At 45.1% G+C, this 576,716-nt stretch overlaps 1 protein-coding gene across 4 annotated transcripts; it reads left to right on the top strand.

Moving 5' to 3' along the window:
• Positions 1 to 196,278: 196,278 nt before the first annotated feature.
• On the top strand, positions 196,279 to 467,985 carry LOC147711698 (mannose-binding protein-like). 4 transcript variants are annotated; one of them, XM_086922417.1, is made up of 6 exons: positions 196,304 to 196,403; positions 272,600 to 272,664; positions 323,692 to 323,911; positions 363,636 to 363,770; positions 432,138 to 432,221; positions 462,559 to 467,985. In XM_086922417.1, the coding sequence occupies exons 3-6, from the start codon at positions 323,713 to 323,715 to the stop codon at positions 462,948 to 462,950; spliced, it is 810 nt and encodes a 269-aa protein (XP_086778543.1). In that variant the 5' UTR covers positions 196,304 to 196,403; positions 272,600 to 272,664; positions 323,692 to 323,712; the 3' UTR covers positions 462,951 to 467,985. The 4 variants fall into 4 exon arrangements, with proteins under 4 accessions (XP_086778544.1, XP_086778541.1, XP_086778543.1 ...); XM_086922415.1 differs by lacking the exon at positions 272,600 to 272,664 and having other exon boundaries at positions 196,280 to 196,403; XM_086922416.1 differs by lacking the exons at positions 196,304 to 196,403; positions 272,600 to 272,664 and adding an exon at positions 253,251 to 253,388.
• The last annotated feature ends 108,731 nt before the right edge of the window (positions 467,986 to 576,716 follow it).

The raw sequence follows: 576,716 nt of genomic DNA, 5'->3' as shown, positions 1-576,716 counted from the left end.
GACTGGGTTTGGAAGTGAGTTAAAATTACCTATCTAGTGAGCGACAATGATTTATTCTTGCTCCTAATAAGTATGATTAAAAACGGGGTGGAACACTAGGGGTCCTAATTACAATGGGTTAGGTGTACCTAGTAATTCCTCTTTCTCCCCCTTCCTTTTGAGTATGTTCCAGTATCCTCCCAGGAATAAAATGGGACTTGATTTATGTCCACTCTTCTCTCTTTCATATTTCAAATGGTTTCCTCCATGATGTACATGAAGCATTTCACTTCTCTTACGTATAGCCATCACGGCAAAACCACACAATGTTTTATGAAAAGAGTTTCCACATACCCCTTGAACTCTTCCTTGGAAGGACAGCCCAATATATATTTTAATACCTTCATGTGAGCCACATATGGCTGGCATCCTCTCTGTTTTACAAGAACTGTCTCTTCCGATGTTAACCTGGCCAGTCCTTGGGAGACCAAGTGATTTCATTTCCGAAATCACGTGGTAGGAGACCTCCACTTGGTGTGTTGTCCTCTTTATTAATGTTGTAAGTGTTGCAATTCAGCAACCTCTAGGTAGAAGCCCCTTTTCCAGCCACAGACACTTGTGTTTGAGGTTCGATTGGTTTGAATGTCTGTTTTGGCAGAGGTGCGGTAGTGAGTCAACTCCAGAATGCTTTCCCATCAATTTCCTTACAAAGCCAGACTTCACTAGCTGAATCATCCTGGGTAGTGGTATGAACTCTATCACTGAAAGGGTTGCTTCAGCCGAGGCACCTTCATTGGCCAATCTCATGTTATTTTGTCCCTTCAGCTTCTCCTGCAGTTGATGCCCTGGGAGTTGGGACAGATGTGTGGAAGGTTCCTGCCATGAAACATGAACTCACTTCAAACATGTATATATGTGGCAGGATTATCCACTTACTGAGCCATGTGAAAGGGTGCTGTAATTTTAAGACTTTTGGTATTCACAGAAGGCATTTAGGAGTCCTAAAGTTAGGAGTCCTAACTTCTGTGAATACCGAAATGAGTAAGTTCATTCTGTGAATACCAAAAGTAGTAAGTGCATTCTGTGAATGCCAAAAGTAGTAAATTCATTCTGTGAATACCAAAAGTAGTAAGTGCAATCTGTGAATACCAAAACAGTAGTGAGTTTAGGATTGAGTCTAAAGTTCATTCTGTGAATCGGGCCCAGAGACACTAATTAAAAATTGGGATATTTCTCTGCTTGCTTCTCACAGCTGCTGAGACAGGTCTCTATCGGGCTCTTCATTATTGCCCACAGGATGAAAAAAAATCTTACCTTTGCAGCAATATCACCCTTCACTGCCTTCAAAGAGACCTGTTATAGTTCTTTCACAGTCTCATCATTCCAGAACTGAATATTTTTCAATGTTACGTACAACAAGCCAAAGTTGTTGCTTATTTATCTTATGCAGCTAATAACTGGCAAAGCTAATAGTCCTGGCTTGGTATGTCTAATGTTACATGTTGTATTATTTATCTGAATACAATAACAGAAGCAGCAAATTTTTCAGGCGGGACACTATAGTAAGCATAGATTTTTTAGCTTATGTGTTATAAGCAATGCCCTAATTACATTGGCGACGTGCCTTTGAGAGACCCCCAGTTTTGTCATCCCACTTAAAGCCTGGGTACTTCTGCCATGTCACCTGGTCTTTGTATAGCGCTGTATGGTACTTCAGTGCGCTGCCCTGTTTGGGAGCGCTGAGAGGGAACAGGGTGCATGGGTGGTTGAAGTGAGTCTAGGGGGAATCGTCGGGTGTTGTGCACAAGTGGTGATGTGGTCAAGTTACTGCAGCCTCCAAGTATTTCTACTACATTTGAAGGCCCTATGTGACGTAGAAGCGGTGAGATGACTGCGGGTGCAGTTGTCTCATGGCACATGTTTGGGTGAGATACACAGGGTCAGAGGTGAGCTCTGCTTGCTGTGACCTACAACACTTCAGTGCTGTACTACCCTTCTCTGCACTACTCAGACCACCTACCTAGGAGGAAGCTGGGCGCTGGACGGTTCTACCAGACAACCAGAAATGCTGGCTTGTAATTGGACAGTAACAGCCCCCTGAAGAAAAGCAATCCCCAAAATGCACTCGGGGAAATGTTTTTGAGCACAATGATGTTATAGGTTTTATCACAGCAAAGAATGGATGCATACACAGTGCATAGAGGTATTTTTAACGCTGCTCAATAGGAGACACTTATGTTGGACAGCCGCATGCACAGAGCAGACATCACCAGTAACATACTGCATCTATTTTAGAATTAGCCCTGTACCTGAGAAATGCCACAGTCCCTGTCCACCCGCCTTCATCTCAGAAGCAGAGACAGGCCTATAGTCACAGCCCATCCCACACCTCAGAGGCACAGACAGGCCTTTTCTCATCCCTCCCCTCATCTCAGAGACACAGACAGGTCTACCTTCTCAGCCCTTCCCGCATCACAGAGCGTTTTGTCTCCCTTTCTCTTCCTTCTTCCCCTTTTCAACTTCTGGCATGGGGTAAGCTTTTTAGCCGTTTTAGCAAGCTACTTGTTTGGAGACCATTCTTGGCATTGTTAAAGCAAAAACTCAACTTCCTATAATGCACATGCTGTTAACGTAAAAATCCATTGCTGTCAGTGTCACATATCTGATATGAGGTCTGCAATTCTTCATCTGTGTCTGTGGAGGCAGCTGTCATTGTAGTCCCTTTTCTATGTCAATGACAGCTGTCAAATAGTCCTACTTTTATGTCAACGGTTTTTGCAAACTGTAGTCCTTCTTCTATGTCTATGAACTGTCCTTTTTAAGGGCTCGGCCTACGTCCCACAAAGTGGGCATGGCTTGAGTCCTTTTCTGAGGGCTTCGAAAATTGTACCTACAGAATTCCTGAAAGCTCGTGATTTTTGCTGGTTTTTGTTGCCAGCTGCATGGCAATTGACCCTCGCATGCGTGTGTTTTTACAAGAGAGCACGCAATAGGCCATCGGCATTAGAGTTGCTCCGCCTAGTGCATATTCCGTGCGGACACGCGCATCAGAAGGGCATATTTCGTCAATTATCGAGGCTGTCAGGGCCTGCGGTAATTGAAGACAGATGCTGGGCGCACGTTTCTTTTTTTTTAAATCCATTTCACAGAGCTCTCCCTGCCAGCGCCTCTTGTCTGTGTCTACGCTTTCCCCATCGCGTGCAGCTCTCTACTCCCCCCCCTTCTGTTCTGGTGCCCTCGGTACATCTAAGGCTATCTCAAGACAATATTTTCATTTCAGTATTACTCTCTGAATATGCAGTCTCACTGCTAACTGTAAGTGATGTACTCGAATGAGCCCAGGGCTCAAATGTAAGGCTTACAATGCACATGTGGTGAGTCTGCTAATATTGCAGAACGCATTTGAACCCGCTAGAGTCATATACAATCCATGGAAGCTCCTTCCTGATCACCTTCTAATTTGAGTGAATCCCGCAACAATTTCTAAGCACCGCCAAAAGGTGAAATTTAGCTACGAGAAACTCGCCTACATATACATATACATCTCACACACACATGCACAGCTGTAAGCAGGTATATGTGAGTATTTAAGAGCCCCCACAGAAAATAGAACTGTGTCTCCAATCGAAATTAAGGGTGACATGTTCCCTCGCATCCCTTCTGCTGTAACGCCCTCTTATTCCCATGGTTAGCAAATATACTGGCATAGATTACTCACAGAAACACGAACACAGTGTGGAATGTGCATTGTGTGCAGTGATACCAGGGCCCTGGTACAATGCATGCACACAGTCCTCTCCCCTCCATCCCTCTCCCATCCACCCCTCTTCCGTCCCGCCATGCTGCCGTTACCTCCACTCCGTCCTCCGGTTCTGGAACCAGGTCTTGACCTGTGTGTCCGTCATTTTTAGGGTCTTGGCAAGCGCCTCCCTCTCGGCCGAGGCCATGTACTTCTGCCGGTGGAAGCGCTTATCCAGCTTGCAGATCTGCAGCCGAGTGAAGGCTTCTTCTTCGGAGGGGTCCTGTTCTGATAGGGGTGACCTATACGGCGTGTTACAGTGAAGGGTGAGAGGGCCACTGGATGGGAGACAGACGGCAAAAGCAAGCAGGCGAGAGATTAGCAGGGTTCACAGAGCAGGCCAGAGACAGACAGTGCCCGGGGGCTGGGCTCAGGGGGTGAACAGCACAAAAGCAGCAGGTATTAGCAGACTGAACAGTCCGATAGGGTCTTTTGGGGGTACCCTGGCTGAACGTGTTCTTCTGGCTGGTGTCGGCTAGAGTCTGTCACATGTCAGGCGCTACCCATGGGAAGAGCCTGATGTTCATGACGTGACCGGCTCTTTTGCATCCTACCGGCCTTTCTACCTGCACTCACCCCAATTTATGTAAGAGGAACCCCACCTCTCTCCCTAAAACGTACACACACAAGTACATACACACAAACAGAAGGTTCATGTCCTACAGGTCTATTAAACCGTGGTGCTGTCTCTCTTGTTGTGTACCCGGGAGTGCACCTCTCTCGCCGCCATTGACGCCCCTGTCTGCCGTGAATGTGCTCTCTGTTTGGGGGGTGCCTTTCTCTGTGCATTGCCCGTGTGCAAACGGTGTGATAACGTGTCTCCCTCCCTCGTGCTGGTGCGTGTCCAACCTGTTCCCGTGTGTAAGTAGTCCCAGTGCTTGAAAACACATATTTGATGAGTGATTTGTTTGGAAGTTTGTGGCCTGCCTGAGGTATGTATGCAGAGTGAGTGAGCACAATACCACGCTCATTGCAGAGAAGCGTCACTAACCGTGAGATACTGCTGGTACCTGTAGCGGGGCTCTGTGTGCTGAGTGCGAGAGTGACAGTGAGTGCAGAGCGAGTGCGAGAGTGACAGTGAGTGCAGAGTGAGTGCGAGAGTGACAGGGAGTGCAGAGTGAGTGCGAGAGTGACAGTGAGTGCAGAGTGAGTGCCAGAGTGACAGTGAGTGCAGAGTGACAGTGAGTGCAGAGTGAGTGCAGAGTGACAGTGAGTGCAGAGTGAGTGCGAGAGTGACTGTGAGTAAAAAGTGAGTGGAGAGTGACTGTGAGTGCAGAGTGAGTGCAAGAGTGACTGTGAGTGCAGAGTGAGTGTGAGAGTGACTGTGAGTGCAGAGTGAGTGTGAGAGTGACTGTGAGTGCAGAGTGAGTGCGAGAGTGACAGTGAGTGCAGAGTGAGTGCAGAGTGAGTGCAAGAGTGACTGTGAGTGCAGAGTGAGTGAGAGAGTGACTGAGTGCCAGAGTGACAGTGAGTGCAGAGTGCGTGCCAGAGTGACAGTGAGCGCAGTGACAGTGAGTGCAGAGTGAGTGCAGATTGACAGTGAGTGCAGAGTGAGTGCAGATTGACAGTGAGTGCAGAGTGAGTGCAGAGTGACAGTGAGTGCAGAGTGAGTGTGAGAGTGACTGTGAGTGCCGAGTGAGTGCAGAGTGAATGCCAGAGTGACTGTGAGTGCAGAGTGAGTGCAGAGTGACTGTGAGTGCAGAGTGAGTGCCAGAGTGACTGTGAGTGCAGAGTAAGTGCAGAGTGAGTGCAGAGTGAGTGCGAGAGTGACTGTGAGTGCAGAGTGAGTGCGAGAGTGACTGTGAGTGCAGAGTGAGTGCAGAGTGAGTGCGAGAGTGACTGTGAGTACAGTGTGAGTGCAGAGTGAGACCGAGAGTGTCTGTGAGTGCAAGAGTGACTGTGAGTGCAGGAGTGACTGTGAGTGCAGAGTGAGTTTGAGAGTGACTGTGAGTGCAGAGTGAGTGCAGAGTGAGTGCGAGAGTGACTGTGAGTGCAGAGTGAGTGCGAGAGTGACTGTGAGTGCAAGAGTGACTGTGAGTGCAGAATTAGTGCGAGAGTGACTGTGAGTGCAGAGTGAGTGCAAGAGTGACTGTGAGTGCAGAGTGAGTGCCAGAGTGACTGTGAGTGCAGAGTGAGAGTGAGTGCAGAGAGAGCAGGGTATGCTTGTGTGCTTACACGTGCACTGACACACTGGAGCTAAAACAAAGAACAGCTGAACACATGTCTTGGGAGCTTCATGGAGGCAGCCGGCCCTCTGTGAGGGGAGCAGCAAGGAGGGGACGCCCCAACCAAGCAAGCGCAACTACTCACAACCTACTGTACGATCACAACACAGGCCAAAGGGCAGAGCTAGGTCTTTTCACATTACGTAGGGTGAGCAGTGTGTGAGCGTGCAGGGTTAACAGTGTGTGAGCGTGCAGGCTGAGCAGTGCGTGAGCATGCAGGATGAACAGTGTGTGAGTATGCAGGGTGAGCAGTGTGTGAGCGTGCAGGGTTAACAGTGTGTGAGTGTGTAGGGTGAGCATTGTATAGTGTGTAGGGTGAGCATTGTGAGTGTGTAGGGTGAGCAGTGTGTGAGTGTGTAGAGTGAGAAGTGTGTGAGTGTGCAGGGTCAGCAGTGTGTGAGTGTGCAGGGTGAGCAGTGTGTGCAGGGTGAGCAGTGTGAGAGTGTGCGGTGAACAGTGTGTGTGTAGGGTGAGCAGTGTGTGTGAGTGTGTGTAGGGTGAGCAGTGTGTATGTGTGTAGGGTGAGCAGTGTGAGAGTGTGCGGTGAACAGTGTGTGTGTGTAGGGTGAGCAGTGTGTGTGTGTAGGGTGAGCAGTGTGTGTGTGTAGGGTGAGCAGTGTGTGTGTAGGGTGAGCAGTGTGTGTGTGTAGGGTGAGCAGTGTGTGTGTAGGGTGAGCAGTGTGTGTGTAGGGTGAGCAGTATGTGTGTGTAGGGTGAACAGTGTGTTAGTGTGTAGGGTGAGCAGTGTGTGAGTGTGTAGGGTGTGCAGTGTGTGAGTGTGCAGGGTGAACATTGGGTGAGTGTGTAGGGTGAACAGTGTGTGAGTGTGCAGGGTACGAAAACTCAAACTAAGTCCACCACACACACACACAGATAAGACCACACACATAAGATCACACACATAAGATCGTGTTGTACGCTGACGACACTCAACTCCTGTTCACCTGCAACAGGGGACAGGACTTCGACGGGGCATCTATTCGGGGCTGCCTTGGGGCTGTGTTCGACTGGTTTAGTCAGCACAGCCTCAAGTGCAACTCCGACAAATCCGAGGTACTCTTCTTCGGCTGCCCCGCCGACCCCAAATGGAAAGAGTGGTGGCCGGCAGCCATGTTCCCTCCCACAGGTGACTCAAAGGCTGCAAAAAACCTGGGCATTCAGGTCGATAACAGTCTCTCCTTCAGGGCTGAGGTGTCGGGCCTAGCCGGCAAATGCTTTGCCATCCTGAAGATGCTGAGAAAGTTCCTGCTGCTTCTTTCTTTGGAACACAGAAAGATCACTGTCCAGGCCCTGATTGGCTCTAGGCTGGACTACTCTAACATCCTTTACCTTGGACTGCCTGACTACCTCCTGTCGCGTCTTCAGGTGGTGCAGAACTCGGCGGCCCACGCCATTTTTGGCCTCCCCAGGAGAGCAAAGGCCAGTGAGCTTCTCAAAACTCTCCACTGGCTTCCCATGAAGAAGCGGATCACCTTTAAGGCCCTGACCATCGCTTTTAATGCTCTTCATGGCACAGGTGCACGCTACCTCCAGAAATGGGTCAGCTTCTACTCTCCATCCAGATCCTTGCGCTCTTCAACCCAGGCCAAGGCAGTCACTCCCTTGATCCGTCGTGCTCGCTGTGGTGGGCGCTCTTTTAAACATCTCGCCCCTCGGCTGTGGAATGATCTTCCTCTCTCTCTCAGATCCAGCCCCAATCTTTTGGCTTTCAGGAAAGACTTGAAAACCTTCCTTTTCCTGCAATAACACCGCCTTGCTGAGCTATGCCCCCTTCATTTCGTCCGTCTTTCTCCACTCTGGACCTATTGAGGCTCCGACAGCGCCAGGACACTCCTCGGGGTAGCCGTGCGCTATAGAAGCACCCATGGGCGTCCGCAGGGAGGGGCAAGGAGGGGCACTTGCCCCCTCCTGGATCACCCAGCCATCCGTACTTGTGCCGTGGTGCAGGTGCCATTCTTTTTTATAATGCTGTTCCTGCTTTTGCCTTAACACTAGAATGGATGGATTTTTTAATTTGTGAGCCGGCCTCTTCATTATATATTTTAAGCTAGCAGCACTCTTATTATGACATCATGAGGAGTGCTGCAGCTGCGCCACCTATCTTACGCTGTAAAGAACCATGCATAGGGTCAAGGACAGCCCCCCACAGTGGTGTTTGTCTGCAGGCCCTGCTTGATGAGCGGGAAAACAGCTGCTGATCGGCAAGATAAGAGAAGGTTCGGGTCTGCCTGCTCCTACAGCTTGAAGTAAGTCATAACCCCCTCCTGTTTTCTGTCTCTGTCTAGCTCCTCACTTGCTGAAAACCGTGACTCGTCTCCAAGAACTGCCTCTTACCCTTTCTTTCTACTCCTTTGCTTCATTTGTTCCCCAGTGAAATCGATCTAAAAAGGAAGTAATCGTTTTTGCTGGGAATGTCTTTTTCTGACATTTTCTAATCCAAAGTGCAGCCGCGAATGCATGTTAGCAATAGCATGATCTATCTGCACCCAATACACAAGACACTTTTTTTATGAAAATACCTGCCCGCTGGACACCTATATAGGGATTCCGCTTTGAAAAGGTACTCTCACAGCAGAGATATGCTATGTATGTGGCATTCACACCAGCTTCATAGAATGCTCAGTACAGCACTCTCTCCTTTACACCATACAATATGTAAATATTTTGCTTGAAGGGCACTTAGGTGAATCTTTTTGATCTGACTATGTGAGTGCTTTAACCGGAGTTCTCGGAACAAGCGGCACTTGCATTGTAAAAGGATGGAGTCTGGCTCTGAATGCGCCTTGGTCCCAAGCAGAGCAGCACCACAGCGGCAAGGTGCACTTGGGGACATGTGGAGGCTTCGGAGGCAACGTGCCTAGGCGTCCCCATGGTCAAGGGAGACTGGCGACCTAGCACCCTAGCTTTCACCCACACCCCCTGGTGGTAGGGACTCCAGTAATGCGTATTTTAAGGCGTGGGGCGGACGGGCCTTTCGAGGCTGGGGCGTGGTGCACTGAGGGGGTGGGTACCTAACCTCGGCTCTCGTCCGTTGAGGCTGTGTGTGAGGGCCAGACCCGCCAGAGGGAAGAGGCACCCAGAAAGAGCCCTACTCTGAGCTCCAGTCAGCTACTGCCCTTGTACTGAGAGGGACAGACACCTGTGTGAGGAACGCTTCCACCTCAGCGGGCAGGAGGCCCGGAAGGTGTGTGCTCTGAGCTCCTACCATAGTCCTGAACCAGAGGGTCTGGAGGGGGTTGGGGTTGGGTAAGGGGAGGAACATGCCCTTTGCACCCCATAGATGGTGTAGTGTGTGGGACAGGCATTCCAATCTCAGAGGACAGGAGGCCAGGATGAGGCCTGCTCAGAGGAGCTTCAGCAACAAACAGACCTGGACACGAGGGGGTGGCGGGGATAGGGGGCACCTGCCCCTAGCACCCTTAGGAAATGCTGCGTGTGAGGCCTGGACCAACCTGAGAACAGGAAAAGCAAGGAAAGGACCAACCAAAAGTACTAACTATAACGATGTGCACAAACAGGGCCTTGCAGCCAAAGGTGTGTGGTAGAAAAGTTCACCCCCTATTATGGAGCAGTCACCGGCCAATTAAGGGCACAGGGCCAGCCCCTGCCCCACCTGACACCAACAGTGCCCCGTGGAGAACAAACAAATATACCACACTGTCTGGGGAAGTTTGAACGCATTCAGGTATGTCAGGACATAATACGTAATAGGCAGCCACCACTATCACGTCCTGGTCGGATCCATCCATCTGCCAATAACCACCACCTGCCTGTCTTCCTCTAAGCTCCCATCCACCTGTCTGCCTTTACCCTCCCATCCACCTGCCTCCTCTAAGCTCCCATCCACCTGCCTCTACAACCTACTATCCACCTGCCTGTCTCCCATCCACCTGCATGCATCTAACCTCCCATCCACCCGCCTGGGTCTAAGCTCCCATCCTGCTGCCTCCTCTAAGCTCCCACCCACCTGCCTCTAACCTGGTATCCACCTGTTTGTCTCCCATTCACCTGCCTCTTCTAACCTCCCACCCACTTGCCTGCCTTTGACATACTATCCACCTGCCTGCCTGTAAGCTCCCATCCACCTGCCTGTCTCCTATCCACCCTTTTACTATTTCTACACCACTCTCGACTCTGATGACCAACTCACTGTTATTTTGTTTTTATTTATTGTATTTATTTAAATGTGCCCTGCATACACAAGACTGTGCATGGACTGTTTATTAGGTGCGATGCGCTAAAGCCTCAGCCTCTTTGTATAAGATTATTGTTATGTTATGTATAGGGAATTTATTGAGCGCACGTACACCAAAGGTCTCTTGGCGCTGAATTGGAAGCTACCCCAGAAGCAGTCTCTGTGGCTCTTTGCACACACCCAGATGGACACGAGTGCACGTGGTGTACATATTACAGAGAAAATCTATAGGTGAATAATACTTGTGTATCTCAGCAGTGCCATCGAGGTAGCCTGTCTGCCACGTGAACAGGAATGTCCTAGGAAGTGCAGAGAGCTTGGAAAACAGCAAGAGGGGCATTCAGAGCTACATGGCTCCTCCTGCGCCCCAGTGTTTCTTGTTTCCCACATGGCACACATCATGGCGTCAGAGGATGGTGATGACCTTAACATTTTGCCCCCCCCCTGGAAAAAATTCTGCGGACGCCCATGGAAGCACCCCCTTTAACATTAACATAAGACACCACACATAAGACCCCACACATAAGACCCCACACACTCACCACCACACACTCAGTGCAAACTTACACACACTCACCACCACACACTCACCACCACACACAACCACACATGCAACCACACACGCAAGCACACACACACACACAACCACACCGTCAGTGCAAACTTTCAACAGACACAGACACCATAAGTCATCTGTACAGGCTTCCACCAGGCACACACTACCAGACGTCAGTGCACGCTTTCACCAGGCACACACACCACCAGCCGTCAGTGCACGCTTTCACCAGGCACACACACCACCAGCCGCCAGTGCACGCTTTCACCAGGCACACACACCTCCAGCCGGCAGTGCACGCTTCCACCAGGCACACACACCACCAGCGTTCAGTGCACACATCAATTGTTAATGCATCCACAATTAACTATTGTAGCAATCGCAGTATGGTGCACTTTACTTTTAAACATATTCATCTAAAGCGCAGCATGCAACTATTGCCACAATTCCAATCAACCCACATAATTCCACTACACACCACATGCATACACTCAATAACACATGGCTAAAAGACATTGCCATTTACAATGCCATTAGCTCTAACGCAAATACATCCGAGACCTATTGCATTTCCAATGCTTGTTTTTTGGAGTATCTGGTCACCGTATTTTTTGGGTCTGTGCTGATTCTGTCAGCCACAAATATTTTCTTTAAATAACTCAAGGATTGGCTTTAATAATTCAATACAACACTGTTTTAATGGCGTGACTCCACTGCCCCTTTTAACACCTACTTTAGACAATAATGGTGCTGTGTTTTTGTGTGGCATATTTCAATACGTCATCAATGAAGGGTTCAGTATGTCACCTGCAATAATATTGTATTGTTTACATGCACTTACCACTACATCGTACAGGCAGCTTATAACTTTCAGTACTTACTCCTCAAAACAAGCATGGATATATTCAAAAATGGAAAATGTATAGTAATTTTATAATGTAGGTGATGTAATGGGCGCAATAATATTGCATGTCGATAGTAATGACCTTGATATACCATCATGCAGCCATTATCAACTGCTGTAGCAGTGGGCAACATTCCTGATAGTATTGTTCTGTTTTTCTTTCAGCTCAAATATGCAACAAACGTGACACATGCATTGCAAGTGCTCTTGGCTGCGTCATTGGTGGTATGAGGGGGCAGTTTTACAATAACTGGCACATCCCCAGGGATGCGCCAGTTATTGTGCGCCACAGCTCCGCCACCCATGGTGCGCCGCATTTACAATGCGGTGCACCATGGGGCAAAAATGGCACAGATGCATGACGCATCTGTGCCGTAAAGGCGGCGCATTGCTGGAGTTGCGTTGCAAGCACGACCCAGCTCCAGCAATGCTCTGGGGGGCCCTATCTGTCCAATGCAGCGTCAAGCCTTACGCCTGCTTCAAGCAGGCTCAGGGTTTTGATGCAGCATTGGCCTAAAAGTGACTGAGTGAAATCTTGTAGATTCCACTCAGCCACTTTTAGGAGGCGTTCCTGCGCAGGTACGCCCCCCCTGCGCCGGAGCGCCTCCTTATGGCTAAGCATGGGCTGAAAATTCATTCCGCTCGCGTAATTTGCGGATTTTCCGCGATTTTGCAATCCGCGAATCTCGCGAAATCGCGGTAAAATCCGGGAGTCAGCGGGGACACATTTTCAGCCAAGTACTTACAGGGTTACAGCAGCAGGTGCAAAAGTTGAAGCCATTTTTTTGTAACCTTTTACGAAAGGGTTAACAAGAAATTAACTTCAACTTGGGCACCTGCTGCTGTAAGCCTGTAAGTGTTTCCTGGCGCCTCGTTGCCTACTAGCAACTATTCTCTGATCCTGCTCTGACCCTTGAAGCAGGGTCAGAGAATAGTTACAAGTAGGCAATGAGGTGCCTGTCACGAAAATTAAACCTCAACAGGAAGCACTGACAGATATAAAAACAAGCATTTGCAATGCAATAGGTCTCGCATTAGGAAAGTTTGAGCTATTGGTCTTGTAAATTACAATTTTTTTTATTTATGTGTTGGTTTTGAAAATAGCTAAATTATTAGCTTTGTCATTTACAATGCCAATAGTTATAACTTTCGCAAATGTGACACCTATAGCATTTGTAATGCAACATGTTTTGTATTTACGTGACTTAGATGTATTGATATTACAATTAACAATTTCTTTTAATTTTTTTGAATAATTAATACTTAAATAAAAGTGATTTTAATTTATAATGGCAATAGCTTAAACTTTTGTAAATAACTTTTGTGAAGATTATGTTCAGTGTATTTTATTGTGACGAAAATCCAAGAACAGAAGTGAAATATTAACATCTTTTTGTGACATTTGTAATAAAGCTTGAAACATTGAGAGAACATATTTGAACCAGTTATTGTTGAATGGTTGCGCAGATTGATGCTAGGGTGGCACTGAGTGGTGCTGTGGTGGTGCTGAGTGGTTCTGTGGTGGTGCTGAGTGATAATGGGATGGTGCTGAGTGATGATGGGGTGGTGCTCAGTGGTGCTGTGGTGGTGCTGAGTGATGCTGTGGTGGTGCTGAGTGATACTGTGGTGGTGCTGAGTGGTACTGTGGTGGTGCTGAGTGATGCTGTGGTGGTGCTGAGTGATGCTGTGGTGGCACTGAGTGGTGCTGTGGTGGTGCTGAGTGATGCTGTGGTGGTGCTGAGTGATGCTGTGGTGGTGCTGAGTGATGCTGTGGTGGTGCTGAGTGATGCTGTGGTGGTGCTGAGTGGTGCTGTGGTGGTGCTGAGTGATAATGTGGTGAAGCTGAGTGGTGCTGTGGTGTGGTGGTGCTAAGTGATAATGTGGTGGCGCTGAGTGATAATGTGGTGGTGCTGAGTGATGCTGGGGTAGCGCTGAGTGATGATGTGGTGATGCAGAGGGCAGAAAGGCACAAAAAGCAGTCTAACAAAGGGCAGAAGGGCAGAAAAACAAGGGAAAAACGAGTCAAAAGAGGCGCAAGAGGCTTGTAAATCTGCCCCATAGTGCATTGTGTTTGTACCTGTGTTACAGGCACACATGGTCACTGGAGACACATCTTCTGGCCCTTTACGCAGCTGCAGTGTAGTAAAAGCACTATACATTTACCCAATGAGGGAGTACTTACTGGATTAGCCAGTAAAAAGTACTCCAGGGCACATCGCAAAAAAAATCCACGATTTTGTGGGAAAATTCGCGAATTCGCAGATATTTTTGCGATTTCACGGAACGCAAATTCGCAAATTTCGCCCATGCTTACTTATGGCGCAGGGCTTTACAGTGTGATGCATCTCCCAGATGCGTCACGTTGTTAATACCCCGCACCATGGCGCATCTTTTGCGCCGCCGCTGCGTCACAAAAGTGACGCAACAGCATCACAAAAGAGGCGCAAGGGGCTTGTAAATCTGCCCCCTGAAATTGAGTTCCACGTATGACAAGGAACAAGCGAGCTCCATCAATGCCTGTTATACCATCGGTTATTGCTGTTACGTGTCACTTCCACTTAATGGTTTCATTAGGATGACATATTTCCATCCATATTGTAGCATGTAGGGCAGTTTCAGCGTCATTGTTACTCTTATGAGTGACTACGGATATGTGTCCGTTAACTTTCTCAATAATGCATGACTCTTCTAGGACTGATTTTTAGAACCCTCTCTATCATGTAATGAGAAAAGGAACACAGCTTTATCATTACGGTGCAGCATGTCATCCTTGTTGAGTATGCAGCTCATGCCGTGAGGAGCATCTACCTCATACTAGCAGTGTAAAGTGCCAGAAATGAGCAGTTATAAGTGCTTCAGCTAAGCAGTATGGCAGTTCCTTGTGCAGTTACAAATATGTTAGCAGCCACTTCTGTCACTTCATAGGGCACCTGCATTTCAAGGACGCCATCAAGTGTTCTAAGAAGGTTCTTTCCGCAAAATCATATCCTGTGTAAGGGTGGTTTTGGAAGTGGTTTCGGGTTTAACCAGCTGTAAGTTCTTTGATGACAAACCGTTGACAGATGCTTAACTGCTACTCAGTGACGTCAATTCTAGTCCTTGAATGCTTGCCAAGTCCTTAAGCCACGTTAACAGCGCCATTTTAAATTACAATGCCTGCGTAAACACCAGGGGCCTCATTTATGAGGCTGTGCGTCACTTTTACGCCGCAGGTGCGTCACTTTTTGTGACGCACCAGTGGCGTAAAAAATGCACCTTGTTGCGCCATATTTACAAAGTGACGCATCTAGGTAGATGAGTCACTTTGTAAACCCCAGCGCCACATTATACCTGTGCCAGGTATAATGTATGCAAGTGAGGGCGATAGACAGATAGAGTGAGGGCGATAAATAGATAGAGTGAGGGCGATAGATAGATAGAGTGAGAGCGATAGATAGAGTGAGGGCGATAGATATATAGAGTGTGGGCGATAGATAGATAGAGTGAGGTCGATAGATTGATAGAGTGAGGGCGATAGATAGAGTGAGGGCGATAGATAGAGTGAGGGCGATAGATAGAGTGAGGGCGATGGATCGATAGAGTGAGGGCGATAGATAGATAGAGTGAGGGCAATAGATAGATGTGTGTGGTTGTGTGTGTGGTTGTGTGTGTGTGAGTGTGTGGTTGTGTGTGGTTGTGTGTGTGGTTGGGTGTGGTCGTGTGTGTGGTTGGGTGTGGTTGTGTGTGTGTATGGTTGTGTGGGTGTGGTTGTATGTGTGGCTGTGTGTGGTTGTGATTGTGTGTGTGGTTGGGTGTGGTTGTGTGTGTGTGTGGCTGGGTGTGTGGTTGTGGTTGTGTGTGTGGTTGTGTTTGTGGTTGAGTCTGTAGTTGAGTGTGTGGTTGTGTGTGGTTGTGTGTGTGGTTGTGTGTGGGGTGATGTGTGTTTGTGTGTGGGGTTGTGTGTGTGGCTGTGTGTGTGTGGTTGTGTGTATGGTTGTGTGTGTGTGGTTGTGTGTGAGATTGTGTGTGTGGTATGGTTGTGTGTTTGTGTGTGTCTGGTTGTATGTGTGTGGTTGTATGTGTGTGTGCGTGGTTGTATGTATTTGTGTGTGCGGTTACAGAAGGATGTATGTGGAAGAGAGCAGCAGATCAGCACAGCAGAAGAGAACAGGGAGTTAAACAAGCAATTACCGAGGATCAACTGAAAACAGAAGCACTATTTAAACAAAGACACAACTTTTTCCCCCATGTAGAGTTATTATATTGGGGGCTGGGGAAATTCACAGATCCTTCCTTTTGCTCCTCCCTCTCATCCATGGCCAAGCTGCGAGCCTCAAAGTGACGAAGGTGGGTGTTGAGCAGAACTGGCCACAAACGGAATTGAGCTAGCGCCTTTGTGTGCTGCAGCCTGCAGAGGCAGAGGTTGTGAGGTCTGCCCAATTATTGAAAATGACCCCCCCAAAAAATGCAAACACTCTAAAGATGACACTGCGTCCAGTGAAGAAAAAAAATAAGCTCTCACGTCATAGTTCGGCCGAAAGTCTTATCAGACACACTTTATATTCCTCATACGTTTCCCTACACTAGTCTCTTTCGTCAGAGGGACTCCCAGCATTCAGGCTGGATTATTCATCCAACACAATACTAATAAATCAAAAGGCAATGCAGGACTAAAATTGCAAGCTTGCTTGGGTGGGAATTGTGATCTATAAATAATAAGTACCCATTGCTGGTGTAAAGGTCAACAGGAGTATGTTGTGTTCGATATTTAATGCTTTATGAAGCATTAAGGCAATACATGCAAAGGACCCTGATAAAATATCAATGTAAAATAAAATTGCACATTTTGAACAGCAATGATGTTGAAACACAAAAATAAATGCACTTCCTATTAGTAGGACAAAATATATTAGGCATGCTTAAAATCGATAAAAAATAACTACTTGTCATCATAAAGTGAATAAAATAATTGACAAAGTAAATGACAACCTTCAAATTTAGCGCATTATAAACTTGGAACAGATGTGAACTCCAATAGGTTACGGTGCAGTGCCAAACTCACAGACAGCTTTGTGGAGCAGGGGTGGGGTGTACTGGCGGGTCTGGCCATGTAATACAATGGGCCTGCGGATAACACGTTCGCGGGGCGCGCACTTCGCCAATGTCACCGGCCGTCCCCACGGTGATTGCCTGCAGGATGTAAGGCACTCTGCTCGCTCTATCTGTACGAGGCCTGGGACAGACCGAGCGGGATCCGTGTAAGGGACCATGGAAGGAGCGTAACGGGAAGGGAGCTCTGAACAACCACAACTCTACCACTAGAAGCAGCCCGTGGAGATGTTAGGTTTGGTCGGCATCAGACAAAATTGGCAACTAGTTATACAATGAGAAATGCAAAGAAGCGGACAGAAAAGCAACCACGTAAAAAAAAATAATCCTGGTGTTTTTAACGGTGCTTGCTGCAGAAAGTTTGGCAGATTCCTTGTTCTCATTACAAACGTAATTATTGTCGACTAAACGTGTGGCGTTGCTTTAACTGGCCTCGAAGGTTAAATGGCTGAGGCGGCACTTCCTGAATTTGGATCTGTGACACGCACACATAAACCCAAGTGCCTCACGTGTGAAAGAAAAAAAAGTCTGAATCATGCCTCTTCATAGTTAAACATGGTGCTTAGATGTAACTGCTGGCGCTGCAAAAACTGGGCGAGAAGGGAGGGGTGAATGCTATTAGGAAGGGAGGGGGTGGCAAAGCAGCTGGGGTGTCATGGAGGGAGGCAAAAGGGAATGTATGCGCCATGAAACTACGGAAAGCCGTTGCAAAGCGCTGGTAGCTGATGGGTAGGGTCGAGTGCACCAAACTAAAGGGGAGAAATTGTAAAAGGGATGAGAAAGTGAAAAGTGAACTGGGTAGAGGTAAACAAAAGAATAAGAGCAAGGCATAAGAGCAAGTACGCACAACAGGAAAAGAACATGAAAGAGACACGGCCTCGCGGCCGTGAAAGTGAAAGCACAGCCGTGAGACCTGCTCTGTAGTGGGGGAGGGGCAGGGGCCGTTATGAGACGGATTCCTCTGAAGTCTTACGAGGCGGCAGATTGTGTTTAATGTGGATTCCTCTGAAGTCTTAAGAGGCGGCAGATGGTGTTTAATGTGCACGCGGGTCTCGCGGACCTTTGGAATGCTGGGTGAAGCTGAAGGAGTCGATTAGTAAAAGGAAGTCTTTTGTGAGCAAATGAACTTTGTCCAAGTGAATGCTGAAGTCACCAGCTAATATATATATATATATATATCTCATAGATGTACACCACGGCTGTGAAATGCTGACAGGAAGGTAGTACAGTGTTTGACGATTGAGGGAGAACGGCGGGAAATGAAAACAAGTCGGGTGGGGGTGCGGGGAAGCAGGGGAGTGAGTGAGTGGGAGGAAAGCACTGGCGAAGCGTCGCGCTTCAAGAGCCTGGTGGGGGGGGGGCGGGGGAGCGAGTGAGTGGGAGGGAAAAAGAGCATATGGGGATGGGTTGTGAGTGAGGCCCAGCACGTGCTGGCGAAGCGTCACGCTTCAATAGATCACATGAACTGCTTGGAATCCGCTTGTTCAAAGAGTTTGTTTCAACTTCTATAGATCCCGACGACTGCAATGTGCAAGCGCATTGGCAGAGGTCGAGGCCTAAAAAATAAAGTTGCAGGCCTTTTCTATCTATGCGCTCAGGATATGTAGCAACAGCCCGATATCCATCAGGACTGCCCCACTGCTTCTCCAATTTGGCAAAGAAGTGAAAACGCACCTCTTTAAAGAAAACTACATCACAATGCAATAACTGTCTTTTATTACTTGTTGACCTTATGCTTGTCTTTGATCCTTTGATACTGCTACCTTTTGGCTAGTTTTACACCATAGAAATACCACGTACATGTATACATATGTTTGCATAGGAAAACAGTTCAGTTTGTGTGGCATTCACATTTTTATGTTCGTTCATAATTGCCTTTTCTTTGTGATCATTCTTTAGCTCTACCAACCTTTGTGTGGTGATGCAGAAAAAGCATAGCATTTTGTAGGACAGGCCGTTAGTGAGGGCTGTGAATGGCGGACCCTGCTTTGGCTTTTTTGCCTTTTATTCTGGTCATTTTGTGTCTTCCATATTAAAGAATTAGAAAGAGATACATATATGTTGTTGTAAAAGGAAAAAAGCTAAAGTAGTCAAGGAAATTGTTAAACCCTCACCTTTTCAAAATGAATATAACACTGGGGAAATAGATAGGCAGGATGGCTGATTGATAATCAGGTTGTCAAATAACTCCAAGATAAAGAGAGTAGGAAACTAAGGACTTTAATGAGATTTCAAAGCACCTATATACTACAGAATTAATAGACCCGCTTCTACAAATGTTATTAAACTGCATGGTGCTGAAATGGAGAGACGGGTGTCTTCCCAGGAATTGAAAAGAGCTAGCCAGAGTACTATTAATGGGGAAACCACTGTTTTAGATTACCTTTCCCTCGAATCTTGATAATTGTTTTTTTCAGACTCATTGACTATGTACAAATTTTATTGAACAATGGGCATATTTACAACTAAAGTGGTGAAGTGCGGCGTTAAGCCAATAAGGCTAACGCAGCGCTCTGTCACTTTAGAAATGCAGAACTGCACCGTATTTATAATACGGTGCAGCCCTGAGTTTCTCCATGCACTGGCGCTAAATGTAGCTGCCTAGCACCCACACATGCACCCTTGCACCGTAGTGCAAGGGTGCCTGCATTGGGGGAATGATTATTTATGTGCAGGAAGGTGTCCCTTCCTGCACATAAACAATCATAAATGGCGATTTGTAACTTCTACACCCACTCACGCCCACACATCACCTCAGGGTTATGTGACGTAAAAACAACAAAACAATGCGTATATTTAATATGAATGACTTCGCACAATGTAGATTATCCCCCGATCTTCCACATCACTTTCCGGAACTATAGGTTTAAACACAAAACAACCCGTGTAAATTTACAGCTCAGATCAGCACTTCCGGGTCAAGACTTCTCTTCCGGTTTAAAATGGGAAGAGGTCCGCAAACACGCAGTTCGTGGAAACGGTAGAAGAAACGAGAGACTTTGAGGAATACGCTAGGGATTCAACCCCTAATATGTAAGTGACTTAATTTCCGCATTTTAGCCCCCGTTTGCTAAAATTACAGTACGCTGCATGAAATACTAGTTGTCGGACTGTCATCTCCCCACGCATACACCCGCATGGTGTCTTGTTAATGAAGCCGTGCTACTAATGCATCCCTTTAAAAAAGCCTGCCAAGCTGATTTCTCCATATCGGAGTATGCGGCACCGTATTACCTTCTGTCGGACTACCACCCCTGGCGCACACATTCACTGGGTGTGCTCTCAAGAAACTGCGCGAATTCTGCATGTTTTAAGAAAACCTGCCTAGCCCGTGTCCACATACCGAAGGGCTCAAACCCCTTAGGTTTGAACAATTTTTTGCTGATGCAATTTAAATTGGTTTTCCCTTGGGCTCCATGATGTCATAAACTAGACTTTATATGCAACAAACCTACCTAACTACTCACTGCTTAAACATCTGCCCTAACTCCTCTACGAACACGCACTAGAAATTAAGGGACCTCTTTTCCCTAACCAATATCCTTTCACACGACTCACTAGACCTAAATCGATGACCCGGAGCTAACTTGATTAATTACGATTCATCTAATTCTATCATGTGATAATTTTGAGATATAGGTCGGAATATCTGGGCTCAAATGGTGTGAACCATAATATGGAAACAGTGATATTTACGTGAATAGACAGCGGTATACTACATCGCATCCTTCGATTCAGTTTGTTATTAGACAAAGAAACAGGCAAAAGTATGTTCTTAATGACCACAGTAAAAACGGCTTTTTATAATATAACAATTCTTTTCCAAAAATTGAAAATGTTGAATCAGACTGTCATTAGACTTAGAAACAGGCAAAAGTATGTTCTAAATGACTACAGTAAAAATTTATTTTTATAATATGACAATTCTTTTCTAAAAATTGAAAATGTTGTGTCAACAGATTTACAAACCGGATCAAATGTTGAAAAATACTGTGTATATAATGAGGAAGTTTACAGAACACATAACATTGTAAATAGGTATGAAACAGATAATGTTAAACTTTTCTTCTTTTCACGCCCTCTAATCTCTCTATTTTGGTAAAATATCCTAACCCTCTCTATAACTAGACTTGTGGTGGCATTTGCTTACTCATGATCACTTAGATCCTACCTAACCTCTAATTAATCTAAACTGTAAATCTCAAGAGTTCTGTATCTAACTTGCACAAAACCCGTGGTGGCGTAACTCTCAGTGTCTGACGCTTTTCGTCAGCATGCACACACCCGGTCTTAAAACCCACATAAGGGACCTCTCCTATCCGGTGATCACACACCACACTTTACACCAATGAATTTGCACTCTATACTACTTCTTTTTTGTACTCTTGCACGGTCTTTGGGGTCACAGGCACTCTCTTCTCAATTACGAACACTTACAATTTTTATTGTGATCTATTACAGCCTTGAAAAAGCCCTGGCTCAATTCGCCACAGGGGCGAAACACGTGTCAGCTGTCTACGTTTTTATCCACACAAATAAAGAGCAATTTTTCTATAAAGCACGGACTCTTTTGATACTATTCATACAAAAAAGGATTGAGCCTAAGGACACCAAGATGTAACGTCTAACACACTCATCATCCCTTTCAAATACCTTACTGTCTGAAAACTCAAGAGGTCCAGAGTTTTCTTGAGTGTGTTATCAATATCAAAAACCTGTGAAAACTAATGTGGACTTGGATTCCTTTGTGGACCACCTCCCTTCTGTAGGTAACTTCTATGTGTGCTGCTTGCGCAGCATGGATGTATGACGTTACAACACATACATTCACAATGCATACCATTACAACAGAAGTTTTACAACGCAGGATCCATTACAATGCATGCCATTACAACACATGCCATTACAACGTAAGTATGGGTAAGTATTTTTTTGTGTAAGTGTTGGATAGTGTAGGGGTTAAAATTACTATTCTAACTCCAGGGGGGCGTAACAGTAGGGAAAGTGTTGGATGGTGTAGGGGTTCAAATTAAATTAAGTAATTACCCATACTTACGTTGTAATGGGATGCGTTGTAATGGCATGCGTTGTAATGGATCCTGCATTGTAATAGTTTCGTTGTAATGGTAGTGCGTTTTGAAAGTTGCGTTGTTAAGGATGTTTCCCACGCAGCATACTTAGAAGTTGCAGCTCATCATTTTTAAAATGACTGTTTATGTGCAGGAAGGGACACTTTCCTGCACATAAACAATCATACATGGTGGGTTGCTGTTTCCAAGTGTGCTGGACAATGCAGCACACATAGAAACAGCAAAAACAAGGAGAAAAAAGCATTTCTCCCCATTTCGCCTGTTTAAGACCAGGTTTTCTATGGTCTTAATTTTTGCCCTGCCCCATATTTACGCCACCCTTGTAAATATGGGGCAGCGTCAAAATCAATGGGTGTTTCAGCGGAACATCCACCACAACACCCATTGCCCGCCCCTTTCACGATAAGTATAGCGCGAAAGGGTACATTATTCACAAGGCGGCGTTAAGCCATGTTAAGTGGCATAACGCCTACTTGTGAATAAGGTACAGCCCCTATCGCCACAGGAACATCAGTAAAGTGACGTTCCTGTGGTGATAGGGGCTTGTAAATATGCCCCAATATTTTTCTTACAACGGAGGCCTTCTTATCATGGACTGAAACCACAGTATTTGTATTTTGAAGAGACGCTAAAGACCATATAAAAGCTGAAACATATAGATGTTCATTAGTGCTTAATGCAGATATCAAACTTTATTTGAAGGTATTGATTAACCACATCATCCAAGTAGCCCTCCTGGTGGTACATTTGGATCAACTGGGCTCTGCACACTGAGAAATATGTCCCTTCAAATCCATCAGTTAATTACAACAATTAGTTGACACAGAGGAATTCCAGGGTGTGATTGTAAAACAACCAAAGTATGGTGATAGTCAGGCCCGGACTGGCCGTAGCGGGACCGGGTGGGGGCTGGTTGTGGGTCCCTGGGCGCCGTTTTTGTTCCAGGGCCGTTTTTGCAAAATCGGCTCTGGAACAAAATCGCCCGAAAACCTGCCCTGGCAAAGCGCCGGGGGGTGGAGGGGGGGGGGGGGGGGGGGTTGGTCGGCCGAGCACTTTGCCAGGGCCAGTTTTGGTTCCCAGTCCTGCCCAGGTGATAGTTAAGGACTGTCTGGAACATGATAGGTGGAGGTCAGTCAAATGGTTGACACATATTCAGGACACTTTTGTCAAGCTAAGTAGGCCTGCCCTGTTTGAACTGCCATCTATTATTCTCAAAGCTGATATCTCCTGGACCCAGGATCATTTTTTACTATGGAGGAAAACCGAGAGGGAGGGTACTGAGTTGGAGAAACCCTTAGTCCGAGCGCATGCACTGATTGTAACAGGTCCTGACATTGAACCTTATTTTCTCAGTAATTTTAATCTCCATCAATTACAAGATTTAGGCTCAGCCAGTTCAAAATATTGTTGGTATTTTCTAAGCCTGGTATGTGGAGAATAAAGCTGATTACTTGTGCTTGTGAAAAATTTTCTCCCCAGGATCTTTTGTATTTTGCTTTTTTTGTGTGGATTTTAGAATATGACTCATTACAACTCGTACTAATACCACGCGTGCCATTACAACACAGGTATTATTGTGCGTTGTCAATTACAACAACCTACCATTACATGGCATACTTTTACCACAAAAATGCCTTTACTATGCAAGCCATTACAACGCGAAGGCATGTGAGGTAAAGGTATACTCATGTTAAAAGTATGAAAGGTAAATTACACTACCCTGCCCTACCCTAAACCCTAATTTAGTACCCCTGCACAGCCCTTCCCTAACCCCCATTCCTCTCCCTACCCTAAAACACTACCCTGCACTGTCCTCCAACACTACCCTGAACCCTAAAAGACTACTCCATGCACGACCCTCCCCTGACCCCTAGTCCTCTCCCTACCCTAAAACAATACCCTGCACGACCACCCAGATACTACCATAAACCCTAAAACACTAACCCCTGCACAACCCTCCGCAACCCCAGTCCTCTCCCTAACCTTAAACACTACCCTGCACCTCCCCAACACTACACTAAACCCTAAAACACTACCCCCTGCATGAACCCCCCCGACCTCCAGTCCTCTCCCTACACTTATACACTACCCTTCATGACCCCTGACGCTGCCCTAGACCCTAAAACACTACCCTGCACTACACACACACCCCACCCGATCCCCCTTTACCCTAAAAAAGTAACCGCAACCCCAGGCCCAACCCCCTTACCTCTCTCTCCTTGTGGTTCCTCTCTCCCCCTGGTTCCTGCTTCACGTCGGCTCTGAGGAGCGGTGCACGTCGTTGTGAGGAAATGGAACAGCCTCTGTTTCCTCACAACAAGGTGAATCGCCATTTTTAAAAAAATCAGATGCGTTGTAAAAGCGCATGAGATGTAAAAAAAAAAGCATGGTGATGGCTACCCGTTGTTAAATTGCATGCGTTGTAAAGCTTACGATGTAATGGCATGCCGGGAAACAGCCGCGTTGTAATGGCTGTTTGCCGGATTTTATGATAGCCCTCGAAGATAGTTTTTATTGCACTTGCTGAAACCGTTGCACTTTGTTCAGGTGAAGCCCACCTAATGTACTTACAGCTTTATACACAACGTACACTGTTGCTCTCTTTCTTGCCTCAACATTGAGGATTAAAAAGACTTTTGATGAAGGGCATGAAAATCTTACCTGAAAGTCTTACGCTCTTTTGGGGGAGTTGGCATTATACATAATGCATTTTATCATGTTTCATCATTTTTGATTATTTGATTATGCTTTAATTATCCTATATATTCATTTATTTGCCCAATTGTGGACAATATGCTTACCTAATGTGTTATTAACTGGGAATAAATGTGGTTTCCTCTTAATCTAGGATCGTTGTTTGCACAGTTTTATTTCTGGGTCGTCAACGGAGGTATAGTTTTAGATATCACTTTTCCAACAATTATTATATCTCCCCATTATGTGCGCCAGGTCTTTCACAGGCTTTTAATGATGCCAAATGATTATTGTTCAGACAAAGTAGTCTAGTTTGTGGATCTGGATGCAATGTGTTTTTATTGATTGTCGTACGTATTTATGCTTTATGTACTTTTATGGTCTTGTTTAAACAAATAAAGCTATTTTTGATTGATTAATGTATCGATTGATTGATTGACTGACTATTGTATTAGATGAATAAAGTCTTTTGATTGGGAGAAAGAGGGCTTTCTCTGAGCATGTCCAGCAAATGTGGATTTTGGACCTAATTTTGTGAATGGACTTTGGGATCTTTACCATTTTCCCCAGGCACAGATATTACTCAATCATTCGCTCTCAACGTTCTTTAGAAGAACATGCGGAATGAGCATAGATTGTATCAGTCTTGCACCCTTTCATTATGCTGGCTGTGATGTATGCTTATTTTAATGCGGCCATTGTTATTTATATGTAGTTATGAATGTTCTGTGACTTTAAATAATCGCACGTGCAGGATTGGCGTCTTTGTCACTGCAAATTTCAGACAAAGAGGCATCGAACTTTCCTCAGGGTTGTGATTTTACGCTTCTAGAGCAAAAGGCCTATGTTGAGGTGATGCTCTTCCACTTTAGGCGAATGTTAAAGACACACTTGAGCCTACATTACGAGTCCCTCCCAACCCTTGCAGCTGCACGTGGGAACAGTCCCCCAACCCCAGGACAAAGAGCAGCCAGCCAGTCCTGTTCCTTATAAACCCACACCACCACTCCACCATGTACCAGTTGTCCAAAGACACCCCAGAGCAGGCGAAAATGTATGTGACTTCTCCCCTGAATAGGGAAAAATGCAAAGTAAAAGACCCTGGGGCAGATTTATGATAACTGGCGCATCCCCAGGGATGCGCCAGTTATCGTGCGCCGCAGCTCCGCCACCCATGGTGCGCCGCATTTACAATGCGGCGCACCATGGGGCAAAAACGGCACAGATGCGTCACGCATCTGTGCCGTTAAAGTGGCGCATTGCTGGAGTTGTGTCGCAAGTGCGACGCAGCTCCAGCAAGGCTCGGGGGTGCCCTATCTGACCAATGCTGCGTCAAGCCTTACGCCTGCTTCAAGCAGGCGCAGGGTTTTGACGCAGCATTGGCCTAAAAGTGACTGAGTGAAATCTTATAGATTTCACTCAGCCACTTTTGCGAGGCGCACCTGCCCCGGAACGCCCACCCTGCGCCGGAACGCCCACATGTGGCGCAGGGCTTTACAACGTGACGCATCTGCCTAGATGCGTCACGTTGTAAATGGGTCGCAGGGATGCGCCACGTTTACGCCGCCGTTGCGTGACGCAAACGTGGCGCAAGTCCAACATAAATCTGCCCCCCTGTATTTCAGGGTTTGTGTTGTTATTCCCCAATTCAGAGAGAAAACGCAGAATAACCAGAATTTGGTGATGTGATGCCGGCTGGCTAGATACAAAGGTTCCAGCCTCCCATATCCCTTTATCAAATTCCGGCTGGCATGAAGCAGCACACATAGAAGTGACAGAATTGCATTTTAGGACTGTTTGTGTGCAGGAAGGGACACCTTCTTACACATAAACAATCCTCCCCTGCACGCAGACACTCTTGCACTCTGGTGTAAGAGTGCCTGCGTTGGCGCTAAGTTCCTAAACTTAGCGCCATTGCAGGGGGGAATGCAAGGCTGCACTACATTCTTGTAAATATGGTGCAGGCTTGCGTTTTAGAAGTGGCGGATGTTTCGTTAAGCCAAGGAGGCCAATGGCACGCTCCACCACTTCCTTGTACATATCCCCCCTAGTTTTCCATTCCTGCAGATTTTTACAGCTAGCTGCTGACAGAAATCATGTATTTCTTTGTCTGTATTTTTTTAAATAAGGATAAGCATGGAAAATAGGTCTATTTTTGAGTTATTCTAAATGATATCCAGATTGACAGGTAGCGGAGCTACAGAATAAATGAGATTTCATAATTGAGCTTAAACAGCTGCAGATGTGTGAATGTGTGCACGGTACAATGCTCAAAGTTTCTTAAGAGTCTATTGATGTGTCTTAAAGGGACATTTACACCATTAAAATCCATTACACTTCCAAGCGTGAGGAACATTTACGGATTAAATAAAAGAAAAAATACATTGGAGTAGTTTCTATTTTTCACAAAACCAAACATAAGCATTGGTAAGCACAAACAAAACGAGCAATAAATACACATTAGTAATACATAGATGTCATAAAACAAGAAATACAATTCCTGGAGTCTAACTATAAATTACAATTATAATTACAATTACAGTATGTAAAGCTCATTTACCATTCTGTTTTTACCTGTCAAAACCCACAGTATCTAAAGCAGTAATTGTTATGTTAATTTACGCATGCTGCTGGTATGCAGTAACATTTGCAGCAGGACACATTGTGCCGTTGACTGTGTATACCATTATTATGAATAAGGCTCCCTGCTTTCCGTTTTTACAGATTTTTTTACACATAAAGACAGACAGAAAACATTTTGTTTTCTTGTCTGTATTTATTTTTAAATGTGGATAAAAACGGAAATTGGGTGGCTTTTCGAGTACTTCTAAATACTCTCTGCCATGACTGCCAGGTCAATAGCTGTGTCGATTGATAGGTAAGGGGGCTAAAATAAAAGGAATTTTAGTAAAGAGGCTTTAACAGCAGTAGATATGCACAAGGTTTAAACTGAAATTTGCATATTTTCTTATAAGTGCATTGATTTTTCTTCTGTGGGTGTTTACAGCATTGAAACCTGGTAGGCATTCAAGCATGAGTGCATATTTACTAGTTAAATAAATGTGGAAATATACTCATTTCAGCTTCATTTTTTCATAAAACCCAAAATAAATATGGATACATACAGATAAAATTAGAAAAACATAGATATGGATAAATACAGACAGAAATGTAAAAAAAACATAAAACCGGGAGCCCTAATTATAAATGGGCTGCATAGGTTCTTCCTGGGTTGTGTTGTGTGGCTTGAACCTCCTGCAGCTATGTCATACCAACATAATGGGGAGGAATGCGCCAATGTTACAGAGGGAGCAGAACTGGTTCAGGGAAAGCAATAAGAAAAAGGCACCTAGTAGCCCTGCTACTTTCTAAATGAATCAAAGGAAAGGGGTGGTTGGGCCCAGTGGGAAAGAGGGTAGGTTGGGCCACAATATAATGTGAAATCAGAAATTTTACCTAAACCTCAATTATAAATTCAAACAATAAATGTCAACTAAAGGATAAACACAACTTTATTAGTTTACCCTGACAATGATTTATGTCATTTGTTTTTTACTCAGTTATCGAATTGTTTTTTAACACAGAACAAAGATAGTTATCAACTTCATGTATTGCCATATATTTTGAAAAAAACAATCATGAATATTTACAATATAAAACACAGTGGAAACACATATAAATGTGCATACAACAATAATGTGCTCGTGATTGTGCTAAGACATGGAACAATTTGATCACAAACTTGAGAAAATCACAATGATAAGTACACAGCAAGAGGCGCAAAATGCTTCTCAGAATAGCGCCCCAATTCCTGAAACAGTATAAATCTTTACAATTCAGGAAGAAATGCCCATTCCTGCATCAATAACAATAACAATGAATGTTACTAGAGGGAGAAATGCCGACGCGTTTCGAATCCCGCTAACTGATTCACAGGATTCTCATCAGGGCAGTGTGAGTCAGGTCCATGGGTACTATTTACAAAAAAGAGAGAAGGAGTGTTTTATCAAAACCGGGGGTCCTCAATCCAAACCAAAATTTTTTAAAATCTATGCATCACAAGGATGCGGCATACCTTGTATGTTTCTTGCCCAAGGATGCGCTTGCTTTGTGGTGTTGTGTATGCTGTGGGTTTCAGCTGAAACAGAGTGGACACTGTGTCAGACATCATTCCCAAAGGGACAAGGTGTTACTCACTTAAGTTCGTCTGCGAGCTGTAGGAAGGTTTTACCTTAACTTCACGTGCTCCGGCGGCGTGTCTGCCGTGTCCCGGATAGATTGTTTCCTTTCCCACTGTATTACATCCCTGAAAAATCATTATGTATCGTAAATAAGGATTTTGTGTGTCCGCTGCCCTAATGAGGCTGGTGTATGGAAAGAAATCTACGACTTACTCGTTTTGGAATCTGCAAGCGCGGAAAATAATCTCGCTCCGATGTCCAGGGTTTCTTTCTGTATGAATTAAAAAAGGCGGGGGAGAATCACTCAGCTGGTCTGTTTGTTCAAAAACTAAATGAAACAGACCCTGCTATGTTGCCAAAGCTTACCGTTATACTGCACGTTTGTCCCAACTCGTCAGTTTCACTGCAACACTGCACTCACGGATTGTAGGTGTCCGCGGCAGTGCCGGCTGATTATTAAATGTATTATGTGATTATTTGTGGCCAATCAGGAACTGCGTGGCCGCGAAATCATTCTGGTGCTTTCTGGGATTTGTAGTGCTGTGAACAGGCCCGTGTTTCTCACGCCCTATTAATTTCACTAAGACAGTTGAGGCCCTTATTGACGCTGTCAAATTTCAAAATAAGGTATGCCTCTTTCCGCAATAACATGGTGTCCACATTAGGCTGATGTTTAGAATCAATCCAGACCAATGTTGTCCATTTAAAATCGGTTTCACTGTGTTTGTTATTCACAAAATGTTCAACCATTGGTGCGGACAGTATCTTTTTCTTTATTCGCGAACGATGTTGGGTAATCCTTACATTAATGGATTGACTTGTCTTGCCAATGTACACCCTGTTGCACGGACAAACCACAGCATACACCACATTTTTGGTCTTACAATTTGTGAATGCATCGTGTTTCCATTTGACTCCATCATGGATAAAAACATTACCTTCAATTGTTGTAGAACAAGACACGCAATTGCCACATTTATGATGCCCACATATCGGTTTCAAATTCCACTGTGCTATGAGGTCACTTTTTTGTTTCGGAATGTAGCTGTCTGCTTTTATTAGCTGTTGCCCTATGCTAATATTCTTCCGCATGGCGAAGATTGGTTTTTGTAAGGGGTACTCTAGCGTTTCCAATAAATGCCAGTTTTTTAAGATGATGCGTTTGAATTGATTAGTGTGTTGGCTGAAAGTTGTTACGCACACCAATTTGTCTAATTCCCTTTTCTCTTTCACCTGAAGGAGAGTCTCTCTCGGGGTGAATCCGGCCCTATTTTTGGAATGTTTAAGTAACTTTTTTGGATAACCCCGTTTCGCCATTTCACTGCAGAATGTTGTTGCATGTGACTCGAAATCTGAAACATTTGTGCAATTTCGTCTTATCCTTAACAGTTGCCCGTAAGGCAAGTTCTCTTTCAAGCACTGTGGATGTGAGCTAGTATAATGAAGAATGGTATTTTTGTCCGTTTCTTTTTTGTGCAAGGTGGTTGTCAGCTTTGTATCACAGATGCCTACTGTGACGTCAAGAAAGGTCATTTTATTTTTACTGGATTCCAGCGTGAATTTTATGTCAGGATGCCTAGAGTTTAGCCATACGTGGAATTGATCGAGTTCCATCTGGCTCCCCTGCCACAGGAGCCAGACGTCGTCGATGTATCTCAGCCATTGATTTATGTGACCTGAGAAAGGGTTATCGTTGTGTATTAATCTTTCCTCATATTGTGCCATGTACAGCACTGCCAGCTCAGGCGCATAAGGGCAGCCCATGGCCGTCCCTTTAATTTGAATAAAAAAATTGTTTTCAAACTTGAAATAATTGCCCGTAAAGTGATTTCAGCCAAAGATACAATGAATAAAGTGGGTACCCTGTGGGGCCTCTCCCGCTGTTCAAGGTATAGTTCTATCACCTCAAGTGCCTCATCTTGAGGGATTTGGGTATAGAGAGAGGCGACATCTAGCGTCACCATCAGTTGAGTTTGTTCATCAAATGTAAGCCCCTCAGTTTTGGTAATAAAATCCGTCGTGTCCCTGAGGTATGATTTCACCTGTAGTATGAACGGTTTTAGGAAGAAATCAATGTATTTGGAGACTGGCTCCAACACGGAATCGCACCCAGACACGATGGGTCTGCCTGGCGGTGCCTTTTCATTTTTATGTATTTTTGGCAAAAAATAAAGAACTGGCGTTCTTGGGGATTTCTTATTGAGATATTCAAACTCTTTTGGACCTAAATAGCCTTCATCCAGTCCTGTCTTAGAAATTCTAGCAATTTTGTCTTGAATTGCATGCACGGGGTCCTCTTTTGAGGGTCTATACCTCTCTCGGTTGGTCACATGTAATTGACCTTCAGCAAGGTACATGGACCGGGGCCATAATACTACAGCCCCGCCCTTGTCAGCTTGTTTTATTAAAAATGGATGTGTCTGATTTAATATCACTGATCCCTTTATTTTGGCCTTTGCTGATGTTTTTTTTCACAAAACTTTTGGTCTTTTCAAGTTTGGTGAGAGAGGATAAGACCGCTTGCTCAAAAGCAATGATTTGTTTCGGAATGTTTTAAGTCGGAGTGAACCTTGATTTAACTCTAAGTCCAGTAATCTCCTGACTTGACGTCACTTCGGCATCCGCGAAGAAAGTTTTCAACCTTATCTTGCGACAAAAATCGAATGCCTCCAATTTAAGTTTCGTAAAATCGTTTTTTTTGTTAGGGACAAACTTAAGGCCCAGGCTCAAGAGCCTTTCTTCATCTTTCGATAGTTGTTTTGTGGAAAGGTTTACTATAGTCGACATATCTGGTTCTTGTAGAATTTGTTGCGAGTTCGCATCTCCCATGGCTGCTTGAAACGGACTCTCGATTGTCCGCCCCTGGCTAAAAAAGAAGATGCCGCTGGTGCACCTCGTCTTTTGGAATTATTTTGCCTGGAATCTGGGGAAGAGTCGGATGAGGTTGTGTCGGAGAATGTTATAAACCTGTTTCTTGATCTACCCTGGAATGTATTCAGAGCCCCCCGGGATTCTCCCGAAGTGTAAAAATCTTCTTTGAGAAAAGGATACACCTGTTCTAATCTAAATGAATTGGAGTCTCTATCAAATTGAGCTGATTTCACATTTAGGGTGTTGTCTTTGAAAAGCGCAATTTCTTTTTCAATCTTGTCTAATAACAACTTTGCTTCAGTGGTAGTCTGATTGTCGTTAATGGTTTTGATCAGGTCCTCTATTTCTTTTTCTTCCTGACTGCATATACGTTGTGCTGTCTCTATAGTGTGCACCATTAAATCTCTGCTGCACTTGGTATTGATTTGACTGAAACCTTTTTTATAGTCTGTATCCTCTGTGAAGATAACCGGAATGTTCTTGACCTGGAGGCCCCATGGAATAGTCCCTGCTTTTAGATGTTTAAGTAAGAAGTGGCCGTGGAGTTCAGTTCGAATATGTTTTTTCTGGAGACGGGTTAATTTGTCTGCCTCATTTTGCTGTTTATTTATTTATTTATTTAGTCACTTGTAGAGCGCGAACAGCTACCCCCAACGGGGGTGTCCCGGCGCTGACAGCGTGAGTGGTCCTAGAGGGTCAAACAGGAGGTTCCAACCAGCTAGATCTGGGAGAAAAACCAGGTTTTAAGTTTCCTGCGAAAAGCAACCTCAGATGTAAGGAGTCTGAGTTCTACTGGGAGGGCATTCCACAGTCTGGAAGTGGCTACAGCAAATGCCCTACCGCCTGTGCGAGATAGACGAAAACGTGTGCAGAACATAAGCCCAAGATGGTTGGATCTAAGATGCCTTGTAGCTATAGATCGTCTGATTCGGAGCCTTAGGTATGCAGGACCACGACCATTGAGGGCTCTGAAAGCAAGGACCAAGGCCTTGAACTGGATACGGAATCTCACAGGTAGCCAATGGAGTTTGGCCAGATGGGGTGAGATCGAGTGGCGGTATGGGATATTGCAGATCAGCCGGGCCGCAGAATTCTGCACTAATTGCAGTTGATTAATGAGATATGCCGGGGCGCCCACATATAGACTGTTAGAATAGTCCAGATGAGATGTGATTAAAGCGTGTACTACAGCTCTGCGGGAATCAAGAGGTAAGAAAGGAATGATTTTTTTTATCATTCGGAGTTTTCCGAAGCAAGCAGATGACACCTTATTAATTTGGGACTTGCAAGACAGTGCTGTGTCAAATTGAAAACCCAGGTTGCGGGCGGCTAGCACCGGCACAGGGGGGGATTGAGTTGAGATGGCCACCAGATATTGGAGGGGATGGGAGATTTTTGATTAAAAAATAGCACCTCAGTCTTGTCAGTGTTCAATTTTAAGTTGTTGATGGACATCCATGAGGCGATGTTAACCAGACAGTGGCGGAAGTCTGCCATGGAGCTGTCAGAGTGATCCCTGAAAGAAAACACAAGCTGAGTGTCATCAGCATAAAAGATCACTCTGACGCCCCATGCCTCGACTAACTCCGCTAAAGGCCTCAGGTACACATTAAATAAGAGAGGACTGAGGGCAGATCCCTGTGGAACCCCCCATCTCAATGGTTTTTTAGATGAAACAAAGGGTTGAGGGACACATGTTGAGATCTGTTTGACAAAAAAGATTTCCCCAAGCCAGGGGAGTTCCACCAACACCTACCTCCTGTAAGCGAATCAGTAGAGTGTCGTGCGAGATGGTATCAAATGCCGCGGATAGGTCGAGGAGGACCAACATGGCCTCCTCGCCCCTATCCACACACTCGCGGATAGATTCAGACACTTCCAACAAAGCTGATTCTGTGCTAAAATCAGGCCTAAATCCTGACTGAGTGTCATGAAGGAGGTGATTGGTTTCTAGATATTCCGAGAGCTGCTCCTGAACCGCTTTCTCCAACACTTTTGCGGGCTTGGGGAGCAATGAAATGGGGCGGTAGTTGTTGAAGCAAGATGGGGCAGCCCCAGTTTTTTTTAGGATGGGTATCAGTAGTGCCTGTTTCCATAGAGAGGGGAAAAGACCAGACTCCAATGAAGAATTCCAAATATCTAGAAGGGGCTTAATCAATAGAGGTGCTAAGTCACTCAGGACATGAGCTGGGGCAGGGTCCAAAGGAGAGCCAGATTTACATTTCAAGTATAGAGATAGAGCATGGTCTTCCGTTAGTGGCCTGAATGAGGTAAATACTTCCGCACAGTTGACGGGCTGGGCTGGCATTACAGCGAAAGAAATAAGCTGGATGTTTACTGTGATCTTGTTTATTTTCTCATAGAAAAAGTCGGAGAGTCCTTCACTGAGTGATTGGCTTGGGGTGATAGGGGAGGCCATTGCAGAAGGATTAGCAAAATCCTTGACAATATTAAAAAGGGCCTTAGTAGAGTTTTCTGCTCTTTGAATTTTATCTGCAAAGTACTCTTTCATAGTCAGTCGTTTCAGTTTGTGGAATTCTTTTAGCGCAGATCTGTAGCGGGCTTTGGCTGCTGGGTCATAACCCCGGCGCCAACTTCGCTCCAGTTTCTTACAATTACTTCTGTTTTCTCGCAGGGACTTTGTAAACCAAGGGGCCGAAGGTTTGGATCTTAAAGAAGAAAGTTTTTTCAAAGGGGCAATCTGCTCGATAGCTTCAAGAAGGTTATTATTAAATGAGGCTACACGATCATTAAGATCGTTAACTGGAGAGGCAAAAGTGATGTTAAATCCCTGTTCCAAGGCAGGGTAGGTAACTTTGTGCCAATTTCTACCCTTGTCTCTGCAAATAGTTTCTATCCTAGATGACTTGAACATAGACAGGTCAAACGGGATTAGGTGATGGTCAGTCCATGTTAAGGGCACAGACAGAAGGACTTTAGGGCCAGGAAGATTAGTAAAAATCAGATCGAGGGTGTGGCCAGCAGAATGGGTCGGGCCGCTCACCTTTTGAGATAGGTTCAAACTGTTTAGCTGAGGTACTGAGGGTAATGGAAGAAAATGGAGAGGACTCTATGAGATTTTGAATATGGCTTTCCGTGAAGGACAGCGTATCTTTATCTGCCATGCTAGGCAGGAGAAAGGTCTCCTGCGAAGGAATTAATCTTGCTGATAACAAGGAGGACACGTATGTGTCGATCCCTATCCACTCGGGTTAGTACCCGCTCATTAAATCAAAGGAAAGGGGTGGTTGGGCCCAGTGGGAAAGAGGGTAGGTTGGGCCACAATATAATGTGAAATCAGAAATGTGACCTAAACCTCAATTATAAATTCAAACAATAAATGTCAACTAAAGGATAAACACAACTTTATTAGTTTACCCTGACAATGATTTATGTCATTTGTTTTTTACTCAGTTATTGAATTGTTTTTTAACACAGAACAAAGATAGTTATCAACTTCATGTATTGCCATATATTTTGAAAAAAACAATCATGAATATTTACAATAGAAAAGACAGTGGAAAACATATAAATGTGCATACAACAATAATGTACTCGTGATTGTGCTAAGACATGGAGCAATTTGATCACAAACTTGAGAAAATCACAATGATAAATACACAGCAAGAGGCGCAAAATGCTTCTCAGAATAGCGCCCCAATTCCTGAAACAGTATAAATCTTTACAATTCAGGAAGAAATGCCCATTCCTGCATCAATAACAATAACAATGAATGTTACTAGAGGGAGAAATACCGACGCGTTTCGAATCCCGCTAACTGATTCACAGGATTCTCATCAGGGCAGTGTGAGTCAGGTTCATGGGTACTATTTACAAAAAAGAGAGAAGGAGTGTTATATGGTCTGGATTGATTCTAAACATCAGCCTAATGTGGACACCATGTTATTGCGGAAAGAGGCATACCTTATTTTGAAATTTGACAGCGTCAATAAGGGCCTCAACTGTCTTAGTGAAATTATTAGGGCGTGAGAACCACGGGCCTGTTCACAGCACTACAAAGCTGCAACGATGTACCGATGTCGTTTAGAAACTGGATTCCACTTTGTCCATCTAATTTGGTTCACTATTGTCCTGATTCATCGAATGGAATGTGGTCCATCCAATAAACCTTTTGCCCTGATGAAGTTCCTATAAAAGGGAACAAAACGCGTTGGCTGTTGTCCTGTGTTTTTATGCAATGAAGAATAAAAGAATTTGAAAAGACCATATTGGTTGATTTGTGACTTCATCCCTGGTGCTGCCTCCACCCTTTCTTAAAATTGTGTCTCTGGAATTCCAGTGGGACCTAACTGCAGCAGGTCTCGGAGGCGATTGGCACAGGACTTGATTACCTAGTGGACATTAAGATTGAAGGGGCCCGATTCACAGAATGAATTTAAGACTCAATCCTAAGCTTACTACTGTTTTGGTATTCACAGATTGCACTTACTACTTTTGGCATTCACAGAATGCACTTACTACTTTTGGTATTCACAGAATGAATTTACTCATTTCGGTATTCACAGAAGTTAGGACTACTATCTTTAGGACGCCTAAATGCCTTCTGTGAATACCGAAAGTCTTAAAATTAGGATTTTTCTCAATTTAGTAGTAGTAAAGTTATGAGTCCTAACTTTCAGGCCCGAAGTACTTAACATATAGTCAGCTGCAGAATAAATTGTATTTTTTTTTTACATATGACTATTTCCCTACAAAAGGAATGGGCGGGCATATTTGGGTCAACTTCTCAGGAAGGCCAGGTTCCCTTGTCACACCATGAACGTACTGGAATATTTTCAGAGTGTCCTTTAAGAGCCATTTGCTTCTAGTAAATGTATGTCGAAAATTCAGTGATAAAATTCAATATTCAACCACATTTTTTTCAAAATGTTTCTCACTTCTCGACGTCTGGCTCACTCTCTGGGATTCAGGGCAAATATGACGCCGCAGCACTTTCAAATATAGCCGGCTTCTTCCCCAGGTGAGCATACGGGGCAGGGAAAGGGAGGGCAGCAGTGTGTGGGTTGCTGACGGGGCAGGGGCAGATATCTGGCAATGAATTGTTCATTGTCGAATCTTAAAATTTAAAAAGTGCACACATTTGACGAACAGATAATCCTGTCGCATTCCAGTCCTACCTGCTATTTTGCCCCATTTGTATTCAGATTTGGGTCACGTGGCCCATGCCCCCAAAAATGTTGTGGACCTGTAACCCACAATGACAGGCTCAGGTTTATTAATGGTGATAACGCTTGAAGAGAACACATTCTATATGTTCAAAATGAATACACATTGATAAATATGTCAGCAGCACCACCTAGTGTCTAAAGGCTAAAAGGAGCTGCAAGCGCTGCAGGTCCATTAGGCTTCACCTAAATAGAAAATCATGTGTGAGAAAATTAGCAGGATTCTGAAATCTTTCAATGCCCGGCATCTTGTGCGAGGAAAGAGTGTCTGTCAACTGCTCACCCAAGCTCAGAACCTACTCGCAAAGGAACTTATCACAGTAATTTTGCATGCGTCTTGAAGATAAATTTGAGCTAAATATCCAGGTCTGATTTTCAAAAAAGATCTCTACGGTTGTGTCTTAGGCTTTGTGTGCCTCATAAATGTATGGGAATACAGTGTCCACATAAACTTTCTATTTATAATTGTGCCACTTTTTAGTATCCATCCATTCAGATGAGGACTCGAAGCCACTATACGGAATTATAGACTCCTTCCTTTGAGCGGATTCCCACAAAAATATAAGCAGTTTACGTAAGGTAGGGCATACACGTGTGAGTGCTTCCTGACGAACCCTTTCACTTATTTATTCTTTGTCCTTCATTTAGTACTAACAGTGCTTTAAATGGGAAAAAATAGGTGCAGGTACTCATTAAAACAAGCTAGAGGTGTGGCAAGTGGGCAGAGCTAGGGGCGGGGCTAAGGGCAAAATATGATGGTACATAATGGCTTCTGTACCAGTTGCAGCACATATCAAAACACATGAAATCGGTTTATGTAAACGAAACAGGTTGACTCATTACTTAAACAAAAGCCAAACAGGAGATGTTAACATTTCCTTGTTTTGTAATATTTGCTGTTTATCAATGCCCTAATGTTATTTATTGTTGTTTGGCATAATACTATATATTATCAAGCGCGCACACACAGAAAGAAACAAACAGACATGTACACAAAAGCATTCCACACATTCCCTTTAATATATCTCCTGAGAGTGTTCTGATACTCTCCCTCTTTCTTACTCAAAAACAGGCAAGCAAACAGACATAAGCAAACATTCACGCTTAAGTCCATTAATGATTTCAGAACTCAGCAAATAAGTTTGCGATATATAAAACTCTCCCCTTAAAATATCTGGCATTTTTATCTGAAAAAGCGGAAAATCCTAGCTTCACCTGTCAACTCACTTTACATTCATTCCCCCCTCCTTCTTCTATGTTGGTCTCGTCTTTTTCCCAACCAAATGCCTCAACAATTCTCAAGGGAGCTAATTCCTGGAGTGTTCCAGCATTCCCTGCTGTGCATTGCCCTATGGGCAGGGCTAAATTCACACCCATTGTCCCAGTACCCTGGTCAGTCCCTGTTATCTTGTAAATGCAGCGATTAGTGTTTGCGGGCACTCAAAGGGAAGCAGCCCCTATGCTAAACATAAAGATGAAAAGAAAAACGTCTTTGATGAAGGTCGAGGATTGTATTGCACTGCCACATGCTTTAGTAGGGCCAATGCAATACACTAAATGGGAGTGGATGACTTTCTGGCAGCTCCAGCCCATTTCACTCACCTAATGGAGAGTTGGGGGGGGGGCGAAATCACTTTCAGCCGAAATGTCTTTGCACAACTGATCAACAGTGCAGGGTCTGTCTAGACCCTGTCCTGTTAATCACAGCGTGATGTAAGCCCTCTCAACACCCTGACGTCAAGTGGAGTGTTCAGCAGCGACTGCCCTGAGCTGGAGCAGATGCCTAACGTGCGCCTGCCGTGCCAGCTGATCAGGGTACTGGTACTCTCTCTGGCTAAAGAGAAGCGCCGGTACTGACAGCAAGAAAATTCGGAAGTGCCGGTACTCAGTATCGGTAAGTACCGGCCCATTTAAAGTACTGAGTATCAAACAAATATCTTTCATTCTGTTTCATGTGTATTGTGTTTTTTCTTGGGACTACCAAGTAATGCTGGATTCGAATCATAGACTTGTTTTAGTCTATAAGTGTTAGATTTGTTGATCTTGAAATAATTCCATCTGAAGCATTTTTTGTGTTGTATCGATTTTTCTCCCGGGCACTTAGTAAAGACTGCGTAAATGCTCCTGTAGGCACTTTTGGTGTAAGTTCCGGGATTTTGTACCTTGTGGCTATCTTCTGGGTTATATCAATTGTGACACCTATGATGAGACAGGTTGCGTTTTCTCATAACTAGTTTGCCAACCAGTTATGGGTGACAGTGACTAGGTCTCCCTTCAATAAAGTGGTTGCAGTTTTGTTTATTTATCAGTAATTAACATTCAGAAGGCTACAATAGTTGATTCACGGATTCTGCCATCCGAGATCAGTTTTCCTTAATGTGCATGTAAACGGCTACATCTGTCAAAATATCTCAATTTTCACTTGGGTCAGGTTAAAGTTATAGGGGTATATTCACAAGAACGCGTGATAACTACTGCAAGAGTAGCGTAACGCAACTTTCAACATCGCAGCCTATTGCGGGAAAACAACTCTGTGACAATGTGGAATTCGCTACACGGTGTTAGCATGCAATAGTCTGCCGAAACTGCAGCCAATGTCAGCGATACTACCACCTCAATGGAGGCAAAAACACAAAGCACAACACCAAAAAACCTGCGATGGGTCAAAGCGCGATGAGGAATTCAGCGATAAGCAGGGCCAGGCCTGCAACACACACCTGGCAGGTGGGAAAAATCACCATTCAAGTAGAAGAAACACCCAAACACAAACTGACCAAGACCCATGTACCATGGAGGCATCCGGAGCAGGCGCAGAGGATGAGCGCAACCCCTTGGGGGCGGAGAAGGGCAAGGACAGGAAGAAGAGGAAGACGAAGTTCAGTCCGCAGGCAAACAGGATCATAGTCACGGAGGAGATGGAACACCATCAACAACTGTTCGTCAACTCCAACATGTCATTGGGCACCAAAAAAGGGATATGGCGGGACATAGTGGACAAGGTGAATGCCGTCGGGGAGCACAAGAGGACAATGGACGAGGTAAAGAGGCGATGGAATGACATCAAGCGGCGGACCAAGGAGAAACTCTCCGCCAACCAGAGGGCAGCAACGAAGACTGGAGGTGGGGGCCCAGCACCACAGCTCGAGCTGAATGACATGAAGGAGTTGGTGTCGACAGTCATCAGTGTGGAGACTGTGGCCGGAGTTGGGGGGAGAGGACACTGCTCGACATGACACAACACAACCACAACAGGGTGAGTAGCTACCAGGTACTGTGGGGACGGGTGGAGATGGGCACAATGGCACACATGCACAAACAAGCAGAGCTCAGTGCACACCCACAATGACTCTGGGTCCTCACCCAGATCCACAAACTGTCACAATGTACAATGTCATGCTGTCTGAATTTCAACATGTACCATGCGGCTACATACATGCTGACACATTGCAATACCCCATCTCCCCTTCACATCGCAGGGGCACCATCAACACCTCCTGCAGAGCAGTCCCAGCCACTCTTCACTGATGATGAGGAGGACAACACCAGCATCAACACCCAAACCATCCAAGACATCATAGACCTCATCCGCCACTCACCTCCAGGATCAGGTCAGGCCAGCTACATCAAGGTACTCTGTGGCGATGTTTTTTGCGGCTGCTATCGCGTGAAAACTGGTGCTGGTGGCTGTTTGCACCAGCTTGTGAATGGGGGTACATTTTTTACGACTTTAGCTGCGATAAAGTACAGTTCATTCGGTGATAGCTCCTTGTGAATATGCCCGTAGTGTCCAAGGGGAGTACCAGGAGAGCACAGACATGCACAGTGGTGACTGGATGCTGGCTACCACATTGCTTTCCTTCCATTGTGCTTTCAAAGGTTTGTCAGCTATTAGGTAAGGTGGTCTGTCCTTGGTGCATAAACACAAAGACAGGGCTTTAAGTGGGATGAAAAAACTGGGGGGATCACTCAAAGGGGCGTGGCTAAAAACACATCAACTAAAAATCTGTAAGCAACAAAACTGAGGGCAGAGGCTGATAAGTACCGCACCCAACACGTGAATAGTGTCCCTGAGTAGCTAATGGTGCACAAAGCCAGTACTTCCCTCTGTACTCCCCGCAATGTAGGAACTAAGTCCTATCAACTTTAAAAGACAAAAATGGTTTCAGCACTCGATACAATGGTGTCAAGATTTCTTGTTACAATCAATACTCAAAGAGTTCAAGTAATTCAGCACATGAGGAAAAAAATATCCAAGTCCAGAGTATATTTTTCTTGTTCCAATGTTCTCTTTATTTTTCACAAACAGATTCTTCCTTCACAAATTCCTTCATCATAGCCAAAAAATGTCTTCCTCCGTAGGCTCCCTGTGTCACTCCTCTGGGTGGTTCCTTGATGTCCCAGAGATTCTACGTGCTCTAGGCACTGTGTCAATTGAAGTTGTGATTGTCATACCATTTTTTAGATTATGGTTCGGTCTCCCCTTGGAGCCCACTGTGTATCGCGCTATTTACGAACGTTCTATTGATTAGGTATTGTGTCTAGTCTCAGAGAGAGTGTTATATTAATAAATACATATTTTTATATAAACACTGTGTGGTTCTCCTTTCATTTAGTCTTTTAGGAGGTGATATTCTGGTAAAACAAGGTGCTTTACATTCCTTAAAGATTACGCCTGAACGCTGCTCTCCATAGCTACCACTAGGATAGCTTTCAATAAGGTTATCTTTGCCCTCATACATCATAAGGATCATGTGGACTGGTACAAGGTGCCCGCTTTAATTAGTGGACAGCATATACTAGCCCACCTTCTCACACTTTCTAGTAATTGAATCTCATTCAGAGGGCTAAGTTGGTTACTGACCCAAACATTTTTTACCATCTATTCTAAATGGCCCCTACATTTTACTGTAGATTTAACTAAATTAAGAACAAACAAAACAGAATCTTTGTGCAGCAACTGTAGATACATAAGAGCTGGATGGGCTTGCCTGAATTTTACCCTCCTTAAAATCGTGACTATAACATTTTTCCGGGCAATCACGTAAAACCTACAAAATAATAAAAAATTGAGCAAATCCTGTGGAGACACGCCGTCGCAGCCCCAGGCTGCTAAGATCTGTCCTCTGCTGCTCCCCCTAGGGAAAGCCAACAGGAGGTGGAAAAGACCCACGAAACCTACTCTCCCCAATCTTTCAAAGCTAGCCTTTATATAACTAATCCAGGGTATACGGTGTGAGTGATCAAGAGCCATACACTCTTTCAATATCGATTGGGTCCATGGCAATTCATAATTTCGCCACATTTTCAGCCAAAATGTTAAAGGATGGAGAGGCAAAGTATCACTCAAATACGGGACCCCCAGTTCTTCGTGCACCACCATATTCAAGGTTCTGATGGGCACACCCAGTAAACACTTCAGAATGTGTTCTCAACCACTTTCGATTCTTCCATGGATACATGCCCTCATATTTCGCGCCATAAGAACTAGTCGCAACACACTTGACCTGATATATCTTTATTAGTGCAGCTATCGGTCTCTTGTCTAGTTTTGTAGCAAAGTTAAACATTACCGTATTCGCCCGCACTAAGTCACCCTTTTTTCTCTGTTTTAGTGGGTCCCAGTTCAGTTGTTCATCCTATGTGACTCCCAAGTACGAGAAGACATCAGTATAGGGAACCTGTGCGGAGCCTACCCTACATTGGAAAGGATTTTATTTGCGAGGGCCCACCTACATCACATAGGATTTTGAGTCATTTATAGATAGATCCTGATCCCTCATGACATCAGCAAAGGACTCAAGCATAATTTGTAACCCCGTGGTGATCCTGGATATAAGGACTGCATTGTCTGCATGTAATAAAACCGACAAACCGCGACGGCCTACCTGCGGGTAGTCAACCTTGTGGCGTGTAGTACATTATCTAAATCATTAATATACAAATTAAACAGAAAGGGGGGCAAAATACAGCCCTTGGGCTTGATCACTGAACCACTGTGGGTAAAATGTGCGTTACTGAGATGATACTGTATCAAGCAAGTTTCAGGTAAAATAGTAGTAAGTGTACAATGGTAGTCAATGCACCTGCTCCAGAGAAATGTGTGCTACCCCAGGTCACAGGTTTGAAGCAACATAGAATAGTTCAGAGGTGTAATATGTGTTCTTCAAATACTAGTGTCAAATGTGTAGGTCACAGATGTGTGTTTTATATAAAATAGCTTAGTGGGCTATTGATCTTGTTGCTGAGGTCCATGTGTTATGTGCATATCACAAGTTAGTACCACAGTAAACTGTTCCATGTAACCTGAAGGTATCAGTTGAAGTCAGTGCAGGTGTTAAATCAATATTATTTTTTTAAAGCTTTATAAAATAGTTTTTTGCCAAGCAGAAATGACATGTTGATTGTATTTAGGGACCACCTGATGTGCTAAGCGTTAGGCTCCAGTTGCGCATGATGTCAGTCCCATCCTCAGCCAAGTAGCAGACAACGCAGCCAAAAGGAATTTATAAGCTGAAAAATGATATATCTGTGTTTGCCACCCCCTACAGTACCCTACTCGTCACAGACAAGAATCATGCTGTGAATGTGTGCTGGCACACTAGGTGGTCCTGGTGTCAGCACACTGAACTGGAACACAGTTGGGAACATTCTCTAGAACCTGAACACGGATCATATTTTCAAACGCTTTATACTGGGTTTGCATCACTTTTCTAGGGGAAATATGATGCAAAGTGTTCAGGTGAGATTTATTATCCAACACAAATCCAGAGTCTCTTTGGATAGTAACTCAAAGTAAAACAAAGCTGAGCAATGTGGTGCCTTGCATTACTCTGCATCAAAGGGGCATTCCATGGGGTGCACGGCTGTTCCCATACAACCTTCGATCTACAATGAATTGTAGATAAGGAAACTCCTTCGCCTTCTCGAGGCTGGCGAAATGAGAGAAAATATTTTTGTTTCCACTTGTTTTCCCACTTTGTATGTGTGCTGTATTGCACAACTCTCATGTGAAGTGCGAAACACCAGAAACATAGTTTTTGTTCTGTAAGGGACCCCGTCCAATACCATAATCAGATAATGCAGAGCCCTATAATGATGTGGCCTCTCTGCTGGCATATGACAGCCAAAAGTGGCCAGTGCAGGGACAGCGCCACATCTTAGTAGTTATTTATCTTTCCTGCTCTCTCCATTTCACACAACCCAGCACAATAGTTGAACTTGCTGCTTCGTGTTGCACCATTTCCACATAAATCTTGTCCTGGATTCTCGATCTGGCTGAAGAATAGTAATTCAATTTGGAATCTGTCTGGATCCTACTCTTTGATGTTGCAGCCTATTTTTCCAACATTCCCACTAATAAACATGTATTTTGAAACTTAAACTCTGGCCACTGTTCAAAGACCATCATGATCGGATGTTAGGTGCACCTAAAAGCAGGATTGACTGACATGGGGGCGGGGCAAAATAGCCTTATCTTTGTGCAGGGCTGTAAGTGGGCCGGTTCTGATGGTGCTCAGAACCAACAGTTCTTAATAGAAGATGCTGAGACTTGTCCCTTTTGGGCTCTCCATTTTTGCACTCACCCTCTGGATGAAAGATAATCTTAACTCTGCAAAAGCACCACCCTTCACTGCCTTTGATATAACTTTAAAGAGACTCGTTATAGTTCTCATCATTTCAGAACGGAAGCATTTTCAAAATTGTATACAACAAAGCCATAGTTGTGGCTTATTTATTTTATGCAACTAACAACCATTGACAAAGCCAATAGTCCTGGCTTGTGGTAGGTATAATGTTACTTGTTGTATCATATATCTGGATGCAATGACAAAAGCAGCAAAATTCCAGTCGAGCACAGATTTTTAGTTTTAAAAGACAAAAATGTTTTCAGCACTCTATACAATGGTGTTAAGATTTCTTGTTACAATCAATAATCAAAGAGTTCAAGTAATTCAGCACATGAGGAACAAAGTATCCAAGTCCAGAGTATATTTTTCTTGTTCCAATGTTCTCTTTATTTTTCACAAACAGATTCTTCCTTCACAAATTCATTCATCATAGCCAACGCGTTTCTCCTCTTGAGAGACTTCTTCAGGGCTATTAAGAAAACATACAAATATATGGGTTTAAAATGATGGAGCCTAACCCTATTGACAACAATAAATTCACACAATCAAATATATTTACATAGTTAAATCCTATTATCCATTGTATGCACAAATTAATGCCTTTCAAACAGTTACACCCTAATATAGTGACAGAATCAGGGAGTACATTTTTTCAGCTAACATCAAAAGCGGGTATCAAATTGTATTTTAAAGTTGTGATGTCCACTAAAAATGGGTATCGTTGTTGACATCCTCTAACCCCTTCCCATTTGCAATTGCATTACTACCTACTTGAAGTAGGTGGTAATTTGTAATTATGGTTGCAAAATATTCATACATGCCTCATGAGTCGCTCTTAGGAAGGGAACGCCCCTTCCTAATAGTGAGTTGCAAAACCTATTTTGCGAGGTGCTAATTGATTACTGAGTAAAACCGTCGTACATTTGGCCCCAAGTATTTTACAAGTGTCCATGAATGGTTTCATTGCTTTTTAAGACTATTTTGTGAGAATTCCGTGTTTTTTTTTATATTTCTTTGGTTGATTATTAGACAGTTTTGTGTTTATGAGTAAATTTAGCAGTTAGTCAAGGTGCATATGCAATTACGCAAGCTGAACAGCACAAGTAATACCTTCGCTTAGTTCCACTTGATCAGTTTCTTTCAGTCATACATTTAGTATGTCATCACTCTTTCACTTTGGTAATTGGCTAAAGGGAGCAGGGGTACTGGAGCTCTGAGGTCCAGTTTGAAAAGAATATTAAACTTATATTGCATTCCTGTTAAGGTGAGTCTTTTATTCTGCAGCTGTACTCTGGGGCCTTTTCAGTCTGTACTGTTTGTAACTGTTAGACCAGTCAGCTATAGGGTGTGCTTCCCCCAAACATTTTACCTTTGCTCCTCCTGTTTGGCTGGATTCGTTTTTGTTGGTCTTAGAATGCTGCACACTTCTTTATCACTGCCAACCAGTGCTAAAGTGCTTTTGCTCTCTCAAACATGGGAACATTGGCTTACACCCAATTGGCACATCTAATTTACTTCTAAGTCCCTAGTAAAGATGTACTACCTGCACCCTCGCCCTGTAAATTAAATGCTACTAGTGTGCCTTCAGCAAGTATTGTGGCACTCACTTAAGTAGTATTTTTTAAAGTTTAAAAATGCTCTATTGAAGAGAATCACATAATAGAAATTGTTATATTTGGATCTAAGCATATAAAAATACTTACAGATGGCAAAAAGATTATTGAATTGATCACAAAGTACAGCCATGCTACCAAGTACATATATATTACTATAATAAATTATACCAGACAATCAGCATTATGAGAATTTTGAAGAATAAAATAATGAAAAAAAGAAAGAAAAAGATGAGAACAAAGGAGGAAAAAAGAGAGACATGGTAGAAATTAGGAGCATACATTTATGAATGTAATGATATGATGATTATACATATAGCAACCTAGTGCACCTTCAGAAAGAATTTTAGGGGTTCAAAAGTAGTGGTAGCCGACGAGGTAACAACTTGTCTAGATAGGAAGTATGTGCGGTGTATCCATTCCATAGCATGTCTTGCTTAATCTGCATGCGTGTGTTTGTAGTGTTAGCTCTATCCAGTCTATGATGATGATATATCATATTCCACCGTCAGACCAAAAAATGTTGGTTGTGTCCTTCCGGTTAAACGTCATGATTTGCAATGCAAAGCAATACGTCAAAAATGTTCCAACCATAATTTGAAAGTGCCATATAGAAGATGAACCACATAAAAATCTGTAATTTATCAAAAGGTATGTACCAAAACAAATGTCAGTTATCTTATCCCAAACTTGGAACCAAAGTACACTCATTATGGGGGTATTCAAAAACATGAAGAAAGTCACCACCAGTTTCCTTAAGCCAAGACCAACATTTATTATCATTGGAAAATTTTAACCTGTAAAGAGACATACCAGTATATAAAAGTCTGGTGTAAAATAAAATCTGTGTTGTAGATATGCAGAGAGAAGACCTGTTGAAAGTAATTTTCCCATTGCAATTCAACACTAGACTTTGGCCTATCAGCCGGGTACTATATATTTAGGATGTTATATATGAAGGATGCAATTACTTCAGAGGAAAAGTTAAGGGTAGAAAAAGAGGTTTGAGCATTGGATTTTAAAAGTGGGGGGATGAAAAAAATGTAGAAGAGTTGTCTTGAGGTGTTCATATTTGGAAGCATAATGGGAATACATTTCGGATTTGTATTGAATGTTGAACGACAAGGAGTGTGCCTTTGGAAAATAACTGATCTATGATTATCATCCCTTTGTGTATCCAATCTTTTCAAGAGAGGACCTTGTTATTTAGTTTCATATGTTTGTCATACCAAATAGAGAAAAACTCAAGATTTTCTAAATCAGAGCTGGAGCAAGTTAGGGTGTAACTCTGGAAACAGTGAGTGAGTATCGGCGAGTTAAATGAGTTAGGAGGGTACGCATTGCAAACCAAGTCTTGAACAGAGTGATGAGAGAGAGTTCCAATTTGTGCCAAAGGGTAGGTTTGAGCTAGGAATCCTTTGAAAGGGAGGTCAAAGTCTGTTTAAGCATAAAGGCAGAATTATACTTCTTAAGGTTTGGAAAACGAATCCCACCATTATCTTTAGGCTGTTGTAACTTCGCTTAAGAAACATGTGTTTTCCTCTTTTTCCATAAAACTGTATCAGTAAACTATGAAGAGATGTAAAAGTGTATGTGGGCGAGTAAGCATGGATAATAGAAATGTATTTTTGGCAGCATCATCACTTTGATAGTGGCTAGCCTACCCCTCCAAATCGAAAATAGGGGAGACTATTGGACAGACGAACTTGATAAATTGGTCTTAACTGTGTTGAGGTTAATCAGAATAATATCTCTGACCGAACTGGAAAATAAAATACCTAAGCATTTGATGTTATTAGAATTTCAAGTAAAGTCAGTATCATTAAACATAGATTGTAAGCAATATTTATTCAGCAACATAACTTTTGATGTGTCTATTTTGAATTTGTATCTTGAGACAACAGAGTGTTCATTTAAGAGCTGGAAACATTCTGGAATGGTGCGTTGAGGACTAGAGAAAAAAAGCTTTATATCATCTGTGTATGCAGTGAACTTAACCTCCATCTCTTTTTGTTTATAACCGGAAAATGGAGGGATCAGTGGATTTTTTCCCAAAAAGGCTCTAGAGTTAAAATTAATAAAAGAGGAGAAAGTGGGCATCCCTGTCGAGTGCCTCTATGCCAGCGAAAATATTGTGACTTCTTATCATTAACAAAAAAAGAATTGGAGGTGCATAGTAAAGTAAGTGGATATATTTAAGGATGTAGGGGCTGAAACAGTACTATTTTCATACTTCAAACTTGGAATTCCAAATGTTGTGAAAGGCTTTTTCAGCACACAATGTTATGGCAGCGTTGGGGTGATAGATTTGGAGGCCAAGCGCACAATGTTTAGAAGGATTTAGAGATATCTGAAATGTATATTCCCTTCACAAATCCTGACTCCCCTTTACCAATTAGATTTGGATTATTTGTTTTTTGCACACAGCAAGTACTTAGGCAAAGATCTTACAGTCGGTATTTATGAAGGTACTAGACCTGTAATTTCCACATAAGGACACATCCTTGTACTTTTTTAAGTCAAGTCAAGTCAATAAAGCTTTATTTCGGCAGTTTTCAACCATAAAAGCATAGTACACAACACAATATAAAATCTAAAATTTTAAACTGTTGATTCAAAAGATTATATAAAGCTTTACATAAGACCAGATTAAAAATATAAATAAAGTCAAGATACAAATATAATATATTACAAAGTGTTAAAAATTAGAATTAAAAAGTAGGGAGGGCGGTGAACACCAGATTGCAAGATTATTTACTAGTAAGAGATGCTTATCATGCCTTAGGGTTCACCTAGCTTGGGAGACTTTCTGTAGCCTTAATCCTAGCTCTGCGAGTGCACCACATTGAGAACAAAAACCTTGAGGTGGCAAATGCTATCAGTGGAGTGGAATCAATTTCAATATCCTATAAACTACAAGGTAGTTCCTGAAACCCAAATCAATACATAATTGCCGAATCCACCTTACTCTGGATTTTTTATAAAGGGGGCAGAATAACACAACATGGAGGTCCGACTCTTCCTTTTCAATGCAGCCTGGACAACCCAGAGGAGTGGTAGAAATACCTCTCCATTTATTTGTTAGAGCCCTTAATTGCAAGTGTTCCGTGCCTGAATTGCAGGTAAAGTTTCTTTGCCATGAGGGGCTGGATGTTGTCCAGAGTCTGTTGAAATTTATAAGTGTATTTGACCTCCAGAAAACTATTAGTTAGGACACCCAGTCGACTGTTCTCTATTAGACACGCCAAATTGTGTTGGTTTAGTGCCAGGGAGAGTGATTTCTGAGGACATGAATCCTCTGGAGAGTTCCAAAGATTGGGCCTCCCAATTTTAATGCAAAGATGTCTAATGTGCTGGAGCCATGGTAACTTCCCCGCACCCGAAATGGACAGGACGTTCTTTAGTTCCTCCCTGTAGGTAGCCAGTTCGGGGGTGCTCCAGAGTCGTCGCCAGAAGAGGAGAGGATGATTTGCAATTATATCCTTTATGGGATCAACTCCCAGATCTAACCTCAGGGGGATAAGTGGTGTGCCCTTCGGGAGCCCCAAAAGACATCTAAAGAAATTGTTCTCAGTCAGTGAATTCTCGATGCAGTGGCCCCACAGTTCGACCCCGTAAAGGGCTCCCTCCCTGGCTTGAGTCTTGTAAATTTCCACCGGGGGGGCCCACCATTTTCAAACTGCACTTGTTATGGACCTTAAGAATACCACCGGAAGATTGTATCAATTTGAGGTTTGCTTTAGTTATTTGCGGCCCCCAATCCATTTGATCATTGATACTGACCCCCAGTAATTTAAAAGTGGACGTTCTCTCCAAAGCTGACCCATTCATTTGTGGATGAGGACAATTGAGAGTCTTTGCATGAAAGACCATATATTTGGTCTTAGCGAGATTAATCTCTAGATTTCTATCTTTGCAAAAATTACAAAACTCGGTCAAAGTCCATTGCAATCTCATAGGGGACTTGGATAATAAAAGCGTATCATCGGCAAATATAAGTGCAGGAATCTTGCAGTTAGCCAGCCGGGGGGAGTCCAAATCTTTTGTGGCCAATAAATCAGCAATTGAGCCATTAAGGAAGAGAGAAAAAAGTGTTGGGGCCAGGACACAGCCCTGCCTGACCCCCTTTTCCACCGGGAAGGGGGCTGTTAATTCCCCTCTTTTCCCAAAGCGTACCCTTGCAAATGTTTCTTTGTGCAGGCGTTCGTTCTGGTCGCATAGATATGGTGGCACACCCATGGCTCTCATTATGGCCAGAGCTTGACCCACCGGACCATGTCGAACGCAGATCTTAGATTGACAAAAGTAAGGTACAAACTACCCCCTTCCATTGTGACAGTCTTTCAGCAAACCATTTGCAGTCTGAATACCTGGTTGATGGTAGAAACCTTCGACCGGAATCCTGCTTGTAATGGTGTGAAGATCTGATGTTCCTCCATCCAAGACTGCAGTCTTGTCAATAAAAAACAGGCATATAGTTTCTGGGAGACATCTATTAAGCTGATTGGGTGGTAATTCACCGGGTCTAAGGGAGAGTCCTTTTTAAATATTGGGATGATTTCTGTTCCCAGCAAGGTTGGAGGTAGCATCATGCCCTGAAGGTGGGCATTAAAGAATACCCGTAGATAAGGCGCCCAAACCTTGCGTTCGCTAGAATACAAGTCGCCGGGGATTTTATCCAGGCCGGGGGCCTTTGCTGGCTGTAAAGAGTCCAGAGCCACCCCCACTTCTTGCATAGTACATGGTGGGATGTTATTATCTATACTGCTGGAGTCGGGAGTAACACTAGGGATCGCAGGAGCATCAAGCGTGTCTGGGGCGATATCTTTGATGTCTATAGAGTATACAAAAAGTTCTTAGATCACGGGCAAATTTAATGTTCTCCCATCTGTTCACCTCCCATTCCCACTTCACCTCAGCTATAAATTTCTTATAATGGGCCCTAGCAGCTCTTATGCTCAAGGGAGTTCACTTTTTGATTTTCACTAGTAGGGCACGTTTGGCTAAGCCACAAGATTTGTTGTGCCATTGATTTTTACTATGAGAACGTGCCTTAGAGTCAGAGATAGTATAAAAGAAACCCGCTAGTTTACCGCATAATTCTTGATGGATATTCTGAAAAAAGAAGAGGTAAATCTGTCTAGAACTATCATATGGTATGGTAAAAGCATTCTCTGGAAGGGGAATGGCAAGATTGGATAGTGCAGCAACCTTGTCCTCTGCCTGTACAAATTTGATCCTCTCACCCTTCGCCCTCCATTAGCAACAATTAAGTTAGAGTGGGGGACTAACTCCTCAGAGAGATGTTTTTTACTATGTCCCAAGATAGATTTCAGTTCCAGAACCAATGGGTTATGGTCACTGTCAGGCCTCTGGCTTACCCAGAAGTTTTTTATACAACTCAAAAATTCAACACTAACCATGATGTAATATATGGTGGAGCTGCTTCCAGGCCTGTTGTAAGTGATGTTCCCAGGAGTATCAGAGGGAATCTACCATAGCCTGCTCTGAGTGAGTGGAAGACTGTAGGCTTGTAAAGTTGCACCCCTAGGGGGTCAAGCCACGAGCAGGGTACATATTGCATTCTGGAATGGTCCATACCGAATCTTCATCATGGGTAATAGAATCAATGCCAGGCAATAGTCCATAATGGGAATTGAAATCCCCCTGTAACTTTATATACAGAGGTGGAAAGGGAAAAGAGTAGGGTGTCAAGCAGGGACAGAGTATTTGAAGACTGCGTAATTGGTGTAGGGGGAAAGAACACATTCATGAGGGCTACCTTAGGACCATCCACAAAAGTTAAAAGGAGACACAGAATGTCTGGAGATTGGGTGTCAATCAATTTCGCAGAGCAACTTAAATGGGTACCCACCCAAATGCAAAGACCCCCAAACGGTCTCCCCCTAAAGCCCTGGGAAGCGGGGTTTACAAATGAGGTGAATCCCGCTCTATAGGGGGTTGTTAAAGCCCAAGTTTCCTGGAATATTCACAGGTCGAACGTGTCTATGTATCCCCCCAATCGGTAATGCCTAGATTTGAACTGATTCCTGCGATGTTCCAGGATATGATCCTAATATTAGGGCGCTCAACTACCGTGGTGTTAGGTGCAGAAGCGAAACTCCGAGCTGGCTCTGCTCCGGTAGGAGAATGCCCATCGGTTTCGATATTATCGGGGGGTGATTGCAGAGCATGAGAAGAACTAGATACCTCCCTCCCAATATGTCTATCCTCACTACGAGTCACCTCTGAACAGGTGCCGTGGGAGTTTGGGAGCAACTCTGTGTATGTTGCTAAAGGAGGTTGGAGTCAATCCACCAGTTCCAGGGAGCTAAATCTTTTATTAACAGGGACACCAAAGTTCCCAGCAAACACACGAGATGGGAGTTGTTAGTCCCTATAACCCCTGGGTATACTAGTTTGCCTTATCATGTGATCAGTTCTTCCCATAGAGGTCATCACATCCGGTTTGTAAAAGTAGCTTATTGGAAGTGACTGTATAGTACCAGCTGTGTTCCCACACCCCCAATCGAGTATATGGTTAACCACGCCTTGGTCCCTAAAGTTAAATACTACACAATCCTCCAATATATCTTTGAAGCTCGACCCGACCCAACTAACCCTGCGAGCAAACAATATTTCTCCCTGCTCGGGCCGTTAAATGGTCTATTCTTGTTCAACCAGAAAATTGTCTTATTTTTTAATTCAGGATAGGATTCTGAACGATCAGGTTTTAGGTTCAAGACCCTGGCTAGAACAACTACATAGGGAGATGCCGCTGGGGGCAAATTCAGACAGGGTAGATGGCTATTGGTGTCATTGTATGGTTTAATATTAGCACCAGTAGGTTCTAGTGTCAGTTGTTCATGCCTTTGTCTTTCACCCTGGGTGTTGTTTGGGGGGTTTACAGCATTAGCCTCCTGTATGCATTCTTTATGGGTGCTAGCCGTTGTTTTGAACTTTGGGGTGAAGGGCAATACAAGAGGAAGCCTCGGTGCAGGAGCACCTGTAGGAGGTGTGTTGGGTACTGAGGGCAAACTCTTCTCTTGGTTAGTAGAGTCTATATTAGTGGTATTCCTTTCCATTACTGCTGCACCGATACTCCCACCCACAGAACGTCCCTTAGTGTTTAGCATGGAAACTACTTTGTCAGTCCGACTTAACACAGTTTTAAACTGTGATTTATTAAAATTCTCTAAGTGCGTTTGTAAATCTGCCAGCAGATGGCACGCCCATTCTGGTGGGGTTTGTGGGTACTGTACTGAATCGATACCCTCGTGAGCTCCCCCACTTTCCTCAGTAGTAGCTGTTTGCACTTTCTTAGTTATCTTGCCTCTCTTCACTTTTGTTTGTCTCAAACTAGATTTTTTGTTATTTTTTGGGGGGCCAATAGCATGTTCGGGCGTTAGTGTTAAGATATCCAGTGGTAGGGGTTGCGCACATGATATCTCTGCAGCAGAAGATTCAGGCACTGTAGTGCAGATATTTGAAATGTGAGAGACCTCTAACCCTTGGTTCACCGGATCAGATACCATCAAGGGGGTAAGCGACAGGCGCCTCTCTGTGCTTTCGATAGCACTAGATACAGCACCAATGGCTTGTTAAAGCATTTTGTCAATCGCAGTGGGTTTGGTGACCAAGCCAGGTAAGTTAGATTTCAGCCTTGTCATGGGTCAAGCATTTAGAGGTGAAGATTTACCCATTGTTAGCAAAAGGCTGTACTACTACTAAAACTGGTAAACTCTGGCATATAAGATGAGCAACATAAAAAGCAATACCACTTGAATAAAGTATTGGAGACCAACAGTAACCGCTGTATCCCACAGTAAATAGTAGAATAAGCAGAAATATAATCTGTACAGAGTCAAGTGGAGGGGCCCAGTCCAGTCTGTCCCAGCCACGGACAGGCAAAGACAGGCCCGCCCTTGGTCCCGGGCTTAGTCCCGGCTTCGTCCTGCGCCGCGTCCCACGCCGTGGAAAAAGGGAAGTGGCTTTCAGGAACGGTGTCAGCGCCTCCCCCTGACTCACAGCAGGTGTGTGGGCTGTGATGCACCCTGGGGGCTGTAGTCCAAACCCCGGTTATAGTCGGTATGGCGGGCGTTTCTCTGGCGGCAGGCAGCCCTCCTCATCTCCACCCAGCATGCTCTCTCCCCCTTACAGGTCTCCTCGCAGGTTTGGCAAAAAAGGACTCAGTAAGCACTCCCCTTGTCCATTTTGGAAAGCAAAAAAACGTAGCTTTACGAACTGTGCCAGATGCCCTTTCTAGAAAGTAGAGTGAGAGAGAGAGAACTATTGAATCCAGATAAATAGTTTGGAATTAAAATGTGTGAAAATTGGGAATAAAACTGAACTGAAAACCTGTCTGGGCCCGGAGCTTCATCATTCTGAAGTTTGTTGAGCACTAGAATAATTTCCTTCACAGAGATTTCAGTATTTAGGGAAGAAAGATCTATCATGTGATGAGCCTTTTTAAGGATGGAATGAAAAAAAGCATCCATAGCTTTCTTGATGGGGGAAGACACTTGACTGTATAACTGAGTATAATATTCTATAAATTATTTCAGAACTTTAGAATCACAACAATGTCTGGTTCCATACTTATTTGTTTTTACATTATTAAACAACTGACTTTATTATGGCCTCTAAAATATTTATCATTAATTTTTAGTAAAGTGTCACACACACTGGCTAGGGATTGCATATTAAAGTATAGTTTTTCCAATTGAGATGAAGTGTTTTCTTGATTAGAGGAGAAGAAGTCATGTTCAAGGGTTTTATTTGTTTTAATTTTTTAGCAGGTCTAAAGAATCTTTGAAGGCTCACCTTTTTTTGGTTGCAACATAGTCTACGATAAAGCCTCTGGCGCTTTAAATGCATCCCAGGTTAAATTTATTTGAGTCTCAGAAGGGAGTCTGATATAGAAAAATTAATTAGAAAAAACTTCATATTGCTCAGCAACGTTCTTATCATGCAGTTCAGTGTTACTAAATATCCATCTGTTAGAGCGTGGAGTTTCGGATAATAGATCTAAGTCGACTACAACAGTGACATGATCCGAAATACAGATAGATTCAATGTCAGCATGTAATATAGATTAAAAAACATTTTGTATGAGAAATATGTAGTTTGTTCTAGATTTGGAGTGGTGTACAAGGGAATAGAAGATACATTTTAATTCATTGGGTTCAAAGGCTCTCAAGGCATCTATCAACCTTCTTAAAAAATAGATTTTTTTTAAAAGCTTTTTGCGTTTTGCTGGGTATAAATTTGGTTTGAGAACATTGATCAATTAAAGGATCCATTAGCTGATTACAGTCTCCCCCTACGATGAGGTTCTCTATTGGGCTAGACAATAATAGCATGGAGAAATGCTCCCAAAGTTTTGGGTCAACTTTGGTGGAGCCATAAATATTATATAGAAAGTTGAATGTCATTTATCTTAATATTGAAAATAACCGATCTGCCCTCATGGTCTTTAACTTCATGTTCAATCTGGAAATGTAAAGATTTATGAATGAGGATTACAACACACATTTTGTTATTAACAGAAGGAGAACCAAAAGCCTGCTTAACACAATGTCTTCTTTTAGAGACAATGTTCTGTTCTTTAAGATGGGTTTATTGTAGTAAATACATTTGTCACTCACTGTTAGACCTGACATCATTGGCTTGAGTCTCTCCTCCATTTTTTCTGTTTTGCCTCTACTGTTTTACGATGTTTTGCTGGTATATGCTTTGGGCGCCGTGTCACTGCTGATCAGTGCCATAGCGCAAGTGCTCCCTATGTTAAATTGATGTATCTATTGTATCCATGTTTGGCTTATTTGGTTTACTATCAGTCCCTCGTCTAGTGCACCCAGAGTGCCGGGGCTTGTAAACGCAAATGCCGCTTGTGGGCTTGCAGCACGTGTTGTGCCACCCACAGGAGCGGCCTCGTAAAAGAATGTCTACGGGTCGGTCATTGCGAGACCCACGTGCAGCCTCGTGCTGTCACGCCGGCGGCGCAAGTATACCTACTTGCCAGCCCTCCAACCTTCCCTTGGCTTCATGTTAGTCGCCCCTATGGTAGGCCTTCGGGCAGGGTGCATTGTAAGTCCGAGGTAGGACACGCCTGACCAAGTTGGCATGTCCTGATAGTGAATTACCGCCATCTTGGTCCTTCACTATTGCGAGGTAGCCTGCTCTCCATTGATTAGAATGGGCCGCCGGGATTATTAGTACTATGATCCTCGCTGGCTCGGAGAGCATGGTGCAATGTCGAGTTTGGTATCCCTGAACTCGGGGTTTAATTACGCATCCGTTGGTGTGGATGGTTTTTGGACTCTGGGTTCGAAAATAGCACTTTTAGAAGGTGTCTATTTTTTTGTCTAACCATATCTGGTTTCTGCTGGTTTTGCGTGTGTGTGACAGGAGCTGGGTGGCTCCCCAGGTCTGGATGAGTCAGTGTGAGATGAGTGGGACAGTTACGTTGAGAGTAGGGGGAGAGTAGTTGTTGATAGCCTGCCTTGCCTGATACAATGCCGGCTCCACCTCCAGCCAAGCGGCTGATGGCTCTGTGCCTGCCATGGACGATCCTAGCCCCACCTCCTGCCAGGTGGCCGATAGCTCTGCTCCTGCCAGTGTCAATGCTGGCTCCACCTCCTGCTGGGCGTCTGAGGACCCAGCCCTGCTCAGTGAATAGGCCAGGTGCTTCTGCCTGGCTCCACCCACAACGGACCCAGGATGTTGGGAAACCCCCGGCATGGACAAAGGGATCAAAGACGAAAAGGGGTATAAAAGTAGGACCCCTGAACCAAGAATTTAGATCACTTCTGACAAGGAACCCTGTAACCAAGGACAAGAGGCCTGCTGATCTAAGGACTGCCTACCCCTTCTGCCAGTGTGCTGTTGTTGGGGGAATCCTGCAGTGCTTCTTTATTTTTGCCAAGGAACCAGAAAAGAGGAACTGTGTGTGTACTCTCACGCTTGCTAAGAAAATCTCCAAGGACTGGAAGAGTGCCAGTCTCCTGCTGAAGTCACAGGGCTAAAGGACTTCATCTGCTTAAAGTGCTATTTTGCTGGAACCGTGAATCCAGCACCTCTGAAAGAATCAGCAATCACGACAACCGAACGCTAGGCCCAACCGACGCCAGCAGCAACGCCAGTGAGTGGGAGTACGGCTCTAGCTCCAGAGGACCTCGTGTCTGCACCGCTGCTGATCGCATCACCTGTGTGCCCTTCGACGCCGTGAGCGCTGCTCACTCTGTGCAACCGCATCATCAACGACGACGCCTGCTGAGGCCGGATCGACACCGAAGACGCGTCGCCGGATTGCTCGACGCCGCTGATCATCGTGTGCTTCATTTTCCTAAGGTACTGTGTTGTTGGGGGTCCGTGTGACTCCAGGCTTGACGTAGCGCTCCTCGCGGTCGACGCCGAACCTTTGGATTAACTTTGCCTTAACGTCGTGTAGCCCCCGTGCGGGTTACCCTGTTGCTAAGAACTGCATTGCCAAGAAGAAGATTTGCTTTGATACTAAAAACTTTGTGCTAAAGAAGAAACTACCTTTGAACTATCCTTTTTTTCCTTCCCAACGTATTTATTCCGATTGTGTACAGTTTGTCGTTATTTTGGTCTTGTGCTAAGCCTTATATAAAAATTCTTATTTTTATAATACTACTGTGTCGTGTCCATTTGTAGTGCATTCACGGTATTACTGTATGTGGTCATAGTTGCTTAACGCACAGCCTCTGAGATAAGCCTGTTCTGCTCTGCCAAGCTACCAAGGGGGTGAGCAGGGGTTATCAAAGGGTGTGATCCCCTTGCCCTGACTAGAAAAGGAGTGTCCCTATTTGTCAGAAGTGTATACCTCTGCCAACTAGAGACAGCCGGTTCTAACATTGGTGGGTCAGCGGTGAGGATTTTGGACTTTGCACTTATGACCCATGTACAGTGATTCGTGTGCGCTACATAGTGAAAGCAGACCATAACGCAGTCACAATATAATTGGGGAGGATCCTATTTTTGTTCTCCGCTTTCTTGAAACTTGATTTTTTGAACACTGCCAGTTTTAACCATGAGTGACAACGGAGTCACTGCCCCTGCTATCGTTGTTGTGGAGGAGTTCGAGAGGAGCAAGCTTAAGAAATACAAGAAAGATGAGCTGAAACACTTTTGCGACCAGTTTAAAGTTCCTACCACAGGCCTCTCAAGAAAAGATGATTTTTATAAAGCATTGCAGGCCTGGTGGGAGTCCAGAAATCCCTCTGATGTGGTGGTGGTACCCACAGAGGAAGGGGATGAGAAGGTGCCAGTGAATGGACCTGTGCCCTCTCCCGGAAGCAGTGTTTCCTCCAAAGGTCTTTCCCCTGAAGAAAGAGAAGAAAGGGCGAAAGAGCGAGCTTACAACATGGAGATGGCAAGGCTAAAGATAAATGGGCAGTTGGAGTTAGAAAATGCAAGAGGTAGAAGGGAAGCTGATTTGGAGATCAAAAAGCTAGAGTTTGAACGAGAGAAGTTAGCTTTGGAGCGTGAAGCCAGGTTGAGGGAGCTGGATATCCAAGCTAAAAAGTTAGAATTGAATCCCTCTGGTGGCAGCATTCCATCCGAGCCTGCAGAAAGTAAGTTTTACTTCCCGAAAGATGTGATCAAAGATTACAATAGGAATGAAGATATTGGTCAATGGTTTAAAGCATATGAGTTAGCATTGTTGGCCCACCGGGTCCCTGAGAAGGATTGGGGAGCGGGGTTGTGGGGTCGCTTTGTGAATGAGGGAAGAGATACCCTGTTAGACATGCCTGTTGCGGATCGGATGTCGTATGCTCATATGAAAGATGCTTTAATGTTGCGGTATGGCTTAACCCCCGAGAAGTACAGACAAGCTTTTAGAGAATGTAAGAAGTTGCCTGGTACGACGTGGGTTGAATATGTGTCTTATTTTTGCAGAGCCATGGATGGTTGGGTAAAGGGCAGCAAAGTGGAAAGTTATGAAGCTCTTTATGATTTGTTTGCTTGGGAGCACTTGTCTAATAACTGTTTTCCAGAGCTGCGCCAGCACCTGATTGATAGCAAGATATCTAACCCTAGAAAACTTGCTGAGGAGGCGGACCGCTGGGTCAGTACCAGGGTCCACAAGGGTCCAGTGGGAGACTCAGCCAAAGGTGGGCAGGGTCCCCAGCAGAAGAGTGGGGGGGACAAGGGAAAACAGAAGGAGTCTCAAAAAGGGCCCCAAAGTAATCCCCAAGGGAACCAAGGGAAAGATTCCCAGCCTCCCCCTGAGAAGAAGCCAGGGGCCCCGACGGGTAAACCTGTTCATAGGGGCCCCCTAACCTGCTACGGTTGTGGGCAGGTGGGACACCGGTTTTATGACCCCCAGTGTCCCAAAAAGGATTCGAATGCACCGCCGCGTGCACCCCCCGTCAGTTGGCGAGTGTAGCCCTGGGAGGGGAGAAGATGGTTGTCCATGGTGGGAGGGGTCCCGCAGAAATGTCCCATGTCTCGCTAGGAGACATGCAAATGGTCCCTCCACCCCCTCTGCCTAGTAACACTAGTAAATATAGGCAGTGGGTGACCATTAATGGCCATAGAGTGGAAGCTCTCAGAGACACCGGAGCGAGTGTGACAGCTGTCAAGTGTCACTTGGTGTCTAGAGAGCAGGTGGTTCCCCACGCATTCTACCCCGTGATAGCTGCCGACAACTCCGAGAAAGAGTGTGAGGTGGCTCAGGTTTCGTTTGAATGGGGGGGAGTTTCAGGTACTCTTCAGGTTGCTGTGAGGCCCGCCATGCCTGTCGATTGTCTCCTGGGCAATGATTTGGAAGACTCCCCTTGGGCTAAGGTGGAGAGGGAGGCGCACTTGAAAATGTTGGGCGTGCCAGAGTGGGTGTGTGCAACCACTCGATCCATGACAGCGAGTAAGGGTGTTGATGGGGTCCCGGAGCCTGAAAGTACGGCCCAGGACCCAGCTGTGAAGAGAAGAGGCAGGAGGCGCGGGAAACCGGCCCCCGTAGTTCCCGTGGTCCAGAAGGAGGTAGACCCCGAGGGGGATGCCCTGGAGCCCACAGGGGAACAAATTGCCGAACTGGGAGATCTGCCCGAGCTGACCCATTGGCAGCAGGATGGTGGTCCCTCCAGGGAGGAATTCTGTGCGGAACAGAAAGTGTGCCCTTCTCTTGTGGGCATGAGGCAGCAGGCCTCAGCCCAATCCTCAGGTGATCAGTCAGGGTCACATTTTGTGTACTGGGAGAACGACCTCCTGTATAGCGAGCCTAAGGCTGCTGATCCTGGGTCAGCCCGTGTGCTGGTGGTACCCCAGCGCTTCAGAGCCTTCCTACTGGGTTTGGCTCATGACGTTCCGTTAGCTGGACATCTGGGGCAGGACAAGACCTATGACAGGCTTGTCACCCATTTTTATTGGCCTCAGATGCGAAGGGATGTAGACATCCACTGCAAGACTTGTCACACTTGCCAGGCAAGTGGGAAAAGCGGGAGGAAGCAGAAGGCTCCCCTCCAACCTTTTCCAGTGGTCAGTACCCCCTTTGACCGGGTGGGTATTGACATTGTTGGGCCCCTGGACCCCAAGACAGCCCTGGGCAACAGGTTCATCCTGGTCTTGGTGGACCATGCCACGAGGTACCCGGAAGCCATCCCTCTCAGAACAGTGATGGCCCCCGTGGTGGGACGGGCACTGATGGGTGTTTTCTCCCGGATGGGGTTCCCCAGAGAGGTGGTGTCGGACCGAGGCACCAACTTCATTTCGAACTATATGAAGTCTCTATGGAAGGAGTGTGGGGTAACCTACAAGTTCACCACTCCTTACCATCCTCAAGGAAATGGGCTGGTTGAGAGATTCAACCGGACCCTGAAAGGCATGATTATGGGTCTTGAAGAACCAATGAGGCGGAAATGGGAAGTCCTCTTGCCATGCCTGTTGTTTGCTTACCGTGAGGTACCGCAGAAGTCTCTAGGGTTCAGCCCCTTTGAGCTCTTATACGGTCACCCGGTAAGAGGGCCTTTGAGTCTGGTCAAGGAAGGCTGGGAGCAATCTCCCAGGAAACCTCCCCAGGATGTATACAGCTACATGCTGGCCTTTCGGAACCAGACTCGGCGCTTCAGAGAACTTGCTCAGGCAAATCTGGAGGCCAGCCAGGAGGAGATGAAGCGTTGGTACGACCGGAATGCCACTCTGGTAGAGCTTCAGCCTGGTCAGGAAGTGTGGGTCATGTCCCCTGTGGAACCTTGTGCGCTCAAGGACAGGTGGACTGGACCGTTTAAGGTTGTGGAGAAGAAGAGCGATGTCACCTACCTGGTGGACTTGAAATCTCCCAGGAACCCCTTGCGGGTCCTGCATATCAACCGCTTGAAGCCCCACTTAGAAAGGTCCGAAGTGGGCATGCTCCTAGCTACAGATGATGGAACGGAGGAGGAGAGTGAGCCTCTTCCTGACCTCCTGTGTGCTAAAGAGCAAGATGGGTCGGTGGATGGTGTGGTCCTCTCTGACACACTGACCCTTGAGCAGAAACAGGATTGTCGCCAACTGTTGGGACAATTCCCGGATCTGTTTTCCTTGGTTCCGGGTGTCACGCATTGGTGTGTCCATGACGTTGACACCGGAGACAGCCCTCCTGTGAAGCACAAGGCTTACAGGGTGACTGACAAGGTCAGAGCGTACCTTAAGGAGGAGGTCTCCAAGATGTTCGCGTTAGGGGTGATTGAGTCCTCTAGCAGTCCTTGGGCCAGCCCAGTGGTCTTGGTCCCGAAGGCTGCAGCGCCAGGTGCTTCACCGGAACTCCGGTTCTGCGTGGATTACCGAGGGCTCAATTCGGTCACGAAGACTGACGCGCACCCCATCCCCAGAGCTGATGAGCTCATCGATCGGTTGGGGGCTGCCCGATACCTTAGTACGTTTGATTTAACGTCTGGGTACTGGCAGATCGCCTTGACTGATGGGGCAAAGGAGAGGTCAGCATTCTCCACACCAGATGGGCTATACCAGTTCCGGGTGATGCCCTTTGGGATGAAGAATGCCCCTGCCACCTTCCAGAGGTTGGTCAACCAGGTCTTGGCTGGACTGGAGGATTTCAGTGCCGCCTACCTGGACGACATCGCAGTGTTCAGCGCCAGCTGGGAGGAACACTTGCGCCACCTCCAGGAAGTGTTGTTGGCCCTGCGCGGAGCAGGCCTCACAATCAAAGCCAGTAAGTGCCAGATTGGGCAGGGTTCGGTGGTGTACTTGGGGCACCAAGTAGGGAGCGGTAAGGTTGCCCCCCTGCAACCCAAGATTGATACCATCCTGGCTTGGGCGCCGCCCAAAACCCAAACTCAGGTGAGAGCCTTCCTAGGACTCACGGGTTACTACAGGAGGTTTGTCAAGGATTACGGTAACATCGTGCACCCCTTGACGTCGCTGACTTCCAGGAAGCAGCCACGAAACGTGATCTGGACTGATGCCTGTCAAACGGCCTTTGACACCCTGAAAACTGCAATGTGCACAGCACCTATACTCCAGGCACCCGACTTTTCGAAATAATTCATTGTTCAGACGGACGCTTCAGAGCATGGCGTGGGGGCTGTTCTAGCTCAGGTGAATGAAGAGGGCCGAGACTTGCCTGTAGCCTTCATCAGTAGGAGGTTACTTCCCAGGGAAACGAGGTGGAGTGCGATAGAGAGAGAAGCATTTGCTGTGGTCTGGGCGCTGAAGAAGCTAAGACCCTACCTGTTTGGGACTCACTTCCGGGTTCAGACAGACCACAGGCCCCTCAGATGGTTGATGCAGATGAGGGGTGAGAATCCGAAACTGTTGAGGTGGTCCATTTCTCTCCAGGGGATGGACTTTACGGTGGAACACCGCCCTGGTACAGATCACGCCAATGCTGATGGTCTGTCCAGATTTTTCCGCCTTAGTGAAGAGAACTCCCTAGGTCAAGGGTAGTTCTCCCCACATTTCAGCTGGAGGGGACACGTGTTAGACCTGACATCATTGGCTTGAGTCTCTCCTCCATTTTTTCTGTTTTGCCTCTACTGTTTTACGATGTTTTGCTGGTATATGCTTTGGGCGCCGTGTCACTGCTGATCAGTGCCATAGCGCAAGTGCTCTCTATGTTAAATTGATGTATCTATTGTATCCATGTTTGGCTTATTTGGTTTACTATCAGTCCCTCGTCTAGTGCACCCAGAGTGCCGGGGCTTGTAAACGCAAATGCCGCTTGTGGGCTTGCAGCACGTGTTGTGCCACCCACAGGAGCGGCCTCGTAAAAGAATGTCTACGGGTCGGTCATTGCGAGACCCACGTGCAGCTTCGTGCTGTCACGCCGGCCGCGCAAGTATACCTACTTTCCAGCCCTCCAAACCTTCCCTTGGCTTCATGTTAGTCGCCCCTATGGTAGGCCTTCGGGCAGGGTGCATTGTAAGTCCGAGGTAGGACACGCCTGACCAAGTTGGCATGTCCTGATAGTGAATTACCGCCATCTTGGTCCTTCACTATTGCGAGGTAGCCTGCTCTCCATTGATTAGAATGGGCCGCCGGGATTATTAGTACTATGATCCTCGCTGGCTCGGAGAGCATGGTGCAATGTCGAGTTTGGTATCCCTGAACTCGGGGTTTAATTACGCATCCGTTGGTGTGGATGGTTTTTGGACTCTGGGTTCGAAAATAGCACTTTTAGAAGGTGTCTATTTTTTTGTCTAACCATATCTGGTTTCTGCTGGTTTTGTGTGTGTGTGACAGGAGCTGGGTGGCTCCCCAGGTCTGGATGAGTCAGTGTGAGATGAGTGGGACAGTTACGTTGAGAGTAGGGGGAGAGTAGTTGTTGATAGCCTGCCTTGCCTGATACAATGCCGGCTCCACCTCCTGCCAAGCGGCTGATGGCTCTGTGCCTGCCATGGACGATCCTAGCCCCACCTCCTGCCAGGTGGCCGATAGCTCTGCTCCTGCCAGTGTCAATGCTGGCTCCACCTCCTGCTGGGCGTCTGAGGACCCAGCCCTGCACAGTGAATAGGCCAGGTGCTTCTGCCTGGCTCAACCCACAACGGACCCAGGATGTTGGGAAACCCCCGGCATGGACAAAGGGATCAAAGACGAAAAGGGGTATAAAAGTAGGACCCCTGAACCAAGAATTTAGATCACTTCTGACAAGGAACCCTGTAACCAAGGACAAGAGGCCTGCTGATCTAAGGACTGCCTACCCCTTCTGCCAGTGTGCTGTTGTTGGGGGAATCCTGCAGTGCTTCTTTATTTTTGCCAAGGAACAAGGAGAGAGGAACTGTGTGTGTACTCTCACGCTTGCTAAGAAAATCTCCAAGGACTGGAAGAGTGCCAGTCTCCTGCTGAAGTCACAGGGCTAAAGGACTTCATCTGCTTAAAGTGCTATTTTGCTGGAACCGTGAATCCAGCACCTCTGAAAGAATCAGCAATCACGACAACCGAACGCTAGGCCCAACCGACGCCAGCAGCAACACCAGTGAGTGGGAGTACGGCTCTAGCTCCAGAGGACCTCGTGTCTGCACCGCTGCTGATCGCATCACCTGTGTGCCCTTCGACGCCGTGAGCGCTGCTCACTCTGTGCAACCGCATCATCAACGACGACGCCTGCTGAGGCCGGATCGACACCGAAGACGCGATGCCGGTTTGCTCGACGCCGCTGATCATCGTGTGCTTCATTTTCCTAAGGTACTGTGTTGTTGGGGGTCCGTGTGACTCCAGGCTTGACGTAGCGCTCCTCGCGGTCGACGCCGAACCTTTGGATTAACTTTGCCTTAACGTCGTGTAGCCCCCGTGCGGGTTACCCTGTTGCTAAGAACTGCATTGCCAAGAAGAAGATTTGCTTTGATACTAAAAACTTTGTGCTAAAGAAGAAACTACCTTTGAACTATCCTTTTTTTCCTTCCCAACGTATTTATTCCGATTGTGTACAGTTTGTCGTTATTTTGGTCTTGTGCTAAGCCTTATATAAAAATTCTTATTTTTATAATACTACTGTGTCGTGTCCATTTGTAGTGCATTCACGGTATTACTGTATGTGGTCATAGTTGCTTAACGCACAGCCTCTGAGATAAGCCTGTTCTGCTCTATCAAGCTACCAAGGGGGTGAGCAGGGGTTATCAAAGGGTGTGATCCCCTTGCCCTGACTAGAAAAGGAGTGTCCCTATTTGTCAGAAGTGTATACCTCTGCCAACTAGAGACAGCCGGTTCTAACATTGGTGGGTCAGCGGTGAGGATTTTGGACTTTGCACTTATGACCCATGTACAGTGATTCGTGTGCGCTACATAGTGAAAGCAGACCATAACGCAGTCACAATATAATTGGGGAGGATCCTATTTTTGTTCTCCGCTTTCTTGAAACTTGATTTTTTGAACACTGCCAGTTTTAACCATGAGTGACAACGGAGTCACTGCCCCTGCTATCGTTGTTGTGGAGGAGTTCGAGAGGAGCAAGCTTAAGAAATACAAGAAAGATGAGCTGAAACACTTTTGCGACCAGTTTAAAGTTCCTACCACAGGCCTCTCAAGAAAAGATGATTTTTATAAAGCATTGCAGGCCTGGTGGGAGTCCAGAAATCCCTCTGATGTGGTGGTGGTACCCACAGAGGAAGGGGATGAGAAGGTGCCAGTGAATGGACCTGTGCCCTCTCCCGGAAGCAGTGTTTCCTCCAAAGGTCTTTCCCCTGAAGAAAGAGAAGAAAGGGCGAAAGAGCGAGCTTACAACATGGAGATGGCAAGGCTAAAGATAAATGGGCAGTTGGAGTTAGAAAATGCAAGAGGTAGAAGGGAAGCTGATTTGGAGATCAAAAAGCTAGAGTTTGAACGAGAGAAGTTAGCTTTGGAGCGTGAAGCCAGGTTGAGGGAGCTGGATATCCAAGCTAAAAAGTTAGAATTGAATCCCTCTGGTGGCAGCATTCCATCCGAGCCTGCAGAAAGTAAGTTTTACTTCCCGAAAGATGTGATCAAAGATTACAATAGGAATGAAGATATTGGTCAATGGTTTAAAGCATATGAGTTAGCATTGTTGGCCCACCGGGTCCCTGAGAAGGATTGGGGAGCGGGGTTGTGGGGTCGCTTTGTGAATGAGGGAAGAGATACCCTGTTAGACATGCCTGTTGCGGATCGGATGTCGTATGCTCATATGAAAGATGCTTTAATGTTGCGGTATGGCTTAACCCCCGAGAAGTACAGACAAGCTTTTAGAGAATGTAAGAAGTTGCCTGGTACGACGTGGGTTGAATATGTGTCTTATTTTTGCAGAGCCATGGATGGTTGGGTAAAGGGCAGCAAAGTGGAAAGTTATGAAGCTCTTTATGATTTGTTTGCTTGGGAGCACTTGTCTAATAACTGTTTTCCAGAGCTGCGCCAGCACCTGATTGATAGCAAGATATCTAACCCTAGAAAACTTGCTGAGGAGGCGGACCGCTGGGTCAGTACCAGGGTCCACAAGGGTCCAGTGGGAGACTCAGCCAAAGGTGGGCAGGGTCCCCAGCAGAAGAGTGGGGGGGACAAGGGAAAACAGAAGGAGTCTCAAAAAGGGCCCCAAAGTAATCCCCAAGGGAACCAAGGGAAAGATTCCCAGCCTCCCCCTGAGAAGAAGCCAGGGGCCCCGACGGGTAAACCTGTTCATAGGGGCCCCCTAACCTGCTACGGTTGTGGGCAGGTGGGACACCGGTTTTATGACCCCCAGTGTCCCAAAAAGGATTCGAATGCACCGCCGCGTGCACCCCCCGTCAGTTGGCGAGTGTAGCCCTGGGAGGGGAGAAGATGGTTGTCCATGGTGGGAGGGGTCCCGCAGAAATGTCCCATGTCTCGCTAGGAGACATGCAAATGGTCCCTCCACCCCCTCTGCCTAGTAACACTAGTAAATATAGGCAGTGGGTGACCATTAATGGCCATAGAGTGGAAGCTCTCAGAGACACCGGAGCGAGTGTGACAGCTGTCAAGTGTCACTTGGTGTCTAGAGAGCAGGTGGTTCCCCACGCATTCTACCCCGTGATAGCTGCCGACAACTCCGAGAAAGAGTGTGAGGTGGCTCAGGTTTCGTTTGAATGGGGGGGAGTTTCAGGTACTCTTCAGGTTGCTGTGAGGCCCGCCATGCCTGTCGATTGTCTCCTGGGCAATGATTTGGAAGACTCCCCTTGGGCTAAGGTGGAGAGGGAGGCGCACTTGAAAATGTTGGGCGTGCCAGAGTGGGTGTGTGCAACCACTCGATCCATGACAGTGAGTAAGGGTGTTGATGGGGTCCCGGAGCCTGAAAGTACGGCCCAGGACCCAGCTGTGAAGAGAAGAGGCAGGAGGCGCGGGAAACCGGCCCCCGTAGTTCCCGTGGTCCAGAAGGAGGTAGACCCCGAGGGGGATGCCCTGGAGCCCACAGGGGAACAAATTGCCGAACTGGGAGATCTGCCCGAGCTGACCCATTGGCAGCAGGATGGTGGTCCCTCCAGGGAGGAATTCTGTGCGGAACAGAAAGTGTGCCCTTCTCTTGTGGGCATGAGGCAGCAGGCCTCAGCCCAATCCTCAGGTGATCAGTCAGGGTCACATTTTGTGTACTGGGAGAACGACCTCCTGTATAGCGAGCCTAAGGCTGCTGAGCCTGGGTCAGCCCGTGTGCTGGTGGTACCCCAGCGCTTCAGAGCCTTCCTACTGGGTTTGGCTCATGACGTTCCGTTAGCTGGACATCTGGGGCAGGACAAGACCTATGACAGGCTTGTCACCCATTTTTATTGGCCTCAGATGCGAAGGGATGTAGACATCCACTGCAAGACTTGTCACACTTGCCAGGCAAGTGGGAAAAGCGGAAGGAAGCAGAAGGCTCCCCTCCAACCTTTTCCAGTGGTCAGTACCCCCTTTGACCGGGTGGGTATTGACATTGTTGGGCCCCTGGACCCCAAGACAGCCCTGGGCAACAGGTTCATCCTGGTCTTGGTGGACCATGCCACGAGGTACCCGGAAGCCATCCCTCTCAGAACAGTGATGGCCCCCGTGGTGGGACGGGCACTGATGGGTGTTTTCTCCCGGATGGGGTTCCCCAGAGAGGTGGTGTCGGACCGAGGCACCAACTTCATTTCGAACTATATGAAGTCTCTATGGAAGGAGTGTGGGGTAACCTACAAGTTCACCACTCCTTACCATCCTCAAGGAAACGGGCTGGTTGAGAGATTCAACCGGACCCTGAAAGGCATGATTATGGGTCTTGAAGAACCAATGAGGCGGAAATGGGAAGTCCTCTTGCCATGCCTGTTGTTTGCTTACCGTGAGGTACCGCAGAAGTCTCTAGGGTTCAGCCCCTTTGAGCTCTTATACGGTCACCCGGTAAGAGGGCCTTTGAGTCTGGTCAAGGAAGGCTGGGAGCAATCTCCCAGGAAACCTCCCCAGGATGTATACAGCTACATGCTGGCCTTTCGGAACCAGACTCGGCGCTTCAGAGAACTTGCTCAGGCAAATCTGGAGGCCAGCCAGGAGGAGATGAAGCGTTGGTACGACCGGAATGCCACTCTGGTAGAGCTTCAGCCTGGTCAGGAAGTGTGGGTCATGTCCCCTGTGGAACCTTGTGCGCTCAAGGACAGGTGGACTGGACCGTTTAAGGTTGTGGAGAAGAAGAGCGATGTCACCTACCTGGTGGACTTGAAATCTCCCAGGAACCCCTTGCGGGTCCTGCATATCAACCGCTTGAAGCCCCACTTAGAAAGGTCCGAAGTGGGCATGCTCCTAGCTACAGATGATGGAACGGAGGAGGAGAGTGAGCCTCTTCCTGACCTCCTGTGTGCTAAAGAGCAAGATGGGTCGGTGGATGGTGTGGTCCTCTCTGACACACTGACCCTTGAGCAGAAACAGGATTGTCGCCAACTGTTGGGACAATTCCCGGATCTGTTTTCCTTGGTTCCGGGTGTCACGCATTGGTGTGTCCATGACGTTGACACCGGAGACAGCCCTCCTGTGAAGCACAAGGCTTACAGGGTGACTGACAAGGTCAGAGCGTACCTTAAGGAGGAGGTCTCCAAGATGTTCGCGTTAGGGGTGATTGAGTCCTCTAGCAGTCCTTGGGCCAGCCCAGTGGTCTTGGTCCCGAAGGCTGCAGCGCCAGGTGCTTCACCGGAACTCCGGTTCTGCGTGGATTACCGAGGGCTCAATTCGGTCACGAAGACTGACGCGCACCCCATCCCCAGAGCTGATGAGCTCATCGATCGGTTGGGGGCTGCCCGATACCTTAGTACGTTTGATTTAACGTCTGGGTACTGGCAGATCGCCTTGACTGATGGGGCAAAGGAGAGGTCAGCATTCTCCACACCAGATGGGCTATACCAGTTCCGGGTGATGCCCTTTGGGATGAAGAATGCCCCTGCCACCTTCCAGAGGTTGGTCAACCAGGTCTTGGCTGGACTGGAGGATTTCAGTGCCGCCTACCTGGACGACATCGCAGTGTTCAGCGCCAGCTGGGAGGAACACTTGCGCCACCTCCAGGAAGTGTTGTTGGCCCTGCGCGGAGCAGGCCTCACAATCAAAGCCAGTAAGTGCCAGATTGGGCAGGGTTCGGTGGTGTACTTGGGGCACCAAGTAGGGAGCGGTAAGGTTGCCCCCCTGCAACCCAAGATTGATACCATCCTGGCTTGGGCGCCGCCCAAAACCCAAACTCAGGTGAGAGCCTTCCTAGGACTCACGGGTTACTACAGGAGGTTTGTCAAGGATTACGGTAACATCGTGCACCCCTTGACGTCGCTGACTTCCAGGAAGCAGCCACGAAACGTGATCTGGACTGATGCCTGTCAAACGGCCTTTGACACCCTGAAAACTGCAATGTGCACAGCACCTATACTCCAGGCACCCGACTTTTCGAAATAATTCATTGTTCAGACGGACGCTTCAGAGCATGGCGTGGGGGCTGTTCTAGCTCAGGTGAATGAAGAGGGCCGAGACTTGCCTGTAGCCTTCATCAGTAGGAGGTTACTTCCCAGGGAAACGAGGTGGAGTGCGATAGAGAGAGAAGCATTTGCTGTGGTCTGGGCGCTGAAGAAGCTAAGACCCTACCTGTTTGGGACTCACTTCCGGGTTCAGACAGACCACAGGCCCCTCAGATGGTTGATGCAGATGAGGGGTGAGAATCCGAAACTGTTGAGGTGGTCCATTTCTCTCCAGGGGATGGACTTTACGGTGGAACACCGCCCTGGTACAGATCACGCCAATGCTGATGGTCTGTCCAGATTTTTCCGCCTTAGTGAAGAGAACTCCCTAGGTCAAGGGTAGTTCTCCCCACATTTCAGCTGGAGGGGACACGTGTTAGACCTGACATCATTGGCTTGAGTCTCTCCTCCATTTTTTCTGTTTTGCCTCTACTGTTTTACGATGTTTTGCTGGTATATGCTTTGGGCGCCGTGTCACTGCTGATCAGTGCCATAGCGCAAGTGCTCTCTATGTTAAATTGATGTATCTATTGTATCCATGTTTGGCTTATTTGGTTTACTATCAGTCCCTCGTCTAGTGCAGCCAGAGTGCCGGGGCTTGTAAACGCAAATGCCGCTTGTGGGCTTGCAGCACGTGTTGTGCCACCCACAGGAGCGGCCTCGTAAAAGAATGTCTACGGGTCGGTCATTGCGAGACCCACGTGCAGCTTCGTGCTGTCACGCCGGCCGCGCAAGTATACCTACTTGCCAGCCCTCCAAACCTTCCCTTGGCTTCATGTTAGTCGCCCCTATGGTAGGCCTTCGGGCAGGGTGCATTGTAAGTCCGAGGTAGGACACGCCTGACCAAGTTGGCATGTCCTGATAGTGAATTACCGCCATCTTGGTCCTTCACTATTGCGAGGTAGCCTGCTCTCCATTGATTAGAATGGGCCGCCGGGATTATTAGTACTATGATCCTCGCTGGCTCGGAGAGCATGGTGCAATGTCGAGTTTGGTATCCCTGAACTCGGGGTTTAATTACGCATCCGTTGGTGTGGATGGTTTTTGGACTCTGGGTTCGAAAATAGCACTTTTAGAAGGTGTCTATTTTTTTGTCTAACCATATCTGGTTTCTGCTGGTTTTGTGTGTGTGTGACAGGAGCTGGGTGGCTCCCCAGGTCTGGATGAGTCAGTGTGAGATGAGTGGGACAGTTACGTTGAGAGTAGGGGGAGAGTAGTTGTTGATAGCCTGCCTTGCCTGATACAATGCCGGCTCCACCTCCTGCCAAGCGGCTGATGGCTCTGTGCCTGCCATGGACGATCCTAGCCCCACCTCCTGCCAGGTGGCCGATAGCTCTGCTCCTGCCAGTGTCAATGCTGGCTCCACCTCCTGCTGGGCGTCTGAGGACCCAGCCCTGCACAGTGAATAGGCCAGGTGCTTCTGCCTGGCTCCACCCACAACGGACCCAGGATGTTGGGAAACCCCCGGCATGGACAAAGGGATCAAAGACGAAAAGGGGTATAAAAGTAGGACCCCTGAACCAAGAATTTAGATCACTTCTGACAAGGAACCCTGTAACCAAGGACAAGAGGCCTGCTGATCTAAGGACTGCCTACCCCTTCTGCCAGTGTGCTGTTGTTGGGGGAATCCTGCAGTGCTTCTTTATTTTTGCCAAGGAACAAGGAGAGAGGAACTGTGTGTGTACTCTCACGCTTGCTAAGAAAATCTCCAAGGACTGGAAGAGTGCCAGTCTCCTGCTGAAGTCACAGGGCTAAAGGACTTCATCTGCTTAAAGTGCTATTTTGCTGGAACCGTGAATCCAGCACCTCTGAAAGAATCAGCAATCACGACAACCGAACGCTAGGCCCAACCGACGCCAGCAGCAACGCCAGTGAGTGGGAGTACGGCTCTAGCTCCAGAGGACCTCGTGTCTGCACCGCTGCTGATCGCATCACCTGTGTGCCCTTCGACGCCGTGAGCGCTGCTCACTCTGTGCAACCGCATCATCAACGACGACGCCTGCTGAGGCCGGATCGACACCGAAGACGCGATGCCGGTTTGCTCGACGCCGCTGATCATCGTGTGCTTCATTTTCCTAAGGTACTGTGTTGTTGGGGGTCCGTGTGACTCCAGGCTTGACGTAGCGCTCCTCGCGGTCGACGCCGAACCTTTGGATTAACTTTGCCTTAACGTCGTGTAGCCCCCGTGCGGGTTACCCTGTTGCTAAGAACTGCATTGCCAAGAAGAAGATTTGCTTTGATACTAAAAACTTTGTGCTAAAGAAGAAACTACCTTTGAACTATCCTTTTTTTCCTTCCCAACGTATTTATTCCGATTGTGTACAGTTTGTCGTTATTTTGGTCTTGTGCTAAGCCTTATATAAAAATTCTTATTTTTATAATACTACTGTGTCGTGTCCATTTGTAGTGCATTCACGGTATTACTGTATGTGGTCATAGTTGCTTAACGCACAGCCTCTGAGATAAGCCTGTTCTGCTCTGCCAAGCTACCAAGGGGGTGAGCAGGGGTTATCAAAGGGTGTGATCCCCTTGCCCTGACTAAAAAAGGAGTGTCCCTATTTTTCAGAAGTGTATACCTCTGCCAACTAGAGACAGCCGGTTCTAACACTCACTTTATCCTCGGTAAGTAGGTATGTACTCATCATTTTTAATTGGGTTATGTAAACATTTAACATTCCATGAAAAACATGCAAATTACTCTTTTGAGATGGGTATGGATGAAAATATACAATAAGAGCTTGGATGAACCTAAATTGAGGAGAATGGGAACCTCAAGGAAATGCATGAGGTATGTACAAATACAGCAGCAATTATATAGGGCTGCATATTGACATAGAAATTGTGGGAACATATGGGGAAACACTAGGCGAAGGAAAAGATTATAGAAAAAGTGAGGAAAAAAGAAGAGAAAGAAAGCTAAGGTAACTCCCATTTAACAGTGGCGAGGAAATGTCAAAAATCCTTGAGGCTACAACCATAGGTGTTAGTGGTAAAACAAAGGGGTACAATAAGTGTAAGGGGGTGAAGCATAAAATCAGAGGCCAACTAAGAGCAGACCCCCGAAGAATAGAAACAGAGAAGTAGTAGGAGAGTGCCTTAGGAAGAAGGTAGCAGGCGGGGAGGAGGAAAAGAATACTAAGTGGGGACTTGCCAACATGTACATGACATTCTACTAGTGATTAAAGAGGGGAAAAAAACAAAAGAACACTTCCACCCAAAGGTACTGTATTTGTTATTATAAACCTGTGAAGAACAAGAAAAGATTTAAGGAACTGAAAACCTGTCATGAAGCGTTTTCTTAACAGAGAGTTTAAGGTTCAAATGTTGCCAAGATCCATCCCTTCATCCTTGTGAACAAGGATAAACTGTTACAAATCAGCAGGATTCTCGGAGGTGGCTGTTTTGTCTTTATAGGTGACTTTGAAGAGACAGGGGTGAATAAGGCTGTATCAAGCATTCATGGATTTGAAAGTCAGATGTAAATCCCAAAAATCTTTCCTTCTGGTGGCTGGCCATCTGGCTATGTCTTGACTAAAGACTATCTTGTGACCTGACCATAAGCATTTGTTTGCTTTGTGTTGGGTTGAGAGGGCCTTCATAAGATAAAAGCAATGTAGAAAAAAGATAAGAATCCACTTTGGTCTGGCAGAAGTGAGCCTTTTGAATATTAAGTTCAGAGGTTTCGTTCAAGCCGACTATTTTAGGAATGTTAAATTTAAGGATCTTAATGATATAAGACCTTTCTGTTCCCTCTGGAACACCACAGATTCACAAATTGTTGCACCAGTTGCACTCTGTCTATTTTGTCAAATAGAACAAATTCTTTAGACAAATAGAACACTTTGGCCATGACATCTTGAGCATCGTTAACTCACTGTTCAACTTTTGTATAAGCCAGGTATCCAGATGAGACCATATCTCTTAAAGTCTGTTAGGAGCTGCACTAATCTCCACCATGACTGGCTTTCTGATCTTAAGTTCATCTATGATATCTTCCATTGTTAAAAGTAAAGGTGATTTTATAGAAGTAATACCCTTTTTGACTCTCTTGTTAACATTTCCAGTAGGTTCATTACGTGTATTGGTAATGGGGATAGGAGAAGCAAAGGGATTCGAAGAAGATGGGTCTAGAGGAATCCATTCTGGTAGGTGAACCAATAATTGTTTGTCAAAGTAGAATGTCACCAGTAAAGACTCCAATTGTATAATCTAAAGTAGTGATGTAATGGTGGGAAGAAACTGGAATGGAGAAATAAGCAGCCACTAGAAATTAGGAAGAGGAGATGAGCTATGGTAATGGGAGACCAGTAAAAGCAAATACCTTGACCTGACAATATGGTGTGTTCAGGTAAATTAACTGGCATTTCCAAACCAATCAAAGAATATGAACCAGGCAAGATTAAGGCTCAACATAAGTCCATTCCCCAGGGAAAGAAGCAATGCTTGAAGAAATATCCATGTTTTGGGGTGGAAGTCCAACTATTTGTGAAGCACTGAGATGAACGGAGTGGGGAAGACAGAAAATGGCAGCTGTGCCACATTTTGCAGGGTGCATTGGTCAGTAAAAGTTTATAAAAGACCAGGAGCAGGCCTAAAAACTCACCCAATTGCTCCTCATCGAGAGAGGGGTAGGTCTGCTCCTCCACCTCAGAAATGCTCCTAGTAGTTAGAAGAGTTGCGGTCAGGTGGCCATCTTGCATCGCTCCTGCATGCGCCTCCCCTTAAGTAGTCTTTTAAACATGTCTAAGGCCTGCCATTGCAGCCTATGTGTGCATATTTAAACTGCCAGTTTGACCTCGCAAAATAAGCCTTTTAGCAAGCCTAAACCTTCCTTTTTAATACATGTAAGGCATCCCAGAGCAGGCATTAACCTGCCCACAGGGCAGATTGCATTATATTTAAAAAGCTGGATATGTACTTTTAGGTTTTACATATCCTGGAAGTTAAAAAACTCCTAAGTTCGTTTTTCACTACTCCAAGGCCTACCTCTCCCATAGGATAACATTGAGTTACCTTATTCCATTAAATATGTTTTAACTTTTTATTGAGAGCCAAGAAGTCAAGTTTGGTGTCTGATACATTTTAATTCAAAACCCTCTTTAATGGTCAAGTTGAAATTTAAGACATATTTCTGAAAATGTCCCATTTAGAAAGTTGTTGCAGCAAACACAACATGGACGGAATGCTGACAATGCAAACTTTCTCCCCGAGTCAAAAGATCTGAGTTAAATCCATCGTTCTTTTGCCCACTGCACCACCCCAGTTTCGACCCAGCCATATGCAAATCAGTCTTGACCCTGTGCCCCATGGGACCAGCCCAGACCGAACTGCCAGGCCAGGTCCTCCCTGGACCGGAAACAAGCATTCTGGGACCGGTTTCAAGGTATGTCACCCTTCTTCAGCCAGGCTAACTTGAACCCAGTGGCACAGTGAGCAAGGGACACACGTCTGGGCATACCCATCCCACTTAAGGCGAAAAGTGCTACAGCAAATAAATGATGGACTGAATGCTGACAATGCAAAAGATCTGGGTTAAAGCTATTGTTCTTTTGCCCTCTACGCCACACGCATTTGTACTACAGCATTGACTGCCCATGGTGACCTGAAATGTGAATCTCCAGCAATAACTGTCCAAGATACACAACAGGATCTTTGGTCTTCAGCCATGACCATTTGCAGGTCTCTTCCTGGTCTTTGCAGCCTACTTTACCTGTATCTGGAGTCTGTGCACCAGGTCTTCAAAGGAAATTCTTTCAGGTGGATTAACCTGGTCCCTGTATCTGTGTCAAGACTCTCTGCTTTTCGATCTCCTCAGGAACGGATGACCAGTCTCTAAAACCCCTCCACTACCATGCATGACAAAAATTTGAATGTCTGTCATGAACACCAGCAGGGGAGAAAGGGGAAGTGGAAAAGATAAGAGAGACTGCCCAGTGGCTTAGCAGGGGCGGCAAACTCAGAATTTATTGCCAGCACCACCCGCTCTTCAGCGGGCTGCAGGCGGCAGAGGCAGGGACCGCCACGGGCAGCAGAGTACCTAGCTAGGCCACTGAGACTGCCTCAATCATCTAGTGCTTCTGTCACAATTCTACTGTTCTGACACCTATAAAAAAACAAAAACAATTATTTGTTACCTAGTAAATCTTCCTATTGATTGTCTTTACTTTGCTGACCTATATGTATTACCTGACTTGCATTGAGGGATGCTACTCTCTAAGGAATCATAGTTAGGTAACTACTTCTTGTGAATCAAAGAAATTGAGTTGGAAGGAGGATTCAAATTTTTAATAGTTTCTTTTCAATAAGTTGTGACATTGTGCATTGCTTAAATTGATTATTTTGTCTTGCGACTTTAACTGTTAAATAGTCTTTTGTCTCTTTATATTGTCTCTTGTCCTATCTGTATTTTCTTTAGTCTCTCACTGTTCCTTTTGTTGTTTGAATATTTGCTCTACTAAAACTGCAAGCTTTCTTTTTCTTGTATTCCATAGTTTGCTGTAGCTTTAGCTAGTTTTACTCTGTCTCCTTTAGAGATCTATACCTTAAACTTCTGTTGATTTTAAAATACTTTATATACCTTGAGTAAATTCTTTCATTTAAAAACTGACACCAAATGTCTTGTGTGCTGTCTAATTAGAAAACTCCAAAGTACATTAAATGGAACAGTCTTACTTGATGATGAGAGAACCCTTCTCTTCACTGAAGGTTCACTCGTGCTGAAATCGACTCTCCTTTACTTCAATTACTTCTCTTGAAGAACCGCTGCCTTAGGGGCCCGGTGGCGCAGGGTACGCCTGAATCTTCGAGTCCTTCCTGCCTTGCTAAACAGAGACACGGGGCACTCTGTCTGGGTACATCAAACAGATTTATTAGCTGCAGCTAGTACAGTTGTCTATGAAGTACGCAAGGGTATATTCATAAGAGACTGCCCCTTTACTCCGTGGCGTACGAGTTTATATACATTTGTCATACACAATAGACAATCCAAAATACAGACATGATTAACCAAGGCAAAGGTTTAAAAACAAAGTATCAAGTGACTTCAAACAGACCCGGTTGTTGGCTGTATTTGTCGCTCCTCCTGTCGAGTTAATCAGCGTACACAATACAATCCGACATGCCGGTGGCAAAACACGTTTATATACTCCAAGAGGACAGTCGTGAAATAAGAGAATGCACAAGAGGAATAGCGATGGCCAGCAGGTGAGATAAAGCCAGGAAAGAATGGTGTGAACCAACAGATAGTTAAGACAGGGATTTGTCAAACCAGACATAGATTAGTGTACTCGGCCAGGCCCTGACACTTGGCTAACAAACAGGGGCAAGGATAGGTTACCTAACACGTGAATGAAAAAGACGGCAAAAACATCTCGTTTGCATCGTTGCCTGAGTGAGGGCAACACAAAATGGCAGCATGTCACAAAATGGCTGCTAGATACAAACGAGTCGAAAATTGCAGAACCTCAGACCCTCCTTTTGCCATTACTCAGGCAATACACCAAACCCATGTTAATATGAGTCGGAATCAACATCAATGGTCATAAAGTCAGCAAGTTGTTGCTGTACCATAATTCTAAAGTTCTCTGATTTTGGGGACGTAGGCTTTGAGACACACATGGTGGCAAGTAATCTACAAATAGCTGGACCACACTGTATGCACAGGCAGCAAGAGAAAATTATGGCCAATATTGCTCCAATGAATGTCAGTGTCTTCCATCCCCAAGTGGATAATAATCCCCAAAACCATCCCATAAAAGACCAATCTCCTTCGTCCGAATGAATCGACTCGGAAATGGTATGTAATTTGGAGATGGCCTGGTATACTGTTGGAGCGTCATCAGGAATGTAAATACAGCAACTGGACCTGATCAATTTACAGACTCCTCCTCGGTCTGCAAGGATGACGTCTAGTGCAATTCTATTCTGCAACGTCATAAGACAATCGGCCTGAAGTTCTGCCGTGATGTTATTCAAAGCACCCACGGTGACATCAATGGTGGTTTCAACCACACGAGTCAACTGCCTAATATGCCGACTGTTCATCATAGGACCCCAAAAGGGAAGGAATCCTTTGAGGAAATCACCTCCCTCCTGTCCTGCTGTATCTTTGGCATCAATTATCCCTCTGCCATATCTGTTTCTGTGGTGGCCTGAGGGAGCAGTGTATGTAGGGGGGAACCAAGAAGGCTATATAGCAAGTTCCCGAAAAATCAGATGGGAGCCAAGTGTAGGCTCTATCATCACAGACAAAATGCGTGCCCCGAGACAGGACCAATGGAGGGAAATTCTGAGAAATGAAAATGTACGTATAGGAACAATTCTGTTTGGTATCAGTCTTCTTACTGTTAATTTGAAGGCAAAAATTACCTTGATTGGGTACGGTCCACACCGGGGGAGACCTTTCCTGTTTGGTTTTTACACTAAGGCTAGAAATATAATGAGTAACATTCCACCCTTCATAGGCTCGCTTCTCATCGGGGGGATATCTTGCTTTTCGCCACAATCTTAGCCATCGCCACTATTCCCTTTATAAAGGTGCTATGGCTAAAGTCCATGCCACCCCCAAACGAACCAACAGGATATCTGAGCCGATTATGGTAGGCGGCCGAGAACATATCCAGATATGCCCAGGCTGAACCTTTATAAGAAAAAGGGAGGACTAAATAGGGTATTCCTTTATGTGTGTTATGAGGCATAAGTCCACACATCCAGCAATCAGTCATATTGACAACTAACTGGTGTTGGTGTAATAATTGGACAAACAAATTATTCAGGTATTCAGTTCAACGTGTCTCTTCTTGTGGAGGAAGAGTATGTATCTGATGTTGAGAGACAGAAAAGCGGGAAGGCACAGAGGTAGAATTAGACACATCTTTTAACTGTAGTGAATGAACAACCCAACCTACACATGCCAGTATAATATAAAAGAGCATAAACACACATAAAAGCACACCAAATCGACTATGTAACAATTTGCAGTATTTCTGCTTCATTTCTTCCTTCCTATTTTCCCTATTCGTTGTACCATCCATCTTTTCTAAAAAAAAAAGGTTGTCGTTCACGGCAATTTTCCTCAATCACTTGGCTATATAACTGTAAATCCTGGAGGCACTAGCCACTTATCAGGTCACAGTCAAGACTACTACTGTGACACTGCGACGGAGACAGATGGTACGTAAACTAGAAAAATTCACTAATCAAAAAGAGGTAAAAAAAAAGAATGTCTTTGATCATAGAGGAAAAAATTCAAATGTCTTTAGCAGCTCTAGGTCTTAGGTTGTATCGTCTCTTGTCCGGCACAGTCTGCTCCTGAAACAACGCTTCCGGGTTTGTAGTGTCTATTCGAAGATGTGGTGGGATAGCTCTTTGCAAAATATCATCATCTTCTTTTTCAGACTGGGTTCTGTGCACCCGTGTATTACTAAAAGGCACGAACCGGGGAATCTCTTCTCGTTCATACTCCCCTATGCCCTTGCGAACCCACTGGTTGAAAGGCAAGGGCAAGGGTACCTTTTTGCAGTGCACGCCGTGAACCCAGTTCTTCTTTCCCTCGACTTTCACTGCCGTGCGTGTCATCAGCAGAACCTGGCGTGGAGCTGACCAGCGTGGCTCCAAGTTCCTTGTCCGTTGAAAATTCTTCACGCAGACCCAGTCACCTGGTTGAATCGAATGACCTGGGTCTGTAGAGGCTTCTGTTAGAGAATTTTGGACCTGTTGATAAAGAACACGCAATTTAGCAGTCAAATCATGCAGGTAATCGATCAACAATGGGTATGGGATGTCTGAATATTTTTTCGGTCGAGGGACTCCCCATACGTTAGCTGGGCGTCCAAATACTACCTCGTATGGGCTCAGTCCCACACGAGAATGTACAGTAGTTCTGGTAGAAAAAAGAGCCAAGGGCAAAGTGTCAGGCCATGCAAGACACGTGCTGGCTTGAATTTTGGCCAATTTAAGCTTGAGAGTGCCATTGTAGCACTCTACCAAACCTGCTGACTGAGGATGGTTTGCCGCATTAAATTTCTGCCTGATACCAAGACCAGCACACACTTTCTGCATAATTTGACGCAAAAAGTCACTTCCATTGTCACTCCAGACAATTCGCCCAAACCAAACCTCGGGAAAAACTCTTTAAGCAATATTTTGGCAGTTGATAAAGCAGTATTGTCCTTCAAGGGGTAGGCCTCTATCCATTTGGAAAAGGCGCAAACCACCACCAGAACATACTTAAGGTTACGACATCGTTCCATAGGGATATAGTCAATTTGGAGCACTTCAAAAGGATATGTTGGGGGAGCAAAATTACCTGCCGGGGTTTGAGTTCCATTTCCTGGATTAGGCATTAGACACACAATGCAGTGTTTCACTACATTCTCCGCACACTTCGGTATTCCTTCATTCTGCCACACCGGAGCCAAAAGCTTGCATATACCTTTCGCACTAATATGGGCGGGACCATGGGCCATGGTCACCACAGGCAGAACATACGCATCCGGTAACAGACATCGTTGGTGTTCCGACAGTTCCGTCCAACAACCTGTCGCGTCCAACATTCCCGTACTTACTTTCCACTTACTCAACTCTTTCTCTGTAGCCTCTCCTTGAATCGTTCTCATACTTTCAATTGTGTCCTCACACATCCCAACTTCTCCGACCCAGTTTGCAGGGCCTGCAACATACATGCGACCAGTGACGTCTCTAGCTGTAGTTTTTGCTGTCTCGTCCGCAAACTCATTCCCGCGACCAACATCATCCATAATTTTCTTGTGTGCGCTGCATTTTATGATTGCTATCTGTGTGGGCAAAGCAAGTGACTCAAGGAGATCAGTTACTAACGGGCCATGCTGAATTTTTGTGTCATGAGAGGTAAAGAACCCTCTCTCCTTCCACAAGCGGCCAAAACTGTGTGCCGCGCCAAATGCGTATTGGCTATCAGTATCCACATTCACTCTTTTTCCTTTTGACAACACACATGCTCTAGTCAAAGCTATCAGCTCTGCTGCTTGAGCTGAATTATGTCCGATACGCGCTGTCTCAACAACCGTATGCAAAGTCGTAACAGCATACGGTGCAGTCGTATCTCCATTCGGAAGCCTAAAGCATGAGCCATCCACCCACAAAGTACCATCAGGATTCGCTAGCGAGTGCCTCTTAAATCTATTCTACCTTTCGTCTCTTCCTCTGTATGAAGAAAACAGTCATGCTGTTCTTGAGTACCGTTCTCATCTGGGAGTGGTAACAATGTGGCAGGATTCAACGTATTGCATCTTTTAATATGCACATGTCTTGCCAATAGAGTCAACTCGTATCCAGACAGCCGAGCACTCGTAAGATGCTGCGTTTTCATTCGGTTTAGCAAAGTATCCACTGCATGTGGTACCATGACAGTGAGTGTGGTGTCCAACACCACTCCAGCCGATTGTCGGATAGAAATCGCTGCTGCTGCTGTAGCTCTAAGGCAGCTGGTCAAAGCTTTAGCTACTGGATCTAAAGTAGCCAAGAAATAGGCACATGGCCGCTGTTTGTCTCTGAAGTGTTGTGTCAGGACTGACAATGCACAACCTTCTCTCTCATGGACGTAGAGCATGAAAGGCTTACTATAGTCTGGAGTACCCAATACAGGCACCGAACACAGAGCCGTGCGTAAATCAATAAAACTCATTTGACAACCGTCAGACCAAGGGAATGGATGAGGTGTATCTTTCATAGTGAGTGCTAACAAGGGTTTGGCCAATAGGGAAAAATTTGGAATCCATTGCCTACAATATGAGGTAATGCCCAGAAAGGCACGCACATCTCTCTGTGTGGATGGCACAGACATTTGTGCAATGGCTTGGATACGTTCTGGGGTCAATCGCCGTCCCTCCTTCGACAAGAGATGACCTAAATAGGTAACTTCTTGGTGGGCATACTGTAACTTAGAAGGCAAAACCTTATGATTGAGATCAGACAAATGATGCAACAATGCAACCGTCACATCCTTGCAAACATCCTCAGAATCAGTCGCAACCAGGAAATCATCCACATATTGAATAAGTGTAGCACCAGAAGGCAAAGGAAATATATCAAGCTGAGATTTAAGAGCCTGACTGTAGATGGAAGGACTTTCACAATAACCTTGGGGCGCTCTTTTAAATCGAAAACTTCGTCCTCCTAGGGAGAAGCCAAAAATGTCTCTACTTTCCTCAGCAATAGGAATGCTGAAGAAAGCATTTTTCAGATCGATCACAGAGAACCAAGCTGCTGATGCAGGTATCATTGTTAACAAGGCTGTGATATCCGAGACAACAGGGAACTGGGGTACAACAATTTTATTGACTTCTCGCAGGTCAATCACAAATCTATAAACAGGGGGCTGAGAAGGATCAGTTCTTTTAAGAATTGGAAGGACAGGACTGTTACACACATTCCCTCCCGTTTCTTTAACCACACCCTTCTGAACCAAGTCATAAATAATAGCCAGAAGCGCTCTCTCGCCATCATTGGATATTTTATATTGGGGAATGCGTGGCAATTTAACGTTAGGTTTGAGTGTAACAACATAAGGTGGGATCTCAAGACAGCCAACATCATTCGGACCCATAGCCCAAAGTGATGCTGGGAGAGAAAGCAATTCAGGTGGAAACTGATCCTTGGAAAAGTATATTGTGGATGCTAATTTCTCCCCTAACGTCAAATGAACCCCAGAAGGGGAGCAATATAACATCGCATGCAAACGTTTCAACAGATCCAGACCCAACAAATTTTCACCACAACCAGTTGTTAAAATGAGTGAAGCGTCCAAATCATAAGGACCAATCGAAATAGGCAGAGGGGAAGAAACCGGATTGCGAACTGGGGCACCAGAAAATCCTACAGATGTATTCATTACGTCAGACAAAGGTGCGCCAGGGAGTTTAGAATGAATGATAGAACTTCTCATCGCACCAGTTTCCAAAAGAAATTGCTCTGAAACACCCATTGCGTTGACGGTAACATAAGGCCCATTCTGATCTACTGGAATCAATACAACTCCCTCTCTTTGTCCATGGCTGTCCTATTCAGTATGAAAAACTGCGTTCCCGTTTTCAACATAACAATCATCGTTATAATACTGTGCAGACTGTGCATTCTCCTGGTCAAAATAATTCACAGTGTTCAGAGGAGGACGCTGCCCTTGAGGCACCACGCCTCGTCCTCTACCTCTAGGTGCTGACTGAAAACCACCACGACCACATGGAGCAGATATCCCATTATTACGTTGTAGCAGAACCGGACAACTGTTGTTAAAATGCCCCTCTACCTTACAGTCAGCACACTGGTTAGGACCTAACATCGCTCGTGGAACAAAAGACTCAGGTTTCTGGAACACCCTCTGAAACTGTGGGGGTTGAGGGAACTGCTGCTGAGCAGAACGCGGAGGATATGCCTGCTGTAAAAGAACCTTTGTCTTTAAATCTTTAATTTTCTTCTCTTGCTTGTCTTTCTCTTTTTTCTCTCTATTTTCATAATATTGTGCAGTAGCTAAGATCTGGGCAGCCGAAGAAACTGCCCATGCGCTCTCAGAACTCTTCAATTTAAGTGATAAGTCAGGAAGCAGATTAAATACAAACTTGTCCACAAACAATCGCTGTCCACCCTCCGTACTCATATCCTGACCACTATGATCAATAAATGTTTCCTCGAAACGAGTGAAAAAGTCAGAGACACTCTCGTCTTTCTTTTGCTTACATGCAGCTAGCTTATCCCAATTGACTCGTACCGCTGGCATCATTGTTTTCATCAATTGAATAATGCTACCAGGGAGTTCCGCAATCAAAGCGCCAGGCTTGGCACCACCCACTTGTGCAGCGTCGGCAGCACGTATAGCATTCCAATCGCCACCTAACTCTACGGCATGGTCCTCTTTACGAATCTGTGCCCACAGTGCTTGTGGGACTACATTTCCCATCAACATATCAATATCGGCTAAATTCATAATGCAAGCCTCAACAGTCAGGGACAACTCTTTATAATAACCGGCGGGATTCTTACGGGGGTTCGGTATAGACTGTTTAAGGGCTAAAACTTTGGATCTTTTCCACGGATCATGTACCCATATACGCTGAAAATGGGCAGGTATAGGATGAGCGCCACCCACTGCTTCCCTCCAAACTAGAGGAACTTCATGCATTGGGTAATGTTTCAATTCTTGCTCGACGACAGAGTCTGACTCAGGGAATCTCTGGGAGGAAAACAAAGTCCTAAAAGAGACAAGAGTCCCTATAGCACTTTCCACCTGAGGACCCACAATAATACCCTTATCAAATTTACTCTGAACGTCCAACAAACTCTGGGGAGGCAAACCCAGCTTCATATCTTCCCAACCTTTGACAAGAATATCGCACATCACATTAAAAATATATCGTTGTGTGGGCTCACTCCATTGAAGAAAGGTATCCAAAATATCCTGCACACTATACTGGGGACCCTTCTCAATCCACCTACGAGCAAGGGAGTTCAACACTCTCTGTTCTTCCGACATTGGAAGCTGACTACGAGATTGTCGTCGTAAGAAAGCAGGGGACACAATCAGGGAGCCAAAAAGAGGAGACAAGAAACCTGTAACAGTGTCTGTAATCCTTTTACGCACTGTAGGGGAACCAGGCAAACGAACAGGAGATGAAATGTCTAACGATGTAGAGGGGGAGTCAATAGATGAAAAAGAAGCTGTAGGCACCGGAGAAGGGGGTACAGAAGAAGCAGGCAAAAAAGAAATAGGTGGCAAATGGGGTGGAAGCGGGAATACAGGAAGAGGCATATTCGGGGGAATTGGAACAGGTGGAGGAGCAGCAACTGGTTGGGCAGGAAGCTGAGCAGATTGTTGCACAATAACGGGCTGAGCACGCTGTAATGGAGGCGCATTAGCACCTTGTGCATAGGGTGGAGGTAAACTCAATAAATGAGGCATGGGAGTCACCGAGAAGATCAGGGGACTCTTGGACGAGGGGCAAACGGTTGCTCTTGTCTTACTTGATCTAAGCGCGGCCTTCGACACCATCTCACACAACAGACTGCTTACTAGGCTGAGTGATGATGGTGTCGGAGGGAAAGCGCTGGACTGGATCGCGTCCTACTTGAGCAACCGGACGTTTCAGATCTCGTCCTCGCAAGCTCAGTCAGACACCTTTTTCTCACCCCATGGCGTGCCTCAGGGCTTAATTTTTAGTCCGCTATTTTTTAATCTGTTTCTCCGCCCTCTCGGCGATTTAGCAGAGCGAGTAGGTCTAGAACTTATGACATATGCGGATTATTCGCAGATTATTTTTTCTCTTACCAACTCAAAGCCTTCATCTCCCTCTGCGCTGAAATTAGGTCTTCACGAAGTCTTCAGCTGGATGTCAACGAACCAGCTGAAGCTCAACGGGGAGAAGACGGAGATTCTTCTCCTAGGTAAAAAGAGAGATCTGTGGCAGGATACCCATTGGCCGCCATCCTTGGGTGCTTTTCCCAGCCCGGCTACCCAGGTCAGAAACTTAGGGATATGCATCGATGATTCTTTATCGATGAAACAGCAGGTCAATAAAGTAGCTGGTACGTGCTTCACTATCCTCAAATGGCTGCGGAAGATCATCTGGATGCTGCCTGTGGATACCCAGAAGACCGTAGTCAATGCACTGATTACATCTAGGCTTGACTACGGTAACATCTTATATCTGGGTTCCAATTTAGCTGTGATTAGGCGGATTCAACTTGTCCAGAACTCCGCAGCCAGGCTGCTATGTAAGATCCCTAGGACAGCAAGGATCTCGAAGCACCTTAAGGACCTGCACTGGCTTAGAGTTGAGAACCGGGTTCGGTTCAAAGCGTTGACCTACATGTTTAAGATCAAGGCAGGGACCGCACCAAAGTACCTGCAAAAACTGGTCAGGCCCTACATTCCTGCACGCAACCTCCGTTCTTTAAATGGAGCAAACTTTGTGGTTCCTAGATTTAAACTGGCCCGTGTGGGGGGAAAGTCCTTTTCCCATCTGGGACCAGTCCTTTGGAAGTCCCTTCCCTTAGCCTTGCGTAAGGAGGAAAATCTCGCCAGTTTTAAGAAAGACGTTAAAACTTGGCTCTTTAATAAATAATTGCGGTCTTTGACCGGGTTGCTTTCTGTGTTTTCGGCCTCCCAGTCCTGGCGCCGGGAAACCCTTTGTGGGTATCTGCGCACATTATAAGTGCAAAAAATAAATAAATAAATAAATGAAGGGGTCTTCCTCTAAATCCCTACTTTTATCAGGAGGAGAAGTTGGTAGTACCGGATAACACCTATCTATTGCCATACCATGTTGTCTATCTGAGACTTCCAATGTCTGACCAATCTCATTATCTTTAAACTGTCTGGCAGCCTGTAGAATTGTCATACTTTGCACTTTCTTATCTCGCTTTGCTTGTTTCATTTCTCTCTGTTTGGCTTCCTTACGCCAAAGGTGGAAAGAGTCAAACATTGCCGGCCGGGCTTTTCATTTGAACAATATTGTTTCCAAGTTATATAATATAGCGGGGTCAAAACTACCATTTTGTGGCCACTGCAGAACACCATCCTTTTTGGTGTATCGGACCCATGTCTCGTTAAAGGTAATGGGACCAATGCCATGTTTCGAATAGAGCTCATAAGTAGGAGTTCCAACTGGAGGAATCGGAGAAGAATCCTCTAGCCGGGAGTCCCTAGAACAACCTAAACAGCAAAGACGTCGGAACTTACTCAGACCAGGCATCGTTATTTCTCTGGACTGCTCACAAACCACAAGGGGATAAAATCAGTTAAAACAGCACAAACGTACTCACCCCTTGGCTTCGGATATTGCAGTAGCCAAATAGAAACCGCAAAAACAAAACAAAATCGTGGGAGCGACCCACCGTATATTTAACTAAGGATCTTCGTTCTCCAACGGAGGCCCGTCTATTGTCTCGCAATACCAATCGTCACCAAAGGGCCAAGGCAGGGCAGCAGTCAGGGCAGCAGTCGTCAGCAGCCGTCGGCAAAAAGGGGAAGCCGCGCTGTAAAGACCTTCGGTCCACTTATGACATGCAGGGGTCAATCGTGTGGTGCGCTTCCTCCAGAATTTCTTACGGGGCTCCTCACGATCCTCAGGATAAAACTGCTCCAGCTGAAGCCGCCCCACGCTGGGCGTCAATTGAAGAACCGCTGCCTTAGGGGCCCAGCGGCGCAGGGTATGCCTGAATCTTCGAGTCCTTCCTGCCTTGCTAAACAGAGACACGGGACACTCCGTCTGGGTATGTCGAACAGAGTTATTAGCTGCAGCTAGTACAGTTGTCTATGAAGTACACAAGGGTATATTCATAAGAGACTGCCCCTTTACTCCGTGGCGTACGAGTTTATATACATTTGTCATACACAATAGACAATCCAAAATACAGAAATGATTAACCAAGGCAAAGGTTTAAAAACAAAGAATGAAGTGACTTCAAACAGACCCGGTTGTTGGCTGTATTTGTCGCTCCTCCTGTCGAGTTAATCAACGTACACAATACATTCCGACATGCCGGTGGCAAAACACGTTTATGTACTCCAAGAGGACAGTCGTGAAATAAGAGAATGCACAAGAGGAATAGCGAAGGCCAGCAGGTGAGATAAAGCCAGGAAAGAATGGTGTGAACCAACAGATAGTTAAGACAGGGATTTGTCAAACCAGACATAGATTAGTGTACTCGGCCAGACCCTGACACTTGGCTAACAAACAGGGGCAAGGATAGGTTACCTAACACGTGAATGAAAAAGACGGCAAAAACATCTTGTTTGCATCGTTGCCTTAGTGAGGGCAACGCAAAATGACGGCATGTCACAAAATGGCTGCTAGATACAAACAAGTTGAAAATTGCAGAACCTCACTCTGCATTGTTATTAGAGGAAATACAAGGCTAAAATATCCAAAAACAAAATTATTTCTTCTTGAAACTGCTAACTGAAGGAGCGCGATAGGCATGCACTACTAACCAGCAGCATATTACAGTTCAAGTGTGACACGCATTGCCTGCGCATGCGCATTAGAGTCTCTCCTCACCTCGCAGCAAGAACAACTAGACCGTAAACCTGGCCACAGCAAAACAATGGCCGAATCAGAATGTCTTCCTTGCACCTGAGTTAAGCACTGCAAGATTACCTTGAGCATTCAGGATCTCTTTTCCTGCAACGTGGATATTTCTTAAACACAAGACCCCTTAATCCAAAAGGAAGCTTTTTAAGAAACAACCTGTCACAGGATAAAGGATTCCTGACAGAACCCCCTTTCAAAAATGGTCCCTCCAATCTAGGTTTTTGCTGGATAATCTTTATGAAAAGCTTGCACTAATTTAGGGGTAAAGAACAATTGATGCACAGAATGTAGAACAATGTAATACATTCACCCTAAGCCATTGTTGTTTTGCTCCCCATGCCATTCCAGTTTGAACCCAGCCATATGCAAATCAGTCTTGACCCTGAGCCCAATGGGTACAGTCCAGCCCGAACTTTCAGGCCAGGTCATCCCTGCACTGGAAACAAGCATCCTAGGACCTGTTTTGGGATTTCACCCCTCATCAGCCAGGATAGCTTGATCCCAGTGGCATGGAGAGCACGGGACCCTTGTCTGGGCATACCCGTCCCACTCGTGTGAGAAATGTAAAAAGAACAATTGATGGACAGAATGCAGAACAATATCATACATTCACCCTAGTACAGAGATCTGGGACTAAATCCATAGCTGTTTTTTTTTGGGGGGGGGGATCCCGGGCACACTGTGCCACTCAATTCAAGCTAGCCTGGCTGAAGAGGGGTGCTGCCCCAAAATCAGTCCCAAGATAATTGTTTCTGGTCTGGACCTGGCCTGGCAATTCGGTCTGAACGTTTACTATGAGGCACAGGGTCAAGACTGATTTGTGTATGGCTGGGTCTGAACTGGGGTGGCATGGTGAGCAAAACATAGAAGGATTTAACCCGGTTCCATTGACTCAGGGAGAGTGTTTAAGTTGCTCAGCATTGCGTCCATCATTTATGTGTCTTTTGTTTTCTCTCCCTAAGTGCACCTGGTATGCCCAGACGTGGGTCCAATGCTCACCGTGCCACTGTATTCAAGCTAGCCTGGCTGAAGAGTGGTGATGCCCTGAGGTTTCACTTTAAAAGTAGCTGTGGACCTTTCTTTAGATGTGGCTCATCTAAAGAAAGGGGCAAGGCCTTCTTTAACACAAAAGCACAGCATGGGGTGCTTCTAAACAAAAAAAGTGAATAAATAGAAAAAACATGCAGTCGCGTTCCCGCCACAAACAAACCAAAGGTGCTATAAAAGATAAAATAAAGCATTAGGAGAGAGCGTGTCTTGCCTGCAACAGCAGACAGGTGAAAACCATTTAATGAAATAGTGTTCGGAGGCTGTAATTAAAGCCTACCGAGTAACACCACACGTAAGAGTGCCAGTCCTTATGGGAGGTTATAAGATGAGACAAGACTTTACTAAGGAGGGACTACTAAACCGATTGACCAATGAAAAGCCACAGTTTACAAAGGACAATGGCACAAGCCAATGAAAAATATGGGCGGAGAGTGGGCGGAGCTTCAAGTCCATACCTAAATTCGTCATGCCTCGACGAGTAGCACATGCACTGCCCAGGCTCGACCTAAAAAGGAAACTATCAAGTTTCTTTTTGTCTTTTTAAATGCATTCCGTTTCCCGTTGAGGAAAATGGACTGTGTTTAAAAAAAAAAAAGATTGCTTTATTTTAAAGCAACCACAGACATGGTGATCTGCTGACCTCAACAGGCCATTATCCCTTTGATAGCTGTAATTTCTAATGGGTCGTAAATAGTGACCTAACTCATTAATATTCATGAGGTAGGTTTACTCACTAACTAAAGTCAACAGAGTTTCATACATTAGAAATAGCGATTTTCTAAGTGTGAGTCACAGGGACTCACTATTTCAAAATCGCTATTCCTAATAATTGTATATCTGGCTCTAAGCGTGTATCCAGAGGGTCACTGATTGAATCCTGTGTGCAGCAATGAGAATTAGTGGCGTGTATTTATAGTGCTACGGGAGAAAAACTTGTAGGAGAAAGCTCTGTGAATATGTACATCATTAGTGTAAACAGTGGGGCAGAGTTACAAGTTACTAAGGCAGCGTGGTGCCGCAAGTCATTTTCCTGCACCCCAATGCATTAGTTTTGAAGCACAGGGCTGCAACATATTTACAACTAAATGTTGCATCTCTGTGCTTCCCCCTGCGCTGACGCACACACTGCTGCCATGAGCCGGTGCCGACACCCTTGCACCATGGTGCAAGGAGGCCTGAGTTGGGGGGAGATGGTTTTTGTGCAGGAAGGGGCACCTTCCTGCACAAAAACAATAAATTGAGGCGATTTCCTCTTCCAATGCTTGCTGTAGAATGCAGCACGTATTAAAAGAGGAAAAAACTCCGGAGAAATTAAAACATTTTTACTCGTTGCACCGTGCATTCTGACACATTTCCAGCTCTTCGATTGCTCGTCAATCTGGAAATGCATCTGTGGACATGGGTGTTGTGTGGGAACACCCATGTCAGGCCCCTAACAGGCAAAGTGTTGCGTGTAAAGGGCCGATATTTACAAGCACAGATGAAGCCACGCAGGGTGGATTTACGTCTGATTGTAAATATCAGGCAGCAGGTTGCGCTGCCGGTGCGTCACGCAAAGTGATGCACTGGCGGCGCAAGGAACTTCTAAATCTGCCCCAAGGTATTATTCACAGTATAAAACAGGCAGTAAGGAGTATAACATAAGCTGCTGCATTTGGAGGCATGCGGGCTGGATGTTAGCGACAATCTGAGTGAAACACATTGATTTACACATTCGTATAATTTATTGTCTTGCTCTGACACCCTGCATTGGGATGAGTAGGGCCATAAAAGAAATTAAATAAAGGTGAAAGAAAGGTATTCATTGGGAGCGCCAACAAAAATTGTTGCACACGCTAAAGCTGGCCTGCACATCTGTATCTATCTAGTTGCTGCATATTTATCTTTAGTCTATGAGTGCCAGTTTCGCTAGGCCACAACTTTTTCATGTACTTCTAGAACAATTAGGCTCTAGCGATTATTTATGTGTTTTTTTCCTTCTACAATTTAGGCACTGGAAGGCTCGTTGGAAAGTAACGGAAAAAACAATTTTCTCCTCAGGTTTTACACCAAAGTTCCAGGTAATCTTTGCCTTTTGTGCTTCTAGTGCGGGGTATGTGTATTCCTAATTGATTAATTATTTGCTTGCCCTTATCTCTGGCATTCGCAAGCTTGGGATTCAGGTGTCTGCTTCTTGAAGAATAATGCTAAGCCATCAAAAAAAAACGCCAGTTTCAGCCGGCAATAAATGGTGAAAAAGTGCCACCCAGTGGTCAAGTAACAAACTGCAATAATTTTTTTATTTGATATATGCTTCCCTTTTAAAATGGTATCAAGTTTTAACATTTTCTATTCTGCGAAATAGAAATAAAGTAAGGCACATGGGGAAGATGTGCTTTTCTGCTTCTCGTGTTAAACTATACAGTTTATATCTTTATATACATATTTAAAGGACTATTAATGAACTACGGAGACATATTTCAACTGGCAAATACACCGACAACATTGCAGAATATTTTAAATTATCAAAAAGATGAATAATTAGATTTTGCATCAAAGATCTATGCTGCTGCATGTCTGCTTGTAATGATGCCAACCCACAGCTATCCCTACCATAAGTACTCGTGTTACTGCATAAGAGCATCTGTTCAACGGCACCTCGTTTGGATTACAGGAGTGCCCAATCAATGCAGCTGACTTTTGCATCCTCTTTTCTCACTTCCCCGGTGTAAAACCTTACCTAATGCTTGTGTCCCCCCTTCTGTAATACCAATGACATGGTGTTGTCTTGGGAAGATATGAAGCCTTCATGTTGCGGTGAAGCAGACTGTCTATTCTAATCAGTTGCAATTATACTGCTTCTGCGGTATACTTCTTTCCAAACAGACACTAATGCAAATATGAAGCCACTCGTTTCATAAACTTTTATTCGGTAACAAATCATGTAACCATAAAAAGTACAGGAATAAAATATTGTAGTACTTATTAAAACTCAATGCATGGTACATTAAAAACAGTAGGAATACATTACAAGCATTTGCAATGCAATAGGTCTCGCATTAGGAAAGTTTGAGCTATTGGTATTGTAAATGACACATTTTTTATTTATGTGTTGGTTTTGAAAATAACGAAATTAATAGCTTTGTCATTTACAATGCCAATAGTTATAACTTTCCCAAATGGGACACCTATAGCATTTGTAATGCAAAATGTAAACACCAAGATAAGAAGTTTTAAGATTGCTCTCTTCCTAACGGGCAGCCAGTGCAGGGACTGCAGCAGGGGACGGGACTGGGTACGTCTTGGCTTATTCAGAGCCATTCTTGCAGCAGTATTTTGCAATATCTGGAGCCTAGAGAAAAGTTCTTCATGGAACGTTTTGTTTTGCACCATATACCTATGTATCTACAATAGGGTGTTTACGCTATCATTGACTAGCTTTGAACTTTATGTTATTTACCTTGTACCTATGTATCTAAGACACTTACCTTGTAAAGCGCTCTGATACCCGCAAGGGTCTTGTTCGCGCTATATAAAACTTTCAAAATAAATAAATAAGCTATTGCCCAGAGTTGGACTCCATGATTGGAATAGGCACCCAGGCGAGAATTATCAGGTCCGTGGAATTTTGAGCCCAACATCCGCCGAGGTGGGGAATTGAACCCTGGTCCCGGGCTAGACCTCTGCATCAGGGTCTGCCGCTATAATCATTAAGCCACACTTCTCCGCAACATCCCATTGACTCCGTGACCCAATAGAATGCCTGTAAGGATAGACACTGCGTCCAATGTCTCTCAGTCCTTTCCCGGTTGCCAGGTTTTTCAGCATCTTTGGATTGGACCAATTGAAGCCAGTTATTATGAAAGTGACAAACTCATGAGTTAGTGGGCGCAGTGGTAATCTCCTTTACTTAATGGATCTCACCTACTTCGAAATGACACATGTCTCTTTACAGTGAGCTGCCACTTTCATCTTCATTTAAACTGATGGTAACACTGGTTGATGGAGACAAAGAGCAGTGGAGAGGGCGGGGTCTGGGGAGATCTATACAGGCGTTTGCAAGTTATTAACAGGCGCGACAGAGGTACTTTACACCTCTGATGACAGCTGGCCTGTTGCTCACCTTTTTTTGGGCGACAGCGAGGAGCAAATAAACGGAAGATCAGCCGATTTTTATTTTTTTAAGTCACTGTTTTAATTTTCGTGGTGACTTTTGTAAAAATAGCAATATCCAGGGGGGTCTGTAAATTGAGCTGGCGAACCACGAATTTGGTTGACAGGGTACACATAACTTTTATCCTGTCCACCAAACTCTAAATAACTCCCATTTTCTTGTGTCGCAGTGGTTAACTTCAGAGGCAGGAGACATCAGGTTATATTAATCTCAGCTTCCCCACTTTACCCAAAAATGTTTGATCCAGGACAAATCACCTTTAAATCAGTGCCTTCAGTCCCAATCTGTATAAACTTGAGAATATTTATAAACATCCAAACTAAGTGCTACATATAGTGTGTTTTAAGTGTATTTGTATCACGCATTCACCCTTTGCACTGGTCCCAAATCACTTTCCGATACCCTGGCGCTGTTGAAGTGGTTGGGTTTACAGTGTTGCATTTAAAAGCCTAGGGTGCAGCTATCAATAGTGCAGCAGGTACAGTGGCACCACAGCTTTGGACTGTAAGATACTCTCTTCATCAGGGTGATGGCTGTCTTTTACCACACAGCAATGGGTAGATGAGGCATTATTCTTGCATGGCTTGAGGGCCCAAAGTCCCACTGTATGGTTCCCCTTATTTACACACTTTATTTTTTGCAGTATTTTACAGCATGAACTCGCCCTTATGTATTGGAGCGCTTTACTTGAGCACCAGTTACATTACACAACAAGGACACATTCATTTTTTGGTAGGCCAGGAAAGATTAAGTGATGTTGAGCCGACCCGAGACTCTAACCTGGTTCCCCAGCTCCAAAGTCAGCAGCTCTGACCGTTATGCCACCGCCACATTAATGAACATGTATAAGTAGCTATGAAACCTAAAGAGTCGGTAAACTTCACAGGGTAAAACTTTAAATCTGCTTTTTGCTGTCAGTCAGGCTCCAACACTTCAAATTACTGTAAACGCTAGCCACTGTGTTTGGACAATAAAAGGCATGCCTTGGGCGAGGGGAGTGATGCACATTTTCCAAAACAAATAATTGAGTTTAGCTTTTTTTTTTTAAGTATTTTATAGGAAGTTTCCATTGATTTAAGCAAACAAACGCAAGCACATAAAAGGCAGAATGCACGTGACTTCCTCCCCCCCCTTCTTTCTTGTCCCTGGCCAGAGAGCACCCGACAGTCTCGCTAAGAGGCTACAGGAAATGAAAACAAAGAGGGGTTGACATGGTTACGGGGTGATAACGAGGGAAGACATGGCAGAGGCACTTGATGTACAGCCGGGTCACCAAAGGTTGGCTCCGGAGTCAGAGTCCTGCTAATTTCCCGACCTAAGGCGCGCTTCACTAACCGAGCCTCGAGACACAGCGTCTGTGTCCAGCAGAGAGAGAGCTCGTTATCCACGCAGGGAGCGAAAGATACAGATCTTAATAATTGTTGGGGCCAGTTCAGGTTTTTAATAGAAAAAAAAACTCGTCTTTGTTTGGAATGGCAATTTATGTCTCCCCTCAGAACCATGAATATAAAAAAAGTATCCATCCAGCCCTGTTAAAAACAAGACTTACCAGCTAAACCAAAAACAAGTAACGTTCAGATGTGTAATCAACTGACGGGCTAACCTTTGCATCGCCTACATCTTAAATAATGGCAGTTTTAAATTTAGCAGAGACTCCTGACCCCTCAATGGCGGAAGGGAAGAGCAATCACTGAGGAGCGAGCAGGAGAGGCTGAGGGACCAGTGAGACAATTTATCATCAAACCCGGAACCTCGCTGCCAACTTATCAAAGTGCCCACTGGATGCATATGATTGGTCCCGAGCATCTGTCTATCCGCTGTTCCCAACATTAGCGCAGACATCAGAATCAGTGGACTATCAAATGCAATTACAGCGCGCGAGACAGACAATAACGATTGATAGCGCCTACTCTTCCTATCGCACACGGCGCTAGTGGGGGGTTGAAGCTCTGCCTTGAGCCGCCCCCGTTAAACAATGATTGAAAATATGCATTTGTCCTGGTAAAACACTGCAGCCCGCACCACTTCAATTGCTGAACACATTATAAAATTAAATGAAAAGCGAACTGCCAGGAGCAGCAGTTATTGCGTAGTAGGGATGAATATTTACTTTACGGTGTTAGCAGCGCGCACAGAGTCCGGCGTCTATTCCCTGTTGTCGCCTTTGCGGGTCACAGTGAGTAGGAGCGGTGAAAGTGATTGCGAGCGATCGCTGAGCGAGATGCCGTGAGCGGCGAGGCCGCCCTGCTGCTGCGGTCGTCCTCGTGGTAGGCGCCCACGTGGGACGTGCTCGTGGTACCTTGGCGGGGCTTGCTGGTCAGCTTCCCAGAGAGACAGGAGATTGGGAAACGCGCGCGCGGCCGGCGCCGATCACCTTCCAGAGCGTGCGCGTGACATCTCCTATCTCCTGGGAAGCAGACCCAGCAACAATAGTATCGCGCCTGCGCGATGGCATATGGCTTCGCCATATGCATCGCAGGCGCGAGACCTAAAAAACCATATTTTAAAAACAGTTCATTGGGATACAAGACAAATGTAATAAAATACTTCAGTGATTACAACGAATTTTTAAACATAATTTTAAGAAGCAGGCTACGCATTTGGCAGAATATTGAGAGTCCATGAACTGCAAAGCTAAATAAGCAGGCCGACAAGTTCTCAATCCCAGTTTCCGAAGTAAAGGAATGATCCAGCGCTTGCGAGGAATCTCATAATATCTGCAAAACAGTATTACATGAATTGATGATTGAGATGATATACCATCGCAAGGGCATTTCATGAGGGTATGCGACCAGTCCTTTGCTGTTGGAAAAGTAACTAGGCGAAAAAAGGAATCAAAGCGAAACCTAGTCAAAACGTACTTTTCGTGGTTAGTTAGGTGGTATGATAAATATGGCTGAATTCCCAGAACAGTCTGGACAGACAGAATCTGTACATTTGAAGTTTTCATGACTTTCTGTGTTAGGCGTAGATCTCTCAGATGGATTAAACACAGTTTTTTCAGATCTTTCCTGGTAATATCTACTAGTGAGGAAGGGTCTGAGAAATAAGATGTACGATTCAAGTCTTTAAGGAAGTTAGAGACGTAAAAAAGCCAGGGGATTTTATTCCAATTTGCCAAGGACAAGCAGTCAGTTATCAAAGAACGGGTATGAAGACACACAGGGGCATATTATCAAGAGATTTATCTCCGCTTTTTTGGCTTTAAAAGCCAAGAAAGCGGAGATAAAATTATCTCCCTATCAGCAACAGGGTGCTAACACGCAAATTCGCATGTTAGCACCCTTTTTCTCTACGCTTCCCCTTGCATCTCTAATGAGATGCAAAGGGGGCGTTCCAGAGAAAAATAATAGGAGAAATGTTGTTAAGCGACATTTCTCCTATTATCAAGGAATTCGCTAACCCTGTTAGTGATAAAAAAAGCTGCGCTAACCGCGGTTAGCACTGCTTTGTTTACACCTGGTATTTTCCTGACTTAGCCATGATATCCTTTGGAAGGTGGATATCATGGCTAAGTTAGTGAGCCCCTATCATCAAGCTAACGCCAAACTTTGAGAGATTATCGTTGGTTTTCCAGTGATAATCTCTCAATTGGCAGTTAGCGTGAGGATATTTATCACTTCTGAGATAAACCTTACTAATAGCAAGTTATCTCTGCGCTAATTTCGGGCGATGCTTAGCGTTAAGAAATTCATTGCTAAGCATCGTTAGCGATAAATATTGCTTAGCGTTGGTAATATGCCCCTCATTTATTGGCTGCTGGGGTTAAACAATGTGAACTTTTATTTTTCATAATTGTTTTGCATAATGTTGATCTGTAAAATGAGTTTGTGTATACAATGTTGTTGTCATGTCAAATGACTTGTTGCACATACCAATGTGATTGGAATTTCTCAATATAATTAACTGTCGATCGATACAATTATATTTAGTGGTTTATTTACCAAAATAGTTGCAAGTGTTTTTGAAAAAGCACAAATTGACAATATTTTAAAATACAGATTCTTGATAGGATAAGATTCACAAATTTCCCCTTGCTTTCTCATGCTTTTGTTTAGTGCTTGCTCATTTATTGACACAGAGACTGTGGGTGACCCATATTTGGCTGATAGAACTATGGGGGGGGTGTCTTCAAGCTTTTGTACCCCACATAAAAGGACACCTAACGGTTGCGGGGAAAACATGGCGGCCGCAGGCTAGCACAGCTTGCACGCCTAGATTCGGCTCCTCAGACTCTCACCCCACTCTGCCCAGCGAGACTATGCCGCGGGACGGCGTTTTCAGACGGACTATAACCTAGAGGAATTGGTTCGTTAGGCGGCGGTTACAACCTGAAAAACTAAGAAACTGGGCTGAAGTAAAGTACAAACTAAAATAATCCATGTAGGCATATTCGGAGTAAAAGCCTTTTTTGTAACTCAGTGCGAACTAACCTCCGGTCTTGATCGATGTGCCTGCCTGCTGCGACCCACCCTCTCCCCACCGCGTTCCTGCCTCGGTGGAGACAAGCAGCCGTGAAGCTTCGGCGTGGCCGCACTGCGGCTGCCCGGGTGCTCCGAGGAGCCGTGGTCGCAGAACGGAGGAGGGGGGGCTTTGCTGAAGACCACGTCGCAGCAGTGAATCCGGGTAAGTCAACCAGCGACTTCCACGTAGCAGCAGGCTCGAATGTGAGCAGGGGTACTCCAGTGCGCTCAAAGGACACGGTAGACTTCCGGGCAACAGATTGCAAAGCGGTCAGAGACTCCGGCGGGGGAACCGACTCTGAAGGGAAGAGTAAGCCCGTGTCCCTAAGGAGTACTAGGAGTGGGATTAAGAGTTCAGAGAAAGGGCACAGAGGATCAAAAAAAAAGACAGCTTCAGGGGTGCCCCACAAGTGTTCCTAGGGAGGTGGTTAAAGACTTTAAGCAGAAGGGGACAAAAAGTCAACCCCCAAAGAGATCCAGCGGCATTACCCCTTCTCTACGCACATTTTTCAAAGTGCTGCCCCAAGGCCTTGATATTACATCGGAGATGGTGACTGCTGTGGCAGGGAGCTCAAAGACACAGACAGCTTCAACATCAGTAATTGCACCAACATCTATACCTATACCCAAGTTTGATACCGGGTCGAAGGAGATAGCAGCTCCTGTAGTACTACCACTCCCAATAGCCATCCCTGTACCTGGTATATTAGCTAAAACAGTTACTGGGTTAGTGGGGTCCCCTGCACTTGTCAATGAAACAGAGGTCACAGCTGTTAGTAACCAGCAATCTCATGAAGGATCCCAAGGGTCCCAAAGGGGGGTTGCACTTAATAAAGTAGCAGCGCCGGACGGAGGTGGGGGCGATTTGGAGGACCCAGGAGTTGGGAATACAATGGAGGCTTTGGTAAAGTCAATAACTGCAATGAGGGAGGAAATCCGTGCTGATTTTGCAGTTTCTAAGATGAATCAGAACGAAATCAGAGCATCCTGTGAGATGTTGGATCAAAAAGTGGAAGGCTTACGCGCAAGGACAGAGGTTTTGGAATGTTCTGTGGGATCACTGACATCCAATCTTGAGATAGCTAGATCTAAAATCCAAGCGCTGCAAAAGGATGGTGAAAATATGCAAGAGCGAGTTGAAAGCTTGGAAAATTATTCCCGGAGAAATAATTTGCGACTCTTAAAGATCCCGGAAGGAAAAGAGGGCACAAACCTTAAAAGCTTTGTGATTAAGATCCTAAAAGACTTTCTTAATTTGGAGGAGTCAGCTGATGAGCTAGATAATAAGATCCAGCGAATTCACCGTGATCCATTCCGTCTAAAGCCAGGGAGAGATAAACCCAGAAAGGTTTTGATTAACTTCCTAGCGTTCTCACTTAAAGATAAGATCTTGAACCTTGTACTGAAAGCCAGAACACTACAGGGCCCGGACTTCTCTTTTGAGGTGTGATCAGACCTATCAAAGACCACTCTTGATAGGCAATGGGAGTTGGGGCAGCGCATGGAAAAATTCAGAGCTGTAGGCGCCATTGTTCAGATGAGGTTCCCAGCCTTTTTGCGTATTATGTACAATAATAAAATGCATAATATCCGTTCACCCTCAGAAGCAGATGAGTTACTAGAATCTATTAGAGACCATGCCCAGGCTCAGAGTAAAGGATAGCGGGTTATGTGGGTCTGAACAGGTTAACCGCCACTATAAAATTATGCCTGGTCTATATTAGTTCAGGTATGGACTTTATAGCCCTGAATCGAAATGGGTAAAAATCATGGTAGGAAGGAAAAAAAAAAAAGGGGGGAGTATGTAAGAGATATAAAAAGTACATACTACATAGTGTATGAGGGCTACACCTGCAAGTACTAAAAATATAAAAATAAAGTCTTTCTCTATTTCTCCTAATTTACTTCAGCACAAGAGAGGGTGTGGGGGAAACACAAGTTAAATTAAAATCTAACAATGTATGTATGTGTGCGTGTATGTATATATATATATATATATATATATATGTATATATATATATATGCACATATATTTATGAATTTGTGTATAACCAAAGGTGCAGGTAAAGAGGAGTGGTATTAATAATAATAGCAAGAATAATCTACTCGCTGCATTCCCTGCACCTTATAAGGGTCCTCTGACATCACAATTCAAGTTCCCTCTTAACATCCATACTGGTTTGGAGTCTGTCGACAGACCATACTAGCAGGGTGGAGGTGAGGTTGGAGAGCTGTTGTGGGTGTAAATCTGGCCATCCACCAGGTCAGAGTAAGTAGGGGAGGGTTTTCCCGGGGAGGGTGGGAGCAGGGGGGAGGGGGAAAAAAGCAAAAAATCCTCATAAGTCTGCCTCTTATTTTGCAGAATGTTTATCTCTGACATCTGTCAAACATCAAAAGTGTAAATGGCAAATCTTAGGATTCCCGCAGGAGTTGTTGGGAAAGGTTGATGTGAGGGGGGTAGTGGCGCTACCATGACAGCCCTCCACTATATGTCCTGGAATGTCAATGGTCTGCGAGTGAGAAGAAGGCGGGAGCGCATAATGCAGTATTTGAGGGACTCCCCTGCGCAGATCATTGCCATTCAAGAGTCACATCTTCTTAAAACAGAGGCAGTGGAGATACTCAAAAAGCAGAAATGGGTTGATAAATTCTGCTCTACTGATCATAATGCCAATATTAGGGGGGTTATATTTATTTTTAAAAAAGCTGCGACATGGTGCGAGGAGCCGGGAATCATGGCATGGCATGGCATCCTGACTCGCGGCCCGCCGAGCCTATGCACGAGAGGCGGGAACGATCGGGGGCCTGGGGGAGTCATGGGACACCTTTCCCGCAGGAACCAGCCACCGTATCAACAACCACCCTTTCTCCCCTAGTCAAGTAAACACCATCAAGTTACCCCGTGCATTGCCTTCAACCCAGGTGAACTGTGGGTGATGTAGTCAGGACTCCAAGACTACAGAAGGCGTGCATAAAAACAACAAGGGGCGGAGCTCCCCGACCATTGAGGGAGCAGGAGGAGACATTCTGTGTGGAGAGGTTATGGCGGTACCTGTGTGGAGGCATCTGACGAGGCGAAGGGTCGCCGAAATGCATAATGCCCAGTGTCCACAATAAAGGCTCTCCAAAGGATTCCCCCGTGTGGCCTCTCACTTCTTCGTAGTGAAGATGTGTTTTCGTTTGTTTTACACGCTGGCCAGTAGCGTGTGCTGAGGCTCCGTTCCATTGAAGAGGCCGGAGCATTGCTGGCAACAACTGTGTACTTTACCAAGGTTTTGGTAGCTCCGGCCAGCCTCGGACTGCAGAAGCTCGGAATTGGGCGGTCTGACAAGAAGCAGCTCGACATGGTGCGAGGAGCCGGGAATCATGGCATCCTGACTCGCGGCCCGCCGAGCCTATGCACGAGAGGCGGGAACGATCGGGGGCCTGGGGGAGTCATGGGACACCTTTCCCGCAGGAACCAGCCACCGTATCAACAACCACCCTTTCTCCCCTAGTCAAGTAAACACCATCAAGTTACCCCGTGCATTGCCTTCAACCCAGGTGAACTGTGGGTGATGTAGTCAGGACTCCAAGACTACAGAAGGCGTGCATAAAAACAACAAGGGGCGGAGCTCCCCGACCATTGAGGGAGCAGGAGGAGACATTCTGTGTGGAGAGGTTATGGCGGTACCTGTGTGGAGGCATCTGACGAGGCGAAGGGTCGCCGAAATGCATAATGCCCAGTGTCCACAATAAAGGCTCTCCAAAGGATTCCCCCGTGTGGCCTCTCACTTCTTCGTAGTGAAGATGTGTTTTCGTATATATATATATATGCACATATATTTATGAATTTGTGTATAACCAAAGGTGCAGGTAAAGAGGAGTGGTATTAATAATAATAGCAAGAATAATCTACTCGCTGCATTCCCTGCACCTTATAAGGGTCCTCTGACATCACAATTCAAGTTCCCTCTTAACATCCATACTGGTTTGGAGTCTGTCGACAGACCATACTAGCAGGGTGGAGGTGAGGTTGGAGAGCTGTTGTGGGTGTAAATCTGGCCATCCACCAGGTCAGAGTAAGTAGGGGAGGGTTTTCCCGGGGAGGGTGGGAGCAGGGGGGAGGGGGAAAAAAGCAAAAAATCCTCATAAGTCTGCCTCTTATTTTGCAGAATGTTTATCTCTGACATCTGTCAAACATCAAAAGTGTAAATGGCAAATCTTAGGATTCCCGCAGGAGTTGTTGGGAAAGGTTGATGTGAGGGGGGTAGTGGCGCTACCATGACAGCCCTCCACTATATGTCCTGGAATGTCAATGGTCTGCGAGTGAGAAGAAGGCGGGAGCGCATAATGCAGTATTTGAGGGACTCCCCTGCGCAGATCATTGCCATTCAAGAGTCACATCTTCTTAAAACAGAGGCAGTGGAGATACTCAAAAAGCAGAAATGGGTTGATAAATTCTGCTCTACTGATCATAATGCCAATATTAGGGGGGTTATATTTATTTTTAAAAAAGCTGCTAAAGCCCAAATCTTGGAGTCTATAGGGGACCACACAGGGAGATGGCTGATATTGAGAGTTCAGCTGGTGGGTCAATGATACACCTTGGTGGGCTATTATGGCCCAAACTCAGATGATCAATCGCATATGGACGCCGTCAGAAATCACCTTCTACTTTTTCAGGATCCGGTGATTTGGATGGGCGATTTTAATATTGTGCTGAATCCTAAGTTAGATAAATCAGCAAATTCGAGGGCCTGTAGTTCGCCAAAGTCTAGGCGAACTCTTATAGCAATCATGACTCAGCTAGGCCTGGCGGACCCATGGCGGGAAAGAGCAGGCAGTAATTTGGGGGTTTCCTATCGGAATAGTCGTTTCAAGCATTCATCCAGAATCGACTAGGCTCTGTTTACTTACAACTTGAAAGACACTTTAATAGCGATAGATTATCTCCCATCTTACCTGTCAGGCAATTCGGCTCTTGTTTTCTCACTTAGAACCGACAGTAGGAGGGAACACCCATCTTGGTCTTTTGACCGGACACTCCTACTTGAGGAAGGTGAAGTGAACTTCTTGGCCACAGAAACAACTGCTTTTTTAAAAATTAATCTCGAGTCCTCCTCTCCAGCAGTGGTCTGGGAGGCCTTTAAGGCCTTTATAAGGCGGTGCATCACAAGTAGGTCCTCATATCGGAGTAAAAAATATAAAGATATGATAGCTAGTTTGGAACAGGAAATGAAGGGCATTGAGTTCAATCTAGGTCAGTCTTTAGGTTCTCCTGAGGAGCAGTCAAAATTGGCTGAGTTAAAGCTCCAACTAGAAAATATCCTACAAGAGAGGGTTAATAAAAGATGGAAAGCAAGCAAGATCTCCCATTTCGAGTTTGGAGAGGCCGCGGGTAGAGTATTGGCGTGGAAAATTAAATCTGACCAAGCTCTGAAACAAATCAGAGAAATCAAGGTGGAAGGGGAGGCGGCACCAAGGACATCTAGTCAGGAGATAGGTAAAGCCTTTTATGAATTCTTTGAGGCAATCTACATGAAAGAGTTACCAGATGACCAGATGGTACGGAATACGTGGCTGGAAGGAATATTGCTCCCAACCTTATCAACAATACAGAGTAACAGTTTAGAGAATGCAATAATGGAAGTAGAAGTAAAGGAAGCAATACGACAGGTAAAAAAAGGGAAAGCATCTGGCCCAGATGGTCTTCCTGGGGAGATTTATAAAGTCTTGGGGGAGAATATCATCCAAGTATTGACAACTCTTTATAAGGGTATCCTCAGGGAAGGAAAGCTACCGCCAAAATCATGGGGTGAGGCCACAATTGTTCTCATACCCAAACCAGGGAAGGATGTATCAGATTGTGGGTCTTACAGACCAATATCTTTGCTGAACAGCGACTATAAGATCTTTGCCGCCATACTTTCAGCAAGACTGGGTAATGTAATAGGCACCATTATTCATCATGACCAGAAAGGTTTTATTAAGGGGCGCCATCTTTCAGACCTCACACATGACCTGGTAGGGGCCATAGATATTGCCTCAGCTTTTTCCCTTCCGCTGGCCACCTTAACTCTTGACGCAGCTAAGGCCTTCGATAGGGTCAACTGGCCCTATCTAAATGATGTGTTAAAAAGGTTTAACTTCGGGGAGGGCTTTCGTAGAACTATAGCCTTGCTTTATGGAGCCCCTTCGGCTAGGCTGCTGATTAATGGGATCTTGACAGAACCCTTTAAGATTACTAGAGGTACGAGGCAGGGCTGTCCGCTCTCTCCCCTCCTATTTAATTTATATATTGAGCCGTTTGCCCAGGTTTTGCGAGCAGACGAAAATATACCATCATTTAAGTTTAAGGAGTGGGAGAGGGGGACAGCATTATATGCCGATGATATCTTAATCTTTACCTCGGATCCGGTATTGTCCTTCCCTGCTGTGATTCAAAAGGCCGTAGAGTTTGGCAAGATCTTGGGCTATAATATCAATTCAAGTAAGACCGAGGTCATGGTGTGGAATATTCCGGACCCACGGTTAGGCATAAACACTACCACCTCTATGCGTTATCTCGGGATCCGAATCACCCAAGACATCGGATCCATTGCCCAAACTAACTCAGATCGAGTCTCCAGGGAATGTAAGGGCCTATTGAAATCTTGGACTCACTTGCCACTCTCTATAATGGGTAGGGTCAACCTAATAAAAATGTCTATCCTTCCTAAGTTTATATTCATTTTTGGCGCCATTCCTTTGGGGTTTGATGTGAAGATGATGGATAAATGTCAGCGAGTGCTTAACTCCTTTATTTGGAATTATAAATCGACTAGAATCGCGTGGAAGAAGTTGAGGAGGAGAATGGAGAAGGGGGGTCTCGCCCTACTGGACTTAGTGTATTACGCATGGGCCTTTCAGTTGTCATACTCCAGGTTGTTACTAAAGACACCATCTAGTCTCCTGGAGGGGACACTGTATAAAGCTATGTTAACCGGAGCAAATCTACCAGCGGATGGATTTCTATATAAATTTGGGAGCCAGAAATATTTCAAGAAAATAAGGCTAACAATTATACAGTCATGGGCTAAGGTCTGGCTAGCCATTAGAAAAAGATTGGGGCTGTCTTACTACTCCAATTTTGCTCCCATATGGGACTCCCCGGGTTTACCGGAGTGCCTAAGGGACAGCTTATCTTCTCCATTAGAGGAGGCTGGGATTGCTACATGGGGAGAGCTATTGGTGGCGGATCAATACTTCCTTGGGATCAACTACATGAGCGTATAGGTCCAGCATTCTCTAGATTTAAATTCATCCAGTTGGAAAGCTGGGGGAGAGCCCAGCGGTGCAAAGATGTACTATTCGGGAAATCAAGCTCCCTGGAGCAGCTGCTATTAGAAAGACCTAGGGGTGGTAAGGAGGTGGCCTTCTGGCATTGGCAGCTTCTGGAGGAAACCGATGGGGATTTCACCCTTCCCGATGAATTGTGGGAAGAGACAACTGGCTTTCAGTATGAGGAGATATGGTTAAGATCTTTTGCGCTCCTCTATAAAGTGGTGAAGCCATCATGGCTGAGGCGTAACCATCTGTTCACAGCACATCGGACATATATAACACCGCTGAGACTTTCCAAATTTCTCCCAGACAAGAACTGTAATAAATGCAATTTACCAGACGCTTCAGATATTCACATGTTCATGGAATGCCCCAACATCGGCCAGTTCTGGGAGGAAGTGGTGCCTACCTTAAATTCCATTTTGAATACATCATTAGTAATTTCATTGCCACTTATCATCTTTGGATTAGAGGACAGTATTTCTGGTAAAGCGAGATCTTTTCTGTTCTATGCCATTTTGTTGGCTAGAAGGCAGATTTGCATACGGTGGGTGGAAAAAACTGCTCCAATATATTCGGACTGGCTCACGTCTTTATACAAAACATCAAAGGTGGACATGGCTAGAGCTTGCAATAATCCTAACTTGGCCTTTTGGGATCTGTTGATACAGTGGAGATAGTGTTCCGGGTTTTTTTTTTTTCCCGGGTCATATGATTATGCCACCAACACTCCTTGGACCGGGTCTGGCCTCGATACGGTTTTTGGTCCTTCAGGTTGAGATATACCTAGATGGAGTCAGCGTAAGATCTTAAAATCCCCTCTTCTTCTTGGGACTTCTCTGCCACCAGTAAAACATTCCGGTACCAGAGATGGGTATCACATTTTTGGTTCCCTCTCTTGGTCGGGGACACGTAAGGTGGTTGGCATTTCCTAAGTAAGGGGTAAGGCAAATGAGGACAAAAAAAAAAAAGGACTCCTAACTTCAAAGACAGCTAAGACAATATTCTCTAGAGAGTTTGTTCCAGAGTCCACGTTGATAATGTAATGTGGGCACGCACGAGGTCTTCACATCACATTCCCCATATGGTAATGTTTTGCAGTACAGCTGAGTAAATTAGCAACAAATATGTTTTCGTGGTTGTGCACCAACTAGCATCTGCACCACTAGCAATATCCCTTTTAAGATCAGGAATCATACTTGCTGATATTGATACATGGTTCGACAAAGGTCAGATCGACCTATATTGGCTATGGTTGACTGAATAAAAAAAAGATTATCAAAAATAGCCTACTCTGGAAATTGCTTGCATTTCTCATAATGCTGTTCTATATGGCTGACTTGCAGATGAACTCTAGAATTTGGTCTAATAGATCAATCACTCAATCAGAGTTGGTAAAGCACCGCTACTCACCAGTGAATATATGATTTTTCCACGATTACAAGTTCCACGCATGGCATTACCACGTGAATTTTACATCGCAAGTGGCTTTACCACGCTGGAATTTACAACGAAGGATTATACCACGCGTAGAAACGTCTTACCTGCACATCTTTCTCCAGCAGCCCTTACTTCCATCCACCATGGAAACAAGCGTCAAAACACGTCTTCCAAAATAAAAAAAGGACTGCTTTTTTGACGTACACTGCACGTCTTTGGGGGAGGCTCTTTCCTTTTACTTCATAAATACTAAAGAGCGTTTTTTTTTATTTATGTAACTCGCTCCATAATTGTTGTTATTTTTGGGGGGGAGACCACCCAGCCCCCCAGCCCCCCCCCCCCAACCCTCCCCCTGCACGACTGGACGGAATACCACGTCTCCCCCCAACCCATGCTGAACGTACTTGCGTGGTAAAGACGGTCGTGGAAGGCACCCACGTTGAAAAAACGTTTGCGTGGTAAGTGTACCGTGGTAAACGTTATGCGTGGGGATGCCTTCGTAGTAAATGATGTTTCCCCTCACCAGTGTGGGTCTCAAGGCACTAGGTCAGAGCTACAACGCAATTTTATGTAAAATAGAAGCAGCATGTATTAGATCCATACAAATTATTAAAAGTGGGGTACTCTTATGCAGCCTTTGAAGCCATTTTATGATAGAATATTTGTTACTGACCTTGCTAGAGCAAATATTGTGACACAAAACATTGGCACTATATGTGACTGCACTAAATGTTTAGCATTGTACACTCTCGGATTTGATATGGTTTCTCTTTCTCTGAATCTTACAGAAAATCTCTTTAGAGCACCACCTCATGTGAAAGTTAAACCAAACGAGTCTGCTTCAACCTCAACTTTAAAGTCATCTTGAGATGGTTCAATTCAAGGACTAGATCCAAAAAGACCTGATCAAGGAAGATGTCTAATATGGGCTAAGGACAATATATTTTGTAAATAACCATTTAACTTTCAGTACAAAAGCCCATTTTTTTTCAGAAGGAGCAATAGTCTCATTAGGGTCTTTAAGATAATAGCTCAATCATGGGCAAATAAAATAGTGATGACTAAATCCTCACGCAAGCATGGTGCTACTGCCAGATCAAAATACATAATGCCTGTCAGATTATTAAGTAAGTAAATCTGGCATTGACTGTCTCCACTTTGAACAATAATGTAATTGTGACTTTAACACGAGTGCCCTAACTTACCAAGGCATAAATCTCTGAGCAGAGGGATCTCATTGCATCTCGGTGGCTGGCAGCACTCCCATACTCCAACACTTCCCTTTACCTGAGTCAGAAAACACTGAAAAAAGGCAAATTTTAGGTCCACAGTAGAACAAATAAGGGTGATTTTCTAAGGGACACACATTAAGGGCCCGATGTAGGTAAATCCCATTTACCGATTTTGAAATACCGAATTTTACCGATTCGGTATTTCAAAATCGGTAAATGGGATGTAGGTCCCAACATCTGGATTCATTACCGAATCCTTAACAATTCTTTAATTACCGATTCGGTAAATACCGAATCGGTAATGCCCATTCATTCCTATGGGCTTTGAAGCCCATAGGAATGATTAGGCATTACCGATTCGGTATTTACCGAATCGGTAATTAAAGAATTCACAAGGGTGCAGGGGGTGTCACTTTGACACCCTCTAGCACCCCCAAAACGGGCATGTGTGCAATGTGGCACACAGACATGCCCTAAGGGCACGTCTGTCTGTCACATGACACATGTGTACATGCACAGATGTGCATGTACACAGGAATCGGTATTTTACCATGGATTTGTATTCCATGGTAAAATACCGATTCTGTAGGCCATGTGCCAATAGAAAATTGGCTACCCACATAGCATTTTCGGTAATTTTACCGATTCGGTAATTATTACCGAATCGGTACTTATTACCGATTCGGTAATAATAACGATTCGGTAAAATTACCGAATATGTGCACCTACATCTCCCTAGCCCTTTACCGAACAGAAACGGCCGAAAATCGGTATTTTCGGCCGATTCCGATCGGTAAAGGGCTACCTACATCTGGCCCTTAGAGATCAGCACACTGAGTCATGAGACTTGGTCAGTACTGACTTTAGCCTAGAAAACCCTCTAAAACAAACATACAATAAGAATTAGAGGCATTCATTCTTCGAGTTTAAATAATGATTACTTTTCATATATATATTTTTTTAGAATCCATCACCCATATTGGGCGGTGATCTGACAGGTCATTCATTGCGTGCTCACTTTTTATATGAATTGGAACTAATCTCCTATATTCTATCCTTTATTTATGTATTTTTGAATACTTAAGATGGGCATTTATGTAGTAGTGACAGTGTGAGTTAATATTGCAGAAACACAACAGATATATGTTTTAAAAAATCTTTAGCAACATACATTTGAATCTGAGAGGCTGTGGCCTAAAGCAACATGAGGAGAAAGGCATGGAGAAGATGTGGGATAGATAACATAACTTTTATAAGGGACACAAATTTAGATATAAGCGCACCTAGTCAGAGAACTTGGTCAATCTTTACTTCAGCCTTGAGGTCCGTCTGAGATAGACATATAATAATAATAAACTGCATCCATTCCTCTAGTCAGGATAATGTTATGTTATGTTAAAATTACGTATAAAGCGCATGAAAACCCATGGGTGTCTTGGTGCTAGCTGAATTTAAGCATCTCACCTGCCACAATAAATTTGGTTAATATTTTGGGGGATTTATTTGTGCATTTTTTTCCTCTCAAGTTGGTATCAAATTTAAATTTGCGACAACATGTTATCATGCTTAAACTAGATATAGTGGGTCACTAAGATCCTGGAAGGAGGCAGGCTATCAAAAGGCGGATTTTCAGTTGACTGGCATAAGAGTGGCCTATTGCTGGTGAAAGTGCTCTTACTGAGACAGCGGAAGTACATCCAACAGAAATGAATGATGAGTGGGAGCCATGTTTTTGGCCCACTCTGATTTTACTATTTGTTTTTCACAAACACACTTCCAGACCTGCCAACTCACAAGGTGTGACTGTGTGTCACACGTTTTTATCTCTAGTGACATGGTCACCCCCTGAGGAGCCAAAATCACACATGCAAGCGGAGCTGGAAACCCCAGAAAAGGTTTGATGTCTAGTTTCTCTTTGGGGGTTGTAAGCAGCGAAGTCCATTAAGAGGTGTGACAACACCACGGCTCAAGTCGGGGTACCATGCGGGTGGACGGCGACCCCCACTTATTTTTCTGGGTTTTTACCGGGTGGACACCGTCCCCCCTGCCCAAAAGATGGAGTGGGTATCCGAATCTGCACCTGCGCGTGCGCTCAGCACTCATCAAACTTCACTTCCTATTGTTGAGAGAGGGCGAACAGAGCTCTTTAAGTTGTTTCACGTTGATGGAGCCGTTCAGTATGACAGACGGACGCTCGTGGCTTTATATTAGAAAAGGTCAGTATGTATACAGGCATTTCAGACGGAGACCAGCAAATTTACTGTGGACAATAAATACACACCGAAAAAGTGCAGCTTTAATTTACCTGCTCCTTTGAATGTCAATACGGTGACAAATTCCAACGTAAACATTCTGCTTTGCCCTTTGAACCTGCCCCCATCGCGTTGTGACCTTTGTTAATTAGAGGGAACTAGATTTTGTGACGTCACTTCCTGTCATGATGATACTTCCGGTGACACCACCTAACTTGGAGCGACCCCCACTTCTTTTTTTAGGTCTCGCAGACATCTTTTGTTGGCGTGTTAGAAGGAATCTCAAGCACGAGCGTCGCTGTCTCAGATTCCTCCTCGGGGGCGCGCACGGCACCACACACGCATGCGCATACACAGACACACAAGCGCCCATGCATGCACCCATACATACAGAGAACCCACCCCCGCCGTCGCATACACACACGCGCGCACACACACACTGCATACACACACTGCATACACACACGCTCCCCCCCCTCCCTTCACGGCGCTGTGCCCATCTCCTGCCTCGCAAGCACCACACACGCATGCGCATTCACAGAGACACACAAGCGCCCATGCACGCACCCATACATACAGAGAACACATCCCCGCCGTCGCACACACACACACACACACTGCATATACACACGCATACACAGAGACACACACACAAGCACGCACGCACCCATACATACAGAGAACACACCCCCGCCGTCGCATACACACAAGCGCACCAAGACCCCCGCCAGCCATCCGGTCATTCTGGGCAACAGGCGGGTGCCGCGCTGAGACGCAGTCACGCAAATCTTCCGGCGGGCACTGGAGCGCAGGGTAGACTCCCGTCTGCTTCCTGTATTTCTCTGGCCCCGCCCCCGTCCCAGCAAAGATTGCCTGGCTTCCTGTTGAAGCCGGGCTGCGGCGTTTCATTATTTTTCTTCTCAACGGCAAAAATATTAATCTGAAAGCATGGCGACACAAAGGAAGTTTAAAAGCCTAATCTTGAGGGTTCTCGTTTTACAAGACATGCCTTTTTCCCATGGGTGAAAAGATTATTTTAAACAAAAACAAGAAGCACATTTTGGATTCAACCTGTAGATGGTATGATATGCACAGCGTATGAATCTAGATGACATACATGCTGCAGAAACAAGGTGATTTAAGAAAGCCATAGTGGCTGCCTTATTGTGCACAGAATGTGCTTTAGGAAACAGAAACTGTGCACGTAACGTCTCTATTGCTTCACAAGAAGGAAGTGGTTGCTCTCTGTCTCAATTCACAGCTACCACCCGGACAAGATTTTGTGATGTCACGAGCAGTTGCACAACTTGGGCACGCACACATTGAGACTTTTCCCCTTAACAGGGGAAGCCGGTACCAGGTTCGAGTCTCCCCGCCCCCTAACCATCTTGTTATTAAATGTGGGCCATTGATTCTGGGCCTTTTGGTTTAGTTAATCCTCGGTATTATGAGACACTTTGGTCTCTTCTAATTTCTCTCTCTCTGTATAAATACGTTTATATACATCTACGTAGCACGGTTCTTTTAGCTCACCAGCGGATACATACATAAACTTACATGTATGCAGTTCCATAATTTTAAATGTTCCAGTTTCTGCTGCAGCCCCCCCCCCCGCCCCTAACGAGCGCATTATGCAACACAGACACACAGACCAATTCAGCCTTCCATCCTTCTAATGATGGTAAATTGATTCTTATTAAATTGGGTGATTTTTACACCTGTTATTTACAGCGCTTACAGAACGAAGTAGGGTTTTGTGAAGCGCTATATGAAAGCAAATATATAACAATTCATATATAATGAACTATGAACCCTGGGCATCCCGCTGTGTTTTTCTTGTCTGCATGTTCCTGCGGTCACCATTGTGCTGCTGTAATCGTCTAGATTAGGACTCTGGCTTTGCCTAGTTTGGCAAAATGTTAAAACAAGCGCCTTGTCTGTGTGTCTGATTGTGGCGCTGCAACCGGGTGAGTCAGACTTTATAGGAAAGCTGCCATTTCCGGTATTGCAAGACACGATAATGGTCACCTTTGTTATTACCCAAAAATAAAAGGCTACTTTTTACAGTTAAAGATAATCTTAACGGGTTCTTCTTCTTTTCAAAGTATATATTTTTTGTTCTCCTAAAAAACATGGTAACGCGCGCCCTCCTGTGTCCATATAGGTTGCGTCTTTCCTGTCTCCCCTTTCATGTATTCTTCTTTTCTGCCATGCTGCCACTACCGTCTCTCTTATCATTGCCTACTCTCCTATCGTTGGCTGTCTCTAACGTGGAACACACACTTTTCATGCTTCTGAGGTCAATAACATAAGCCCCGTTGCATTGACACACACTGCCCTCACACACACAAGTTACTGTCACACACACAATGCTCTCAGACACACAGGCTGCTCACACACACAGGCACTGTTCACACACAGACACTGTTCACACACACAGGCACTGCTCACACACACACAGATGCTGCTCATACACACAGGCACTTCACACACACACCGGCACTGCGCACACACCGGCACTGCGCACACACACAGCCAAGTCAATATTTCTTGGATTTAGTGGTACACACATCCTCGTTTTCCACCTACTCAAATATACAAATTACCATGCTCGTCGGAAAACGTCTGTTTTGCTGTGCATCAATATGAGAACGCTGGTGTTTGTTTAATTTAGTGACTGGCGACTGTTTATGCATAATTTTGTGCTTCATATAGTTCCCAAGGAGTTGTGGTTCCCTTTGTGCTGTCGTCGTTGGAGTGACGGGATCTGACTATCTTGGAAATTGCTTTTGTGTGGCACGCAGGACACACCGAAGCATCAACCCATTGCCTGTTCCGAAACAATAGATCTCTGCGCCTGCTACTGTTACGTTAGGCGCATTCTTGAACCAACCACTTGAAATTCTTTTTTTTATTGAATGTCATTCTTCAGGAAGTGACATAAAATCGTTAAAGTGCTGCTTGATTTATAAACTGTACTCCTCCGGTCTTTGGGCCTGCCCTCTGAGGAAGGTCAGCCCTGTAGAATGACAGTGTGTACATTATTAAGGGACAACACACGGCCCATGAGCTTCTGCAATCGCTTAACTAGGTTCTTGTCCTGTAGCCCAAAATCAGGCAACGCTAATAGGTTTGCGTTTTTAATTATTCATCTGGGAGGAAATAAATAAATAACAAAAGCCCTCTGCTTGCATGCTACTTTCGCGGCTCCTTTGACGTGCGTCCATTTGCCACCAGCCACTTAGCCATTTTGTGTGCGCGCGCCGCCTCTGCTGCCAGGCTTCAGCACACCAGGCTGCACACCCCCTCACCCCCAGTCACTTTATCCGTGCCCACTTCACACGCGCTCTGCAGGTCATAAACAGGACCATTTGCTCCACTCCCAGCGCTGCATGACTGCCTTCAAAGCAAGCTTATAACACGAGCTGCCCTCAGACGTTCCAAGACACACACTTTTCATGCTTCTGAGGTCGATAACATGAGCCCCGTTGCATTGACACACACTGCCCTCACACACACAAGTTACTGTCACACACACAATGCTCTCAGACACACAGGCTGCTCACACACACAGGCACAGTTCACACGCAAGCACTGTTCACACACAGGCACTGTTCACACACACACAGACACTGCTCACACACACAGACGCTGCTCACACACACAGGCACTTCACACACACACCGGCACTTCACACACATACCGGCACTGCGCACACACACCGGCACTGCGCGCACACACACAGCCAAGGGTGCCAGGGAAAACGTATAAATAGGGATGGTTTTAAAAGAAATTTGCACTTGTTGTGCCTCTCTGCCCTCTGCATCACCACATCATCACTCAGCGCTACCCCAGCATCACTCAGCACCACCACATTATCACTCAGCACCACCACATTATCACTCAGCACCACTGCATTATCACTCAGCACCACCACATTATCACTCAGCACCACCACAGCACCACCACAGCACCACTCAGCAGCACAACATCACTTAATCCTTTACGACGAGGATGTTACCCCGCGCTACCATTACGACGCGTCTCTTACAACGCAAGTCGTAACCACAACTTGCGCTGGAGGGCGCTCAAGGACAAGGAATAGTTAATTTACTATTCCAGCACCTTCCCTACTATCCACGGGGACTGGTGTTGGAATAGTAAATTAAACTATTCCTAAGTCCGCACCCTACAGTGCAAGTCGTGGTAACGACTTGCGTTGTAAAGCACGTGTTGTAACGGTACGTGTGGTAATAGCCCACGTCGTACCGTCATACATCCCCACAGCACCACTCAGCACCACCACATTATCACTCAGCACCACCACATTATCACTCAGCACCACCACATTATCACTCAGCACCACCACATTATCACACAGCACTACTCAGCACCACCACATTATCACTCAGCACCACCACATTATCACTCAGCACCACCACATTATCACTCAGCAGCACAACATCACTCAGCACCACCACAGGACCACTCAGCACCACCCCAGCATCACTCAGCACCATCCCAGTATCGCTCAGCACCACCACAGCACCACTCAGCACCACCACAGCACCACTCAGCACCACTCAGCACCAACACAGCATCACTCAGCGCCACCCCAGCATCAATCTGCGCAACCATTCAACAACAATTGGTTCAAATATGTTCTCTCAATGGTTCAAGCTTTATTACAAATGTCACAAAAAGATGTTAATATTTCACTTCTGTTCTTGGATTTTCGTCACAATAAAATACACTGAACATAATCTTCACAAAAGTTATTTACAAACGTTTAAGGTATTGCCATTATAAATTACAATCACTTTTATTTAAGTATTATTTAAAAAAATTAAAAGCCATTGTTATTTGTAATATCAATACATCTAAGTCACGTAAATACAACATATGTTGCATTACAAATGCTATAGGTGTCACATTTGCGAAAGTTATAACTATTGGCATTGTAAATGACAAAGCTATTAATTTAGCTATTTTCAAAACCAACACATAAATAAAAAAATTGTCATTTACAAGACCAATAGCTCAAACTTTCCTAATGCGAGACCTATTGCATTGCAAATGCTTGTTAGGACTTGTGCCCTGGACAACACCCCTGGACATCTTCTACAGCCCCAGCAACCACTGTGTATTTTGTTTTATTTGAAGACAAAGGAGGTCGATGGGTGCAGGGCACTGGGGTAGACGGGACTCAAAGGTAGTTCTCAGCAAAAAGCCCTCCCCACCCTTCTCACACAACACATTTTATTTTCAAGTAGTCAGTTCTGCAAACCCAATTCGAGAGTTTGTGTGTGAACACCAAAACAACAGTGCAGCCTTGGTTGCCTGTTATGCATTTTCTCATTTAATGCTTCATTTACTGAGTCATTTTTGCGAAACTTTCATTTTGCTAAATAGGACTTTGCAACCACAAAAAGGATAATCACAATCTACAGCAGATAAATTATGAGGCAGAAATACAAGTTGTGTGTGAAATGTGGCCTCATAAGCCAAGACAATCAAAGAGCAGGGGACCAAACTCCTTTTGGTGCAGTCTTATTATGACTATCGGGTTTGCACTTGCAGTTGCTCTAGATCAAGGTCTAGTCCAAATCCCACTCAAGCTCACCTTCAACCAGCCATTAAAGGGGTCCCACCCGAGGGAAAGGCTCTCTAAGTAAAAGTATAAGAAGGATCACAAAAGGAAATCCACGGCTTATTGATGTTGAACCTGCTCTAGTGGTTAATCGTTCAGCTGCTGATACTTCACCCCGACCCTGGCATCTCATACCAGTCAACAACAGGAGTAAAAGAGACCCGGGAAAGGTTAAAATATTTATTTTAACAACATGCTCTAAGATGCAGTATCTTTGCTAAGATAAGCAGACATATGATTAGAAATAGTATGATCAGCATTGTTACAATTCCATAAAAAACAAAGAGAGAAATCATATTACAATGATCGTGAAAATAGGTCCTATAGCACCTAGTAAATCACCCTCCCTAGCTAGGAACTGTGGGGCATATTAGCAAGACAGGCGATTCGAAATTATCGCCGCTTTTGCAGCCGTTTTCGGCCGAAAAGCGGTGATAATTTCATCGCCCTATCAGCAAAGACGCGCTATTGCATGGTCTGCTGATTTTGCGCCCTTGTCAACAACGCCCAGCTCTGCATCTCTAATGAGATGCAAAGTGGGCGTTCCAGGGCAAAATAATAGGAGAAATGTCGCTGAGCGACATTTCTCCTATTATCAAGCTGCTCGCTAATAAGCAGAGCGTTAGGAAAAGAAGCTCTAACCACAGTTAACGCTACTTTCCTAATGCCTGCTTGTGACCTGTACTTACTATGAGAAAAAGGGGGCCCCTACAATGTATACAGTTAGCTACTCGTAGGGAAGGTAAACTATGTAGAGAAAGAAAGTGTAGCAAACTCTAAGGGCGTAGATAATCCCTAGAACATAATCCAGACAGAATAATAGACCCTCCAATACATTCAAATAACTGTGTGCTGAAACAGTAATTTATACAAAAATTCTTCAATTTATTTATTTTGTTTTTAGTATATTTTGTTTGTTATTTTTATCCTTTGTATCAATTTCATTTACTTGTTTAGTTCATTGTCCACATTTAAAAAGAACCTTGGTGTATAATACAAAATATTCAAACATAAGCAAAGATTTGATTATTTACAACTGAAGACATACAAAGACAATAAGTGAGAACAGAAAAAATTACATGACCACAATTACAAAAGCAAATTAACCCAGTGATATACGAGATATTCAGTCGTTGGAACAATTGATGAAGGCAATGCGGTTGAATGGAACTACGCGCGTTTCGGCCCAAGGCCTTCGTCAGGTGACCGTCATTCGTATATTATAAATAAATAGAAAGGGTGATATAACCTAAACAAACAAAACAAAAAGGATATAGATGTATCAACAGCTCAGACACACATATTCATTTCAACTATTTACAGTGCAATCTCTGTTTCTGTATTTTTAGGGTCTATGACAGTTTCAATACAGATGTATATATGTACAATGTTATCATCTTGGTGCAACCACCTAATTCCAATTAATGCCAGACCATCTAGTTTTTTGCTTTACGGATGCATAGATATCTATTTGATGATTCTTGTTCCATATTGGCTAATTTAAAGACCGTCACTTAAAATATATCCCTTTTTGTTACATTTCTAAATGTGATAGTTTTACTAAAAGGTTTTCTGACCAACAGTTCCATATTAGACACTAAATTTTCAGAAGGAAAGGAATCCAGAAACAGAATAGATGTAGACACAGATAAAAAACCTTATACACTCACCCTAAAGATACCTTTACTAATGAAAAAGGGGAATATAGCCATTTTTACTTACACAACAATGGACAAGTTGACGAATTAACACTTTGTTTTCTATGGCGACAGTTTTAGTTTCATTCGTATTGAGTCAATTATGCTGAAAAATAAGTAAGCACCCATTTTTAGATATTGATATCCAACCATATACCTTTAGTCTTAGTCTTAACTACTCTACAATTAAGATGTACCTTATTTGTTCCTGCAAAAAGACTTTCTACGCACTGAGTCACGTGTAGATTATAATGAGTCTAGTTAATTGGTGATAGAGGCGAATCCTTAGGATCTTTATTCCAATGGGCTGATTCTAAATTAAATGAGAGCAACAAGAATTACTATTTATGTAAATTGAGATTTTGTTCATGCTATATAGATTTTACTACATTTAGGTCCATTGCGAATTATATGTTATTTATGCCGCAAAAACTCACAAATTTCACACCAAAGGGAGATCCTAACAGTGTATGTCTTAATTACCTCACACACATCGCAATTCTAGCCTTATGGGAACACTTTACAGGGGATAAATGCCTACCTCAGATGTCCGATGATAAATATTTGTAAAATATTTTCATGGCAACCTGCAGAAAATGTCAAAGCTTTTGGTCACTTTCCTTGTAGTCAATCTGCACTAAAGAGATATAAAAACGACACTATTGTACTAGGCATGATACCATTGCAACTCGCCTCTTTAATAGGGTCTCTTAGGGTCATTACCTTAGTGTAGTGACGCTGGCACATGTACGGGCTGAGAATAATAGATTATGCAGCCACTGTTAAAGAAAATAGAGAACATGACCACTATTATAATGGGCGTAACCATGATAAGGATAACTTATCTACATTTAAGAATCTAGTTTGACCAACGCGATGTCGCTTGGGTGTTAGACACGTACCTTTGTCTTGTGACTCTCGTGCGTTCAGACGGGGGTTCTGATCGGTTGATTCTTCTGAAGTCCGCGATCTAGACGGACTGAGCGGTTTTCGGCTTTTTATTTAAGAAAACGCGCGCTCGTTTGCTTGCACTACGTACTATACGGCTGTGGCCAATTGCTGAAGGCGCGGCTCGATGACGTTTAACAAACGAGTCACGAGTCACAATAATCCGCATCGAGGTCGAAAACAGACTTATTGCCGAATGAGAGCTATTATGGTTAGGACTACCGGAGCAACTAAAAGAAAGACTTTAGTTTGTAGTTTGATAATAGTCTTACAGAGCGCAATATATTTTGTCTAAATTTATATGCAGTTACTATTTAAAGACCACATATTATAGCTGACAATTCAAATGGAAAGGATTTGTTCATATCCAGACGATAGTTAATGTCTGGATGAAGTGGCATATGTACTCTATCTACCAATGTAGTACATGGTTAAGATTAAGTACATCTCTTTTATTTAAGCACATACTCAGATAATATCATTAAAGGATTGCTTGCTGCCATGGAATTTCAGAATTAAGACCTGATTTAAAAGTGTCCAAAGTGAATATCCAAAACACTTCTCGTTTACGACGGATTTTGTCTGTGTTAATGCCTGCTTTAGCCACAATTTTTTCTAAAATTATCCACTGGATGTCTTCAGGTTTGTGATCCTTATCCAGATAGTGCGATACTAAAGGGGCAGTTAATTTTCGTGTATGAATCGCTGATTTATGTTCCGTGATTCTAGTACTTGCAGAACGCGATGATTCACCCACATAGCCTTTATTACATGGACAAATTAGAAGGTAAACAATGTTAGTAGTCTTGCAATTCGTCATGGTTAATAGGGGAATAGCTATGTTATTGAACGAAAATTCTGCAGTTTCAATAGTTAGTGGACAAATTTTACAAGTTCCACACCTATGGTTTCCAATCACTGGGGCCCCAGTGATGATATCTCTTTGGCTCAAGGCCTTCTGAGTTGGCATCCTTGATCTGACAACTATGTCCTTGATATTTTTGTTTTTCTTATATGCGAAAAGAGGTTTATTTATAATTTCATTTCCGCTTTTGTTGACATTAAGGATATGCCAATTTGCATACAGGATTTGTTGGATTTGTTTATTTAACATAGAGTGCCTAGTTACGAATACTAAACTGGCATCTCTTTTTTTGTTAGTGCCTGTAAGGAGATGTTGACGGTCATAATACCTAGCTCTTTTGAAAGAGTCACGTATTAGTCTGTGGGGATAGCCGCGTTCCAGAAACTTCTCCTTCATTATAGTAGCCTTCTGGTCATAGTCAGTCAGCCTAGTACAATTCCTCCTCAGTCTAAGAAATTGGCTGAAGGGAATGCTGTCTTTCTGAGACGAGGGATGGAAACTATTATAATGAAGGAGAGTATTACGTGCTGTTGGTTTAGTAAAAAGGTCCATAATCAGCTTTCCTTCATCATGTTTGATATTCAAATCCAAGAATTCAATTTCTGTGTTACTCTTTTTCTCTGTAAATTTTAAATTGGGGTCACAAACATTCAACCAAGATACAAATTCTTCTAGGACATCCTCATTATCGTCCCAAACGAAAATAATATCATCGATAAAACGTGACCAATAAAAAATTGATTCAAAGAAAGGCGCAACCTCATTAAAGACAAATTTCTCCTCAAAGAGAGCCACATAGATATTGGCAATCGTTGGTGCACACGAAGCACCCATGCTGACTCCTCTAATTTGCTTGTACAATTGCCCCGCAAATTCAAAAATGTTATTGTCCAGAATAATTCGGAGGCAGTCCAGGATGAATGACATATTGCAGTCAATGTTAAAGGACTCAATAAACCACTTAGTGGCTTCCATTGCCCCTATACAGGGAATGTTGGAATAAAGGCTCTCTACGTCCAGTGTTACCATCCACTGACGGTGAGCATTGAACGAGGTGCCTTCAAATTGAGTGATTACATTCCTAGTATCTTTAATGTGTCCTGGTATTTTCTCTATGTGTGGACGTAAGATAGCATCTATGTACTTTGAGATGGGTTCTGTCACACTCCCGATGGTTGTAACTATAGGACGTAGGGGGGGATCTTGTTCATTTTTATGGACTTTAGGAATCCCATATATACTGGCCATTTTTGGGTTTCCTATATTCATGTAGTCATGCTCTTTTTGACAAATATCTCCATTACTTAAGGCTTTAGAGATTAGTCTGGTAATTTTATTTTTAATGATACCTGTTGGATCTTTAGTGATTTTAGAATAGTATTTAGTATCATTAAGCATGTTTACCATTTTTTCAATATAGTTTGTGGTATCAAAAATGGCTATACCCCCTCCCTTATCACAACTTTTCACGATTGTTTGAGTTGATTCTTTCAGTTGTAACAAAGCATTGTGTTCATCAATAGAGATATTATACGGGGTATGTGGTATATATTTGGTGATGTTTTGCAATTTAGAGGTGACAATTTTTTCAAAAATTCCTATTTCTGGATCAACTTGATCCAGAGACGGGGTAAAAGTCGATTTAGGTGACAAACCAGATCTGTTGGGTTCTGGTAACTCATTTTCTTGGTGGGAGAAAAAGTTTTTTAATCGTATTTTACGAAAAAAACTTATCATGTCATTGAATAGTTCGAACTTATTCAAGCCAGAGTGGGGGACAAACGAAAGACCTCTCGAGAGTACTGCAAGGGTCGCTGAGTCGGTGTTATGGCTACCCAGATTGAAAATAGGTATTGTATTCATTGTCTCCAATACCTTGCATTTCTCGTTTCTAGATATCTCTCTGTATTCTGTTGATTGTCCTGGAATTGGGGCTGATAAGGACCTTGCGGTTGATATGCTTGATTCGATGGATATTGCTCTTGTGGTGGGTATTGTTGATTGTATTGATATTGTTGTGGTTGCCGATATTGGGGTTGATAGTTCGTTCTCCAATTTTTTCTCGGTTGGCGTCTCCCTAAAAAAGGTCTATACCCTTGATTGGATCTGAAACGATTGCCCCTCGGTTGATACGGTGGCATACTAGAGTTACTTCCTGAATCCGAGGAGTTGGAAAAAGTGGAATACTTTTTAGATCTTGGATCTGAAGGAGTATTATATTCTAGGTCATTATCGCTAACCTGGGCGTAGAAGTTATCGGCCAGGTATGGATATGCTTTTTCCATACTGAAAAAATGTAGATCTTTCTGATATTTATCCATTTTGCGCTTAAACAGATAGTCACTATATGAATTGAGGTCCATCTCCACATCTTCTAACTTTTTTTTAATGTCAGTGATTATTGTAGAGCTTTTGATTTTGTCTTCAAGTTCCGCAATCTCTTTGGCTAATTCATCTAGAACCTCTCTGACCGTTTCTACTATAAGCATCATGTGGTCCCTTGAACATCTATTAGAGATGAGGGACCAACGTTCAAGAAAGTGTTTTAAATGAATAAATAGACCCGGGATGTTCTTTACCTGGAGACCCTGCGGAATAACTCCTGCTTTTAAGTAGTCTAGAATAAATTTTCCATGTAACTCAGTTCTTTTACTTTTCTTTTTAAGGGCTAATAATTTTAGCAGATCTTCACATTTCTCATTATTTGATGTGTGTCTGGTTTCAAAACTAACCGAAGAACCTACCATGGAGGCAAATTCTTCGTCACTAAAGCCATGTGATTTGAGTGTGGCCATAATAGATACGATAACTGAATTTAGTATCGGTAGAACGATGAAATGACAAAGGATGAAAGAGACAACAACAAGATAAAGAAAAGGAAATACAAATATATAAAGAACGGAACTGCTGGCTAAATTACCCCAGAAGACCATCAAAATATATATGGATAAGTAAATTATACACAGATCTGGCAAAAAGAGATTAAAGTAAACACTGTGTTCTAATGATTCACATGACAAAAAATACTTATATACTATAGCAAATTAAAGAAATAATATAAAGGACAAAACCCCTCATGGACAGGCCATGAGTATAAATTCTATGAGAAAAAGGGGGCCCCTACAATGTATACAGTTAGCTACTCGTAGGGAAGGTAAACTATGTAGAGAAAGAAAGTGTAGCAAACTCTAAGGGCGTAGATAATCCCTAGAACATAATCCAGACAGAATAATAGACCCTCCAATACATTCAAATAACTGTGTGCTGAAACAGTAATTTATACAAAAATTCTTCAATTTATTTATTTTGTTTTTAGTATATTTTGTTTGTTATTTTTATCCTTTGTATCAATTTCATTTACTTGTTTAGTTCATTGTCCACATTTAAAAAGAACCTTGGTGTATAATACAAAATATTCAAACATAAGCAAAGATTTGATTATTTACAACTGAAGACATACAAAGACAATAAGTGAGAACAGAAAAAATTACATGACCACAATTACAAAAGCAAATTAACCCAGTGATATACGAGATATTCAGTCGTTGGAACAATTGATGAAGGCAATGCGGTTGAATGGAACTACGCGCGTTTCGGCCCAAGGCCTTCGTCAGGTGACCGTCATTCGTATATTATAAATAAATAGAAAGGGTGATATAACCTAAACAAACAAAACAAAAAGGATATAGATGTATCAACAGCTCAGACACACATATTCATTTCAACTATTTACAGTGCAATCTCTGTTTCTGTATTTTTAGGGTCTATGACAGTTTCAATACAGATGTATATATGTACAATGTTATCATCTTGGTGCAACCACCTAATTCCAATTAATGCCAGACCATCTAGTTTTTTGCTTTACAGATGCATAGATATCTATTTGATGATTCTTGTTCCATATTGGCTAATTTAAAGACCGTCACTTAAAATATATCCCTTTTTGTTACATTTCTAAATGTGATAGTTTTACTAAAAGGTTTTCTGACCAACAGTTCCATATTAGACACTAAATTTTCAGAAGGAAAGGAATCCAGAAACAGAATAGATGTAGACACAGATAAAAAACCTTATACACTCACCCTAAAGATACCTTTACTAATGAAAAAGGGGAATATAGCCATTTTTACTTACACAACAATGGACAAGTTGACGAATTAACACTTTGTTTTCTATGGCGACAGTTTTAGTTTCATTCGTATCGAGTCAATTATGCTGAAAAATAAGTAAGCACCCATTTTTAGATATTGATATCCAACCATATACCTTTAGTCTTAGTCTTAACTACTCTACAATTAAGATGTACCTTATTTGTTCCTGCAAAAAGACTTTCTACGCACTGAGTCACGTGTAGATTATAATGAGTCTAGTTAATTGGTGATAGAGGCGAATCCTTAGGATCTTTATTCCAATGGGCTGATTCTAAATTAAATGAGAGCAACAAGAATTACTATTTATGTAAATTGAGATTTTGTTCATGCTATATAGATTTTACTACATTTAGGTCCATTGCGAATTATATGTTATTTATGCCGCAAAAACTCACAAATTTCACACCAAAGGGAGATCCTAACAGTGTATGTCTTAATTACCTCACACACATCGCAATTCTAGCCTTATGGGAACACTTTACAGGGGATAAATGCCTACCTCAGATGTCCGATGATAAATATTTGTAAAATATTTTCATGGCAACCCGCAGAAAATGTCAAAGCTTTTGGTCACTTTCCTTGTAGTCAATCTGCACTAAAGAGATATAAAAACGACACTATTGTACTAGGCATGATACCATTGCAACTCGCCTCTTTAATAGGGTCTCTTAGGGTCATTACCTTAGTGTAGTGACGCTGGCACATGTACGGGCTGAGAATAATAGATTATGCAGCCACTGTTAAAGAAAATAGAGAACATAACCACTATTATAATGGGCGTAACCATGATAAGGATAACTTATCTACATTTAAGAATCTAGTTTGACCAACGCGATGTCGCTTGGGTGTTAGACACGTACCTTTGTCTTGTGACTCTCGTGCGTTCAGACGGGGGTTCTGATCGGTTGATTCTTCTGAAGTCCGCGATCTAGACGGACTGAGCGGTTTTCGGCTTTTTATTTAAGAAAACGCGCGCTCGTTTGCTTGCACTACGTACTATACGGCTGTGGCCAATTGCTGAAGGCGCGGCTCGATGACGTTTAACAAACGAGTCACGAGTCACAATAATCCGCATCGAGGTCGAAAACAGACTTATTGCCGAATGAGAGCTATTATGGTTAGGACTACCGGAGCAACTAAAAGAAAGACTTTAGTTTGTAGTTTGATAATAGTCTTACAGAGCGCAATATATTTTGTCTAAATTTATATGCAGTTACTATTTAAAGACCACATATTATAGCTGACAATTCAAATGGAAAGGATTTGTTCATATCCAGACGATAGTTAATGTCTGGATGAAGTGGCATATGTACTCTATCTACCAATGTAGTACATGGTTAAGATTAAGTACATCTCTTTTATTTAAGCACATACTCAGATAATATCATTAAAGGATTGCTTGCTGCCATGGAATTTCAGAATTAAGACCTGATTTAAAAGTGTCCAAAGTGAATATCCAAAACACTTCTCGTTTACGACGGATTTTGTCTGTGTTAATGCCTGCTTTAGCCACAATTTTTTCTAAAATTATCCACTGGATGTCTTCAGGTTTGTGATCCTTATCCAGATAGTGCGATACTAAAGGGGCAGTTAATTTTCGTGTACGAATCGCTGATTTATGTTCCGTGATTCTAGTACTTGCAGAACGCGATGATTCACCCACATAGCCTTTATTACATGGACAAATTAGAAGGTAAACAATGTTAGTAGTATGTGACCTGTACTTAGCCATGTAATACAATGGGAGGTGGATTACATGGCTAAAATTGTCCTGCCCTATCAGCAAGGTTATCGCCAATTTCAATGGAATATCGCTGGAAAACCAGCGATATTCCATTGAAAACAGCGATAATCCCCGCTATCGCTGGGATTTTTATCTCCATGGCGTTCAGAGTTGTTAATACAACGCTAACATGGAGATTATCGCCAGCGATAGCGGGCAATAGAATTCCTCACACTAGCAGCGGTCAGCGATAATTATCGCTGCCGCTCGCTAATATGCCCCTATGTTTTATAAATTATAGGTCTCGTAGCCTTGTACAGGGGACCCCACACCTCTAGAATCAGCAGGAATGGATGACTTCAGGATCTGGAAAATCTCTCTGTCTCTCTCGAAAAATTGAATTCTTCCAAGTGCCTCAAATCATGCTTACAGTGTGATATTAAAGTGCCAAAATCACGTTGGCTGCAGCTGCATTTATGTTATGTCTAAAAATGTGAGCTGATCAGCCCGAACAACAGCTACCTTGTTATGATGACCTTGGAGGCTTTAGAACTCAGTGTGCAGACTAGAGTGACAATGTAAGTCTAGGCATTCTGAAAACAAGCCATTCTCATGTGAAGCATTTCACGCAGCCTAATTTACAACAACAGTTATATGCAGTGTTGTGTGCAAAAGTGGCAAAAAGGTAAAATGGCGTTTAAACAATTAATAAGCCTATGCTAACTTAACAACTCTAGCAGGTCGCGGTGTGAGCAGCAGGTCGATGGTGGCGTCAGCAGGCATCATCTGTGAGACCAGGGTTGCAGTGTGGCCTTGCAGCGGTGTGCTCTGCGGTGCCTTCAGGTCATGGTGTCGGCAGCGGCGTCGAAGATGACATCAGGCTTGAAGTCTTTGATGTTCCTGAGACTTTGTGAACAGGAGGAAAGCTCTACCTCAAGCCCTTGGAGATACTCAGCACAAGTAGAGAAAGTTCAGTCCAGTCCGTTCACTGCCCAAGGCAAAAGCAGCAGCTTCAGGCCAACCCATCAAAGCAACAACACAGCAAAGGGGCAGTAATTCTCCTGGCAGCTCTTCCAGCTCTTCTTGGCAGGTTCCTTAATTGAAGCGAGTTCTGAAGTAATCTAAAGTCTTGGGGTCTGTGCCCCAATATTTATACCATCAAATCCTTTGTCCTCTGAAGGCAGAGGGGCCTGGACCTTGTTCAAACCAGTTCAGTGTTCATTCTGCCAGGGTGCACCTTCTTCCTTTGTCAGTTTGGGCCAGGGTCCTCAGACACACCACAGGAGGTGGAGCCAGCATTGTAGAAGGTGAGCTCAGCCCTATTCAGACCTAGGCACTACTCCTCTCACCCATCTAGGTGTAGATGTGCCTATTCAGCCCAGCTGACTCACCCTGTCTCCCCCAGTCCCTGTCACTCACAAACCAGACAGCTAATACACAAGCTAGCAGAGGCAGGCTGGATGGTTATGTCAGAAAATACCTACTTTCTAAAAGTGGTATTTTCAAACACAGAATGTTAAAACCAACTTCACTAAAAGAGGTATTTTATCATTCTGAGTTCAGGCATACTAAACTTGAATTTGTACCATGTTCCCTGAGTCAGTTAGGATCATAGGATGTAATGACCAAACTGACAATTCTGGCCTTTGGGTACCAGGTAGCCTTGCAACAGTGAAAAACTGAGTAGGCTGTGTAGGAGAGTAGGATCTGCTTTCCTATGGTCACCCCACTTTTTGCTTTTTGCTTCACTGGTTTTCGACTTAATGTGGCTGTGGGCCTGCTAATCAGACCCACAGCCCAGCTGCTCTCTCTCTAAATTCACTACAATGTACTTTAGGTGCATTACCAATTGGATACTGGGTCACCTTATGAGCCCATGTACAGTGTACCATAGGTACCCAGGGCATAGGTGCATCCAAGGCCTACCAGGGGCTGCAGCATGTATTAAGCCGCCCCTGGCTGGCCACTCACATTGACACAACTGGCTGATCACTCAGCTGGGGCAAGGTCGTGTAATCACCCCTTGCTTAGATATAGTATTCCTATATCTAACCTTATATCTAGACACATATACCTATAAGTCACTCCTATGGCAGGCCTTAACAATCCTGGAGGCAGAGTGCTTGGTTTTAAGTGAGATGGTGCTCTAGCATGAGCTGAGCCTGTCTGCAGCTTTCGGAACCATGTCCTTATCGCTGTTCTAGGATATTGCCAAACCATATACTCTTAAGTGCATTATGAATCTCGAAGTTAAATGCTAACTCTGGTTTGGCTTTATCAAAACATGTCGAGTAAGGTGTCATATGTTTAGGAATACTACCCCCTCGCCAGTTCTGGCAACGGGGGTAGCATTCCACCCTTCTAGAGGGAGAAGACATGTTGTTCCTGCTAATCCCGGTTAAAGTTAACCAGAGCCTCAGCATCACAAAATGGATGCTGCTGCCACAGACACAAGTCTGACCTCCTGCTGCTGGGAGTCCTTCCAGCGAGGGAGGCTTGGACAATAGGTTTCCTGCCTTAGGAGGTGCTAGCACCACCCCAGACAGGCTTTTGTGTATTGGGGCAGGGAGGGCTGAAAGAAATGAGACACTGCCTGGGGCACACAAGGTGTCCCATGCATAGTCCAGTTCAAACCGGTGCTGGGGCCATCCAGCCCCAGCTCTGGTGCGAAACTGGACAAAGGCAAAAGGGTGTAACCACCCCCTTCCCTGGTCCCACCCATAGGAGGGGCCTAGCAGGTAATCCAGCTCCTAGATTTGGTATATAGGTAGGAGCTGAGTCCCAAGACTTTAGATTATCCTGACTGAAACTCTGAAACAAAACTCTGGACCTTCAACGATCTACTTTGCAAGAAGACGACTGAAGAATCTCCCTTGTGGTCAAGGAGTGACCACCCTGCACAAGCAGGCACCATCCAGCGATCAACGGCTTGCTTTGTCGACACTCCCGCCGGAGCCCGAGCATAGAGCCTGACAAGAACCAGACTTCCAGACATCCAACAGCCCAATCCACAGTCCCAGCAGAGCTGAGACCCATGGAGGCGACGAGAGATGTGGGACTGGCCATCTTGAAAAGTCTGCGACTTGCTAATTGTGCAGTCCCCGAGGCACCCTCGAAGCTATGCATTGGGGATTGAGAAGCCCTAACCCCGAGCATCATCTGCACCGAAGATCAGCCCTGCACAGTCCACGAGTTCTGCGTGGGGCCCTTCTTCATTTTCCTGCTTGACGCGTATGCCCGGTCACTTACCTGTTGGCTAGTGGCCACCTTGGCAACAAACCTTTGAATTTACACCACTGGTCTGGTTGCTCCATACTGGCCCATGCTTCCCTCAAAAGAAGCAGTCCCTCAGACCTTGCTGGTCTGAGTAGGAAGCAAACTTTGATTCCTGCGTGGTCTGCCTTTGCCAAGGCTTGTTGACTCCAATCCGGAAGCCGACACTGCTGAAAGTGAGAGCCTTTGTGGGACAGTCCATGCCTGACTGCTGGCTGTCGTCGACACCTCCTGGTCCACGTGGCTGCAGAGACAAGCATCACAACATCACCTGATTGCTTCGCAACATCGCCTGGTTCCTTCCTGGTCACTGACTAGTGACCTAGACTTTGTCCCCTCTGCTTTCAGGTCCTCTTCATCTTCTATTCACCCTTGGATTCACCCGGACACTTCTCTCCTGGTCGCCTGCAGCATCTTTCTTCAAGGCTCCATAGGATTGGACGACGAAACCTGACACACTTTGACACCTATGCACCCGCTTCCTGTGGTTGAGGTAACGCGAGTACTTTGGTGCTCCTGTGGGTATTGACTATCCAACTGCCTAGGTTTCAAGTAACTTTCACCGAGTCCCGTCAGAAGTGCCCTAAAAGAACTAGTTTCCATCTTTTACGTTCCCATTCATTCTGTATGGTAACTCGCGTGTGTGTTTAGACACTGCACACGCATCCCATGGGTCTCCTGCTTCCTAACTCTTGGTAGTACAGCGTAGCCCCAGCGATTCCCTAGGCCCTAGGCCTATTCACTTTCTGTGTAGTGGTCCTTATACCACAATTTTAGTATATGGTTTAGCGTGCCCCTAGGGCCCTACTGTATTTTGTGCAAATTATTGTGTTCTAATTAAATATCTTGTATAGTGCTTGTGCCTCTGACCTCATAAAGAGTTCAGAGGGTTTGTCTAGAAATAAATAACATATATATTTGATATATATCCTGGGTGGTGTCTTTTCATTTGGTAATAAAGGGGTTACATATGGTAAAACAGCTGGCTTCACATGCCCTCTTGAGTTCAGCCTAAGACTGCTTTGTCCATGCTACCACTAGGATAGCTGGTCTATAAGGTTGACTTTACAACCATCACCATAAGGGTTGTTTGGACTGGTGCAAGGTACTCGCTAGAATATTGAACATCATATACCAGGCCAGTTTCTCACATTGGTGTGCAGCGGTTGGGATTTCAGCTTGCTGTTGTTTTACCAATTGTAATCTTTGCAATATCCTTTGAAAGATCACACAGGTACCTATAGGTACATATAAAACAAGATTAGAATACTTAAGTTCTACTGAACTTAGTTGTTGTAGAGCAAAGTGCCTAGCACACCCTGACTACAACTCCTAGAGAGGTTTAGTAGGAAAACACTTAGTGTAGGTAGGTGCATACACCCACACCTCACTAGAGCAATGTTTGGCACAGGAGAGTCCAGTGGACTTACACCTGTGAAGAGTGACCCTCCCAGGGCACCATCCAAATTTGCTATCCTCAGTTTTAAGGAACTGAGACACTTGTGTACCACAAGAAAGCTGAAACAAGGGGCTTACCCTACTCTTCAGCAACTCCTAGAACTCTTAGAGGAATCTGAAGTTCTTAAAGCCTCTAGCTCAGGCCCTACAGGGAATGCAGATGAGGTCCTACCCTCAAAAGATGATACCATAGACCCCACTGTCATAGAAGATGATGAGGATGGGGTGGAGGAAGAGTCTGGGGAAGAGGTAGACAGCCAGGTACCAGTCAGAAGACTTAGCCAGGCTAACCTAAGCCACTTTGGGGCTGAGAATGGGACAGCCCCATTCAGGCCTTCAAGTGGGATTAATCAGAGGTACAGGAGAGAAAGATCTCTTTCAGGAGATTCTCATCACTCCAGTGCTTCTAGGGGTTCTCAGAGGGGAATGACTTCTCCTCAGAGAAGAGAACACCAGGCTAGGATGAGCGAAGTCAATCTCAGAATTGAGAGAGAGCAACTTGCCCTAGCCAAGGAAAAACTTGCTTTTGAGAGAGAAAGGAAGTTAGGTGGGCTAGAGCCCACTGGTGGCAGCAATATCCCTAAGGATAAAGACAGGTCCTATGAAAATAGAAACCTGAGTAAGATTGTGCCCCCCTACATAATTGGGGATGACATCCACAAATGGATAACTGCTTTGGAGAGGGCCTGCAAAGTACAGCAGGTACCCCAAAGTCAGTGGGCAGCAATCTTGTGGCTCTCCTTTTCAGAAAAAGGTAGAGAGAAGCTCCTCACAGTTAGTGATGAGGATGCTAACAACTACACTGTCCTGAAGAGTGCTCTGATTGATGGGTTTGGCTTAACCACTGAACAGTACAGGTTGATGTCCAGATGCACCCAGAAGACACAGACTCAGGACTGGACTGATTTTGTTGATTGTGCCACTAAGGCTCTGGAAGGCTGGTTGTTGGGAAGTAAAGTTAAGGACTATACAGGATTGTATATTTGATCATGAGAGAGCAAACACTTAACAATTATCAGAACAAGTTGTTGCATCAACACCTGATTGACTTAGATCTGACCTCTCCCCAAGAATTGGGAAAGAGGGCAGATAAGTGGGTCAGAACCATGGTTAAGCAGAAAAACCAGGTCCAAGGTGGTGATCAGAAAAAGGCAGACCAGAAGGGGGGAGATCAGAAACAAAAAGACCAGAAGTCTTCTACCGAGCCCAAAAAGTCCAATGAGGGGGGTCCCAAACTTCCAAGAAGAAGAAGAAAGATGGCCAAAGAAAACCTTGGGTAATGTATGTAAATCGACTAGCAACTGGACCAGGGACTGCACCAAGAAAGATTCAGCCCCTACCACTGCTGCCCCTAAGGCAACTGCACCCCCTAGTTCAGCTGGCAGTGGTAGTTCTCAACCCAAGGCTATAGTAGGGTTAACCCTCGGAACTGAGATAGATTCTGGCCTAGTCAGAATACCAACTCAGGCTGTTCTTGTCTGTGATGTGGACATGGCTATGTCCTCTACTGTGAGTCCCAGTACTCTGGGCAAGTTTAGACAGACACCTTTGATAAATAATAAAGTGGCTCAAGCATACAGGGACACATGTGCCAGTGTCACCATGGTGACACCTATCTTTGTGGACCCTGGACAGATTGTACTGGGTGATAATTACCTGATGACCAATGCTAGCAATGTCACCACTACACATAGTGTGGCAATTGTTATTTTTTCCTGGGGAGGGGTAACTGGCCTCAAAAGTGTTGTGGTAATTGCAGATCTCCCCGTTGAATGTCTGTTGGGCAATGACCTTGAATCCTCACAATCGTCTGAAGTGAAGTATAGGACTCATTCTGAGATGTTAGGTATATCATCACATGTCCTTGCTGTGTCCAGGTCACTGGCCAAAAAGTGCCTCACTGAACAGGCCTTGGATCCTGAAACTATGGACCAAGTGCCTCCCAAGAGAAAGAGCAGTAGGGTAAAGGCAGTGCCTTCCCCCCTGCCTACAAGTAAACACCAGCCTTCACAGGAAGCTGATTTTGAGACCTCTGAGGGAACTGTCCCAGAAGAGCTTGAACCTGACCAGGTTGAGTTTCTCGGGACAGTGGGACCTTCAAGGGCAGACTTGAGGCAGGCACAGTTAGACTGTTCCTCTCTCGAACCCCTCAGACAGCAAGCTGCTTCTGAGGCTGCTGGGAATGCTACAGGTACCCACAAAGTCAAAATAGAGAACAGAGAGGCAACAATATAGAATACAGTGCATGAATCAGGTTGTTTTCCAAAAGGTGTTCATATATGTTCACAAAAACAGTAGTGGTCCTTCAAGTTATTCTTTAAATATTTTTATTGCAGTCTTCAAACAAAATCTTGACAGAGATGACAGCCAACGCGTTTTGCCCAGATTGGGCTTCCTCAGGGCAAAAGGGTATTTGAACGCCAACAGCACTTCAGTGCGATACCACACGGATGGCGGACCTGATTCTTAGGTGCCGAATTAAAGCTGTCTATAAGTAGTGAGGTCCACACACTTTCTATTTAAAAATGGATGCCAGTATGCATTGAACAAGAACACGGTCCTGACGCAAAAATTTGCTTTCAAATGAATTTTCCTCCAATACCTATGGTGGTCAGGTCTCAGTGAGTAATGCATTAATTTCCGGGTGGATACTATGATAGGCATCCCTGGATGTGACAAGTTATAATGCAGAGCGCAATGAAGTCATCCAGCACCCGGTTCCGTTTCTTCGTTAGGGTCGGTCTTGCTAAGAAACCCCAGACAGGCTTTTGTGTATTGGAGCAGGGAGGGCTGAAAGAAATGAGACACTGCCTGGGGCACACAAGGTGTCCCATGCATAGTCCAGTTCAAACCGGTGCTGGGGCCATCCAGCCCCAGCTCTGGTGCGAAACTGGACAAAGGGAAAAGGGTGTAACCACCCCCTTCCCTGGTCCCACCCATAGGAGGGGCCTAGCAGGTAATCCAGCTCCTAGATTTGGTATATAGGTAGGAGCTGAGTCCCAAGACTTTAGATTATCCTGACTGAAACTCTGAAACAAAACTCTGGACCTTCAACGATCTACTTTGCAAGAAGACGACTGAAGAATCTCCCTTGTGGTCAAGGAGTGACCACCCTGCACAAGCAGGCACCATCCAGCGATCAACGGCTTGCTTTGTCGACACTCCCGCCGGAGCCCGAGCATAGAGCCTGACAAGAACCAGACTTCCAGACATCCAACAGCCCAATCCACAGTCCCAGCAGAGCTGAGACCCATGGAGGCGACGAGAGATGTGGGACTGGCCATCTTGAAAAGTCTGCGACTTGCTAATTGTGCAGTCCCCGAGGCACCCTCGAAGCTATGCATTGGGGATTGAGAAGCCCTAACCCCGAGCATCATCTGCACCGAAGATCAGCCCTGCACAGTCCACGAGTTCTGCGTGGGGCCCTTCTTCATTTTCCTGCTTGACGCGTATGCCCGGTCACTTACCTGTTGGCTAGTGGCCACCTTGGCAACAAACCTTTGAATTTACACCACTGGTCTGGTTGCTCCATACTGGCCCATGCTTCCCTCAAAAGAAGCAGTCCCTCAGACCTTGCTGGTCTGAGTAGGAAGCAAACTTTGATTCCTGCGTGGTCTGCCTTTGCCAAGGCTTGTTGACTCCAATCCGGAAGCCGACACTGCTGAAAGTGAGAGCCTTTGTGGGACAGTCCATGCCTGACTGCTGGCTGTCGTCGACACCTCCTGGTCCACGTGGCTGCAGAGACAAGCATCACAACATCACCTGATTGCTTCGCAACATCGCCTGGTTCCTTCCTGGTCACTGACTAGTGACCTAGACTTTGTCCCCTCTGCTTTCAGGTCCTCTTCATCTTCTATTCACCCTTGGATTCACCCGGACACTTCTCTCCTGGTCGCCTGCAGCATCTTTCTTCAAGGCTCCATAGGATTGGACGACGAAACCTGACACACTTTGACACCTATGCACCCGCTTCCTGTGGTTGAGGTAACGCGAGTACTTTGGTGCTCCTGTGGGTATTGACTATCCAACTGCCTAGGTTTCAAGTAACTTTCACCGAGTCCCGTCAGAAGTGCCCTAAAAGAACTAGTTTCCATCTTTTACGTTCCCATTCATTCTGTATGGTAACTCGCGTGTGTGTTTAGACACTGCACACGCATCCCATGGGTCTCCTGCTTCCTAACTCTTGGTAGTACAGCGTAGCCCCAGCGATTCCCTAGGCCCTAGGCCTATTCACTTTCTGTGTAGTGGTCCTTATACCACAATTTTAGTATATGGTTTAGCGTGCCCCTAGGGCCCTACTGTATTTTGTGCAAATTATTGTGTTCTAATTAAATATCTTGTATAGTGCTTGTGCCTCTGACCTCATAAAGAGTTCAGAGGGTTTGTCTAGAAATAAATAACATATATATTTGATATATATCCTGGGTGGTGTCTTTTCATTTGGTAATAAAGGGGTTACATATGGTAAAACAGCTGGCTTCACATGCCCTCTTGAGTTCAGCCTAAGACTGCTTTGTCCATGCTACCACTAGGATAGCTGGTCTATAAGGTTGACTTTACAACCATCACCATAAGGGTTGTTTGGACTGGTGCAAGGTACTCGCTAGAATATTGAACATCATATACCAGGCCAATTTCTCACATTGGTGTGCAGCGGTTGGGATTTCAGCTTGCTGTTGTTTTACCAATTGTAATCTTTGCAATATCCTTTGAAAGATCACACAGGTACCTATAGGTACATATAAAACAAGATTAGAATACTTAAGTTCTACTGAACTTAGTTGTTGTAGAGCAAAGTGCCTAGCACACCCTGACTACAACTCCTAGAGAGGTTTAGTAGGAAAACACTTAGTGTAGGTAGGTGCATACACCCACACCTCACTAGAGCAATGTTTGGCACAGGAGAGTCCAGTGGACTTACACCTGTGAAGAGTGACCCTCCCAGGGCACCATCCAAATTTGCTATCCTCAGTTTTAAGGAACTGAGACACTTGTGTACCACAAGAAAGCTGAAACAAGGGGCTTACCCTACTCTTCAGCAACTCCTAGAACTCTTAGAGGAATCTGAAGTTCTTAAAGCCTCTAGCTCAGGCCCTACAGGGAATGCAGATGAGGTCCTACCCTCAAAAGATGATACCATAGACCCCACTGTCATAGAAGATGATGAGGATGGGGTGGAGGAAGAGTCTGGGGAAGAGGTAGACAGCCAGGTACCAGTCAGAAGACTTAGCCAGGCTAACCTAAGCCACTTTGGGGCTGAGAATGGGACAGCCCCATTCAGGCCTTCAAGTGGGATTAATCAGAGGTACAGGAGAGAAAGATCTCTTTCAGGAGATTCTCATCACTCCAGTGCTTCTAGGGGTTCTCAGAGGGGAATGACTTCTCCTCAGAGAAGAGAACACCAGGCTAGGATGAGCGAAGTCAATCTCAGAATTGAGAGAGAGCAACTTGCCCTAGCCAAGGAAAAACTTGCTTTTGAGAGAGAAAGGAAGTTAGGTGGGCTAGAGCCCACTGGTGGCAGCAATATCCCTAAGGATAAAGACAGGTCCTATGAAAATAGAAACCTGAGTAAGATTGTGCCCCCCTACATAATTGGGGATGACATCCACAAATGGATAACTGCTTTGGAGAGGGCCTGCAAAGTACAGCAGGTACCCCAAAGTCAGTGGGCAGCAATCTTGTGGCTCTCCTTTTCAGAAAAAGGTAGAGAGAAGCTCCTCACAGTTAGTGATGAGGATGCTAACAACTACACTGTCCTGAAGAGTGCTCTGATTGATGGGTTTGGCTTAACCACTGAACAGTACAGGTTGATGTCCAGATGCACCCAGAAGACACAGACTCAGGACTGGACTGATTTTGTTGATTGTGCCACTAAGGCTCTGGAAGGCTGGTTGTTGGGAAGTAAAGTTAAGGACTATACAGGATTGTATATTTGATCATGAGAGAGCAAACACTTAACAATTATCAGAACAAGTTGTTGCATCAACACCTGATTGACTTAGATCTGACCTCTCCCCAAGAATTGGGAAAGAGGGCAGATAAGTGGGTCAGAACCATGGTTAAGCAGAAAAACCAGGTCCAAGGTGGTGATCAGAAAAAGGCAGACCAGAAGGGGGGAGATCAGAAACAAAAAGACCAGAAGTCTTCTACCGAGCCCAAAAAGTCCAATGAGGGGGGTCCCAAACTTCCAAGAAGAAGAAGAAAGATGGCCAAAGAAAACCTTGGGTAATGTATGTAAATCGACTAGCAACTGGACCAGGGACTGCACCAAGAAAGATTCAGCCCCTACCACTGCTGCCCCTAAGGCAACTGCACCCCCTAGTTCAGCTGGCAGTGGTAGTTCTCAACCCAAGGCTATAGTAGGGTTAACCCTCGGAACTGAGATAGATTCTGGCCTAGTCAGAATACCAACTCAGGCTGTTCTTGTCTGTGATGTGGACATGGCTATGTCCTCTACTGTGAGTCCCAGTACTCTGGGCAAGTTTAGACAGACACCTTTGATAAATAATAAAGTGGCTCAAGCATACAGGGACACATGTGCCAGTGTCACCATGGTGACACCTATCTTTGTGGACCCTGGACAGATTGTACTGGGTGATAATTACCTGATGACCAATGCTAGCAATGTCACCACTACACATAGTGTGGCAATTGTTATTTTTTCCTGGGGAGGGGTAACTGGCCTCAAAAGTGTTGTGGTAATTGCAGATCTCCCCGTTGAATGTCTGTTGGGCAATGACCTTGAATCCTCACAATCGTCTGAAGTGGAGTATAGGACTCATTCTGAGATGTTAGGAATATCATCACATGTCCTTGCTGTGTCCAGGTCACTGGCCAAAAAGTGCCTCACTGAACAGGCCTTGGATCCTGAAACTATGGACCAAGTGCCTCCCAAGAGAAAGAGCAGTAGGGTAAAGGCAGTGCCTTCCCCCCTGCCTACAAGTAAACACCAGCCTTCACAGGAAGCTGATTTTGAGACCTCTGAGGGAACTGTCCCAGAAGAGCTTGAACCTGACCAGGTTGAGTTTCTCGGGACAGTGGGACCTTCAAGGGCAGACTTGAGGCAGGCACAGTTAGACTGTTCCTCTCTCGAACCCCTCAGACAGCAAGCTGCTTCTGAGGCTGCTGGGAATGCTACAGGTACCCACAAAGTCAAAATAGAGAACAGAGAGGCAACAATATAGAATACAGTGCATGAATCAGGTTGTTTTCCAAAAGGTGTTCATATATGTTCACAAAAACAGTAGTGGTCCTTCAAGTTATTCTTTAAATATTTTTATTGCAGTCTTCAAACAAAATCTTGACAGAGATGACAGCCAACGCGTTTTGCCCAGATTGGGCTTCCTCAGGGCAAAAGGGTATTTGAACGCCAACAGCACTTCAGTGCGATACCACACGGATGGCGGACCTGATTCTTAGGTGCCGAATTAAAGCTGTCTATAAGTAGTGAGGTCCACACACTTTCTATTTAAAAATGGATGCCAGTATGCATTGAACAAGAACACGGTCCTGACGCAAAAATTTGCTTTCAAATGAATTTTCCTCCAATACCTATGGTGGTCAGGTCTCAGTGAGTAATGCATTAATTTCCGGGTGGATACTATGATAGGCATCCCTGGATGTGACAAGTTATAATGCAGAGCGCAATGAAGTCATCCAGCACCCGGTTCCGTTTCTTCGTTAGGGTCGGTCTTGCTAAGAAACCCCAGACAGGCTTTTGTGTATTGGAGCAGGGAGGGCTGAAAGAAATGAGACACTGCCTGGGGCACACAAGGTGTCCCATGCATAGTCCAGTTCAAACCGGTGCTGGGGCCATCCAGCCCCAGCTCTGGTGCGAAACTGGACAAAGGGAAAAGGGTGTAACCACCCCCTTCCCTGGTCCCACCCATAGGAGGGGCCTAGCAGGTAATCCAGCTCCTAGATTTGGTATATAGGTAGGAGCTGAGTCCCAAGACTTTAGATTATCCTGACTGAAACTCTGAAACAAAACTCTGGACCTTCAACGATCTACTTTGAAAGAAGACGACTGAAGAATCTCCCTTGTGGTCAAGGAGTGACCACCCTGCACAAGCAGGCACCATCCAGCGATCAACGGCTTGCTTTGTCGACACTCCCGCCGGAGCCCGAGCATAGAGCCTGACAAGAACCAGACTTCCAGACATCCAACAGCCCAATCCACAGTCCCAGCAGAGCTGAGACCCATGGAGGCGACGAGAGATGTGGGACTGGCCATCTTGAAAAGTCTGCGACTTGCTAATTGTGCAGTCCCCGAGGCACCCTCGAAGCTATGCATTGGGGATTGAGAAGCCCTAACCCCGAGCATCATCTGCACCGAAGATCAGCCCTGCACACTCCACGAGTTCTGCGTGGGGCCCTTCTTCATTTTCCTGCTTGACGCGTCTGCCCGGTCACTTGCCTGTTGGCTAGTGGCCACCTTGGCAACAAACCTTTGAATTTACACCACTGGTCTGGTTGCTCCACACTGGCCCATGCTTCCCTCAAAAGAAGCAGTCCCTCAGACCTTGCTGGTCTGAGAATGAAGCAAACTTTGATTCCTGCGTGGTCTGCCTTTGCCAAGGCTTGTTGACTCCAATCCGGAAGCCGACACTGCTGAAAGTGAGAGCCTTTGTGGGACAGTCCATGCCTGACTGCTGGCTGTCGTCGACGCCTCCTGGTCCACGTGGCTGCAGAGACAAGCATCACAACATCACCTGATTGCTTCGCAACATCGCCTGGTTCCTTCCTGGTCACTGACTAGTGACCTAGACTTTGTCCCCTCTGCTTTCAGGTCCTCTTCATCTTCTATTCACCCTTGGATTCACCCGGACACTTCTCTCCTGGTCGCCTGCAGCATCTTTCTTCAAGGCTCCATAGGATTGGACGACGAAACCTGACACACTTTGACACCTATGCACCCGCTTCCTGTGGTTGAGGTAACGCGAGTACTTTGGTGCTCCTGTGGGTATTAACTATCCAACTGCCTAGGTTTCAAGTAACTTTCACCGAGTCCCATCAGAAGTGCCCTAAAAGAACTAGTTTCCATCTTTTACGTTCCCATTCATTCTGTATGGTAACTCGCGTGTGTATTTAGACACTGCACACGCATCCCATGGGTCTCCTGCTTCCTAACTCTTGGTAGTACAGCGTAGCCCCAGCGATTCCCTAGGCCCTAGGCCTATTCACTTTCTGTGTAGTGGTCCTTATACCACAATTTTAGTATATGGTTTAGCGTGCCCCTAGGGCCCTACTGTATTTTGTGCAAATTATTGTGTTCTAATTAAATATCTTGTATAGTGCTTGTGCCTCTGACCTCATAAAGAGTTCAGAGGGTTTGTCTAGAAATAAATAACATATATATTTGATATATATCCTGGGTGGTGTCTTTTCATTTGGTAATAAAGGGGTTACATATGGTAAAACAGCTGGCTTCACATGCCCTCTTGAGTTCAGCCTAAGACTGCTTTGTCCATGCTACCACTAGGATAGCTGGTCTATAAGGTTGACTTTACAACCATCACCATAAGGGTTGTTTGGACTGGTGCAAGGTACTCGCTAGAATATTGAACATCATATACCAGGCCAATTTCTCACATTGGTGTGCAGCGGTTGGGATTTCAGCTTGCTGTTGTTTTACCAATTGTAATCTTTGCAATATCCTTTGAAAGATCACACAGGTACCTATAGGTACATATAAAACAAGATTAGAATACTTAAGTTCTACTGAACTTAGTTGTTGTAGAGCAAAGTGCCTAGCACACCCTGACTACAACTCCTAGAGAGGTTTAGTAGGAAAACACTTAGTGTAGGTAGGTGCATACACCCACACCTCACTAGAGCAATGTCTGGAACAGGAGAGTCCAGTGGACTTACACCTGTGAAGAGTGACCCTCCCAGGGCACCATCCAAATTTGCTATCCTCAGTTTTAAGGAACTGAGACACTTGTGTACCACAAGAAAGCTGAAACAAGGGGCTTACCCTACTCTTCAGCAACTCCTAGAACTCTTAGAGGAATCTGAAGTTCTTAAAGCCTCTAGCTCAGGCCCTACAGGGAATGCAGATGAGGTCCTACCCTCAAAAGATGATACCATAGACCCCACTGTCATAGAAGATGATGAGGATGGGGTGGAGGAAAAGTCTGGGGAAGAGGTAGACAGCCAGGTACCAGTCAGAAGACTTAGCCAGGCTAACCTAAGCCACTTTGGGGCTGAGAATGGGACAGCCCCATTCAGGCCTTCAAGTGGGATTAATCAGAGGTACAGAAGAGAAAGATCTCTCTCAGGAGATTCTCATCACTCCAGTGCTTCTAGGGGTTCTCAGAGGGGAATGACTTCTCCTCAGAGAAGAGAACACCAGGCTAGGATGAGCGAAGTCAATCTCAGAATTGAGAGAGAGCAACTTGCCCTAGCCAAGGAAAAACTTGCTTTTGAGAGAGAAAGGAAGTTAGGTGGGCTAGAGCCCACTGGTGGCAGCAATATCCCTAAGGATAAAGACAGGTCCTATGAAAATAGAAACCTGAGTAAGATTGTGCCCCCCTACATAATTGGGGATGACATCCACAAATGGATAACTGCTTTGGAGAGGGCCTGCAAAGTACAGCAGGTACCCCAAAGTCAGTGGGCAGCAATCTTGTGGCTCTCCTTTTCAGAAAAAGGTAGAGAGAAGCTCCTCACAGTTAGTGATGAGGATGCTAACAACTACACTGTCCTGAAGAGTGCTCTGATTGATGGGTTTGGCTTAACCACTGAACAGTACAGGTTGATGTCCAGATGCACCCAGAAGACACAGACTCAGGACTGGACTGATTTTGTTGATTGTGCCACTAAGGCTCTGGAAGGCTGGTTGTTGGGAAGTAAAGTTAAGGACTATACAGGATTGTATATTTGATCATGAGAGAGCAAACACTTAACAATTATCAGAACAAGTTGTTGCATCAACACCTGATTGACTTAGATCTGACCTCTCCCCAAGAATTGGGAAAGAGGGCAGATAAGTGGGTCAGAACCATGGTTAAGCAGAAAAACCAGGTCCAAGGTGGTGATCAGAAAAAGGCAGACCAGGAGGGGGGAGATCAGAAACAAAAAGACCAGAAGTCTTCTACCGAGCCCAAAAAGTCCAATGAGGGGGGTCCCAAACTTCCAAGAAGAAGAAGAAAGATGGCCAAAGAAAACCTTGGGTAATGTATGTAAATCGACTAGCAACTGGACCAGTGACTGCACCAAGAAAGATTCAGCCCCTACCACTGCTGCCCCTAAGGCAACTGCACCCCCTAGTTCAGCTGGCATTGGTAGTTCTCAACCCAAGGCTATAGTAGGGTTAACCCTCGGAACTGAGATAGATTCTGGCCTAGTCAGAATACCAACTCAGGCTGTTCTTGTCTGTGATGTGGACATGGCTATGTCCTCTACTGTGAGTCCCAGTACTCTGGGCAAGTTTAGACAGACACCTTTGATAAATAATAAAGTGGCTCAAGCATACAGGGACACATGTGCCAGTGTCACCATGGTGACACCTATCTTTGTGGACTCTGGACAGATTGTACTGGGTGATAATTACCTGATGACCAATGCTAGCAATGTCACCACTACACATAGTGTGGCAATTGTTATTTTTTCCTGGGGAGGGGTAACTGGCCTCAAAAGTGTTGTGGTAATTGCAGATCTCCCCGTTGAATGTCTGTTGGGCAATGACCTTGAATCCTCACAATCGTCTGAAGTGGAGTATAGGACTCATTCTGAGATGTTAGGAATATCATCACATGTCCTTGCTGTGTCCAGGTCACTGGCCAAAAAGTGCCTCACTGAACAGGCCTTGGATCCTGAAACTATGGACTAAGTGCCTCCCAAGAGAAAGAGCAGTAGGGTAAAGGCAGTGCCTTCCCCCCTGCCTACAAGTGAACACCAGCCTTCACAGGAAGCTGATTTTGAGACCTCTGAGGGAACTGTCCCAGAAGAGCTTGAACCTGACCAGGTTGAGTTTCTCGGGACAGTGGGACCTTCAAGGGCAGACTTGAGGCAGGCACAGTTAGACTGTTCCTCTCTCGAACCCCTCAGACAGCAAGCTGCTTCTGAGGCTGCTGGGAATGCTACAGGTACCCACAAAGTCAAAATAGAGAACAGAGAGGCAACAATATAGAATACAGTGCATGAATCAAGTTGTTTTCCAAAAGGTGTTCATATATGTTCACAAAAACAGTAGTGGTCCTTCAAGTTATTCTTTAAATATTTTTATTGCAGTCTTCAAACAAAATCTTGACAGAGATGACAGCCAACGCGTTTTGCCCAGATTGGGCTTCCTCAGGGCAAAAGGGTATTTGAACGCCAACAGCACTTCAGTGCGATGCCACACGGATGGCGGACCTGATTCTTAGGTGCCGAATTAAAGCTGTCTATAAGTAGTGAGGTCCACACACTTTCTATTTAAAAATGGATGCCAGTATGCATTGAACAAGAACACGGTCCTGACGCAAAAATTTGCTTTCAAATGAATTTTCCTCCAATACCTATGGTGGTCAGGTCTCAGTGAGTAATGCATTAATTTCCGGGTGGATACTATGATAGGCATCCCTGGATGTGACAAGTTATAATGCAGAGCGCAATGAAGTCATCCAGCACCCGGTTCCGTTTCTTCGTTAGGGTCGGTCTTGCTAAGAAACCCCAGACAGGCTTTTGTGTATTGGAGCAGGGAGGGCTGAAAGTAATGAGACACTGCCTGGGGCACACAAGGTGTCCCATGCATAGTCCAGTTCAAACCGGTGCTGGGGCACTCCAGCCCCAGCTCTGGCGCGAAACTGGACAAAGGAAAAGGGGTGTAACCACCCCCTTCCCTGGTCCCACCCATAGGAGGGACCTAGCAGGTAATCCAGCCCCTAGATTTGGTATACAGGTAGGAGTTGAGTCCCAAGACTTTAGATTATCCTGACTGAAACTCTGAAATGAAACCCTGGACCTTCGACGATCTACTTTGCAAGAAGACTGAAGAATCTCCCTTGTGGTCAAGGAGTGACCCCCCTGCACAAGCAGGCACCATACAGCGATCAACGGATTGCTTTGTCGACGATCCCGCCAGAGCCCAAGCACAGAGCCTGACAAGAACTAGACTTCCAGACATCCAACAGCCCGATACACAATCCCAGCAGAGCTGAGACCCGTGGAGGTGACGAGAGACGTGGGACCGGCCATCTTGAAAAGTCTGTGACTTGCTAATTGTGCAGCCCCTGAGGCATCCTTGAAGCTGTGCATTGGGGATTGAGAAGCCCCAGCCCTGATCATCATCTGCACCGAAGATCAGCCCTGCATACTCCACGAGTTCTGCGTGGGGCCCTTCTGCATTTTCCTGCTTGATGCGTCTGCCCGGTCACTTGCCCGTTGGCTAGTGGCCACCTTGGCGACAAACCTTTGAATTTACACTGCTGGTCTTGTTGCTCTAGACTGGCCCTTGCTTCCCTCAAAATAAGCAGCCCCTCAGACCTTGCTGGTCCACATGGCTGCAGAGACAAGCTTCACAACATCACCTGATTGCTTCGCGACATCGCCTGGTTTCTTCCTGGTTCCTTCCTGGTCACTGGCAAGTGACCCAGACTCTGTCCCCTCTGCTTTCAGGTCCTTTTCATCTTCGATCCCCCCTTGGATCCACCCGGACACTTCTCTCCTGGTCGCCTGCAGCATCTTTCTTCAAGGCTCAATAGGTTTAGACGACGAAAACTGACACACTTTGACACCTATGCACCCGCTTCCTGTGGGTGAGGTAACGTGAGTACTTCGGTGCTCCTGTGGGTATTGACTATCCAACTGCCTAAGTTTCAAGTAACTTTCACCGAGTCCAGTCAGAAGTGCCCTAAAAGAACTAGGGCCCGATGTAGGTAGCCCTTTACCGATCGGAATCGGCCGAAAATACCGATTTTCGGCCGTTTCCGATCGGTAAAGGGCTATCGAGATGTAGGGGCACATTTTCGTTATCATTACCGAATCGGTAAATTTACTGAATCGGTAATATTTACCGATTCGGTAATGATAACGATTCGGTAAAATTACCGAAAATGCAATGTAGGTAGCCAATGTTCCATCAGCACATGGCTTTCAGAATCAGTATTTTACCATGGAATACAAATCCATGGTAAAATACCGATTCCTGTGTACATGCACATCTGTGCATGTACACATGCGCCATGTGACAGACAGACGTGCCCTTAGGGCATGTCTGTGTGCCACATTGCACACATGCCCGTTTGGGGGTGCTAGAGGGTGTCAAAGTGACACCCCCTGCACCCTTGCCAAATTCGGTATTTACCGAATCGGTAAATACCGATTCGGTATTTGACTTTAATCCTATGGGCTTCAAAGGCCCATAGGATTCAATAGCAAATACCGATTCGGTATTTACCGAATCGGTAAATACCGAATTTGTAAGGAATTGGTAACGATTCCAGATGTTGGGACCTACATCCCATTTACCGATTTTGAAATACCGAATCGGTAAAATTCGGTATTTCAAAATCGGTAAATGGGATTTACCTACATCGGGCCCTTTGTTTCCATCTTTTACTTTCCCATTCATTCTCTATGGTAAATCGCGTGTGTGTTTAGACACCGCACACGCATCCCGTGGGTCTCCTGCTTCCTAACTCTTGGTAGTACAGCATAGCCCCAGCGATTCCCTAGGCCCTAGGCCTATTCACTTTCCGTATAGTGGTCCTTATACCACTATTTTAGTATATGGTTTAGCGTGCCCCTAGGGCCCTACTGTATGTTGTGCAAATTATTGTGTCCTAATTAAATATCTTGTATTGTGCTTGTGCCTCTGACCTCATAAATAGTTCAGAGGGTTTGTCTAGAAATAAATAACATATATATTTTATATATCCTGTATGGTGTCCTTTCATTTGGTATCAAAGGGGTTACATATGGTAAAACAGCTGGCTTCACATGCCCTCTTGAGTTTAGCCTAAGACTGCTTTGTCCATGCTACCACTAGGATAGCTGGTCTATAAGGTTGACTTTACAACCATCACCATAAGGGTTGTTTGGACTTGTGCAAGATGCTCACTAGAATAGTGAACATCATATACTAGGCCAACTTCTCACAGGCTGTAATTCACTATTAGGACTTGGCCCACACACACCAGGGCATGTCGTACCTTTTACATACAATGCACCCTGCCCATGGGGTACCTTGGGCCTACTTTAGTGGTGACTCACATGTCGAAAAGGGAAGGTTTAGCTACTTGCAAGTGTGTGCACTTGCCAAATCGACATGGCAGCCCCAGGCTGCGCACAGGCTCCGCGATGGCAGGCCAGAGTTACACTTTACGGGCTGTTTACGTGGGTGGCACAATCTAGCGCTGCAGCCCACCAACAGCATTTGATTTGTAGGCCCCGGCACCCGCAGTGCACTTTACTAGGGACTGACACATAAATCAAATATGCCAATCACGGAAACACCAATCCATAACACATTTTATACAGGAGCACTTGCAATTTACCACTGGACAGCAGTGAGAAAAGTGCACAGAATCATTATACCAGCAAAAACAGAGTCAAAACTGGGAGGTCGGAAAGCAAAATGTCACGGGAAACACGTAAAAAGATTCCAAGTCTAACAGAAACTTTCACCTCTCCACTGGGACAGATGTTGGACACCTCTGAGGATGATAGAAGGGTGTGTCCTTTGTGGTCTACAACCAAGGAAGTCACATCATTTAAGGCTGAGCTTCATACGGTCACAGTGTTTCATGAGCTGCGCTTGCCTGTGGGGTGGAACATGGCTAACATCCTCCCAGAAAATTGACAGTAGGGTTCTTCTGCTGTTGAACTATTGCTCCCCATCAACAAAATGTTGCAGGCCCTCTTTTTGGTTCCATTTAAAAAACAAGTTATGCCTCTGTCCTGCACTCAACCACCATTTCCCCTTCCATTGTTCAGCCCTAAGGGAATTCTAGAAGTCTCAGACCTCTCTGGAGAATTTTGTCACCCAGGCTGTGTCTTCATCTAAACAGAACCCAGACTCTTTTCCCTCAACTCCTGTGCACAAGGAGTCAAAGCAGATGGAGACAATGCTGAAGAATGTACCCTTGCAGGTTATTCCATGAATGGAACTTGTCTCCTGGTCCCTTACCACCTATGATCCGTGAGAGGCGGAGCATATTGTCATTCCTAACCTTCAAATAATTATTTTTAATCTACTCATAATGGAGCAGGTGCAGTCCATTGGAGGGAGAGTGTCCATTTATTTACCCTGCTGCCAATCTATCACCAATGACCATTGGGTCATTCCCATTTTTGAGTAACACTCACTCTTCATCTTCAATTGTGTAAACATCGGTTGTTAGTTAAGGGGTGTGTGAACCCTGCTGTAAGACAGCAGGACATACCTCAAGCAACGGGGTTGGTGAACAGTCCTTTTGTAGCATCTAAAGTTTCAGGAGTGTGCTATAGTAAAGAGTGGGTCTGATGATCCCATTTTTACACCTGGTGCCCACTTTGAAGTGTAAGAAACATCTGGAATCTTTTCCATACAGAAGTGCCCGGAATATCCTACCTTCCTGCCATGGTTCCTGTCTGCCTGCATGCACGATTGGCTAGTGTGAAGTCCTTTGTTGTGAACTGAGGCAGTGTCTATGAAGTGTGAAATAATGTAAGAAGGAGTGTATGCAGAGACAATGGTGTTTCCAAAAGGTAGCTTATTCTACAGTATTAGCAGCAGGGCACAGAACACAAAAAGAAAGGACTAAATATAAAGAAGAGCAGGATAACACACACCTTCCTCCTCTAAGGAGACAATAAGATATGATAGTACAAATAAGATGGAAATCCTCAGCATAAAAAACAAACAAATAAAGAGAAAGGAAATACAGAGAGAAACAGCAATCATCACTCCTCTTCTGTTTCAGTTGTGGCCTTTTCTCCACTGTAGGTCCTTCTACGCTCGTCACCAGTGAAATAATGTAAGAATGAGGGTAGAAAGAGATGATGGTGAATCCAAAAGGTAGTTTATTCTTCAGTATAACACAGGAGTATTCAGTTACAGGAATAGTAGGTTTTCAGGTGGTAGAAGTAGCCCCTCCGGGAACAGCATCCCAGCTGCTCAGCCCACACACTCCAACTGACATTTCACTTAACCAGACACACAGGAACATTCTATGACATCACTCGCACTATGGATGAGCAGCAGGGCAGAGAATACAAAGGAAGGACTAAATATCAAGCAGAGAAGGATACCCCAAAAAGCAAGTGTGATAGTTGACAGCCCCACTCCTCCCATCAATTGAGGATTGCCCATCCTGGCAAAACCCAATCCCTTTACCCTGTTTTTGTCTGGGAGGAACACTAAGACCAACTGCCAACAACGCCTAGTCATGGGACCCAGGAAGCAGGCTGCAGGCACCAAATGGCTTAATATCTAACCTTTCCATTAAAGAGTTTTTTACATCACATATCCTTAGACATGAAGAATGAAGTTTCCACCCGCTTCCAAACAAAGGTTATCAATTATTAGATGTAATAAGGTTATCCAATGTTATCCCATGGGAGAGGTAAGCCTCACAGTAGTAAACATTACTTTTTTTTTTTTTTACTACCAGGACATGTAAAACTTAAACGTGTATGTCCAACTTCTTAAATACAATGTACCCTGTCCTATGCAAGTTTGCTGCCTACCTTAATGGTGACTTATATGTAATAAAAAAGAGAATTTAGGCCACCAAAGGGTCTTATTTGGCAAGTCAAATTGTCAGTTTACATCTACATACAGGTTGTAATGTCAGACCTGGGACATGTTCTAAGGGGCTACTTATGTCTGAAGAACAATAAGTGCTGCAGGCCCACTAGTAACATTTAATTTACCAGCCCTGGTCATATAGTATACCACGTTACCGGTGACTTATAAGTACATCAAATACACCAATCAGCTGTAAGCCATTTTCACCAGAATTAAGGGCATCAGAACAAGGGCTTTAGCACAGGTTAGCATTAGTAAAGTACACCAAATCAAAACAAAAGGCCAATAAAAACGAATCCAGTAAACAAGAGGGTAGAATGCAAAACATTTGGGGGTGACCCTGTACACAGGGCCGAGTTCATCATGACCCCCTCCAGCCAAAAGCCAGGAGTGACTATTCCATATCTTGCTGGGCTTTCTTGTTTAGGTGACACAAGATGGACATATGCCCTCTACTGCAGTGGCCCTTACCGATTCTATTCCCTGAACTCAGTTGTATCCATGTGTCTACACTCTCCTGAGCTACCGAACTGACCCCTGGGGAACCCTTCTCCTTATCTGTGAACCACAACTGTAAAGCACCTAACCTTTATTTGCTCCTAGATACATCCCAGTAGGCAAACAGTACCACAATTGACAACAAAGTGATGTGGTCCTTTCCACCCCATGGATCAGACTTCTATTCCCAACCCAAGGAAATCTCTCCCCATAAAGACAGCAACCAACAGAGGCCATTTACAGCTGCCAATGGCAAGAGCCAGGCCCAGGCCATCCAGGATCCTCTAAGGTTTCTCGGAGTGGGGGGCAACAGCTCATGGCGTTAGACACTCTTCTTCCACTCTCCTTCCCACCAGCCTAGAGGTGATATCTGGAGACTAGTTCTTCACCACAAGGTCTGTACCCTGGAGTCAGGGATGAGTCTTTCCTCCCCTTACCCCTTACCCTTCCATCTGGGCCTCTGTACTCTCCTGTGGGAGTAGTACCTCCATACACCTGAGACTCCAGAGTGCCCTAGGTGGCTTCCCTGCCGAGCTCATCTAACAGTGTTGGTAATTCATCACACAGAATACAGCGAATGGGCATCTAGTGTGTGATTTCTTAGGACAGACAGAGTCCCCTTATTGTATCCAAATTGGACCTACTCAAAGCAGTGTGGTTGGAAATGGGGTGCCCTGGGTCACTGCCCACCTGAAACTCTGCTCCTATTCTTAGAAGGGGCATGGGATCCCTTTCCTTTGACTCTATTTTGGTACCTATCTGAGTCCATGTAGACCTCCCACTCACTCTGTCGGAGGGACCCTGAACTACCCCCGCGTCAACACCAGGTACTTTCTCAGGCACACAGATACAATTCAAGAGGTCTGCCTCCTTTTCAACCTCCCTTGGATCAGTGAGCCTGTATGCAGTCAAGTGTTGGCATAGCTCTGGAAAACAATGAAAAAACTTGTGCTCTCTGGCAACCAAATTTTACAGCCCCTATAAGCGTTTACCTCATTACCCTTCTCTCAACCATCCACTGCCTTAGAAAAGAAGCTCATGAAATCCATCCAGAACTGTTGGGATAACGTCTGGCTGTCCCTAAATATCTGCCTGTACTTTTTATGTGTGAGACAATTCTCTTCAGAAGTGTTCCCCTCTAGGATGCAGAATTAAAAGGAATCAAATTTGATGTCAATTTACTGTCTGGGAGTTTTGTGTTACATAAATCACTGTATGGCATTGCACAAAGAGAAGTACTAAATCCCACAACTGAGCACCAATGCGAGAAATTGGGTTGTTGGCTGAGGGGGGTGTGAGGCCTTCTCAGGCAACTGTCGCAATCCTTCTCAGGGTAAACCACAAAAGTCTCTAAATTAACCTGTGCATTACGGTATCTTTGTACAAAAGCAGTCAGGCTTAACTTAGAAGCAACGTGTAAAGTATTTATGCAGCACACAAACAGTAATAAAGTAAAAATATAACACAGGGAAAATACCACACCAATTTAGAATAATAGAATAAAATGTACTAAATTGATACCAAAATCCAATCAGTACAACCAGAGATATGCAATCTCAAATATTTAATACAATTTAGTGCCTAAATGCATAAAGTTCCACTCGCAGTCATCAGGTCGCGCAAGACTGGGTGAAAGTTACATTTTCGGGCAAACAGTGAAGGAGTTTGTGTCGGATACAGGAACCACATTGGTACGGCTGGTAAAGTTATCTTCTAAAGTCCAGAGCTTGCAACACTATCCCCAACTGGCAGTGGATGAGGAAGGGGGTAGGGTTGCAGGGAGGGGGGCGGTAGAGTTGTTGTTAATTCTAACTTTATGTTTCACTTTTTCTTGATATTATTGGTGCCAAATGTTTATCTCCGGGTTCTGCGTAACCCACATGCTGTGCCTATTTCGCATATCACATTGCTATATTGGCAGCCGATTCAATAAAAAGATTTAAAACTAAAGTCCAGACCTAAGAGTTTTGTTTGAGGGGTAGGATACTGCAAGGAGAGGAAGAGCATTGCGGATGGTTATCTCTACTGCGTAAAAAGCAGGCCGGGCATCATGGATCGTCACCGCTGTAGCACGAAGATCCTGCTGGGCATCCCAGGCTGTCATTGCTGGAGCTTCTTATTGGCGGCCACCACAGGCTGACGATGCTGAAGTGTGAAGTGCAGATCTGGAGTTGCCAGTTGACGCTGGAAGTTGTTGTAGTATGAAGAGTCTGTTTCACTGGAGCTTCACATTGGCAGATGCCATAGACAACAAACTTTGTGCACAGACGAGGCTGTTCTTGGCCATGAAGAGCCCAAAATCTCAGGAGTTCTCATTTTCTTCCAGGAGAAGTTCAGCTGATGCCACACCAAGGGTCCAGGACCTGCGAGGTACCTCTTGGGGATCAGGAACTCACTGAAGCAGAAGCCAGCAGGGTTCAGGCAGGTCTATTCGCAGGTTCAGGCATATCAAGTGCAACAGGCCAGCTGGGCTGTTGCAGCAAGGATTCTGGAGCTTGTTGCATCCCTATAGCTCAGAATAGGAAGCCAGCTAACTACCCCTTGGAGACATTCAGGTAGGCTGGAATTAAGAGGGCAAGGTCTATTCTTCCTTCTCAGACAGCAGGGCAGGCCTAAATCATCAGGGTAGTCCTTCTGTAGTATCCACAGGTCTATGAGTGTACTGAAGAGTGTGTCTGTAGGTCCCATTTTTTAACCTGGTGCACATTTTGAAGCGGAAGAAACTTCTGGAGTCTTTCCCATACAGAAGTATCTGGAATTTCCTGCCACCTTGCCTTGGACCCAGTCTGTCTGCAGGCACAATAGGATAGTGTGAGATCCTTTGTGAGTGAGCTGAGGCAGTGTCTTTGAAGTGCAAGTGTGACAGGTGATAGCTCCACCCATCTCATCAAGCCAGGGAGGTCTTTCCTGCCAATACCGAGTCTCTCTATGCTGTGGCTATCTGGGAGGAATACACAATGGCCAACGGCCAAATACACCTAGCTATGTGACCCAGGACACATGCTACAGGCACCAAATGGTTAGCACAAGAAAATGCCAAGTTTTAAGAGTCATTTTCAGAATTGTGACTTAAAATCTGACTTTTCCATTAAAAAGGAGTTTAAATTACAACAATTCCTTAGATATCAAATATGACATTTCCACCTGCTCTTAAACAGAAATGTTCACTTTAGTTCATGTTCAAAAACTATATTTGATTTTAAATAAAAGCATGAAAGTAAATTAGCAAAATACATCTTCCGTAAATCTATAAAATAGCATTCCCGCAATCATAATAAAGTGCATATAAAATATACTAGCACAAACAAATTAGCAGTTCAAAAGTGCTAAATACATTTGGTTGGATTTTTTTTGTAACATCGTTTTTATTGCAGTACCAAAATAATTGCACAGACATCATATTGATAAATAGCCGAGTAAGATAGCAGTAAGGCACATAATCAATTCGCTCCCCCTAACATGTTATCTGTGTCTCCAGGTAGAAGACTGCGCAACAAATATACTGAGTCCATTCCCTGCTTCATTGTCCAATGTCCATAGCCATAAACACAGGAAGATGTGGACTGCTTTTAAGTTTTCGCCCCTCCCCCACCCCCTATCAACCACCCCCCACAACTCCCCACACTCCCGAACACCCCCCCCCCCGTGGCAGCGCTATAGTAGAATCCTAGAGAAAAATAAGGTCTGGTGTGTGCAAGGAGGAGTTAAACATTCGCTAAAGGTGTGCTCCTAGGTGCGCTAGTGGGGTCAGCCACTTCAGAGTCCGCATCCTCTCCTTCCTCCTCATCATTATCATCCCGGAGTGCCTGTACCATCATTTCCCATGCTGTTGTCCTCTCATTGGTCCTCCTAGCCATCTGGTATCGTAAAGTGCTTTCGCAGGCAGCCCACCTCAGACATTCACCATACCTGTCAGGTTTCACCAAAGGCGCCTACCTAACCAGTAAACTACATCTCCCAGAATTCCAGAGAGGGGGCGGGGCACTATATAGGCAGGGCGGACCCTCTGCACTTTGTTTGTGATTTTGTGCAACAACAGGGTTTGTTAGAGACTTGAGAGGAGTGCTGTGTTGGTTTCCTCTCTCTGGAAATCCCAGAGAAGCTTGGTTCCTGTTTTCCTAGTTTGTAACAACTCGAAGGGATCAAGACTAGCGCTTGGGCTTTAAGCATTTTTGGATTTTCCTGTAGCGCGTGGAATGCGCCTTCTGTCTGTTTGTTTTTCTCTTGGAGTTTCCGGTACCTGCAACGAGTAGGCGTCTTGAGGAAATTCCGAGCGGGGTGATTGAAGGACCGGGACTACGCGGATACTGTACCGTGAGTTTATTAACAGCGTGTGACTTCAACGCGTTGTTATGCCAGAGCTGAAGCGTTCTGCATAGGCGGCATTCGAGTAACCGGCATCGGGATTTGAAAGCGCCTAAGCATTTTGCAGTCGGATTGATTGTCTCGTTTGTGGAGTAAAGTGAGTACGGAGTATAGCGGTTGCAATCTACTGCGTGCTACCGTTACGAAGTGAGTCACTAGTGTCTCCATAAGTAAGTGCCAAAGCGGAAGGTAGTGGGGGGAGATCCTACACCTTTCCGTATTTGGAGTGGAGCAATCAAAGTATACTGTATTGTGGAGTTGAGAGCGGAAGACGGTAGTAGGATGCTACGTCTTACCGTGTCCTTAAAGGATTGAATTTGGTACCTTAGTACATAAGTGAACTAGCTTCTCATAAGAAGAAGATTGTTTTGGATTTCACAAAGGTTATGGGATATGCACTTGTATAATTTCTGAGCACAGTTCAACACAAGGCAGGGTAGGTTCAACCCCACTAGAAAGTATAGTATTTTGGGTTCTGTGGAATATATGACAGTAACCGGTGTTTGTGTTCCTTAGGGACTAGTGTGACAGTTAACACTATTCAAGACACAGGGAGGAGGTGGAGCGCTCTTCTTTTGTAAAGGTGAATATCTATGCATACTTAGTGAGAATGAAATGAGAGTAGGATTTCCTGGTTACTAATTATAACCTGTATGCCTGTTCTCTTGTCTTTCAGCTATCCCTTCCCTGCAGCCCCTTTCCGTCCCCTCCTTGTTTTGTTTCCTGTTTTCCCTCGCCCTATCACTCGAACACGCTGTGTTGTTAGTACGGGCGTGTTGGTGAGATCGGGAGGTGGAGTTATATGTGCAACAATTGGATCTGGCAGCGTGGAGTCTGACAGAATCACGAACCCACAAATTGCATTCTGCCGGGTCCGATTGGGGTACATATGGCCACCTTAGATGATGTGTTGAGGGCTCTGGTGTTGGTTCAACAAGAACTGGCAGCGTCCAAGGCGGAGGCTGTGCTTCTTAAAGATAGGGTGGAACAATTATCAAAGAATCCTTTTTCTTCAGGCCCATCTCAGATTCAGGTTACTGTTCCTCCCCCTATTCCTTTAGCTACCCCAGAAAGATATGGGGGGGGCCCTCGTAAAACACAAGCTTTCATGACTCAAATCATGCTCCATTTTTCCTGTAAACCAGCCTCCTTCCCTACGAATCATTCCAGGGTGGCGTTTGCTATCTCTTATCTGGTGGGGGACGCAGCCAATTGGGCAGTCCCTCTGGTGAAAAGAGATGATGCCATGTTATCCAACTGGACTGCGTTCAGGGACGAATTTGAGAAAGTCTTTGACAGGAGGGCCACCAATTTCAGCGCTGATAAGGAGTTATTGTCCCTGCGTCAGGGTAGAAGTGACTTGATTACTTATCTAACCACCTTCAATCGGTTAATAGCTGAAACAGATTTGCCAGAAGGCAAGAGAATGTCTTTGTTTTATCAGGGACTGAGGGATGAGTTGAAGGACGCGGTAGCGCATATCGATCCTCAACCCACTACCTGTATAGATATGGTGAACCTGGTATTGAGATTGGATGGGAGGCAGACAGAGCGGAGCGGGGATCGGAGAAAATGGGATAGGGGCTATGCCCGTAATGTGGGTTTTCCTTCTAGGGCTTTGGGATCTGCAGAAGCAGGTGCGGAGCCGATGGAAATAGGAGCTATACGACCTCCGTTGTCCAAAACCGAAAGAGAAAGCAGAAGGGTACAAGGTCTTTGTATGTATTGTGGGAAGAAGGGTCACTATGTAAGAGAGTGCCCTTCTAAGCCCAAGACGAATAATACATGGAATAAGAACCAAAGAGTGGCTGTTTCAAAACTGCTAGAGAGGGGGACGAAGGGATGGCATCTCCGCCTAAAATGGAGGAGAACCCCGATTGGAAACTAACCTCATTGTCTTCCTCGGGGATAGGAGAAACAGAATCCCATCTGGTCCTGGTTATGACCTTGGAGTGTGAGAACAAATCCCATCAAGTAATGGTCATGTTGGACTCTGGGGCCACCGGTAATTTTATAGACAACGGGTTGGTGGCTCGTTTTATGATACCTAGGGTGCCTCGATGCAATCCAGAGGAGGTTTTGGCCGTAGATGGACAGCCCATTAAATCTGGTCTTATAACGGAGAAAACTGCTGAAGTGGAGTTGTCTTTTGAAGTGTCAGAGGGAAGGCATGTGGAAATGGTGGAGTTGAATATAATAGATGCTCCACAATATGAGATAATTCTGGGGATGCCTTGGTGCACCTTCCATAACCCTTCCATTGATTGGAAATCACGCACTGTCCATTTTTCTTCAGGTTTTTGCAAGGAACATCTGGTGCCTTATGTATCTTCTCCAGTAGCAGTGTTAGCCTTGCAGTTCATGGTGGCTACTGCCGCCGAGAAGGAGGTGACCCTTCCTGAACAATACTTAGCCTTTCAGGATGTTTTTAGCGAAAGCAAAGCGGAAAAACTCCCACCTCACAGACCATATGATTGTAGGATTGATCTGGTTGACGGGGCAGTGATTCCTACATGTCGTGTATATGCCTTGTCTGTTCCTGAAACGGTGCACCTGAAGGAGTACATTGATCATTATGAACATATAGGATTCATAAGACCGTCTCGTTCCCCAGCTGCCTCTCCCCTTTTCTTTATAGCAAAAGCGAACGGTGATCTGAGGGCATGTGTGGACTACCGCGTTTTGAATAAAAACACCATTCGTAACCGGTACCCTCTCCCCCTCATTACCGTGTTGATTGATCAAGTGAGGGAGGCTGTGATCTATACTCACTTGGACTTGCGAGGAGCCTATCACTTGGTCAGGGTAAGAGAGGGGGATGAGTGGAAAACGGCATTCAAGACGCGGTATGGCCTCTATGAATATCTAGTCATGCCATTCGGGCTATGTAATGCCCCGGCGGCATTTCAGTTTCTAATCAACGATGTACTGAAAGAATTCATTGACTTATTCGTTGTTGTGTACATCGATGACATTCTGGTGTATTCTATGGATGAAAGCTGTCATGTGGAGCAGGTCAGCAAGGTACTGATGAAGCTGCGAGAACATAGCCTCTTCGTGAAACTCAGTAAATGTGAGTTTAGTGTGTACAGTGTGGAATTCCTGGGGGTGATGATCAGTCCTTTGGGGTTGCAGATGTCCGAGCGTAAGGTTGAGGCAGTGAGAGATTGGCCAGTACGAAGAATGTGAGGGAAGTCCAGAGTTTTCTGGGCTTCGCGAATTACTACGCTTCATATTGCATTTCTCATTACTGGCAGTGCCCATTACAAAACTTCTGAGAAAAGGGGTGCCGTTCGAGTGGACATCTGCGGCAGGGGAGGCTTTCCAGACTCTTAAGTCTTCTTTTATTACTGCCCCAGTGCTGTCACATCCCAATCTAGAACATCCTTTTGTGGTAGAGGCGGATGCTTCGGATGAAGCGATTGGGGCGGTGTTGTCACAGAGGGATGTAAGTACAGGGCAGTTGCACCCAGTGGCCTTCCTGTCAAAGAAATTGAGTTTGGCTGAACTCAATTATACTATAGCAGAAAAGGAATTGCTTTCAATAAAGCGGGCTTTTCAGGAATGGAGACAATATCCATGGGGGGCCCTACATACCATTACAGTGTACACTGACCATAGGAATCTGCAATTTATGTCTTCTGCTAGACATCTGACATCTAGGCAGATGAGATGGACCCTCTTTTTTGCAGAGTATAACTTTGTGGTCACTTTCCGCCCGGGGTCCGAGAATAGGAAGGCCGATGCCTTATCTAGACAGACCATACCAGTGGAATGTGTGGAAGAGAAACAGGCAATCATTCCTACAGGGAAGGTTCTGTGTGTGGTGAGAGCTGAGTCCTTTTTGGATGAGGTGAGAAAACATCAGTACCCGGGTGGATGGGGGTCATGGGCTCATGGCAGATTGGATAGTAAAGTGAGAAACGGTTTGCCATTCTTTCAGGGGAAGTTGTTTTTGCCCTCGATTCCATTGCAGAAGAAGGCTTTTGGCTGGTGTCATGAGGGGGAACTGGTGGGACATCCTGGTATACATAAAACCCTCGATACGGTCAAAAGGCATTTCTGGTGGTCTACCTTGACCAAGGATGTTTCTGAGTGGGTGGCGCGTTGTGATGTTTGTGCTAGAGCCAAGGGTATAACCACCAAGAAAGCCGGGAAACTCATACCCTGCCTACCCCCAGTCAACCTTGGCAACATATTAGTCTGGATTTTGTGTCGGGTCTTCCAATGGATAGGGGTTTTTCAGCAGTATTGGTAGTGGTAGATAGTCTCACCAAAATGGGACATTTCATCCCTTGTAAGAACCTTCCGAATGCCAGCCAAACCGCACAACTGTTAGCCAGTAATGTGGTCAGGTTGCACGGTATCCCTAGGGTTATTGTGTCTGATCGAGGACCGCAGTTCATTGCGCGCTTCTGGCGCATGTGGTGTCGTGCCCTGAATATAGAGTCCAATCTGTCCACCAGTTTTCACCCACAGACAGACGGGCAGACAGAACGTTTGAACCAGACGTTAAATAAATACTTGAGATGCTTATCTAAAGAAGCTCATGAGTCTTGGGTGGATCTGGTATGGATGGCGGAACTAGCCTATAACAACGCATGGCATAGTTCGACGGGGATGTCACCCTTCAAGGCTAATTTTGGTTTTGATGCTAATACCTTGCCAGTTGACATACCCGCTGATCTCTGTGACCAGCCTACGGTTAAAGAAAGGATCTTGATGTTGAGGAGGGTACACAAGGGTGTGCAAGTACATTTGAAAAGGGCAAAGGAGGTATACAAAAAGTGGGAAGACCGTCACAGGATGGAGAGTCGTCAGTATGTGGTGGGTGATAAGGTCTGGTTGTCTACCAAGAACATCAGGTTTAAGCTGCGTAGCGTGTTCCACCCAAGATACATCGGTCCCTACCCCATAGTGAAACAGGTGAACCCAGTAACTTACAAGTTGAAATTGCCAGGGTCAATGCGCATACACCCAGTGTTCCATGTTCAATTGCTGAAACCTGCGCTTACGTCACGCAGAGCAGCCCCTCCACCCGTGCTATGTGATGGGGGTTTGGAGTACGAGGTGAAGAGTATAAGGGACTCCAAGTGGTGCCGGGGAGTGCTGAAATATCTGGTGTCATGGTAGGGGTACACCGCGGAAGATGATTCTTGGGAGCCAAGCTCGGATGTGCATGCTCCTGCTGCGGTGCGTTCTTTCCACAGGAGGTTCCCAGCTAAACCAGGCCCTAGAAGGCGCTAGGGACGGGGACATACTGTCAGGTTTCACCAAAGGCGCCTACCTAACCAGTAAACTACATCTCCCAGAATTCCAGAGAGGGGGCGGGGCACTATATAGGCAGGGCGGACCCTCTGCACTTTGTTCGTGATTTTGTGCAACAACAGGGTTTGTTAGAGACTTGAGAGGAGTGCTGTGTTGGTTTCCTCTCTCTGGAAATCCCAGAGAAGCTTGGTTCCTGTTTTCCTAGTTTGTAACAACTCGAAGGGATCAAGACTAGCGCTTGGGCTTTAAGCGTTTTTGGATTTTCCTGTAGCGCGTGGAATGCGCTTTCTGTCTGTTTGTTTTTCTCTTGGAGTTTCCGGTACCTGCAACGAGTAGGCGTCTTGAGGAAATTCCGAGCGGTGATTGAAGGACCGGGACTACGCGGATACTGTACCGTGAGTTTATTAACAGCGCGTGACTTCAACGCGTTGTTATGCCAGAGCTGAAGCGTTCTGCATAGGCGGCATTCGAGTAACCGGCATCGGGATTTGAAAGCGCCTAAGCATTTTGCAGTCGGATTGATTGTCTCGTTTGTGGAGTAAAGTGAGTACGGAGTATAGCGGTTGCAATCTACTGCGTGCTACCGTTACGAAGTGAGTCACTAGTGTCTCCATAAGTAAGTGCCAAAGCGGAAGGTAGTGGGGGGAGATCCTACACCTTTCCGTATTTGGAGTGGAGCAATCAAAGTATACTGTATTGTGGAGTTGAGAGCGGAAGACGGTAGTAGGATGCTACGTCTTACCGTGTCCTTAAAGGATTGAATTTGGTACCTTAGTACATAAGTGAACTAGCTTCTCATAAGAAGAAGATTGTTTTGGATTTCACAAAGGTTATGGGATATGCACTTGTATAATTTCTGAGCACAGTTCAACACAAGGCAGGGTAGGTTCAACCCCACTAGAAAGTATAGTATTTTGGGTTCTGTGGAATATATGACAGTAACCGGTGTTTGTGTTCCTTAGGGACTAGTGTGACAGTTAACACTATTCAAGACACAGGGAGGAGGTGGAGCGCTCTTCTTTTGTAAAGGTGAATATCTATGCATACTTAGTGAGAATGAAATGAGAGTAGGATTTCCTGGTTACTAATTATAACCTGTATGCCTGTTCTCTTGTCTTTCAGCTATCCCTTCCCTGCAGCCCCTTTCCGTCCCCTCCTTGTTTTGTTTCCTGTTTTCCCTCGCCCTATCACTCGAACACGCTGTGTTGTTAGTACGGGCGTGTTGGTGAGATCGGGAGGTGGAGTTATATGTGCAGCAATTCGATCTGGCAGCGTGGAGTCTGACAATACCAGGGCTTATATGTGGGCCCTACTTTCGATTTCCAATTCCTGGTGATTTCCCTCTTCGCCAATATCAGCCCCATATCTATTAATCTGCTGGTAGTCTTATTCCTGGATGTGTGCGGAAACCAGTGCAACACCCCCACTGCTTTGGTGTACTGTATCTCCCTATCCGTGGCGTTATTTAAGGCCCTCCCAACCTCCTGCCAGTATTCCTCCAAGGTAGGGCAGTCCCACAGCATGTGTCCCAGATCCGCCCCCAGTGTGTTGCACCTAGGACAGGCCGCTTGTTCCACTCCAAAGTACTGCCGTAGTTTCCCCGGTGTGAGGTATGCCCGATGAATAATATAAAAGTGTATGAGTTGGAATCTAGCGTTCCTTGTGCTCTTCCGCGCCCTCCGCAATAGTTGACCCCAAGTGGCGTCAGGAATCTCCATTTGGAGGTCCAGTTCCCACTTCGCTTTTAGAGCTGTGAGCGGCTGCAAGGCCTCCCGCAACATTCCGGAATACAGACAGGTTACCGCCTTAAAGGTTCCGGCCGCCATCATCGCATATTGGCATGCCATGGAGGTCGCAGGTTCCTGCAAGCCCTCTCCCCAGTGGTCCTGCATGGCGCCCGTTATCGCCGCATGTAATAAATAATCACCACGTGGGAGGTCAAACCGCTCCTGTAGCTCCTGAAATGGAAGCAATGCACCGTCTTCATACAAATCGCCCAGCATCTGTACCCCAGCCTCCTCCCAACCTAGCAGTCATGACCAGTCTCCACCATGAGGCAGGGCTGTGACCATTCCCAGCGGGATCTCCGGAGCACACATGCGGCGGATTCCCGCTTGTTTACGCGCCCGGTTCCAGCAAAGTCGGAACGTCTGCCTTTCCACCGTCAGATCCCTAAGCAATAATTTCTGGTGCAGCGTGATATACGCCAGCACATGCCGCGGAGTGCCCTCATCTCTAGAATGCTCCGGGCCTCGATACACCCTCGCGACCTCCTGTGTGAAAGTCTGCAGTTGAGCCGCCAGGTAATAGCATTCGAAATCAGGCACCGCCATGCCTCCCTCATCTTTGGGTCGCAAGAGGGTATCCAGTGCTATTCGCCGCCGACCTGTGCCCCATAAAAATGCTATGACCAGCGATCTCAGGCGCCGAAAAACTGAGCCCGGCACCCATATCAGGAGAGTTCTAAAGTAATATAGTAGCCTAGGCAGCGCCACCATCTTAAGCAAGGAGACCCGACCCGCCAATGAGAGTGGCAGAGTAGCCCAAAAATCGATACACCTTTTCAAGGCATTAATACAACGAGTTATATTCCCATCCAGCATATCTGCTGGGGTGTGGTACACATAAACGCCGAGGTAGTGCAAGCAGTGAGGTTCCCATCGGAGTTCCTGCGCCGTGAGAGGGCATGGCTCTCCCCGTCTCAGCGGGTACAGACAAGATTTGGGCCAATTGACCTTTAGGCCTGACATCCGCCCGAATAGTTCCAGCAAACGTCTCGCCCCCAGCAACTCATCCTCCGCATCGGCCAAGAACATCAACAAGTCGTCCGCATACGAGATGACATGCGGCCTGGCCCTGTGGGCCAACCCCTTATAGTAGCGGCCGGACCTGGCCTCCGCTGCAAAAGGCTCCATTGCCAACGCAAACAAAAGGGGGGAAAGGGAGCACCCCTGCCTAGTGCCGCGTCGTACCGGATATTGATTCGAGATCAGTGAACCCACTCTAACTCTAGCCGTGGCTTCTGTATATAGGACTTTGGTCCAGTTGATATAGCCCTCCCCTAGTCCGAAACGCCTCATCACTTCATACAGATATTCCCATTCAAGACTATCGAAGGCTTTCTCGATATCTATGGAGAGCACGAATGGAGTAGTCCCCTCTGATAACCGAGCCCCCAACAGTCTAGTCAGCCTACGAATATTGTGGGTAGTATTTCGCGTCGGGATGAAGCCACACTGATCTTTATGAATCAAGCCTGTCATGTGAGTCAGCAATCTATTCGCCAGGATTTTGCTCAGTATCTTGTAATCCGTCGTAAGCATAGATAATGGACGGTAAGATGAGAGGGCATCACTCGCTCTACCAGGTGTTAGCAGCGGGATCATAAGGGCCTCGCACATTGATCGCGGAAGTCTACCTCGCGACTGCGCTTCATTGTAGACCAGTTGCAGTTGTGGGGCCAGGTACTCCAAGTACTTGCTATAAAACTCTATCGGCAGACCGTCCAGCCCTGGGGTTTTATTCCTGGCCATCTGTTTTACTGCACTCCCTATCTCTCCGACCGTTATAGGCCGACCCAACTCCTCTGCTTCCGATTTCTCTAACTGTGGCAGCTGCAACCCTCCAAGGAAGGCTTCCAATTCTTCCGCCCCGCCCGTCAACGCGCTCTCATACAGACCCTCATAATATGCTCTGAACCTATCCAGGATCCCGGCTTGGGGGTGGCAAAGCCCGTCCCCCTCCTCCTGAACCGCCATGATTGGAGCACCCCGCCTGATCGGGTTGGCAAGCCACGCCAGCATCGACCCTGCCTTATCGACCTCCGCATGCGCTCTCGTCAGATATACCTTGTGGTCGAAGCTACGCAACCTCTCTAACTCCACCGCTAGCGCTTCTCTGGCGCCACTGACCCCCTCTTGGAGCTCAGGGTGATTCGGGCGCTCTCTCTCCTTCTCCCTCAACCGCCGCTCCGCGCTTTCAAGATAATCCAACAAAGTCTTACGAGCACCAGCAGCGCTCCCGATACAGTGTCCCCTGATCACCACCTTAAACGCATCCCACTCCACAGCCCTAGTGGAGGCGGAGCCACTATTCTCCTCAAAATAACGTGCCACTCGCTCCCCCAAGGCCTCCCTAAAAAGCAAATCATCCAATGTATTAGGTTGCAGCCGCCATGTCGGGACACAGTTGGTTTCCACCATCCAGTTCAGGGACAACAACAGAGGGTTGTGGTCCGACAGCGTGCGGGCCAGATATTCCGCGCTTCCCACTGCTGAGAGCATATGCGAAGAGCACAGAAACACATCCAACCTAACATGCAGGTCATGTAAAGTAGAATGAAAGGAGTAATCCCTAGTGGTAGGGTGCAGTGCCCTCCAGGCGTCCCCCAGGTCCCAGCTCTCCTGCCATTCTAGTCGGCGTTTCGCCACCCTGTGTACTGGGGAGGCGTGCAATGGGGGATGGGATCTATCCAAATCAGTATCCACCACCGAATTAAAATCTCCTCCCATGACCATCGGCCCTGCCAAATAACTCGCCAGTTTACCTGAAAGTGTTGTCAGGAAAGCAATCAAATCCACATTCGGAGCATACACACTACAAAGAGACACTATCCGGCCCCTAAGTCTCCCCTCCACAGCCACAAATCTACCCTCTGGATCTACTACTGTTTTAGTAACCTGGAAGGGAACCCCCGCCCTTATCCAAATCAATGCCCCCCTCGCAAAGGCCGAATACGTTGTATTAAAGAGCTGCCTCCTCCACCTCCTCTGTAGCGCTACTCCCTCCTGCTTGGTGAGGTGCGTCTCTTGAAGAAAGGCTATATGCACACCCCTACATTTCAGATACGCATGGACCTTGTGTCTACGCACCATGGTATGGAGACCCCGCACATTCAAGGTCACACATTTCAAAGCCCCCGTGTTAGCCATATCCCCCTGCACCCACAGCCAGAACAATAACAGCCATCAACCATGCGCTTGTGCCAACATAATGCTGCCCCCCCCCTCCCACTCCAAACCAACGAACCCCCCAAACCAACCTGAGCATCCCCAACTACTTCCGGTTCCCACCCCCCCAGGACAGGCCCCCCCGCAATTGGAAGTGAACCCATCCAAAAATGTCTCAACCAAATTACCCCTCAAAGAAAGGCACTAGTACTCGCAGTCTCCACTGCGATGACCGTCAGGGCCAGTAGGGCGCGGGCCGTTGCCGAGAGAGTACGTCAAAACAAATCAGTCCCGCATATCCCGCCCCATGATCCCCCCATGAAAGACTCACGAAGTCCCATACAGTAGTAAACAGTGTACACGGGCACAGCGCCCCAGTGTCTGACCATCAGGTCGCTCCTCCAATCCACCATTTCATGCCTCGAGTATCTCCCCAGACGTTTGAGGCGTGACGATGGGGCCCTTGGCTCCTCCGAATTCCGAGAGTCCCGTCTCTGATCCCGTGCCCTGCTCCTCCGAGTCCGTACCCTTCCCGGACTGGCTCCTTGCCGTGCCAGAGAGGTCCACCACCGCCTGTAGGGCTGCCTTCCTCTCCGTTTCCGTTTGTGACACCAATGGTTTCCCAGTTCTCCGCCGATTCTTGCGAATACGTTGCGACTTCCTGCTCGGCTGTTTCTCTGTAGCCTCTTCCTCCCTGACCCTAGCACCGTCCGTACCAGCCTTGTACGTGTCCCACCAGGCCCAAGCGTCCGCCAAGGTAGTAAAGAAAAGCGACTTGTCGTCCACCACCACTCTCAACTTCGCTGGGAAGAGAAGGGAGTATTTTATGCCCTCCCCACGGAGCTCACGCTTGAGCGACAGGAAATTGGCCCTGAGTCTTTGGGTCTCAAAAGTGTAGTCCGGGAACAGGGTGACTCTGTGATTGTCAACTTGAAAGGGTCCTGCTTCCCTCGCCCTCTGTAGTAGCCAGTCTTGATCTCTGTAGTGTAGTAGCTTAATCACCACCGGGCGAGGCGGCAGGCCAGGGGCCGGAGGTCGGGCTGGAACCCTGTGGGCCCGTTCTAAGGAAAAGAAAGGAGATAGTCCCTCTGGCGCCACCTCAGTGCGTAGCCAATTATCGAGGTAGCCCACCATGTCATCGCCCTCAATTTTTTCCGGAAGGCCTACGAGGCGAACATTGTTGCGCCTACTCCTATTTTCCGCATCCTCGGCCCTCCTCTCCAACACCTTCAGCCTGTCCAAAGCATCCGCCATCTGTGCTTTCACCGCTGCATGGCCCGGGACCAACTCCTGAATAGATATCTCCATATCCTTAACTCTGTCTTTGAGCTTGTCATGGTCCGCTTTCAGGAGACCTAAGCCCGTCGCCACCTGGGCGATGTCCTGTTGCAGGGCGTCTTTCGTGGTCGTGATGGCGTCTAGGATACGGTCTTGCATACGCTGGAGAGCAGATTGGTCTCGATCCGCTCCATCCATCGTTTCTGATTCAGCCGCACCGTCCCCCTTCCCTTACGGTTTCACCATCCTGGCTGCAGTGGGTACTGGTTCTTAGGATCCCCTTTGTTCTCCTCGCTGTCTCCGCACTGCAGGGCCTCGCCACCGGATAGCGATAGGATCTGGGATCTAAGACACCTGAAGAGCTCTGGGCGCTGTTCCGATCGCACCCGTGGGGTCCGTTCCCGGAAGTCCCCTGCCACAGCGGGGTCTCGAGATGCCAGTCTGTGCGCGGAGAGTCGGGATCGTCGTCACAGAGCCGCCGCCATTTTGGGGCCCGCTCAAAAAAAAAAAAAAAAAAAATCAGCTTATGGTCGTGTGTCCCCGTAGCTCGTCACCAAAGGAAGGAGAGGCCACATTTGTCGATAAGATCAGGGGAGGTCCTCCGGTCTGGTAACCACCGCCAGTACTGGATCAACAGGAGAATCAGGCCTCAAACCACCTCCGTCGACTGCGACTATTGTGCAGGCATCAGGACGCCATCTTAGATCGATGGCAGCTCCTCCAATGCCTTTATTCGAGGTCGATTTTCAGGACGAGGAACAGCTCCAGGTCGTCCACTCTGAGCGCCGCTGCCTCCGTGATGCCTTTAAATCACGGATTTTCCAAATTTCATTGGAATTCGCGTGGATAATCAGGATGATATCTGGGATCGGGCGCGGAGCTCCGGGCTCACGCAGCCTACCTCCTCGGCATCCAAGCCACACCCCGTCTAAATACATTTGGTTGGATGAGGCAAATCCCTCTATCAGCAACAATTAAAAGGTCAAAAACCACTTCGCGTCCACAATAAATCTAGATATAGCTTAACATCTAATTAATAGAAAAGACAAGTATAATGCATTAAGCCATACGGAATAATTAGATAAAACACCAAAGAAAAATTAAAATAACCAATTATTCTTCCATAGATTTACATGCTCTTGCCACAGTTTTGAGGAAAGAACTGACTCTAAAACACTCCTCAACATTATCTAAGAGTAGCAATATTCTGCTCTGCCTGAATGCTAAAGGTTTTAAAACGGGTTTCCAGAAAAATGTCAAATGTAATAGGAACTGGGAGGAAGCATCATCACATTGACAGACTGGCAGACTACTACTATACACACTGGACCCTAAAAAGAAACACCGTAATCGCTAAACTCAGGGCTTTAAGTGGGATGAAAAAAACTGGGGGGTCTCTCAGAGGGGCATGGCCAGTGTAATTAGGGGGCGTGGCTTTAAAACACTTACGCTAAAAATCATCTGTTTAGCATAGTGTGCCGCCCGACTTGTATTTTGCTGTTTCTGTCATTGCACCCAGATATATGATACAACAAGTAACATCAGTAACATCATACCTACAGCAAGTCACGACTGTTGGTTTTGTCAATCGTTATTAGTTGCATAAGATAAATAAGCTGCAACTATGGCTTGTGACATATAATATTGAAAAAGCTTCCAATTAAAGCCCTGGTGACCCTACCACAATGTTGCTGCTCTTGCGTTTCAGAAAGAGAAGAGAAATACAGAAAGAAAATGACTCTTTAAAGGATTTCTCTTCCCCCACAACGCTCACCTGGCATGACGTCATGCCTAACTTCTCCACTAGTGAGAAGTGAGCAGTGTGGGCAGCGCACATCGATGTGCTTGTTATCACGAAAAGGGGTCTCTATCGGGCAGTTTTGTTCCCTGGAACTTTTTCCAGGCCTGCAGTCTGGAAAACAACAGACCGCCTATGCCAGGGCTCAAAACAGAGCCCGATAGAGACCCGTTTCGAGGCCCCCTTTAAAAAACTACTAGTGCTCAGACCCCTTGAGACCCGGCCCACTTAAAGCCCTGGCTAACTGTTCCTGCCCTAAAGCAAACTTGAAGGGACCTTTATGACAAAGTTAAAGAGAGATGTGAATAAAGAACCATAACACTAATCTCCGAGATAAATATAATCCTTAACTGAACTCTTGTCCAATTCTTCCTTTAACCTTTCCGATCGGCTAAGCTCCAGAAAACTAAGCTTGGCCAGCTTTTTATCTTTTGCAGAAAGAGACAGCAGCATTTAAAAAAAAAGAATATCCTAGCCTAATTAAAGAATCCTTCACGTAACCAAGCCATGGTATCCTCAGCCCATGCCCACATGATAAATTGTCCGTTAATATATCCCTATTCAGCCCTGCCTCTTGGGAGGTCCAAATAGATACCCAAAGCGTCAAAGGTGTAAGACACACTAAATCTAAAACAAACTGCAGTGACAACTCTGTGTGCAAAATAAGGCATGAGCTGGCTGATAGAACAGAAAGAAGTTGTCTGCAGACAATATTTTACTCATACTAGAGTGAAGAAGAATTAAAATAACCCCAAACACCAGGCTAGATCCTTGACTTACACCCTGAAAGAGTAAAAAATAGACCAGTAAGCTTCCCTGAATAGGCCTAACAGACCCTGGCAACCAAATTAGCATGAAGGGTGTGGAGAAAACTGACTAGTGAAACCTCTACCACACAGATCTAGCAAAAGTAACCACAACTTGTTGTGTTTACACACTCAAAGGCAGTGAACAGGTCCGTAAAGGCTAGGTACAGTGGACAGCCCTTGGCAATATGATACTTGTCCACAATGAGCTGCAAATTCAAACACTGCTCCACAGTACCCAAACCCGACTGGAAGCCATATTGACAGGGGTTAAGGATATTATTTTTCTAGACCGAAGTTTACGTCACCTAAATTTGACCCTGCCTAAGATCTTCACTGTGGTATCTAACAGAGAAATTGGCCAATAACAACTAGGGGCATTAGGGTCACCTTTAGTAAAAGTCAGTACAATCAAAATAATATTAAACATGTTCGTGAGCAAAGGACCCCAATTTTCCGGTTTATACTTAGCCCCCTTGTCGCGGGGCTAATTCCCCCATGGCGCTGAGAGGAGGGGGCGCGCGCAGCGCCACGGTGCTTGTGATGAGCTCAGCTCGTCACGCTGCACTGTGGCGCTGTGCTCAAGACAAGCTGAGCTCATCATGACCACGCCCTTTTCCGTGGAGCGCTCAGCACAGTAGGGGAATTAGCGCTGCGTCTGAGCGCGCGGTGGTCATGACGAGCTCAGCTAATCATGAGCACAGCGCCACCGTGCCTCATGACGAGCTGAGCTCGTTATGAGCACACAAGGTGTTAATCAAATTGATAGGTATGCCATACGGGTCCCGGTGCCTTATCCAAGGGACTTTGTTTGATAGCCATGGTAACTTCAGTTAAAGTAAGTGACAAACATGCAGCACCCTCCAGTCTACTCATAAATATTTGGGTTAAACTCCTCTCCACCTCCGCCCGATGGATAGACTGAAAGTGGGGAAACCACTCGTATACATGCAATTCTATAGTGTAACATCTTTAATGAGGCAGCTCTCTATCGAAATCTGTTCACCGTATTCCAGATGATTTTCCTATTCTTATTAACCTCTGCGTACCCCAGCATTTCCCAATCTGCCCTGAGCAGTTCATTTGTTATTTTTTTGTTTGCTTTGATAAAACGTATGTGACATAATAATCTCAGCCTGGAACCTGAAGGGGGATTACCAAAAGGGCAACGGCTGATGAGTGAATCTCAATGTTTTGTCCACGCTACCCTCTTTAATGTCCTTCTCCAAATTGTAGATCTGGACACCGAAGTATTTAAAGGTGTCGTGGCATCAGCGAAGACAGGATCCCATTGTGCCAATCCTATTCGGTTCAGGGGTTAGGGCCATAGATAACAGACAGGATTTGGGCAAATTTACTTTTAGTCCTGAAATGTCCCCAAATTCATCTAGCAGGAGCATAAACTCCAGTAGGGAGGACTTCACTTGCCGCAGAAAACCCAGAGCATTATCTGCATATAGTGAGATAATGTGGTGCATGCCCAATTTCAGTATCCCGCACTGGGGGGGCTTGTTGTCGCAAGTGACAGGCCAGGGGCTCCACCACCATGACAAAGATCACCAGTGACAGAGGACATCCTTTCCTAGTGCCCCTATGAATTATGAAAGTGTCCGATATCACCTGACCTGTCCAAACTCACGCCGTCATGCTATCATATAAAGTGCGGCTCCACCCTAGGTCCCACCGCCCGAACACCATGGGGCAGATTTATGTCGAACTTGTGGCACTTTTGCGCAGCCGTTGCGTCACTTCTGTGACGCAGCGGCAGCGTAAACCCTGCGCCACGTTGCGACATACTTACATCGTGACGCATCTATGGAGATGCGTCACGGTGTAAGGTCCTGCAGCACATGAAACCTGCGACAGGTTTCATGTGGGCGTTTCCATGCAGGGGGGCGTTCCGTCGCAGAAACGCCCCTGACAAGTGACTCCGTGAAATCTACAAGATTTCACTGAGTCACTTTCCCAACGCTGATGCGTCAAAACACTGCGCCTGCTTGAAGCAGGCGTAAGGCTTGACGCACCACGTTGGAGATAGGGCAAGTTGGAATAGTGCTGGAGTTGCTTGCCGCACGCAACACAACTTCAGCACTGCGCCAACTTCACGCCCTAGATGCGACACGCATCTGTTTATTCCTACGCCATGGTGCGCCGCATTGTAAATGCGGCGCATCATGGGTGGCGCAAGGATAAACTTGCGTGCCATATCTTTCCTGGCGCATCTCTGCCGATTTGCAGAGATGCGTCAGGCAACATAAATCTGCCCCCATGTATTCAAGGGTCAGCGGCAGAATGTCCCAGCTCAAGGTGTTGAATGTTTTTTCAATGTCTAGGGACACCGCTACCCAGCTAGAGGCTTCGGATGGGGTTTCCTTGATTAGACATAGAAACCGAAGGATGTAGAGGAAGGAGCTAAGTCCTGGTGTGAATCCTGATTGATCTTCATTTACAAAGGTGCCGATTATGAGGAGCAATCTTTTTGCCAATATATCATCATGGCTTAATAACTTTTGTGTGCCATTTAATTTCTTTGAGAATACCCTGGAGTGTGGTGTCCCTGTGCTGGCCTATCTCTTTCAGGGTACCATACCACGTAAAAGTACCCCATTAGAAGTATGTCATCTTCCGCAAACCCCTCCATGGTGTCCAATAGGTTGGAATGAAAAGTATCCTGCCAAGTACTTGAGGCGTATGCTATCACTATTGCTATTCTTTTTTCTGTCTAGCTGTCCCTCACCCAATAGAAATTTACCTTATTTGTTCTTCTTGACATTGATATGCACAAACAGCAGTACCCTGTGTAGGAACAAGCCCGGTTGAATTTGAGGAATAATATGCCTGGGGATATTGTTTGTAACTAACTCTGGCTTCCTCTAATCTTATCAGGTGGGTTTCCTGAATGGCTACAATGCCCAGTTTTCCCTCCCATATATACTCTACAAGTCCATTTGCCTTATTCGGGGAGTCCAGTCTCCTAGCATTTAATGGTATTACCTTAACTATTGTGCATATATCGCAAGCAAGATATTTGGGGCATTTCCTTTGTTGTGTACAATTTCTGCCCTGCTCAGCAGAGAGATTCACTCTCCTGTTTAACCAGTGCATGAGAGTAAAAATGATTAGGTACAGTGAGGGTCTTTTGTTCCCTCCTCCCCCAGTCACCCCTTTCCAAACCATCCTGAAACATTAAATTCAATTAAACATCATGCTCATTCTTACAGGGCCAAGGAAAACTTTCAAAACATGACTTTTTGCAATTTGCACCACTGAGTGGGGTTAACTGTGGTCTTTCTGTCAAGCAGGGTCCACCTCTCACTTGCCTATTTAGTAGTTATCATTTGGTGTGTGAAAGATCACTTGATTATGCACGGAGGCTTAGTAAATTGAACTCAGGCACACACAAACTGTGATACACAAATCAAGCGAAAAATCAGAAAACCAGAGAAGTAGTCAGTATATGCCAATACCTGAGAAAATCTTCTTAATATGAGAGCTGGGGTGGCACCCTCTTGGCAACACACCACCAGATATGTTGAATTCTCAGCAGCAAGTGCACCTCACCTTCAGATCTCTAATTGTCCCTCCTTTCTGTGCCTAGCCTGGTTTCACAAAACCTTGATCTCTTTGTGGTCAGTGGATTCTCCAACACATCCTCTCAGGGAGGCCACTTCCATCAGTGCTCTTCTCAGAATTTAGACCCTCCCTTCGTTTGGCATCCATTGATAGTCCTTGAAGTTGTGGGGCCACCGCTCTGATGAATGCTTGGTATGATTTCTTTCTAAAATTCGAACACAATGGTAAAGGGAACACCTATCAAAAGAGTATCTTATCTTATATTAAGTTGTCTGTGATGGACTTCAATTGTGGCGTTATAAGAGCACAGAGTTATAAGAGCAATGTCTTGGGGGGGCGTGGCTTAGCGCCCGGCGGAGTCGGAAGCGTCTATGTGAGCGCTCCGCGAACGCCGGGGCGAACCAGCGGCAAACGGACCTGTTTCTTTACAGCGACGCCACTATTCGACTTCGGAAAGGTCCGGGAATGCTTTGAGGACCTGTTTTCCTGCCCTGGTCGACCGTTTCCTGGGATTTTGCTGCTCTATCTCACACGCAGTGTCATGACGGCCGCGGCCGCCATTTTGTTTCATTTCCAGCGCGTTTATTGAGCGGCGCTCCTCCTCACCACACAACGACTGAACAGGCATGCTCTTCTTCTGCTCATTTAAGGTTGGCCAAATATTCCTTATATGATGCCTGCATTAACTATGATATTGTGACTCTTTCTACTGGATGTTTCTACTTCTGCTGCATGATGCTCTCATATTTCCCACCTCAGCGGCCATTTTGTACTCTATGTTTCTACATGAGGGCTTTATAACTTGACCAGCTCGACATTTCCCTGCGCCCTTGTATGGTTATTTGGCACTCCTATGTCTTTTTGAGGTGTTTTTTATCTATATTCTACCATTGCTCCTACGTGCTCTTGCAGACTCCATTCTCCTTACACCCATTTGTTGGTGTTTACACAGACGAAATGCCCCAAGTGCTATTTTCCTTCTACGAGGGTGCCCAACGTCTTATGGATAGAGGCAAAACAGGTTGTGCTCCTAGGAATCCACGTCGCATCTTCATTAAGAACTCTAAAGTATTTTCTGCGCTGGCTCATTTGGAAGCCTCTCAGGCGTCTGCTGACCATATGTCGCAATCCAGTGCGGATCATCAGGTGCAACCCTCAGGGAAGGTCACAACGAAACGACTTAAAAAGGATCCTCCATCACCGTCGGGCTCCTCCTCAGCTGTATCCATGGAGTTGTTGTTGGAGGAGATATGGGCCCTTCGTCCCTTGATGGAAGAAACCAATACCAAGCTACAGGTTTTAACCGATAACTGGTTGCAGTTAGATGCAAGAGTCACGACAGTAGAGCACAGTGCCTCTTCTCTCCAGGAGTCATCCTCCAGAGTTGCGCATATGCAGTCGCAGATTTCCTCTCTCCAGAGGCAGGTTGAGGAGCTTGAAAACCGAAATCGGCGCAACAATCTGCACATTTACGGCCTGGTGGAGAATTGTGAGGGGAGTGACCCTATTGCTTTCTTCAAATCCTTCCTTCCTAAGCACCTCCACTTACCAGAAGGCACCATGCTCAACATCCAGCGGGCACATAAGCTTGGTCGCGCCTCTTCACCTGCTTCTGCTTCTTCGAGACCACGGGGCGTCATCATGTACTTCCTGGAGTATACTGATCTTCTTAAAGTCCTCTCAGCAGCTAGAGCTTCTCCTCGCCTGACATGGTCAGGATCCACGCTGTTCTTTGCGCAGGACTATGCAAGAGCCACAGCCAATCGTCACAAAGCTTTTTGGATATGAGGCCAGAACTTCGTTCCATCGGCGCCAGATATGGCCTTTTTCATCCTTGCCTCTTCAGAGTCACTTATGACAACAAGACAACGACTTATGAGGATCCTGTTCGCCTTCCGAGCTTTCTAAACTCTTGTCAAACGGCTGACATGGACTCATCCAGCTCCTCATCTGCTTTCCCTCCATGACTTTCTTGAGCTGCTATTGCTCTTTATTTGGCTCACTTAGTTCATGTTGATTTGGTCATGCATGTTATATCAGTTTTTTCCTCCCTCTACAGTTTCTCTATTTATTGTTCTCTTATATTTATATAATTGATTCATACGTTATTTCGTTGTTGTTGGTATTATATTTTCGTGGTTCATTCTCTTGATGTTTTTCTTTCCTGATGTTTTCACAGAATCTACATTCCGCTGCGTGATGTTCCCCCGGTTTGATGATTCGCTCACATTGGATGTCTTGCCTTCTCCAGTTGGTTCTACCCCCCCAGTTTCTCGTTTGTTCTCCTTTTTGATTATCCTTCCCTGGTTTCATCCCTCGTAAGTACGTTCTCCTTCCTCCCTTTAATGTTTGCTTTCTCCTTTTTCCCCCTTATTCTTGCTTCTTTCTCAATTTCAATTTTGTTCACAGGTGTCCCCTCTCCTTTTCTTTCATCAATCTTTTCTGTTCCTTCTTTCTTCGTGTCTTTTTATCTGTCATTTATTGCTTTTCTTCCCTCTGTTTATCTAATTGGGTGATTTTTTCAGGATTTTGTTCTATCCTCTCCATTTTTTACAGATTTTTGTCTCAGGTGTCTTGGGTCTTTACTGTTCTATTTCCTAGCATCTGCCTTTCTATCATGGCTTCTTATCTTCTCCTTTGTTTTTATCTTCCTTCTCTCCTTTCTTCGCTATTCTCCTCCCTTTCTCTATTTCTTTTCTTCCTCTTTTTTCGCATTTATGATCATATTTTTCTCTTTTACTTACCTTTTCTCATGGGTTCCCCTTCTTATGCTGTTACTGTTCTCTTTTTTCTTCAATTTTATGTATTATGTCCTTGAAAATAATTGCGTGGAATGTTAAGGGCATCAACTCTACAATTAGGAGGCATCGAATTTTGTCACACTTGGGTAGGTTAAATGTAGATATTGCGTTTTTACAAGAAACTCATTTATCTGATGTAGAATCGGCTAAGCTCAAAAGAGGTTGGGTGGGTGAGGCTTATTATTCCCAGGGTGATGGCAAGCGGAATGGAGTAGCCATATTATGTCGTAAAACCTTATCTCATTCCCTAATAGCTCAGGAATCAGATGCTGAAGGTAGATGGCTATATGTTAAACTGTCTTTAAAGGGTGTTCCAATTTCCCTCCTCAATGTCTATGCTCCCACTGGTGGCGATCGTGCTTTTTGGCATAACTTTTCCCAGTACATCACCAGATTTGCTGACGATAATTTTATCTTAGCAGGTAACTGTAATCAACCCCTTGATCCCTTTATTGACCGAAACTCTAAGTCTCCCTATGTTCCAAATAAACCTCACAAGCTCTTTACTCAAGCTATCTCTCAACACAAACTCATTGACGCCTGGCGTTTATGTAATCCGACAACAAAATAATTTACTTTCTATTCCCCATGCCACCATTCCCAGTCCTGGATTGATTATATTTTTGTTACTCATAATATTGCCCAAACTCTTACCAATGCTGAAATTGGTCCAATTTTGCTTTCAGATCATGCTCCTACCATAGTTCATATTGATATATTCCCTAAACCTGTCGGACCAAAAAGATGGCGCTTTAATAATGCTCTTTTGTAGGATCCCAAATTCACTGCTTCCTTTACTGAATTCTTTAATGTTTTTTTTTGCTCAATGACACTCCCTCCATCCCCAAATCTACAATATGGGATGCCTTTAAGGCTTCGGCTAAAGATTTTATAATTGGATATGTTGCAAAGAAACGAAGAATTGCCCGCAAATTTATAGGGGATATTCTCCATGATATCAAGAAATTGGAACACGCCTACTTTACTTCTCATTCACAAGATAATCTAACAGCCCTCGTTAATGCCAAAATGAAATTTAACAAAAAATCAACAGAAGATGCTTCCCTTTATTTATTGAAATCCAGTGCAAAATTCTATGATGGCAGGAATAAGGCAGGGAAAATCTTAGCTAACTATTTGAAAATTAAACACAATAAATTGAATATTGAATCCATTTATGATGCTCAATCTAATCTTCAACATAAAAATGCAGACATACTCACTGATTTTTCCTCTTTTTACAAAACTTTGTACTCCTCTGAAACTCAACCCTCTACCCAATCTCTATATCATTTCTTTTCTGCCATACATAAACCTGACAATTTCCCTCTTGACCTCTCTCCTTTAGAATTAGACATTTCCCAGCATGAATTACTTTTAGCACTCCAGACTCTAAAAAAAGACAAAGCCCCTGGACCAGATGGTCTTACTGTTGAGTTTTTCATACATTTTTCAAAACACCTCATCCCAAAACTACACTCTTTATTGGATTCCTTTCTTACCTTAGGTGCCTCTTCAGGTTCTTTTTCCGACGCCCATATCTGCCTCATACCAAAGGAGGGGAAAGATGCACAATACTGTAAGAACTATAGGCCCATTTCCCTGGTCAATATTGACTACAAGGTATTTGCCAAATCACTTGAAGCACGTCTCGACCTCTTACTCCCAGATCTCTTAGGTGAGGAACAATCAGGCTTCGTCAAGGGCCGATTTATCACAGATAATACTAGACTTTTGTTTAATGTTTTATCAAAATCCCATAAATTACCAGACCCCCTTGCAGCTATTGCCCTAGATGCTGAGAAAGCTTTTGATAGGGTTGAGTGGACCTATTTGTTTCATACCCTCAATTGGTTTGGTTTCGGCCCTAAATTGATCTCTTTTGTTTCTTTATTGTACTCCAATCCCCGTGCAGCGGTTTGCGCCAATGGTCTAGTCTCCTCTTTTTTGATTTGGGGAGAGGTGTGCGTCAAGGCTGTCCCCTATCCCCTTTTCTTTTTAACCTGGCCTTAGAACCTTTTTTATCCAAACTCCGTCAAAACCCTAACATTCATGGCTTTCACGCTTTAGATTCTCAAATTAAGCTTGCTGCATATGCAGACGACATTTTACTTTTTATTTCCAACCCAACTGAATCCATTCCTGCTTTTCTTGCTGAGGTACAAGATTATTCCCGGATATCTGGTTACAAGCTTAATAATGACAAGTGTGAGATTCTGCCCTTGACGAAGTTCACATTCAAGCCTGATTTTAGTGCCTCCAAATTTACATGGAGCTCCTCACACATTAAATATCTTGGCCTTTATATTACCCCTTCTATTTCTGACACGGTCTCCCTCTGTTTGAATAAATGCATTCAAAAACTATCAGACTTAACATCTAGGTGGCATCCCCTTTACTTATCATGGTGGGGCCGCCTTGATACAATTAAAATGATGCTGTCTCCCATAGTCCTCTACACTATTTCCAATATTCCCGTCTCCATTCCTTCTAAATTTTTCAAGAGAATCAACTCACTTTTGGCGTCTTTTCTCTGGAGCAACAAAAAACCTAGAATGTCCCTTGCACTACTTATTCGTCCCAAATCTGAGGGCGGAGTCAACTTTCCAGATTTTCCAGCTTACCATAAGGCATTTTTGTTGCGACAGGCTTCCCTCTGGTTGCAGGATCCGACTTCCCCTTGCCCTCTATGGGCTAAACTTGAACATCTCTATCTTTCCCCCTTCTCCCTCGCTGAGTATCTTTCTTTTTTACGCAAACCCTCCTCTATTCCTACTCCCATTCACAAATTCACTGTTATATTGCTTCATTCTTCCTCTCCTGATCCACCCATGACTATTGCTGAGTTTCTTGCTTCCACTATTTGGCATAACACTTCCCTTCTGATACGTGGTAGGCCCTTTTACTGGAAATCCTGGCGATGTAGAGGGCTAATCTGGGTTTCCCAACTGTTCTCACACTCATCTTTCATACCCTTCTCTACTCTTCGTACCACCTATGGCTTACCTGTTTCTTTTACCCACAAATATCTTCTTCTTAAAGAGGCTACAATGATAATTTACACACGTCTCTTGCATGCACCTTCCCCTACTTCTTTTCCTACCCATGCCACATTACTCCATTCTTACCTGCGTACCACTCCCAAAGCTTCCTTCATTCATTTCAGCGCCAGGACGCCGACTGGTATCAGTGCGCTCTATAAGTGTAAAAAATAAATAAATAAATAAATACATTTACAAATACCTCCACACTAAAGACTCTATTAGATCCAAATCTAAGGTGGAGGAATGCTGGGAACAAGATTTTGGTACATCATGGCCCATCCCTTTTTGGGATAAAATTTGGAATATGATTTGCAAGTCTTCTAGAGCAGCAACCTTGACACAAACCCTGTTTTTCACTTACAATAGGCTTCTTTTCACGCCATTTGATCTTCATAAGCGCTTTTCTACCACTCCACACACTGGTTGGTCTTGTTCTTCTCCGCAGGCGACTTTGTTTCATATGCTATTCTTATGTAAATCTGTTCATGATTTCTGGTTGCAGGTTTGGGCCCAAATTAATGTAATATTTCATACTTGCATTCCTTTCTCTTATACTAATATTTTTTTAGGAAGCCTTTCTCCTTGCTGGGAGGATGTTGATCTTAACACTCGGATTATTGATCTATTATTAGCTGTTGCGTTTCAGCAAATTACAGTAAACTGGAAGAATTTTACTAACATTTCTTTTAAAGCATGGTGGTATAACATTTGCCATAATCATAGACTGGATACTGCTTTGTTTTTCCTGCCCATATGGCAGCAAAATGCACAGACTTATGGCTTCCTGTTACACTTTATCTTGATGTATGTGTTAAACGTTTGTTTCCTCCACAGCCTTCACAACAAGAAGTTCTCAAGCCTCCTTGAATGCCCCCGCATTCCGTTTCTTTTACATCATCAATTGTATGTATTTCCTTTTATATAATTTTGTCACTATTACTGTGGTTTTTATTCTCTTTAGTTTTGACACCTATGACTAGCTCACATTATGTTTATGACTGTATTATGCCCACTGCTTATTGAATTGCTTGTATGTTCTATTTTTCACTGTACTTTGTATTGACACCTTGTCCCTCTCATCTTCCCCTGAAATAAAATTCTTTCTGAACTTAAAAAATAAGAGCAATGTCTTGAAATAAGTGAAAGCTGGAGCCTTTGTAAAATGGTCTTTCACTGGACCATACTTGGCATACCTGTCTTGCTCTGAAAGTCATGAAACTTTGTCAGTGTGTCTCTTGGCTGTTGTCCCCCTCCAGAGCATCTTTGCTCCGATCCACGTGCTCTGTCCATTTATAAGTGAGCTTGTTCACCTCCCAATAATTGGATTACGAGTTATTTTAAGAAGGTGCATGCATCCTCTGCATCTTCTTGTAGGCACTGTACTCTGATGTTCTACTTTCCTATGTGGTGTTTCCTCATCCTTTATTCTAGAGCTATCAGTTAAGTTTGCAGACATGTGAGGCACACTCACGTTGAGTTTTTCTTTATTTCCAACTGCTATATTTTAGATTCCACCTCGACAACTCTGGTGCACACTGAATCTACCTCTTGTCTGAGCATCGCAATTTTCTTTTTTTCTTTTAAACTCTTTTCATTAAACATGCTCCTCACGTACTACAACAACTGAAAGTACAGAGCTGGTGCCTGAATATAACATAGTATCATGAATACACCTGGAGGACACCATGCTGCCCTCACATGGTACAGTGGATCAATACAAACAGTGGAATAAGGCATTACAGGATTTAACAGTTGTACACTTCCTGATCACACTTTTGAGTGGCGAGTCAGTCTCCAAACTTCCAGCTAAGATTGTTTTGTGATGTTCACCCCTGTATTTCTGCCATGGGTGCCCCACACCTTCTCCCACTTCTTAGGGCAACCTCTGCTCCAGTAGACTACCTACTCTGCCGGATGACACCAACCTTTTCTCACTTCTGAATTGATAGCAGGTATGAGGCCCCCCACCGCCTTGCAATGTTGCGTTTAACCACCCACCGTGGCCAGTGGCAACCACAATTTACTATGTATGAACCAGACCTCCTCCCCCTGGATCAGCAGGAGCAGCCACTTCGCACCCATCGGCACATCGACTGAGAGGGCCTCTGACATCACTGCGGTCACTCCCCGCCAGAACTCCTGTATGATCGGACATTCCCATAGAATATGATAGAAAGAAGCTATTTTCTACCCCAAGTTATAGTGAAGATTCACTTGCTCTTTAGCAAAGTCTACATTTATTTTCTTCTGGCAATTCAGTGTTAAAGGCTTGCAGGCTGGGCATTAGGTCTGTTTTTGTTTGTGCCATTGTGTGAGTTGAGGTTCAGGACAAGTAATGACAGTCGTTGCTTATTTTTGGGCAGGTTATCTTTCTTATGTCACCTTTTCTTAAAAGAAAATGGGGATTTTGGTCTGCATGTGCTTCTTCGGAAGCATGGACTAAGCTAGCTTTCAAGAAGCAACCTATTTTGTCCCTACAATTTCTCTACTATTTTGCAAAGTACATTCCTTTTCACTTGAATTCAGTATGATGGTCCATTCACACCAGTGAGGGACCCATCCATTGTCGTGAAAGTAGACATTTTTTTGGAAAAGCGATATCCATTTTTTGGAGTGTGCTCCACCCCACTTCTAACCCTGAAACTGCTCTAAGTACCACTTTCAATTTTTTTCATGGGAATTTTTGGCAAGAACAAATAAGAGGGAAAAGTCTGTATGACTCGAGTTGCAGTTTTTAGCCTATGATTAGGGTTTTGAGAGGTTGGCCAGATGACAAAGCTTTACTCAGGGTAGAGAGGAGTCATATCCCATCGTCATCGTCCCCATGCAAACCAACGCACCGTCTTTCACCTTCAGAGTCATCTTCAAACGGAGTGAGCCATGCTGTCTTGCACCCGGTATTTCTAGACTCTACACTGTGTAGGTGTTGGGCCGAGCAGTCAGAAACCTAAATCCCCGATTATGACTCTCCATGGAACTACATTCATGGCTCACTAGACAGACAGCCTATGGTCGCCATCTTGAATTTGCACCAAAGCTCAATCTGCACTACTTACCATTTCTTTCTACTTTCCCCTCAGTGCTCCGCTCACTCTCAGACTCTGCAATCTTCTAAATTGTATTGGACAGACTCTGCACCATTTTCACACTGCAAAATACAGCAATGTCCAAAAGGCCCTGTTTGTGACTCAGATCAATGTGGCTCTCTTACTCAAGGCCAACTCATGTTTAGTAAGCATGAACATATTTATAGTTTTAGCACATGGGATCAACGGCACACATGGCATGCTTTCCAATAGATTGGAACTTGATTAAACAAGAGGTGAAGGAAAATAATTAGCTTGGAACACACAGGGCTTAAGTGCACAATGGTAAAATCACACACTCCACTGAAAATACATTTACCATGAATGCCCATGCATTCACAAGTAAAAGAATGTTTTGTTTGGTAAGCATTGTTATAAGCGCAATAAAGTCTGTGTAGAGGATTAGGTCAGAATTTGTGGGTATGTGATCACAGGTCTTTCAGAGTGTTTATTCGTCTTCAATCTGTAAGCTGCAAGTCAATTATTATTTGCTGTTTTGTATTAAAGCATTGTTTATAAAAAGAGCTTCCTGTGAAGCAGAAAATTGAGAGAGACCGGCAGCGTGCCTGTGGGTGAGGAAGGTATGTCTCCCTGTCGCAATAGTAAATAGCTGTCTTTGCATTGCCAAGAGGAGTCTGTGTCTTTCTTTATTTTAAAAGTTTTAGTCACCCCGCAACACAAATTCGCAAAAATTTAAATGACAAAGCAAGCTTACCTTCAGTGCTATCTTGAGGGCAATGAGCCCCTCTAGGGCCCAGGATGATATTGTACTATAGTTTTGCTTTGTGGTTAGTCGAGTGGAAGTGAACTCTTGTCTCCAGAGCAGAGGCTGTTTATCGGGCTGCATCACACAAGTTCATCAACAAAACTGAGCTCTGTTTGCCAGTGGTGGCCTGTTACTTTCCTTGCAAACAGACAACTGTGGATTGGCAGTTAAGTGGGTAATGCTCTCAGCAGCAGCAACACTTCAGAGTCTTTGCCAGACATGATCCAAGTTTGATTTGGGGAGAGTGGCATCCAGCAGGGCTTCCATTCATGGATCATCTCTTCTTTTGTGTTCTGTAGACCATTCTTAGATGCTGAGAAAACATTGAACAATGTACAGCCTGGGAAGCGCAGTACTCGTTCTCCTCTTTTGTCAGCCTTAGCCAATCAGAGGTGATGAGATCTTCAATTCTTGGGTGCCCTTCTAATATTTGGGGGAAAGGTCTAGGCATAATCACTTCATGCATAGGTCATGCAGCCCTTCCAGCCCTCCTGAGATAAGTTTCAGCTGCCGCGGGCCGATAAACAATTCACCAGAATGGGAACTGATTTTTCAAAGGACGCTTGAGATTATTGAGTAAAAGGGGGCATTGAGGTACACTCTGGCAGTGTTAGAGCCTGCTGTTTCAAAGTCCTGCTGTTCCTTTGGCAAGCACAGTGCATCAATTCCAAGTATAAATGACTACCCAACACATCTGACTAAAGCTGATCTTTGATGGGGATTGGGTGGTGTGTGACTGCAGGTCTATCCGTTCAACTTCATGAAACACACTTCCTACATGAGACATGAGTGGTTGACAATCTCAAAAGCTGCAAGGAAACTACTGACAAGATGGCTAAAGTTCCGAGTTCCAAGTGCTAGGCCAGAATTGGATTCTGGAACATACTAAGTACATATGTCACAGGAAATCTGGCTTCTTTAACATCTGAGATGAGGTGCTACAACCTACACATTGTAGGGTCAGTGCAAGTAGGTGAACTGAAACTAGCAGAATGAAAATCACTACAGGAAAGACAGTTCTGTACAGAGGAATAGACATTGATCAACATCACAAAGGAGTAGCTATCTTCTTCAGTAAGGGAACAGAGATACACCTAATTGAGTGGAAGCTAATCAAAAGTAGACTCATGACAACCAGGTTAAAAGGTAAACACATCAGCATTACCATTGTCCAGTAAAACAGTGAATGACAATGATCTGGTCTTAGGAGGGGCTCTCTTTCCCCGCTCTGATATTCACAAACTAACTTGGTGCTCACCCAAGGCAGACACAAACCCCAGACTGATAACAGGATGCTCACTGCAAGATGTCAAAGTGAGGAGGGGAACAAAAGCCAGGAGTGATCACTATTTAGGGGCACTTAAAAATTAATAAACTGCAATGTTTTGACATATTAGGTACTCTCAGGGTCTCCCCTAAGTGTTCGAAGGGTGAGGGGTCAGGTATTTGTAAGGAGGGTCCATATAAAACAGTTTTTATATGCCCTGGCGTAAGTGAAATTACACATTTCTCCTCCCACATTGCAGTAAGGTGCTTCCCAAAATCGACGTTTGTGCTAGGATCACTTCAAAGTGAGGAGCTGCAATATGTTTGCATATTTGGAACCCTTCAGGTCTCCCCTAGGTGATTCAGGGGTGGGTGGTCCTTTAGATATAGTCAGGATCCTTACAAAAGATGTTTTATCACCTGGTGTTAGAGAAATTGCCCAGTTAATTTTACCCATTGCAGAACTAAACCACATAGGTTAACATGGCAAGAAGTTATTAACTAATAATTCACACCAGGAGAATTATTAAAATATAATTTAAGAACTTACTAGAATGGTATTGATAATTCCAACAATATGCTGTTGTTGAATTTATCCTGAAATGTACAAACATGAAGTTAAAAGACCTTCTTTTCTGAAAACCCACGTTCAGCCTTCCAGTGGTCTGGCGGTCTTAGAAAATTATTCCCATGTTTAACCCTTGGTAGCTTGGGTGCTAGCAGGCAAGCTTAACTTCAAATAAAGTGTATATCCCTAGGCAATATCCAGATTGATACAAGTGATAGATCTTTGTCTAAGAAAGTGCTTTTCGAATTGCAATATACAATATTAAAAAACAATTCTAAATCATATATTTTTTTAATTCTCCTTGCCACAAGGAAGGTTGTTATTAATCAGAACTGTATTTTTTTAAACAAATTGAAAATTGTCTTTTTCTCTGCCATAAAGAAAATTTCTATGATTTAGAATTGTTTTTTAGAATTGTAATAGGATTCTTACAAATGTGTACATGATATGAAAAGATTGATATGTGCCAGGACTTTTTAATCTTGTTTATACTTTAATAAAATATGTTTTTAAGTTCATACAACTAACTAGTATTGATTATTACACTTCAGTTGTTTTTTCAGTATATTGCAATTCGCAAAGCACTTTATTAGACAAAGATCTATGACTTGTATGAATCTGGAAATTGCCTAGGGATATACACTTTACTTGATTAGTTCCCTAGCCTAGGAATTGTGATGTCAATCTGACAAGGGGTCCTTGTTATTTTCTAATAAGCTTATCTTCAAAGACAGGAATGTAATACATTACAAACACCAATTCTGTAAATAACTAAGACACATCCCACAATAAAAATCCAACACCAATTTTTAAAAATAGGAAATATTTTTATCTTTAAAATGAGATTGATGTAGTGGAAACCGCATTTTAATTGTAGGGGCGCATTATAATCACACATGTAGAGCGTATCTGCATATAATCCGTTGTCGTGTTAATATAAAGTGTTAGGATCATGAAATGTAATAATGTGAAACATGATGTGTATAGGCCATTGAATGGTAACATACAGAATTAACTTGAAAAAGTAAATGTAACTAGCAGAAATCATTAACGTGAAGAACTTGTGTTGTGCAACTGACAATCATTCATTAAATGTGTTTATTTATTTGACATTTTCACTTGTGATTTAAAATATTAATTGAGCTTGCCTTATTTCCCATGCAAATTTGTTAAGATCATATGCCATTTTCTTATGTTAGCTGAACTTGTAGACCTGAAATGCAATTTCCCCTGAAGCTCTCGCTTTAGAATGGATTTTGTTCTTTGTCACTTTTTGTGTTGCAGGTGGAAGAAGTGCTCTTGTTAGCTAGAATATTGTCTTCGTTTTATTAGCCAGGCAAGGAGAAAAGGAGATACTTCGTAAGCTCAAGCCGATAATGGAAAATGTTCTGCTTTCACACCGGAGAAGGCCTGGGACTCAAGGTCAACATAATGTAGTTCAGGAACACCGCTATCCCATGGAAAATTATCTTTGCGATCGTGTTCAGATTTAGTAGGTGAGAGATCCCCCATTTATCTCTATCCAAAGCAAGATATGCACTCTTTTATATCAGTTTGTGGAATCTTACCATTCCAGATTAAATGCTCTATGTGTCTCTGTATTTTATTTATTTTGCGTGGAGGAGGCTGCAAGAGCACCGTGTGCATCACATGCAAGATTTTAGGTCACAATGTGATCTTGACTGCTTCCATGCAGCCCAACAAAGAAAGCGCCCTCATTTGCCAGCTCAGTAGGTCACTATGTGTGGTTTCCAGGAGGGCATTATTCTGAGGTTCTGAGAGGCAGTTTGCTGTGTGGTGGAACAAAGCATAATACGAAGCTAGTGACTTTAGTGATGTGTCCAGGCTAGGGGGAAGAGGTTTTGTAGTGTGTTTCGCATATAGTGTGTCGCACATATCCTCTGGAATGTTAATATTCATGAATTTTGACTTTTTCATGTTCACCCTAAACCCAGAATTTTGGCCAAATAAATTTAATGTTTGTAGTAGAGCTAAAACTGATTGAGTTCAGTGAGTCAGACAGCAGCATACACAATATCTGCATATAAATCCAGTGCATGCTCTTGATTTCACATTTGTATTTCCTTAAAATGGGTGTTCACTCAAATACTCACCATTGGTAGCTCCATGTATAAGGTGAAAAGTGAAAAGTAGTAGATGCAATTGTCAACTCTGCCTTGTACCTTTGTGTACCCCAAAGGAGCTTGACATTAATTCTGACATTTGCTACAGGGTCAGAAAAAGCATTCAACACTCAAGCTTTTAATTTAGGTTGAGGCCAAATTTATTCAGGACTACTAACATAAAGGGCCAATGGACCTTGTCAAAGTCCTCCTCAATGTTGACGGAAAGAACTAATGTGGTTATTGATGTCTCTACAGTTTAGTTCTAGCAATTATGTGTATTATTTGCTTAGTGTTATCACTACACCCCCTTGAGGATGAAGATTGTTTGGTCCGGGTCCATTAGTTCCTGCATATAAGGCGTCTTGCTAGAATACCTGTAAGATCTTTGCATCAATGTAGAACAATGATATAGGCCGATATGATGCCCAGTGTCTAGGGTCCTTGCCACATTAATGGATCATGGGTATTATCGCCTCAGCTTAGATGGCAAGAGCACATCAGAGGAGGTTAATGTTGAATTGTATAGACCTGATTTAACTGCTGTGATGAGTTCAGTCGAGTATAAATCTCTGTAGAATTTTCTGCATACTTCTCCCATCTTTTCTATGTGTAATTTTAAAGGGAAATCTTTCAGTGGGCTCGCATGAGTGTCGGCGGCCCGGCTTCAAAATGCCACGCAGAGGAATTTTTTTTAAACATGTAAAGACATTTTTACACAATCAATCAATCAATCAATCAAGCATCTGTATAGCACGCTCCTCACTCGGAGGGTCTCAAGGCGCTTGGGGGAGGGGGGTCTCTACTGTTCGAACAGCCAGGTCTTGAGTTTCTTTCTGAAGGAGAGGTGGTCTTGGGTCAGGCGGAGGTGGATGGGGATGGAGTTCCACGACTTGGCGGCAAGGTAGGAGAAGGATCTTCCACCAGTTGTGGCTCTTCGGATGCGGGAAACGGCGCCGAGGGCGGAGTTGGTCGATCGTAGCTGGCGGGTGGGAGTGTAGAAGGTCATGCGGTCGTTGAGGTATCCGGGGCCTTGGTTGTGGAGAGCTTTGTGTGCGTGAGTGAAGAGTCGGAACGTGATTCTCTTGCTGACGGGGAGCCAGTGCAGGTCTCTCAGGTGTCCGGCGATGTGGCTGTGTCGGGGGATGTCCAGGATGAGTCGTTCTGGATGCACTTGAGTCTTTTCTGAAGTTTGGCTGTGGTTCCGGCGTAGAGGGAGTTGCCGTAGTCCAGTCGGCTGGTGACGAGGGCCTGGGTGACCGTCTTCCTGGTTTCGGTTGGGATCCACCGGAAGATCTTGCGTAGCATGCGTAGGATGTTGAAGCATGACGAGGAGACAGCGTTGACTTGTCTGATGAACGAGAGGGAGGAGTCCAGGATGAAGCCCAGGTTGCTTGCGTGGTCCGTTGGTTTGGGTGCGCTGCCCAGGGCAGGGGGCCACCAGGAGTCGTCCCAGGTGGAGGGTGATGGTCCCAGGATGAGGACTTCCATCTTATCTGAGTTCAGTTTCAGGCGGCTGTTCATAATCCACTCGGCTACATCTTTCATCCCTTCGTGTACGTTGGTTCTGGCGGTTGCAGGGTCGTTGGTGAGGGAGAGGATCAGCTGGGTGTCGTCGGCGTAGGAGATGATGTTGAGGTTGTGTTGGCGTGCGATGGCCGCGAGGGGGCTCATGTAGATGTTGAACAGCGTGGGACTGAGTGATGATGCTTGTGGTACGCCGCAGATGACTTCGGTGGCCTCGGATCTGAACGGGGGGAGGCGGACTCTCTGGGTTCTTCCGGCGAGGAAGGAGATGATCCACTCCAGTGCCTTCTCCTGGATTCCGACGTTGTTCAGGCGCTGCACTAGGGTGCGGTGGCAGACCGTGTCGAACGCTGCGGAGAGGTCCAGGAGGATGAGGGCCGCTGTTTCCCCGTTGTCGAGCAGGGCTCGGATGTCGTCGGTGGCTGCGATGAGGGCGGTCTTGGTGCTGTGGTTGGCCCGGAAGCCGGACTGCGAGTGCTCTAGGGATCCATTCGTCCCGAGGAAGGCGGTCAGCTGTCTGTTAACGGTCTTTTCGGTGACTGTGGCAGGAAAAGGAAGGAGCGAGATGGGGCGGTAGTTTTTGAGGTCGTGGGGTCCGCTGATGGTTTCTTCAGTAGGGCGCTGAGTTCGGCGTGCTTTCAGCTCTCTGGGAAGGTGGCGGTGTCGAAGGAGGTGTTGATGATGTCCCGGAGGTGGGGTGCGATGACGGAGTCGGCCTTGTTGAAGACTTGGTGAGGGCAGGGGTCGGTTGGTGATCCGGAGTGGATGGAGTTCATCGTGCGGATGGTGTCTTCGGTGTTGACCGGGGTCCAGGCGCGGAGGGTGGTGGGGGGGGGGGGGCGTTGGTACGGTCGTAGGGTGCGTCGGCTGTGTGCTGTGTATGTCTGTGATCTTGCTGTGGAAGAACGAGGCGAGCGAGTTGCAGAGGTCTTGCGAGGGAGTGATGTCGTTGTTTCCGGCGCTTGGGTTCGAGAGCTCTTTGACGATGTTGAAGAGTTCCTTGCTGTTGTGGGCGTTGTTGTCCAGTCGTTCCTTGAATGCGGTTTTCTTGGTGGTGTGGATCAGCTGGTGGTGTTTTTGGGTGGCGTGCTTGAGGGTGGTCATGTTGTCTGTAGCCCGGTCTCTGCGCCAGGCTTTTTCGAGGGCCCGGCAGTTCTTCTTGGAGCTCTTGAGTTCGTCGGTGAACCAGGATGCTTTCTTGCTGCCGGGTATGACGGGGGGTCTTCAGTGGAGCGAGGTCATCTGCGCAGTTGGTGATCCACCTTGTGAGGTTGTTGGAGGCTTGGTTGGGGTTCAGTGAGCTGGCGGGAGGGTTCTGGCTCAGGGATGTGGTGAGTTGGTCAGTGGTGATCTTGTTTCAGCTTCTGCGGGGAACCTGTTGCGGATGGCGGTGAGTGGTGGTCCTACTGAAGCTGAAGTGGACGCAGCTGTGGTCTGTCCAGTGGAGTCCGGTGGTGTGACTGAAGGAGATGTCCTTGCTGGAGGAGAAGACGGGGTCAAGCGTGTGGGCGGCGTAGTGGATGGGGGTGGTCACCAGTTGCTTGAGTCCGAGGTTGGTGAGGTTGTCCAGCAGGGTGGTGGTGTTGCGGTCGTTGTTGTTCTCTAGGTGGAAGTTGAGGTCCCCAAGGAGGATGTAGTCAGCGGAGGGGAGGGCGTGTGGGCTGATGAAGTCGGCGACGTCTTTGCTGAATTGTGTGCGTGGTCCCGGGGGTCTGTAGATGAGGGTGCCTCTAAGGGTGGTCTTGGGGTCAGTGTGTATCTGGAAGTGCAGGTGTTCGGCGGTTGTGATGGTGTCGTCGGAGTTGGTCGTGATTCGGATGGTGTTCTTGTGGACGATGGCGATGCCTCCTCCGGTCTGGTTGATGTGGTCCCTTCGGGTGATCTTGTATCCGTTCGGGATGGCGATGGCGATGTCGGGCGCTGAAGAACCGTTAAGAGTGAGCAAGGCTCACTTCCTTGAATCTCTTTAAGGCGGTGCATGAGCCAGCACAAAGCAATGCACTGTGAAGAGCTGTGGTAGTTCAGTATCGAGAGAAGCTTCGCCCACTCACCGCCCTTATTTTTCATTGGCTTGTGTGTTTGTCCTTTGTAAATGCTGGTTTCTGATTCATTATGAGGCTTCTGAGTACCTCCTTGGTAGGGCCATGTCGTTATTTGCATCTGCCGATAGCTACTGGCCCCTATACTTAGTTGTTCTTTATTACATACAGTTTATGGACTTTTTTAGTACATTTGAACAGTTCTTACACATGCAACCCTGTTTGCAGATTGCGATCTTATTCTCAAAGGCTTTGTGCATGTCTTTGTTTTAGTGGCTTCGTATGGGCTGTTCTCTTTTTTGTGTTACAGTCTTTTTCTTTTTGTAAGTGAAAGCATCTGTTTAATTAGTTCTTTATATATGTTTGTGTGTATGTTTTTGTGTTTTTTAGTTGTTCTGCTTAGCGAGTGTGTTTTAAACTTCATGTTTTATTTATTGCATACCTTTGTGTTCAGTGGCTTCATGCGTCCTTTATTTTGTTTCACTGTGCATCGTTGTGTAAGCACCGTTTTTTTAAATATTTGTTTTCATATGTGCATGTGTGTTTTAAACTTTCTGCTTTGCTCACTGCCTGTGTTTGTTACACTGTTTACTGTCATGTATGTGAGAGCATCCATTTAGCTGTTTATTTCTTTGTTCTTTTGTTTCCGTGTTTTAGTTGCTTTGTATGCGAGTGTGCTTTTAATAGCTTTGTGCGCATACAATTGGGTCCATTCCATTGCCAAAGCAACTCCACCCTTCTGGCTTTTTAGGAAAATGTATAATGTCGAGTCCGGCTATGGGCTGTGTTTGAGTTTTTTATTCGTACTATTTTAAATATGAAAGTCTAATTTTAGGATCACTGCTGTAACATAAAAACATGTATTTACACCATAATTTACAAAACTTCGCTGTATAATTTAGTTCTCCAAGCATAGTAACCATGACAATGGAAAGGTCTACAGATTGGTTTGGTCCTGTCATTATGATGAATAAACCTATATTTCAGAGGTTAAAGTGAAATGTGTCCTAAGACTCTGCGGAGCAGGGTTGGTGGCCCAAAGCACGTTTTGCACAGCACTAGCCATGGCTTAGTCCCTGTGCTCAATTGTTGAGTATGGTACAGGCTAAGAAATTCCCAGAAATTCACTGAGAAGAACCAAGAGTAAAGTCAATTTATAATTAGTTTTATTTATAAAACCTTAATTTATGTTTAAAAAACACAATGAATTTTACTTTTTTTTTTAAAACAGTTAGCTCAGAAAAAAAAGACAGAAATTAACAAGTTATGCTTAGTGTCAAAATTCATAATTTTCTCAACAGCCATGGAAAACATAACTCGCACACCAAATACAATGCTTGTGCCCGTAAAAATATAAAACCAATAAGTAACAGCTCATAAAAGTACCACAGCAGTACATAATAGTGCAAATACACTTTATGTTATTGTTCTCTCATTCGTAGTGTTGTTGCTAATGTGATAAATAATCTCACCTTTACTATTCATTATATGGGCATATTATCAAGGGGGTTTATCTCCGCTTTTTTGGCTTTAAAAGCCAAGAAAGCGGAGATAAAATTATCTCCCTATTACCTAGCTGTCGCTAACACCAGTTAGCGACAGCTAGTAGGAGATAGCGACCAACTTGGGCCCCACTTTGCATGTCAGTGATATTTATCACTAATGACATGCAAAGTGGGCGTGCCAAGATGTTAGTGACTGAAAACAGTCGCTAACATCGCTATCTCCCATTACCAACTTTTGGAGATATTCCCACTAAGCGCGAATATCTCCAAAAGCTAACACCTGCCCTGAGCAGTTCTTAGCCATGTTATTCAATGGGAGGTGGATAACATGGCTAAGAGCATTAGCTCGGTAATGCATGAATATCGCTGACTTTTCAGCGATATTCATGCATTGCGGCCGATTTTTATCGCATTTGCGATAAACCTTGGTAATACTAAGGTTTATTTGCGGTAAAAATCACCGCAGCTTAGCGGTAAATTTTTGTCTCTAACCAAGCAATAGCGATAATTATCGCTATTGCTTGGTAATATGCCCCTATATCTTTTGTAATTGTATCTGTCATAGGAGCATTCGATTTGGTTTGCGAGTTATAGTTTCTGTAGCTGTTATGAGAATAATGGATCCCAGAGCTAATCATAACTTGCAAATTTCTATTATTTTTCTGTTTTAATTTGTGCACACATCTTATACATATACACATACCTGTACATCCACACCAACGCGTGCACATATATATTTGTGTGTGTGTACATGTGTAAATATATCAATAATTTCTTTGCAGATTCACTTAATGGATGTAAATGTATATACAATCCAAAGGAATCACTGAAAAACACACGTACTTACACACACTCTTTCTTTGTGAATGAAGTCCATCATTTTTCTGATTGATTGAATGCACAGATTACAGGTGCAGACATCTGCTGATGGGAATATTTAATCTAGTGTGTGTGTAAAATGTAATTCCTTCTACATTCCCAAAATAATCAATAAGGTCCTTATTTAGATGTTGGCAGGCAGGGTACTCCAAAACAGTCGTGACTAAATTACCCCTACAATCTTAGGGATATCACTGAAATATACGGTTAGTAGCTCTTTTGTCTTTCTTTCTTTTTTATGATTGCCCATTAGATTAGAATATATCTCTTTTAACTCATAGTATCATTGAATAAACAAATGTTAGTACCAAATATTGTAACTCTATGCTGTACCTTAGATGTTGCTATCAGCAAAACATACCACCGGCTGAATAATCATCCCCGCCACCCCCTCCCCTGCCGCCTTCCAATATGTATTTTAATCACTTGTCTGTCCAAGGTACGCTTTTATAATATGGATTATGTTTTGCCCCAAAAGCAGTCTTTACCCTTTCAGCATCCTGGAAAATGCACAATGCAGTGTGTGGTTAGTGGTAGAGGAGAGAATATTACTAAACTACAAAACTTCAAAAGCATTGTGGCAATTTTATAGTTGTCTGAAAATAAAGTACTTTTAATAAACCTCCTTATAGCAAAAAAAGGCTCTCCAATATATTCATGTTGCTAACAGCAACAGCTATTATCTATATATATGTATTTGCAATGTTGTGATCTTAAAAACGCAGTCCATCCCAAAAAACAATTGATTAGTTTTATATTATAGATCTACTGAACTTAGTACTCAACTTTTTTTTTTGTGGATTCGGATTGTTTTGAGTGGCTTCGTACCGGCCTTTCCTTTTATTTGTCACAGTGTTTATCGTCGTGTAAGTGTAAGTGTAAGTAAAAGAACCCGTTTATTTATTTACTTATATTTGTTTGTGCCTGTGTGTTTTTATGTTTTAAACTATTATGTGTTTTACTTATTGCGTGCCTTTACATTTACTGGCGTACTTTTTTAAAAAAATGAACTACTTCTATAAAACTGCCTCTTTGTAGCAAAAAACAGCCCCTACCGTTTACAAGCTACTTGTAGTACTACAGCGCTATACAAAATTACACATATCTTCACTTTGCTAACGGCAGTTAGCAAATAAATGCAACTTATTTTAATGTTGCTGTCAGCAAAACCGACCTCTTGCTGCATAACTTGGTCACATTCCTGTAACTTCTGAGTAAATGCACAATGCTCAATGTGGTTATTGTAGCTGTTATTGTAAGCTTATTATTTATAGCGATATCCTTTTTATAGGCTGTTTGTAGCACTGCAGAGCTCTAATAAAGTAAGCATATATTCATTTTGTTGCATAGTAAAAATATGCAAATATAAGTAACTTCTTCTAAAAGTATAGCGCTTACAAGCTAAAATTAGTTCAATCTCGAACTGAGAAAAAGGCTAAGAAATGCTTTATCACATAGCCAGTGTTTTGTTTAATGCTAGTTAAATAAGCAATAAATATGTTTTCAGTTTTTGTCTTTATGGTTGAAAGTAAAAAATGACAACAATACCAGGGGCCTCATCAGGATGGCAGGCGGACTTTGCCCGCCCGCCATCCTTTCGGTAGTAGGGACCGCCCTCCATAAGGGCGGGGGTCCCGTCGGCAGCATTAGGATGCGCCCGCCACAGTGGCGGGCGCATCCCACATTCCTACCATGATGCCGCCACGGAAAGGCATCCACAATTGCCCATCATAATATGGCTGGCGGTGTCTGATAGACACCGCCACCATATTATTCCTTTTCCGCCCTGGCCGCAAGGAAACCGGGGTGGAAAAGCGGCGGACGGTCTTCCCGTCCGCCGAGGTCCAACCCCACCATACTAATATGGCGGGGGTAAACAAATGCGGATGTCAGGCGGATTGCTCCCGCCAGGTTGGTGGTAGCCACCGCCAGCCTAGTGGGGGCAATCTGCCCGACATCTTAATGGGCCCTCAAGTGTTACTTTGAACTTGCATTAAACATTTGACAACCGAGTCTCCGGTCTCAGTTGGGAGATTTTTAGGTCGAGCCAGGGCCGGACTGGGAACCAATACCGGCCCTGGTAAAGTGCTTGGCCGCCCCCCCTCTAGACCCCCGGGGGGTTGGGGGTGCCGCCGAGCTCTTTGCCAGAACCGGTTTTCAGGCAATTTTGTTACAGGGCCGATTTTGCAGCTATACTGAAAAAATGGACCTGTAACAAAAACGGCTCCCAAGGGCCCCAAACCGGCCCCCTACCCTTGTGGCGCACCGGGGGATTGCCTGGTGCCCGCTACGGCCAGTCCAGCCCTGGGTCGAGCCAGGGCTGCACGTCCTGCTCTGCGAAGCATGCTATATTTGAGTATAGACTTGAAGCCCCACCCACTTTCCACCCATATTTGCCATTGGCTTGTGTCAATGCCCTTCATAAATGCTGGCTTATTATTCATTAATAGACTTATTCGTCCCTCCTTAGTACCGCCTTGCCTTCATTTGTAACCTCTCATGAGGACTGGCTCTTTTACTTCTGTTGTTGCACGGTATGTCTTATTTAGTCTGTAAGCACTATTTTATTTAATGAGTTTCTCCTACTGCAGGCACGACATGCTTTTCTGCGACATTCAGCACGCCATGCGCGCTTTAACTTTCCAAGCAGCCCAGGTCAATGGCGGCCGCTTACTTGAAATGAAATAGGTCGCACATTAACAAGAGTTTGAGCTATTGCGTTGTAAATGACAAAGGGGCATATTCACAAGAACGTGTGCTAAACACCATTAAAAAATGCTAACGCACCTTTACACATCTCAGCCGATCACTGGAATATATCCCTGTGTTAACGTAGAATTCACAACAAGGTGGTAGCCTGCGATAGTCTGCCGAAACCGCGGCCAATGTCTACGATACAACCACCTCGACGGCGATAAAAACACAGACCTCAACTCGAAAAAACATGCGATGGGCCAAAGCACGATGAGGAAATCAGCGATAAGTAGCACCAGACCTGCAACACACACATTAGAAAAAGCACTGAGAGGCAACATATAAATTTCAAAGCACAAATGCACAGAACATAAATCAATCCTGACTGTTCAATGATGTCAAAAGTGATCCTTTAATGGATTCGTAGACCACTCGTGGCGTGAGATGATGGACCAATACAGCCAACAAGTTTCGCCCTAGATGGGGTTTCCTCAGGGCAATTGTCAGAACGCTCCAATCCTATAATGGTCACCGAAGTCCCAAGATCACTATATTAAAATACTCTAAATTCGTATGGCCTTATTCCATTAATACAAGTATCCACAAGGAAAGCACTTTCAATTAATCTTCCACTTTGATCGAGATCCCACAGTCGCTTAAATCATGGCGCAAACTGTTCAATATGCATAATGCATTCCATATTTTCAAAATTCTTCTGTTCACTCAGATAGGTGACAGTCCTAGGGCTAGCACCGATCCAGAAAGCGAAAGACCAAGGAGAAACTTGCAGCCAACCAGAAGGCAGCAATGGAGACTGGAGGTGGGAGCCCAGCTGGATGACATGGAGGTGGGAGCCCCGTGATGGATGACATGGAGGAGCTGGTGTCAACAGTCATCAGTGTGGAGACTGTGGCTGGAGTTGAGGGAACAGACACTGCTCGACAGGACATAACACAACCACAACAAGGTGAGTGACCACCAGGTACTGGGGGGATGGGTGGAGGGAGCCACAATGGCACACATGCACAATCCAGCAGTGCACACCCACAATGACTTTGGGCCATGCCCATGATCAACACAATGTCACAATGTACAATGCCATGCTGTCTGAATATCAACATGTACCATGCAGCTACATACATGTGGACACATTATAATACACCATCTCCCCATCACATTGCAGGGGCACCATCAACACCCCCTGCAGAGCAGTCCAGCCACTCTACACTGATGATGAGAAGGACAATGCCATTGACAGCCAAGCCCTCCAACACATCATGAACATCATCCGCAACTCACCTCCAGCATCATGGCAGACCAGCTGCATCGACTACCCAAAGCACCCAGCAGGAGGCACCCACAGCCCCGGCAGTCTCCCAAGACGCCCAGGAACTACACATGGCCTTCCAATGCCATGTGCTGGAGGGCCAGAGGGTGACAGCTGAGCAGGTGAGGGTGGGGTTCTAACTCAAAGCTACCAAACTGGACGTCATCCATGGGTGTCTAGGTCCATCAGGGACCAGCGCTAGTCCCTAACGGACACCCACGGCCCACTCCATGGTCTCCAATGAGCTCTGACTGACATCGCTGGAGTCATGACCTGGAGAGAAGGACACCTGTCCGCTCAGACTGGCTCCAGCTGTTCCAGTCATGAGCTGGCACACATGCAAAGACTCATGGAGGACATGGTGTGGATGGAGGCAGAAAGGATGGCAGCCACCGCTGCACATCAGTGAAATGAAGCTGGGATCCACCATGCCCTGCAGATTTTCATCATGGCATTGCTGCCACAAGGTGTGGCGCTGATGAATGCTGCTGCCCCCACACCATCCACATCTCAGCCCCCTGGTGTGTCAGTGCCTCACAGTGCGGCAGGCGTATCCACTCCAGCACCTGATATGCCACCGCCACACAGTGCGGCCAACAATCCTCCTCTGGCCCCTGATGTGTCAGAGGAACACAGTGCCACAGCCTGTACTGCAACAACCACAGGTGAGGCAGAGCACACATACGACAATGAGGACGTGGATGGGATTGTCGTCAGAAGGAGGCACTAGCATTCATTTCTGTCACCTGTCCTTTTTCTGCTTAGTGCCGCACATGGCCTCATGACCTCCCACTGACCCCGAATACACTCCGCTGCACTCACCTTGGACCACAACATGGACTGCCATATCCTGTTTTATGACCAATGACACGGCGACCAGACTGCGGACTGTACCCTTCCTCTGCCGCACTACCTGTCATTCTCGGATGGACTCCAAAGGCTCATATTGGGTGCTTTGCTTGGCATGGCCCTGTACCGCTCCAGCTGCAAACTCCACTGGATGTGCAATAAATATTCAGTAATGCACTGCTGTGTCGTGTCTTTCATCATTCCTGCATGTATGTGTGGATGGAAGTAGGGACAGTGATTTCCCTTACGTCAATGGCGCTCATCTAGTGGGATGCCAGTCACATTGCCTATTGAGTCCTGGGTGCCGTGGACAGTACAACGGGGACACATGCATGAGTCACTTCCTGGTCCGGACATGGACTGACCACGCCCAGAGCCCCTGAGTCATTGTTTGCAAGCCCTGCCCTGGTCTGGCAAATGCCAGGCCAGACCACTCCAGCTGACGCTCCGAGGGGGGGCCCACATAGCCACCTGTCACAGGCATACTCGCTGGTGGTGTGCAGGTCACTGGTCTAGTTGTCAGCATGTCACGGCCACTCCCTGAGGGTAGGTCTGCACACACACCATACCAATCCGGCACAGGCATCACAGGCCATGTGACCCCACAAATATAAGGGGCCGACAACGTCACATTCCCCTCTACCGGTGGTGACTGGATGACAGATGCTCCACAGTGCTCAATCATAAAGGGCCCATTATTTGCTGCACACAGGGTTGGTGGCACCGAGGGCCTTGCAGCCAGCATGGACCTACCACCACATGGCGCTGACTGGTGTCACACAGGGTTAGTGGCACCCCAGTCCTTGCGGACGACACAGGCCTACCACCATGTGGGGCTGACTGGCGTCGCACAGGGTTAGTGGCACTCGATACCTAGCGGCCGACACGGGCCTACCACCATGTGGCACTGAATGACGTCACACAGGGTTAGTGGCACCCGAGGCCTTGCAGCCAACACTGGCCTACCACCACGTGGCGCTGACTGGCTTGGCACAGGGTTAGTGGCACACGTAACTGCTGAGCAGGTGTGCAGCCTGCGATGATGATGTGTGCACTGATGTGGTCTCCGCCATTGATGACTCAGGACTCAGCGTCATGTGTAGGACCTGATGGGCCGCGGGCGGGCCTACATGATGTGGACCATGCCACATCACGGGCCTGGAGCTCGGAGGGCCACGCGGTATGCCTACTGATGGGTACACCGGTGGCAGCAGGTAAGCAGTGGGGCCTGTGTGCACAGTTGCAACAGTGTCTCGCTCTCTCTCCCTTCCCTCTCTCTCTCTCTCACTCTCTCTCCCTTCCTTTCTTTCCCTCTCTTGCTCTCTCTGGCTCAACTTCCTTCTCTGTTTCTCTGTGTCTCGCTCTTTTGATGTGTGCATGGCACACGTCCTGATTTTGTAATTTCATTTCCACGCTGTGTCATTGAGATTGTCCCTGGCAGACCCAACAGGAGTCTTCCGCATTACTGTTTTGTGATGTGTTTCAATAAAGTTTTTGGTTGTTACTTCAGTGCTGTGTGACTGTTTCTCGATCCTCTGGCCAGACAAGTGTGTATTAATGTTGGCACTGTGTTTTATCGTGTGTTTGTTGTGGCTCTTGTGTCGTGCACGATATGTGAATGTCCGGAGGTGGTCCGGGGGGATGAGGGGGGGGCTGGGGTCGTTGCGGTGGGTGTTGTTGCCCTCATGGGCATCGGCGTTGCATGATCATTGTCTCCATGGCATCTGTGGGTCTTCAGGTGTGGCTTCGAAATTATGCATTGGCCAATTATTTCAGTAAAGTGAAATGTCCAGGAATTAAGCCAAGCACGCATTTCCTGAATTCCCACAGTTGCGTGCACTTGTTCCAAGTTCTGCCATTGTTTCATTTTTGAGATTTCTATCTTTAGACAGCAATTAGTACAATCAGGGGATTCAGAAGGATGACAATTTCCTTTTTGGCACACCTCCATCTTTCGCTTGCCACATTTGTGTGTCTGCAGTCATTGTGGCAGTCGTTGGTCAAGGCATGAAGAAAAAGCTGTGCCACCTCTGAGGTCGTCGCTCCAGGGTTCCTGCTGTGTGAAGACTGACGCTAATACGACAAAAAAATTGCAAGTATCTCTGAACTAAAGCAAATTTTGGAAATGTTGAGATCTTACGATTGCCTTTTATGCTTTCTAAAAATGGATAATGCAGCTCCAGTTATTCTGCGTGGCCCTATTTTCCTTTACTGAATCTGGGGTGTTTGACCTGGTCATTCTGTCTGTGCCCTGCTGGTTGTTCCCAGCCTGCAGCTCCTGTTTCTTTATACACACACTCCTTGAGGCATGGGTAAAGTGAGGAAGGCCTAAGGGCCCCCACCTTCCTCGAGGCACCCTGGTAAAGTGAGAGAAGCAGTCGAAATTTCTGCTATAAGAGCCTCGTTTATAAAAAAATACAGCTTTTAAAAAAAATTGAGAACCTAGCATGCTTTTGAGAAACGTAGAACCACATTTACTGAGGGTTTGCGCTGGGGCAAAGTGTCACAGAGCGAGGTTATTTACATTTTTTCACAAACGTTATTTGCTGTACACCGCTTTGTGCCACTATTTATCAAGGGAACCTTATTTGGGCGTAACATGGACAGATGAGCGCAAAGACCCATCGCTTTTGAAGCTCATCCCGATCTACTAAAATAGCCAATCCGGCCTTAGAGTTAAAAACAGATAATGCTCCCTTGAAGAAGGCGCTAAAATGGAGACATTATTCTAATTTCGTCAAGCATTTTACACATTGCATGTGTGCTACACAGTACAGCACAATTACAATGTCTGGAAGCATTTGTCTAGGAGTAGTATTTTTTACTGGCAGGGTGAGGTTCTAGTACAAAGCATATGCCAGACAGCCCACCTCTGCAACATGGTGCAAAGGTCGTGCGTGGTGCTAGCGATCCTGTTTGAGTTCCAGACAGTACAGGAGTAGTGGTCAGTTTTCCTGAATAAATATGGTTCTGCAATGGTTTATCTCTGTTGCGCAAATCAGTGAAAACACTTGCTATGCTGCTTTGTGGCAAAAAAGAAATCGGTGCCTTACTGACCCATTCTTTGCCGGGCTAGCCTTAACCCTCTCTCCCTCAAATGGTCGATGGTAATTACATTAAAAAATATTCTTTCTATGTAATTAATTTCGCCATACTTTACATCAATTCTTCTACCTTAACCCTCTCTTTTAACCTCTCTCTATCTACTTCTCTCTATATATATTTGTATTTTCTCTCAGCTCTTTCTTCCTCACCTTTGTCTATCTCATCTCTCTTTTAATATACCCATTATACCTCGCTCCATTTCATCTCTCTCTACCTCTCTATCATGGCCTTGCTACTCTCTCTATCTCTGTCTGTGACTACATATCTATCTATCACTCTTGATCCCCTCTCTCAACTCACTCTCTACCTCATCCCTCTTTATTCTTTAGTGCTCTCTTTCCATCTGAAGTCTCTGTATCTCTACTCCTTAATCTTCACTTCTTACATAACTTCAGTCCAGATGTACTATTTACTGGCTGCACAATGCTGGCAATCTCCAACCAGTATTTCTGCGTCCAGTAAGGAATTTTAAGAACTGACTGATGTACTAATAGGTCGGTTCTTAAATGTCGTAATCATAGCAGGTTGGAATCTCACCTACCTCATAAATACTAATGAAGTAGGTCACACTTTGTAACTCACTATGATTGGAGGCCATCACAGGGATAGTGGTCTACTGAGGTCAGCAGCCCACTTTGCCTGTGATTGATTTTTAAATATTGGAAGTGGCAGGGTGCACAACGAAGAGGTAGATTAGTTAGTCAATGGGAGGCTTCTGAATTCTGGGTGCACTCATAGGGTGGTGTTATCCGTCTGAAACACCTTAAGATATCACTGTGGTTGTGTATGCGGGGCCCCGCAAATACATCCCCTGGTGAGGCACACCAATATGGATCACACAAAAGTGCTTCTGTTTTCGGTTATAAATCTTTGTTTATTTCATTTCCATTGTTATATACGTATGGTCCCTTTAAGGATGATTGACTTCGATATTAAACAGCATATCAGAAGACGACAAATGTTGTAACCCGTTAACATTTAAACATTGACCTCCAATGCATTTCGGGCTTAGGTGCCCTTGGTCACGGAGAGCTGAGGAGGAAGCAGAGAAAAGCGACAGTGAGGGAATGTATCGCTATTGGAGAGGTCGGGGGGGTCTATTAAAGTGCTATGGTGTGTGGGCTAATGAAATAAGTGCGCGGAGCTACGGTGCAGGGTGGGGTGTGTGATGGGAATGTTACCGCCGGTGGAACAAACAAAATATAAGTATCTAAACCTTAGTTTCTCAAAGTCTTACTTCAAAGTTACGCGTGGCGTCCTGAGACGTTCTCAGTCAGTCATCCATCCGTGTAGTGTGGGGTGAATACTGCGTGCATAGACATATAAACAGATAAACAAAGGTAAACAAAGGTAAAAAGGTGTGAGTGAAACTGAAATAAGGAGGAAGCCTCACCTTCCTCCTTATTTCACCCCACACTACACGGTGTCCCTGTAGTTTTCACCACTTCAATATGGCCCCCGTTACATTCGGGCGCTAGTCCGTCATCTCTGTCCATGTAATTATTAAGCAGGTTGTCTCACACGCGTTTGAGACAGCGAATGGATGACTGACTGAGAACGTCTCAGGACGCCACGCGTAACTTTGAAGTAAGACTTTGAGAAACTAAGGTTTAGATACTTATATTTTGTTTGTTCCACCGGCGGTAACATTCCCATCACACACCCCACCCTGCACCGTAGCTCCGCGCACTTATTTCATTAGCCCACACACCATAGCACTTTAATAGACCCCCCCGACCTCTCCAATAGCGATACATTCCCTCACTGTCGCTTTTCTCTGCTTCCTCCTCAGCTCTCCGTGACCAAGGGCACCTAAGCCCGAAATGCATTGGAGGTCAATGTTTAAATGTTAACGGGTTACAACATTTGTCGTCTTCTGATATGCTGTTTAATATCGAAGTCAATCATCCTTAAAGGGACCATACGTATATAACAATGGAAATGAAATAAACAAAGATTTATAACCGAAAACAGAAGCACTTTTGTGTGATCCATATTGGTGTGCCTCACCAGGGGATGTATTTGCGGGGCCCCGCATACACAACCACAGTGATTTTTAAATATGCAAACCTTTAAAAAATGCAGCCTATTCCCTTTAAGGAAATGGGACTGGATTGAAAAAGAAAAGTTTACTCTTTTGTTTTTTTAAGAGTTGACTGTGGTTCCATGGAGCTCTGCCTACTGTTTAACAACACTGTTGTACAAGATGACATAGTTAGTGTTAAAAAAATCTAGCTGTCCTTATTCTTGTCTTGTCGCCCTTGACTTAGTTTTGGGTTCTTCTGCTCTGGGTGACAATCTTGTCGACCTTGATCATAGAATTAACCCACCCGGCAACTTCAACATACAGTTCAAATATACTACACCTCGAGACCTGTTTGCACCAATGGCCCTGCTTCACCTCTCAGTATCAAAGATTGACTTGGAGAAGAACTCCAGGGTAACCTAAAGGAGACCCATTTATTGTCATCCAGTGCAAGTGCACTTCCCCAGGAGAGGTCGGTGCAGAGTCAGACCTGCTTCTTAATTTACACTCCATAAATATGCCTAATGCACCTACCCACATTCAGTTAACGCTAGCTTGATGGGGAAGGAAGGCACGTAAAATATGAAGTCACACCAGAATGTTGTTTGCGAGGAAGGTTTCTCTTTGATTTCTGGTTGGAGTCAAATAAAACCTCATAGAGCAAGAATGTACTACTATATTAGAAATTATGATGTTTCTTTATTTCATGATACCTGGGCACTGGACAAATTTCCATGAATGGATTTGTTTCATACATTGTGGAAGCTTTACCACCAAGAAATTCAGGGTGGGCGGTGAGGGGTCTACTGATATTGGTAAAGACAGACATGTTGTGTACCTATAAATTGCTGAATGTAGACCCACCTGATTTAATGCAGGTTTTGCTTGATTTACAAACGGGACTGAAATCGGTGTTATTAAATATATATGCTGGGTCTATGCTTTCAACTAATGAATCACTGATTATATCTCTTTTAGACAATTTTATTGTATAGTTCCAGCAGAATGCTAAAGTTATTGTAGCTGGTAATTGTAACTGTTCATTTGAACCCTCTCATTCTTTCAGTATGATAACAGAAAAGAAGGATGAGCAATGGGGTATTCCTTGCCTTGAGGGTAACTTTTATCACAGCCTCTCCAATTTTGCTCTATAAATTGCATCAGTGGCAGTGCGGCAAAGTCAGAGATCATGTAATAGGAGAACCCGCTCTGACCAAATGAGAGTAGCTACATTCAAGAGGGGAACCTCTACTAGCCTGATTGACTACATTCTTCTGGGGGTCAGTCTCTGGCCACTACTTTATGGCATGGTGGTTATACCGCAGACAGAGAGCGACCATAATCCCCTGATTGTTACACTTGTAGGGATTGATCTTTCGAGATCGCTATCCACCCTGCTTACTGTGGTTCCTGTACCTGTTATGGCCAACAAATATAGAAGAGTTTCTTGGCCTAGGGTTTTGGCTAATGAGGACATTCATGCTGAGATATATCAGTGGTGCATACATTTTTATCTAAATATGAGAATTCCTCGGAGGAGGCCATACTAATCCTAGACATTCACAGTAGTCTTTTAATTGTTTTTTAGTGGTAACATATAACCCCCTCCCTAAGACCCAAGATGGTATTTGCCAGAATAGAAGCAGGCCAGGGAAGCGCTGAGAAGAGTTGTTAGGGACCATAATCGACTCGAGATTAGCACAGGCCGACGGGATTACAAGTGTGCAATTGATCTTGCAAAAAGGAAGTGGGTGGATGCTAATTGGCAGGACATGCTCCAGGCCCTTAAATTGAATGATGGCTGGACATGTTGGCATTTTATTGCAAATGGGAGAACTCAAAGCTTTAAACACAATAGGAATAATATCCCACCAGAAAGATGGGAGCAATATTTCGCAAAACTATACTCTCAGGCTCAATCTATAAAACAGCCCCATAATGTGGTTGAGGAGTGTCTTGAGGGCAATGTCATCAGCTGGGAAATGGTAAGACCTGTGAGATATCTTTCAGTATAGAAGATACCCTCTCTGCTATTAATAGTCTTAAGGTGCTAAAGGCCGCCAGTCCTGAACGCATTCCTGGTAACCTATATAAATAAGAACCTGGGCTGTGGGCTACATATGTGAATATCCTTTATAACGTAATAGCAAGGGATGTATGATGTTATGACGCGTACTTTGACAACGCGTACCGTTACAATGATACTTTTACAACGCAAGTCGTTACAACGACTTGCGTTGGGGGGGGCGCTGGATAGTAAATAGTTTTATTTACTATTCCAACTCCAGTCCCGGTGGACTCTAGGGAAGGAGTTGGATAGTCAATTAAACTATTTACTATCCTGAGCGCCCCCCGCGCAAGTCATTGTAACGACTTGCGTTGTAAAAGTAGCGTGGTAACAGTACCGCGTTGTTAAAGTTTCGTCGTAAAGGATGTTTCCCAATAGCAAGTGGTGGGGAGATCCAGGACACCTGGAGGGGGCAGAAATAATCCTATTATTCAAAAAGGGAGATGCCCACTGTCCATCTAACTATCGGCCAATTAGCCAAGTAGATAACCTTCAAAAAATATTTGGAAGATAGATTTTAAATAGATTACAAGAGTGGATGGATGATCTGAGTATTTTAACTCCCTTTCAGGCAGAATTTCGTGATAAAGTTAGCACTTTAGATCAGGTTTTCAAATTTGCCCTCCTTTACTGGAGATATATCCTGCTGGGTAACCAGAAACTCTATGTGGCATTTGTGGGCTTGCGTGCTGCATTCAATTTGAGACACAGGGAGAGTCTTTGGAGAAGACTAGTAGACATGGAAGTTCCAGGGGGGTTAATTGGATTACTAGCCAGGTTTCATGAAAAAAATTACGCACAAGTCAGGTTTGGTGACGGAAATGGGTTGAAAACACGCATCCCAGTCGCAAAAGTGGTTTGACAGGGGTGTGTTCTGGCTCCCACCTTGTTCACCTTTTATATAAAAGATGTGGCTAAGGAACTGACAAAGTGTGTTACTGATTCTCCTACACTCAATAGGGTTAAAACACAATACTCCTGTTTGCCGATGATTCATTAATAATCTCCAAGTCCCCAATAGGGATTCAAATTCTGCTAAATAAATTTTTTGAGTTCTGCAATCAGAGGGGTTTCAAATTGAATGCTGCAAAAAACAAATGTATGGTCCTTGGTAATAGTGTCAAGAAGAGCTGTTCAGTAATGGGTGGGAACAACCGTTTGATAAGGATTTTTAGTTTTGATTATTTGGGGGTGATATTGTCGGAAAAAGTTAGGTGGTTCACCAAGTAAATAAAGGACCTCCTATGATATGTCATAGGTCTAAGGCCATTTTACGTTTCCAGAAGAATGCACACTCGCGTTTCTTTTCCCCTGCTTTGGAAGCCTATTGAGAATGGCTCAAAGCGCTGCATTGTATGCCGCGAAGTCTGGAGCTACAGTGACATGAAGAGGCTTGCAGCAATTAATTTGTTTGATCATTGCTCTCGGTTCCCGTAAGTTCCTCTTTGATCCCACTTTATATTCACACAGGGATGAAAAGAGCATCTTATGTGGTGCATTTAAAGCCGCTACTATTCTGTATCTGTATCAGGATTAACCCAGAATTTGCGGATTGCAGAGATTGCTTGAGTGATGTAAAGAATATGGATCATGCTTTGGAGATACCCTGGTTAAGCTATGTAAGAACTGATGTAGAAATTGGATCCGACAGAGTGTGGGATTCGCCCGAATAACTGTGTAAGACTGGCAAGCAGATCTTGAAATCATCTGATTGGTCACTAGTGTGGCAAGAAAAAACATTAGGGGCACTACGGGCCATCCTACCTAGCCGTTACTGGAATTTAAACCTACTCCTGTTTTTGAAAGTTACATGGACAATGTAACATGACCATTGGCCAAGAGCTTGTGGATCAGATTTATAACAGGCAGTTTTCCCCTTTGATCATTAATCAAAAACCGGAATAATATTTTCTCGCCTGACTCATGTTCAGATTGTGGCATGAATTCTGAGACTCTTAACCATATTATGTTTGTATGTCCTGAATACAGTGGTGTGTGTGGAAAACGGTTGCGCCCGATCTGCTTGCCTTGGAGATATCACACCTTAGAGAGGCAAAACTAATGTTGACGACTGACACATCTGGCCTGGTTGTCTTTTCCGTGAGCCGTTTTTTGTTAAATATCTGGTTAAAGCGAGAGAAGCTTCTGAAATTATTGTAAATTGATAATTTTAGTGCATGGGTTGTCCTGTGGAAACCATTTTAATCATATATATCCTAGGTAAATTGTGCTTCATATAGTTATAACCAGTTGGCCAGTCCAAATTTAAAGCACTTTTTTCAATATTGTATTTTGTAAATTATCATGAATGTTCTATATATTTTCGAAAACTAGGATTAGTTTTAATTAATACAATTTAGAGATGTAGCGCTAAGACAATTAATTTGCGGTACTATCTTGATATTCTGACAGAAACAGCTGTAATGGAACAGCACTGCACTTGGTCTGCTTTATGATTAGATTTTAATGTTCATATGGATGCCACTCACATTAAAATATAATAGGCAACCACAATGGTTTTTTAAAACCACTCCCTCTTTCTATTCATGGGCCTCCACTTAGTTTAGAAGTGCATCCCTGTCGTCAGGTGTATGCCCGCCCTCCATCAAACCAATTTTTTGGAGGACGAGGACTGGCCAATGATGAAGCATGACACCAGGTTTACGGAAAAAATCAGCATTTCTACCACCCACTGAACTATCCCATGTCACATACAAGTGTGTGAACAGACAGTCCTAAAAGAAATGGACGTAATCAACCACCAGAAAACTAAGGGCTTCCAGAACCTTACTAAAGGCGTAAGGAATGCATTACAGAACCTCAAAACTTACTCTGAACTTGTCATTAAACCGATGGATACAGGGGACGTAATTGTCTTGATGCACCAAACAATGTATTGTGATGAGTTCAAGTGACTCCTACCTGATACCATCAGCTATGACATACACCAAAGTGACCCTCTGGACCATCTCTCATTGAGAATTAGAAACATGATAGGCGAAGCCCTCAACAACATGTGGATAACTAAAAATGAAGCAGAATTCCTCTACAATGAGAACCAAGGACAACAAGGTTTTACACCTTACCCAAGATATATAAACAAAGGATGCCACCACCAGGAAGACCTATAGTCTCAGGCATCAGCTCTATTTTAGAGCCCCTGTCGCAATTTAGCAAATTGTCTATGAGTCCAATTGTTCGAAAATCTCCCTCGTACCTAATGGATACCAAGGATGTCCTGTGCCTAGTACGAGACATGGAGACCAACATAGAGGAGGACCTGTTTATCATAATGGATATAGAGGCGCTGTACACTGGCATCCCTCAGAGACGCACACTGGATGTAGTAGAGAGGATTCTACTGGAGATGGATTGGGAGTTCATCACCCCACAACACTTCATTTTGGAGTGTGCAGAATTGGCCTTGACCGAAACTATTTTGAATTTGAGGACACAATCTACTATTAGATCAAAGGCATATCGATGGGCAGCACATTTGCCCCCAGCATGGCATGCCTCTATGTGCAACAGTTCTAAGAGGACCATATCTAAAGCGAGAACAACCCATATGCACAAAATCTGAAAGTATGGAAGGGTTATATCGACAATCGTGCTCATTGTTTGGCATGGGAGTGAAGAGACATCAACAGCCTTTGTCCAATGGATCAACACGAAAAATCAACATCTGAGATTTTACCGATACCATCAATAAGAACCATGCTCCATTCTTGGACCTAGAGATTACCGTGACCACCGGAGGCGTAAGTACCAGAGTACATCACAAAAATGCAGATAAAAACAGCCTGTTACCCTATGAGAGCTACCACCCAAGATAATTACGGTAGAATTTCCCAGTTGGACGATTCCTTCGAGTTTGTAGGAATTGTTCCTAAATAGAGACATACAATGAACAAGCTGAGCACCTTGAACAAAAGCTGCTGGATCGCCATTACCTGATAAAAATGGTTTGAAATGCTAAGAAGAAGGCCAGAAATAACAATTGTCTCATTGTGTTGGAGAACAATCCCAAGGAAAAGACTGACAGAGTGGCGTGTGTTACAACATACACGCCAGCATCAAACAGTATACAGAACATCATTAGAAAAAACTGGCACATTCTCAATGGTGCCAAAAAACAATGGGAACCGCCTCTCTTTGCATTTAAAAGAAACAGGAGCCTTCGAGATGAGCTGGTACATGTTAAAACTCCCACTCTGGAAATAGAGACACAACCAACACTGTGGAACACACAAAAACTAACAGAACATTTCCCATGTGGCGGCTGCGTTGCTTGCCCCCTGACCACCACCACAAAAGAAGTGAACACACGAACCACAAACCTCTGGAAACTCAGCAATTTCAGCAACTGCAATACAGAAAATGTAGCTCACCTGTCCGTGCAGTTTAATGTATATAGGAATTACCACCCGCAAAATAAAGATACGCATCAATGAACATCAAAGCACAATTTGATGCAAGAAGACTTACAAGACATTTCCTCAAGCAGAATCACAAGGACACTGATTTGAAATGGGTAGTCCTAGAGGTAATGAAAAAAGGAAGAACAGATCTGACTAAACCCCTCCATACTAGAGAACAACAGTGGGTTTGCTGCTTACGATCCTGGGAAAATGGTCTCAATGACGAAATCCCATGGTTACATCTGAACCAATGACGCACCTTTGCTTACATACCATGAAAGTAATTGAACTGTGCATTTAGCACCAAGCTACATATACTTTTACCACTCCTTCATTGCTCCCTGCTCTCATGGAACCTAACCTGCAATGAGCTATGCGTGCATAGGGTATCACTCCACCACTTTAACAATGTGCAGTCTGCTAGTAAAAATATAATCAAACCCTGTGCACCCTTTCAGCACAAAGGGACAGTGACTTACTCAAGCTCCCTATCACACGATAGAAACCTTCTGGACTACTTCTTAGCCCGCGCATTAACAGCAAGCATACGAGGGCTTAGGCACACCCATCTGTCTACATGAGGCAGCTTGATTCCATGCGACGCGACCTAACTCTGTACTAAAGAATAATGCGCATGCGCATGTACCTTAGCACACGAGCACCAAGGCACGCCCTTGTATTTACATTGTGCAGCATGCAGCCCTTGTGTATGATCGCACTCCCGCATGCTGCACCAGAGAGTCTTATCTTTAAGCGCCCACCAAAGCCAGGCAGTTACAGTGGCGCGCTCTATTGGGACACCGGTTCCCCTCACAATCATTTAAGGGGGGACCCGGGGAGAGCCGTGCGCGAGCCGGTCTCTCCCCGGGTAGGTTCGCGCAGGTCAATGGCCACAGCAGGTGGGGTGTTGATTAGTGAGGGCCAGGTGGGGGAATTAGGGCCAGCGCAGGGCAAGGGAGCATTGCGCACTAGGGAGGCGGGCGGCGAGGTTCGTTTTTGTGCGGGCCCCTGTTTGTTTTCCTACCTGATGACGGATGCTGAGGAAGTGCGGAGGGCGGTCTGGGTCCTTTGCTAGGCGGGGCACGAAGATTTGTTGTGGCCTGGAGTCCCGGTGGGGCTTGCTTGCCCCGTTCGTAAGGCAGCTGGGGGAGTCGCGAGGGCAGTGTCTGCCTGCCTTTTCACTCCGGCTAAGATCGAGGACGACGGCGAGGCGGCAATGCCAGAGGCAGAGCCTCCGGAGAGGCGGTTCACGCGGATCAGCTGCCAGCCCCCTCCGGAGTGTCGGGCCCCCTGCAGCAGCTATGTCCTGCCCCTCGTGGGGCTGCTGGCTTGCGTGGGGTGTCCGGTGGGAGGCGGGGGCACTCCGGGGGAGGCCCCTGAAACAGGGGAGTGGTGTTTTTCTCTATCAAGGCCCTTAAGCCTGCCTTGAATGTTAGAGGTAGGCGGGGGCAGAGTTTGCTGCACAGAGGCTCGTCCTGTGAGCCCAGGTTGACAGTGCAGAGCTCCCCCCACATGCTCTTCACGTGAGTGGGGTTGCGCAGGGGCCTCCAAGGGGGGATGTTGGTTCCCCTTTGCTTCCCGTTGTTTTTCCCAGCCTTCTGGGGGTGTGCATCTCGTTGGGGACTCCTCGGCTGCCCACATTAACCCCCCCCTGTGTCCTTCCCCAAGCCTAGGGGGGCGCCCCTTGATTTCTCTGACCGGTGGCATGGGACTTGGGCGGCTGACGTTGGGTGTGGTTGGGCGTTGGTGGGGATTTGGAGGTGGCTCCTCTGGGTGCGGATGGGGGTTAGGCACTTCGGTGACGGCGCGGTATGGTCTGAGCGGCCGTAGGCGTATGGCTCCTACTACCGCATTTCTTCCTGTTTCAATACTGAGTGGTTTGCGGGCTGCCCCAACGGCGGTTTCTGGGGAGGGGAAAGCGGAAGGGGTTTTTGGAGCGGATTCCTCTTTTCAGCGGCAGGGCGCAGTGCGCAGTGATGGTATCCAATGGGAGTCTTATGATGGAGGTGTGGGAGATGGGGAGATTCCTGGTGGAAGTGGAAATTATGTTGAGGATGATGTCTTGCATTTGGATATTGATGATGATGATTGGGAGGAGGGAGAGGTACGTGATGGGGAGGTTGGTAATGTTGCACCGGTTTGGACACACCTTTTTTCCCTTGTAACACACGTATGCTTCCTCTCACATTTTGTTTGCCTTTGATACTTGCACAGGTGCCCTCATTGCCTACGTTACATTTATGCTGGTGCCTGGTTGTCTAGCTTATATTGCAGTATTAAACCTCTACTTGTTCTTGGTTTTCCTTTGTAACCTGCACATTTGTCACTTTTTCCTCTGGGCGCTTTTGCTACCCATGTCTTTTGTTTTCTCACAATTGTCGCTTTTACCTCATGTTACTTAATGTCGGCATTTGTAATCTGTTCACATGTAATGTTCTCCTCATGTATCAGTCTGTCCTTTTTGGGGAGAGCTCTGGCGCCTTCGAGTGGGGTTTGCGCATTCTGAAAACACATGAATGGCTGACTAACTATATACATATATACCTTTTTTTGCATGAGTTGCAGGGGGGATGCACAGATGGAACTTGTGAGGGTGCAGGCTGTAGGGTCGCACAATGAGGAGGCTGGTGCTTATAGTTATCTCTGTATACCTGGGATGGGATACGCATGGGTATACTCTACGTGTTACTTAGGAATTGTAGAGTACAGAGGGCTAATGCATATACTAGTGATTAGAGTTATCTCTATATACATAGGGAGTGGATACGAATGGATATACTCTAAGCGTCACATCGGCATGGTTCTGGGTACAATGGCCCCTCCTCATGCCCCTGTTTCTCCGGTGTGTAGTGGGGCTGGCCAGGTTTTCGCTACGTCTCTCCAATTAATTGGCAGGGCTTATGTGTGAACCCCTCTCCCAGCAGGTTCAGCCTGGGGCCCTTGGTTCACTTGTTTCCTCGGTCGGTTTGTTTGTGGGGCATGGGGGTGTGTTGCCGAGCTATGCTCCTTTTCCTTTGGGAAGCAAGGTGGTTGGGCCTGACTCTATGCATGCTGCGGTGTCCTTGTCCGGGAGCCTGCTCCAGGTGGCGATTCATGCGTGGTTGTTTCCACTGCTGCGGCCAGTGTTTGTGGGTATATCAGTACGGTGCAGTCTGGCTTGAGCGGCTACAACGGCAAGGTTACAGCTACAGTGCGTCGGTCCTCGGCTGATAGGACACAGTTACGGGATGCGCAGGAGGCGTTTCAGTCTGAGGTGGAGGGCACTGGAAGGGGATCTGGAGCGGATTTCTCTTCTGGAATGTGAGGCGCAGTGCGCAGCGACGTTATCCAATGGCATTCTAACGTTGGTGGACTTGGTGATGGCAAGTTGCCTTGGGGCTGTGGGGTTTATGTTGGACATGATGATGACCTTATTTTGGATGTCTCTAATGACAACAGGGAGGTGGGTGAATTACGAATTGAGGATGTTGCACATGTTCAATTCACAAATGAGGGGGGTGGGTTGGGGCAATCTATTTCTCTCAGTATTTTGCAGGAGTGCTGTGTGACCATGCAAAAGTTCAAGTCTCATCCTCAATCAAGTCACGTCAAGGGGACCCTGAGTTGTTTCAACAGAGAATGTCGCAGTGTCGAAAGGTAAGGAAGGCTGGTGGTCTGTTTGGCAACAAGGGGAGAGTCTCCCAGTTTCGTTCTAGATCTATTGGTATTGGGGATGAGGTTGTTGGGGAGCAAGTTGCTCTTCAAACGCTGCTTGTGGGGCAAGCTGATGTGAATAATAAGTTTGGAGGGGACGATGCCGCCATTTCACGTGAGCGGACAGGGGACTATGTTGCGGGCTGCCCTAACGTCTTTTTTTGGGGAGGGGAGAGCGGAAGAGGTTTCTGGAGCGGATTCCTCTTTTCAGGAACAGGGTGCAGTGCACAGTGATGGTATCCAATGGGAGTATTACAATGGAGGTCAATCCCATGTCGTTAGTTTTTTGCAGGAGTCTGGTGCGGACCACGCAAAAGTGAGAGTTCCGTCTTCAACAAAGCCATGCCAAGGGGATTTCTGCGGTGTCTCGACAAAGTTGGTGCAGTTGCCTAAAGGTCAAGAAGGGTGGTGGTCTGTGTGGCAACAAGGGGAGAGTCTCCCCGTCAAACGTACTCGTTCTCTTGGTGTTGGGGATGGGGATGTTGGTGAGAAAGTTGCTCTTACCAAGCTGTCTGAGCGGCATGCTGCTGTGAAGTAAGTCACAAGGGGTGATACCGCCGTTCGAGCGGGGCGGACAGGGGATGATGCTCACACAATGCCTTCAAGTGAAGGGGACCAGTCTGTTCGCAAAAAGTTGCCTTACTCTGGAATTGCTATGCCGTTAGGTTCACACTTATTGGAGAAACCTACGTCTGGGATTTGGAGTAACGAGTTTGTTGATGTTTTTAAGTTGCCATCTCTGGCAAATTGGCGGGGGTCTCTTTTTATGGGCTGCTGCGGTGGGGAAGAGATCCGGTAGGAGGGGGTGTTGGTCAAGGTTTTGAATGGTCTGGGTAGGCTGCAGTCTGTTTCCAGGTGTTTGCGCCAGCCGGTCACTTTGGATTGCTCCAACAAATGTTGTCTCAATTAAAGGGTTTGCTGTTATGATGAGTTTGAGTATTTCAAATTTAGGTTGTGTTTTGTGTGGTTGTTTTTTCGGGGGGCCTTTCGGGCCTTTGAGATTTTGGGCTTGCGCACTAGGGTGGGCATGACCTGTGAGGAAGTGGTTCTTGAACCAGATAGGTTGCGCATCTGTTTGCGTGCTTCCAAAACGTACCAGCTGGGTAGAGGTAAGTGGGTTTTCTTGTTAGGAGTGGTGTTGTGGCTTTTTGCCCAGTGTGTGAGTGGGAGTGTTTTTGAAGTCTTGTGCTTTTTCGTCTGGTGCGATCTTATGTGACGCTGATGGCAGTCCCGTTACAGTTGTTCAGTTATTGGCTGTGTTACGGAAGGTATTGTTAGCTCTGGGATTGGAGCTTTCACAATTTGGTACCCATTCCTTTTGGATTGGGGTGACGACTGAGGCTGCCCGGCAGGGGTGGGACTGGTCTCAGATCCGGAGAATTGGGAGGTGGAGGTCTGGGTGTTGCGAGCAATATGTGAGAAAGTAGCACATCTTTGCTTCGTTAACATTTCTTTTTCTACTAGGTCCCTGGCTCAGGCTGGCTGGCTTAAACCAGAGGGTTTGGATTATTGGACACTCCTTCGTGTCGTGGGCCACAGTGGCTGCAGAAGGACAGCTTTGTGGGCGATCTTTAGGTCTTAACAGTTTAACACATGAGTTTGTTGGCATGGTATTGGAGGAATGGGTTGGAGGGGTTTGTTTCCTTTGCTGGCTACTCTTGGTTTTAAGGGTAGGGGCCCGCCTGACCTGCTAGTCATTCTTTTGGGCGAGAACGACCTGGTCTCTTTATCTGGCTTACCTTTGATTAAAACATGGCACATGGATCTGGAGGTAATCAGAGAGGCATGGGCGAGCAACATGGTGATCTGGACAGAATTCGTGCCTCGACTTCACTGGACTGGTGCAAGGAACGATTCTGCGATGGACAAAGCACGGAAGAAGCTGAACCGTTCTATGAGACTGTTTTGCAATGATTTCTGTATTTATGCTTTGGCTCACCCTTATTTTGCAGGTTTCGGAATGGCAACTATTTCGTGAGGATGGTGCCCACCTTTCTCGCATGGGTCCCTCATTTTGTCTTTTAGAGTTACGCGATTTAATTGCAAAAGTTCTTGATTTTCAATTGTGGTGCTCTCAGAGTTCAGTTTCACTGTTTGAGTGGGGCAGGAAAACTCTAAAGGTTTTCCTGGGTGGCGGATTTTAGTGGGGGGTGGGCAGCCTGGAGCGGGTTGGTCCATCCTCAATAGGCAGTTGTGGGAAAGGAAGGGGTATACATAAGAGTTAGGGGCTTCTGGTTTGGTTAGGGTTAACTTGGTGGGGGGTTTATCAGTGGGTAGGAATGATCTGTTAGGCTGAGAGCAATTTGAATTAGTAATTAAATAAATAAATAAAGAAGTGGTTTGATGTGTTGTTTATAACCTGTCTTAATAAAGTGGCCTTTCTTGCTGACTAAGAAGTTGTGGACAGTGACTTTATTGCGCAAGGGGGGACCCGGGGAGAGCCGTGCGCGAGCCGGTCTCTCCCCGGGTAGGTTCATGCAGGTCAATGGCCACGGCAGGTGGGGTGTTGATTAGTGAGGGCCAGGTGGGGGAATTAGTGCCGGCACAGGGCAAGGGAGCATTGCGCACTAGGGAGACGGGCGGCGAGGTTCGTTTTTGTCCCACCCACCCTTCCCCTTTTTTCTTTAGGCCTTTTTTGTTTTTCCAGTACTTACGTGCTGGTTTAGTTGGGTTTTTTATTTTGCCACTTTAAGACAAGTTGTTTTTTCTTTTTGGGCAGATTTAAGTGTGGGGTGGGCAGCCCGGAGCGGGTTGGTCCATCCTCAATAGGCAGTTGTAGGAAAGGAAGGGGTATACATAAGAGTTAGGGGCTTCTGCTTTGGTTAGGGTTAACTTGGTGGGGGGTTTATCAGTGGGCAGGAATGATCTGTTAGGCTGAGAGCAGTTTGAATTAGTAATTAAATAAATAAATAAAGAAGTGGTTTGATGTGTTGTTTATAACCTGTCTTAATAAAGTGGCCTTTCTTGCTGACTAAGAAGTTGTGGACAGTGACTTTATTGCGCGAGTGGCGCCACGTAGTAGGTCAGGAAGCGATTTTGCAAAACTAACCATGGCACGCTTGGGACAACGGAAACCACGAACTGTTACCCAATTATCCAATTACTCATTATTACTATCGCCTGCCTACAACAAGATCTATAAATATTTCGTCATGCTGTTTTCACATTTGCCTGCGAGGGGAAGGAGAGGCAACATCTAGGGACTATTATAGAAGATGCACCCTGAGACAGTAAGAGAGTGACTGGGTGGTAGAAACACCATGTATGCGTGTATACATTTGGTTGTGTGCTGTTTCATGGATCTTAAAACTTTGAGGTCTGTGTTAAAGTCATTTTACTTGCTTATCCTACCTTTTGTTTCCTCCTTCCTTACATCTTAGGAACAGGGATATTTCCCTCACTTCCTGTGGGGTGTAGTTTCACCTGCCCCGTGGTAAGAGTTCTGGACGAATTTAGAGTGTGCACAAAGAAATTTTACATGTGTCACACCCTTAGCCACAGACCGAATGTTGTGTAAGTGGTTTTTACGAAACATTTGTCTGAATGACTTAGGTTTTTGTTTTTCCAATATTTCTTTTTCAGGCTTAAAGGAGCCAGAACACGGATATATTGTGTGTACAGTGACATTCGTCACCCCACAAAGTGGTATTTACTCTTTAAAGTAGGGTAAGAATGGAGCCCTTACAAATTAGGGCCTGATGAATGCCATGGACTCAACTGGGCCATAAGGAAGAAACATGTCGACCATCACATATATGATGTGTAAGGACATTTATCCCCTAAAACAACGTCCACTTGTTTTTAATGCCATATGGCTGCTACTCACATTAACATTTAATAGGCAACCATAATGTTTTTTTTAAACCACTCACTCTTTCCATTCACAGGTCCCCATTTAGTTACAAGTGCATCCCTGTCGTCAAGTGTATTCCCGCCCTCCATCAAACCATGTTTTTAGAGGGCGAGGACTGGCCAATGATGAAGAATGACACCAAGTGTTGTGTGACACCAGTCCGTAACTTTTAGTGAGATGTCCCCACTTTTCTAACACTGTAAAAGCCTTGGTCAATGAACTATGAGCTGCCCATATGTGGTAAACATTTGATATTGGAGGCTGCTGTAGGAGAGTAGGATCTGCTTACTATGGTTACCCACACTTTTTGCTGGTGTGTCACTGTTTTTTTACTTTAGTCTGGCTGGGGCCCTGCTAACCAGGACCCCAGCCTAGCCGCTTCCTCTCTAAAATGATTGCATGTACTTTAGGTACATTCCAGTTTGGTTACTGGGGTACCCTTGTGAGTCCCTAGTATATGATACCTTAAGTACCAAGGGCATATGTACCCCAGAGACCGACCAGGAGCTGCAGCATGTATTAAGCCACCCCTGGGAATCCTTCCAAAATGACACCACAGGACTGCTACTGCAGCCTGAGTAAGGTGGTGCATGCACCCCTTACTAAGATATAGGTTACGTATATCTACCCTTAATCAGTGTCACATATAAACCAGTCACTCCTATGGCAGGCCTTATCAATCCTGAAAGCAGGGTGTCACTTTGACACCCTGCTGCACCCCTGATTAGTGCTTGTGTGCACATGTGGCACACATACATGCCCTAAGGGCATTTATGTCTGTCACATGGCACAGGTGTAAATGCACATATTTGCATTTACATAGGAATTCATTATTTACCACCAACTAATAGTTGGTGGTAAATAATGAATCCTTAAAGCCCAGAAGCACTGTTTACAGTGCTTCCTACATCTCATTTACCGATTCGGTAAATACCGAATCAGTAAATACCGATTTGCTATTTACCGAATCGGTAAAAAAGCCTCCAACATTGGAAAAGGCTATTACCGGTCAGGAGCGGCCAATTCGACCGTTACCGACCGGTAAAAGCCTACCTACATCTAGCTCCTTCTCTCATGAGTGACTTGATTAGTTGAAGCAACAATTGTCTTTGCTTCTTTATGATATGCTGCTTGCTATTTTTCATTAAACATTAGTTGAACTTTAACTTCCATATGTATTGAGTTTTAAGTTTAATATCTGTCTCACCAATCCTCCTCTGACCTATATCTCATTTCTCTTTCTACCATACATCTCTCTCATTATCTTAACTATCTATACATCACTACTATTTCTCTCTCTCTCTCTCTCTTTCACTCTCTCTCACTACCTAACCTCTCTATTAACTAAATTACAACACCTGAAGGCATGCCTCCGAGACTTTTGGGAATCACATAGAATATATATGCCTAATAAAGATGTAAAGATACGTGCCACATTGTGCTCTAATATATATGAGGAATACAGTGGAGAGACACAATGTGAGACATTGGGCCGATTCCGATTCGGGAAAAAGCACTCCGAATAGCTGTACGGAGTCTTTTTACCATACTAATCGTACCCTGCAACGTCCCCGTATGTACGACGTAGTACGATTCTCACCCAATGCTGCTCCCTGTATGAATCGTACCAGAAACCGTACGACTCGAATTCCTGTACGACTCGCCGCCGGAACACGCAGCAAGTGACGTTTGTACGGTTCGAAGCAGGTTTTCCCGACCCAGCAAGTACGATTCGTCCCGCCGACCCTCCGTACGACTCTTTTCCTACAGGAGCTGAAAACCGTCGGAAAAGCAGAGTACGCCTCAAAACAGGTACGGAACGGACCCCCTGGGTACGGTGTGTACACCCCATGATCGCAGGGTGTACGGTGCGTACACCATGATCACAAGGTGCACGGTGCGTACACCCTGCGATCATGGGGTACGGTGCGTACACCCCATGATCGCAGGGGTACGCATCGTACCCCTGAGATCATGGGGTGTAGGCACCATACTGTGCGTATGTAAATGTGTGACCCTCCATACGAATCGCACTTACCTGACGTATACCGTACGAATCGCGTCTCCATTCCACAGTCCGGATCGTACTCGTCGGGTCGTTCTGGATGTGTACGAATCGTACGGTCCACTGTGAGGGTACGAGTCATACCGAATCTCCGGTTCAATTCGTATGGGTCACAACGATTCGGACTGAAACTGTCCGTACGAATCGAACTACTCGATTCGAACGGACGTGTACGATTCGTACGGAGAGGGCTCCGGATACGATTCGGACGGACGCTTTTTTTCCCGAATCGGAATTGACCCCTCGGTGTGGATAACGCTGTAAAGTGGCCACTATACATGTAATATGCGAGGTGTCATAAATGTAATGGCTGAGATATCTTTTTGACAATTAAACAATTTTTTTTTTTAACTCTCAATTTAGGTCACCAGTAGTTCACTAGCTCACCTCTTTCTCTAGCTCTGCCAATGTGCCCTTTCCTTTGCCTCTCTAATTATCTTACTACTTTCTGGCTACCATTGTTTCAGTTACCTCTAACCCACTTTCTCAACTCCTCTGCCTCTCTCTATCTTTCTCTCGCTCTCTCTCTCTCACACACAAACAAACAAATATCACTCTTTGAACCTCGTTCACCATTTCGGTTCACCCCTCCACCTCAAATATCGCGCTCGATTTCTTTCTTTATAGATCTTTGTACCTCAACATCTCTTTCTCTTTTCCTATCTCACAACTATCTACCATTGTATAATCCTCATCTTTTTACTCTTTACGTCACAGATGTCTCTTAGAGTCCTGTTTTCATCTACAGCTCATTTCTCTTTCAACCATCCACCCCTCTTTCTACCGTTCTATCTTCCCCACCACTCTCTGTATACTCTCTAAATAGCATGCTTTTCTACACCTCTTCCAATTTTGTTCTCTTGAACTTTCATCACTCTGTATTTCATAAAGTCTCTCATTCTATTTTTACCTCTAACTGCCTTTGTCTCTCTCTAATTCATTCAGTTTTCTGCATTAACTCTCACGCTACCTCATTACATGACGTATTAAATCCCTTTGCCTCTATCCACATTCCCTTCTCCTTATATTTATTTTCCTCTCCCTTTTTACCACACTCTACACCATAGCTATTTCTACACCTCTCTCTCTACCTACATCTTGTTCTTTCAACCTCTCTTTATCCTTATTTCTGGCTACACTTCCTGGTTGAAGTGCTGCCAATGAGATCTCATTGTGAGATCTGTCAGATCCAGAGAGGATAAGCCTCCCAAGATATCTATAATTCTCTTTTTTTTCTTTAATAACTGCAAAGCTATTACATGGATTCACACCAAATTACAAAAAGAGATCTTTCTGGACCAAGATCTAGCTTTTTGCCAAATTTGGTGTAATTGCTTTAAGCAGTTCGTGTTGTACGCATGTTTATAATCCCTATGGAAAATTGTTCTAAGCCGGCATGCCCCCATGAAATGAGTGAGATGAAGGAGACGAGGAGAGGGCATATGTGGAGGTGAAGGGTCAGTGCTGGGAGCTGGGACTCTCATGGTGGAGACTTTGATCTTCCACGACAAGTCCCATCCTCATCCTAGGAATGCCACCCTTATTTGGAGCTGGGCACCGCAATAAAGGCACTGGCTGAGCGGTGGGGTCATGGGACCTTAACACTGCTTGCCATATTTAATCACACCATACACATGAATTAAAGTAAACTCCAGTGCTGTTGTTTCCGTAAGTATTCCAATTGGAGATAAAACTATGAGACTCTGTGAGCAGTGCTTACTATTGCATTGGAATGACCAGGGCAGAGGGTCTCTTGAGGATCACGAGATGGTTTATTTGATAGTAGTCTATGGATATGTATGTAAGGCGGCACTGTTCTTTTTTTTCCTCATTTATGCGATGGTTAAGGTTAAGGTAGACACAATCCCTAATCGTGATTTATTTCAAGGGAATGGAGACCGCCCTGTATTTGTACCCAGGTTTGGATCATGTCTTAAAACCCTCAATTCTTTTGATTAATCAGTCACAGAAGCACCATGCTGATTTTCCGAATTTGAAAGTTCGCATTGGGTATAGTCATTGGACATTCCTCCCTACCCTACCTCATATTTTTGTCCCAAAGTTCCCAGTACGTTGTTCTATTTCCCTTTCCTCATAAACTATCCAGTATCCTGACCTTTCTTCCGGAGCAAATCCATTCCAATGCTACAGGGTGAGTGGTAAGAATCCAGTTTACACATATCTCGCACCTGGCTAATAAAATTAGAGTAAATATTAAAGATTTTTGTTTTTTACTTAATACAGTGGTAGACTTGTTACTATTCAAAATGCCAAAAATAATAATAAGTGGGCTTACCTCAATATCCGTTTCTAAAACTTTTACAATACTCTTACCCACTTCTTCCCAATAAGTTTCAAGTTGAGGACACTGGTAAAACATATGGATGTCGTTTGCCTTTGGTTCCCCACAATTTGGGCATTTTCTTACCACTCAGTTATTCATTTTGGATAATTTTTCCGGTGTCCAATATGACCTATGCAAAGTAAAAAAATGATTTCTCCTAAGAGGTGCAGAAACTATAGTTTGCCATAAAAAAAAGTGCAGGACACTTGCCAAAGATGTTGCAAGTCGTGTGCTGGAAAGACCTTCTTCCATACTTTGTCTGGGGTTGTGAATTTGTCATCTCCTATTTGTATCAGGTGCCAATACCACTTAGATATTTCCTTTCTCAATGAGTCACGTTGTATTTTATTATCTAGTTTTTCTGTGATTTCTAAGATTTTTTTCTTGATCCTTTGACCAGCTCAGCAACTGTTAGTTTTTAAACCTGGATATTTTCCTAGGTGTTCCTTCAAGCAGTGAGTTCCAACTTTTTAGCGTGCCAGAATCCGACAGTTGTCCCCTTCTTGTTATTCCTGCTTCCCTCAGCGAAATTGCTAAATAGTCTTTTAGGCACTCAGGGGTTCCTGGATACCTCCATATAGGTGCTAACCAGCAATAGTACGGAATCCTCCATATTTTTCTTAAATCATACAATGTTTTATATGCTGAGTTAAGTACTTTAAATTTAATTTGTTTAAAGTATTTAGGGTATCCGAACTTATATAGACAGAAGTCTTCCTCTGTTACAGCTTTCCAATAAGAAAAGTAATCGACATGAGGTCTAAAGAGAATTCTTATGTGGTTAAATTGAAATGCCCTATAATAAGAAAGCAAGTCTGGGCTTGCTATGCCCCCTCAATATTTCCTCTGGCAAAGTTTTCTCCATGCTATTCTCACCCCTATGGAGGCCCAGATAAAGCAATTGATTTCACTTTGGATCTTTTTTAGCCATGGGGTCTTGAATTCCAACGGTATAGCATTAAACAGAAACAGAAACTTTGTTAGGATGGACACTTTTATTACATTGGATTGCCCCAAAAAGGAAAGGGATAAACAGCTGCATGATTTTAGTAACTTCCTCATTTCCTTAATTTTTAAGTTCAGATTTACTTGAGCAATTTCCTCGATATTTCCCAGGACCACTATTCCCAAGTACTTAATTCTGTTTTTTTGTTTCTGCTATTGCTGTTTCTAAGTTCCAATACATTATTTCTGTTTTCCGAATATTTACTTGATAACCTGAAATTTCTCCAAAATCTGCTAACAACTTTGTAATAGTGGAGAGGGACTTACTTAGATCACTAGTGTAAACCATTAAATCGTCGGCATTATGAGCCACTTTATTAACCCAGCCTTTAAATTGAAAAGGGATGATTTCCTGAGATCTCCTTATCATATTTGCTAAAGGTTCAATGTATAAATTAAAAAAGATGGGGAGACAGGGGGCAGCCCTGTCTCGTCCATCTTTTTTAAGTTCAAGAAAAAATTTATTTGATATTAAAAAGGAAACAACAAGGTGTCAACACAGGATACAGTAAAAGTATAAAGCATTAAAAAACTGTGATAAATAAAGCAAGCATAATATTGCAAATAATAGCAAAATCTGGACATGAAGATTAAAAGAAAGAAAAAAGAGAAGGAATAATAAACATTAATCAAAAAGCATGAAAGTACTTGAAAGAAATTTAAAAGCAATACAATGGAGAAAAGAAAAATGGAATGCATTGAGCAATTAAGGAGGTTTAAGGACTTCTTGTTGTGAAGGCAGTAGATCAGACTTGCGAGCAGCACAAGTATCCAAATAAAGCGTGATAGGAAACCATAAATCCATACGTTTTGTAGCCATGTTAGCCGGGAAAACAAAGGCAGTATGGAGTCTGTGATTGTGGCAGACGTTAAACCACCACGCCTTAAAAGAAATTTTAGAAAAGTCTTTCCAGTTTACCGTTATATGCTGGAATGCAGCGGCCAACAGCAAGTCAATAATTTGAGGTTTCAGTTCAACATTATCCCAACAGGGGGAAAGGCTTCCTAAGAAAATGTTAACATTAGAAAAAGGAATACATGTATGATAAATTACATTAATTTGAGCCCAGACCTGTAACCAAAAGTCATGAACAGAGGTACATGAGAATAACATGTGAAACAATGTTGCCTGCGGAGATGAGCAAGACCAGCATGTATGAGAGGTATTCGGAAAGCGTTTATGAAGGTCAAAGGGTGTATAGAGAAGTCTGTTATAAATGAAAAACAAGGACTGCGTCAAAGTGGCTGCCCTCGATGATTTGCGGATTTTGTTCCATATCTTATCCCATACTGAGACTGGCCAGGAGGTGGAGAGATCATGTTCCCAGCATTCCTCTACTTTGGATTTAGGCCTAATAGAATCAGTGGTATGAAGATATTTATAAATGGAAGAGGCCTTAGGGGTAGTACGTAAAAAAGAATGAAACAAAGTGGTGGGATTAGGAGTAATTGGAGAGGAGGGTAGCCGAGACAGTCGAGTGTAGACTGCCATAGCAGCCTCTCTAAGCAGGTGGTAGTAACGGGAGAAGGAGGCAGGTAAACCATAAAGGGAACGGAGAGTAGCAAAAGGTAAGAAAGAGGATTGAGAAAAGAGTTGAGAGATCCATAGCAACCCCTTGTGATGCCACGTCTTCCAAAAGAAGGGTTTATTGCGAATAAGGAGGGTGGTATTATGCCAAATAGTAGAGGAGAGAAAGTCAGCAAGTGCTGAGGGGGGAGGGTGAGAGGAAGAAAAGAGCAGTTTAGCAGTGAATTTGTGAATGGGGGTAGATATGGAGGAGGGTTTGCGTGAGAAAGAGAGATATTCAGAAAAAGAGAAGGGGGAGAGAAGAAGGCGTTCAAATTTAGTCCAAAGAGGACAGGGATCACTGGGATCTTGCAACCAGAAGGAAGCTTGTCGTAACAGAAACGCCCTAAGGTAAGCAGGAAAATCTGGGAAATTAAGTCCGCCCTCCGCCTTAGGACGAATCAGTCGAGCAAGGGACATTCTGGATTTTTTCTTATTCCAAAGAAAGGATGTCAAAATAGAGTTGATCTTTTAAATAAATTTAGAGGGAATGGACCCTGGAATATTAGAAATGGTATAGAGGACTATGGTAGATAACATCATTTTAATAGTATCAAGACGTCCCCACCAGGATAAATAAAGGGGGTGCCACTTGGAGGTTAAATCCACTAATTTTTGAGTGCATTTAGCTAAACAGAGGGAGACAGTGTCTGGAATAGAAGAGGTAATATATAGGCCAAGGTATTTAATATGGGAGGATTTCCATGTAAAGTGTGAGGCGGCAAAGTCAGGTTTAAATGTGAATTTTGTCAGGGGTAGGATCTCACATTTATCATTGTTAAGTTTATAACCCGATATTTGAGAATAATCATGCACTTCAGCAAGGAAAGCGGGAATCGAATCAGTGGGATTAGAATATAAAAAGAAGGATGTCGTCTGCATAGGCAGCTAACTTAACCTGGGAACCTGAAATTTGAAAGCCCTGTATATTAGGATTCTGACGGAGTTTGGAGAGGAAGGGTTCTAAGGCTAAATTAAATAGAAAAGGAGATAAGGGGCATCCTTGACGGACACCTCTTTTCAGGTCAAAAAAGGAGGAGACTTGACCATTGGCACAGACTGCTGCACGCGGGTTAGAATAAAGTAAGGAAATCAAGGAGATACATTTAGGACCAAAGCCAAACCATTAAAGCATATGGAATAGATAAGTCCATTCAACCCTATCAAGCGCCTTCTCAGCGTCTAGGGCGATAGCTGCGAGAGAATGAGGTGAGTGACGGGACTGAGTTAAAACATTAAATAATAGTCTGGTGTTGTCAGTGATGAAACGACCCTTGACGAAGCATGACTGTTCCTCACCCAAAAGATCCAGGAGAAGAAGGTCAAGACGTGCCGGAAGAGACTTTGTAAATATTTTGTAATCGATGTTAACCAAAGAAATTGGTCTATACTTTTTACAGTATTGAATATCTTTCCCCTCCTTGGGTATCAGACAGATGTGTGCGTCAGAGAAGGAACCTGAGGAGGCACCCAAAGTAAGGAAAGCATCAATAAGGGAGTGCAATTTTGGAATGAGGAGTTTCGAAAAATGCAGGAAAAATTCAACAGTAAAGCCATCCGGTCCAGGGGCCTTATCCTTTTGGAGACTCTGAAGTGCTGTGAGTAATTCCTGTTGGGAAATGCTAAGCTCCAGGTGAGAGAGATCAATTGGAAAATGAGATGGCTTCTGTATGGTGGAGAAAAAACAATCCAAAGACTGAGAGGAGGGCTGGGTTTCGGAGGTATATAAGGTGTTGTAAAAGGCAGAAAATTCAGCAAGAATATCTGCATCTTTATGTTTGAGAACAGAGTGTGTGTCATAAATTGATTCAATATTTAATTTGTTATGCTTTACTTTCAAGTAATTAGCTAAAATTTTCCCAGCCTTATTTTTGCCTCCATAAAACTTTGCACTCGATTTCAGTAAATATAAAGACGCGTCTTCCGTAGACTTCTTGTTGAATTTCATTTTAGCATTAAACAGGGCTGTTAAACTGTCTTGCGAACGGGAAGTGAAATAAGAATGCTCCAGTTTCTTAATATCAAGGAGAAGATCCGTTGTGAATTTACGGGCAGTTCTCCGCTTCTTTGCCACAAAGCCAATTATAAAATCTCCTGCCGCAGCCTTAAAGGCATCCCAAATGGTGTGCTTGGGAATGGATGGAGTATCATTAAGCAAGAAAAATTCATCTGAGAATGCAGTGAAAGAAGCGGTGAACTTGGGGTCCAGAAGAAGAGCGTTATTGAAGCTCCAACGTTTGGGTCCAACTGATTTAGGAATAATGTCAAGCTGAGCTAAGGTGAGGGCATGATCCGAAAGTAGAATCGGACCAATCTCTGCATGAGTAAGGGTTTGGGCAATGTTGTGGGTAACAAAAATGTAATCAATTCGGGATTGGGAATGGTGACAGGGAGAGTAAAAGGTGAATTCCCGCGTCTCTGGATTGCACAACCGCCAGGCATCAGTGAGCTTATGTTGAGAAATAGCCTGGGAGAAAAGTTTATGGGATTTGTTAGGAATAAAGTGGGCCTTAGAGTGTCTGTCCAAAAAGGGCTCAAGAGGTTGATTACAATCTCCCGCTAGGATAAAATTATCGTCAATAAATCTGGAGATATGATGAGAGAAAGTATGCCAGAAGGTAGGATCACCAGCAGTAGGGGCATAGATATTCAAAAGTGAAATTGGAACATTTTTAATAGACAGTATAACGTATGCCCAGCGACCAATATCGTCTGATTCCTGAGCGAGCAATGAATGTGATAAATTCTTGTGACATAAAATAGCTACTCCATTACGTTTACCATCCCCCTGAGAATAATAAACATCACCCACCCAACCTCTTTTCAGTTTAACAGATTCTTCAGCAGACAAATGGGTTTCTTGCAAAAAAGCAACATCAACATTTAAACGAGCCAAATGCGATAAAACTCTCTGCCGTTTGATGGGAGAATTTATGCCCTTAACATTCCAAGTAACTATTTTTAACAACATATTAGAAGAGATGAAGAGAAAATATCAATTGAGAAAAAAGCAGAATAAGAGTCCAGAAAAGAAAGAAAGCAGAAAAGATAGAAGAGTGTTAGAGAATCAAAAAGAGGGAATAAAATATGAAATCTAGAGCTGATAATAAGAGAGAGCAAGAAAGGCAGCAGAAAGAATATTGGAAATGCAAGAAAGAATAAATAAAAAGGAAGTAAGAGATCGAAAAACCAGGCCAAGGATGAGTAAAAAGTAGCAATCAGAAGAACGGGTGAGAAAAGGATAGAGAAGAAGAAAAGGAAAGAGCATAAATAGAGAATGCAAATATAAAAGAAAAAAGTGATGGTGAAAGCCAGTTGAGTAAGAAAATAAAGTGGAAGAATACAAGTGATAAAAAAATAGAAATGATGAAGGCAAAAACAAGAAAATTGATGGTAACAAGAGAAAAAAGACACCTTGGAACAGAGGAGAGCCAGGTTAAAAACCAAGGTTAAGGATATGAGGGGAGGGGAGGAAGGAAAACATACTTACGAAGGATGAAACTTGGGAGGGATGGTCAAAAGGGAGGAGAGACAAGGAGAAAAAACTGAGGGGGGAACGCCAACTGGAGGAGGCAGGACAACCGATGTAAACGAACCGTCAAACCGAAGGGGAGACATACAGTGAACTGTAAAACCTGTAGGGGAGAAGAGAGAGTATTAGAAATAACATGAGGAAAAGAAGACAATGGGAAATGCTATAATAAGAACAAAACATGAAACAGAAACGTAAAAACAGAAGAGCAACATATGGAACCATGTGAGATCAGATAGAAGCGAGAAGGGTTACATATATAAGGGGTATATCAGAAAAACAAACACGAGCAAAGATGACGTCGGCACTGGATGTGCTGATACATTAATCCACGACAAGTTATGAGAGTCATGGAGGAAAAGCTGATGAGGAGCTGGAAAGATCCATATCCGGCGTTTGACATGAGTTTGTAAAGCTCCGGAGACGAACAGGATCCTCGTAGGTCGTCGTTTTGTTATTATAGGTGACTCTGAAAAGACAAGGATGGAAAAGGCCATATCTAGCGCCACTACAGCGAAGCTCCGGTCGCATATCCAGGAAAGCTTTGCGACGGCTGGCTGTAGCTTTGGCGCAATCCTGCGCGAAGAAGAGGGTAGATCCTGATCACGTGAGGCGAGGGGAATCATGGGCTGCTGAGAGGACCTTAAGAAGATCTGTGTATTCCAGGAAGTACATGATGACACCTCTTGGTTTTGGAGAAGCAGAAGCAGAGGAAGATATACGACCAAGCCTGTGCACTCGTTGAATATTGAGCGCGGTACCTTCAGGTAGGTGTAGAAGCTTAGGCAGAAAAGATTTGAAGAAAGCAACAGGGTAATTCCCCTCACAATTCTCCGCCACGCCGTAGATTCGAAGGTTGTTGAATTGATTACGTTTTTTAAGCTACTCAACTTGCTTCTGGAGAGAGGAGATCTGCGACTGCATGTGCGTCACCTTGGAGGATGATTCCTGGAGGGAAGAAATGGTGTGTTCCACAGTCGTCACTCTTGTATCCATCTGTGTCCAATTATCGGTTAGGATCTGCAGCTTGGAATTAGTTTCCTCCATGAAAGGTCGGAGAGCGCATATCTCCTCCAACAGTAGCTCCATAGATACCGCTGAGGTAGAGCCCGTCGGTGATGGAGGATCCTTTTTAAGACGTTTTGTTGTAGTTTTTCCTGGAGGTTGGACAGGGCGCTCTGCACTGGACTGCGACATTTGGATAGCAATTGCCTGGGAGGCTTCCAAGCGTGCCAATGCAGAGAAGACTTTCGAGTTTTTGATGAAGACACGCCGTGGAGTTTTGGAAACACGACCAATTGTACCCTTTTCCATATGATAGGAACCACCACTGAATAGGAAGCAAAGGAAAAATCCAGCAACCTGGATACAGCGTGCCTCAAATGCAAATAGTAGTGTCCATGTGCCACAAACAGTCACAAAAGAAAGTTCATATTCCTAGGTCAAAAGGCCATTATGTGAAAAAAAGACAAAGCGCAGGATGAGCATTATGGCGAAAGAGAAAAAGGTGACAAATTTTAGAGAACCGGAAGTCCAATAGGAGAAGCACAGTATTTAGTTAGGTGAGAAATGATTGAGGTGAATGCCCATTGAAGCAAATTCGCAATTGGCGCAAAAAACTGAAAAAGCGAGTTAATGCCCAAACCAAAGAAGTGCAGAAGAGGTATGTTAGGCCTGTCAGTGAGGAGACATAGATTCCTTCCGTAGGTGAGCTATATGAGGAGAAAGCTCACTAAATGCAAAATGGCCGCCAAAATTGCATTATTTATAAAAAAGCTCGTGGGAGCAAGAAAAAGCAAATCAAGGGCATTCAAAGAAGAGGGAGAACGAAATTAGCTCACCATGAGCAAATTTGGAGGCGCAGGGCATCCCATGAAGGCAGCAGGCTCGGGAAGAGATAGCGCGTCAGACGCGCGATTGGTAAACAAAATGGCAGTCGCGGCCGTCAGGGAGCCGCGGCCGCACAGCAACTCGCCGAAAAAGAGGGGAAAATGCCGAAATGCGCTCTGAAAGCAGCGCTAGCACACGTCCCTCATGTTCCGGTGTAAGAGTCTTCTCCCGGAGTGCAGCTGGAAAAGGAGAAGATAGACGAATCTCCCATTCGGTGCTGAGCGCTCACATCAGAGCCGCCGTCCGCGCTGGCCGCTAAGCCACGCCCCCCTCTCGTCCATCTTTTAATCTGGATTTCTTTTGATAAGCTTCTATTTATAAGTATTTAAGCTACTGGAGCTGTGTATATATTCCTAATTGCCCTTAAAAAGTTTCTTCCTAAACCATAGTGTTTTATAGCTTCCTGCAAAAATGACCAATTCACATGATCGAACGCTTTAGCAGCGTCAAAGGTGAAAACTGCTATTGGTATCTTTTCTTGAATAGCAATGTCAATAGTCCCAATAAGTTGGTGAGTAAGGCTGTGTAATTGTCTCCCTCTTATAAAACCTTTTTGATTAATGTGTATGAGTTTGCCTGTAATATTCCCTACCCGTGTAGACAGTATTTGCGTAAAATTTTTATAATCGCTGTTTAGGAGGGATATTGGTCTGTATGACTTGCATCTAAGCGGATCCTTTCCTGGTTTCAAAATTAAGCTAATGGTGGCATCCTTCCAAGATTTAGGAGTGTAAGACCTTCCAAGTATATGTTATTTAAAAGGTCCACTAGTCTAGGAATTAATGTGTCTTTTAAAGCTACATATACCTCGCTTGGAATGGCATCTGGGCCTGCTGCTTTCCCTTTTTTTGACTTTTTTACCAGGTTTAGTATTTCTTTGATGGTGATTTCCGCGTTTAATGATTCACTAAACTCAACCCCTACATTTGGAACAATTGCTTCTCCCAAGTAGGAATCTACTACATGACCTGAGGGAACTAGGTCTTCCTCATATAAAGATTGGAAAAACTCTTCAAAGGCTTCTTCTATTTCTGTCCTGCTCGCTACCTTTCCACCTGCCAAGTCACTGTATATTGCCATAATTTTATTTCAGTTGGCGTCCGTTATAATTTTCCATGCTTAGAGTTTCCCACTATTTTCCCCATATTCATAATGTGACAGTTAGCTGGCTTCCCATCTTTTCCTTACCCTTCCCTCCAGATCGTTTAATAAGTCATATTTCTTTTTGGAGATTTCCTTTTTTGCTCTTTATCATTCTGTTTCAGAAGTTACTGTTTCATAGATCCTATGTTGGTCTTGTATGTCTGACTCTAATTGGTTTATTGTATGCCTGGTTTCCTTGTTTCTTTTTGCTGCTAAGCCGATTAAAGTTCCCCTGACAACCCCTTTATAGGCGTGCCACACTACTTGCGTTGAAACTTCTCCGTTAGCATTAATATTAAAATATTCCTCTGTTATAACCTTAACTTCTCAATAACTTATTCATCCAGCAGGAGTGTGCAGTCTAAAGTCCATCTAGCCTTGCCCTGTGAATAGCTTTGATTCAGTTCTATTAGAAGTAAGGAGTGGTCAGATAAGTGAGCTGGTACATGTTGTACTTTTGTTATATGTTTACTTAGTAATTTATCTATAAAAAAAAGTCAATTATTGACGCATGACCGTATTTTAGTTTTTGTAGGTGAATCTGTTGTGTTGCTCTCCTTTGGTCTTACAAATATCTACTAGACCCGGATCCGCTTTGAATCTATTCATCCATTCCCTCATTTTAGGAAGATTGAACACTCTCCCTTGCAGATGTCTTTCATTTATTGGATCTAATAATAAATTAAAATCTCCACCCAGAATAATTGAGATGGATATATTAATTAACTGGGTGTATAAAGACTGTAGGGGAGCTGGGTCGTCCACATTTGGACTGTAATATCCAACTATAAAGAAAAGGTTTTGCTCTAGTTTAATCTTAGCAGCTGCCCACCTACTTTTCGAATCAGAATGCTCTTCTAGAATATTTATCTTTGAAGGCTTTTTAACAATTATTGCCGCTCCTTTAATACAGCATATCTGGTTTGTGCATACGTAATTTTCAACACATTTTTCATGTTTTATAATTTGGGGCCACTCCGATTTTAAGAGATGAGATTCCTGTAAGATTATAATGTCACATTTTATTAATTTAACAAAAAATATCGTCTTCTCCTTACTCTCAGCCCGTTTACATTCCGAGTTATAATTTTAATTTTACCCTCAGAGGCTGTCATCTATATTTCTACTCTCTTTTCTACTCTCTTCCTCCCCCATTTCAAATGGTATTGAGTGTGTGGTGCATATTTCGGGACCTTGGCTTCCCTGTGTCTTGCATATCGAACAATTATTATTTTTGTTTAAAAATTTCCGAAAATGCTCCCCACCAAATAAACCATAAACTTGTGCTCAACAAAAAATAAAAAAGACTCACACCCATCACCCTCCCCTGGAGAACCCTCCCTACTATCATTGGACAATTGGACAATTTTAGTTGCCCTATTTGAGCTCCATCTTCATGAGGCATTATGTTAACTGTATCTGGCCCTTATTTTTTTCTTTAATTTGTTCAAGTAGTGTCTCAACTTCTTTCGGTTCTCTGATATTGTATGTTTTGTTATCCCACATAATCCTCAGTGGAGCAGGGAACTTCATCTGGACTGTGGCTCCTAGTGATCTCAATTTGTGCATGTAGTTCCCAGGTGCCCACTGTCTGCCTAGTGTGGCTTTAGATACATCTGACCAAATTTTAAAGTTATAGTCACCCCAGGAAAAAGAACCTACTTTTAAAGCCGTACTTAATATGTTTTCTTTTAGGGTATAGGTTTTGAAGTTTACAAGTATTTTCCAAGCATTTTTCCTTAATGCATTCCGTCTGAAGGGATCTCTATGCGCTCTTTGAATATCATCGTCCAACGTTTTCTCTTCTAATTCTGGAAAGCATTCCTTCAACAGGGTTACCACAATATTTTTTATATTCTGTTCTTCTAAACCTTCTGGAAAGTTTAATATACGTATATTATTTCTCCTTGAGTTGTTTTCTAGGGTTTCGATCTGATCCCTAAGCTCTTTTTTGCTAATTCTGATATCGCTCAGACAGGTTTCTACATCTTCCCTAGTTTGCTCTACTATGTTTTCTATTTCTGATTCCCAGTCTATTAGGGCATTAACTTTTGACTCCAATGCCTCACAGGATGCTTGTATTTTTTGCTGTTTTTTTACGACTTGGCAAAACCCAGTTTCATTTCCTTCATTAGTGAGGCTATCCATCCGCCAATCTCACCCTGCAGGGGTGGCTCCAAGTCTCCTCCATGATAATTGGAAGGAGTATCATGTTGAGCATTTTTTCCTAACAGCCAGCCTTCTTCAACATCTGAAGTACTTTCCTCTATGCTGTCCTTTGACATCAAAACTTGGAAGTGGTTTGGATACTCAGCTTATCCAACATTAGAAGGAGATGTTGTTTATTGCATTTTTTGGAATCCACTATTTCAATTCTCTTCCTTTGTGATATGTTCTTAATTACAGGTTTTTCTTGTACCTTGAAGAAGGTACGGAGAGATGATGTTATTTTTAAATTGGCTCCCTTCTTAGATTGTTCCCTTTCAGCCACTTTGATAGCTCTGGTTGATACAACTGCTGCAGCTCCACTTTTTGTTTTTCCGCCTTTGTTTCTTATTAATATATTTTATTTTATCTTGGTTTGAGGTGGGTAGCTGTACTCCCCCCGTCCTAATATGGCCTGTTACTTCTAAGAGGTCTGAAACCAAGCGTCTATTTCATAAGCCGTAACTTATTTCTTGGATACGAGTTTTAGTGGCTTGTTTACTTGCCGTCGGATCTACAGCATGTTCTTTTCTAGAGTCAAGAGCTAAAACTTGTGCCGAAACTGGTGTGTGAGTGAATTGTGGTAAATCTTCCTGCAGGGGATTAATTGTAAGATTTACGATTGCTAGCCGCACGCTTTGCCCCTTCCCCGCCTCTTTGCCGAATTCATACACACAGTACCTCTGTTCTTTTCCTTTTTCTTTTCCTTTTTCGTTGCTTTCTTTTTTACAGTTAACTCCCAAACTTTCGTTGTAAGGAAAAGAGCTGCTAGGTGAGCCTCTAAAACTGGTTTTGATTAACCCTCTCCGGCGTACTTGCAGTCTGAGCACTGCTTCTGCCCAAATGCCTCCTCTCCCCTCGATCTCCTTCGGAGTGCAAGAGCGTCGCTTTGCTCCGAGACCTGCCTCCGCCTCTGATCCGATGTAGCACGGCTGCCGTTCCTGCAGCGTCAGAGCCTCTCGCTTGTTGGCTTCTTTACAAAGGAGGTTTGTGCGCTAAAAACCAGGAGGCAGATGTATGTCGGACTTGCGCCACGTTTAGGCCGATGTTGCGTCACGCAACGGCGGCGTAAACGTGGCGCATCCCTGCGACCCATTTACAACGAGACCCATCTAGGCAGATGTGTCACGTTGTAAAGCCCTGCGCCACATGTGGGCGTTCCGGCGCAGGGTGGGCGTTCCGGGGCAGGTGCGCCTCGCAAAAGTGCCCGCGGGAAATCTACAAGATTGCACGCAGGCACTTTTAGGCCAATGCTGCGTCAAAACCCTGCGCCTGCTTGAAGCAGGCGTAAGGCTTGTCGCAGCATTGGACAGATAGGGCCCCCCAGAGCATTGCTGGAGCTGCTTCGCGCTTGTGTTCCATAACCTTCAGGACTCTTACTTTTGTGTTTATGTGCCTCATTCGGTGGAGCTCCCGACCGATCTACCTAGCTGGCCACCATATTCTCCTCTTAAGGCTGCACTGTTGTTTTAAAGCAGTTTCAAAAGTGGCCTTGAGTGCCCAACCTAAGCAAATGTAACAAGTCCTGCAATTTATGGCTTGTGTTTATTTTAAGACTTTTCAGACTTCTTCAGTACAGTGGAGGACTCGAATTACATTCCAGTTCAGTTTTTTATGTGTGCTAGTAAGATGCAAAGTGGTATTTTGCAACATAAGTGGACACTTCTGATCACAGGAATGGTGCTCAGTGGCACTGGTTGGACGTTCTTTAACAGTAAGTTCATTTAAGAGTATCAATTATGTTGTTATCGATACTGAGAAGCTATGGTAATGTTTAAATGTTTTACGTCTTCACACATGTTTATCATTTCGCTGCAAATAGCAATATGTTGTCTATGTCTATTGCTTTTGATATTTAAACGGCACACCAACATGGCGTACTTTAGATTGACAAAGGCAGTAGCACTGACGAAACGTGTCTTTTTTTGTTCTAATGTCCGTGGTGACCTGATCCATTAAACAGGTTATGTTCCTATGACTTCGAGCGCCAGCTTCCATTCTCGAAATGGAGTTTGGGGAGGTATTTGGATACATTTAGCACCAGCCGGTGGCACTGTTTTCCGAGCACCACCAGTGATTTGGCAGCACCCCTGCAACCTTTTTTCTGAAATATGTTTCTCCATTTGAAGAGAAAGCCCGCGCTTAGTTTTTTGGGGCATTTCCATTTTATAGTACTAGTAAACAGGTACGCCTTTAAGGTGTTCTCACAGCCTTTATCAACCGGAAGTGCAACTCTAAGTTTCACATTTAAATGCTTTCCACAGCAATTGCCATTTGCACACACATGAAAAAGTTACTTTCGTTCTCGTGATTTTTCCAACAATTAAATATCTCATTAATATCATTTGGCAACAGCGTTTAGGGAAGCAAAATTAAAGCTGAAACCATTAGTTCTTTCTCTACAGTTCTTGCAATGTAATGCCAGCCATTGTTATATGTTGGTAACGTGATCACTGCATTTTCCTTGCGATTCCTTTGATAACATCACAGTTTGTTTTATGTAGCATTCTCAAATAGCTGGCATTCTTTCAAGATGTATTTCTTTCAGTTTTTCTCAGTTTTATAAATGTCCAGGTAAGTATCCAGTCTTTCCATACTGCCTGCTGCCAACCATAAGTGTAATCTTCAACATTGGAAACATTTTCAGTGCCTGACTCCGATCAATCTAATAATACAAAGGTACGGGTCTTATGCAGAGCACAATTCTCTGCCAAGGGTAGGCCTTCGACTACCAGCACCAAACTCACGTTGCTACTTTCTTTCATCCACTTTCTGTTAGTCTGACTAGATTCAAGCTAGCCTGGCTGATGAGGGGTGATCCCCCAAAACCGGTACCAGGATACTTGTTTCCAGACCAGGAAGGGCCTGATTTGGCAATTTGGGATGGACTGTTCATGAACATGCCTCTGAATCTTCTCCCTACTTCAAAGGCACAACTGGGTATAAATATGGGACCTCAAATACCAACTCTTCAGTACACTTGTGGACCGGTGGATACTCTTCCAGGAAAAAGGACTGTGATGCTGCTGAAAGGACTGACACACTAAAGGACTACTGCTCTGACGGACTGCTGCTCAGCTGTGCTGACTTGCTGCCTGCTGCCCTCTTGCCTTTGTGAGAAGGACTGAACACACAACTGTAAACCAAGGACCCCTTATTGACTCCAAGTGCTAGTTGGCTGCCCACCTGATTAGAAGCCTCAGGGACACAGCAGGATTTCAACAACCTAGAATCCAGCACCACAGACTATGCCATATGTGAGTCCTGCCCTCCCACCTTAGTCCTGGACCCTTGGAGGTGGGCCTGAAGGTGATCTGCCAAGTCCAGCTATGGTCCCAATCGGACCTGAAGTGAATCAACGTAAAGTGAAGTGAAGTCAGCAAAGCCTTGCTGCACAGCTGCCAGCCTCATCTGAATTGACACAGAGTGGCACAAAGCCTCGTTGCACAGCTACCAGCCTTATCAGAATTGACAAAGAGTGACTCAAAGCCTTGCTGCACATCTGCCAGCTCATCTGAATCAACACGCAAGCGCCACAAAGTCTCGCAAAGCAATGCTGTGCAGAAAGTGAAAAAGGTTTCAAGTACTTTGTTTTGCGGACTAATGTGTCAAACTGGGTCGCTGTAGCTGACCCCGCTCTATCGCAGTCGGCCTGAACTTGTTAATTTGTCCCGGTCTGGCACTACCAGATATCAACCATTTGCGCTTTTACGCTTTGTGCTTTTTGACGATATTGTCACTGTAATCTTTAAACCTGCATATCTCCCGTTCTACTTATTGGATTTTTGTCATTTTAGCCTTGCTTTATTTATAAAAAAATGACTTTATTTTTCTAACGTTTTGATGTGTTGCACATAAACGCTTTACACAATGCCTCTAAGTTAAGCCTGACAGCTCTGTGCCACACTACAAGAGGGTTGAGCACAGGTTATTTTAGCTTTGGCTTGTGCCGCATCCTGACAAGGATTGTGGTTGCTGCTTGATCAGGGCTCACACCCCAGTCAATCAACAACCCATTTTTTTACTTTAAACATAGACAACGAATCTGCATTTTTAAAAATTATTATTGCTGCTTGGTTATCTGGCCCTGCAGCTCTTGTTAATTTTGAGGATGCAAATGTTTCTTTTATAATTACAACACAAAGCAGAGAAAAAATTCTCCATCTCTACCATAAAGCATGCTTGAACAGTCACCACATAACCATTTGAATATATCTTCTCTTTTTTTTGTTTTTAATCTTTATTCACAGCTGTATTACTCAAAATTGTACATCACATTTATTATGTCAATCCACCAGCTGGTGTTTTGTATTTTCGCCACGTGCATATCCCCTTATCATGTTACAGTGAGACTTTTGGGGGATGGTAACAGTACTATTAACACAATTCTTTCTGCTAGGCCCCGAAGCATCTGCATCGTGAGAACATACATTAAAGCGTCCAAACTTTCCATAACCCACCCTCCACCCCCCCCCCCACTTGCTGTCTTGAACTTCCCATCCCCTGGCGGTTCAACCATTCCAACCATCTAGATGTGAATTGGGCTATTCCGGCTACTGTAGGCGTCAGAGTGTGCTACATCTTGGGGTGATATTGGTTATGTCGTGAGAGTATCTGTGGTGCATCGTCCCTCTCTCACTGCCGTTATTGTGACCTCTCCTGACTAGTCTCCTGGTCCGGTACCAGCTGCCTGGGTTAGGTCCTCGCTCTCCAGTGTGATGAACATAGTCTCCCATTCTTGGGATATGGGGAATCTTCGGAGACCACGTGTTTCCTCCCTCCTAAGTGTTGTCCCCTCTGCCCTCCCCCACTTGAGCACTTCTGCCTGTCATACGTGTATCCCGGGTGGTCTAGGGGACTTCCATCTCATTGTTATCGGCCAACAGCAATGCCAGGTCTAGGAGTTTCACTTGGGCTTTCAGTGTCTTAGGTCGTCTACGCAGCCCCAGCAGACAGTACAACGCCTCCTCCGGCACTGGCAGGGTCGTGACCATTCGCAGTGTTCGGCATATCCCTACCCAATACTCTCGAAGTCGCGGGCATAGCCACTACATATGAAGGAACCCAGCTTGCTCCTCACTGCATCGCGGGTATTCGTGGGGAGAGTCCGGAGACATTTTATGTATTCGCATAGGGGTCAGGTATGCCCTGCGTAGGACCATCCCCTGAATAAATCTGAACCGGACCTTACGTGAAACCCGTCTAGGGTGTTCTAAAATCGTGGCCCAATCCTTCTCCTTCAGCTCCTGTCCTGTGTCCTGCGCCCAAGTGTGCATCAGCGGGGTGAGTGAGACTGCAGCGTGTGTCCTGACCCCTGTATACAGCCATCTGACCAGGTGTCCTCCCGATCCCATGAGATACAGTAGGTGTACTAGTTCGTGCTGTGGATGTTGTAGGCGTTGAGGTGCCCATCGGTGTTGTATGTAGTGTGTGACTGCGGCATGCAGGAGGTACAATCTAGGGGGGGCACCAGTGGCTTGTAAGAAGGCCTCGTGAGGAAGAAGGTGATCATCGCCGAAAAAGTCTCCTACACTTTCCACACCCGCCTCCCTCCGAGGTCCAAGCGTCCTGTCCGTGAGCCTGCCCTGTGGCGTCGGGATACCTAACAGGGGAGTGTTAGCCGCGTACGCCTTAACCGAGGACGCGTATGTCAGAGCTTTCCGCCAGCATGTTAAAGCTATACGGAGGAGAGGATGGCAATCCGCAGGTATGCGGCTCTTCGGGAGCAACAGAAGATGTAGTTCTCCCCGTCTCAGTCTGTCATCCGTGTAGCCTATTTCGTGTAGGTTCCGTCCCGCAGTCCAGTAGGAGAGCCATTGAAGTTGGCTGGTGTAATAATAGCTCCTGAAGTCTGGGGCCCCCATTCCACCGGCTCTGGTCCCCAGTTGTAGTTTACGAAGCCCTATCCGTCGTCTCCCCGCCCCCCAAATCAGAGTGGTTAGGAGCGAATTGAGAGTGTCAAAGATAGACTGTGGCAAAAGGACCAGGAGGTTAACAAAGAAGTAAAGCATACGAGGGAGCATTACCATTTTAGAGATCGCGATTCTGCCCATGACCGATAATGGTAACATCGTCCAGAACCCCACTGAGGCACGGAGAAGATACATAGCTTTTTTGACATTCCCCTCTATCTGGTCCTCCTGCTGTCTGTAAACCTGGATCCCCAAGTATTTAAACATGGTGGGAGCTACCGGGATGAGGTGGGCCCCAAAGGGTATGGAACCAGGGTTCGGAGTGTCCCGGAAGTAGAAACCGCTTGACTTCTCCGGATTTATGGCCAGTCCCGAGATTGCAGAGAACCTCTCGAAGGTCTCATATATGGCGGCGCGGTCAGTCTCAAGGTCACGGAAAAACAGCAGTATATCATCCGCGTAGATCGATATCAGGTGTTGGTCACCTCCGCTAGGGATGCCACTCCGTGCCATCCTGGTCCTCAGGGCTATGGCCAGGGGTTCTAGGGCCAGCACGAAAAGCAGCGGGGACAGGGGACATCCCTGTCTAGTGCCTCAATGGATCACGTATGCGTCAGAGATATGTCGCCCCATGCATGCCCGTGTAGTCGGAGCGGTATAAAGTAATCTGATCCATGCTAAAAGGGAGGCAGTGAGCCCAAACTTCTCCAGACTTTGGAACATATACGACCAGGTCAGGGAGTCGAAAGCCTGTTTGAGGTCCAAGGCTATACAACCCGCTCTAGGGAGGGTCGGTGGAATGGACGCCATGAGCGCATGTAAGCGACGTGTGTTCATTGAGGTGCTTCTACCTGGAAGAAATCCACATTGGTCTCTATGGATCAGGTTAGGGAGGTGTGTCTGCAGTCTCAGAGCTATCGCTTTGCTGAGTATTTTATATTCCGTGGAGAGCATTGATAACGGCCTATAATTTACCATGTCCGGACTATCCCTCCCGGGTTTAGGAAGAGAAACAACCAATGCCTGCATCATGGAGTCAGGCAAACGACCTTCCACCAATGCCGTTCGGTATACGTTCTCGAGGACAGGTACTAGGGTATCTTGAATATATCTTCTCTAAATGTTTTACCAAGATTTCCTCAGCAACCATGCGAACCATCCTTTTTGATTTACTTCCTGTACCTTAATTCACTAATTGCCAAATGTACATTTGTTGATTCAACCACATTAATCACTCAATTCCAGCAATTATCATAATATAGCCCCTTTTTCTTGTTTATTATGCCATTATATTCTGCTTTTAGAGTTTTGAGGAGATGTTCTGCCTTTCAATAATTTCGGTTCTTCATTAATCTTCTTTGATATTTTAAATGCTCTCGATCTCCATCGAACCAGGTCCTCCTCTTACTTAAATTGGTCATAATTTTTACTTGTAGCATTCCAGTCTTTAATTTTACTTCTTAGCGTTCCATCAACTACCTAACTTTATATACTTATGAATTTAGAAAATTAACGTTTACTTCAGATCCTTGAATAATTTCTTGATTTTGTTGAAAATTTGTCAATAGTAGTAAATGCTTTTTAGTAATCCAGGTCTTAAGTCTTTTAGAAAAATCTTTTTTTGAAGGGAGTACCGGTTCCCTTGGATATGAACTCTCTAGCTTTAGAGACAAATGAAGCAGACTACGGTCACTCCCTCCCGTTGTAAGATTTTAAAGTTCTCTGTAAGGGTGAAATACCAAGAATGCACAAATAAATAATCTACCAGACAGTGCTGATTTCCATCAATAAAAGTTTCTTTGGCTGTGCCATCAGAGGAGATTCACCATTCACACTAAACAGTATTACAATACTTGATGAATATTTAGAAAAGAACCGAGGGAAAGCTTCAAAGAAGAGACCTCGTTGGACTAAATATTCACACAAATGTGGTACACTTACATAAATAATTCTTGGAATTAAAGAATCATCATTTGAATCATTTTTTCTATAAATTAATCAGGACTGCCAAGATCCAATTGCCGTTAGAATTTATCTCTGAGAAATTGCAATCCACCCTAGTTGGAAATAAAAGGTCTTCAGACTGGAATGGGTAGTCAACCCGGCTGATTCGATCACCTACCAATGCTGCAGATCCCTCTCCCTCCCCTGAGACACATATAGACAAGCCCCACCGACCGATAGCTGGACAGCACGCCGTCCACATTTACCGCTCGCCCCCGCCGCGCTTCCCCCCCTCCCTTTTTCTTTTTCAGGAGGTATTCCCTCCTACGGTTACCAGTTCAGTTCAAGTCAGCGGTTCCAAATCCGACTCATTTACACAAAAGTTGACGCTTGCACACATTATGCAGGGTAGTATACTGATGGAGGGGAAGCATTTCCACCTGACCCCATCATCATACCACCCAAGGAATCAGGCACACTCAGACGCGGCATCATGCGACGAGATAGCCCAGTGGCAGATTCAGGGGACATGATGTACAACTGTCGTATTTGGAAGAATGGAGCCAGTCAGCTGATATTGAACCATGATTGTGATTGTTGAGTAACATTTACGTATATACTGATTCATATGTGACCTGTTTAATGTCCCACATGGAAATTTCGAAAATGTAAAACCTTAATAAAAAGATTTAAGCAAAAAAATAAAAGGTCTTCAGACCAACTGAAGGTCAAACTGAACTTTCTGTAGAAGTATAAAAATGAACTTGCAAAAATATATATATGTTCCATGAGAGTACTAGTAATCTGTGCAAAGATCTTAGATCCTGTTCTACTGCACACAAAATGCTAAATTATTCTTCAAATTAACTAACTGATTTCAAAAACATGAATTTTTATCTTCTGCAATGCTGGTTTTCCATCGTTTATACTCAACTTTTAGTATAGTCACCATTAGCATGCCTTCATTTATATGATCACATTTTCAAAAGACCTGTTAATTTGACTGCATGTGTGAAAAAAATCGGACCTTGGCTTATTCTCAGTCCTGCATTATTTTGCAAAAATGCATTAACTAGAGGGACTGACTGGGCAATTTCATTGCATTTCATCCTTGGCCATTAGAAGGGTTCTCTTCACTACCTCGGAGAAAAGCAGGATCTTGGCAAATTCTCTTCATAATTTAATAATGCAACCTCCACCTATTTTAACCATTTGTGGAGAAAGTTTTAATTGTTGGGAAATTAGAAAGAGCCTGGAATAGCAGTGACAGATTTAACAGGTTTAATTTTTGATTTATTTTCCAGCATCACAAGGTGCCAACATGAACCCAAAGATTCTCATGAACAAATTTCCTAACGTGCCTTGGGGTATTAGTCTGCCAGGCGGCACTGGCAACATGAGATGACAATGAATGCATTTAAAATACTCATTAGCTGATGTTTGAAGAAAAATAGTTTAATTTCCAAAATACATTTAAGGCTGATACTGACAGATCAATCATGCAGCGCTGTGGAGACTTATCACTAATACTATTGCTTTGATACCAAGGGCGCTGCAGCTATGGCTGTTATGTATTACCCATGTAGAGAATTTCTACATTGACAAAGGTTTTTTTTAACTTTACTGCTGGCAACCATGCCTGATGAAATCATGTGATCACAGCTCGTAATCCTACATATGGTGACCACGTATATAATCTCGCCCGGATGCCATCACCATTCCAACACTGATAACATTAGTAGCTTTGGATGATTTTCATTGAACATAAGTAGATCTTATTACAGAAAAGTTTGGAGCCCCCTGAGCTAGATGTTTTGTCCTTGTTACCCTACAGAAATGCTAGCAATATCACCAATGGTAAAGCTACAGTACTATGCAGCAACACCATTCCCCGGTGCACACAAAGGGGAATGAGAACTTTTCCACAACTCCTTCCCCACACCCCGAACCCCAAGTTTGAATGGTGCCCAGACTTTTCTCATCAATTCAGAGCAGGAAAATCCACAGCGAGATAGGCATGATCCTCTTCATGAGGGAACGGCGTGTGAGTGGTATGTCGATAAGAGAGAACCTTCAATTAGTAAGAAAAGTGGGAAATCACTGATTTCAGGTGTGGGATTCTAATTAGTTTAATGGAAGAAAAGACTCCAACTCTCGGAATGCATTAAGCTAAAAGGACAGGACTAGAAACACTATTAAGAATGACCTGGAGGGAGTTAGTCAGTCTACACAAAAGCCTTTTGGCTCCATTCTTGTCGTGGCACACTGCTGTGGGAGCTGATTTGAACATTTTGCAAGGCTGATTTCGGGATTTCAGTCCGGCCCTGCCAAAAAGGCACAAATCACATGCGACACTGGTATGCTTTGTGCCGTTCCCAGCATGCGGCATGCAACAGGGTAGGGTTGTACAGGGGAATGGAGCATTGCGAGGTTATAGAGCCCCATCCTACACCTTTCTCTCTGAAGGGGCAGGGTGTATCATGCTCTATTCTGCAAATTTCTAGTTTTTTTCCAAAACACAAATGTGTGCACAAGTAGCAGTGGCGGCTCCTCCGCTAAGTCGGGGGACCATTGCCCCACTGCCTTTTTGCAGTGAAAGCTAGAGAAAATAAAACGATAATAGCTCTTGTTATCATTTTATTTTATTTTACTAACGCCCACAGCTTTGCATGAGGGGCAGGGGAGGAGGGGTTGCACCCTCCTAAATTGCGCAACGACTGCTTGGACGGACCGCCCAAAACAGGCTTGCGCACTTTGCATGTTCTGCACGCAGGCTGCATCGCAGCCTATGTGGAGAACGTACCCAGGCCTCCAGTCAGCGTCTGAGCCCTGAAAAACGGCGCTCAGACCAATCACAGCCTGCTTAGGCAGTGTTGTAATTGGCTGACTGGGAGCCTGGGTGTGCTTCCTGTGGCGGACTCTTAGCGAGGGAGGACTACAGAGGAGAGGCGGGCGAGGAAGCTGCGAAAAGGTAAGTTTTTATTTTAATTTCTTCTTTGCCGCTTCTGCTGCATCCTCCCTCCTCCTGCATCCTCCCACCCTCCAACGCCCGCCCCCCTACCTCCGATCAGTGCCAGCAGCACCTGACAAGTAGATACATTTTCTCACACACTACCTTTGTTTATGAGTAGAAGCATGCACAAAACCATTTTTTTATGCCAATAGGTTCACATCCATGTTCGAAAAACTACGTTTTTTTGAACCACCCCATGTTTTCGTTTACACAGTAGATTTCGAGTGAACATTGTTTGAAATGAAAAGCATTAATGCAGCATGGAATTTAGAAACAAAATCTAGTGTAACTATATTGTAATGCTATGTTATTTCATTTGATAGAGCGTAACAATCGCTGAAGTTTCTTTGTGTGGGCACAGAAAGAGAGTAGGATACGGGCCCATGAGTGGAGAACTAAAGGTACACTATTATGAATAACAAAGGCCGGATTTAGAGTTTGGCGGATGGGTTATTCCAACACAAATGGAACGGATATCCTGCTTGCCTCATTATAAGTTCAATACTTCCTATGCCATTTGTGTTAAGGTTGACGGGATATCCATCAAGTTTGTCACAGAATAACCTGTCCGCCAAACTCTAAATCAGGGCCAACATTCTTTAACCTTTTCCTGGATTCATCAGAGTGTATTCCAGGATGCAGCTGCAGCCACAGATAACTTTCAGCTGCCAGTTCTGGGCATTTTTAATTTAAATCTTAGGAATGGCAGCTGAAGATAGATTTGCCCATCTAAGGGCACGTCCTTGCGTATACCACTTAAACTTGGGTCCTTATTTATGAGGCCTTGCGTCAGTTTTGCGCCGCCGGTGCGTCACTTTTTGTGACGCACCAGCGGTGTACAAAATGCGCCTTATTGCGCCATATTTAAAAAGTGACGCATCTAGGTAGATGCGTCACTTTTTAAACCCCTGCGCCACATTATACCTGCGTCAGGTATAATGCATGCAAAGGGGGCGTTCCCCCGCAAAAAGCCTCCTAATAGTGACGCAGTGAAATCTATGAGATTTCACTGCGTCACTTTTAGGACGCTGTTGCGTCAAAATCTTGCGCCTGCCTCACAGCAGGCGTAAGACTGACACAGGCCCTTTCACATGGGGCTTTCCCCATGTGAAAGGACGCATTGCTGGAGTTGCGTCACTTTTGTGACACACTCCAGCAATGCGTCACTTTTGCGCTTACAGATGCGTCAGAAATGCTGACGTATCTGTAAGTCCTTGCGACATGATGCGTCATACATTAAATATGACGCATCATTGGTGTCGCAAGGAGTGCGCAGTGAAAAGTGACGCATCGCTGTTTTCACGCAGCGATGCGTCACTTTTCATAAATGAGGCCCCTGGTGGCTAGTAAGCTGGGAGACTTTTTTGGAGATTACTATAAGAATGATCACCACAGCTTCAAAGAGGATCTTTGTGCACACAGGCAATCAACGTGACTCAGATAGCTTGGGTGAAAAATGATAACTTTTGTGCTGGCCTGTTAATAGTCTGGCTGGTGTGTTCTGAATTATCTCCATTGGCTCAATGTTGTTGCAACCTCCTGGTAAACTCTAGTATTAAGATCTAAGAATGATTGAATTAGGACATTTACATGTGGGGTGGGAATCCTTAAAAAGGATAATGTGTCTTAGAAGTTATACATCATAAAGACATACTCTGCTGAGTTTAAGAACTGTGGGCCTGATTTACGAAAGAATTGCGTTGCCTGTGTGCAAGGTGATGCAAGGGCATCACAAGCCTTAAGAGAGATTTACTGTGCCTCGCAGAGCCACCTTGCATGGTTCTGCGTAGTATACTAAATCTGAAGTAACGCAAAGCAGAGCAAGTCACAGACTTGTGCTACTCTGCCCTATAAAGGCTTCCATAGGTGGAGCGTGAATGTTGCCACAGATACACCAATGGAATTGAGCTAATACCGAGATTTACGACCAGTAGTACTCCTGGGAATGAGTCAAAAAGAAATGCCATCCCAGTGGAAGTGAAACAAGGAGATATAACTTTATTTTGCCTTCTTTTCATGTTGTGCTGCATTGTTCAGCACACATAGAAAGAGGAAAAAAAACCTCTAAAGATTTTTTTTCTGCAGGAAAGTGTCCCTTTCTGCCCAAAAACGATCCTGTCTGCATTTCAAGCACCATTGCACCATTGGTGAAAGGGCATCTGCATTAACGCTAGGATGCACTGTATGTGCCAACACAGGAGAGAGCAGAAATTCACAATATCTTAGTACATATGGCACATTCTGGACCTCTCCCAATATGACCCTGCGCAGCATTTTGTCTTGCTGCGTTGCGGTGTGTCACTTCTTCGTATATCTGGCCGTGTCTTTGAGGATAAATGATGGTCAACGTAGCCCAAGATTTTCTTCAAACATAGCAGTTCGTTGCTGTTGATGTGCATGGCCAGCCTTTCATTCCTTCATCTTGCAAGGTGTTTGTTCTGCTCTCTAGGGTGTCTCCTCAACATATCTGTGCAAAGTAATTTGCTTTGCCGCACATGAAGCATGAATTTCCATTGGGGGGCATTTTCACAGCTGGTTGGTTTTACACCACTTATCCACAGGGTCATCGGTCTAATTCAGCTGGTGTTTAAGGTTTGTTGCTGTTGTCTGTGTATCTGCCTGTGCCTAATATGCAATTGATTGCTTTGGTTTTTAACACAGCACATTTTAAAAGTGGTGACCTAATTTGGTGTGTGAGTGAGAGAAGCAAGTGAACCTAAACTGAAAACGGTGGGTGTTGGGGGGGTTGTGTTTTACCTACAGGAAACGTTTAGAAAATGTGTTATTCCATTGGTAGATTTTACAACATACACTTACTTTAAATGGGATCCAAATGGGGCATTTTACAGCACTCGTGATGATGACCTGACTTCGGGGACAGGTGCCAACTCCTGGTCAAGTCAGGAAGGGGGAGGCCACTGGAGACTAGCCAGATCAGGCCTCTGGAGTCACAGCAAGGCACGAAAGTTGCATAGACCCTCGGGCACCAGCTGCACTTCTGGGCGTCGTGCAGCGTTTTAGGCAGAAAGTTATACACACTGTGGGCCTCATTCGGATGCCGGACGGACCTGCGTCCGTTCCCCACCCCGAGGTGGAGGGACCGTCCGCAGGGTCAGCGGCGGTCCCTCCGTTGCAATTTGGATGTGACCGCCACCCTGGCCGTCACGTCCCGCATATTCAACCTTGCGGCGGGTGCTGCTTGAAGCAGCACCCGCCGCAAAGTTAAAAATGCATGATTTGCATTTACATGCACAAAGCGGCAGGCACCGCACGGTGCCTGCCGCTTTGTGCATGTAAATGCAGGTGGGTACCATAGGTACCCCCCAAGTGCACCCCACCCCCCCTTCACCCTGGGGGCCCGCAAGGGCCCCCCAGAAGCAAAGTTCCACATGCTTTTCCACGGCGGTAAAGCAGTGGCAGTGAGGTTACTGTCTATAAATACCACAGACCAAAATGGGCCCCTCTTCACTGCTGCATAACTAAATACTTATAAGGTCTCAAAAGGGAAATCTATTGGCTATGCCAATACTTGTTAATAGTATCGTTCTTTCTTGTTGTTTCTATCCAAGTTTGAATACTCAGTAAATGAGCTCTTGAGTTCTTTATTTTGTGAAAAGGTTTAACAAATGCCAAGTGCCTTTCTGTCTTCTGCTTGCACAGCCCTGCTCCAGTTTGTTCTGTGATTGGGAGGTGTTTGATGGAAGGCAAAATATATATTTGTAGTTTGCAGACGATCATGTTCACTAATAAGGCAAGGGGGTGGAGGGAGGGCTTACACTGGTTGCAATTTGCATTTACTTACTCTTAATTAAGGCTTAAAAGAAGAGCCCTGCATTTTGGTCTGTCGTAAAAGCACGGCCCAGAGAGTTATTCTTGATTTCTGAATACTTGTGGTCCTGAATGGAGCCACTAAGATCAAAGATGATACTGAGATGCTTATAGCAATTTACAGCTCTGATTTTCCCTTTGATTGTGTGCCAGGAATCTTGCTTTTGAATTGTCCTGCCAATTTTCAATATCTTTGTTTTGTCTTGATTTATTTCCAGCTTGTTTTTAGCACATATATAGCCAATAAACACAGAAGTCTAAGGAGGACAATAGGTGTTTTACTCATGAGAACTGTGTCGTCTGCATGTCATAATGTGGACAACTGGCACAGACATAGCAAACCTGGCAAAATCCCCAAAACTTCTGATGATACTCACCTACTAGCCCATGAAAGCAAGCTTCTTTCAAATCTACTGTGATCAGGAGTGCATATTCACAAATAAAGGGAATTATATTTTGGAGAAGACCCATCTTGAAAGGTATCCATTTGATCTCCTTCTTAAGAATATTAATTCTATACAACTTCCAGAATCCCTTCCCCTCCTACTCCTGCAGTACTGGAGCTGCTGCTTTTTCCGAAATCAGTGCATGGATTGCAGCCAACATTGCATTCTTCATGACTGGATTCTTGGGGCAATATTCCAAAAATTCTTTATTTCGGCCATATAGGCCATAAAAGATGCAATAAAAATACAATACATACATTTAAAATACAGAATTAAATACATATAAAAAAGTCTCTGCTGGACCAGCGAGGAATAGAGGGTGCAGGACAGTACCAATTCAGAGGGACATTTTCTTTCTGATTAACCATGCTGCCATTAAGAATTTAGATACGGCAAACACAATGTGGCCCAGAGTGCTGGTTTTCATAACCCTGTATGCCTGTAGATACTTCCTGAACCCCAGGTTTCTGCAGAGCGGTGCTATCCAGTGTTTCCTGCGTCTATGTTAAGCATGGCATACAAACATTATATGGAGGTCATCTTCCTCATGGGCGTTGCAACATGGGCACAGTTTGTCACCCCCTTTGAACCATTTACAAGTAAATGTTTTAGTAGGGAGTGTGCCGAACCTCCATTGCACGAACAATTTCCTCGCCAGAACAGGAAAGATAAAATCCATGAAAGGTTCAAAGGCATAAGAATTTTTGGATTCCATAAAACGTGCCGTCAGGGTGCTACTAATGTGAGCATTTTCCATAAGAGACAGGTTCTTATTCTTGTACATTTGGGTCAGGGTTTTGCGGGTAATCCTTTGGCAACCTTGAGCTGGATCGTCCCATAGGTCTGGCAAGTTCATACTGAGCAATTCATTCTTGATGAAAGCGAGCCAGGGGATTTTACTGTTGCCGTTCAAGCTCATTACGTGAATAAGGTCCTGTCTGTAGTGGTGCAGTTCGTCAGTGGACCATAGCCGGTGCCAGAACTTCACAGGCTTTGACACAAGATCTTCAGCAATAGAGGGAAGACCCATGTCTAGTCTTAAGGGCAGAAGTGGTGTGCCTTGCGGGAGACCAAGTAGGCGTCTTAGAAAACTGTTTTCCACTCCTGCCAAATCTTTCCCTGCTTTATGGCCCCATAACTCACTGCCATACATGGCTGCTGCCTTGGCTTGAGGCATATATGTTTCCAGGGCCGGGCTTAAAGGCTTAAAGGTGGAATTGTTTGCCACCTTCAGAATTGCACCCGATAGCTGGGACAGTTTTACCCTTGATCTAGCTATCTGGCAGTCCCATGAGAGCTTTTCCTGGAGTGTTACCCCCAAATATATAAAGGTCGACACCCTCTCAAGGCTAACGGTTCCCAAGGTGGGGTTGGGTCTGGTTTTGATGGGAGGATTGAAAATCATGAACTTGGTCTTTTCTGTGTTCACCTCCAACCCGTGTTGGCGACAGAAAAGGCCAAATCCGTTCACGATCCTCTGAATCCCCATGGGGGATTTGGAAAGCAGGAGGGTATCATCAGCAAACATTATTGCCGGGACCCTCCTGCCTGCCAGGAGTGGGGCATCATTGTCCTTGACGTTATCTAGATGCAGTATAACGCTGTTAATGAAAAGACAGAACAGGGTCGGTGCCAAGACGCAGCCCTGCCTGACTCCTCGATGGACCGGAAACCTGGACGAGAGCTTGCCATCCCTCCCACACCTCACTTGTGCATAGTTGTTCTCATGCAGCCTGATTATAATGCTGAGTAATTGAGGGGGTACTCCTAGCTTTTCCAAAACCTCCCACAATTTCCTTCGTGGGACTAGATCGAAGGCTGACCTCAGATCCATGAAGACCATGTACAGCCTTCCCCCCTCTAACGTCACCGTCTTCCAATAGAGGAGGAGGAGGCGGAAGATCTGGTCCATGGTGGACGTGTTCTTTCTGAAGCCAGCCTGGAGGGGGCTCATGATGTCGTTATCCTCCACCCAATCCAGCAGATGGTTAAGAATGAGGCGCGCAAAGAGCTTTTGGGGTACATCTATTAGGCTAATCGGCCTATAGTTGGCCGGGAGCAGAGGAGACCCCTTCTTGTGAATCGGTACAATCTCTGCCCCCAGCCAAGAGCCTGGGATCGCCATACCTCCTAGAATGGCATTAAAAAGAATAAGGAGGTACGGACCCCAAATATCCGGATGATGCCTAAAAAGATCCCCCGGTAACTTATCCAGCCCCGGCGCCTTCCCCCACGTTAAGTGCTCCAGAGCAGACTCCACCTCCCCTAAAGAAAGTTCCAGGGCCGAGTCCGGGGTGCTTGTGGGCACTGGCAAGACTCCGTCTGGCCAAGTATTAGTGTCTTGATAGAGTGCCCCAAAGTGAGCCTCCCAAAGCGAGGGGGCGATGTTAGGTTCAATTGCTGTTTTGAGTTCCCCCATCCCATTATTTACCAAGGCCCAGAATTTCCTAGAGTCTCTGGCTTTTAGGGCTTCATGGAGGTCGTGCCAGTGGTTCCAATCCCACTCGGCCTTTGCATTAGCCATTACTGCTTTGTACTCCATCCTAAGGTCTCGAACCTTGTCCTTACTTGACCCCTCCTTGATTGTGGCAATGAGCTCAGATTTAACTGCCCTGCAGGAGGAAGTGTACCAAGTGGGGGCACGGGTCTTTTTCTTTCGGGTTGGTACCACTGGATGGAACACCTCTGCCAGATCCCTCACTAATTCCTGGTGAATGCTACCAAGTTTCTCATTATATTCTGGGGTTCTTGGTTCATTTAAAAGCGCATCCACCTCCTTGAACCTAGGGAGTGCCAGACCGTATAACTTATTAATGGCATCTTCTGAGCTGAAGAGCTTTCCCCATTTGACCCAACGCCTATTTGTTGTGCGGAGCATATCCCCCTGATCCTCTCCGCCAGTTTCGGCGGGTAGGCCCGCTAGGGGCAGGGGATGCTGGATGTTTAAACAGAGGGCATTGTGGTCGCTGTCTGACCTATGTATCACCCTAAAGTCGAGGACTTTTGGCCACAGTGTGATGTCTAGCATTATATAATCTAGCCTCGACTCATGGCCCTTTCTGTTGAAAGTGCACACTGAGGGGGTATCGGAAGGAGTACGACCATTACAAGCCCTCAGTGCGAAGTTCAAGGTGAGGGACGTGAGTTGTACTGCTAGAGGGGACCAGGCTTTGGGGTAGGGCGAGGACGAGGGTGGGACCCCCCAGTAGTCATCCTCAGCAGTGAGGGCATCCTCCAGTAGACCTTCCAAGGGTTCAAAGTGACAATTAAAGTCTCCTCCCACACTACCTTGTAGTCTCCTGGCAGTTGGCCCAGGAAGGAGGACAGTTCGTTTAGGGTGGGTGACTCGTTTGGCGCGGCAACTGGTCGCGAGTAGACATTGACAATGGCCCACGGTGGTTTGCCAGGCCATGTGAGCAGCACACACTGGATGTCCTGCGAAGACGTATGCATCTTTTCCGCCTGGCACCCAATGTGACTTGCTATCCAGATTGCCAAGCCTCCTGACGGCCTCCCCCTCCCACTCCATTTAGCAGGGATTTCAAATATTTCGAACCCTCTCCTGGTTTGAGGTTCCCTCGCCCATGTCTCCTGGAAGAGGAGGATATCGCTAGCACCTAACAGGAGATCCCACTCCGGTGTGCCTTCCTTATTTGCAATCCCTGCCACATTCCAGGAGAGAACTCTCAGCCCTGGATCTTGTGGTGGTGTGCCTGGGCCTCCAGTGGAAGGTGGTACGGTGGCTGTGGGGGGGTTAGAGTCTTGCGGGACATTGTTAGGAACCGGGGTAATGGATAATACATCCACCTCCACTGGTTGTAGACTATGACCAATCCCAGTATTAAATGATGGCCCTAGTTGGCCCGGAATGTCATCCAGGGTACCCATTCGTTCTTTGACGGTATCCTGTGGGCCACAATCAATTACAGGGACAGTACTCAATCCCCCCCTACTTAGGACCCCACCAACTAGCTTTTCAGGGCTGAGTGGAATCTCCCCCGTTTGTGGTCAGTCCACTTGATCTAGACAGGAAAATCTATTGTGATGTATGATATTGGCCGGAACAGGAGGTAAGTAATGCTTTGGTCTGTAACGTGAGCCATCTACAGCAAAGCCTACTCTAGTCCACCCCTGCTCCCTCCCCACCTCCGTGTTACAAACATTTGGGTAGAAGTGTGAGAGAGGTACTAATTCGATGGTGGACTTATCAGGCCCTACAAGCCAGTTGCAAATATAGGTGGCGACATGTGGGCTTTTCGAAGCTGACAATGATACAATCCCCTGCCCTGTTCTTTGGGGTAAAACCAATCCATGGGATCCTCCTGACCATCAAAACCTCACCTTTCAAGTTCGGGGGAAGAGGCCTGTTAATATTAAGCCAACTTATGACCTTGTTGCGTAAAGAGTCCTGTGGCTCCCTTGTGTCACCGGTGAGCTCAGGCACTCCCACCATGATTGCCGTGTACGGTACTGCTTCTGGAGGCAGGTTGACCACCCTACGCCTATCATGGGGGCTAGTGGTATGGCCAGGAGAACCGTTGGTAGAGTTCTCATCTCCCATCGGTTGAGACTCTGGGGGTGGCTTAGATCTCCTGGGAGCAGGAACAGGGGGCCTTGGCGTTAGAGATGGCAATAGGTGCGTTTGGGGGGCAGGCGCACCGTTTTTGCTGCGCGAGTCCAAATTTGAAACCTTGGTGGTCAATGCAGAAGACGACGGTCTGTTCCCAGACGTCTCCCGGGGAGCTGTTGGAGCATTTGGAGCCAACCCAGGGCTGTTCCTTTTATGAATATTTTCTATGGCCAAGAGTCTAGCCTCTATGGCATCCAGTTTGTCAGAGAGAGGGTTCAGCAAGTTCTTGACAATGTCTGTAAATGAGCTAATTAGCATGTCTGTGCTATTAGGGGTTGCCCCGCCAAATATGAATGGACCCGGCTGCAGTGGTAAGGCCGTAGTTAATGAAGGACCTATATGATCCGACCTAGACCCTGGTGAAGTAACCTCAGGGGAGGCCGAGATGTCTGTACTAACATCCAGATTTAGCTCGGTTGTATCAACTTTGGCTCTCTTTGCCCTCTTTAGTTTCCTCGACCTTTTCCTTTTTGGTGGTTGTTCCACTCCACTATTTGCAGGCTCTGTGAGGAGAGCAACCTGGCTCACTTCCTGCGACTCTGATCCCATGTTGACCACATTAGAAGAGGGGTCAGTGATCCCAGATGGCCGTGGGGAGTCTCTATCCCTCTGAGAGTTTGATGGAGTTCTTAGCTGCTGCAGGACCGACTCAATGGTCTGATCGATACTGTCCATTAGTGACATATGGGTGGCGTCCAGTAGTATAGGGGTACTATCATCAATAGAAGAGTCCGCGGGATCCAATGTCACGTTTTCAGAGCCCATCTCCAGGTGAGTGTCCAGCACAGACTGGCATTTATTGGCTAGAGCACTGGCCTTAGGGAAAAAAAATTCCAGTGTGCTTGAACACTGTTGTGCAGTTTTACTCCGTGAGACCCTGGACGCCATAATGCAGTTGTACAGGTAAGGGCCGTAGGACAGGGAACGTCAGAGGGGTGGCCCGGTCCAGTCTCTACCGACCTCTAACGGCCTAAAACGGCCCTCTCTTTGCCCGGTCTTCGCCCCGGGCTGCGCCCCGCGCGCGTCCCGCGATGCGCGTGACCAGGGGCTCTTATGAATGGCAGGGGAGCGTGTCACTGGGAGGGGGCGCGGCGTGGGCGGGAAGAGGAACCAGCTGGCGATGTTTAGCAGGAATGCTGGTCCTCGCAGTCCCGCTCGCCGTGCCTCTCACCTCCTCTGCGGCCAACCTCCAGGGACACAGTCACTCCGTCCAAGGGTCCAGGGCAAGGTAGGAACTTGTAAAGCTACTCCTGTAGCGTGCTGCAAAATTCCTGGCAGAAGAGTCTCTCTCGAGCGGCCCCCGCGAAGCGGGGGCCGCGAGAGGTGAAGTACGCTCAGGCGGGGGGCGTGGCACTGGGAGGGTCGTGGCGCGGGCGGGAAGAGGAACCAGCTGGCGATGTTTAGCAGGAATGTTGGTCCTCGCAGTCCCGCTCGCCGTGCCTCTCACCTCCTCTGCGGCCAACCTCCAGGGACACAGTCACTCCGCCCAAGGGTCCAGGGCAAGGTAGGAACTTGTAAAGCTACTCCTGTAGCGTGCTGCAAAATTCCCGGCAGAAGAGTCTCTCTCGAGCGGCACCCCTTGGGGCAATAAGTATTCAAGGTCCAGTCTCCAGAGGTATTGAGAACAAGTCTATTCGATACCTTCTATGATTGTCCTCGAGACCCATGTATTGGAAGCAGATATTTCCCAGGGTATTATGAATATTGTAACCAGCCCCTCCAAGGAAAATTCACATCCTCTGCATAGTCAAGAGCACTGTGTTTTTTGTAGGTGAAAGAGGTTTTGCTTCTGCTCTGAGTGATTCCAGTAGTTCTTGTTTCTCTGTTTCTTGAAATATTCGAATTGTTGTTATGGAGACCTTCTAGTAAGCTACAGTATGGAAAAGAAAGCTTCAAATACAAATGTAAACATCAAACACAGGATCCTACATACTGAGTAAATGACAAGGGAGCACTTCTTTTCTTTAAAAAGTTGATGTCATTTTTCCTCCAGGTCACTTCCAAATAATCTCATTCCTTCAAAAGAAGTTCATAAGGCAGCTGACTTCTGAGCAAATAAGTACGCCATTCTTTCAAAAACAAGTTTTAACTTGCACCAATAGCGGTATTCTCCACCAAAGCTGATGCTCGAACTACATCAAATGATGTAACAGAGAGAATTTCCATCTGCCTTTCCATGGATTCCAACACAGCAGAGAATGTATATCACTCCTTCACTGCCTTGATTAAATCATTGAAATAAGAAATTAATGTCTGACTAGTTTTGCTAGTTTGGTCCTTGAGAATTATTTCTTCCATCAAAGAAGTGTGGGAAGTTTAGCTGCCTACCAAGGAGTCAAACAACACAGATTATAAGATGTATTTTCCATGGCTTCAAATGAATATAATGTTACATATATCGGGTCCTCCTATTTAGGCATAATTATACCCATAACAAAGTGAGAAATAGGTAGCCCTGGAGAAGGGGAACATAGACTTTGGTCAAAAAGGTTGACACATATTTTGATGCACTCATGTTAAAATTTCTAAAATAATAGTATGGATTTGCCTTCATTTGTAGCACCCATAGGGAGGTGGAGCTTTAGTTTTACTTCCTATTCTTTCTCGGGTCTGTGGTGGTGATCACCTCAAAAGTAAAGACTGGAATGAGAACTAGGGATGTAGGAATAATAGGTTTTGCCCCCGTGCTCAGCAAAGGACAGTTGGGTTGAGAGGAATGAAGAGTTACAGAGGTTCTGAACACTGAAGAGGTTGGTCGCAAGAAAACAGGTCCAGCGAGAGAAGCTCCGGCTGGGCCACTGCACCAGATGTCAAAGATACATGAAAATTGCCTCGCTAAGCTTTGTGTAAAGCGCCTTTTGATTGCTAAGGAAATCCTGTTGTTCACAATGTTCTCGCATTAAAAAGGCTTCTTCAAGGCACACCAAAGGGATTTGTTATGTCAAGCTTTTGTTTATGCAATCTCTGGTTTAGGTTTCATTGTGTTAAAATGTTCTGATCGAGGTGCATAACTCAAGAGAGAATAGGGGAAGAATAAAGAACATACCAGTAAGTAAATATTAACCCCCGACACACTCGGTACTGACACGGATGTACGTTGTTACAACGCATGCTTTTACCACGCATGCCTTTACAACGCAGGTTTTTCAACGCAAGTCGTTACAATGACTTGCGTTGGGGGGTGCTGGATAGTGAATAGTTTAAATTACTATTCCAACTCCAGTCCCCGTGGATAGTAGAGAAGGTGTTGGATAGTAAATTAAACTATTGCCTATCCTAGAGCGCCCCCCAGCGCAAGTCGTTGTAATGACTTGCGTTGAAAAACCTGCGTTGTAAAGGTACTGCGTGGTAAAAGTTGCGTCGTAAATGATGTTTCCCTACTGACACGCCACACACAAGGGCCTCTATTGCTCCCACAGAGAGCAGCAGGATGAATATTTTGCACTTTACCCACAAATTGGTGCTACTTTTACCAGAGGTAAAGAAATGTAGGGGCTTATTTACAAACCCATTGCGCCGCTGGTGCGTCACTTTTTTTGACTCACCGGCGCGCAGTGTGCCTGCCCATATTTACATGGCCACGTAAAGTCACCCTGAGTGGCTTTTCATGCCCATGTAAATATGACCTCCTTTCACACATTACTCTGAGTGAAAAGGGTGTTCCATGGGTGTTGGGGAGGTGCAATGGGAGAAATACCTTTATTTCTCCTAGTTTTTCCTTTTTCTATGTGTGCTGAATTCTACTGCCCACACAGAAAGAGGAAAACCCCTGTTGTGATCGTTTTTTGTGCAGGGAGGTGTCCCTTCCTGAACAAAAACCATCACCCCTACAACACAGACACCTTTGCACCATGGCGCACGGGTGCCTGCTTTGGAGCATGGCAGCCTATTGTGCAACAGCGCATGGGAAAAGGGTAGGATTGCGCCGTATCTAGTAGATACGGCACATTCCTGCCCTTTTCTATTGATGTATGGCAACGCAGCAGGAAAGGTTGCTGCGCTGCCGCACATCAAAATGTTGTAAATGAGGCCCTCAGTTCCCGAGACATAAAGTGATGCCAAGCCAAGAAATAAAAGGCTAATATTGCACACACTCATTATTGGATGTTCAAAGACAATTCAGCATCTCCAGGCCGTCAGCCAGTCTCTGCCTGCAGACCTGTTAGAGATAAAAGTACATTCCATGTATTTTTTTCTGAGTCTTAACATTCTTGCACGGCAAGGACATGATTTAAGTTTTTGCCTCCAGTCTGGAGGAGGTGGAGAGGAGAGGCACACAAGTAAGGGCAATCAGCAAATATGTGTTATATATGAAGAATCCTGTCAGAAAACTGGAGGCTGTGACCAGAGGCAATATTTCCTGGACACATGAGGCGTGCAGACTGAGGTCAGTGTTGCTAGATTTGCCTCAAAGGCTTTTAAAAAAAATATGACTTTGTGCTTTTTTTGTATTTGACTATAACTGTGTGATTATGTTTGAGGATGGGTTCTGATTCAGTGGTTAACCAGCAGGCCTGAAGCTGGCTGGGCTGCGTTGGGCTGAGCTGAGCTACACCGGTTTCAGGCAGCCTTAGTAGCTAGCACTCAATGATATATTATCCATGTTGCAGGCTTTTAATCAGGAGACTGTTTCGAATCCACGTTGTCCCATTTGAACAAATTGTGGGATCCTGGGCAACGTACACTGTCTTTTTATTCCTTACGTCCCAGGGTCTTTAATTTGAGTGCCTTGGGGCAATTCAATGTGATTTTTGAAAGACTATGCCCTTAGAGTGAGCACATTACAGCCAAGCAGCAAGCATTTGACTGTGACACAGGAACATGTTCAAAAAGAAAGTTGTCAGTACACAGGGAAATTTTTTCAGATGCTTAGATATTCCATTCATGTGCCTTACCACTTTTGCTTTCATAGTGGTTTATAATAGTAGAGAGATGAGGTAAAGTTTCTGCTACACATTGATGTTAACATAGAAATGAAGGCATGTTTTTCAGCTTTTTATCAGTTATTACAGACTTATTCATCAAGAATGAGATCACATTTTTGTGAGTTTGCATAGTAGCTCTTATTCTGTAAGATTGCCTTGGGAATATAGTTGCACATTTATTTTTGCATATTTGGCGGTCCTGTTGCACATTTGGTTTTGCAAAGTTGTTATTGTGCATTTGTTTGTTGACAAGGTAAGTGGGTAACTGCCAAGTTGACATAAGTAATACTTCACAATAAATATACTTTCTCCTGCATATATCCACTCCTTCCCATTAGTTTTTGTAGTGTCTTGCAAGCTAGCAATGACAGAATCCTTTGGCTCCTCAGTCCTGATGGACTCCACAGAGGTGTGACGTAAGTGTTAGAGGGAAATGCAGTGAAGAGTGATTTAGAATGTTGAGTTTGTAGACATGTAATACTAAGCTCTGTGTGTGGCTTAGTCATTTGCGGGTATCTGGGCTGAGGTAGATGCTACAAATGGCAACGAGATAGGGGATAAGTAACCAGCGGCTCGACAGTGCTCTCACAGAGAATTTGCCATGGTGCAAGCAAACTGCTAGTGTATGACACAAGGGATAAAGTTAAAGTACAGAATCAAAACTTAATGCATGTGGAGTCAAAGCAGCTGCTGTGATGCAGTTGAAGACAACAAAAGTATCACATGGAATCTACACATCGCTGGTCGAGAACCTGCTGGTCAGGCCAATCAATCAATCAATCAATCATAGACATTTATAGAGCGCTCTACTTACCCGGAGGGTCTCAAGGCGCTAGGGGGGGGGGGGGGGGGGTGCTGCTACTGCCCGAACAGCCAGGTCTTGAGCTTCTTCCTGAAGGCGAGGTGGTCTTGGGTCAGGCGCAGGTCGGTCGGGAGGGAGTTCCAGGTCTTGGCGGCCAGGTAGGAGAAGGACCTTCCTCCTGTTGTCGTTCTTCGGATGCGAGGGACGGCGGCGAAGGCGTGACTGGCTGATCGGAGGTGTCATTTGGGAGCGTAGAAGTTGATGGGGTTGTTGAGGTAGCTCGGGCCTTGATCGTGTAGGGCTTTGTGTGCGTGGGTGAGGAGACGGAAGGTGATTCTCTTGTTGACCGGGAGCCAGTGCAGGTCTCTTAGGTGTCCGGAGATGTGGCTGTGTCGTGGGATTTCGAGGATGAGTCTGGCTGAGGCGTTCTGGATCCGTTGGAGTCTCTTCTGGAGCTTGGTGGTGGTTCCGGCGTAGAGGGCGTTGCCGTAGTCCAGTCGGCTGGTGACGAGGGCCTGGGTGACAGTCTTCCTGGTCTCGGTGGGGATCCACCGGAAGATTTTCCGTAGCATGCGCAGGATGTTGAAGCACGACGAGGAGACTGCGTTGACTTGCTTGGTCATGGAGAGGGAGGAGTCCAGGATGAAGCCCAGGTTGCATGCGTGGTCTGTCGGTTTGGGTGCAGTTCCCAGGGCGGGGGGCCACCAGGAGTCGTCCCAGGCGGAGGGCGAGGATCCCAGGATGAGGACTTCCGTCTTGTCCGAGTTCAGCTTCAGGCGGCTGGTCGACATCCACTCGGCTACTTCTTTCATTCTCTCGTGAAGGTTGGCTCTGGTGGCGGCGGGGTCGTTGGTAAGGGAGAGGATCAGCTGGGTATCGTCGGCATAGGAGATGATGTTCAGGTTGTGTTGGCGTGCGATGGTCGCGAGGGGGCTCATGTAGACGTTGAAGAGGGTTGGGCTCAGCGAGGATCCTTGGGGTACGCCGCAGATGACTTCGGTGGCCTTTGATTTGTACGGTGGTAGGCGGACTCTCTGGGTTCTTCCGTCGAGGAAGGAGATGATCCTTTCCAGTGCCTTCTCCTGGATTCCGACGTTGTAGAGGCGCTGCACTAGGGTAAATGTAAATGTAAATGTACATGTATTTATATAGCGCAAACCGCCCACATCGCAGGCATCTAAGCGCTTGCTTAGGGAACCCGTCCTGGTATTCCCCTGTGAGATAACCCCGGCAGGGTATCCACAAGGTGAAAGCCAGGCATCCCGCCGCGAGGGGCCGTTGTGGAGATTAAGCAAGCTATTGCCCAGAGTCGCAGAGTGTGAACCCGTGAGTCGAGTAGGCACCGGAGCGAGAATTATCGAGTCCGTGGAATTATTGAGCCCAAGCCCCGTCGAGGCGGGGAATTGAACCCTGGTCCAGGGCCGATCTCAGCTTCCGGGTCTGCCGCCTCTAACCCCTAAGCCACACTTCTCCACTTGTGCGGTGGCAGGCGGTGTCGAAGGCCGCGGAGAGGTCTAGGAGGATGAGGGCCACTGTTTCTCCGTTATCCATCAGGGTTCGGATGTCATCGGTGGCAGCGATGAGGGCGGTCTCGGTGCTGTGGTTGGCTCGGAAGCCAGACTGTGAGGGGTCGAGGGATCCGTTCGTCTCGAGGAAGGCGGCCAGTTGCTTGTTGACGGTCTTCTCGATGACTTTGGCTGGAAACGGGAGGAGCGAGATGGGGCGGTAATTCTTGAGTTCGGTGGGGTCCGCTGTTGGTTTCTTGAGTAGAGCGCTGAGTTCGGCGTGCTTCCAGCTCTCAGGGAAGGTGGTGGTGTCAAATGAGGTGTTGATGATGTCCCGCAGGTGGGGTGCGAAGACTGCGTCTGCCTTGTTGAAGACGTGGTGAGGGCAAGGGTCGGTCGGAGATCCGGAGTGGATGGAGTTCATCATGCGGACGGTGTCTTCGGTGCTGATAGGAGTCCAGGCGCGGAGGGTGGTGGTGGGGGGCGGTGGTTCGGTTGAGTCGGACGTGGCGTTCGTTGGTTGGGTGTTGAAGCTGTTGTGTATGTCCGCGATCTTGTTGTGGAAGTAGGAGGCGAGGGAGTTGCAGAGTTCTTGCGATGGGGTGATGTAGTTGTTTCCGGCGTTGGGGTTGGAGAGCTCTTTCACGATGTTGAAGAGTTCCTTGCTGTTGTGTGCGTTGTTGTCCAGTCGGTCCTTGAATGCAGTTTTCTTGGTGTCGCGGATCAGCTGGTGGTGCTTCCGGGTGGCAAGCTTGAGGGTGGTCATGTTGTCCGGTGTTGGCTCCCTTCTCCAGGCTTTCTCGAGGGCTCGGCAGTTCTTCTTGGAGCTCTTGATTTCGTCGGTGAACCATGGGGCCTTCTTGCTGCCGGGTCTGCTGGGCGGGGTCTTCAGTGGGGCGAGTTCGTCCGCGCAGTTGCTGATCCACTTCGTGAGGTTGTCGGCGGCCTGGCTGGGGTTCGCTGAGCTGGCGGGAGGGTGCTGGCTCAGGGAAGCGGCGAGCTGGTCGACTGTGATCTTGCTCCAGTTTCTGCGGCGACCTGTTGCTGGTGGTGGTGGATCGTCGTTCTTCTGAAGGTGAAGTGGACGCAGCTGTGGTCCGTCCAGTGGAGTCCTGTGGCGTGGCTGAAGGCGATGTCTTTGCTGGATGAGAATACGGCGTCGAGTGTGTGTCCGGCGAGGTGGGTGGGGGTGGTCACCAGCTGCTTGAGTCCGAGGTTGGCGAGGTTGTTGAGCAGGGTGGTGTGCCATACATAAAGGTACCAAGCTACCATGCAGGATAAAGTTATACATTTTAAGGAATGGCAATGCTGATAGTGGAGGCAACCAGGTGTTTAAGAAAGCAGTCATTGATAATCAGAAATTACAAAATATTGCTGAGAACAGAAGCATTTCAAGGCGAAGATAAACTTGCTATCATAAAGTGCACATTAACGTTCAGAAAGAAGAACAACTAAGTCAACAAAACCATTAAACACAATCATCGTACTGCTACACTCAGTGAAGTGGCTCAAAGAGGTGTGCCCTAGGTTGTGCTAACGAGTCGTCCAAATTTGAAGGAGCCAGCCTCAATAATCTGCCAAGTGGGTCTCAGCACAACTTAACTTGTCTTTGAAGAATAAAGAGTCAAGAGCGACTCTTGGAATAGTGAAATTTTTCAGATGACAGGGAAGAAAGTCTTGTTTCAAGCTATTATTAAAGATGACCAGAGACCAGCAGGTTTAAAGGCCTCACCGTTGAGTTACCTAAATCAAGTAAAGTGATTTACCATCGGTGACATTAAGTTATGCACTGGTCTACAATGCTACTGCTTTCCTGAAACCACCACCAAAGTTTGATACCACTGAAAAACAATAATTGGTGATAGATGGATCGTCTGGATAAAGACATTTGAAGATTTCAGTGATGCCTTTGAACAGACTGATTAAAAAAAAAGATTATCAAGTACCTCAGAAATCTTGCTGGACATTGAAGCTGCTTGCTGGAGAGATGGTCATTCTGAGATGCCATCACACAGGAGTTCATCCGGATCTTGATACGATTACACCTGAATCGCTTGCAACATATGGTGGCAAGAATAAAGTGGCATGGCAAATGCTTGGTATAGTGGGTAAGTGAGAAGAGAAGCCAGAAAAAAACTCTCTCTCCCCTCTCCCATATGCTAGGGAGACATTTAGTTATGCAGACCATTAGGCCATCAACAAATACCCCGATTTGAGTGCAAAGGATCCACATAAGAGAGGAAAGATTGTCCCTTGCATTAACGCATTCAGATATTCATCCAGTCCAGGACTTTGGACCCTAAGCCAGGGGTGTATTTCCCCTACGTGCATATCTCATTTTATATATCCATTGTGACTTTGGCATCCCCGTGAATGCTAAAGGGAAGATGCATGCAGATATTAGTATAAGTCAAATTTAAATTATTGGTGTCTTGATGATGATAATGTGGCATTCCTGAAGAAGGCATTTCACACTGAAACACGTGTTGAGAAGATACCAAATACAAGCTAAATTATTGGTGAAAAACAAAAAGTAAAGATTGGTTGTTGTGGGAATGATGCGAAGATAGCTAATATAAGCCCTATCTATGTGAGAAATGAAAAAGAATGATTAGTAAATATTGTTAGAATTGTTTTCAATTCACGATCAAAACATTGAAGATTATTTCAGTATGAAAGAAATTATGTGACACTTGACAATAGAGAAGACCTAGTAGGAGATGAATGTTGGTGTATAAGATTGGTTTTATGACTTGAATGTAGGTGTGTTAGAGTATGAATGTTGGTATGTACGGAAATTCGAATAATATTTTAACTTAAAGATTTCATTGCTTTGAGACCTGTAATATTGATGTTTGGGACATTTTGCCTGTTCAATTAGAAGGAATGACATTACCTTGAACTTTTACTGATGCACAATAAAAATATGTATGTGAATAATGAGACATATTCTCTGGGCCATGCATTTCTATGTATAGACAATATGTATGTATGAACTGATGTTTAAGTTTTGAGGGTGCCTGGGTATTTCCTTGCTATTTATAGTCTTTTTACCTGCCCTAGGAACTGAATCGATGCAGGGTGTCCCTTTTTGTTTATTTGATGGGGTAAAAGAAGTCATAAGGAAGATCCCACAAACGGACGAAGAAATCACATACCGTCAGATTAAAGAAACTTTGAATTGCAAGTTCAATCCAATGTCCAATGTAGATTATGAAAAATATATTTTCAGTCAAGAATGACATAAAATTTGTGAAACCATCGATGAATTTGTGGAGAGACAACATACTCATCAAACAATGTCAGTTCAATTAAGCTAATGAAGAAAAAGCAATACGTCTTAAAGTTATTGATGGATGCTTATCATATTTATTCAGACGAAGAATGCTGAGATAAACTCGTAGGCTGTTGAAATGAATGCAAAGGTGTCCAGAATGAATCAGTCATGAGTGTGAAAAGCAAACCAAAGTCTGAAGGACAAAAGGTGATGTCTATATTTAAAAAGAAATTGTGCTTTAGATGTGAATTTTCATTTCCACATGAAGGTAAATGTCCCACCACTGGACAAAGGACAAATATGTAACAGCTGTGGAAATTAGTACACAGTTTGTAGACCAAAGGAAAAGGCAAGTGTGCCATAGTGCAAAGACAAAATGGCAGCTGAATTGTTCCAGAAGCAACGGTCCACGTGCACCTTCAAGGCCAAGCAGTGACATGAGCTGAGGAAAATCAACACTGAAAGAATTTGATTGTCTTCTAAATCATCATCAAACAGTACTTCTATATCAGTATCAACTGAAAGTGAAGAAGATGATTGGGCCACATCCAGGTCCACATATTGCTGATATGATAGTGCAATTAAATGCTGCAAAGGTCTTCTTTCACCTTGATTTGATGTAAAGGATATCATCAGTTGGAACACGAAGAAAGTTGCAGGTACATTACAACCTTTTCTACAATGTTGGTCTGTTGCAATACAAAAGACTACATTTTGGTCTGTCATCAGCTGTAGAACTTTTACAAGGCATCATTTGATGTATCATACAGCCTTCCAAGAATGCGCTTAATTATGTGACAGACTTATTTTCAGAGCTAAACAAAAAGAGCATGACAAAGCTATCATACAAGTGTGTTGATGCAGGTTTGACTTTGAATGCGGATAAATGTGAATTCCACAACACAGAGTTAAAATTCATTTTTCATATCTTTTCGAATGGGGCTATGTCACCTGGTCCTGTTAAAGTACATGTGCTCTCAAATGCTAATCCCCCACACGATGTGTCTAAGATGTGTTCCTTTATTGGCATACTCAGCTACTGTTCCAGATATGTACAAGACTTTGCCACCATAAGTACTTGAGGGATTTGACACAAAAATGTTTTATTTCATTGAAAACGAAAGTTTAGCCGTGGTATGGACTTGAGAACATTTCTATGTATTCCTTTAAGCAAAGTCTTTTTTACTGGTAACTGATCATAAAGCTTTGATAACTATATTTGGCAATCCAAAGGCCAAGATGCCTTCTCGCATTGAACGATGGGGACTACAACTACAAGAGTGCATTTATAACATTGTGCAACATCCAGGGAAGGATCAGAACAGGTCTGACTATTTTAACAGTGTGCTTGTAGAAGGTCAGATACTCCACATGAGACGGCTGAATGATTGAAGTGGCCCATGAAGGACATCATAGAATTGTTACCATAAAACTATCTCTCCAAGACTGAGTCTGGCTTCCGTTTCTCGATGAGTTGGTTGAGAAGGAGTTAAAGGCTGTTCATCTGTGCAGCTGTCTTTCTAGTAAACTTAATCAACACACCTTAAACATGTCAGTCCTCCCGAAGCATGCCTGGGAGAGAGTGGCCATTCACTTTTTCAGTACACTTGATAATGGACATCACCTGATGGTGATTGTGGGCGAATACTAACTATTTCCTGCAATTGAGGATCTCTCATCTACACTCAAGACCGAATCATTGAGACACTAGATAGCATCTTTGTGACATGGGATGTTCTAGCAGGCGTGAAATCTGATACTGGCCTGCCATTAAACAATTGTGAGTTTAAAGATATCTTAGGGCATCTGAATATAAAGTATCAGAAGAGCACACCTCTGTGGCTGCAGACCAATGGACTTATTGAGCGCTTTATGAGTATGCTAAAGAAAGCAGTGCAGCGTGCTACTCTTGAGAAGCTCACTTAAAAAACTGTGTTCATTTCTACCTTACAAGCTTATCGGTCCACATCTCCCTTGACCACAGGTAAAAGTCATGCAACACTGATGTTCAGGAGAGCAATGACAACCAAGATACCTCAGTGATCCAATCAGAGAGACAAAAACAAGAGCACAACCCATGAGAGTGACTTTGTTCATAAACTAAAGATGATATTTTCACTGACCCCCGCATTGCCGAAATAATTGGTCGTCCCGGAGTGGGGTTGACTTGTTTATGGATTTTCGTAATAAGGTATAAATATGGGGTAATTGGGAACTCAATATGTAAAAACAGATATTCCTGATTGGATATTAACCCTTGTCTCTTATAATGCAACAGGGATTTCTTTAGGGACTCCTTAGCTTTTTTTAAATCTGACATCTTTGCCATTTGTTAACATGAAGAATCATTTAATTGTCTTTTGGCTTCCATCACATACTCCTTTCTTGGTCAAATAACAATATTCCCCCCTTATCTGATTGGCAAACAATAATTTCATGATTGGTTTTGAGCTTCGACATAAGGTTTCTATACATAATCTCATGGTGTTTTAGACTCTTTTTTGTCCCACATACCTTGCGGTAAAGTTTCTTGAGATCCTCCGTGATCCTTTCGTGAAATATGTCCACTGCATCTTTCAGCATCAATGGTATAAAGGTTGACTTCCCTTTGAAAGGACTCTTGCTCGCACTGGGATGAATAGGAATGATGTTGGCCAATTTCTCTTGTAAGGATGTTGTATCTTCCACCTCTATTGTGTTGTTGCCATCATTAGTGGAGAAGTCTGGCTCAATGGTTAGAGCGATTTAGAAAAGGGGGTGGTGATGAACAGAGTGTCTGAGTTAAACAGACCACTCTTACCCAGTCCAAAGATCAGGGCTTGATCCATCACCGTTATTTATCTCACTGCCCCATCCCAGCTCAGAACCTGGCTATATGCAAATCAGTCTGTCCCTGGCCCAGTGCATCATGGGAACAGGGCAGACTAAACTACCAAGCCAATTCTTCACCAGAAAGGAGACAAGCTACCGGGGACCGGTTTCTGGCATTTCAGCCTTCTTCGGCCCGGCTTGCTTGAATCCTGATGGAGCAGTGAGAAAGGGACTCATGTCTGAGTATACCCTGCCACACCTATAGTGGCCAAAATCGATTTAGAAAAGGGGGTGGTGATGAACAGTGTCTGAGTTAAACAGACCACTCTTACCCAGTCCAAAGATCAGGGCTTGATCCATCACCGTTGTTTATCTCACTGCCCCATCCCAGCTCAGAACCTGGCTATATGCAAATCAGTCTGTCCCTGGCCCAGTGCATCATGGGAACAGGGCAGACTAAACTACCAAGCCAATTCTTCACCAGGAAGGAGACAAGCTACCGGGGACCGGTTTCTGGCATTTCAGCCTTCTTCGGCCCGGCTTGCTTGAATCCTGATGGAGCAGTGAGAAAGGGACTCATGTCTGAGTATACCCTGCCACACCTATAGTGGCCAAAATCGATTTAGAAAAGGGGGTGGTGATGAACAGAGTGTCTGAGTTAAACAGACCACTCTTACCCAGTCCAAAGATCAGGGCTTGATCCATCACCGTTGTTTATCTCACTGCCCCATCCCAGCTCAGAACCTGGCTATATGCAAATCAGTCTGTCCCTGGCCCAGTGCATCATGGGAACAGGGCAGACTAAACTACCAAGCCAATTCTTCACCAGGAAGGAGACAAGCTACCGGGGACCGGTTTCTGGCATTTCAGCCTTCTTCGGCCCGGCTTGCTTGAATCCTGATGGAGCAGTGAGAAAGGGACTCATGTCTGAGTATACCCTGCCACACCTATAGTGGCCAAAAACGATTTAGAAAAGGGGGTGGTGATGAACAGAGTGTCTGAGTTAAACAGACCACTCTTACCCAGTCCAAAGATCAGAGCTTGATCCATCACCGTTATTTATCTCACTGCCCCATCCCAGCTCAGAACCTGGCTATATGCAAATCAGTCTGTCCCTGGCCCAGTGCATCATGGGAACAGGGCAGACTAAACTACCAAGCCAATTAAAAAACGGTGTTGGATCTAGCCCTGATCTCTTGACTGGGTGAGAGCTTTCTGCTTAATTCAGAGACTCTGTCCCTCACCACCCCTTGTTGTAAATATTTTGTCCACCCTAAGCGTGGAAGGGTATTCTCAGATGTGAGACCCTTGCTCATTGCACCATCAGGATTCAAGCAAACCGGGCCAAAGACGGCTGTAATGCCAGAAACCGGTCCCCGGGAGCTTGTTTCCTTCCCAGTGTAAGAATTGGCTTTTGTAGTTTGGTTTGCCCTGTTCCCATCATGCACTGGGACAGGAACAGACTAATTTGCATACAGCCAGGTTCTGAAACTGGGATGGTGCAGTGAGCTAAAAAACGGTGTTGGATCTAGCCCTGATCTCTTGACTGGGTGAGAGCTTTCTGCTTAATTCAGAGACTCTGTCCCTCACCACCCCTTGTTGTAAATATTTTGTCCACCCTAAGCGTGGAAGGGTATTCTCAGATGTGAGACCCTTGCTCATTGCACCATCAGGATTCAAGCAAACCGGCCGAAGACGGCTGTAATGCCAGAAACCGGTCCCCGGGAGCTTGTTTCCTTCCCAGTGTAAGAATTGGCTTTTGTAGTTTGGTTTGCCCTGTTCCCATCATGCACTGGGACAGGAACAGACTAATTTGCATACAGCCAGGTTCTGAAACTGGGATGGTGCAGTGAGCTAAAAAACGGTGTTGGATCTAGCCCTGATCTCTTGACTGGGTGAAAGCTTTCTGCTTAATTCGGAGACTCTGTCCCTCACCACCCCTTGTTGTAAATATTTTGTCCACCCTAAGCGTGGAAGGGTATTCTCAGATGTGAGACCCTTGCTCATTGCACCATCAGGATTCAAGCAAACCGGGCCGAAGACGGCTGTAATGCCAGAAACCGGTCCCCGGGAGCTTGTTTCCTTCCCAGTGTAAGAATTGGCTTTTGTAGTTTGGTTTGCCCTGTTCCCATCATGCACTGGGACAGGAACAGACTAATTTGCATACAGCCAGGTTCTGAAACTGGGATGGTGCAGTGAGCTAAAAAACGGTGTTGGATCTAGCCCTGATCTCTTGACTGGGTGAGAGCTTTCTGCTTAATTCAGAGACTCTGTCCCTCACCACCCCTTGTTGTAAACAATGGTTAGAGCGGCAGACCCTGATGCAGAGGTCTGGGCCGGGACCAGGGTTCAATTCCCGCCTTGGCTGGTCTCGGCGGATCTTGGGCTCATAATTCCTCGGACCTGATTTCTCGCCTTGGTGCCTATTCTAATCATGGGTCCCACGCTGCAACTCTGGGCAATAGCTTGCTTGGTCTCCACAACGGCCCCCAACAGCGTTAGGGATGCATGGTTGCACCCTGGGGATGCCCAGGAGTAGACATTTCACGGGGAAAAACCAGGAAGGGTTCCCTGGCGGTATGAGTACAGCGTCAGGACACTCTGGGGTATCAGTGTGCTTTACAAGTATGTCTACATTTACATTTACATTACCTAAATCATGCAAATCCACCAACGGAGCTGCATCCAATGCTAATAAATTGCTAACACAAGCAGAAGACGCTGTTGTACTTGAAGACGATTGCATCAGGTCCTTATTGCCTTTGATGGTGAAAACTTTTTTCAATTTTAACTTTCTAATGTAGGTCAATACATCCACTCTGGTCTTGCTGTAGTTAAATTACTTTCAGAACAGAATGACAGCCCTAGTGCCAGCAATTGCTTTTCCGCCTTAGTCAAGGTTGTTTTCGAAAGATTGATGATGATGTTCTCCTCTAACGCTTTTGCCATTGCATTCTCTTGCTTTTTGGCACCTCATACATATGTGGGTTACAAACTGGGGGCAGGGCCGGACTGACCGTAGGGGGCATCGGGCATTTCCCCCCGGAGGCTGGAAGGGTGGGGGGTGGTTTTAGAGTGGTGGGGGCCAGGTTTGTTACTGGGGGCTGGTTTCACAGCAGTGCTGCAATATCTGCCCCCAGTAACAAGAGCAGCATTGCTGGGGTCTGGTTAAGTTAAGCATCACTGCATCACACTTGTACCCTCGCCCGAGCCAACACCCCCTTACCCAGGCCAGTCTGATGCTTTGTATTCTCAGTTTGGCCCTGACTAGCGGTCCTCAGTAGGTAGTTAGACTTAGTGGTATGTTTCCATAGGAAAAGCATTTTTTGACTTGCCTGTAACCTTGTTATCGTTTGACCAATCTTCATAAAATGTCCCCCAAAAAAGAAAATCTTATTTTCCATTTGATGCAGAACCTTATCAAATGGTGTCTACCAAGGGATATATTGTGACTGCCCAGAGCCCTGGGACGTAAATTACCAGAGTCTCTTCTCACTTTTGGCATTTAACACCTTGTTCATCGGAATTACATGTTGAGGTGTATGTGGAAGCTCCTCTTACCATGCCTAGTGTTTTCATAAAGGTAGGTGCCTCGTAGGGGAGTGAGGTTAAGTCCTTTCAAACTTCTGTTTGGCCATCTTGTGCAAGGACCTCTCACTCTTGTTAAGAGGTGGGAGAAAACTCCCAAGAAAGCCCCAGATTGTAATTAGCTACATGCCAGGACTCAGAAAAAGACCTTCTGGTAAGAGGCCACTGAGAATATAAAAGGCCAGTAAGGAGGTGACACACTGGTGAAAACAGTAAGCCATGTTTTCACACTGCCCAAAACATGTGGGTGATGGAGCCTGTGACGCCGAGTACCTTGAACAACCTACTTGGTGGGCCCAAGACATTTAGGACCCCTTTAAAGTTTGAGAGGTCTAAAGTCACAATGTTCTTTGTGACAGATGTTGAGGAGGAGTTGTAAAGTGAATCCCTCTCAGACCTCCTGTCTTCCAAGGGGCACAATGGGTGCCTGGAAGGAGGTATCTCTCCACAATGTAGGTATCACACCTATTTAAAGGCAGGCTCTAGCTCACGCTGGTATTTCCTGTATTTTCTGTCGTCGATCGTGACCCGGATACGACTACTGAACTAGCAAGCCTCCACAAACAGATTCGTTCTTCATTAGCAGGTATGTGCCATTGCCCCCTTGCGCCAGCTGTTTTTTTTTTTTTAAATATTTTTTTATTTTATTTTCACCTGGTATAAGATTACAAAACATTCGACAAAATTGTCATTCAAACAATAAATGCCAAATTAAACATAAATTGATCATTCTTCTCATTTTGTAGAAGATAACTTAAACATCTGTTATGTGCCTCATACTGAGTGATCTGTATTTTTTATACAATCCTCTTTTATCGTTCCAGTTCTGGCGCGTTTATCCTTATTGCCAGTAACGTAGGAACCGGCAGAAAAACATCCCCTAAAAAGAAGTGCATATACTTTGAGGTACGTCACGATTTATTAACCAGCATCGTCTCGGTTTACATGTATAGCACTAATGACGTATTATAACATCATTAGCATGATTATTTACGCTACTGTGTTTGCTCTTTCCTGGCGCCTCTCTGTCGGCCCCCTCCGGATCTGGTACCTCCTCGAGGGCCTCAGCGTCTCCTCCCACTTCTTCGCTCGCCATTCTCAGATTGCTACTCTGCGTGACCTCGTGGCTGGGTGTCGGTTCAGCACATGGTGTGTTAGTTGCAGTTTCAGTTCTGTCGATACTCCGCAGATGGCCGGATTCGGTGGGTGCTGAATGAAAGTGTTTGAAATGAGACACGTTGCGAGTTACTGTTTCTCGGCCTCGGACCACAGTGAGACGGGTGCCTTTCACTCCAATCACTCGCCACGGCCCCTTCTCATAGTTGAGCCTGAACTTGCCACTTGTTGTCCTGTTGCGAAGAAGCACCACATCTCCTTGTTTGAACCGGGGCACTGCCGCTCTTCTTTTCTGGCTGATCTTGGCGAACATGGTCTTTCTTTTCTTTGTGATGACCTCCTCATTCGTCTCCTCGGGTGACCATTGGGGATGATGAGGAATGGAATCAGTCACCACTCGTCCCATGAGGAGATGGGCCGGGGCTACCCCCGTGGTGGAGTGCGGGGTCTGGCGGTAACTGCGGAGAAAAGTGAAGATGGCCATCTCCACTGACTGACCTTTATCATTGGCAATACGGATGACTTTGTTCAGGGTTCTCATAAACCTCTCCGCCTCTCCATTGGCTTGAGGCCACTTGGGTGTTATGCGTCGGTGGCGTGTTCCGGGAGAGGATAGATAGGTAGCCAGGTCCTGCCCTTGGAATGGGGGGCCATTGTCCGTTCGGCGCTCCCTCATGGCTCCGTGAGTGCCAACAATCTTCTCTATCTTTGGTATCACACAGTCCGCACTTGTGCTTGCCACAATCTCTACCTCCGGGTATTTCGAGTGGTCATCTATCATCACCAGCGTGTGCCTTCCATCCGGGAGACTGCCAAAGTCCATACTGACCCGCTCCCACGGTCTTTGGGGTCGGGGCTCCACGATGATCGGAGCTTCCCGAGGAGCATCCCCCGTGACTTGACAGGCAGCGCACGACCTCACCATGTTCTCCACCATGTCATCCATGAGGGGGAACCATACTTTTGTTCGCAGCCGGGCTTTGGTCTTGACCATCCCCTGGTGGCCCACGTGTGCTAATTGTATCACCTGACCCGTAAGGGCTGTGGGTATTACCAGGCGATGCCCTCGCAACAGACATCCCGCATCGTCCTCATTGAGTTCTTCCCTGACATGGTACAGGCTCTCCATGATCCTTTGAGCCTCTGGGGTGAGCGCCTTCCAACTCTCCTTGGCTTTGTGCCAATTCATCGTTCGGAGGATTTCCTTGGCCCTCTGAATGCAAGCATCCTGTGCTGTGGCATTCACAACGTCCTCCAGGGAGAGGGGACGCGGGCATGACCGCGCGACTACCCATTTCACATATGCTTCCGTCTCTTCAGCCTCATCCATTTCCTCTGGAGTGGCTGGCCTGGGATGGCGCGATAGATAGTCTGCCGGGTTCTTCGCTCCAGGCTGATACTCGATGTTGCAGTTATATTCCTGCAGTTGCAGCATCCACTTTTCAATTCGCGGGGGTGGCTTTGATGAAGTCCCTGAGAATAGGGCCACAAGCGGTTTATGGTCAGTTACCACTGTGAACGGCTTGCCGTAGACATATAGGTGGAAGTGCCGGCACCCCCAGTGTATTGCAATTGCTTCCTTCTCAATTTGTGAGTATCTCTGTTCTGTATCAGTGAGAGATCTACTGGCAAAAGCGACTGGGGTCCAGTCTATCTCATCCCTCGGCCTTTGCATTAGAACGGCACCCAACCCCGCCGGTCCGGCATCCACTGCTATGAGGGTGGTATTTCGGGGATCGAAGAACGCCAGCGTGGTGTTGCTGGAGAGGGAGGCCTTGATGTCTTGGAAGGCTTTCTCCTGCTCCGGTCCCCAGGCCCACGGGGTGGAGTCTTTTGTGAGATCACGCAGTGGAAGGGTTAGGCTGGCCAGATCTTTGATGAAGCGGCCACAATAGTTTACCATGCCAAGAAAACTCCTGACTTCTGTGACTGTCATGGGTGGTGGTGCATCTTTAATGTCCTTTACTTTGTCGGGATCTGGGTGGACACCATCGGCCGAGAAAACATATCCGAAGAACCCTATTTTGGTTCGCAAGAATTCGCACTTTTCCCGATAAAGTGTGAGCCCGGCATTTCGGAGCTTGCGAAACACTTGCGACAATCGGTGATTGTGTTCTGTGATGGTGCGAGCATGCACTATTATGTCATCACTGACATTTATCACACCAGGTATGTCAGCGATCAGTTCCTGAATGACGTTTTGGAACACTTCCGCCGCACTGGAGACCCCAAAACTGAGCCTGGTGTACCTGCGAAGTCCAATGTGGGTGGAAAAAGTGGTAATGTTTCTTGATTCTTTGTCTAACACCAGCTGATGGTATCCCGCTCGTAAATCTAGCTTTGAGAACCAGCAGGCCCCAGCCATTTCCCCAATGAGATCATCAATTGTGGGGGTGATGTGACGCTCCCGCTTGATGGCGGCATTGGGAAGGCGCATATCCACGCAGATCCGGACCGCCCCCGGCTGTTTCGGTTTCCGTGTGACTACAATGGGCGAGACCCAGGGGGTGGGGCCGGAGACCTTCTCGATAATGCCAGCCGCTTCCAGTTTGTGTAGTTCTTCTTCCACTAGCGGCCGAAGGTGGAATGCAATGCGACGGTGCCGCAGGGCAACTGGCTGCACAGTGGGATCTACGTGTAGATGTATCTCCCGGCCCTTGAAACATCCAATGCCCTCAAATAGGTCCGGAAAGTCCATGAGTAGTTGTTGTACTGATTCTTCGTGGACTCCAAAGGCGAATGTAACCACTCCCAGGTCTTCAGCTATCCTGCAGCTCAGTAGCATGCCTTGTCCTTCTTCCGACACAAAGATGTTTGCTCTGATGATTTTGTCCCCATGGCGGACTGCCGCTCGAAACTTTCCCCGGATTCTGAGGGGAATGTCTTGTCCATAGGCAAAAACGGTGATGGGAGTGGGGCTGAGGGGCGGAGGTGTGGCCATGTTTCTGTAGAGTGAAGCGCTCATGAGATTTATGGACGCTCCCGTGTCCACTACCGCCATTATGTCCTGGTCCGCCACTTGGATGGAACACTGAGGCAGGGTCCTTGTGCGACGAGTGGCGTGCCGATCATGTGCACTTTGTGCACGGACCGCTCCTCCTCTTCGTCATCATCCATATCACTATGGCTTGGGTCTCCTTCCACAATGGTCTGTACGGCTTGGCGGGGTTTGCGGAACCTCTTTGATCGGCATACTTTCTCGAAGTGGTTCATCTTGCCGCATACGGAACATCGTTTGCCCCTTGCTGGACATTCCGGTGCCGGGTGGCGCGGACCTCCGCACTACCCGCATGATTGTCCGGATGCCCCACCCTGGGTGGGTGCTGTTCTTTTGTGCCACTTGGAGGGTGTCTGGATTTGCAGCTTGTTGACCGGTTCCACCTTCACCGTAGCCTGCAATGCGGCTTCCATGTGTGCCGCCCTGGCTTTGGAGAGCTCCTTCGTGCGGCCGAGAGTGAGGATATCGGCCAGTGGTTTCCCCGACTCTTCTAGTATCCTTTCTCTCAGTTTGGCAGAGGCGCAGCCCTGTATAATTTGTCCCCTGATTTCCTCCGTTATGTCTTGGAACCCACACGTCAGTGCCAGCTTCTGGAGTCTGGTGTGGTATGCGTCCAGTGATTCCTCCGGCAGTTGTCGTGCTTGTCGGAATACAAAACGTTTGTAATCTTGATTCGCCATGGGTTCAAAATGTGCATTGAGGGCGGTAATCAGTGTGTGGTGAGTCTTGGGGGTTGCCTCTGTGAGGGTCCGAGCAATGGAGTGAATGTCTTTGCCACCGAGGTGAAGCACCATGGCGCGCTTTTGCTCCTTGTGGACTTTAGTGGCTTCGAAGAAGACTAGGAACCTGTCCACCCATTCCTTCCATTTCGGGGCGAGAGTCGAGGGCGCACCCTCCACCACAACGGTTCAATGGGCGGAATGGTAGCCATCGCCCAGGACGCGCTTGATCAGGCCTTCGACCGGCCGGGGCGGCACCAGAGCCGGTGCGCGAATGAGTGGGTTGAAGATTTTCTCTGTGCGCGGGGGTGTTGGCACCCGCAATCAGGTCGGGCCTTGGCCGTGGAGGGCGCCTCAGCGAGTCCGGGAGAGCGCGTGCGACCGGCGCTCTTGCCACGGGCGAGATGGGCCAGCGGCGGGACAAGCAGGTGCCGCGCCCACCCGAGCTGCCAGACGACACCGGGCGCCTCCCTGATCGTCGGGCCAGGCGGGCCGAAGCGCACTTCAGGCACGCGCTGGATAGGGATTCCCTGTGGGAGAAGTTCGGCGCACGGCCACTCGTGCCACGATGCGCTGCAGGCCGACGCTGGACAGCACGGCTCACCTGCGATTCCCCAGGGGTGGACGTCTTCTCTCCAGGTGCACTGTGCGGGGGCGTGTGAGAAAGCAAGGCACGAGCACCACGAGCCACAGGCAAGGCTCGCAGCCGCCTCACAACAAGGTGGGCACTCACACACCCCGAACGAGGAGTCGGCAACCACCCTCGTCGCCAATTGTTGTGTCCTGATGTGGGGGAGTGACTGCCCTAGGGATAGCAATCTGGGACCTAGACTCCGGGGCATCTGAGGCTAACTAGGCCTGACACGTGGCCCTAGAAATAACTGAGTCGGACACTGGGAATAACTTGGTGGCTCGGTCTGCGCGCATTAGAATGCCTACGTGCGTGCGAGACCTCTCTTTATTATAGGGAGTCACATGACTTCAACGCTGCACGCTCCTTGCGTCAGGGGCGTGCCTCCAGGAACATAACAACGGTCAATGTGAATCAGAGCCAACCTATTACTTATGCCGGTTCGGAACAGTGGAGTCTAAGCACATTAGTTTCACAATCACGGTATGTTATGTGACTCAGTGAACAGCTGATTACTCTTTCAACAAGCCGCATTTAGATAAGATCTGTCTAACACGGGCCTTTGTTTTATTTCCATAGTAATCCCTCTCTTAAAAATGCAGAACAGGAGAGCGTGTCCTTTATTTACCTTACATCCTTCGCTATCAAAGTTTTATTCTGAGCATATTTTTCTCTAAGGTACGGAATCCTTTTTTCATAGTATTGCCCATTAGAAATGTAATCATAATCTAAATCCTTAATCTTATCTCTGCCATCTGTTTACCCTTGCCCTTTAGAGTTCTCAAAATCCAAACAGAATATTCTGTTCGTATTTCCGAACCACTGATGCTGAATTATTAACACGCATCAATTGAAAACATCGTGTAAGTCTGTTATTGCTGTTTATCTAGATATGCTTTTCAGCAGCAATGTGATCTCTCTTACTCCTGTAAGAAATGCGGAACATTGCAAGCAGTATTAAATATGTCTGTCAAATGAATTAGTCTTAGAAACAAGTTAGGAAACTTTAGCATCTGCTCTATTTCTGCAGTGGATTAATCACCGTCCCGGGCGTCATCACCCTACGTTATTGCAAGTTTTATTAAAAACGTCGGTCAAACGAATTAGTTTTAGAAATAAGTTAGGAAACTTTAGCATTTGCTCTATTTTCGCAGTGAATTAATCACCGTCCCCTGCGTTATCACTCTACGTTACTTTAACCTAATAGCAGCTTTTTTATTTTTTAGAGCTTTTCCTTTATCACGAGAAGTCGTGTCTACAATACAAATTGTGTGCACGTACAAGTTTGCATGTAAGTATATCTGTACTTGTATGTTATTATTGGAAATTATAGATAAGCTGTTAGATCCTTATACTGTACGTAGTAGCTACTTCAGTCTGCTGAGGAGCAATCATGACTATAAAGATGAATTTGTACCAGATATATATTAGCACAAATAACCCACAGAATATATTGAGACAAATGAAGAGTGACTAGTGCACTCTCCCTACATTCTTTCACCATTTTTAACAAACCTCTTTGCATCCTCTTTTATCTGACTATTATTATATGCTTACTGTTAGCCTAGTATTGATGTCTTATTTTGACAGTTATTCTTTGCGATATATTCTTTTTCAAATGAGCACCGAAGTCTGCATTAATCACACCTCTGCCATATTGGTGGTTACTTGCTTATCCCGTAGGGCCTCCCTAAACCTTTCTCCCACTTCCGTTTAGGTTGCTTTGACAGTTAATATGAGATGTTATATTATGATGTTTGCTTAGATCAATGTATTGACTGACACTATAAAGACATTGTCTATTTTTCAATTGATTGTATTGTGTGGATTAGTAATTATGTGTTTTTACCTAGGAACCTGAGAGTTTTGTTTGTCTTGAAGAAGGCGCTGGTCGCCGAAACGCGCGTCGATTACATACCTATTTATGTTTGACTCAGGAATTAACATTATGCTTTTATGAAATTGTGATTGTTGTGGATTATCTCTTGTTTTGTATTTTATTTAATTGCTCATATGTATTGCATGTTTTTACATGCTTTCTTTTAAAAAACATTATTGTTATTGTGGTTTTTTAATGAATTTTGTCCTAATAAAAGAAACTGTCTTTTGCTACGGAAGTGGGTTGTTGTGTCCTATCACTATTACGTGGGCAAGTCCTGTCTATTACCGCCTGGGTTGATACCTACACAGTGCTTTTCCCCTGACCTAGGGGTTACTATCATATCGATTACAGGGAACCCTTGTTTACTACAGGTATCTCTCCACTAACCTGACCTTAGAGCAACACAGGAACTGTCACCACTTGTTGGGGGAGATCACCTTTTTACTCTTGATTACTCCAGGACTCACTGATTAGTGTACCCATGACACAAACACGGGGGCTGGCATGAATGCAAGAATACAATCTACAGTCTTTCTGACACAGTGAGAGCTAGCATCGAAGATATGGTATCCAAGATGCTGGAGTTGAGGGTGATTGAGCCCTTCTGTCGTCCCTGGTTTAGTCCAGTGGTACTGGTACCTAAGGCTGCCCTATGTGCACCACCCTAGAACTCAGGTTTTCTGTGAAAAACAGGGGCGTCAATTAAATCACCAAGACTGCTAGTCACCTCAGTACATTTGACTTGACGTCAGGTTATTGGCAGATTGCCTTAACTCAGAGAGCCAAGGAGAGGTTGGTAACCTCCACCCCAAAGCGCCACTTTTGTTACAGAGGTATGCCCTTTGTACCGAAGATTGCCCCTGTCCCCATCCAGAGATTGGTCAACCAGGTACTGGCTGGGATAGAAAATGTCAGTAAGTTTTCAAGCTCCATCTGGAACTAACACTTGCACCACTTCCAGGAAGTGCTTCAGGCCCTGCAACATACATGCCTGACTATCAAGGCCAGCAAGTGTCAGATAGGATAGGGATCTATGATGTACTTGGGCCACCAATCGGTGGAGCCAAGGTTCAGCCTAAGATTTAGACCATCATGGCTTGGGAACCTCCCAAGCTCCAGACCCAGGAGAGAGCTTTCTTAAAACTCACTGAGTACTGCAGGAGATTCGTTAAGGGGTATGGTACCATTCATGCATTCTTAACAAAGCTGACTTGCAAGAAGCAACCCAAATAGACAACAGAAGTGTGCCAGAAAGCTTTGGATAGTCTGAAGAAAGCCATGTGCACTGCACCAGTGCTCAAGGACCTGACCTCTCTAAAGAGTTCCAAGTACAGATGAATGCTTCAAAGCATGGTCTTGGGGCTGTCTTGTCACAGTTAAATGAGGAGTGCTTAGACTAAACTGTAGCAGGCTACGTCCTAGGAACAGAGGTGGAGTGCAATAGAGAGGGACGCATTCGCAGTGGTCTACACACTGGAGAAGTTGAGGCCATACTTATTGTTTCAGAGTCACTTACAGGTTGAGACAGACCACAGACTCCTTAGACGGCTGTGAATAGGCACGGTGAGAATACAAAACAGTTGAGGTGGTCCATCTCCATACAGGGAAGGAACTTCACGCTGGAGATCAGAGCTAAGGACTTCTCACTCCACCCGCTCAGAGGTTTCCTGATCTTGGTCAACAACCACCGAGACCTCTCTCTCCAGCACCCTGCCATCATCGAGCTCTGTTTCAGATTCAGTTTGCAGCTTGCCCCGCATATGGCTCGACGACCATCACTTTTTCTCCAGAAAAAGTTCTAAGTCAGAAGGTAAACTTTACGCCCGGAGAAACCTGGTCACTGTATCCAATTAACCTTAACTTATGACTTTGACCCAGTCTTGCACGTCCCGATCCTGCAGTTAGTGCTTTTTGCTTTTGCCACTATTTTTAACACAAATTTGAAAAACTCATCTCAACTGTTTACTTATTGGATTTTTGTCCTTTGGTGTAATTTTATTTATTTAAATATCCTCTATTTTTGCTAGATTGGTTTGGGAGTTTTCTTGAGTGGTGTTTGCACTTTATTACTGTTTGAGTACTACATTAATGCTTTACATATTGATTCTAAGTTAAGCTCGGCTGCTCTGTTAGGCACAGGTTTAATTAGTGACTTTTGTAATTCACAGGATTGTCCTTCACTTAAAAATGTCTGTTCCCTCCTACCCTTTTGTGCTATAGTGGGGTCAAATGTCAGGATAGTTTCTCGCACTGTTGGAGGGTGCAATGTTTGGGGGTTCAGCAGCCTAATGAGTTTGACCAATGTAGTGTAAATAGAAAAGAAAAAGTATATAGCTCAGACACTTCAGAAATATTGCAATCTATTATCAATCAATCTGAGATGTCTTGGTAGTTTGATATTTTCAGACACCGTTTTTGTAATCATAATTTAAGAACAGAGGCGGCACTTTAGACTAAATAGAGTATTATTACATATCTCTAAACTCACACTCATTTGAAGAGTATCACAATCCCTGGGCTTAGCTTCACCCTTGAAGCAAGCAAAATGCCTGATTTAGACTTCAGCAGGGTCACCAACCATGAATACTTTCCTCATTTATTTATTTTACGGGTTTGTAGAGCGCTGGAATAAACTCCCAAGGGAGTATCTCCGCGCTATCTGACTGCTGAACCTGCAGGAGATCGAATTCCCTGGCTCCAATCTAGTTCTTAAACTGTGTGGTTAGACCTGAAACAAGAACGTCTTCAGCTTTTTCCTGAAGGCCAGATGGTTTTCAAGCTGCCTAAGCTGGAGAGGGAGACCATTCCATATCCTCGGTCCCCTCACAGACAGAGCCTTACCCCCTTGCCTTACCCGCTTGATCCTAGGAATCGTGAGAAGCATTTGGTCACTGGACCGTAGAGCACGAGAAGGAACATACGGCACAAACTTGTCTGCCAGATAGGAGGGACCCAAACCATGAAGTCCTTTGTGGACCGTACAACAGATCTTAAAAACAACTCTCTGACGGATGGAAAGCCAATGAAGCCTGGCAAGTAGAGGTTTTGAGGGTGTTCTCGGAGGGGCATTTAGAACCAACCTGGCTGCGGTGTTCTGCACAACCTGTAACCTATCCAGATTCTCCTCATTAGCTGACAGCAAGAGACCATTGCAATAGTCAAGACGGCTGATAATCAACGCCTGGACCAGGGTCTTTCTGATGGTGTCTGGAAGCAATGGAAAAACTCTGTGCAGCAATCCAATGGTCTGAAAGCAAGATCCAACAGTGTTGGTAACATGCTGCTTCAAGCTGAGTTCTTGTTCCAGACGTACCCCTAGGTTCTTGACTATCTGCTTAGGCTCGGGGACTGGGCCTAGATCTAAAGGCCACCAGTCAGGAGCCCAGCAGATCTTAGCCTCACCGAAAAGCATAACCTCTGTCTTTGAAACATTGCACTGCAACATATTCAAAGACATCCACTGGGAAACTGCTCTCATCCCCTCAGAGAAAGAATGTAATACGTCTGGAGTAAGATGGTCAAAGGGAAAGAGCAGCTGGGTATCGTCAGCATATGACACTGGGCAAAAACCAAAGGCTCTCAGGATATTAGCCAGGGGGGCCACATAGATGTTGAATAATGTAGGGCTCAAACAGGAGCCCTGTGGCACCCCCTTAGTAATCCTGGTCTTCTCGGAACGGAAATCGCCCATGGTGACACATTGGGTCCGATCCGAAAGAAAGCTCTTTAGCCAAGCCAGTGCCATGCCCCCTAGTCCACTCCCAGTCAGACGCTCGACCAAAATCTCATGTGAGATGGTATCAAAAGCTGCCGATAAATCTAGCAGCACCAGGACAGCTGAAGTTCCTTTGTCCTGGAGCATGCGTAGATCATCGGTAATCGACAGTAATGCTGTTTCCGTGCTGTATTTTGGTCTAAAGCCCGACTGAGATGGATCTAGGGCACCAGTCTGTTCCAGGTGATTGGACAAGTGCTTATTGACGTGCTTTTCTATGAGCTTTCCCATGAATGGTAAAAGGGAAATGGGTCTCAGATTGGTCATGTCAGTCCATGCAGTGGCGGTGTTCTTGCGAATAGGTCGCACTTGGGCTCTCTTCCACTCCAGTGGGACACAGCCTGTGTCCAAGGAGAGGTTGACCAAACTTTGTATTTCTGGTGCTAATTTGCTCCTCACTGAAACCATCACTCTCGGTGGAAGCTGGTCCATAGGACTCCCACTCTTTATAGTTGTAATGAGTCCCTCCACTTCAGCCAAGATGATGTTAGAAAAGTTCGACAGAGTGGAAGCGATGATCTTTTTACTCGCTGGGACAACAGTGGGAAGAGTAACATGTCCAATGGAAGCACTGGAGGCATGAATCTTCTCATAGATGGTTTCAATCTTGTTCATAAAGAAGCAAGAAATATCATTACAAAGTTGTTGAGATGAAGTGTCAACACTCTCACATGCTGCTGGCTTCAGGAAGGAGTTCAGTATTTGGTAAAGCATCCTCGGCGCATTTCCTACCGCCTCTAACTGTGAGGTAATATGATGTTTACGAGCTGTTCGAATAGCTTTGTGATTTTAATGCCCTCTGATACTCCAATTTATCTGACTCCAGATGAGATCTACGCCAGGTTTTCTCTAATTTTCTTGTTCTACGCTTCATAGATCTCAGGTCCTCTGAAAACCACACCTCCTGATTTTTCGTCGGGCGGGTCTTAAAGGTTTTCATAGGAGCTATGTGCTCAATGGCAATGGTTACTGCCTTTTCATATCTCTCTAGCGTTGCATCAATGTTATTGGTTGTGGCATAATCTTGGATAAAGAAGGCGTCCCTAAAAGATTCATTGGTTATCTTGTGCCATTGTCTCCCAAAACTGTACTCAGCTCCAATGAGTCCAATGAGATCACACTCCAAAACCACTTGAACTCTAACCCCCATGGAGACTCAAAAGGGTGAACAATATATTGTGGCGTTTTATAAATCAGGAGAAGAGGCAGTTTAGGTGCTTGTTACATGTAAACTCTCCCTGATTTAGCCAAAAAAATCTGATTAAATTATAACCACCAAGGGTAAAAAAAATGGCAGGGAAGCTTTTCTTGGGAATATGTCCTTTGTGGTCATTTTTTTTACTGAACCTGTTTTAAAGTTCACATAGAAATGCAAGTAGGGGAAAAAAGATATAGGAAGACCGTTACTTGCTTAATATATTGGTATGGCATGCTTGTGCCACAAACTATCGAGCATAGGAATCTTATGGTATCATTTTGTCATAGACAAGATTCGAGAAACAACATATCGAAAGGTAGGTGCATACAAGGGATGTATGAATTTGCATCTCTTCAGTCCACGTCTACACATTTTGTTAATTTTTCCGTAAAAATGGTCTCTTTCATGTATGTATTGTACAACAGCAGCTTGGCATGCAAAAGTAAGGCCCGAGGAAAAAATTACTCCCACCTGTAGGTGGAAGGAGCAGGACGTGTACTGTTTGAAAGGCTAGGTAGAAGAGGTGAAGGACAGAGGTGAGTAAAATGAGAAAATAGATCTAAGAGGAAGACATTGAAAGAGAAGTCCCGAGGATTTAAAAGGCAATGGGAAAACCAAAGTGGGAAGAAAACGAGGAAGAATAACATAGAGGAGGGAAACAGGAAAACGAGTTGGCAGAGGGAAGGGAGTGTTGAGCAAAACAATTGAGAAAACATGCAAAAGGAGGTTAACAGCTGTGTGGACAAGAATAACTGATGAGAGAAATCAAAAACAGAACATGTTATAGGTCAGGGAAAGGACAAGATAGGATGGATGGAACAAGAAGGGTAAAGAAGACAAAGGTATGAGAGCATGGAAAGAAAATGAGGATGATGAAAAAAACTTGATTTTATAGCATGCCTGCTACCACAGTTTTACTGGTTCAAGCACTCTAAATAATAAATGTAGCTATCCTCATATTAATGGTTCTCAATCATCAATATCAGGCGATTGAGGGACTAAATTAGCCATGCCAGAACGTGCATTTAGCAGTTTCAGGCTCTATATAAGAGATTTTATATGGGGAAATCCAAGCTATAAAGTAAATGAGTGCTTCAAGACCCAAAGGTAAACTGAGAGTGAACGGGTTACTTTAAGGTGGTAAAAGGGATGTTAGGGAAGAATGAGTGGAGAGGAAGGCTTAGATTCATTACAGCACAAAGAAGGCCGTAGCGGATCAGGAAAAGCAGAGGTAGTCTCACCTTAAGTTTTTCTGCATGCTGGGCAAGATTCACCATTTTCCAACTACATTATTTTATGGAGCTGCATAGCTACACTACAGTTCAGTGGGTTAATGAGTGCTACTCAGCAACGGAAGGCACCAAAGGATACTGCCTATGATGCCTCCACTTCAAATGGCCACATGGAGAAAAATAGATAAGATCAAATGGTATGTGTGGTAAGGAAGCTAGAGTTATATCTTCTTTAGTAACTTTAGTAACTTTCTTGATATGTTATTAATGTCGCTCTCACTGAAGGCATTTAAAAAAATAAAAACAGCAGTGGGGTCACTTCTTGTTATGCTACCTGGATCAGACATCGTGTGACATCACTTCCAGTGATGTTGTCAAAGGACCTGGGATATAACTTCGGCTCTCAATTTGGGTATTAGAGAATTGACAACCATGGCTACTCAGTCTGCAGATGGAGCCTGTTGGACCTGTCAGCCTTAAGGTGGTCTTCTCCTACCTTTTTGCCCTTGTGCCTTCCATTTTCACTGTACCTTTTTGTTGGACTTAGGACTCTGGGCACCTCACCACTGCTAAACAGTGCTGAGGTACAGGTGCTCTCCCCTAAAACCTTGTGACGCTGGCATATCTGCACTAAGCCCCTGCTACTGCAGGAAGGCTTAACCCCCCATAGGCTAACATGGGGAACCCCCCTTATGGGATAACTTCTGACTTTGACCTAATAAGTCTATCATGTTTGGTCTTGATGGACTCGGGGAATCCTTTCCAATGATATATGGGGTTTGGGCACTACTACGCTAGGGATCCCACTTTTAGAAAGTGGACCTATTCCTGCCTACACTTAGATTGGGCACTGTCGACTCCCCCTCCCCTCTGCATACTTATAGCCTGCCTGGGTTGGGAGGTGGGAGTGGTGATTCACATCTTTTTCCCTGGGATGGGCTGTGATGGGCTGCCCACTGTAGCCTTAACTGCCCTGTCTCTCGTCAATGTGACAGCTAGGTCATGGAAGGCAGGGAACATACAAGAACTCCCTGGAGTCTTCCAGAAGCCCCTGCCCCCAGACCCTTCCAGAGACTTCTACCATTTTCTAGCCCCTATACTGTAAGTAAGCATGGGCGGAAAATCCGTTTCGCTCGCGGATTTTGCGGATTTTCGGTAAATTCGCAATCCGCGAGATTCGCGAATCTCCCGCAAAATCCGCAAATCCGCGAGCAGCGGATTTTGCTCGCACTGTTCGCACTGTTCGCGTGAGTTCGCGCCCCGCGAATAAGTGCAAAATTGCAGAAATACGATCTTAGCAAAACTGAAAGTAACTACTTACCAGGTTCAAAAGTTCAGGCTCATCATTAGTAGCCATTTCCTGTAGTGCTTCCTGAGGGGCCCCTCCAGAGTTCAGTTGCCAGTTGAAACTATTATGTGACCCTGCTCTGAACCTCAGAATAGTTACACATATGCCACAAAGGTCCTGAATTACAGCTAAGGGAGACAAGCAGGAGCCAGGCTGGAAGTTCAAATCCATTAATCAGCCCCTAATGCATTATTGTCAGTTGGGGCAGGGCAGGTGTTGTAACTAATTTTGCAACAATGAAAGCACTTAGCAAGTGCAAAAGATCACTAATCAGGAAGCACTAAGGAAGCAGGTGCCAGCTAAAAAAATATTCTGTGACACATTAATCAGCCCCAAATTAATTCAGGTCACTTGAGGCAGGGAAGGTGTGCTTGCGTTGCCACAATAATGTACACTGACTGGACAACCAGAGGGTGCTGTGATGAAACAGAGGGTGGCATGGGTGGGCCAGAGGGTGGCATGAGTAGTCAGAGAGTGGCAGTGGTGACAGAGAGTGGCAGTGATGAAGAAGAGTGTCCCAAACAGGCTGGACACGTAGAAACAACAAGTTCGCGAAACTTGCGACCCGACAGGTAAGTTCGCAATTTGCGACATTGTAAAAAACCCTCGCAAACTGGCAGAAACCCGCGCAAACACAAAAAAAAAATCCGCAAATTTGCGAGAATTCGCGGATTTTGCGGATTGCGAGTTCGCAAATCCGCAAAATTCGCGAACGCGAGATTCGCAAAATTCGCCCATGCTTAACTGTAAGATATATAAGGGAGGGTCCTGGCCTCACTGCTTGGTTACACTGCTGGACCATGACGACACCCTGCTGGAGTGAGGACTGCTGCGCGGGAGGATTGCCATTCGGAAAGAGGCTGACTGCTCCAGGGAACTGCTGCCCCCCAACCTGCTGAGCGACCCTACTGCCTGCTGATCCTGCCCTGCTATGGAGAACTGGGAATAACATCACCAGAGAGTCTCCACCATACCCTGACTGCCCCCCTGATTGCTGGGGGTACATAAGGGCAGCACAAAACCATGAGAACTGCCACTTTGGGATTACCACGTTTCTAAAACTGCCCCCGTGGTGCTGAAACCACAACGCTTTCTTAAGGGCTGTCTCTGCAACACGGAGTGAATGGAACTGCGCCTCCCTTAAAGACCTGCCTTGCGTAATGAGGACCCGGCGATCAAAATCACCACCAAACGGTGTGAGAGAGGCTGCGCCCAACTCGGGGCTCCAACTGGTACTATAAGCCTTTTCCCCCCCTGAAATTGCTGCCGCCGACCCGGGACTGTACTACGCTGTGCAGTTGTTTGTAGCGCTGTGAAGGAATGCGCTGATGCACCTCAGAATCACTGCAGCCGGCCCGGGACCTGAAATCAAAGTGACAAGCGCTGTGAGGGGAGAGCGCTATGAGGGGAAGCGCTGATCAGCTGGAGTCACCGCCCGGGAGCCTCGGGAGAATTGTGAGGATCTCTCTGTGACATCAGATGCCACGCGGTGCTGGGATTGGAGCCAGTGTGGGGCGTTGCCTAGCAACTTGAGGGCTCGCCGCGGGAACACCAAGGAAGTCGTGTAAGGGTGCGCCCGGTCTCCCCGCGCCATGCCGAGACCGGGATGAAGCTCTGCCCCCAGGGAAGCCTCGAGCAAGTGCGCCAATCCCAGGTAACGAACAGCGTGTGAAGTTAAGCTGCCGTGTGGGGAATGTTGGTGGGAGTGGATTGTAGGCTCCGGGGATGGCCCTCTGTCTTAGCGAGTGCCAGGGACTGCCTCAAGTAAGTAGCGGGCCACCAGGGACAGCTTCAATGTACTAGCGGGCTGCCGGAGGCTGGGGGTGACTTGTGCTGGTGGACCCCCGCTTCCTCAGATAGCAAGCTGCGGCACCGGGTCCCACTGAGACCACATATGTTTCCCAACACAATCAGGGCCAGGAATAACAGACTTGCCGCTAACCCCCGATCGGTGCATGTAACCTAACCACACCCCGCCATACCGCATTACCCCAGTGGGAACCCAGACCATTTTCAACACAGTTTCACCCTGAATATCCAGTACTGTTCCACCAAAGTGACCCCTGTTCATACAAACTGGGATTGGTGCTTCATCTCCGCCGCTTGAGGAACTGCCTTAATCTGAATACAAAGGGCTGCTCTCCCAAAGTGGTACAGACTCACAAAGACTACGCACAGAGCATAATCTACTGCACTCGAAGAACTGTCTTGCCTTAATGTTTTCCCACTGGCAAGACAAACCCTACTAGAAGCTCTATAACAACCATCCCAAAAGACATTATGACTGCAAACCTTTGATTATCTATATGTGGAGTCTGACTGTTTTTGAAGCTTGCATAATTTTCTTCTCTTGAGATAAAGATACTTTTGTTTTTATATTAACCTAGTGTAGTGTCCTTTTGTCCATGCATGTACTGTGTACTTTTGGCGTGTGTTGCACAAATACTTTACACATTTCCTCTGAGGTTAAGTCTTCCTGCTTTGCGCCAAGCTACCCTGTCAGAAGCGGTGGTCCCTATTGGACTAGGGTACATACCCTGGCCAACTAGAAACCCCTGGTTCTAACATTGGTGGCAGCAGTGGGATAGGACTTGTGCTTATGTAACACCACGCAGTGACTTAGTGTACACCACAACCCTACACCTGACACCACAGAATTTTTGTCTACCCTCTCCAATTGGCATTTAATTTTTTTTTAATCCTCCCTGACTGGCTGCTCTTTTTCAAAGTCCTTTTGCCTACGTTCCATTTGATGTTTTCTACAAACATCTGAGGCCCTACCTAGCAAGATGGAATTCGAGCGGGCCGACCTGGAAACTTACTAGGTGGCGCAACTCAAAGAATTCCGTGAGGAGAAAAGGGTGGCCTTCAATCGAAGCGCCAAGAAGGCGGAGCTTCAGAAAGCCTCGAAAGCATGGGTGGCACCCCACCCAAAAGGAGATGGGGATGGGCAGGGACCAGAGCACGACGCCGGAGGAAATCCTGACTTACTGCACTTGGTGGAAAATGGTAATTTGCTACCAGGTACAAGGGTACCTTCCAAGGCAGGCAGTTGCGTGTCAGTAAGGACCCTGCCCTCAGAGGAATTGGAGGACAGGAGAGAGGAGAGACACCTCAAATTGGAGCTTGCCAAGCTGGAAAAAGAAAGGTGGGCCATGGAGCAGGATCACAAAGAAAAGCGACTGGCTATGAAGATGGAGCAGGATTGCGAAGAATAGCGACTGGCTTTGCGAGAAAAAGAACTGCCCATGAGCTCAGCCTGAAGGAACTGGAAATCTGGGTCCTAGAAGTAGGGGCCAACAACAACAAAAATGGTGGCAGCATACCTACGGAAGCTTCACGTGAGTCCAGGGTCTTTATGCCCAAAGATGTGATGGCCAGTTTTAAGGTGGGGGATAATATTGATAAGTGGCTAGCAGCTTATGAGGTGCCCCTAAGAGCCCATGGGGTCCCAGAGAGTCACTGGGGGAGTGGTCTGTACAAGTACATACCTCCAGAAGTTAGGGACACACTCCTTAGCCTAGAAAAGGAAGACCAGACCAACTATTCTGTTATGAAAGTAGTATTGCTCAAAAGGTTTGGTCTTACCCCTGAGAGATATAGGCAGAGGTTTAGGAATAGCCATAAACTTCCCACACAGAACTGGGTAGATTTCCTGGACTACGCTAGTAAAGCTTTGGAGGGCTGGGTGCGGGGCAGCAATGTGCATGACTATGAAGGGTTTTATGACTTGTTCTTGACAGTGCACCTTCTAGAGAAATGTTTTCCAGAGCTGCGCCAACACCTGGTTGACCACAAGTTGACCAATCCTAGGAAGCTTTCGGAGGAGGCGGACACCTGGGTCAGTACCAGGCTGTCCAACAAGGATTCTGGGGGGGATTCCCAAAGGGGTGATCAGGGTTCCCCCCAGAAGAAAGAGGGGGGAGATAAAAAGAAAGAGTTCTCCAAAGGCCCCCAAAACAATTCACAAGGGAAAGGGTCTGGGTCCCAACTAAATGCCCACTTATCCGGACAAAGGTCAGCAACCCAGAATTGTCCGGTGCTATGAGTGTGGTGAGATTGGACACTATAAGGGGGATCCCGAGTGTCACAAGAGAGCACCACCTCCCACTGGAGGTAAAAACCCCGGGGTGGCTAGTGTAGCGCTTGGGGAGGAGCTGTCCCTTGATAATGGGAGTGAGGGGGCAGGGCTTGTCCTAGTGTCTCTGGGAGACAGTGAGATGGTTCCTAAGGTCCATGTGCCATCCAATACTACTAAGTATAGGCAGTGAGTCACCCTCAATGGTCATGGGGTGGAGGTCCTGAGGGACACAGGTGCCAGCATGACTATGGTGAGGAGTCAGGGAGGGTCACTATCCTGTAGCACGGGTTCCATTTGAGTGGGGAGGGGTTTCAGGCCTGCTAAGAGTTGTTGTGAGCCCTGCCATGCCAGTGGACTGTCTGTTAGGGAATTACCTTGAGCGCACTGCCTGGAAGGAGGTAGAGCTCAAAGCGCATCTGGAGATGCTGGGGTTACAGGAGTGGATATGTGCTACCACACAGTCCATGGCTGCCTGGAAAGGGAGTCAAGCACGCTGGAGCCTGGAACAAGGGCCCAACCAGCTGCTAAAAAGAAAGAAGCCCAGGGGCATGGGAAGTCCGCCCCGGGGCGGTCACCCCGTGAGATGGATGGGGCACCTGAGTAGGTCGCAACAGAGTCCAAGGAAGGGGACGTTGCTCCCTTGGGGGACCTACCGACCCCTGCAGAGTAGCAGATGGAAGGAGGGCCCACCAGGGAGGAGTATTGCCGGGCACAGAAGGAGTGCCCCACCCTTGAGGGCATGAGGCGACAGGCCGAAGCCCAAGCAGCAGGCAATGCCTCCGTGAAGTATCATATTTACTGGGAGGATGGGCTCCTTTACAGTGAGCTTAAGGCTCCTGTGCATGGGTCATCAAGGGCCTTAGTGGTCCCCCAGTGCTACAGGGCCTTTCTTTTGGAATTGGCTCATGAGATCCCGTTGGCAGGACACTTGGGCCAAGACAAGACCTTTGCTAGGCTTGTATCACATTTTTATTGGCCACAGATGAGGATCTCTTCAGATATATTCTACAGGACCTGTCTGACCTGCCAAGCTAGTGGGAAAACACGGGCTAAGCTGAAGGCTCTCTAGAACCACTACCTGTTGTTCGCACCCCCTTTGAGAGGATGGGCATCGACATTGTTGGGCCTATGGATCTACCAACTTCTTCTGGTCACAGGTTTATCCTGGTTCTGGTGGACCACGCCACCCGGTACCCAGAGGCTATTCCTCTGAGAACCATCACTGCCCCTGCAGTGGCCTGGGCCCTGATGGGGATTTTTACCAGAGTGGGTTTCCCCAAAGAGGTGGTGTCCGACAGGGGCACACATGTTATGTCTGCCTACATGCAAGCCACGTGGAACGAGTGTGGGGTTACTTATAAGTTCTCCGCCCCTTACCACCCACAGACCAATGGTCTTGTGGAGAGATTTAACAAGACCCTAGAGGGCATGATCAGGAGTCTGCCTGAGGGCCTAAGGAAAAAGTGGGACATACTTTTTCCCTGTTTATTGTTTTCCTACAGGGAGGTATCGCAGAAGGGGGTGGACTTCAGCCCCTTCGAGCTTTTGTATGGTCACCCTGGTAGGGGACCTCTCAGTTTAGTGAAGGATGGGTGGGAGAAGCCTTCAAGGAGGCTTCACCAAGATGTAGTGAGCTACATGCTGGCCTTCCGCAGCCAAATGGTTAAATTGTGGACGCAAGCTTCTGACAACTTAGAGGCCAGTCAGGCGGTGATGAAGGAATGGTACGACCAGAACTCTCTCCCTGTGGAGCTAGAGCCTGGAGAGCTTAGTGCCCTCCAGGATCGCTGGACAGGTCCTTATGAGATATTTGAGAAGAAGGGTAAGGCCACTTACCTGGTGGACCTTAAGACCCCCAGGCAGCCCCACAGGGTACTACATGCCAACCGCCTCATACACCACCATGAGAGGTCTGAGCTCACCTTACTGATGGTGACTGATGGGGCAGAGGAAGAGGAAAGTGAACCTCTCCCGGACCTCTTTGCTTCCAGGGAGACGGACGGATCGGTGGAGGGAGTTGTCCTCTCCCCATCCTTGAGTCCTGAGCAACAGAGGGACTGCCGCCAGGTCCTGGGGTAGTTCTCTTCAGTATTTTCCCTTATCCCTAGGATTACCCACCTGTGTACCCATGATGTGGACACAGAATACAGCCTCCCTGTCAAGTCCAAGTCTTACAGGCTGTCAGATGAGGTGAAGGCCAGCATCCAGAGTGAAGTCACTAAGATACTGGAGTTGGGGGTGATAGAGCCCTCCAATAGCCCTTGGTCCAGTCCGGTGGTTCTGGCACCAAAAGCTGCCCAACCGGGCACCACACCGGAACTTAGGTTCTGTGTGGATTACAGAGGACTGAACTATTTGACCAGGACTGATGCTCATCCTATCCCTAGGGTGGATGAGCTCATTGACCAGCTGGGGCTGCCGATACCTGAATACCTTTGACCTCACGTCAGGGTAATGGCAGATCGCCCTAACAGTTGGAGCCAAGGAAAGGTCCACCTTTTCCACTCCAGAGGGCCACAACCAGTTTAGAGTGATGCCCTTTGGAATGAACAACTCTCCTGCCACCTTCCAGCGGCTGGTGTACCGGGTCCTCTCCGGTTTAGAGGCCTTCTCTGCTGCTTACTTGGACGACATAGCTGTCTTCAGTAGCAGCTGGAAGGACCATCTGGGTGACCTCCAGGAAGTGCTTCAGGCCCTGCAGCAGGCAGACCTGACTATCAAAGCCAGCAAATGCCAGATAGGGCAGGGGTCGATAGTCTACCTAGGACACTTGGTGGGCGGGGACAAGGTGCAACCCCTACAGGCCAAGATAGAAACCATCCTGGCCTGCAGGCCCCAAAACAAAGACTGAGGGAAGAGCATTCCTGGGACTCACAGGATACTACTGCAGATTTGTCAAGGGTTATGGCACTATTGTGGCCCCCTTGACTGTGTTAACCTCTAAGAAACACTGTAGGAAAGTGATTTGGACAGAGGCTTGCCAAAAAGCTTTTGACTCTCTAAAGCAGGCCATGTGCACAGCTCCTGTGCTAAGGGCCCCTGACTTCTCCAAAGAGTTCATTGTCCAAACGGACACCTCAGAGCATGGCATAGGGGCAGTACTTTCGCAACTCAATGAGGAGGGCCTGGACCACCCAGTGGCTTTCATCTCCAGGAGGCTACTCCCCCTGGAAGAGCGGTGGAGTGATATAGAGAGAGAAGCCTTTGCGGTGGTCTGGGCTGTGAAGAAGCTGAGGCCATACTTGTTTGGCTCCCACTTCCTGATCCAGACTGACCACCGGCCCCTCAGGTGGCTCATGCAAATGAGGGTCGAAAATCCCAAATTGTTGAGGTGGTCCATTTCCCTACAGGGGATGGACTTCAGGGTGGAACACAGACCCGGAGTAGACCACGCCAATGCTGACGGTCTCTCTAGGTTTTTCCGCCTTAGTGATGAGAACTCCCTAGAGGGTGGGTAGTTCTCCCCACTTTCAGCTGGGGGGACACATGTGGGACCTGTTAGCCTTAAGGTGGTCTTCCCCTACCTTTTTGCCCTTGTGCCTCCCATTTTCACTGTACCTTTTTGTTGGACTTAGGACTCTAGGCACCTCACCACTGCTAAACAGTGCTGGGGTGCAGGTGCTCTCCCCTAAAACCTTGTGACGCTGGCAAATCAGCCCCAAGCCCCTGCTACTGCAGTAAGGCTTAACCCCCCATAGGCTAACATGAAGAATCCCCTTATGGGATAACTTCTGACTGGGACCTAATAAGTCTATCATGTTTTGTCTTGTTGGACTCGGGCGGGGAACCCTTTCCAATGATATATGGGGTTTTGGCACTACTACGCTAGGGATCCCACTTTTAGAAAGTGGACCTTTTCCTGCCTACACTTAGATTGATGCAAAAACAACAATTGATGGACAGAATGCAGAACAATGTCATACACTCACCCCAGTACAGAGATCTGGGCCTAAATCCATCGTTTTTTTGCACTCCACACCACCCCACTTCAGACATGGCCATATGCAAATCAGCCTTGACCCTGTGCCTCATGGGAACAGTCCAGCCCGAACTGCCAAGCCATGTCTTTCCTGGACCGGAATCAAGCATCCTAGGACCAGTTTCTGGCTATCAGCCGTCTTCAGCCAGGATAGCTTGACTCCAGTGGTGTGGAGAGCATGGGACTCACGTCTGAACATACCCATCCCACTCGGGGTGACAAATGCAAAAACAATTGATGGACAGAATGCAGAACAATGTCATACACTCACCCCAGTACAGAGATCTGGGCCTAAATCCATCGTTTTTTTGCACTCCACACCACCCCAGTTCAGACATGGCCATATGCAAATCAACCTTAACCCTGTGCCTCATGGGAACTGTCCAGCCCAAACTGCCAAGCCATGTCTTTCCTGGACCGGAATCAAGCATCCTAGGACCGGTTTCTGGCTATCAGCCGTCTTCAGCCAGGTTAGCTTGACTCCAGTGGTGTGGAGAGCATGGGACTCTGTCCATCAACTGTGGTTTTTGCAATTTACACTTAGATTGGGCACTGTAGACTCCCCCCTCCCCTCTACATACTGATAGCCTGCCTGGGTTGGGAGGTGGGAGTGGTGATTCACACCTTCTTCCCTTGGATGGGTTGTGATGGGCTGCCCACTGTAGACTTAACGGCCCTGTCTCTCGTCAATGTGACAGCCAGGTAAGGGAAGGCAGGGAACATACCAGAACTGCCTGGAATCTTCCAGAAGCGCCTGCCCCCAGAACCTTACAGAGACTTCTACCACTTTCAAGCCCATAGACTGTAAGATATATAAGGGAGTGTCCTGGCCTCACTTCTTGGTTACACTGCTGGACCACGACGACACCCTGCTGGAGTGAGGACTGCTGCGCAGGAGGATCGCCATTGGGAAGGAGGCTGACTGCTCCAAGGAACTGCTCCCCTCCAACCTGCTGACCTGCCCTACTGTCAGCTGATCCTGCCCTGCTAGGGAGAACTGGAAATAACATCACCAGAGTGTCTCCACCATACCCTGACTGCCCGCCGTGATTGCTGGGGGTACAAAAGGGCAGCACAAAACCATGAGAACTGCCTCTTTGGGATTACCACGTTTCTAAAACTGCCTCTGTGGCACTGAAACCACAACGCTTTCTTAAGGGCTGCCTCTGCAACACAGAGTGACTGGAACTGCACCTCCCTTAAAGACCTGCCTTGCGGGCGTGGCCAAGATGGTGTCGGAGTAAGACGTGCTTTCGAGTCGCTCCGGCGCCCGACCTGCTAAGCATTGTACAGCATCGCCTTCAGGGCGCCACCCGGCTCTGAAACGGTCGCAGGGGCCAGCGGCATCGAGCGGAGTGGTCCGGTGTTCCCGGCGAGTCCCAGAGTGACCGTACAACGCCACTAGGTGCACTTCGTCATTGGGCCTGCTGCGCACCGGCCTTGCGTGGGAGAGAAGCCGCCTTGGAGTGCAGTGACTCGGCGCCGGCTGGGCGTGGCATCGCGGAGTGGCGATCGCCCTCTGCCTCCCCTCGCCGTCGAGGTCCCTCCTCTACGCCGGGACACTGGTTTGATAGTGAGCTCCTTGCTGTAAGGGACTGGGAGGCTCGGCAGATGGCCGACCACGTGGAGGGTGAGCTCCGGATCTTTGGCGGAGCCGTGCGATCTGATTGCGGATACTTCTGGACAGCGCGGCGGCGCCCTCGGCGACCACTGCTGGGTCGGAGGGTCCTCCTCGTCCCTGTGTGTACCGTGCCGCCTGGTGTGGACCCGTGCCCTGCACTACCTGCGACTCGGAGTTGTTGGCCTTGCGCGGAGCACCCAGGCCTGGACATTGGTTGGATTCAGAGGCCTGCTCTGCCCTGCGGACTAATTGCCCGGCCCACATTGTCCGGTGATAGTGGACTAAGTTGTGCCCTGGCGGTATCGAGTGGCTGCGTTTGTGGCCCGGCTGTGTGAGACGGGGACTCCGGGCTTGCTGCCGTCATTGTGGATCGCTGGCGGGAAGCTCCCACGCCGCCATCTTAATCGGGCGGCTGCTGCCCGTGACGCAGGTACTTCTGAGCGGCCTACCTCCCCGGTAGCCTTGATTCCACGGCTCCGCCGCGATGTCGAACTTGCCGCGCAAGGGGAGGACGGTGAAGGACGGAGCTTCTAAAACATCGCAGCCGCCATCTTCCCCCGGAGCTAGTGGTTCGTCTAGACAATCGGACGAGGAGGCGCCCGCCACCAAGGCGTTCATGATGGAGCTCTTTGCCTCTATCAAGGAGGATATCTCCGAGCTTCGCGCTCAGCTGGCATCGGACCTACGGGAGGTCCGGAGGGATGTGGACGGAATTGGTGAAATGGTGGCCACCTTGGAAGATCATGACTTAAGTATGGCGAATGACGTTCACCAATTGCAACAAGATGTTCTTCGCCTTACTGACCGGAACCTGAACCTGCAAGCATACGCCGAGGACCTGGAAAACCGCTCCAGAAGAAACAACATCCGTATCAGAGCGGTCCCTTGGAAAGGGGAGGCTGGAGACTTGAGAGAATATGTGCAGGCCCTATTCCTACAAGTGTTGGATGATGAAGACGTTCAGGAGATCAAGTTGAATAGGGTGCACAGAGTTGGCCTGCCTAGGCGAGGAGGTGCCCCCCCCCCCCGGACATCCTCGCGTGTGTACATGACTTCCAAATAAAGGAACGCATCCTCCGGGAGGCTAGGGCCATCACCGCCTTGCAATTTCGTGGCCATCGGCCGCAGCTGTTCCAGGACCTGGCGGCGTCCACGCTTCAAAAGAGGAGAGAATTCCGGCCAGTGACTGCTTTTCTGAGGGAGCGTGGCATCTCCTACTCCTGGGGACACCCCTTCCGTATTATATTTCGGTGGCAGAACAGACTGGCACAGATTCGCTCCCTGAAGGCCGCGAGGGAGCTGCTGGGGCTGGAGGATGACCCTTCTTCTCAAACGGCACAGTCCTCGCCATCGCGGCGACGGCGTCGCTCTTCATCATGGCACCGGGTTGGCTCTTCCCTGGACCGGTTGCGTCCGGACCACTCTGTTAGCCTGCAGGAGAGAGGATCAGCGGTGGCCTCGGCCACGCTTGCAGATACTCAGCAGAGCTCTGGAGCGGCATGATCCCTGACTTCCTCGATGGTCGGGCGCCGGAGGGTCTCTGTCCCTACGGCCCTGGGGTACTATGGTACTTTTGGAGAAGACACCCCGGGCCTTGGCCCTGGGGGCCCCCGAACTGGTGCCCCCACCCCGATTACAGTCTGATGTGGACCTTGTGACCTGTGGCCCATCGGATTTGTTGAATGCTTGGTTCAGGTTACGGGCCTTGTGCTCTGTTTTTTTGGTTCTCGGGTTGTTGCAGGAGGGTGGGACAGTTGGAGCTCTGAGTGTGGGTACGGTGGCAGGGCAGTTGGGGTTGGGGTTGGGGGGAAGGGGTGGTGTGGTGGCGACCGTGTGTGATGGATGCGTGATGTTGGTGACTTCAGTGCTATTTACCCTTGTGTTTTTTCCTTTGCTCTATGATGATGCTCCTTCGGCTCTTGTGCTCTATAGAGGAGAGACCTTTCTGGGATGCTGGGGGGGAGTGCGTGTGGTCCCTCCTGTGCGGTTGTGGCTAGGGATTTTTCCTTGGTTCCTTATGAGTAGTTATCCTCGATATGATTGGGATCCGGTGTGCGACGGGGATCTAAGGGTGGAGTATGGATGTCTGGGCGCGTACATAGCGTGGAGTTTTAGATCCCCATTATGCCTGTTAGTATAGGCACCTGGAACGTGAAGGGCCTCAATTCACCGCAGAAGCGGCAGAAACTTTGGAAGTACATTTCGGACCACCACCTGGATGTGGTTGCTCTTCAGGAAACCCACCTGGCTAGGAGGGACGAACTGAGACTTCGCCATAGGCAGTTCCCCCTTATCTACAGGGCATCCGCGCCCACAAAGCATAGAGGGGTGGCCCTCCTCTTCCGGGCTTCCCTCCACTTTCAGCCCCTTGGGGTGAGTGTTGATAAGGAGGGTCGTTGGCTAATGGTGAAGGGGACACTGTATGGTCGCTTGTGTACCTTTGTCGTGGTGTATGCTCCGAATGCAGGTCAAAATGGCTTTTTGCAATGTTTGTTAGATAAGTTGGGGGACTTTGTGGATGGGCACTTAATCATGCTGGGAGACTTCAACATGGTGTGGGACAGGGACTTGGATAGTTCTGGGGCACGCAGGGCAGATACTGGTGTCTTCTCGGAGGAAACACAGCGTCAAGTGGGTGAAATGGGGCTGGTAGACAGCTGGCGCTTTGTCCACACACAGGCCAGGGACTATACTTTCTTCTCTCACGTCCATCGCTCATATTCCCGCATAGACTACATTTTGGTTAGCCATTCTCTCCGGGGGGATATTCGAATGACTGATATCTTTCCGCTCTCGCTGTCGGATCATAGCTTGGTGGTCCTGGGGCTGCATTGGACCGCAGGGGGAGACGGCGGGCGAAAGTGGTACTTCCCGGCGGCTCTGGTGAGGGATGAGGTGTCCTGTAAGGCACTGAGGAAGGCTATTGGTGATTTTTTTGTCCTCAATCCGCCTTCTGACACATCGGTGTATAACAAGTGGGACGCGTGCAAGGCCTCCTTTTGGGGCACGTGCCTCGCCCTCAACGCGAACCTTAATAAACTTCGGCGGGAAGAGAGGGAGGCTCTGGAGACGAAGCTTGCCACTTTGGAACAGGCGCACAAGGCGAACCCCTCCAGGGTGACCCTGCGCCCCCTGACGGCGGTGCAAGGGAAACTAAAGGCCCATTATAACAACAGGGTGGAATTCACCCTTCTGCGCCTTCGTCGTGCCTCCTACTCCCAGGGCAATAAGGTAGGGCGCCACCTTGCTCGGCAGCTTTGTGACAAACGTTAAAGGGATTATATCGGGGGCGTGAGTGACCACGCTGGCTCTGTTCAGCATAAAGTCGCGGACAAGGCGGCCATATTTGGTCGCTTCTATGAAGCGCTCTATTCGAGCGAAGCTCTCAATCCGGAGGCTCAATCTGAGTTTTTGGGAGGTCTGCCTCTACCGAGAGTTTCCAGAGAATGGAATGACTTGTTGTCCTCCCCCATCTCTAGGGAGGAGGTTTTAGATGCCATCAAGGCCTTGAAACTGCATAAGGCCCCTGGGCCTGACGGCTATACGGCGCTGTTCTACAAGACGTTTGCGTCCGACATCTGCGACTACTTGGTCTCTCTCTTCAACGCGATGGCCACTGACGGTAGAACCACGGACACCATGGCCGAGGCCTTGATTACTATTATCCCCAAACCAGGTAAGGACCCTACCTCCTGTGCATCTTATCGTCCGATAGCGCTCCTTAACCTGGATGCTAAATTGTACTCCTCCATCCTGGCGGGCAGGCTGCAAGACCTGATGCCTGCTCTGATCCACCCTGATCAGTCTGGCTTCATTAAAGGTAGGCAAACTCATGACAATCTGCGGCGCATCGTCCATTTAATTGAAAAAGCGGAGCGGTTCCGCATACCAGCAGTGTTGGTAGGGCTTGACGCGGAGAAGGCCTTTGACCGCGTTGATTGGGGGTTCCTGCACCGAACGCTGGTGGCCTTCGGATTCTCGCCCCACTTTATAAGAATGATTGAGGCCAATTACAATAACCCTACCTCCCGAGTGTTGGTTAACGGCCATAGGTCCGGGAGTTTTCGTCATTCCCGAGGAACACGCCAGGGCTGTCCACTCTCGCCCCTTCTCTTTGCCCTTAGCATAGAACCATTGGCGCTGGCGATACGGGAGAATGAGCGGATCCTGGGGCTCCCCTTTACGGGCGAGCAGCATAAGATCTCGCTCTTCGCCGATGATGTCCTGCTGTCCCTTCGAGACCCGGCACTGTCACTACCCCATGTCCATTCGGTGCTCTCTGAATATGAAACGGTGGCGGGGTTTAAGGTTAACTTTGACAAGTCCTACATCTTGAATTTGACCTTACCGCCGGGGGAGGTGCAACAGATCCGGCTGCTTACTCCGCTCTCGTGGACGTCATCCTCTTTGCTCTACCTGGGTGTGCGGCTGACCTCTACCATAGGTGCCTTGTTCCAGGCTAACTTCCCCCCGATGCTGGCGTCGATTCGTATGGAACTGGACGGGTGGAAGCCCAAATGTATCTCGTGGCTGGGTAGGATTCATGCACTCAAAATGGTTCTCCTACCCAAGCTCCTTTACCTTTTTCAGGCCTTGCCTATCCCGATAGGGCTGGATTACTTTCGTCGGCTTAAGACCGTGATGCTGAAGTATGTCTGGCAAGGCGGTCGGGCGCGGCTTCCGTTTACGGTTCTCCGACGCCCGTGGTTGGAGGGAGGAGTTGGCTTTCCGGACTTGCATTTGAACTACAAGGCTGCCCAATTGAGAGTCCTCGTGGAGTGGTCCCAACAGCTTTCGGAGAAGCACTGGCTCCACATGGATCGGAGCGTTGCGGGTCATTCCATCTGGGACCTGGCCTGGAAGCCTAAGGTGGACCGGCCCAGAAACGCGTACATTAGCACTCCTACCAGCACGGTGTTAAAGGTCTTGGACACGGTGAGTAGCGATGACCGGTGGACCACATTCCCGTCCCCGTTCACCCCGATCCATTTCAATCCGGCCTTTCCCCCGGCGTTGACGGAGGGTCCCTTTGAAACTTGGAGGGAGGGTGGCTGTAGAGCCCTCACCCACCTGTTCCATGGTGCCGAACCCCTCACTTTCCATAACTGTATGAGGGATTATGGTGTTTTGCCGACGGAGCGCTTTAGACACCTTCAGCTCCTGCACTGGGCGACGTCGCCTGGAGTGGTGGATGCCGCTACCAGACCCTTGACGAAATTCGAAACTTTCCTCCTCCGCACATCCACCATGAAGGGGGCGATCTCTTTTCTATATGGGCTGCTGTTAGACACTACTATGTCTCCCCGGCCTCGGTATCAGGATCACTGGGAGAACACACTGGGGAGGGACATTTCCGACAGCGAGTGGAGGAGCTTGTGGCGAGACGTGACAGCACATAACCACTCTACCGACCTCAGGGAGGCCCATATGAAGCTTCTATTCGACTGGTACTTGTACCCATCTAAACTACACCGCATATTTCCAACGGCCTCAGATAGGTGTTGGCGGGGCTGTGGGATGTTGGGGGACTTCAGCCATATATGGTGGGACTGTCCCACCATCCGGCCGTTCTGGACCGAGGTTCTCTCCCACATTAAAGATGTACTGGGTTACCCACTCCCAAATTCCATGGACTTTGTTTTGCTGGGCCTTAGGGACCCACTGCTTGAACACCAGACTAGGGCTGATAAGCGCATTATGTGGTTATGCTTGGGGGCGGCCAAGTTGACTATGGCAGCTGCTTGGAAAAGCCCGTCTGCCCCTGCCGTCTCTTTGTGGCATGCCCGGCTATGGCGCTTTTTGAGTTTGGAGCGGCTCTCAGACATCTTCCTGGGGAATTTTAAAAACTTTATGTTCAACTGGGGCCCCTTGGTGAGGTTTTTGTCCCGAGGCCTGCCTTCGGCAGTTTGCCCGTCAGCGCTGCGGGCACTTCATCTCTTCCAAATTTGATTACAGATGTGACTGTTGCGGACTGTGTGAATGTTGGTCGCCGCCACTGGGTGGGAGGTGGGTGGTGGGGAGGGAAGGAGGGTAGGGGGTGGTAGTTGGGGAAGTTGTTTTTTCTCTTGTTGCGACTTGTTGTGCTCCCGAGAATGGACACTATGACTAAGATGGGGCTTGGGTTGCTCTTCCCAAGCTGGGGACATTGCATCAACTGTTGGAACTTCCAGGCACAATTCGGACACTGTGGTGGACGGGCCTTCTTGTCCGCACTTCTGCTGCTCTACCTGGCTGCCGCCCTTTTTGATGCAGGCTTTGCTGCCCTATTGCCCCTCCCTTTGCGATCATGTTTTTGGCACCCCCTGTGTGGGGTTATGTGGCGGAGTGTCGCCTGTTTCTTCTCTCCTTTTTCTTTCTTGATCCCCCTGCTCTGTTCCCCTCCCCTTTTCTATTTTTCACCTTGCATACTATAAATAAAAATTTTATTAAAAAAAAAAGACCTGCCTTGCGTAGCGAGGACCCAGTGATCAAAATCACCACCACGCGGTGTGAGTGAGGCTGCGCCCAACTCGGGGCTCCAACTGGTACTATAAGCCTTGACCCCCCTGAAATCACCGCCGCCGTCCCGGGGCCGTACTGCGCTGTGCAGTGGTTTGTAGTGCTGTGCAGGAATGCGCTTATGCACCTCAGAATCACCGCAGCCGGCCTGGGACCTTTAATCGCAGTGACAAGCACTGTGAGGAGAGATCGCTGTGAGGGGAAGCACTGATCAGCTGGAGTCACCGCCCGGGAGCCTCGGGAGACCTGTGAGGATTTCCGTGTAATGTCAGAGGCCGCCCCGTGCTGGGATTGGAGCCAGCCGGGGCATTGCCTAGCAACTGGAAAACTCACCGCGGGAAACACCAAGGAAGTCGTGTGAGGGTGCGCCCGGTCTCCCCTGCGCCTTGACGAGACCGGGAGGAAGCTCTGACCCCAAGGAAGCCTCGAGCCAGCATGCCAATCCCAGGTAACGGACAGCATGTGAAGTTAAGCTGCCGTGTGGGGAACGTTGGTGGGAGCGGGTTGTAGGCTCCGGGGAGGGCACTCTGTCTTAGCGAGTGCCGCGGACTGCCTCAAGTAACTAGCGGGCCGCCTGGGATAGCCTCAATGTACTAGCAGGCTGCCAGAGGCTGAGGGTGACTTGTGCTGGTGGGCCTCCGCTGGCTCAGAGAGTAAGCTGCGGCACCGGGTCCCACTGAGACCGCATCTTTTTCGCAACGCGATCAGGGCCAGGAGTAACAGACTTGCCGCTAACCCCCGATCGGTGCATGCAACCTGACCGCACCCCGCTGTACCGCATTACCCCAGTGGGAACCCAGACTGTTTTCAACACAGTTTTGCCCAGAATATCCAGTACTGTTCCACCAAAGCGACCCCTGTTCATACAAACTGGGATCGGTGCTTCATCTCCACCGCTTGAGGAACTGCCTTAGTCTGAATACAAAGGGCTGCTCTCCCAAAGTGGTACAGACTCACAAAGACTATGCGCAGTGCATAATCTATTGCAATCGAAGAACTGTCTTGCCTTAATGTTTTCCCACTGACACGACAAACCCTACTAGAAGTTCTATAATAACCATCCCAAAAGACATAATGACTGTGATCCAGTGCTACTAAAGAAATTCTGTCTCAACTACACCACCCAACACCACAATACTCACCATTAATTATAAACTCTCACAAGGCCCATAAGATACAGAGACAGTTATTTTGGCAACTGAATCATGTGGCCTAATCAATTAAACTTATCTAAAAATTATATACACATTATATACAACTGCAGTTTATCATCATTATAACCATGGTAAAAGTAACGGAAACACTTAATTAAGCCACACAGGTCGATAGATTAACTGATGGTAACGACTAAAAAATCAAGGCCAGCTTGACATTTTAAATCTTTTTATTTTCAAAGAAAAAGCATTTTAATAAGAAATCTTTTTATTAGCATAAACTTTAGCAGTTCTATTAATAAAGGCACATTGATCATGGCAATTCAAAATAATCAGAAGCATGAATATTAATCAAACATTTTTTAAATCCCTAAATCTATTTCCCTAACTGACAACCTAAAGGGGAAAATGTAAAGTCAATAGCCCTGTTAATGCTTACATGAAAGAAAAGTCCATCAGCGTGTCTTCGTTAAGCATGGGCGAATTTTGCGGATCTCGCGTTCGTGAATTTTGCGGATTTGCGGATTCGCAATCCGCAAAATCCGCGAATTCCCGCGAATTTGCGGATTTTTTTTTTTTTTGTGTTCGCAATTGTTTCTGCCAGTTCGCGAGGATTTGGTACTAGTTCGCAATTGCGAACTTACTTGTCGGCTCGCAACGGTCGCGACTATGTTGTTTCTACGTCTGGTTCATCATCACAGCCTCCCAGCACCCTGTTTTACCACTGGCACCCTCTCTTTGACCCATGCCACCCTCTGTTACATCAATGCCCCCCGTCTGGTTCATCATCACTGTAGAAGATGGGGGGGAAAAGCAAGCCCACCTGCCCTGCTTGAACTGACATGAATTAATTTGGGGTTACTTTATTAACAACACCTGCCCTGCCCCAACTGACAATAATGAATTAGGGGCTAATTAATGTGTCACTGAAAGAATTTAAAGTTCCAGCCTGGCACCTGCTTGTCTGCTCCTTTAGCTGTAAATCAGGACCTTTGTGGCATACAGTTAAGGTCAGAGCAGGGTCACACAATAGTTGCAAGCAGGCAACCGAATTCTGGAGGGCCCCCTCAGGAAGCACTACAAAGAATCGTTACAAATCATGAGGTTGACCTTTTGCACCTGCTCATTGCTTTTGCTGAAATCGTTTTTCGGTTTTTTTCGCGCTATTCGCGGGGCCCGGCGTCGTGCGAAACCGACCGCGGAAGCCGCCAATTCGTGCGAATGAGCATTTTATTTTTTTGCGGCTTGTTGTTTCGCGAGTTTTTTTGCAGTATTCGCGAGCCGCTTGCAGCGCAACACGCGAATTTACCCCAAGGTCGAGTACGGGCGCGGCCATTTTGTTTGCGTGACGTATTTCCGTTTCCGCCCGCTATGTATAATCTCGCGCAGTAAGCGCATTGCGAGTAGAGGTTCGCACGAGATCGCGCGGGAAATCTAGAGGTTCGCACGAGATCGCGAGGAAAATCTCGCGCGAACTTACTTTTGCGCTCGTGAACGGGCGCCGGCCATCTTGTTTTTCATTCATTTCCTGTGTCTGGGCATGGTGTTTAATCCTCTTGGTATCTTTGCCATCCTTTGCTTGTTTTCAGTTTTTTTTTTACGATTTTGCTTCTTATCTATCCCTCTCTTTTCCTAGCTGTATATTTTTGTCTTTTCTGCTATTTTTCTTTACTTTTAAACTACTTTTTTAAACTCTTTTCTTTTCTTCTTCCCTATCCTATTCTTTCTTAATTTTCTACTTCTTCCTACCTTACCTGCCCAGACCATGGTCAAGCCAGGCGCCGTGAAGCTGCCCAGGCACTTGAGGGCCGCAGCGGCGGCGGGGAGTAGTGCTGGACCCAGTGGCAGGACAGCATGCGGGAGATTGAGGGGGGAGCAGGTGACGCGACGGGAGATCTTCAGCCCGGAGGAAGTGGGCGCGCTGGTCTACTTCGTCCAGCGCCGCCTGCCCAGGACCATCGCGGGAGGCGGCAGGATCGCGGCCGGCGGCTACAACATGCGGGAGCGCCGGAAGCGGTGGGAGAAGGTGTGCTGGGCCATATCCCACCTCTACGGGGTCCAGCGCACCTACAGCCAGGTCACCCATCGCTGGACGGACCTCCTGGACCGCGAGCGCGACCTGCTGGACCAGCTCGGCTTGGAGATCCCCGGGCTTGGTGAGTAGTAGTAGCCATTTAATCACTCACTACTATGATGTTTTCTCCTGCTCTGTGTTGTTGTATTGCAAATATTTGTTTTTTACATGGAGCAAGCCAATAATGCCGCTGATGACGATTACATTGTAGTTAAATTATATTTCAAAATCTTCTGTGCATTTCAGGTGCACTGCTCTCCTTCTCAGTGGCGTTGCTACTATGCTTATTTGTTTTCTATTTTGTGGTCTCATTGGCCTGAGTAACAATTATGTATGAGTGTACTTTACAGAACTGCGTAATGCTAGACACTAGGGGGCAGATTACATTTACAAGCCCCTTGCGCCACGTTTACGTTGCCTTGCGTGACGCAACAGCGGCGTAAACGTGGCGCATCCCTGAGAGTCATTTACAGCGTGACGCATCTAGGGAGATGCGTCACGTTTTAAAGCCATGGGCCTGCGCCACAATGGGTGCGTTCCTAGTATACAGGGTGGGCGGTCCTGCAGCTGTGCGCCTCGCAAAAGTGCCTGCGTGAAATCTACAAGATTTAACGCAGGCACTTCTGCGACGCTGCTACGTCAATTCAATTCCTTATGCCTGCTTGAAGCAGGCGTAAGGACGGACACAGCATGTTAAGTATTGGGTGGCCCTGAGCATTACTGGAGTTGCATTGCGTTGGCGACGTGACTCCAGCGATGCGCCGCTCTTACGTGACGAGATGCGTAACGCAAGTGCCTACCCTTGCGCCAAGGCGCGCCGCATTGTAAATGAGGCGAATCTGCCGTGTCGCAAGGGTAGTTTTGCGTGACGCATTTGATATGGCGCATCTCTGGAGATGCGCCAGAACACGTAAGTAAGTATGCCCCTAAGGGGCAGAATTGCAATTACCGTCGCATCCCTGCAAAGTAGCAGGGATGCGCCAGTAATTGTGCGGCCCGCTACCACCACCAAACATGGTGCGCCGTATTTGCAATGCGGCGCACTATGGGCCCAAAACGTCACCGAAGCTTTACTGCTGGAGTTGCGTCGCAACGATGGCGCAGCTCCATCAATGCTCTGGGGTACCCTATCTCCCCAATGCTGGGTCAAGCCGTACATCTGCTTCAAGCAGGTGCAGGGTTTGTGTGACGCATCATTGTCCTAAAGGTGACTGATTGATATTTTGTAGATTTCCCTCAGCCACTATTAGGATGTGTTCCAGCGCAGGAATGCCCTCCCTTGCGCCGGAACGCCCCCTGATGGCGCAGGGCTTTATAACGGGATGCATCTCCCAAATGCGTCACGTTGTTATAATATTATACGCCGCACCATGGCGCCCTTTTTTGTTTAGCTGCTGCGTCACAAAAGTCACGCAAGAACGGCGCAAAAGAGCCGCAAGGGCTTAAATCTGCCCCTTCCTTTGTACCCCTGACAATAAGAAAAATAGTGGCGGTGGATTGATAGTTTGACTATTTAAATGACTGGTAATGTAGCAGGCAACTGTTAGTGTTGTCACTGATCTGACTGAAATCACAATGGAGTTTGTCTGTCACTTTGCGTCTTGCCTGCGGACTGCTGCCTGCCAGTCCTAGGTGAACGTTTCAGTACTTTGTTTAGTGAGTTACGTGACTTTCGAAGTCACAGGTCCGCAAATAAATGAAAAGTAACCATAATAAATATAATTTCGCGGAAATATTTTGTTATTGTTCTTTTGAAATGTTTGATTTGGTTGACATTGACAAGCAACAATCATCCATGTTTTCTGTTCTTTCTTTCATGTTGTACGTCAGCTCCCCCCAGGGGCGAGAGGAGGACACAGGAGCAGCAGGCGGCGGATGCTGTTCATCAACAGGGCCAGGATCGGGCAGGCGAGGGCTCCTCTGCTGGCCCCAGTAAGTTTTCATTTTAGACTAGTACCTATTTTTCCTAGCGTTCCTCATTTGACTTTTTTCAAAATTGTCTTTGCTCTTCTTGTAGACTGTATCTAAATTCTTATCCTGCCTCTACTATGACTCCCTGTGGTATTACTAGATTATTCTTATTAGTCTGTCTGTGTAGCTAACTAAGATTGCACGGTTGGCGAAACTCCCATGATTCTAGTCAGCAATAGCTCTATCAACTTAGTGCAGTCCTCTGGGATTGTCCATGATGTCTTTTGAAGTGTTCTATCTGGACTCATGCTTGCAAAAATTGCAAAACCTTTCGCTCAGTCACTCTAGTCTGGACCAAAAAACACAGATTGTATTTAAGTTTAAAAGCTTTATTAAAAGTAAACACATTTATTAAAATGAAGTCATAATAAAACTAAACGTTTAACTGATAATGGAAAAGTGGTTAGTGCTGACGATTAATTAAAGACATTTCTTGTGGTCGAGCCGAGCTCTCACCTGGTTTCAACTTGATCTTGTTGTTAGAAGTCCATCTTCTGTCTGTGTGGAGAAAAATGGTGCGTGTTAAAAAAACAGCCTTCATCAGTTGTGCCAAAAAGTGCAGCAAGACAACCTTCCCTGGAAAAAGGGACATTTTTTTTAACTTTAACGTAAACAGTCACAAATTACATTGTTTTCACATGTCTTCATTCCTAGACCAAATACTAGTGACTAGTGAGTGCTTTATTCTAACATTCTTAAATGTACTTTGTAGGTGGAACATCTGGTGGCGGGGCCAGTGTGGAGGTGGTGGTGCTCGACACGGAGGCGGAGGGCGATTCTTCAGGGGAGGAGGCGGCGGCTGTGAGAGTTGAGACGGTGGTGGTGGCGGCCAGAGGTAAGCTCTTATATATTCCTTACTTATTGAGATTGAAGACTAGCTGGGAAGGCAAGAATATGAGATGCATGGCTGGGTGAATGATGAAGCAATGATGGGTGGAAGGACAACAGCCTGGGTGGGTGACACAGAAACTGTATGTGTCCATATACCTGGATCATGCTACTATCTGACTCTTAGATAGCATATGTGTATCTAGAGCAGGGCTACTCCTAGTACGGCCCGCGGGCCGGTGGTGGCCCGGCAAGCCTTCCTTGGCGGTGCGCAGACCTTGCAGACAATCACTGCTCCCCCGGCCCCCACAGAGCAGAGGCTTTTTTGTATTTCACCTGTTAGCGCCCCTGCATCTCCACTCTGACAATCACTGCTCCCCCGGCCCCCACAGAGCAGAGTGGAGATGCAAGGCCACAAAGAGGTGAAATAGAACAAAGCCTCTGCTCTGTGGGGCCGGGCAAGCAGTGATTGTCAGGGTGGAGAAGCAGGGGCGCTAAAACAAACAAAGCCTCAATAATATGTTAATGGTCTTTTAAAGACCTGTTAAGTACTTTGGTGTTGTTGTCTGTGTGTGCGCGTTGTGGAAGCGGTCTCAACCCGGGCTGAAGGCTGACACAGATAGACACACACACAGTGAGATGACAGAGGGGGAGGGAGAGGGAGGGCAGGAGGGAGAGAGAGATGGAGGGAGGGCAGGAGGGAGAGCAGGAGGGAGAGAGATGTATGTAAATGCTGGGTCTGGTGGCTCAGTGGATGAGGGCATCTGCTGCAGGGACCTGTGTGCAACCTCATGGTCACAAGTTATCGTTTTGCTTTAGCCCCGCCCCCTCTGACTCCGCCCCCACCAGTGCGGCCCTCGGCCCCAAACTACACTGTAAATGTAGCCCCTGAGAGAAAGTTTGTGAGTACCCATGATCTAGAGAGAGTAGACGGTCAGTGGATGAACTAAGTGTAACTTTGAAGAGCATGTAACACTGCACCCGCACGTCCGTTCCAGTGTAGGAAAGGCAAGGAAAAGAACTTTTAATTTTGTCCAAATACTACCATAAATAGTAGCAGTAGTTTGTATTGCAAGCACTGCATAGATCCGGTTATTATGGTGGCCACTCCCTACCTCTCTTAATAAGTTTAGTAGTACTCAGTCATTCATGTGTGGATGTATCACTGGTCACTCAATAAAAAGCAAAGCACCAAAAGTCATCCCATATATAAGCAAAAATATCCCATGTGAAGTGATAGATAATCAGATTATTTATCTTCTTCAATTTTCCATTTCTAGTACTCATTTCCACTGTAGGGTGAAAGTTAAATTAATTAAGCAGTAGCCCTTGAGTTGTAACAGAGTATTCTCAGTGCCACCCGTAATAGAAAAGTAAGAGCTTCACCACCTGCATGTACTGGACGGGTACAGTAACGCAACGGCAACGCAAGTCTAGGTCACTCCTCATGGCGTGCGTCTCTTTTTCTCGGGTGCAAGTTTACTGCGCTGGCATTATGCCGGCTTGCAGAAAATAACGTACCAATTTTCCAAAACAAGAGATAAGAAGAGGAATAAGACTGGTGTACTTTCATAGTCGACTCCAATGGAAGTCCACAGTGCTCGTAGAATTTGTTCCTTAAACTCCCACTAATGTTAGAGCAAGGATGAAGAAGTGTGAGGTTAGATAGATACTGGCCTCAATAGTTATGTAATGCGCTTGCAAGTTGCTAGTTGTACTGCAACACAAATTTCTGCTGAATGATTGAGTTAATCTAAAAGAGCATTGGTTACAGACTATGTCTTTCTTTCTTCATATAGGTTCTCCTTCTAAACGGACAAGGAGGAAGGAGCTGGCTAGAGCGGCCCGGCAACGGAGGATCGAGGCCACTGTTGCGGAATATCGGCGGCTGGTGGCCCTGGAGGACGTGGAAAGTGTGCAGTCGACAACTACAACAACGTCGTCTGCATCGGCCTCCGTGGCCCCACGGGCTGCCACCCAGCACAGTGGTCCACCCAGACTGAGCCGGGCTGCCAAAGGCAAACGCCACCACCGAGCAGCAAGGCCAACAGCTGCCTCTCACAGGCATTGCACCTGCAAGGCAGTGAAGGCACGCCTGCGCCGCACCACCCTGATGGTGTCCCGCCTTCAGCAGGAGCTCGCCTTGCTCCGCGAGGAGCATGATGCCCTGGCCCAAAAAGTTAACAGCATCCACCCCTAGTGTCCCTTGCCCCTTTTTTAGAGACTTTTGGGGGGTGGGAATTGGGAGTTGGGTTTTTGGGGACTTTTGAAGGACAATCGTTGGGGTTAGGGAGGGTCTTGCGGGAGATTATTTTGTTAGGGATATAAATATACTTTTTCAAACTTTATCTGAGCATACCTGTTTTTTACTGCTTGCCTGGTGGGTGGGGGTTTAAGTTGACTGTTTTCCTGAAAGTTTAGTTCCATTTTCTTCCTTTAAGTGTAAATGCCCAAATGTTTTCAACACTAAGTGCCTCTCACAGACTAAGTGAAGTGAATCCAAGAGTCCTAGGGCTTTAGTAGTACTACCTTCAGTCTCTCGTCTCTCGTACTAATACTCCATTATACCCCCAAACCACCAAACGCTTATCTTACCTGTAATTTGTGTTTGAAAGTAGGGCTAGACCCAGAGCTGGCTCCACGGGAAACACCGAATAACGTTGGCAATCTTGGTCGGATAAAATTTCCTCATAGCGGTGGTACTAGTGGTGTGACACAGTGGCAGTTGCATGCCTATGAAAAAAAAGAAAATGAAATCTGGTTTGTCCTCCTGAGCAATTCAACGGTACAACTGAGAATATAGCAGGTGACAGAAGTACAGTAGAGCAGTGCCACATTGTAGCCTAACAAATGGTAAAGTATAACTACTAATTCGGTTGAAGTTCTTTCACATTAGCAATGGTTCTTTGTCAAGCAGAGTAAGAATATATCCTCGGATTTCTTCACCAGCCTGTTGCTATCACCTTATCCTCCCCACCCAGCAAGTGTGTGGATTTATTGCTGTAATAATAATTTAGTCACACATCAATCAAAACCACACAGCCCGGGGGAAGAGGGTTAGGGTTTGAAAAATGGATGGGTACGGGGGTTTTTGGGAAAGGTTTTGGGAGACAAGAAAAAATAGCACAGCATAGACAAACTATTGTGAACATAAACAAATCTTTGGGTACAAACCTATCCATCAATCTTTGAAAGTGCATGCACTACTGCATGCATGTCAGTGAAAAGTAAGTAGTACATTCGACAACTGTGGAAAGAAAGAATGCGACAGTACAGGGCCTGTGTGGAATTATTGATAACGATATTCAACATAAGGTCTCTGTAGCCAGATACCCGAGAGCCTTGCTGGTCACTATAAATCCATTCACAACAACACTCAATGGGGTTGGTCTGGAAGGTGTCAGGTTTACTCCCCGTGATCCAGTCGATGCAAATATGGTTCCACCTCCAAATGTCACCAACACCCAGAAGTGTAAACACAGGGTGTTCGAGCCATTAGGCGGGGGAGAAAAATAACAAACTAAAATAAAAAATGTGGGATGGGTAAAGGTAGGGTCAGCAGGGAAAGGATACCTGTAACAGAAGACAAGACAGGCATCAGTGAAGTGCTGTCCTAACATACAAGGGTACTCTCATATAGTCTCACTAAATAACCAAGGAAGTAGACAAGTACCTGAGCACCAAGAAAACATGACCTTGGATAGGAAATACTATAGCCCTTCTGCCACAATCTGTGAGGAAGGCCTAAGAAACACATAAACATATAGTTAACGAACACACTCCTGTCGCACCAAACACACTCGCGTTATACTAAGACATCAAACCCACTACTCACAACATACCACAAACTTGGTAGAGGACTCAATGTACAAAGGGGGTTCCAAATAGTCAAAGCAAAGATGTATGGTCCAACAAAAAGGAAGAGGGAAACGGTAGTGTGTAGGAAGCAAGAACTACAACACTGCGCTCTCTAAGTAATGACCCAGTAGAGAATCTTTGGTGAAGGTCAAACAGAAAAACGTAGTTGCGACCACCACTGAATTCTGCCAACAACACACCCCACGGTGCACTACACAAAGAGAACTGGGGTAGCCTGTAGTTACCTCACTACATGCCCAGTTATGGAGGTCCTTTGAAATACACAGTTATACAACGGAGACGCGTAGTTGTCCTTACTACCGCGCTCCGTTTTAATAGTACAAAAACGATCCCCGATGTGAACGCTAACACGTGGTATAGACCGCCACTGTGCTCCGCCACACACAATTCAACCAAACAGGAATTCATCAAAGGTAGAATTCTGTTAGAAAACAGTCACAGAACCTCCCTTAACAATCCGTTCAGGCAGTAATCAGCTGACCGCACCGGCGGCCGAAGAGTTTAGAGCGGCTTTACCTGAAGACGCGTGAAGTCCGTCTACCGCCAAGGACAGAACACGGAAGCGCTCCCCACTGAGCCTCAGGGGGGGGGGGGAACCGGGGAAGGTGATAGTCCACAGGAGACACGATAGAAAAGCATGCAGAGCGTCCGCTCTCATGCCGGTGCAGAACAGAAACCAGAATAACGCGCAACAGGAAGCGCGTCTGTGCCCCAGATAAACTTCCTGCAAGTCTCCCGCCTACTCATGGGAAATGTAGTTTCATAGTACGGTAGGCGCTTAGGGGCTGCGTAACCTGACAGAAGGTATAGTAGATAGAAAAGGAGAAATTGCTTTTTTTCTAGGTGTCCCCTCACTCACCAGGGTTGCCCCTTGGTGACATGCTTCATCATTGGGGCCATCCCAGTCCTCTACGGCCTGGGGCGTGCTGCGACTTGCGAATTACGTAGGAGCACTTACAAATGACTATGTGTGGTGCAGATGTGATAGTGGAGTGGACTAAGTGATGTGTTAAGGGATCAATTTAGAAGCCTAGAGAGAGCCAAGAAATGCAGTCACAGTCAGAGAAAAAGGCAAGGGATACTGTATCTATGTGGTTGTAGTGGTCCTGTTGGAAGTGGTAAGTAAGTTGCCTGCAGAAAAAAAATCCTCCTATTAGCGGCACTCCTCCATTGCAGCCGACGCTTCGTCCATCGATGTTGGTCACCAGAAGACACCCTGTAAAAAAAAGCACAGCATAGACAAACAATTGAACATAAACAATTCTTTGGGTACAAACCTATCCATCAATCTTTGAAAGTGCATGCACTACTGCATGCATGTCAGTGAAAAGTAAGTAGTACATTCGACAACTGTGGAAGAAAGAATGGAACAGTAAAGGGCCTATGTGTAAATTATTGATAACGATATTCAACATAAGGTCTCTGTAGCCAGATACCTGAGAGCCTTGCTGGTCACTATAAATCCATTCACAACAACACTCAGTGGGGTTGGTCTGGAAGGTATAGTAGATAGAAAAGGAGAAATTGCTTTTTTTCTAGGTGTCCCCTCACTCACCAGGGTTGCCCCTTGGTGACATGCTTCATCATTGGGGCCATCCCAGTCCTCTACGGCCTGGGGCGTGCTGCGACTTGCGAATTACGTAGGAGCACTTACAAATGACTATGTGTGGTGCAGATGTGATAGTGGAGTGGACTAAGTGATGTGTTAAGGGATCAATGTAGAAGCCGAGAGAGAGCCAAGAAATGCAGTCACAGTCAGAGAAAAAGGCAAGGGATACTGTATCTATGTGGTTGTAGTGGTCCTGTTGGAAGTGGTAAGTAAGTTGCCTGCAGAAAAAAAATCCTCCTATTAGCGGCACTCCTCCATTGCAGCCGACGCCTCGTCCATCGATGTTGGTCACCAGAAGACACCCTGTCCACTGCCTGCCTGATGCTGAATTGTGGCTCGCTACTGTGAAGCCGACTCCATCCTTTTTTCCCCATTGCAGAGACTGAAACCCGGCCTGTAATTATTCAACGAAAAACAGGAAGTGATATAATATTACAACACCACTGATAAATAAATATAAGGTATGTAGGCTGTGGAGTGCAAAAAGTCACAATTTGATTTTCCTAGTAGACAGTACAATATTTTTGAAAGTGCGTACTCTGAGTCACCTTTTGAAGGATAAATAAGTATGGGCAAATTAATGTAGCGGATCTTGCCCCTCAAGCTAGGTGTACTGTAAACTGTGTTTTAGAACAAAATTAGATCTTCCTAGCAGTGCTCCCACCCAGACCCTTACTAAAGCCAGTCGCAAAAATGTAGAAGACCCCCAATCAAATCTCAAAAAACGAGGCCTAGCAGAAAACTGGTGACAAAACTTACTTTGAAAGTAAAAGTAGGCCGAAGTACCCCCTTCCTAATTACCCATTACCCACCGTGGATTGCATTCAAACCACTTGCAAGCAACCAAGCAAAAGTAGCCATAGCCAGCATCGCTCCAAGACTCGAAATCCCCCCCACTCAAACACATGCAATAGAAATACTGCTAACCCTAACGAACCCTAAGTTAAGAATAGTGGCAAAGGCTTTCTTTAACTATGCCAAATCCCCCCTTTCCCACCATGGATTTTCTTCAAATGACTTGCAACCAAAATTACACATTCTCACGAGTGCTCTAAGACCCCAGAACTCAGTTGGAAAAATCTAGAACACCCCGAAACACATGCAATCCTGCTGCTAGGGCTAACCCTAACGAACCCTAAGTTACAAAAAGTGCCAAAACTAAAGGCTTTTCCGCGCGGATTTTGTCCCAACCACTTCTACCCGGTATTAGACCTTCCCAGGAATGCCCCAAGACCCGGCACAACCCACCCGCCAAGAAGCATAACACCCCCAAACAGGCCAAAAGCAAAATCTCATACTTGCAATATTTCTGGGCCTTCGGTCCAAACGCGCTGCGTAGCTAGGCCATAAGTCGGGGTTGGCACGACGGATTTCCTGAAAAGCAAATGCAATCAAGATTAGAGTGTCCCAGCAGTGCTCCCAGACCACGAAACTCACCCACAAACACCAGGAAGCCCCCCAAACAGGCCCCCGAAAACGCTACATAGAGCAAAATGTCAGAAATAGCCAAAAAAAAAAATCGGCCTGGATTTTGTCCCAACCACTTCTACCCGGTATTAGACCTTCCCAGGAATGCCCCAAGACCCGGCAACCCACCCGCCAAGAAGCATAACACCCCCAAACAGGCCAAAAGCAAAATCTCATACTTGCAATATTTCTGGGCCTTCGGTCCAAACGCGCTGCGTAGCTAGGCCATAAGTCGGGGTTGGCACGACGGATTTCCTGAAAAGCAAATGCAATCAAGATTAGAGTGTCCCAGCAGTGCTCCCAGACCACGAAACTCACCCACAAACACCAGGAAGCCCCCCAAACAGGCCCCCGAAAACGCTACATAGAGCAAAATGTCAGAAATAGCCAAAAAAAAATCGGCCTGGATTTTGTCCCAACCACTTCTACCCGGTATTAGACCTTCCCAGGAATGCCCCAAGACCCGGCAACCCACCCGCCAAGAAGCATAACACCCCCAAACAGGCCAAAAGCAAAATCTCATACTTGCAATATTTCTGGGCCTTCGGTCCAAACGCGCTGCGTAGCTAGGCCATAAGTCGGGGTTGGCACGACGGATTTCCTGAAAAGCAAATGCAATCAAGATTAGAGTGTCCCAGCAATGCTCCCAGACCACGAAACTCACCCACAAACAGACGGAACCCCCCGTAAGAGCACCTCAAAGGCAAGCAAGTCATCAAAAACACAAAAAAAATTCCGCCTGGGATTTGGTCCAAAACACTTTTATCCGGTATTAGAGCTTCCCAGCAATGGCCCCAGAGCCGTCAACCCAGGAGAAAACGAGTAGAAGACCCCCAAACAGCCAAAGAGCAAAAGTACAAAAATGGGGACTTAGTCAATTTTTCACAAATTTCCCAAATCATTCAGCGCGCGCTCTGCAGCTAGGCCCTAAGTCCCCTCTGCCACCATGGATTTGCTTCAAACCTCTTGCAAAGTAAAGTATATATAGCCAGCAGTGCTCCCAGACCACGAAACTCACCCACAAACACCAGGAAGCCCCCCAAACAGGCCCCCGAAAACGCTACATAGAGCAAAATGTCAGAAATAGCCAAAAAAACAATTCGGCCTGGATTTTGTCCCAACCACTTCTACCCGGTATTAGACCTTCCCAGGAATACCCCAAGACCCGGCAACCCACCCGCCAAGAAGCATAACACCCCCAAACAGGCCAAAAGCAAAATCTCATACTTGCAATATTTCTGGGCCTTCGGTCCAAACGCGCTGCGTAGCTAGGCCATAAGTCGGGGTTGGCACGACGGATTTCCTGAAAAGCAAATGCAATCAAGATTAGAGTGTCCCAGCAGTGCTCCCAGACCACGAAACTCACCCACAAACACCAGGAAGCCCCCCAAACAGGCCCCGAAAACGCTACATAGAGCAAAATGTCAGAAATAGCCAAAAAAAAAAATCGGCCTGGATTTTGTCCCAACCACTTCTACCCGGTATTAGACCTTCCCAGGAATGCCCCAAGACCCGGCAACCCACCCGCCAAGAAGCATAACACCCCCAAACAGGCCAAAAGCAAAATCTCATACTTGCAATATTTCTGGGCCTTCGGTCCAAACGCGCTGCGTAGCTAGGCCATAAGTCGGGGTTGGCACGACGGATTTCCTGAAAAGCAAATGCAATCAAGATTAGAGTGTCCCAGCAATGCTCCCAGACCACGAAACTCACCCACAAACAGACGGAACCCCCCGTAAGAGCACCTCAAAGGCAAGCAAGTCATCAAAAACACAAAAAAAATTCCGCCTGGGATTTGGTCCAAAACACTTTTATCCGGTATTAGAGCTTCCCAGCAATGGCCCCAGAGCCGTCAACCCAGGAGAAAACGAGTAGAAGACCCCCAAACAGCCAAAGAGCAAAAGTATAAAAATGGGGACTTGGTCAATTTTTCACAAATTTCCCAAATCATTCAGCGCGCGCTCTGCAGCTAGGCCCTAAGTCCCCTCTGCCACCATGGATTTGCTTCAAACCTCTTGCAAAGTAAAGTATATATAGCCAGCAGTGCTCCCAGACCACAAAACTCACCCACAAACACCAGGAAGCCCCCCAAACAGGCCCCCGAAAACGCTACATAGAGCAAAATGTCAGAAATAGCCAAAAAAAAAAATCGGCCTGGATTTTGTCCCAACCACTTCTACCCGGTATTAGACCTTCCCAGGAATGCCCCAAGACCCGGCAACCCACCCGCCAAGAAGCATAACACCCCCAAACAGGCCAAAAGCAAAATCTTATACTTGCAATATTTCTGGGCCTTCGGTCCAAACGCGCTGCGTAGCTAGGCCATAAGTCGGGGTTGGCACGACGGATTTCCTGAAAAGCAAATGCAATCAAGATTAGAGTGTCCCAGCAGTGCTCCCAGACCACGAAACTCACCCACAAACACCAGGAAGCCCCCCAAACAGGCCCCCGAAAACGCTACATAGAGCAAAATGTCAGAAATAGCCAAAAAAAAAATCGGCCTGGATTTTGTCCCAACCACTTCTACCCGGTATTAGACCTTCCCAGGAATGCCCCTAGACCCGGCAACCCACCCGCCAAGAAGCATAACACCCCCAAACAGGCCAAAAGCAAAATCTCATACTTGCAATATTTCTGGGCCTTCGGTCCAAACGCGCTGCGTAGCTAAGCCATAAGTCGGGGTTGGCACGACGGATTTCTTGAAAAGCAAATGCAATCAAGATTAGAGTGTCCCAGCAATGCTCCCAGACCACGAAACTCACCCACAAACAGACGGAACCCCCCGTAAGAGCACCTCAAAGGCAAGCAAGTCATCAAAAACACAAAAAAAATTCCGCCTGGGATTTGGTCCAAAACACTTTTATCCGATATTAGAGCTTCCCAGCAATGGCCCCAGAGCCGTCAACCCAGGAGAAAACGAGTAGAAGACCCCCAAACAGCCAAAGAGCAAAAGTACAAAAATGGGGACTTAGTCAATTTTTCACAAATTTCCCAAATCATTCAGCGCGCGCTCTGCAGCTAGGCCCTAAGTCCCCTCTGCCACCATGGATTTGCTTCAAACCTCTTGCAAAGTAAAGTATATATAGCCAGCAGTGCTCCCAGACCACGAAACTCACCCACAAACACCAGGAAGCCCCCCAAACAGGCCCCCGAAAACGCTACATAGAGCAAAATGTCAGAAATAGCCAAAAAAAAAAATCGGCCTGGATTTTGTCCCAACCACTTCTACCCGGTATTAGACCTTCCCAGGAATGCCCCAAGACCCGGCAACCCACCCGCCAAGAAGCATAACACCCCCAAACAGGCCAAAAGCAAAATCTCATACTTGCAATATTTCTGGGCCTTCGGTCCAAACGCGCTGCGTAGCTAGGCCATAAGTCGGGGTTGGCACGACGGATTTCCTGAAAAGCAAATGCAATCAAGATTAGAGTGTCCCAGCAGTGCTCCCAGACCACGAAACTCACCCACAAACACCAGGAAGCCCCCCAAACAGGCCCCCGAAAACGCTACATAGAGCAAAATGTCAGAAATAGCCAAAAAAAAATCGGCCTGGATTTTGTCCCAACCACTTCTACCCGGTATTAGACCTTCCCAGGAATGCCCCAAGACCCGGCAACCCACCCGCCAAGAAGCATAACACCCCCAAACAGGCCAAAAGCAAAATCTCATACTTGCAATATTTCTGGGCCTTCGGTCCAAACGCGCTGCGTAGCTAGGCCATAAGTCGGGGTTGGCACGACGGATTTCCTGAAAAGCAAATGCAATCAAGATTAGAGTGTCCCAGCAGTGCTCCCAGACCACGAAACTCACCCACAAACACCAGGAAGCCCCCCAAACAGGCCCCCGAAAACGCTACATAGAGCAAAATGTCAGAAATAGCCACAAAAAAAAATCGGCCTGGATTTTGTCCCAACCACTTCTACCCGGTATTAGACCTTCCCAGGAATGCCCCAAGACCCGGCAACCCACCCGCCAAGAAGCATAACACCCCCAAACAGGCCAAAAGCAAAATCTCATACTTGCAATATTTCTGGGCCTTCGGTCCAAACGCGCTGCGTAGCTAGGCCATAAGTCGGGGTTGGCACGACGGATTTCCTGAAAAGCAAATGCAATCAAGATTAGAGTGTCCCAGCAATGCTCCCAGACCACGAAACTCACCCACAAACAGACGGAACCCCCCCTAAGAGCACCTCAAAGGCAAGCAAGTCATCAAAAACACAAAAAAATTTCCGCCTCGGATTTGGTCCAAACCACTTTTAGTGCTTCCCAGCAATGGCCCCAGACCCGTCAACTCACCTGCAAAGAGGTAGAACAACACCCCCACAAGTGCTGAGTCTTTCTTCATTGGGCGTAAACCAGCCCTCTGCGTTGATGGAAATAGGAGTCTGGAGGAGGAGGATAGAGGAGCATGTTCTTCTGAACTTGTGAACCTGAGGAATGCAGACTGCGGCACCTTCAAATAAATTAGCAAACAAGTGAAGACAGTTCTGCTGATGGGCTTGTTTTTGTGATTATCTGATTAAAGTTTGAATTATATTAACTGTGCACAACAAAGAAAGACAGACACACAGGAATAAAAGTGAATAAGGATGAAAAAGAAAGTTATTGATTCGTTGTCTCATTTTCAGGGCTCGAAGTCGGTATCACGGTCCAGGAATAAGAATAAGGCTTCGTCATCATACTCTGCAAATTCAGACAGGGAGAGCTCAGTGCCACCTGACAGAGTAGAAATTCCCTCATCTATGTTGCTGGCCACCTCTTCATCCGGCACACTCTCTCGTACTCTGAAATCTGGTGGTATGAGGTGCTGATTCATCTTGATCATTGTTAACCTCTCCACATTTTTGGGCGAGAGGCGGCTCCGTTTGGGAGTTACAATCCCACCAGCCGCACTGAAAACCCGTTCAGAAGACACGCTTGCGAGTGGGCAAGACAAGTAGTTTAAAGCCAGGTTGGTGAGCTGTGGCCACAATTCTTTTTTCCCATGCCAATACGCCAATGGGTCAGAATTAACATAGACCTCTGTTGAGTCATTCCGATAGTCCTTCACCATCGACTCAAGGTCCTCATCCAAGGTTCCTCCACTTTGCTTAGCTCTTGCTGTGCCTCTGACCTTTTGAGAACCAAACCCACGCAGAGCTAGCCAATCCTCTTCAGCCTCCAATGTTTCTGTTGTCTTTCGTGCAGATGATCCGGTTGCCGGTGTCTTTAACGGCTGAGAGGTCACTTGTGCCACAGCCACAGGTGCAGAAGTGGATTGTTTTGACTGGGGATGGCCTGCTGATGTACTGCCATTTCCTTCAATTTCCAGCCGTTCTGTTTCAAACTTCTTGGCTGACAAGGCTAGCCAACGTTTGTACTTTAGAACATGTTCATCATCAAAAGGAAAGAATGCTTGGCCTGCCAGCGCCTTTTTGTAGCGTGGATCCAGAATAGTAGCACAAATGTAATGCTGTTCTGAGTGGATCTTTTTAAGACGTTCATCCCCTTGTAGGAGCTCTAATAATTGCTCGGCCAGAAGCAAAGAGTCTTGGTTTTTATCTTTTCTAAACACAGAACACACCTCCTTCAGTTGGTCCTCCAGCATGTACAACAATGGGATAGCTTTTCCCAAATTAGAGTCCTCCTTGCTGACTGCACGCGTGAAGAACTCAAAAGGACGAAGCATGCGTGTCAGGCTTTCAACTATGTTCCATTGCGGCCCACCCATCCTCAGCTCCTCTGCACCCTCTTTAAGGAAATATTGATCGAGTTCCGTATACTGCTCATACAGACGCTCAAGCATGTAGAAGGTTGAGTTCCAACGTGTTACCACCTCCTGGATTAGTGCTTTCACTGGCATTTGATGTTGATATAGCAGGCTCCTCAGCTGCTTCCGGGCCTTAAAAGAATGGCTGAAATGCTTGCACATTTTTCGGCAGGTGTCCAATACACCGTACGCTGCACTGCCTTTATTACCCAAGAATTTTTGGACAACCAGGTTTATACAGTGCGCCAAACACGGCACTCTGAAATAGTAACCGTCCCTCATGGCCTTAACTATATTGGAGCCATTGTCCGTGGAAACATAACCAACCTTGCGTTTTAGTGGGGACAGACAGTTAAGGACCTTTGTGTTAAAGACATCCAAAATGTTTTCTGCTGTGTGACGTTTCTCCAAACCAAACATGGCTAGTGTTGCATGTTTCCGAGCACCTTTAAAAACAATGTTAGTGTCAACACCTGAGTTTAGCTTTGCTTTAGCCCCTGAAAAAGAGACCCAGTGTGCAGTGATGCACATGTAATCAGCGCCTGCGCCACTGGTCCACATGTCTGTTGTCAGATGTATAGTGTGAACAGCACTCTTCTGCAAAGCTGCCCCAATCACCTTCAGAACATCTTCATGTAGTGCTGGAACCGCAACTCGTGCAAAATAGAACCGGCTAGGAACCTTCCATTTAGGGCAGAGCGCTGTCACTAATTCTAGAAAACCAACCCCTTCTACAAAAGAAAAAGGGAGAAGGTCCAGAGCTAGCATTTTAGCCAGCTTAGTGTTATACAGACGGGTCATTGGGTGGTTGCGTTCATATTGCGCTTCTGTAAACAACATCTTTTTAATGTTGCCCTGGACCAAGGATTTACGGGATGATGATGATCTCTTCGACCCAGTTACGCTCGCTGATGAACATTTCCGCATTGATGTCTCACTCTCTCCCACACTTTTAGTGTGGCTCCCATGGGGTGTGCTGCTGACAGGGGAACTGGGTGTAAGTGAAGTGTTTGAATCGTCTTCTACCTCCTCGTCATCACCAGATGAAAAAACAACGTTTTCATTGCGTGCAATTGCGGCTTCCTTGATCGTGTGTAGGTGCGCAAACCATTGGACATCGTGCGTTCTCCTAAGATGACCTCTCTGGCCTCCGGTACCATAGTTGGAACCCAACTTACCACGACTAACTCGAAGCTTACAAATGCTACAAATGGCTACGTTTTCATTTTTTGGGCAAACACTAAAGAAGTCCCAAACTGGAGACTTGAAATGTCTTCGGGGCGGAGGAGGCGGCGATACTGGTGGTGGTGGTCCTGCTGATAATGCCAGATGAAGTGGAGGATGTGGATTGCCGAACTTCAGTACGTTTTGCACTTTCACCACCACGAATTGAGGTCGAGGACGAGGTGGGTACCTTCTTGCGAGGAAGAAATATGGAAGCGGGAGGTTTTGGTGTACTACTTAACTCCAAATCTAATGATTCCATTTCCATTGCCTCCTCGCCGACATCATCATCACGCTCAGCAGCTTCTCGGGATAGGGTCAAAATGTCTCTTTGCTGCATGCCCGGTGGGGCTGCAGTGACCTTTGTGATGACTGGCTCGTCGTCATCGTGAGAGGCTTCATCACCAGCAGTATCTGTCACTTCTTGTTGAGCCTCATCACACTCCATAGGTTTGAGTTTTTGGACGACCTTCCTTTTACGCTTAGGTACCGGTGTCAGATCATGGTGTGCCTCACTGTCAGACCGCAGTTGTGGTTCCCAAGACAGATCACTTGCATCAGAAGGAGGTGGGCTTGAAGAAGATGTAGACACCCCCCTTGATCTTTTCCTTGCTAGGGATGTGGAAGACAATGAATGATCATCAGGAGGAGTGGCTTCCAATGATACCTCGGCTTCATTGTCGATTTCCTGATGTGCCCCTACTTCGGGAGGAACAACTATTGTGGGCACTTGTGAACCTCCATGCACCTTTGCTTGCGCATCTCCTTTTGCTGCCTCTCCTTCCACATGTACTTGGGCGTGTACTTGCACATGGTGTTGTTGTTGCGGCTGTGTTGATTCAGGGACATTGCTGCTACTTTCTTGCGATGAGCCAACATCACTGGTCGATGGTGATTGGAGAAGTACACTGACTGCCTCTGAAGCACTCAAGGGCTTTGACTTAAGTTGGCTTGGTGGTGGAGGCACTGAACCCAATGGAGCAGGGGTGCTGCTCCCAGCTTGGTCCCCAGCAGAACCTGCTGCAGCAGGCGTACTTTTTTTTTTGCTCCCAAAAAACGTGGCGGGTGGCACACCAGCCTCCTTGGTAACTTGCTTCTTCTGCTCCTTACTAGCAACTTTCTTGCTAGAGGAGCTACGGAGAACTTTCTTTGGGGGCGGGGCCATCTTCTTCAGAGCAGGTCAGACAGCAGGCTGCAGTTGCACGAATTGTAGAGTTGTCTGAGGCCAGACGTGACGTCGCGTGACGTTATGCTGCACACACACACCGCTGCAGGACTTCTTCCTGGCACTGGTGGTTCTCTTGAGTCTTGTGCACCTAAAAAAAATGGAAGACAGAGGAACATCAGTTCAGTTATAGAGCACAAAAAAAATCGAAAAACACTGCAAAATCAGCACAATCCCAATCCATCCATGCCCTCCATAATGTTTAAATTCAAGACAACCCACAGAAAGACTAGGCCCATGCAAGACTCACTAGTACCCCTGGGCATAAATAAAGGTTGAAAAGTAGGCAAAATGGTTGGAGGCCTAACAACAAAGCCTGCATTCAAAATGGCCACTTGCCTCCTAGCACATGGCCAGGGCCTGCCTGTACCAGCACTCAAAATGGCCCCCACCCACATGGCCTGTCCCCATGAACACCCCCAAAAATCGAAAAACACTGCAAAATCAGCACAATCCCATTCCATCCATGCCCTCCATGATGTTTAAATTCAAGACACCCCACAGAAAGACTAGGCCCATGCACCACTCACTACCCCTGGTCAAGGCCCCAACAACAGGTCAAAAATCGAAAAACACAGAAAAATCAGCACAATCCCATTCAATCCATGCCCTCCATGATGTTTAAGTTGAAGACAGCCCACAGAAAGACTAGGCCCATGCTAGACTCAAATACCCCTGGTGAAAAGGCCACAAGTACAGGCCCAAAAAACGAAAATCACTGAAAAATCTGCACAATCCCATTCCATCCATGGCCTCCATGATGTTTAAATTCAAGACAACCCACAGAAAGACTAGGCCCATGCAAGACTCACTACCCCTGGGCATAAATAAAGGTTGAAAAGTAGGCAAAATGGTTGGAGGCCTAACAACAAAGCCTGCATTCAAAATGGCCACTTGCCTCCTAGCACATGGCCAGGGCCTGCCTGTACCAGCACTCAAAATGGCCCCCACCCACATGGCCTGCCCCCATGAACACCCCCAAAAATCGAAAAACACTGCAAAATCAGCACAATCCCATTCCATCCATGCCCTATATGATGTTTTAATTCAAGACACCCCACAGAAAGACTAGGCCCATGCACCACTCACTACCCCTGGTCAAGGCCCCAACAACAGGTCAAAAATCGAAAAACACAGAAAAATCAGCACAATCCCATTACATCCATGGCCTCCATGATGTTTAAATTCAAGACAACCCACAGAAAGACTAGGCCCATGCAAGACTCACTACCCCTGGGCATAAATAAAGGTTGAAAAGTAGGCAAAATGGTTGGAGGCCTAACAACAAAGCCTGCATTCAAAATGGCCACTTGCCTCCTAGCACATGGCCAGGGCCTGCCTGTACCAGCACTCAAAATGGCCCCCACCCACATGGCCTGCCCCCATGAACACCCCCAAAAATCGAAAAACACTGCAAAATCAGCACAATCCCATTCCATCCATGCCCTATATGATGTTTTAATTCAAGACACCCCACAGAAAGACTAGGCCCATGCACCACTCACTACCCCTGGTCAAGGCCCCAACAACAGGTCAAAAATCGAAAAACACAGAAAAATCAGCACAATCCCATTACATCCATGGCCTCCATGATGTTTAAATTCAAGACAACCCACAGAAAGACTAGGCCCATGCAAGACTCACTACCCCTGGGCATAAATAAAGGTTGAAAAGTAGGCAAAATGGTTGGAGGCCTAACAACAAAGCCTGCATTCAAAATGGCCACTTGCCTGCCAGCACATGGCCAGTGCCTGTAGCTGCACTCAAAATGGCCACCAGCCACATGGCATGCCCCTCCCCATGAACACCCCCAAAAATCGAAAAACACTGCAAAATCAGCACAATCCCATTCCATCCATGGCCTCCATGGTGTTTAAATTCAAGACAACCCACAGAAAGACTAGGCCCATGCAAGACTCACTACCCCTGGGCATAAATAAAGGTTGAAAAGTAGGCAAAATGGTTGGAGGCCTAACAACAAAGCCTGCATTCAAAATGGCCACTTGCCTGCCAGCACATGGCCAGTGCCTGTAGCTGCACTCAAAATGGCCACCAGCCACATGGCATGTCCCTCCCCATGAACACCCCCAAAAATCGAAAAACACTGCAAAATCAGCACAATCCCATTCCATCCATGGCCTACATGATGTTTAAATTCAAGACACCCCACAGAAAGACTAGGCCCATGCACCACTCACTACCCCTGGTCAAGGCCCCAACAACAGGTCAAAAATCGAAAAACACAGAAAAATCAGCACAATCCCATTCAATCCATGCCCTCCATGATGTTTAAGTTGAAGACAGCCCACAGAAAGACTAGGCCCATGCTAGACTCAAATACCCCTGGTGAAAAGGCCACAAGTACAGGCCAAAAAAACGAAAATCACTGAAAAATAAGCACAATCCCAAGCCATCCAGCCCCTCCATGATGTTTAAATTCAAGACACCCCACAGAAAGACTCAGTCCACCCACCACTGAGTACCAGGCCCCAAAACAGCCCAAAAATCGAAAATTCCAAAATTTTAATTGCAGCAACTGTATTGCCCCAAACAAACTTACTTGTAAAATTTCTAATCCAACTGTGATCCAAAGAAAGTCAAAAAGGCCTCAAATCCAAAGATCCAGCAGCATCCACAAAAAGTAATCCTTCCAGCTGCACATCCAAATGAAAAGTGACCAGGAGATGGACAAAGCACTGGGAGGAGCCTGCTGAACAGGAACAGGAAGTTGAAGACTATGGGGCACTTCCTTCCTCCCACCCCCCTGCCCCCCTCCCCAAAATGGACTCCTCGCTAAAAAAGTGCAGGCAAATGTCAAACTAAGGAGTTATTCACATAAAAATCATCATTTCTAGAAGGTTTATGCTGCTTGCTGGTGGATTTCTTGTGCAGAATTGCAAATTTATATTTTCGCTCGCCGCATCTCAAATCTCGCAATTGCGAAGTACCGCGAGACGAGATCTCGCCGTACTCGCGTTGACAAACTATCGCTGGCAAGCCGCGATGACGTAATCGCGCTCGCCAATTCCCGCGGGATCACACAGCAAGATCCAAAATGGCTCAGCACTCGCAAACTATCGAAAAAAACAACTCGGCAAACGATGATAAACGCCGCGCGCCGCAAAAATTGTATCACCAACGCCGCGCGCCGCCCAAAAAATCCGCTGCGTGCGAATTTGCGGATTTTGCGGGAAATCCGCAAATCTCGCGGATTGCGGATTTCCCGAAAATCCGCAAAATCCGCGAGCGTAACGGATTTTCCGCCCATGCTTAGTCTTCGTCTCTTGGAAATCAGAAAGTGCGGACACGAGCTCCTGTCAAGGGGCCAGTGTTATACCTTTTTTAACTAGCTATGTATCTAAATTCTAAATCACACCAAAAAATCAGCTTCGCAATTGGCTGAGCCATGTCAGTCCACCAACGTGTCACTTGTTCGTGACCAAGTCCGGGGCACATCATAAGCCCCTATTGTTCATAGAATCCATCCTTCCAACTTCCTTAAGTTTGCAACATTAAACTAGGCAAGAGGACATTTAACATCCTGTACTTGGCAAGCAAAGCAGGCTCACTGTCCTTGGCGCAATCCAAGAACCATGAAATCTCGACCGACAATAGTCCTGCACATTATTATTTTTGACTTGGCAGGAACCATTCTTTGCACGTGAGCAAAAGCTTTACTCTGGTCAAATCTTGTCCTTAGCAGCTCTGCCAGGCAGCCATCTTACAAGGAAGGCCCACTCGATAACTAATATTTAAACAAACACAAGACAGTAATTAATTAGAGAATTGAGACCCATTCTGTTTCCCACCCACCATAGCTAAAATTAACCCATTAGTTTATGTTAACTAGCAAAAAGCACACTTATGCAACGAGAACATATCTACCATTCTTCTTTTAGACCAGCAGGATTTTTCATGAACCTGTGCAAAAATAAAAAGACACGACATAGACAAAAGCACATATAAAATAAGCACATGCTATTAACTAAACAGCCGCATTAATGTTGACAAGGACATTAGACATGGTTAATAAATTATTTTTAAACATACTTGCAGATGCAACATAAAGCAGATAGTATTAGTCCCACGTGTTTTCGTTCACATTTTATTCTAGGTTGGTTAATGAAAACCATGCACAAACACATTAATATAATGATTGATTATGGAAATATGACTTCACGAGTCAGAATAAATTCATTTCTGAAACTCGCTCCATCAACTGCAAACCTTTGATTATCTATATGTGGAGTCTGACTGTTTTTGAAGCTTGCATAATTTTCTTCTATTGAGATAAAGATAATTTTATCTTTATATAAACCTGGTGTAGTGTCCTTTTGTGCATGCTTTTACTGTGTACTGTTGGCGTGTGTTGTACAAATATTTTTCATGTTGCCTCTGAGGTTAAGTCTTCCTGCTTTGCACCAAGCTACCATGTTGGAAGCAGTGGTCCCTACTTGGAGTAGGGTACATACCCCGGCCAACTAGAGACCCCAGTTCTAACAGAGCCTCTCTGGAGACAGACTTGACCAACTTGGAATCTCCATACAAGAGTACACGATCAACACACAGTGCTATTACTTGAAGCTCTGTCTTAGGATATATGCGAGCTCGAAGCACAGTTTCCTCTTATACCCAATTAAATGGAATCCTTGCTTGTTTCCCATCGAAAGGTAAAGATCCGATCTTGTCTTGGGGAGCTTGTACAGGAATCTCAGGGCCGCTTTCTCATTCTTGCCATCCAAGCAAGACCGCCAAACAATAATTGGGGCTTTGGCCTCTACGTAAAGCAAATATTCAAATAATGGTTACATTTGCCAGTTGTTAATGTATTTAGCTACAAATAATAAACCACTTGGTTCCACCATTGACCGTCAGAATGAGATTCAAATCTTGGGGCTTTCTCCTCTGGACTCTGAAATTGTTATTTAATGCCTCCTTATATCCACTCTACTGTTTCATAAACCCGTGCAATCTTTTTAAATAAATTGTATTGCATTTTTAAAACCTTATACCGTAGCATCTATACCAATACACCTGCATCATTTTCAGCAATTACATTATATGTACAGTTATCACTTGTTGTTTTCACATATTCACTCATTAATTTTCCGGCCCGAATTTGTTTTATCCACTGTAAGTTCCATAATCATCACTAAATCTTACATGCACCATTCAATTCAAAGGCCATGCATTCTTCAGTGCAGTTTGCTATTTCATCTTTCATTGACGTGTTTTGTCTTCATGTACATTCAATACAAATCCCAGATTTCCATCTGCAGACTTATTTCATGCTTCTTAAAATTTTCACTGGCTGGCATGGTGCCAACAAACTTATGTGGTGAAGAAGGCAAATGGCATGAACGATGACATTGTGATAAACCAGTTTAAAGAGATGTGATTGCTAGGTTTATTACCACTCATAGCAGTGCTTGTAGGAATTATTGACACATCTCTGGCTAAAAGTGAACAAATGCACTGTGCAAAGTTATATGCTTTATGACCCCGGAACTGATCATCTTTGCAGGTTTGACAGGGTGAAGGTATCATGGCTGTTCTCCAGTCTACCACATTCCTGCTGCTGGGAGCATCACTGGTCATATCTGTAAGTGTTGAAGTGATGAAGGACTCGGAAAGCCCCAACACCTGCTCGTTGATTGCTTGTGGAACACCTGGGAACAATGGGCTGCCTGGCAGAGATGGCCGAGATGGCAAAGAAGGACCAAAAGGAGAGAAAGGGGACCCAGGTACTGTTCATTTAGAGACCATCTTATTTTCCCAGTGGAATATATTTGCAACGCCAATTTTGCTTCCATTTTAAGATCCTCCTCTACACCTTTCTAATACGAATGGCACCAGTTGTGGTATTTTGAAAGGAGGCCATCATTTCAGGAACCTAAAAAGGGAAATGTATCAGTTCCACTAGCAACAGCCTCTGATAAAAAATAAAACAAAACTATGGGGCAGATTTATGTTGCCTGACGCATCTCAGCAAATCAGCAGAGATGCGCCAGGAAAGATACGGCAGGCAAGTTTATCCTTGCGCCACCCATGATGCGCCGCATTTACAATGCTTCAGAAAAGGGGGTGGTGATGAACAGAGTGTCTGAATTAAGCAGACCACTCTTACCCAGTCCAAAGATCAGGGCTTGATCCATCACCGTTATTTATCTCACTGCACCATTCCAGCTCAGAACCTGGCTATATGCAAATCAGTCTGTCCCTGGCCCAGTGCATCATGGGAACAGGGCAGACTAAACTACCAAGCCAATTCTTCACCAGAAAGGAGACAAGCTACTGGGGACCGGTTTCTGGCATTTCAGCCGTCTTCGGCCCGGCTTGCTTGAATCCTGATGATGCAGTGAGAAAGGGACTCATGTCTGAGTATACCCTGCCACACATATAGTGGCCAAAAATGATTCAGAAAAGGGGGTGGTGATGAACAGAGTGTCTGAATTAAGCAGACCACTCTTATCCAGTCCAAAGATCAGGGCTTGATCCATCACCATTATTTATCTCACTGCACCATCCCAGCTCAGAACCTGGCTATATGCAAATCAGTCTGTCCCTGGCCCAGTGCATCATGGGAACAGGGCAGACTAAACTACCAAGCCAATTCTTCACCAGAAAGGAGACAAGCTACCGGGGACCGGTTTCTGGCATTTCAGCCGTCTTCGGCACGGCTTGCTTGAATCCTGATGATGCAGTGAGAAAGGGACTCATGTCTGAGTATACCCTGCCACACCTATAGTGGCCAAAAACGATTCAGAAAAGGGGGTGGTGATGAACAGAGTGTCTGAATTAAGCAGACCACTCTTACCCAGTCCAAAGATCAGGGCTTGATCCATCACCGTTATTTATCTCACTGCACCATCCCAGCTCAGAACCTGGCTATATGCAAATCAGTCTGTCCCTGGCCCAGTGCATCATGGGAACAGGGCAGACTAAACTACCAAGCCAATTCTTCACCAGAAAGTAGACAAGCTACCGGGGACCAGTTTCTGGCATTTCAGCCGTCTTCGGCCCGGCTTGCTTGAATCCTGATGATGCAGTGAGAAAGGGACTCATGTCTGAGTATACCGTGCCACACCTATAGTGGCCAAAAACGATTCAGAAAAGGGGGTGGTGATGAACAGAGTGTCTGAATTAAGCAGACCACTCTTACCCAGTCCAAAGATCAGGGCTTGATCCATCACCGTTATTTATCTCAACTGCACCATCCCAGCTCAGAACCTGGCTATATGCAAATCAGTCTGTCCCTGGCCCAGTGCATCATGGGAACAGGGCAGACTAAACTACCAAGCCAATTCTTCACCAGAAAGAAGACAAGCTACCGGGGACCGGTTTCTGGCATTTCAGCCGTCTTCGGCCCGGCTTGCTTGAATCCTGATGATGCAGTGAGAAAGGGACTCATGTCTGAGTATACCCTGCCACACCTATAGTGGCCAAAAACGATTCAGAAAAGGGGGTGGTGATGAACAGAGTGTCTGAATTAAGCAGACCACTCTTACCCAGTCCAAAGATCAGGGCTTGATCCATCACCGTTATTTATCTCAACTGCACCATCCCAGCTCAGAACCTGGCTATATGCAAATCAGTCTGTCCCTGGCCCAGTGCATCATGGGAACAGGGCAGACTAAACTACCAAGCCAATTCTTCACCAGAAAGGAGACAAGCTACCGGGGACCGGTTTCTGGCATTTCAGCCGTCTTCGGCCCGGCTTGCTTGAATCCTGATGATGCAGTGAGAAAGGGACTCATGTCTGAGTATACCCTGCCACACCTATAGTGGCCAAAAACGATTCAGAAAAGGGGGTGGTGATGAACAGAGTGTCTGAATTAAGCAGACCACTCTTACCCAGTCCAAAGATCAGGGCTTGATCCATCACCGTTATTTATCTCACTGCACCATCCCAGCTCAGAACCTGGCTATATGCAAATCAGTCTGTCCCTGGCCCAGTGCATCATGGGAACAGGGCAGACTAAACTACCAAGCCAATTCTTCACCAGAAAGAAGACAAGCTACCGGAGACCGGTTTCTGGCATTTCAGCCGTCTTCGGCCCGGCTTGCTTGAATCCTGATGATGCAGTGAGAAAGGGACTCATGTCTGAGTATACCCTGCCACACCTATAGTGGCCAAAAACGATTCAGAAAAGGGGGTGGTGATGAACAGAGTGTCTGAATTAAGCAGACCACTCTTACCCAGTCCAAAGATCAGGGCTGGATCTACAATGCGGCGCACCATGGCGCAGGAATAAACAGATGCGTGTCGCATCTAGGGAGTAAAGTTGGCGCAGTGCTGAAGTTGTGTTGCATGCGGCACGCAACTCCAGCACTTTCCCAAGTTGTCCTATCTGTTAACGTGGTGCGTCAAGCCTTACGCCTGCTTCAAGCAGGCGCAGGGTTTTGACGTATCAGCGTTAGTAAAGTGACTCAGTGAAATCTTGTAGATTTCACTGAGTCACTTTCCGGGGGCGTTCCTTCGCAGGAACGCCTCCCCTTCGTGAAAACGCCCACATTAAACGTGCCGCAGGTTTCATGTGGCGCAGGGCTTCACAACGTGACGCATCTGAGAGATGCGTCACGTTGTAAATACCCCGCACCATGGCGCATCTTTTGCGCCGCCGGTGCGTCACGAAAGTGACATAACGGCGGCGGAAAAGAGGCACAAGGGGCTTGTAAATGTGCCCCATTGTCTTTATTTAGAATGTTTAATGTCTCTTGTATCCCTATATGAAGAATAGAAAATGGTTAAAGTGTGCATTTACTGACTGACTTACACCTAACCATCAAGAAGGTCACTTACGTGATCCCTTTTTCTCGAACCTTCTGACCACCCTTGCTGCCCAGCACTTGGCCGTTACTTAGACAGATTGTTACGCGTTGCTTTTATAAATTGCTGTTTTACCCAAAGGCACTGGAAATAGGGGGTGGGGGGCGCCAAGTGTGAAAGGAAAGTCTGTAGCATGTTAAATGTTTCTAAACACGACAAAACTTGAACTGTACAAATATTCGAAACTCACAGCAGTTAGGTAAGTACAAATAAAGCATGTTGATTTGTTATTCTGAAGTGTGGTCGAAGCAGACATTTCAAAACAGAATCAAAACAATTTAGGACACTTTACTCGGTGATGTGCAACTCATCAAAAATAATCACGGAAGCCTCCAACACCCTCGAAGCTAAAAACAGTCATGAACCTCTAAAAAAACGACCAGCATTTAGCCCCCGAGGCTTGCTTTGACTATTACATTAAAAAAGTACTCAACCACCTCTTCTGTGGATTTTTTCTCTATTGTTAAGAGTCTCTTAGACCCAGGGTCATAGTTACTGAGAAGTGAAGGAGTGTGCCGTCATCCTTCTTGACTTAGCGCCGCGCTCCGCCACTTCGGAATGGCAGGCTGCACCATATTTACAATGATATGATGCAGCCCTTCGTTTCCCCCTGCACTGGCACAAAATTTAGCTGCTTAGCGCGAACACAGGCACCACCATAGTGCAAGGGTGTCAGCGTTGAAAGGGAAGATTGTTTATGTGCAGGAAGGTGTCCCTTCCGGTACAAAAACAATCTTTAAATGGAGTTTTGTAACTTATATGTGTGCTGTTGGAAGCAGCACACATAGAAGTTGCAAAACGTCATTGTTTTTAAAATGATTGTTTATGTGCAGGAAGGGACACCATCCTGTACTTAAACAATCAATACGAGACACACTAATGCACACTCTAATGATTAAACAGTAGTGTCAGTATGGAAAGTCGCACATTAGAGACAACCGCCTATTTATTTAGAGACAAATAACAGGTATTCTTGGAAACAGTCATCGGAAAGGTGTCTTTAATGTTCATGAAAACCAGCCGATGCGTGTTTCGTCGCGTAAGGGACAGTCTTCCCGCGACTCCTCAGGGCTGGGGGGGATACAAAGGAAGGTGATGGGGTACATAGTGACATTTTGTACAATAGCATATGATCATGTACTTGGAAGTTGTGATCCAAACCAAGGGAAAACCACTGCAAACGTGAATCAAACAAAAGAGCGTGAAGGTGGGTGGTAGAACTGTTTGCTTAGAGCAGCCTTTAACATGCGCAATAAGTGGTATTTGACACGGCGGTGGAAAGGGAAAAATGAGATAATGAACGCAAATACTGTTGTGAACAACAGTGAAGGACACGCCCGAGCAGTGTTATACAAGGAGTGTCCAGATATCAAAACATGCAAGTGTGAACAAACACTAGGCTAACGCGATGGGTAGAGCATACCTAAGAAAAATTGAAGTTTCATTGGGAGAGTCTAAAATACAAAAAGCACGTATACACCTGGACTGTGAAATAAAAGGCTGAATGTTCGAGAATTCTAAAGACGTAAAGACAAAAACAGAGCAAAAAATATAAGAGCAGCACTGTGCAGATTCCAGTGTCAACATATTATGAGGTGCACCGGATTGGTCAAAGGTTCGAGAGAACTGAAAGTAGCTGCTCACCTCTTAGTATGTTAAATCTGTGGTGCGGGAAATGACAGGGTAATTCAAACTGTAGTACACTCCTAATAACGTTGTGAAGGAGCTACGCCAAGTCGCGTTGAACATGGAAAGTGTATACTCTAAGGGGAAAGAACATTTTTATATAATAAAAGGAAGTGAGAGTCAAACTGAAATTCAGAATGGAAAGCATGGTGATGTAAAAGGTTCAGTGCCATAATCTTACAAATGGTGCCAGCGAGAAATAAGTGATGGAAATCCATAATTAGGAGGGATGCAGGGATTAACAGGTTATCTTCCATGGTCAGTAGACCGCACTGGGGCAAAGCTAGCTGACCGATCAATAAATGCTCTCGGCAAGCTGGAGTCGTCAAATATGAATTAAAAACATGAAAAGGGCGTGGGCATCCTGATCCGCCTGGGACGACTCCTGGTGGCCTCCCGCCCTGGGCACCGCACCCAAACCGACAGACCATGCACGAAACCTGGGCTTCATCCTGGACTCCTCCCTCTCCATGACCAGGCAAGTCAACAGCGTCTCCTCGGCGTGCTTCAACATCCTACGCATGCTACGGAAGATCTTTTGGTGGATCCCCTCAGAGACCAGGAAGACCGTCACCCAGGCCCTCGTCACCAGCCGACTGGACTACGGCAACGCCCTCTACGCCGGGACCACCGCCAAGCTCCAGAAGAGACTCCAGCGGATCCAAAACGCCTCAGCCAGACTCATCCTCGACATCCCACGATCCAGCCACATCTCCGGACATCTGAGAGACCTTCACTGGCTTCCCATCAACAAGAGAATCACCTTCCGCCTCCTCACCCACGCACACAAAGCCCTACACGACCTAGGCCCGAGCTACCTCAACAGCCGAGTCAACTTCTACGCTCCCAAACGCCACCTCCGATCAGCCAACCACGCCCTCGCCGCCGTCCCCAGCATCCGAAGAGCGACTACAGGAGGAAGGTCCTTCTCCTACCTGGCCGCCAAGACCTGGAACTCCCTCCCATCCGACCTGCGCCTGACCCAAGACCACCTCTCCTTCAGGAAGAAGCTGAAGACCTGGCTGTTCGAGCAGTAGCGGCACCCCCCCTCCCCAGCGCCTTGAGACCCTACGGGTATGTAGCGCGCTCTATAAATGTCATTGATTGATTGATTGATTGATGTCCGGAGGCAATTATTTGACCTAAGGCCGGAAACATCGTGAGTGATAGCCAGCAACAAACAGAGCTGGGAGCACAACCAGAGAGCTTAGGAAGTGTTGCCAGTGAATAACTATTCAGCTAAGTATCTCCATCGTCGGTTAATCCGGTGAGTGTCATCAAAAAGATACCTGGCGATATATAAACTGGACCCAAAACGTCATTACATTAAACGACGGGGAGGGGGGCCGTGGGGAAGGAAAAACTACAGGTGGCTAGAGGCGCGGACGGCAAATGAAGTGTAGTTCACAAACTATGATGAAAAGCAAAAGTAAACTATGTCCGCACTTACTTGAACGAAATCAAAAGAAATATAATCATGGAGTATGGGGGTAAAGAAAAAGCTCGGACGGTATTCAGAATGTGCAGCCCTGTGGAGAAAAAAACTAAATGAATTGGAGCTAACGCGCCGAATATGCCATGCCTTAGGACAAAAGCTCCTGAGAACATAAATCGGAGTGGAAGCGGCAAAACTACGAGTCACAAAATGCCGCCTGACGGAAAAAGCTGATAAGAACTTTCTAGGGTAGTAGGACGGGTGCATCCATTCCCTGCTCCTCACTCCGTGTACGGGGATAAGGTCATGTACCAGGAGAACTGAGTACACATAATTCAGTTTTGCTTGTAACATGTTGCTGCACCTCATTTAAATACACTAAAAAGTTTTTCCACATGGTTGTACATCTGTAACTACCAATGGGTTATTTGGAACCATAGAGTTGTTTATCATGTAATATCCTCAGATACACATGGAAATTTTGGTTTTCCTTTGCTTTACATACACATATCATATCTCGTGCCCCTGTGAGTGACTGGTGGACAAGACTAGGCACCATAATACCTGCTGCCTATTGGCTATCACAATTGTTTTCACAGGGTAACATCTTGAATTGATATTGAGAACTGTTCTATACTATGACATTTCAATCAGCCATGGTAACATCACCAACCATATGCATATGTTGTCACTGAACATGCATGTTACTTACACAGAACATGAAAGCGTTGTGCTTAGTTTAAACACTATGTTATTCTTCTTGGAAATGTTGTGGTGTTTTATATCCTATACAATTGATGTGCAGTATTTGTCGCATTTTCTTTGAACAATTTTATCTAATATGAGGCTACATTGTTTATGGCCTTTGTTGTACGTAATTTTGATGTCACCCGTAATAATCGTTTTTCAATAGTGTTTCCCTCACAGTTTCGTACAGTTTCTTGAAATGAATATTTAAGTGGCTGTGCATGTAACTGTACTATTTATAACACAGCTGTAGCATGGTTATACACACAATCACTTTAGTCGAACTAGAACAACACTTCACGTCTATCCACACTTAATCACAATGTGTTGTTATGATTATTTATATTGGTGCATTATCCTTGCATAAACCCTCTTAAGCCCACATTTTATTACGGGATGTCCACAGCTCTGATCGTTTTTGCCGTCTTCTTCCAAACGCTGTTAGTTACTTAGGACCTTTGGAGATTTACCACATGCTAAAACGTCGTGTTTATCGTACTTTGGTGCCTTAGGTCTACATGACCATTTGGATCTTTGAAGCTTCTTAGCTCATGCCTGCATACACCGACGAGCATTACAGTCATGTGATTTGATTACCGATAGCTACAGTGCCGGCCGTGCTCATGTCATACTTGGGTTAGAGTTCTAGCTAACCCACATCCGGGTCCTACAAGCGCTTCGGGGTTTGGTTCTTTTGTCCTTGTAATCACTTCCGATGGTTACGTGACCCGTGAACTTATCCCCGTACACGGAGTGAGGTGCAGGGAATGGATACACCCGTCCTACTACCCTAGAAAGTTCTTATCAGCTTTTTCCGTCAGGCGGCATTTTGTGACTCGTAGTTTTGCCGCTTCCACTCCTATTTATGTTCTCAGGAGCTTTTGTCCTAAGGCATGGCATATTCGGCGCGTTAGCTCCAATTCATTTAGTTTTTTCTCTACAGGGCTGCAAATTCTGAATACCGTCCGAGCTTTTTCTTTACCCCCATACTCCATGATTATATTTCTTTTGATTTCGTTCAAGTAAGTGCGGACATAGTTTACTTTTGCTTTTCATCATAGTTTGTGAACTACACTTCATTTGCCGTCCGCGCCTCTAGCCACCTGTAGTTTTTCCTTCCCCACGGCCCCCCTCCCCGTCGTTTAATGTAATGACGTTTTGGGTCCAGTTTATATATCGCCAGGTATCTTTTTGATGACACACACCGGATTAACCGACGATGGAGATACTTAGCTGAATAGTTATTCACTGGCAACACTTCCTAAGCTCTCTGGTTGTGCTCCCAGCTCTGTTTGTTGCTGGCTATCACTCACGATGTTTCCGGCCTTAGGTCAAATAATTGCCTCCGGACATCAGGATGCCCACGCCCTTTTCATGTTTTTAATTCATATTTGACGACTCCAGCTTGCCGAGAGCATTTATTGATCGGTCAGCTAGCTTTGCCCCAGTGCGGTCTACTGACCATGGAAGATAACCTGTTAATCCCTGCATCCCTCCTAATTATGGATTTCCATCACTTATTTCTCGCTGGCACCATTTGTAAGATTATGGCACTGAACCTTTTACATCACCATGCTTTCCATTCTGAATTTCAGTTTGACTCTCACTTCCTTTTATTATATAAAAATGTTCTTTCCCCTTAGAGCAGAGGTCTTCAAACTTTTGGATGCCGAGACCCCCCTGTCAACATTTTCAAGCGTGAGGACCCCCTCCTGACAAAAATTTCTAAACGTCTAGGTTATGAGGATGGCGAGAACCAAATTATGCGACAGGCTTGACTAAATTGTGTGAGTAGAAAATGTAAATAATGTTCTGTGATGCTGCATATTTTGGGGTAGCATTGCTTTATTTAGAATTTTTTTAAACACAGTAATACTGAGGAAAGATTTCACCCCACCAGTACCAGTTTATAACCAAAATACAGCAATTAAAATCAGAAAGATGTCTAGTCAACCTCTGTGAAGGGCCTCCCAATCCGCAGGAATACGCGCTGCCACATTAGAAGCTCACCTGGCCATGGCCGGGAGCAGCAAGGGTGCATTCAAACCGTGGCGGTCTTGTGCAGAGTTAAGCAGTTTACCCATGCCCCTTTCCTCTCACCCCCTTCCTTCCACTTCCTTCCATCCCTCTCTTCTCTCCTCTCCCGGCCCCGGATCCCTCTCTCACATTGCAGGCAGATGGTTATTAGCCCCAGGACACCTTTTGGTAACAGTAGCGCACTACAATGTAAATAATAAGCAGAAGCAGGGTATCCACTAGACCCGAAATTCGGGGGGGTGGGGGCTTAGCACTCCCAGCCAGGGCTTGTCCAAGCACTGTTAGCATACGGTGCAACAGTCTTTCCACCTTCTCCATGAATTCCCTCACTACCACTCACCAACATTACACCTCATCTCTCTATAGCACCTGTCTGACAAACATTTAATTTTTTTATAGCGCTACTCATAGTTTACTCGCACTCAGTTCTGTGATGTGCATGGTACATCTTCTTTGTACCAGGCACTTTAACCTTCTGCACTGTGTGGGTGACAAGAGTGCCCATGTGACTGCACGGTGAGCAATGCAACAGTGTGAGAGTAGGGTAAAAGGAGTGACTGCAGGGTGAGTGAGGTGACCATATGAATTTGGGTTCAGCGGTAAGTGCAGAGTGGGACAAATTAGTGCATGGTTAGTGATGGCCTTGTTTGAGTTAGCTACAGATTGAGCAGTAAGGGGGGGACAGGTGAGTGAAGTGTCACATGAGTGCAGGGTAAGAAGTGTGCTCGTGTGACTGTAGGGTGCGGTACAGAGTGAACAATGCAAGCAAATTTTTAGTGCAGTGATCACTGTGAGAGCAGGGTGAGCGGGTGATTGGTGTGAGTGCATGGTGATTGGTGTGAGTGCAGGGTGAGCGAGTGAATGATGTGAATGCATGGCGATCAGTGTGAGTGCATTGTGATCAGTGTGAGTGTATTGTGATCGCTGGGAGTGCAGGGTGAACGTGAAAGTGAAGGCGAGAATGGTAGTGAGTAGTCTAAAAGCAGGGTGCATTCCCAGAAACTTGAAGCGTAGGGTTTCAGATATAAGTTAAACTATTGCTATAATGGCATTAATCAGGGTTCGAGGGTGGAGGAAATTAAGAATGTGCTGATCCTGCAACAAACTTCCAGTCTAATGATTAGGGTTACCAGCTCATTATTTTGATGGCCCAGAAGTAAACAGTCACCTACAGCTGTATTTTTTTCACTTATCTGTGAATACTTAGAACAGCAAATATAAATAGAAAGCACTTTTAATTGTGTTCTAGGGATGCCTCAATGATCCATGACTAATAATTAAAGAGAATAAAGGCAGAAAAGTCACATAACTAATTAATACATACTTTTTTATTTATAACTCAATTTAGTGTCAAGAGCAGGTCTCTGCAGGACCTTTAAACAACACATAGCAGGGATGTTTCTTTTGGCAACCCAACTTTATATTTCTTTTCATTAAATGCATTCTCACACTACAGCAGTAAGTGTAAAAATACAAATGTAAGGAATAGGCAGAGTGGGGGACCAGGGGGATCACATTTAATGAGTGTCTGCCGTCTTAAAAGCGATCATGATATAACTCAATTCCCAATGCAGGTGAGGCACTTTTCAGCTCTCAGATAACAGCGGTCGCCGCACAGCTGGAGTCAATGTGTGCCACTCATTTATTAACACTTCGCCCCCACGCATGCAGGCTGTGGATGGCTCCAATGCAGGATTCAATCAACAAGCAGTAGTGGTACATAAACAGACTGTGATATCACTTCCTGAGTTTCCACTCATAGATCATGTGCACTTTTGTTTCACCCCAAACTCGATCTTCATTTAGAATGCAGAAATACATGCAGTCATTTCTTCTTTAAAAAACTATCCCCCGAAATCGCATTTCTTTGTCTGCTCCTACCCATCCCCTCACCACCACTTCCTGCTGGTCAATTTAACTCCATCTCCCCTAAAGCATAGTTTAATGTGAGCGTGTTTAGCTTCGGCGCCTCGCTATGCCTTCCCCATCACTGCTTGTAAGGTGGCTGTTCTGTGTTTAAAAAAAAGAAAGGCACTGCTCTTCAAACGCTTCAGCAGGTCTTTAAAGACCATTAGCATATTTACATGCCTTTGTTAACTGATTACCAAAGCTTCGTTTTTTTATGGTTCCAGTACCCCCTGGGCCCTGGAACCATAAAAAAACTAACCTTTGGTAATCAGTTAACAAAGGCATGTAAATATGCTAATGGTCTTTAAAGACCTGTGAAAAACTCGGGATGGAGATAAGACTCCAGACACTGCCCAGCCGAGGCCCCAGGAGAGCGAGCTGCACTGCAGCAGCCCGGGCTGAGACACAGGATGGGGGAGGAGGGGGGCTGAAGCCCTGGAGGCCAGGGCAGAAGTGTCACTGTGAAGGCGCGACCCCCTTTGCATCGCTCCACGGCCCCCCTGGGGGTCGCGCCCCACAGTTTGAAGACCCCTGCCTTAGAGTATACACTTTCCATGTTCAACGCGACTTGGCGTAGCTCCTTCACAACGTTATTAGGAGTGTCCTACAGTTTGAATTACCCTGTCATTTCCCGCACCACAGATTTAACATACTGAGAGGTGAGCAGCTACTTTCGGTTCTAGTCGAACCTTTGTCTAATCCGGTGCACCTCATAATATGTTGACACTGGAATCTGCACAGAGCTGCTCTTATATTTTTTGCTCTGTTTTTGTCTTTACCTCTTTAGAATTCTCGAACATTCAGCCTTTTATTTCACAGTCCAGGGCCCTATCGAGTCGGAATTATCACCAATGGAGCGGTGAGCATCCTTACTCGCCTCCCCCCCTTTTTTCCTTTCTCCTAGATAGCATAACTTTTGACTCTAGCCTGCCGGAGAACCCTTATTTTTATTTACGGTGTATACGCGCTTTTTGTATTTTAGACTCTCACAATGATACTTCAATTTTTCTAAGATATGCACTACTCATTCCGTTAGCCTAGTGTTTGTTCACACTTGCATGTTTTGATATCTGGACACTCCTTGTATAACACTGTTTGGGCGTGTCCTTCACTGTTGTTCACAACAGTATTTGCGTTCATTATCTCATTTTTCTCTTTCCACCGCTGTGTCAAATACCACTTATTGCGCATGTTAAAGGGTGCTCTAAGCAAACAGTTCTACCACCCACCTTCACGCTCTTTTGTTTTATTCACGTTTGCAATGGTTTTCCTTTGGTTTGGATCACAATTTCCAAGTACATGATCATATGCTATTGTACAAAATGTCACTATGTACCCCATCACCTTCCTTTGTATCCCCCCCAGCCCTGAGGAGTCGCGGGAAGACTGTCCCTTACGTGACGAAACACGTGTCGGCTGGTTCTCATGATCATTAAAGACACCTTTTCCGATGACTGTTTCCAAGAATACCTGTTATTTGTCTCTAAATGAATAGGATGTTGTCGCTAATGTGTGACTTGTCCATAGTGACACTACTGTTTAATCATTAGAGTGTGCATTAGTGTGTGTCTTGTATCATACGTGGTATTAGCTTGCTGACACAACATTGGGGGGTTACAGGGCTTATCCCGTCTTCACTGTTTTTCACCTCACAGTTACCAGATATCCCGTAATAACCTTTGCGCTACTACTTAGCTGTGCGCCCTTTGCTTGAAACCTGACTAAAATCCCTCTTTTGGACTCTTAACATAAACAATCAATGGCCTTCTGCTGTTTCTATGTGTGCTGCACAACTCAGCACATATGGCAAAGGCAAAAATGAGGGGAAATGCAAAATTTCTCTCGTTTCGCCAGGGTAAGACCAGGTTTTCCCTAGTCCAAATTTTGGCGCTGCCTCCTATTTACGCCACCCTTGTAAATAGGGGGCAGTGTCTAAATCAATACGTAAGTAATATGGGTGAAGCTTAAATTGAGCATCCATGCGTGACATTTCAGTATTTCATTGTGCTTCATGTGCGACATTTCAATACCTTATGCATGACTCTTAGGAAGACACTTTATCATGAGTACAATGAAGCAGTTATAACCATGTAATAAGATTTGCCAAAGATAACTTCTTAAAGAAAGCTGAAGTAAGCCAAAAGAAATTACATTAAAATAGTATGAAGTCAGTCTGAAAATGTTGGTTTTTACTGTGCAGAAGTCCACAAGATAAAAGGTCAAGGGACCCTAGACCTGCACTGGTATATATGATTGTTCTAGATAATATGAGCAAACAATGGTAGTGCAAGAGCTGGGAACCTGACCTTCCTAGCTACCTTAATATTTTGGACGACCAAAATAAATACAAGATTCAAGAAAGTTCAGCTGAGGTTTCTTGAACACTGTGCAGAAGTATTATGTCATGACAAGGCGGGATCAATCTGTTTAGACCTTGCCACCTCTTTTTCTGAGATACTTTAAACCAGTGCTAGCCTTTTTGAACAAAAGCATATTGCATTGTGGGACTTGTTGTTTTGATTTTCTATGTGGGCTGTTGGCTGGAAAAACACAACTTGTTGAAAGTTTTTATACATATTTCATCATAAGTAATAACAGAATAAACAATGGTGAAATTTAGAGGTACAGAGCCAGCAAACAAGATACAAAGACAGCCTGTCACACATTTGCAGCAGGGTCTAATCACCTATTTATAATTTTCTACAATTAGGAAGTATAGATTTTTATGAAAACTGACTAATACTAATTGCATGAAATTCATTTCCTGGTGGGGTCACTGCGGAGCAGCCTAGCAAACACAGCGCCAGTCCTGATGCTCTGATCAGCATTTTGTCTTACTGCTGGCAGTATTCTTGCTTTTGGTACTGTCCTTGCCTGAGTAGCACATAATGCCACAGTAGATGGCCCTTGCCTGTTTGTGGGCGCTGGAGAGACAGTTGCTAAGTCTCCTTGGACCTGTGTAGCCACATACAGAAGCTCATTTCTTGTCACCAGCTTCTCGCTCACGGTCATGTGAGTGATGCAGTGAACAAAGTGGACTGCCTTTTACGTATTAAAAGAAAATCCTACATATTACCTTCAGAGTAGTTTCAAAGTGCTAATCTGCAAGGGCATAGGGATCTTGTGTTTTTTATAACTGTATGATCGGTGCAATCTTGACGTTGCTGGGGACAAGTGCCATATGGTTCATACTTTATCAGTGAGACTGTGCATTTGTTGGGCAACATAAATGTCAAAACTGTTCAAGACTGATTCTATGAACACCATCAGGGTATGTTGGCCTTAATCCTGCTAGCTCACAATACACCACCTGTACCCATAACCAGGCAAGGTAATAGGTGGACTATGGGACCTCCGAACATGAAAATCCTGACTCCCCAAGGAAATCAATGAAAAATATCTAGAACCATTTTGTTTGGTTACTTATGCATACCCACAGTGATACACAAGAAATACACAACAGGGCTTTCAATATTTATTAAAGCATTATGATTCTAGTGTAAAATACTTGCGCTGCAATAATCAATAGAAGGAAACAAAAAAGCGTGATTAACATTACAAGAATGGTGAAGAATATAAACAATTGAACCATTGTGTTGTCACATAAGATATATGCTTGCATATAAGTACTTCTTATATTTTGTGCTCCTACCTAGCGCTGCATATCCTAGTGTACCTGGGGTGGGTAAATCTGCCAAAATGGCAATGGGGTGATCTAACTTAACTATTACCTGTGGCATCTGGGGGCCCGCATTGGTCTAGCTCCGGGCACCATCCTTCTCAGGAGGTTAACAGGAATCAGCTGAGCTGGAATTCTGGCTGAGGCAACCTCAATCTTTTTTCAGCAAATTGCTCCTCTGCCAGTCAGGGCACTATTGTTGATTGCTGTGTGAATGCTCTGTCGCTGAATGGACAATCATAACAACATTTTCCACAATCAACTTAGCCCTTGTGCAGAATGTTCAAGACACTTGATAATATGCCTACGAAGACATGCAAATGTAAGCAAAGCTATTTTAGTGAATATTTCCTGTACAGGCACGCAAGAAAATGTGTGTCAAATACCAGCGTTCAGGAAAAAATGGCAACTTTAGAACATTTCCCCGGAAGCTTGTTTCCTTCCCAGTGTAAGAATTGGCTTGGTAGCTTGGTTTGCCCTGTTCCCATCATGCACTGGGACAGGAACAAAAGACTAATTTGCATAAAGCCAGGTTCTGAGCTGGGATGGTGCAGTGAGCTAAAAAACGGTGTTGGATCTAGCCCTGATCTCTTGACTAGGTGAGAGTATTCTGCTTAATTCAGAAACTCTGTCCATCACCACCCCTTGTTGTTAAAACTTTAGAACATGAGCATGTAAAATGGTGCTGTTTCATACCCGGGCCAAATGTGAGCACATGACGCAAGGGAGCTAGGGGGACTGGCACTGGGTGGTGTAGGGTTTCATTCAAGCAATCGAGTCCAGGCAGCTATGCTGATGGGGCGGTAATTTCTTCTGGTAGTTTCTCAATGCAAAACCTTCATGCTACCTCTAATTTACCGCTCAAAAGGTGTTGGGCCCTTCACACCATGTATTACCTTCAGGAGACTTTTAATAATCATGAACAGTCATAAATGCAATTATTATTTAAGCCAATAAAGAGAGTTGTTGAGTATTTAAAGGGTTTTATTTTCTAGTCAAAAAAAAAATTCTCTGACCCTTTATTCATTAATAAAATATCAATCAGGTTACAGAATTTGGAAAACAGGAAAAATAGCATTAATACAGAACATATTATAGTCTGCATATAAGCATTACATATAGGAAATAAATTGTGGCGCAAAATGTAATTCAAAATTCTTAAAGAGTTTCTAAGAAAAAATAGTCTTGCAAGGCTAATCAAAAATCAAATAGTTTGCAAAAATCTCCCATTAAGAGAAATAAATGCATAAGTCAAAAGAAATCTTTTCAGACCTAATTAATTAGTCAAAGCATAAACCTATAGTTTAGCATCTAAATCTAAAAAGCCTTTCTATCTGTTTGGTGCCCTGTGCATCTCAGTGTCTAAAAAGAAAAAAGGAGCGAGACAGCTCGCCCTTCACCAGACCTGCAGTGCCAAGATATGATGTGGAAGCAAGAAACCTCCCCCTGACACTCCTCGGACGCCACTCCTCCCTTCAGCAATCTCCCGGGACGTTTCTCGTACCTAACCCATAGAATGAAGCAAAGCCTAAGCCAAAATGAGCAAGAAGCCAGCTGAGCTAAGAAAGCCAGCCCCTCTTCCGGAGAGGTCAGAATTTATACACAAAATTTTGGCAGACTACACAAAATGTTTCAACTTCAGGAAAACCTGTACGTGATTGGTCAGTCACGATGGCATGAGTTCTCACAACCCTGACTCATTCTAAAAAACCTGACTTTACCAGTTTTAACAAAAGAAGCATACATGAATAATACATTTATAAACATTTGCAACATTTACTAGGAAAAATGTTTCTATAGTTCCTTCCTTCCTTTCACAGTGCAGTCAGATGGTGTAACGATCGGGTTCTAGACCAGATGGCATCAGCTCCTGAGAGCCCCTCCAACCCAGCCGGAACGTAACCACCTCCCTCCTCAGGACCCATCTATCCAGGCACCTGGGTACCTACCTGAGGATGGGGAACTCGCAATATACAAGCTCATATCATCAGAAACACCACTAAATTTATAGGGATACTAAGAATACTCACTGATTACTAAGGACATCCATGCCCTACACCACACTCATACCTCATAGTCTTGCGACCACATGGGTCCAGACTAATCTACCCTGGGGCAGTTCTGATTATCTACCATTACACACTGATTACCCTCAGTGCTCACTCAAGCCGCAATCTGGCGGGTATACACACTGCTAACCCTCAGTGCTCACTCGACACGCAATCCAGCGTGCCATACACACTGGGCTGCAGCCCCAGTGCTCACTCTTTATCTGGCCCACAATCCGGCGGACCTAAACACCGTATCCCCCCGGTGCTCACTCACTTACAATCCGATCTGCAATCCGGCAGATCTACACACTGACCACAATCAGTGCTCTCACTAATGCCACTTACCAATGACTACCACTTTCCTATGAATACCTTCAGCTCTCTGTCTCTATGTTGGGAAGTCTCTCTCACTATTCACTAAGGGTTCGCTACTACAATAATATTATGGGATGGCCGAATCACTTAGTGTCAATAATTCCCTAGCTCAAGGGCTCCTCTCTCTCCCTAATTATTCAAAGGCTACTTACCGGATCAGGGGCAGCATCTGTTCTGGCTGTAACCCCTGACTAGAAGGAAAGGTTACCTATGCTTTAAGAATAGGAGACACTCTGTATGCAGGAGAAAAAACGCTCTCTATCATAAGAACAACACATGCACACTAGTTCACTAAGAACTGGGGTATCTTTATTACAATAAACATAAAATACACATACACAGATCTGCGGGGTCTCTATGACTAACAGGAACTTTAACACACCGCTGAAAGGAAAAAGGATTAGACATACAGTATGAGGACAAGGTTATATGCGGGGTCTCTGTGACTAACAGGAACTTTAACACACCGCTGGAAGAAAAAGGATTAGACATACAATAGAAAGCACTAATATGACAAAAACTGATAGGACCTGATTAGTGTGAAGTTTTGCTCTAGCTGTCATCTGGGCTCCTCTCTCGTCTGTGCCTTAGCTCGTCTTAGATTCTCTCCTGCACTCTTGGACACACATCTGCGCTGCACTGGATTTCTCTCCCCCACGGACTCTCTCCACCTTCCAACTTCAATCTAATGGTTCCTGTCGCTCTGATAGCCGTTTGTTCCACTAGCTTTATCACTCTGTTTAAATGTCTCTGTGCCAATGTCCAATTAACTCCAGCTGCTTCCACAGGTTAATCCACAATATAACTTCAGTCTCTTCTAAAAGGCATTACTTCAGACTCCAGCTATTCACAACTCCTCCTGATAAGGAACTGCTTCTGACTGCTTCCTTCAGTTCCAGCTCACTGACTGTCTGTTTGTCTTCTCTCTGTTCCAAGCATCTTCTGTCTCTTCTCCTCCTGCAATTCCACTCCTCCAACTCTACCAACACTCTCCGCTCCTCCAATTCAACTCAACTGCTTCTACCACTCCAGCTCAACTCGACTGACTAACTCCGCCTCTGCACTTCACTAATATAGAATGCTGTCTCCTCATGGAAAGTTCCAGCCAGCAGCTTCCTCCCACCGATTCCATGTACCAGGCTCCTTGCGCTAGACGCTCCCACAGTGACCAGCTGCTTGTTTCGTCTAGAGACCTGAGCCCAGAGACACTTCCTGATTAGATTCAGCTCTGGCCGGTTCTCTCCGGTTCGCTTAGGGCGAACAACAGCTCAAAACCAAAATATTACCTTTCACCTTGAAGCATCTCATCTCTGCAGGGATACTAAGCAAAATGGAGTCTATCTAGTTCTGGGCCTTGTAGGCCTGAGAAGGATGAAATAACCCTTAGCTCTGTCAGAGTACCTACATAAACCATACCAATGTGTAATATAAAGTCAGGACCACAGGATCCAACCTCTACTATAGGCAAAATAATGAAAGGCAAAGCCAATAGGCAATAGATGGATTAGAGTAAGGGATCTATCATTATATAAAGCAGCTATCCTCTTCTAGGTCTGGAAGAAAGAGCTTAAAAGGGCCAACACATCTAAGAATACATGTCCTAGATGTGAGCAAGTTTAAAGTCTTTATCACTCCAAAATAGAGCCAAAAAGCCTGTCAAGACATTTGGATACTTTTAACTAACTGGTACATTGGCACAGTCACAAGAATGTACAGTTCAAACTGTCCTTGACTCCTTCCGCAGTTTGAGTCAAGCTGCCACAATCTGCGCATGCTCTCTTCTCTTTCAAAGCAAGCCATAGCCTTGCTGGTTTTACAGGCTGCCATTTAATGGTAGGCCCCAAAATAAAACAAACACAAAGATAATATTAATTTCATGTAAATCAGACCATTATGTTTCCCAACTCCATACTAATACTCCTTATAAATGTTTACCTAGCCAAGCTACTAGTGTAAAGCAGCTTTTCTATTATTTATGACAACATGGCAATGTGCAACAAAGAAAAAGAGATGTTATTAACTGAAAATATTTATCAAAATATGCAACAAGTCAAAGTCTATTAAGACAGGAATAGTACATTTAGACTGCAAGGGATGAGCTGGGAAGAGAGAAACACATTCTATTAATCTTCAAAGCTAAAAAGGTCACTTTTCTCTACATTGCAAAAACACATGTTAATTCAGCAAAAGTATTTTAGACTGAATAGGCCTCACTTTCATGTTTTTCATGTGCCATGTTTTTAACATGCACCAAAAGGTGCGTGGCAATTTAAATGCAGTCTGTCTGAAGCACAAAAAATAAAACCATGCCTGACTGCAGATGAAATCTGCTCCATCAATCCACCCTTCTGATGATTCAAATCATAATAGGATGATTTATAATTCATCAAACAAATTTCATTTTCAAAAGTGACTTTTTTTTTTGTTTTGTTTTTTAATTGCAAAAGCTGAGCATACAACAATTTTACTTCTATTTCTAAGGCAACACAAGTCTATCTTTATTCAGATCATATATAGCCAGGCTCAAATGTTTTAGTGCAGAGTTCTGTAAGTAGCTCCTTGGAACAGTTAGTCTTCTTTAAAATAAGTAACTAAAATAATAATAAAAAAAGGAATTCAACAGGACAGTTTCAGCATTTCTTTTCTCTTTGTCATCAGCTTGCCATCAGAATGGCTCATACAGTGTGGCATTCTCTACCTTTTCAATGCAAATTAGACTACTTAGGTGCTGAGAAACTCGGACAGAGCACCATCAATCCTTTGCACTTTTTCAACCAATGCCTTTCACTCTTATTTTCACTTTTATCAGATTCAGATGTTTCACCACAGCATCTCTCAGATCAAAGCCGTTGCACCATCCATTATGCAGATCTTGTGTAGCAGCTGCAATCTGGTGAGAAACTGCACACTGTACATCAACCAGACCTACACAGCAATGGCTGGTGTTCACATCAGTGTTTTCCACAAGTGCATTTGCATATGCATTTTCAAGCCACTTAAGTGTTGGTGAGACACCGTCTTTTGCAAAAGATAACTCAGTGCTGCCATTGTGTTGCTTTATTATGCTTGACACTTCAGGCAGATAGCTACAATCCATTCCTTGTCCAATCTGTTGTTCTGCACTCATTATCTTTAAGACCACATTATGATCTGATTTCAGAGAAACTGGCAATCTATACCTGGGCATCAGTCTTTGCAATAACACTTTTGCCACTTTGCAGTTTTCACTTTTCCCAAAAACAGTTCTGATACAACCCTGTTGTGCTGCTTCAAAAACATTTTCTTGATCCTCTTTTAATTCACCTGTGAAGATTCCATAGAATGTACATGCTAACAGAGCACAAATGTGTGCAACTGAATAAGCATTTCTCTCTCCCATGACAACAGTGACCCCCATTTGAGCAGATATACTGCATGTTATAGTAAGGGCAATCAATTTCGAATTTTGGGCTGAGGTATCTACTGAAAGCCATGAAGCTTTGACAACATAATGTATAAGGAGCACAGCATGTGCTGCTTTTAATGTGTCACCTTTCAAACATGGGCCATCTACAAAATGGACATTGTTGGGCTGACTCAGATATTCATCATTAAAGTCTGATTTTGGCTTTATGCATATTTTCATGATATTTAGACACTCATATTCATTATCATCACCAACCAATTCATTTGCTGACATTTCTGTGAAGTTGGTGATGAGTTTAGGCCTCAGCCAGGCCCGCAGATGCGAAAGGTTCGCTCTTCTGTACACAAGTAGTCCTCAGACTATGTAAGAAATTGGCAGTGAAACTAGAAATACAAAGACAAAGTTTATTAAACCTTTAAAGGTGGTACTACAGCCCACACAACACCCTTCAGTATTGTACAAGGTAGCACAAAGAACACAGACATGTGGTCCCCTTTTATACACAAAAGAAGGGGCTCATAAGTGGGCGGTTACAGCAGAAGGACATGATTTACAACCATATAAGGACATTTCTTAAACATAATCAATACATGGGTGGAGCAAATGGTCTCGCAAAGCCCCCTGAATGCACATTCCAATCCCCTCTAATCAGAAACAGATGTAGCACGTACTGAGCGTGCGCTAGATAGGCTGGAACTATTTATAGCTTGTTGCTGGGAAAACTCCAGGGGTGATGGCCAGTGAGGTAGGACTTGCCTCGTGGCGAACACATGGCACAATGTAGCCTACAAGATGGAGGCCAGAAAACAAAATGGAGTCTGGCCGATAGATAGTAAAACATAAGAAAACTACCTTGAAGACGTTATAATATGTCTTCAGCGGATGCTTAACATTTATCGCTGTTTTATTTACAACAGACGACCCTTTCAGCATTTGCTGAAGACATTCGGTTTCTTTGGATAATCTAGATACTCATCGTTTATATCGATGCTCATCATGTTCGCTATCTCTCTAGTTATTGTTTTCTTATGGGTAGCATCCGCAACAGTTCGTTTATTAGGCACACAAAACGAAATGCATAACGAACATATCATGGGACTACATTGGATACATACACAACAGGTGAACAATATGCCAGCAATTATGCACAATCCAGTGAGAACCTCCCAACGCCATGTGGAGATCAGGGTCCAAAACCACCCAGAGAATGTCCAAGACCCATTTTCTTGATGTATATCTGCTGCAATTTTGTGCAACTTATTGATAGCTTTGTATACAGAAGGAGTGTGATCAGGTATAAAAATACAACAACTACTTATGATAATTCTACAAGCTCCACCTCGATCCGCTAACATAACATCAAGGACCATCCTATTCTGTAACGCAACAACCCTAGTAATCTGTAGCTCTTCAGTGAGGTTCCCTAGTGCGGCTGCAGTTTGATTTGTAACAGCCTCCACTACTCGCATTAATCGTCATATCTTTCTGCTATTCAAGGCTGCTCCCACAAAGAAAAACAATCCTAGGTTAAAATCAATATACTGTTGCAGACTAGTGTCTGTCTGATCTACTTCATCCACAGATAGAGTTCGCTTGAACCTATTTACAGTTACATTGTTTAATAATTTCAAATCCTTGTGATAAGATGCTGGTGCTAAGAATACAGGTGGCAATAGGAATGATACATAACATACTCCAGACCATCCAGCAGGTAATCGATAGTAACCCTTATTTCCACACACAAAATAAGTGCTATGTGAAGCAAGAAAAGTGTTGTTATTCAAACCATCGATGTTTAACACGACAATACAATCACTAACACCCACAGGAATATGGCCTACACTTTGTAAGCACAAATCAGCTTGCGCCTGGGCCACCGAAATTACGAATTTCTCCTGTCCAGCAGTGTCTCTGGTGTTCGTGAAGATATATGGAGTTGATGCATTGTCCGGCTTGTACTCTTCCCATTCCCATATAGTTCCATTAGCTTGGGGATAGCCATCTTTATCTTGGTGGCATTCTTTGTTCAGTTTAAAGATCAATCGTCCCACAGTAGGTTTTCTCGTAGCAAAGAGCAAAGTGTACCATGCTCTACAAGAGCCATTGTGTGAAAAGGGAAGTGGTATGAACGGTGTTCCTCCTTTCTTTTGGTGCGCTGGCATCATCCCACATATCCAGCAGTCTGTGGCATTTGTAGCAACGTGGGTATGATGCAACATCTGTATAAAAGTGTTATTCAGATAAGACTGTCGATGCTTCAATTCTTGATAAGGAAGTGTGTAAAAGAAATGCTCATCAGGAACTGGAGTAGAAACAACATACAGTTCACGGGCAGGAGCTTTCTCCTCAACAAACCACATGACTGTAGCAATGACTGCTATGACGAAAATGAACCCTACAGAACCAAAAACCTTCTTCTGATCCATTTCAACCAAAAGTCACAGTATCTTCCTGTTTCTAAAGTGTTGTCGGAACTCTTACCCCTGGGTAGCCGTTGTCTTCTTCACCATCGGGCCAAGATGGGTGTCACTACTCTAATTCATAGCTGATCCCCCCCCTTGCCTCATCGGCTCTCCGTTTCACAAACCTAGGGACCGTTCCGACAACTTCTCACACAACCGCAGATTCTTTTCTTGGTCGCAGGTCGTATCTCCTCGATGCAGGCATTGTTTGGTCCGGGAAGAACTCCTCAGAATCGTCAGGTCCCACAGCACGGCCTTTGTCCGTAGTCAGGATGTCTTGATGGTCTGTCAGTACAGCAGGCTCCACCAGGTCAGGCTGTACCTTCCGACAATGAACTGAATGAATCCAGTTCTTTCGATTCGTCCCTCGCACTGCTGTTCTTGTGGCCAGAAGAACTTGTTCAGGACCACACCATCTTTGCTCCAGACTATTCGACCTCTCAAAGGATTTCACGAGGACGTAATCGCCACGCTCGAGGTTGTGACCTTCTCCTGTGGACCGATCAGGGAGTGCTTCTCGAACCTGTTGGTGAATAGAAACCAAACTATCAGTTAATTGTGCCAAATAGTCATTCATTAAAACACAAGGTACATCATACACTGAACTCGGTTTGGGCACCCCCCATATATTCATGGGGCGCCCAAAAACAATTTCATAAGGTGTCAAGCCTGTCCGAGAGTGTGGTACCGATCTGATAGACAACAACGCCAAAGGCAGAGCATCTGGCCAAGTCAGAGAAGTAGATGCCTGTATTTTTGCAATTTTTAATTTCAAAGTTCCATTGTACTTCTCCACCAATCCTGCTGATTGCGGATGGAATACTGCATGGAACTTTTGCACAATGCCTAATCCTTTCAGGACATACTTAATAACGTCCGCCACAAAATGGGGCCCGTTATCACTCCACAATAATCTGCAAACACCGAATCGAGGGAAGAATTCCTTCAAAAGCACCTTAGCAGTAGTCATTGCAGTATTGTCCTTGGTAGGGTATGCTTCAATCCATTTACTGAATGCACAAACCACAACCAGAACATACTTCAGATTATTACAGCGTTCCAGCTGAATATAATCCATTTGCAATACTTCAAAAGGTGCAGTGGGTGTTGCAAATCCTCCTGACGGGGTTCGTGTCCCTTTTCCTGGATTGTACTTTAGGCAAATCATGCAAGTCTGTACTACTCTTCTAGCCGTGCTAGCAATCTCTGGATGCTCCCAGACTTGTGCAAGCAATTTCACAATCGCTGAAGCTCCAACATGTGCTAGTCCATGTGCCATCTGAATCATAGGTTGCACGAAGGCTGTAGGCAACTTCCACCTATCCATCTGCTTATTCCTCCAGCAGCCTTCATCGTCCAATTCTCCATCTTTGGACCACTGCTCTCGTTCCTTATCAGTCTTTTGCATCTCTAACACCTTCTCCCTTGCATCATGCCACCGTTCAGCTTGTGACTTAACAACATACATAGAAGTGGAACCAGGCTGCATCGCAGTTTCTCGTGCCACTCGATCTACGAAGGCATTTTCTTGTCCCACCTTGTCTGTCACTTTCTTGTGCGCACTGCATTTTACTATGGCTATTCTTCTAGGGAGTGTCAGTGCAGTCAGAAGCTGGTGTACTAGCTCTCCATACATGATCTGAGTTCCGTGTGATGTCAAAAAGCCCCTTTCCTTCCAGAGCAGGCCGAAATCGTGCGCTACTCCGAAAGCATAGCGGCTATCAGTGTAAACATTCACATATAATCCTGTGCTAAGCTCACAAGCACGTATCAATGCTATCAGTTCAGCTGCCTGTGCTGATTTCTGTGGTATGCGGGCTGTCTCCACTATCGTGTGTAATGTGGTAATTGCATAGGCTGCAGAAGTGGTTCCATCTGGTAACTTTAAACAAGACCCATCCACCCGCAGTTCTCCATCCACATCTGCAAAGGGCGTGTCCTGCAAATCAATACAACCCTTTGTCTGTTCCTCAGTCACAAAGACACAGTCATGCGTCTCTTGTGCCTCAGGCCGGGTCGTTGGAAAGGGCAACAATGTGGCTGGGTTTAATGTTGCACATCGTTTCAAAGTTATATGGGGGGCCACTAATGTCAGCTCATATCCTGTGAGACGAGCACTAGTCAGATGCTGCGTCTTTGTCTGATTCAAAAGGGCATCCACAGCATGGGGGACCAGCACTAACATCTTATGTGATAAGACAATCCCTTCACTCTGGCGTATTGACACAGCTGTCACCGCAACTGAACGGAAACATCCAGGTAATGCTCGGGCAACAGGATCAAGTACTGCCGAGAAGTATGCACAAGGGCGCTGCTTATCGCCGTGCATCTGTACTAACACTGACAGCGCGCATCCATCTCTCTCATGCACATACAATGTAAAGGGCTTCGTGTAATCAGGGGTGCCTAATACTGGTGCCGAACAAAGGGCTTGCCGTAATTGGTGAAAAGCATTCTCTCATTCGTCTGTCCATGGAAGGGGAACTGGGGTATCTTTTGTCAGAAGGGCTTACAGTGGTTTGACTATATGTGAAAATCCCAATATCCATTGTCTACAAAAGGAAGTAAGACCCAAAAAGGCTCGAACTTCTTTCTGCGTGGAGGGGACTGGTGTATCTAAAATGGCTTGAATGCGATCTGGTGTGAGCGCACGCCCCTCCTTAGACAAAAGGTGACCTAAGTAGGTTACAAAACACACTGTCTAAATGAGGGTCTAAGGGCTAGTTTTACGACTCTGAACTGGACACATGCCCCTGCTTATCTGACTTATTACAACAAAAGGTATCCAGGAGTCACAACTGAGTGTTTTTACTCTAGACTGACCACCATATGACTTACAAGTTAGATTGTGTGTTGTTCATGTGTGAAAACCATTCAACTACTCATATGCTCAACATGCAACCAGGGTAGGAATTTTTCCCATCAGTTGCCGTTCTGTACCACCACTATCACATCATTTGGGTCCTCCTTACCCAGGAGTTAGCACACGTGATCAGTCACACTATGTGGAGTGTGAAGACTGTGTGAGTGAGGAGACCGATGTCGTTTGTTTTTCTGGGTGGTATCGATATGGTGTTGAAATGATAGTTACAACTGAAAGAAAGCAGTGCAGTGAAAAAGAGTGGAAGTGAGTAAAATTAGGTGGAACTGAGTAGAATAAGTGCTTTATTAGTTTCTCTCAGACCCCCAAGTCTAAAAACAAGTGAAAAGTAGATTTGACAAAATATCTACTGGCAAGTGGTCAACATGTTTCTGCATATAAACGGACAGTTTCCTATGCATTCATCAGGACCTAGATGTTGCTACTGCTGGCATGATTAAGTGATAAAGAAATAAAAGGGAAAAATTTCACCTGAGTGTCAGGTGTTGATTCTCCACCACAATCCAATATTTGTGGGGATGGCGCCTCACCTCACCTGGCTGCAGCTCAGGTAAATAAGGAGCACCGCTCTCTCCGTCGGTGTCCCCCAACGTCCCTCTGGGCTAGCCTCCCCAGAATAGCCCAGAGGGACGTTGGGGGACACCGACGGAGAGAGCGGTGCTCCTTATTTACCTGAGCTGCAGCCAGGTGAGGTGAGGCGCCATCCCCACAAATATTGGATTGTGGTGGAGAATCAACACCTGACACTCAGGTGAAATTTTTCCCTTTTATTTCTTTATCACTTAATCATGCCAGCAGTAGCAACATCTAGGTCCTGATGAATGCATAGGAAACCGTCCGTTTATATGCAGAAACATGTTGACCACTTGCCAGTAGATATTTTGTCAAATCTACTTTTCACTTGTTTTTAGACTTGGGGGTCTGAGAGAAACTAATAAAGCACTTATTCTACTCAGTTCCACCTAATTTTACTCACTTCCACTCTTTTTCACTGCACTGCTTTCTTTCAGTTCTAACGATCATTTCAACACCATATCGATACCACCCAGAAAAACAAACGACATCGGTCTCCTCACTCACACAGTCTTCACACTCCACATAGTGTGACTGATCACGTGTACTAACTCCTGGGTAAGGAGGACCCAAATGATGTGATAGTGGTGGTACAGAATGGCAACTGATGGGAAAAATTCCTACCCTGGTTGCATGTTGAGCATATGAGTAGTTGAATGGTTTTCACACATGAACAACACACAATCTAACTTGTAAGTCATATGGTGGTCAGTCTAGAGTAAAAACACTCAGTTGTGACTCCTGGATACCTTTTGACCTAAGTAGGTTACCTTTGGTCTACAGAATTGCAACTTCTTTTTCGATACTTTGTGATTGTGGGATGCCAAAAATGTAAGTAAGGACAAAGTGCATGTTTCACATTGCTCTGGGATGTCGGCGGCCAGCAAGATGTCATCGACATATTGTATGAGCGCCACGCCATCAGATAAAACAAAGGAATCTAGTTGTCGTTTCAATGCCTGACTATAGATACTTGGACTTTCAGTGTAGCCCTGGGGAACTCTACAAAACCTATACGATCTATTATTCAAAGTGAAGCCGAAAAGGTATCGGCTATCAGGATGAATAGGGATCGAAAAGAAAGCGTTCTTCAAGTCTATAACAGAGAACGTTGTTGCAGTCGGTGGGACCAAAGTGAGAAGTGTCGTAATATCTGAGACCACAGGGTATTGAGGTATCACAATCCTATTAACCTTCCGTAAATCGATGATAAATCGATAAACTCTGGTGTCAGTGTCCTTTTTCAAAATCGGTAGGATAGGGCTGTTACACACATTGTAAGGGACTTCTTTAACACTCCAACTTTAATCAAATCCCGCACTATTTGAATGAGCGCCTCCTCCCCCTCCTGTGAAATCCGATACTGAGGCAGGTGCGGCAATACGGCTCCCTCCTTCACACTAATGTGTACCGGAGGGATGATCATTTGTCCTACATCAGTATCAGACGTAGCCCACAAGGATTCAGGCAGAGAGGCCAATGAAGCTTCTACCGTAATCAAATACACCCTCTCCGTGGATGGATAATTGTCATTTAAAATAACACGCACTCCTTCAGGGGAGCACCGTATCGTGGCTCGAAAATACTTAAGCATATCCAAGCCAACGATGTTGTCAGGAGTGTTCGGAGAAAGTAGAAATGGACATGGTGCAGCAAACTGATCAACATAAAATGCAAGAGGTTGTGATAGTGGGCTAACAGAAGGAGTTCCATCGAACCCTATTGACGTAATCGATGAGCCAGACAGGGGAGCCCTTGGAACCAATTTTCTAGACAAAGCGCTACGAGTAGCTCCGGTATCAACCAGGAACTTATCAGTAGAGCCCAAAACGTGTGCCGTAACATAGGGACCCCTCTGATCTACTGGCACTTCAACTGGTTCCTTACCCCATCCTACGGAATCCTATGCAAACTGGGAATCATGTTGTTCAGGAGGTGTATAGTTAGACATTTGATACTGATTTCGTCGATCAAAAACATTGGATCCCTCACGGGATCGCACATTCGAATCAAATCTAGCCCTGTCATTCGTATTGGATCGAGGATCTGGAAAATTTCCTCTTCCCCTTGCAAACCCTTTCCCCCGATGAGTGCGTAGCACCGGGCAATCGCATGCCCAATGTCCCTTCATTTTACAATACGCACATTGATCCCGGGCTACATCAGTACGACCCTGTGAAGGAGTAGAACAATTCCTACCACCCCGGTCACTCCCTCTACGCTGCTGCCCATAGACTTGCGCTAACGTAACTTTCGTTTTCAAATCTTTAGTTTTCTTATCCTCACTCCCTTTTGCTTCTAATTCCTGACGCTCGTAAAACTGAGCCATCGTCAGGAGGGATGCTGGTGTCGAGGTGGTCCAAGAACTTTCACTCGCTTTTAGTCGAGCTGCGATACTTGGTAATAAGTTTGAAACATATTTATCGACAAAGAGATGGCGACCCGTGTCGTCTGTAAGCGACTGACCGCTAAAGTCATGAAACGTTTCTTCAAACCGCGTAAAGAAATCCGACACAGACTCATCTGTTTTCTGTTTGCAGGACGCTAGCATAGTCCAATCAATCTTTTTAGGGGGGATAAGCGTTTTTAATTTAGTAACTATAGCAGCGGGAAGATCTAAAATCACTTGGGGCGGTTTCTGCGTAGGTTTTCTCTCCCTATCTTCATCCTCAAGGTCTCCCCATCTAGCTTTAAAAATCGTAAGATCATCCACTTTTCGAATCGACCTCCACATATCTGGTGGCAAAATAAGCCCAAAAAACAAATCAATATCAGCTAAAGTCATAGTACAAGAATTCAAAGCCCCTTCAACTTCCTCATAAAACGCTGCAGGATTCTTTCAGGGATCGGGTAATGCTGCTTTTAATGCCATGACATCTGCTCTATTCCAAGGAGTATATACCCAGTTATATATAAAATACCCTTGCGCATCAGGCGACCCCTTATCTGAACTAGTTCCCGCTCCCTTAGGGGGAACGTACAACGGCGCTGCCTCCCGCATCGGCTTAGCATGCACAGTGTCGATCTTATCTGAATAAAAGATGGGTGACTGCTTCCCGGTGCCAGGCAGGATCGAAGACTCGTCGCCGGCCTTCTGTTTCCGTGCCTCTTCCCGGAGTCGTAACATTTCATCTCGTAACGCAAAAAGTCGTAGAACTGCATCGGGCACCTGGGAAGAAGGAAAAAGACCTTTACGTAATTCTTTAGCATCAGCTACCACATCCTCTGTTTCAAAAACATCAGCACATTTCCATAATGCGGACACCACTTCATCGGAAAGAAAACTAACAAAATACAATCTTTCTCTATCTTTCCATTTTTCAAGATCAGTTAACACTTCAGTTAGAGACACAGTATCCTTGATGACCCGATAAGCAATCTTACGAAGTTCGGTCATACGATCGGTCGATAACATAGACCGCCTATCCCTCTTCTGATCGGGCGGCCTGGAATCTGAATCTCCTCCGTTCGGTGCGGACAGGCCAGCGTAGGGCGGGGGTGAACGATCTAATAACGAAAAACCATCAACCGATTTATTAAGGACAGGATAGAGTGGCTGACGGACAGGATATTGGCCAGATATTTGCAGTCTCCGTTCTTTCTCCTGTTTCTCCTCTAACTCCTTAGCTTCACGCTGTTTCGTCTCACGCGCCTTCTCACGCTCACTCTTTCGTTGCTCTTTCTCAATCAGTGCTTGCTCACGCTTCTCACGCTCTCACACTTCTTTCACCCACATACGTATACATTCAAACATATCTGGTCGCACTCTCCGCTTACACATACACTGCTCCACATACTCAATCTTCCTCAAATCAAACGATCCATACATAGGCCATCGCAACTCAGGATCCTTCTTGGTATATTTCCTCCACAACATGCTGTACATTATAGGGGAAAGACCAAACTTCACATACATATCCCTATTCGGCGTTCCCTCTGGGGGAGCCGGCTGTGATTCCTCAAGTACCAACCGGTCATTTCCAAAACAGCAGCACCATTTACGAAGTGCGCTAAAAACGGGCATGTCTCAAAATAATGCAGAATATGCAATATTACAGTAAAATGGCACTTAAACCGTTGCGCCGTTCAAATTCCAAGAGCAGGAGAAATATCCCCACATTGCCCGCCTATATGGGTTGCAACTCATATATCATAATCAAACACATTCACAAATGACTAGTCAATTTCAAATTCAAACAAATTAGTCGGGGCAAGCGTATCCTAAAACTGCCTTGCCAATCAAGACTCAAAAAGCTCGGGGCAAGTATCGTACCACGATTCTTACCAATCAAGAGCGTCCAGATTCCAACTGTCAAGTTCTGAATTCGCCCAAACGGCCGCTATATGGCAAACCAACAGAAGAGGTCTCAGTCGGGGACCGGCGCCACCCAGACGGTCAGATCGGAAGGGAAGGAAGAATACCTCGGGATGCCAGGACTAAAGGCGCCGCTGGCAGTGATCACGTCCCCGGCAAGGTTCCAATCCTTCGTCACGACCAGTCCTTCGAGCATCCGAGTCGCCGATGAGCCCCACGTGATGGGCGCCAATTGATGAGTTTAGGCCTCAGCCAGGCCCGCAGATGCGAAAGGTTCGCTCTTCTGTACACAAGTAGTCCTCAGACTATGTAAGAAATTGGCAGTGAAACTAGAAATACAAAGACAAAGTTTATTAAACCTTTAAAGGTGGTACTACAGCCCACACAACACCCTTCAGTATTGTACAAGGTAGCACAAAGAACACAGACATGTGGTCCCCTTTTATACACAAAAGAAGGGGCTCATAAGTGGGTGGTTACAGCAGAAGGACATGATTTACAACCATATAAGGACATTTCTTGAACATAATCAATACATGGGTGGAGCAAATGGTCTCGCGAAGGCCCCTGAATGCACATTCTAATCCCCTCTAATCAGAAACAGATGTTGCACGTACTGAGCGTGCGCTAGATAGGCTGGAACTATTTATAGCTTGTTGCTGGGCAAACTCCAGGGGTGATGGTCAGTGAGGTAGGACTTGCCTCGTGGCGAACACATGGCACGATGTAGCCTACAAGATGGAGGCCAGAAAACAAAATGGAGTCTGGCCGATAGATAGTAAAACATAAGAAAACTACCTTGAAGACGTTATAATATGTGTTCAGCGGATGCTTAACATTTATCGTTGTTTTATTTACAACATTGGGGTCAAAGGTCATTGGGCACTACATCACAGAGCTTTGAACACAGTCATCTTTTTGAATAGGCAATGAGAGAGTGCAGCCCTCCCTCTCACTGCAAATTGGTATATTTTCTTTCAAATAAACTTTCATTCCTAGTGCTGGGGCGCAACATTCTTTCTCTTTCAACTTTAGGAATGCTTTTGTGCAACTGTTGTCCAATGGAAGCGGATCAGACACATCCTCATGTGTCAGCCTCAGTAAAGGCTTAGCCACTAGGGAAAGGTTTAGTAACCACTCTCAACAGCAGCTAACCATTCCCAAAAATGTCCTGACTTCTTTCTTTATTTGAGGTGGATTTATCTTGGAAATTATTTCCACCCTCTCTGGTGACTCCTTTCTACCTCCCTTTCCAATTTTGTGTGCCGGATATTCACCTTCTTTTTGACAGTACTCCTGACTATTCTCATGCAATTGCACTATTACATGGACTTTGCAAAAATCAATAAAAGTAAGCCATTCTTCAGCACATGGAATGTGAAAAAATATATTGGCTGGATTCGGTACCACAGGACAACATGAAAAAAATATGCTTTTAATCTCCTGCACTATTCTGTTTTTTTCATTTATTTTCTGTGAACTTGTGATCAGAAAGTTACATAAATTTCCAATCAATTCCATAAAAATTCCTTTTATTGGTAAAATTTCTGCAACTGATGGTGTTCCTGAATATATGTCATTTGGTTCTAATTTTAATAAGACATGTTCTGCACATTTTATTAATTTGGCATCCTTCTCTGTGAACTCTCTTATTTCTGTGTTTATTATTTTGTCCAAATCAGAAGGTAATTTTTCAACTGTCTTTTCTAAAAATAATGCTACAGCTGTCTCTTGCTGGGCAATTTTAAATTGTACCTCCTCATCAGGAATCTGAAAATGAACATTATCTGATGTACAGTATTCTGTGCTGTTTAATTCGCAAAACAATTGTTTTTCTGCTAGGCCAGAGTCACAGACAACAGTTTTGTAATTTTCTTTAAATGGGCCTAATTTTGGTGCAATTGTTTCTAAAACTGGGTTTGTAATTTCTTTGTTTAAAACTCTTGAAATTAAGTCTGGACTTTCCACTGCCTCCACAATGGACTTGGCAAATTCAGGATTGTGAGGGTTAAAACTCTCATTTTCAAACACAGCAACATGTTGGACTGGGTTCTGATTTTGTCTCTGGAAATAATTCACATTTGCTCTGGACATCTTATTTAAATTAATTTGAGCGTTTTCCATATTTTGTGGGACCATCTTTGCTTGGAAAATTCCTGCCATATGTACCTGTTTCTGAACTGACATTTGCATTTGCTTAGTTGGTATATTTTGCATCTGCATTTCTCCATGTTTTTGTGCATCATGTTTAAATTTATTTTTCTTCTTCCAATGCTCAAATCTGCTATAAAGATGGCAAAAGGACACATTTTCCAGCAGTACAACATCCATACCTGAATTTTCACAAACCAAAACACCTTTACTTCCATCCTGTGTTCTTTTAATCTGTACCCAATCAACATCCTTTACTGGCACTCTGCCCTTCAGGAAAGTAATCACTGCTATGTTTTTCTCCATAACAACAGAAAATGATGGTGCATTCATGCAAACCCTTTTCATTTTCTCCTCACTTGGCCCTTGAGCAACTTTAGATTCAAACCACATTTTATTCTGCATGGCAATGTAAAAGAACATTTCCAAATTAATGCACAACTCTTTTAAAATCTCAACAAATCCATCAACTTGTGGGTACCGCCGCATAATTCTGTCTCTCAATTGTGGGAATGTGTTCAGAAATGCTGCAAGTTCACTTTTATTCTGTGGAATAGGAACAGGCACTTCTCCCACCTTTTCTCTCAATGAGTAAGCAAAAGCTTCTCCCTCATTCTGCTTATTATTTTTCTCAACTAAATCTGGTGGCTTCTTTTCCTTATCCATTTTCCTTGCTAGGTCTGGTGGTTTCTTTTTCTTCTCATGTTTTCTTGCCCACTTGTCTCCTAATTTCTCAAACCCATCACATTTAAAAATATATTTTATTTCTTCAATGTGCAATTGCATTCCTGAAGAACACATTTTCTCATTTGCTTCATCATCCATATGTACCCTAAAACTTTTCTGAGATGGAAAACTTCCTGAAACATCAATTTCATAATTTTGAGCCAAATCTGTCAGGCCATTATGGGTAGCTAATGCACATGCAACTGTTTCCTTACTCAGGGAAATTAATTATTTTTCCTGACACTTGTTCACATTTTCATTATTTAAACAGCATGGACTGTTATTTTCTCCATGTTCAAGTGCTGAATTTAAAACACTATGCTGTCTCTCTTTATCAGGGCCTGTGTTAATATGTTCTCCCATGTTTTCTATCTTTTTAATCACTGCTGCTTCCTCAAAGCAGGTTTGAGAAATCCCATTTTCAAATATATTCATTTTATCCTGAGCTGTAGATGTTGTAAATGCCATTTTCCCTCACCTTTCAGTGCTTGGGGAAATTTCTCTTCAATAATCTGTGTATTCTGAGTTTCTGAAATTAGCTCTTTGAACCTTTTCAGTAGGGACCATATTAATTGGGACAGTCATAATTTTTCTTTGCATTATCTGTGCATCTGTAGTTAGCAATTCTTGGACTGAATCAGGCACGTTTGAAGCAGTAACACCTGGAGGTATCACTGTCAGTGCTGAATCAACAGGTAATGGGTCAATCTGAAATGTTTGCACAGTTTTCTCAATCTGTGTTTTTCTCTGCTCAACAGAAGCAGTAGCCACTGTAGTGCTTACTAGTACACTATTTTCAGTATTTTTAATGGGAACCACATAAAGTGGTGGACACTCAGTTAACAATGCATCCATTATTTTATCCCCTGAATCATTATTTATTTGAAGCTCTTTATCATCATTAATTCTCTTCTCCTGTATTTGGTGCTTTATATTTTTATCCTCACTTGCTTTCTCTCTTGCTACCTTTTCCCACAAGCTTTAGGCCTCAAATTGTGCAGCTTTAGATGGTGTCTTTATTTCACATAAGACTTCCCTAAGACAGGAACTCGGCTTACGCAGTAGCTGGGTCCAAGGTTTGGCTGGTATCATACGCTGGGTTGTAAGTCTTGCAAAGAGTGAGCCCAATACCTTACGACATCTCATAAAAAATGAATTGCTGGGAAACTTTAATAACTATTCTTTGATTGTAAAAAATTTCAGATATGCTGTGGGTCAATTGCAATTAGATAAAGATGCTCTATTTTCTTTATCTTCCTATCAGTTAAAAACCCTTTTGAAGTCCTCCACATGGGAACTTGGGTTTAGACTGAATAGAGATTTCCGGTTGCTGAAAAAAGGCTGTACTCCTGTTATTGAGTCCTGTCTATTGAGAAAAGCTCAACCGTACACCCAATGGAACATTCCTCACGGCGTTAGACGCCTAGTGTTTTTAGTAAGACAGGATTTGCTTCAGTTGAAATCTCTTTATTCCAGATGGTATGGCCATTCAGCGGTCTGTGATTTTTGTCAGATGTATGACCAAGATTTGGCTCATGTCATTTTCGTTTGTCCAGCTCTGATGACGTTTAGGCGAAGATGGTTAAGACCAATTTGCCTACAACTCAACATTTTGTCAGCCTCTGCTTTTCGGGCAGCCATGATTAACCCGCCAAATGAAATGTTTTGTTTTAAACTGTACAAATTCTTTAAATGTTTTTTGGATCTGTATTAAGATGGTAATTTTTAAATTGTTGTGTATTTGATACTATTGCATGTTCGACATCTTATGTTTAATGCTTTTTTGTATGCATATTTTATGTCTTTTATGTGGACCTCGTAAAGAGTTCCGTTATCATAATAATAATAAACTTGAAAAACTTGAAACATAAGACTTCCCTTAATTTGTCAATAATTTGCAATTCAAAAGTACCATCTTTTGGAAACCTCAAAACACCCTCTTTTTCAGTAATCTTGCACCATTGGTGAACCCACATACATGTATTTTGTCCCAAATTATTAGACACAAAATGCACAGGTGTTCCTTCAGGAGCATCGCCAATAAAAAATGAATTTTTCACTTTACCTCCTAACAGCTTCTTTAAGCCTTCAAACAATTTCATTTTTGCAATAGTTCAATGCAATTTCTCTTTTACAAAGCTGTCAGTCTCAATATCAGTCAGTTTTACTCCTACCACTGACCCTCCACAAAATCTTACTGCAATATTTCTCTTAATCAATAGCTCTATTAGTAACAACATAAATACATTTGCTACTCTGTCTGTTGTGCTAAATAAAGGATAGATTTATATTCACTGCGAGTAACACATTCCGCTTACCCTTCAAAAAGTAAGACTTTCCGTTTACTCTTCAAACACTACAGGTAAATCCCTTCCGCCTACCTTTCACACAAGCTCAGAAGAACCTGCTACTCCTTTGGACTTATCCTTCAGGATATATCTTAGGCCAAAGTTTCACCAGCAAACCCTTTTGCTGTCAATCAAGCTCAGAAGAACCTGCTACTCCTTCGGTGTGACCCTTTCTAGGTGATATCAGACCAAAGTTTCACCAGCGAACTCTTTGCTACAATCACTCACACAGAAAATAGTCCCTAATTTAACACTGCCAGCCCTACCTAGCTTCTCAGTGTTATTCCAACAGACGAGTAACCTCAGTGCAGTGTGGCTTCCATTTACCACCCGCTATTCCTTCCCGGGATTCCACAGGTGTGCATACCTGCGTGTTCAGACAACATGGAACACAACACTAACTTAACATAAAGAGTTAAAAAATGTAATCAATAACCAAAAATTATGTCCTATGAAATTACCAATATAATCAATAACACCATCAATTCAAAATGAGCAAAATTTTACCAACAGTAAAAATCCTTACTATTTTCAACACTTCAAAAAAACATCCTAGCATATTAACAACATTTCACAACCCTATTGATACTCACACCACTTCTTGCATCACCTTCCAGTACTGCTTTGCCAGTCTTCAGGTTCTGAGCATTGGAGTCAGGAATCAGGACTTGGACATTTATCTAACTTGGGCAACTATTTTATTTCCCTTCTTAAGGTCAATGATCCATTAGTTGAGTAGTTGATGGTGAAATCAATAATCATTCATCACCAAACTAATCAATAATAACCATCCTCTGATTACCAAAAACTGATGGGGCGGTAATTTCTTCTGGTAGTTTCTCAATGCAAAACCTTCATGCTACCTCTAATTTACCACTCAAAAGGTGTTGGGCCCTTCACACCATGTATTACCTTCAGAAGACTTTTAATAATCATGAACAGTCATAAATGCAATTATTATTTAAGCCAATAAAGAGAGTTGTTGAGTATTTAAAGGGTTTTATTTTCTAGTCAAAAGTCAATTTTTCTCTGACCCTTTATTCATTAATAAAATATCAATCAGGTTACAGAATTTGGAAAACAGGAAAAATAGCATTAATACAGAACATATTACAGTCTGCATATAAGCATTACATATAGGAAATAAATTGTGGCGCAAAATGTCATTCAAAATTCTTAAAGAGTTTCTAAGAAAAAATAGTCTTGCAAGGCTAATCAAAAATCAAATAGTTTGCAAAAGTCTCCCATTAAGAGAAATAAATGCATAAGTCAAAAAAAATCTTTTCAGACCTAATTAATTAGTCAAAGCATAAACCTATAGTTTAGCATCTAAATCTAAAAAGCCTTTCTATCTGTTTGGTGCCCTGTGCATCTCTGTGTCTAAAAAGCAAAAATGAGCAAGACAGCCCGCCCTTCACCAGACCTGCAGTGCCAAGATATGACGTGGAAACAAGAAACCTCCCCCTGACACTCCTTGGACGCCACTCCTCCCTTCAGCAATCTCCCGGGACGTTTCTCGTACCTAACCCATAGAATGAAGCAAAGCCTAAGCCAAAATGAGCAAGAAGCCAGCTGAGCTAAGAAAGCCAGCCCCTCCTCCGGAGAAGTCAGAATTTATACACAAAATTTTGGCAGACTACACAAAATGTTTCAACTTCAGGAAAACCTGTACGTGATTGGTCAGTCACGATGGCATGAGTTCTCACAACCCTGACTCATTCTAAAAAACCTGACTTTACCAGTTTTAACAAAAGAAGCATACATGAATAATACATTTATAAACATTTGCAACATTTACTAGGAAAAATGTTTCTATAGTTCCTTCCTTCCTTTCACAGTGCAGTCAGATGGATACTTTTAACTAACTGGTACATTGGCACAGTCACAAGAATGTACAGTTCAAGCTGTCCTTGACTCCTTCCGCAATTTGAGTCAAGCTGCCACAGTCTGCGCATGCTCTCTTCTCTTTCAAAGCAAGCCATAGCCTTGCTGGTTTCACAGGCAGCCATTTAATGGTAGGCCCCAAAATAAAACAAACACAAAGATAATATTAATTTCATGTAAATCAGACCATTATGTTTCCCAACTCCATACTAATACTCCTTATAAATGTTTACCTAGCCAAGCTACTAGTGTAAAGCAGCTTTTCTATTATTTATGACAACATGGCAATGTGCAACAAAGAAAAAGAGATGTTATTAACTGAAAATATTTATCAAAATATGCAACAAGTCAAAGTCTATTAAGACAGGAATAGTACATTTAGACTGCAAGGGATGAGCTGGGAAGAGAGAAACACATTCTATTAATCTTCAAAGCTAAAAAGGTCACTTTTCTCTACATTGCAAAAACACATGTTAATTCAGCAAAAGCATTTTAGACTGAATAGGCCTCACTTTCATATTTTTCATGTGCCATGTTTTTAACTTGCACCAAAAGGTGCGTGGCAATTTAAATGCAGTCTGTTTGAAGCACAAAAAATAAAACCATGCCTGACTGCAGATGAAATCTGCTCCAACAATGCGAATGTGGTTAGACAACTAGGAAAATGTGTGGGTGGTTGACTTAAACTGGAGAATGACTGCTTGGCCCGAATGCTTAATGCGCAGATTTGGACACCGCAAGTTATTATTGACTCTGAGAACAGAACCAGCAACAGAGAGGAGGGGGCCAGGCAAGCCATGAAATTGGGAAACTCTGTAACCTGGTTCCCATGCCTGGAGCTGTGGCACTGGCAGCACCTAAAAGCTAACAGGAATTCAGCACAGAAAAGTTAACTCTGATGCTCCAGGGAAGTGCGGCCATAACAAAAATAACACATTTGAGTTACTTTACCCTTGATGATTGACACTGGCAGGACTGTATAGGATTCAGAATTCGATTCTGAAACATGTTGGACCCCACACATCGGAAGCATGCAAAATCTACCAGCCAGGGACGTTTTAAGGATTTTGGGGACCCTGGGCAAAATGTATTTAGGGGGCCCCTGTTCGGAACAGCTTTGATTTTTTTGATCCAGTTTCAGCTCTTTCATGCCCTCTTTGGTCAAATTCTAAATGTGTGTACATCTGATATTCAGCGATAGTGATGTGTGTTTTCAGTATTGTAACACAGCAGCAGCTCACCAATATTACTGAAAATAATCTCTGTCACTCACACCCTCCCATTTCTCATATGTGAGGTCCTGTGTTGATCTAAATGAAACTTTTGAAATGGATGTTGCATGAAACAAAAACATTATGCAAAATATCTGTCATAAACTCTCACACATGAAAAAATGAATGATACAAAAAACGATTTTTACAGCAATCTGTTATTCAAGGTCATCAGGGCAAGACTCTCTGCAGAACATAGCTGGTCCAATCAGGGGGGCCCCTGAGAGACTGGGGCCCTGGCCAGTGCCCACTTTGCCCATACCTTAACCCCTTCGCTGCTGATGACGAGCTCAGCTCGTCATCAGCCACGGGTGGCGTATGCTGATGACGAGCTGAGCTCGTCATGTAACGCGGAAAAGGGAAAACAGCCGCACAGCGCAAAAATCGCCGCAGCAGCGATGCGGTTAAAACGTGTCTGCTACCAGCCTTCAAAAGAGCGCTGAAAACAAAAGTTTTCAAGGAAGCTATGAAAATTACAACTTTCTGCTGGGGATCCCGCCTCCTATGGGAAAGGACCTCCTCGCCCCACCCTTCCCATATGCAAGATGGTGTTCTCCACTTTATCCTTCCTTATCCACTGTGCTTTGAAGTGACCATGGTGACATGTTGGTACATAAAATAAATAAATGAATATACATTGCTCCTACATTTTGAAATTGTAAAATGTAACAGTTGTATCTTCTGTCTATTGATACAATTTCAGGATTGCCAGGACCGAGAGGGATGCAGGGGCCACCAGGAAAGGCCGGTCCACAGGGCATCAAAGGAACAGCAGGCTCAAATGGATCAAACGGGTACCATGGCCAAAAGGGACAAAAGGGAGACAGCTCAGCACAAGGTAAGTTAATTTTTGTGTTTTGATAGGCACTGGAACGGCACATTGAAGGATACCAGTTACACTTGTACAGTAAGCTTTACTAGTGTACTTACCCTAGGAAGAGGTAGCTGTGCAGAGAATGTCCCTTTCTGCAAGATCAAACAGATGGGCTGCCTCACCCTTTGTTAAATATAAGGTTGATAAGTGAGTGTGATTGTAGGGAATCATGCTATTGAAATTTGTGTGATTCGCCTAGATGCACACTAGTGGTAATTATGTTTTTGATCATAAAGGTTTGTGGAGTTAAACAGAATAGAATGGGTTTGGATGTGCTTAAGATCAAGAACATTGGGTGCTCTGTCTCAATTATGCAAAGTTATGTAGTTATACAATGAAGGCTAATCAGAAGAGTCCATTGTTGTAATTTGAAAGCTGAGCAACATCAGAGGTCAACAGAGGTGAGAATAAAAGCTAGTGTGTAATAATGAAAATTTGCTTAGCCTTCATTCTGGTAAGTTTAAATTCTATTAAGGACTCTGAGGTGAGGATTATGCCTTCTTCCTTCGCTTTATTCCTACACAGCAGCAAGAAACAAACAGTAACAAAAACTACATTTCCCATGAACACTTGGGAAAGCAAAAAGTATTATCAGGAGTCCTTCGTCTGTGTCCGGAGTCTGACCATCTCCCATCATGCACGGCTGCTGTTTCCTCTTCCGCTTTCTTCGCATGAAGCACATCTAGTTACATTCTCACGCAACCTGTTTGGGATCGTCGTTTCCTGTGAAAGAGGCAGTGTCAGAGGCAGAACCTCACTCAGCAGAATATATCCCCTGGAGAGAAAACAGTGCAAAACATCAACCCTCATGAAAGCAGAAAAAACCCATGAATGATTTACTTACATTCCTTAGGGGAAGTGTCCACTTCTTGGAAGCCATTGGGAGGGATAATCCTCGCCTCCGAGTCCTTAATAGAATTGAAACTTACCAGCACGAAGGCTAGGCAAATTTTCATTCTATGCCAGGACCCGAGGCTTCGGATTATGCCAGTTCAAAGGTTGTCGACAACTAGCCTTGCCACCTCCAACATGGGTTTAAAATAAAACCTCTTCAAGGTGGAATCTTAGGACCAATCGGCCGCTTGCATCAGATCCTCCAATCTTGCCCCTAGGGCGAAAGCTTTAGAGGCCATCGCCCCTCTCGCTGAATGAGCACCAAATTGTTTAGTATCAATCCCCTTACCTGCATTACCAAACGCACCCACCTGGCAATTGTTGGGAATGAAACAGCCTTGTACGGTTTACATAAGGCAATGAGAAGCTGTCTTTCACACGGAGGGTGGGTATCATCAGTCATGCCTTCGTAAGCACGGAGGCACTGCACTACAAACAGTTAAGGGGAATCTGGAAAGCCGGATATGAAATAACCCTTATGTTGGACTTAGTCCGCCTACTCACTGTGAAGGACACTCCGTCCGGGGAAAAAACTCTGGCAGAAATGTCTAGGGCTCGTACGTCCGAAACCCCCCTGCAGGAAACCAGGCACAACAGCATTGCCAATTTGACAGTCACTTCCTTAGGCGTAAGAAACCTATTCGGCTGCCAAGAAAGGAAGAGCTTCAAAACTCTGTTCACGTTCCAGAGGACGGAGTAGCGTGGCTCCGGGGGCAGTGAGAGGCGGATCCCTCTCAGGATCCTGCACACCAAGGGGTGCTCTCCCACCGGGGAACCCAGCACTACCGCATGACCAGCTGAGATTGCCGAACGGAAGGTCTTGGTTTACCGATAGGCCTTTCCCTCCCCCCAAACTCGCTAAGAAATTAAGTATGTGGACTGCATCTGCCCCCACAGGATTAAAACCCCGTTGCACACATCAACGGCACCATCTATGCTAGGCTGACCTGTATCTCCTCGTCGTGCTATCTGCCCATGCCTTGGAGGAATGTATGACGTTACAACGCATGCTTTTACCACGCATGCTGTTACAACGCAAGTATTACAACGAAAACCTTTACAACGCATTACACTTGGGGGTGCTGGATAGTGAATAGCTTAATTTACTATTCCAACTCCAGTCCCCATGGACACTAGGGAAGGTGTTGGATAGTAAATTAAAACTATTCCTTATCCTAGAGCACCCTCCAGTGTAATGCGTTGTAATGGTTTTCGTTGTAATACATGCGTTGTAACAGCACTGCGTGGTAAAAGTTGCGTTGTAAAGGTTGCATACAGCCTTGGAGAGCAGGTCTTCAGCCTTTCCTGAAAGGCCTGGGAGAGACCAACGACGCCGGAGATACTCCAGGCCATCAGCCTCAGCGAACCCTCCTTGACCAACCGGTGGGGAACCAGGTCTGGATTGAGCAGAATGTGAGGAGAGTGGGGGCTTAGGATTGGAAAATCCCAAGAAAATTCCAGTACAACCGGAAACCAAACTTGAGACCTTCCCCATGGTGTGATCAACACTACCTCTGCCAACTGACGCCGCAGTAACGCCGATATTCCCGTTATCATTGAGAACAGGGGGAACGCATACCCCTGCTCGCTTGACCAATCCTGGAGGAAAGCATCCGTCACTTCCGCCAATGAATTCGGGCGCCAACTGAAGAACCTCGGGAGTTGATGGTCTAGGCGCGATGCGAACAGATCCACTGAGAAGGGACCCCATGTCTCCGACAGCAAGGAGAACACCTGAGGGTCCAGCTTCCACAAACTGGCATCCAGAAGGTGCCGGTAGTGCCAATCGGCCACCTCGTTCTGCCGACCCGGCAGATACTCCGCTGTGACCGATACTTGACGGTCCAGGCAAAAGTGCCAGAAATCCCTCGCAAGGTCCGCCAGCATCTTTGATCTGGTACCCCATCAGATGGTTGATATATCAGACCGCCGAGACATTGTCCATCCTGTGGAGGACACACAACTGCACCCCGTCCTTCGTCCAACACTGAACAGCAAAGGACCCTGCTAGCAACTCCAAGCAGTTGATGTGTAGCAACTGCTCGTGAGTGGACCAGGCATCACCTGCGGAAAAATCTGCGCACCTGGCCCCTCAGCCGGAGCGTCTGGCGTCCGACTCGATAACTATGTTCGGGGCTGAACCGAAAATCGCACAGCCATTCCAGGCCTCCATGTGCGTGAGCCACCAGTACATTTCGTCTCTTACCTCCTCTGACAACGGAATCAGTTGAGAATACGTTAGGCCCTTCCTGAGGTGATAAGCCTTCAGGCGCTGCATGGCCCGATAATGAAGGGTACCTGGGAATATGGCTTGAATTGAGGATGAAAGGAGACCTACCAATCGCGCCAACTGGCGTAGAGGTATCTGAGGTTTCGCTAACGTCTGGCGTAGTTCGAGCCTGATCTTTGCCATCTTCCTCGTGGGAAGACTCAGGGTGGAAGACACTGAGTCTATGCTGAACCCCAAAAAGGTTGCACGTTGGACGGGAACCAAAAGGGACTTCTTGTTGTTGATAATGAAACCCAGCCCCTGAAGGAGGTTGACTGCAATGAGCAACTGGGACGACAGCCGCTTGGGACACTGGTCCATGAACAGCATATCGTCCAGGTACATGATCATCCTCGTACCCCGTGCTCGCAAGAACTCCACTACCGGCTGAAGAACCTTTGTGAAGCACCAAGGAGTGGAGGAGAGCCCGAAAGGGAGTGTAGTGAATTTGTAAACCTGACTGTCCTACCTGAATTGGAGGAAATGCCGATGAGGTGGGAAAACCGTCACCGTCAGGTACGCGTCCTTGAGGTCGAGGCTGACCATCCAATCGGATAGACGCAACACATCTCGCAGGAGGTGAATACCCTCCAATTTGAAATGGCGGTATACCAGCCACTCATAAAATTCTTTCAAGTTAATAAATGGCCGCCGGCCACCGTAGACCTTGTCGATCAAAAAGAGATTGCTGAGAAAACCCCCAGGATGTTCTCAAGCGCAACAAACCACCCCTTTTTGGAGGAGGGCGAAAACCTCATCGCACACCAAGTCTGCATCTCGCTGCGAGAAAGTAATGGGGCAGGGGTGATACAGCTGACAGGGGCGGCCATGAAACTCGAGCTGAAAGCCCTGGACCGTGTGTAGCACCCAAGCATCGCTTGTAAGGGAAACCCAACTGCGCCAAGTGCCCCCCTACCCGCAAGCCTGCTGAGGGCAGAGCACTCACCTCTTCCAGCACCCTGCTGCTGTCCTCTTTGGCCTCCTCGGCCACGGAACCTTTGTCCTCTTGTCGGGTAGAAATCATTGAAGCAGGTGTTGTCCAGGAACTGCCCGCGGCCAGAGCCTTGCCCAGCTAGGAGATGTTGCCACAGCCAAACAAGGGACCCCTGCCACGTCTGGCCCTTTAAAAAACCTGTGGGGCAAAGATCTTTTTAATGTTGGACTGTGCCCTGTACAGGGAAGTGAATGTTGCTACAAACTTGCCTAATTCCTTGATGAAAGGGTCCCCGAACAGACCCCCTTGCGCCACTGAAGAGGCAAGGTCACCCAGCTTAGGGTCGATCTTATTAGGGAGCGACCTCCGCCTCTCCATTGAGAGGGCGCAGTTGGCATTCCAGCGTAACACAATGGCCTGCTGCGCCCAATTGGAGAGAACCTCCAGGGAGATAAGGTCCCCCGACACCTTGGACTCCTCGGCCATATCCAGAATTTTGGTCATAGGCCCTACAGCATCCAGCAGCTTGTCTTGGCAGTTATGCCACAAGCGGTTTATACCCTTCCTAGGGTCCCTCACAAAGTTTTCTAAGAATGTTGCTATTTTCTGGTCAATTTCAGGAGTCAGTCAGTTAGAAAATACTTTATTCGGTTAATTTAAAACAATAAAAGCATGCTATACATAAATTTGGATTATTAAAACAGTGATTCACAGCAAACGTTTCAAACATTAAATAAATATCAAAATCGGTTAATTACATTTTTAAGAATCCTCAGGAGTCAACGCCACCTTCCCTTCTGATGTGGGGCGAGGGCACTCCGCCCTAAGGCGGCTGCGAGCGTCCTTATCCACTGGTTTACGCATTCGGCTCACCACATACTGGGCCACTTTATCCCCAGGCACCCAGTCCGAAGACCAAGGGTCGACAATATCATCCGGGTCCAACATGTCAGATGGCCCCGCCGAGGCAGGAGTCTGGGTAGGAAGCCAGGACCGAGGGGAGCATGCTTCCTCGTCTGTGTCCGGGCCATCATCCCGTAGCTCCGGGGACACAGTCCGAGGGGTTAGTGGAAAGCTATCAGCCGGGGGCAATGGGACTAGTTGGGGAACCTCATGCGCTAAAAATGCTCTTTTAACAAGCACAAAAACCTCAGTGTCTACCCCCTCAGTGCAAGGCTTCTTACTAGGGGGGGAGGGAGAGGGTGCCGGGGCAGGGGCCGGGGCCTGCGTGGGAATAAGGGCTGCCAGCTTTGCATAGGCTTCATCCAACCGTGCAGAAAGACGCTGCTCTGGGGGAATCATGGCCTGATCCACAGCCTTGTAAACAGAGTCATCCACTGCCTGATAAAAGTCATCATCCCAGGGGATGTCGTTAAGAGGGTCCTCCTCTGGGTACTGGCTCTGCTCCCCCTGCATTACGAGGTAAGGTAGGCCCGCAGGTACACAGGAGCTGTGGGCAGCAGAAATTAAGGGAACCCTCACGGGCACCGATTCAAGCTGGGAGGGTGCCCAGACAAATGTGGGTGGTGCACAGCACACAATTGAAGGGATTGAAGGGACTAGCCCTGGGGACGCTTCAGCCCTCACTATCACAGGGCACCACCTGGGAAAGCACCCCACCACACCACAAAGACAGGTGCAACTTGCGACCCCGCAGGGTGTCCAAATACACAATGTACAGACCCACCAGGGTATTCAGGGCAATGAAAAATGGGAAAAAAACGACCCCTCAGGGTGTCTGACCGGATGGCAGGAGGAGGGAAAGGCTCCATGTGGGCAGCGCGTAAAAAAAGCTGTGAGAAATGCCTCACACTTGCCCCCTAGCGGTAGGAGGATCACACAGCACTGTCAAGTGGGCTCAAAATCGCGTTAGGAGCGCCAAACCGTCCCGCGATTAACAGGGGAATCTGAAATACAGAAATATGCAAGTGCTTAACCACTAAATAAAAACGCTACATTAATAACCCCCAAAACCCAGGAGAGAAGAGAAAAGAACACTTATCTTGCTACTGAGCAGCGAAGAAAGAGGAAGAAGAATCAGCAGCAGTGCATGATGGGAGCTGGCCAGAGTGCGGACAAAGACGAAGGACTCCCGATAAGACTTTTTGCTTTCCCAAGTATTCATGGGAAATGTGGTTTTTGTTACTGTTTATTTCGTGCTGCTGTGTAGGAATAAAGCAAAGGAAGAAGGCATAATCCGAAGCCTCCGGTCCTGCCATAGAATTGTGTGATTAGATATGCATTTGTACAGAGTAGGCTCAGTTGTAATGAATGCTTATATTTTGATGAAAAGCAAGTAACGAGGGTTCATCAAAGGTTGATCAACCTCGAAAGTGTCCACTGCCCTAACCATACCTCATAAAGACTGCCCTACACACACTGATGTCCATTCAGTACCATCCTAATTCCCTGGTCCATGCCCCATTTAGAATATATTCGAATGCTGTCATTCAGACAATTGCCCAGGCTCAAAATGAGATACGATTTTCGGGGTCAGCTGATTTTGTGGCCTATCTTGACTATGCTATGTTAAAGGCATCCTTATCCAATTCCAACTATGAGTATTTGATTAATCCTCACACTGATTGACAATATGTCTTCTATGGTACTCACCACAGATCAGGTAGAGCAAAATTACTGTGTGGAATTCCACTATGCCTGATCACGAGCGTGCTGGCGTTTCCACACCCAGTTTCCTGGGGCCTGCTTTTACAACCAGAAAAACTGTTTGATAAGATCACTTGAGGCTTTCACTGAAACAGCAGCAACGCCTCTGTTTCCATCCCTGCCAAGTTTTTTTTGGCAAGCATGGGGAGTTACCAGGTCCACCTACAAGATCACTTTCTTTCCATTCCACCTACACTTTCAGATCCCCTCCCTTCACCCCTGCACATCATTACCCCCGCAGCTCACATATACCATTTCCTGTTAACACCCAAGGAACATAGTTCCATGTTGGTTTGCGCCTGGTAAAAGAGGATCCACATGGTTATTCCCCATTCCCTGGGGTTCAACCTGTAATTCCACAGTCATGACAGGATATTACCATATGGTACTGGTAGGTGCAGGAGCGGAGATTGCACCTCACTAGCACCATGACACTATGAATAATGGCTTTAGTGATGTTAGTTTCGTCTGCAATCGTGTTGTTTATTTGTGCATAAAGGAAGCCCTGATATTGTGAGGTTCATATGGCACTGGATAAATCTGCAGAGGGTCAGAGAGGCTACCATTATCATTTGGTTTTGGGGAGCAAACACCAAAATGGCAGGTCCTCATAATCTGATGCTTCATTCCACCATTTATGATGGTTTGAATCCCCATTTAGCTCCACATGGATTCAAAGGTTCACTGCGCCCAGTGGCTAAATAAATCTCTGCCCTTCAGCAAGGTCAGTTCGTCCAGGAACATCTTCTGAATATAAAAGTATTGAATATGTCTCTAGAGCACACAATTTAAGTGATGTGAAATTTTCTACCATTGTAGTATTCCTAGATCAAACACGGTGACAAGTTATAGTCTGAATGCAGTGAAGGTTTCCTAATTTCCTTCTTAATTGCCCAAGAAAAAGGTGGCTCTTTCCTGTACCCTTCAAAGTAACATATGTGAATGGTGTTAACTGTCTCCTTAGTAGTGCTCCAGTTTTGAGAAAAAGACCAGAAAAGGCAGGGACAACACTCCCTGGCAAAAGTCCCAATTATTAATTAGAGATGATTCAGATTCAGATTCAATTTTTATTGTATAAAATTATTAAAAATTATTACAAAATGCATTTTGATCATCATTAAAAATTAAAAGCTCGTGTGTGACTTATAACTATTAGAGTCTGTTGGCCACATGAAAAATGAAATGTCATGTATTTCATTTTGGTGCTGTAATTCCCTGTTCAGCTTGCTGTAGGAGAGGATGTGCTTGCATCATGTATTTAACCCCCCTGCAAGCCAACATAGGAGATGATCCATCTAGGCATCGAATTACGGTTTGCTTACATGTCCGAATGTTCAATTTTTAAAAATGTTCTTTAAAAGCCGTCTCCTCAAATCCATCAGTGCCGGGCAAACACATAGTAAGTGAGTTAATGATTCATTTTTATATCCACATAGACGACAATGACAATTAGAGATGAATGATGGTAGGAGTTGAAAAGCTTGCACCAAAAACACCCAAATTTAGAGTTGAGTAAGAACCAAGCACAGATCTTCTAAAGACAATGACATTCCAAAGGAATTCAGCTGTAGAAAAAGTAAAGAAAAAATCAAGAATAAAAAGACTGCTGAGTGGCAAAAGACATGGCAAAAATAAGGGAACATATGTGTTGTGATATATCCATTGCCAAGGAAGGTCTCCTTATACATGATTTCATTGGAAATTACATCACAGAAACAATGGATCTTGTTTTGAGAAATGTAGTCCTATCTTGGGATGGGAAAACAGTCACTTGTAAAAACAACCATTTTGCATAGCATTATATGTTAATCTAGCCACAAACGACAACTTGAGGAATATCGTGCATTTAAAATCCGAGACAAAGATCTCCATGTTTGACATTATTCAAGCCCCCTTTCCTTTACCACCACCTTCCCTGGCTGATGCTCTATGCAAGCCAAGGAACACTCCTCCAGCTGACTACCACCATGGATATGCAGACACTGATCGAGCAGCATTGGGAAAATTCCTGCCCATATGCTGAGCCTGAAGACCAGAGACATGCTGCCTCATTGGATGCTGAGTATAAAGAGCAGAGAGGTGCTATCATCTGCTCACAGGATGCAGAGTCCAACTATAAAATCTCTGTATCCAGTGAGTAACCACTGTTTGTATGTGCTTAACTTAAAAAGTCCTATTGTTCCTTTTACAGTTTAAGTCTATATATTAGGCAGTGGGATGTTTACTTTGCATGCACCTACATACAGGGGCAAACACATTGATGATGATGGTGATAGCAATCTTTAGCGCACAGAGCTCCTCCAGGGAGTGTTCCTGACATGAATTAATAATGTATCACTTTCTAAACATCTGTAGCAGAGTAACAGCAATTACAGTTGTTGACATCATGTTGGACTTATTTTGTAGGATTTTGCAGATCATGGGGTGTTTCTATAATGCAGAACACTGGCATATTTAGATCATAACATATCATAAACAAGTCATTTATTTAATGGATGACAGACTCGTCTCAGTCCAGATGCTGTGAGGATCACAGTTTCTGGCATGTAATATGCAGGTAACAGACATATGGCTTATTTTATATGTTGGTGGAAAGCGCTCTATTCTTCAACGGAGTATCCTTACCCTATAATGGTTCATCTGCCTGATTTAAATGTGGGTGGACCTTAGGTGTAACCACAACTGAGACTACTCTGTCACCACCATGGTAGCACTCCTTTGACGGCCCGATGAATTAGGTGCTGTCAAAGGCTGACCTCTATGTCCGCCAACATGGGCAGATATAGAGGTCAGTTTCAACTATCCTTCACCACCTGGAAAACCTTGGAGTTAATTGGCAGTGAAAACTGTCTAAGACTCCTTGCCATGGGTAATAACTCGGAGGGATTCTTTTTTTTATTTATTATGCTTAACAAAATACGTTTGATGGACAGCTCCGTCATGTTAACGGAGTGATGTGTCAATCTTGAAAAAGCATTGAGAGGAACTGATGTGACAGTGGTCCATGCAGATACTTCAGACATGAAAGCTGGCTTGGGAGTCATTTTCAAATTTGGCAAGTGATTACTCCATCAAGAAGATGAAGTAATCTACTCCATTGCTTTGGTAGAGCAAACTATATCCACCATTTGATAAATGAGGACTTTAGTTCCATAGAAGAGTCAAGTGTAGGTGGAGGATCCGAATTAGAATTCTGAGCCCTGTTGTGTGTGAAATCACTGCTTTATGGGTAGGATAACTTCAAAAGACATTGCAGATTATTAATTCTTCGTGCTATTTTTTTTATTTGTTTAAATCTTAAAAACTAATAAAAAACGTTAAAAAAGTCCATGAACAGGTTGTAATGTGTCATAGCAACATTTGTGTGAAAGAAACAAGGCCAATAATGTTTTTCTTGGATTAAGACTGCTCAACTCTAAAGTCTATTTGGGTGATGCAATTGGAAAAAATAGTTAGAATGAAATCCATGATAGGTTGTGATATTTTAATTTGCTAATTTTCTGGTAGAAGAAGGTAGTAGTGGTACTTTATTCGATAACATTTTTATCATAAAAGTTGGCATACGTTACAATACAAAAGGAACCACCATACGTGCAATCAGCTATAGATTAAAAATACAACATTTACGCACATTATATTAAAAAAGTAATATGTACAATAAAAACACAAGTATATAGTTACATAAAAACATCATACAGAAATCCGTTAAAAGAATCGTCTACTGGGGCATGTACTTTAGCCGGCGCATGCGGGTCTGCCATGCGCTACCCAAAAACTTTGCTACTCCACAGATCAAAGTTAGGGAGGAAGTATCAGTAATGAATACCCGCAGGGCCATCCTGTGACACCTAAGGCCCAGCTCCTAACATATTGGCTTTAGCCAAGTCTTTCTTGCGCCCCTATACGCTGGGCATGCAAAGAGGAGCTGAGCCACGGACTCCTTAGGGGCTGCACACCCAGAGCAAGATTTAGCCGGTGGGCTTAAGTTCTTCCGCCCTTCCGTAAATTCATTCACCGGTAGGGTCCCGAATCTTAATTTTAAATAGAGTGATCTATCCAGAGGTTTTTGTATAAAATCGAGGAACGGTTCAAGTTTCCTACCGGGTTTAAACTCTAGGAACTGCTCTGAAAGGATACCCCCTTTCCCTCTACATAGGTTCTCCTCCAGTACCCAATCCCAGTATAATTTCTTCACTACTTGCTTCGGAGGGGGTGCTTGGCTGGCCCATACTTCATGCAAACCTAATTTTAAGACCAGCTGTCTGAGATTGTTCAACCACTTGATCTTGTTACTCAAATTGAGTGTGATTAATTCGTCCAAGACAGCCGCATAGTTTGAGAGTTCTGGGGTCCTCCTTACTCGAACCCAGTAAAGTAATGGGCGCAGACAAGCTATATCCCTTAGTGACCGCCTACCCAAATCTTGTCGTAATGGATTTAACGGAGTGGAGGTGGGGAGTGACACCAGTTCATGGAATAACGTATTTTCTGATCTCACTAGGTCAGTAGTATTCTCGAACCCCCACAACTCTGTTCCAAAAAGTGCCGTAGGCAGAGCCTGACCATCATACACAGAAAGGGCCAGAGCTACAGGTTTGCTCGTAGACTCTCACTGCTCCCGCAGGATCGCTCCAGATACACGCTTGTGATTTAAAAGCATTTTGGCCAAATGGTCCCTCCAGTTCATCCGACTATTGACCCTTACCCCCAAGTAGTCGAATGAGTCAACCAACTCCAATGGGGTACCGTTAAGGGAGACATTGTTCTTAAATCTCTTAGAAGGAGAGAAGGCCATGAGCTTTGTCTTAGAGGTATTAATGGTGAGACCTCTGTCCTCACAGAATGAGCTGAAGCGGTCCAACAGCTTTTGAAGGTCAGAGGGGGTTTTTGAAATCAGGAGGGTGTCGTCCGCAAAGAGTAGGGTAAGTGTTTTTTCCCCCGCCAGGGTTGGGGCGTCGGCTGGGTCCTCCCTCAAATGGTCCACCACCCCATTCACAAAGAGGGAGAACAGAGTCGGCGCTATCACACATCCCTGGCGGACTCCCCTTCTCACAGCCACCCTCTCTGTCAGCTGGCCCTGGAATCCCCATCTAATCCTTGCTTAGTTCCCCTCGTGTAATTTCATGATGAATTCAAGGACGGTGAGAGGGAACCCCATTGTTTATTATACGCTCCATAACCTGGAGCGTGGCACTAGATCAAAAGCTGTTTTAAGATCTATAAATGCCAAGTACAGGCTACCCTTCCCGATGGTCACGGTCTTCCAATAGATAGCAAAAAATCGGAAGACCTGGTCCATCGTGCCCACCTTCTGTCTAAATCCCGCTTGGAAGTGGGAAAGGATGTTCTCCTCTTCCATCCAGGACCCTACCCTGGAGATAATGACCCTGCCAACCACTTTCTGGATCACGTCTATCAGACTGATTGGTCTGTAGTTGGCAGGGTCATCTCTCCCCCCCTTTTTAAACACTGTTACCACCTCAGCCCCCTTCCAAGAATAAGGGACATGGTGGCCCCTTGAAATCAGGTTCATTATTAGGGAGATGAGGTTTGTCCATGTTGCAGGGTCATTTAGAAGGGGATCCCCAGGGAGCCCATCGGGCCCTGGCGCCTTTCCCGGGGCCAGATGTTTAATGGCCGTTTTTACCTCATTAACATAGAGGGGGTCTTCTGGAACCTTAGGTGCTCCACCAGCACTATCAAGTACTACTGGTAGAGAGCATGGCTCGACTGCACCGCAGTATAACTCGTAAAAATGTGAATGCCACTGTTGTTCAGTTATATGGTTCGGGATGGGCTCTGCTCCCCCTCCTGGCTTTGTTAATTAAATCCCAGAATAGGGAAGAGTTCTTCATCTGGGAAGCGGATTTAAGATCCTGCCAATGTTGTTCTTCCCATTCCCGTTTAGCTAGCACTAGGGACCTAGCATAGTCCTTCCTAGCCGCTCTAACTAGTGAAGGTTTTTTTTTAAGCAGAGCTGCAGTTAACGCCTTCCTTTTATCCCTACAAAGAGCCGAATACCAGGGATTATTTGATTTTACCTGAGGATGGTTCTTTCTACCACTATTACCCTGAATGATGAAATATTGGCCCACTTTCTCTATAGCACTTTTATACACTAGTGGGAAGGAAAGGCCCTGTAGACTTACAGGTTCAACTGCAAGTTGCTCTAGGTCAGCGATCATCTCTGCTAAGTGCTCGCTAATCTTGCTCAGATTCCCTTCCTGGGATTCACCCTTTCCCATTTTAATCTGCGGTTGAAATTAAAAGGAACAACTTCCTTAGTTTGCATTAGTGGGGTTTGAATTCCTATTTCATTATTTGAGCCCCACCTTAACTTCATGCACAAGGGGTTATAGTCACTATCCTGGGATGGTATTACCTCCATATCAATTAGATCTCGCCACAGGTCAATGTCCAGTAAGATGTAGTCTATAATAAGCCTATTAAAGGTGTTTGCCCTATCTGGGTCAGAGCTTGTCCTTTCATTTAGCGCTCTCAGATTATATTCAAGGGTCAGGGCATTGATCTGTATTGCCCTCTGGGACCATTTTTTAATTGGTTCTAGCGTCAGGGCCGGTATAAACCGTCTAGAGTCTTCCTCCTCTATCCCCAGGGAATCTTCCCTACTTAGGGGTCCAAAGGTGCAGTTAAAATCACCTCCCACAATGGTTTTAGATAGCGGGGTCTATTAGCTATTTCTGACTCTAGGGTTGTTATCGTGTTTGACATTTGGGCCCCAGCAGATCCCCTTGCATAAACAATATATAGATCTATCTTGCTGTCCCTATCTTGCCCTTGGAATGAAAGATGTAAAATATCATCAGATGCCGATTTGTGGACAGTGATGTTCCAGTTTAATGCAATCTTAATCCAGACATGGAGGCCCCCTGCTGGTCTACCCTTCCCTGAACTTACTGCAGGGGTATAGAAAGTAGAATACCCTGATTTATATATGGGGAGCAGACTCCATGTCTCTTGAAACATGCAGATGTCAAATTTGTCGATGAAGTTATTCCATTCTGGTTAGACCACTTTTTTTTTGTAGCCCTGCAATGTTCCAGGAGAGCAATTGTATCACCTTCTGGTTCATTGCAGGGGTAGCATGTATAACTCCCTTACTCCCGTCTCTCCCACTTCGGAATAATTCTACACTATCTGTGCTGATGCTTAATTGATCCTGAGGGGTACTACAGACAACATTACCTACCAAATCCCCATGACCACTACATGTTTGGGGTGAGGGATTCTGCCACACCCGGTGTCATTCGACCTGTTCCAACACGCTGTATCTGTTTCTTTGTGGGAATTGAGAGAGTGAAATCGAATGCGGTTGGTAGACCTCCCAAGGTGATATTCCCTGTCCAGTTTTTGGTGACACAGTGATCTGGCCCTCCTCCCGTCGGATACCTTTCCTTTGACCAGGTCTCCAGTGGGGGGTAGGGTAGAAATATGATAAATGAAGAGGGAAAATTTGGGTGTGAGACCCAAATTGCCACCTATTGCAAATGTATTCTGCTGCCCAGGTACTCCTAAAATTAAATACTACGCAGTTTCCCGTGATAGTTTTAGGCCCAGTCCCTATCCAATCCACCCTTCTTACATACAGTATTTCGGCAGAGGTGTTGGGGGGAAGTGGCCTGTTTGAATTAAGCCATTGTATGCATTTGTTTTTTAATTTGGTGTGATCCTCACTTTTCCCCTGGCTTAGTGGGGGAACCCCGGCAAGGACCACAACGTATGGTAGGGACTCGGCCGAAGGGTCGAGATTAGACAAAACTGATTGGGTCCCCTCCTCTGGGCTAACTCTACTAGATCTCGGTTGACGGTTAGCTGCAACTATTCTATTATCTGTAGACTCCCCCATCACAGTACTTTTCCCCTTCTCAGCTATTCCAGCACTAGTCGAGGGTAGTACAGAATCATGGGTAGAATTAGAAATTCCCTGAGCCAATGGGACTGGTATATTTTGCCACCTGATAATATTTTTGGGTCGGGAATAACAGTAGGCTTGCTGGTACTGTGGTTCCCTGGCGGGCTATTCAACTGCGCTCTCCCTAAGCCTGCATTGTTAATCATAGAAATCAGTCTATCTAACCTAGATGACAAAGGTTTGAAGTAAGAACCAATGATCTGCTCAATATGGGCTTCTAAGTCAAATAGGAGATGCGTCACCCAGACTGGAGTTCCCAGATTGTGTAAGGGCTAAGCATGGGCGAATTTTGCGAATCTCGCGTTCGCGAATTTTGCGGATTTGCGAACTCGCAATCCACAAAATCCGCGAATTCTCGCGAATTTGCTGATTTTTTTTTGTGTTCGCGCGGGTTTCTGCCAGGTCGCGAGGTTTTTGTACAATTTCGCAAACGCGAACTTACCTGTTGGGTCGCAAGTTTTGCGAACTTGTTGTTTCTACGTGTCCAGCCTGTTTGGGACACTCTTCTTCATCACTGCCACCCTCTGTCACCACATGCCACCCTCTGGCTCACCCATGCCACCCTCTGTTTCATCACAGCACCCTCTGGTTGTCCAGTGTACATTATTGTGGCAAAGCACACCTTCCCTGCCTCAAGTGACCTGAATTAATTTGGGGCTGATTAATGTGTCACAGAATATTTTTTTAGCTGGCACCTGCTTCCTTAGTGTTTCCTGATTAGTGATCTTTTGCACTTGCTAAGTGCTTTCATTGTTGCAAAATTAGTTACAACACCTGCCCTGCCCCAACTGACAATAATGAATTAGGGGCTGATTAATGTGTCACTGGATTTGAACTTCCAGCCTGGCTCCTGCTTGTCTCCCTTAGCTGTAATTCAGGACCTTTGTGGCATATGTGTAACTATTCTGAGGGTCAGAGCAGGGTCACATAATAGTTGCAAGTAGGCAACTGAACTCTGGAGGGGCCCCTCAGGAAGCACTACAGGAAATGGCTACTAATGATGAGCTTGAACTTTTGAACCTGGTAAGTAGTTTCAGTTTTGCTAAGATCGTATTTCTGCAATTTAGCGCTTATTCGCGGGGCGCGAAGTTGAACTGGGAAGCCGCGAACAGTGCGAGCAAGCTATAAAATCCGCTGCTCGCGGATTTGCGGATTTTGCGGGAAATTCGCGAATCTCGCGGATTGCGAATTTACCGAAAATCCGCAAAATCCGCGAGCTGAACGGATTTTCCGCCCATACTTAGTAAGGGCGGACCAGCAACAGGCTGCACATCATCCGATATAGTTGCGGATGTTTTAACCAGTTTTTTAATTTTTACTTTTCTTACTTTTCTTACTTTTCATATGAGGCTTAGGGCTTTTCTAACTACAGCTTGCGGGGGAGAGTTAGAGGCATCTGGGATATCCTGAACTATTTGCGCACAAGGCAAATCAGCAAAAGAGCACATAATAGAACTAAAGTCTGGGGGATTAATTGAACCAGCAGAAAAATCCTCAACAGCTAGAAGAGGGCGAATAGCGGGGGGGATGGATAATCGCCTCTCCGTATTCTCTATTGCTGAAGCCACAACTCCAATGGTCTTCTGCAACATCTTATCAATAGCAGTGAGGCTTGGCAAGGGTTGTGTCCTAGCAGCTTGGAGCCTAGTAATACGGCGAGAGGAAGCGGACTTAGACATTTTACCCTTGTCACTCATGGCTGCAATATATTGAAAGGTCACACCTGCACTTTACCCAATACTTAAGCACCAAAAATAGCCACAAAGTCTAAGAACAAAAGATAAAAATCTAGGATCAAAAACGTCCTACTACAACAGTTGCAAAGTGTTAAAACAATAGGATGATAAAATATGCATAATTGCAAGCACCTGGCAAGTGTCAAGTGTCCTGGCAAGACGTTATAGGGGTGGCTCAGCCCAGCCTCGTCCGGCCTCTGGTGGCCACAGATGGCCCGCCCTTTGCCCGGGCTTCGCCCGGCGCGTCCCGCGCATCCTCGCTGGGCGAGGGACCAGGCAGGGCTTTATGCACCTCCTGGCGCCTGCTGATGTAACTTCCTGTCCCAAAGGATCCCGGGGATCGTAGTCTTGCTACCGGACCAACGGAGCCAAGCCCGGCCGGTCGAGGATCAAAAAACCGGAACAGGGGGGCGGAGCCAAGCCCAGCAATGGCAGAAGAGGTGCTCAGAGCAGGGGGGAGACACCAGAGCCCTCACACAATGTCACAAGGTGAACCAGTGAGCTCAGCCCCAGGCGGGGCTTTATGCGCCTCCTGGCGCCTGCTGATGTGACTTCCTGCCCCAAAGGATCCTGGGAATCGTAGTCTTGCTACCGGACCGGCAGAGCCAAGCCCGGACGGTCGGGGATCAAAAAACGGGAACAGGGGGGCGAAGCCAAGCCCAACAACGGCAGAAGAGGTGCACAGATCAGGGGGGAGACACCGCAGCCCTCACACAATGTCACAAGGGGAACAAGGATTAGCTGATTTCTGTGCTCTCCTAAAGAGTGTTACCCAAAGTTTTACTCTAAGGCTCGCTGGGGCTCGCTGTGCGTGGCTCACCTGGGCTCCCACTGCTGTTGCTGCTTCCAGCTGCTTCCACTAAGGGATGGATGACGGTACAATGCGTACCGTCACAACGCGTGCTGTTACAACGCGTCCTTTACAACGCAAGTCGTTACCACGACTTGCGTTGGGGGCGCGGATATCGAATAGTATAATTTACTATTCTAACACCAGTCCCCGTGGACACTAGGGAAGGTGTTGGAATAGTAAATTTACTATTTTTAATCTTCTAGCGCCCTCCAGCGCAAGTCGTGGTAACGACTTGCGTTGTTACGGACGCGTCGTAACAGCACCGCGTTGAAACATCCGCGTTGTAACGGATGTTTCCCTCCACTAAGCCTCCGTCAGTCCGACACTCCAAATAGCTGCGTGTGATTCCCACCACACCAGGTAGCAGTTCACAGCTCCTGCCGCCCAATGAAAAAGATGGAGGCTCCCGCCATGCTAGAGCACTGCACTGCCGCACCTAGGGGCACCTAGGGGCTCCAAACGGCTCTGGATTGCAGTAAGCAGCACCTGCTGCACCTAGGGGCACTTAGGGCTCCCGCCACTCCAGATAGCGGTTCACGGCTACTGCCGCACAAGAAAAAAAACTTTCCGGCTCCCGCCCCACTGAATCTCTGCACACAGCTGCTCCCTCACTGAAAGCAATTATGTGGCTCTCAATGGCTCCAAACTCCGGGCTGAAGGGCTCGCAACTCCCGGCTCTCCTCTCTTCTCTCTCCAAGAGTGACCACTTTAGAGGGGGGCTGCTGTAGCAGGGGAACTCGGCTCGAGGCGCATGTGGGTCCCAAGAGTGCAAAGGAGAGCACTCACCCCTGGCCGCACAAGCTGCTAGAAGAAGGAGGTCTAGGTCAAGATGGTGTCCGATAGTTATATTTCTGCAGTTTTATATAGCACAAAAAAGACGGTAAATTCCTGAGTTAGGAGAGAGTTAGCGCGATTCCAATTATCGCTAGGCCTCGTTGTTATTATCGCGAAGCTGCCTCATTGAAGGGGGAGGGTTACATGCAGGGTGGGAGGGGACAGCTGTTGGGTGGGAGAAGGGGGGTGTTGAGGGGCAATTGGGGTGTAAGGGGTTGGGTGGGCATTTGTTTAAGGGTAAAAAGGGTAAAATGTCAGTTCATAGCACGTGCAGTAGGAACTATGGTGTATATTTGAACTACTTTCTGTATATTAACGGCCAGCGATATATATATACTTTAATGGTGGATAGGAGTCTGGGTATATGTTCATTTAATGTCTGTGGACTGAACAATGTCCTCCAGAGAAAACGCATTATTGCTGAGTTACGATTAATTAACCCCGATATTTTTTGCGTACAAGAAACGCATATTCCTTGGTCTAACTGCAGGATATTATCAGAGCTGGGATTTACACTATTATCGACGTCTAGACAATCCATTATGAATGGGGGAGTGGCAGTTCTGGTGCGCCGAGGTGTAATAGGCATGGGTAGAGAGAGGGTGGATAATCTAGGGAGATGGGCTATCACTGAGTGTATTTTAGGGGGCACCAAGACTACAATTTGCACAGTGTTCGGCTCAAATTTAGATGAAGCTGAGATTCTGAAGTTTTTGAATGTAGAGCTAGCATTGTGGGGGACCCATTTGATATTGTTAGGTATTTTAATATACATGAGGACTCACAGACATGGGAAGCCCCCTTTGCTGAGTATAAAGGTCATAAGCCGAAAGTATTCTTCAGGGCTTTACATCAGTTGTTACAGCATCATGGTCTTGTGGACGGGTGGATGGTATTGAATCATGGGGATCCAGGGCATACATTTATTTCAGCTCCACACAATAAGTTTGTGAGTTTGGATTATATTTTTCTACCTCAATTTTTAGCTTTGGGTGCAAAGATGCAGGTAATGCCCCGTATTACGTCCTATCATGGACCTGTGGTTATGGATTTGGCTCGCTTTAATATTTGGAGGGAACAGCGGTCTTTTACATTTAGCAAAAGACTTGTAACTGATGAGTAATATATATCCCATATTCAACTTTATAAATATAATAGAGGATCTGCTGCCCAACCAATGATTTGGGACTCTTTTAAAGCGGGATTAAGGGGTGAAACACGTAGTTATGGTTGGGCTAAACATAAGTAACAGAAAATATTAATGGCGAATTTACTTGAGGATTTAAGGAAGGCTGAGTGTGAGCTTATTTCAGTGGTTAGTGCAAATCTGGATAGTCAAGCAGCACAAAGCAAGGTAGCCTGTAGCAAGGTTAGGATTAATGGGGTCTGTAGTCAAGAAATACCTACCCAGTTTAAAATACACAAAGCAGAAAGATACGAGTATGGAGAGACAACTGGCAGATGTTTTGCTCAAAGATTGCGAGGCAGGCAGTCATCCCAACAAATCGAAATCCTGGAGGATGGTAGAGGTGGCATAGCATAGACTATGGAAGATTTAATGGAGGTACTTCATTGGTACTATAAAGAATTGTATACTGAAGACCCTATTGTTCAGGGACAGATTGAGCAATACCTTTGCGAATTTGACCTATCTAAGCTTGGACCTGTTGCAAGGGAAGAGTTGGAAGTTCCTATTTCTAAGCAGGAATTGCAGATAGTAGTAGATGGCTTAGCACTAGGAAAAGCAGCTGGACCAGATAAACTTCCCTTGAAGGTCTATTGTATGCTTTTTCCTATTATAAAGGAAGATATGCTTGCCACTTTCATAGAAGCTCAATATGGGAATTCCCCTCCATCTTGGGATGATGCGAATATAGTGCTTTTAAGAAGAAGGATAAGCCCCCTAGACTTCCCGGGTCATATAGACCTATATCATTAATAAATGCGGATGCTAAAGTGTATTAAAAAATATTGGCTACTCGACTAGCGCAAGTCATTCCTTCGCTGATATCCCAGCATCAGCATGGTTTCTTGCCTGGCAGGAGTACGGTTAATCACTTGCATAGGGTTATAGCATTGCTGGATTATGCCACTACATTGCAAAAAAATATAGGTATAATTTTTCTGGGTGCTTAAAAAGCAATTGAACATGTGTCATGGGTGTTTTTATGGGGTACAATGTGCAAGATGGGGTTTGGCCCCAAATTTTTGTTAGCATTACAAACAATGTATAAAAGTCCACGTGCTAAGATCTGTACAATGCGGCAGGAGTCATCTTTTGTATATATAACCAGGGGCACACGGCAAGGATGCCCATGTTCGCCTTTACTCTTTACCATTTATATCAATACATTGCTGCAAAAGCTGGCGACTACTAATGGTATACAGTCAATGGTAGTGGGTCAGCATCAAGCGCATGTTCTTGCCTACGCTGATGATATAGCGGTTGTAACATCAGACCCAGAGCAAGCATTAAGGGAGATTGAATATTTGACTCAGCAGTTTGGGGAGGTTTCTGGATACAGGTTAAACATTTTGAAAACTCAGGTTGTTTGGTTTGATGGGTTATGCCCTGGTGAGGTATGTGTGTCAAAAGAAGTAAGGTATTTGGGGATAAAAATTAGGCTGTCACTCCAAGAGATAGTTGGTGTGAACTGGGCTGATATACTAGAGTCAGTTAGAAGACAACTGGAAAAAGTGGAGTGTCTTCATCTATCAATGGTTGGTCGACGCAATGTCTTAAGGATGTGTATACTTCTCAAGGCAATATACTATTTTTGGACAGTACCGTTAGAGCTGACACAAGCACAACTAATGCAGTTGCAATCTGTTGTAGACAGGTTTATTTGGGTCTGGAAGAAAGCTCAACGTGCTTCAAAATATATGATTCTACCATTGGTACGTGGTGGATGGGAAGTGCCGAATTTTGCTTTTTTTACTATTTGGTTTGTTTTTTGCAAAATATGCAATATTTGATTATTGGGGGTGAAACAAGGTTGTTTGAATCCCCTAATATTTACCAGATGTTATTAGGGGACCAGGCGTGCGAAGCTCTGCTTCAGTTTTTTTAACCAAGTTATTTTAAAAGAACGCGATTTAAAACTTTAATTGCTGCAAATAAAGTCTGGAAGTGGATGCGTAAAACTATATCGATAAATCGGATCTGTTATTATACACCTCTCGACTCTACAGAAATATTCCCTTCAATATTTTGGGATACAACGATGATGATTTGGAGGGATAAGGGGATACGTCGTCTAGGAGACATTTATAGTGCTGGGGGAATTGTTTCTTTTGCGGAATTAGCAGAACAATTTATGATATCCAAGAATGATTTCTTTAAATACTTACAAATACGTGACTTTATTCATTAACACTCCAGACATTTGTCTATTTTAACTATCAAACTCTTGGAAGCTTTGATTAAAAGGGTTAAGAATGGGACACTTTACGATATATTACTGGCAACTCAGTGGGATGATATCGAGACCCAAGGAGAGAAGTGGCGGGATAGATTTGGTAATTCTGGTTCAATTGTGCAAGAATCAATAGATATGGCTAACAAAGTCATATTGATGGCAAATTTATGCCCCCAACACTACAAAACTTTGTTTAATTTATATCATACACCTGCTAAAATGAAGAAGTGGGGCGAAGTTTATGATGGGTAATGTTTTAGGTGTCAGATAGATAAAGCAGACTTTGTACATATATTCTTTGATTGTATTGTGCTAAGACAATTTCTCCTATCTATTGCACAATTTTTGTCGCAAATGACGAAAAGTTGATATCTCTATCTTTAGAGAGATTATGCTACTAGGGGTGGGGGAGAACAGGGAACCCACGCAGACTTGCTATCCATTTCGATACTTTATCTTTATGGCTATGGCCGTTGCAAGATTGTGTATTGCTTCGATGTGGCTGCAACCAGAGGCTCCAACATATGAAATGTGGTGAGCTAAGTTTTATAATGTGTTTAATCTTGAGTTTAGTTTGCATCGTATTAAATTGCTGAAAAAAAAGCAATTAGGAATAAGAATTTGGCAGCCCACGTTACAACATATGGAGATGTAGATTTGAAATTATGCTTTATATGATATCCATGTATTGATTTATTCTCTTGGTTTTTTTCTCTCTTGAATCTTGTAATATTTCAACAGTACTGTGATTATGTGCGATTTACAATTGCTATATGCTATGAACTGAACAATAAATATATATAAAAAAAATATTGTGAAGCTGCCTTCGCTATATTTTCCCATGGTGTTTTGACAACCACGCCTACTTTGCATCCCCTTATCGATGCGAGTCGAGGCGTGTGAAAAACAGAAGCTAAGTCAAGGAAACACGCAGCAGCGTGTCCTTGTAAATAATGCAATATAATTATCGCCGCTTTGGTCCCGAAAAACAGACGCTAAAGCGGCGATAATTGTATCGCCGGCCCTTGGTAATATGCCCCTGGGAGTGCTAATATTTTTAGTAGATCTGAATTTATTAACTTCAGCCATAAAAATAGTTCCTCAAAATGCTGCATACATACTTTACACAGTGCCTCTACCTTAACCCTGGCTGCCAAGCTACCAGATGACTGAGCACAGGTTAATTTGGGGGTATGCTTGTATTTCACCCTGACATGAAATGTGGTTTCTGCTTGAGTAGAATTTCACCCCCCTACCCCTACTAGTAACCCAATTTCTTATGGGTACCAATTCTGATTGCTGTACAAGGGTCAAACTTATTCACAGGCTTTAGGCCTAGCAACCTTCTTAACCTCTCATCGTGTACTGGAACCAAGAATAACATAGTATGTATTCCATGTCTTCTCTGTGACTATGGTGTTGGATTATCATTACTTTCTGGGTCACTGTCTTTACATCTTTCAACATGGCTTGCTTCTCGAAGTTTGAATTTGGTAAATAAGTTACCCTGCAAAGTTAAGCTAGAAGTAAGGTGCAAACTCTATCCTGTAGCCATTTCATACAGTGTTTAATACCCACTTGTCTTTATCAAACGTTCCTACTGGGGATAGAAATTCATGATCCTCATGAACTGCTCTGACCATATAGTCAGGCTTTCGAGTTATGCTGCTGTGGATTATCTGACTGTGACTAGGCATTTGGGCATTGTTGTGACCTAACAACAGTCCTGGCCACAAAAGATACTTTTATTAAGCTGTTGGTTTTCTTTGGAGAAATATCATCTCTCTACCGGATCCCTGAAGATTTGAAGCATTTTTTCTTTCTTTCCCTGCAGAATTTTGGAACACGTTGTTAAATTCCAGACCAAATAGCATGTATCCCAAATGGGGCTGACAATGAATTAATTACATTTCGCTCTGAACAGTTTTCCATAATTTGAGCCACAATATTTTTCCTCCTGCCACTGAAGCTCCTGCTGTTGTAGCAGAGGACTACGCCACTTTAAAGTTGGTGTTCATAAGAAACTGGAAAAGTAGCTCCGTGTTTGCCAGAATCTTTGCAGAATCTATTCCTTCCAGAAAACAATAATTTAGAGCCTGGGCGTTCTTCAGCAATGCCTTTGTTGGTGCACTTTGGTCTGTGGAAATTCTGGTGCAAATATTGGTTCAATAAGTGCCGACTAAACAATCTTTATTTCCAACTGATGCTGATTTCAAACTCAAAACACTTCAATAATGTAACGCACATTTACCTCACAAGGATGGGAGAGAATGTTTAAGTTCAAAACCTTGAAGGTTTATTGAAAGATTTGCAAAGTTACAGTTCAAAGAATCCGGATTATTATAATTCACTAGCCAATACATAATGCATTAATCTATATATAGAGCAAAGACAATCTATTATAACGTTGGATCAAAATGAATGGAGCAAATCCGTTCTCCTATAAAGGGGAACTTGCTCCACTGCTAAACTAGGAGAAATCTTAGAAACCTGAAGAGAAGCCTGAATAGGGGGATTCTGCCACAAAGCCTGTGAGTGGCTGTAGCAAGCATCTGCTGCAAACACATTCTTAAAATGACAGAATTCTAACATTATCAGTAACTCCTAATTTTTTCAAACAGCCAACCAACCAAGTGAAGACAGACAGGATACAGTTTCAGTCTCATTAAACTTATACAAAACTTTCTCACATGCAATCTTCGACTGTGACCATCAAAATAGCAGATAAGACATACAGGCTGTTTTCCCTCAATGGTCCAGCTTAAAAGCCTCCATTCAATTAGGACATTTCACCACAGTCTCTAAGAACAAGACATTCATTCAACATCAGAAACAAGAAAAATAAGCATTACTTGCTTTCAATGTTTATTCAGCTTTTCAATGAGAAAATAAAAGTTAACATTTTGCAAAGTAACAACTAACATAAGCTCTTTTAATATACCGGCCTACATTAAATATGATCTGTTTAAACATGGAAAAATACACTTTCAATACTTTCAATGTATGTTTCATGTTGACATGTTGATATATGTGCACAACATTTAATTATACAAAAATCTTTACCAAATCCTCCCTATGTCACCACACATTACACCACATATTCTAATACCCACCCTTCACACAAGAGTTGTCGACTTTTTCAGCTTGCGTCGCAACTCCTCCAACTCAATCTCAGCCTGTTTCCTTTTCCTCCTATTCAATTCAGACAGCTACTTTTCTCCATTGCATTTTGACCCACTCTTTGAAGCACGAAATTTCACCTCCAGTAAGAGTAGAAATAGACATATCTTTCAAATTGCAATGATTAGTATAGGGGTTATAATTTTCCAGGTAATTCACTATGAATCCCACCAAGCCATTAACTAACCTCAGAAAATCCTTACTTTATTACCTCCCAGGCACCTGTCTCCTCCAAACCTTCAACTTACTAGAAACATGGGTCATGATGTAAATATTCATGTAAATCTTGTTATTGGTGCCTAGGATGTACAGCCGTACAAAAGGGGTGGTGATAGACGGAGCATCTGAACCAATCAAACACTCACACCCAGTCAACAGATCTGGGTTTAATCCATCACCGTTCTTTAGCCCACTCTGCCACTCCAGTATAGACAATCCATGCCTTCCCTGGACCGGATTCAAGCTTCCTAGGACGGTTTCTGTGATTACAGCCGTCTTCAGCCAGGCTTGCTTGAATCAAGTGGCAAAGTGAGCAAGGGACTCACGTCTGAGCATACCCTGCCAACTTATGGTGAACAAAGCGGTACAAAAGGGGTGGTGATGGACGGAGCATCTGAACCAATCAAACACTCACACCCAGTGAACAGATCTGGGTTTATTCCATCACCTTTCTTTAGCCCACTCTGCCACCCCAGTTCAGACAATCCATGCCTTCCCTGGACCGGATTCAAGCTTCCTAGGTCCGGTTTCTGGCATTACAGCCGTCTTCAGCCAGGCTTGCTTGAATCCAGTGGCAAAGTAAGCAAGGGTCTCACGTCTGAGCATACCCTGCCAACTTGTGGTGAACAAAGCGGTACAAAAGGGGTGGTGAAGGACGGAGCATCTGAACCAATCAAACACTCACACCCAGTCAACAGATCTGGGTTTAATCCATCACCGTTCTTTAGCCCACTCTGCAACTCCAGTATAGACAATCCATGCCTTCCCTGGACCGGATTCAAGCTTCCTAGGACCGGTTTCTGGCATTACAGCCGTCTTCAGCCAGGCTTGCTTGAATCCAGTGGCAAAGTGAGCAAGGGACTCACGTCTGAGCATACCCTGCCAACTTATGGTGAACAAAGCGGTACAAAAGGGGTGGTGATGGACGGAGCATCTGAACCAATCACACACTCACACCCAGTCAACAGTTCTGGGTTTAATCCATCACCGTTCTTTAGCCCACTATGCCTCCCCAGTTCAGACAATCCATGCCTTCCCTGGACCGGACTCAAACTTCCGAAGGACCGGTTTCTGGCATTACAGCCGTCTTCAGCCAGGCTTGCTTGAATCCAGTGGCAAAGTAAGCAAGGGACTCACGTCTGAGCATACCCTGCCAACTTATTGTGAACAAAGCGGTACTCGGTACTAAAGGGGTGGTGATGGACAGAGCATCTGAACCAATCAAACACTCACACCCAGTCAACAGATCTGGGTTTAATCCATCACCGTTCTTTAGCCCACTCTGCCACCCCAGTTCAGACAATCCATGCCTTCCCTGGACCGGATTCAAGATTCCTAGGACCAGTTTCTGGCATTACAGCCGTCTTCAGCCAGGCTTGCTTGAATCCAGTGGCAAAGTGAGCAAGGGACTCACGTCTGAGCATACCCTGCCAACTTATGGTGAACAAAGCGGTACAAAAGGGGTGGTGAAGGACGGAGCATCTGAACCAATCAAACACTCACACCCAGTCAACAGATCTGGGTTTAATCCATCACCGTTCTTTAGCCCACTCTGCCTCCCCAGTTCAGACAATCCATGCCTTCCCTGGACCGGATTCAAGCTTCCTAGGACCGGTTTTTGGCATTACAGCCATCTTCAGCCAGGCTTGCTTGAATCCAGTGGCAAAGTGAGCAAGGGACTCACGTCTGACCATACCCTGCCAACTTATGGTGAACAAAGCGGTACAAAAGGGGTGGTGATGGACGGAGCATCTGACCCAATCAAACACTCACACCCAGTCAACAGACTGGGGGTGAGTGTTTGATGTGCTCAAACGCTTCGTCCATCATCCCCTTTTGTATCGCTTTGTTCGCCCTAAGTTGGCAGGGTATGCTCAGAAGTGAGTCCCTTGCTCACTTGGCCACTGGATTCAAGATAGCCTGGCTGATGAGGATTATGAATCCGAAACCAGTCCCAGGATGCTTGTTTCCGGTCCAGGGAAGACCTGGCTTGGCAGTTCGAGCTGTACTGTTCCCATGAGGCACAGGGTCAGACTGATTTGCATATGGCCATGTCTGAACTGTGGTGGCTGAGTGAGCTAAAGAATGGTGATGGATTAAACCCAGATCAGTTGACTGGGGGTGAGTGTTTGATTGCCTCAAACACTCCGTCCATCAACCCTTTTGTATCGCTTTGTTCGCCTTAAGTCGGCAGGGTATGCTCAGACGTGAGTCCCTTGCTCACTTGGCCACTGGATTCAAGACATCCTGGCTGATGAGGATTATGAATCCGAAACTGGTCCCAGGATGCTTGTTTCCGGTCCAGGGAAGACATGGCTTGGCAGTTCGGGCTGGACTGTTCCCATGAGGCACAGGGTCAGACTGATTTGCATATGGCCATGTCTGAACTGGGGTGGCTGAGTGAGCTAAAGAATGGTGATGGATTAAACCCAGATCAGTTGACTGGGGGTGAGTGTTTGATTTGCTCAAACGCTCAGTCCATCATCCCCTTTTGCATCGCTTTGTTCGCCCTAAGTTGGCAGGGTATGCTCAGACGTGAGTCCCTTGCTCACTTGGCCACTAGATTCAAGATAGCCTGGCTGATGAGGATTATGAATCCGAAACCAGTCCCAGGATGCTTGTTTCCGGTCCAGGGAAGACATGGCTTGGCAGTTCAGGCTGGACTGTTCCCATGAGGCACAGGGTCAGACTGATTTGCATATGGCCATGTCTGAACTGGGGTGGCTGAGTGAGCTTAAGAATGGTGAGGGATTAAACCTTGATTAGTTGACTGGGGGTGAGTGTTTGATTTGCTCAAACGCTCCGTCCATCATCCCCTTTTGTATCGCTTTGTGGCCAAAATCGATTTACAAAAGGGGGTGGTGATGAACAGAGTGTCTGAATTGAGCAGACCACTCTTACCCAGTCCAAAGATCAGGGCTTGATCCATCACCGTTATTTATCTCACTGCCCCATCCCAGCTCAGAACCTGGCTATATGCAAATCAGTCTGTCCCTGGCCCAGTGCATCATGGGAACAGGGCAGACTAAACTACCAAGCCAATTCTTTACCAGAAAGGAGACAAGCTACCAGGGACCGGTTTCTGGCATTTCAGCCTCTTCGGCCCGGCTTGCTTGAATCCTGATGGAGCAGTGAGAAAGGGACTCATGTCTGAGTATACCCTGCCACACCTATAGTGGCCAAAATCGATTTACAAAAGGGGGTGGTGATGAACAGAGTGTCTGAATTGAGCAGACCACTCTTACCCAGTCCAAAGATCAGGGCTTGATCCATCACCGTTATTTATCTCACTGCCCCATCCCAGCTCAGAACCTGGCTATATGCAAATCAGTCTGTCCCTGGCCCAGTGCATCATGGGAACAGGGCAGACTAAACTACCAAGCCAATTCTTTACCAGAAAGGAGACAAGCTACCAGGGACCGGTTTCTGGCATTTCAGCCTCTTCGGCCCGGCTTGCTTGAATCCTGATGGAGCAGTGAGAAAGGGACTCATGTCTGAGTATACCCTGCCACACCTATAGTGGCCAAAATCGATTTACAAAAGGGGGTGGTGATGAACAGAGTGTCTGAATTGAGCAGACCACTCTTACCCAGTCCAAAGATCAGGGCTTGATCCATCACCGTTATTTATCTCACTGCCCCATCCCAGCTCAGAACCTGGCTATATGCAAATCAGTCTGTCCCTGGCCCAGTGCATCATGGGAACAGGGCAGACTAAACTACCAAGCCAATTCTTTACCAGAAAGGAGACAAGCTACCAGGGACCGGTTTCTGGCATTTCAGCCTCTTCGGCCCGGCTTGCTTGAATCCTGATGGAGCAGTGAGAAAGGGACTCATGTCTGAGTATACCCTGCCACACCTATAGTGGCCAAAATCGATTTACAAAAGGGGGTGGTGATGAACAGAGTGTCTGAATTGAGCAGACCACTCTTACCCAGTCCAAAGATCAGGGCTTGATCCATCACCGTTATTTATCTCACTGCCCCATCCCAGCTCAGAACCTGGCTATATGCAAATCAGTCTGTCCCTGGCCCAGTGCATCATGGGAACAGGGCAGACTAAACTACCAAGCCAATTCTTTACCAGAAAGGAGACAAGCTACCAGGGACCGGTTTCTGGCATTTCAGCCTCTTCGGCCCGGCTTGCTTGAATCCTGATGGAGCAGTGAGAAAGGGACTCATGTCTGAGTATACCCTGCCACACCTATAGTGGCCAAAATCGATTTACAAAAGGGGGTGGTGATGAACAGAGTGTCTGAATTGAGCAGACCACTCTTACCCAGTCCAAAGATCAGGGCTTGATCCATCACCGTTATTTATCTCACTGCCCCATCCCAGCTCAGAACCTGGCTATATGCAAATCAGTCTGTCCCTGGCCCAGTGCATCATGGGAACAGGGCAGACTAAACTACCAAGCCAATTCTTTACCAGAAAGGAGACAAGCTACCAGGGACCGGTTTCTGGCATTTCAGCCTCTTCGGCCCGGCTTGCTTGAATCCTGATGGAGCAGTGAGAAAGGGACTCATGTCTGAGTATACCCTGCCACACCTATAGTGGCCAAAATCGATTTACAAAAGGGGGTGGTGATGAACAGAGTGTCTGAATTGAGCAGACCACTCTTACCCAGTCCAAAGATCAGGGCTTGATCCATCACCGTTATTTATCTCACTGCCCCATCCCAGCTCAGAACCTGGCTATATGCAAATCAGTCTGTCCCTGGCCCAGTGCATCATGGGAACAGGGCAGACTAAACTACCAAGCCAATTCTTTACCAGAAAGGAGACAAGCTACCAGGGACCGGTTTCTGGCATTTCAGCCTCTTCGGCCCGGCTTGCTTGAATCCTGATGGAGCAGTGAGAAAGGGACTCATGTCTGAGTATACCCTGCCACACCTATAGTGGCCAAAATCGATTTACAAAAGGGGGTGGTGATGAACAGAGTGTCTGAATTGAGCAGACCACTCTTACCCAGTCCAAAGATCAGGGCTTGATCCATCACCGTTATTTATCTCACTGCCCCATCCCAGCTCAGAACCTGGCTATATGCAAATCAGTCTGTCCCTGGCCCAGTGCATCATGGGAACAGGGCAGACTAAACTACCAAGCCAATTCTTTACCAGAAAGGAGACAAGCTACCAGGGACCGGTTTCTGGCATTTCAGCCTCTTCGGCCCGGCTTGCTTGAATCCTGATGGAGCAGTGAGAAAGGGACTCATGTCTGAGTATACCCTGCCACACCTATAGTGGCCAAAATCGATTTACAAAAGGGGGTGGTGATGAACAGAGTGTCTGAATTGAGCAGACCACTCTTACCCAGTCCAAAGATCAGGGCTTGATCCATCACCGTTATTTATCTCACTGCCCCATCCCAGCTCAGAACCTGGCTATATGCAAATCAGTCTGTCCCTGGCCCAGTGCATCATGGGAACAGGGCAGACTAAACTACCAAGCCAATTCTTTACCAGAAAGGAGACAAGCTACCAGGGACCGGTTTCTGGCATTTCAGCCTCTTCGGCCCGGCTTGCTTGAATCCTGATGGAGCAGTGAGAAAGGGACTCATGTCTGAGTATACCCTGCCACACCTATAGTGGCCAAAATCGATTTACAAAAGGGGGTGGTGATGAACAGAGTGTCTGAATTGAGCAGACCACTCTTACCCAGTCCAAAGATCAGGGCTTGATCCATCACCGTTATTTATCTCACTGCCCCATCCCAGCTCAGAACCTGGCTATATGCAAATCAGTCTGTCCCTGGCCCAGTGCATCATGGGAACAGGGCAGACTAAACTACCAAGCCAATTCTTTACCAGAAAGGAGACAAGCTACCAGGGACCGGTTTCTGGCATTTCAGCCTCTTCGGCCCGGCTTGCTTGAATCCTGATGGAGCAGTGAGAAAGGGACTCATGTCTGAGTATACCCTGCCACACCTATAGTGGCCAAAATCGATTTACAAAAGGGGGTGGTGATGAACAGAGTGTCTGAATTGAGCAGACCACTCTTACCCAGTCCAAAGATCAGGGCTTGATCCATCACCGTTATTTATCTCACTGCCCCATCTTAGCTCAGAACCTGGCTATATGCAAATCAGTCTGTCCCTGGCCCAGTGCATCATGGGAACAGGGCAGACTAAACTACCAAGCCAATTCTTTACCAGAAAGGAGACAAGCTACCAGGGACCGGTTTCTGGCATTTCAGCCTCTTCGGCCCGGCTTGCTTGAATCCTGATGGAGCAGTGAGAAAGGGACTCATGTCTGAGTATACCCTGCCACACCTATAGTGGCCAAAATCGATTTACAAAAGGGGGTGGTGATGAACAGAGTGTCTGAATTGAGCAGACCACTCTTACCCAGTCCAAAGATCAGGGCTTGATCCATCACCGTTATTTATCTCACTGCCCCATCCCAGCTCAGAACCTGGCTATATGCAAATCAGTCTGTCCCTGGCCCAGTGCATCATGGGAACAGGGCAGACTAAACTACCAAGCCAATTCTTTACCAGAAAGGAGACAAGCTACCAGGGACCGGTTTCTGGCATTTCAGCCTCTTCGGCCCGGCTTGCTTGAATCCTGATGGAGCAGTGAGAAAGGGACTCATGTCTGAGTATACCCTGCCACACCTATAGTGGCCAAAATCGATTTACAAAAGGGGGTGGTGATGAACAGAGTGTCTGAATTGAGCAGACCACTCTTACCCAGTCCAAAGATCAGGGCTTGATCCATCACCGTTATTTATCTCACTGCCCCATCCCAGCTCAGAACCTGGCTATATGCAAATCAGTCTGTCCCTGGCCCAGTGCATCATGGGAACAGGGCAGACTAAACTACCAAGCCAATTCTTTACCAGAAAGGAGACAAGCTACCAGGGACCGGTTTCTGGCATTTCAGCCTCTTCGGCCCGGCTTGCTTGAATCCTGATGGAGCAGTGAGAAAGGGACTCATGTCTGAGTATACCCTGCCACACCTATAGTGGCCAAAATCGATTTACAAAAGGGGGTGGTGATGAACAGAGTGTCTGAATTGAGCAGACCACTCTTACCCAGTCCAAAGATCAGGGCTTGATCCATCACCGTTATTTATCTCACTGCCCCATCCCAGCTCAGAACCTGGCTATATGCAAATCAGTCTGTCCCTGGCCCAGTGCATCATGGGAACAGGGCAGACTAAACTACCAAGCCAATTCTTTACCAGAAAGGAGACAAGCTACCAGGGACCGGTTTCTGGCATTTCAGCCTCTTCGGCCCGGCTTGCTTGAATCCTGATGGAGCAGTGAGAAAGGGACTCATGTCTGAGTATACCCTGCCACACCTATAGTGGCCAAAATCGATTTACAAAAGGGGGTGGTGATGAACAGAGTGTCTGAATTGAGCAGACCACTCTTACCCAGTCCAAAGATCAGGGCTTGATCCATCACCGTTATTTATCTCACTGCCCCATCCCAGCTCAGAACCTGGCTATATGCAAATCAGTCTGTCCCTGGCCCAGTGCATCATGGGAACAGTCCAGCCCAAACTGCTAAGCCATGTCTTTCCTGGACCGGAATCAAGCATCCTAGGACCGGTTTCTGGCTATCAGCCGTCTTCAGCCAGGATAGCTTGACTCCAGTGGTGTGGAGTGCATGGGACTCACGTCTGAGCATACCCATCCCACTCGGGGTGACGAATGCAAAAACCACAGTTGATGGACAGAATTTATTTTATTTATTTATTTATTTATTTATAGTGTTTTGTATAGCGCGAACAAGACCCGTGGGTATCAGAGCGCTTAACAAGGAAAGAATTACATATAGGCATTATAAAAGCAGTAGTGCCAACAAGAGAATAATGAGGTAGAAAGCGATATACAGTATGGACGAGGTTAAATAAATATATTCAAAATGACTGTGCAATTAACAATAAGTGGCGAGCAAGGTTTGGCTTGTGTCAAAGTAACAAGCCGTGCTCGTTGAGGTAGGGTTATAAGGTGTCCCAGTGCATATCAAGGATAATAAGTATAGATAAATCAGGTGCGGTAGAAGATATATAGTATGATTGTGACATATAGATAAATGTTCCACATATATGGCTAAATAAATCAAGTGAGAAAGAAGGTCTATAGTATGACTGTGAGATATCGTTAAAGTTCACACATATATGAGGTAGCAGCAAAGTGCCAAGTCTCGGCTTATGCACAGCATCATTTTCTTATCCGCGGATGATCATCCAATTTTCCAGGAAGAGGGCGGTCCTTAGTTAGCTGAATTGTACATCCCAGTGATCGGTAGGTTTCTCTAAGTAGGGTATTTACTCATCAAGTGGCTCTTCAGTTCTCGTTTGAATGTTGTTGTATTTCGAATCTTCCTGATGATTGGAGGGAGTGAATTCCAGATTCTGGGGGCAGCTCCGGAGAATGCTCGGTTGTAGGTCTTTTTCTTGTGGAAAAAGTTTGGTCGTAATAGCAAATCTTTTGCGCTTCTCGTTGTTCTGTTACCTCCTGAGAGCTTAAGTTTCTTGGCTAGGTATCTAGGCGTGTTGTAATGTACAGCTTTATGCGTAATACAGGCCATCTTCATTTGAATTCTAGCCTCGTAAGGTAGCCAGTTTAGTGCTTTCAGGTGAGGAGATATGTGATCGAATTTCTTTGTTCCCGTAATGAGTCTCACCGCTGCGTTGAGGCAGGCTTTTAGTGGTGCTGTGGATGATTTTGGTAAGCCCGCTAATGTGGTGCAGCCGTATTCGATCCTCGAGATGACTAGTGATTGGATAGCCAATTTTAGATCTGTCTCAGAGATAAAGGGTTTCAGTTTTCTTAAGTAATTCAAGTGGAAGCGGGCGCTCTTGGCCAACGAGTTAATATGGTTTTTCATGTCAAGGTTCTTATCTAGTGTAATTCCTAGTGATTTGACTGAGTTAACTAGGGTCGGGGTGCAGTTTAGCGCTGTCACCAATTTAGTCCACTCTTTCACTTCCGATTGGCTCCTTGTTGGTGAGATAAGTAGGAATTCTGTTTTCTGGGCGTTAAGTTTCAGATGGTTCAATGTTAACCATCGCAACGCACTCTTTAGTGTCTTGTTCATTAAGTCAATGTCCTCAAGGGAGGTGATCTTTAAGTATAATTGCGTGTCATCCGCATACATGTGATAGGATACCTGAGATTCTTGGAGGATCTCCGTGAGAGGTTCTACATATAAGTTGAATAGGTCTGGTGATAGCGTTGAGCCTTGTGGGACCCCGACTGTGTTGGGGCTCGGGGCCCCAGTACAGAGATCTGAGCCTAAATCCATCTTTTTTTGCACTCCACACCACCCCAGTTCAGACATGGCTATATGCAAATCAGCCTTGACCCTGTTCCTCATGGGAACAGTCCAGCCCGAACTACCAAGCCATGTCTTTCCTGGACCGGAATCAAGCATCCTAGGACCGGTTTCTGGCTATCAGCCGTCTTCAGCCAGGATAGCTTGACTCCAGTGGTGTGGAGAGCATGGGACTCACGTCCAAGCATACCCATCCCACTCGGGGTGACAATTGCAAAAACCACAGTTGATGGACAGAATGCAGTACAATGTCATACAACCAGTCCTCGGAAGCTTGTTTCCGGTCCAGGGAAGGCATGGCTTGGCAGTTAGGGCTGGACTGTTCCCATGAGTGAGGCACAGGGTCAGACTGATTTGCATATGGCCATGTCTGAACTGGGGTGGCAGAGTGGGCTAAAGAACGGTGATGGATTGAACCCAGGTCTGTTGACTGGGAGTGAGTGTTTGATTGCTTCAGAAGTTCCGTCCATCACCACCCCAATTTGTCCCGCTTTGTTCGCCATAAGTTGGCAGGGAATGCTCAGACGTGAGTCCCTTGCTCACTTTGCCACTGGATTCAAGCAAGCCGGGCTGAAGACGGCTGAAATGCCAGAAATAGGTCCTCGGAAGCTTGTTTCCGGTCTAGAGAAGGCTTGGCTTGGCAGCTCGGGCTGGACGGTTCCCACGAGGCACACGGTCAGACTGATTTGCATATGGCCATGTCTGAACTGGGGTGGCAGAGTGGGCTAAAGAACGGTGATGGATTAAACCCAGATCTGTTGACTGTGTGTGAGTGTTTGATTGGTTCAGATGCTCCGTCCATCACCACCCCCTTTTGTACAGCTTTGTTCGCCATAAGTTGGCAGGGTATGCTCAGACGTGAGTCCCTTGCTCACTTTGCCACTGGATTCAAGCAAGCCGGGCTGAAGACGGATGAAATGCCAGAAACCGGTCTTCAGAAGCTTGTTTTCGGTCCAGGGAAGACATCGCTTGGCAGTTCAGGGTGGACTGTTCCCATGAGGCACAGTGTCAGACTGATTTGCATATGGCCATGTCTGAACTGGGGTGGCAGAGTGGGCTAAAGAACGGTGATGGATTAAACCCAGATCTGTTGATTGGGTGTGAGTGTTTGATTTGCTCAAACGCTCTGTCCATCACCACCCCCTTTTGTACGGCTTTGTTCGCCATAAGTTGGCAGGGTATGCTCAGATGTGAGTCCCTTGCTCACTTTGCCACTGGATTCAAGCAGGCCGGGCTGAAGACGGCTGAAATGCCAGAAACCGGTCCTCGGAAGCTTTTTTCCGGTCCAGGGAAGGCATTGCTTGACAGTTCGGACTGGACTGTTCCCATGAGGCACAGGGTCAGACTGATTTGCATATGGCCATGTATGAACTGGGGTGGCAGAGTGGGCTAAAGAACGGTGATGGATTAAACCCAGATCTGTTGACTAGGTATGAGTGTTTGATTGGTTCAGATGCTCCATCCATCACCACCCCCTTTTGTACCGCCCGCTACTTTGGTGGCGCATCCTTGCCCCTGATCATTGCAGATGGTGCTGTACCAAAAAGCCACATAGTGCATTTCCATGCACAACATGGCAGGCAACATGCGGTGCCGGCCACCTTGTGATTGAAAATGTAGGGGGTACAAGGGTACCCCCAGTGCACATACACCCTCCCCCCACACAGAGGGGGCCTACAACAGACCCCCGAACGCAGCCTCCGCCAGCCTTTCTATGGCGGTTCCACAACCATGGGAAGGCTGGCTGACGCCAGCATTGTAATCTGACGGGCGGTGCCTGCTAGGCACTGCCTTTATATAGCAAGTGTCAACTTGGTCACTTGGCCCTACCTGCACAGCAATTACAAACCAATGGTTTGCTAGTTTTAAGAACCACAGTTTTTTTGAAGCTTAAGACATTTATTACCTGGTTCTCTAAATCCAATTGTCAACCAAATTTACATGCTTTAAACTTTTCAAATGTATTTTCTGTCGAGTTCATACTCGTTGTTTATGTCATGAATACAATTTTTCACATGAATGTAAACAATAAATCAAATCAACATGTTTGAAACAAAAATATAACAATACACATATATCATTTCCGTTGTAAATCTCAATGCATTTCGGGATCGGGAATCCCTTCTTCAGGGCAACTGGAAAAAACTTGTAAAACAAATTATTTATCACTTCTGTCGTACACTTTACAAAGTGGTGCAAGTCACTGTTAAGTTGATATACACACGAAGAACTCTCTTGACAAGAATTGTATATTATTGCCATGCAGTGAACGAACAGAACCTTCACCAAAAAGTGATAGTGGAACATAAGAGCCCAGTATTCTGAAGTGACAGGTGAAGTCACATTGAATGATACACTTACCAACGTATATCGCCAATAACTGGCGAAGAATAAAAAAAATAGGATAGACTTTCAGTGCGAGACCTGAAAATATAAAATCACAGATTGAGTTCACGGTATTACTGCCTGTGCATACATGTAACATGAATACCTATACCGCCTTCCTCAGTATAAGATCCTACATACACCTGCATCAATTACAACAAAACCTAGTGCGCATAAAGAAATTCAGACCTATGCGTTGTGTGAACGTGTAATATAAAATACATACGAGTAAAAGAATACCTGAAAAACTGGAAAGCTGAACACAGTAGAAGGGTGTAAAAAACCGTGCTTTAGATAGCTTGGTATACATCAAATGCGGACGCAATCATCAATAAGCACCTGCGGAGGTGTAAAGATTGAGGTTATACAATAAAGAAGCTAGTGGACTACAACTGCTGATTAAGCCAATGTGCTAGGAAATGAACCCCAACAACCTGAAATGCCGCAGACGCAACCCGTAGATTGCTTGGTGGCTGGTGAGTTTCGTAAAGGATTGGAATTGCAGATACCTGCAACGTGACGAAAATATTCACTCAGTATGCAAACCTAAAGGTCACTATGTCATGGCTAGTCGCCCACTATCTAGACGTACCCAAGTACCTGGAAAAACGCCTCCTTTACCCAACACCATCAAAGTATGTTGAACCTCCAAGAGTCCGCCCGAGTGTTTAAGCCTACAAAAATGCAGCCGAGTTATCCAACTGATTCAAATCACAGAAACCCTAAGCCCACTGTTCTCCCCCAGAAAAGTTAACTGTTTACCTTCAACGATGAAATACTAGTAAGCACGGCTCCCGTCTCAAATGTATTACAAATGCGTTCTCATGCTGACTGTATTTCTTCGAGTAAAATGCTTCCGTGATCTGAGCTCAACATAAAGAAAGGACTAAACCCGTATGTACGGCGAAACTGCAAACACCGCGGCCATGATGTCGTGGTGGAAAATGCTCTTTTACACTGAAAAAATATTAGAATCTGTGTAGTGATGAGACTAAAACATGATGCCACTAGTAAACAGCATGCTAAGTATGAAACATGCTGTCAGCCTGAAACCCCGTCACTTGCAAAAATAGAGCGTAAGATAATCTAGAGTACACAGTACAATACTGTTCCCATGATAGTCTAAATAAAACCACCAACATAAAAAAGGTGAAAAGATTGGACAGACATGAACTAAAAAAAGTGCATGATATAACTCTGAACTTTACATCGCAATGTGCAGAATGAAACAATGCCTATTTACACTGACAGTACACAACTAGTAAAATTAATAGAGTCCTCTGAGAAAAATAATTCAGAAACAATAACAATAAAACAATCATTTTGTCATATCCAATGTATTGATGATTTATCTTAAAGACCTTGTTTTGAACTATTGATTTTTATGGTGTGATTGTTATTAGTGGCGACTAGCGACGAACTGTAGATTGAAATCGAATGTTACTGATGCAAACTTTGTTAACTAGTTGTTTGTGAAAAAACGGACTATAGCAACCTATCCTCATGAAAAGCAAATCATGTCTATTTTGTTATTTAACTCTTTAGGTATCATTGTCTCTAGAAATTTGATCCACCAAATTTCTCTCTGCGAGAGCCATTTTGCATTATCTCGATCTGGTATTAGTTTAATGGTTTCTAAGACTTGGAAACGCAATTGCGGTATTGTGTGATTGAATTCTGCCCAATGAGTGGCGAGACTAGAAGTAGTTGATCTGTTTCTGATACGACTTTTGTGCCCTGTGATTCGCACTTTAATTTTCCTTTCTGTTTTGCCTATGTATAACTTGCCACATGGGCATTTAATGCTGTATACAATGTATGCCGAGTTGCAATCTGCTTGGTCTCTGATTTTTATGATTCTGCCCGTTTGTGAATGTATGATGGATGCGCCCGCGATTAAATTATTGCCATGAGTGTAATTGCTAAACTTTTTCATTCCTGGATTCTTAGTGGGTTTTTTATCAATCATCTTTGTTTGTCTTGTTACCATTTCTTTGAGATTCCTGCTTCTTGTGTAAGCGAACAATGGTCTGTCTCTAAACAGATGTTTGAAGTCTTCCTCATTCTAGAGTAGTTCCCGTTGTGTGCTGATTCTCTTCTTAATTTGACTGGATTCTGTTGAGTATTTTGTAACAAGAACCATCCTTTCTTGCTTTGGCCTCACTTTAGTGCCCAGCAATTCACTTTTCTGTTTAGCTTGGATTCTGGTTTCTACTGATTCAATTGTTCTTGTTGGGTATCCCCGAGCTGCAAATCTCTGTTTCTGTTTGTCTATTTCTTTTCGTAATGCTGGCTCAGTTGACGAGATACGTTTGACCCGTACAAATTGTGAATATGGCAGGTTCTGAAGTAAAGCTCTGGGATGAAAACTGATAAACAATAATGTATTTTTACGATCCGTCGGTTTCTGGTATACTTCAGTTTCCAGTTTGTGATCCGTTATAGTTACCAAAACATCTAAAAATGAGATTTGAAAGTGGTCAATGGAATGCGTGAATTGAATCCTCCTGTTTCTCGTGTTCAATTGTGCAATTTGCTCTCCTAATGTAATCTCTGGTCCAGTCCAGAGCACGAAAATATCATCTATGAACCTCTTGAAACAAGTAGTGTGCTTCTTCCATCTTTCATCCAACAAAATAAAGTCGTTTTCAAATTTGGCCATAAAAATGTTTGCAAAAGCCAGTGCTCCCGAAAACCCCATGAAGGTTCCGCTTGTTTTTAAAAAGTACTCCTCATTCCATAAAAAATATGAATGACACAAACAGAACTGCAATAGTTCCAAAACAAATACTTTGTGCTCTGCTATCTCTGTTGTTTGAAGTATTGCCCATTTGCATGCTTCTAAGCCTTCGTCAACTGGTATGGATGTGTATGAGGCAGTTACGTCTATTGTACACAACATGACATTGTGTGTTTTTAGTGTCATTTCCTGTAGAATCTGTAAGAAGTGGGACCAGTCTTTAACATATGTGGTCCAACTTTGCACAAAAGGTTGCAGAATTTCATCAATGTATTGCCCGAGAGGCTCGAAGACCGATCCAAACCTGCTGACGATTGGTCTAAAAGGAGGATTTTGAAGATCTTTATGGATCTTTGGTAGCATGCATATTTTAGGGCATCTTAGATATGCTGTAGTTAGAAAATGTTTTGTGTTAGTGTTAATCCATCCCATTTCTATGCATGATCCAAAATTGATTCCAGCGTTTGTTTGATTTCCGTGACAGGATCATGAGATAACTTGAGGTAGGTTGATTGATCGCTGACATGTTCTACCACTTTCGCTTCGTAAAATGCTGTGTCCATTATGACCAAAGCCCCACCTTTATCTGCCGTTTGGATGGTAATTGAAGTGTTTGAATTTCTTCATGCGCACTAGGTTTCGTTGTAATTGATGCAGGTGTATGTAGGATCTTACACTGAGGAAGGCGGTATAGGTATTCATGTTACATGTGTGCACTGGCAGTATTACCGTGAACTCAATCCGTGATTTTATATTTTCAGGTCTCGCACTGAAAGTCTATCCTATTTTTTTTATTCTTCGCCGGTTATTGGCGATATACGTTGGTAAGTGTATCATTCAATGTGACTTCACCTGTCACTTCAGAATACTGATGTTGGGCTCTTATGTTCCACTATCACTTTTTGGTGAAGGTTCTGTTCATTCACTGCATGGCAATATACTATTCTTGTCAAGAGAGTTCTTCTTGTGTATATCAACTTAACAGTGACTTGCACCACTTTGTAAAGTGTACAACAGAATTGATAAATAATTTGTTTTACAATTTTTTCCAGGTGCCCTGAAGAAGGGATCCACGATCTCGAAATGCATTGGGATTTACAACGGAAATGATATATGTGTTGTTGTATTTTTGTTTCACACATGCTGATTTGATTTATTGTTTACATTCATGTGAAAAATTGTATTCATGACATAAACAACGAGTATGAACTCGACAGAAAATACATTTTGAAAAGTGTAAAGCATGTAAATTTGGTTGACAATTGGATTTAGAGGACCAGGTACTAAGGGGCAGATTTATGTCAACTGGCCCATCCCCAGGGATGCGCCAGTTAATGTGCGCCACAGCTACACCACCCATGGTGCACCGCATTTACAATGCGGCGAATCATGGTGCAAAAACGGCACAGATGCGTGACGCATCTGTGCCGGAAAGGTGGCGCATTGCTGGAGTTGCGTCGCAAGCGCGACGCAGCTCCAGCAAGGCTCGGGGATGCCCCATCTTCACAATGCTGTGTCAAGACCTACGCCTGACCTGCTTCAAGTAGGCGAAGGGTTTTGACGCAGCATTGGCCTGTAAGTGACTGAGTGAAATCTCATAGATTTCACTCAGCCACTTTCAGGAGGCGTTCCTGCGCAGGAACGCCCCCCCCTGCGCAGGAACGCCTCCTTATGACGCAGGGCTTTACAACGTGACGCATCTCCTAGATGCGTCACGTTGTAAATAGGCCGTTGCGTCAGATAAAGTGATGCAATTGCGGCGCAAAGAGGCCCAAGGGCATCATAAATCTGCCCCTAAATATCTTAAGCTTAAAAAAAACTGTGGTTCTTAAAACTAGCAAACCATCGGTTTGCAATTGCTGTGCAGGTAGGCCCAAGTGACCAAGTTGACACTTGCTATATAAAGTCTGTTCAATACAGGAGGGTAGCTTCCTCCTTCCCGACTAGCACGCCCTGTTTAAACAGAGAGTTTAAAAGTAGTAGTGTACAAATTATTAATCAACAAACTACGAGTGCGCAGTACAACCCACCATTCCTGCTAGGCACTGCCGCCATTTTACCCATGCCGACCGCTAGGCCAGGCAATAATGAGGATTGCCTGTGGCAGAAGCGTGGAGGGCGAACTTTGTGACTGCCACTGTCACAAAGCGATTCCCCCCACCATCCTAATGTGGCGGAGGAAATGGGAGTCAGATGGCGGAGGGACGGTCACCGCTGACCCGGCAGTGGCGGTCCTTCCTCCATCATAATGACCCCCATTGACTTTGATTTCCTCTCGCCACATTAGGATGGGGAGAATCACTTTGTGACCGCGGCGGTCACAAAGACCACCCTCCACGCTTCCACCATAGGCAATCATCACGATTGCCTGGTGGAGCAGTCAGCATGGGTAAAATACCAGCAGTGCCCGTCAGCCATCCTTTTCATGGTGGAGGCTGGGTTCAGGGGCCTGTTGCGGGCCCACTCTCTGTGGGGGGAGGGTGTATGTGCACTGGGACCCCCCTACATTTCCATGCACAAGTTGGCAGGCACCATGTGGTGCTTGCCACATGTGCATGGAAATGCACAACATTGCATTTTGGCATTGCGAATGGGGCTGCAGCCAACAGCACTGTCGCAATGATCAGGGCACCATAGTGGCGGGCACATCCTAATTCACTCAGCAGGACTACCGCCTTACCGGCAGGCGGTCCAGCGCCACAACGATAGCGGGCGTACTAATGTCCGCCCGCCATCACAATGAGCCTCTTAGAAAGGGCCACACCAGCAGGGCTTCAGATGACTTTTTCTGGCATGTTTCTTCACCAAGACTCAATCCCCAGAAATGTGGTCATTGCACTGTTTTTGCATTGGAAGTGGAGTTGCCAACAAAACGTAGTAAGAGACAGAACTCATCACATCTGGCAGTCCTTTGCAGTAGTCAAGAATTATATCACCTGCTATATTCACAAGCACAGTTGCAGGCACAGCAGTAAGTCTAATGGCTCTCTGCAGTAGAATCTCATGGGTGGAGTCCAGTTCTCCAATCAATAATGAATTGGAGACTCATCAGAACAATGGACGGGGGTCAGGGCATTTCAGTAAAGTGAATGCAAACACCTTATCCTGTCAAGACTGCAGAATCCAGTTCACATGCTCCACAATTCGAGACCCCTCAGTCCTATAGCTGCAATGAGCCACCGCTCCACTTGCACAACATTTTCATTACTTAATTTTTTTAAATGGGTGCAATGATCTGACTCCAGAGAAACCGGTAGGCCAAACGAGGGATCAAATCCCTTAGCAATAGATTTGACCACAGTGAGATTGCAGTTTCCCCAAGTTGGATAGACCTCTACCAAATGGCAAAAGAGACAGCCTACCACCAAGATAGTCTGTTGCAAATGGGCATTTCCACAATGTCAAGGAATAAGCAATTGAAAGGACAACCTGATTGCCTTATGTGACTGATTGTAGGAAATTGGAATATTATGTGATATGGCTGCAATGGCCAAACCATGTAATAGTATCACAATACCCCAACGATGGTCCTTGGATTCACACTAATAAATCCTTTGCTCAGTCCAGGTAGAGTTTGAAAGAGCAGTCAGGCTTTACTAGGAACATGTGTTGATCATTTCAGAGGGTGCACAGACGGAATATCGAGTTTTAAATATCGACATACAAAATATCGATTTGGAAATATCATGATACAGGAATATCGACAGCAAGAATATCGTAGTCAAGAATATCGACTTAAAGGTAAGAAATATAGTTTTCGAAAATATCGAAGTCAGTAATATAGTTTGCAAAAATATTGTTTAAAATATCGATGTTTAAATTAGTTTTATGTATTTTAGTATGTATTTTGAAAGTATGTGATTTTTTTGTATAAGTATTGCTTTTGTTTTTTAATATATGTGTTAAATTTTTAGTAGTGATTAATGTTATGTTAAATAAATTTTGGGTTTTGTTCTGTAGCGGGTTATGGGTTTATAGGGGAATAGGGTGGGAAGTAAATTATTAATAATAAATTAAATAGCTTTTATTATTTATTAGTATTGATTTAATTTAGATTTTATAGTGTCAATTGTGGGAATTGATTCATAAATAATTAATTATTAATTGGTTGTTACAATTAATAATTAATTGGTTATTATGTTAATTTTGTTTTTTAGGAGCAGGTTGTGGGTTTATAGAAGAATAGGGTGGGAAGTAATTTAAATATAATACATTAATTACATGTTTTTACTTATTAGTATTTATTTAATTTAGGATTTTATAGTGTCAACAGTGGGAATTATTTTATTATTAATTAATAATTAATTGGTGGTTGATTTTTATTAGTTCATTAATTGGTAATTATATTAATTGTGTTATTTATTTTTAGGAGCTGGTTGTGGGTTTATAAGGAAATAGGGTGGAAATAATTAAATTATAATACATTATTTAATCGTTTTATATATTAGTATTTATTTAATTTAGATTTGATAGTATTAATTGTGGGTATTATTTCATTATTAATTAATTATTATTTTGTTGTTAATCATTATTAATTCATTGTTAATTGTATCATTTTCTGTAGCAGAGGATTGTGGGTTTATAGGGGAATAGGGTTGGAAGTAATTTAATTTTAATATATTTAATAATAATTTTTATATATTCATATTTATTTAATTTATGATGTTATCATGTTAATTGTGGGAATATATTTATTAATAATCATTTATCAGTTGTTTGTTAATTAATATTAAATAATTCATCAATTGGTGATAAATTATGTTAATTGTGTAATTTTTTTAGGAATGGGTGGTGGGCTTCCTAGGGGAATAGAGTCGGAAGTAAGTTATTTAATATTAATTAATAATTAATTGTTAAATAATGGTAAATTATTAATTAAAAAATTAAATATGGCAATCGGCAATTAATTTGAGATGTGAGTTGTGCGGTTTATAGTGGTAAAGGGTGGGAAGTAAATTATTTGTAATTAATTAATAAGTTGTAGTTAATTAATAATAATTTTATATTGTAAAATTAGTTATGGAAATTGTGTAATGTTTCTTAGGTGTGTTTTGTGGTATTTATTGGGGTAGAGAGTGGAAAGTATTTTAGGTTTTATTAATTTATAATTAGTTGCTCATTATTATTAATTTATTACTTGATAAATATTCATGGTAATTGTTTAGTTTTATTTTGTATATGGATTTTAGTTTTATAGGGGTAATGTTTGGTTAGTAAATTAATTTGTAACTGTTTTAATCTGTTTTTTAATTAATAATATTTTTGATTTGATAATTAATTATGTTAATTATGGGGTTACATTTTTTTCCATTTAGATGTGTGTTGTGAATTGTGTGGTGTTATAGTGTAGGAAATACACAAATACAAATTTTAGGTAACAATTAATGTTTTTGATTATAATTAATTTCTATTAAATATAGTTACTTTTCTGAAAATTATTTTTTACATTTTTATAAAATAATGTTTGCAGGTAATTTTTTTAGATGTTTTTAGCATTATAATATGTTTCTATCTTGTAATTTTTGTTTGTTCGTTATTTTTATATATATTTTCTTTTTTTGTTTTTAACATTTTTTTTATTGAAATTTATATTTTGTTTCTTTTTAATTCTGTATTTACTTTAGTGGGAATATTAATTGTTACCCCTGTGCTATCCAGCACTTTCCCTACTGTTGAGTGGGAATAGTAATTTGTACCCCTCCGCTCTCCAACACTTTTCCTACTGTTGCACTCACTGGAGTGGGAATAGTAATTTTTACATTTGCGCAATCAAACACTTTCCCTAATGTTGCACTCACTGGAGTGGGAATAGTAATTTTGACATTTGCGCTATCGAACACTTTCCCTAATGTTGCACTCACTGGAGTGGAAATGGTAATTTTTTCCCCTCCGCTATCCAACACTTTCTCTGCAGTTGCACTCCCTGGAGTGGGAATTGTAATTTTTACTCCTACGCTATCCAACATTTTCCTTAATTTTGCAGTCAATGGAGTGCAAAATGTAAGTTTAAAAATTATTAAATATTTTAATGTTTTAATTTATAATATGATGTTTTTATTAGATTTTATGGTATCAGTGTATGTATATATATATATACACATTTATATTTATATATTTATTTTTAAAATTGTATATATTTATAACTTTAAGAAACATTATTTGTTAAAATGTAAAAAAGCAGATATTTTGTATAGCAATATTTTTAACATCAATATTTTTTCTCAATATTTTTGTCATTTACATTATGAAGATAGGATGTCGATATTTTGGCTATCAATATTTTTGTGTCAATATTTGTGTATGGGGATATTTTGGTAATCGATATTAGGTCAGTGATCCATTTCCGAGTACCAACATGTACAATAAGTAATTAACATGACTTTAGAGAAATCCGACACCAATTTATAAAAATAGGGTGTATTTTTATCTTGATTTAGATACCAAAATGAACAGAATAGCAAACATATAACAAGGGTTGTAGATTTTGTAAGCAATATTAAATCAGTGCCGAAAAATACATAGACATAATAACATTTCGGCCAATTGCAAAATCCCCTGATGACAATCGGTCACTTGCAGGTTCAGTTACTTGGAACCCTTATAGGGTTAAGGTCATGCAGGCCCCAGGAACGAGGCCACAACAGTCAGATCAATTTTACCTAGCAGGTGGAGTACGGGTGGAGTGCTGTTCTGGGTGTCCTTGGTGTTGAAAGGGAGTTGCAGGTGGTGCTGTTTTTACCACTTATACGGTGCTGCAAGAAACAAAATGCAAAAACACAACAGGTACACTGCTGCTGATAATGGTTGCACAATATTCTCTGTAGATGCTGCGTCGTGTGTGGGAGACGGTTACCAGACTGGTGCCCAACAAGCACAACAAACAGCTGCTGGAACTTCACTGAGTTCAGGGGAGTAACATAGCTGTCTAAAACTTTGGGGCAGGTGAGACTACAAGTCCCACAATGCACTGGACAACCTAGATTTGGGCGATCCCTCGGAGGGCCCGATAGCCAGTGATTCTTTGGATCTGGTAAGTGTTTTCACCTGCAGTTTTCAAGGCACTAGAGCCACTTGTCCAGGGGAGTCGAGGGTGCTTCTGGCTTCCAAAAGAATCCTTCTCTTTGGGAGTGTCGAGTTTTGGCCACAGATGAGGGTCCCTACTCAGTTCCAAGTGATCCCTCTTTTAGTTTGTGCTGGTGGGCAGAGTCCTGTTGTCGGATACATGGGTCTCTCTTGGACCTTCTTTGAAGTTAGTGTTCAGATCTCAGGTTCTGGTGCCAGTGGAGTCCCTTAAATCCTAGATTTAGGGGAATTAGGGTGTGGGTGTTAATAACCAATGGGCAGCTAGTCCCTGCAGCTAGTCCGCCCCTAAGGTGACCACATCCTGTGGTGTAGATCACCTTTTCTACCCTAAAAATGGCAGAATTCTCTTTTATGTGCAGAGATCAGGCTGCTCACCCGGAAAGTGTTGCCAGCCTTCCTGGAAGTGTACAACTCCTGCATACCTAACTTCTGGCCTTGTCCGGGTGCAAGCACACCTGGGGCAAGGGGAAGGCTGTTTTCTCCTCAGGGGGACAGCCAGATGCATTTCAGATGCTACACAGCCTTTGAAGCTCAATGCTCTGATGTTTCACTTCACTGGCCTACTGGGGAGGAGGGAGGTGTGATCTCCTTCCTGCCCAGCCTTTGTCCTTGACTCCTGAGAGTGATCACACTGCCTGGCAGAAGGTCAGAATCCTGTCTTTGTGGCAGCCAGTGCAGGAAAGCACAAGCTGGTCAGCCAGAGCATAGTGAAGCTTGGGCAACGTCTAAGGTGCCACTTTGATGCATGCCACACTTCCATGGACACCATACCCATGTCTGGGGAGAGAAGGCACATTCTGTGACAACCAACTCAACATATACAGGTGGTACCATAATAAAGATAGCAACCTGGGGCTGCTCAGGTGCAAGTCCCATCTTATCCTATGGAGCGCCTATCACTTATAGTGTACTTTAATGTTCAAGACACTGTAGAGACACATGAGCTCAGACTTATATGTCTGCACTCTTAATGTACTGCACCCTGCCTCTTAGGCACAGGAGACCTTCTCTAGGGGTGACTGACAGATACTAAAAGCAGTGCATTTGACTGTCACACATGGTGAGGGCACAATCAAGTTAGAGCAGTTTGCACTGTTTCTGCAGTCTGCAATGGCGGCCTTCTTTCAGTAGTGTGCGAGGGTCATCAGGGTGGCATGAAACCGTGCTGCAGTTCTGGGGACCCCATTACCACCTATATCCTGGGCCCACCTGGTACCATATACTAAGGACTTATAAGAGGGTAAAGTCTGTATCAATTGGGATTGCCAATTCACACATAACATTTTTAGGGAAAGAGCACTGGCACCGGAGCCTGGTTAGCAGGCACTGGAGCACTGTCAGAGTCGAAAACAAGCATCTAATAGTTCAAATAGAGGGCCAAAAATGGGGGGACTTCTGGAAAAAGCCCTGTATTCTCATACTCATGGTTACAACTGGCTTCTTGTCTGTGTTTAACTGCTGGCAAATAACACATCTGTGGCATACGTTTTCTGCATTGATACGGAAATGAGGGTTAAACCAGCAGGTCTTGAAGAAACAAAACATAGCGTCTCACCCCATATGAGTGGGATCGTGGACGTTTCTTGCCTTGGGTGACAACAGAGCATCCAGTAGGACTGGTCTTTCATCTGTAGAAACCGAAACCTCATCCTGAGGCTTCCTCCTATAGACTTTAGTTCTTGCCAAGTATCAGTATTATTTAGCAACATACATGCTGGCCAGAAAAGAAGTGTATTGCTCTGCTGCGACACCACAATTGCTTTGGCTGTGCTAGAACCGCCCGTGAGACCCTCCTCATTTGTTGACACTAGTGGTACTCTAATGACGTGCAGATGCCTGAACCAGGAGATTGCACAACCCTCTCATGACTTATAACGATTGAAAGAAAGTCATTGGAGCTGGTGGAAGACTACTAGTCTGATGCCTAGAAAGAGAGCATTAATCCTCAGGCACTCACCTTCCATATTTTAGAGACATCGCTCCACCTTCCATGCTATTGTTAGGAAAAGAACTCCCTTATGGAGATGCAGAGTAGGTAGGTTCCACAGGAGCTGACAGCCAGCTGCAGAGCACACATACTCAACGCAGCTGCCATCAGGACTGAAAGCAGATCTCACTAGATACAACTGTACTCTTTTATGATAAATGAAACAGATGAATGTGGGGGGTAGGTTTCACAAAGGGGGTCTTTATTTCAGCAATACTGACATTGATGCCTGCCCCTGTGGGGGTCTGTATGGTGTTTTTTGATAGGGGCCTTCTCCATTATGTCTGCTCAAATACACATGCAGAACACCAGTAACATTATACATGTTTCAGGTATCCAACCATAATAAAAGAAAACATGTCTATAATTGTATTTTTACAATGTGTCAATGCAGCGTGATCAAATAGGGCTCTCCAATTTCAAGAAATAACATGCTTCAAAACCTAGCAAGTTAACTCAGTTCTTTCCAAATAATTTTTGGATGGGGCATCGCTGGGGAATGCTTTTACGAAGCAGCAAAAGCTGTGCGGGAAGGCACTCAAAAAGACCGGATCATTGTGAACAATGCTGTTGTTTATAAGTCTCTGTAAACACTGCTATCAAAGATGCCTAGATGCAGCGCAGGATAAGAGGATGTTGTTGTCCATATTATCAAGAACCGCAATAACATTATCGCCGCTTTAGCTGCGGGAAACTGTTGCTAAAGCGGCGATAAAGGGCTTGATAAAATGCCCTTGTGAATTGCCATAGAAGCCCATGTTCTGTTGTGAACCTGGGCTTCTATGGGAATTCATAAGGGCATAATATCAAGCCCCTTATCGCCGCTTTAGCCGCAGGTTTTTGCTGCTAAGCAGCTAAAGCAGCGATAATGTTATTGCGGTTCTTGATAATATGGCCCTGTATTAGTTATACATGTGTTTCAATTCTTCACAGGTAGAAGAATTTCAATAGTGCTCTTTATTCGATGTGGTAATATCGCCGATAAAGAATTCTTTAAGGGCCTGAGATGCCTTCAGCGCTTGCTGTCCGTATGGATCTTTGTACTGAAAGCAAGAACCCACAAAGGACCTTGTATGAATCAGGTACAGTAACATGGGCATAGAAGGGCATGGAATATCAAACCTGGCAGTGCCAGGCTCCTACTTGCCTAGTGGTGCTGCACCAACTTTTAACCCCTTCGATGCTGATGACGAGCTCAGCTCGTCATCAGCTACGGCGCTCGTATGCTGATGACGAGCTGAGCTCGTCATGTAACGCAGTATTTTGAAAATAGCCGCACACAGCGGGAAAAGCTGGCGTAGCGATGCGGTTAAAAGATTCTACAACTGGGGCTGAAGAAAGGATACTGGCAATAGCAGCATGCACGAGAAATGTGCACACAGTGCAACATCAGCTCCAGTGCAAGATTTTTCCAGGCAGAGATGAACCAGGGCATCTTCCATGGCTGAGGAACTGGGTCCAGAAGGCACGTTCCTCATACAGAGGAACCTCCTGCAGGGAGGTAACCTTCCTAGGGTTGCACCAGGGGACCTTAGTGTGAACAAGATACTCATGCATGATGCTTCGGTGCACTCTGAGATGGTTCCTGCAGTTATCTTTAGTGCAGGAGGGCAGACCCATTCAAGGAACCTTGGTGCGTTTTGAGGAACCTCCTGTCTCAGTGTCGGTGAGAAGCCTTCAGAGGTCACCTTGTTGTGGGAGATGGGCTGCTTGTGCAGAAGATGCGTGTGGGGGTCCCCTCTCATGATGCTCATCCCCGCACCTGAGACCTCTTTTTTGGGGATACAGGCCTGTGCATACAAACTGCATGAAGGACTCCTTTCACTGGTAAGGGTACCCCGTAGTTCTCATTCCAGCTTGTTAAGTTCTCCTGTATGGCCAGGGGCGGCTCCTCCGCTAAGGTGGAGGACGGTCATCCTACTGCTCTTTGATCAGGAAAAATAGAATGATAATAACGTAGTTATTATCATTTTATTTTTCGCAGATGTGAGGTTGGGTTAGGGTGGCAGAGCGCGCAGGTCACCCAACTAACTAATGCACACTTGGGCCGATGAAAATAATATTTTCATTATGCTTTAATCAGGTAACCTACACACTACTACCAGCAATCCAGTTCACTTCTGGTTGTTTCTGTGTACCTGACTTACCAATCCTCCAAACAGCTACCTATGATCACAATGGATCAGGGAGCTAGCTGTGGGAGTAAGTAGACAACACTAATACCATATATCATTGGAATAACGATTTGTAATTTTTATAATAATGACCACAGACTCAAGAAGTTTTGAACACACTTCATCTAACTTTCTTCGTCATCATATGTCATGAGCATAAGATTAACGCAGATCAAACTATCTATAACTAGAATTAGAAATATTGTATAACAATGAATGAGAGTAAGAATCCTTTAGAAATCTGAAATAAAAGGAAGGGAAAAATAAGGAACACGCTATTTTAGCTTAACAGAATTTCACAACTTCACTAAAGGCGGGTAAAGAAAGGGAACATACTAATCAAAGTAGACTTTCGAAATTCACTAACGGTTCAGAGGAAACGAAACTTATACAATTTGATTTATCCAGATGTATTCTCTATATGATTCTGCATTTAACTAAAGGTAGGTAGAAAATGGAACATGCTAATAGACAATAATGCATGAAAATATCATTTTAGGGAGAGAAAGAGAAAAGGACATATGCAAGTTTAGGCCTTATTCGAAACAATAGGATAGAGATTTGGAAAGACAAACACCCACATAGATTTATAATTACCTAGGATAGATTGAAGACTAACCCTGGCCACGGGTCAGTTGGAAAAGCGGGAAACGACCCTCAAGGACTTAGGTTGCCAGTAGGCGAGCAGGTACGGCTCATGGACAGTCAGGACAGGATAACCCCAGGAATTGGATCAGGACCAGGTTCGGCTAAGGGTACGACCAACACCTGCAGCTTCGGTTGCAACGCCTGCGCTACTCCCTCTCTGCAAGGAATTTGCCAATAACCCCGATTAGGTTCTCGAATCTCCCAGCAAAGTGCTTCACCAGCACTTAAGGTTTCCCAAACCCCGATTGAGTCTGTGGAAATTACGGACAGAGTGCTCCGCAGCTCTCTGTATCAATCACCTATAGAGTTCGTTGGGTCAGTGACAGGTCAGCTATTCGGACAAGTCGGACAATTTCTCTAGCTAAACCTAGGCTAGTTATACTGTTTTTCGGGTCAGTGTACCGCCCACCAATGTTACAAGTGAAAGGTTTCCTAAATTCTGATTGGTCAAAGGAGGAGGTTAAGTCATCACATCACCTAATTTTTAGACTTTCTCAGGCTTAATATTCATTTTTGAACCCACCCCTAAATTTCTAGCTTCCCATGACATACGACTTACAGTGAACAATAGTGCATACATAAGTAAATACAATTGTATCGAAATTAGGTACAAGTCAGCTTTGTCTTGCTGGGTAACAGGTCGATTCCCAGGAGCATCTTAGCTTTGGCTGCCAGCTGGCTGGGTTCCATTGCAGCAAGGTTCATTTCCCCCATCACGTGACTGACACCATATGAGCTTCAAATATGGAGTAGTAAGCGTCTCCCAGGTCCAAAGAGTATGGTACATGAAAAGTAAGCGAAAACAATTTAGAAATACAGAAAAAATTAAAAGACTGTATACCATGATTGGCTATACTACACCCCTTACTTTATAATAACTATAGCATTAGGAGTTAAGCAGAACAGACATCATTGTGAAAGCATCAATGCAGGCACGGAGCATGTGAGAAAACAAAGTGGCCATTTCAGCTGTATTGCGCATGAGAAACAAATTCCTACCAGAACTGCGAGTGCGTCACATCACATGGGTATGACCGACGCATGCGCAGACTAAATTCCCGCAAAGCAGCGGCCATTTTAGAGGCAATCGTATTAGTATTAGTAATCACATAGGCAAGCTTCACTGGGACACCCCGTGTAGTGTAAAATGTGCAATATTAGTAAGACAAAACATGTTGAATTAGTCTATTAACGTTATTTTAGGTTCTTGATACGAGCAAGTTGCGTGACATGCGAAAACTTGCTCCATCAATCCCCTCTTTGATGATATTTACTATCATCACTATTAATGGAACCAGATGCCAACTTTTCACATTTTTCCCAGTTCAATTTCTTCAAACATTTGATTCATCTTTTCTTTTGTTTCTTTATTAGGATGAGAGCTTTTCACCCTTTTATAAATCTGATTATTCAGATCCTCTAATTCTAACTCATCCACATTCCTCTTCACTCCTCTCTGGTTCACAGTGTACTTTTTCTGATGTTTGCGACATTTACAACAAATGAATATAATAAACACTGCTATACTTATCCCCATGATTGGCATCAGTATTTTGCTCAAAAGACTTTTCCATAAGTTAGAAAACCAATGACCTACAGAGGAGAGACCATCAGTTAGTCTCTTCGAGGCACTATCAACCTCCAGTGGTTTGAACTATTTTTCCAAATTTGTAATGTTCCTCACATACCTTTTGATTTCCACACTTTTGTCAGGTATGGTAGTGCAACAATGTTGCGCTTTCAACATTCTAAGACTCCGCTCTCTTTTGCTTATAAGGTGTCAAGAGCAAGCCTGTTTTGTAAAACCATAGATCTGATCGCAACCATTTCGGTATTGACCATTAGGAAACCTCCAGCAGTGTCAGTAGATAACCGATCCACTACTGTTGACAATTTGCAAATTCTGTGTGTATTCAGAGGCACTCCCACTGCAGGTATCAATGCACTAAAAATATCTCCCACTATTTCTCCGGCACTTTCTCTTTTCGTGCGTGCTAATTTATTAGTCTTTTCAGTGCTTCCAGTGCTTTTCCCCACATGGTATATCTTTGGGAAGACAATACCAAAGTAACAGCTTCCGTACCAATGGTCGGGCAATTTGAAGAGAGCCTTGTTTCCACCTATAAAATAAATTCCCGGAAACACTGGCTCTGACCCATCTTTGAAACCCCAACCCCCAATTTCCTTGTAATTATGTTCGCATTCACTGGAACCAATGAATATGTTGTTATAATAACTAGTCATTTCTCTGTGAAGACAAAGTTTCCCTTTCTTTTCGAAATCCAGTAACATGGCAACATTGGCTCCACCATTTGAGGTGCTTCCTATATTTTCTGCCCATTTAGGAACTTTCTGAGTTTTGTCTTTGGCTTTCTTTTGGAAACTTTCTCTTCTCTTTTCTACCATATCCAGAAATTCTTTCTCTTTTTCATGTAAAGAAGAAGTCAAGTTATTTTTATGTGCGTCATCTATGTTAATTTTTCCTACAGTTAGAAAATAATCACTCATGTATTTAGCTACATCTCTCGTCGTATGTACAGGGTTCAGGTTTCTTCGAACAGGAATTTCAGAAAATGTCACGTCAAAGTTTGAGTAGTAATACTGTAAAGGTCCTCTTCTGTAAAATAAGCTAGTTAGTATACTACAGGAAATTCCATAGGTTAAGGGCAAGTGGTGGTAAGTCACACCTTCAGCTACTGAAGTGGGTAGCTTCATGAAGACATAACAGTTGTCTATTTCCATTGTCTCTACATAATGTACTAATAGGTTTGCGAAAACATTTAAATGAGTTTTGTTCCTGATTTTGTTAAAGTGTAATCCTTCCTCATCCGGTGCTTCTAAATCTAGCTTCGTTTGTTTCAGGCTAAGTGGTCTGTCTAGTACGTCTATACTTTGTGGTGTATTCCTAGTGTGTAATTCTACAGTGTCATCTGGTAGGTTATTATTTGGGTACAGACTTTGGTTTTTACTCATCATAGAAGGAATAGTTATAGTCAATCCTATCCATAATATCAGAACTAGTGCTATACTACATAAACATACTTGGCAGCATGTTTTACAACAATTTCGTCTAGGCCTTCCATTCACATTGGAATTAGACATTTTGGCTCAAAAGAAGTTTTTCAACCCCTCTTTGTAACTTTGTACAGGTTGCTTACACAGGGCAACTTCAGGTTGGTTCTTCTTCTTCGGTACTCTGATCAGCAATCAATTCTTCATCACTTTCATCACTTATGTCAAGGTTTTCAAATTCCTCTAACACCAGATAAGTCCATTCAGGATTCTGATATTTATTGTTTAGTTTCTTTATTCGGGCACTTCTTCCCTTTGGCTTTGCTCCAGATTGCTCAGCTTCACTGGAGACTAGTTTCCTTTGCTCAAGTTTTTCCTCTACAGTCTTTAGTCTTAGTCTCAGTCTTTTGATGAACCTTGGTTCTCTATCCTTCTTCTTGAATCTTTTAACTGGCACTGTTATTTGGCTTTCTTCTAATGCTCTTTTGTTTTCATTCAGTTGTGGCACATTTATCTCAACGTCTTCTTCTTCCTTTTCTGTCTGACTAATTCCAGGTCTTATTTCAGTTTCTTCTGCCTGGTTACTAAACTGGCCTGGTTTAGGTATATGCGGAATTTGACTTTTCCTCGTTTCAACTTCGGTTTCCTGAACGCATTCGTCTAGTTCTATCTGATCCTGTTCAAGCACTTCGAACTTTTGATCCTTTTCCGCTTGAACTTCCGCCCTCTTTTCTATCTGTCCCTTTTCAATCTCTGAAGTTCTTGGAGGTGTGCCGATGACCTGTTCTGTCCCTATCTGACCTTCTTCATCATCGGTTTTGACATGGATCTCGATGATCTGATTATCTCCTTCTATTCCTGTCTCGTCCTCACTATCCCACTCTCTATCTAGGTAGGTTTGTCTTCGGGTTCTTATTGGATCGAGTGTCAGGTCGATTACTGGGACCAAATCATCTTGACTGGTGCTCAGTTTCAGCTACTTCAGGACCAACATCTGGAGACCCCTCAGCTGCACAACCTTCAGCCTCAGTTTCTTCGTTTTCTGTCACCCTTTTCGTATGGCTGGCATGGATCCACCGTAGTACACCTGCACACTTCACCGCTGTTGTGGTAACAAGAATCACTTGTCTTGGTTTTCCCCACTTCGGTGCAAGGCAACTCTTCAGAGTATGTTTCTTAATCACAACCCAATCACCAGGGTTCAAGTCATGGGCTGGAGTTGCTGGCCTGGCGACGGAGTCTTCCCCAATCTGGTGAGAGATAGAATGCACTTGGTCACCCAGTTGCTTGCAGTACTCTAGCACCAAATCATCAGAAATGTTTATCAGTTTGTGTCCTGGTACCCATGCTTGTCGCATTACTCTTCCCATCAGGATCTCATGGGGGCTCAGGCCTGTCTTCCGATCTGGAATACTTCTGAGTCCCATCATTCAAGGGGCAATGCGTCTATCCAATTCATTCCAGTAGATTCACACATTTTTCCCAATCTTGACTTGATAGTGCCATTCAGTTGTTCTACCACTCCAGAAGCCTCTGGGCAATATGCACAGTGCAGTTTTTGTGAAATTCTGAATGCTTCACAGATTTAGCCTATTATTTCATTCAATTGTGACTGGAATTCCGTACCTAGGTATTAGTTCCCTCAGTAACAATTTGGCTACAGTAATGCTATCATTTTTCTTTGCTGGATAAGCTTCTACCCATTTTGAAAACAGGCAGACAATGACAAGTACATACTTCATTCCTTTACAGGGGGGTAACTGTATAAAGTCAATTTGTAACCTAATAAAAGAACCTTCTGCTTTTCCAATTGTACCTGGTAAAACTACTGTTCTCTTTCCAGGATTGTATTGTTGGCATGTCAACCACCTCTGGCAGAGTGCCTCTGCAATGTTTCTGAATTTCGAATTGTACCATGTCTGTCTAAAAACACGGACCATTGCATCTCTTCCCACATGCGCATCCCCGTGGATTAGCCTAGCCATAGGAGCAAGCAGGCTGTCTGGCAACACAGGCATCTCATCACTGGAAACAATGACACCATCCTCATTCTTTCTCTGACAACCAGATCTTCTCCACCTTCTCTTTTCCTTTGGCCCTGCTGCATCCTGCAAGTCTTTCAGTTCTTCCCACGTTTGTACATCTTCAAACACCATAAGTTGGCAGCTGTTTCCGCCCCCCAATTTGATATTGACCAACATTTTATATTTTGCACAATGTTGGGCCAGTTGGTCAGCATATCGATTACCTGCTGTCACATTGTCATTGCCAGATTTGTGAGCAGCACACTTGACCACTGCCAATTCTTTTGGTAACTGGATTGCCTTCAGTAGCTCCTGTACCACTTTTCCATTTCTGATAGGAGTAACTGAAGAAGTCAGGAACTCTCTTTGCAGCCACAATTGGCCGAAGTCATGCACAACCCCATAACCCTACTGGCTATCCGTGTATATGGTTATTCTCTTATTTTTCACAATTTTGGATTCACTCTGTTGAAGACTCATGCAAGTTGCAGCTACTGCTTTCAGACATCCAGGTAATCCAGCAGCCACTGGATCCAAAGTAGCAGAAAAATATGCCACTGGATGTCTAGTCAAACCATGCGCTTGGGTTAGGACTGACAGTGCACAATTGTCTCGTGTGTAGCAAAACAGTGAGAACTCTTTCGAGTAATCAGGCATTCCTAATGCAGGAGCTGTACACAAACATTCTCGTAACTTTGTAAAAGCTGACATGCTTTCTTCATCCCATCTCCACTGGGTCTTCTGCTCCTTTCTTTGTCATTTTTATCAATGGTTTTGCTAGGACTGCAAATCCCACAATCCACTGCCTACAGTATCCTACAACTCCAAAGAAAATTCTGATCTCTTTCTGAGTATTGGGTAGATGCATGTTTCAAATTATCCTAATTCTTTCTGTGGTAACTTTCCTGATACCTTTCTCTATCTGGTGCCCCAGATATTTCACTGAAGAGGTACAGAACTGTAGCTTGTCTGGTGATACTTTATGCCCTCCTTCACCCAAATGGTTCAGTAAGGCAATGGTGTCAACAACACAGTCTTTCTGACTTTTAGAAGCCACTGAGAGGTCGTCTATGTATTGCACCAGGACTGATTCTCCAGGTAAGATCAAAGATTCAAGGCACTTTTTCAGAATCTGATTAAAAATCAAAGGACTCTCCGTGTACCCCTGAGGGACACGATTCCAGACGTAGACATGACTGTCGAACTCAAATGAGAAAAGAAATTTGCTGTCTGGAAGCAATGGGATTGAAAAGAATGCGTGACATAGGTCAATAACGGTAAACCATTCAGCATTCCATGGAATTTGATACAAAATTACTGCAGGATTTGGAGCAATAGGACAGCAAGGAACAACGATTTTATTTACCTTGCGCAGGTCCTGCACTACCCTGTACTTTCCACTAGGTTTCTTGATTCCAATTATGGGTGAATTACAAGGACTGCTCATCACTTCTTGTATAATGTTTGCTTCTAACAATCTTTTTTATTTTTTTCGACAGCAACCCCTGCTTTTACTTCTGCACTCATCTTATACTGTTTAGTGTTCAGGTAAACTGCATCTTCTTTTATGGCTATTTTAATTGGGTCAACATTTGCCATTAATCCGACATCTTTTCCAGTAAAATCCCATACCTCTGGTTTCACTGTCTGTTGAAGTTCTTCAGGTAAGTCTTGTATTGTCAGTCTTTTAATTTCTGAGTCAGGCCTTATTAACATTAATTTGTAAATTCCATCTTCATCTGGAGTCTGTATCTCGACACCCTTTGGAGTGCAAAAGATGTTGCAATTCATTTTGCACAGCAAGTCTCGTACTAGTAAGTTCACAGGACTTGAATCACAGACAACAAATCTATGCATTTCTTTAAAATTCCCTATTGTAATCTCCATGGGCTCGGTAACTGGGGTACTAATTAATTGATTAGAAACACCCACTACTTGGATTGCTGCTCCTGAGAGGGGTATGTTTGGAACATCTGCTGTTCTCACAGTAGAACGGGTAGCCTCATTGTCCAACAGAAAGGTGACATCATTTCCTTCAACCTTTCCTTCAATGTATGGCCCTGACTGGTCTACCGGAAAGGAGGCGCCAAGCACGCACTCCTCGTCCTCCCCCCTCAGGCACCATCAGTAAGGTTCATCACAGAGGAATGTATCATTCAAAAGGAATTGCGAAACTGCTGCATTTCTATCCTCCCTTCCTTCCCAAACCTCTGCTTCCTCACCCTGTTGTGCTTTGCTCCTATAGTTTGGCCTAGGTGCACAAGGCAACTGTTGTTGTTTTACCTGTTGCTGTGTCTTTCGTGGTCCCTCATTCTGCACCTGCGGATTTCAATCATTAATGTGGACATTATCATTCTGCACAGCCTTACACTCGTCCCTCCAGTGCCCTATCTTTCCGCACCCGTGACAGGGGAATTTTTTTCGAGCCTCCTCTCGGCTCATTTTTACTCGGGGCTTCCCTCCACCCCCAGGGCCTTGATTCTCGGTATTATTCATTTTACTTAACTGTTGTTCTTGATGCTCTGCTAATTTTACTTGTGCCCACATGACTTTTTCTTTGAATTCTTTAGGAAACTTTAGTATTAAAAAGGGAGTGCGGCAGGGCTGTATCCTGGCCCCATTTCTTTTCAATTTTTATGTTAATGACTTAGATGCCGTACTTCAGGAGGTAAAATCAGATTGTCCTAGAGTCGGCAGGAGGGGTATTCCTGTACTTTTATACGCAGATGATGCGGTTTTAATTTAAAGAACAGAAAAGGGTCTCCAGGCACTTCTGAATGCCTTTAACAACTTTATGACTGAGAGGGACCTTAAGGTCAACAATTCGAAATCCTACATAATGCATCTTGGCCGTCAATCAAAACAGAAGATCATTTTTAAACTAGATGATGTCCTGATCCCCATCACTCATACATTTTCATATCTCGGTGTTTTATTTGATACAAAGCTCAGTTGGGCCCCACATGTAGCAAGAAAGAAGGGGGAAATGACTAGAGTAAATGCCTCCATTTTTAACTTTGCCACTAAATTGGGGAAAAAGCCAAACGCTGCCATGATGAAACTATACAATGCCAAATCGATAGCTACTGCAGTTTATGGCAGTGAGATATGGGGCTATGCCAGTGGCGATCAGTTACAGATTACTGAAAACAATTTCTTAAAGCGCCTGCTCTGTGTCCCAGCCAGTACATCGAACTTGGCGGTACACGAAGAGCTGGGAAGTCAGTACTTATCCAACATTGTTGGTTTAAGACCACTGACATGTTGGGTAAAGTTGTGGTTAAATCATGATATTCCGTTAACCCACCAGATAGTGAAAGATCTTGTTTCACATGATAATGCAATGTGTGTACCATGGCTTAAATACTTGAAGTCTGAATTTTTAAAGCTTGGACGCTTGAACTTGTTTGAAAACCCGATTGAGATAGTAAAGGGTGGTGTGGCAGCAATTAAGAGGGCTTTTTACATGGACAGAAGGGTCCAAAGAGAAGAAGTCGAGCTCCTGAAACCTAATGTTTGGAAATATGTCATGTTAAGAACTTGTGATATTATGGAACTATACCTAACATGCTCCTTTACCTCCCATGAAAAATTTTTGCTGACACGGTTCAGGTTGAACATCTTTCATCATCTTTTAATCAGACCAATGTCGGACATTTTTAAGAAAACTGTAGCTCCCTGTGGCTGCGACAGGAAGTCTCCACAGGATATGCTGCATTTTATATTTTTATGTAGATTTTATGAATACCCTTGTAGACGTTATCTTGTCACCCTTTTAAAGAAACTAAATTTTAATCAAATAAGACCTGCACTCATGTACTTATAGCTTTTGCACAACAACAGTGTACTCCAGGTGATCGAATTTTTTAAATTAACCGTGAGAATAAGAAAATGTTTAGATGAGTGAATTTATATCCCTGTAGGATGATGCACTAATGCACTTTGTTGTACTTTGATACTACTTGCACTTTAAATGTGACCTTGATTTTGCCTACTTACTCATTTAAGAAAATCGTATGATTTATGTAATATGCATTATTTGTCCAGATGTAAAGGTGATTTTAATTATGAAATGTATATTGATTTTGTGCTTTTATGGATTGAAATATATATCCGAAATAAAGTCATATTGAATTGAATTATTTTCGTTTATTTTCCAGCTCATCTTCACAATACTTGGCGTACTTCAGAACCTCATCAATAGGCTTGGCTTGCCAACAGATTTTATTGTCTTTGATCCATTGAGAAATCTCGGGTCTCAACCCTAACACGAATTGATAAATGAAGTGGGTCATGTCCTTCATCTCAATGTTATCTAGTCCGCTGTACGTTTTGAGCACCTGCAATAGTCGCTCATAGTATGAATGTACAGTTTCATCACGATTTTGGCTAGTTCTATCTATGCGGATCCAATCAGTTTCTTTAGCAGGCACCTTTCCTTTCAAGTACAGTATTACCTGATTGTATTTCTTCATTACTTCTCCCGAAGGAGCTCCTGTTTTTGGGTCTCTTGCATACTCTTCACTTAGCCAATCAACAGCAATTTTACATTCTGTCCATAAATCTACGGCAACTACAATGTCAAAGAACCCATCTAGATCTTTCAGGAGACATTTTCGAACCTTAATAAATCTCTCAACCCGTCTGTACCATTCTACAGGTTTTTCTCGTAATTTTGGGAAATCATTTGTAAATGACACAATATCCTGTCGGGACCAGGGCACATGTACATATTCTCCACCTGGCACTTCTCGCATAGGATACATAGTTTCTGCCTTGTCAGCTTCTTTTAGGACATATTCAGAAGTCACTTGTTTGGATCTACTGTCCTCCTTTTTCTTTGCCCACCTCGCTTTCCATTTCTCTAGGTCTCCCCGAATCTGTAATAGATTCAATAATTCTCTTATCTGAACCTTTTTCCCTGACACATTCATGTTTTCTAAGTCTTTGTCAGAAAATTCTACTCTGTAGGGCTTTTGCAACACTTTAGATCTGCTGATGTCTATTCCCATGTTAGCTGCTGTGTCTATTAGTTTCTCATGGAACACTGTTTCTGGTAATACTTTTGCAAATGAACAGTAATTCTTCCTCACTAAGGGTGTTCAACCTGTCTAGTCCCACATTCCCAGCCATCAGTTCTTCCAATTCTATTCTTAATTTGTAAATATCTAATGGTTTTGGCTGAGGATTTATTTTCTCCAATTCTCGGGTCCATCGATCTATTTCTTCCGGAGTCACTACTGTGGCACTTCTGGTACCTGAAGCTGACTCTATCCTGACTTCTCTTGCACCAATCTGAGTGTTCCTTCTCTGGGAACTGCCTTCAGGTTCTCTTATGGGCAAATCCATCAAGGAAATTACAGACTCGCATTCACTTGCCTGGTCATCAACTATTAAAGGTTCTCTTCTTGGCTGCACCACAGCTGGGGTAATAACAGTAGTCTTTGGGCTAGCCTGTTTATCCCCATATATAGGAACAACTGGTCCAATAGTTACTGGAATTGTCAGAGCTTCAGGACTTGAATTTAACTGGGATATTTTCTGAATGAGTTCATTTTTCTGTTTAACTAGAGCTTCTCTTTCTCGGTCCTGTAAAACCTTTTCTATGGAAGTTTCATGTATCACTTGTGGAATTAAAGGAGAGTAAAGATTTGGTGAAGTCGGAATGGTCTTACTTGGTCCCTCACCACAGGATGGTCTATAATATGGAACAGTCGAATCGGACATGCTCGACCCCCCATTACCGCTAGGCCTATAACCTGGACCTGTCGGATCTGATGCACTTGCCCTTCTATCACTGGAAGGTCTAAAGAATGGATTTTTCGTACTCAGGGATCTGGACTCTTCATCATATGGTGGTGGATTTTTCAATAATAAATCCTCCAGGTATTCATCTTCAGAATCACCCATAGTTATTAAGTGTCTGGTTTTCTCTGTCCTTTTTCCTCCTACAGGTTCGTCTACAGTACGTACTGGGAACAGTCCTTCTATCATCATGTTCTGTCTCCACTGCTTCATTTTTTTCCCTTTCGCTTCTCCCTGCATTTTCGGATACTATTTGCCTATTCCCTTGTCAATTTTAGGTCTATCTCTCTCAAAGGCCTCAATCTCCCATTCTTCTAAAGCCTCATATTGCGTCAGTCTTGGTCTTGGATGTAAATCATTCATGCGGGTCCTTAAATTAAACAAAATTCTACCATTAAAGGTACCATCTAAGGTAAATGCTAAAACTCCATCATCTTTAGTATATTCCACCCAATTTTCCAACCATACACAGGTATGATACCCTTTGTCAAATAACATGAATGATGCGGGAGTATTAGGTGGTGGAATGATTATACCCTCTCTAGTTTTGATGGGTTTATCCTTCTTGAAGTAATTTTTAACTTTGCCTACGAGAGTCATTTTTCTCTTGCTTCCGTATATATTATAAGGTCTACCTTTTAACATCTGTTCCTTAGCAAAACCTAAGTATTTTGGATCAGGCAAGAATTCTGGATACCACATATACTTCGTAAACCCTAGTTCGTGCGTGAATTAAGTACTTCTGTTTACAAATTTTCTTCCAAGGCTAGCGTGTCTTTTAAATTGCAACCAACCAATCAACACTGTGATTGCAAATAATTTCGACCAATGGGTGTGCGGCCTTTTCGTGAGACGCGTCCTCACACTCCTGCGCTCACCCCTCCTTTACAATACCAGCTCCGCTACACACCCGCTGTTTCGAAAAATACTAGCGCGGCACGAGTGATGTCAGCGCAGCTCTGCAACTGATTCCCTCCTTCACAAGGTAAGGGAAACTTGATTTTTTCTTAAAGTGCAAGTGCTCTGTTTAATTTACAACGTATAACATTCGCCACTGTACTCGAGTGTCTAGAAAAGAAAGATTTGTTTCACTGCAAGTAAACCTCTTCTGTCTACTTTTCATATACTGCGGATAGATCCCTTCTGTCTACCCTTCATACAAGCATTAGAGAACATGTTACTTCTTTGACTCATCCACTCTTTTCGGGATATATACTAAGTCTAAAGTTTCACTAGTGAACTCTTTTGCTACTCACTCAAGCTCCGTCGAACCTACTACTCCTTCTCGTGTGACCCTTACTAGGTTATATCACAACTGAAGTTTCATCAGCGAACTCGTTGCTATCATTTATTCAATTATTCATACAGAAAACCCTAATTAGCGCTTCCATTTCTGCCTAACCATGCACTAACTTTCCTCGAGTCACTGACCTCAGAGCGAGGTGGATTCTACTCACCACCCGCTATTCTGCCTCCGGAGATTCCAGACAAACATATAACGATCACTAACGAGTTTGTTAATACATACAATAATATAGCAACATTTCATCAAACATTTCAAAAACGCATTTTAAACCATTTTTAAAGCAATTTTACTTTTTGATCGATCGGTATCATTTAGCTGCAATAAAATTTTAGCAGCACTTATTATTTTTCACAGTTTATTAACAAGTAACCTATCTACCTATCTTAACTAGTCCCTAAAACCATCTCCTCTGCTACCAGAAAATTACTGGTAGAGCGCGCAGGTCACCCGACTAACTAATGCACACTTGGGCCCATGAAAATAATATTTTCATTATGCTTTAATCAGGTAACCTACACACTACTATCAGCAATCCAGTTCACTTCTGTTTGTTTCCGTGTACCTGATTTACCAATCCTCGAAACAGGTATCTATGATCACAATGGATCAGGGAGCTAGCTGTGGGAGTAAGTAGATAACACTAATACCATATATCATTGGAATAACAATTTGTATTTTTTATAATAATGACCACGGACTCAAGAAGTTTTGAACACACTTTATCTAATTTCTTCGTCATCATATGTCATGAGCATAAGATTAACACAGATTAAACTATCTATAACTAGAATTAGAAATATTGTATAACAATGAATAAGAGTAAGAATCATTTAGAAATCTGAAATAAAGGGAAGGGAAAAATAAGGAACACGCTATTTTAGCTTAACAGAATTTCACAACTTCACTAAAGGCGGGTAAAGAAAGGGAACATACTAATCAAAGTAGACTTTCGAAATTCACTAACGGTTCAGAGGAAACGTAACTTATGCAATTTGATTTATCCAGATGTACTCTCTATAGGAAGGGAAAGAATGGAACATACTATATATGCAAACGATTCTGCATTTAAATAAAGGTAGGTAGAAAATGGAACATGCTAATAGACAATAATGCATGAAAATCTCATTTTAGGGAGAGAAAGAGAAAAGGACATATGCACGTTTATGCTTTATTCGAAACGATAGGAAAGAGATTTGGAAAGCCAAACACCCACATAATTACCTAGGATAGATTGAAGACTAATCCTGGCCACGGGTCAGTTGGAAAAGGCGGGAAAGGACCCTCAAGGACTTAGGTTGCCAGTAGGCGAGCAGGTACGGCTCATGGACAGTCATGGTCAGGATAACCCCAGGAATTGGATCAGGACCAGGTTCGGCTAAGGGTATGACCAACACCTGTAGCTTCGGTTCCAACGCCTGCGCTACTCCCTCTCTGCAAGGAATCTGCCAATAACCCCGATTGGGTTCTTGAATCTCCCAGCAAAGTGCTTCGCCAGCACTTAAGGTTTCCCAAACCCCGACTGAGTCTGTTGAAATTACGGACAGAGTGCTCCGCAGCTCTCTGTATCAATCACCTATAGAGTTCGTTGGGTCAGTGACAGGTCAGCTATTCGGACAAGTCGGACAATTTCTCTAGCTAAACCTAGGCTAGTTATACTGTTTTTCGGGTCAGTGTACCACCCACCAATGTTACAAGTGAAAGGTTCCCTAAATTCTGATTGGTCAAAGGAGGAGGTTAAGTCATCACTTCACCTAATTTTTAGACTTTCTCAGGCTTAATATTAATTTTCGAACCCACCCCTACATTTCTAGCTTCCAATGACATACGACTTACAGTGAACAATAGTGCATACATAATTAAATGCAATTGTATCGAAATTAGGTACAAGTCAGCTTCGTCTTGCTGGGTAACAGGTCGATTCCGAGGAGCATCCTAGCTTTGGCTACCAGCTGGCTGGGTTCCATTGCGGCAAGGTTCATTTCCCCCATCACGTGACTGACACCATATGAGCTTCAAATATGGAGTAGTAAGCGTCTCCCAGGCCCAAAGAGTATGGTACATGAAAAGTAAGCGAAAACATTTTAGAATTACAGAAAAAATGAATACACTGTATACCATGATTGGCTATACTACACCCCTTACTTTATAATAACTATAGCATTAGGAGTTAAGCAGAACAGACAGCTTTGCGAAAGCAGCAATGCAAGCATGGAGCATGTAAGAAAACATAGCGGCCATTTCAGCTGTATTGCGCATGAGCAACAAATTCCCACCAGAACTGCGAGTGCGTCACATCACATGGGTATGACCGACGCATGCGCAGACTAAATTCCAGCAAAGCAGCGGCCATTTTAGAGGCAAGCGTATTAGTATTAGTAATCACATAGGCAAGCTTCACTGGGACACCCTGTGTAGTGTAAAATGTGCAATATTAGTAAGACAAAACATGTTGAATTAGTCTATTAACATTATTTTAGGTTCTTGATACGAGCAAGTCGCGTGACATGCTAATACTTGCTCCATCAAGGGCATGGCGGGGGGGCTGGAGGCACACGGGGAGGAGTGGTTTTCAAACTACAAGTGGCCATGGCTGCTTGGCCCGCCATCCTGGCCCGGCCAAACAGTCATGTGCACTTTGCATGTCCCCCATCAGGCTGCATTACACAGCCTATTGGGAAGCATGCCTAGGTCCCCAATCACAACACAGCATTGCAGCGTTGTGATTGGCTATGGGGAGCCTGGGTGCTTCCTGGTTCCGGACGAAGAGGAGGAGAGACGCGGCCAGCGGCGAGGTAAGTGTTATTTTTTTTAAAATTATTTTGTGCATATAAATAAATGCTCACATTTCACAAAGCAAAGTGAAAACTAACATGAATCATTTTAAAATACACGCTATGATCAGTTTAAAGATGGAAAAATACACTTTCAGTTCATCTGCATATTACTGTTGATATTTGTGTGAAGCATTTAATTACAAAAAAATGTTTACCTCCTTTAGGCATAAGCTGCGTAGGTCTTTCTTAATGATATATTTGCTGAAGCATACGCTCTTCTAAAGGATGCTCTTGCTCTCCTATCTGCTGCATCAGGAATAGATGCTACTACTGAAGTCAAAGATGTGGAGGCGGAGGACTCCATTCTTGATAATATTGAGTTAACTTTGAAGAAACCGATACTCAGAGCACTTTAATGGATATCGTTTTGAAGAAATAAAACTGTGAATTAGGTTATTTCAATTTTTACCAATAAATGATCTTATGAGGCCATTTAGAGGGAGATCATATGTATTTCCTGAAGTATATTAAGAAAACAACCTATTTACTTCTTGCTGGGGCTTAAACTGAAGGTTTAAAACTTCTTTAATGTGTTTTAATAGCGCTAGAAACGAGTGCCTCAGGAAATCTTTTCCTTTAGAACCTTCCACCGGGTCCACATCGATGACCAAATTCACTTTCTGCTGCTTCTCTGGAGCTCATATAAACCGGAATTCCCTGCATCCTTAATGAGGGCCTCCAAATCACTTCTGGACAAAGTAATAACCTCCACCACCTCTTTATCAGAAAGTCTTTCATTATTATAGTGTTTCGAAGACTCCATAGCGGCTTTGTATTACCACAGGACCGCAGTGGTTGTTTACGTATATTTGTTAGGAACTAATTCTGATGTCACAAATGAGGATTCGAGCTAAGGATCCGTGTGCTTGCCTAGTTTCAAGTGTGTACCAACCACCATACAGTGCTGTAACCAGGTCTGCCATCTTAAACTAGCATCCACATGGCAAACCTAGGAAGGCCCAACGCTACTCAGCCCCAAAAAGAAGAAAAAAACACTTGCTGCTTCTGCTGTCCCATTAAAATTACTCATAAACATTTAACAATCACTCAGTTTTATGCTTCAGGAGAAGCCTTTCTTAGTGAGTGACAAATCAGTGGGCTGCTCTGTGGGAGTTTCAGAGAAGGGGTTTTTAAATGGGTTGATTGACTGAAATAGAAAGAGGCCTAATATACTTTTTAAATGAAAAAGCTTGTGAGAGGGTCTGTTTTGAGTGTGGGGCTACCTAGTAAAGTAGGGATTGGGATGAGGAACAAGGACTGAAAGGTAATAACCAAATTTACGTTTCAGCCTCCTGATTCTGCTACATTTAGAAGCCAATCTAGTCAGTAAGCTCACTTTATAAGTTGGGTTTCCATTATGCAATGTAAGGAGATCATATGAGCGAGCTCAGTTAGATGTCAGCTCCTTTAAAACCTGTATGTGTGAGTGAGCGCTCACGATAGGCTGACAGTAAGTTAGCTATCTTTACAACTATATTTAAGAGAGTACATGATTGATTCACTTTTTTTTTATCAATTAAGCCCTTTCCTGACAAAGTATCACATCAGTGATTAATTTTCAAAAGAAAAAAATGCACACCCTACATTTTTATTAGGGGTTCCACACAGGTGCTGCCCAATGCTGGGGTTGCCGAATATCATAGCTGATTAGTTTGATTCCACCTTGTGCCTCTTCCTTCCACCACCCGTCTCTTCCTCTTACTTTGGCAGCTTTTCTTTCCCATCTACCTTCTCTCTCTGTCATTGATTTTCTTTAACTTCCTCCTTCGTGCTATTTTTCTGCCCCTCTCTTCTGCTCTGGGTGAAAGTCTGTTGATGAAAATAAGCAACGCTGCCAGCCACTTCCAACCACCAGCGCAAAGCACTGGCTTCAATATATTATTATGCATTTAACGACATACAGTATAACTATGCAATCTTTGACGTAGTGACCTCACGAGATTCTACTCTGAACATATCCCATGATTGAAATTACCATACAAACAGTACATTGAAGTGGTTTTGGAATACCTGCCATCGAGTGCGACACTCACACTCAACCACCCCGTGGTAGTTGTTATGAAGTGATCGCAAAGGTAATCCGATAGTCTTAAATCTGTCTTTCTCGCCACAGAACTGGACCAACTTAAGCAACGGTTGACTGACCTGGATGCACAAGTGAGATCTCTGCAGGCAGCCACCGACAGACTGAGGAAAGGTAAAATGTACACTGCAATCATGTTTGTACTTGGTATTGTTTTCCTTTTGTTTACACAAAGCTTTACATCCACCTAAAACACACATAAATTGGACATAAATGATGTATATATCCATCAATAAATTGCGGCTACATATCTTTAAAAGCTGTATAAGTAAACTTGTTTTTTCTCTCAGCCAACTATTCGCCTTGCTTTGAACCTTGGGCCCTATTCGCAAAATGCATTTTAGATTTTGTAAAGTAGTACTTCAGTAAAAACATACCCAAGGCCATAACTCTCCACTCTACAGCTCCTGTCTTTTCATTAAGGGGATCTCCACCTCGGTGACGATGATCTTTCCTCACATGTAAATGTATTTTACTAGTAAATATGGGAGTGAAAAGGCAGAGTGCTGGGAAAATGGGAAATCATTACTACAAAATGGGTGTGCTTAAGGTAAATTTAAGTTGGGGTTTAGGGAGGAACATGCTAACACAAAAAGCACACCCACATAAGACTAAGACAATTACAGTTGACAAAATACACTTCTAATTCAACTACAGCCCTTACAGTGACAAAAGAGACTTAAATGTAATACATCACTGTCTTGGAGCAAGTCAAGCAGTAGACACGGCCAACCACTAGTACTGCATCTCAATCTAACCGAAAAATATAGAGACAGTCTATAACACTAACACCCCACAGGCAATAAACTAAAATAAAAAAATTATCCCTAAAATAGTAAAAAGAAGAATACATTTTTAAGTTAAAAATTAAGTATAATTGATGCCAAATTGACTTTTTTTTTACTTAATAATATGCTCACACTAAAATGAGTTAATACAATTTTGTACTATGTTTAAAATTCTAAAAATATTGAAAGTTTAAAATGTGTTAAAAATGCAAACATATTTTTGTGAATGGGGTCCTACGGTTATACATTTATTGTTTTATTGTTTTTTACAGAGTATGTTGTCAATGTTGCATACTTCAGAATTTTAGACACATTTTAAAGAATTCACGAATTACGATTATGTGATAAAAGGATTTTTGTATCAGTGATAGGATAATTACAACTACAGGACTGTACTTTCTAATGTAGGGCCCAACTCACAAAGATACATTTGCATTCCAGATCAACTCAGGTGTAGATCGAATCGTATACCTAAGTGTATATCACAACTTTTATTGTGCGTACACCATTTCCAAGTGTAGACCCACTCATAAATGTAAAAATAAGCATTTCCACCTACTCAAATGAGGGGGTGGATACTCAAACAAATTCAGGACAATTTGCTAAACTTCCTTATTTAAAAAGAAAAACATAAATATAATTAATTTAATGTTAAATTAAAATGTAAAATACATTTAGGAAAATATTATTAACCCATGGTCTACTGAAAGAAAAAAACACAATAAACTACCTCCTAAAATTAACTATGAGGATACTTCCTCCTCCAGGGTGGAGATCTCAGTGCAGAAATGATAGAAGAGCCTGAGCTGGAGATCTGTAGAACTAGATGATTACAATGCAGTGGGAAATGGCTTCGACCCTCGGTCAGAGCCATTCCTATGGCATTGTAATATCCTGTTTGGATTCATTTCTTACCTACTCATTTTTGATGGACTCGGTGGGAAATAAATCCAAACAGGATTTCCGAATTGCTTACGATGGGCTTGGAGAGCCTGTCTGCCATTCGAAAAGTCTCCTGTAATCCCAAGGGCGTCTCTTTCCGCCCGAGGGATTACAATGTGGGATTCCGACAGCCTTTCTGTGCCGGCCTTTCCGTCACAGAAAGGCTATGTGAAGTCGACTTTGGGGGCTCCCAGCAGAGCCCTCATGGGTGCAAGGCCTCTGGATGGCAGCCGAGGTGACAACTATGGTGCCCCCTGTTGATCCCTGCAGGGATGAACTGCACCTCAGCTCTTTACAATGAGAACATGCATTCCAGTCGGAATGCATGCTCCCATTGCAAAGAATAGGAGTGCAACCGAACAGTGTTCAGTCGCATCCTAATTGCTGGAAGATTATTTCATATTAGTACGGACACTGTTATGGTTATTTCTGTTGGGGTTGCTGCACACTGACTAGTTGCATCCAGGAAATGGCCACTAGACCGAATTCAAAACTATCTCTATAATGTTTATTGTCTGTATCTCCCTACAGTTTGTACGCATGTTTTCCTGGGCAATTGATCCCAGAATGGATCACAGAATGCAGTGCTAAGTATTTCAATGACATAATGCAACTTCTGAGCAGTGCTTTGCATGGCACTATAACCGCACCCTCCCCTCCGTGTATTTTGTGTGAATTTGACTACAAACACCCATGACTTGTTTGCTGCAGACCACTCGAGGTACCTCCAAGGCTTGCTGCTTTATGGAGCAGGTTTAATAAACATCTGGGTGCTAAAGCTAATAGATGACTCATCAAAGAGTCTTTGCTGATCAGTTCCTGCTTTGTTATTGCTAAAGATTATGATAATGATGCATCTGCCAAAAATGTTAGAGTGCCATATGCCAGCATCAGTATTCTTCCACTATGGTATTCTGCTAAATTACTGGAGAAAATATATTGTGATACAAGAATATAGTATCAAAAATATAATCACCTCAAAAATAATGTAGGATAGAATACAGAAGATAAGAATATCGCTTTAGGTATATAATATTTATTTCTAAATAACATTGAGTTTAATATAATTTTCTGTAATAGAGTTGTATGAAATATCATGTTTCATTAATTTCATATATATTAGTTATTATATGATTATTAGGTATTAGTATTATAATATGTTTCCTAGTGTAGTTTGTAATTTTTAATGTTAAATCTATGTTTTCATTTAATTAGTCATGTTTAATTAACCCCTTCCATGCTGATGACGAACCCCAGCCGTCATGCACTACGGTGCTCGTGTGCTGATGACGGCTGGGGTTCGTCACGGCCCGCCCCTGTTCATGTTGGAAGGGGTTAAGTAGTGGGTTGCTGGGGGTTTAGTTCAGTAGGGTGGGAAGTTATTTTGAATGCAAATTATTGTTTTTTTATTGTTTGTTAATGTATGTGTTAATTAAATTATTAATTGATAATTAACTATGCAAATTATTTACTTTAATAATTGGTATTTCAGTTATATGTTGTTTTATCTAAGTGTTAATTCATTGATCAGTTTATGTAAATATAAAAATGTTTTATATTTATTTTATATTTATTATTTTTTTTAATTGTTTATTTTCATAATTTGTCTAATATCAATAATGTTTAATGTTTATTTTTAAATTCTTTGTATTTGTTTATTGTTTTGGGGGGTTGTAGGGTGGGACTAAATATTTGTAATTTCTTCTATATATTTTAAAATAATTTTGAAATGTGAAATTTGTATTTTCTTCCTTTTAATTTAATTGTTTTCACCTATAATTAATATATATTTTTTATTTTAAATATGAGGAAATATTTTTACTTTGTTGAGTGCTTAAATGTTTTTCTGTTCAGTTTTGGATTTGGAATGGTATATCTAACCCTTGAAAAATCCAACAACGTCCTTACTGTTGCTTACATTGGAAAAGGAATACTAACAGTAATTACTGTAAAATCCAACAGTTTCCCTTCTTTTGCTTGTGTTCGAGTGGGAATTGTAAATTAAACCACTCTCTAAAGTTCAACACTTTTGCTATTTTTGTTCAAATTGGAGCAGGAATAGTAAATCACACCCTCCAAACTCCAGCACTTCCCTATTGTTGCTCAGATTGGAGTGAGAGTAGTAAATCTAACGTCTCCAAAGTCCAACGCTTTCCCTGCTTTTGCTTATGTTGGCATGGTAATAGTAAATCAAACCCTTCCACACACTTTCCCTGCAGTTGGTTAAATTGGAGCGGAAATTGAAATTCTTACTCCTCCAAAGGCTAATACCTTCCCTGCCGTTGTTTATGCGGGAGTTCAAAGTTCCTCTACAGACAAATTGACCTTGTTTTCCAGTGAGGAGCTAGGGCCAGGGAAAGAGAGGAAAGGGGGTGGTCAACATATGATTCCACCCTATTTAAACACAACGAAAACAAAGGCGAACAGGACCGAACTTGAAAGAAAGTAAGATCACACTCATAGGGAATTACCCACTGTACAGAATTCTCTGTGTCATGTCTCACAATATGTGAAGGACCAACCAAATTCACAAAAAAATGACAGGTGTTGCCTCACACTCCCCCTTGGGTGCCATGCTTCATCATTGACCATACAACATTCACCAGAGAACATTCTAGTGGTGATTTGGCTCCTGTGGCTCTAGGGAGTAATTTTGGTGGCAGATATCTATGGAACCAGGAACTAGACACATGAAAATCCCTACACCTTAAATAAAAGTATTTCCTTTGTTTAGGATGACCTTAAGGGATTGTTCACAACAATGGTGAAGCACAGGACTGACCATTATCGCTGAATCAGAATGGGTCGACATGTTTCAGCCTTTAGAACGACCCCACTCGGGGACCCAGGCTTTCTTAGGACCTATATTATAATGTTCCCATCTCCATTTAATAGTAGTGTTCATTCATCCATCGGCATGCATCCACACTATACTGAACTATAGCCCTTATGGACAATGTTCGCTGAGTCTACGATTTATGATGGCCCTGTGAATTGTGTAAAACAAAAAATAAAAATGATCATTAAACTAGAACAATACGCAAATTTGAAGACACAACAGGAAAGAAAAAATGATACAATCTGAAAAGCACAGATGGTAGCTTGTTTCCTTTCCATGCTAATGAAGACTATTTGCGTAACTGTGTTGCAGCATATGTGATAAGCACAAACTGCAAAGCACTGCAAATTCATGCAGATAACCAAAAACATGCTGTATACACACAAATGTGTTTAAAGAATATCTTACCCTAAGTTGAATTATTGAGGGCCCTACAGAAGGGTTCATAGGGAAACCATTTTAGTCACACTTTAAATAAATGAACATATGTTGAGAACGAGTGTTTAGTAAAATAGATGGTTAATTAAAAACTACATTTTTCTGTCCCCCACGTCCCTGCTCAGGGTGTCCCGTACACTTAGCTTCATTAAATGTGTTTCTCTCAGGATTACTTTTATGCTGCCGCAACCTCCTCCAAATGTTAATGAGTCCTTCATATGAGGACACTATTAAGCATCTCTTGTTCAGTGTTCTGAGAATGGTGCATGCTGTGTGATGATATCATTGAACGAGTGGGCCACTGTGAAATGTAGGCTAAGCACCCCGCTTGCCTCTAACTCCTTATGTTAAGACACATTGCCCTAAATAAGGACTGGATTGTGTTTTCCTCTTTATTATTTTTCAATAAAAATGGAATAAATTAATAAACATATGGCACAACATATGGAGTTTTTGGCAAAGTCCAAAATTGACAAAATACATAAGGATATTCATACGTTTAGCCACAAAACCACCTTTCCCAACACAAATGATGAACACTACTAATACAGGACCTCCCCAGGATCAGAGACGAAGTGGGAAGAGTAGACCAACATCTCAGAATTGGTCATTCAGATCAAATATCAGGAACAGCAGTAGCGATGAAGTTGAGGAGGGGAAAATATAATACATTTGTACCACCCATGATACCACAACTGAGTTACCCTAGTGGAATCCGGCCAAAACATTCCCAGCAATTTCCACCCAGTTTCTGTTTCTAGCACCAAAAAATGTTTTAGGATGGGGCAAAGAACGAGGCAGAGGAAAACAAAAAGACAATACCAGGGTAGAGTGGATAGAAGACCACACATGGTAATGCGTAGCAAGGGCCAACCCAACACAATCAATAACAATGTAGTGGTCAATCTTAGCTCCACTGCTCTGTTTGAGAATTAAGTCAAAGTTCTCAGTAATTTACTGAGTTTCATACCCATTCTACAGTTGGACTACATCCTCCGGTACAAACTAGCCGAACATTCCCACCAAGAACAATTGGAAACATTCTTTCATGATATTCCAGACCCCTGGCAGCTCAGAACACAGGACTTAGCAATACATTGACTTTTTTTAATCCCCAACTAATCCATACCTTCAGGGGTATTATCAATTTAGCTGGCATAAGTCATGATGTGGAGGGCCTCAGTGTAACCCAGGGAAGGGGAAGGAAGGTTTAATGGTGCTACAGCACTGGGGTGGGGCAGAAGGATTGGAGTCTCATAGGGCTAGAACTGTGGTGGTGTGGCATGAGAGGTGGAGTCAAAAAGGACTAGTACACTATATTGAACTGTAGGGGTAGTGTCATGTAGAAGAAAGAGCAGGGGAAAGTTTCTCACAAGGCAGCTTCTATTTTACAGGTACGAACTGCTCTGGAGAAGAAGCAACAGTACGCTTTGCTTTTTGGATATCTATCTCGTATTTTCAATACGTTTTTTAGTCATCCTTATCTGTACTTTCTTCAGCCATGAACATTGGATAAGCTCTAGGCTACTGATCCATGTACATTGTAAGACTCTAGGCTTTATGGGTAGATCTAAAGTACTGCAGGGAGCAAACATTATGTCGACGTGTCCAAGGAATGGACAAAAGTTTCAGTCCTTTTCATCGCCATAATATGCTATATCCTATTGTGAGGAGAAGAGCGATTTTGCTGTGAATTAAACTATCATGCACTTTAAGAAACGAAGCTAAGGCTGGCTATGATTGACCTCTTTGGACAGCTGATTCGATGAAACCCTGCACAAGAAACCTGAAGACATCCGGGGTCAATGGGTTTCTTTAGGTAAGTTAACAAAAAGGAAATTCCACGACCAATTTTAGAAATAATCAAATCCTGCAACAGTGAGATAATTACATACATTCATGTTTTGAGCTGGACTAGTACTGCCTATACAAGACACGGAACTTAAACTAACTAACCTCCAGACTTCTTTTTCTGCACCTCACGGTATTACTGACAAAGATCAGGAAACAAGAATGATTTTTATAGAAAAGGTAGCAAATACGATTTTAATTCTGCTTCTGAGCTGCTTACTTCAATACACGTTGTGTGCCTTTTAATTCACTAACCTATTTGCCACTGTTCATTTGATGTTTATCATGTGATAATCATCATTCTCCTAAAGTCATGGCTTGCAGTATGAAGCCACTATCCAAGTCCTTAATGATATCTTAAGGTTGTTATAATGTAGAGATTCTTGTTTTCAGGTGCTACTAGACTTAGCAGCATATGATACTATTGACCATGACACACTTCTGGACATTTGCTCCACCAGATTGAGAGTGAATAGTCTAGTTTTTAAATTGTTTCAGTTCTTCTTCAAGTCATACTGCAAGTTTATGAAAATGGACAATTTGAGATCCCAAATTTACCAGCTCTGCTGCCGGGTACCTCAAGGTCGATTCTGTCTGTCCTTCTTTTGAACTTATACATGTAGCCCCTTGGTCCTAATACTACATACATATATAATAAAAATGTACTAATGAGAGGAAGCCCAACTTTAGTCTACACTCACTCCACCTGTTCAGACTTGGCTTCTAACCCGAGAAGACACAATCTCCAATCCGTACATTTTTCCTTTAAACACCAAGGACGCTGTGGTTGAATTCCAAAATACTATGTCCCACATTTTAAACTGGATGAACTGCAGTCATCTGAAACTTAACCCTGGCAAGACCGAATTGGTCTTGCCGGGGCAGAGTGCTCTTAGTTGGAACCTCAGCTTTTGGCCTTCCAGTATGGGAGCCCCTCCATCCAAGTCTTCCTCGGTCAAGAGTCTGGGAATATACATCAGCGAGGACCTTTCTCTCAAAAAACAAGTAGGAGCAGTTGTTTCAGCTAGTTTTTTCCAGCTGAAGAAAATTAAGAAAATCGCCAGCTTCTTTTCCCCAGCTGCCCTCACCCAGATTGTCATTTCCCTGGTTCTGTCCAGACTAGATTTTTCCAACAGTCTTTATCTTGGCATTCAAGCTGGAGAGCTAAAACGCCTTCAGCTGGTTCAGAATCAGGCTGCTAGACTCCTCCTGAACCTCTCTAAGAGGCAGTCTGTTAGATCTGGCCTGAAACAGCTACACTGGCTGCCCGTGGAGCAGCGTGTGGCTTTTAAAACAGGGTGTATTCTATTCAAATCTCTGCACGACTCTGGCCCCCTCTTCATTAGAGACATGTTTAAGAGATACATTCCTTCCCGCAACCTCCGGTCTATCCACAAATCCCTTCTGACTGTCCCACCTTAAAGAGGAAACGTCTTGGAGGCAGCTGTTTTGACCATCTTGCCGCTGGTTTTTGGAACTCCCTTCCCCTTCATCTGAAACTGAATGATAACATCCTCAGTTTTAGACACTCCCTGAAAACCTGGCTTTTCACTCAGGCGCACTGCTGAGCAGCTCCCCCTCTTCTGTGACCTTTGCATTTGCTCCCTTTCTATAGCGCCATGAAGCCCCCGGGCGTACGAGCGCTTACAAATACCTACTAACATTAACATTAACATTAACATTAACATCGCTGGTCACCCGAGCAAAGTCTCTGGGTTACACTATTGATCAGAACATCACCATGACTTTGCATGTTTCGAAACTGAACAAACTCTCAATTCCAGCTCCACCTTCTAATGAAATTGAAACTATCCTTTCCACATGAAGATTTCAGTACCATCAAACAATTGCTGGTCTTCTCACAACTTGATAGGTGTAATGCCTTTCTCACATGCCTGCCCAAAACATCGTAGCACCACTCAGAGCTATTATACACTCTTCTGCATAGCTTGTGAGGGTGGCAGAGAATTTTGGCCATAAGAACCCCCTATCCTGAGAGCACTCTACTGGCTCACTTCTGGATGCCAGAAGGCAATTTAAAATATATTTCTTAACCTATAAATCACTTCACCTAGACCATCCCACCTACTTAAAAGACAGACTGTTGCTCAGTAGAGGAGAAAAAATAGCCAGAAACAAATCACGACAGACACTGAAGATCCTAAAAGTAAGGAAAAACAAAGCACTGAACCAAGACTGTTCCTGAAAAGCACCAACATTCTGTAACAAACTGTCTGAAGATATCAGATAGAATAATTTGTCTGCCTTTTCACAAAAAAAACAAATGCCTTATTGGTAAAACGTATTTTTAAGCCTGTAATGATGTCTCAATTATTCTACCTCTACCATCTTCCTCACCTTTCATTTACTCAATGGACGTCTCTTTCTCGACTTTCTATTTTACAGTACAGTTCCTTTCCTTCCTCTTGTTTCCACGTATTTCTTGTTAATTGTAAAGTAATCTGTAGCCTCTGTCTGCAGTGTATGCACGCTTATTAAATACAAAAATGACTTACCTTGAGGGGTCAGGGATTAGGGGTTTCTTTCATGAAAAAATGGACGTATGACGCTGCCATGAAATTATTAAATTCTGAACATCAGATGTTCTCTGTGGTCAACTTTGCACAAATGGATCAGAACTGCTGTGTGATCCTCATGGTTGACGTTTCAACTCTTACACCTAATTCTACAATTCATCTTCACACTCTTTAATACATTCTGTGTATTTCCTGTTGTTTATTGGCCCTCAAACGAGAAAATAAAAACACTATTTAACCTAGTGTCAATAGCTGACAAATGTATGTCAGCAGACAAACGTAAGATTCTTCACAATTTTTTTAATGAATTTGACTGAGTAGGTGTGTATCTAGGAATTTCTTCCACTAAGGCATTATTCCACTGCTCCCTCCATTACCCAAAGACCTTGCTTATGAAACAACGTTTGCAACAGCTTCACTCTAAATTCATACAGTGGCTTGCAGGGGGATAACAAGCGTACAGATCGTCATACTCAGCAGCCCTCACACCGGGTTCAACTCGAAGCACAGCTCAGAAGCATGTCCCTCATCGTAATTGGGATCAATCTAAAACTAAGAAAAGTGTACACTTTTTGATAGAACTAATTTCATATACAACTGAAAGATGCGGAAGGTAAAACTAACACGCAGTTCAGGGCCGGACTAACCATACCGGGCATCTGGCGCTTCCTGGGACACTGGAAGGGTGGGGCGTGGTTTTGCAGCAGCGGGTGCTGGTTTTGTTACTAGGAGCCGGTTTTGCAGTGGTGCTGCTATATTGGCTCCCAGTAACAAAAGCAGCAAGTAAGCATTTGGGAGGGAGGGGTACAGGCAAACACTGACCACTTTGTGTGTGAAAAAGGCTGTTTTATTGAAACAGGTGCACATCACAAAACTTCCTAGCCAACTGCCTCACAAAACTAAAACCTTGCTACACATCCAGAGAACTAGCCCGTATCCCATACCTACCCCTGTGATCTCCCAAACATGCCCACTCTGCAGATAGCTCATTAACTGTATTGCATTTCAACGTTTCCAAATTGAATTCCCCCTACATCCTATTATATGAACCTGTTAGTAACCAAATGTCCTAAGTGAACCTTTAATTACCTGCCTACCCCCTTGCACATGGATACCCAACTGGCAATGCCAAGCAACTTCTGCAAACTCCTGTCAAACTTTTCATGCTCCCCCACCACCCAGACAAGGGGGGGGGGGGGGGGGGGGGGGAAACTAACCCCTATTTTCTGCCCCTCTAGGTATCCGTTCCTTCGTGTGGTCGGGCCTCTAGCTTTTCGAGTTCAAAACCTTCCCTAACACATCCCTGATCTCCAGTATATACAAACCCATGCCTATGCAACACAGATAAACCCCTTTCCCTCTTAAAAACCCCACGGCCTCAAACTTAGGGCCATATTTACAAACCCCTATCACCATCACAGCGTCACTTTTCATGACTTTGTGGTGGCGATATGGGCTTCACCTTATTTACAAGGCAGCATTAAGCCACTTAACAAGGCTTAACGCTGCCTTGTGAATAAGGCACAGAGTGAAAGGGGAGAGCAATGGGTGTTGCGGTGGGCGTATCATTGCAACACCCATTGATTTTGATGCTGACCCATATTTACAAGGGTGGCATAAATATGGGGCAGTGCCAGAATTAAGACCAGGGAAAACCTGGTCTTACCCTGGCGCATTGAGGAGGAATGTTTAATTTAGCCTTGTTTTTGCTGTTTCCATGTATGCTGCGAAGTGGAGCACACATGGAAACAGCAAAATGGCATTGATTGTTTATGTGCGGGAAGGTGTCCCTATCTGCACATAAACAACCAATAAAAAAATGACGTTTTGCAACTTCTATGTGTGCTGCATTAAGCAGCACGTATGGAAGTTACAAAACACCATTTAAAGATCATTTATTTGCAGTTAGGACACCTTCCTGAACATAAACAATCTTCCCCTGCAAGGCAGACACCGTTGCATTATGGTGCAATGGTGTCTGTATTGTTGCTAGGCAGCTACATTTAGCGCCTTCACAGGAGGAAAAACAGGGCTGCATCCAGTTGTTGTAAATATGGTGCAGCCCTGCGTTTCAGATGTTGTGGAGTGCAGCTTTGAGCCATGGAGGCTAAAGCCACGCTCTGCCAGTTCTACTGTAAATATGCCCCTTAGTGTCCAAGTGACAAATCCTGCGAACCCGATTTCTCTACAGAAATGCACCATCTCCATGTTCAGTTTCCTCCTTGCCCTGTCTATCGCTGCCAGTTCGGAATCCCCTCTCTAGGAACACAGCAGAATGAACTCCATCCATAACACAAACACACTGGACCACTGTGCCTTAATTTCCATCAGATCCCTCTTCAAGGTTCTCGTCAAGACCACTGCTTTTTCCTTGACCAAGGCATTGTCTGATCAAAACATCCGGGCACTGAGACCCTAACGTCATCCAGTTTAATGTGTGTAACATATCTTTACATAACATACCCCCTTTCCCTTTCCATGTAACCTGAAATAAGAGTTCATCAAAACCCAACTTGGCTCCCACCACCTTCTGTCCTGCTTGGATCGCTGCCTATTTAACGAACGAATGGCCATCCATCCAGATCACCACTGCCTCCGACCAACGTTTCAAGCGCATGATATCTTCCAGTGACCATCCCCGAGATGCTGCTTCTGATGCCACCACAATTCGGAAAGAATGCTTCCATACTCAGCCGCCCGTACCCCAAGCATGCTCAGCGCATCCCGAAGCATTGCCAGTAGCTGATATGCTGTCACCCTTCCACCCTGCATATATAGGAAAGCCACCCCCTATCCCTGTCAGAACGTTCCACCCACCACTTGCTCCATGCCAACGGACAGCTCACCAAAGCACCAAGTAGCTCAAAACAACCCACTTCCCTTGGGCCCTCTGGTCAGTCTTGGATTTCCGAATCAGTACCTCCCATCTCCCTGGTTCTTGAATCACTACCTCTCAGAAAATACCTCTCCTACACCTGCCCCCAGGAGCTCAAATATTTTGAAAGCCCCATAGAACATCCAGATCATTACTGTAAAAAACAGACATGCCTCCCCTGGATCTCAAGAAGCTGCTGGCAATTGGTCAAGCACCCTCAGCAACAAATTCTGTGACAGATATTTCCTAAGCCTCTGCCGCTGGCCCTGTTCCCTTGCCCATCCCTCCAAAATCCGGCCGTCCAACTCCCCTACTGATGCAGGGTAACCCTACAACAATTTTGCCATGAAGGCTAAACCAGCAAATTTCCCAGCAATGGTCACCCGAGACAAACCTTTGTCGATCAACCCCAAAATGAATAGCACTACCAAGTCTTCGCAGCTCACCCATCCCGAAGCCCTGCGCCATGCCCAACACCAAAAGCTCTTTGCAAGCCTGAAAGTATGCCCTACGCGTTGAGTCTGCAAATGACTCTACCACCAGTTGCACCATCCGGCATTGCCGACGGACTAAAACTTCTGTAGGACTCAGCACGCAAAATGGAGATGACTCAGCAGAACCTTCACTTCCTTCACTTTGACCATCTCCCTCCTCAGCAGGCACCTTATTAAAAACAGCTTCATTTCCCTTCTATCCTCTGGTAGTCTGTCTTCCATTCACATAGAATCAATTTTGATGCCCAAAAACAACAGCACCTTGTCTTGGCCCACTGTCCTTTCCGGTGCCGACAGCACCCTCAGGTCACCCATGAGCTCCTGGAAGCTAGCCAGCAACCTCTGGCAGTCCACTGAAATGGGTGTCCCCACCAAAAGGAAAGCATCCAAGTGATGTGTCACCAGCTGATGGCCCATCTGCCATTAGAATACCCATTGCAATGTGCTAAAGCACTCAAACTATGCACAGGATATGGAGCAGCCCATCTGCAGCACTAGATCCACGTACCATTTGCCTTCAAAATGCATACCCAGTAGCTGAAAACTCTCTGGTTGTACTAGAAGCAGCCGAAAAGCTGAATTCATGTTGCATTTTGCCATCAATGCACCTGAGCCCACTTCCACTACCACTGACATGGCCTCATCCACTGAAGAATAGGACACTGATGTCACCTCCTCCGCGATAAAGTCATTTATTGACTGACCCGCCGGCCACGATAATTGCTGGATCAAACTAAATTGCCCTTCCTCCTTCTTGGGAACAACACCAATTGGAGACACAATAAGGTTCTCCGTAGGCCAATCACTAAAGGAAATCGCCATTCTGCCTTCCCGAACCTCCTTTTCCAACATGTCAATCACCCACTGCTTGTGCTCCACAGCCGAACGCAAATGTTCTGCCCATTGACGGATCCTCAACCCTCATATCCCAGCCTGAATCCCCAATGAAACCCCATCCACAGTAACTCTGTGTCCTCTGTTTGCCCATAAAATCCCAACCAGTACTCCAACCTCTTGAGGTGAATTGGAGTATGAGCCCTTTGCACCAGGTCCTTGCACCTCTCTGCTCCCTCTTGGGACCGTAGCTTGCTGCTGATGTCCTCCATGTCCTCCCCCATACTGCTGCCACTGACTCCCACCCTTGCTGTTGTACGCATCCCCTGCCCCGTAGCAGTTGACCAGGGGGTGTCTACCAGAACATTTTGAAAGTTTGCAGCAGAATTTGCAATACTGCAGTGTGGACAACCCCCTTTGTTAAAATCCCAACAAGTCCCTCCCGTCCCCGGCAAGGATTTTAAGGTTCTACCCACCTCTCCCTGGGTGGGATGCCCTTGAAAGGAACGATATACCAGGCAGACCACTCGCAGTGAATATAGTCTTTCCCCCCTTTACAGCCCCCATAGAGTGCTACCACAAACCAGAATCAATTCACTGCCACTGGCTTCCGGGAGCCATGCGAAAAGCAGCCAAAACTCCTCTTCGTACAAAGGCCAAGCATGCCCACCTCCCCCCATGATTTGAGCCTGCCGAATCACGTCCATGTACTTAAACAGAGCCACACAGTGAAATGGATATTTCCCGCAATATACGCTGGCATATATTAGGAACGCCACTGTCCAATTCTCTATGGTAAGGGGAAGTTTTGGTTGCTTGGCCAATTCATATTCTTCCTCCTTTGAACCTTCCTTCGACCTCAATTCTCTATGCAGGAGTATTAACATTTCCATGTACTCTCCTTTCCAAATGTACTCTTTTGTAGCCAACATCAAATGGGCACCCAAAGGTTTTGTCAACCCCCTGTACGGTAATTTCTCAAACTTCAACTACTTACTGGTCAGCCCATCCTTCTTTCTTCCCCCCTGCAGCCACCCCCAAGTCTTCTGTTTTGCAGGAGCTCTCCCTGTGCACCCATTACCCGCTGACCTATCCATGGCCACTTCCACATCAGTCACGTATTTGCTGCAGCGCAGCCTCTTGCTTCCTTTGACCCATGCACATGGCCTTACCTGGCACCAAGGTCAGTGCCAGTGCTGATGCCATCTGCCTTGCCAGCCATTCCCGACTTATCCTCCTGTGTCAGCCTTAGGCACCTGCAATACACTAAACACCTTGTTAGCAGGCCCTACCCCCCACTATCTTCCAGCTCCTTTTCCTGGAGCTTTTCCTCTTCCAAACTGTCTACATCATAATTCAACATAACCCCACCCAACTGGTAATCCAAACACTCCCATTCATTACCAGAAGACCCGCAAGCAGAGGTTACATTTTGCACTCTAAGCATAAGACGTGTCAAAACGTGAACACATCCCCCTCAGCAAGGGCCTGTACCACCATTTGTCCCCCACAATCGGATTTTTGATTTATGCACTCACTAATAATGCAAATATATGCTGAATAAATGTCGTGGACAGGCTTTATAATACTGGTTTCTTCATAGACCAGCATCTTTCTGAAATAAGGAACAGTGTGTAACTTTAAACCTTCTGATCTCCACTCCTTCTTTCTCTAGCATGAGGACCACCTTCCCCTTTTCTTTGAGCAACCTTCCATTACTTTCGTTTGGTAATATCTATACTTGTTGATTCACGTATGTACTCAACTTTGACTAATTAATTTTCTTAATTAAAAGACTTGTGGGTGTAGTTTGTATACATCCTTTGTATAGTCTGAGTAATTGTCTTTCAGGGTGTACATTCACAGCTGAACTGTATTAATTGCCAGTGGTTGACCCTTCTGGCAACCCTCATATCAATAGTTTTCCTAAATGAATTGTTCTTTTTAAGCCAGCCAAGGACCAACTCCTGAAATAAAGAAGATAGGACTGGTGTGCTGGCACCCTGAAATCTGCTCCTCTCTGCTCCCTGAGCCCCAGGATGTCTTCCCCCATGAATACCGCCAGGGAGAACCCCCCTGGCCCTAACCCTCACCGAAGAGACCAGCCTCCTTTGAACATGCCAAAATCCTTGTTCCTCAAATCCTCACTCCCCAAGTCATCTTCCCCCAGATCCTTGCACTCATCACTCCAATCCAACATAGCCGCCACTAAAGCCGAAGCTGGGCCCCACACGTGGGGTCTTCTACCCCTCCTTTGCCTGGCCTGGACTCCTCACTTTCAGGAACCCTCCCATGCCTAAATACTCATCTGTTTCCAGTCCAGGAAAGACATGGCTTGGCAGTTCAGGCTGGACTGTTTCCATGAGGCACAGGGTCAAGGCTGATTTGCATATAGCCATGTCTGAACTGGGGTGGTGTGGCGTGCAAAAAAACGATGGATTGAGGCCCAGATCTCTGTACTGGGGTGAATGTATGACATTGTTCTGCATTCTGTCCATCAATTGTTGTTTTTGCATTTTGCACCCCGAGTGGGATGGGTATGCTCAGACGTGAGTCCCATGCTCTCCACACCACTGGAGTCAAGCTATCCTGGCTGAAGACGGCTGATAGCCAGAAACCGGTCCTAGGATGCTAGATTCTGGTCCAGGAAAGACATGGCATGGCTGTTCGGGCTGGACTGTTCCCATGAGGCACAGGGTCAAGGCTGATTTGCATATGGCCATGTCTGAACTGGGGTGGTGTGGAGTGCAAAAAAACTATGGATTTAGGCCCAGATCTCTGTACTGGGGTGAATGTATGACATTGTTCTGCATTCTGTCCATCAATTGTTTTTGCATTTGTCACCCCGAGTGGGATGGGTATGCTCAGACGTGAGTCCCATGCTCTCCACACCACTGGTCAAGCTATCCTGGCTGAAGACGGCTGATAGCCAGAAACCGGTCCTAGGATGCTTGATTCTGGTCCAAGAAAGACATAGCTTGGCAGTTCGGGCTGGACTGTTCCCATGAGGCACAGGGTCAAGGCTGATTTTCATATGGCCATGTCTGAACTGAGGTGGTGTGGAGTGCAAAAAAAACGATGGATTTAGGCCCAGATCTCTGTACTGGGGTGAATGTATGACATTGCTCTGCATTCTGTCCATCAATTGTTGTTTTTGCATTTGTCACCCCGAGTGGGATGGGTATGCTCAGACGTGTGTCCCATGCTCTCCACACCACTGGGGTCAAGCTATCCTGGCTGAAGACGGCTGATAGTCAGAAACCGGTCCTAGGATGCTTGATTCCGGTCCGGGAAAGACATGGCTTGACAGTTCAGGCTGGACTGTTCCCATGAGGCACAGGGTCAAGGCTGATTTGCATATGGCCATGTCTGAACTGGGGTAGTGTGGAGTGCAAAAAAATGATGGATTTAGGCCCAGATCTCTGTACTGGGGTGAATGTATGACATTGTTCTGCATTCTGTCCATCAATTGTTGTTTTTAAATACTCATCTAGGCAGGACACCAAATCCCCCCATCCCTACCTGTGCCCCCTCCCAGTGGCCCAAAATGTCCAGGCCAGCTGAATCCAGGCTTTATAATACTGGGTTCTTCATAGACCAGCATCTTTATGAATTAAAGAACAATGTGTAACTTTATGGTTTAAATCTTTTATTTAATTTTCAGAAAAAACAAAACAGTAAGACCTTTTTCTTTTCATCACACTTATCGAGACAGGCTCCAATGCAGTAAAAGCGAGCATAGTCAGTGCCATAGGGAGCAGATCGGCAAAACAGGTCAAGTCAACCATCCTTAAACATAGCAACATAGCCCTCCCCCCACCCACTCCCCTCTGTCCATAAATTAAAAGAGGAACTCCACAAGGGAAGGAGAAGGGTAAAGGTGTTCGAGTCAGCCGTGTGCGGCCTTCTGTTTGTGTGCGGGCTCCCTTCGTTCCGGGATTGGCGTATCTGCCAAGCGAAGAAGGCGCAGATAGCGTGGGCAGCTCAGTTCGCGAAACTCCCCTGTGAGCAGTGTCAGAAAGGGAAAGGGCCTCCACAATTCCGGGAATTCCTCCCCCCTCCCAGCCTGTACGAGCGACAATTTTTCCATGCCAAGCACCATCCACAACCTGTGCAGCCAGCCTGTGTGTGGGGGGTCCTGCGTGGACCTCCAGTGAGCTAGAATGTTTTGTGTAGCTGACCCCAATGCAATAGCGATGAGACGGCCCCTCCATGATTTCAAGGGATACATCAAGGCGTTGGGCAACCCCAGAAGGATGTAGGCTGGGAACCTGGGCAGTTGGGTGTCTAGGTGGGAATCTATGTCGTCTAGGATTGTGTTCCAGTACCACTGGAGTCGGTCGCAGCTCCAAAGCAAATTCTCCAGAGTGCCACACTCCCCACACCACCTCCAGCAGCGATCGCTAATGCGCGGGTCGAATTGGTGAAGGCGCTCAGGTGTGTGGTACCAGTAGGTAGCCACCTTGGTTAGGGTTTCGGTCAACGCAGCATGGTATGCGGAGTGTCTGGCCCTGTAGTATACAGCATGCCATTATTTGTGGGTGAGGGCCCTCTCAGGCTCCCACTCCCACCGACACCTGCCAGCATTGTATGTGTGAATGTTCGTAGTTAGGAGATGTTGGTACAGGTCAGAAATTAATTTTTTGTACGACGTGCGCGTGACAAGCCACTTCTTGTAGGGAGTGAGATGACGCTGTGCTCCCAACCTAATCTGTGGGTGAAGGGCCCAGTGACGTACCTGCATATATGGTAATCTATCCTCCTCAGGGATGCCATAGTCCTCCCTCATCTGTTGGAAAGAGAGAATACCTTTCAGGTTAAAAAGATGTCTCAGGGCCCTGCAAGGGGACGCTGCCACACCGCAAACGCCCTAGGGTCAAGGCCCAGGGTAAAGTCGGGGTTGGCGAATAGCGGTGTCATAGGGGATGGGAAGGATGTTAACTCATGTTTAGTGGTGACTCGATCCCACACCTCCATGACGGTGCCGTTGATCTGGGACGCATAAAGATTAGGCGGTCGATGATGCTTGTGGAGAAAAGGAATCCCCTGTAAGGGCATACTGGCCACTGCCTGGTCCTGGTAGAGCCAATTCTTGCCAGATTCCTGCTGGTGCCATTCTACTATGCTGCGGAGCTGTGCCGCGTAGAAATAGAGTTGAAGCTCGGGTACACCCATGCCCCCATGTTGGGGCGGAAGAACTGCAATGGCGTGTTTAAAGCGCAGGCGACGCCCCTGCCAAATGAAATGCGCCAATTCGGACTGTGTCTGTTGGATCCAGCCTGTCGGGGGCGTAAGGGAAGGGTCTGAAACAGGTAGAGTATCAGTGGCAGTAGTGTCATTTTGGTGGCGGCTATCCTCCCCAGCCAGGAGAGGGAATGGCGCTTCCATCTCTGGAATTCGCTGCGGAGCTGCGTGCGGAGTTTAGTGTAGTTTGCTTCCACGGTCATTGGAATGCTAGGGCCTAGGAGGACCCCCAGGTATGGGACCGTCGTGTTGGACCACTGTATAGGGTGCTCTTCCTTTACTTCTGCCAACGTCTCAGGTGATAGGGAAATGTTGAGGGCCATTGCTTTATCGGTGTTAATTTTGAACCCGGAGGCGAGCGCGAAGCTATGCAATTTGATAAAGATCGCACGAAGGGATTGGACAGGGTCGGTGAGAGAAAGTTAAATATCATCGGCATATAGGCTGATCTTATGTACGTCCCCTCCGAATTTAATTCCCTTGATGAGGGCATGCTGGTGGATTCTTTGCGCTAACGGCTCCTTATAAAGGGCAACAGGATTGGGGAAAGGGGGCACCCCTGTCTGGTCCCCCTGCCAATCGGGAAGTGTGAGGAGGTGTGCCCATTAACGCGCACTATGGCGTTCGGCAGTCTATAGGTACAGAACACGTCCCACAGACCGAAGAGGTGTAAGACCTTTTCCAGATTGGGACAATGCACTCTATCGAAGGCTTTTTCTGCATCTATGGCCAGTAGCATGCAGTCTGGACGTGTGCGCGACCCTTCTGGTGTTATCGCTGGTTTGGTGCTGAGGTATGAATCTGGCTTGATCCGGCTCCACTAGCTGTGGCATGTAAGGTGCTAAGCGGTTCGCCAGAATACCTGTGTACAATTTGAAGTTGATGTTTAAAAGCGAGATCGGCCTATATGAGCTACATTGTGTTGCGTCCCGGCCGTGTTTCGGTATGACCGAGATTGCTGCTTCTAAGAGTTCTGCCGGGATCGCGAAAGAGTTAAAAAGATCCTGCAGCAGTGGGGCCACCTGGTGACAGAACGTTTTGTAAAAGATTGCGGGGTACCCGTCTGGGCCGGGGGATTTCCCCAGTTTCAGACGTGAGATCGCTGACACCACCTCCTCAAGGCCTATGGGCCTGTCCAGAAAGTCTGCCTGGGCCGGGTTTACGGAGGGGAGGCGCGCCTCCCGCAAGTATCCCTATCCTGCATGCAGGTCAAGGGCATCACCGTTGTAGAGGAACTCATAAAATGCCCTGAAGGCCTCGGCTATCGCGGTTTCGTCTGATACTAGGTCACCTTGAGTGGTGTGTATGGCCTGTACCCCCTGTCTCTGACATAGCTCCCGCAGCTTGTTCGCTAGTAGGCGTCCACATCTGTCCCCCCCTGCATAATAGGCCTGTCGGAGGCGGAGAGATGCATACTCCGCTTTATCTTGATCTAAAGCCACTAACATTTTCCTTTCTGCGCATAGTTGATGCCAGGCCCGCATTGCTCCCGTACGCTGGTGTATTTGCTCCAGCTCAGTTACCCGCTAGGCAATTTCAGCTCGCTTCTGCGCTCGCTCTTTGTTGTTGGCCGTGGCTATCGATATAAATTTGCCCCGTAGGACAGCTTTGAGGGCAGCCCATTGTGTAGCCCGAGTAGTGTCAGTGTTGTCATTGTGTGTCAGGAAGAGTGTAATGGCGGATTTAATCTGGTCCATGGTGAGTGGAGGAGGGCTTCCCTAAGGCGCCAGTGTCGCTGCGGTGTCGGTGTGGCTGGAAAAAGGAAGGTGGCCACCATCGGTGAATGGTCAGACAGAGAGGCTGGCAGGATGTCTACTTCCTGCGCACGTGGTACCAGTGGAGAGGCGCAGAGAAAATAATCGAGCCGGGCATAGGCCTTATAGGCCCCTGAGTGGTAGGTGTAGGAGGTGCCGTGCGGGTGTAGGTGTAGGTGTCTCCACTGGTCAACGAGGCCTAAATCCTGGAGGTGTGCATGGCCAGACCTGGAAAGCGCTCCCACCTGGCCCGACCGTTGGCAAGAACGATCTGTTGCATTATGGAAGACTAAGTTAAGGTCTCCCCCCAGTAGTAAATGTTGTTCAGTGTTGGCTGTGGCAGCAGCTAATGCTTTCTGGAGAAATGCTTCCTGCCCCTCGTTGGGTGCGTAGACCGAGCCGACCACCATTGTCAGGCCTGCTATCAAGAAGAGGTGCGCCAAAAGTCACCCTTTTATCTCCCTCTTATCGTTGGAGGACCTTACCCGGGAATGATCTGGACACCCGTATTGCTACCCGCGCCTCCTTTTTGGAGGAGGACGAGAAAAGTTGCGTGGGGAAGGCACAGGATTTAAGACAATGCTGATCTTTGGGCAGTAACTGAGTTTCCTGGAGGAGGCAGATGTCGGCTGTGGAGTGCTCTAACAGGGACAGGACCGCCCGCCTCTTAATGGAGTTATTCAGCCCTCGTACGTTGAGGGAGAGTATTTTAAGTCTGGAGTGGGTCCTCATCTTCCAATGTTGACATGGGGGTGCTGTGGAGCTCGTGAGTAGCAAAAAAAAGAAAAGAAAGCTGCAAAAAGGGAGGACAGAGGGGTACCCACCCCACCAATGAACTCTCATCCAACGAACAACCGGAACTCCCCCCCTCCCACCCCCAACTCCCCCTTCAGCCCTCTCCCCATCCAGCCACCTCCCTTCCCCCCACCCCTTCTGACCCCCCTCCCTCCCCCTGACCCCCCACTTCCCATCTCCTACCCCAGCTTGTCCCTGCCCTCCTGGCCCCCCCTTTAACCCCAACTCAATGCCCCGGCAAGCAAGCATAGTACCAGTCTGGCCCTCCAGTAGTGCAGGGCTGTGGTAAAGTACTTACGGGAACGTGCAGCCACGTCGCTGCCCGCGGCTCCCTCCCACTGCCCCCCGACTCCTGCCATAACAAAGCCAGAAAGTACTCCCCTGTTAAAGCAATCAGTCTGCGGACGTGGTGTCCTTGGCCACTTCCTGGATGGCGCTGACCATCTCTAGCTTGATGGTGTGAGCGTCCGGTTTCATGCTTGCCGTTGGTGATCACCACCTAGTGACCTGCTGCCAGCCATACCTGGGGGGCTTCCGGGTTGATTTTGGTGATTTGTCCTCCTCCGCCTGGACAATGCCAAGTAGATCACATGTCTCCTGGAGGAAGTGTAGTAGGTGCAAGGCACCGTTCCATTTAAAGATCAAGCGAAATGGGTGCCCCCAGGAGTAGGGGACCTCTTGCTTCTAAGGAAGTCCGTGGCGACTTTGAAGGCCTTGCATTTTTGAAGTGTGATCGCCGACAGGTCTTGATAGAGTGCTACTGGGTGGTCTCGAAACCTCAGGGGCTGCCCACTTCGTGCCTCCCTAAGAATGTGCTCCTTGAGAGGAAAGTCCGGCAAAAAAGCTAAGATGTCTGGAGGGGGGCGGGCGCCCGATGCGCCAGTCCCACTCTGTGCGCCCTGTCGATCCTGATCTCAAAGTCTGCCGGCTCCCCCAGGATGTCCCGGAAGAGGGCCTGCAAATATCCTGTGATGTCCGTCCCCTCTTCTTTAGGTGGAACCCCCGGACTCGTATGTTATTCCGTCTGGACCTATTTTCCAAGTCCTCTGCATGTGCCTGTAGATCCACATGTTGTTCCTTCAGACGCAATACCTCCTGTTGTAGCTGCTCCATTTCTTCACTGCATGCTTGGTCTGCCTCCTCGATGGTGGCCACCCGTTCCCCCAGACCATCTACCTCCCTCCTGATCGCGCAGGCCTCCCTGGCGACCTCTTGTTTTAATGTGTGGAAGTCATCTCGGAGGAAGTTAAAGAGAGTTTCAAGGAAGGATTTAGTGATGGGCCCCTCGCCCTCCGTAGAGTCAGTATGCTGCTTGAGCGCCCCCGGGATGCATGTCTCCTGTCCCCCTTTATCTGTCCTTTGCCCAGCATCTCCTGGAGGGTACAGTCCCTTTTCTTGCGTTGGCCCGCCATTGGGTGTCTCCCTTTAGGGTATAGAGCACTTCAGCCACCTCTCTCCACCAGGCTCCCGGGTGGGTCCCCGGCGCCAGTCGACCCCTGCGCCACGTGCGTTGGGGTTGCTTCGGTCACTTTTCCTGGTCGCTTCTGGTACACCCTGAGCCTGATCCCTATGGAGCTCCAGCCGCACTGATGAGGGGTATGAAAGGGCTCGTGTCCCCTGCTCTTAGGCTCCCACCTCCTCCGCCCCCGCCATGACAGTGCTGCGCTGTCCTCGGGTATTGTGGGGCTCTCTTCTGGGCGCCAGAAGACTAGGCCGCCCGTGCCGCCGTGCCCCCACCAAGGAAACTGGACTCGGGCCCTCCTGTCTGACTGTGGTTGTGCCTGTCCCCGATGGCGGTGCACCTCCCCGCCGCTGGGCTGGCTGTGGGGCACAAGCGACCGCCCCGGGGCCCCAAGTTTAAAGCCCCCGTCTGGGGATCCTCTGTTGCTCTGCCCACCTCGGGCGCCGGCCTAAGGAGTCGATGTGGGGCCGCTACTCCATCTATGGCTCCCCCCGCTGCTCCTCACCTCGCTTGCCGCTCTGGGTCTGGAGGCTATAGGGCCCCTGGTGTGCCTGGCACAGGTCCGGCGCTCTACCTCCACTTGGCTCTAGGCCCCTCGATTCGGCCACCGGTCTCGGGCCTCTCCGCTCACTCCACCTGGGCTCTCTCTTTCTCCGGGCCACTGGGGAGGAACGGACAGCCGTAAGGGGATCGTCCCATTGGTGCTCTCTCTGTCCCCTTGCGACGCTCCGAAGGCCCGCCCGCCGAGCAGTGCCACGCGGGCAGGCCCGGGCGCACCCAGCACTAGGCCGCGTCCCCGGCCTCGATTTTGGTGCCGCTGGCTTCCGGGCGCACCTCCGCCGCCGGGCTACCGCCAGTCACCCGCCTCGGGCCGCGGCCCTTCAAAGACAGCAGCGGGGCCGCCAGGACCGGTAGCAGGCAATGCAGGGGTCAGCGCTGCTCCCCAGGGCTGCTCCAGACACCGCCGCCTCCGGGACTTCTCTCTGTGCACCACCAGCTCACGTGGCCTTTGCCACCACTCCGGCGCCCTTTGCCATGAAGGGCCTCGTCCCTCTCCTGTCACCGTCGCTCAGGGAGCGGCCGCCTCAGCTCCCTTGGTAGTCAGGGGGGTTCACCACAGTCTCCTGCCCTTGCTAAAGCTTCGTGAGGGGGAGAAGTGCTATTATTACGGTTCGGGCAGGGCATTTACGGAGGAGCGCTCGGGATGCGGGACCTCTCACGCCGCCATCTTGACCACGCCCCCCCAATGTGTAACTTTAAACCTTCTGATCTTCACTCCTTCTTTCTCTAGCACGAGGACCACCTTCTCCTTTTGTTTGAATAACCTTTCATTACTTTTGTGTGGTAATATCTTTACTTGTTGATTTATGTATGTGCTGAACTTTGAATGATTAATTTTCTTAATTAAAAGACTTGTGGGTGTAGTTTGAATACATACTTTGTATCGTCTGAGTAATTGTCTTTCAGGGTGTACATTCACAGCTGAACTGTATTAATTGCCAGTGGTTTACCCTTCCAGCAACCCTCATATCAATAATTTTCCTAAATTAGTTGTTCTTTTTAAGCCAGCCAAGGACCAACTCCTGAAATAAAGAAGATAGGACTGGTGTGCTGGCACCCTGAAACCTGCTCCTCTCTGCTCCCTAAGCCCCAGGATGTATTCCCCCCATGAATACCGCCAGGGGGAACCCCCGACCCTAACCCTCACCCAAGAGACCAGCCTCCCTTGAACATTCCAAAATCCTTGTTCCCCAAATCCTCGCTCCCCAGTTCCTCTTCCCCCAGGTCCTTGCCCTCAGCACTCCAATCCAACATAGCCGCCACTAAGGCAGAAGCTGGGCCCCTCCTAGCCCCCATCCCACACCCGTGGGGTCTTCTCCCCCTCCTTTGCCTGGCCCGTACTCCCCTCTTTCAGGGACCCACCCATGCCTAAATAGTCATCTAGGCAGTACACCATCCCCCCATCCCTTCCTGTGCCCCCTCCCAGTGGCCAAAAATTTCCAGACCAGCTGAATACAGGCTGGCACTCCCCCTCCTGCCCCTACCTCCTCTCAATCCAGCTCCATGTCATGGCCTCCACACCAGCATCTTGTGTACTCCCTTCCCCCTCAACTATCCCGCTCCCTCAGGCACCTCCCCCCACCCGGCCCCACCCTCCTCCTCTCTCCCGTCATCAATGCTTGTTACCAATGGGGCCACTTTGGCCACGCGTCTTCTCGTGTCCTTCACCTTTTCATATCTGGGAAAGGCGGGGGCTCCTCAGATATCACCCACTTATTAGCCTTGCTCATACCCATGGCCCTATCTGCGCACCTCATACTTGACAGTCCGCCTCCCTCTGCAATGCTCTCCTGGGTCTGGCCGTGTCCTCCGCCTTCTCTGCGCACAGGCCGTCCACCGGCCCAACAGGATCAGGTAAACCACCTGCAACTCTCCCCTTCCTCCCCCACTCTGACCCTGACCTAGCAGAAGGGCGATGCACTGCAGGCCCGGACAACGCCATCAATACAGCTGCTCTCCTGAGGACCGAGCGGCCATGAAAACTCACCACATGGGGCACGGGCCTAACTGTCCATCCAGCCTTTGGCGGCGCAGGCACGAGCACTGCCACTGCCACCCCCATAGAGCCCGACAAGGTACGCAAGCTGGGCAGGGTGGAGCCTCCTCAACCACCAGATCCATCCTGCCAGCTTCTTTCAGGAGACGCGTCGCCTCCGCCACCAGCATCTTCCTGCTAGGCATGGTAAGAGGATTTCCATACACATTAGCCAGAAACGCCTAAAGACCCACAAAGAAACAACCACTGTTAAGGTTTACCAGTGAACCAGTGGGCCAAAAGAAATTCTGTCTCATAAGCACAAATCTACACCACAATACTCACCATTATTTATAAATTCATCACTAGGCCCATAAATGACTGAGACATAAATTGACCAACTGAATCATGTGGCTTATTTGATCGGATCTATTCACAAACCTATTTATATTTTTATACAACTGCATTATCATTTATAAAAATATGAACATTTATTTAAGCCACCTAGGCAATGTATTAACTAATGGTAACTTGGCTCGAAATAACTAAGACCAGCTTGTCATTTCAATTCTATTTTATTAACTTTATTATCAAGAAAGAGCATATTCAAAATATTAATTCTTTTTTTTGCATTTAATAAGCAATCATTATTTAGCAAAGGCACATTAGACTGTCAGTTTAAATCAAATCAGCATTGAAGAGTATTTAAGCAAAAATATCTCATTCCCTAAACCCTATTTCCCTGTCTAAATAAATGGAACCTAAGAGAAAAATCAAAGATCAAAGTTCTCTTATGTGAGTCAAAAGTCCGACAGCATCTCACGAACACAGGAACGAGCCAACAAAGCTCCTCCCAAGGGGCCAAGTTTTATACCTTTTCTCTATCTAAAACTAGCTAAAAGAATACAATTAGTAAACCATCTCGCAAAACGATTGGCTGACAGCCGTCAGTCCATGAAGTCATCGCCTTCACTTTCTAACTCATATTTTTTCCAAAGCGGCCTTGTCCATTGTCTACGTGAGACATTTGCTTCCGAGGATCTTCGCAACATTTCATTGAATAACAGTTTGTTGCTTCCTCAGCTTAGGCCTTTCCGCTATGTCCTGTCCTTGGCAAAATTATACAACACGAGGCACATCCTGCACAGTTCAGTTCCACGTATTTGTTTTTCAAAGTTGATGAACAAAAGACTTTTCTTTTTTATTCTCTGCTGTGCACGGCTCGTCATGACAGGACTTCAGTAATCATCCATTTAAAAACAGGCCTCAGGCCTCTTTAGCGAGACTCTAGTATGCAAGGAAACACAAGACATCAATTAATTTGAGAAATGAAAGTCATTCTGTTACCCCCCCCCTTCACTAATGTTAACACATTAGTTTATGTTACCTAGCTTTAAGCATAAAAATTAACAAACTTTGTCACACTAAAGAAACAACATAGACAATAGCACATTTAAAAATAAACACATGCTATTATTTAATCAGCCGCAGTTAATGTTGACAAAACGAAAAGACAAAATGAATATATTATTGGAACGTACTGACAAATGCAACAAGAGCACATAATATTAATCCCGCGTGTTTATGAATTGCACATTATTCTAGGTTGAATTAATACAAAATATGCAATACTTATTAATATTATTATTTAATTATGGAAGTTCAAGTCAGCGAACAAAAACACAATTAATTTTAAAAGTTTGCTTCATCAACTGCCACCAGGTCACCTGAACCTGAAATGGTGGCTGGTAGACAAAATTGTACCCCTAAATAGGCATTGGGATATCTTTGGGCTATTATATAGACCAACACAAAATGGCAGTTGTTGGACTGCACCACCCTCCCAATCTGCCCAGGGGCAGATCGCCCTTTGGTCAGCTGCCCCCCAATCAACACTTCCAGCCTCCTGGGCAAGGCAGTACATCCCTAGGGGCTAGTCCAAGAAAATTGTGAGCGCTGCTTTGAATTCCCAGTCTGGCCCTGATGCCGGCTCACGTTTAGCAGCTCTTTTAGCTTTCAGGGAGGCAGTATCCTTTTTGTGTGAGATGTTTTTAAATGTCTTTTTACACTGTGTTTGAAATCTAGGTAAAGAAAGTTTACAGTTTCCCATTCATTTTCCATTTCTAGGGCTCATAGGAGCCCATGACCGGTTGAGTCCAGATAATCCTCTTCACCCTATAAATACGAAAGCATGGTTGAGTGTCTGCTGCACTTGCAGGCAGGATCTATGACAGAATTTCGACAGACAGAATTTCGACCTACACAAATATCGGCGTAATTATATCGATTGCAAGAATATCGACGCCCTATGTACAACATGGTAAGTACCAAAATATCGAAAAAATAATATTGATGTTAAAAATATCGTTGTCAAATATATCGTTTTTTTTCTTGGTTTAAAATAACATGAAAAATACTGTAAATATTACTTATAAATTACTTAAACATATTTAAATATATTTAATAATGGTACAAAATAATAATAATACATATTTAATAAAAAATAATAATATTAAGAAATCATATATAATATATACTTACTTAACAATAATTACTATTCCCACTCCAGAGGGTGCAACAGTAGGGAAAACTGACCCTGAACCCAAAAAATATCCCTTTACCCAAGAACTGAAAACTGACCCTGAACCCTAAAAATACCCCTTTACCCAAAAACCCAAAACTGACCCTGAACCCTAAAAATACCCCTTTACCCAAAAACTGAAAACTGACCCTGAACCCTAAAAATACCCCTTTACCCAAAAACTGAAAACTGACCCTGAACCCTAAAAATACCCCTTTACCCAAAAACTGAAAACTGACCCTGAACCCTAAAAATACCCCTTTACCCAAAAACTGAAAACTGACCCTGAACCCTAAAAATACCCTTTTACCCAAAAACTGAAAACTGACCCTGAACCCTAAAAATACCCCTTTACCCAAGAACTGAAAACTGACCCTGAACCCTAAAAATACTCCTTTACCCAAAATTAATTAATATTACAATTAAATTACTTCCCACCCTATTCCCCTATAAACCCACAACCCGCTCCAGTAGTAAAACATATAATTTAGTTAAAAATATATATAAATTATCAATTAATTATTCAATTATTCAATTAAAATAAATCATTGCCAATTAATATTTAATTGCAAAATAAATTAATCATTAAAAAATAATTATTTAATTACAAATAAATTACTTCCCACCCTATTCCCCTATAAACCCACAACCCGCTCCAGTAGTAAAATATATAATTTACTTAAAAATATACATAAATTATCAATTAATTAATCAATTAATTAATTAAAATAATTCATTGCCAATTAATATTTAATTGCAAAATAAATTAATCATTAAAAAAAATTATTTAATTACAAATAAATTACTTCCCACCCTATTCCCATATAAACCCACAACCCGCTCTGGTAGTAAAACATATAATTTACTTTTATATTTTTTTTATTTATAAAAACATATTAAACACATATTATAACAATTAATTTAAATACTTAAGTAAAATTTCTAACACATATTAGTAAATCGAAATTACTTACATCGATATATATGCTATCGATATAAGTAATTTCGATATTACTTACCTTAGGGTTGATATTCTGGCCATCGATATTCTGGACATCGATATTCTGTCCCTTCGATATTAGCAACTCAATATAAGTGTAAGTCGAAATTAAAGATTCGATATTTTGACTGTGTACCTTGCAGGCAATCATCCATCTACAACCCCTTCAGTAGGGTTAGCAAAGAGAACCCTACCTCGTTCCTATTTATGGAGCAGAACTCAGCGACTCCTATTGAGTAGTCTATTAGCGCTAAGATGGATTAGTACAACCATTGAAGAGTAAATATTATTCGAGGCTTACATACCTGTCACTGCACATAAACAGTGACTGCTTTGTGACCTAGGTATGATGCACTGGGGCCATACTTTCCATTAGCAGGATAATTTGGAAACTTCTGGCATATTGTTATTCCTCTATATCTCAACTCACTCGCCCTTGGCTCCAGCTCATTTCTATGGGCCATATGAAAGGCCATACTGTCAGACCACACTCTGAAATAACTATACGTTTTTTCTACCTGCATATTGGTAGCACCTAAACACCTTCTTGTCTTATAGATTTTCCAACCAAAGTAATAACTAACCTTTGTTTTAGTTCTGTCTATTCTCAAGTTATTTTGCTTGTGGTGCAAAATGCATGAAATGGCTAATGCAAAATGAGGGAGCCCCCTCATATTGTGAAGAGTGGCCCCTGAGTCTCCCATGTCTCACAGTTAATTATTGGCCTTGTATGGATGAAAGCTCTTTGAAGGGTTGGGGGCCCCTGAAGGGATGGGGCTCCCCTGTGGCACATGGACTGCAGAGGCCTGGGTTCCACCCCTGATTACACACCCCACTCCTATTTTCAGGCATTACCATGACAAGCAGTAAATGACACTTACATCACTTAATTCAATTCAGGGGACAGCACCTCCCAAACCGAATTCCCTGATTCACACAGCTCTCTTGTACATTCTAACATATTATCTTGTTTGCCTCCAGTAACAAATGGGAAGTCCAAGTAAAGAGAACTAATTTTTTGAGCTCACAGGCATACAAGTCTAAATCAGTTTAGAGGCAGAAATTGACAAAACCAAGGGTGTGGCTATCAATGGTGGGGCAGGTACACTGATACCGACGTACAAGGTGTGAGGGGCCCATTTCAAAACAATTGTGACTGTTGTTTGACCACTGGAACAGGTGATAGAGGGCATCAAGGACCATGCCAATCTGGCTCAGCCAGTGGGGATAGCAGCAAAGTTGATGACCCAGAAGTAGTCACTCACAGGCTGCTGTGGGGATTATCTCATTCCCCATGTCATTGAGTCTCAATTATTCCTTTGTCACATAGGTGTGTTTAATCATGGGTATAATCATTGGATTTCTCTACACTGAGAACTGAATCGGGGTGTGAAGGGAAAACTAAACGGGACAGGAAGGGTGATGGCTATGCAATCTGTTGCTTAGAAGAACTGTATTTACCTGTATATTCCCCTTTGCAGTTTCAGCTCTCCAGACTGGGAGTACGAAGACAGGGGGTAGCAAAACATTTGTGTCAAGTGACCGACGAGCCAATTACGAGACAGGAAAGGCGATATGTTTGCAAGCAGGAGGATTTCTTGCCACGCCAAGAAATGAGGCAGAGAATCAAGCACTTCATGAAATCATTATCAACACTAATAAACGGGTATTCCTTGGGATGGATGACTTGCAGGAAGAAGGCAAATTCCGGTACTCAGGTGGAGGACAGATCACATACGCAAAATGGGATCGTGGTGAACCTAATAATGACAAAGGATTGGAGGACTGTGTGCACTTGCTTGCCAATGGCCAATGGAACGATGCACCATGCAGCGACACTGAATTCATTATTTGTGAATTTTATATTCATTGATTTGTCATCATGTCATAACCCATATTCTGGATTACATTTGGAGAACAAAAGTCAAATCGTTAATATATTATGTCTAATAAATACCTTATTCTGAGTTTCTACTAAATCACCTGCAGACAAACACAAACTATAAAATAGATAGCATGAAATAGTAACAGTAGAAAACAATAGCTGAATCCATAGGGCCTTAGAAAAAACGTATCACTAATGTATCTAAATATGCCGTTATTTGTCATGCCAGTGAAGATAAATGTGATCCAATAACATGTAAAAAAGTGTTCTAATCAGTGCATATCCAGACATTGTTTACTTTAGAGTAATGGCTACCTTGCATGCTTTGACCAAAGTGCAGTAAAACTAACATGGTGATTAAAGTGCTTAGGGCCTTATTTATGAAGGCCTTGCGTCACTTTTAACATGGGAAAAGGTGACGCACCGGTGGCGCAAGGCCTTCATAAATGAGGCCCTTAGTGTTTCACTCATTGAATGTTAAAATGACTTAAACGGAAAGAAATCAGCTAATAGTCATCAGGCCTCTGTTATTTTCTGTTGTTTTACTTCACAGCACAAACTTAATCCATTGCATCTTGGTATTGGTTAAATGATTTTTTAAAGAAAATGTGTATGAAAAGACACAATACCATAAACCACATGTGCAGAGGCATAGAATTTAATATACAATTTACTACCATTGTCGAAGGAGGCAAAGGAAATTGAGGTCCCTGTGAGTGATCATTTTCAGTGAGCCATTGGCCCTAGCCACTCACTGAAATGGTAATAAATAGTATATTAAAGCCAGGAGAGCTCCATTTATCTTATATATCTCATTTTAACTGACATTTAGAATTTACGTATCCACTTATGCGAAAATTAATTGGAATTCACTATGTAGTTAAAGCCACTATACATAAGTATGGACAAAAAGAGATAGAAGGCCTGATTACGAGTTTGGTGGATGGGTTACTCCATTATATCCTATGGAACCTGTGATACTGCGGACGGGATATCTGTCACGTTTGTGATGGAGTAACCCATCCACCAAACTCACAATAAGGCCCACAGTGCTTATGTTAAGTATAGCAGTCTTTGAATATCAAAATTATAGGCAGCTCTACTTCCAGTTCACTTTTACCAACCAGATGTGCCTGGTAGCATTCCTAAATCTATGATTGATCCTAATCTATACCATTGTCTTCAACTGAGCTCTCCACATTTAATTATCACTTCAAAATGAATCGACCTTCTATGGTTTACGTTTTTATAGGGGTTTCAATGGAAGATGATGAAAACATCATTCAGTCTATAAATACTATGAATTAATAGTTAGCCATTTAATAGGTTTCACCACAAAATATCTAAAATATTCCTTTCGATTCGGAATGTTTATAAATAATTCTCCTGTGTCATATCATAATGATGTGGAGAAGATGTGAAGAAGATGTGGCCTAACAGCCAGAGTGGGTGACCTCAGAGATAGGGAAATGGGTTCGAGTCTCGGCAGGGGCACTCAACACCCTGTGATTCTGGGCAAATCACATTCTCTCCCCGTGCCTAACAAAAAAATGAATGTATCCATCTGTAACGCAACTGGTGCACATGTAAAGCACTCTGATACCTTTGGGTCTAGTTCGCGCTACATAAAACGAAAAAATATATATATTCTTTTTCACAGCATCCTGCATGAATTTCTGCATAAGTAATGTATTTTTTTATCGTATTGTTTTTATTCTTTTTTTCACATTTTTTTCTTCTTCAAGTACTCTTCTGGGATTTTGACCCTTGTAGAGGCCATCCCAAAACTCATGACCTCACAGAGATGGATCTTAGCAGACTGCAGCGGTTTCCAGGGTTGATTCTGACCAGATCTAAAAAAACTAATTTATGTACCACAATATTAATAATGACATTAAAGTTGTCTTGTAAGACAACATTATATATGAAGATACAGACAGGTATATAAATATTTTTTTAAAAAGAGATTAGACATTTGGGGCCATATGTATCATCAACCTGATTTGCGATTCTGAAATAGCGATTTTTTAGAAATCGCTATTTCAGAATCGCAAATTGGGATGTATGTACAAATTCGCAATTTTTTTGCGAATTCTTAGTATTCCTTAATTGCGATTAGCAAATTGCGAATCGCAATTAAGGAATACTTTCCCATTCATTTCTATGGGCCAGAAGGCCCATAGGAATGAATTGGAAGTTATTCTCAATTTGCGATTCGCAATTTGAGAATTGCAAATTGAGAATAATTTCAAGGGTGCAGGGGTGTCCAAAGGACACCCTGTTGCACCCCTGAAATAAGCATGGGTGCACATGTGGTGCACATACATGCCCTAAGGGCATGTATGTGCATCACATGGCACTTTGAAAAATGCAAAAATGTGCATTTTTCAAGGAATTCGCAAATTACCACCAACTTGAAGTTGGTGATAATTTGCGATTCCTTAAGGACATTTTGCTTTTTTTTTTGTTGCTTCATACATTGCATTTAAGGAATATTAAAATTTGTGATTCCTTAAATGCAATTGCAAAATAAGGAATTGCAAATTTTACAATTGCTTGTTTTGTACCAGATTTTCTTTTATACATACCATTTGGCGAATGTGAATTTGCTTCATACATATGGCCCTTGGAATCTTACCTTATTTGAATAATGGGACAAATGTGTTTCTCTAAATAGCTCTTTTCTTGTACACCACTTTTGATCTGGTTCTTGGGAGTGTTCGAGCATTAGAAAAACCGCGCACGAAAATGATCTGCTTGCAAGCAGCAGGAGAAATGCTCATTACAATCTTCCAATGAGGAACAGATAACCATTTGTTTCAGACAGTCACTGTAACAAAATATTGGGTCATGCCCCATGCATACACTGATAATAGAGCCCTAAGTTTATGATCAGGCATGCAGACTCACAAAACAAATTAAACCTAAACAACCTGCAAATGTAGGTTGAAAAATATAAGAACATATTCCATGGATGCTATGGCCAAAACACCAGCTCCTGTGGTTTACATTCAGCCATAATCGCTGATGATTAGTCGCATCGGGCAAATGCATACTTTTACGCAGAGCGGTGAAGGCTTTACAGACTACCCCCAGGAGGGACAGCATAGTAACCTGTAGGAAAGCATTGGTTAAGGTTGTTAGGGAAAGTATTAAATTATATCAATCAAAGAGACAGAGATACCCAAAGACTAAAATTGTTACAGGTAGGAATAGTAAATGCCTTTTCTGTGTCCATTCAGGAGTGAAAGCGGAGCAATCCAAAAGCATGCACTGGGTACAGTAAGCCATGGTAAATACTCTTCAAAAGTACAACCACAAGTTATAGAGGAGTAACCAACAAGAGTGCACTGTTACTATCAACCTAATTACTACTCTTATGATCCAACTAGGAGTGCTGGAGAAGGAATCCATATGAGCGCCCAAGTTACTGTAATTGATATAAGTGTTTTTATTGCCCATCAATCATCAGAGTAGAGATCACACGACATTATTCCGATCAGATTTTAATGAAGCTTCAAATGTAAAAACCCGCCTTTAATTCTTGACAATGAAACATACCCTAAAATGACTTGGAGTTTGAAGGTAGAATCTTTTTACCAAACGTGTGTTATCCTGAGGCATTGCAGCAGATTATTCCTCTTTCATGGAATTGTTCCAGAGATCAATAAGTCCAAATGACTGTATATCACATTATACAAGGCAAATACCAATAAATGAATCAGATTAGTGTAAATCAAAAAACAAAATAAAGGCATTTATAAAGAATCTGAATTCATATTATTTTGAAGAAATGCAGCTCCCAAATTCTACTCTCTGCCTACTGATTGATTAAGACGATGCCACTTTCATAAAATCTATTTTTAAATGAGATTAAGAGCAGTACTATTTAGGCTCCACCCTTGTATGTCACAATTATGGAATTATATACTCATACCTGACATTATATTCACTGTGTGTCTTAACTTCATTAACATGTGTGAATCATGTAAATGCATTAATGAAATGTAATTCTTGCAGGGATAAGAGATTGGTATACATGCATACTAATGTTTAACTGAAACATGTAAACATGTACTCTTTTACAAATTTGTATGTATATCCATGTATTCGAAGTTCATGTTAACTGCTAAATTAACTTAGCCTGACTACAGGCCTCAATATAAATGCATTTTGCCTTGCCAGCATATTGTTTCTTTCTTTACAGGTGCATTATCATGATTCTCGTTAGGAAGAGAAAGGATTATTGTTTGTATTAGACTCCTGATGGTGAGGCCTGGAGGGAAGAACTTGGCAGTGAACGTTGAGAAATATTCATAGAAATAGGACTTATGGTCATCATGTACCAGGACAGAGAGATGTTCAAGGCTGAGAACTACATTCCAAGTTTCGATGCAATGGGAAACTGAAGGGAAACTGCCGATGCCCACAAGTAACACTTTGGTTGGTTCCTGGTGGTGTGAAAGGAGCTAAGGATATTTCTGAATCTCCTGTTACTTTAATTGGTGTTCTTACAGTTAGAGAAGCAAAACGAAAGGGGATGATGGACGGAGTGTTGAACAATGCAAGCACTCACCCCCAGTCAACTGATCTGGGTTCAATCCATCATCACAGTTAGAGAAGGCAGATTCCCTTTAGACTTCGAGATGTCAGACCTCTCTGCTTACCTTATTCTTGCCAGAGTGAAGCTTTATGCAAAAAATGTATTCTTTTCCAAAAACTTCTACTGAAGTCTGATCATGCTGACACCTTCAATGCTTCCTAAACAGAGAGCCTTGATAAATAATCCTATATTTGACCTATGTTTTAGAAGTGATACAGAAGAATCTTTATGGAACACCTGTTTGCGTTTAACTTTTTTTTTATTGTGTGGCTATCACAATTCTGTACCTCATTTTACTACGGCTCAACTTACTGAGTTATTTCAGCTTATCTGCTGTATTGCTATACTTATTGAACTTATAATTGGTTTGTTTATATACTGGATTGATTGGTAATCCAAAATAAAATTGTTTTAACCATGTTTGGCAATTCCTAGTCCTTATGGTAGAGTCATAATGGCTTCACACGTTAAACATGTATTTGGGATGTCTTCTCCCTTTCGATACTTCATGCCAACCAACATAGGCCCATATGTCTAATAAGGAAAAGTCTTTGATGACATTACTAAGAGATTGTGGTGTCAGTACCAGTGCACTTACAAGTACATTTCTCATGCATGTAGGAGCTGGTGTTCTTTTTTCATGTGTGTCTTACAGAACCCGAGAAGTCTTTCTACTTTGAGATCATGAGTTGGTCAATATTAGCTTCTCTTTTGTCTTTTACTGCTGAATATGAAAACAAAATACTAACAGTCAAGATAATGATGCTACAAACCATTCCTATCAATCAATTCCCTGGTGTCTTGGTGACGGTGGTGTCAGAGTCCACAACTCATCAGTAAAAATGTGATGGATTTTTGCACAAAGATGTAAAACTATAAAACACCATCATTTTGACAGAATGCTGCTTTTATTTTGCTATTTTTAAACGTATAAACACTCTCCCAGGGATAGCTGAGCTAGGTTGAAAATTAAACATATAAGGTTTTAAACAATTTCATTTTGTTTACCAAATGTATCCAATATTTAACATATGAAGGATGGAGTGAAACGTAGATTACCAATCTGTGTGCTCCAATATGATATGATATGATATGATATGATACAGTTTTTATAAAGCGCGACTTACACTCCAAGGAGCATCTTGGCGCTAGTGGTAAGGGTGTCACCGAAAAGAAGAAAAGGGAAAGTGCTGGCAACTAGGGGGGGGGGGGAGGTGCTGAAACTAAAGAGAGTTAAGTTAGATTAGTTTTAGAACTAACGTGTCAGGTGCATTAAAAATCCAGGTTTTGAGAGCCTTGCGAAATAGAATTTCTTTTATGCATGTGGAAAAGACAAAATTGGTGCATTTCATTATTAAACTGTTTAACTTATTTGGGATTAATGATAAATTACTGTTAAGTGTAAGGTATTCTATGCTAAAATGTGTCCATTAGCTTTCTATGAATATGTTGTATAAACGTCTTCAAGAACATTCTGACTTCAAAGAGAGACTACAGTAGGGGCATATCTACAAGACCCCTGCGCCATCGGAGCATCACCTTTTTTATCCTCCGGTGGCACACAATGCTGAGCCATATTTACAAGGCCAGCAAAGCCCCCATGGGTGGCTTATAATGGCCTTGTAAATATGGCCCCCTTTCACATTTTACTCTGGGTGAAAAGGGCTTTCCAAGGCTGTTGCTGTGGTTGTTCCCACGCAACACCCATGGATTCTGACACATTCCCAGATTCACAAGGTTTGGTAAATCCAGGAGAGTTCTTAACATCAAACCACTTAAGTAAGCTTAAGCGATACAGAAAAATTCATTCTAGATCCTGGTTCAACTCTAACCTCAACATAGCAAGCACACAAATAAGACTAATGGAAAGATTCTGGAGACAAAACCTCTCTTTGGCTCACCTCTCACTCTTAAGATCTGAACGGCTGGCATACAAGAAATACATCTGTAGAGAAAAAGCCACCTTCTTTCACAACCAACTGGATTGCCTGAAGAGCAGACCCAGGGAGCTATTCAACATATTAAAGAGACAACTACCTCAAACCCAGGTACAGCAGTCACCATTGAACACTGCGAAAAAATCTCTAACTTCCTCACTGACAAAGTTGCAAAAATTCAGCAGACTCTTATCCATGATATCAGTCTGTCATCCCTGTCCAACTGTGTCATTGACTCCTCTGTCGTCACTCTAACCCCCTTCCCGGGCTCAACCAACAAGCAACACATCCCTACAACACCTGTATTTAACCAGGATCACCATCAGCTCAAAAGCAATGTTAAGTGGTCAGACTTCAAACCTATGTCTGAAAATGAAGTGTGGTCAGCATTTTCCCCCTTATTTTCAAAGTCTTCAAAATAATAGCACACTTAAACTTACTGCCCACTCTTCTGACCCACTGCCCTCAAGCTTAGTATAGAACCTCAACCATATCATCTCCATGCTCTGGACCAAAAATATTAGTTCACCTCTCTCCTCATGTTGGGTCCCCGACTCCTTCCAACTAGGTCAAGTCACCCCCATCCCCAATAAACCAGGAACGGAACCCAATGATTTTAACAACCTCAGTCCCATCATTAAACTACCCTTTCCTAGCCGAACCGCTGGGGAAATGTGTTCTCCTTCAACTAAACCAACATATTGAGAAATTCAAACTCCACAACACTTTCCAATCAGGAAAGGTTGTAGCACCAAAACCACTATGCTCAATATTTCGTACGACATTCACAGTAGCCTGGATGAAGGTGATGCCTGCCTTTTGTTCCTATTTGACTTATCTGTGGCATTCAATACAGTAAATCCACAGCTCTACACTGTCCTGAAATGGTTTATGTCCTATCTGCAACATTGCCGACAGCAAATAAAAATCCACAGCTGTCTCTAACTCAACTCCTGTGGCTTTATCCTCTCCTGAGCCCTATTTAATCTCTTCATTGAACCCCTCAACTGCATCTTGAACCCAGCAGGGGTCAAATACCACCTACATGCCAATGACATACAACTCTACTGCAAAACCAAGACACCCAGTGACCTTAGACAACTGAACAACACACCTATTAATATACAATCAGGGCTCCAAACCAACTATCTTAAATGAACCCATAAAGACAGAACTGCTTCCCTTCTCCCCCGAACAAATACTTTGCCCATCCTAGAATGGATCAAGGGTCTGGATGCTCTTAATTGTACCTTATCTCATCTTTAGCTCTATAAGTCACTCAGCATCACCTTGGGCATGAACAAGTCCATGGTGGAACACATCAACAAGTCTGCCAAAGGAGAGCTTTGCACACTCAGATACCTAAAAAAAGTAAAGCCGTTTATCCCCCCATAGGATCATAAGACGATAGTGTAATCACTTGTCATCTCAAAACTTGATTACATCAATTCTGTCTTTACTGTAACCCCTAAATGCCACCTGACACCCATTGAAGCTGGTCTTATGCGGCAGGCAGACTCCTCACAGGTACCAAAGAATTTGACCACATCTCTCATACCCTCAGTAGTCTTAAATGGCTTCCCATCGAAGGACAATGCTTTTTCAAGACAGCTTGCAGCACCCACAAATTGCTTCATAAAAAACAAGTACGGGAAATGCAAGCGGCGGGGGGGGGTGGGTTGGGTTCACAAGGGAGAGAACAACACGAGTGGTGGGGGAAAACCACGAGGGAGACAGCAACACAGGAAGAAGTACACGCTGTGCTGGGGGAGGGGGGAGGGCCATTAGGAACAGGAACAGATGGCCATGAAAGTGTATGGGCCAAATGCCAGCAACACAGGAAGAAGTACACGAAGGAGGCAGCAACACAGGGAGTGGGCAAAATTCAGACATGGCAGACAGCAACAGTCAAGAGAACATCACAGCGTAGGGGAGAGAAGCATTTGGTTGTGAAGGAGAGAATGGGGGCAGAGACGCAGACATACGAGAGAGCGCAATACGGAGGAACAGGAGAGATGCACACAAGGGAGACATCAGGCAAGCACATGCACTCTCGTGGACTTCTTAGTCAAAAATAAAAACAAGTACGGGAAATGCAAGCGGCGGGGGGGTGGGTTGGGTTCACAAGGGAGAGAGCAACACGAGTGGTGGGGGAAAAGCACGAGGGAGACAGCAACACAGGAAGAAGTACACGCTGTGCTGGGGGAGGGCCATTAGGAACAGGAACAGATGGCCATGAAAGTGTATGGGCCAAATGCGCGTGCCTGTACGTGCACTCGAAGAAAACGCCACGGAAAAAAGCGGTGGTTTGACTATCCGATGGAGCACATGAATTCTCCCCCATTTCCCATTGCTTCATTGTTTTGTTTCAAATATTTACGCACAAACAAGAACCACAAAACAAGAACAAGTCAGGTTGGGGCGGGAGAGTGAGAGAGTGGGAGGGAAGAGCTGGAAAAGCCCAGGCTCGGCAGTGCAGCATGGTTGTGATTGCGTGGAGAGAGAGGGGAGGTGCTGGTGTGGGAGGGGGAGGCTGTGATTGCGTGGAGAGAGAGGGGAGGTGCTGGTGTGGGATGGGGGAGGTGCTGGTGTGGGAGGGGGAGGCTGTGATTCCGTGGAAAGAGAGGGGAGGTGCTGGTGTGGGAGGGGGGAGGTGCTGGTGTGGGAGGGGGAGGCTGTGATTGCGTGGAGAGAAAGGGGAGGTGCTGGTGTGGGAGGGGGGAGTTGCTGGTGTGGGAGGAGTGCTGCTAGGGGAGGAGAAGCCTGATGCCGGATGGGGGCGGGAGAGGCTGGGCTTGCATGCGATGCGCGTGCATGTACACGGGCACTGCATGAAAACCGCGGGGCTGAAAGCCCTTTGGTTTGAAGATGTTTTCGCCACATGAATTCTCGCTACGCTCGATGCGCTTGCGCACATCGATAGGTCGCGAGACCTAAAAACAATACTTAGACACCAAAACCCCAAGAGCTGGAAGAGCCCAAACACTGAGAAGCTGCGATGCTCTTCGCATTCCTCCAAACTGCAAGAAGAAATCATCTCAGTCTTGCTTCTTCTCAGGTAATGCTCTGAATAGCTCGAACTCGCTACCTAAAGATCTCTGCTGTAACTCCTCCTTCCCCTCATTCAAATGTGATCTCAAATCTCTACTCCTCCACAGCTACATCAACAGCCCCACAAACTGTTCTTCGTTCCTCTCATTGATTAACGCCCTCTTGGTCATATTACTTATTCAATCGCCTTTAATGTGACTTGCTCATTCACCTTTTGTCACTGGTGCCTTTCTCCTCCGTTGCTGTGTGTTTTGCTTTGTCACTCTATAACCATTGAGTGCTGTACTGTCTTGTGACTTTCACCTTACAAATTCCTCTTGTACGGATGTATGACGTTACAACGCATACTTTTGCCATGCATGCCTTTACAATGCGGTTTTAACATCGCAAACCTTTACAACGCATAGCGCATTGGGGTGCTGGATAGTGAAAAGTTTAATTTACTATTCCAACTCCAGTCCCCGTGGACACTAGGGAAGGTGTTAGATAGTAAATTAAACGTATTCCCTATCCTATAGCGCCCCCCAGCGCAATGCGATGTAATGGTTTGCGTTGTAATGGTTGCTTTGTGATGTTAGTGCTTTGTAAAAGTTTCGTTGTAAAGGTTGTTCACCGCCCAATAAAACTAAAAAAATAATAATAAAGTGGCACCACTAGGAGAAATTCCTTTATATCTCCTCGTTTTTTGCTCTTTCTATGTGTGCTGCATTCTGCAGCACACATGGAAGAAGGAAAATACCATCAATTAATGTTTTTGTGTGAGAAGCTGTCCCTTCCTGCACAAAAACAATCATCCCTGCAATGCAACAACGGCACCCTTGCACCATAGTGCAAGGGTGCCTGCCTTAGTTCTAGGCAGCCAGATGTGCACCAGTCCAGAGGATAGCACACAGATGAGTTGCACTGCTGTAAATACAACACATCCCTGCACTTTCTTAACGATGCAGCTGGATGCAGTAAGATGGCTTGCAGTGCTGCGCTGCTTCATTTTCTAGTAAATATGGCCCTAGGTTTCATTGATTACAGTGACAGAAACTTTCACAAAATCTTTATCTCCATGGTATGTTGACAAATTCTGTGAAACACATCTTAAAAATATATTTAGATAAGTGCTAATATGAGTTCATTTATCGTGAACTTGAAATAAAGATATAATGAGCTTGTATTTGATGCACTTAGACCAGAATGTCACTAAGAAAAAATTGTTTATGAATTAGAAGCCTGCAGTTTGTAAATAGATGCAAAGTTTCTGCCAGTTTCCTCAAAGCAACATATCATAATGTTGATTGATGATTCAGGTCAAATGTGGATGTGTCTCGGCAAAGAAAATTGTGTGCGATAGATATTTGACTAGAGAAAGTTGCAAACTATAACAGGAGAAAATGAAGCACTAGATGACATACTTAAAATCCATCATGGGGGCATATTTATAAGGAGATAACACCACCAGAACGTCACTTTTTCTGACATTTTGCCTTCTGTAGCACACATAGAAACAGAAAATCGCCTGTAAAGATTGTTTATGTGCATGAAAGTGTCCTTTCCTGCGCATAAACAATCACCCCTGTAGGCACCCTTGCAACATGTCGCAAGGGTGCCTGCACTGGCGCTAGTCAGCTTCCTTAGCACCAGCGCTAGGGAAACCGCAGGGGTACACCACATTCTTATAATACAGTGCATCCCAGTGTTTTGAAACTGATGAAGTGTGGCAATATTAATTTTTCCTTAACACTGCGATCTGCCAGTTTCTAGTACATATGCCCCAGAATCTGGAAATCACCATATTAGGAATGTATAGATATTGCTGTTATTATTTCACACGTTTATTTTACACGTATGGCAAAGGTTCTTAGAAAATGTTTCGCCTGGTAGGGTATGTTGTGTATATAAAACATACAAGTTACCACAATAAAAGAAGTTGCTGCCACGTTAATACTGAACATAGAGGCAATTTTGTAAAAAGATGTATACAGCACAGCTACATTATAATGTAATGAAATTAATCTCAAACCTTAGACATGGTAAAACCAAGATGCTCAGCAAATAATCAAAGCACATTCTACTTATATCTGTGAGTATATAAATGGAATCATTGTTATTATTACAACTGAAGATCATAATTAAATCTTTATTCGACTATAAAGCCACACAAGCACAGAATAGTCATTGCAGTCAAAATTACATAAAATCGGCAGGGGTGTCCATTATCCCCTCTGTTTTTCACGCTGATCTTAGAACCGCTCGCAGCCTGGCTCCGATGGGAGCCCTCTATCAGAGGGTCCGCTGGACTGATGACTGGGAAGATCGCATATCCCTGTATGCGGACGACGTATTGTTATATCTAACCTCCCCTAGAAAATCCATACTGGTGCTGCTAATTGTATGCGAGAAATTTGGCAGAGTATCTGGATATAGGATAAATTGGTCCTAGTCCGTTCTCTACAGACTGGCTGGACCGTCGCCGTTGTTACCTCCGGACTGCCCACTGCGAGTTACCGATGTAGCCTTTAAATATCTGGGCATATATGTGACGTCTGAAGCCACTGAATTTTACACAATAAATTTGAAGCCCCAACTAGACAGATTTGGTGGTATGGCGTAATCTCCCTCTCACCCTTCTGGGGAGGGCGGCGTGTTATAAAATGATGGCGCTTCCGCGTTTTCATTAGGTCCTCAAAAAACACACCTTTCTTAGCCCCACAAGCTTACTTCAAGGCTATATCGACGGAGGTTTCTGGCTTATTGTGGGGCAACAACCAGCATGGATCGCACAGGACAAACTAGTACGCAGCTGGTACGATGGAGGGATAGCGCTCCCGAATGTTCAGCTGTACTACTGGGCGGCGCACCTTAAAATAATTAACTATTGGTTACACACCGTGCAAGATGAGCCGGCTTATCATGCAGACAGACAAAGCTTGGAGGAGAAGGGACTGATGGGAAATCTATACAGGCATTGTAGGCCTCAGGGACTGCTTGGCCCTACCGCACACACAATACATATTTGGTATCAAGCGCAGGCCCGATTGAGATGTATGGGAACCATTACACAAATCACACCACTGTGGGACTCCCAGCAACTGGGCTGCCTCCGCAGAAGTAAGGGATTCCAAAACTGGGACAACATTGGTCTGTCTGCGGTGGGGGACCTCTGAAAAAGGGGACAGTGGTTGAATTTGTGCACATACAAACACAGTACGGCATGACCCAGACGGAGAAATGGAGATATTTCCAAATCCGACACGCACTTAAGATAGTCATACCATTGGGCACTTCCCTGCAGGAGGCCACCCCATTGGAGGACAGACTTCTGACAGAACACATGACAAATAGGGCAACGTCCTTGACGTACCGTAAGCTAGTCAACAACCTGCCAGACCCAACATCCAAACTGAGGGGGACCTGGTCCCGGGAGGTGGGAGACTTTGAAGACTCGGAGTGGCAGGAATCTCTGTCCTCACCATGTGAGATGGCAATACCATCCAGGCTTCCACTGGTCCAACTCAAAGTGTTACATTGTACATACTACACTAGGACAACACTCCATGCACTGGGAGCGGCAACACACTATGACTGCTTGCGCGGCTGTGGGGAGGAAGGCACGTTCTATCATACCATTTGGGACTGTTCCTGTGCTGGGGTATATTGGGCCAAAATAATGCGAACTATTTCCCAGGCCCTAGAAATCTCGGACCTACCGGAGCTGAGGCGATGTCTGTTAAACGTATGGGGACCGAATAATCTTAATCATCGAGAACAAGATTGGGCTAATCTTGGTATGATGATGGCGAAACGTAATATTACTATGTTATGGGGGTCAGACGCACTGCCTACGCTCCAAAAATGGTGTAAAGATATGGGTGAAGCGATGGTGGCAGAAAAGGCAGTTTTTGTGCATCGCGGTTGTCCTCAAAAGTGGGGAAAAGTATGGGGGGCATGGAATAAGTTTAGGGCGAACATCTGTAACCCGCCAGAAACTGACACAGACGATGTCTCACTGTAATATGGTTGTTGTGTCCTGGGGGGGGCGGGAGGACGGGGTTGCAAATACGGGATTGTTACTATGACATATGTAAGTGTAAACATGTCTAATTATTTTGAGATTCTGATGCAAATGCAGACTATAATGACTTTCGATGTATGTATGAATGCCTTGATTTCTAATTTAATTAAAAAAAAATCAATACAATTACATAAAATCAATAAAATGAAAATACATAAGTAGGATAAAAAAATATATTAAAACCCCATACCATCAATGCAAGTAGAAAGTTTGAGCAAAAGAATAAAAAAGATAAAATTTCTGGTAGGCTACAAAGGATGACGTACTATACTGCAAGCTTTTTGTGCCTGAGCCTCCACATCTATTGTGGTACTACAAACACTATGGGCCTGAATCACAAAGGTAAAGTTAGACGAAAGTCTAACTTTACGACTTTCGGTATTCACAAAGGGCATTTAATACTCGTAAATACCTTTGTGAATACCAAAAGTCGAACTTTACGACTTTCGGTATTCACAAAGGGCGTTTACAAGTAGTAAATGCCTTTTCTGAATACCGAAAGTTGTATAGTTAGACCTTCGTCTCACTTCATCTATGTGAATCCGGCCCAATGGGTTGTCCTACATCACTTCTCAGGATCCTAATGGCTACTCTACAGTCTTGTATGCCCAAATTATGGCAAATCGTGAAGATCCATTTCCTTCTAGACTCCATATTCTATACCCCATATATACAGGACAAAAAAGTACAACATGTTCAGTAGATTTGATAGGCCTATGCAAAATGGACATAACCCATCAGAATCCCTGGCAATACGCTGCTATTTGGCAGTAAAAGAAAAAAGTAGCAGGGTCCCTAAAAGAAAATGTTAATATAGTGTCTTTGCTGGGGGTGAGGGGGGGATAGGACTCTATCTTGTCAAGCACAGATCCAAAATTAAAGTCATCTTTAAACTCTAGAAATATTGTTACAAGGCAACTTACCGTTGGTTGCACTAGGGTGAGAGTTTGGTTGTACTGCCAGTAAGGTCTGAGAGGATAGACCAGAGGTTCACACACCATAACTGGGCAAGAGAGTGTTTAATAAACCTAATTCAAAGAATCTTCTGAGCTCCTGGTTTCCACAGAACATCCTGCAAGCCCTGCTGGGAGGGGATCAACGCTCAGAGGCACCCAGAATCAACACCAGTCCCGAATGGGTCTCAGGCCTGTTTTGTCACAAAACGGTCTCAGTCCCATTTCTAGGCAAAGGGGAATAACTGTGGTGCTAGCAGGAAGGTTGATTAATGATCATATACATCGATTTTCTACGTTCTCCATACAGCTTATGTATTTGTGGCCTCATAGCGAGTCGCGTCTCATTTGAGAGGAGGGAGATAAGGCAACTTCCGGTTTGAGGGAGGTTGGCGGTCTATTTACCGCAACACCCTCCATAAAACCGGATGCTCTGCGTGACGCGCCAGCGGCGCGCCAAAGGCAAGCCCGTCCGCGCCCTGATGTCGCCCAGAGCCAGGAGCCCTGTTCGTTCCACTCCTGATGTAACGCAGTCTTGTGGCATATCCTATTCCAGAAAGGTACCACTGAGCATAAGGAAAAGGAAAGTCTCACCGCCCGCATGCTGGCATCTCACCCAGGACGCCGCTCTGATCCTATTTACACCTGTGGGCCCTTTCTCCTGCATTAAATGCCAGTTTCAGTGTAACACTATGAATGAATGAATGAATGAATTTTTATTGTTGGTTACTAAAAACCATTACATAAGACCAAAGATACAAAAGTCACAACATTACAAAAGTTAAAATCAAGAGAGTTTCAAACAGATCAAGTTATCTAGTTGCCCCGAGAGTACTGAAATGCCAAGGAAAAGGTTCATGGGCCGGCAAAGGGCTCTATGATCCGGCCAGTGGAAGTCTTCAGCATTGTGCGTGCTTGAAAGATGAACTTCCCAAAGGCGGCCATATGCTTTACCGTGGTCAGGGTATAGAGATGAAAGATCCCATCCTTTGCAGAGCGTAACCCTGAATGTCTTAGTAATGGCCTAAGGTAAAGACTGCGGGCAAACTCAGGGCCGGGCAACAGAAGAGAAGATGGGCCAATGACTCCTGTTTAGCTCGTCGGGGGCTATCATTTCAACATCGCTGGACTCCGTCCCTGCTTTCCCTGACAAGGACTCGCTGAACACCTCGGCTCTCCCCCGCCGCCGCTCCTGGCACCGCGGCCGCAGAGAGGGGGGAGCAGAGGCTCAAACTACACTACCCAGCGGCCCTTGGTGTTCCCGGAGATGCGATTTGACGCGTCAGGATCCCACGCCAGGAGGCGCTTATCAGCCGGCTGTTGCTCCCGCCTCGTGGGACGCGCGCGGGCGTCGCCGGGCTGAGCCCGGGCAGAGGTCGGGCCATCTGTGGCCATCAGGGGACAGCAGAGGGCGGGTCGGGCCACCCCTCTTGGCTGTAGGATGGGGAAGCGCAAATTGCACGCCAAAGAAGGGGAAGGTAAGAAGGCCAAGGTGCCCCGAAAATCGGAAACCATTATTTCTTATTTAACTTCTGCTGTGGGGGCATTAAACGACCAAATTGCTACCGTAGAGAAGGAATTGGGACTTGATTCACGCACTGATTCTATACCCACTCAAAACGTGGAGACATCTCCAAGTAGGGCACCCACCATTCCTCTAGAACCAGACAATTATTGTGGTTAACCCGCCTCAAGGTGCCCAGGACCAACCGACCTCTGCAAACACTTCCCAGAGAGCCAGCCCAAGGGGGTCTAGAACTTACAATGATAACATAAAAATGACCAGTAAGGGTACCAAAAGGAAGAAAACCCCCAATCAGGCCAAAGGGAGTGTGGCCAACACATCGAACCATGGGCTTCCAACAAATGTTTTGGAATTGATGGAGGAACTAATTGAATCCCATTTGGAGCCTATTCTTGTGAACATTGGCAAGGACATTGTCGACTCCTTGAATCTTTGTGTCGCAAATATAGTCAAGACATGAAATGAAAATGAAATGAAAAATTGCACTTATATAGCGCGTAGCTACCCGGAGGCCTCGCAGCGCTAATGTGAAAATATTGACAAATTCCTGAAGGATGTAAGGTCCCACCTTACAGTTCCCACTGATATTAATGCGTGTTAACCAAACCAGGGCGACTAGTCTGGTTATGGACTCGGAGCCCCCTTTGGGTGAGGATATGCAGACTATCCCGGGAGTTCCTAGACATCAGGAGAAGAGGCCAGATTCCACACCGGGGGGTACTACGACATCTCTTACCTGATGAGGTTATACATTCAAGCTCCCCACACAAAAGATCGACATACCCCTATTTACCGTACCTCAAAATTACCCACACTACATCTTCCCCCACAAGCTGCTCCGTTAGTGGTAATCCTGTCAGGAATCCCATCCCTTAAAAATGGTGCTGTAGAAACCGAGAAAGAACTCCTGGACAGAACCAAAAGGTGGTGCTCACAGTTTAGTAGTGGGAGTATTGATATTGCTTCGAGCATCATTACGTCTAGAAGGGTTGAGTGGGTGGGGAAATGGAAAAAGACCATTCCAGGAGATTGTGTAGTTGTCAACTTCAACAGAGCAAATATTGTGGATACTCTGCTATGGGACGGCTCAGACCTAGATGGCAGGGCATTAGGCCACTTTCTCTGGGTTACTTCTATCCTTCACCCAATTTTCTACAATCTGTAGCATGTCGGCCTTTAGTCCCTATGACTTACTGTCCTATTCTGAATGTTAACAACACCTTCCGTTACTCCTATCAAGCTCAACAGGCATCACTGAGGGCAGCAAAAATAGTCACGATTGACAAGATCGGTACTGGCTCTAATCCTGAATTAACATTTACAAATAGATTTTCTGCCTTATTGAGTCTGGATATAAATGATTGACAACTATCCATAGAAACTGACAACATGCTCAACATTGTCCCAGATAATCAACTGCTTCCCCATTCCTCGTTCAAAATAATTAGTTGAAACGTGGCGGGGCTGGGTAAAAAAGTAAAAGATGATAGATGGTTACACTTTGTGGCACACCACGAGATCATCGCTCTACAAGAGACTTGGGACACAAGTGATCTTTTTTATTTATACGGTTACTGTAGTTTCCAACTCAAGGCCACGCCAGGGAGGAAGACCTAAAGGTGGTCTATGTATTTTAACCTCACTTAGACTTCCAGACTCATTTACAAATTTGGGGTCCATTACAGCAAATCTACAAGGATTAGAATGGAGTCGTCCCAAATACCCTAAGATTTTAATTTTGAACTTTTATAATGTGCCAGAGAAGGACACACAAAATTTGCACCTAAATACACTGGCTTCTTACTTAGAACATTACAAGTCAACACAAAACGCTGTATTCGATATAATCTTAATGGGAGATTTTAATATCCACCCCTGCGTTTGGAATTGTCTGGATAAACACAACATAGGCCCACCTGGCTCAATCTCCACACACTTCGAACACTCGCCTCAGGGCGAGTTGCTAGAAGAACCTCTTGCAAATAGTAACCTTTATGAAGTAGAGGGAAGTGGAGGGGAGGAAAGGGCCCCGACCTTTGTAGGTAGAGAGGCAGAGACTGTAATTGATTATATTTTCGTTTCCCCTGGTGTAGTTCAGGTGTGCTCCTCCATTGAGGTCACAATCTCGGTCTTTAGTGACCACAATCCTCTGATTCTGACCATACACAGGGGGGAGGACACAGACAACCAGAAAGAAAACGAGGAGTGTAATTTTGATAAACTCATTCCCAAAGATCAGGGGAGGAGGCTTAATTGGGCTAAGGTGGTACCAGGTACTTTTATTAAGGACCTAGAGCATAAAGTAAAAGAGGACATGACAATATGCCTAGATAATCTGGCAGATGGGAAAGAGGTCATAAATTCAATCACCACTATTTGCACTCAAGTGAGACTTGACCTGAAATGCAATAAGAAGAGGGATGGTCCAGACCAACCAAGGTGGTTTGATGAGCCATGCTCAAAAGCCCATAAAGAACTAATGTACGCTCTAAAACAAAATCCAAGAAACAGGGAAATGGTGGCCGTACTCAGAAAAAATTACAAACTTGCAATGGCTAACCGTAAAAAATGCATAAAAGAGGAGGCCAGGGAAAACCTCATGTCAACTGATGTACTGAAAGATAGTTCTAAATTCTGGGCTGTACTTAACCACCCTTACTTTTCTGGTACAAATAATTCGGTGATGGACTCTGTGATCCCCGATGAGACATGGGTCGCCCACTTCAGTAAAATATATAATAGTACAGAAGAATATATATCAATGGTGGACCCTACAGAAAACGGCGTAGAACCCCTTTTGCGATTCAAGGAAGTGGAGGACCAAAAGGCCATTGTAGAGATGACGAAAAATAAGGCTCCGGGCTCAGACGGTGTGCCCGCAGACCTCTATAGGACCCCCGTGGAGTTCTGGACTAAGATACTTACGAACGTCTTCAACTCCACAATAACTTCGGGGTTCCCCTCATCTTGGGCAACATCATCCATATTACACGTCTTTAAAAAAGGTCTAAGATCTGACCCTGCCTGTTACAGGCCGATTGCGCTGATTGACTCTGCCGTCAAAATCTTGGGCAGAGTCATTCTGCAGAGATTAGGGGACCATCTGGAAGAGAGGAGGGTCCTCTCTGAATTACAATATGGGTTCAGGGCCAAAAGGGGTACCCTCGATCAATGCCTTAACCTCCACATGTTAATTAGCAAATACACCCTGGCTAAGAAGGGTCTATTATATATGGCCTTTATGGACCTATCATCGGCCTTTGATTTAGTAAATCGCGCCAAACTCTGGGCAATTCTAATCAACATAGGGAATGACCCCCTTTGGTAAACTACCTAGCGGCTCTGCATCAAGACCAGCGGGCCACTATTAGAACCAACAGTGATGATAGAACCACTAGTTTCTTTAGATCAAAACAAGGAGTAAGGCAGGGGTGCATCTTGGCACCCCTCCTATTCACCCTATATATAAATTCCCTCGAATCAACCCTGAAAGGGTCCACTTCTGACGTCCCACATGTGGAGGAGTACATGGTGCCGGTACTCCTCGATGCGGACGACGCAGTACTGCTCGCCCGCACCGGGGTAGGGCTGCAGAGACTCTTGGACGATTTTGGGGTATTTATGTCCTCCCTGGACCTTCAGATAAATAACAAAAAAATCGCACCTCATGGTTGCAGGGAAACGTTCTAAAACTGTAAAGCTTGGAAAGTTTCTATGCAAAGGTGAAGAAATTTCCAGGGTCCCGGTTTTCACCTACCTGGGTGTCCTATTTGACAAAAAGGGGCACTTGGAGGCCACAACTAAACGCTAAAGGCCTAGCTGTCACCAGAACAACTTCCGCTCTACTGAGCTTTGCTAAACGCTTGGGATCACGCCCAGTAGAAGCACTGCTGGCAGTTTACAAATCAAAAAGCCTCTCAATAGCAAGGTATGGTGCCTCCATATGGGGCTATCTGCCACAAGATAAACTCCAGGTGGCGGAAAATAAGTTTCTTAGAACCCTCCTAGTGGTCCCTCTATCAACCCCAGTACTATCAGTCCATACCGAGGTGGGTCTTGGCTACATGAGTGACCAACTACAGCTGGCACCTCTGACCTGCTGGGCCAAGACCTGGCTGAATCCCGATATTAGTTTAAATCATTCTATCCTCAAAGACTGTATGGCACTGGATAAAGTCAACAAAATCCCATGGTTGGCCTATATCAAAAATATCTTTTTTAAACTGGAGAGGCCAGAACTATACCTTGCCCGAGCACCATCAAGAAGGGTGATGTACTGTGGATCAAGATCAATTTTCTGGAACGTGTGGTGATGGAACGGGAGGAAATAGAGGTCCAAAAGCCGGGTGTTAGGGCTAATTACATACTCCAGACCACCCCTAAACTGGAACCCTATCTGACCATTGTGACTCGGCCCTACCATCGCAACCTCCTTGTGAGATTCAGACTTAACAAAATCCAGTATTCCTTGGGGAATTATCCAGTACGGGGAAAACCAGATACATCTACCCCCTGTAGCTGTGACAATTTCTCCGAACAGACACTGATGCACTTTATTATGTTTTGCGGCCATTATGATGAATGTATGACACTGCTTTTAATACCTATTTTGAGAGAAGCGGGGTTTACACAAGTCCGTCCCACTCTCCGCTACCTACAACTCCTGAGTAGCATCAGAGTGATATTTGGGGTCGCAAACTTTTTGGTTGCTGCTATACGTATTAAGTCTAGAAAACTGAAGTGAAACAGTCCTTGACATGTGCTAATAACTACCATTCGTTAGTCTAACTATGAAATGCTTTAACCAATGTAAATATATGAATTGCTTTTATAAGAAATGTTTTTAATACATGAACTGTTGATTTTATATGTGATGGAACTGCTTTTATGATTTTAATTAATCGAAAAAAGCTTGCATTGACTTGACTTGACTCCCGTTTATGGCTGCACAGCCTGCATTCCTGCGCTCCTGGGCTGTCCTTGACGCACTGGTATAATTCTTTGAGGGGCAATGGGTGTAATCTGTAAGCCAAGATCTTATGAAGGGCTGCGCTTTCCACTGCCTGCGTGAGATGCTGTTTAGGAGTGTGCTGGGTGTGTGGGAAACACAGGGTCTCATGCAAGTCTTTTCTTCTCCTGAGGGACTCCAGATCCAGTTCCCGGATCGCACACGCACTTGTTTTTTAATCACGTTTTTGATGGCAGAGTATGTAACATATTCTGGATTCCAGGAGTCCATGGCAAGGTTGAGATGAACCTTAGCTGCTTCGAGGGTGGCCGACCAGGGGTTCCCTGGCTCTCTGAAGATACATTTCAAGACTGCCTTCAGTGTGTTCTCTTGTGCTTCCGTTGTTAAAAAGTAATATTTACTTAAGGCGGCCAGCTCTTCCAGATTTTGCTGGTTGAGTGAGAACTCCAGGCGAACGAGGGTGTTTCTGGTGCAGCTTGGAAGGTGGAAAAGTCTCTTGTATGCCCTGCAATGGATTTTTTCTAATTCATTGCGCAGTTTGCCCGGGAATGCCTGGAGGGCATAGTTGAGTGCCGGCATAGGCTTGGCTTTAAGTACTCTATTGATGGCCGTGGTAGGCGGGCTGTATAAGGAGGCTTGCAGCTTGCAAATGGCATAGGTGATGGATTTACCTTTGACCTGGATTGACTTAAGATAGGCACTTGAGAGCCCCGATTCTTGAAAACAGATGCCCAAGTAGATGTACCGCTGTGTACTTTTCAGTACAAGATTGCCTAGCCTCCATTTCAAACATTTTTTCCTTGGGTAGTGCCCAAAAATAATTACCTTTGATTTAGTTCGATTAGCTACAAGCCTGTTTTCGTCGTTGTATACGGCAAGTGCCGTCAGCACCTTTTGCAGGCCCATTCTCATGTGGTCCAAGAGGACCAAGTCATCAGCATATTGCATAAAATGTATTTTGCGCCCGCCAATCTTTGGGGTGGCCAGGGCAGCCCCGGTCAAGGCTCTCTCCATGTCTGCAGTGTATAAGTTGAATAATAATGGGGCTAGCACACAACCTTGTTTTAGGCCTCTATCTGTGTTGATCTTAGCAGAAGCATGGTCCCTTGAGAGTTTGATGCGCACCCAAGTTTTTTGATACAGGGACTGTATCGCTCTTAGCAGCCCCGGATTGATGTTCCATTGGACCAGCTTGTGCCACAGAATTGCGCGGTCGACCCCATCAAACGCCGCCGAGTAGTCAATAAAGCAGGCGAAGAGAGGAAGACTTTTGCCTGTCTGTGCGCGGTGCGTCAGGAAGGAAAGAGCGATGATGTTGTCGACTGTGGCAGACCCAGGTCTGAATCCGGTTTGACAGAATGGAAGGATGCCTGATGCACTTGACCAGTCTGCGAGGATCCTCAAAATGGCGCTAGCATAGGCTTTTCCCTCAATATCCAACATGGCAATCATGCGGTAATTGGTGGGTTCCGATTTTGGGCCTTTTTTATGAATAGGCTGTAAAAGGGAGCCTCTCCACGAGTCTGGAACATCCCCCTGGAGCCAGCATTCAGAGTACAAGTGGGTCAAATTTTTGGTCCAAAAGTCAATGTTTTCCTTGAATAGGTGCCCGGGAAGCCCATTGGGGCCCGGTGCGGCGTTTTGTCTGATGTTTTTTAAGATTTTGGAGACCAACAATTTTGCTGGTGGGGCCGTCGTCTCGATGGAAGGATCAATGTAGTCTCCAGCAATAGGTGTTACATTTTGCGGATTTGCGGGACCATCATTAGTATATAGTGCTTTTACATGGGCGACCCAAGTAGAGGCTTCCAGGGCATTTTCCCTATGATTTGGGCCTCGTCCCATGTTGCATATATAATTCCAAAATTCCTGTGATTTTCCCGGGCTCAGCAAGTCAAAAATAATTAACCATTGTGCTTCACAATGGGCACGTTTTGCAGCCCATACCTTTTTTGCATGGCTTTTTTTAGCTTCTTGTAGTTTGTTCTTGTTATGATTTGTCCCGCGTTTGTGGGACAGTTTACGTATCTTGTTTAGTTTTTTGGCACTTAAGTTGATTTCTATATTATGACCATATATAGGGAGGGGACGCCTGTGCGACACACTATTCTGATTCCCACGAAGAATCACCGCCAGGGTCTCAGATGTGGCATTCCAGCTTTCTATTGCTCCCTTTTTCTGTTCACTCGATGGCCAACCTGCCCGCTGATTTACCCAGCTGTTAAATCTGGTTATTGCTGTTTGGTACCATTTGATCCTTCTGGGCAACTTTATTAGTTCTTCTCCATCGGCCGCTCTGATGTATTCAAGCTTGTGGCGTTGGTCCACTATGAGGTTCAAAGTGACAGGCAAGGCAGCATGGTCGCCGTCACTGCGCGGGTGGACTGAAAAGTTTGACATTATAAGTTGGAGTTTGCTTCTTAAAATTATGTAATCGACCGTGGTTTGATTATTGAATGTGGGGCCGACCATCTGCCCCGGACTGTTCTTTAGGAGGACTGAGTGGGCCGTCGCCAAATTATAGGATTCTAGTAGATCGTTTAATGCTTCAGTGGCCCCTGCCTGGTGGCTGTGTGTGGTCGTGACCCCTATGTTATGAGTGTTGAAATCGCCAAGAATTATACATTCAAGGCCCACGAATTGAAACAGTAAGCACTCTATATGTTGTGTCAACATGGCCGAGTTAGATGAATGCCCATGGGGGTTATGACAAAGATTAATCAACAGTATTGAGAAATTACTATATGCCAGGCGACAGCCTTTCAGGATGCCTGCCTGGAGGAAATCCGGTAGGTTGGAGATTTCTTCAAATTCCAAATTTAGTGCATGTTTAATGTAGACACATATCCCTCCCGAGGGTCTGCCGAAGATGTTAAGCTTTTTCGCTGGTTTTCCATACTCAGCGTATCCTCTCAGGGAGAGACGGTGGATTTGCCAGGTCTCTTGTGTACAAATTATGTCCGCTTCCTCCATAAATGACAGTGCATTTTGATTGAGAAGCAGCCGCCTAAGGCCAGCAACGTTCCAAGACATGACTTTCAGGCTCGTCGGAGACCATTCCTTCTCTGTAGTTTTTTACTCTGTGTTTTTCATGCATCCTGGGAAGTGGCCCCAGGCGTTAAGGCGAGATCCATTAGGTCTTGGAGTTTAAAGCAACCGAGAGCCAGGACCAGTCTTTATTCACGGGTCCCAGTGTTACGCATGTGCGTGTCCCCTGGATTGGATCCATGGTGATCTTAATCGGGGTTCTAATGGGGTGGCCGGAGTTTGTGCCAACTTTGTGCCCCTGGAGTGAGGGCGCCAATTATGGTGCATCGTTATAGCGCACGTGCGAACGTGGAAGCTCTCCAGCTGGTTGTGCGGTGTTTCCTGTCAGGGGGTACACAGAGTGCCTTTTTAATATCAAAGGATATTTTTGTGGGCACTTGGGTTTTATCTTTATGCCTCAGTTTTCCAGTAGCTTGTGTAACACTACTCACACCGCTCCCATAGCCATTACCTTTGGATATCGAACCCATACTCACTCCACCCATACCCCGAAAGGATGATGTCCTACCGCATCTAGAACTAAGAAGGCCGCCTAACAGTCTTCATCTTAGCTGGAAATCTGGAAAGGCATCTTAAGCAATGTCAGATCCCTCCCTAAGCACGCTACGGAGGTGTGGGATCTTCTTAATACCAACAAAGTAGATTTAGGGTTCCTGACTGAGACATGACTCAAGCCTTATTCAACTCCTGCCACCACCCTTGCTCTGCCTGTAGGCTACAGAGTCTTAAGAAATGGATAGACAAATTAAAGTGGGGGGGGATTGCAATTATTTACAAAGACGGTATATCTATTTCTACACTTGAGCAAGACTGCAACGCACACATTAAAATCCTTGTCTTTCGCATTGACTTTCTACTGCAACTTAGTTGGAAAGGGGCCTTGGTGTACCGGCCCCCAGAGCCTCTGGCAGACTTCTCTCTCCAGCTCACGGAAATAATAGCTCCCCATGTAATCTTAAGAAATACATTTTTATTGCTTGGTGATTTTGATGTGCACAGTGAAAGCACCATTAACCCTGACACGTCTCAGCTCTTAACAGACCTTGTTCTTTTAGGCTTAACTAATATCAATGACAGCCCGACACATACTGCTGGCCATTCTCTTGACTTCATCCTTACCAATGCATCTAACATTTCATGTGAACCCCCCCAGATACTGACATGGACAGACCATGCCTCTATTGAAGTTAATATTCAAGGCCCCGGGGTGGCTGCTGCTCTGCCCCAAACTTCAAACAGTGTTCGTAGACAATGGCATAAGATCTCCCTGGACTTTTCTCAGGCTGCCCTCCCGGCATCCTGGGAAATTGAACCCTCTAATACGGAGTTCAACTCGGCTGTTGAAGGTGCCATTCATCTGCATGCGCCTCTTAAGTCATTACCTAACTCAGGCAGGCGTCCTCAAACAGCCTGGTTTTCCCTTGAGCTCTGCACCAAAAAACAGCAGTGCAAACATCTGGAGAGACGTTGGCGCAGGTCCCAGGAGGCAAGGGACAAAGACTGCTCTAAGAGAGCCCTCTCCATCCATCATAAAAACATAAAGGGAGCACGGAAAGCTTTTATCACCTCACAATTAGCAAAAGCAGATAACGCCTCCAAAACTATATTCCCAATACTAAAATCATTTACAAACCCGAAGGCATGTGATAATCCTATGACCCCTTCCCAAGCTCTCTATGATGATATTGCCCAGTATTTCGCGAAGAAAATAGATCTCACCTACGACAAGATCTCCCTTTCTTGGAGCCATCATCCAGTTGCTCTGCCTCCTGATCTGCCAGCATCTGCTAATGCACAACTGCTGGAGCGCTTTCCCCTTATATCCGTAAATGGGGTGGAAGCCTTACTGTACACAGTAAAATCAGGCTCTCCCTTAGATGTCATTCCAGCTAAAGAGGTCACCTCCCTCTCCAAACAGTTGGCCCCGCACATAGGCACTATTTTCAACCTCTCTATGAAAGAGGGCTACCTTCCCAGGAATGGAAAGTGGCACAGATCATCCCTATTCAGAAAAAAATCTTCAAGTTCCCAATGGAAGAGCTCTCCAATCTCCGCCCCATCTCCCCACTACCTTACTTGAGCAAAGTATTGGAAAAATATATCAATACACAGCTGACCAACCATGTCAAAAATACTGGCAGTATGGATCCCTCCCAATCTGGTTTCAGGCCCAAATACAGCATGAGTCCGCCCTGTTGGAGGTCACAGACAACATCAGGATGAACTTAGACAGTGGCCATTCTACGATTCTCGTGATGTTGGACCTCTCTGCCGCTTTCGACATGTATTTCACCTGATTTTGCTCAGGAGATTGGAAGAGATTGGACTAAGAGGTTCTGCTCTCCAGTGGATGACAAGCTTTCTATCCTCCTGTTCCCAGACTGTCAATCTTGGCCCATTTCGGTTGGAAACGATGGAACTGACCAAGGAAGTCCCCCATGGCTCATGCTTGAGCCCCACTCTGTTTAATAACTACATTGCTCCCTTGGCCAACCTCCTCAAATCCTGTGGCTTTATGCCCACTTCTTTTGCTGATGACACCCACCTCTTCTTTTCATTTAATAAATCAGATTCATTGACCCAGTCCACATTCTCCACGGGAATGACAGCCATCACGAATTAGATGAAGAGCAATTTTCTCCAGCTGAACACGGAAAAGATGGAGATTATGTTATTCGGAAATGCACCATCGCTGTGGTCACCAGATTGGTGGCCAGCTTCTCTTGGCACACCCCCTGGCCCCAAATCCCTTGTTAAAAACCTGGGCATCCATCTTGATAGCGCTCTGTCCTTGAAGGACAATGCAGCTTGCACCGACAAGTTTTTCCCCTCCTCTCAGATTCCACTTGCAAAACCCTTATTCAGGCTATGGTTATGAGTCGGTTGGACTACTGCAATGCTCTCCTAGTCTCAGCCAATGAGTCCTCGTTCAGCAGATTGCAGGTGGTCCAGAAGACTGCAGCACGCCTCGTCATGAATGCCCCTCCGAGAACTGCCGCCCTCCCCCTCTTCAACATCTTAATTGGCTTCCTGTCCGAAAATTTGTGATTTTCAAAATTTACTGTATCTTACACAAGGCTTTGCATAACAAAGGTCCACTTTACATCTCTTCAAAACTCAAGCCTTACGCTCCTTCCAGGACCCTTAGGTCAGGAAATAAAGCACTCCTCTTCGTACCCCGGATTACAAAAACTAAGCTAGGTGGGAAATTCTTTTCCTACCTCGCTCCCCTTCACTGGAACCAGCTGCCCATTCACCTTAGACAATGCTCCGACTATGTGCGCTTCAGGAAACTCCTCAAGGCCGTTCTATTTTAATATTTGCCGACAACCTGTCTAGTTGCAGAATCCAAAGCGCTGAGATACCCCTTCGGAGGTGATTCAAGCGCTATATAAAACCTATAAATAAATCAATATCTCCACACCATAAAACACGGCCCCCAGGATTTGCAAATTATACATTTGGAGGGCTGGTGAAACGGGATGAAGTAGGGACCCCTCTGAGACAGCGAGTTTCCCTGGAATAATGTTACAGCTTGAAACTGCACTTCAGAATCTGGGGAATCCAGTCAAAGTGATCAGTGAGTGTTATCCCCTAAGTAATCCAAAACATGAACTATCTCCAATTGAGCTCAATTCAGTGTGGGGTATGGCCTAGAAGATGAACTTAAAAACCATGTACTTAGTTTTGCCAATATTGACTCATAAGGGTTTTATAGACCATATGGATATCATCTGAAAACAGGAGGGCCAGGACCTTGACACTGGCTAGTCTAAGGGCATCATTCTCACAGTTCTCTAGGTACAATACCAGATCATTATTAAATAAGTGGAATACAGTCAGAGCAAAGGCACAATCACCGCAGTTTGCTCGTATTGTGTGAGTCCATTTACCCAGGGACCCACAACGAACCTGGGCAAAGTAACAAATATGTAGTATAATGAGGACATCCAAGATATACTTCGGGACCACCATATCCACCATTACCTTCCAAAGAATTTCCCTGGATACTAAGTCAAAGGCAGACTGAAGGTCAACAAAGATCACATATAGACAACCGCCCCCAAGTGTAACATATTTCAGAGACAATAGTTGTAGATGAAACACCTGGTCAATGCTGCTTATGCCATCCCTGCAACCAGCTTGCAGGGTTGCCAATTTGTAGTTTAAAGTAGCCACACACGCATCCTGTCCAGAATGAGCCTACTAAAGTTTTTCTGCGTGCTGTCTATGAAGCTAATTGGCCTGCAGTTTGTGTGAAGAGACCTGGAACCCTTCTGAAAAATCAGGATAATCTCTCCCCTTGCCCATTTGGGAGGCACAGGTGCACCTTTCAAGATGGAATTAAAAAGCAAGACTAAATATGGGCACCAGATATCCTTTTTAGCCCTAAAAAGGTCACCTGGAATATTATCCAATCCTGGGGCTATGTTCAGGATAATCCAGTCCAAAGCGGTCTTGACCTCCGAGCTGAGAATAGGTCAGTATAAAGGACTGACAGTTCTAGTTGACAATATGCTGTCCCAGCACTGTCTGTGTCATAACCAGCAGGCGTGTTCTGGGGAGTGTTTATCACTATGACCGGAGAATATAGCTTGAAAAATGTGCCTCCTAGTCTGCAGCCAAGATGTTATTATCTATTGGGGAGGGGTTGCCCAATCCCCCATTGGCAAGAATCTGCCAGGAAGTCAGCGATGGTCATTATTTTTCTTGGCACGAAGCATGTATGCCTAGTTATAATAGACCCAATCTCTCTTTGCACAAACAATAGCGGCTTTGTAGGACCGCCTAGCTTCTTGGATCTGTTTCAAGACCTGATCTTGAAAAGCTTTGGATAACAGGTGTCCAGCTACTCTACAAAACTATTAAACCACAATGCTTGTAATTTTCTCTTCACGAGTGCTTTCGACACCACAAAAAATGTTCTTAAGGGATGCAAACATGGCGTTGTGGGTGGAACTAATGATCTCTAGAGATACCTACTTGTGCATGGACACTGCCATAAACTGCACAGCCTCAGTGCGGCAAGAGATTCCACAACAAATTTCCATTTTATCCTAGGTCTGTTGTTGGTGGGACTGAGACTCCTATCAAAGGTTTCAGTGCAAGTGCTGGACAGGGCAGTTACCAGTGAATTCAATGTTAGATCTAATGCAGTGTGGTCACTGTCCTGTCAGGAAACAACACACAAGTCAACTAATTTGGGTCAGAGTTTGATATACAACAAAATATAATCAATTAAGCTAGTATGAAGGTTCAATGGCTCAAATCTGCAGTTAAAATCACCAGATACAATTTTATAAGTATCAACTGGAAGGGCTTCCATATGAGAGTCCAAAATGTCTATGATTGATGATTCAAAACTGCTACCCCCCCCCCCCCCCGGCCTCCGATACAAATTGTAAACATAGCGAGTCACATTAGCAGTAAACCGCAGGCTAACACGTAAAACATCGGTTGAGACCAACTTAATCTTAGTGGCCAAGAAAATCCATGTCTATTTCATGCAATTAGTCCACCCGATGGGCGACCCTTCCCTGTAGGAGGAGCAGCCTGAGTGAAATTACCAAAGCCGAAGGAAATAGGGACGATGTGTCTTGAAAAAGACAAAAATCGAACATATCGATAAACTATCACAAATCTACACAGGAGAGTTTGAAGGCTAAATCTGCAACAGTCCAAGACATGTGCTTGTTATGTAGCACAGAGGAGACACCGTCAGTAATGAGGCAGAGACTTTTAAAGGCTACTGCTGCGGGCGACTCGAATCAGAAGTTGGAGAAATAATATGGTCCCCCGGATCCTTCAGCTGTTGAATACAGGACACTGGAGAGTCACTAGTGGGGCTTAAGTGTCAGTCAATCTTAGCTAAGTTAGACAGTGGAAAAAATTGGCTTGATGCAGCACCTGCTGCACTAGATATCTCAACTGTCCTAAGGTGCATAGGCCACTGCCCCCTCTCGCTTCTGGGTTGTAGATTTTTATAAAAATAGCATAGGGTAATAATGTTAATGTTGACTCCCAGTGAGTGCCTCTAAGTGCCAGATTGAATTAAACTGTGGGCCAGGCTAGGTTTGTTGCAGTAATTGAAAACACAATTCCCTCTTACCTGTTTTTCTGAAGGACCAACCAACTCAACCCTCTTCTCAAACAATATATCATCCGAGTTACAAGACAACCAGTGATTACATTTGTTTTTATGTTCAGTTCTATGTTCCTCCCTAGGGGTTTGTAAATATTGCATTCTTGTCAAACAGCAACATAAGGCCAGCTTTCGGGTGGGAGGGTAAGACAAGTCTGGTTTGGAAAAGAGTTAGAAGGTATCAGAGAAGCTTATCAACTAATGCCTCACCGAACACCTCACCAACCATCAGCTTCTTAACAACACGCAATCCGGATTTAGGAACAACGGGCCCGATTCACAGAATGAACTTAAGACTCAATCCTAAACTTACTACTATTTTGGTATTCACAGAATGCACCTACTACTTTTGGCATTCACAGAATGAACTTACTACTTTTGGTATTCACAGAAGTTAGGATTTTGTCTTAAGTCTGTCTTAAGTCTGTCTTAAGTCTGTCTTAAGACAAACTTAAGACAAAATCCTAACTTCTGTGAATACCAAAAGTAGTAAGTTAATTCTGTGAATGCCATAAGTAGTAAGTGCATTCTGTGAATACCAAAATAGTAGTAAATTTAGGATTGAGTCTTAAGTTCATTCTGTGAATCGGGCCCAACCTGAGTACAGAAAAGCACTCATTACCACCATAACAACATCTCCATGATCCTTGACAGAGAAGACTTGGCTGACCTCAATATTCTTGACCTCTCTGCAGTAGGAGACTCATGTGTGCAGTGCCTCAAGGTTCATCGTTCAGCCCCACCCCCATCAACACATACATGATCCCTCTGGTCAACGTCATCCACACATAATGCTATTGTTAATAAATGTATTGAGCGCACAAATACTCGGGGGTGTCTTGGTGCTGTGGAGTGGATTGAGCCAGTATCTGTAAGACGAAAGGGACTATTTCTCAAATCTCAAATAGCCAGGTTTCCAAGGCCTTCCTAAAGGCAAATAGAGTTGGGAGTGTTCTGATGGAGAGAGGGAGTGTATTCCAGAGTTAGGTGGCAGCTGCCCTGAAGCTACTACCACCCCACCTTTCTGGCTTTGAAGACTCTTGAAGTTGCTAGCAGTTTAGCTACTTCGGAGCGCAAATGCCTTTTTAGAACATACCAGTAGAGTAGACATCTCAGAAACATGGGGACAGTATTCTGAAGTGCTCTATAGGTGATGCAAAGGCTTTGAAGATCATGCGGTTCTTAACTGGGAGCCAGTGTATCTTATACAAATGATTTCCGACTGAGGAGTGCCTAGAGATACCTAACAGGAGACTTGCAGCTGCACGGAAATTAGAGGACTTAGCAGAAGATCATGGTCGACAGTGTCAATCTTGCCATTAGGTCAAGCAGAATCAGAACGGCAGCTCCCCCTGAGTCAAAAAATGCTCTGATTTCATCTGTGGCCTTGATTAAAGCAGATTCCGTGCTGTGTTCTGTTCTCAAACCGAACTGTGTTTCTCATAGAGAGTTATGCTTTAGTAAATAGTCTGTCAGTTGTTCGTTCATGACTTTCTCCACTAGTTTGGCAGGTAGAGGAAGACGTGAAATTGGCCAATAATTATTGGGTTGTGTAGGGTCAAGGTTTTTTTTTTTTCAATTGGGCCATATAGATGTCTTTTTCCATGTAGTGGGGGAAAAAACCATGCAAGAACATAGCATTAAAAATGTTGGGAAAGCAGTGACCCAACATCTCGGGAGCTTGCTTGAAGATGTTAGGGGGAAGAGGGTCATGGGGGGAGCCTGATTTAGCCTGTTGAATAAGGGGGGTGATCTTCTCATTCGTGACTGGTTCAAATTTAGAGAAGCTCCAGGCATCAGAAGAGTCAACACTAGTGAAGGTGTGATTGTCTGGGGAAGTGTTGGTGTCGAAAATGTTGTAGATTTGATTCAATTTCTTTAAAAAGTGTTGTGCTATAGAGTCACAGAATGCTTGTAATGGTTCAATGGAATTTGTTTCTAGGGGACCTGATAGTTTTGAAACCACTTGATAAAGTTCTCTAGTGGAGTTCTTTGCCAAATTAATTTGTCTAGTGAAATAGACGCATTTTTCTGAATTAATTAGGTTTTTATATTCAGCCAAAAGGGTTACATACAGGACCATTATCCTCTCCTATGCCAAACACACAGAACTCACATTCTCCGTCTCGGACTAGAACCCCAACACAAGAAATAACTTCACTGCCTGCATGACCAAAATCGCTATCTGGATTGAAGCCAACTGTCTAAAGCTCAACACTGACAAGACAGAAGTAGTGATTTTTGCAAGGACACCTCGCCATGGGACTCCAACTGGTGGCCAGTGGAACTCGGACCACACCCACACCCAGCCCTCATGTCAGGATGCTAAGAATTTTTGATAGCAATTTGGACATAACCGCACTCATCAATGCTGTCACTTCATCCTGCTTCCACATCCTGAAGATGCTGGGGAAGATCTTCAAATGACTCCAGAGCAACACTATAAAAACTGTCACTCACTCCCTAGATACCAGCAAGTTGAACTACGTGAACACCCTCTGCACACGGATCACCAAGCAACTCTCTAGAAGACTGTACACCATCCATAACTCGGCTGCCGGACGAATCCTCAACGTCCCACACAGAACACACCATACACCACAAATCAGAGAGCACTACTGGCTCCGATACACAAACACTCTCATTTCCAAATCTTCAGACACACATTCAAGGCACTGCTCAACTTAGGCCCCACCTACTTGACAACTGCATCACCTTCCACCAACCAGCCAGACACCTCCGCTCGGCAGGTCTCCTACTAACACACATATCATGAATAAACAGAACCATATCAAGACAATGAGCACTCTCTTATATTGCTCCTAAAGAATGGAACAGTCTCCCACACCACACCAGAGCCTCCTCCTCTCTTTTAAAAATTCCACAAGAAGCTGAAGACCTTGCTTTTCATTTAACTAACGTACTATGGACAGGGCTAGACACAGACACATGCTCAGCACCAGGATACCCTCACGAGTGATAGTGTGCTTTAGAAATACACATAACATAAAAGCATCTCTTGTTTTCATTCAAGGAAATTAGGTCAGAACCTGCTTCTTTTTTGAAATTGTTGCTGTGTCTATCATATGTGGGATGCCTGTAGGTTCAACCCTTCAAGATCTGTAAGTGTGTGTATCCAACATCTAAAAATTACAAAGTGTTTTGCCCAATGAATGGTTGATACAAAATTGGAACATAGTTATTAGTCTAAAAAAATGCATTTGTAACTAGTGTGTTACCTAAAGTCTATGTATAGCAGTTTTATACAAGGCAATTGTCTTTGATGTGTAGGAAGCAATTTAAATATAACAAATAAAATTTCCCTTAATGCATTTAAAATAACATTTACCTTAACATCAATATTGAAATATTCATCAAAAGATTTCTCACATTGTCATTCACCCTTGTCTTTTTATTCAGTAGTTCTTACTGTGGTAATAATCATTCTTTGCCTCTTCCTGTACCACTATACTATAATATTTCTAATATATGATATATTATCTGTGTGAAATTGTGTTTCTACTTTCGTTTAAAAACAAAAGCCACTGCTGGTGACTTGGTGACTATAGACTTGGCAAATGTGCTTTTGAGAAGAAAAACATTGTTTCAATGTTTAAAATGGTCAAGGTGTGAAATATATTTTAGAAAAATGTAATTAGGTATTAACTTGTAGGGGGCTCACACAGCACTCTGAAAACCACTAATCTGTTCATTGCCAAATGAAATACAGCAAAACCTGGCCAGAGTCTAAGTTAAATAAAGTTAGAGTGAGACTCAGAAAAGCATCCTTGCCAAAAGGAGGTATTCATTTGGGGCCAGTTGTAGGTAATCCAAAAACTAATTCTGACATTGTTAAATGCCCCAAAAAGATGGAGGCAATCACCTACTCCAAACATAAAAATAGCAATCAAAATGTAATTTAGAAATTGGGGGTTTTAAAATCAAGCATTTATGCCTAGTGAATAAAGAAGTATTCGGACCTTCGAAATGGCAAAGACACAAACTTCTTAATGAGTGAAATCAAGGAAGAGCTGGTAAGCACCTTAGCGATTCCTTATCTTTTTTAGTGAGCTATCACTGTACTCCTCCACATTAGCGGCTCAGACAGGTAAGGACTGTGTGGTGGGGCGGGGCAGGCTGGGGGTGGTGGAAGTCTACCTACGATGGGATAAGAAATTTTAAATAAATGAAACCACTTACTTTGCACTCGCCGCATCGCTGAGTCAGAGATGTGGCGAGCACAAAGTAAGTGGTTTTATTTATTTATTTATTTATTCAATATTACTTATCCCGTCGTCTGTCGACTTCCACCAACCCCCACCCCACCCCGCACGACCGCCGCACCGCTCTTACCTGTGCGAGCCACCACTGCTCCCCCACACCTCTGCTGTTGTGATCCCTAAATGGAGTTCTAGATTGGCCAAGTACAGCCTTATGTAAACAAATTAGGAAACACCTCAAAAATAAACTGTGATATGCCCAAAAAGATCTAAATAGCTGTGCAGAAACATTCTGCCTTGGAGACAGAAATCCAAAAGAAGGCTGATTGCCTCAATAAAATGTTAAAAGGTACAACTACTATCCAAATCTTAGCAATACATAGTTAAATCCCTTTTTTTGTATGAGTGGCGACAAATCAATATAAATATGATGACTTTGGGAATATAATATTTCATTTGGGAACTAGCACTGAGGACGTCTGCTGGCTTGGGATTCAGTGAAAACCTGCATGTAACTAGGTAGTGAGGTTCCGTGAATTCTGAACCTGGGTCATAAAGGTCGTGGTTCCGTTATAATTTTGGTAACAGCGAACCGTAAACAGTGAGCTCAGCAAGCATGAGTGTTTTCTTCATGTTACACCGATGGATTCACTGTGTATTTGACGATTTTGTTCTGAAACCCTTGGGTTCCATTTTGTGCATAGCAGCCATTTTAGTGGTTGCCCTCACATAGGCTTATGACTGTGGCTGAACAAGTCTCTGGGACACATGCACCTTAGCTTGGGTTTGTGCTGACTCCTGTTTGACCTGAGTGAACTGACCCTGTTGCCTGAAGCTGACCTTGCCAAACCAGTTCTTGCCTTTTAGCTGATCAAGATTAAGGATCAGAGCACAGGACATTGTAAAGATTTACTGCCCACAAACATGCCTTATCCTACTCCTATCTGTTTTTGTTTCCATCTTTATGGTCTTTTTATGATGTGGGTTTGTCCAGCCTTGTCTAAAGAAGAATGTTGGGTTTGTTTAATAATTTATTATGGGCTGGACAACTGGAATGTGGGTTTGTCATCATGCAATGCTTTGATCATGTATACATGGGATTGGTCAACTGTAAATAAGGAATGTTTGCCTGAAGCACAATTTTTTGCATAAAACGGGACGACCTGCTTTGTAATTTTGAGCAGTCTCCTGAGAACATACACCGTGTTGTACTTCTAGGATCTCTGTTACTGGCTGCAGCCAATAATTTGATCTTTGACGTCACCAAGAAGTTATCCGTGTCTCTGTTTGCCAAGACAGGAGAATCCAAAGACTTTGGGCGTGCCCCTGGCGCCACTGGGTTTAAATCCCGGTTCTTCAGTTGGCGCTTCCAACGTGGGGCGACTTCAGCGGTACCGGTCCAAGCCTGAAGATTGTGAGGAGCTTCGTGTGAAAATTCTGGAGGAAGGCCTACCACTTCATCGACCCCTGTATGTCGTCGTGGTCCGAAAGTCTTTGCTGCGAGGCTCCCCGCTTTCCAACGGCTACGAAGGACTGTTGCCCTGACTGTCGCCCTGTCTTGGAGGCCTTTGATGATTTGTAGAGTGAGACGATAGACGGGTCTTCTGGCGACATCATCAATACTTCAGTTAAGTATGAGTGGAGCGTCTCCCAGTCCTTAGTTTTGTTTTGGGTATCCCCTTGGGATCTTTGATTTGGGACTTGCAAGCTCCAAAGCCGAGGGACTTGTGTATTCGCGAGGTTATCGTGTTCGATATTCCCTGAAGTTTGAAGCTAGACTAGTGAGCGAAGATGCCTGGTCTTAGCAGACTTGGAAAGATATTTTGTTGTGGTTGTAATAGGGATTCCCGATTGGAAGACTCGTGTCCGGTGCCTCCGATTGGAACTCCGACCTATGAGCTCCATTTGAAACATGGCGTGGGCCCTATCACGTATAATGAAGTATGGATTAGGTATACTAGGAAGGATGGTGTCCTAAAATGGCCCCAATGTAGTAATTATGACACAGAGATTTTAGATAATTTAGAAGTTAAACTGTTCAAGAAGAAAGCCCGGCCGGCGATGTTTGACTCTTTCCGCCTCTGGCGAAAGGAAGCCAAACAGAAAGAAATTAAAGTAGCGATGAAAAATAAAAGAGAGAAGGGTATTTCGATAATGCAAGATGCTATACAGTTTAAAGATAACGAAGAAGAACAAGCAAGTGAGCAGTTGCAAAGGCAACGTAAACTGGCGATTGATAAATGTTATCCAGCTTTGCCGCCTCCTCAGCAGGATGCAGCGAAGGACCTTGAGAAAGATTCTTTGATGTCACATCTATTGAGTTCGCCACCCCCTTATGTGCAGAGTGCTACGGCACCTCCGCAACTTTTAGTTGCGCAACCTCTGGTTGCTTTGCCTCCTGTTATTGTACCACCGCCAGCTCCTCTTCAGTTGGCTCCTATTCCTTTGGTGCAGCCTTCTCAAGGGCCGCCGACTTTGCTACCTGCTCCGCCTCCAATCCCTATGACTTTGTCTCCTGTATTGTCTACTTCTTCCGATACTCCTTCTGATACTGTTTCTACATATACTTTGTCTCAGCCTATTTTTCCTCCTGTTCATATGTCAGCTTCTCCTTCTGTTCGACAAAGAATGACTGATACTGTTACTGGTCTCTTTTCTCCTCTCTTTGGGTCATTGGGGATGACCCCTGTTTCAGAGCGTAAACAATTGCGTAGCCAATTGCCTGGTCCCGATGAGCGGGAAGTATTGGATCATTTAGCGCGTAAATAGGTTACTAATTCTTTGAGATATGATTTAGAGTCTGTTATGGATGTCTTCCGTCAATGGGAAGCACCAAAGCAGAGGTATATTTTTGATAAAATGTGTACTTTCCTTCATGAAGAATGGGAAGATGGTGATTTGGGACAGACTCCTTCTGAGTTGTTCTGTGTGCAGTCCGAGTTTGCAAAAGGAACTATAGTGGGTATCAACGTTGAGAGAGCAGTTGCGACATTGTTGTCGGTTAGTAGTGAGTCTCCTTCTCAGCCATTGTTTGAGCCTGATCATTCTGTTAGAGGAAAAGTGCGACAATATCCAATGAGAGAGGTTCCTCCGTTGTGGAAAGAAGCAGTGCCTGCTGGTACGGGTAATAATCCACCAGGTGTGCCGGCTCATTTTCAGCGTGTTTGGGTACATGTTCCATGGAAGCGTGCTGAAGTTTTAGCCCTTAAGCAGACTTTGCCTGATCCACGTAAAAATCCTGCAGGGTACTATAAGGAATTATCTCAGACTGCAGATTCATGCACTATGAATTTGGCTGATATAGACATGTTGTTTGGAAATGTAGTTCCACAGCCTTTATGGGGATTGATTTGTCATACGGATAATGCACAGGAATTGGGTGATTCATGGAATAATATTAGGGCTGCAGATGCTGGACAAGTTGGTGGTGCTAAACCAGAGGATGTAGTTGCTAACCTCCCTGGTAGGATCATTACTTACATGAAGACTTTAATGCCTGCTATGCGAGTAAATTGGGACAAATTGTCTGCATGTAAGCAGAAGAAAGACTAGGACATGAGTACGGAAGGTGGTCAATGGTTGTTTGTTGATAAGTTTGTGCATAATCTGCTTCCAGAATTGTGCACTAAGTTGAAGGATTCTGAGAGTTCTTGGGCTGTTTCTTCGTCAGCGCAGATATTAGCTACTGCCCAGTACTACGAGAATAGAGATAAGGACGAGAAAAATAGAGCAGACAAGAAGACTAAAGAGTTAAAGATGAAGGTTATTTTGCAGCAAGCGTATCTGCCTCGTAATAATCAGGGTGATTATCAGCAACCTCAGCAATATCAGAGAAACTCGCAAAGGTTCGAGTCTTCTCAACAGCGTTTTCCTGTAGGCCCTAATCAGTGTGCGTATTGTAAAGAAGAGGGTCACTTCAAGAATAGTTGTCCGGTTCTGTTACAGCGCACGAATGGTGCTTCTGGTGTGAGAGGTCGAGGTGTTCAGCAAGTTCCGCGAGGTAGAGGACGTGGTGTGTCTCAGAATGCGCGTCCCTTGCCTCCACAGAATTCGATGAATAGTTTTGATCAGCAGAATGGTGTGTTTGGTAGGACGGCTCAGTACTATGCGGACGATTATTACGTCGAAGGTGAGAATATGGATGGTAATGATTGCTAGGACAGCTGTAGACAAAGAGAGGGAGTTGTTTCAGTTCCAGTAGATCAGAGTGGACCTTATGTTGAAGTGATTACATCAGGTGTGTCAGAGCCTTTTCTGTTGGATACTGGTGCTGCGAAGAGTTCTATTATGCACTTTAAACTTCCTGGCGCACCTTTGTCTGGCTTAACAATTGTTTCAGTAGGTTTTTCTGGTGCCCCAGTTAGTAATCCGATTTCTAGTCCTTTGTCTCTTTCTGTTGGACCTTGTGAATTTGAACCACCCCTTATTCTGACGACAGGTTGTGGTGAGAACTTGTTGGGATTAGACTTGTTGAAGAGATTGTATGCGACGCTACATTGTTCTCCTTCAGGAGTACAGCTTACACTAGGTAAGAGAGTGATCTCTCTGATGTATTTATCTAAAGATAAACTTCCAGCTGAATTGTCTTTTCTCCCTGATTCTCTTTGTTCTACTGGTCTGAACGATGTCGGTCTTTTGGAGATCTCGCCATATGTTGTGACGCTGAAAGCGAATGTTAGATTGCCTCGTATTCCCCAATATCGGATTTCCAGCGATGGTGAAAAAGCACTTTTGGCGATCATCTATGATCTGATTGAGAAAGGTGTGATTCAAGAAACGAGAGGTAATGTGTGCAATAGTCCGGTTTTGCCTGTTCTGAAACGTACTGATTCTTCACAGCCTCCTGTATATAGGTTTGTGATCGATCTTAGCGAGGTGAATAAGATTGTAGTTCCGCAATTTCCAGTTGTACCTGATATCACTGCATTACTGACTTTTATTCCGGCTTCAGCCACGTGGTTTTCGGTGATTGACTTGAAGAATGCTTTCTTCAGCATCCCGATTGCCGTGGAAAGTAGATATATTTTTGGCTTCTCTTTAGGAGGATGAAGTTTCCGGTTTAAACGCGCTTTTCAAGGCTATTGTGAGAGTCCATCCATCTATAGTCAGGCTTTGAAAACACAGCTTGATACGATTGTCTTACCTGATGGTGCTGCTCTTATTCAGTATGTCGACGATATGTTAGTTGCTGCTGACAATGAAGAGATTTGTAAAGAGGCTACTTTGTCGTTGTTGCGTCATTTGTCTGATTTCCATCATAAGGTATCTCTTTCGAAGTTGCAATATTGTCGACAAGAAGTAACCTACTTAGGTCACCTCTTATCGAAGGAGGGAAGAAGATTGACCCCAAAAAGAATTCAAGCTATTGTGAAAATGAGTGTGCCTACGACACAGAGAGAAGTACGTGCTTTCCTGGGTATTACGTCATATTGTAGACAGTGGATTCCGAATTTTTCACTTCTTACGAAACCTTTGATAGCTCTTACTGTCAAGGATACTCCAAATCCTATTCCTTGGACTGACGAATGTCAGAAGAGCTTTTCATAATTGCGTGATACGTTGTGTTCGGCTCCTGTGTTGACCGAGAGTCGCTGGACTAATAAAAGAAATTCTTTTTTTGCTATTTTTAAGGTTAAGCTCTCCTCCGCGGAACTATTTTGATTTTTGTTTTTCAAACCACCATCCGGGTTCAGCTGTAGGGTCGCGGTGTCAAGTTTTTGGAGTGCAAGCCGAAGACGTTAGGTCGACGGTTCTGGTTGGTCTGAGGGCGTTTGCCTGGACTGACAGACGCATTCCTTAGCACGGAACACCCTACCGCCGCGAGCAGCACGATTAGAGGATGGAGATTTTCGAGATGGAGAGACCTGTTGAAAGAATGAGCTTCAAGAGCAAAATGTGTAAATTAATGAGTAGAAAATGTTTCTTAATATTGCTTCTTTTTATGCTACTTAGTTTAATGATGTTTTTGATGGGATATATAATATTCTCTTTTCAAGTGACGTTTGTGCCCACTACACAACCTTTGCCTCCTCCTACTGTTTCTTCACATTCTTTTCACCCTCTGCCCGAACATGAATCTATTAGGAGATTAGAATTCACCAATAATTCCTTCGTTCAGCTTCTGCACCAACACCAGCTAGTAGTTAACACGACTAATTGTTGGGTGTGTGGCCTTATGCCCCATACTACTGATAAAGGTATTCCTTACCTGGTCCTGCCATTTAGCTACAATGGTTCTGTGTGGGCATACAGAACAATGTTCATTTATGCTCGTGAAGTTTATCCCCTACATTCTGTGAAAGATAATCCAAAGAATAGTGCTCTAGTTAAGGGAATAGTAGATATGATTAGAGGAATAGATTCCTATGAGACTATCCCGAGAGATGAGACGCTAGCGTATATTGGATGGAACGTTACTGGATATGGAGTTAGTCTGAATGGGAACCAGCGAGCGAAAAGATCCTCTCCGATTTGGATTGTACCCCATCAGGGACATTACTGTCTGCAAGGTATTGGCAAAAATCTGAGAGCTCAGTTAGAGAAGAGTGTTTGCACTGAGACGTATGTTTTTGCATCCCAGACTTCCCTATCGTTTCTAACAGCTAAGGGTACCTATTTTGTCTGTTACGATAGAGCGTATACATGGTTGCCCCCCGATTTCTCGGGCACATGTTTTGTCTCGTTCCTGTTGCCTCCTACGTATACAGCTGCAGCAGATTACCACAAGACGAGAGTTGTTAGAGGTGTCTTCAGTAAGGAAGATACTGCAGGACAAGAATTGGGAGATTTTCTGAAGGGTTTTCTGCCGTTTAGGGGACCTATGTTTAACAGCAGGAACATACGGCAATTGACGAAAAAGGTTGAGTCCACCATAGTTGAAACTGCCGGTGCCCTTCGTAACTTGACTGCTGAGCTCCAGACGGAACGCTTATGACTCTTCAGAACAGAGTTGCGTTAGATGTCATACTTGCAGATAGAGGAGGGGTATGTAAATTGATTCAATCGAGCTGCTGCCTTTTCATTCCAGACAACGCTCCGACAGTGTACCAAGCCATTTCCAAGCTACATAAGATCTCCGAGTCTGTGCATGTGGACGAAGGAGATTGGTCGTTGATGGGATGGTTTTGGGGATTGTTATCCACTTGGGGATGGAAGATTCTGATGGTCAATGGGATAATATTAGCTATCCTTTTCCAGTTCTGTCTTTGCGTACAGTGTACTCCCGCTATATGTGGCCTTTGTGCCACTTCGTGTTCGAGGAGACCTGTCCAGAGAGAGTTACTAAGTACTAGGATGATGCTACAGCAACATCTTGATGATCTGATGAATATAGACCTGGATTCAGATTGACGTGAGTTTAGGTTATTGCCTATGTAAGGGCAAAAGGAGGGTCTGAGGTTCCGTGAATTCTGTACCTGGGTCATAAAGGTCGTGGTTCGTTACCAATTTGGTAACAGCGAACCGTAAACAGTGAACTCAGCAAGCATGAGTGTTTTTGTCATGTTACACCGATGGATTCACTGTGTATTTGACGATTTTGTTCTGAAACCCTTGGGTTCCATTTTGTGCATGGCATGGGCATAAAATCCGCTCCGCTCGCGGATTTTGCGGATTTTCGGGAAATTCGCAATCCGCGAGATTCGCGGATTTCCCCCAAAATCCGCTAAATTTGCACGCACCGGATTTTTTTTCTGGGTGATACAATTTTTGCGGCGCGCGGCGTTCATCAGCGTTTGCCGAGTTGTTTTTCTCGATATTTTGCGAGTGCTGTGCCATTTTGGATCTTGCTGCGGGATCCCGCGAGAATTTGGCGAGCGCGATTACGTAATCGCGGCTTGCCAACTTGCACAGCGAGATTTTGTCAACGCGAGTACGCCGTGATCACGTATCGCGGGACTTCGCAATTGCGAGCTTGGAGATGCAGCGAGCAGCAGCAATCTCGCACTCGCGAAAATATAAAATTTGCAATTCTGCACAAGAAATCCACCAGCAAGCAGCATAAACCTTCTGGAAATGATGATTTTTATCTGAATAACTCCTCAGGTTGACATTTGCCTGCACTTTTTTTGCGAGGAATCCATTTTGGGGAGGGGGGTGGGAGGAAGGAAGTGCCCCACAGTCTTTAACTTCCTGTTCCTGTCCAGCAGGCTCCTCCCAGTGCTTTGTCCATCTCCTGGTCACTTTTCATTTGGATCTGGAGCTGGAAGGATTACTTTTTGTGGATGCTGCTGGACATTTGGATTTGAGGCCTTTTTGACTTTCTTTGGATCACTTTTGGATTAGAAATTTCACAAGTAAGTTTGTTTGGGGCATTACAGTTGCTGCAACTACAATTTTGGAATTTTCGATTTTTAGGCTGTTTTGGGGCCTTTTGCCAGGGGGTACTCAGTGGTGGGTGGACTGAGTCTTTCTGTGGGGTGTCTTGAATTTAAACATCATGGAGGGCATGAATAGAATGGGATTGTGCTGATTTTTCAGTGATTTTCGTTTTTTGGGGCTGTACTTGTGGCCTTTTCACCAGGGGTATTGAGTCTTGCATGGGCCTAGTCTTTCTGTGGGGTGTCTTGAACTTAAACATCATGGAGGGCATAGATTGAATGGGATTGTGCTGATTTTTCTGTGTTTTTCGATTTTTGGGGGTGTTCATGGGGAGAGACAGGCCATGTGGCTGGGGGCCATTTTGAGTGCTGCTACAGGCCCTGGCCATGTGCTGGGAGGCAAGTGGCCATTTTGAATGCAGGCATTGTTGTTAGGCCTGCAACCATTTTGCCTACTTTTCAACCTTTATGCCCAGGGGTAGTGAGTCTTGCATGGGCCTAGTCTTTCTGTGGGGTGTCTTGAATTTAAACATCATGGAGGGCATGGATGGAATGGGATTGTGCTGATTTTTCAGTGATTTTCGTTTTTTGGGGCTGTACTTGTGGCCTTTTCACCAGGGGTATTGAGTCTTGCATGGGCCTAGTCTTTCTGTGGGGTGGCTTGAACTTAAACATCATGGAGGGCATGGATGGAATGGGATTGTGCTGATTTTTCGGTGTTTTTCGATTTTTGGGGGTGTTCATGGGGAGGGACAGGCCATGTGGCTGGGGGCCATTTTGAGTGCTGCTACAGGCCCTGGCCATGTGCTGGGAGGCAAGTGGCCATTTTGAATGCAGGCATTGTTGTTAGGCCTGCAACCATTTTGCCTACTTTTCAACCTTTATGCCCAGGGGTAGTGAGTCTTGCATGGGCCTAGTCTTTCTGTGGGGTGTCTTGAATTTAAACATCATGGAGGGCATGGATGGAATGGGATTGTGCTGATTTTTCAGTGATTTTCGTTTTTTGGGGCTGTACTTGTGGCCTTTTCACCAGGGGTATTGAGTCTTGCATGGGCATAGTCTTTCTGGGGGGTGTCTTGAACTTAAACATCATGGAGGGCATGGATGGAATGGGATTGTGCTGATTTTTCGGTGTTTTTTGATTTTTGGGGGTGTTCATGGGGAGGGACAGGCCATGTGGCTGGGGGCCATTTTGAGTGCTGCTACAGGCCCTGGCCATGTGCTGGGAGGCAAGTGGCCATTTTGAATGCAGGCATTGTTGTTAGGCCTCCAACCATTTTGCCTACTTTTCAACCTTTATGCCCAGGGGTAGTGATTCTTGCATGGGCCTAGTCTTTCTAAGGGGTGTCTTGAATTTAAACATCATGGAGGGCATGGATGGAATGGGATTGTGCTGATTTTTCAGTGATGTTCGTTTTTTGGGGCTGTACTTGTGGCCTTTTCACCAGGGGTATTGAGTCTTGCATGGACCTAGTCTTTCTGTGGGGTGTCTTGAAATTAAACATCATGGAGGGCATGGATGGAATGGGATTGTGCTGATTTTTCAGTGTTTTTCGATTTTTGGGGGTGTTCATGGGGAGGGACATGCCATGTGGCTGGGGGCCATTTTGAGTGCTGCTACATGCCCTGGCCATGTGCTGGGAGGCAAGTGGCCATTTTGAATGCAGGCATTGTTGTTAGGCCTGCAACCATTTTGCCTACTTTTCAACCTTTATGCCCAGGGGTAGTGAGTCTTGCATGGGCCTAGTCTTTCTGTGGGGTGTCTTGAATTTAAACATCATGGAGGGCATGGATGGAATGGGATTGTGCTGATTTTTCAGTGATTTTCGTTTTTTGGAGCTGTACTTGTGGCCTTTTCACCAGGGGTATTGAGTCTTGCATGCGCCTAGCCTTTCTGTGGGGTGTCTTGAACTTAAACATCATGGAGGGCATGGATGGAATGGGATTGTGCTCATTTTTCGGTGTTTTTCGATTTTTGGGGGTGTTCATGGGGAGGGACAGGCCATGTGGCTGGGGGCCATTTTGAGTGCTGCTACAGGCCATGGCCATGTGCTGGGAGGCAAGTGGCCATTTTGAATGTAGGCATTGTTGTTAGGCCTGCAACCATTTTGCCTACTTTTCAACCTTTATGCCCAGGGGTAGTGAGTCTTGCATGGGCCTAGTCTTTCTGTGGGGTGTCTTGAATTTAAACATCATGGAGGGCATGGATGGAATGGGATTGTGCTGATTTTTCAGTGATTTTCGTTTTTTGGGGCTGTACTTGTGGCCTTTTCACCAGGGGTATTGAGTCTTGCATGTGCCTAGTCTTTCTGTGGGGTGTCTTGAACTTAAACATCATGGAGGGCATGGATGGAATGGAATTGTGCTGATTTTTCTGGGTTTTTTTTCGATTTTTTTGGGGTGTATAACTGAACTGATGTTCCTCTGTCTTCCATTGCTTTTAGGTGCACAAGACTCAAGAGAACCACCAGTGCCAGGAAGAAGTCCTGCAGCGGTGTGTGTGTGCAGCATAACGTCACGCGACGTCACGTCTGGCCTCAGACAACTCTACAATTCGTGCAACTGCGGCCTGCTGTCTGACCTGCTCTGAAGAAGATGGCCACAAAAAAAGGTCTCTGTAGCTCCTCTAGCAAGAAAGTTGCTAGTAAGGAGCAGAAGAAGCAAGTTACCAAGGAGGCTGGTGTGCCGGCCGCCGCGTTTTTTGGGAGCAAAAAAAAAAGTACGCCTGCAGCAGCAGCAGGATCTGCTGGGGACCAAGCTGGGAGCAGCACCCCCGCTCCATTGGGTTCAGTGCCTCCACCACCACGCCAACTTAAGTCAAAGCCCTTGAGTGCTTCAGAGGCAGTCAGTGTACTTCTCCAATCACCATCGACCAGTGATGTTGGCTCATCGCAAGAAAGTAGCAGCAATGTCCCTGAATCAACACAGGTTGTTGTAACTCATCTGACAAGTGTTGAACAACCACAGCCGCAACAACAACACCATGTGCAAGTACAAGCCCAAGTACATGTGGAAGGAGAGGCAGCGCAAGGAGATGCGCAAGCAGAGGTGCATGGAGGGTCACAAGTGCCCACAATAGTTGTTCCTCCCGAAGTAGGGGCACATCAGGAAATCGACAATCAAGCCGAGGTATCATTGGAAGCCACTCCTCCTGATGATCATTCATTGTCTTCCACATCCCTAGCAAGGAAAAAATCCAAGGGGGGTGTCTACATCTTCTTCAAGCCCACCTCCTTCTGATGAACTGGAAGAAAATTGGGAACCACCACAGCCGTCTGAGAGTGAGGCACACCATGATCTGACAAAGGTACCTAAGCGTAAAAGGAAGGTCGTCGAAAAACTCATAGCTATGGAGTGGGATGAGGCTCAACAAGAAGTGAGGAATACTGCTGCTGATGAAGCCTCTCACGATGACGACGAGCCAGTCATCATAAAGGTCACTGCAGCCCCAGCGGGCATGCAGCAAAGAGACATTTTGACCCTATCCCGAGAAGCTGCTGAGCGTGATGATGATGTCGACGAGGTGGTAATGGAAATGGAAACACAACAATCATTAGATTTGGAGTTAACTAGTACACCAACACCTACCGCTTCCATATTTCTTTATCGCAAGAAGGGACCTCCATCCACCTCGACCTCAATTAGTGGTGGTGAAAGTGCAAAACGTACTGAAGTTCGGCAATCCACATCCTCCACTTCATCTGGCATTAGCAGCAGGACCACCACCACCAGTATCGCCGCCTCCTCCGGCCCCCAAAGACATTTCAAGTCTCCAGTTTGGGACTTCTTTAGTGTTTGCTCAAAAGAGGAAAACGTAGCCATTTGTAGCATTTGTAAGCTTCGAGTTAGTCATGGTAAGTTTGGTACCAACTATGGTACCGGAGGCCAGAGAGGTCATCTTAGGAGAACGTACGCTGTCCAATGGCTTGCGCACCTAGATGCGGTCAAGGAAGCCCGAATTGCACGTAATGAAAACGTTGATTTTTCATCTGATGATGACGAGGAGGCAGAAGACGATTCAAACACTTCACTTACACCCAGTACCCCTGTCAGCAGCACACCCCATGTGAGCCACACTAAGAGTGTGGGAGAGAGTGAGACATCAATGCGAAAAAGTTCATCAGCGAGCGTAACTGGGTCGAAGATATCATCATCATCCCGTAAATCCTTGGTCCAGGGCAACATTAAAAAGATGTTGTTTACAGAAGCGCAATATGAACGCAACCACCCATTGACGCGTCTGTATAACACTAAGCTGGCTAAAATGCTAGCTCTGGACCTTCTCCCTTTTTCTTTTGTAGAAGGGGTTGGTTTTCTAGAATTAGTGGCAGCGCTCTGCCCTAAATGGAAGGTTCCTAGCTGGTTCTATTTTGCCCAAGTTGCGGTTCCAGCACTACATGAAGATGTTCTGGAGGTGATTGGGGCAGCTTTGCAGAAGAGTGCTGTTCACACTATACATCTGACAACAGACATGTGGACCAGTGGCGCAGGCGCTGATTACATGTGCATCACTGCACACTGGGTCTCTTTTTCAGGGGCTAAAGCAAAGCTAATCGCAGGTGTTGACCCGGACATTGTTTTTAAAGCTGCTCGGAAACATGCAACACTAGCCATGTTTGGTTTGGAGAAATGTCACACAGCAGAAAACATTTTGGATGTCTTCAACACAAAGGTCCTTGACTGGCTGTCCCCAAAAAAACGCCAGGTTGGTTATGTTTCCACGGACAATGGCTCCAATATAGTTAAGGCCATGCAGCTGGGTGACAATTTCAGAGTGCTGTGTTTGGCGCACTGTATAAACCTGGTTGTCAAAAAATTCTTGGGTGATAAAGACAGTGCAGCGTACAGAGTAGTGGAGACCTGCCGAAAAATGTGCAACCATTTCAGCCATTCTTTTAAGGGATGGAAGCATCTGAGGAGCCTGCTATATGAACGTCAAATGCCAGTGAAAGCACTCATCCAGGAGGTGGTAACACGTTGGAACTCAACCTTCTACATGCTTGAGCGTCTGTATGAGCAGTATACGGTACAGGGTACAGCTCAGAAGGAGGACCTGAGGATGGGTGCGGCGCAATGGAACATAGTTAAAAGCCTGACACACATGCTTCGTCCTTTTGAGTTCTTCACGCGTGCAGTCAGCAAGGAGGACTGTAATTTGGGAAAAGCTATCCCATTGTTCTACATGCTGGAGCACCAACTGAAGGAGGTGTGTTCTGTGTTTGAAAAAGATGAAAAAAAACAAGACCCTTTTGTTCTGGCTGAGAAATTATTAGAGCACCTACAAGGTGATGAACGTCTTAAAATGATCCACTCAAACTAGCATTACATTTGTGCTACTATTCTGGATCCACGCTACAAAAAGGCGCTGGCAGGCCAAGCATTCTTTCCTTTTGCTGATGAAGATGTTACAAAGTACAAACAGTGGATAGCCTCCTCAGCCAAGAGGTTTGAAAGAGAACGGCAGCAAATTGAAGGAAAAGGCAGTACATCAGCATCAGCAGGCCATCACCAGTCAAAACAATCCACTTCTGCACCTGTGGCTGCGGCACAAGTGACCTCTCCGCCGTTAAAGAGACCGGCAACCGGATCAGCTGCACCACCAGACACAACAGTAACATTGGAGGCTGAAGAGGATTGGCTAGCTCGGCTTGGGTTTGGTTCTCAAAAGGTCACAGCAACAGCTAAGCAAAGTGGAGGAACCTTGGAGGAGAACCTTGATTCGATGGTCAAGGACTATCTGAATGACTCAACAGAGGTTTATGTTAATGCTGACCCATTGGCGTATTGGCATGGGAAAAAAGAATTGTGGCCACAGCTCACCAACCTGGCTTTAAACTACTTGTCTTGCCCACTCGCAAGCGTGTCTTCTGAACGTGTTTTCAGTGCTGCTGGTGGCATTGTAACTTCCAAACGGAGCCGCCTCTCGCCCAAAAATGTGGAGAGGTTAACAATGATCAAGATGAATCAGCACCTCATACCACCAGATTTCAGAGTACGAGAAAGCACGCCGGATGAAGACGAGGTGGACAGCAACATAGATGAGGGAATTTCTTCTCTGTCAGGTCACACTGACCTCACCCTGCCTGAATTCGCAGAGTATGATGACGAAGCCTCATTCTTATTCACGGACCGTGATACCAAGCCCTGAAAATGAGACAACGAATCAATAACTTTCTTTTTCGTCCTTATTCACTTATATTCCTGTGTGTCTGTCTTTCTTTGTTGTGCACAGTTAATATAATTCAAACTTTAATCAGATAATCACAAAAACAAGCCCATCAGCAGAACTGTCTTCACTTGTTTGCTAATTGATTTGAAGGTGCCGCAGTCTGCATTCCTCAGGTTCACAAGTTCAGAAGAACATGCTCCTCTATCCTCTTCCTCCAGACTCCTATTTCCATCAAAGCAGAGGGCTGGTTTACGCCCAATGAAGAAAGACTCAGCACTTGTGGGGGTGTTGTTCTACCTCTTTGCAGGTGAGTTGACGGCTCTGGGGCCATTGCTGGGAAGCTCTAATACCGGATAAAAATGGGGGCCTGTTTGGGGGGCTTCCTGGTGTTTGTGGGTGGGTTTCGGGGTCTGGGAGCACTTCTGGCTATGGATACTTTACTTTGCAAGAGGTTTGAAGCAAATCCATGGTGGCAGAGGGGAGTTAGGGCCTAGCTGCAGAGCGCGCGCGGAGTGATTTGGGAAATTTGGGCAAAAATGACTAAGTCCCCATTTTTGTACTTTTGCTCTTTGGTTGTTTGGGGGTCTTCTACTCGTTTTCTCCTGGGTTGACGGCCCTGGGGCCATTGCTGGGAAGCTCTAATACCGGATAAAAGTGGCTTGGACCAAATCCGAGGCGGAATTTTTTTTGTATTTTTGCTGACTTGCTTGCCTTTGAGGTGCTCTTAGGGGGGGTTCCGTCTGTTTGTGGGTGAGTTTCGGGGTCTGTGAGCACTGCTGGGACACTCTAATCTTGATTGCATTTGCTTTTCAGGAAATCCGTGGTGGCAAACCGGACTTATGGCCTAGCTACGCAGCGCGTTTGGACCGAAGGCCGAGAAATATTGTAAGTAGGAGATGTTGCTTTTGGCCTGTTTGGGGGTGTTATGCTTTTTGGCGGGTGGGTTGATGGGTCTTGGGCCATTCCTGGGAAGGTCTAATACCGGGTAGAAGTGGTTGGGACAAAATCCACACTGATTTCTTTTGTGCTATTTCTGACATTTTGCTCAATGTAGCGTTTTCGGGGGCCTGTTTGGGGGGCTTCCTGGTGTTTGTGGGTGGGTTTCGGGGTCTGGGAGCACTTCTGGCTATGGATACTTTACTTTGCAGGAGGTTTGAAGCAAATCCATGGTGGCAGAGGGGAGTTAGGGCCTAGCTGCAGAGCGCGTGCGGAGTGATTTGGGCAAAAATGACTAAGTCCCCATTTTTGTACTTTTGCTCTTTGGCTGTTTGGGGGTCTTCTACTCGTTTTCTCCTGGGTTGACGGCTCTGGGGCCATTGCTGGGAAGCTCTAATACCGGATAAAAGTGGTTTGAACCAAATCTGAGGCGGAAATTTTTTTGTGTTTTTGCTGACTTGCTTGCCTTTGAGGTGCTCTTAGGGGGGGTTCCGTCTGTTTGTGGGTGAGTTTCGGGGTCTGTGAGCACTGCTGGGACAATCTAATCTTGATTGCATTTGCTTTTCAGGAAATCCGTGGTGGCAAACCGGACTTATGGCCTAGCTACGCAGCGCGTTTGGACCGAAGGCCGAGAAATATTGTAAGTAGGAGATGTTGCTTTTGGCCTGTTTGGGGGTGTTATGCTTTTTGGCGGTGGGTTGGCGGGTCTTGGGCCATTCCTGGGAAGGTCTAATACCGGGTAGAAGTGGTTGGGACAAAATCCACGCCGAAAAGCCTTTTGGCACTTTTTGTAACTTAGGGTTCGTTAGGGTTAGCCCTAGCAGCAGGATTGCATGTGTTTCGGGGTGTTCTAGATTTTTGCAACTGAGTTCTGGGGTCTTAGAGCACTCGTGAGAATGTGTAATTTTGGTTGCAAGTCATTTGAAGAAAATCCATGGTGGGAAAGGGGGGATTTGGCATAGTTAAAGAAAGCCTTTGCCACTATTCTTAACTTAGGGTTCGTTAGGGTTAGCAGTATTTCTATTGCATGTGTTTGGGTGGGGGGGTTTTCGAGTCTTGGAGCACTGCTGGCTATGGATACTTTTGCTTGGCTGCTTGCAAGTGGTTTGAATGCAATCCATGGTGGGTAAGGGGGTATTTGGGCCTACTTTTACTTTCAAAGTACGTTTTGTCACCAGTTTTCTGCTAGGCCTCGTTTTTTGCGATTTGATTGGGGGTCTTCTACATTTTTGCGACTGGCTTTAGTAAGGGTCTGGGTGGGAGCACTGCTGGGAAGATCTAATTTTGTTCTAAAACACAGTTTACAGTACACCTAGCTTGAGGGGAAAGATCCGCTACATTAATTTGCCCATACTTATTTATCCTTCAAAAGGTGACTCAAACAGAGTACGCACTGTCAAAAATGTTGTACTATCTACTAGGAAAATCAAAGTGTGACTTTTTGCACTCCACAGCCTACATACCTTATATTTCTTTATCAGTGGGGTTGTAATATTACATCACTTCCTGTTTTTCGTTGAATGATTACAGGCCGGGTTTCAGTCTGTGCAATGGGGAAAAAAGGATGGAGTCAGGCTTCACATTAGCGAACCGCAATTCAGCATCCGCCAGGCAGGCAGTGGACAGGGTGTCTTCTGGTCACCAACATTGATGGACGAATCGTCAGATGGAATGGAGGAGTGCCGCTAATAAGAGGAATTTTTTTCTGCATGCAACTTACTTACCAAATTTAACAGGACAACTACAACAACATACAGATACAGTATCCATTGTGTTTTTCTATGACTGTGACTGCATTTCTTGGATCTCTCTCTGCTTCTAAATTGATCCCTTAACACATCACTTAGTCCACTCCACTATCACATCTGCACCACACATAGTCATTTGTAAGTGCTCCTACGTAATTCGCAAGTCGCAGCACGCCCCAGCCCGTAGAGGACTGGGATGGCCCCAATGATGAAGCATGTCACCAAGGGGCAACCCTGGTGAGTGAGGGGACACCTAGAAAAAGAGCAATGTCTCCTTTTCTATCTACTACACCTTCCAGACCAACCCCATTGAGTGTTGTGAATGGATTTATAGTGACCAGCAAGGCTCTCAGGTATCTGGCAACAGAGACCTTATGTGGAATATAGTTATCAATAATTCCACACACGCCCTGTACTGTCGCATTCTTTCTTCCACAGTTGTCGAAAGTACTACTTACTTTTCACTGACATGCATGCACTAGTGCATGCACTTTCAAAGATTGATGGATAGGTTTGTACCCAAAGATTTGTTTATGTTCAATTGTTTGTCCATGCTGTGCTTTTTTTACAGGGTGTCTTCTGGTGGTGACCAACATCGATGGACGAAGCGTCAGCTGCAATGGAGGAGTGCCGCTAATAAGAGGAATTTTTTTCTGCATGCAACTTACTTACCAAATTCAACAGGACAACTACAATAACATACAGATACAGTATCCATTGTGTTTTTCTAGGACTGTGACTGCATTTCTTGGATCTCTCTCTGCCTCTAAATTGATCCTTTAACACATCACTTAGTCCACTCCACTATCACATCTGCACCACACATAGTCATTTGTAAGTGCTCCTACATAATTCGCAAGTCGCAGCACGCCCCAGCCGGTAGAGGACTGGGATGGCCCCAATGATGAAGCATGTCACCAAGGAGCAACCCTGGTGAGTGAGGGGACACCTAGAAAAAGAGCAATTTCTCCTTTTCTATCTACTATACCTTCCAGACCAACCCCATTGAGTGTTGTGAATGGATTTATAGTGACTAGGAAGGCTCTCAGGTATCTGGCAACAGAGACCTTATCTTGAATATAGTTATCAATATTTCCACACACGCCCTGTACTGTCGCATTCTTTCTTCCACAGTTGTCGAAAGTACTACTTACTTTTCACTGACATGCATGCAGTAGTGCATGCACTTTCAAAGATTGATGGATAGGTTTGTACCCAAAGATTTGTTTATGTTCACAATTGTTTGTCCATGCTGTGCTATTTTTTCCTGTCTCACAAAACCTTTCCCAAAAACCCCCGTACCCATCCATTTTTCAAACCCTAACCCTCTTCCCCCGGCTGTGTGGTTTTGATTGATGTGTGACTAAATTACAGCAATAAATCCACACACTTGCTGGGGAGGATAAGGTGATACCAACAGGCTGGTGAAGAAATCCGAGGATATATTCTTACTCTGCTTGACAAAAACCCATGGCTAATGTCAAAGAACTTCAACCGAATTAGTAGTTATACTTTACCATTTGTTAGGCTACAATGTGGCACTGTTCTAGTGTACTGTCACCTGCTATATTCTCTATTGTACCGTTGTATTGCTCAGGAGGACAAACCAGATTTCATTTTCTTTTTTTCATAGGCATGCAACTGCCACTGTGTCACACCACTAGTACCACCGCTATGAGGAAATTTTATCCGCCCAGGATTGCCAACCTTATTTGCTGTTTCCCGTGGAGCCAGCCCTGGGCCTAGCCCTACTTGCAAACAGAAATTACAGGTAAGATAGGCGTTTGGTTGGAGGTAGTATAATGGAGTATTAGGAGAGACGAGAGATTGACGGTAGTACTACTAAAGTCCTAGGACTATTCAGGAAAACAAACTTACTGTTAAACCCCCACCCACCAGACTCAAAAGCAGTAAAAAACAGGTATGGTCAGATAAAGTTTCAAAAATTATATTTTTATAGCCCTAACAAAATAATCTCCCGCAAGACCCTCCCTAACCCCAACGATTGTCCTTCAAAAGTCCCCAAAAAACCCAACTCCCAATTCCCACCCCCCTATGGCAGGGTGCTGTTGGCTTTAGCAGCCAGGGCATCATGCTCCTTGCGGAGGGTGGCAAGTTCGAAGCGGAGGCCCTCCACCCAATTCTTATAGTTCAGGACCTCCTGCTCCAGGTAGGACAGTCTGAGGGATAAGCGGCGCCGGTGTGCCTTGCAAATCCTGTGGGGGGCAGCTGCTGTCTTTGCTGCTCAGCATTGGCGTTGGGCTTTGGTAGCCCGGCTCCGTACCGCTGGAGCACTGCGCTGGCTGGCAGCCCGCACGGAGGAGGATGCAGCTGTCCCCGTGGACGTTGTTGTTGTACCAGACTGCGTCTCCTACTCCTCCAGGGCCACCAGCCGCCGATATTCAGCGACAGTGGCATCCAGCCTCCGTTGCCGGGCCATTCGAGCCAGCTCCTTCCTCCTTGATGGTGTCTTGGATTTGGAAGGAGCAACTACATGAAGAAAGAAAGACATAGTCTGTAACCAATGCTCCTTAAGATTAACACAAAATGATTGAGCAGAAAGTTGTCACAGTACAAGTAGCAAATTGAAAGCACAGTACATAACTATTGAGGACAGTATCTATGTAACCTCCGACTTCTTCATCCTTGCTCTAACATTAGTGGGAGTTTAAGGAACAAATTCTACAAGAACTATGGACTTCCATTACAGTCGACTATGACAGTACACCAGTCTTATTCTTATTCTTCTCTCTTGTTTAGGAAAATTGGTACGTTATCTTATGCAAGCCGGCATAATGCCAGCGCAGTGAACTTGCACCCGAGAAAAACAGACGCACACCATGGTGAGTGAGACAGACTTGCGTTACTGTACCGGTCCAGTACATGCAGGTGGTGAAGCTCTTACTTTTCTATTACGGGTGGCACTGAGAATACTCTGTTAAAAGGGCTACTGCTTAATTAATTTAGCTTTCACCCTACAGTGCAAATGAGTATTAGAAAAGGAAAATAAAGAAGCTAAATAATCTGATTATCTATCACTTCACATGGGATGTATTTGATGACATATGGAATGACTTTAGGTGCTTTGCTTATTATTGAGTGAACAGTGATACCCCCACACATGAATGACGTACTACTACTAAACTAAAGTTATAAAGAGAGGTAGGGAGTGTCCACCGTAATAACCGGATATATGCTGTGCTTGCAGTTGCAATACAAACTACTGCTACTATTCATGGTAGTATTTGGACAAAATTACAACTTCTTTTCCTTGCCTTTCCTACACTGGAACGGACGTGCGGGTGCGGTGTTACATGCTCTTCAAAGTAACACTTAGTTCATCCAGTGACCGTCTACTCTCTCTAGATACACCTATGCTATCTAAGAGTCAGATAGTACCATGAATGATCCAGGCATCCATCCATTCAAAGTATATGCACACATACAGTTTCTGTTTCACCCACCCAGGCTGTTCTCCTTACACCCATCCTTGCTTCATCATTCACCCAGCCATGCACCATACCATATTTTTTCCTTCCCAGCCACCTCGGGGACCAAGCAAACACATATCATTCTTCTTTGTCAGTCATCATTACATTTCTCGTCCTTCCACACTTACACCCTTCTTTCGCTTTTCGTTCATCCCTTCCATCAAGTTCACCTCAGATCTGATTGGGATTCTTCTCGCCAAAAACTTCACAGCTAAGTCGAAGTACATTTAGAGGAGGCTACTACCTGGTTTATTTATAATACACCCATGCAGAAAGCACACTCTGCAGTCTTCAATCTCAAATGAGTAAGGAATGTATAGCTTACCTATGCCCGCCACCACCGTGTCATCCCCCACAGATTTGTCCGGCACTTCCACCGCCTCCTCCCCAGAGTTGTCCTCGTCCAATGCCACCACCACCTCGACGCTGGCCCCGCCTCCAGATGTTCCACCTAAAAAGTACATTTAATAATGTTAGAATACACCACTCACTACTACATAATATTTGGTCTAGGAGGAAGAAAGAAATGTGAAAAAAACAGTATACAATTTAATAATTTGTGACTGTCTACTGTAAAGTAAAAATGTCCCTTTTTCCAGGGAAGGCTGTTGTCTTGCTGCACTTTTTGGCACAACTGATGAATGCTTGCTTTTTATTTTTAACACCACCACTTTTTCTCCTAACAGACAGAAGCTTGACTTCTAAGAACACGAGCAGGATCAAGTTCAAACCAGGTGAGAGCTCGGCTCGACCACAAGAAATGTGTCCAATTAATCGTCAGCACTAAGCACTTTTCCATTTCCAGTTAAACGTTTACTTTTATGACAAACTTGATTTCAATAAATGTGTTTACTTTTAATAAAGCTTTTAAACTCAAATAGACTCTGTGGTTTTTGGTCCTCCAGACTAGAGTGGATGAGCTAAAGGTTTTGGAATTTTTGCAAGCATAAGTCCGTGCCTCTGCCATCAGTGACTTTGGGAGCTAAATGACTCTGCCACACTATCTAGTCAGTAAGGAGATTGGGGGTTCAACTACAAAGTCTGTTATCACTGAGGTATGTGGAAAGTCTAATAGCACCTATTATAATTGATAAGCTAAGCAATGCATTATTTAGTGTCCATAGTTCTGTTTGTGCAGATTTGTCCCTGCAACAGTAGTAGAATGGATTGTCCTCCTATCCAAACCAAAAGTAAAGTAGTATCTTATTCTTTCTTGGTGGTCATTCACCTTTTTATTGTTGGCAATTGTCAAAGCATAAACATTTAGAATACTTGAAAAGACATTATGGACAATCCCAGAGGACTGCACTCAGTGCATAGAGCTATTGCTGACTAGAATGGGAGTCCAATGGAAATGCCAAATGTGCAATCTTAGTTAGCTACACAGACAGACTAATAAGAATAATCTAGTAATACCACACGGAGTCATAGTCGAGGCAGGATAAGAATTTAGATCCTGTCTACAAGAAGATCAAAGACGATTTAGAAAAAATCGAATGAGGAACGCTAGGAAAAAATAAGTACTCTATATTAAAATTAAAACTTACTGGGGCCAGCAAAGGAGCCCTCGCCTGCCCGGTCCTGGCCTGCATCGTCAACAGCACCCTCCTCCTCCTCCTGTGTCCTCCTCTTGCTCCTGGGGGAAGGTGATGTACAACATGAAAGAAAGAAAAACAGAAAACATGGATGATATTTGTCAACCAAATCAAACATTTCAAAAGAACTAACAAAATATTTTTGCGAAATAGCAAATAGACAACTACTCCACAGGATATATTATTGACCAATCTCATGTGGTCGACTACGTTATTACTTTAGTATTGCTTGATTTACGGACCGTCAAATTGGATATTACCTTATGTAACTCACTAAACAAAGTACTAAAAAGGTTTGCCTAGGATTGGCAGGCAGCAGTCCGCAGCACGCGAAGTGACAGCCAAAGTCCATCGTGATTGAAGATCAGCGACAACACTAAAGTTTCCTACTACATTAACCAGTCATTAAAATACTCAAACTATCAATCCACCACCACTATTTCTTCTTATCGCCATGTGTACAAAGGAAGGACTGGACTTGAGTCTGTAGGGGCTGATTTAGAAGCCCCTTGCGGCTCTTTTGCTCCATTGTTGCGTGACTTTTGTGACGCAGCGGCAGCACAAAAGAGGTGCAATGGTGCGGCGTATATTAACAACGTGACGCATATGGGAGATGCATCACGTTGTAAAGCCCTGCGCCAATAGGGGGCTTTCCGGCGCAAGGGAGGGCGTTCCTGCGCTGGAACGCATCCTAAAAGTGGCTGAGGGAAATCTACAAGATTTCAATCAGTTACTTTGAGGACAATGATGCATGACTCAAACCCTGTGCCTGCTTGAAGCAGACGTACGTCTTGATGCAGCATTGGGGAGATAGGGCACCCCAGAGCATTGATGGAGCTACGCCATCGTTGCGACGCAACTCCAGCAATGCGCCGTCTTTACGGCACAGATGCGTAACGCTTTGGTGACATTTTGGGCCCATGGTGCGCCGCATTGTAAATACGGCGCACCATGGGTGATGGTGGCGTGACGCACAATTACTGGCGCATCCCTGCTACTTTGCAGGGATGCGCCGGTAATTAAAAATCTGAACCTTAGTGTGTAGCATTACGCAGTTCTTTAAACTACACTCATACATAATTTCACAGGCCAATGAAATGAACACAAAATCTAAAACAAATAAGCATAGTAGCAACACTACTGAGAAGAAGGAGAGCAGTGTACCTGAAATGCACAGAAGATTTTGAAATATAATTTACCTACAATGTAATGAGCAGCATTATTGCTCTTGGTAAAAAACAAAAATTTGCAATATAATAACACAGCAGGAGAAAACATAGTAGTAAAGAAATAGCTACTACTACTCACCAAGCCCGGGGATCTCAAGGCCAAGGAGGTCGAGCAGATCTCGCTCACGGGTCAGGACATCCGTCCAGCGGTGGGTGGCCTGGTTGTAGGTGCGCCAGACCCGAGAGTGGTGGTAAATGGCCTGGCACACCTTCTCCCACCGCTTCCGGCGCTCCCGGACCCCGTACCCGGCACTGATCTTGCCACCTCCCATGATGGTCCTGGGGAGGCGGCGCTGAACATAAAAAATAAGTTGGCCCACCTCCTCCGGGGTAAAGATCTCCCTGGGTACGACCTCCTCCCCCCTCAAACGCCCGCACGGGAGCCGGACACTGGGTGCGGGACCCTTCCCCTTCTCGGGATGCTTCCCGGCTCCCTTCACCATGGTCTGGGCGGAAAGGAATAAAGAAAATAGAATAGGGAAGAGAAGAAAAGAAAAGAGTTTAAAAAAGTAGTTTAAAATTAACCAAAAGTAGCAGTAAACACAAAAATATAGGGCTAGAAAAATAGAGGGATAGATAATAAGTAAAATAGATTAAAAAAACTTCAAACAAGCAAAGGATGGCAGAGATTGACAGAGGATACAAAGACCATGCCCAGAACCATAGCAATGAATGAGAAACAAGATGGCCACACCCGTTCACGACCGCGCGGGTAAGTTCGCGCGAGATTTTCCTTGCGAACACTCGCGAAACTGTACTGGCGAGCCGCACACTTTGCGAGATTACACTTCGCGCCCGGAAACGGAAATACGTCAGGCAAACAAGATGGCCGCGCCCTTGAACGACCGCGAGGGTAACTTCGAGCCTTGCGCTACGAGCGGCTTGCAAAAACGCACAAAACCTTGCGAACTAACACGCCGCAAAAAACCAAATTGCATATTCGCACAAATTCGTGGCTTCCGAATCCGATCTCGCGAGTGTTCGCGCCCCGCAAATCCCGCAAAATTGCAGTAAAACGTGTTTTGCTAAACTGAAAGCACTCGGCAGGTGCAAGAGTTCAAACTCATCATTAGTAACAATTCCCTGTAGTGCTTCTTGACTGGGGCCCCTCCAGAATTCAGTTGCTAGTTGCAACAATTGTATGACCCTGCTCTGACCCTCACAGCAGGCTCATAGAATAGCTACAAGTAGGCCACAAAGGTCCTGGAAAAAAAAATGCACTGCAACAGAAAGCAAATTACAGATAAGGAAGCAGGTGCCAGACTGGAATTTTAAAACAGTGACACATTATTAAACTAACCCCAAATTAATTCATGTCAGTTGAAGCAGGGCTGGTGTGCTTGCTTTTCCCCCCATAATCTACAGTGATGATGAACCAGAGGGTGGCATTGATGTAACAGAGGGTTGCAGTGGTGAAACAGAGGGTGCTGGGAACCTGTGATGATGAACCAGATGTAGAAACAACATAATCACGACCGTTGCGAGCCGAAATGTAAGTTCGCAATTGCGAACTGGTACGAAACCCTCGCGAACTGGCAGAAATCCTTGCGAACACACACAAAAAAAATCCGCAAATTCGCGAGAACTCGCGGATTTTGCGGATTGCGAGTTCGCAAATCCGCAAAATTCGCGAACGCGAGATTCGCAAAATTCGCCCATACTTAATGGCAGCCATTTTAGTGGTTGCCCTCCCATAGGCTTATGACTGTGGCTGAACAAGTCTCTGGGACACATGCACCTTAGCTTGAGTTTGTGCTGACTCCTGTTTGACCTGAGTGAACTGACCCTGTTGCCTGAAGCTGACCTTGCCAAACCAGTTCTTGCCTTTTAGCTGATCAAGATTAAGGATCAGAGCACAGGACATTGTAAAGCTTTACTGCCCACAAACATGCCTTATCCTACTCCTATCTGTGTCTGTTTCCATCTTTATGGTCTATTTATGATGTGGGTTTGTCCGGCCTTATCTAAAGAAGAATGTTGGGTTTGTTTAATAATTTATTATGGGCTGGACAACTGGAATGTGGGTTTGTCATCATGCAATGCTTTGATCATGTATACATGGGATTGGTCAACTGTAAATACGGAATGTTTGCCTGAAGCACAATTTTTAGCATAAAAAGGGACGACCTGCTTTGTAATTTTGAGCAGTCTCCAGAGAACATACACCATGTTGTACTTCTAGGACCTCTGTTACTGGCTGCAGCCAATAAATTTGATCTTTGACGTCACCAAGAAGTATCCCGTGTCTCTGTTTGCCAAGACAGGAGAATCCGAAGACTTTGGGCGTGCCTCTGGCGCCGCTGGGTTTAAATCCCGGTTCTTCAGTAGAAAAAAAGTTTATTTAGACACTTGTCCATAAAACATTCTAACAGCACATTTAACAATTAAAATCAATAAATGAGTCCCATCTTCACTACCCAACACCCCCTTCCCACTACAATTCATCATTGAAACTCTGTTTAACAGACCGTAGAAACCGAGCAATTCCAACTGCCACATCTAAGTCACACCTTTCTGATAACAGCTCCACAGCTTTCCTCTTATGGACATAATCATTTAAAAAAAAACAAGGGTCTTAAAAATGTAATCCGATTTGCAAGATAAAAGACACATCTATAAGTATATGCAATAAGGTGCATTTCGCATTCAGGGGGCAGGGGCAGAGATCACTCTTATCCTGAAGCCCCGCCCAATATGGGTGGGATGAGTGGATTGGATTCCATCCCACCCTGACCCTTAATATTTCATTTTGCAGCCCTGGACCTGGTAATTGTAAAAGGTAGGGAAAAACAGTGTCCTGGCCTAGAGTAGTGATAGAGAGCCTAAAAGATAGTTTCTTGCTCAGGTAGACTAGGTCATTAGTTTGAGACACCAAAACGGCAGACTGCTTCAATGCATGCTTGCCTGGGAAGGGGACCAAGATGTGATTGTACCTCTGTCTGAAAGGAGGGTCATAAAAATGGTTAATCTAGTTCTTACCTCCTTTTCCCACCTTCTTTCACTACCTTGAATCCCTTCCCAACACATCTTGAGACTTTAAACACCTCATTATCCTCCGAGAGTTTATTAAAAAATCTTTATTTTTTTCTGGATTTTTTATAGCACGAACTTGAACCAAAAGTATCAGAAGTGCTTTACATGAGTACCAGTTGTGTTAGAGATGGACACATTCATTGTGTTTTTTTTTTTTTATGCACGGAGAGATTAAGCAATTTGCCCAGAATCACAGGATGTTGAGCGTCCCTGCAGAGACTCGAACCCGGTTCCCCAGCGTCGAGGTCGACCACTCTAACTGTAAGGCCACATCCTGTTAGGGCTAGGGTGAAGGCCAGCAAGTTCCAGGAGACCATATTGAACCCTTTCCTTATGGCCTGAGCCATGGTGCATTGGATGAGTTATAAAAGCCTTCTAAGAACTGCCACTTCTAATAGACCCCATTCATAGGCGGGATCAAGTGAAAAAAACTCTCCTCCATACAAACCCAACAGAGATATCTTCTATTCGTGGGTCCTTAGATGTGGAATATGATAAAGCCTTTCAAAACAACTATTAAATCTTGATAGACAGCTGTGCTGCAATAGGGCAATCTGCCTAATGCCATCCCACGCGTGCCCCAGTTCAGGTTCCTCCTAAAAGCCAAGCCCAAATATTTGTATTGGGCGAATTGCTCCACCTCCCATGTGTCTAAGTACCAGCTAAATGTCTTCCCTTTTTTTCCCCCAAAACAAAATCATGGTCTTTTCCAACCTACAAAAATCGTAAGAAAGATAATTGTAAAGGTACTAAGACTGTGTAGAAAAATTCCCATTGTTACTCTTATTTCTTATTAAAATACTAAAAATGTTCATAGAGACAGGACAGCATTATAGAAATCATCCACATTTAATTCTATATCTGAAAATCAATTGGGGAATTATGAGTAAGGAGTTGCAGTTCTGACTGACTGCCTCTGTTCCCTGCCACTCTACGCAACGACGCGATATACGCAATGTTGTGTTCTAGTTGTTACACGTCTGTGCCGCAACAGGTGCACAGCGTGGACCCACGTGACCCTGCAAATGAAAAGGGTCTGCAAGCGTGCTTACGCCAGTTAGCAACGACGTGACCAGCAAGCAAACGTAGCCCACAGTGTCCGTCTCCTTATTCCTAGGCCTAGGCCACGTGTATAGTGTACATCATCCCAGAGTGCCCCCGAGTGTAGGTTGCCACCTAACCCTGCCCCGGGGACCCCACACGACACAACAGCTGGCGACGAGGGTGGGTGTACCCTCGCTGTGTGTGTGCAAGCGTCCTTCTGTGGGGGGGCCGCGAACTCTGTCATCGGCTCACGGCGCTCGTGCCCCATGGGTCCCGGAGGCTTATCAACATCTCGCCCGGACCGTCGACCGGGGATTGCTGGTACTTGCAAGGTGAGCCGCAGCGCCTGCTGGGAGGGGGCGCACGCCCGGACCGTCGACCGGGGTGCGCGAAAGCATACGGGGCGCGCCGAAGTGCCTACCGGCGTTGTGTGCATCTACGCACAAAGGCCCTCACCTCCACTGACAACGGCGCACCAGTACCGTCGGATTGCCCTGGGACAGCTTGAAGAGCCTCACCATCCTCGCGCTGCGCCGCACGTCAGTGGGAGAGCCGACGCATTAAAGCGCACTGCCGCCACGAGGACACAGCCACGCCCCCTTCTCTTCCGCGTGTCCTGCAAAGAAGGCCCCAGCGCCGATCTGCCGCTAAGAAGGGGGCAACACGCTCCCACAGAGGCACCGCGCACTGCACTGAGCCAGGCCCCAGTCTTGCAAAAGGACGCGAACAGCACAAAGCATTGGCAGTGCCAAGAATACAAACAAATACACACAATAAAGGGAAAAGGACACTCAACTGCAAACAGAGGGACACTCCATACCCTCATAGTACAGGGGCACAACACTGCTGCAAGTAGAGCATCACCACACTCCAATCCAGGAGGCTGCTGGTAGCTACCCAACAAGCATTGGTCACTGGCGACTCCCCATCGAAGCACCACCGTAAAGAGGGGGCCTGGAGTACCCTACAGGGCCATCAGCGCCACGCCATCACGAACATGGCAACAATACCGCCAATCAAACCCTTCCTAGTAGAAGGTTCGCCATCATCACTAGCTCCAAAATGGAAAGACTGGGTCGACAGGCTGCTAGTTTTCTTTGAGGACACCAAAGTCCACAAGGATCAAAAAAGAGCCATGGTCCTCCATCTTGGGGGTAAAGACGTCCACAACATCGCAAAGACTCTTGTAGAAGTGTCCCTGAAGACTCACCGCACATTTATAGAAGCCCTGAACAGGTATTTCGAGCCCATGGCCAATCAGGATTACGAGCGGTTCATTTTCAGACAAGCACGGCAGCTGCCAGAAGAGTCGTTGGACGCATATCACGCCCGATTAAAGAACTTAGCCTCGACCTGTGGATTCACAGATGTCACTGAGGAGATAAGAGGACAGATAATCCAGGGATGCGCATCAGCGAAACTTCGAGAACGCATCCTAGAGGAATTGGGAAAGCCCCTGGCGGACATCTTAACTCTAGGGCGCACCAAAGAGCTGTCGAAAGCCCGTGCGGCCCACATGGAGGCAGCCCTCCAGGCTCCGGTGAAGGCAGAACCGGTCAACAGGGTGACCGTAAAGCCTCCAACGAAATGGACCAAGAAAGGCACCGGAGCCACAGGGGCCACCGCAAGTGCACCAGGAAAGACGTGCGGCTACTGCGGAGGATCCCCTCACTCAGCAGCAGAATGCCCGGCAAAGAGGAAGCGATGCTCCGGGTGTCGCTTTAATCATTTTGAAAAAGTCTGTCGGTCCAAGAAATACAGGAGACCAAGACAAGTGGTAAACACCATACCAGAGGGAGACCCCAGCCAGAGCGATATGGACGACGACGAAGAAGAAGAAAGGGTCGTCCACCGAGTACATATGATCGGCACGGCCGTCAGCAGGACCAGGTGATTACCCCAATGTGGCATCCAGGTGGGAGAACAGAAACTCATGGCTGTGGTAGACACTGGAGCGACCATCAACCTTCTGGCAGCCTCCCTATACCAGGCCATGGATCCACCCCCCATGCTCAGCCCATCACCAATAACCGTCTTCGCATACGGCCAAGACACTCCTCTAAAAATTCGAGGCAAATTCAAAACATCCATCTCGCACGGAGATCATTCCATCACGGCCAACATCTTTGTGGCAGAGGACGAGCAAGGAATGTTGCTGGGATGCCGGGTGGCCGAAGACCTGGGGATTGTCACCTTTACATTTGGGGTACACCAGGAATCCATCCAACAGCTCACCAGGGATTTTGCCGATCTATTCAAGGACATTGGAAAATTCACCGGTAACAAAATACACCTACACATTGATCCCACGGTCCAGCCAGTGGCCTTACGACATCGTCGGATTGCGTTTCATCTCAGACTGCTTGTGGAAGAAGAACTAAGGAAGCTAGAAGAAGCGGGCATCATAGAAAAGGTAACTGGCCCCACTCCCTGGGTATCTCCCATAGTAGTCACCCGGAAGCCGAAGCAACCAGGAGCTGTCAGAATCTGTGTGGATATGCGTCTCCCCAACGCCGCCATCGAAAGGGAGCGCCACATAACGCCCACCATTGATGATCTGATAGGTGAGATGGCAGGAGCCAGCTGGTTCTCAAAGCTAGACCTTTGATCTGGTTATCACCAGCTAGTACTTGACGAAGAGTTGCGCTACATAACGACCTTCTCCATACACGTGGGACTCAGGAGCTATACACGCCTCAGCTTCGGCGTGTCCAGTGCTGCGGAGGTATTCCAAAACGTAATACAAGAGCTGATCACCGACATCCCGGGTGTAATCAACGTCAGTGACGATATCATGATTCACGCTCGCACAGTACAGGAACACAACGCACGACTAACGCAAGTATTCAAGAGACTCCGAGAAGCGGGCCTCACGTTACACCGTGAGAAATGCGAGTTTCTGAAGCGCAAGCCCCAATTTTTTGAATACACATTTTCAGCCGAGGGAGTCAATCCAGATCCCAACAAAGTGAAGGACATCAAAGCAGCCGCTCCCCCCACGATGGTCACTGAAGTCCACAGCTTCTTGGGGATGGCCAACTACTGCGGCAGGTTCATCCGAGACCTGGCCAACGTCACACTGCCGCTGAGAGACCTTACCAAAGACAACACGCCATGGAAATGGGGGCGGGAACAAGCCAAGGCATTTCATGACATCAAAGAAGCTCTTTCAGACGCCACGACTTTGGCCTTTTTTGACCCCCGGAAGCTAACATTGGTCGCCGTGGATGCGGGCCCAGTGGGGCTAGGAGCAGTCCTGATGCAAAGGCAAAGGGCGGACGAAGATTGGACCCCGGTAGCGTTTGCGAGTCGCTCCCTCACTGAGACTGAACAAAGATACTCGCAAATCGGAAAGGAGGCAATAGCACTTCACTGGGGGTGCCGACACTTCCATCTGTATGTATATGGAAAACCATTCACGGTAGCCACAGACCACAAGCCCCTGGTAGCCCTCTTCTCCGGAACATCTACTAAACCTCCCCTGCGCATAGAAAAATGGATGCTTTAACTCCAAGACTACAACTACTGGGTGGAGTATCAGCCAGGATCAAGAAATCCAGCGGACTACCTATCCCGACACCCCAGAGCTGCGACTAGAGAAGAGATGGAAGATGCCGCAGATACAGAAGCCTACGTGAGGTGCGTCACCGCCAGGTCGTGCCCTGTACCGGTGTCTCTGGAGAGCATCGCGGCAGCCACCCAGGCAGACGAATGCCTGCAAAAGGCCCGGGCAGCCCTGCAGAGTGGGAACTGGCACTGTGCCCGGGAAAATTGGAAGATTCTGACACCATCAGCACAACGCATTCTAGAAAGTCTGTACCACGTGCGTGACGAACTCAACGAGGACGACACTGGTTGTCTGCTGCGAGGCCACCGTCTGGTAATACCATCGGCTCTGACAACACGAATGGTACAGTTGGCGCAAGTGGGCCACTAGGGAATGGTGAAGACAAAATCCCGGCTACGGACCAAGGTCTGGTTTCCCCTCATGGACGATCTGGTGGAGGCCGCAGTGAGGTCATGCACCGCCTGCCAAGTCACAGGGGACACACCACGAGAAGCTCCCATAGCTGTTGAGCCACGACCACAACACCCGTGGGAGTGCGTCAGCCTGGACTTCGGTAGCCTTCCGGACGGAAGGCACACCATGGTAGCTATCGATGACCACTCCAAGTATCCGGAGGTAGAAATCTTATCGACAACTAGTGCTGCGGAAGTTCTCCCCAAACTAGAAAAACTATTAGCAGCTCACGGTCTGATCAAAGAAATACGCACTGACAATGGTCCTCCCTTTCAAGGGCAGGAATTGACCAACTACTTGAGCACCATGGGCATACGACACCGCCGGATAACGCCCCGCTGGCCCCAAGCCAATTGAGAAGCCGAGCGCTTCATGAGGACTCTCAATAAAGTAATCCGAATCGCTCATGAGAAAGGACAATCCGTAGAGCTGGCCATATTCACATTTCTAAGGAGCTATCGGCAGACACCTCACACGACTACGGGGGTTGCCCCCGCACACGCCCTCATGGGCAGGGTGGTGGTGGACTCAATACCTCATCATCCTCACTGGAAGCCGACATTGTCCGATGAGCAACAGATTGAGGCCTGGCGGCGGAAAGCCTATGCCCAGACCAGTGTACGACGGAAAGCCAAAGTCCCACAGATTGTCCGAGGAAATCTAGTGCTGCTCAAGAATCGGGTCACCAACGGGAAGTTCAGACTCAACTATGAGGCACCACCCTGGAAGGTGATCAACGTGAAAGGAACTCGGGTGATAGCCGCCCGAGGCCGAGAAGTAGTCACTCGCAACGTATCTCACTTCAAGATCTTTCATCCGGAGCCTGAGGCAATCTTGCTCCCTGAGCCCCCAGTGAGCCCAACATCAATCAGCCCAGAGACTCTTCCACCGCTGTTCGCGACAGAAGGATCTCCTGCAGAAGAACCCGCTGACCTCACTGGAGGGGAAGACATCCATCAGAGCCCATCCGAGAACAGTGTCATGGACAAGAGTGGGAACAGTCCCGTGGCCAATGACCAACGACAACCTTCCCCGGCTGGGGCTGGCGCCACGCCGAGCAGGGGTCCAGGTCGTTACCAGTTGAGAAAAAATCCAGAGCCATCCCGACGACTGCAGGACTACTTTATGTAAGACTGTTCCACTATTTTACATCTTGATGTTTGAACTGTATGTTCTGAGACTGAATGCTGAAGACCATGGGCCCTGAGGTTCATCGCCCATTGGTGTTTCTGAACTCTGCCATAACGAACTGATTTACTGCCTTTTACTTTTACTTTAAGTTTTATTTTTATTTTTGTTTTTGTGGTTGGAGAGGAATGTTGTGTTCTAGTTGTTACACGTCTGTGCCACAACAGGCGCACAGCGTGGACCTACGTGACCCTGCAAATAAAAAGGGTCTGCGAGCGTGCGTACGCAAGTTGGCGACGACGTGACCAGCAAGCAAACGTAGCCCACAGTGTCCGTCTCCTTATTCCTAGGCCTAGGCCACGTGCATAGTGTGCATCATCCCAGAGTGCCCCCGAGTGTAGGTTGCCACCTAACCCTGCCCCGGGGACCCCACATGACACAACACGCATCAGCATCACGTGACACGGATTTTCACCGTTGCTGCCGAAGCGGAGGGTGCAGCAGGACACAGCGGTAGTGGGAACGCCGAAAGCACAGAGAGAAGGGCACAGAAGTGCACCTGAGATGCCGGGAGGGGGCCTCGGTACACCGAGGGAGGTGTACCGGGATTGGGTCTGGCCGGAGCATACTGAGTGAGCCTGGTGTCGGCCGACAGCCCCCAGTGCTCCCAGTACAGGGCACCGAGCTGCACTGAGCTGCACCTGGTTCTGCTCTCGACCCTCCTCCATATGTGGTGGAGGAAAAATCTAGAATAATCCATCCGCTACTCAAATGGGCTGTAGAGGTGCAGCAGAGAGACAGCGGCGCGCAGCTGTGGAACAGAGGTAAGTGCAGGGCGGACTGATAAAGTGTGCAGGAGAAAGTACCAGGCAAGATAAGGTGATGCAGAGAGAAGTGCGTGGAAGCCTATAGTGAATTTTAAAAGGGCAAGAAGAAGAAAGATATTACGGACTTTCGCCTTTAATATAGGAGGATAAGTGCAAAAGGACCCAAAAGGTGATGGCTCTTAGCAAAGCAAAAGCACTGAAAGGCCAAAAAAAACCACAAATCCCGACCTTAGTGTAATGGGCCGGAGAGGATGTAGCCAAGTCTCTGAAAGAGAAAGGAAAGAAGAAAAACAACCATGGAAGCAAAAATGTCTCATAGAAGGAAAATCAACCTCCGACCACAACCCCGCAGATGGCAATGAGCGGAGCTTCGGTTACAAACTCAATCAAAGACATTGTGGAGAAACATTTTAAAGGAATGGGCATGAAAGAAAAAGAATTGTGCGCAAGTGAGAATCTGTTAACCACAGCCAATGTTGCTCCCCAGGAGCGAGCGTCCCTAATCAAAGTCAATTTAACCTCTCAGCACTCTTTCCGGACCCAAGGCTGTCCTCATGCCCGAGACTCTCTTCCTTTGCGAGCGCTCAAGAATTAGAGCTGGGGAGCGAAAACGAGTACTCCAAAACAGCTGACGAGGGACAGATAATATTCATATTATAAACAAAATTGTGGACAAAAAGGTGGATGTGGAAAATTCCCAGGACAAAGTAAATGACATTTCGGGACCTACTATATTTAATTTGAAGGTAACAGGTACCTCTAGCGCCTCTATGATGGACGTGATGCTAATCCTAAAAAAATCTTTACAAGGGTTGCTAGAGGTAGCAGTAATGAATAATGAGGTCATAAAAACCCAAAGGGATCAGTTTAAAATTATGATAGGGGGGTTAAAACAAATCAGGGAGCTCATGCCCTCCTTAGACCAGTTGCCCATGATACTGTACCGACCAGATTTTTGGACCAGATGGAATCCGCTCCTAGGAGCCCCTCTAACCCAGCCAGAACGTAAACAACTCCCTCCTTAGAACGTATTTACAATGGATATGGGTATATGTATGGACATCTCGTACCTAAGGATGGGGAAAGTAGCAATAAACAAGCATTGGTTCTACAATATCCTATTCACACCTATTAGTCTCGCGGCCACGTAAGCCCAGACTAGTCTACCCTGGGGCAGGTCTGATAATGTACCATTTTGCACTTTATTCACTTGACACGCGATCCGGCGCGTCTACACACGTGGGCCTGCAGTCCCAGTGCTCTCATTTATACCCGGTCTGCAATCCGGCAGACCTACACACCCCTCTATCTTGGGTGCTCTCACTTACACACGGCCTACAATCTGGCAGGCCTCCACACCGTATCCCTCCGGTGCTCTCATTTATACACACGGTCTACAATCCAGCAGACCTACACACCATCTACCTTAGGTGCTCTCATTAACGCCGTGTACCAACGACGATCACTTTCCTATGAATCCTTAGGGATGAAATCTGTAGTTATCTATTCAGGGTAAAACTATGGCAATGGAAATTAGTATAGTGTTCGAATTACAATATGTGCCTTCTGCTCTTGGCATCAAATGTTCCCTATCTCCCTACTTATTCAGTCACTCCTTACCTGACCGGGATTCACATCCGTTCATACAAACAAAGCCTGACTAGGAGAACTAGATTACTATGATTGAACAAGAATACAAGGCACATGTTGGTTCACCAAAAATGGGGGCATTTATTACAATAAAAGAAAATAAACACAATACTACACAATATATATCTATACGTATATATGCTGCAAAGAAAAGTAGAGGTTAAGGTGCGCGCTTCGCAAGGGGAGGGGCAGAGATCACCTGGTTAATATGAAGTCTGGGCTCGGCAGTCATCTAGGTTCTCGTCTCGTCTCTCTCTGTGTCTTGGCTCGTCTCGGGGTCCCACCTCAGCCGTCACAAGTACACGTCTGCACCGCTAGGCTCAACCTCCTCTGCTTCCCTCCAAGTCACTGGAACCTTGCTCGTTATTAGCTACCGTCTCTCTCTCTCTCTCTCTGACTTTGTGCACTCTGCACTATTTCTCCTTCAGTCTTTTTCTCAGAGAGTCTCGTTTTCGGAATCTTTCTCGGACTTCAAAATGGCGATTGTCTGCCGCAGAAATAATTAATGGCATAGATGCTAACGGCTAGCTGCCGCCTACGGACTGACTCACTCATTGCCTAACACTTTCGCTAATATGGAAGCTGTCCCTTCATGTAAAGTTACGGCCAGTAACCTGCCGCCCACCAAATTCTTGTACCTCCCCGTACCAAGGACACGTTCCCAGCCGGCCGGCCTGAAGTTGTGTCTTCGGAGTGGATAAAAATACAGTCTTTCGATAAGGGCCAGCCTGAACCGGTTCTCTCCAAGCGAACAACACCTTGAAACTAAAACATTACATTTAACCTAGAAAGCCTCTCCAGCTACCAGGCAGAGGGCAAGATGGAGTCTGTCCCGTTTAAGGCCTGCAAGGCCCAAAATATGCATAACTCCATAGAAAATATACTAATACTCTTACAAAAGGACGGATCATCACTAATACTTATATATCTATCCCCTAGCTTAAGTTTATAAGCCCTGATCTAAGGAAAAGGGTACGAAAATGCACTACTGTGCCTTATGGATAGGTCCTACTTATAGTCCTAATCCCTGTACTACAAGGGTAATAGGCTGGAGTCATTATCCATCATCCTCCTTCTAAAAAGGGTCGGAAAAGTCGGTTATTACAGATACCCACGAAGAGGGGGGTGGGTATCAGAAGGAAAGTGGACCGCTGGAGTCCCCATCATAGAACTAAGGGCATAGTGTATATATCTCAAGGCACTCAATGATTATAAAAACAGAGGGTGAATGGAGGAGCTATAAACAGCGTATCCCATGCCCAAAGAGTTGGAAGAGGAAAACTAGAAAGGACCAAGCTCCATTACAGCAGGGGCTAAAGAAGAAAGTGAACGTAAGAGAAGAAGAACAAGTGCTCGTAGGTAAGAAGATAAGGTTAGACACTCCCATGGTATATAATCTTGGAGAAGGAATACCAGTGAATAACACAGAAGCTGAGGTGAGGAGAGAAAAAGGCCCAGTGAATCTTAGGACAAGGAAAAATAGTATAACTAAAAAACGACTAAGGAAAAAAGAGAGGGAAAGGGAAAGGAAGTTGGTGAAGCCATCGCAAGGAGGAACAAGAATTATCAGAGGCCATTTTGAGAAAGGCAAGAAGCCACACTATCAAGGTAGTAGCGAGTACGATCTAAAGGGGGGGCCCCATGAGATAGAGACAAAAGTAGACATGACATGAGGTTATTCTTGGAGCCGATCGGCCGTGGAAAAGGAGGGGAAAAAGTGAGGAAATTAGTGCCTTTAAATCGTTCACAACTGCTTTCCTCCCTATCTAATTGTGAAAGCCTATGGAATATCGGCACAGAGGACCTTAGAGAGGTTAGTTGTACCCAAATAGAGAGGGGATGGACGTAACAAAGGTCTTACTTTACTCTGGACTAGTAAAGACTGCTGTACCTAAAGCGGAACATGAGCTTTTTAGGGAAGGGTTCAGATTAGTAAAAAGGATAGAATTGCAAAACAATAATAGGGATGAGAGATCTTTTCTTAAAAACCATGCAGGGTTGGGCCAAAGGCAGGTCAGATTGATTGATACCCGCTGGGATAAAAAAGATGAACTTGAAATCACCATAAGAGGTTTGGAATGTGAGATAGACAATGAAGGATCCCTAGCAGAAAACAGATTTAGAGTTCTAGCATCCCCAGGATTTGAGGGAAATGGGTGCCTGAGTGAGATAGATTAGGAGCTTGGGTCATCGCACAGCATAACTATACTATCCTGGAATATAAATAGTTATAATAGAATAGCGAACCAGGATAACTTTAAAAAGACCATCAACAGCAATGAGATTATTTGTCAGCAGGAGACTTGGCTGTGCAACGAAACACTAGTAATTGAGGGTTTTGCTCATCAGACGAAGGTAGCAAAAAAGAATTGTTTTGGCAGACCCTCAGGAGGGCAACTGACACTGACTGGTTTCATCTAAAATCACCAGGAAGGTGGTACCTCTAGATGTAAAATGCAAATGGGCAATAGGGTGTAGAGTTTCGCTATTGAACACAGAGCAGCGATTTGAAGGCATAGTTATTGTAAATGTATACATTCAGAAGGGGGAAGAGAAAGGTTATAAGGCTGAAGTGGAAAAATTAAATGAGGATTTGTTAAATCTAGCCGATAACTATCAAAAAGATGCATTGCTTGTGATGGATGATTTTAACCATAAGCTATAGCCAGGTAGGACCGACCATTGGTGCAAAGAATTGTTAAGTTCATATAAAATTAGGGATGCCCTATTTCCAAGGGGGGTTATGTCAGCCCACAATGTGTCCCTAGGTCAAATGTTTGGCGCCTTGGATCTGGTTTGTGTGAACGGCAGATTGGATAGACCAGCAAAGCGCACCTTCAAGTTAGGCCACCAACTCTGCCCAATATACTATGTTTTTGTGCATGCTTGGAACTTTGACCTTATTAAATGCTTTGAGGTGGTAAATGTGGAAGGAAGCGATCATTACCCCCTGAAACAGAATTATATGGCACAAAGAAGAAGAGACACTGTGATACAGATCCATGTTGATTACCCAAGACGCCTTACAACTAGGATATCATAAGGTTCTCTACAAAATCTAGCAGCCTTACAGCAGACACTTTCACTGGAAAATGTTCAGAATAACTGTGATATTATCTGGTTTACAAATATGATCGGGAAACTGGTGGAATGTATAAGTGTAAAAATTAAATCAAGACAACCAGAGTGTGGGAGGAAAAACCAACAGCAAAGCATAGAGAGAAATGGTTCGACAAAGAATGTCACAAAGCGAAAGCAATTATCAAACAACAAGAAAGAACTGAGGGTAAAGTACAAGGTAGAATTGAGGGATCAATCCTAAAACTATGGCTAGGATGAGTGAGAAAAGAAGTTAAGGATCAGTTTAATGCGGGCAAGATAAAAAAAATCATAGCTAATCTAACATTGCCCCGAGCAGCTGGCCCTGAAATCCTCCCGACAGCGATTATAAAAAATAGGCCTGAGTGGTGGGCAGACTTATTTGCTAAAATGTATCTGGTGATACTTAAAAAAGGGAGCATACAGGAAAACTGGAGAGGTGCGATAATAAGACCCATCCACAAAAGAGACATAAATGCTTCAAAGAACTATGGATTAATCAACCTCTTAGATATAGGGGAAAAAGTATTTACCAAAGTAATCTTGGAGAGTCTTAAGGAGTAGGCAGAAGTGAACCAGATTGTACCCCTGGAGCAGGGGGTTCAAGGAGGGACACTCAATGGTTGACCACTGCTTTGCACTCTGGTCCACTGCGCGGAAGTCCATTGAGCAAACTGGAAGTATGTATTGCTGCTTCATGGACGTCCGCGCAGCATTCGATTTAGTGGACCGAGAGAGGCTGTGGGAGATGTTGATTAAGCATGGGCGGAAAATCCGTTCCGCTCGCGGATTTTGCGGATTTTCGGGAAATTCGCAATCCGCGAGATTCGCGAATCTCCCGCAAAATCCGCAAATCCGCGAGCAGCGGATTTTGCTCGCACTGCTCGCACTGTTCGCGTGAGTTCGCGCCCCGCGAATAAGTGCAAAATTGCAGAAATACGATTTTAGCAAAACTGAAAGTAACTACTTACCAGGTTCAAAAGTTCAGGCTCATCATTAGTAGCCATTTCCTGTAGTGCCTCCTGAGGGGCCCCTCCAGAGTTCAGTTGCCAGTTGAAACTATTATGTGACCCTGCTCTGAACCTCAGAATAGTTACACATATGCCACAAAGGTCCTGAATTACAGCTAAGGGAGACAAGCAGGAGCCAGGCTGGAAGTTAAAATCCATTAATCAGCCCCTAATTCATTATTGTCAGTTGGGGCAGGGCAGGTGTTGCAACTAATTTTGCAACAATGAAAGCACTTAGCAAGTGCAAAAGATCACTAATCAGGGCGCACTAAGGAAGCAGGTGCCAGCTAAAAAAATATTCTGTGACACATTAATCAGCCCCAAATTAATTCAGGTCACTTGAGGCAGGGAAGGTGTGCTTTGCTTTGCCGAAAATAATGTACACTGGACAACCAGAGGGTGTGGTGATGAAACAGAGGGTGGCATGGGTGGGCCAGAGGGTGGCATGAGTAGTCAGAGAGTGGCAGTGGTGACAGAGAGTGGCAGTGATGAAGAAGAGTGTCCCAAACAGGCTGGACACGTAGAAACAACAAGTTCGCAAAACTTGCGACCCGACAGGTAAGTTCGCAAATTGCGAAATTGTAAAAACCCTCGCGAACTGGCAGAAACACGGGCGAACACACAAAAAAAAAAAATCCGCAAATTCGCGGGAATTCGCGGAATTCGCGGATTTTGCGGATTGCGAATCCGCAAATCCGCAAAATTCGCGGATTGCCAATCCGCAAAATCCGCTCATGCTTAATGTTGATTGGTTATGAAATACAAAGAGATTTACTAAGCATGATACAAGTACTCCGTACTTCCAACTGGGCGCAAGTAATTCTAGATACAGAGGGGAGCCTGTCTGAATCAAGCATTTACAATGCAATAGGTCTCGGGTTAATTAAGTTTGAGCTATTGGCATTGCTAAATATTGCAACACCAACTGCAACAAAAGTCTAAATTGTAGGCCAAAAAAATGTGTATTTATTTTTGTAGCAAGGGTGGCATGATGTGCTTTAGATGAATATGTTTAAAAGTAAAGTGCGCCATACTGTGATTGCTGTGAAGTGACGGACAGTGGTGTGTGCCTGGTGAAAGTGTGCACTGACGGCTGGAGGAGTGTGCCTGCTGAAAACGTGCACCGCCTACAGCACCACTCAACCCCCAACGCCTATATCAGCACTCAATCCCTACCGCGTACAGCACCGCTCAACTCCCAACGCCTACAGCACCACTCAATCCCCACCGCGTACAGCACCACTCAACCCGCAACGTTTACATCACCACTCAAACGGCAACGCCTACAGCACCACTCAATCCCCACCGCGTACAGCACCACTCAACCCGCAATGCCTACAGCACCACTCAATCCCCACTGCGTACAGCACCACTCAACCCGCAATGCCTACATCACCACTCAGCCCGCAATGCCTACAGCACCACTCAATCCCCACCATACAGCACCACTCAATCCCCATCTCGTACAGCACCACTCAACCCGCAACGCCTACATCACCACTCAGTCCGCAACGCCTACATCACCACTCAAACCGCATTGCCTACAGCACCACTCAATTCCCATCGTGTACAGCACATTTCAACCCGCAACGCCTACAGCAGCACTCAGTCCCCACGGCGTACAGCACCACTCAACCCGCAACGCCTACATCACCACTCTAACGGCAATGCCTACAGCACCACTCAACCCGCAATGCCTACATCACCACTCTAACGGCAACACCTTCAGCACCACTCAATTCCCACCGTACAGCACCACTCAATCCCCACCCCGTACAGCACCACTTAACCCACAACGCCTACATCACCACTCAACCCGCAACTCCTACATCACCACTCAACCCTCATTGCCTACAGCACCACTCAATCCCCACCGTGTACAGCACATTTCAACCCGCAATGCCTACAGCAGCACTCAGTCCCCACCGCGTACAGCACCACTCAACCCGCAACGCCTACATCACCACTCTAATGGCAACGCCTACAGCCCCACTCAATCCCCACTGCCTACAGCACCACTCAACCCGCAACGCCTACAGCACCGCTCAACCCGCAACACCTACAGCACCACTCAGCCTACAACGCCTACAGCACCAATCAACCCGCAATGCCTACAGCACCACTCAATCCCCACTGCGTACAGCACCACTCAATCCCTACCACGTACAGCACCACTCAACCCGCAACACCCACATCACCACTCAACCTTCAATGCTTACAGCACCACTCTATCCCCACCGCATACTGCACCACTCAACCCGCAACGCCTACTTCACCACTCAACCTGCAACGCCTACATCACCACTCAACCTGCAACGCTTACTGCACCACTCAATCCCCACTGCATACAGCACCACTCAACCCACAATTCCTACAGTACCACTCAATCCCCACCGGGTACCGCACCACTCAACCTGCAACGCCTACATCACCACTCAACTCCTAACGCCTACATCACCACTCAATCTGCAATGCCTACAGCACCACTCAATACCCACCGTGTACAGCACCACTCAACTCGCAACGCCTACATCGCCACTCAACCCGCAACGCCTACAGCACCACTCAATCCCCACCACGTACAGCACCACTCAACCCACAACGCCTACAGCACCACTCAACCCGCAACACCTACAGCACCACTCAATCCCCACTGCGTACAGCACCACTCAACCCCCAACGCCTTCATCACCACTCAACCCGCAACCCCTACATCACTTCAAATTTTTGGAACAAAACTGCTTCCTTGTTGCTACAGTAGAAGATGTACTTTAATACAATACGCATATGAAGTTGTCCTTTGTCGTGTCTGTGCGGAAGTATATCTACTGTTTCGGATCTGAGAGCTGGGTTCCCTTAAGAGAGAGATCATGTCGCTCTGTGTGTTACTGAAAGTTCACACAGCGGTGCAGTTTTCTGAGCAGGCTGACTGCTTCCACTCCGCCCCCCGCAGCCCCCCTCTCTCTCCCACCCTCCTTTCCTCTTCAGCTTTAGTGTCATGTTGCACAGCTTCCCTGCTGCTGATGCAGTCTTTCACTACAAAACTGCTTTCATAAACCGTGGGTTGACATCTTGGAAACAGGACGAACTTTCCTGCCCGCGTGCTCAGTGCCCTGCCTATCTGTGCACGCGGATTCACGTCTGCTCCCACCCCCTTTTGCTTGAGAGGAAAGCAGAAAACATCAAAGCACATCTTTGTATTTCCCCATAATTTCAGTTCTAAATCGAGTGCTATACAAATATTCAAAACAAAGATAACTTCAATTGAATGTGCGTTACATGCAAAAGATGTACCGGAGAAGGAACACGCGTGGTGATATTAGTGCAATCTCACACCCCTGGACTCATGCACTCAAATATGCTTGTGACAGTTCCTGAATTAAAGCAAAAGATGAATGGAGCCCAAATGTTCTCTGTTATCTCCCAAACTCTCTCCTTATCACTTCCTGTCACATTTATCGAAAATCATCACAATTCGTTAACTCTACTAATTCGTGACTGATTTTTAACTAGGCCTATTCTATTCTGTAGCGCCGAGAGGGCTGGCTTTCTTATTCATGTGCGCTTTACAGGTATGATATCATGGATGCATGACGTTACAACGCAGGCTATTACAACGCCTGCCTTTACAACGTGGATTTTACATCGCATACCTTTACAACGCATAGCTCTTAGACGTGCTGGAGAGTGAAAAGTTTAATTTTCTATTCCAATTCCAGTCCCCGTGGACACTAGGAAAGTTGTTGGATAGAAAATTAAACTTATTCCCTATCCTAGAGCGCCCCCCAGCGCAATGCGTTGAGATGGTTTGCATTGTAATGACCGCAATGTAACGGTAGTGCGTTGTAAAAGTTTTGTTGTAAAGGGTGTTTACCTGATATCACAGTACTTAAAAATTACATTAAAAAATGCTGAGCTGGAAAACGACGCATAAAACATTTCACAAATATTTTAGAGGTAAACTGCTCATAATTCTACAGGAACAAAAACAGCCACTGGTCCTGCACATAATCGCGCTGTGCGAACCAAAAATGCGTCTAGTCGTCCTCACCAGATGACCTTTAGCAAGCTGTGGCCTAGAGGCACTTCAGATGGGACTCTTTCAGAGTAGAAAACCAGCCCACGAAGTCACCATGCCTGCCCCTCCCCCACTCTCTGCTGAATACACTCTCCCTACTGTACACACATGTCTGGGTTAAACAAGGTAAGACAAAGGAAATGCGTCTAGGCCGTCTCCAGCGGAAATAAATGACAATGTGTTTTGGTTATGTAGCACGTACCAGCTTGTCCAGTCCAGTTCCAAGCATACATAATCTTCGCAGAAGTGTGTGTGTTTGGGGGGGAGGGGTGAGCGCCAAACTGCAGACAACGATTTTGTGACGATCATACTTTTTTCCACTATGCAGCCAGGTATTAGAAGACTGATCTCCCGAATCCAGTTGGCAATATGACCCGTAGACCAGTGTTCTTTTCTGTTCAGGTATAATAAAAGTTGATAAGTGAAGTTGTGCCTGTCCCCTGCAATAAATCTTTGGTTGATAAGTGCCCCACGTAAATAACAAGCGCATTAATAAACTGCATTTGCAGTCGCCAAAAAAACAGTATTGCTCGGTGTTTTTTTTTCTTTTTATATAGCGCAAATTCCACTCGAAGGTAGCAGTTGGAACTTTTTAAATATCCTCATCAATTCAAGGTTTCTTTAAGTGACTTTTTCTCACCGAGCACTTTCTCTGATGATTGGGACTTTGAGACTGTTAATAAAATGATGTCTGATTTAGAAATGTCAGCAAAATTTACAGATCATGATTATTTAGAAGGTTCATCTTATTATGAAGAAAGTTAATGCTTTAATCATTATGGGCACCACTATTTGCATAAATCTGCAAAACATAGAAATGTTTTTACTTATAATCAATGGGAACATTGTCCAACACCACCAAAAGGCAACTCAAACATTTTATGAGAAATGTCCATACTTCTCAGGGTTTAATATCACAGATCCAGAAACGTTTTATTTCAAAAATGTGAATAAGACAGGAATGAAAAATATGTTGACTAATACAAAACAGATATATTCTGCAAAATGTTATGAACAGTTGTCTACATTTGGTTTTGAATTCTGGAAAGATAACATTGAAACAAAAACAATCTGGGGTTCAAAAGATTGGCAAGTACAGGGATTGGAATCATTATTCAGAGCCTGCATGATCCCAGAACAAATAATGTTCCTGAATGACACCATTCAACAAACAACCTGTCTTGGTCAAGCCAAGATAAAAGATTTAAACAACGCGTCTATACCACAGCCTATGCCTGATAGAAATAGCACTACAGATGAGGGGTTAGACGTGTCCCATATTTTACACCAAAACAGAACTAATCCTGATTGGAAAAAATGGTTGATCTGGCCCACAGACACGAATAACTCTCAAGATAGATTCCTGAACAAAAACACAGGGGTTCAAACAGAACAGGCCAGACCCAAGATATTCCCAGAGACAAAATCCAGGGATAATAACAACATACAGTGTAGGAAAACTATGCCTCGAATGGCTACAGAAATCCACACTACCTGAAATTAGGCAACACTTAACTTTACTTAAAGAAGGTGCTGACTTGCGAGATTTCTTCTTGGGACCTCGCAAACAGCGTCAAAAATGTTTCATATAAGCCGGTATATATGCTGCTTACAACGAAGCTTGGAAAGTAACGCAAATTGAAACTGCTGAAAAAATACGAGAAATTGATCATATTAATTTGGAAAAAACACTGTCTGTAGTGGACAATGGTTTAACGACCCTGTCCTCCAGAATTTATTCTTTGGACAGCATTGTATCATCTGCTATTGATATAATAGAACAGGATATGCTAAAGTTACAACATGGCCAGTCCCAATTACATTCTATTGTAGTTAGGCTGGACGTTACAAAATCTACATTCAGGCTACGTGCCTTGGCGTCTAATCAACACAACGTCATTATTTTCTATCTTTAACCTTACAGATAAACAAATCTCTTTGGCACAAAAAGGAGCAGACTATATGGTGCTGAGCATTGAAAAGGCCTGTCATTGAATGGATAATACATGGTACCATAACAATATCAATAACACATTCCAGTTTCAATACTGCCTACAGCATATACCAGCGGGCCTGTATGAAAATTTGGGTAAAGGATACATTGAGTCGACCTGGAATTTACCTTACACTCATAGATGTTGGAGTGGGGGAAACAAAGAAGTATTTCTTAGTGGAAAAAATTGTGAAAAGTCACTAAGTGGTACACTTCTGTGTCAAGAAATTAATTTACATGGAGCCTGTGAGGGTTCATCTAATGATCTTTCTTGCCACTTGCACGGCACCCCAGCCACACAAATAGAACCTGTTTTCAGGCAGCTTTCCAACGGTAGCTACTTTATGTTAAGTGACCACAGCTGTTGTGGCATGTTGCCAGGAACGGCCTATCTCGTCAGTGTTACATCCAGGGTCACTTGTTGTATGCAAGTATTGTATCCAAACAGCAAGCCAGACAATGAGGCAACGATTTGGCCTTCATTGAATATATCTTCTATTCGAATTGAAACATTAAGCAGAATGAAAGCCATTCTTTTACAAAAAACTGTGCCTTTGACCTTGTCTAGAGAAACGTATGATCTGCAAGTTGCAAGGACCTCAGCAGAGATACATACATTATTATCAACAAACTGCCCCGTACATTTCGTAGAAATGTTAGGTCAAATTTTAAACATGTCAGATACCAGTGGCATCGCACATGTATTTAAGACACTTTTTTCAGGACTGTTATCACCCTTTGAAGCAGTCCTGAGCAATTTCCCGAATTTCGTGCACTCTGTGTTCGGCGGTCTGCCTCTCATTTTGGGATTCGTAGCAGGAATTCTATTTTTATTTTTTCTGCTCCAATATAGCAAGTCCAGTCACCAGCGATACCCAGATTACCATGGAACAAACGATTCACGCAATGCGGTACCGAAATAAGATAACACAGGTTTTCGGCTTGGCTCGTCTAAGAGATCTGAATATCACATGGTTTCTATCATTCAGACCAATCTGGCAAGATTGCATCTTACCTGTTCTACGATGCCTGCTCTGTGGAGAAGAATGCGTGTTAGACATCTGTCTCTCACTCCCATCAGCAGTACCTATGGATGTCGATACTTTGCTTGGTTCGGTACCGGCTCATGCAACCTGTTGTCCCCAGCGGCTACCAATTCTGATGACGGCATTCGTTGAGACCCCACCATTACGACTAGGTGGCGGTGAGGTACGAGATGAAAGCGGCACACAGGTACAACCTTCTGTGAACATTGCTGATCCAGATAACGCTGACGGTAATGCATCTCAAATATGCACTATTTTTACTTTTTCGGAAATGGCCCAACTTTCACCTACTGTGGTAGACAAATTCTTTGCCAGCCTATATGAGTCAATGTTTTCTCCTAACAACGAGAATAACTCTTGAGAAACAAGCACACAGCGTTCCCTGAACTTTGATTTCGGCCTTCAGTTTTGATAAACAGAACTTAAAAAAAAATTTGAACAATTTTTTACTACAAAGAAATTTCTCATTTCCAAAATATTTACTTTTTTTGGCACAGAGTAATCTGCTTAATGTAGAACTATTCTTAGAGAACAAGATTTCTATTTTTGAAACCTAGAGACAATATTTGAACTTAGCCTCTTGCACATGTACAGTCTTATATAATTCTGTGATGAAATGGTCTCGACCTTCTCTTCTGTATTAAGAGCCATTTCATGAATGTAATTTCGTGAATCATTCAGTCAGCATTTCAAATACAACACTATATGCATTGTTTGAATGATACCACTGCTTAGAGAGCGTACAGTCCAATACTCATTTTTCCTGTACAAACCATTTCATATGCATTTTTTTGTATTTTTGGGGTGGGATTGTAAAGACATTCTTAGGAATGTTATAACTGCTTAGTATTTAGGAAAGATGGACATCCTACGCGGAGTGGGTGTTGTGAACGTATCTAGGGCTCTAGTGTAATTTTCCCGATTCATGCTCTTATATAGGTATAACTTATCATATCCTTATATAGGCATAAGAATCATAACCATATTTAGACAGAACCAATGCCGTCCGAATATGGCATGGCTACTTCCACTAAGCTCCTAGAGTACAACGAGTTCTTGAAGACAACCAGCCTTCAGCAGTACGGGAATTCCCCCTGCTTCAGTATTGATTTATCTCAGAACTCCTGGAGCGTGTAAAGAACTTAGAGTTCTTAGTGACGTTATTATGTCCACCCTTACGTCAATCTCGGCACCTTCCAGGTGTAAATATACCAGCATCTGCCGTAGCAAACACACAGTGGTTTTGGAGCAGACCGACTAACTACTTGCCCGACGCCCTGCTGTAGAGAGTGCCGAAGGAAGTGCTGATGCACTGAGAGAGACGCTGTCTTTTCTCCTGCCGAGAAATCCAGCTCCAGTGTTTCCCTGCTACCCTTGTGGGTTACTGGGAGATCGATTCCTGAGAGAGAGATACAAGACCTCCTTCATTCTATAACCAAGGTACGGAGCTGATTAGACCCTTAGAGAATTCTTGGATAGATTCTTGGCAGAAACTATTTAACTCAAGCTACACCTCACTTACTTCTTCCCTTGTACTAGACTTAGGTTAGGTACACCGGGGTAGGCATATTTTAGATGCATCAGTTGAGTACTTTTAGTCATTATTTATCATTGTATATATTTTATCTATTTTATGTATCTTATGGCTTAGAAACCATAACATGCTTTTACACTATTATTTCATAAAACTCTTTTTACTGTACACACTTTACTTCATAGCAAGTATTACGATTGTAGCAATTCACTTCTCTTGCATGAGAAAGAAGACTGCTCAATAAATAACCTTTTTATTGAAAACGCCCCTCTCTCTATTTCTCTGCAAAAACCCTGGTGAAACGAAGCATGCACGATTGACTGAATGAAATAGCCATCTATTGTTTCAGCGACTCTGGAGATATATTCCTTATTCTTGGGGAACAAAGTTGTCATGTTATATGGTTGTCAGAAAGTAATCCCTTCTTGTTTATTTGAGAAAGTTTCTAGTTACCTCTGAGCTAGCTGCCATTCACCATTAAGTCTAACATATTCAATAGAGACCTAGTCGACTTCAGTCCTACGTCTAAGCTATTGCTTATGTTATTCCAATGCGCAGAGCCTATTGGGAATATAGGAACTACACTACAACAGTAAGAAACTGACGCATCACCTCCCCTCTCAGAGAAGAACCGATGCATCCCCTGCGCATCAGTAGAGACCCAACGCATCACCGTTCTTGCGTGTAAGGAACCGACGCATCACCTTCCCTGCAAAACTTTTGTTGTATCGCGTTACGCATCCTGAGGTACATTGAACCAAAGTATTGCATTTTATATCTTAAGAGAACTGAGCTATTTCCACTATTCTTGAGTACAGAATTGTGGATTTTTGTTGTTTGTGGTCTTGTGTTAATATACTTATTTTTGTACTACAACATTTGTGGTGTCTATCCGTAGTGTTGTCACTGGGTTACTGTATGTGTTCACAAATGCTTTACACACTGCCTCTGATATAAGCCTGTCTGCTCGTGCCAAGCTCCCAAGGGGGTGAGCAGGGGTTCTTAGGAGCATACCCCCCTACCCTGGCTAGATGCAAGGGTCCCTATTTGGTCAAAGGTACCTACCTCTGCCAACCAGAGACCCCCATATCTAACAGTAAGTTTCTGACCCTGTGAACATTGGGGCACACATCTTTCTTCAAGCAAACCTTTTGCTAGAACCCCACAAGACTACCCAACTCCTGGTTAAATACAGCTGGAAATGTTTTAAACAACTTGTCCCCCATTGTTGTACCCTGATCTACAATCAAAACTTGCTCCTTGCTATTTGGGTCCAACAGAATATAGAAATCTTTCTGATTCGCCAACCTATAATAGGCAGACAGTTTTTAGCTATGTACAGTCTACCATATGACACCCAGTTTTTTAAATGTAAAAATTAGCCCTCTGACCACAGGTTCTCTGTTTTTTCACAGTCATGACCTTCTGGGGCTAGGTCAGATGGAATCAAAATTCACCCATCCTGTCCGCAAACGTATCTCTCCAGATTCTTTCATTGATAACGGTGTAGGGCGAACCAAAACTAGCGAAAATAGTCAACTTCGCCCTGCCAATTGTCATCTTATACTCAGGTTTCCTTTTGCATGTGCTATCATGTATATTCAAAATTAGCTCTCTCCAACGTTGATGACAATATTTAGCCTATCCTCATCCTGCTCTGAACCATTCTGTACTGCCGCCTCCCTTTCATCATGTACACATTTAACACATTTTTTTTTCTTGCACACTTTCGCATGGTGACCCCTGCTTCCACAATTATCACATTTCTGATTAAAAGCAGGGCAACTTTTGCTGTAAGCCGATGTTTTTTCTGTTACATCTATAGAATCTACCTTTTTCACGCAGATTTTTCTTTGTTAATTGGGGTATTATTTTTTATACTAAAACTTTTAAAAAGTCTATTCACAGACATTGTTTCCTTATCATTTTGTTTCTCTAACTTTGCTTTGCTACCTTTTGCAAATCAGCCACACATTCATCAGTAGCCTTCAGTTTTGTCTGCTTGCGCTGAAAATATTTGTACCTACTTATACCAATGTATACATTTGGTTAAAAATTCTTATCTAAATCATTAATAACAGCAATACAAAGGTTCATGTCACTGACTAGAGGCATTTTAGACAGTCGAGAATGCATTTTTAACCCCGTAGGACCCAAAGAATGTAATAGGATCCTTTTCTTTTGTGTGGGAGACATTTCTCCTGCATCTTCAATCGCTTTGTAATTTTTGAAGTATTCACTCCATTCTGTCCACTTCATTGGAGGTTCAGGGTCCTATGACCAGAAGGGCCGAGGCGAACTAATGCTAACATTATGGTGTGCATGTTCCTAATGGACTAGTTCAGTGAGCAAAACACCATCCAACCTTCACAATCAAAATTAAGGGGCAGATTTACAAGCCCCTTGCACCCCTTTTATGCTGCCGTTGCATCACTTTTGTGACGCAGCAGCAGCGCAAAAGATGTGCCATGGTGTGGGGTACTTACAACGTGACACATCTGGGAGATGCGTCACGTTGTAAAGCCCTGCGCCAGAAGGAGGCGTTTCTGCGCAGGGGGGGGCGTTCCAGCGCAGGAACGCCTCCTAAAAGTGGCTGAGTGAAATCTACTTCACGCAGTCACTTTGGGGCCCATGCTGCGTCAAAACCCTGCGCCTGCTTGAAGCAGGCGTAAGGATTGACGCAGCATTAACAAGATAGGGCCCCTCAGAGCCTTGCTGGAGCTGCGTTGCGCTTGCGAGGCGACTCCAGCAATGCGCCGGTTTTATGGCACAGATGCGTCACGCATCTGTGCCGTTTTTGCCCATTGGTGCGCCGCATTGTAAATGCAGCGCATCAATGGTGGCGGAGGCATGGCGCCCAATAAGTGGCGCATCCCTGCTAATATGCAGGGATGCACCACATATTGTAAATCTGCCCTTAAGTCCCTAAAATAATTCACTTACTTGAATGGTTTTATATCCAGTAAAACACACAAATGTATTTTGGCACTTAAGACTTTCACTGTGCGCTTTAAATCATTATAGGAGCGTTCCCTGAGGTTTCTGATACTTTCTAAGCCAAGCAATGGTCAATCCCTGTGACCTTTCATGTCTTAGCACGTAAATGGCTGTCATGCGGGTTGCTGGGCACAACCACACAGCCTTGCGCACAGCTGTGAATGTGTGCCCCAGTGCCTTGCGCACAGTGTGCCCCACACTGTCTTGCGCACAGCACGCACGGAACGGCATGCGCTCCACACAATGCCCTCACCAGATCAAAGAATTTGCCCAGAATGAAAGTTGGTAGCACCTCTCCAGCCATAATTGTGCTGCACCACTCCTGCGCTTCCTGGAAATTGTGTCCAACATGATACTGGCAATAATCTGCACAGAACTCCAACGGCTAAAGCTTTACCTCACTGACAGCTGTGTGGATAAAACTTGGCCATCATTGCCGAATTGTAGTATGTACTCGACACAGGATGATGTGTAGCTACTTAATTGCCAAGGTACATGGTGTAAAACATGTCTGTCTAGTAGCTCGATCTCTGCTCAGCTGTTCCAACATTCCCACACAACAACCGTGGAATTAGAATCTATTTACAACCATAATATACAGAGAGGCGAGTCCTAACATGAGTCTACACACAGTCCCCTTTTGACAAAGGGTAAAGCAATCCCAGAAATCTCTGCACCATCACCCTATCTGTGTCTTTCCATTCTCTTTTTATCAATTCTTGAATGGCTTGAATAATAGGAAAATTCGGAATCGAAGGTCTGAAACCAATCGCTGCTTGTAGAAGCCTGCTCCAAATCCAATGGCAATTGCAGGCTTGTAGGAAAATAGGAACTAATAGCCTTCAATTTCTCCTGTTGAATGTATTTCACTCTCGAGGTGAAGAAACTGTCAGGAACCCCCATCTCTTCCTCCTCATGATCAGGAGAGGTCCAGGAAGATAAAGAGGAAAGAGATGAAACATAAGCTTGTGAGGAAGCAAAAGAAACAGGAGAGTGATGAGGGGAGTTCTCTCTGCCTCTATGACGGTCATAAGCTTCAGACACTGAACAAACCATCTCCTGCAATTTATTTGCAGTCACATGGGAAGAGCAAGACCTGGCTTGAGAACGGCATCTAACCCATGTAGAAGATCTTCCACCAGGAGATAAGGGAAGGGAAAGACCGTGGGGCATATTACCAATCGCTATTGCTTGGTTAGAGACAAAAATTTACCTCTGAGCTGCGGCGGTTTTTACCGCAAATAAACCTTGGTATTACCAAGGTTTATCGCAAATGCGATAAAAATCGCCGCAATGCATGAATATCGCTGAAAAGTCAGCGATATTTATGCATTACCGAGCTAATGCTCTTAGACATGTTATCCACCTCCCATTGGATAACATGGCTAAGAACTGCTCAGGGCAGGTGTTAGCTTTTGGAGATATTCGCGCTTAGCGCGAATATCTCCAAAAGTTGGTAATAGGAGATAGCGATGTTAGCGACTGTTTCCAGTCGCTAACATCTTGGCACGCCCACTTTGCATGTCATTAGTGATAAATATCACTGACATGCAAAGTGGGGCCCAAGATGGTCGCTAGCTCCTACTAGCTGTCGCTAACTGGTGTTAGCGACAGCTAGGTAATAGGGAGATAATTTTATCTCCGCTTTCTTGGCTTTTAAAGCCAAAAAAGCAGAGATAAACCCCCTTGATAATATGCCCCCGTGTCTCTTCTGAGAATGCTTTCCCATTGTGCACACAGAAAGCAAAAAAAATGACACTCAATGACAAGGACTCAATGTGGCCTTAAATAGTGAGAAAGGGTCCTTAGATTTAAGAGCAAAAGAACGCCCAAGGTAAATATCCTTAAAACAGACACAGTAAAAAAAGATGGATATACTGGCACTTTAAAATGGCCTCACATATTTTTCCCTTTTAACTGCTATTATTATTATTTTTTCAGGCAGAAAGCAGCCACCACAATAAAATCTAAGAACCAGACACAGAATCAGAGTCAAACAGTTTAGCCTTAGCACAAACCCGATGGTAACAAAAGAACCTTATTGGGATCCTAAAGTTACTCTGATCGGGCCTATTGCACCGATCTCTCTCTCAGCAACAAAAGACAAGCTCACATCCTGTAAATGTCCAGCGAGCGTAACTGAGCCAAAACGTACTCGATAATCCAAACATCAAGCACTCTCACCTGAAGATACCCACTCCAATTGATTGCGGGCCCCCAGCACTGCAGCAGAAATCTGGGATTTTTCCAGAGTCCTAAAAGGTGCAAAAAACTGCACTCGTCCAAGCAGCCGAAGGGTGCTGCAGACGTGTGCCCCTGGCAACACCTCAAACAGAGAAGAAAATGAACCCCAAAAAATATTCCCTCCCCACAAGGATCGGAAGATCTAAACAAAAAGTGAAAAAAGTTATTAGGAGTTCCCAAGCAACTACCTAACATTTGCAAGATTTTAGAAATCAGGCTTACACCCAAAAAAAAAACCAGGAAGCGCTCCTGTAGGAGGAGGGTATTTTAGGATATTTGAGGCACTACTACAGTTGTTTTAATGGAAAGATAAAAAAAAGGTTTGGATTGTGGGAACAATGAGTGCACTGGGCAATCCTCATACTGTAAGGGATGTGATGAGGAAGAAGATGCGGATGTACTATATCATCAAAAACCATTAAAAATTGACAAAACAATTATTGAAGTGGAATTATGGTTTCCCCTGCTCTTAATAGCCAGGTGGGCTAATGCATCCACTTCAGTGATCCGTTTTTGATCTCCTTGTCAGTTTAAAATCCAAACATGTCCCATTATCCTTCTTAAAATGAACACCATTTAGCTGGGTGACAATGAACATCTGTTATTCATCACCAGCACGTCCTAACGGTTAAACATGCATTTTACAAATTCACATGCATGTTACAGCATCAAAATTTATGTTTAAAAAGTCTCAGAAATTACGTGTAAAAACACGGTCAAAAAGCAGTTATTCATTCAACATATCTATAACCTTACAATACAAACCAGAGCTTCCCCACCAAATGCGCTGCTTATGACCTCAACATAGTTATACCAATAAAAAAAGGTAATTTTGCCAGCAATGCCATCAATGTCATTTGTGATGGTACTTGTCACATCATGGACAGTGCATCTGAAACATAGCCAGAGAGTAATTTTTGCCAACCCTGTAATATACCTATGTGTATTGTTAAACAAATATGCTGTTCATCTGCTAATTCAGTTACCACAATAGCTTGTGGCAGATGCATTAGCGGTTCTCACATACGGGTAAAAAAACTGATGTCCACACAGTGTCTGAGTGGATGCAACATACTCTATTTTTGTAAAAATTGAATTATGTACCTCAGGCTGCTTTTCTTTGCTAGACCTTAAATTTACAAATGAGAACACAAGATTATCATTCCCCAGGAAAACCTATCCCAAAGAACATATTTTAGCCAGCTCCTATACTGGCCTACATACAGTTTTAATTTCATTTAACTGTAAAACAGATAATACATTTACTTAATAGCAATGTATCACTGAACCTCAATACCGATAGAACTAGTCACGATGAATCAGAAAATAAATATTTGCTTCCTACTTTGGTGTTGGGTTGATTTAACCTATGCTTATGAGAAAACTGCTCAGTCCAGAAAATGTGACATAGCCATATCTAATGTTGAATTATTATCATTCTGAATTACTAGAGGCCTCATTTCTACAAAAGAACTGGTATAAGGGAGGTTAACCTCTCCGACTCCCCTACCCTAGACAACTATTTACATAGTAGAACTTTTGATGACGCACATTCCAAGCACATTCATCTCATCAACCATTCAGTAGAGCTTGTTGGTTCTTCTGTTCATGGTATTTATACTTAAAGAGGGGTTTCAGATGGCTATGGAACTATAAAAGTCACATCCACAAAAGAGTAAGAGAACTACAGTTCTGAAAACTCACTTTTGCAGTTACTAGAGCCCTAAAGATATCAAAACAGGTGTGAATGTACTCCAGCATACACTTGGAGCACATTGAGCACCACACATGGCCAACCATTGGGGCTGCAATTTTTGTTTTAAAGTTTTTTAATTAAATATATACTTTCTAAATTTACTAAATATTAAATACAAATAAAAACTGTAATTATGGTATTTTTAATTTTAGTATATATACATTTAGGTAATATGTTTTTATTCTTTTATTATTTAAAACACACTTAATTTCAAGAGTTAATGTGCTGTAAAATGTTATTTTATTATTTCCAGGATAATAATTATGATTTATAATAATTAACATTTATATTACACATACAAATATTTGTATTCCTTAAAAAAAATCATAAACGTTATTAAAATTTCCCACAGGAAAGTATATTTAGCTGATAAAACATAGATTGCAAAACAGTCCTCTCCAGATCTTCACCTTACATGGCTTAATATTTACTTACGATTTCCAGTGGCTCTAAAAATCGCAGGAGCAAAGATATTTTTCTTTTGGAAATCCATACCTTTAGAACTCCTCATACATTGTTTTAATCATTATATGGATCTGCCCTCCTCCTCTGAAACACGTTTCTTGTGGAAGTAAGAATCAATCCTACTCTGCAGTCCCTTTGCTGTCTACTAAAGATTCACTTTTTAAACTATATCTGTCATCTTCACTCTGATGTAAAGTAACCGTTGTAGTGTAGACATACTTAAAATCTTTTATAACCTATTCTAGTTCCTGTGTATTAACATTGCTTCTCCTCAACTCCTAACTGCTCTCCCCCTTGTTCAATCACACTTGTCACCTCTTAGTTGCCACTGAGTAAATTGCAGTTTATTTTTTTCTTTAATAGTTTATTGTCAGACTTTTCTTGCTATTACTGTTACTAAACCCATCTATACATCTAGGCAGCCATGTGCTATATAAGACATTTAAATAAATATAAAAAAGAAATATCTATCTTAGTCTCATAGTTCTCTGCTCTGGTGGTGGACATCTGCCAACTAGGGGGCATGCAAAACACATTTGTAAATTGACTTGTCTAGTCCAAAGACATATCCAACTAAATTCAAAAAGAATGTATAACTGTCCCTCCGTCTTTAATCTTGCTCAAGTGTGTCACAAAATAAAATATATGACAGAGAGCATATCAATCCCAGGAGAAAAGGGTGACACAAGCAGAAAAACAGGAAAACATATATTCAAGAAACCGAGCCAACCGAAAAGGGATAGTAAACTGAAGTGCAAACAAATGTAGGGAAAACATGAGGAAGGAACATTTACAGAAATTCTGTGTTCACCATCAACAACAAAACGTGTTAACCAGAGGAGAACTGTAACTAATATGTGGCAGATAAAGAATGTTAAACCAGGAAAGTGACTTGCACAAAAAAATGACTGTTAGCAAACAATATAAAAGGGACTTCAGATTGAATGCACGTTGAGGCATACAGAGTTGGAGACAGCCTTAACATTGGTCTCGGGATAACAGGAGTATGGGTCAGAAGAATAGGGATACTATTACACAAATGAAAACAACTAATTAACTTGACTCATACTTTTAAAATAATGTCCAAAATATATAATTGCAGTACCAGACAGATAGAGAAAACAGTTGAACCAGTCAAAATTACAAGAAAAAAAATTACATAAACGTGGTAACTGATAAAACATCATTGTGCAAGAAATGAGTTGTCTGATTATAGGGGGTGGGTAACCCAATAAACCCTTGCGGGCTTGGGCAATCGTAGTGTTAATGGGAAAAATGCCTGCAAGGGATTTTTTAGAAGTGCAAGTTTATGCAGTGTAACACAGTCTCTATTGTTGAGACTTGGAGGCTGAATGAATCAGATACTTTTCTTGTTGTTTTATTAGCTGTTTCAAAACTCTATAGAAACTACCACACTAGCCCCATAGAAGTTGAACAGTTGAGATAATTTTCAACACTCAATGTGGTATTGTTCACCAAATGAATCTTAAGAAAACCATGTAAAGCAACACGAACAAATATGTTTTTCATAGAAAAATTATTATTTATATTTTTGCATTCAAATGTAAGGGTACATAATCAAAGGTAATTGCATGTAAATCTTAGGTACGTGGAAAAAACAAAACAATCCATTGGTACATAAGAAAACAATCCAGTCTTGAACAAATATGTATAAAATTGACTTCTTTTAGTAATAAAATAGAAAGTCAAACAATAGAATGAAGACTTGGACTGGTGTGTCGACGTTTCGGTCACACAGGTAGTATCCAAAGACCATCATCAGGACAATAAATTTTATGCAATGTAGATGTCCCTTATAGTAAAAATAAGAAAAAGCTATGAATGATGAGGGCTGCAACTCAGCCTGATGGAGAATGTTCGATGTCAAGAGTTCATAGCCTGGAGGGACCGCCAAATCTCGCCTGTGGTAATATTCAAACAGGTAGTGTCCTTATCGTCAGTTTCAAGGTTCAAATGTTCAAATGAAATTAAAAACCGGCGTGGCGTACACATGGGATCCTCAGCGTCAGAGCGGTCCCTCCAGGCTATGAACTCTTGACATTGAACATTCTCCATCAGGCTGAGTTGCAGCCCTCATCATTCATAGCTTTTTCTTATTTTTACTATAAGGGACATCTACATTGCATAAAATTTATTGTCCTGGTGATGGTCTTTGGATACTACCTGTGAGACCGAAACGTCGACACACCAGTCCAAGTCTTCATTCTATTGTTTGACTTTTTTATTTTATTACTAAAAGAAGTCAATTTTATACATATTACATATACTTTTCTGCTTTCTTCAAACAAAAGAACGACACTATAAGAAGTGATCTCCTCAAGGATGTAAGTCGATACTCCGGCTCCATAGGCATAACTAACACTCAACCTAAAAACAACGCTTCATGGTCGTCCTTCGACACCTATTCTGAAGTATCAATTCACAAGCTGCTTGTCACTTTGAAACCCGCCAATCACCACACAGACCCCCTACCTGCCAATTCTGTTAAAGTCCTCACCCCCCTGCTCCTCCCACTCTGGACTAAAATCATCAACTGTTCCTTGCAACAAGGGCTCATCCCAGACTCCCTCAAGATTGGGCAAGTCACGCCTATACTCAAGAAACCCACAGCTGACCCGACCGACCTAAACAACTATCGTCCTTTCACCAATATCCCCACTCTGGCAAAACTGTTAGAAAAATGCGTACAACTCCAACTGACAAAACACATTGAGCAGTATGAGCTCCTCAACTCTCACCAATCAGGATTCAGAGCAAAACATAGCACGGAAACGGCCATGACACACATAATTGATGACGCCCTCCAAATCCTTGATCACAATGAGTCCTGCCTCCTCATACTTCTTGACCTCTCCTCAGCATTTGATACGGTCAAACACGAGAAACTACTGGAGCTCCTATACACCAGAATGGGCATATCTGGGACTGTTCTCAAATGGTTCACATCCTTTCTGCACAACCGATCTCAGAAGTTCAAGATCAACAACGCTCTGTCCACGCCTGTGCCAGTAACACTAGGCGTCCCACAAGGTTCCTCCCTATCCCCCACACTGTTCAACCTCGTCATGGAACCACTCACCACCTTGCTTCAATCTTCAAAGGTACACTTCCATATGTACGCCGATGACACTCAGCTCTACCTCAAGCTTCAATCCCCTGAAGACATCAAACTGTTGAATACCACACTAAGAAAGACCCAAGCTTGGCTGGCCGACAATCACCTCAAACTAAATGCTTTGAAAACTGAGTTCCTTCTGATCTCTCCTCCCACGAAAAAGGCCATCACCCAAACATGGCTCAATCATCTAACCGCACTCAATGTCCAGCCCACCATCGTGGACTCCGCGAAATCCCTTGGCATCACACTGGACTGCAATCTCGACATGCAGCAACATATTAGCAAAGCAACTAAAGGAGCCAACTTCCAAATTAACACGCTGAGAAAACTCAAACCCTTTCTTCCACCCAAGGACTTCCAAACTGTTGTTCAAGCCTTAGTCATTCCTCGGATAGACTACGGTATTGCGGCTCTCAGCGGGCTCCCCCTTACAACAACGGCTCCCCTAAGAGCCTCCCTGAACGCGGCCGCGAGACTCATCACTGGATCAAGAAAACACTCGCACATATCCCCTGACTTAAAATCCCTAAACTGGCTGCCTATTGAAGCCAGAATTCAGCTGAAAATTGCCTGTATGGCGCACTCGGCCATACACCACAAGTCACCCAACTACCTCTCTCAAAAGCTGACCATTTCAGGAGGCTCAAGATCCAACAGAAGCACAAAAACGCTCCTCCTGAAACCACGGAGATTCCGGAAGGAAAAAACATACAAACGTTCCTTCTCAAGAATGGCGCCCAGGATCTGGAATGCACTCCCGCCAGAACCTAGGCTTATCCCTTCCACTGCACTCTTCAAGAAAGAGGTGAAGGCCATCCTTCAGGCTAAATTCACCTGAATACTATTGATACTGGAACAATGACAATACATGGCTCCTACATTATCGGCCTTCTGATTGCTTACCTATGCGAATCTCTTTTTGACTGATCTCCGATCTAAATCATCGCACGGATGCTATATTATTGGTTGCCAACTCGGCTATTGGGTTGTACACTATGATTTGAGTGCCTCACTAACTTGAAACGCCCCCATTACTGACTACTACTCTGCTTTTACACTGCGTTTACTCACCCTAAGGGGTGCTATAATTGTACCCGATTAGACATTGTACTGCTTCAATATTAATGTTTCTTGATTGTTATTAGTCTGCATACTCTTGTGTGATTGTCACCCTATTTTGCAACTCACTGACTACTGAATTTTATATTGTTTCAAGAGTTTTGTTTACCCTACCTACTGTGTCTGTAAAGCGCTCTGATATCTGCAAAGATCTTGTTCGCGCTATATAAAACTTTAAATAAATAAATAAATAAATGTGTTCAGGACTGGATTGTTTTCTTATGTACCAAGGGATTGTATTGTTTTTTCCACATATCTAAGATTTACATGCAATTACCTTTGATTATGTACCCTTACATTTGAATGCAAAAATATAAATAATAATTTTTCTATGAAAAACATATTTGTTCGTGTTGCTTTACATCGTTTTCTTAAGATTCATTTGGTGAACAATACCACATTGAGTGTTGAAAATTATCTCAACTGTTCAACTTCTATGGGGCTAGTGTGGTAGTTTCTATAGAGTTTTGAAACAGCTAATAAAACAACAAGAAAGGTATCTGATTCATTCAGCCTCCAAGTCTCAACAATAGAGACTGTGTTACACTGCATAAACTTGCACTGCTAAAAAGTCCCTTGCAGGCATTTTTCCCATTAACAGAAATGAGTTGTAGCAGCATGAAGAAACTCACAAATAAGCTATGATTTTGGAGGTCTTAGTTCTAATTAATTTTATGACAAGTCAGGAGGCTGGCATTATGCATGTTTCAAAGTTCTATGTTGGAAGCTTTTAAAGGTGCTGCTCAGAAGGAGTGAATAAAAGATGTATGCATTATACTACCAGCCTTTGTCTTTAATACAATCTTGAATCTTTATTTAGTTAACCTTTAAAAATCACTATTACCCTGTCTTCAGCCGGAAAATCAAAATTAAAACATGGCATTCACTTCTTTATTTGCTGCTTTATATAATTAGGGCCAGCAAAGACTCAAAGTCTGTGTGATTTGCAGCGATACATAGGTGTAAGAGTCATCAGGATCAAAACTATACTTTTGGTTAAAACAATTGTGGTGAAGAATAATAAAGTAGTTAGCAACAAAAAGATGGATATGCCTATGTACAATTGTAATAAATGATGCAGACAATATATAAGCCAGATAGATGATTAAAAACATCAACAGATGTAGCACCCAAGTCATGAAAATAGTTAAAGGTGGTAATGGTGTTGAAAGAGATCTTTCACTTTATTTCTGATCACTTTGAATGATGATCAAGTTATGATAGTGGGTGATGGAGTTCCATACTTTAAGTTGGACGTTGTCTGAGATCTGAAGGGAACAGGATTCACCTGAGATGGTCATTTTCTGAGCCAAGTATTGTGAGGTAACAGAGTGTAAAATTAGATGCCCTATACAACGATCTTAAATATTTTCCTGGTTTCAATAAAAGCAACTCGAAAGTTCCACGAAGAGCGAGATGTGGTCAAACATTTTGATTTCTGATCCAAGCCTTGCAGTTATATGAAGGACAGCCTTCAAGTGAAGTTTGAGGAGTGTATTCCCATGGTTAATCCTAAACAGCACTAGGGGCTCACGATTCATTAGAAGTTACTTGTAATCTCCAATGGTCCTATAAAGGGGAGTTACCTGGCCTTTTCGGATAATGATTAACGCAGAAAAACCACAGACCCCACTCAGGTTCCCCCAGGGACCACAATTTTTCAAGCCAATCAAACTTTTCATGCAAAATTTCAATGGAGAATGTTAAATGATTCTTAGCTAGGAGGACTTACGCAGTAAATATGGCTTCACCCATTTTCTCCATGATTTAGGGACTAACAGGGTCGAAATTATAATGGCACATTTTTATGGCCCCCACAATTGGCAGGAACAAAACAGTACTTTGGTCCCATTATCAGCAACCTGTTAATGAGGCCCTGGGTGCCTTCGGTAAAGGCAAATACATTTATATGAGCAAAGAAGTACAGATTTCTCAATAGGAATCTCATAGATTAAACTCAATCAATAATGGAGGGCATGATGTGACAAATGTTGAGTGCACTGAGCCAAATTAATCTAGGAGAAGGCCGTTTAGCGGCAATGCTCGGAAAGTACTCACTTTTACAGGGTCCACTTTAAGATGATGGATAGACTTCCAGGACTAGATGCTTATGAGTATCAGAATAGAAGAAGTGATGCCTTCCGAAAAAAAGACTTTCAGATACAGGTTTGTGTCATCAGAGAATTTATGGTAGGAGTTGTTGGAAAGCATCTAAAGTGAACCTAGTGGGTCTCTGAACAGGTTAAAGAGTGACAGGGATAGGATAGAACCATGTGAAATACCCTTGTGAAGCGAACTTGGAATCAAATTCTGTGTGACAATAACAAATAGTTTTTTGGATACAGTTGTTAGCTTAGTCAATTTCTAATCTGAACAATGCTGATTTAGTCTCAAACATTTTTGCAGTATTTTAGTTCACTCCATACTAGTTAATGATTCTTGTGGATGGGATTTTGTCATCCAATTTGTTTAATAGCTCTGAGAGATTTCCTCTCTTTGTCTATTTTTTGTCTCTTCTATTTTAGTGGTGCAGGTTCAACAATGGCCACAGTTTAAGCCTCTTTCTAGTGGCTCATAACCGAGTATACCTTAGGCTCAACTGGTATATTTTGGAGGTGTGATGGTATATAGTATGCAAGAGTAAATTAGTAAAAATCCATCAAACCTCTGACCCATTTGGTCTTTTTGGTTGAAAAGTGATCACAGTTTTGGAAACAAGAAGAGAAAAGGGATCAGAAAGTGATCTAATTAATCAACTGAGATCACAGTCTCATGGTTCATAATGTCATCCTTGGTAACTAAACAAATCTAGGGTAGTACCACTAATGTGTGGAAGAAGAACACAGTTGTAGAAGGTCATGGTTTATTAATAAGAGGGATAATTGTCATAAACGCCTCCCCGCAGACTGAAGCCCATCAGGAAATTGTTACTTGAGGAGGAACTCAATGTTTCCTCAAAGTGTTTCATCAATTGTTCATAAAATAGAAGAATGCACCTGCCACTGAGAGATTTCAGATGATGGGTATTTGTTCTTGTTTAAAAGATTTTCATTGAATGGGGTCTCTCTGAATGATCACCAGATCTCATCCAATTTTACTTTTGCTGTTAAGGTTTAATATTGAAAAGTTCAGGCGGATGAGGAGGATGTACCATGTTACAACGCATACCATTACAACTACCTACCATTACAACGCGACCATTACAACGCATATCATTACAACGCATAGCGCTTAGAGGTGCTGGATAGTGGTAAGTATAATTTACTATTCCAACTCCAGTCCCCGTGGACACTAGGGAAGGTGTTGGATAGTAAATTAAACTTATTCCCTATCCTAGAGCGCCCCCCAGCGCAATGCGTTGTAATGGTATGCGTTGTAAAAGTTGCGTTGTAATGGTAGGTAGTTGTAAAAGTTGCGTTGTAACAGGTGTATACCGGATGAGGAGGTCTATTACTAGCAGTAGGAGTCGCTCATCCAGGTTTCACTTAAGGTTATGCTTACCAGTGAAGATCATGTCTCTATCAATTGGTTAAAAGGCAGTTGAGACACTTTTTGTATAGCTAAAACTTGCAGGTGGGCACAGAGCCCCATTTAAAAGAAACACATTTTACACATTTATGGGCACAGGGAGATTAAATGAACTTCCCAGAATCAAAGTATGTTGAGCCAAGGCCAATATTTGAACCAGTTCTAAGGTCAGCTGTTCTAGCTGCTAGGCCACTTCTCCTTTAGAATGGGATCCTTTGTTGATAAAATTGGGCTCTAGGCGTTTCGGTGTTCATGATTATCACTATATATATGAAGTTTGCAAGGGTGACTTCAAAGTAGGTGAGGTTAAAAATCTAGTAGCAGTTCATTGATATTATTACTGTATAGAGTGTGAGAATTTGTGTTTCTGGGGCTCTTTGGTAGTTTGTGGAGCGGAGAGATATAGCAGTAACATTAAATGTGTGAATTAACAATCTTCTGAAGTGCAGTAAAGTGGTTTTCATATATTTGAGGTCTGAAGTGAAAATCCTAATTTCTTAGAGGAGGACGCCAATTTTATCTGTCTAAGAAAGAATTGAAGACAAGGACATCGTGAAAGTAGTCAACCTTGTTAAAGCAGTGAGAGCTCATCGTATAAGGCAGGGGAAGACGGACAATATTTAAGAGAGACGGAGTGGTCTTCAAGAGCGCAGGACAAAGGAGAGTGGGAGATGTACAGCATGGATTTATATTAATGTATTTGCGAGTATGTTTGTAGAAGATGTTGTGTGAATATGAAGTTTGACATTGGATGTGACTGAAGCAGTAGGATGTAGACGGTAGGGGGTTTTCTGATGTTAGATTGCCCTTGAGTGCAGAAGCATTTGAGATTGTGAATGTAAATATTGCTTGGATCACCGTTTCCATAGAAAATGATAATTCATCCTTGTGTGAGAACTAGGGCATAAATTGAACGTTTTTGTCACAAGGTGATTTTGTAATTTTAAAAAACCAGTGAGGAGTTTGAGAAAACTTTGGGTGACCGTGATGTGTCATGTGTTAAAAGCATAGCTTAGCAGTGCTTTGCTTCCCTTTCTTTTTGAAATAATGGTGGACTTTGGCGAATGTATAGGGAGATGGCATAGCGGTGTAATCTATGAAGGCAGATATGTAGAGCGAAACAACGAAAATCATCAGAATAGTCATACGTGCAAAAGGACTAATAGAGAAAAGCTTAGCCAGTAATTTTGGTGGATTGTTTATGGGGTAGGGGTGACAATATACCAACTCCAAAACTGCGTCATTTTGGCATAGTTGAATCATTATAAATTAAGCCAGCAGCAAATTTTACAGAATAAAGCTGAATATTTTGCAAATATGTTTTGACACTGGAATAAGGATATTCTTGCCATGAATTGTATATAAAAGCGACAACTCTTGAATCTTTCATTCCCGGGAATCACATCGTTTGAAAGGGTTGCATAGATGCACATCATGACATTTTCACACATTTTGTAACAAACACACCCAAGCACATGCACACACTTTTACAGATAGAGACATACTGAAATGCATCAACTCAAACTTTGATTTATATAAAGTAACAAGCATTGAAAATGCAATAGGTCTCGCCTTTGGTTAAGTTAAAGCCATTTGCTTTGCTAATGGCATTTTATAGCAAAGCAGATGACTTTCACTTAATAAAAGGCGAGACATATTGCATATTTAATGCTTGTTTCTGTTGAGATGGGTTCCTCTAGTACAGTGATACTCAAAGTAGGGCCCTCCTGACCTTTACATGTGACCCTCCAGGCAACAGCAGCACGGGGCTACTGTTTACTCGAATCTGCAGTAATATTGGAAAGATAATAAATGAACAGCAAGCATTAAGTATCCTGGGCACAATTACGAGGCTCAAGAAAGATACAAAAACTCGGCAACGGTTTGACTGACACAATGTGGATGTTCTTTACAGAGATCTTTGTAGATTGCCTCCTCTTTCGGGATGCACTGAATGCCAAGGTGTAGACCTTGAAAACCCACATGAGGCGCACATTTCCAGCCCAACAACGTGCCTGCTCCCCACTAATGAAGCCTGCAGGCCATCAGCAGTACAGACAGTCTGGGTTATTATTTTTTATGCTAAAACTTTTAAAAAGTCTATTCACAGACATTGTTTCCTTATCATTTTGTTTCTCTAACTTTGCTGTGCTACCTTTTGCAAATCAGCCACACATTCATCAATAGCCTTCAGTATTGTCTGCTTGTGCTGAAAATATTTGTACCTACTTATACCAATGTATACATCGGGCTGTACTATGAGTACCCGTGCTCTATACAGTAATAGTATCAATAAACTGCTACTAGATTTTTAACCTCACCTACTTTGAAGTCACCTTTGTACACTTCATATATAGTGATAATCATGAACACCGAAACGCCTAGAGCCCAATTTTATCAACAAAGGATCCCATTCTAAAGGAGAAGTGGCCTAGCAGCTAGAACAGCTGACCTTAGAACTGGTTCAAATATTGGCCTTGGCTCAACATACTTTGATTCTGGGAAGTTCATTTAATCTCCCTGTGCCCATAAATGTGTAAAATGTGTTTCTTTTAAATGGGGCTCTGTGCCCACCTGCAAGTTTTAGCTATACAAAAAGTGTCTCAACTGCCTTTTAACCAATTGATAGAGACATGATCTTCACTGGTAAGCATAACCTTAAGTGAAACCTGGATGAGCGACTCCTACTGCTAGTAATAGACCTCCTCATCCGCCTGAACTTTTCAATAATAAACCTTGACAGCAAAAGTAAAATTGGATGAGATCTGGTGATCATTCAGAGAGACCCCATTCAATGCAAATCTTTTAAACAAGAACAAATACCCATCATCTGAAATCTCTCAGTGGCAGGTGCATTCTTCTATTTTATGAACAATTGATGAAACACTTTGAGGAAACATTGAGTTCCTCCTCAAGTAACAATTTCCTGATGGGCTTCAGTCTGCGGGGAGGCATTTATGACAATTAACCCTCTTATTAATAAACCATGAACTTCCACAACTGTGTTCTTCTTCCACACATTAGTGGTACTACCCTAGATTTGTTTAGTTACCAAGGATGACATTATGAACCATGAGACTGTGAGCTCAGTTGATTAATTAGATCACTTCCTGATCCCTTTTCTCTTCTTGTTTCCAAAACTGTGATCATTTTTCAACCAAAAAGACCAAATGGGTCAGAGGTTTGATGGATTTTGACTAATTCACTCTTGCATACTATATAACATGGGCACTCACAAACTTTCTCTCGGGGGCCAAATTTACAGTGTGGTTTGTGTCCGAGGGCTGCACTGGTGGGGGCGGGGTCAGTGGGGGGGCGGGGGTAGAGCAACAAAAAAACTGTGACCATGAGGTTGAACACAGGTCCCTGCAGCAGACGCCTTCGTCCACTGAGCTACCAGACCCGGCATACACACCTCTCTCTCTCTCTCTCACTCCCTCTCTCTATCTCCCTCTCTCTGACTCCCTCCCTCTATCTCCCTCTCTCCCTCCCCGGTCTCCCTCTGTCTCAGTCACTCTGACTCCACACTCCCCTTCCCTCACTCCCTTCCTCACTCCCCTTCCCTCACTCCCCTTCCCTCACTCACTTCCATCACTCCCCTTCCCTCACTCCCTTTCCCTCACTCCCCTTTCCTCACTCCCTCACTCCCCTTCCCTCCCTCACTCCCCTCTCTCCCTCACTCCCCTCTCTCCCTCCCCTCACTCCCCTTCCCTCCCTCCCTCACTCCCCTTCCCTCACTCCCTCACTCTCTTCCCTCACTCCCGTCCCTCACTCCCTTCCCTCACTCCCTTCCCTCACTCCCCTTCCCTCACTCCCTCCCTCCCCTCCCTCCCCTTCCTTCACCCCTCCCTCCCTCCCCTTCCCTCACTCCCTTCCCTCACTCCCCTTCCCTCACTCCCTCTCTCTATCTCCCTCTCTCTGACTCCCTCCCTCTATCTCCCTCTCTCCCTCCCCGGTCTCCCTCTGTCTCACTCACTCTGACTGTCTCACTCCCTCTCACTCCCTCTCCTTCCCTATCTCACCTTCATTCTGACTGTCTCACTCCCTCTCCCTCTCTCCTTCCCTCTCCCTTCATCTCCTTCCCTCTCCCTCCCCTTCCTTCTCCCTCCCTCTCCTCCCTCTTCCTCCATCTCCCTTCCCTCTCCATTCCTCTCCTTCCCTCCCTCACTCCCCTTCCCTTCCCCTCACTCCCCTTCCCCCTATTCCCCCTCTCCCTCCCTCACTCCCCTACCCTCACCCTCACTCCCTCCCCTTCCCTCACTCCCCTTCCCTCACTCCCCTTCCCTCATTCCCCTTCACTCACTCGCCTTCCCTCACTCCCGTTCCCTCACTCCCTCCCTCATTCCCCTTCCCTCACTCCCCCTTACCTCACTCCCTTCCCACACTCCCCTTCCCTCACTCCCCTCCCCTTCCCTCACTCCGTCACTCATTCCCCTTCCCTCACTCCCCTCTGCCCTCACTCCCCTCTCTCCCTCACTCCCCTTCCCTCACTCCCTCAATCCCCTTCCCTCACCCCCTCCCTCACCCCCATTCCCTCCCTCCCTCACTCCCCATCCCTCACCCCTCCCTCACTGCCCTTCCCTCCCTCCCTCCCCTTCCTTCACTCCCCTTTCCATCCCTCCCCTTCCCTCCCTCCCTCACTCCCCTTCCCTCACTCCTGTCCCTCACTCCCATCCCTCACTCCCTTCCCTCACTCCCCTTCCCTCACTCCATCACTCCCCTTCCATCACCGCCCTTCCCTCACCCCCTCCCTCACTCCCCTTCCCTCCCTCCCTCACTCCCCTTCCCTCACTCCCTCACTCCCTTCCCTCACTCCCGTCCCTCACTCCCGTCCCTCACTCCCTTCACTCACTCCCCTTCCCTCACTCCCCTTCCCTCACTCCCCTTCCCTTCCCTCACTCCCTCCCACACTCCCCTTCCCTCACTCCCTCCCTCACTCCCCTTCCCTCACTCCCCTTCCTCACTCACTTCCATCACTCCCCTTCCCTCACTCCCTTTCCCTCACTCCCCTTTCCTCACTCCCTCACTCCCCTTCCCTCCCTCACTCCCCTCTCTCCCTCACTCCCCTCTCTCCCTCCCCTCACTCCCCTTCCCTCCCTCCCTCACTCCCCTTCCCTCACTCCCTCACTCTCTTCCCTCACTCCCGTCCCTCACTCCCTTCCCTCACTCCCTTCCCTCACTCCCTCCCCTTCCCTCACTCCCTCCCCTTCCCTCACTCCCTCCCCTTCCCTCATTCCCTCACTCCTTCCCTCACACTTTACCCCACTCCCCTTCCCTCATTCCCCTTCCCTCACACCCTCACTCCCTTCCCTCAGTCCCCTTCCCGCACTCCATTCACTCATTCCCTTCCATCATTCCCTTCCCTCATTCCCCTTCCCTCATTCCCCTTCCCTCACTCCCTTCCCTCACTCCCCTTCCCTCACTCCCTCCTTCCCCTTCCCTCATTCTCCTTCCCTCACTACCTCACTCCCCTTCCCTTACTCCCTCACTTCCCTTCCCTCACTCCCTCACTCTCCTTCCCTCACTCCCTCCCTCATTCCCCTTCCCTCACTCCCCTTCCTCACTCCCTCACTCCCGTCGCTCACTTCCTCCCTCACTCCTCTCTCTCCCTCACTCCCCTTCCCTCACTCCCTCACTTCCCTCCCCTCACTCCCTCCCTCATTCCCCTTCCCTCACTCTCCTTCCGTCTCTCCCCTTCCCTCACTGTGCCTCCCGCACTCCGTCGCCCTCATCCCTCTGTCACCCTCATCCCTCTATCGCCCTCCTCCCTCAGTCTGTCTCCCTTTTTCTGTCTCCATTTCTCTGTCTCCATTTCCCTCCCTCTGTCTCTGTCCCTCTACCTCCCTCTGTCACCCCACCCTGCCTGTGTCACCCGGGCTGAGATAGCCTCTCCAGCCTGCTTTCCCAGCGTGCACAGACACACAGCCCCACCCGAGTATTTCACAGGTCTTCAAAAAGATCATTTGCTTGTGAATGGGGTGTTGCTGTATTTCACACCCTCTCGGCGCCCCTGCAGCTCCACTCTGGCTTCACCGGAATAAATTGCCTGGCCCCCACAGAGCAGCAGAGTGTGTGCAGACAGTCTTAGTAAACACGGGTACTCTGTCTCATGGTCCGCGGGCCGCCACGGAAGGCTTGCCGGGCCGCTGCTGGCCCGCGGGCCGTACTATGAGTACCCGTGCTCTAGGACATCAGCCCAGCTCTAAAGTCTTCCAGGAATCTCATGTTATTAGCAAGCCTACAATGTTTGGCATTCAGATACATATAGAAATCTGAAGGTAAGGAAACTGCACTAAGCCAGCAGCAGAGATAAGTAGAATGAATGGATGTATGTCTGTGACAAATAATTGATTTTGATATTACAGGGTGCATTAATTTAAACTTTTAGGTTACTATGCCCATGTTACTACTACTGAGGAAGAATTTCCTTCAAATGACCTGACAAAAAATATGTTAAATCCGAAGGGAAAATAGCTTTGCCGTTGTTCCTCTGGTATTACAATGTTGTTCACCCTTCTCCACAAATAGAAGGCAAATATACTCAAAATAAAGGATATAGTCAGTCTTAAGTTATTGAACTGTAACCAAAAGCTTTAAATATAAACTAATGGCCATACATTCTTTCATTAGATTAGGTTATTACCTAGTTTGAACACAGAAGAAACTATATGAGATGAACCTCTCTAAGTGACGACAATCAATACTAACATAAAGCTAGTATAAGATTTGGGTAGGTAAGCATTCACAACATAGACAAGAAAAGCATCTTCAAACATAATAGCATATGCATCTTAGAGCTTGCACCACGAAAACATAGAAACAGAGGACAGCTTTGATTAGACAAGTTCACTGGTATGAGCTAACCTGTAAAAAATAAATTGGGCAAAGAAATTAACGTGGACAAATACTAAATAAATACTGTTTGAATTTAGATTTGTCCTGCTTGAATTGTGTTTTAAAACCTTGCTTGAATAAATTGTGTTCCTGAAGAAGGTGCAAGACATTACATTTCCAGCACTGAAATACAGGCTGACTGACCATATTTATAATTGTTCTTTACCACCAGTAACAGGGATTTGTTAAAATGTTTTATTCTTTCGGATGGGAAGTCTTTTTGTATTATTTGCATGCAAATACATTTAATAATGGGCAACTGTTTTAGGAATATTGCCTATTGGATATTTAGATATGTGTGATGCAACAGTGAATTGTTTTACATATTTTCTGGGTTTTAAGATTTTAAAATAAAAAAATGTAATATTATTTCTGATTTTGATGATTAAATATGTAAGAGAACTAATAATAAAAGAAATGAAATGAAATGAAGTATTTATATAGCGCTACATGTACCCGAGGGTGTCCAGGCCCTGCTTCAGACTAGTGGATTTTCAAATATTACGATGGAGTCACCATTAAAAAAGCCCGGGTTTCAGTCCTTCCCTAAATTTAGGCAGGTTGGTTTCTTTTTTCAAAGTTATAGGCAAGGAGTTCCGTAGCTTGGTGGTTGGATGAGTAAAGCTTTTACCTCCCCATTTTACTTTCAGCACCCTGGGAACGATCATATTTCCACAATCCGAGGACCTAAGTGGTCCAGCCGGGATGTAAGGTTTAAAAGATTGTGACAGCTGCCACGGACCAAGGCCATGCCGAGCTTTGAAGGCTATGCATAGGACCTTAAATTGAATACGCTTGGCTATGGGCAGCCAGTGTAGTTGTGTGAGAGCCTTGAAGACCGAGTCATAGCATGTGAACCAAAACAGGACTCTAGCTGCTGCATTCTGAACAGTCTGAAGTTTATGAATGCTGCGGTTACTCACACTAGTGAAAAGGGCATTGCAGTAGTCAAGCTGTTTTTCTTAAATCGAAATGGATAAAAGGAAGCACTTTCTTCAGTATTTTAAGAATGAAGAACCAGGCTGACGTGATGCGGTTGATCTGGGTTTCAAATTGGTATAAAAAAGGACACCAAGATTTTTCTCTCTGTCTGAGGGTACTGGTTTAGGACCCATGTGATCTGGCCAGCAACTATCTGACCATACTGAAGATGAATTCCCAAAGAGCATAACATCAGTTTTTGACACATTTCATTTTAGATAGTTATCTTGCATCCACTTCCCTATATGACCCATACAGTCTTGAAATCGAACTTCAGTATCAGCAGGAGCACTGTTAGTTGACACGATTATCTGCGTGTCATCCGCATATGACACCAAGGTGAATCCATAGCTTTTGATTAATTTGGCCAGAGGGATGACATGCAAATTAAACAAGGTAGGGCTCAAAGATGAGCCCTGGGGGACTCCACAGGGAAGGGAGGAAGCAGGGGAAACAAATTCTCCAAGAGCCACCACTTAAGATCTGTCTGACAGAAAAGAACTTAGCAGGCAGAGTGCTTTGTCCCTGATCCCCAACGATGAGACGGTCAACCAACACATTGTGGAAAGAAATGTAAGAATTGACTTAGAGTCTGTCCACGTTGTGAGCGAATGAATTGTCCAAATGGGAATTTGATACTAAGGGCTTGACTTAAAGTCTGGCAGACCAGAATACTCCGTCACAAATGTGGCGGAAATCCAAGTCGCTGGATTATGAGTCCATTATATCCAATGGCACTTGTAAAACGGGGAGAGGTATCCATCACGTTAGTGACAGAGTAACCCATCCGCCAAACTCTACATCAAGCTCTAGGTCTTCAAGAGTATATATTTACACTCTGAAGGGTGATAACGCTGATCAAGAGCACAAGGATAGGCGCTCATACAGAACCACATTCTCTCAATCTCCATTTGAAATCACTTAGATTCAAACCTTTCTCTCGTAAGTTCTGCACGTCAAGTGCTGGAACAGGGATCAGTCCTTAGACAATATCAGCCTCTTAGGAAATGGTAGCCTCTTCTGGAAACCACACAGCTTTTCCTGGTTGTAACACAGGTTACATAGAACATCCCCTATGGAAAGCAATGCCTGGCAGTACCAGGATAGACAAGCCTAAAAACGTAAGCATCTGCTTGGCAGTCTATCTGACAGAAGGATCATGTTCTTTAAGTGAACAAGGCTCAAACAAAAGGAAGGAAAGGATAATCAGATTTCCTAAAGGTATTCTTGGATCATATGTGGTTGAATGGCCACGACAGCAAGGCAAACCTTAAAAGAAATGTACAATTTGATATCTGCAACTAAACCTAAAAAACAGTAGAAGTATAGAACTAAGGGGCTGATTTAGAGTTCGGTGGAAGTGATACTCTGTTACAAAATTTTTGAATATCCTGTTTGCCATATTATAAGTGCCATGCAATACAGTGTAATTGCAACAGGGTGGCCGGGATATCCGTCATGTTTGTGAGGGAGTATCCCATTTGCCAAACTCTAAATCAAAACACTAAAAGTCCTTATTCATTTCTATATATAATATTAAACTGTATTAAGTAAAATGACACTCAAATGGTTGATTTTTTTATTAAACTGTAATTAAAGAAAATCTGACTACTCCATAACAAACAATGACAGCCTAGGAAAGCTGTAGAACTCTTCAAACTAGGCTGTTCCTGTTTGCTTGTGGTTTGCTTTTACTTGGCTAATATTGCTTGTGGTATGTTTCCCTGTGTGCCTAAGCCATGTGTTTTTTTTTAGTTTTTACCTTTGGAAGAATATGGTGATTCGTGTTTTTCTTTTCCTCTTTAGGTGTCCATTTCCACTTTAGGGGATCAAACTAACTTCTATCCTGTTCTCTCTCTCTCTCTCTCTCTCTCTCTCTCTTTGGCTTAAAAGGGTTTCATCGTGGTGTCTAAGGAAGACCTTCCACATTTTCATTCTGAGCTGGGAAAATCAAAGACAGGAGCAGCTCAAATGCCACATCAGGATATGATGAAGCTGCGACAGAGGGTATTGTGTATGGATTGGACAGTCTGGAAGTCTGATTGAGAGGGATTGGGGAGATTTTATTTGGAATGGCAGGCAGTTAACAAGAAACAGGTAGTTCCGAAAAGAAAGGCAGTAAGAGACTAGTAAATCAATGGAAGGGGGTATGGTCAGCACTGCTTGTTTTTAACAGAGGCTAGACGATTTCATATTTAAAGTGTTGTGTAGATGTTACAGTCAAAGGAAGGAGTGCTTAAAAAGTGGGATCAAAATAGTGCATGAGAGATGATTGTAAAGGGTTTAAAGGGATTTGGGCCTGGAAGGCTGAGTTGTGGCACCTGATGGGTTTGCAGGTTTGACTATCAGAAGTAGATTAACAAAAGATGTGGAAGGAAAGGTGTAGAGGTGGGTACAGCGGGTGAAAGGACTGGATTGCATATCAGGAGGCATGAAAGCCATGAAGAGCTAGCCAGAGAAGTTTCAATTGAGGGGGAAATGAGAATTCATTGAGGGAGGAAACACAAGGAACAGATAAGGGATTGGAAAAGTTCTCATTTTTCATTGTTAGGAGCTATGGTGAGGGATCTCAGGGATTGCTTAAACGATTCAAGTTGCCCATTAGTTAGTTCTATTTTTGCACCACCCATGAAGGTGTTTTTCATTTTAGATGTCGATGAGTGAATAGTGGGCGTAACCCCAGACCGAAGTAAGGAAAGGCTCAGGAGAAGGTATGGGGAGGGTAGTGCAAATTAAATGCAGTTCATAGAATGCCATCCAATGAATTGAATGAGGTGGAGTTTAGCAGGATAGCAATATTGTTATGGTAAGCGGTCACTGAAACTGAAATTCTGTTTAGAGCAATTTAGATCAAAATCTATAAACCTTTTTGGTAATCATAAAAATACCACCAAATCAGACCTATTACTTTAGGACACAACATGTTTAAGTCTGCCTACTTTCTGTGTTGCAAAGCGCGGGCTATATCAGATCTGTCTGTGGGGAGGTAAATTCTGCTTCCTAGACACATTAAGTAGTACTTAGGCATCTAAACACGGTGCATTCATTCATAACAGCTAACATATTTTTCCGTTTATTGTTAAAAAAAATATATAGTGCTATTCATATAGTGCAGACGTTAGCATATGGGCAGTGGGCCACATATACCAACTGAGGTACTGAAGTAGTTAACAGGGGATCCCACTATACGAGCAGAGAAGAACCGATGACAACTACAAAAACAAACGAATAAAGTAACAGGCTTAATCGTGAACATAAAGGTCCATTAATTGTCCGATTTCAGAGGAAATAAAAACAAAATGGGGTTTCAGAGCCTTATGCAAGGAAAGGAAGTTTACATTAAGTCTGATTTCTTTGGAGAGATGATTGCATGCTGTGGGAGCTCGGAATGAGAAAGCGCAGTTGCGAGTTTTTGATTATGTTGTCATGGGAATTCCAAGAAGATGTGTTGGTTTGCCTCTGATGCTTCTCTGTTCTCATGTGGTGTGGCGTTTGCTTCTTAAGTAAGATAAGACAAAAGTGGAGAACTTGTGAGTGAGACAGAGAAGTGGCTGCCAGTGGAGATCTGTTACACTGGATGTAATTTTGTCAGATTTGTTTGCACCCTTAACCAGGGGTGCTGCTGAGTGTAAAATGGACTTGAGAGGCACAGCAGAGTCCTCAGGGAGGCGAGCTAAAATGGTGTTGTCACCACCAGATTGAGAAAGAACGAGAGATTTTACCATTGTCATGAAGTCTGCTTGTAGAATAAAGCGCTTGAGCTTCTAAGTGACATGGAGTCGAATGAGGCAGTTTTAACTGACTTGGGCATATCAGTTTGCATAGTTATTTTCTGGTCGATGCTAAATCAAAGTAGAAGGAGATGGCAAATCCAAGATTACCAATGTTGTCTCCCTCCTAGTAGAGGACTGGTGTCTTGGTACAGTGTCAGACCAGTGCCACTGGGAACTCTGAATGAGTTGGGCAACAGTTATCAGATACCATATATAGTGGCTGGAGTATGGCCTGCTAGCTTCAGAGCAGAGGTATGAAGCTCAAGTGTCCATTAGGGGAAGACTGGAGAACACCATAAGTAGGTCAAGTTTCTCACATACAAATATATGCACGTGAATAAAACCCAGCAAACATGACTACTAAAAAGGCATACAACACTTAGCATTATCCCTTGTGACCACACTGGAGTTCCCAAAACCAGGCAACACTCAACAAGGGGTGTGCTAAGAGTGCAGTAGTGCTGGAAACTAGAGGTGCTGGAGGTGCTGTGCACCCCAACACAGCCTCAATGGAGTTTCTTTGCAAAAATAAAACTCCTTGATGTTTTAAGCGATGTGCACTGTTATTTTGAAAAACAGACTGTCAAATGTCAGATGGCTTCTTCTGGTGATCAGCTGCTGATAACTCTTTTCAGGAAGTATTTACTTTTGCTTTCTTTGCCTCATAAAATGAAGGCATTTTGTAATTTCATTCAAGTGACACTCTTGCCAAATGGGTTGGGGAAAATAGGAATGAAAGGCGAAGCCTGCAGATGTTTTTTAGTCCTGTGGCGCCTCGGGGTGTCCCTGACTGATTGGCGTTGGAGTGATCGGGGTTATTGACCCCTCGAATAGACTTACAGACACCGGTACTCTGGGTAATGCAGGTTTTATTGATTTAAAGGTTCGTTTTCTGTGAATGGTTTTCCTGTAATAGGGCAGGGGGGGTTCCGTATCTTCAGATAGTCTTTGTTGGCGTTTCTCAGTTGCTTTCCGCCTCTCATCCCGGTGTCTTCTGGGACTGGTGGTTCGCGCCTCTTCCTCCACGATGTCGTGGCGTCTCGCCCGTGCAGGGAAGAAAGACAACGGAGTTTTAGGTACTGTCCTGCCCAACAGCACAGGGGAGGGAGTGAGGGAACACACGTGCACAAGTAACAGACTATGGCCCGCAGTGTCGGGGTAGTGAGGGAGGGGAAGTGCACAGGATACGAGTTAGGAACTTTTAAGGGGGTTTAGCCCACTTAAAACCCGCCCAGCCCGAAAGCCTTGATTGTACCTCTGGTAGCCACACTTCCCTCGATGAAGTGTGGCTGGGCGAAGCGCCTTCCTGTTGGCCTCCTGGCTTGGTGGATTCTGCTCCCCTGGACCTCCCACGCTCAACGCTCCTCTCTCCGTCCTCGTCTCCGACCGTCGCCTCGGTTCCCCGCCGTTCTCTCTCCTCAGATCTCGTCTCCGTCTCCGTCCTCCGATGTTCTCTCTCCTCCGCCTCCTGACTCTGCTCCGCTCTGCCTTCGATGTCTCTCCTCAGCTCCCGCCTCTCCTCCGCCTTCGTTCTCCGACTCCGCTCTCCTCCGCACTCGTCCTCCTCCTTCCAGCTCCGCTCTCCTCCGCACTCGTCCTCCTCCTTCCAGCTCCGGTCTCCTCCGAGTGTAAAACACACCTGGGAAGATTCTTGGTCGGCCTTTACCTGTGACGAGGGGGTGTGTTTTGTGACGTTGTCCCGTTCCAACTCCGCCCAATTAAAGAAGCAGGGCTCGCCGCTTTCTTCCGGATCTGTGTCGTCCAGGACATCTGTGTCTCTCCAGGTCCCTGTATGCTGGTCAAAGAGAGGTGAGACAGGTAAGCCTGGCGGACCCGAGTCCTCCCCGTTACAAGTCCTCATAAAAATAAAAATATATGCATAGTTATGTTATGTTAAAGTATTTGTATAGCGCATGGAGGCACCAGCATCGGGCGTCCCAGCACTAAAGTTGATCACAGAGTGAGGAGACAAAGAGAAAAAATTAACAGTGGGAGAAAAGCCAGGTCTTCACCAGCTTTCTGAAGGTCAGGTGATCAGGGTTGCTACGGATGTGGAGAGGGAGGGAGTTCCGAAGGGTGGGAGCCAACAGATTGAAGATCGACCATCCGCTCTGGCACTCCGTATCCGAGGTACTCTGGCCAGGAGCAGATCTGCCGAGCGCAGCGCTTGTGTGTCTGCATAGTAAGAACATAAATCACTTAAGATTCTTGGGCCGAAGCCCAAAATAATCTTATAAGTGATACACAGTGTTTTGAAGCACACTATCTGTTCTAGAGGTAGCTAATCTAGGTGGCAGAGGAGTTTGGAGACATGTGAGCGTTTAGGAAGAGCGAAGATAGCTCGGGCAGCAGCGTTCTGAATGCGCTGCAACCTTTTGATCACTGGTTTATTGGCACCCAGAAATGGCATGTTGCAATAATCCACTCTGGCTAGGATGGACGATTGGATGATCAGCTGCCGAGTTTAAGAATCAAAGAGACTTAGTATTGGTTTTAGAGAAACAACAGTCCGAAAGATTTCCCTGCCACTGATTTGGCGTGGGCCTCAAAGGAGAGATCTTTATCCATCATTATTCCTAAATTCTTAACCAGAGGTTTGGGTATGGGGGCACTCCAAGAGCAGTAGGCCACCACTCATTGCCCCAGAGATGGGAATCCCTGCCTACCAGAAGGATCTCGGATTTAGCTGAATTTAGCTGCAAATAATTAGCAGCCATCCAATCTGAGATGGCTATTAGATACTCTTTAAATTTTGCAGAGTCCTGGCTGGGATTGTTGGAGAAGGCATTCACCAGCTAGGCGTCATCTGCGTAGGACACCAGGGTGATTCCCAGGCTTAGGCCAGCAGAGCAAACGGTCTCATAGTTTAAAAACTAAATTTTTCACATATTGCAAACATTAAAGGCAACACTGAAAAACAGTGAGTTCATTAAAAAAATACAGTATGTGAGTAGCTAATTTATGAATACAGCAGTGGTGAGATTTTTACCAAGTGTGGTATAGCTACATGTTGTTGAGTTGCACATCTCGAAATGAGGGATAACATTTTATTAAATATGTTTCCCTGTAATAGCTGCATAACTCAGAATATTGTAGTATTTCCTCATATATTGTCTGCCAGTTTTGACCTAACAAAATTTGTATTAAGAAAAAGTGTGGTATTTCAGAACAAGTTGGAATCATGATCCAAGAGCAAATTTCAGGATAGTAACCTACACAGTATGTTTTTTATATATATTTTCTTTGGATGTGCTTCAAAATCAACCATTTAACTGCAAGCTACAACATTCTTGCACAAAACAAGATTTCCTCATTAAGTATACTTGCTCGTTTAATTTCATTTTTCGCAGCCCTGTGTTTTTAGTGTCATTATAATCAATGGAGTGACCCAGTATACATCAAAGGATCTGGGTGCCGATCGGTAAAGAAAAAAGTGGTCCTAGACAATTCTTATTTAAGCATATCACTTTATACCAATAAATGAGTATAAAGTCATTCAAAGGCATATATACAATAAGGCAAAAAGGCTATAGGCCACTTCAAAATGACAAGTTATGTTCAATTTATTTAGTCATAGTTAAGTTCAAAACATAAATCCACAAATCAAAAGTTCAAATGCATGATACACAATTGTGAACGTCCGTGACGGTTATCATCAAGAAAAGGAAAGGGTGTGAGAAAATGTGCTCTAGTGAAGAAAATAGAGAAAAAGAAATGGATTTCCACAGGAAGATGATTCAAATGAAATAATGCATAAGGGATCCAGCGATAAACTTGACAGAAAAATGGTCTCCCTTTCAGAATTTCCGCCCTACCCCTATATATTAAATACAGTACATTTCATACAGCAGTAAATTTCGTTTTTTTATCACAGTGTGACCACATCTGTGATTCCGGTTTGGGTGATCAAAGTAGGATGTAGGCCTACTCAGGGGTTGTCGACGTTTTGACCCTAACGCAAAAGGGTTAGTAAGATCCTCTGCTGCGGGTCTTCATCAGGACAGGGACAGGGGGTATCAAAAACGCTCAGTGCAGTGAGCAACCAGGAGAAAGTTTCATGGTTTCATAAGGGGTTTTCAATCTCTGTGAACACCTGTTCACAGAGAGGCCGATGGACGTGACGCGCTGGGCGCGCAGAGAGAATTATCACTTTTAAGATTCCAAATCCTTTTGACACACGCCCAGACGCCTTAACTCAGCTTTTCCAAAAGGCGGTGTTGGACTTTACGATGAATTGATGATATTGAAAACCTTTTATGAAAGCATGAAACTTTCTCCGGGTTGATCACCGCACTGAGCGTTTTGATACTTTTTGGAAAAGCTGAGTTAAGGCGTCTGGACGTGTGTCAAAAGGATTTGGAATCTTAAAAGTGATAATTCTCTCTGCGCGCCCAGAGG

This window comes from Lissotriton vulgaris, chromosome 5 (genome assembly GCF_964263255.1).
Source record: "Lissotriton vulgaris chromosome 5, aLisVul1.2, whole genome shotgun sequence".
Lineage (NCBI taxonomy): Eukaryota > Metazoa > Chordata > Amphibia > Caudata > Salamandridae > Lissotriton > Lissotriton vulgaris.
The sequence above is the reverse complement of the archived record's forward strand: the minus strand, read 5'-3'. Positions and strand labels throughout refer to the sequence as shown.

What these genes read in the sequence shown, in the direction of transcription:
- LOC147711698 (XM_086922415.1), top strand. Translation starts at nt 323,713, where the DNA reads ATGGCTGTTCTCCAGTCTACCACATTCCTGCTGCTGGGAGCATCACTG. An exon ending in GGGAGACAGCTCAGCACAAG is followed by an intron (nt 363,771 to 432,137) that starts GTAAGTTAATTT and finishes TTCTCGCCACAG; the next exon opens with AACTGGACCAACTTAAGCAA. An exon ending in CACCGACAGACTGAGGAAAG is followed by an intron (nt 432,222 to 462,558) that starts GTAAAATGTACA and finishes TCCCCTTTGCAG; the next exon opens with TTTCAGCTCTCCAGACTGGG.